This window comes from Scyliorhinus torazame, chromosome 5, assembly GCF_047496885.1.
Source record: "Scyliorhinus torazame isolate Kashiwa2021f chromosome 5, sScyTor2.1, whole genome shotgun sequence".
Taxonomy (NCBI): domain Eukaryota; kingdom Metazoa; phylum Chordata; class Chondrichthyes; order Carcharhiniformes; family Scyliorhinidae; genus Scyliorhinus; species Scyliorhinus torazame.
This window is the reverse complement of record NC_092711.1, coordinates 280,937,519-281,462,720: the sequence shown is the minus strand read 5'-3', so window position 1 is coordinate 281,462,720 and position 525,202 is coordinate 280,937,519. Positions and strand designations below refer to the sequence as shown.

General features: G+C 46.8%; 3 protein-coding genes and 1 long non-coding RNA gene across 15 annotated transcripts; 3 read left to right on the top strand and 1 right to left on the bottom strand.

Annotated features, from left to right (window-relative positions):
- Nucleotides 1–33,260: 33,260 nt before the first annotated feature.
- LOC140421165 (E3 ubiquitin-protein ligase XIAP-like) lies at nt 33,261–80,944 on the top strand. 4 transcript variants are annotated; one of them, XM_072505630.1, is made up of 8 exons: nt 33,267–33,787; nt 40,676–40,725; nt 40,932–41,960; nt 64,196–64,295; nt 65,838–65,916; nt 75,153–75,201; nt 75,394–75,588; nt 79,159–80,944. In XM_072505630.1, exons 3-8 carry the CDS (start codon nt 41,075–41,077, stop codon nt 79,347–79,349), a joined length of 1,500 nt encoding a protein of 499 aa, XP_072361731.1. In that variant the 5' UTR covers nt 33,267–33,787; nt 40,676–40,725; nt 40,932–41,074; the 3' UTR covers nt 79,350–80,944. The 4 variants fall into 4 exon arrangements, with proteins under 4 accessions (XP_072361732.1, XP_072361731.1, XP_072361730.1 ...); XM_072505631.1 differs by lacking the exon at nt 40,676–40,725 and having other exon boundaries at nt 33,261–33,787; nt 75,394–75,508; XM_072505629.1 differs by lacking the exon at nt 40,676–40,725 and having other exon boundaries at nt 33,267–33,449.
- Nucleotides 80,945–133,604: 52,660 nt separating this feature from the next.
- On the top strand, nt 133,605–424,256 carry LOC140421163 (cohesin subunit SA-2). 8 transcript variants are annotated; one of them, XM_072505624.1, is made up of 34 exons: nt 133,605–133,846; nt 224,872–225,023; nt 260,428–260,512; nt 271,662–271,823; nt 273,086–273,182; nt 277,788–277,864; nt 290,941–291,145; nt 294,859–295,010; nt 306,480–306,553; nt 306,664–306,787; nt 307,124–307,222; nt 310,530–310,609; nt 320,712–320,819; nt 329,321–329,435; nt 332,251–332,368; nt 337,716–337,819; nt 339,586–339,678; nt 342,623–342,712; nt 346,094–346,297; nt 352,247–352,317; nt 359,075–359,162; nt 359,293–359,373; nt 383,780–383,872; nt 389,913–390,087; nt 390,391–390,530; nt 391,053–391,154; nt 391,835–391,983; nt 395,989–396,117; nt 396,290–396,492; nt 405,751–405,928; nt 417,620–417,727; nt 420,473–420,599; nt 420,677–420,754; nt 423,416–424,256. In XM_072505624.1, the coding sequence occupies exons 2-34, from the start codon at nt 224,980–224,982 to the stop codon at nt 423,437–423,439; spliced, it is 3,777 nt and encodes a 1,258-aa protein (XP_072361725.1). In that variant the 5' UTR covers nt 133,605–133,846; nt 224,872–224,979; the 3' UTR covers nt 423,440–424,256. The 8 variants fall into 8 exon arrangements, with proteins under 8 accessions (XP_072361725.1, XP_072361723.1, XP_072361724.1 ...); XM_072505622.1 differs by having other exon boundaries at nt 342,620–342,712; XM_072505623.1 differs by having other exon boundaries at nt 342,620–342,712; nt 405,748–405,928; nt 417,623–417,727.
- A 305-nt stretch (nt 424,257–424,561) lies between these two features.
- Nucleotides 424,562–430,626, bottom strand: LOC140421164 (uncharacterized). The gene is made up of 2 exons (XR_011946681.1): nt 430,445–430,626; nt 424,562–425,593 (listed from the first exon to the last, which is right to left on the bottom strand). It is a non-coding gene; the product is annotated as an uncharacterized lncRNA (long non-coding RNA).
- A 3,535-nt stretch (nt 430,627–434,161) lies between these two features.
- Nucleotides 434,162–466,649, top strand: LOC140421162 (E3 ubiquitin-protein ligase MSL2-like). 2 transcript variants are annotated; one of them, XM_072505617.1, is made up of 2 exons: nt 434,162–434,358; nt 463,407–466,649. In XM_072505617.1, exons 1-2 carry the CDS (start codon nt 434,205–434,207, stop codon nt 464,411–464,413), a joined length of 1,161 nt encoding a protein of 386 aa, XP_072361718.1. In that variant the 5' UTR covers nt 434,162–434,204; the 3' UTR covers nt 464,414–466,649. The 2 variants fall into 2 exon arrangements, with proteins under 2 accessions (XP_072361718.1, XP_072361719.1); XM_072505618.1 differs by lacking the exon at nt 434,162–434,358 and adding an exon at nt 458,732–458,815.
- Nucleotides 466,650–525,202: the final 58,553 nt, after the last annotated feature.

Here is a 525,202-nt window from a genome sequence, read left to right as displayed (position 1 = left end):
AATCCTGGGATTATTCTAGTCGGGATAATTTAAAGGGAATAACTGTTTTTGTTATATTTGATAATAAATTTGGTTGAATTGTAAACTTGTATTTGTCCTTTATCCATCTTTCAAATGAGAGCACCTGGGTAAAGCGTTTGGGTAATAAACTGCCTAAAGTGTCCGAGAATAGACAACACTATCCACTGTCATTCCTTTAAATAACATTTCCCAGTCCATCACACCCTACACGCACCTCATGCCATCATAGTTTCTTTATTAAGATTCAGGAGGGCAGCATGGTGACCCAGTGGTTACCACTGCTGCCTCACGGCAGCAAGGACCCAGATTTGATCCTGGCCCCAGGTCACTGTCTGTATAAGAAACGGTGCCGTCCCAGCAGCCTTCACTTTCTGTACCAAAGCTGCTGGGGAACTAGTTCTAGTAGATTAAAGCCTTCAGTTATGAAAGCACTTCGTCTTGAGTGTAATTGATCGCGCATCAATTTAATCTTCTAGACTTAAGCTGGAAGGATGGATCTCCGAATCAAACCGGAGTGCCTTCAAATCAGCCCCCACGCGGAGAACTCGGCAGCAATATTTAAACACTGGCTGTCGTGCTTTAAGGGCTACCTCGAGACGGCCGGAGGCACCCTCTCAGAAGGAAAGAAAATGCACCTCCTGCGCTCAACGGTCAGCCCTGGGATCTACCCCCTTATCGAGGAGGCGGAGGACTATGATGCCGCGATCGAACTGCTAAAAGGACATTATATCCGCCCTGTAAAACAGGTCTACGCACGTCACCTGCTTGCAACTAGACGGCAAAGCCCCGGGGAATCGTTGGAAGATTTCTACCGGACGCTACTGGTGCTGGGCCGAAACTGTGGCTGCCCGCAAGTTTTGGGGAGCGAGCCCACGGAACTTTTAATCAGGGATGCCTTCGTAGCAGGTATGAGCTCCTCAGATATCTGCTGAAGACTCCTAGAAAAGGACACCCTGGGACTTAGAGAGACACGGGCCCTGGCAGTGTCCATGGACGTTGCCTACAAAAATGCGCAGTCCTATGCGCCCGACCGCACGGCGGCCCCCCGCAGCGGCAGCCCCACAGACCTTTCCCCTGACCCCGCAGGCCTGCACTACGAGACAGCCTGCTAACGCCACCGGGCCCCCAGCACGGCCGACTACACATTGCCCGATCAGAACTCGCAACTGCTTCATCTGGCCTCGGTGACACTGGACCAAAGTCGACCCCGGACACTCGCAACAGCTACAACGACGGTCTTCATCAACGGCCACGAGACGTCTTGCCTGATTGACTCTGGGAGCACGGAAAGCTTTGTTCACCCCGACACGGTAAGGCGCTGTTCACTTGTAACCCACCCTGTAAACCAAAGGATCTCCCTGGCCTCCAGGTCACACTCGGTGGAGATAAAGGGGTTCTGCCTAGCGAACCTCACCGTCCAAGGCAGGAAATTCGACAATTTCCACCTGTATGTCCTGCCGCACCTCTGCGCGGCTACCCTCCTGGGGCTGGACTTCCAATGCAATTTGCAAAGCCTGACCTTTAAATTCGGCGGCCCAAATCCTCCCCTTACTGTCTGCATCCTCGCGACCCTTAAGGTCGACCCGCCTTCCCTGTTTGCGAACCTCACCCTGGATTGCAAACCCATCGCCACCAGGAGCAGGTGGTACAGTGCCCAGTACCGGACCTTCATCAGGTCAGAGGTCCAAAGGCTGCTGAGGGAAGGGGTCATCGAAGCGAGCAACAGTCCCTGGAGAGCTCAAGTAGTGGTGGTGAAGACCGGGGAGAAACATAGGATGGTCATTGACTACCGCCAGGCCATCAACAGGTTTACGCAGCTGGACGCGTACCCTCTCCCCCGTATAGCCGGCCTGGTAAACAGGATCGCACAATACAAGGTCTTCTCCACGGTGGATCTCAAGACCGCCTACCACCAGCTACCCCTCCGTAATAGTGACCGCGAGTACACTGCCTTCGAAGCAGATGGGCGGCTCTATCAATTTTTAAGAGTTCCCTTTGTGTCACTAATGGGGTCTCGGTCTTCCAGCGAGAGATGGACCGAATGGTTGACCGGTACGGCTTACGCGCAATGTTCCCGTATCTGGATAACGTCACCATCTGCGGCCATGACCAGCAGGACCACGATACCAACCTCCGAAAATTTCTCCAGACCGTGAAAATCCTTAACCTGACATACAATAAGGATAAATGCGTGTTTCGCGTCGACCGTCTAGCCATTCCAGGCTCCATAGTGCGAAATGGAGTTATAGGCCCCGACCCCGAGCGCATGCGCCCCCTTATGGAGTTCCCCCTCCCTCACTGCCGCAAGGCCCTGAAACGCTGCCTCGGGTTTTTCAGCTATTACGCACAGTGGGTCCCCAACTACGCAGACAAAGCCCGACCCCTAATCCAGTCCACAACCTTCCCCCTGTCGACGGAGGCCCGCCAGGCCTTCAGCCGCATCAAAGCAGACATTGCAAAGGCCACGATGCGTGCCATCGATGAGTCCCTCCCCTCCCAGGTTGAGAGCGATGTGTCCGACGTATCTCTGGAGGCCACCCTCAACCAAGCGGGCAGGCCCGTGGCCTTCTTCTCCCGTACCCTCCGCTTCCGAAATCCGCCACTCCTCGGGCGAAAAAGAGGCACAAGCCATAGTTGAAGCTGTGAGACATTGGAGGCATTACCTGGCCGGCAGGAGATTTACTCTCCTCACGGACCAACGATCGGTTGCCTTCATGTTCAATAATGCACAGCGGGGCAAGATTAAAAACGACAAGATCTTGCGCTGGAGGATAGAACTCTCCACCTTCAACTACGAGATCTTGTACCGTCCGGGGAAGCTAAACGAGCCTCCTGATGCCCTGTCCCGCGGCACTTGTGCCCTACTCCATCGAGGAGGTCAGGACAGTCACCAGGGACTGCCAAATCTGCGCGGAGTGCAAACCGCACTTCTACCGGCCACCGGCACCTGATAAAGGCTTCCCGTCCTTTTGAACGCCTCAGCATGGATTTCAAAGGCCCCCTCCCCTCCACCGACCACAACACGTATTTCCTGAACGTGATTGACAAGTACTCCCGGTTCCCATTCGCCATCCCCTGCCCAGACATGACCACAACCACCGTCATCAAGGCCCTCCAGGGTATCTTTACACTGTTCGGGTTCGCCGTGTACATACACAGTGATAGGGGGTCCTCCTTTATGAGCGACGAACTGCGTCAATTCCTGCTCAGCAAGGGCATCGCCTCGAGCAGGACGACCAGTTACAACCCCTGGGGAAACGGACAGGTGGAGAGGGAGAACGGAACGGTCTGGAAGACTGTTCTACTGGCCCTACGGTCCAGGAATCTCCCAGTCTCCCGCTGGCAAGAAGTCCTCCCGATGGCCCTCCACGCCATCCGGTCGCTGCTCTGTACAACCACAAATCAGACACCTCATGAACGTCTCCTTGTTTTCCCCAGGAAGTCCTCCTCCGGGACCTCGCTCCCAACCTGGCTAGCGAATCCCGGACCCATCCTGCTTCGGAAGCACGTGCGGGCGTACAAGTCGGACCCGTTGGTCGAGAGGGTCCACCTGCTGCACGCTAACCCCCCGTACGCCTACGTGGCGTTCGCTGATGGCCGGCAAGATACAGTCTCCCTTCGGGACCTGGCGCCCGCCGGAACCCCACGCGCACCCGAACCATTACCCACCCCCCCCACAGCACCTCACTGGAGGGTCAGTACTCCCGCCGCTCCTGCCTAGGCCCGCCACCCACCGAAGCCCCCTACAGGCGCCCCCCCCCGTGTCAACCTTTTGCCCCAACAGCGCCGCCTAGGGGTGACGAAGCTGCCAGGGAGGCCGAAACCACGCTCCCGGAGTCGCAACCACCAGGACTCCCACCAGAATCACCACCGAAGCCCAGACGCTCCGGAAGGATGACCAGGCCACCCGATCGACTGATTGCTTCGCTGTGACTTTAACTGTGAACGAACACTTTGTAAATATCCTCGACAGCACGGTACCTCCATACCTGATCATACCATGTTAAAGGCGACTGTTACCACTGGCCACCACCCCCGCCGGACTCTTTTTTAACAGGGGGTGAATGTGGTAGTACCAGGTATTGCGGTACCTAAGAGGCTGATGACCATTGGTTAAACCCAGGAGTTTACCATTGGCTGTTGTTACGTAGCTCCGCCCTGACAGGCAGAGTATAAGAAACGGTGCCGTCCCAGCAGCCTTCACTTTCTGTACTGAAGCTGCTGGGGAACTAGTTCTAGTAGATTAAAGCCTTCAGTTATGAAATCACTTCGTCTTGAGTGTAATTGATCGCGCATCACATATCCATTTGCGCAATTAATTCATCCACTTTATTGTAAATGGTCCACGCATTAAGGCACAAAGTCTCTAGGCTTGTCTTTTTAAAATTACTTGTCCTCTTCCCACTATTTTTCACTGAGGTTCAACTGATTGTTTTTGTTTTATAAATTTAGAATACCCAATTCTTTTTTTCCCAATCAAGGGGTAATTTAATGTGACCAATCCACCTATCCTGCACATCTTTTTGAGTTGTGTGGGTGAGACCCACGCAGACACGGGGAGAATGTGCAAACTCCACACGGACAGTGACCCGGGGCCGAGATCGAACCCGGGTCCTCGGTGCCGTGAGGCAGCAGTGCTAATCACTGGTGCCGCCCTGCCCTATTTGATTCGGGCCCTTGATTTCTCTGCCTGTCACTTTTCTTATTCCCTAACTGTCTTTTGTTCTTGTCCTTCATTCTCCCTCCTCTGATTCCTTGCATAGGTTCCCAGCCCCTTGCCATTTTAGTTTAAACCCTTCCCAACCACTAGCAAACACTCCACGAGATATCAGTCCTGGTCCTGCCCTGGTATAACCCGTCCAGTTTGTGCCTTGTAGACATTGGAAAGCCTTTCAGGATTTAAACTAGTGAGTTACTTGCTGCGGCATTCCCAGCCTCTGACCAGCTCTTGCAACCACAGTATTTGTGTGGCTAGTTTATTTTCTGGTGAATGGTAACCCCCAAGATGCTGATAGTGGGGCAATTCAGCTGTGGTAATACCATTGAATGTCATGGGAGATGGTAATGTGGTCATTGCCTGGCACTTGTGTGGAGTGCCATTTAACAACCCAAGCCTGAATGTTGCCCAAGTCTTGCTGCATAATCACACCGACTGCTTCAGTATCTGAGGGTCACAAATTGTGCTGAACATTGTGCAATCATCAGCCAACATTCCCAATTCTGTCCTTATGACGGAGGGAAGGTCACTGATGAAGCTGCTAAAGGTGGATTGGCCAAGGGCACACCCTAAGGAACTCCTACAGTAATGCCCCAGGACTGAGATGATTGACCTCCAATAACCACAACTAACTTCCTTTATGTTCAGTATAACTTCAACCAGTGGAGAGTTTTCACACTAGTTCCCCTTGACTCCAGTTTTGCTCAGGCTCCATGGTATCACACTTGGTCAAATGCTGCCAAGATGTCAAAGGCAATCACTCTCACCTCACTTCTTGAGTTCAGTTCTTTGGTCCATGTTTGGACCAAAGCTAGAATGAGGTCAGGAACTAAGTAGCCCTGGCGGACCCCAAACTCAGCATCACTGAGCAGGTTATTACTGAGTAAAGAGGGGTAAACGCCCTGGCCTTTGCCTCCCTGAACACCCACCGGAGACTCCTGCTCAGTGGCGAGCGCCAGCAGCACCCAAGCCTGCAGACAGGCTGCCCGACCTGGCAGAACTTCTCAGGCTAGAGAAAATAAAATATGCCACCTAAGGATCGGAGGAAGGCTTCCACAAGACTTGGAGGCTGCGCACCAACGCATTTCAAGACCTGTTCATAACCAGCACCCTGTCAGGCAAGGGGTGGTGGTGGGGTGTGTGGATACAGGACAGGTCACAAAATAAGGGAGAGGAAGGGAGGGGGCAAGAGCCAGGATGGGGGGATCAAAACACCAAGGGAAAACGCAGGGCAAGTAAGGGGAGAACCACAAAGGATAACGGGCAACAAAAGAAAGCGCACCCGGACCCCTCCCCCCCATTCCAGTACGGCTATGTACCGGGTGGCAACCAGAGCTAGGGGCAGGCCGCACAGCAATGACGCCCGCCCACTGGGGGCTCCCACACAGGGATCTCCCAGAGAGCACAGCCAGATACCGGCCCCCACATGACTGAGTGGACGGACTCTCAAGCCATGGCCTGGCTCAGCCAGCGCACAACAGCAGATTTTCTTTTTATGTAAGCCACTTCTTCCTGTATGTTTCATTCACCTTGTGACCTCAACTTTTGAACCTTCTATGGCAGGCCCAGCGGGTTGAGATGATACACCCTATGTATAATAGTTAAAATTACAGTGGCTGTAAAATTCTTGTGACTGCATGTTTTGATCTTGAAAAATGAAGAATTACTCACCATCAGCGATTAGGAGGGAGGAGGAAACAGGAGGCGGTTATTATTCTTGTTTAGGGTAGGTGATTTTTGTTGGGCTGGTGGGAGTTATAGGATCGGTTGGGGTTTTTTTTGTTGTTTTTTTAAAAAGATACATTGCTATTATGACACTGTACTATGTCGGAGCCGCTTTCTGGGCTGTTTGATGTTGATGTGTTTGTTATCTTTAAATCTTTAATACAAAATATTTTTTTAAAGTTACTGAGTAAGTGCCGTTCGAAACCACTGTTTTTTTAAAAATATATTTTATTAAAGTTTTTCGATCAAAAAGAATTTTCAATTTTTACAACTTTGTAACAAAATGTACATTGACCGTTATTTAAACAATATATTAACTAACAAGTGCAGAAAAAGAAATAGTAACATTGAAAAAATAAATATAATTATAAACAACTAGCATGGAAAAGAACAAAAAAAACCAAGGACCCACATGTACCCTCCCCTCCCCGCCCCCCCCCCCCCACCCCTCCCCCCTGGGTTGCTGCTGCTGTCTTTCCTGTTTTCCCTTATCGCTCTGCGAGATAGTCAAGGAACAGTTGCCACCGCCTGGTGAACCCCTGAGCCGAACCTCTTCATGCGTACTTTATTCGCTCCAATTTTATAAACCCTGCCATGTCGTTTATCCAGGCTTCCACGCCCGGGGGTTTAGCTTCTTTCCACAGAAGTAGAATCCTTCGCCAGGACGAACCTTCGCCCATCTATCCTTCCCGGGACGAACCTGTGGTTGTTCCTTATCGGGGACCACACCGAGGCACCCGTCACCCCCCTATGTCGTCTCCACTGCCCCCAAATCTTCAAAGTCGCCACCACCACTGGGTTTGTGGTGTATTTTTTCAGGGAAAACGGTAACGGCGCCGTCGCCAGTGCTTTTAAACTTGTTCCCCTACAGGACGCCATCTCCAGCCTTTTCCACGCCGCTCCTTCTTCTTCCCTCATCCACTTACATATCATAGACACGTTGGCGGCCCAATAGTAATCACTCAGACTCGGCAGTGCCAGTCCCCCTCTGTCCCTCCTACGCTGCAGGAGCCCCCTCTTTACCCTTGGGGTCTTTCCAGCCCACACAAAGCTCATAATACTCCTATCCACTTTCTTGAAGAAGGCCTTTGTAATCAGTATGGGGAGGCACTGAAACACGAAAAGAAACCTCGGGAGGACCACCATTTTGACCGCCTGTACCCTACCCGCCAATGACAGGGGCACCATGTCCCACCTTTTAAAGTCCTCCTCCATCTGCTCTGCCTGTCGTGTCAAGTTAAGTTGATGCAAGGTTCCCCAGTTCCTAGCCACCTGGATCCCTAGATATCGAAAGTCCCTTGCTACTCTCCTCAGCGGCAGATCGTCTATTCCCCTGCCCTGTTCCCCGGGGTGCATCACAAATAGTTCACTCTTTCCCATGTTCAATTTGTATCCCGAGAACTCTCCAAACTCCCTGAGTGTCTGCATTATCTCAGGCATCCCCTCCACTGGGTCCGCCACATATAGCAGCAGATCATCCACATATAATGACACCCGATGTTCCTCTCCTCCTCTAAGCACCCCTCTCCACTTCTTAGAGCCCCTCAGCGCTATGGCCAATGGCTCGATTGCCAACGCGAACAGTAACGGGGACAAGGGACTCCCCTGTCTTGTGCCCCTATGTAATCGGAAATAGTCGGATCGTTGCCTGTTTGTAATCACGCTTGCCACCGGGGCCCCGTACAGGAGCTGAACCCATCTGATGAACCCCTCTCCAAATCCAAATCTCTTCAGTACCTCCCACAGGTAGTCCCACTCCACTCTATCGAATGCCTTCTCTGCATCCATCACCACCACTATCTCCCCCTCCCCCTCCGGTAGGGGCATCATCATTACCCCCAGCAACCTTTGTATGTTAGCATCCAATTGCCTCCCTTTAACAAACCCTGTCTGGTCATCATGTACCACCCCTGGGACACAGTCCTCTATCCTAGTCGCCATCACCTTGGCCAGTAACTTGGCATCTACTTTTAGGAGGTAGATGGGCCTGTATGACCCGCACTGCAGCGGGTCTTTGTCTCGTTTCAGGATCAACGATATCGTCGCCTCCGACATCGTCGGGGGTAGTGTCCCCCTTTCCTTATCCTCATTGAAGGTTCTCGCCAGGAGTGGGGCCAGTAGGTCCACATATTTCCTGTAAAATTCCACCGGGAACCCATCTGGTCCCGGGGCCTTTCCTGCCTGCATGTTCCCGATTCCTTTTACCACCTCCTCTACCTCAATCTGCACTCCCAGACCTGTCACCTCCTGCTCCTCAACCCTCGGGAACTCCAACTGGTCCAAGAAGTGCATCATTCCCTCTTTCCCCTCCGGGGGTTGGGACTTATACAGCCTCTCATAGAATGACTTAAACACCCCGTTCACCCTCTCCGCCCTCTGTTCCATCCTTCCCTCCCCGTCCCTAATTCCTCCGATCTCTCTCACCGCCCCCCTCTTCCTAAGTTGTTGGGCCAGCAGTCGGCTCGCCTTTTCCCCATACTCGTATTGTATTCCCTGTGCCTTCCTCCATTGCGTCTCCGCCTTACCCGTGGTCAGCAGGTCAAACTTCGTCTGTAGTCTCCGTCTTTCCCTGTATAACCCTTCATCAGGGGCCTCCGCATATTGCCTATCCACCCTCAGAATATCCCCGATCAGTCTCTCCCTTTCTTTACCCTCTTCTTTCCCCTTGTGGGCTCTTATGGAAATCAGCTCCCCCTAACCACCGCTTTCAGCGCCTCCCATACTACTCCCACCTGGACCTCTCCATCATCATTGACCTCTAGGTACCTTTCAATGCATCCCTCACCCTTACACATACCCCCTCATCTGCCAACAGTCCCATGTCTAATCTCCAAAGTGGGCGCTGCTCCTTCACCTCTCCTAGATCCAGATCCACCCAGTGTGGGGCGTGATCTGAAATGGCTATAGCCGAATATTCCATTCCTGCCACTTTCGGGATGAGCGCTCTTCCCAGGACAAAAAAGTCTATCCGGGAGTATACTTTTTGGACGTGGGAGAAGAAGGAAAACTCCTTACTCCTCGGTCTAGCAAATCTCCAGGGATCTACTCCTCCCATCTGCTCCATAAACCCCTTAAGCACCTTGGCCGCTGCCGGTCCAGCCCTGGGTCCAGCACCGTGTTGAAGTCCCCCCCCCCAATACCAAATTTCCCATCTCTAGGTCCGGGATGCGCCCCAACATACGCTTCATAAAACCCGCGTCATCCCAGTTCGGGGCTTATACGTTCACCAGCACCGCCGCCTCGCCTTGCAATCTGCCACTCACCATCACGTACCTGCCCCCACTGTCCGCCACTATGGTCTTAGCCTCAAACAGTACCCATTTCCCCATCAGTATTGCCACCCCTCTATTTTTCGCATCTAATCCTGAGTGGAAAACCTGTCCCACCCATCCTTTCCTTAATCTGACCTGATCCGCCACTTTCAGGTGCGTCTCTTGAAGCATAACCACATCTGCCTTCAGCCTCTTTAGGTGCGCAAATACCCTTGCCCTCTTAATAGGCCCGTTAAACCCTCTCACGTTCCACGTGATCAACCGGGTTGGGGGGCCCTTTCTCTCCCCCCCCCCGATCGTCGACTAGCCATCCCCTTTTTTAAACCAGCTCCTCACCCGGGTCCCACGCACCCGTTTGTCCCCCAGACGGCGCCCTCCCGTCCCGACCATCCCATCCCCTTTCAGCTCCCCCTTACCCTCAGCAGCAGCAACCCAGTTAATCCCCCCCCCCCCGCTAGATTCCCTTCTAGCTTGATTGCTCCCCCCATATTGCTTCCGGGAGTCAGCAAACTCTGGCTGACCTCGGCTTCCCCTGTTTACCCTTGGCCTCCCTGCGTGTGGGGCCCCCTTCCTTCCTGCGCCCACTTTTCCCGCCACAATTTCCGTAGCGCTTCCCTCTCGGCCCCTAATGGTGCAGTTCCCTCTCCCCTTCCCTGTCCCCTTCCCCACCGGCGCCCACATTTCTTCGTGTGTCCCCCCTCTGGGGGTGGGGGAGAAAAAATTCTCCCGTCCAACATTTTTACAGATAAGCCCTCCCCCTCTCCCCTTTACAATTCCTTGCCACCACCTCGCTACTTCTTTCCAAACATCCATCCCTCAAATCTAGTCCAACTTCTCTTCTTGAATAAATGCCCACGCCTCCTCTGCCGTCTCGAAGTAGTGGTGTTTAGCCTGGTGTGTAACCCACAGCCTTGCCGGCTGCAACATTCCAAATTTCACTTTTTTCCTGTGGAGCACCGCCTTGGCCCGATTGAAACTCGCCCTCCTTCTCGCCACCTCCGCACTCCAATCTTGATACACGCGGATCACCGCGTTCTCCCACCTGCTACTCCGTGTCTTCTTAGCCCATCTCAGGACCATCTCTCTGTCTTTGTAGCAGTGGAACCTCACCACTATTGCTCGCGGTATTTCCCCTGCCTTCGGTCTTCTCACGAGGACCCGGTATGCTCCCTCCACTTCCAGGGGGCCCGTCGGGGCCTCAACTCCCATTAAAGTATGGAGCATCGTACTCACATACGCCCCAACATCCGCTCCCTCTGACCCTTCGGGAAGACCCAAAATCCTTAAATTTTTCCTCCTCGAGCTATTTTCCAGGGCTTCCAGCCTTTCTATACACCTCTTATGTAGTGCTTCGTGCGTCTCCGTCTTCGCCACCAAGCCCTGTATCTCGTCTGAATTATCGGCTGCCTTTGCCTTCACTCCACGGAGCTCCATCTCCTGGGTCTTTTGCGTCTCCTTCAATCCCTCAATCGCCAGCAACATCGGCACCAGCACCTCCTTCTTGAGCTCCTCCACACATCGCCGGAGGAACTCCTGCTGTTCCGGGCCCCATACCATCTGGGCTCCCTCAGCCGCCATCTTGCTACTCCCTTCTCTTCTCTGCCGCTGCTCCAGAGGATCCTCCGCAATCTGGCCACTACTATCGCTTCTTTCCATCCACACCCGGGGGGACTCCTTCCTTTATCGTCTCACACTGAGTTTGGCCGTGAAAAATTTCCGTTGGGGCTCCCGATAAGAGCCCAAAAGTCCGTTAAAACGGGAGGTGCCGAAACGTGCGACTCAGCTGGTGATCGCCGCAACCGGAAGTCCGTTCGAAACCACTGTTGACAACAGCTTCCATCATTTTGCTGATGGTGGAGAGTAGACTGATGGACGGTAATTGGTGAGTTGGATATATCCTGCTTCTTGTGTAAAGGGCATATCTGGGCAATTTTCCACATTGCTGCGGAGATATAGAATCACACAGAATCATAGAATTTACAGTGCAGAAGGAGGCCATTCGGCCCATCGAGTCTGCACCGGCTCTTGGAAAGAGCACCCTACCCAAGGTCCACACCTCCACCCTATCCCCATAACCCAGTAACCCCACCCAACACTAAGGGCAATTTTGGACATTAAGGGCAATTTAGCATGGCCAATCCACCAAACTTGTAATTCTTTGGACTGTGGGAAGAAACCGGAGCATCCGGAGGAAACCAACGCAAACACAGGGAGAATGTGCAGACTCCACACAGACAGTGACCCAAGCCAGGAATCGAACCTGGGAGCCTGGAGCTGTGAAGCAACTGTGCTAACCACTGTGCTACCGCACTGCCCACATGTGGCACCGTGCTGCCTACAATACCACTATTGTAACTGTACGGGAACAGATTGACTAGGGGCGCATCGAGTCCTGGAGCACAAGTGCAATTGCTGGAATGTTGTCAGTGCCTTTGCAGTGTCCACTGCCTTCAGTTGTTTCTTGATATCACATGCAGTGAATGAAATTGACTGAAGAACGGCAAATGCGGGTGACACGGGAAAACCGGAATGTATCACTTACTTGGCATTTCTGGCTGAAGTTGGATGTAAATACTTCAGCCTTCTGTTTTGCACTGGTGTGCAGGGCTCCACCATATTTGAGGATAGGGCTACGAGTAGAGCATTTTGCTCCTGTTAGTTGTTTAACTGTCCACTACCATTCCCAAATGGATGTAACAGGACTGCAGAGCTTAGATCTGATCTGTTGTTTGTGGGATCGCTTAGCACTGCCTACCAAAGGCAGCTTCTGCTTTTTGGCCGCAAGCAGTCATAACTTCACCAGGTTGACATCTAATTTTCAGTAACGCCTGGTGTTGCTCTGGCATGCCCTCCTGCACTGCATATTGAGCTGGCTTGATTTCAACTTGATGGTAATGGTAGAGTGGAGGATATGCCGGGCCATGAGGTTACAGATTGTGTCTGAATACAGTCTTACTGCTGCTGATGGCCCACAGCATTTCATGAATCCCCAGTTTTTAATTGCTAGCTCTGTTCTAAATGTACCCCATTTAGTACACTGGTCGTGCCACACAACATGATGGAGGTTCTCCCAAACATGAAGATAAGGGCTGTGTGGTAGTTGGCCCTGCTGATACTGTCTTAGACAGATGCATCTGTTGAGGCAGGCCGGTTTGTGAGATCGCAGTGGGTAACATGGCCGTTGGATCAGGGGATAGTCGGGTAGTCAGATTGGGGGCCAGTAAGGAACCTCTTGTTGGTTCCCTTACCGTCTGCCACAGACCCAATCGAGCACCTGTCTTCTTTAGAGCATAGCCAGCTCAGTTAGTAGTGGTGCTACTGAGCCACTCTTGGTGATGGACATTGAAGTTCCCCACCCAGAATACATTCTGTACCCTTGCACCGTCATTGCATCTTCCATTTGGTGTTCAACATGGAGGAGAACTGATTCATCAGCTGAGGGGGCATGAGAGGAGTGGCACAGTGATTGGTATTCAGCAGGAAGTTTCCTCCCCCTGTTCGACTTAATGCTATTCATCGGGTCCGGTGTCAGTATTGAGGACTGCAAGAGCAACTCCCTCCCAATTGTATATCACTGTGCCACCAGCCCTGGGGTCGACGGCGGGTCTGGGACATTGTAAGCTTTGATTTTGTGAATATGATTATGTCAGGTCATTGGTTGACAAAGTCTTTGAGACAGCTGTCCCTATTTGGCACAATTCCCTGATGGCAGTAAGGAGGACTTTTCAGGTTCGACAGAGCTAGGGGTGCCATTGTTGTTTATGGTGCAAAGGTCAATGCCAGGTGATCCCGCCAGTATCATTCCTTAATAATGTTTCTGTTGCAGTCTGATACAACTGACTGGCTTGTTAGAACACTTCTGAGAGCAGTTACGAGTCAACCCATTGCTGTAGGCCAGGCCATTTAAGGGCAGATTTTCTTCCAGTTTGTGAGCCAGATGGGTTTTTACAACAATAATTTCATGCTCACCATTACTAGTTCTACATTTATTATTGCATTTAAATTCCACCTGGATCTGAACCCATGTCCCCTTGGCCTTTAGTTTACTCGTGCACTGATATTACCACCTCTTCCCTGTCTGTCACGTAAGCAGTAATTTTGAGGTCATGTTTTTAATATGGATTTTTGACGTACTCATAGTAATGCTGAGAAGTGGATACTGCAGGCCCAGATCCTCCAGTCTCAGAATTGTTGAAGACTCGATGTACGATCCTAGATGCATGTCGGGACCTTGCAAGTCCTGATGTGCTGACCTCTTGAGGCAATTACACAAGAAATTTGAACTTCTAATGGGCAATTGCCTTGCTCCCCGATCTTCCAGGAATGTTGCCGATTCTGCAGCCTGAAATTTAGGATGGCAAGTGCACACCACCACCATCCTGAGAATTAGCAGAGAATGCGTCCCCATTGACTCCAACAAACCAGCTGCCATTTCAAATTCATTGAGTTCTGATTGGCAGCAAGTGAGACTTGCATTTGCACTTGAACAGGAGTCCCGCCTTGGAGTGCCGTTTCAGGCATAGCACTGTCGTGGCCGGAAGATGTCCTTCTGTGCAGTGCCTAAGACGAAGGGCGTGATTCTCCCCAAATATTTTGAAGTTAATTTGTGGCAGGTTTTTCAAGGAGTCTGAGCTGGTGTGTTCCCCACTTCGGATGACATTTAGTCAGCTTTTTGAGCCATGGGGAGTTTCTCTCCGGCTTAGCCCACACTTAAATTATTTTTAGCACTGAGGAGCTGAACTCAGAGATTTTGAAAGGGTGCCCCGATCTCTAAATGAATTTGTGGGACCCCCACACCTCCTACCCATGGGCAATGTCACCCCCCACACACAAGGATCCCAATACCCCACCCCCCCAAGTGAGGACATTCCGCTATGTGGTTCCAGGGGGTCCCCCTCTTCAGGCCCCTCCAAGCCCCCTTACAGCACCCCCTTCCTTCTAGGACACCCACCCATCATCCTCCCCAACATCCCAGAGGCCCCTACCTACCTTCCCAGCACTCCCCCAACCCTTCAGACACCCCCTCCACCTTCATTGCATGGACATGGCCCCCCTCGCCCCAACCCTTGGGAGTGCCACCCTGGCACTAGGGCACACCTGCACTGGCACCAGGTAGTGCTCCTGCTGGCTTGGCAGTGCTCCTGCTGGCTTGGTAATGCCATCCCGGCACCTTGGCAGTGCCTGAGTGTCAGTGCCAAAGTGCCGGCTGGATAGTGCCAATGTGCCCACGTTCCAGGGGCCACCCTGACCACGCAGGAGTCTCCAATGGCCCGGGAGACCCCCCAGAGCGCCCCCCCGGGCGCCGTTCCTCCTGCTCCACGTTTGTGTGGACCCGCACTGATCGCCGCCCGGCTGCAGTCTCCCCGGGGGAGTGGTGAGGTCGAAGATGGAGCGAGGCCGGGGGATCCCACGCAGGTAGGTGGCAAGTAGGTTTATGACCGACTTCCACCAGCGTCATTAGGCCCTGCCCATTCAGGGTGGGGCTCCAACTCCGACCTCTGGTGGAAATGCGGAAAATCTGGCGAGGCGCGGAGGCTAGCGGGAAGCTAGCTGCAGGTCTGTCCCGGCATTCTCCAGCCACCTGAGCGCAACGCGGCCGCAGAATTGCGCCCTCAGTGTGGGACCCCTGTTTCAGCTCAGTACCAGGGCACCCGGGGAGAGAAGATTAGGGAATACCCTGAGAAGTCGGGAGGGGGACAATCTCAGTATTGGGGGCAGAAGGCTGAGGTGCGTGGAGGGGCTTCATGACGGGAGTGTGTCCCAGTCACTTATTTGGATAGTTACCCAGGAAATGGTGGGACAGAAAAATCCTCGTTTACCTCCTGGGGAACGACTGAACTGACCTCCCAATCACTCACACTGACTGCTCTCCCTCACTCGCCAACTACCCTCTGACTCCTGACTACCTCCGTTTCTGGACTGCCCCTGACCGCATGACTGAACTCCTAACCCGCCCCAACAACCCCTCCAACCACACTAATCACCATCCAACTACCCCCGACCTTTCCTCACTGGCCCCCAATCTGACTACCCGACGATCCCCTGATCCAATGGCCATGTTACCCACTGCCACCTCATACACCTGGCACCCTACCCCTTTATCTCATCTATCCTCCCCACTTACCTCACCGACCTACCCACCCTATCACTCACTCATTCATCCACTCACCGATTCACAGCCGATGCTTTAAAATGAGGGAATGTCCAGCCTTCCCTGCAATGCTACTCCACTGTCATGGAGTTCTCTGATGGACTTTATGCTCCTCATTTCGGTGCACCGGGCCACAAATATGGAGCTGCATAGAGGCACAGGCAGGTACGGTCAGAATGGCAATCTACCGGCGATTGGTGCTTCACAGAAGATGCAGGTTTGTTTCAGGTTGGGTTTTTCCCAAGACACAAGTAAAACAATTGTTTTCCTGACTTGACCATGCCATGCTTTTCTGCCCAAATCTGTGGGAGGAGGATCATATCGAGTGTAAACACTGGCATAGACCTGTTGGGTCACATGGTGTATTTCTGCACTGTATGTAAATCTGCATGTGTAACAATAACCTCCATCCAGGACTTCCGGTTGCGGCTTTGCGGAGCTAAGTCGCAGATTCGGCAGCTCCCGCTAAAAACTGACTTTAGGCTCTTTTCAGGGCTCCCAAGGGCACTTTTTCAACGTTTCCCGGTGTGGGAAGGAGATTGCAAGCGTTCCCCGACAGTGTATGGCTTCGACCAGGAGCGGGGTGACTAAAAAAGTGGTGGTGAAGCAAAAGAAGGTGCGAGGGAAGAAGAGCAAAATGGTGGCGGGTGGGGACCAGGCAGCGTGGATGCAGTGGGCGCAGGAGCAGCAGGAGGTTATCCAGCGCTGCTTCAGGGAGATTAAAGCGGACCTGCTGGAGCTGATGAAGGCTTCTCTCGACAAGCTGTTGGAGACCCAGACGGCCCAGTGGGTGGCGATCCGCAAGGTCCAACAAAAGGTCTCCGACAACGAGGACGAGATCTTAGGCCTTACAGTAAAGGTGGAGGCACACAAGGCGCTCCACAAGAAATGGCAGGAACGGTTCGCGGAGATGGAGAATCGGTCGAGGCGGATGAATTTGCGGATTCTGGGCCTCCCGGAGGAGCTATGTGGTCACCATGCTAAACTCGCTGATGAGAGCGGGGTCCTCCGAGGGGCCCCTGGAGCTGGAAGGGGCCAATAGAGTGCTGGCGAGGAGGCCCAAGGCTAACGAGCCACTGCAGGCGGTGGCTGGTGCGGTTTCATCGGTTTGCTGATCGGGAGTGCATGCTCAGGTGGGCCAAGAAAGAGAGGAGTAGCAGGTGGGAGAAAGCGGCGGTTCGGATATCCCAGGACTGGAGTGCGGAGGTGGCGAAGAAGAGGGCCGGGTACAATCGGGCGAAGGCGGGTGCTGCACAGAAAGGGGGTGAAGTTTGGCATGCTGCAGCCGGCGCGACTGTGGGTCACCTACAAGGACCAGCACCATTACTTCAAGTCTCCGGAGGAGGCGTGGGCCTTTGTTCAGGCCGAGAAACTGGACACAAACTGAGGGTCAGGATGTGTGGTCGGAGATTGTTGTTGGGGTGTTACACTTTGAGGGGGGGTTCTTTGCCCTTATTTCTGTTTGGTTCGATGAGGGTGGTTAGGGTGGGTTGGGCACTGTTTTGGTTGGGTCTTTTGGGAGGGATCTTGAAGGGGGGTAAGTAAAGGGAGTAGGGGTGGATGGCCTGTAGGGGGAATGGGACCACACGAGGGAGGGGCAGGCCCGAGTCGGGGGTGAGGGGACTGGGCCTGTAAAAGGAACGGCGACAGGGGTGGTGGGGCCGGGCAGGTGGAAAGCGCAGGCTTTTTCCCATGCTGGAGGGGCCGGGGTGGGGAAGCGAGGGGTGTTTCCCGCGCTTGGGATGGAAGGGAGAGGCGGAGAGCCTGTGGATGGGTAATTGAGGAGGAGGATATGTCCCACAATGGGAGGAGTCGAAGGAGAGGCGGGAGTAGCCGGGGTCAGCAGGAGTCAGCTGACTTGCGGGAGTGCAATGGAGGGAGTAAAGCAGCTAGGAGGGATCCTTGCTGGGGGGTGGGGTCTGCCGCCGTGGGGAACGGGCTGGGTGTGGGGTGCGGGCGCGTGGCTGGCCAAGGAGGGGTTATGGCTAGTCGGTGGGGGAGGGGGGCGGGTGGCCCCCCGATCCGGCTGATAACCTGGAATGTAAGGGGACTGAATGGGCCGGTCAAGCGGGCCCGGGTGTTCGCGCACCTGAAGGGGCTGAAGGCGGATGTGGTCATGCTCCAGGAGACACACTTGAAGGTGGCAGACCAGGTAAGATTGAGGAAGGGGTGGGTAGGTCAGGTGTTTCACTCAGGGTTGGATGCCAAAAATCGGGGGGGTGGCGATCTTGATGGGAAAGAGGGTATCGTTCGAGGCGTCGAGCATTGTGACAGACAATGGCGGCAGGTACGTAATGGTAAGTGGTAAGCTGCAAGGGGAGAGGGTGGTGCTGGTCAATGTGTATGCCCCGAACTGGGACGATGCGGGTTTTATGCGGCGCATGTTGGGTCGGATCACGGACTTGGAAGTGGGGGGCCTGATAATGGGGGGGGGGATTTTAACACGGTGTTGGATCCGGCACTGGATCGCTCCAGGTCTAGGACGGGGAAGAAGCCGGCGGCGGCTAAGGTGCTGAGGGGGTTTATGGACCAGATGGGAGGGGTGGAGGTGCAGTGGAGGAAGGCCCATGGGTTGATTTATGAGTATGAGGAAAAGGCAAGCCGGATGCTGGCGTATCAGCTTCGGAAGAGGGACGCAGCTAGGGAGACCGGGGGAGTTAAGGACAGGGGAGGGAGTGTGGTACGGAGTGGGGTTGACATCAATGGGGTCTTCAGGGACTTTTATGAGGAATTGTATCGGTCTGAGCTCCCATGGGAGGAGGGAGGGATGGGCTGCTTTCTGGACCAAGTGAGGTTTCCGAAGGTGGAGGAGGGACTGGTAGCCGGATTGGGGGCCCCGATTGGGCTGGAGGAGCTGGCCAAAGGGATAGGGAGGATGCAGGCGGGGTAGGCACCGGGGCCGGACGGTTTCCCGGTCGAATTCTACAAGAAATAAGTGGACCTGTTGGGCCCGTTGCTAGTTAGGACCTTCAATGAGGCAAGGGAGGGGGGGACTTTGCCCCCGACGATTACCGGGCACTGATCCCCTTGATCCTGAAGCGGGACAAGGATCCCCTGCAGTGTGGGTCTTACAGGCCGATTTCGTTGTTAAATGTAGATGCCAAGGTGCTGGCGAAGGTCTTAGCCACGCGAATTGAGGATTGTGTGCCACGGATGATCCATGAAGACCAGACGGGATTCGTGAAGGGGAGGCAGTTGAACGTGAATGTGCGGAGGCTCCTGAACGTGATTATGATGCCGGCGAGGGAGGGGGAGGCGGAGATAGTGGTGGCGATGGACGCTGAGAAGGCCTTCGATAGGGTAGAGTGGGGGTACTTGTGGGAGGTGCTGAAGAGTTTCGGGTTTGGGGAAGGGTTTGTTAGGTGGGTTAGGTTGTTGTATGAGGTCCCGATGGCGAGTGTGGCCACGAACAAGAGGTGGTCTGAGTACTTTTGGTTGCATCGAGGGACGAGGCAGGGGTGTCCCCTGTCCCCCCTGTTCTTCGCACTGGTGATTGAACCCCTGACTATGGCACTGAGAGAGTCGAGGAACTGGAGGGGGTTGGTGCGGGGTGGGGAGGAGCATAGGGTGTCGCTCTATACGGACGACTTGCTGCTGTATGTGGCGGACCCGGTAGGGGAAATGCCGGAGGTAATGAGGATCCTCAGGGAGTTCGGGGATTTCTCAGGGTACAAGCTCAACATGGGGAAGAGCGAGTTGTTCGTGGTTCACCCAGGGGACCAGGAGAGGGGGATTGGTCAGCTCCCACTGAAAAGGGCGGAGAGGAGCTTCAGGTACTTGGGGGTTCAGGTGGCCAGGAGGTAGGGGGCACTGCATAGACTTAATTTCACGAGGCTGGTGGAGCAAATGGAGGAGGAGTTCAAAAGGTGGGACGCGTTGCCGCTGTCCCTGGCGCGTAGGGTGCAGTCAGTTAAGATGACGGTGCTCCCAAGGCTTTTGTTCCTGTTCCAGTGCCTCCCCATTTTTATCCCGAGAGCCTTCTTTGGACGGGTGAACAGGAGCATAACGAGGTTTGTGTGGGCCCGAGGGACTCCAAGGGTGAGAAGGGTGTTCCTGGAGTGGAGTAGGGATGGGGGGGAGGGGCTGGCGCTGCCCAACCTCTGTGGGTACTACTGGGCCGCCAATGCGGCAATGGTGTGCAAGTGGGTGATGAAGAGGGAGGGGGCTGCATGGAAGAGGCTGGAGACGGCGTCTTGTGAGGGTACGAGTCTGGAGGCGCTGGCAACGGCGCCGCTGCCGTTCCCTCCAATGAGGTACACCACGAGCCCGGTGGTGGCGGCTACCCTTAAAATCTGGGGGCAGTGGAGGCGGCACAGGGGGGAAGTTTGGGCCTCAGTGTGGACTCCAATACGGGGGAACCACCGGTTTGTCCCAGGGAGAATAGATGGAGGGTTTTCGGGGTGGCACAGGGCAGGGATAAGAAGGTTGGGGGACCTGTTTGTGGACGGGATGTTCGCGAGCCTGGGTGGACTGGAGGAGAAGTATGGGCTCCCCCCGGGGAACGACTTCAGATATTTACAGGTAAGGGCATTTACCAGGCTCTCGGAAACTTACCAGGTGATGCAGGAGGAGGAGGAGGCCTCAGTGGTGGAGTTGAAAGGTAAGCGGGAGGAGGAGTTGGGAGAGGAGATCGAAGAGGGGACGTGGGCAAATGCCCTCGGGAGGGTGAACTCTTCCTCTTCATGTGCGAGGCTCAGCCTCATACAGTTTAAGGTACTGCACAGGGCACACATGACCGGGACAAGGATGAGCCGGTTCTTTGGGGGGGGGGGGAGGATAGGTGTGTTATGTGCTCAGGGAGTCCAGCAAATCACACCCATATGTTCTGGGCATGCCCAGCGCTGGAGGAATTTTGGAAGGGCGTAGCAAGGACGGTGTCGAGGGTGGTAGGATCCAGGGTCAAACCGGGCTGGGGGCTCGCAATATTTGGGGTTGCAGGGGAGCCGGGAGTGCAGGAGGCGAAAGAGGGCGGTATTCTGGCCTTTGTCCCTGGTAGCCCGGCGAAGGATTCTTCTTCATTGGAGGGATGCGAGGCCCCCAAGTGTGGAATCCTGGATCAACGATATGGCGGGGTTTATAAAATTGGAGAGGGTGAAATTCGCCTTCAGGGGATCGGTACAAGGGTTCTTTAGGCGGTGGCAACCGTTCTTGGACTTCCTGGCAGAACGATAGACAATGGTCAGTGGCAGCAGCAACCCGGGGGGGGGGTTCAATTTTATTTTTGTTTATTTACCCTGGGGGATCTGAGAGGGTGTATATATTTGCTATGTTTGCTTTGTGTTAAACTTGGGGTGTTAATTTATTATTTATGTACAGGGGGGGGGGGGAGGGGGGCACGGGGGTTGTTTTAATTTGTTCTGTATTTAATTTTATTGGGTTTCTTTTCCATTCTGTTGTTGATATTTTGATAAAACCCTAATAAAAGTTATTTTAAAAAAAACCTCTATCCATTTAAACATATTCTCCTTGATACCATGGGACATTGGTCCAGATCTTCCATGAAGCAACAATCACCATTGGATTGTCATTCCCGACCGTACTCTTCTGTGCCCTGTCGCAAGTCTACGTTCCTGACCGGGTCTTCCAAGCCCAATTTCTCCAGAAATATGGAGCGGATAGTCTACTGGAGAATTCCATTGCAGCGGAGTAGCAAAGGATGTGTCCAAAGGTTAGGTGGGGTTATGGGTTAGGGTGGAGGCGTGGGCTTAGGTAGAGTGTGCTTTCAGGGGCCAGTGTAGACTTGATGGGCTGAATGGCCTCATTTTGCACTGTAAGTTCTGTGACACACGCAATCTGTGTCAAACATGTTCTTGACACCCCTGCGCTGTTACAGACACAAACACATCGGACATCTTTTCAACTGGCTTTAATCCCAGTATTTGTATGTTCTTGGAAAGTGAAATCCACAACTCCGTCTGGACATTACACACAGGAAATGTCTTGATGAGTTGATGCTTATCTCCCATTATGTCCCATTATCTCCACGGGAGATGACAATTTGTTTCTGTATGCTTCAGGAGTATATTTGTCTGGAAATAGGGTGTAGTTCCATTGTCACTAAGAGCATCCCCCACCACGAATTCAGGCAGTGACTGACTTTACATCCACAGCCATATTTGGCATGTATGTCCATTTAAAAAAAATTCACAGATCATATTTCAAGTTCAATATTTCCAGAGATAATTTGGTGCTTTGCCCTTCTTATTATATATTTTTATAAATTTAGAATACCCAATTACTTTTTTTTCCAATTAAGGGGCAATTTAGTGTGGCCAATCCACCTAACCTGCACATCTTTGGGATGTGGGGGTGAAACCCATGCAGACATGGGGAGAATGTGCTAACTCCACACTGACAGTGACCCAGGGCCAGGATTTGAACCCAGGTCCTCAGCGCCGCTGTCCTAGTGCTACCACTGCGCCATGTGCCGCCCTTTGAACAACTGATTCTTAACTCAATTCACTTCCTCCAAATAAAAGGCTGTGGGCATACACATGGGTCTGAGCTAATCTTGCCTTTTGTGGGCTATGTGGGATATTCCTTGTTCCATGTCATGTGAGAGTACCTTTATGAAATGGGTGTTTTTATAGAATAACTGTAGTGGGTGTACCTTTAAGAAATGGGTGTTTACTACTGCAGTGATGTCTGAGAGTGAGTGGAGCTGGGCTGTCTCAGCTTTTTACTTTTGTTTTAGGCTGTTTGCTGCAGGGTGTGTTTTAGTTTCATTTTCAGAGCCGGGTAGGTGCAGTCACAGCCAGAAGGGGTATTAGTCTCTCTCTCTGTAATCTAAAAACTGTAAATCAATCCTTTGGTGATTTAAAATTAATAACTGCTCTCAGTAGTGACTTTAACCTGATGTGCTTCTGTTTAAAGGTTTTTTAAGTCTTATGGATGTTGAAAGGACAGGTTAAGGATTACTTAGTGTTGTTTTCTTTAGGGGTTGTATTTGAATTAATGGTTGCTAAGATGTTCACTCTATGTTTTAAAAAGGTTAACTTGAATTCATAGAATAAACATTGTTTTGCTTTAAAAAATACTTTTCCATTTCTGCTGTACCACACCTGTAGAGTGGCCGTGTGCTCCCCATACCACAATTTATTAAACGTTGAGGGTCAGGTGAACTCAATGATACACTTTGGGGTTCTCTAAACCCTGGCCCATAATGTTGCTGATTTTCTCCTTGGTTCAATTGCTCTGTTTTATTACCTTTGCTCTCGAGTCGCCAGGTATCTTTATGATACCGACACGAGGTTCAAGTCCAAGTAATGATCAATAATCCAATACACCGATTAGTAAGATTTAAATCAAAGCACATTTATTATACACAGTAATCGCTACTCATGCACAAATTCTACGTCTAAGCTACTTCTACAACTAACAGGCCTATACTTAACTTTTAACTGGCCCACCAGGTCAGGGGAACAAATGGCCTTTCGTTCGGGTTCTGAGTCTGCGGGATTCGAAGTTGGTACAGAGTGGTAGCTAGGAGCGCCTATCTCGTAGCGAGCGTTGAATTAAGACTTACGAGTTTGATGATCACTGGAGTCACTGCACCGGTCACAGTCAATGTTGGTTCGTTGTTGCTGGGTGACCCGAGCAGGAAGAAGAGCGTGAAGAGAGCGAAGAGGTGAAGAAGAGCTGAAGAGTGAAGAAGAGAGCGATTTGAACTTGGAACTCAATTCTTATAGTCCCCAGGGGCTTCCCGCCTTTCAGGACGGACCCTGTACCTGGTCCCAAGTGATTGGACTTTGTCCCAATCGCTTGGTTCGATTTTCTCCAATACTGGAGCGGTTCCCTGGTCGATGGGCGGTCTTGAGGTGCTCGTTCACCTCCTTTGTTTTGGCTCCTGCTGGTGCCGAGGAGTCTGGCTTTGCTTTGTGTGTCAAAATGTTACTCATTGTTCCCGGGGATTGCTCATCAGTACGCAGATGGCTGTTCACTTTGATATGCTGATGGTCGCTGGTATCGATGTTGTCTGGTTTTGCAGAGGTAAATGCACAGCAAACCTGCAGCTGCTGGTTTTTGTCTTGTTGGCTGACTTTCCCATCAGCCTTTGCCATTCGCCATTTTAAATCGGGAGTTGGCCACTTTAGGTGGCTACGATAACATCCAGTACAACTCAATCATTCTCCACCATTTCCATTACCGGTTCATTGATGACATTATTGGTGCTGTTTCCTGCTCTCACACTGAACTAGAAATTTGATCAATCCTCCTTTCAATTTTCATCCTTGTCTCACCTTCACATGGTTCATCTTGAGTTCTTCCCTTCTCTACCTCGACTTCTCCATCTCCATTTGTGGAGATAGGTGATCAACAAATGTTCATTATAAGCCCACTGACTCCCAAAGCTAACATGATTACACCCTTGCACATACTGTTTCCTGTACAGCCTCCATTCTAGTTCTTCAACTTTGTGGCATCTGTTCTGATAGCGCAATCTTCCATATCAGTTTGTCTTTATTTTTCCTCAACCGAGGATTTCCAGGACCCTCGAAGATGTCTGCCATTTCCCACACATCTGCTTGCATTCCTTCCCTATGGGAGTATGAACTTCCCCAATGAGGGGGGGGGAGAAACTCCTAGTATAAATAAGCTGGCCAGTTCAGGAACCAGCAGGAAGGAGAAGGTAGCAAAGGAAGTTACTTCTACTGTTATGTATATATTGTTATAGTAAATAAATGTTATTACTTTGTATCCTTAAAACTCGTGCTGGATTCTTCGTGGCCCTTACAAAACTGGCGACGAAGGTAAAAGTGAATAGCTGTCTACACTGCTGAAGCCACCTCCCTGGATTTTTGTTGGATACAGGTTGGAAGCTGTTTTCTATTATACCATGCCTCTGTACGGACATTTGGATGTTTTTGATGCTGCGCTGGAAAGCTGGAACCAGTACACACAACGGATGCGATACTATTTCCGGGCAAACAATATCACTGAAAACGAGCGCCAGGTGGTCATATTGCTCACCGCCTGCGGCCCGCATACGTTTGGGGTGATTAGGAGCCTTACGTACCCAGCTGCGCCGGACACCAAAACGTTTGATGAACTTGTGAATATAGTGGGGCAACACTTTAACCCAACCCCGTCCACGATAGTCCAGCGTTACCGGTTTAATACCGCTGAGAGGACCCCTGGAGAATCCCTTGCCGATTTTTTATCCAGGCTACGCGGGATTGCGGAATACTGTGACTATGGTGAGACCTTGTCAGAAATGTTACGCGACCGTTTGGTTTGCGGTATTAACAATGCAGCAACCAGAGAAAGTTGTTAGCGGAGCCAACATTGACTTTTCAACAGGCAATACAAATACTCTTGTCCCGAGAGAGCGCAGAGCGAGGAGTACAGGAGCTACAGGGAATGGAAGTGCATGCCTTGGGGCGCAACTCTTTCTGCCCAAAAACGTCCCCCCGCACTCCTGCGGTACCTTGGGCAAGGCAACGTCCGGACCGACGCCAGTGGCCATCGGACATTCCTCCCCGAAGGGAGCCTTCTCCAGAGCCAATGGATGAGGAGCCATGTCCGTGTCAGACCTGTAGGCGCCGACCCCGTCGCGGACGGCGGTCCTGAGGACGCCAGAGGCGCCGTCGTTCCAACCGAAACTGGGACCAGCCCAGGGGCCGTAACTGGGACTAGCCCAGAGGCCGTACCTTCCATGTGGATGAACCTGCGGCGACCACTCCTGAGGACGTGGAGACGGAGGATGACTGCCTGCAGCTGCATTGTGTGGCAGGTCCCCCTTGTGGCCCCCATTAAGATGACAGTACGGGTCAATGGCCACCCGCTGGAGATGGAGTTGGATACTGGCGCAGCGGTCTCCGTGATCGCCCAAAGGACATTCACCCGCATCAAGCAGGGTATACAGACCCTTACATTAACTGACTCACAGGCCAGGTTGGCCACCTACACGGGGGAACCACTGGACATTGCAGGAACTACAATGACCCCTGTTGTCTATGGACGCCAGGAGGGGTGTTTCCCACTTATCGTAGTGCGTGGCCATGGGCCCAGCCTGTTGGGTCGGGACTGGTTGCGCCATTTGCGGTTGCAATGGCAGCACATCCTCCAAACAGTTTCTGGAGGGTTGACTGAGGTGCTAGGACGATACCCAGAGGTATTCCAGCCTGGTTTGGGGAAAATAAAAGGGGCCGTAGCCCGTATCCAAGTTGAACCAGGAGCCACGCCGCGCTATTTCCGGGCGCGCCCAGTGCCTTATGCCTTGCTCGAGAAGGTAGAAGGGGAGCTCACTCGTTTGGAGAGTTTGGGTATTATCAGGCCCGTCCGTTTTGCTGACTGGGCAGCACCAATTGTACCAGTAATGAAGCCAGATGCCACAGTTCGCTTGTGTGGCGACTATAAACTTACAGTGAATACAGTTTCCCGATTCGACCTATATCCAATGCCTCGCATAGAGGATCTCTACGCGAAACTTGCAGGTGGACTCTCATTCACAAAATTAGATATGAGTCACGCCTACCTGCAGTTGGAGCTGGACCCTGCCTCCCGACCATATGTAACAATTAACACACACCGGGGCCTGTATGAATATACACGGTTGCCCTTTGGAGTATCCTCTGCCTGCGCAATTTTTCAACGTGTTATGGAGGGCATTTTGAGAGGTTTACCACGTGTGGCTGTCTACCTAGATGACGTGTTGATTACAGGGACGTCGGAGAAAGAGCATTTGGAAAATCTGGAGGCTGTCCTTAGACGCCTTTCGGAGGCTGGAGTCCATTTACGTCGCACAAAGTGCGTATTTCAGGCAAAATAAGTAGTCTACCTAGGTTATCGGGTGGACCGCGAGGGTCTGCACCCCGTCGCAGAGAAGGTGCGTGCAATTCAACATGCCCCCACCCCGACTGACACTTCGCATCTTCGTTCTTTTCTCGGTCTCGTAAACTATTACGGGAAGTTCCTCCCCAATCTGGCAACTACGCTGGCCCCTTTGCACCTTCTGCTAAAGAAAAATCACACCTGGGTTTGGGGTCAGCCGCAAGAAACCGCTTTCCGGCGGGTAAAGCAACAATTGTCATCGTCTGGGTTACTAACCCACTATGATCAGGGAAAGCCTTTGCTCGTCACATGTGATGCATCCCCGTATGGTATTGGGGCCGTCCTGTCCCACAAGATGGAGAACGGGGCCAAGCGACCGATAGCTTTCGCCTCCCGCACATTGACTGCAGCGGAGAAAAAGTACGCGCAGATCGAGAAGGAGGGCCTGGCAGTGGTTTTCGCGGTGAAACGCTTCCACCAGTATGTGTACGGCCGCCATTTCACTATCGTGACTGATCATAAGCCTCTGCTGGGACTCTTCAGAGAGGATAAGCCAATACCGCCCATTGCTTCTGCACGGATCCAGCGCTGGGCTTTGTTGCTTGCTGCATATGAGTATTCTCTGGAGCACAAACCAGGTACGCAGATAGCAAATGCCGACGCACTGAGCCAATTGCCTTTATCGACGGCCCCATGTCGACCCCCACGACCGGTGAGGTGGTTGCAACCCTAAATTTTATGGACACCTTGCCTGTCACGGCATCACAGATCCATGAGTGGACCCAGACGGAGCCAGTCCTGTCAAAGGTTCGGCACATAGTCCTGTATGGTGGGCAGCATAGACAGCTCCCAGGCGAGTTGCGGGCATTTTCCTCCAAGCTGTCAGAGTTCAGCGTGGAAGACGGCATCCTCTTGTGGGGGACGCGTATGATTGTCCCGGAAAAAGGCCAGGAGCTGATATTATCAGACTTGCACAATGGGCATCCGGGCGTGACCAAGATGAAAATGTTGGCCCGGAGTTATGTCTGGTGGCCAGGCCTCGACACCGACATTGAGAAGGTGGCCCAAAACTGCTCCATTTGCCAGGAGCATCAGAAGCTTCCGCCGGCCGTGCCCCTACATCACTGGGAATGGCCAGGGCGGCCTTGGGCACGCTTGCATGCAGATTTCGCAGGCCCTTTTCAGGGATCCATGTTCCTTCTACTAATTGACGCCCAGTCCAAATGGCTGGAGGTGCATAAGATGCAGGGGACAACGTCCTGCGCAACAATTGAAAAGATGCGTTTATTGTTTAGTACGCATGGCCTCCCCGAGGTGCTGGTCACGGATAATGGCACTCCATTCACGAGTGAGTAGTTTGCTAGGTTTACAAAGATGAACGGCATCCGCCATATCCGCACTGCCCCTTACCACCCGGCTTCAAATGGGTTGGCAGAGCGTGCAGTGCAGACATTCAAAAGAGGCCTAAAGAAGCAGTCTTCCGGATCAATGGACACGAGACTGGCTCGCTTTTTGTTTACGTACAGGACCACCCCCCATGCAGTGACTGGGGTAGCTCCCGCAGAACTCCTAATGGGCCGGAGACGCCGCACCCGCCTTAGTATGGTTTTCCCGGACATTGGCGCAAATGTACGCCGCACACAAGAACGGCAGGGACAGGGATTATCTCGGCATCGTCCGATTCGGCAGTTTGCGCCCGGTGACCCAGTATTCGTGCGGAATTTTGCTGGTGGTGCCCAATGGGTTCCTGGTGTAATCTTTCGCCAAACGGGCCCTATATCTTACCAAGTGCAAGCCCAGGGTCGTCTCCAGCGAAAACATGTAGACCACGTCCGGTCCAGAAGATCATCCCCTCAAAAGATTCCCCGCCCCCGGAGCTCATTTCAACAGCCGCAAAGACCAGAGACAAGGGAAGGTAGTCCTCAAAATCTTCCACTGGTGCCTCACTCGAAGCCTGCGCAGGTCGTTACGGGACCAAATGGAGATAGAGACGCTGACATGACGGAGGCAGCAGACTCTGACTCCGAGATGGAGACACAGGATGCATCAGAGGGGGAGTCCTCGGGTCCACGGGCCGTGGATGTACAACCGCGCCGTAAATCACGGAAGCGCCGGTCTCCGTCTCGTTACACGCCGCCTGATCCAGCGCCGCGTGCAAATGGCGTCCGGCCTGCGGCCAAACGAGTCCGACGCCTTCCTTCGTCAGGGTCTTCGGTGGATTCCTTGGACTTTGGGGGGGGAGGGATGTTATAACCTGCCTACTTACGATTGGCTGGGGACTAATGACTATCCCACAATCCTGTGGGAGTATGAACTTCCCCAATGAGGGGGGCGGAGAAACTCCTAGTATAAATAAGCTGGCCAGTTCAGGAACCAGCAGGAAAGAGAAGGTAGCAAGGGAAGTTACTGCTACTGTTATGTATATATTGTTATAGTAAATAAATGTTATTACTTTGTATCCTTAAAACTCGTGCTGGATTCTTCGTGGCCCTTACAAAACTGGCACAGTCCAAAGATGTGCAGGTTAGGTGGATTGGCCATGCTAAATTGCCCTTAGGTTGGGTGGGGTTGCTGGGTTACAGGATAGGGTGGAGGTATAGGCTTGGGTAGGGTGCTCTTTCCAAGAGCTAGTGGAGACTTGATGGGCCTCCTTCTGCACTAAATTCTATGATTATGATTGGTAATTATACTCATATGTTCTACATCAGTGTTTTTCAAACTTTTTTGCCCAGGACCCATTTTTATCAACAGGCCATCCTTCGGGACCCATGCCAGCCGACCTTTGTGACCCACTCCAGCCAACCTTTGGGCCCATGCCGGCTGACATTTGCAACCCACGCCGGCCGACCTTTGGGACCCACGATTTACACTTACCTTTAATGTGACAGTTGAGTCTGCTTGGTCCTCAAGATATCACACGTTTTATTATTCAATGTTGCATTTCTGATAATGACTTCCGCTGATGATTTAAGATCTCACTGCATCCTCTGAAAAAAAATGAAGAGATTTGTCCTCAAACTCATTATATTTTTGAAGCTTTGAGGGTTTTATACTTTCATTTGCCAGCGCTTCCAAGCACATAACACACATGAACTTTGAGTCCTGATTTGCAGTGGAAGTATTAATAACCCATACCACAAATAATCATCTTCATACTGTTTTGTTCCTGTTTTCAGCTTCTTCATGGGTTGTTCACCAGAGCCCAGAAGTTAACACCAGCACTGCTGGCAGCTGCAAAATGCATGAATCTCTCTCATGCCCAAAAAACGTGACTTCAGTTTACGGGGCGCGTAACCTGTACTCGGCCGCTGCTTCTGCTGGGAGGGCTCCGTCATTTGCTGAAAAAACTGGTCTTGGACAGTGCGCTGACATCAGGAGGAGGCGTTCCAGCCCCCTGATCTCCGGGCCTGCGCACTGATTGATTTGGCACACATGCACGTGATGGCCGCCAATCTTAAAAGTCCGTCGCGGCTGGCATTTTTAGAAGTCGATCGCAGCTGTTGGGCGTTCCTCTCGAGATCGGGAGCACTGCGACTCACCTGCGGGTTGCGACCCTGAGTTTGAAAACCCCTTATACTTTATGTAAGCCTAATTATTGGTGTGAATGGATAAAGATAATTCCTACACCAGTGTACTCTTTTGATTGGTATACGTTAATTACCTGTAAGATAAGCAAAAAGTATAATTGCCCTTTATTTTATGATCGAGGAGCTGGCAAACCACCTAGTGGAGGCATAGCTCCCCTGCTAAAGCTGGAATAAAGTTATTTTGTTTTAAAAAACATAAATTTAGAGTACCCAATTCATTTTTTCCAATTAAGGGCCAATTTAGCGCGGCCAATCCACCTATCCTGCACATCTTTGGGTTGTGGGGGCGAAACCCATGCAAAATCGGGGAGAATGTGCGAACTCCACATTGACAGTGACCCAGAGCCGGGATTGAACCTGGGACCACGGCGCCGTGAGGCTGCAGGGCTAACCCACTGCGCCACCGTGCTGCCCAAACTGGAATAAAGTTGAACTGAAACTCTTAAGTGTGGTCTGGTCAGTTGGGAAGTGAGAAAACTATAGTTGAATAGCTGTGAAACTTCTGCAGATGAGGGAGAAACTGTTCCCTTTTTGTAAAAGGATCAAGAAAGAGAGCACAAATTGAAGGTGATTTGCAAAAGAAGCAAATGTGATGTGAAAAAAACAACTTTATCACACAACGTGGGGTTAGGGCTGGAAGAAACTGCCTTCAAGTGTCATGGAGGCAGGGTCAATTGGGGTATTCAAGAGGGCATTAGATGAATACTTGGATAGAAAAAATAATCAAGGGTACGGGGAAAAGGCAAGCGAATGGCACTTCGTTATGATGCTCGTTTAGCTGTTATGGACACCAGGTCAGCTCTCAGCAGTGGCTAAGATACTGGACCAAAGAGCCAGTGTACAAACCTATGTAAATATACTATTTTGCCATGTATATATCTTGCTCCGCGTGATTTCTCGTTTCTTTTTTTTGTTACGGGGGGGGGGGTTATTGTTTGTAAGGGAGAAAAATTGTGTTAAAAACTTTAATAAATATTTTTTTTTTTAAAAAGATACTGGACCAAAGCCGCAACTTTTTAAAGCTTTAAGGCGGTTCCGAAAGATCAATTCATTCCAGAAGAGAGAATATAAGAAATAGGGCTTTGTTATTTTATGAACAAACTTTATTAAACCAAAAAAAAAACAAGATTTAAACTCTTAAATTTCAACTCTCACAATAATAGATTACATGTAGTTTCTATTTTTAAAATAAATTTAGAGTGCCCAATTAATTTTTTTCCAATTCAGGGGCAATTTTAGCATGGCCAATCCACCTACCCTGCACATTTTTGAGTTGTGGGGGTGACACCCACGCAGACACAGGGTGAACGTGCAAACTCCACACGGACAGTGACCCAAGGCTGGGATTGAAACAGCGCCACCGTGCCACCCTTACATGTTGTTTCCTAACCTTAACACATTGGAACTCATTAAACAGCACTTTAAATAAACATGAAGCTCTCATCCCACTTAGATAGGCAGGCAAAGGCGATACTTTCATTTATGAAGCAATTTTTTTTTGTAAGGGAAATTAATAGAACTTACAGTGCAGAACGAGACCATTCAGCCCATCGGGTCAGCACCGGCCCTTGGAATAAGCACCCTACTTAAGCCCACACCTCCACCCGATCTCCGTAACCCAGTAACCCCACCTAACCTTTTGGATACTCAGGGGCAATTTAGCATGGCCAATCCACTTAACCTGCACATCTTTCAACTGTGGGAGGAAACTGGAGCGCCCGGAGGAAACCCACGCAGACACGGGGAGAAAACGCAAACTCCACACACAGTCACGCAAGGCCGGAATTGAACCTGGGTTCCTGGAGCTGTGATGCAGCTCTGATAACCACTGTGCCACCATGCCGTCTTCTTTCAGAACCCTTTTCAAAAGCCTACCTTGGTGCCAACTTTCATGACTTCTCAGTCACTTTCCAAAGCCTTCTGCTTTTACCTGTTCAAAAGACAGTATTCTGTCTTCCTCTCCCTCTCTCTAAGCTCCACCCAGCCCCTCAAACAAAGTTCCCCACTGGGGTTTCCAGACTTGTGCCCATCATTGTTATCTTGGCTGTTTGATTTCCCTCTGTCTTCTGCTTTTCACAGTAACTTCATTTGAAGCCTACTTGTGACAATAAGCAATTTTCATTTCATTTCTTTCGTTGATACAAAATAAGAAGCCATGCTATTAATATGCAACTAACCTCCCATTGATGGACAATAAGGCCATCGGAATCTGTAATGACAGGAGTGTCCTGAAGGACAATGGATCTCGAGTGAATCACCTTTGCTTAACTGGACCATCCTGTATATTCCCACTAACGAGTTTAAGACTGAATGGGACAATGCCACTCATGTCAGGTGTGGGCGTATCCTTCTGACTCTGTGCCAGCATTTTTTTTCTCAGTATGTGTAACCCCTAAATTGCCTGCTGCATCTTTGATCTCATTTCTGGACCAAGTTCCGAATATCAGTCTCGTGTAACAAGACTGTGGCCGCCTTCTGTGCCGTAACAATTCTGGGATCTGCAGCATTTTGCTTTTTCTTCTGGTGTTTCGGAGGGAAGTTTAAAGGTTCCAGGACAGGATGAGCAAAGGCACACAACTGAATCCACAAATAGCCACCAGCCGAATGTCCTATTTTGGTTGGTGTTGATTGAAAGATTGATTTGGGCTGGGGCCCTATGAGATGCACGGCCGGGAGACCTGAAGCGTTATAACCCTGTTTCCCTCTCGGGAGATTCTACCAGAGCTGCTGAGTTTTCAATTCGTGTTTTATATTGGAACAGGGCTGCTAAGAAGAGTCCCCAATGGCCAAAATTAACCTGTCAGTGAACAGCCCGTCGTTATCAGTGGATTCAGTTGCATGTCAGCGGCCGCTCTTCAAGGGTAACGCATGTGACGTTGAAGGGCATCGGGACATTTCGGGAGGGCGCCCTGCCAAAATGCCATTTCCTTTCACAAAAAGCCCCGCAGCCATTGAGACTGCTGAGGAGGCTCGCGCCTGCGCACGGAATCGCAGCCCTGCAAAGCCACAATGTAACCTCCTCTGGTTCAGCCAATCCGGGCCCTCCTCCCGGGGGTTTGGGCGGAGGAGGGAGGGGTGCATAGCGACGATTCCGTTCGCGTGACGCAGCCAGAAGTAGCAGAGCTGGTTGCTGGATAGGTCGGTTTTGTCCTGAGATTCGGTGAGCCCACTGCTTCCGGGTTTGGTTCCAAGGCGACCTCGCAGTGAGTTACTGACTAATGTTAAACACTCTTTCTTCGCTGGCGTCTGAGATTTGTTGCCATTTACTGGATGGCGATTGTTGTCGGCTCTACATGCTGGCCCAGTCAGTGTAAGGCAGAAGGAAACTCGCCTTCTGCCGAGACACCGCCTCTTGCTGAACTATTTCACCTGAGGAAGGAGCAGCGCCCCGAAAGCTAGTGACATCGAAACAAACCTGTTGGACTTTAACCTGGTGTTGTAAGACTTCTTACTGTGCTCACCCCAGTCCAACGCCGGCATCTCCACATCATATTTCATACTTGTGATGGGAGAGGACATTCCTGATTACAGTGGTGAACAGGTTGTTCTTTGTTCCTTTTGATAATTTGAGTTTGCTGCAGGTTTGTTGACCGGGCAATTGAACATTGCTGAGGAATGTCAAACTTACGCACCCTGTATTATCAACAGGACACGCTCGGTTTATTTTCTCGTGGAATCTGTTTTGTGTTTCCTGCTTTCTCACGACTTTTATTTATAGGCGAGCCATGCCAAGGTGTCTGTTGTGATTACTAAAATATCAGTTTATACCATCAAAGGTGCAACTTTCAAAATCTGAATGTTCATTTGTTGTAGGTGGCGCAAGATGGATGGAGCTGGATTTATTTAGAGTACTATTTTGTTTCATGTTTATTGTCCACTTGTTAACGAAGGGTCATCTGGACTTGAGACGCTAGCTCTTTTCTCTCCCTACAGATGCTGCCAGACCTGCTGAGAATTTCCAGCATTTTCTCTTCGGATTTTATTGCATCTGTTTGGTTTTTATCAACTTGCATTTTCAGTAAATACTCTTGGGTTTTTATTTCTCCCAAAATGTATAGCCTTACTCTTAAAATTGCCATCTTTATACCCGTTCTGCTAACTCTTCCGATTTGAGGTGTTTTACTGTCTGCTCCCTATTGATAACATAACCAAAAGTAGGTTTATGGCCAAGTAAATATACTAAAACCAAATTGGATGCGTTACTTAACCTTTGTTGGTCTGGCATCCACCTCTTGCAGATGAGTAACATCTTGTCAGATTTCTGCATCCTGTGAACCAGCAGTCACAATTTTTAATACCACCTTCTTGAATCTTTGTATCCATTACAAACCCACTGACTCCTACAGCTCTTCGCACCCCACATCCTGTAAGGACTAAATCCCGTCCTGCCAGTTCCTTTGCCTTCGCTGCATCAGTTCCGATGATGCCCCTTTCCAAAACTGGTCTGCTGACATGTCTTCATTCTTCTTAATTACCTGCTGTGGTCAACTGGGCTCTTAACCATGTCTGCCCCATCTCTCGCACCTCTGCACTCGCCCCCTTCCCCTCCCTCACAGAACCAGGATAGGGTCCCCTACTCTTCATTTTTCACCCCACCAACCAAAGAATCACACTCTGCCGGTTCCGTCAAGTCTAGCATGATGCCAAACACATTTTCCCCTTACTCTCCCTCAGCAGTTCGCAGGGACCATTCTCTCCAGGATGCCCTGGTCAACCCTCCACCCCCAATACCTCACCCCCTTTCCTAGGCACCTTTGCATGAAAGGTGCACCACCTGCCTCTTTATCTCCTCCCTGCTCACCATCCAAGGGCCTAAACACTCTTTTCAGGTGAGTCAGTGCTTCAATCTGGTCTTTTGCGTTTGCTGCTCCCAATGGGGGCTACTCTACATGGGAGAGACTATAATAAAGATGATTATAAATGCAGACTGGGAGACCGCTTTGCTGAACACCTTTGATCTGCCGCAAGCAGGACCCAGACCTTCCTGTCTCTTGCAATTTCAACTCTCACATCCACGTTGGCCTGCTATAATGTCCAGCGAAGCCCAGCGCAAACAGGAAGAACAGCACCTCTTCTTCCGATTAGGCACGTTACAGTCTTCCGGACTTAACATTTGAGTTCAACAACTTCAGACTGTGAACTCCTCCACCCTCACCCCATTTTTTTATTTCTCTCAATTTATTTTCATTTCTTCCATTGATTTGTTTTTGCCTCACCATTGTCCCAGTTCTCTCCCCCCCCAAAAAAAAAAACTTGGTCCTTCTGATCCTCATGACCCTTTGACACACTGCTAACCTTTGTTCCACCATTAACACATTCTAATCTCTGTATGTGCCACTATCAGCCTTAATCAGCTCCATTTGCATTCCTTTTGTCCTTCCGTCCATGACATCTTTGTCAATCTCGGGAGGGGAGGGGGGGGGGGGCGGGGGCGAGAGAACGGTAAATAGTTAGTTGCATGACAAATTATGCTAAAACTATGAAGATTTTTAAATTTTGGAAGCGGTCTCCTGAGAGCATCAGTTGAAGACAAAAAAATAATAGCGAGGGGAAATCTTAAGTTTTCTCCACTTTTAATTGAGTTTTGTATTGATAGTTATAAGTGCCATCCTTGCGGCGGCACAGTGGTTAGCACTGCTGCCTCACGGCATCGAGGACCCGGGTTCGATCCCGGCCCCGGGTCACTTTCCTTGTGAAGTTTGCAAATTCTCTCCGTGTCTGCATGGGTCTCATCCCCACAACCCAAAGATGTTCAGGGTAGGTGGATTGGCCATGCTACATTCCCCTGAATTGAAAATCCACAACGAATTGGGTAATTTAGATTTATAAAAAAAATAAGTGCCATCCTTGTGATTCACCCTTCTCGAGCGTTTGATTTTGGTTGAGGGTAGAAGGAGAGAAATATTCTGTTGAGTAATCATGTACTACCCCCTCATTTCTCAAATCCCTGGTTCTGACCCCACCTCTGCAACAATCAATGTGTCTGACTACTTTAATATCTCCACCCTGTCTAATTTCAATTCCCTTGTTTTTTTTAGCGGAGAAAGCTATTTGATCTCTAGCTCTGTAATTTCCGATAGCCCCTAATTTGACAGCCTGAGCTCCTAAGGGTGTACATGTGAACTTGGTGCACAGCTAGCTAATCTAACATTATTTGGTTTCACTGAATCCAACTCTGGACCCCACATTTATGCTGAAAAAGGCTTCTTTACACTTTGGAGCACCCAGTAGGCTAAGACTCCTCACACTGCTATTCTCTTTTACTACACTTGAATAATTTCTTTTTTTTTTAAATATTTTTTATTCTCCTTTTTCACATTTTCGCCCATATTTACACCCACCAACAATAAACAATAATCAGTAACAAATATGTCAATCCCCATATCAATAACAATGATCCCATCCTCCCACCAAATCCCAAACATTAGCCCGCGTGTTCACACAAACAAATGACAAAAAGGAATTGGGGATCACCCATAGTCGCCATTAACACACACAGCCCCCATCCCCGCAACCCTCCCACCCACACGCCCCAACTAAGGTTCGATGTTATCCAGTTCTTGAAAGTGCATAATGAATAATGCCCATGAATTGTAGAACCCCTCCATTCTTCCCCTCAGTTCAAACTTAACTTTCTCAAGAGTCAAGAATTCCAACAGATCTCCCTGCCACGCCAGGACACAGGGTGGAGAGGTTGCTCTCCAACCTATCAGGATCCGCCTTCGGGCGATCAACGAGGCGAAGGCTACAACATCTGCCTCCGCACCCGTTTCCAACTCAGGCTGGTCCGACACCCCGAATATAGCCTCCTGGGGGTCCGGGTCCAGTTTCACATGCACCACTTTAGAAATTACCCTAAAAACCTCCTTCCAAACTGTCCTCTTGCTTTGGACAGGACCAAAACACATGAATGTGATTAGGCCCCCTCCGCGCAACGTTCACACACATCTTCTACTCCTTCAAAGAATCAGCTCATCCCTGCCCTCGTGAGGTGTGCTCTGTATACCACCTTCAGCTGTATCAGCCGCAACCTCACGCATAAGGTGGAGGCATTCACTCTCTGGAGCACCTCACACCAGAACCCCTCCTCTATAACCTCTCCCAGCTCTTCCTCCCACTTTGCTTTGATCCCTTCCAGTGGTGCCTTATCCTCTTCCAAAATCGCTCCGTACACCGGTGACACTGCCCCCTTCTCCAGTCCCCTTGTCGTCAGCACCTCCTCCAGCAATGTGGTGGCCGGTTCCTCTGGGAAACTCTGTATCTCCTTCCTGGCAAAATCCCGAACCTGCATGTACCTAAATACTTCTCCCTGCTCCAGCCCATACTTCGCTTCCAGCTCCCCCAATCCTGCAAACCGACCCCGAAGAAACAAATCTTTTAGCGTCTTAATCCCCCTCTCTTCCCATTTCCGAAAACTTCCATCCCACCTCCCTGGCTCAAATCTGTGGTTCCCCTGAATCGGCATTTCAGTAAAAAGAAAGTTAAAGCATTTTCCAGCTCCCCAATCACGGTCCACAGTCTCTCTTCCAGCTCCGCTCCTCACGTCTGTCCCAAGCCTTCTACCCTCACGAACGCCTTAGCCGCCACCGCTGTCTCGAAATAAAAGTCTTTGGCATCATGCGTCACCCTTCGCTTCGCTGGGTATACCATACCAAATTGCACCCCCTTTTTGAACAGTGCCGCCTTCACTCTCCCGAACGCCGCTTGTCTTTTTGCCAACTCTACCATCAAATCCTGGTAGATACGAACTCCAGCACCGTCCCACTGCACCTCACGCTTCTGCTTCGCCTAGTGTAACACCTTCTCCTTCATGCAGTACTTATGGAAGCAGATAATTACTGCTCTTGGTCACTTTGGGCTTCGGCCTTAATGACCGATGAGCTCGGTCTAGCTCGTACCGGGAGGGGTTCTCACCCATCCCCATCAGTTCCGCCAACTTCTTAGCGAAGTATTCTGTTGACCTTGGGCCCTCTGTCCCTTCGGGCAAGCCCACAATTCTCAGATTGTGCCGCCTTGAGTGGTTCTCCAAGTCCTCGAGCTTTGCTCAGAGTCCGAGTCCTCTGTTGACCTCCACCACCCTCCAGCTCGTCCCTCATCTAGGTGAACTGGTCGCTGTGCTGCGACACGGCCTCTTCCACTTCCTTCTCGCCCTGCTCTCTCACCTCGGCCGATGTCTTTGCCACAGCTACCCTCACCGGGGCGATTGCCTCCTCCTCCAATCACTTCAATGCGACTGCCATCTCCTTCCTCAAAGCCTCCATGTGCCTCGCAAACTGCTTTTCCAGGTCCACCGCCATAACCTCGGTCATCTTCTCCACCGTAAGTAGTGCGGCCCCACCATGCGGTCTGGCATCCGCCATCTTGTCAGCACTTTTGCTGGTCCTCTCATTCAACGGCGAGCCCGCGTTTCCTCCCTTCCTCGACGCTGCTTTTCGCATCCGTTGACGACTTATTATTTTTCCTTTTTTTTTCACCCTTCTTTCCTTCAATCTTTTTTTTTTTTAAAAACAAAAAATTCTTATTTCAAAAAAAAAAGAAAAAAAACTTTCACCAAGTTTCTTTAAAACTTCTTTCTCTTCTTTTTTGTATTCCTCCAGAATTTCCCTGGGACCGGACATCAGTCTTCTTATCACATTCTAGGCGGGGGCCACCTGATGTGGGATATCTCACCTACATCGCGCCCTGGCTTCGGGCCTGCTGCCTCGACCTCCATTTGGCTCCGCCCCCGCTGCTCTGACCTCCGCGCGCGCTGGGCCCGCCGCCTCAGCACCAGCCGCCCGACACCTGCCTGGGGTTCGTCGCCGGTTTTCAAACCGGCCCCGCTTGATGCCTGGGACGGCCCAAAGGCCGACAATAATCGGGGCAGAGAGCGAAGAATTGCGGAAACCCCCAAAAGCACTGCAAATAGTGGCCACTGGCGGGTACTCCTCTCGATGCGGCCGACCCGCTCACAAACCCCACGGGGAGCCCCAATAATTTCTTTTAAAGCAGCTTTCGAGTTCCCTTTTTAATTCAACGTCATGGCTTTGTGGAAGGGAATTCCCCATTCTAATACATTAAAATTTTTTGTAACTTCCCCTTTTACTGAATTTCCACTTGCCTGCTGACTCACTGAACAATGGAGCAAATCATTTATTCCGTTGTAGCCCTCCAAGTGGAAGACGGTTGTCGTGATCAGCTACCATCTCGGCCCCTGTGGAAAAGCCCCTAAACCCCCTAAGTCTCTGAACAGTTATAATCCATCATTTGATGTAATTTCCAGCAATTTGAATTTTGAAAGATTGCTTTCAGTTGTTGTGCCAATTCTATTTTAGCCTAGAGGGTGGCCGGCAGACAATTTTTATTTTTAAAATAAATTTTAGAGTACCCAATTCTTTTTTTTTCCAATTAAGGGGCAATGTAGTGTGACCAATTCACCTACCCTGCACGTCTTTGTGTTGTGGGGATGAGACCCACACAGACACTGGGAGAATGTGCAAACTTCACATGAACAGTGACCCGGGGCTGTGATTGAACCCGGGTCCTCGGTGGCGTGAGGCAGCAGTGCTAACCACTGTGCCACCGTGCTGCCCTGCCAGACCTTTTCTTCAGTAGTACTGTCGGCTTAAAAAGAGATACGCGTGCTCTCTTTTTAAAATTTATTGATTTCCCATTTTGAAGAAAGAACACCCAAGATAATGAGAGCTCATTGCTCTCTCACGATGGTATGGCACTGGGCAAGATGTGCTCCTTCCAGTCAGATTGCCTAGTTTTTGCCTTCAGGAATATATGGGTACACTATAGCCCTGCCTCAGAAAAATCTTCGGCCGAGTCCGTGTTTACAATGAGGTTTCAGGTCGAGGATGGTGCTTCCTCAGGCAAAGTCGACAGTGACTGTCTTTTTGGCTGACGCCTCTCGCGATTCCTGAGGGGCAGATTCAAGAATTTAAATCCTTCAAATGTTTGTCCAATTCAAGTAGCGCAGTGAACATCTACCTGGCTTTTTTTTTTGTGCAGCACCAATCGGGCTGCAGAGCAGTCCATTCGGCCATGATCACCAACCAAAAAAGTGAGCTTTTAAAGGGCCCTCACAGCTCTCAGAAATCTGGACTCTATGGCAGCCATTGGTACCTCAGAGTTTGTGACCCCAGAATCTTGTATCGTGAATCTGTGTTTAGAATGGTTTAGTGAAATGATTTGCAATTGATAGTTTCTATGTGCAAGATTTGAAGTGAAAAGCCAGATATTGTCCAGGCCAGATACTCTCTGGTAGGTCGCTGTTCCAGGGGGATTACATAGGAGGTGCATTTTACTGACCGGGGGGAAAGATTACTTTTAAAATTTCTTTTTTTGAAATGTTTAAAACTGTTTCAAAAGATAAAAATTGTGTGTGCAAGAAACAAAGCTTTTATACACATTGGAACTGTTTTAATTTGTTTGTACTTTTCAGTTGCTGGCCATTTTGTAGTGGATGTGTTAAAAGATATAAATCATTCTGAAGTAAGCATTCCGAGAACTTAGACAATGGTATTTTACTTGAAAATGTTTTCTTCAAATATCGAGTATGTTTAACTGACTGCAGCATGCATATTTGTAATGAGTAAAATTGAAGCTGATGCCTACTTTTAATTAGTTTTGGTTTGAAGTTGCATTGGACTGAATCGGGAGAAGTGATTTTGCAGTGATGAATGCTTACTTTTTTACAGGTGCGCACAGTAGAATTTCAGCAAAAAAAAGTTGGCTGTTCATAACATTATATTGGAAAGACGGCCAAATACTGAGAGAAGATAAAATCCAAGAATCTGTCGCTTCATAAGCGCTCCATCTGGATTATTTTTTTTTAGCCATCATGGATATTACAACAGATTGTAAACAAGACCTCTCAAATGAAATCTATCGACTGGCAACATTTATTGACTTTCCACCTAATGTCCCAGTGTCAGAAGCAACATTGGCCAGAGCAGGTTTCCTTTATACTGGTTTCAAAGACCAGGTTAAATGTTTCAGATGTGGTGGTGAAGTAGAAAACTGGCAACATGGAGACTCTGCTGTTAGCAAGCACAGACAGCTGTTCCCAGCTTGTCCATTTATTAACGGTACACACATGAATGAACAAATGGTAAACTCCAGTTTTCCGCTCATACTTCACGACTGCACAAACTCTGATCAAGTAGCTAGTCATCACTCTTCAGAGAATGGCCCTTGCAACCACTTGAATTGCGATCGCCAATATCATAATCAACCTCTTAGCGATCCTGTGAGAAGTAGGAGTATCGAGGACATGTCGCATCTACGACCCAAGAATCCTGCAATGTGCAGCGAAGAAGCCAGACTCAAAACCTTCGTCACCTGGCCTAGTTACGTCATTGTAACACCGAGAGAACTTGCTAAAGCAGGGCTTTATTATATCAATAAAGATGACCAAGTACAGTGCTTTTGTTGTGGTGGGCTAATGAAAAATTGGGAACCTGGCGATCGAGCAATGTCTGAGCACAAGAGACATTTTCCTATGTGTGCTTTTGTTTCAGGACATTCTGTTGGAAACATAGCAATTGATCCAAATTGCAGCAGAACAGATGTTAACCAGCCATTAAATGGCATTGCAGAAGCAAACTTTTATCTACCCAAACACCCAGACAAGCAAACATTTGAATCAAGGCTTCAGACCTTCAAATACCCAGAACACTTTGCACTTGATGCTGGCAACCTTGCAAGAGCTGGATTTTACAGCACAGGTATTGTAAATTTCTTAAACAAATTCGAAATATTAAGTATAACTGAATCAAACAATTATTTTGATTTACTGTCCATTTTCTGCAGTTAAAAATGCCCATTGCACTTAATCACTGAAAATGAAGAAATGGCGAACATGTTGAATAGTTTTTATGTTCGTGTTTGTCTGGGAAGAAGAGGATAAGATGCTGAACATCCCAGGGAAATTAATATTGAGTTGGCAATGGGTTTTTCCAGCAAAATAACATTTAATGAAGAAAATACTGAGACTTGGTAAATCCCCAAGATGAGATGTTTTCCATTCCACCGTTTTGGAGGAAGTAGCAGATGCCGTAACTGTAATGTTCCAAAGTTCTCTTGATTTAGGAAGTATGGCCTAGCCACTGATGACCCACATCCTGTCAATGAATATTTTAAAAAGCCTCATTTATTATTATTTTTTTTTTTTTAAATAGGTTTATTCAAGTTTTTCCAACAAAAATTTTCACCCAATTAAACCCCCCCCCCCCGTAACAGAAAAGAGAAAAGAACAGAACATAAACATATCAATCAAACATACTACAGAACTTATACAATGGGTTTCTCCTGCACATAATAACCCTCCCATATGCTTTTTTACAAGTACCCCTAGGGAACCCCCCCCCCCCCCCCCCCCCCCCTCCCTCCCTGGGTTGCTGTTGACCGACCTCATTCTAACACTCCGCGAGATAGTCTAGGAACGGTTGCCACCGCCTGACTAACCCCTGCGCAGACCCTCTCAAGGCAAACTTTATCCTCTCCAGCTTGATGAACCCTGCCATGTCATTTATCCAGGCTTCCACACTGGGGGGCTTCACGTCCTTCCACATGAGCAAGATCCTCTGCCAGGCTACCAGGGACGCAAAGGCCAGGATACCGGCCTCTTTTGCCTCCTGCACACCCAGCTCGTCTGCCACCCCAAATAATGCCAGCCCCCAAGTTGGCTTGATCTGGACTTTCACCACCTTGGACATAGTCTTCGCGAAACCCCTCCAGAACCCATCTAGTGCCGGGCACGACCAGAATATGTGGGCATGATTTGCCGGGCTTCCGGAGCACATCCCGCATCTGTCCTCCATCCCAAAGAACCTACTCAGCCTCGCCCCTGTCATATGCGCTCTGTGAATAACCTTCAACTGTATCAGACTGAGCCTGGCACATGAGGAAGAGGAATTAACCCTACTCAGGGCATCAGCCCACATACCCTCTTCAATCTCCTCCTCCAACTCCTCCCACATGCCCTTCAGCTCCTCTACCGAAGCCTCCCCCTCTTCTTTCATCTCCTGATATATCGCCGAAACCTTGCTTTCTCCGACCCATACACCCGAAATCACCCTGTCCTGAATCCCCTGTGTCGGGAGCAACGGGAATCCCCTCACCTGCCGCCTCACAAACACCCTCACTTGCATATACCTGAACGCATTTCCCGGGGGTAACCCAAACTTCTCCTCCAGCGCCCCATGGCTCGCAAACGTCCCGTCTATAAACAGGTCGCCCATCCTTCTGATCCCTGCCTGATGCCAGCTCCGAAAACCCCGTCCATCCTCTTGGGACGAACCGATGGTTCTCCCGGATTGGGGACCACACCAAGGCTCCCATCTCACCCCTATGTCGTCTCCACTGCCCCCAGATCTTTAGTGTTGCCGCCACCACCGGACTCGTGGTGTACGTTGTCGGCAAGAGCGGCAGCGGTGCCGGCACCAGCGCCCTCAGGCTCGTTCCTTTGCAGGACGCCATCTCCAACCTCTTCCATGCTGCCCCCTCTCCCTCTATTACCCACTTACGGATCATCGCCACATTGGCTGCCCAATAATAGTCACCCAGATTCGGCAACGCCAGCCCTCCGCTGTGCCTACTACTCTCCAGAAACCCCCTCCTTACCCTCTGGGTCTTGTTTGCCCACACAAAACCCATGATGCTCCTACCTACCCGCTTAAAAAAGGCCTTGGTAATCATAATAGAGGCACTGGAACACAAAAAGAAACCTCGGGAGGACCATCATTTTAATTGACTGTATCCTGCCCGCTAGCGAGAGTGGCAACGCATCCCATCTTTTGAAGTCCTCCTCCATCTGCTCCACCAGCCGCGTCAAATTAAGTTTGTGCAGGGCCCCCCAACTCCTAGCTACCTGGATCCCCAAGTACCGAAAGCTTCTTTACGCCCTCCTCAACGGTAGGTCGTCTATCCCTCTTCCCTGGTCCCCTGGATGCACCACAAAGAGCTCACTTTTCCCTACATTGAGTTTACAGCCCGAGAAGTCCCCAAACTCCCTAAGGATCCGCATGACCTCCACCATCCCCTCCACTGGATCTGCCACGTACAGCAACAGGTCGTCCGCATACAGCGACACCCGATGCTCCCCTCCCCCTCGGACCACCCCCTCCATTTCCTGGCCTCCCTTAATGCCATGGCCAAAGGCTCAATTGCTAATGCAAACAACAGGGGGGACAGGGTGCACCCCTGCCTCGTCCCTCGATACAGCCGAAAATACTCTGACCTCCGCCGATTCGTAGCCACACTCTCCACCGGGGCTCTAGAAAGGAGCTTAACGCACCTGATAAACCCCTCCCCAAACCCAAACCTCCGCAACACTTCCCAGAGATACTCGCACTCCACCCGGTCAAAGGCCTTCTCCGCGTCCATAGCTGCCACTATCTCCGCCTCTCCCTCCACCGAGGGCATCATAATCTCATTGAGGAGCCTCCGCACATTGGTGTTTAGCTGCCTGCCCTTTACAAATCCTGTCTGGTCCTCCTGAATCACCCCCGGGACACAGTCCTCCATTCTCGTAGCCAGCACTTTTTGCCAGCAACTTAGCATCCACATTGAGGAGTGAGATCGGTCTCTACGACCCATATTGCAGCGGGCCCTTGTCCCGCTTCAGGATCAGAGAGATCAGCGCCCCGGACATTGTCGGGGGCAGGGTCCCCCCCCTCCCTTGCCTCATTGAAAGTCCTCACTAGCAACGGGGCTAACCGGTCCGCATACTTACGGTAAAACTCAACCGGGAACCCATCTGCCCCCGGGGCCTTTAACCAGCTCCTCCGACCCAATTGGCGCCCCCAAACCAGCCACCTCCTGCTCCTCCACCCTCGGGAACCTCAGTTGATCTAGAAATCGTCACACCCCCTCTTCCCCCGCTGGGGGCTGAGATCTGTACAGCTCCTCATAAAAGTCCTTAAATGCCTCATTTACTTACTCCGCACCGTAGTTCCCCTGCTCGCCTTAACTCCACCTATCTCCCTCGCTGCCATCCTCTTACGGAGCTGATGTGCCAGCATCCGTCTCGCCTTCTCCCCACACTCTTACGTCGCCCCCTGTGCTTTGCTCCACTGTGCCTCTGCCTTCCCTGTGGTAAACAGGTCGAATTCCGTCTGGAGACTTCGCCGCTCCCTAAGTAGTCCCTCCTCGGGGGGGCCTCTGCATATCTCCTGTCTACCCTTAGGATCTCCCCCACTAACCTCTCCCTTTCCCTGCCCTCTTCTCCCTGTGAGCCCTGATGGAGATTAACTCTCCCCTGACCACCGCCTTCAGCGCCTCCCATACTACCCCCACCTGCACCTCCCCGTTGTCGTTGGCCTCTAAATACCTTTCAATGCACCCCTGCACACCACCACCATCCGCCAGTAATCCCACATCCAGACGCCACAGCGGGCGTAGGTCCCTCTCCTCTCCTAACTCCAGCTCCACCCAGTGCAGGGTGTGGTCTGAGATAGCTATGGCCGAGTACTCCGTTCCCTCCACTTTGGGGATCAACGCCGTACTCAAAACGAAAAAATCTATTCGGGTGTAGGCTCTGTGTACATGAGAAAAAAAAAAAATTCCCTAGCCAGGGGCCTAGCAAATCTCCACGGATCTACTCCCCTCATCTGGCCCATAAACCCCCTAAGCACCTTGGCCGCAGCCGGCCTCTTCCCCGTCCTAGATCTGGAGCGATCTGATGCTGGGTCCAACACCGTGTTGAAATCCCCCCCCATTATCAAGCTTCCTGCCTCCAGATCCGGAATCCGCCCCAACATGTGCTTCATAAATCCAGCATCATCCCAGTTCGGGGCGTATACGTTTACCAATACCACCCACGCCCCCTGCAACCTACCGCTCACCATCACGTATCGACCTCCATTGTCCACTACAATATTCTTGGCCTCAAACGACACCCGCTTCCCCACCAGTATTGCCACCCCTCTGTTCTTCGCATCCAGCCCCGAATGGAATACCTGTCCTACCCATCCCTTTCTTAACCTGACCTGGTCTGCCACCTTCAAATGTGTCTCCTGAAGCATGACCACGTCTGCCTTCAGTCCCTTCAAGTGCGCGAACACTTGGGCCCTCTTAACCGGCCCATTCAGGCCCCTCACATTCCACGTTATCAGCCAGATTGGGGGCTCTCTTTCCCCCCCCCCCCCCCCCCCCCCCCGGCCGACTAGCCATCTCCTTTTCTTGGCCAGTCCCGTGCCCGCGCCCCCCGCCCCGACCACCTCTTCTGTTTCCAGTTCCCCATCGGCCAATGCAGCAGCAACCCTAGTTCCGCCCCCTCCCCCGCCCCCCGCTTGATCCGTATCTAGCTCTTTTGCTCCCCCCATAACACTCCCGTAAGTCCGCTGACTCCTGCTGACCCCGGCCTCCCCTGCCACTGGACACCCCCCGCCCCCGAGTGGGAATCCCCCCCTCCCCAGCAATCAGTCTCCGCTCCTCCACCCCCCTCCCCCTCCGTCCTTCCCTAGCACGGGAAAAAGCCCGCGCTTTCCTGAGTCGGCCCCGCCCCCTCTGGTGCCGCTCCTGTTGCGGCCTTATCCCAATTCCCCCATCCCTGGGCCTCCCCTCCCCACACTCTCTCACAGTCTCCCCATCAGATCTCCCCCCCCCCCCCCCACATCCCCATCCATCACCCAACCCGTGGAACATTCCCTACGCATAGTTAAAACCCTGTATACAACCGACACCCCCCCCCCCCCCCCCCCCCACCCCCCCCCCACCACAACCACAGACCCTCAGTTTGAGTCCAACTTTTCAGTTTGTATAAAGGTCCAAGCCTCCTCAGGCGTTTCGAAGTAGTGGTGTCGATCCTGAAATGTGACCCACAATCGCGCTGGCTGCAGCATTCCGAACCTCACCCCCTTCCGATGGAGCACCGCCTTGGCCCGATTAAAACCAACTCTCTTCTTTGCCACCTCTGCACTCCGGTCCTGATAGATTCGGATCTCCGTATTCTCCCACCTGCTGCTCCGCCCTTTCTTGGCCCATCTCAAGACACACTCTCTATCCACGAAACGGTGAAACCTCACCACTACCGCCCTTGGCGGCTCGTTGGCCTTGGGTCTCCTCGCCAGGACCCGATGAGCCCCTTCTAGCTCCAGGGGACACGGAGAGGCCCCCGCACCCATCAGCGAATTGAGCATCGTGCTCACATATGCTCCAGCATCGGCCCCCTCCACTCCTTCAGGAAGACTCAGAATCCGAAGATTCTTCCTCCTCGACCTGTTCTCCAGGTCCTCTAATCTTTCCGCCCACCTCTTGTGCAGCGCCTCGTGTATCTCCATCTTCACCGCCAGGCCCAAGATCTCATCCTCGGTCTCCGTGGCTTTTTCCCGCACCTCCCGGATCGCCGCCCCTTGGGCCTTCTGGGTCTCCACTAACCCCTCGATCGCCGTCAGCATTGGCGCCAGCACCTCTTTCTTCAGCTCTTCAAAGCAGCGTTTGAGAAACTCCTGTTGCTCCTGCACCCATGCCGCTTGATCTCTGCCCGCCGCCATCTTGTTTTTTTCTCCCTCACACTTTTCGCTGCTCCAAAAACGCTTTTTTGACCGCTCTGCTCCTGGTCCACTCTATATACTATGGGGGGTGGACCTTGCTATCACCTTCCCACACTGGAAGTCGTCGAAAAATTGCTGTTGGGGCTCCTCTGGAGAGCCCAAAAGTCCGTTTTAGCGGGAGCCGCCAAATGTGCGGCTTAGCTCCGCATAGCCGCAACCGGAAGTCCAAAAAGCCTTATTTATAAAAGGGATATTACTGCAATCTATAATTAAGGATCGGGTAGTTTTGTGAACGCAATTTGTTTCTCTTTTGAGGAGGTCATCAAAGTTTTGGGAAGGGGTTGTCAAAGGACGTTATTGATATGGACCTCTAGCAGGTATTTTGAAAAACATTTTCCAATTAAGGGGTATTTAGCATGGCCAATCCACCTACCCTGGACATCTTTGCGTTGTGGGGGTGAGATTGCTAAAATGAGAAGGCTAAAATGCATTTATGATGGAGTTTTAAAAAAATTTAGATTACCCAATTCATTATTTTCAATTAAGGGGCAATTTAGTGTGGCCAATCAACCTAACTTGCACATATTTGGGTTGTGGGGGCAAAACCCACAGAAGCACAGGGAAGAATGTGCAAACTCCACACGGACACTGACCCAGAGCCGGGATCGGAACTGGGACCTCGGTGCCGTGAGGCAGCAGTGCTAACCACTGCGCCACCTTGCTGCCCTATGACAGTGTTGATCACATGTTATTATGACATTATTTCAATCACAGAAACTTGCTTGATAAAAGGGCAGGACTGGCAGCTGAATGTCCCAGGGTATAGAAATTTCAGGTGTGATAGAGTGGGGGAGGTAAAAGAGGAGGAGGAATTGCATTATTGATTAGAGAGAACATCACGGCAGTACTCAGGGTGCTATCTTAGTAGGCTCCTCAAATGAAGACACTTGGGTAGAATTTAGTAACAAATAGGGGGCGATCAAATAGCTGGGAGTGTATTACAGGCCCCCAAACAGTCAGGAGAAATAGAAGGGCAGATATGTCGACAAATCTGAGTATTGCAAGGTAATGCTCCACAATATTTTGTAGCTTTTATACAGATCTTTCACTTGGCATTTAGTTCCCAGTTTGATAGCCTTGCAGCTATGCCCCGTCAAATCCTCCAGGCTGAATTTACAATTGCAACTCATACAATTTATTATTTTAGAGGGGATGCGAGGAAAATCATTTTTACCCAGAGGGTGGTTGGAACCTGGAATTCTCTTCCTGAAAGGGTGGTAGAGGCAGGAACTCTCTCAACTTTAAAGAAGTATTTAGATAAGCACTTGGTCCATGCATTGGCATTTCAAGTGCTTGGAAATGGGATTAGAATAGTTGGGTGCTTGATGAGTTGGTGTGGATGCGCTGGGCTGAAAGGCCTTTTCTGTTCTGTAAAACTCTGGCTCTGAGTGGTGTCCTACAGAGATCAGTGTTGGAACCTTTTGTATTATGATCGCAATTGGATAAATGTTCACGCACCGTTAAGTTAACTAAATTTGTTCATTTATCATTACTAATTCTTTGGTTCTCGGACATATTGCTGCAGAAAACGGTTCCATATTCAAGAATTTCATGTTTGTGACGGGCTGGTCTGCTAACCCCATTAAAACGTTTATGCCTTTGCTGCATATATACAACCTACCACTTGACAGCTGTTACCAAGGCACCAATACCCAATTTGTACTATAGTCTTAAATCCTTTACTATTTCTTAATTTTACCCATCAAGTATCCACTGCCTGTTTGTCTCGTATCCGCTTAATGTTGAATTGATTTCATTATTAATCACAAAGGCTACTGCTCCCTTCCACAATTTTCTGTAGCTTTTATACAGATCTTTCACTTGGCATTTAGTTCCCAGTTTGATAGCCTTGCAGCTATGCCCCGTCAAATCCTCCAGGCTGAATTTACAATTGCAACTCATACAATTTATTATTTTACTGTATAAAGAGTTGCTCTTTGGACCACCCACCTTTAACCTGTGCTTCTGCTCCAATAAATTAACTTAATTTCTTATTTTTTCTCCTAGTTTGAATGACTCAGCATCTTTTAGATTTCCCTTTTTAACCTGTATTTTTTTAAATTTGGAGTACCCAATTCTTTTTTTTCCCAATTAAAGGGCAATTTTAGTGTGGTCAATCCACCTACCCTGCACATCTTTGGGCTTTGGGGTGAGATCCACGCAGTCACGGGGCGAATGTGCAAAGTCCACACTGACAGTAACCCGTGGCCGGGATCAAACCTGGCTCCTCGGCGCTATGAGGCTAACCACTGCGCCACCTTTTAACCTGTATTGTTACTTAAAGCACCATCTCTCATGGTTTGTCACATAGGTAGCACAGTGGATAGCACTGTTGCTTCATAGCTCCAGGGTCCCAGGTTCGATTCCCGGCTTGGGTCACTATGTGCAGAGTCTGCACCTCTCCCCATGTCTGCGTGGGTTTCCTCCGGGTGCTCCGGTTTCTTCCCACAAGTCCCGAAAGACGTGCTGTTAGGTAATCTGGACATTCTGAATTCTCCCTGTGTACCCGAACAGGCGCCAGAATGTGGCAACTATGGGCTTTACACAGTAACTTCATTGCAGTGTTAATGTAAGCCTACTTGTGACAATAAAGATTATTTTATTATTATTATTCCCTTCTGTTTGTTTTCAAATTTTCTGAGCTAGCTTGCATTGAACCACTCCCCATATCCTTGTGGTTGACCCATTTATTATTTCCCCTAAGACCTTGATTCCAACCCAGTTCAGGTGGGCTTGCTTTTCATAATGTTTTTGATCCCAACAAGGAGGACAAGAGCTGGATCCTCCTCCCATTCCAAGTTCTCTGCAGTCATGACATGCCTAGAACCCTGACAGGCAACCAGAACATCCCATTGCAATTGTACCTGTCCCTCTATCTATGTTGTTTCCTACCACTACCACATTCCTTTTGATTTCTTGCCACCTGATGTTCTCTCCTGTCCTATCCCACCTACCCTTGAAACGCCTCTCATACCAAGGTGATAGATGACCAGATTTTGTCCTCAACCACACAAGTAGCAAAAGCTATGTTGGATAAGACTGAAGACTGAGGCACTTGTGGGAATAACAGGAGAAGCCCAGCGAGTCTACTCTGCTATTCAATTTGATGATAGCTAATCATCACCCTCAGTGTCACTTCTCCATATCCCTTGATGTCATTGGTCTCCAGAAATCTATCAGTTTCGGTCTTGGACATGATTAGCGATTGAGCTTGCACAGCTCTCTTGGGCAAAGAACACCAAAGATTCACCACCCTCTAAGTTAAGAAATTCCTCCTCATTTCAGTCTTCATCCTGAGATGCTTCCTGGTTTTTGACTCACCAGCCAAGGGAAACATCGTGTCTACATCCACCCTGTCGTGCCCTGTTAGAATGTAGTAAATTTCAATGAGGTGACTCTTCATTATTTAAAAGGCGAGAAAGCACAGACCCAGACTACCTGTATCCCCTTTCCTGCTGACCTGTCGCCTCATCCTCCTGTCCCTAATTGCTCATCAGTCGCTTATAAAACCTCTCATTTGAAAGATGGTTATGTTTTGTACTGTCCCTTTTAATTTATGGTGAAACAGATGATGGTTGCCATGGGGACTGGGAGTCCAGGTTGATATTTAATGAAACCTGCATGCCATATTTCATGCCTGAATACAAAAGAGAAGGCAGCTGTTCTTGCCCTATGCAGTCTGGGAGACTCCCAGGCAGTCTGAATTTTTTTTTAAAAACCTTGGGCACTGACTGGTGGAGAGATGAGGACAACAGCTGCACAGAGGGAAGAAGGTTTTTGTTTCTTTATATTACAGATGGATTGTGGGTGGGAAGATGTTCTCTGGCCAAAGAGATGGAACTGTCAACATTTAAGGACATGGGGAAGATTAATTCTGGCATGGCAAGGGAAAAGAACCCCTGGAGTGAACTACGTTATTGGAGACCAGTTGGGAATTTCTCAGAAGACCGAGGGAAAGGCCCATCTTGGTCATTGGGTATTACACCTCCAGAAAACTGGAAGTGAGCCCATTGGAAGCTGGGGGTAACCTTTTTAAAGACTGCAGTTTTGCGGAGAGTGTGCTTTAAAGCTTAAATGTGGAGTGGGGTTTTCAAATATCCTAAAACATTAACGAGACATGCGTTTTATCTACGAGGTTTGAAACACGACCTTAACTGAAGGGATGGGACTACCATGGATCAAATCATCCAGGTATCGCTTTCTGTCTTGATGCCCTGAAATATCTGCACCTCTGTCTCCAGCTCAACAGCTCTGAACTGAACTGAACCTCTGCAGATGCAGACATTTATTACAGATGTGGTTGTCTTTGAACGCAGCGCTATCCATAAATTCTGACTTGCTGCAGTTGCAGCACACTGCCTGCGCTACCATCCATATCTTTTTTAAAAATAAATTTAGAGTGTCCAATTCTTCTTTTCCAATTAAGTGGCAATTTAACGTGGCCAATTAACCTACCCTGCACATATCTGGGAATGAAACCCACGCAAACACTGGGAGAATGTGCAAACTCCACGTGGACAGTGACCCAGAGCCGGGATCGAACCTGGGACCTCTGCGCCGTGAGGCAGCAATGCTAACCACTGAGCCACCGTGCTGCCCTGCTATCATCCATATCTAACCTTGTTTCATTCATTTCATTGACATTTGTGTTTTGATCAATATGGCTTTCTTGTTGATCTAATCAGATTAAAATAAATATTTGCCAGAAACTTATTCTATTAACCTTTGTACTGTAATTGGGCTAAACAGCTGGCTTGTAATGCAGAACAAGGCCAGCAGCACGGGTTCAATTCCCGTACCGGCCTCTCCGTACAGGTGCCGGAATGTGGCAACTTGGGGCTTTTCACAGTAACTTCATTGCAACCTACTTGCGATTATCATTAATGTCAGGTAATCATTTGTGTCCTCCCATTTTGCTCTTGTCCTCTCCATAATTTGTTTACCTAAAGGATACTATGCCTTTTATGCTTGGATAAATGATTAAGCTCTGATTCCTCAACTCGTGCCACTACATGCTCTATGCTGACTATATGTTTCTCATCTGTCTGTCTGGTACAAGCTGCTGCTGCTCCTTTTTAATGTCTCTTGTCTGTGGTTCCCATTCTTTTTTTAATTACTGTTGTAATGAAAATGTACAGAAAATAATCAAAAACGCTCCCGGTGTGCTGGTCTTTATAACAAGTGGACTAGAATGCGAAGGGTTACAGGTTATGCTACAGCTATACAAAGCTCTTATTAGAACACACCCTACTGCTGGATACCAAAGACTATATCGGCCTTGGAAGGAGTGCATCTTGGATTTATCAGAATGATAGCTGAACTTTGTTAAATTACAAGGAGAAATTAGACAAACTAGGATTGTTTATTTTCTTCCTCTTTCATGAGATGTAGGTGTTGTCGTCAAGGCCAGCATTTGTTGTCCATCACTACTTACCCTCGAACTCAGGGGATTGCTCGGCCATTTCAGGGGGCAGTTAGGAGTCAATCACATTGTTGTGGGTCTAGAGTTGCATGTCGACCAGAGCAGATAAGGATGGCGAATATGCTTCCCTGAAGGTTTATCGAAGGCCTCTGGATTACCAGTCCAGTGACATTACCTCTATACCACTGTCCCAAGGGAACGTTGTCACTTTTTTTTCCATAAATTTAAAGTGCCCAATTTCTTTATTTCCCCAATTAAGGGGCAATTTAGTGTGGCCAATCCGCCTACCATGCACATCTTTGGGCTTGTGGGTGTGAGACCCACGCAGACATGGGGAGAATGTGCAAACTCCACAGGGACAGTGACCCGGGGCCGGCATCGAACCCGGGTCCTCGGCGCCGTGAGGCAGCAGTGCTAACCACTGCGCCACATGCCACCCTGGGAACATGGCCACTTAATTAAAACAAAAATACTTTCTTGAATTTGTGCAGTTGTGGCTGTCATGGCAAGTTGATATTCATTGCCTATTCCTAGTTGCCGTTGAGCAGTGATGGTGGGTCCTTTCTTTTTAACAAACAATTTGTAATGAGGTATTTTTGGCATAACAACAACCACAGTACAAAAACAATACAAAGGACAGTAATCAAAAAGCAATCGCCGACATCCGTCCCTCCAAGGCCCGCCTATTTAACCCCCTACTCTCTACTACCCTAACCCCCCCCCAGCTGACGATTAATTCTCCGCAAAGAAATCAATGAATGGTTGCCACCTCTGGGCGAACCCTGACACCGACCCTCTCAAGGCGAACTTGATCTTTTCCAGGCCGAGAAAACTCGCCATGTCGGTTAACCAGGCCTCTGACTTCGGAGGCCTAGACTCCCTCCAAGTCAGTAATATCCGTCGCAGGGCTACCAAGGAGGAAAAGGCCAGAACATCTGCCTCTCCCTTCTCCTCTTCCAACGCCCCAAAGATCGCTACCCCTGGACTCATTTCCACCCTTGTCTTTAATACCCTGGACATGACATCAGCAAACCCCTGCCAATATCCCCTAATTTTTGGGCATGCTCAGAACATGTGGACATGGTTCGCTGGTCCACCCGTACATCTGACACACTTGTCTTCCACCCCAAAAAATCTACTCATCCGGGCCGCTGTCATGTGCGCCCGGTGCACCACCTTAAATTGGATCAAGCTGAGCCTTGCGCATGTAGCGGTCGCGTTGACCCTGCTCAGCACCTCCGCCCATAGGCCACCTTCCATCTCACCCCCCAGTTCCTCCTCCCACTTACGCTTCAGCTCTTCCATATGCGTCTCCTCCGCCCCCATTAATTCTTTGTAGATGTCCGAGACGCTCCCCTCCCCCACCCATCCCCTAGACTCTATCCTATCTTGAATCCCTCTTAGTGGCAGGAATGGGAAGGATGATACCTGCTTGCGCAGAAAGTCCCCCACCTGTAGATATCTAAAATCATTCCCTGCTGCCAACCCAAACTTCTCCTCCAGCGCCCTCAAGCTGGGGAAGCTCCCTTCCAGAAAAAGGTCCCCCATCTTCTCAATTCCCTCCCTTTGCCATACCTGAAGTCCCCCATCTAGGCTCCCAGGAGCGAACCGATGGTTGCCACATATTGGGGACCAAACCGCTGCATCCACTGCACCAAAGTACCTCCTCCACTGACCCCAGATCCTCAGGGCCGCCACCACCACGGTACTGGTAGAACGGCAACGGTGGTGCTATCAGAGCCCCCAAGCTGGTGCCCCTGCATGAGGCTGTCTCCATCCGCTCCCAAGCCGCCCCTATCCACACTATCCACTTCCTTATCATCGCAATATTGGCCGCCCAGTAATAATTACTGAAATATGGCAAGGCCAGCACCACCTCCCCCCGATTCCTCTCGAGCATCACTTTTTTCACCCGTGGGGACTTACCCGCCCAAAGAAAGCCCAAAATAATTTTGTTGATCCTCTTTTTAAAAAAAAAAAGGACCGTGGGATAAAAATCGGGAGGCATTGGAACACAATTAAAAATCTCGGCAATATCGTCATCTTAACCGACTGCACCCTCCCTGCCAGTGACAGCGGGAGCGCATCCCATTCCGAAACTCGCCCCTCATCTGCTCAACCAGCCGGGACAAGTTCTACTTGTGTAACTGGTCCCAGTCGCCTGCCACTTGTATCCCCAGATATCTAAAATTGTCTCCCACGAACCTGAACGATAACTCCCCCAGCTGGCCCTCCTGACCTCTTGCCTGGACTACAAACATCTCACTCTTCGTCATATTCAATTTGTATCCTGAAAACCGGTCGAGTTCCCCCAGAATCGCCATAATCTCCCTCATCCCTGCCTCTGGATCTGCTACATATAGGAGTAAGTCATCCGCATACAGCGATACCCTATGCCCGCCCCCAACAGCCCTTTCCAGCCCCTAGAAGCTCTCCGAGTCCAGATACGGTATCTTCCCCAACACCCTCTTGATGAATTCAACATCGTCCCAGTTCAGCGCATAGACATTAACCAATACCAACTTCCTCAAGGTGGCCCCCTCCCCCGACCTCCCCTCTGTCCCCGAACCCAGGTCCCTCCCTCGTCAGCAGACCTGTAGGCGCACAGTATTGTATCAGTCGCAGGCAGGCACTGTTCTAAGTTGATTAAAGCCACGGTTTACTTTTACTCTTGTCTCGAGTGAATTGATGGTCGCATCACCGTCGCAGCAGGGGTCCGAACCTCGGCCATGTTAGCTTCAGCAGCCACTTCTACCCAGCCCTTGCTCATCTTTCTATTTCTTCCCTTACGATCCCTTGGGGTTCTCCATTCCATGCACCACTGTGTGGATCCAGTGCTTAAATGCCTGCACTTTCAAAATCCGAACTCAAAGGCACGAAAAAGTCAGGGGGAAAAGGGTCCAAAAGCCCGGCCTGAGCGGGAGCCACCAAGTGTGGTGATGTGCATCAATGTAAACACATGTAGGCTAGCTAGACACTAGAGGGAGCACCAGAAACATTACACACACACACTCAACCAATGGATCAGTTGGATAGGACAAGACCAATGGACATTCACAATACACAAGGAGGTGACACGACCACGGGGGCATTACACCAACCCATATATAAAGGACACCACACACATGATCTGCCTCTTTCTAGTGGAGACAGTCAGTGAGTACAGAGACAGGGTTGATTCAATATTAGACCCACCACGTGGATTGCAGCAGCTGGTTAGTCAGTCTGGGTAGCTATAGTAGGATTAGCAGTAGTGTCAAACCCGAGTAATAGAAGTGTAAATAGTTTAATAAATGTGTTGAAGTTATTGTCTTGTTGGGTGTTCCGCTATACAGACGAACCAACACGGTTGCAGATGGTACAAGTCTGTTTTATTACTATCAATAACAACATCTGTAAACTTATGACTGTGGTTCGTTCTTTACCCTTTAACCTGTGGACCCAGCCCTAACACTATCTTAGAGAGGCACTCAGCACATGGTGTATGGCTGAGTGGCTTGCTGTGAGCTCTGTGCCCTGAGCTGTCTCCTGCTGAAATGAGCGGGAACGGTGGTGTTCCCCGTTTTATAGTGCGTGTGCTCTTGCTTCTGATTGGCTGTGATGTTGCGGGTGTGTTGATTTGTCCGTTGATCTGTCCATCAGTGTGTATGTGTGTTTGCACCATGATGTTTATCTGAATATCATGACAGTTATCTCCACGTCTGAACCTTCCTTTGTCAAGTGCACCACAAGGAAGCCGCTTATGTTACACCTAGAACATAACAAATCACCAAGTATGCGACTTACTTCCTCATAGCCGCCACCGGAAGTCCACGATGGTGGGTCCTTTTGTTGAACTGCTGCAACTCTTTGTATTTTTGGTGAAAGTGAGTGGGTTGCCAGGCATTCTCACAGGGGTTTTCAGAGTCCACCGTATTGATGTTGAATTGGAGGTACATATAAGCTCAATATGACAGATTTCCTACACTGAATTATATGTGTAAACCATTAACATTGGATTATGTTAAACCTCCTCCCGAGGTCAGAAATGGCAAGATACATTGTAGATGCCCAGATAGCAGTTAAGTTGCTCCAATTGCAGTTTACTGTTTTGGGGCTTATGGCTGTGTCACTGTGTAATTTGTTGGCTATCAGGATATCGACTTGCATAACTTCACATGAGAAATTCTCATTGGAGCATGGGAAATAACAGTGGCTCATGAAGCCTCTGGAGCATGCTCCACCATTCAATTTGATCAGGGGTGACCCTCTTTCCTGCCTTGAAGTCCTGAGAGTGTGTCCCTGCACGCTGTGTTCTAATTGCCCTATCGGGGGAAACAATGTCTCAGTATCTACCCTATCAAGATCCTTCATAATCTCTTATGTTTCAGTGAGATCACTTTTAATTCTTAGAAACATCAGCGAATATCGGCCCAATTTAGCCCCTCATCCCAGAAATCAATCTAGTGATCCTTTATTGTACTACCTCCAATGCAAGCATAACTTCCCTTTAAATATGGAGACCAAATCTGTGTGTGGCACTTCAGGTGTGGTCTCGGCAAAGCCCAATTGCAGCAGCATTTCTTTATTATCCTCCGAGGCCAACAGAGCATTTGCCTTTTCACTTCCAGGACTTAGCTGTCCTGGAAGAAATCAATAAACAGTTTCCATCTCTGAGCAAACCCTTCCACTGACTCCATTCAAGGCAAACTTAGTTTTCTCCAGCCTAAGGAAATCCGTGAGGTCGCTCAACCATATTCCCCAGTTCCGAGTCCCTCCACCCCAACAGGATCCGTCTCCGGGCTACCAAAGAGGCAAAGTCCGCCTCTCTCGCCCCGGAGTCCCGGGTCTTTCAACACTCCAAACACTGCCAATTCTGGACTCGGAACCACTTTCACCTTCAGTACCTCCAACACCAGGTCAGCGAACTCCTGCCAAAACCCCTCCAGATTTGGGCAGGCCCGGAACATGTTAACATCTCCCCCCAGGTTCTCCTCCCACTTTCGCTTAACTCCTCCTACCGGGGCATCCTCTCAATCCATCAATTCTTTACATATCTCTGACACTCTGCCCTCACCAACCTCTGTTTTCGACAGCATATTATCCTGCAACCCTGGGGGCGGCAGATCAGGAAAGGTCGGCACCTGTTTTCTCACATAATTCTGCACCTGTAAGTATCTGAACTAGTTTCCACTGGGCAACTTGTATTCCTCTACCAGTCCCTCCAAGCTCGGGAAGCTGCTCCCAATGAATAAGTCCTCAAACCGCTCGATCCTCACCTGCCGTCAACCCTGAAACCTAAACCACTCATTTGCTCCACCAGCTGAGCCAGATTCAGCTTGTGTAATTACTCAGATGCCCAGATACCTGAAACTCGTCCCCACAACCTTATACTGCAGCTCGCCCAGGCTCCTCTCCTGCCCCCTAGCCTGGATCGGGAAGACCTCACTCTTCCCCACGTCTCAGTTGTACCCTGAACACCCCCCGCACTATCCCTTACCAGCCTCTAGACGCTTTATGCGCCATGGCCAGTGGCTCTATCGCCAAGGTGAAAAGCAACGGAGACAGTGGATATCCGTGCTTTGTCCTATGATACAGTCTAAAGTAGCCTGAACACACCCGATTCGTTCTTGTACTCTCCACTGGCGCCTGGTACAACAATCAAAACCAATCCGCAAACCCGAAGCACCCCAATACCTCGCACAAATACTCCCACTCTACCCGGTCAAAGGTATTCTCCGCATCCATTGCATCTGCCACCTCCACATTCCTTCCCTCTGAGGGCATCATTTTGACATTTAGCAGACGCCTGATGTTAGCCGATACGTCTCCCTTTTACAAACCCTGTCTGGTTCTCTCTTCTCCCACCACCCCCACCCCAGGCACACAGTCCTCCATCCCCAAGGCCAAAATCTCAGCCAACAACTTGGCATCCACATTCAATAGTGATATTGGGCAGTAGGACCCACACTGCTCCGGATCCTTTTTTTTTTCATCAGGATCGGAGATATTGAGGCCTGCGATAACATCGAGGGGAGCTCACCTGTCTCCCTTGCCTCTTTTTAAAAAATAATATTTTATTAAGGTATTTGAAAATTTTTATAACCGGAACAAAAACAATGACATCAACATGGTAAAATAAACATTTCTCCCCCAGGCCAATCTTCACACACCTCAACCATGCAACAACAATCCGCCTGCCCCCCCCATCGCCCTGCTTGGAATACATTTTTAATTTTCCCCGAGAAAGTCGACGAACGGCTGCCACCTCCGGGAGAACCCTAACATTGACCCTCTTAAGGCAAACTTTATTTTCGCGAGACTGAGAAACCCAGCCATGTCACTAACCCAGGTCTCTATGCTTGGGAGCTTCAACATTAATAAAATTCGTCTCTGGGCTACCAGGGAGGCAAAGGCCAGGACGTCGGCCTCTATTCCCCCCCCCCCCCTGAACTCCCGGATCTTCCGACACTCCAAAGATCACTACCTCCGGACTCGGCACCACCCGTGTTTTTAGCACCGTGGACATTGCCTGAGCAAAACCCTGCCCAAACCCTCTAAGCTTCGGGCATGCCCAAAACATGTGGACATGATTTGCTGGGCTTCCCATGCACCTCGCACACCTCTCTCCTCTCTCCTTGTGGCCAGTATCTTAGCCAGCAGTTTGGCATCCACATTCAGTAGAGAAATCGGCCTGAATGATCCGCATCGCTCCGGATTCTTCTCCCGTTTCAAGATCAATAAAATTGAGGCTTGCAACATTGTTGAGGTGAGGACTACTTTCTCTTTTGCTTCGTTAAATGTCCTCATCTGCAGTGGGCTCAATATCTCTGAATACTGCTTCTAGAATTCCACCTGGTAGCTGTCAGGCCCGGGGCCTTGCCCGACTTCATGCCCTCCAGCCCCTTATTTCCTCAATCCCAATTGGGGCTCCCAGCCCCTCCACCAGGTCCTCCTCCATCCTCGGGAACCTCAACTGATCCAGAAATTGCCTCATCCCCTCCACCCCAGCCGGGGGTTCCGATTCATATAATTTACTATAAAAGTACTAAAACACCTCGTTCACCCCCGCTGGGTCCAGGACAGTATTACCATCTCTACTCTTTACTTTACCTATCTCCCTGGCCGCCTCTCTTTTCCTGAGCTGGTGTGCCAACACTGTGCTTGCCTTTTCCCTGTACTCCAAAATCGCCCCCCTTGCCTTCCTCAACTGTTCCACTGCTTTCGCTGTGGTCAACGCCCAACCTCCACCTGTTACCTCCACCGCTCCCTCAGTATCCCCACGTCCGGGGCCTCCGAGTATCTCCTGTCCACCTGGAGTATTTCCTCCACATCCCTCTCAGCCCATTCCTCCCTTGCCTCATTAAATGCCCTCACCAGCAGGGGCCCCGGTTTCCTGAAAACTTTTCATAAAATTCTACTGGAAAGCCGCCAGGGGCCTTCCCTGCTTGCATTGCCCCCCAGTCACTTCCACCAGTCCAATGGTGCTCCCAGCCCCTCTATCAGGCCCTGCTCCAACCTGGGGACCAGCCTGTCCAGAAAATACCGCACGCACCCCTCCCCCCACCGTCACCCTGAACCCGCTACGATATTCCCCACCTCAATTGCCACATGCTTATTGACCAGCATCGCCACCCCACATGCCTTCATATCTAACCCCGAATGCAAAACTTGCCTGACCCACAATTTCCTTAGCCTTGTCTGGTCCCTGATCTTCAAATGTGTGTGTCTCGTGTAAAAAGGCCACATCCGCCTTTAAGCTCCTCGGGTGCATGAAAACACATGACCGTTTGCTAGCCCATTCAGCCCCCTAACGTTCCATGTGCCCAACCCCGGATGTCCACCGTCACCACTCCCTCCCATATAATGCCACTGCAACAACACCTCCTTCACTAACCCTCAATTTCACTAACCACCTGCTCACCCCCCACTGTGCTTCCGTTAACTAATTTTAATGTAATCTTTATTATTGTCACAAGTAGGCTTACATTAACAATGCAATTAAGTTACTAGCAATAAAGCCCTCAGTCGCCACATTCCGGCGCCTGTTCACCGAGAGAGAGTCAGAATGTCCAAATTACCTAACAGCACGTCTTTCGAATCTTGTGGGAGGAAACCGGAACACCTGGAGGAAACCCACGCAGACACAGGGAAGCATGCAGACTCCAAACAGACAGTGACCCAAGCCTGGAATTGAACCTGGAGCTGTAAAGCAACAGTGCTAACCACTGTTGTACCGTGCCGGCAGCCCCGTCCAAGGTGCGTAAACCTCCTAGCCCCCACTGATTAGCCCGCCCTCATCCACTCGCACACCTTGTAACTAACAATTGCAAACAAGAAAACAACAAAGGAGAAAGAAAACCCACAAGTCCAAAAGGTACACTCACCCCCTCATCGCAATGAAACATCTCAGAAGAAATGTTCACAATCCACCAGAACAAAAAATACAGGAATTACCAATGAACAGGAAAAAAGAAACCATAGTCATCTCCCCACCACTCCTTAGTTTAATGCCCTCCTTCACCTGCCAGTCCTTGTGTCTCAGAAATTCCGTCGCCTCCTCTTGTGTTCGAAAAGAGTGCTCTTTGTTATTGAAGGTCACCCAGAGGCATGCCAGGTACAGTATCCCAAACTTCGCCCCCGTTTTAAAGAGGGCAGCCTTCACCCAATTAAACCCGGCCCTCCCCTTCACCAGATCCGGGCCCAGGTCCTGAGACACTCGCAGTTCACTCCTCTTCCAGGTGCATCTTCTCGTCTGCTTCGCCCATCTCAGGATCTTTTGCTTATCTAGGAACCGGTGAAGAAACACCATCATTGCCCTCGGCGGCTCGTTCGCCTGCGGCCTTCTCATTAGCGCCCTGTGCGCTCGGTCGACCTCCAGGGGTTGACCAAAGGCCCCCTCTCCCTTCAGCTTCTCCAGTATTCTGGCCACATACGTGGCAGTGTTCGCTCCTTCGATGCCTTCAGGCATCAAGTTCTGCCTCCAGGAGTGGTTCTCAAGGTGCTCTACCTTCTCCGATAGCCGCTTCTCGGTCTCTAGCATTACTCCCACCTCGGCCGCCAACGAAGCCAACTGCTCCTCGTGCTCCCCCACCGCCTCCTCCACTTTCCAGGTAGCCTGGACCTGGGAAACCAGCCTCTGCTCCACTCGATCGATTCCCGTCTTCAACAGATCTGCAGCCTTGGCTGGGTCCTCATGGGCCTCTCTCCTCTTCTGGCTGAACTTCTCATTTAAGTCATCCACCAGTAGGTCCATCGACCATTGGTTAGGCAGCGCAGGCCCTGTACCCTCTGCCATCTTAAGCTGTGGCGCACAAAGATTCTCCTCCATTCTTCTCGACCCATATCTGGTCCGTGGATCCATCCACTGGACCCACCATTGGAGTCCGACTTCCTGGTCAGCCCTACACCCTTTTCAGCCACAAATCCACCCCCGAACGGGGAGAAGGTCTGAAAAAAACAGCCTCGAGCGGCAGCTGCCAAATGTGCAACCGCTTACACCGTGGCCGCCACCGGATGGCATTTGTCGTCTTAATTGCCTGCTGTACTTGCATGCTAACGTTTGTGTTCTGGATACACGTCCTCTGAATATCAACAAGTTTCATGCCTTGTTTAAAAGTGTACCCAAACAAGCACTGGAGTGTGGCGACTTGGGGAAGTGAATACGCTATGGAGGGAATAACGACAAATAATTTTTTTCCTTGTGTGATGAATGTAAGAAATTGGTGTATATTTTGTATCTGTCGTCGTAATGTTTTTAAAGAATGAATCAAGATTAATGTATACAGCAACGCCATGCAAAATGTGCAAATAAGATGTTGTAAAAGTAAGCTTATCATTCATTCCAACCGTATACGTGTTTACATATATGAGGCCGAATGAGATTTTGTGGTGATTGTTGGATATCCCCTGTAGAGTAGATAATTTGAGACATTGTGTTTAGACATGGGTAAGCAGGTCAGGGAATCAGAGTGGGATAAAAATGATGTAGTTAATGGGAGGAGCCAGGTCTGCAGCAGGAAGTTTGGCTTTTAGTTTTGCTCAAAGCTTTCAGCTGAGCAGCAGCTTTTGCCAAAGGCTGTACAGTTAAGCAGCAGTCTGACACAGACATAAGGATCTGCAGGCTGTTTCGTGAAAGAATCTCTCTCTCTCTCTCTCTCTCTCTCTCTCTCTCTCTCTCTCTGTCTCTGTCTCGTTCTCTCTCTCTCTCGTTCTCTCTCCCTTCAAACAGTATTTCCAATAAATCTCCATTCAAGTGCACATCAAGTAACCTTGTGTTTGCTAACGTTGTTTATAAGTGGCTTTTGACCTGTGGTGGTGTTTGCTTAATTTGAGACAGAAAGGTATCAGTTAGAAGTTAGTGTTTCCTTTTATTGTTAACAATTGTTTAATTGTACGCTATTTCTGTGATAACATTGTTTCATCCTGTGTTAAGAATAAAGTTAATTTTAATGTAACACAGCCCTATTTGTCAGTTGAATCGCTCCTGGAGCGATATATATTTTCCCCTCAGTTTTACAATTTTAAAAAGAAAAGTGTTTGGGGGAAACCCACCTTTCACGTCATCGACCTCTCAAACCCACATTCATAAATTTCAGCATAATGTTTCGATGAGTTGGCAGGAAAAATAATCTCACTCACTGCTTCAGAGACGAGGGGGTTTCTTTTTGTTTCGACTTGTGCAGCACATTTTGATGAAGGCAGTGACTATTTTTTTTGATTCCTGTGGTTTCAGCAACCCTGCAGTGTCGCACTTGTGGTCAGTTGACCACCAGGTCGGCAAACTGGCATCATGCTAATCTGTATGGCCTAGTAACGTACAACTTTGTGTACTTGCTCCTGCGGAGTCTCCCTCCATTGAATTCATGAGAAAAGCATGGCCTAAAATATATTTTTAGTGCTTTGTTACAACCTTTTTATATTTCAACAACTTCAATTGTGCAACATTTATAATCTGTTTCAGTAAATATTACGAACAATGCTAAATTGTGGCTTTAAATTTTAGGTGATGAAGACAACGTAAAGTGTTTTCACTGTGATGGAGGCCTGAGAAATTGGGAATCTCGTGATGAAGCTTGGGAGCAGCATGCAAAATGGTTTCCAGGGTAAAAGGCAAAATGTGTTTTCAACTATTTGCATAGGGTTATACAAGTGATTTTGCTGTTGAATCTTTGCTGTTCTAGATTGGCTCCGTGCTCATGGGGATTAATAGCCTACTTCTGTTCCTATTATTTACTATTTCTTACCCCTCTGGCTTTGCAAACCAGATCATGTGCAGCCGCGAGACAGGTTGTTGTCTGCAGTGCCACCAGACCAGAAGTGGAGCTTCGCACTTTGTGTACGAGTTTCTTTCGATGGAAATTGTTTTCCCTCTTGGGCACCTTGTCAGGAGTAGAAACTTGTACACAACATTTTTGAATGTCAGATCTGTTTGCAGTCCAATGGCAGTTTCATGACCTCTCGATGCCCAGATCTTCCAATCTCCGAGTCACCGGAGTCCAGACGTGTCCCCAAGATGCATTATGGGACTCCCTCAGAGGTCCCAACACAGTGACCGTGGGAATGGCCTGGGAAGTTTGAACTTATAGAATCATAGAATTTACAGTGCAGAAGGAGACACATTGAGTCTGCACCAGCCCTTGAAAAGAGCACGCCACATAAGCCCACGCCTCCACCCTATGCCTGTAACCCCATCTAACCTTTTTGGACACTAAGGGTAATTTAGCATGGCTAAGCCACCTAACCTGCACAACTTTGGACTGTGGGAGGAAACCGGCGCACCCGGAGGAAACCCACGCACACACTGGGAGGATGTGCAGACTCCGCACAGACAGTGACCCAGCCGGGGATCGAACCTGGGACTGTGGAGCTGTGAAGCAACTGTGCTAACCACTGTGCTATTGTGCCACCCAACTTCTAACAGGCAATTACCCTGGACCCTCCTAAATGTTTCCAGCTCTTGAGTTAGTCAGAGTTTGTGGTTCCAAATTGCTTACCTGGAACGTTAATCAGGAACTACTGGACAGAAAACTCTGCAATTCCTGTGGAATTCCATAACTGAAGCCCCGCCCAGACCCGACTTCACCTTGCCTTCACTCTCTGGCTTTTCAAAGAAGCTTTCAACATTTAAACTCTCTACTCACTAGAATACAGCACCTACTGCTGTAAAAAGGGAGCATGGTTTCTTGAGATTTCCCTGTCTCTGATTTCTAGCACTGAGCCAGTTTTGAAGAATCCTCCATCAGCAGATTGCCCAGAAAAATCGAAGAAAGTTCAGTGTTTTTTAAAAAAAACATAGGTTTATGTACCCAATTATTTTTTTTTTCCCCAATTAAGAGCCAATTTAGCATGGGGAGGATGTGCGAATTCCACACGGACAGATACCCAGGGCCGGGATAGAACCCGGTCCTTAGGTGACGTGAGGCAGCAGTGCTAACCACTGTGCTGCCCCCTTTTCTTTTGGCCCGTTCACGGTCGGAAATAGGGGTTCTGATCTTGATGGGAGGCTTTGGGCCCTTATTTTGGCTTTTTTTTTTTTAAATTGTGAATAAGACTTGATGCTTTCTATCTAAAGTTTCTGAATTCAGATGCAATGTAAATATGTTGAGGAAATTCCTGGAAAATAACTACTGCTATTGTCCAAATAGGTGTGCGTTCCTCATTCAGCAGAAAGGCCATGACTTTGTCAATGATGTTCAGTTGAAGAAATTATGCTCCAGTTCTACTGTAAGCTCCTCTTGCTCTTGAATTATTATTGCTTTACTCCTGTGAAACAGGCATCAGTAGAATTTAGTGATTTTGTAAACTTGGTCTGTTTATTTCAATTGTATAACTGAATGTATAATTGTCAAGCGTATCTCCATAGAAACCCTACAGTGCAGAAAGAGGGCATTAGGCCCATTGAATCTGCACAGTCCCACTGAAAGAACACTTCACCCAAGTCACTCCCCCCTGCCTCATCCCCACATCCCCATAACTCGCACATCTTTGGACACTAAGGGGCAATTTAACACGGCCAGATCACCTAACCTGCACGTAGTTGGACTGGGGGAGGACACCGGAGCACCCGGAGGAAACCCACGCAGACGAGGAGAGATCATCTCAGAAGCACCAGGAGACTCGGTGAGAACATCTCGGGATGTCTAAATGAGCCATGTGCATAATGGCTGATACTTTGGTAAGATCTTGACCCAGAGTTAATTGCTGTTAAGTGACCACATTATGGGTTGGATGAAGCGAGATGAAATGTCCTCGTAGTGATAATGACTGACCTAACTGAAAACTCAGCATAAATTAATTGATGGCTTGAATTTTGCAGGGAATGTGGGGTGGTTAATTGTGTTCTCTGTCCGTACCCCTCTTAACCTGAAACTGTCAACAATGTCAGGATGTTGGGCATGGGCAGATTAGCGTGGAAACCCCGAATTTATGGTCGAGCAGGATGCTCCACCACAGCCTGTGATATCCCCCACCCACCCCTGTAGAGCCAACAATCCTGAAAATCGGCGAGAATTTGAACTTTCTCACTCCCACCTGGTTGTTAACCACCCACTTTAAAAAGTTGTACCTTGTTCAATCCAGTGTAATTAGATTTTTAACAATGGTGATCCGTATAATTTGAACCAAACGGGACCTAAAAAAATAATTTCACATTCAGGAAATGCTGTTACACTGATTAATTAGTGGATTTTTAAAAGTATGGTTTAAAAATGTCTTTCCACAATATTTATCTTTTACCCTATGTATGTCCCAATTTTGTGTTAATCTTTGTTTCCGATGGAATGGGACTGATGTCCTAGGGGGGAGTATTTGCTAGAGTGGCTGGGAGGATTTAAACTAAAAGGCAGGTGGATGGGAACCCACGCAAAGAGTCCGAGGAGGGGGAATCGAGGACAAAAACAAAAGATAAAGAGGAAATAAGAAAACTGATAGACAGGGAAATCAAGGACCTGATTCAAACAAGGCCGCAGTGACACTTATTGGGAATGGGGCAGGAAATGTTAAAAAGATGAGCCTAAAGTCTTTGTGCCTTAAAGCGCAGAGCATTTGCAATAAAGTGGATGAGCTAATCACGCAAATGTATGTAAACAAGTATGGTATAATCAAGATTACAGGGACATGGCTGCAGGGTGACCAGGGATGGGAACTGAACATCCAAGGATTTTCCGTATTTAGAAAGGACAGACAGAAAAGGGAAAGGTAGTGGAATTGCATTGCTGGTTGAAGAGGAAATTAACACAATAGTGAGGAAGGAAATTAGGTCCGACAACGTGGAATCTTAATGGGTAAAGCTGAAAAACATCAAGGGGCAAGAAACATTTGTGGGCTTTGTATCTAGACCCCCAAACTAGTGGTGATGTTGGAAATGGCATTCAACAGGAAATTAGAGACTGATGCGATAAAGGGACATGTGTAATTATGGTGATTTTAATCCGCATGTAGATTGGGCAAATCAAAATTAGTCTAGTCTGTAGAGGAGGAATTCCTGGAGTGTATACAGGATGGTTTTCTGAACCAAAGAGAGGCCATCCTAGACTGGGTACTGCGTAATCAAACGGAATCATTCGTCATCTAGTTGTGCGAGACTCTTTGGCGATGAGCAGCCATAACATGATTGAGTTCGTCATCAAGATGGAGAGTGACGTATTGATCCTGAGACTAGGGCCCTGAATCTTAATAAAGGAAACTACAGTTGTATGATGTGCGAGTTGGCCATGATCGCTTGGGAATCTACGATGGTATGAGGTACGAGTTGGCCATGATTGATTGGGAAACTTTACTTAAAGGGATTGATGTGTTATGTACTCTGGGATAACACAGGCTGCAACTGGATGCAGCTTTAACCAAAAGATACTCCAGACCTTGAAGTTAGTTCAATCTGATTTATTGAACCAGTAGCACAGTTAGCATAGTTCTCCATATGAGTTCGACTCTCTGCTAACCTAAGTGTGATTATTCTGTCTGACTGAACCAGACTAGCTCTTAGCCACGTGCTGGAGGTGTGATACTGTACATACACCCTGACTCACTCTGTAGTTGTTCATCAGTGGAAAGAGGTGGAGTGTGAGTGCCTCATGCCTTTTACCATGAGATACCACCCAAGTGTCCTGCCTGCTCATTGGCGTGCAAAATGGCAGGTTTCATCAATGCTAAGGCACTGCAACCGGGAGATGGCCTGCACACTCTGCCTCGTGGAAGGCAAGTTTCTCATTTTCAGCCGATTTGTACTGGGCATAGCGATTTTTGGCATGCTCATTCACTGTGCATGTTTCAATCGCGACTGGCAGGGTCATATGCTTGATTTTCAGTAGCTGCTCTCTGAGGATCAGAGTGAACTCCAAAAACGATTGTGTCTCTGAACATGGAGTCAGAAATATCACCAAAGTTGCAGGACAGCGCTAGCAGGCGGAGGTTAGTTAAGAAGGAGTTGAAAGATTCATCTTTACCTTGTAGACACAGTTTGAATATGTAGCGCCGAGGATTTCATTGGTGTCCACTTCATAGTGACTGTCAAACTTGTCCAGGATGGTCTGAAACTTTGTCTTGTCCTGGCCTTCGGTGAAGTGAAAAAAGCTGAAGAGTTTGATGGCTTGATCACCCGCTGTTGAGAGGAGAAGGGCGATCTTCCTTGCATCAGATGCACCCACGAGGTCTGAAGCTTCGATGTACAACAGAAACCTTTGCTTGAATGTCCGCCAGTTGGCACTGAGATTGCCGGAGGTCCTGAGCTGGTGAGGAGCCTGAATCTTCTCCATGGTGCCAGGATACATTTGCTGGTCGTCACGGAACGGACTGAGGTAAACCACCTAGATTAAGCAGTCTCCTGGTAGCATGATGTGTTATGTACTCTGGGATAACGCAGGCTGCAACTGGATGCAGCTTTAACCAAAAGATACTCCAGACCTTGAAGTTAGTTCAATCTGATTTATTGAACTAATAGCACAGTCAGCACAGTTCTCCATGAGTTCGACTCTCTGCTAAACTAAGTGTGGTTCCTCTGTCTGACTGAACCAGACTAGCTCTTAGCCACTTGCTGGAGGTGTGATACTGTTCATACACCCTGACTCACTCTGTAGATGTTCATCAGTGGGAAGAGGTGGAGTGTGAGTGCCTCATACCTTTTATCGTGAGATACCACCCCTGAGTGTCCTGCCTGCTCATTGGTCATGTCCTGTTCTCTGTGTTCATGAGCTGCCTGTCTGTATATCGTGACGGGGATGACTGTAGATGGGCATTGTCAAACATTCAAGGAGCCCATGGAGAACTGCAACGACTGTTTATTCCTGTCTGGCACAAAAGGAAAATGGGAACGGTGACCATATCATGGCTTATAAGGGAAATTCGAGATGGTATTCGATTCGAGGAAGAAGCATACAAATTGGCCAAGAAAAACAACAGGTCTGAGGATAGGAAGCAGTTTAGAATTTAGCAAAGGAGGACCAATTCAAGATTAAAATGGGGAAAATAGAGTACGAGAGGAAGCTTGCAGGGAATATACAAGCTGACTGTAAACGTTTCCTTAAGTACGTTAAGACAAAAAGATTGGTCAAGACAAATGTTAGGTCCCTTATAGTCAGAAAGAGGAAATTATAATGGGGGACAAAGAAATGGCTGAGCAACTAAATACATACATTGGTTCTGTCTTCACAAGTGAGGACACACATATGATAGCAGGAATGTTGGGAACTCCGGGTTTAGTGAGAAGGAGGAACTGAAGGAGATCCATATCAACAGAGAAATGATTTGGGGAAATTGATGGGGAATAAAGGCTGATAAATCTCCAGGGCCAGATCTACATCCCACGGTACAAAAGAAGGTGGCTGTAGAAATAGTGGATGCATTGATGGTCATCTTCCAAGATTCGATATACTGTGAAACCGTTCCTGCAGATTTGAGGATAGCTAATGTAACACCACTATGTAAACAGGGAGTAGAGCAAAAACCGGGAATTACAGATCAGTAAGTCTGACTTCGGTAGTGGGGAAAATTATAGAATCAAATATTTTATAGCAGGGAACTTAAAAACAGTGGCAGGATAGGACAGAGTCAGCATGGATTTATGAATTTATTGACAAATTTACTGGAATTCTTTGAGTAAGTAACTAGTGGAGTTCATCAGGGGGAGGCGGTGGATGTGGTTTATTTGGATTTTCAGAAGGCTTTTGACAAAGTCCCGCATAAGAGATTAGTGTGTAAAATGAAAGCGCATGGGATTAGGGGTAGTGTATTGAGATGGATAGAAAACTGATTGGTAGGCAGGAAACAAAGAGTAAGATTGCGAGGAGGATGCAAAGATCCTTCAGTGTGATTTGGACAAATTGAGTGAGTGGGTAGATGAATGGCAGATGCAGTGTAATTTGAATAAATGCGAGGTTACCACTTTGGTAGCAAAAGCAAGAAGGCAGACTATTATTTGAATGGCCATAAATTAGGAGAGGGGAATGTGCAACAAGACAAAATTCTAACAGGAGTACACAGAGTAGATGCAGGAAGGAAGTTTTCCATGGTGTGGGTATCCAGAAGCAGGGGCACAGTCTGAAGTAACGGGTACACGATTTAGGTCCGAGATGGGGCGAAATTTCCTTCACCCATGTGAACCTGTGGAACTAATTAGCACAGAAAATAGTTGAGCCCCAAACACACTGTTTTCACGAAGCAGTTAGATTTAGCACTCGAGACGAAGGGAATCAAAGGATATGGGGAGGAAAGCTGGATTAAGCTATTGAGTTGGATGACATGCTAAGATCATAATGAATGGTGGAGCAGGCTCGAAGGGCCGATTGGCCTCCTCCTGCTCCTCTGTTTCTCTGCCTGTCCATGTCTATGTTTCTATGTCTTGTGTGTGAAAATCCTTTAATGTAATTGGCTGTTTCAACAGCGTGGCGACATCAATAATAATAATAAGATGGCTGGCCCCTCCAGTCTGCCCCATATCATGATGGCCGGATTATCATGAATAAACACTTAATTGCTCCCCATGCAGCATGTAATCTAGAAGTTGGTCTGGACAAGTCCAGAAGTATAAATGGATCAATTTGTGAAGACACTTGTCTTCTACTTGATGTGATCTCTTACCCAGTTAAGAATCAGTTCTCTCTTGACAGCCTGTAGAAAGTCGCCATTCACCACACCAGCTGACAATGTTTCCAAAGGCTCGCTACTCTCTGGGAAAAGAATCACGAGCTGACATTCAGTCTGTTCCTGCTTTCGTGTAATTTCACATCTTGTCCTCTGGTTCTCTGCAGTCTGTTGAACTGAAATAATCAACAGTGATGGTAACCAGCTTTGAAATATTTTAGACTATCGGGGCACCCCAAGGTCTGTGCCATTGTAAAGTAAGTAGACTATGGTCCTTGTGTCTGTGAGTCACAGCGACTCTTCTGGCCAGTAATTAAACTTGAGGCTCTCTGTTCAGAAAATAGATTGAGCAATATGAATCCAAAGTGGTTGAGATGTAGGTCAGTTATGGCATAATTGAATGGTAGAATAGGCTTGAGGCCTGCACCCTTTTCCATGTTCATGCACTATTTGCAGCAGTGGAGTTTTGATTGGGCATCAACTTCAAAACCATCTCAAATGACCAGCATTTTAAGTAATGAGCCCATCAGTACTTTTATATATTACAACATAGTGGCTGTATCTATATTCAGCACACTACTTTTCTGAGGCTGTCCATTTTGTGACTTAGATGAAGGCATCGAAAGCCATGCATCCAAGTTTGCTAACAATACAAAACAAAGTGGGGCAGCAAGCTGTGAGGAGAACACCCGCTGCAAAGGGCTTTAGATAGGTTAAACGAGTGGCACTGAAGTGTTAGATGGGGTATAATATGAGAGCTGAGAAATTAATTAATTACTTCGGGAAGAATAACAAAGCTGAATATTTTTTTTAATCGTGCCCAATTTGTAAATGTTTCCATTGAGAGAGGATCCTAGTACAAGAAACAGCTTGCAGGTGCAGCAAGAAGCATTAAGAAGTCAAATGGCTACCTCCAGGTTCAGGACTTTATTAGAAAACAGGTGGGGACATTTCTGCTGCTGCCCCCGCGTAGGATCCAGGACAGGGTGGTGTCTGGCATCTGTGTAGGGAAGGGGAAGGTGTCGGACATGTATCAGGGGCTGCAGGAGGTGGAGGAAGCAGGAGTTGAAGGGCAAGTGGAAGGAGGAGTTGGGTGAGGAGCTAGATGAGGGCCTGTGGGTCGACGCCCTGGGCAGGGTGAACTCCTCCTCATCATATGCCAAGCTCAGTTTAATTCAGTTTAAGGTGGTGCATTGGGCGCATATAACGGCGGCAAGAATGAGTAAGTTTTTTGGGGTGGAAGACAGGTGCCCCAGATGTGCAGGGAGTCCAGCGAACCATGCCCATATGTTTTGGGCATGCCCGGCGCTTAAAGAATTCTGGCAGGGGTTTGCGAGGGTGATATCTAGGATTTTGGACAGTCTGGTGAAGGCGAGTCCAACAGTAGCGATATTTGGGGTGTCGGAGGATCCGGGAGTGCAGGAAGCGAAAGAGTCCAAGGTACTGGCCTTTGCCTCCCTGGTAGCCTGGAGACGGATCTTGCTAATGTGGATGGACTGAAAACACCCAGGTGTGGAGACCTGGGTTAGCGATATGGCGGGGTTCCTCAGCCTGGAGCTAATAAAGTTCGCCTTGAGAGGGTTCTTGGTGGGGTTCTCCCGGCAGTGGCAACCTTTCCTTGACTTTCAAGGGGAGCAGTAAGTGTCAGCAGCAGCAGCATCCTGGTTGGACATGGAGACAAAACCCACCTTGTTCTGTTTAAAAAAACAAAAAAGGAAAAACTTTTCTGTTGTGTAAGTAGTTTCACTGTAAGCTTTAGGATATGTTGATTGTTATTTTATTATCAGTATTTCTATTTTTGTTATGTAAAAATGCTCTTTGGAAAAACTTTAATAATTTATTAAAAAGAAAAAGAAGTCAAATGGCATGTTTGCCTTTATTGTAAGGGGGCTGGAGCACATCAGTAAGCAGTTATTGCTACATGTGTACAGAATTTTGGTGAGATCCCACCTGGAGTATTGTGCACAGTTTCGGCCTCCTTGTTGAAGGAAGGATATAGTTGCCTTTGAAGTGCTCCAGTCAAGATTCACAAGCATGACTTCTGGGATGAGAGAGTTGGAGAGAGTTGAGAGATTGGACTTAAAACTCTGAGTTTGGAATGATGAGAAGCAATCTCATTGAAGCATAGAAGATAACCATTCTGAATGGGCTTGATAGGGCAGAAGATGAAGGGTTGTTTTTGCCTGGCTCGGGAATCTGGAACATGATGGCATATTTTCGGGATAAGGAGCCGATCATTTAGAACTGAGATGAGAAATGTCTCCCCTAAAGTGTGGTGGATCTTTGAAACTCTCTTCTCCAGAGCGTTCTTTATGCTTGGACGTTGAGTGTATCCAAGCCTGACATGGATGGATTTTTAGACTTCAGAGGAATTAAGGGGTGTAGGGATTGAGTGGCAAAGTGGAATTGAGATCCATGATCAGCTGGGATCTCGGGGAATGGTGAAGGAGGCTGTAAGGCCTAACTTTGCTCTTATTTCTCTTCCTAAGGGTCGCCATTTACTTTGATATCAGTCTCCGATTTATTTGTAATATACTGCTTGGATCTCACCAACTTAACTGGTTATAAATGCTGGTCACTGAGTCAGGAGATTCTGGATTGAAGTCTCAGTCCAGAGACTTGAACACATGTAGGCTGACAGTTCAGAGTGCTTCTGAGGGAACTCTGTCCTTCAGTGGATGTTTTATACTTCTAAAACAACATGGCACTCTTTGAAGAAAGTGCAGAGGGGTTATCTGTGGCATCTTGGCTAATATTTATAATTTACCCAAGACCAGAGAAACAGATTATCTGGTCACTATCACATGACTGCAGGATTTTGCTATGTGCAAATTGGCTTTGCGTTTCCTCCAACGTGACAACAGTGACCACACTTCAAAAGTGATTACATAAGAGGAAAGTGCTTTCACATGTCTGAAGTTACAAAGTGCTCTTGAGTACGAGATTCTCAAATGTTGCAACTTAACTTGTGTAGTTTTCTTTGAACATCACCAATAACTTCCCAAAAACATTTCAACTGAATGGGCTGTTCTTAAAATTAAGGAAACAACTCTTAAATGGACATGGGCAGCACGGTAGCATTGTGGATAGCACAATTGCTTCACAGCTCCAGGGTCCCAGGTTCAATTCCTGGCTTGGGTCACTGTCTGTGCGGAGTCTGCATATTCTCCCCGTGTGTGCGTGGATTTCCTCCGGGTGCTCCGGTTTCCTCCCACAGTCCAAAGGTGTGCAGGTTAGGTGGATTGGCCATGCTAAATTGCCCTTAGTGTCCAAAATTGCTCTTCATGTTGGGTGGGGTTACTGGTTTATGGGGATAGGGCGGAGATGTGGACTTTCGGTCGGGTGCTCTTTCCAAGAGCCGGTGCAGACTCGATGGGCCAAATGGCCTCCTTCTGCACTGCAAATTCTATGATATGAGAAATTTGACCAACGTGACCACGTACATCACTTTCTGAGATGCCACTCGACCAGATCACTGTTTAGATATATTTTCCAGGTTTTTTAGTTCAGCAAAAATGTGTCCGTTGAGTGCCAAGTCCCAACATGCATGCGTGTCAGTCTTGATCAAGAATTCCTGCCTGAAGCAGAATCACAGAATTGGAAGGTTCCAGCCCAGGCTGATACAAATGCCTAAACCCTCTGTCTTGCTGTGTGTGGTTAACCTTTTACCTGCCGTTCCATCCGTGTTAAAAGTGCTGAAAATTAGCAGCACCTTATTCAACACGTGCCCTGTTCTGTTTGTTTGATTTTTAACTAGGGCATCGACATTGGGTTGTTTCTGTAAACACTTATTCTGAGGCGTGATGTAGAAATAACTATCTTTTTATTTTGAGTATGAAAATTAACATTTGCAAACTGTTTATCCACAATATATTTTCTTTCAGACTGAAGCATTCCCTCAAGATGCTCCTTCTGCACATCTATCAGAATCTGGTTAGTTTGTTGCTAGCATTTAAATTTTGTGATATGCCTTGCAAACATGCAGGTATTGACCATCCATTGAACCATTATGTATTGGCATTGATTTTTACCACAATGTTTGAACATAATTATCCTGTGCATATTAATTATTTTTCTGTGATTAATATTTCTTCATTGTGTTTGTCTCTTGTACATTTTTTTCAGAAAGCACATCTATGCAATCCCCAGTCGTTCAAGGTGCTCTTGAAATGGGATTTGACAACTCCCTAATAATGGAACTAGTGAAAAAGAAACTCAGATCGACACATGAGACCTACAGGTCTGTTGAAACACTGGTTACAGATCTTCTGTCAGCTGAAAGACAAACACAGGATCAGGAACACGAGGACGTGAAGGAAGGTAACTGTGAGAGTGCTACCCCTGCCACTCCTCTCGCAGCAAGTGCTCTATTGTTTTGAGGAAAGATTGCTTCTTTCAACCGAAATGAACTACAGATAACGTACATCATAGAAAAGGTCCATTCAGTTTAACTGGTACATGTGGTGTTTGTCCTCCACAGGTGGTTCCTTCCACTCTGTTCATCTAACCCTATCGTCATTACCTATTCCTTTCTCTTAATGCTGAATATTTTAGTGCAGCACTGCTGCCTCCATGTCTCACACTCACAACCCAGAGAGATATGCAGGGTAGGTGAATTGGCCATGCTAAATTACCCCTTAATTGGGAAAATAATTTATATTTAAAGTGGATATGCTTGTGCGGACTGGATAATCGAATAGATTAAGATTGATATGTAATATTCAGAACATCTCCAAAACTATCTGTAAACTGATGGGATAGAAATGTTCTCGGTCTGAGGGGCATTCGGTAGGAGGAGGTGGGGTATTTGGTATCTCTCACAGGGTACTTGTTTTATTTTTAGTCTCTTTCGGCTCCGTTCCCGGGGTTTTTGGTGGACAATCATTTCCCATAAGAAAGTAGAGGTGTCCTTGAAGTATGTCATAAGGACCACAGCTAAGAAGTCTGCGGCTGAAAATCCTTCAGCTGACTCTGAGGCTTCAGAGAGAGATAGCCAGATTACACCGCTTCCAGGAGAAGAAGCATGTCCTAAAGTGGACCAAGGATATTTGTGACCCGAGACGGGAAGGAAGCCATGTTAGAATATATTAGGATCTCTGGGCAGGGCTGGCGAAAAAGCGGACGGTCTTTAATAAGGCCAAAGCAGCATTGTTCAAGAGTGGAATGAAATTTTGGAGTGGTGTATTCTGCGAGGCTATGTTCTGCATGGACTGTGATCAAGATAAACGGGTTGTCTTCGCCTCATAGATCGTCCAAAGGTGGATCCTGTTAGGTGGAGATCAACTTCTCCATCCTGTGCTCTGGCATGATGGGGGTCCTGCTGGAATTCCTGACGCTTGCGAAGGTCAAATTTGAACTGAGAGGAAGGATGGAGGGGTTCTACAATTCATGGGCGTTATTTAATTATGCACTTTCGTGAATTGGATTACATCGAACATTAGGGTGAGGTGGGGTTGCTGGGAGGGTTGGGATGCGGGGGGGGGGGCGGCACTGTATGTGTTAATGGTGACTACGGGTGATTCCTTTTTGTCACTTGTTTATGTTAACCTGCGGGCTAATGTTTGGGGGTTTGGTGGGAGGATGGGATCGTTGTTATTGATATGGAGATTGACATTGCATTTGTTGCTGATTATTGTTTAGTGTTGAGTGTAAATTTGGGAGAAAATATGAAAAAGGAGAATAAAAATATATTTTTTTTGTATAAAAAAGATAAACGGATTGTGTGTGGACTTGTTATCGGAAGGGATTTTGGGGTATTTATTTCGTTGTTTTTTTGCTTGGGATGGTGTTATTTTCTGAAGTTGTATGGTGGGGGATGGGAGTATAACTTGTTTCCGGCAATATTTCTCTTATTTGGAAATATATGGCTCTGAGTGTGAATATACTTTTGGAAGAGGTGCTGAATTTGTTGTATTTGAGTCGCCGGGACCGGTAGGGGCAACCTTTTCCTGTTTTTGACTTTGGGGATGGGCTGGCATTAAAGATTTAGCTAGTGAATGGGAGTGAGGTGGGGGGAGGGACTGGGCCCTTCAGGACCAGTTAGATGAGCTGAGTGCTTTTGCTTGGTTGGGGGTGGGGTTAGTTATGAAGGAGTACTGGTCACTGGTGTCTAGAATATGAGCAACATGGATGTTTGGGTGGGGTTTGGTTCAGGGGATGGTGGGGTTGGGGGGGGGGGGGGGCTTAGTTTCTGATAGTGACCATGGGATTGTCTATGTTTTATTGTTTGGGTTGGTTTGATGGCCATCTTGGATGGACCTTGGGCCTATGTCCTCTGTACAGGCACTTCGGAATCCTTTATGGTGGAAATGGATGACTCCGGATTATGAGCAGATGGGTGACCCCGATTCGGTTGGTCACTTGGAATGTAAGAGGATTGGGTGGCCCAGTAACAAGATCAAGAGTTTTCTCTCACCAAAAGAATCTGAGGGTTAATGTGTTTGTTTGCAAGAGACCCATATGCGGGATGGGGGGTGGGGTGGGAGGGGGGGGGGGGGGGGATGGTTACCGGGTTTGGCGGGGAGGTTGATGGTATTAGCGTATGCCCTGATGATGCTGCATTTTATTTATGACTGCTTGAGTTTTAAGTAGTCTTATGGACTCAACATTCTGGTGATTTTAAATCCTGGTGATTTTAAACTAATAACAGTCGTGACTTTAACCTGATGTGCTTCTGGTAAAAGGTGTTTTAAGTTGTATGGATGTTAAAAGGAAATCTTAAAGGATTCCTTAGTGTTGTATTCTTTGGGGGTTGTATTTGATTTAATGGTTGCTACGATGTTCGCTATGTTTTAAAAAGGTTAACTTGAGTTCATAGAATAAACATTGTTTTGCTTTAAAAAATACTTTTCCATTTCTGCTCTACCACACCTGTAGAGTGGGCCGTGTGCTCCCCATGCCACAATCTATTAAAAGTTGTGGGTCAGGTGAACTCGAGATACACTTTGGGGTTCTCTAAACCCTGGCCCATAACACTCTCCACAGTTGCTGCCTGACATGTCGACTTTTTCCGGAACTTTGCAGATGCTAGAGATCTGAAATTGAAACAAAATGCTGGAAATACTCAGGTGGCATCTGTGGAGAGAAAGTTAACATTTTGGGTCCATGACCCTTCATCAGTGCTGTTAACGGTTTCTCCACAGGTACTGCCTGACCTGTTTCCAACCTTTGTCTGTTTTATTACTGACAATACATGGCCAGAGTAAGATTATTGTTGCTTGATGCTTGGAATGAATTGCAATCCCGAGCAACCATGCCCATCAATTAAGGTGAACACAAAATTCTCAACTTGTTTGGGGGTGCCTTTTTTTACAGCTCAGTGCAACAGTTCCATAACTCGGGTAAATGAAACATTTTTAGATGTCTCTGATATCCACCAGGAGACCCATGGGGATGACCCTATTGATCTCCCCCTGGGGCTCCTGGGATCTGAGCTCCCCCGCTTGTGGGGCAGAGGGCCCAACTGCGGGGCTCATTAAAATCCACTGATAAAAGCTGGCCCGGAAGGGAACCGGCATCTTCAATGATCCCGGCTGGGACCAATTGTACTCCCTTCTGCTTTGCAGCTTTCATTTACTTTGGAATAAACTAATTTGCTTCTGACCTTTTTCGGGACTCCTGTATTGTAATAGTTTCATCGGCAGTTATGTGTATTGCCATAACCTAAAATGTTTGACCTTAAATGGAAATATATTGTGACTATCTTTTGTATGTTCATCTTGTTCCAGTCTCTTTTTAAACCAAGAATTCTTTATTCTTTGAATGTAGTGTTGTTGACCTTGTTGCAAATTTGACTTAAGTAGTTTGTTTTTCCAAGCATGGATATGTTCATTAAGTTTAACTTCACAATCTGTTACAACACTGAATTTCACTAAATCTATCTCTTTACAGACGTGAACCTCGAGGGACAGTTGAAAAAACTGAAGGAAGAAAAGTGTTGCAAAATTTGCTGGGATCGAGATGTTTGCATTGCCTTCGTACCCTGTGGTCATATAGCTACATGTAAAGAATGTTCTGTTGTGCCGAAATGTCCTATATGCTGTTCCCAAATTCGTGAGAGAGTTAGAATATACTTGTCTTAATTAGTGAAGTAGAACTCACTGAAATATATTGCCTGAATTTTGCAGTAAATAAAGATTTTATTAACTTGTGATGAGAATTAAATGAATGCGACTACAACTTGTTTCCTATTTAAACTCCTTTAGTTTGTAATGACTTAGTGATATAATTGTGCAGTAACTTATAATCGTAGCTTGTTAACCAGGAACACCAAGAACACTTAACAAAATAAGCTATGCAGTGTACAAATTATTGTGACAAATTATGACTAACTATTTGAAAAGGTCACTATGCTTCAACATAACCAGTTGATCATTTGTTGTTTTTTTTTGTTTAATCTTGAACAAATCTTTAAAACCTTGGGTTCTAATGCAATTTATCCTAGAGAACTGAGTATCCACTATCTCTTGGGCATCCTTTTGTAACAGCATCCTTAATTATAGGGGATTATTTTGTTAAACAAATAAGACTTTCAGTTGAAACATTCAATTTTAATTTCTAGTTTATCATCGTATAAAGTGGTAACATTTTGGATTCCTAATATAATGAATTGTATTGAATTCACAGCTTAAGTACAGCCTTTACAAACTTCATGAAGCTGGCAGGCATTGATTGAAATTGTGGATAGTGTTGACATTTTTTTTTTTTTGCGCGCTCGGTGAATTTTCAATCCCTTTTTGGGCATATTGCCAGATGATTGCGTACACCATATCCAGGAGGTGGGTGGAAAGCTGGTGTATTATGGCTTTGTGAATTTGGAAATCTGCCTAACGTGAACTAGAGTACAATAAATGTTCAAAAATTATCTGATTTGCACAACCAAAGGAAGCGGAGACAAAGGAATCATGAGTTTAAAAAACATCAGCAGTCTAACCATTGTCCTTGGAGTTGTGGTGTGGTATTTCAATGCAGAGTTAAAATTTGCTTGAGTAAATTGTAGCTTGAAGTACCCAACTAAGTATGCACCCTTAGCACTAAACTAAATGCTTAACAAATGAAAGGTGCTATGCACTGGTCAACTGATGGCCTGTCATAATATAATGTAAAAATTAAATGTGGAGTTTTAACATTGGGCTATATAACCAAGTATCTATTCTGAGTCAAGATAATGTTCTTTACGATATGATGGCTGGTCTGCTGTGATGGGAGTAATCTGGTGAACCATGAGCTGAGTGCTCACATTATCCAGTGTTTGTTAAGGGAATCATTATGGAATAGTGTTTCTTGATTTGTTTTTAAGTTGTCACACAGTTTTTAATTGTTGATTGACAATTGTTAGGAAATTAGGAAAAGGTCAAAACCTGGTTTTAGTTGCAAGTTCACGAGGTTTAAAATAATATAAATCTGTGACTAGGCACAGGGATCATGTACATGGATCCGATATATTCTACATTAGTTGTGTTTTTCTGAAACTTTGACAATGTACTCATACGGGACCAAATTAATAAACAATAAATATGTCTTTTAACCCTTTACCTTTTAAAATATCACTTGGATCCTGATGTGATTCAATTTTTCAGTTGCACCGTAACATCGTTTGAAACATTTTGTATTTATTTGTAATTTTGCAAGGCTGAGAAATGATTTTTAATAAAAACTGAACTCTTTCCGAAATGTTCATCTGGAGCCTTGGGTGTAAATAATGTGGGAAAAGATTACTTGACAATTTTGTGCTAAATCCTGTTCCACACTAGGGCTCTTTCTTTTTCCTTTTTTCATTTATGGCATGTGGGCAGTCCAGCCTATGCCAACATTGAAGCTGGAAATATTTGTGTGCCTCCTCCAGTTGGTTTGTTAATTGTTGACCATGATTTGGGACAATGTAGGAGAGCATACCAGGAGCATTACTTTACATTCAAGAACATTAATGGTTTCTCATTGTTCCATGCTACCCCTCTTGCATTTCTAAACTTTTGTCTGTAAGCTTCCAGCACTGACTCCTATGCTTTGCAAACAGCACTCTTCACGGCATCTCGGATAAGGTTTTTTGTTTTGGCTTTTTCCAATTAAGAGGCAATTTAGCATGGCTGATCCACCTACCCTGTGCATCTTTGGATTGTTGGGGTAGGAGCCACGCAGATACGGGGAGAATGTGCAAACTCCACACACTGGCCCAGGTCTGGAATCAAACCCAGGTCCTCCGTGCTATGAGGCAGCAGTGCTAACCACCGTGCCACCATCATGGGTAAGGTAACGTCGCCATGGTCCCAGATTACCATAGGCTGCTTTCCCATTTTGAGGGGGAGAGCGGACTGGTGGTAGTTTAACCTGCAAATCACCACACATCCGGTGAGAGGCAAGATTTTTTTTCATACCCAATTAAGCGGCAATTTAGCGTGGCCAATCCACCTATTCTGCACATCTTTGGGTTGGTGAGGGTGAGACTCTAACAATGTGCAAACCCCCCCCCCCCCCCCCGGGGCAATTGGCACGTTTGAGACAGTGGGCCTCCATGAATAACAGCATGATAATTACTAGACTGTATATCTGCGAGGGACGTGTACAATTCTGTATCTCTGAAAGCGATGTATAACACGCTTTGCAAAAAGACTGTCTAACTTTACTGCAGCCAGTGCAGCACGGTGGCACCGTGGTTAGCAATGCTGCCTCACTGCGCCAAGGTTTGGTCCTGGCTCTGGGTCACTGTCCGTGTGGAGTTTGCACATTTTTCCCGTGTTTGCGTGGGTTTCGCCCCCACAACCCAAACATGTGCAGGGTAGGTGGATTGGTCACAGTAAATTGCTCCTTAATTGGAAAAATTTAATTGGGTACTCTAAATTTATTTTAGAAAACTTTACTGAAGCCATTGTAACTAAAGCTTGACCACACTCCTTCACCTGATGGCTTGGATTCTGGACTGTTTATAAAAAAAAAAGATAGCTGCAGAGATTAGTTGCCTATAATCTTCAAAATTCTGTGTTCTACAAAGGACCTCATTGATTTGAAAATGTTAATTTTCAAACAATTCAAAAAAAGGGGGGAGACGATGAGGCAGGACTTGATATGCCAGTTAACCCTACATCTTTCATTAGGAACATGCTAAAATCTGTTGTGAAGGAAGTAGTAGCAGGAGATGGAAAATAATCATAAAATAAAAGAGCGCCAACATGCAACAAAATTGACAATGTAACAAGTCAGGACAAACCAGTAGATGCAGTGTATTTCCAACACCGAGTGGCACAGTGGTTAGCACTGCTGCCTCAGTGCCAGGCACCGCGTTTGATTCTCACCTTGGAGTTTGCACTTTCTTCCCATGTCTGCGTGGGTTTCCTCCAAGTGCTCCAGTTTCCTGCCACAGTCAAAACATATGCAGGCTAGGTGGATTGGACATGCTACAGTGCCCCTTTGTGTCCAAAAGATTAGGAGGGGTTACTGGTTTATGGGGACAGGATGGGGGTATGGGCATAGGTAGGGTGCTCTTTCAGAGGGTAAGTGAAAACTCAATAGGCTGAATAGTCTCCTCCTGCACTATGATGTGGTGCCATATCAAAGATTACTACACAAAGGGCAGCACAGTGGTTAGCGTTGCTGCCTACAGCGCTGAGGACCCGGGTTCGAATCCCGGCCCTGGGTCACTGTCCGTGTGGAGTGTGCACATCTCTCCCCCCCCCCCCCCCCCCCCCCCCCCGTGTCGGTGTGGGTTTCGCCCACAACCCAGAAGATGTGCAGGATAGGTGGATTGGCCATGCTAAAATTGCCCCTTAATTGGATAAAAAAATAATTGGGTACTCTAAATTTATTTTAAAAAACACAAAAAAAAAAGATTACTACACAAGATAAAGACTGGTTCGGGGTAATATACTATCATGGATCAAGAATGAGCTAACCAAAGGAAACCAAATTAGCAAAAATGGGCTAATTTTCAGGTTGACTAAGAATAATAACTGGGGAGGGGGAGTGGGGGTGGTTGCGGGTGGTAGGATTAGTTCTGTAGCCTCCATTATTTCCAATATAAATCAATGAGTCGCATGTACGGGGTATGGTAGCCAACCTGTTCAGAATATAGAGATAGGAATGAAAGCATGATGTGAGGAGGGGATACAGTCTGCGAAAGGATACAGGTATGTTAAGTAAGTTGGCAAAATTTTGCAGGTGGATGATATGTGAGGTGGTCCTTGGAGGAATATTGCTAAATCGTTGCAAATTAATTTGAAAAATTTACTGTTAAGGAATCTTGTTACAGCTGAACAGGACAGAATGAGACCACACCTGGAATACTGCTGAGGCTTATGGTTTCCATATTTAGGGAGGGATATACGTGCATTGGGAGCAGTTTAGAACAAGGTCATTTGGTTAACTCTTGGAATTTACATAGTAATTGGAGTATGCCATTCAGCCCATCCAGCCTGCTCTGCCATTTAATACGATCATGGCTGATTGGACACTTCATGTCTTTTACACCCATTATCCCATAAGCCTTTATTGTGCAGCAGAAATCTGTTTATCTGTGCTTCAGACATACACAGCCCGCTTGGGCAGAGAATTTCAAAGATACACAACCCTCTATAAAGAAATTTCTCCTTATCTTGATCGTAAGCAGCATCACCCTTATTTTGAAATTGTGCCCCCTGGTTCTCAACGACTCAGTCAAGGCAATCATCTTGCCTGCACCTATACTGTCTCCTTTAAGTATTTTGTACATTTCAATGCGATCATCTCTCATTCTTCGAAACTCGAGAGAATACAGGCCCAGTTTGCCCAATCTCTCTTCATAAGACAGTCCTGCCGGCCCCCAAACAAGTCTGGTGAATCTTTGTTACACCCCCTCTCTGGCAATATTCTTTCTGAGGTAAGGGGACCAAAACTGTGCGCAGTGATCCAGGTGCTCTAACCAAGCCCCAATCCAATTGAAGTAGGACCTCACTAATCCTGTGCTCAAAACCACTTGCGATATAAAGGCTAAAATTCCAGTATAGCTTGCAGCACGTGCCTGCTCATCTTCAGTAATTTGGGGATAAAGACACCCAGGTTCCTTTGGACATCATCTACCCTTTCTAATTTCATGCCATTTAAGAAATACTCTGCACTTCTATTCCTTTGACTAAAATGGATTACCTCACATATTCCATCTGCCATCTTCTTTCCCACTCACTTAGTCTGTCCAAATTCTTCTGTAGCCACTTTACAATTTCCTCACATAGATTCCAGCAGCTCAACTGCCAAAGTCAGCGCTCCTGGAATCACCCAACTTAACAGCTGCAACTTTTCACCATTTACGCCTCATGGACTAGCCAAAGATTGTTTCTGAATAATTTTTGAAACTCAATTCTCACTTTTTAAAAATAAATATTTTATTGAAATTTTTCAAACAGTAATTTTCCGTTTTTACAACTTAATAAAGGAATATACATTAAACGTTATTTAAATAATATATTAAACTAACAACAAATGAAAAAAGAGATAAACCAAAAAGCAAATATCAACAACTGGCAAAAAACAAAAACACAGGAGAATACCACCCCCCCCCCCCCCCCCCCCCCCGGGTTGCTGCTGCTGTCTTTTCTGTTTTTCCATTATCATTCCGCGAGATAGTCAAGGAACGGTTGCCACCGCCTGGTGAACCCCTGAGCCGATCCTCTTAACGCATATTTTATTCGTTCCAGTCTTCTGAACCCTGCCATGTCGTTTATCCAGGCCTCCACGCCTGGGGGCTTCGCTTCCTTCCACATGAGTAGAATCCTTCGCCGGGCTACTAGGGACGCAAAGGCCAAGACGTCGGCCTCTTTCGCCTCCTGCACTCCCGGTTCTTCTGCAACCCCAAATATAGCTAACCCCCAGCCTGGTTTGACCCGGACCCCCACCACCTTTGAAATCACTCTTGCCACACCCTCCCAGAACTCATGCAGTGTCGGACACGACCAGAACATGTGAGTGTGGTTCGTCGGGCTTCCTGAGCACCTTCCACATCTATCCTCCACCCCGAAAAACCTGCTCAGTCTTGCTCCCGTCATATGCGCTCTGTGTAGAACCTTAAATTGAATCAGGCTAAGCCTGGCACACGAGGACGAAGAATTTACCCTACTTAGGGCATCTGCCCACAGCTCCTCCTCGATCTCTTCCCCCAGCTCCTCTTCCCATTTTCCCTTCAGCTCCTCTACCATTGCCTCCCCCTCGTCTCTCATCTCCCTGTATATTTTGGACACTTTACCTTCTCCAACCCATGCCCCCAAAATCACTCTATCCTGGATCCCTTGCGTCGGGAGCTGCGGAAATTCCCTCACCTGTTGCCTCGTAAATGCCCTCACTTGCATGTATCGGAAAGCATTCCCTGGTGGCAACTTGTATTTTTCTTCCAATGCTCCCAGACTCGCAAACGTCCCGTCTACAAACAGGTCCTTCAGCTTCCTAATTCCTGCTCGCTGCCAACATTGAAATCCCCCATCTATCCTCCCCGGGACAAACCTGTGGTTATTCCTTATCGGGGACCACACCGAGGCACCCGTCACTCCCCTGTGTCGTCTCCACTGCCCCCAGATCTTCAAGGTCGCCACCACCACTGGGTTTGTGGTGTACCTTTTCGGGGAGAATGGCAGCGGCGCCATCACCAGCGCTTTTAGACTCGTTCCCTTACAGGATGCCATCTCCAACTTTTTCCATGCTGCACCTTCTTCCCTCATCCACTTACAGACCATCGACACATTAGCGGCCCAATAGTAGTCACTCAGACTCGGCAGTGCCAATCCCCCTCTGTTCCTACTGCGCTGCAGGAACCCCCTCTTTACCCTCGGGGTCTTTCCCGCCCACACACAGCCCATAATACTCCTGTCTATTTTTTTGATAAAGGCCTTTGTAATCAGGATGGGGAGGCACTGAAACACGAAAAGAAACCTCGGGAGGACCACCATTTTAACCGCTTGTACTCTGCCCGCCAATGACAGGGGCACCATATCCCACCTCTTAAAGTCCTCCTGCATCTGCTCTACCAGTCGCGTCAGGTTAAGTTTATGTAGGGTTCCTCAGTTCCTGGCCACCTGAATCCCCAGGTATCGAAAGTTCCTTGCCACTCTCCTCAGCGGCAGAGCATCTATCCCCCTGCCCTGTTCCCCGGGGTGCATCATAAAAAGCTAATTCTTTCCCATATTTAATTTGTATCCCGAGTACTCTCCAAACTCCCTGAGTATCTGTATTACCTCTGGCATCCCCTCTACCGGGTCCGCCACATATAGCAGTAAGCCACCTGCATATAGTGACACTCGATGTTCCTCTCCCCCTCTAAGCACCCCCCTCCACCTCTTAGAGTCCCTCAGCGCTATGGCCAATGGTTCAATTGCCAACGCGAACAGTAACGGGGACAGGGGGCACCCTTGTCTTGTACCCCTATGTAATCGGAAGTATCCCGATCTTTGCCTGTTTGTAACGACGCTTGCCACCGGGGCCCCGTACAAGAGTCTAACCCATCTAATGAACCCCTCCCCGAACCCAAATCTCTTCACCTCCCACAGATAGTCCCACTCCACCCTATCAAATGCCTTCTCTGCATCCAACGCCACCACTATCTCTGCCTCCCCCTCCGGTGGAGGCATCATCATCAGCCCCAGCAGCCTTTGTACATTGGCATTCAATTGTCTCCCCTTTACAAACCCTGTCTGGTCGTCAAGTACCACCTCTGGGACACAATCCTCTATCCTTGTTGCCATCACTTTGGCCAGCAGTTTGGCGTCTACGTTTAGGAGGGCGATGGGCCTGTATGACCCGCACTGCAGTGGGTCTTTGTCTTGTTTCAGAATTAGCGATATCGTCGCCTCCGACATTGTCGGGGGGAATATCCCCCTTTCCTTAGCCTCATTAAAGGTTCTCTCCAAGAGCGGGGCCAGCAGGTCCATATACTTCCTATAAAATTCCACCGGGAACCCGTATGGTCCTGGAGCCTTCCCTGCTTGCATGTTCCCTATTCCTTTGATCACCTCATCCACCTCAATCTGCGCCCCCAGACCTGCCACCTCCTGCCCCTCCACCCTCGGGAACTCTAGCTGATCCAAAAAGTGTAGTGTATCATTCCTTCTTTCCCCTCCGGGGGTTGGGACTTGTACAGCCTCTCATAAAATGTCTTGAACACCTCGCTCACTTTCCCTACTCTCTGCTCCATCTTTCCCGTTTCGTCCCTAACTCCTCCGATCTCTCTCGTCGCTCCCCTCTTCCGAAGTTGTTGGGCCAGCAGCCGGCTCGCCTTTTCCCCATATTCATACTGTATCCTATGTGCCTTCCTCCACTGTGTCTCTGCCTCACCCATGGTCAGCAGGTCAAACTCCGTCTGTAATCTTCGTCTCTCCCTGTATAGCCCTTCGTCTGGGGCCTCCGCATACTTCTTATCCACCCTCAAAATTTCCCCCACTAATCTCTCTCTTTCTTTACCCTCTTGTTTCCCCTTGTGGGCTCTGATGGAAATCAGCTCTCCTCTAACCACCGCCTTCAGCGCTTCCCATACTACCCCCACCTGGACCTCCCCATCGTCATTGACCTCCAGGTATCTTTGATACATCCCCTCACCCTTCCGCATACCCCCTCGTCCGCCAGTAGTCCCATGTCCAATCGCCAGAGTGGGCGCTGCTCCCTTTCCCCTCCCAGTTCCAGATCCACCCAATGCGGGGCGTGATCTGACACGGCTATAGCCGAGTACTCCGTTCCTGCCACCTTCGGGATCAGTGCCCGTCCCAAAACAAAAAAGTCTATCCGGGAGTATACCTTATGGACATGGGAGAAAAAGGAAAACTCTTTACCCATTGGCCTGGCGAATCTCCACGGATCTACTCCCCCCATTTGTACCATAAATCCCTTAAGCACCTTGGCCGCTGCCGGCCTTCTCCCGGTCCTGGATCTGGACCGGTCCAGCCCTGGGTCCAGCACTGTGTTGAAGTCTCTCTCTTTCCTTCCCCCCCCCCCCTTCCAGGTCCAGGATACACGTTTTCCCACCAGTATTGCCACCCCTCTGTTTTTTGCGTCCAACCCTGAGTGGAATACCTGTCCCACCCACCCTTTCCTTAGTCTAATCTGATCCGCCAACTTCAGGTGCGTCTCCTGGAGCATAACTACGTCCGCCTTCAGTCTTTAAGTGCACAAACACCCTTGCCCTCTTAATCGGCCCATTTATACCTCTCACATTCCACGTGATCAGCCGAATTGGGGGGCCATTTACGCCCCCATCCCCCCCCCCGCTCGTCGACTAGCCACCCCCTTTTTTAAGCCATCTCCTCACCCAGGTCTCGCGCACCCGTCTGTCCACCAGACGGCGCCCTCCCGTCCCGACCACCTCGTCTCGTATCAGCTCCCCCTTACCCTCAGCAGCAGCAACCCAGTTAATCCCCCCGCCCACACCCCCGCCGCTAGATCCCCCTCTAGCTTGATTACTCCCCCCATATTGCTTCCGGAAGTCAGCTAACTCTGGCTGACCTCGGCTTCCCCCTTTCATTCTTTGACCTCCCTGCGTGTGAGGCTCCCTTCCTTCCTGCGCCCCTTTTCCTGCTATAATTTCCATAGCGCGGGAAAATACCCGCGCTTTCCTCTCGGCCCCGCCCCTCATGGCGCAGTTCCCTCATTCCCCTTCCCTGTCCCCTTTTCCACTGGCGCCCACATTTCTTCGTGTCCCCCCCATCGGGGGGAGAAATATTCCCCGTCCAACATTTGTATACAGTAGCCCTCCCCTCTCCCCACTTTACATTTCTGTGCCGCTACCTCCCTCTGGACATCAGTTTCTCAAGTCTAGTCCAATTTCTCATCCTGAATAAATGTCCATGCCTCCTCCGCCGTCTCGAAGTAGTGGTGTTTGCCCTGATGCGTGACCCACAGTCTCGCCGGCTGCAGCATCCCAAATTTGACTTTCTTCCTCTGGAGCACCGCCTTGGCCCGGTTGAAACTCGCCCTCCTTCTCGCCACCTCCGCACTCCAGTCTTGATACACGCGTATCACCACGTTCTCCCATTTGCTACTCCGTGTCTTCTTAGCCCAGCTCAGGACCATCTCTCTATCCCTGTAGCGATGGCACTTCACCACCATTGCTCTTGGTGTCTCCCCTGCCTTTGATCTTCTCACGAGGACCCGGTACGCTCCCTCCACTTCCAGGGGGCCCGTTGGGGCCTCAGCTCCCATTAGAGTATGGAGCATCGTACTCGCATACGCCCCAGCATCAGCTCCCTCTGTTCCTTCAGGGAGACCTAAAATTCGTAAGTTCTTCCTCCTCGAGCTGTTCTCCAGGGCTTCCAGCCTTTCTATGCACCTCTTATGTAGTGCCTCGTGCATCTCCATTTTTACCACCAGGCCCTGTATCTCATCTTCGTTCTCGGCTGCCTTTGCCTTCACTCCACGGAGCTCCATCGCCCGGACCTTTTGTGCTTCCTTTAGTCCCTCGATTGCCAGTAACATCGGCGCCAGCACCTCTTTCTTGAGCTCCTCCACACATCGTCGGAGGAACTCCTGCTGTTCCGGGCCCCATACCATCTGGGCTCCCTCGGCCACCATCTTGCTTCTCCCTTCTCTTCTCTGCCGCTGCTCCAAAGGATCCTCCGTAATCTGGCCGCTACTGCCGCTCCTTTCCATCCACCCCTGGGGGGACTGCTTCCTTTGTCCCCTCACAGTGGGTTTAGCCAAAAAAAGTTCCCGTTGGGGCTCCCGATAAGAGCCCAAACGTCCGTTGAAACGGGAGGTGCCGAAACTTGCGGCTTAGCGATGCATCGCCGCAACCGGAACCAATTCTCACTTCTAACCTGTGTATGTGTCTTGCGTTTTATTATTCTCTTCTCGCATTTCAGTAACCAACAAACTCACACTTTGACTCAAAAAGATCTGGTTAATTTGGTTCCTTTTAAAACACAAATACAGTTGGACTTTGCAAAGGTATCCACAAAGGAAGTAATCCTTTCTAAGTTAACCTTGTCGCAACCTACCGAGGGTGTTGAATAAAGAAGGGGAACATGTTAATCCCTCCTCCCACATGATCATAATAATTGGTGGTACTTCATCCGTAATCATAACAAATTGGAGGCTTCACCCAGGGACTAGTTGTAATAGAATGAAGGGGTTGTCCGAAGGGAAAAGGTTGAACAGGCTCGGCCTATATTCATGGGAGTTTATGAGAATGAGAAATGATCCTGTTGAAACATTTAAAATTCTTAAGGGGCTTGACTGGACAGGTACCGAGAAGATGTTTCTCTTTGTGGGGAATCTAGAATGAGAAGGCAGAGTTTCAGAATAAGGGGTGTTCCATTTAAGATGGAGATGTGGAAAATGTTATTCCTCTCTCAATGTTGAGTTCTTTCACTAAGATTCTTGTGTCCGTGTTTAAGAGAGAGATGAGTCTGAAACATCCACACTCTGTCGCGTCTTTGTCCTACCGTGGGGCAGCACAGTGCTAGCATTGTGGCTTCACAGCGCGAGGGTCCTTGTTCGATTCCCCGCTGGGTTACACTCTGTGCGGAGTCTGCACGTTCTCCCCGTGGCTGAGTGGGATTACTCTGGGTGCTCCGGTTTCCTCCCACAGTCCAAAGACGTGCAGGTTAGGTGTATTTGCCATGCTAAATTACCCTTCGTGACCTAAAAGGTTAGGAGGGGTTATTGGGTTATGGGGATAGGGTGGAAGTGAGGGCTTAAGTGGGTTGGTGCAGACTCGATTGGCCTCCTTCTGCACTCTATGTTCTCTGTTCTTAGGGATCAAAGGGATCGAGGCCTGTGCCAGCGTGGGTGGCAGGGCCACCTTTGACAGTGAGTCATTGAACATGTTCCCCGAGTGAGGGGCTAACATAGTCGATAGGGTTCCTCCCCTCCATACCTTCCGGCAGCCCCATGATTCTTAGGTTTTTCAGTCGAGACCTGGTCTCCTGATCATCTATTTTTTTCCTTTAACCTCTTCTGGGTCTTGATCAGACTCGCCACCTCAGCTTTGAGTGCCGCGATCCGGTCCCCTTGGTCTGTGGCGGCCTTCTCGAGGTCTCTCGCTGCTGATTCTTGGGCCTTAAGCCGCCACTCCATTTTGGCCATAGCCTCCCTCATGGGGACCATCTCTGCCTCCATTGCTGTCTTGATAGCTGGCAGCAGGTCTTTTTTTCTTTTTTTAAAATAAATTTAGAGTACCCAATTCATTTTTTCCAATTACGGGTCAATTTAGCATGGTTAATCACCCTACCCTGCACATCTTTGGGTTGTGGGGCCAAAACCCACACAAACACTGGGAGAATGTCCGTGTGGAATTTGCACAGTGACCCACGGTCGGAATCGAACATGGGACTTCGGCGCCGTGAGGCAGCAATGCTAACCACTGTGCTGCACCTGCCAGCAGGTCTTCAGAACGCAGAGGTGACGAAGCCTGGGTTTGTCAATCAGCGCTTGGGTCTGCACTGAGAAATCTGTGGAGCCGGTCCTTCCCGGTTTCGTGCCACCTTGTGGTTTCCCTCCCCTCGCCCTTGCTGGAATTTTACTGGGCGGTTGGCTCTTTCCCATTTTTATTTTTATTTGTCATTGATGTGATTTGCAGGGTTTAGGCTTGGTGGAACAGGGTGTGTGTGTGTGTGGTCGTAGAGCTTTTTGGTGCCCGTTTGATGGGGTTAAATGATTGTATTTGAGGATTTCATACCAGAGCCACCTTTACCTGCAACCGCTCAGCTCATAGCTGTCACGGAAGTCTCTCCACGATTGTATTCTATGATCGAGCAGGCTTGAGGGTCAAATGGTCTACACCTGCTCCTTTTTCTTACGCTCATCAGCTGAGCGAGGACTATAGGTGTTCCATCAGGAGGAGGAGGCATGGTGGCACTGTGGTTAGCAGTGCTGCCCCACAGCACCAGGGACCCGGGTTCGATCCCAACCTCGAATGACAATGTGGAGTTTATACATTCTCCCCGTGTTTACGTGGATTCCGTGACAAAATAATTTGGATGAAAATGGCATGATAGTCTACAGCATCATCCTACAATCAGCAAATGTCTGAATGATTCGTCTTGTTGCTGGTAGAGTTCAGCATGAAAGTAATATTCACGCCATGCAAGTGCCAAGCAATGGCCATCACCAACAAGAGAGAATCTAACCATTGCCCCTTGGTGTTCAATGGCATCACTATAGCTGAATCGCTACCCCATCAACATCCTGGGGGTTACCATTGACCAGAAACTAAACTAGCCACATAAATACTGTGGCTACAAGAGCAGGTCACTGGCTTGGGATCCCCTGACTCCTCAAAATCTGTCCACTATCTACAAGGCACAAGTCCGGAGTGTGATGGAATACTCTCCACTTCTCTGGATGAGTGCAGCTCCAACAACACTCAAGATGCTCAACACCATCCAGGAGAAAGCAGCCCGCTTGATTGCTGTCCCTTCCACAAACATTCACTCCCTTCATCACCGATGAACAGTGTCAGCATTGTGTACCATCTACAAGATGCACTGCAGGAACTCACCATGGTTCCTTCGGCTTTACCTTCCAAACCCATGACTGTTACCATCTGCAAGAACAAGGGCAGCAGACAGATGGAGATGCTACCTGAAAATTACCCCCAAGTTCACTCACCATTCTGACTTGGAAATATATTCCCTTTCCTTTACTGTCACTGGGTCAAAATTCTGGATGTCTCTCCCTAATAGCACTGGGGGTGTACCAACACCAGGGGTTTTCACAGGCAGGTTTCGGGTGGGTCGAAGTGCTCGGCCGTGGCTTTCCTGATCGCGGGAGGGATGCCCAACTGCCGTAACTGGCTTTTAAAAGTGCCGGCAGCGACAGACTTTTGAGATTGACGGCCGTCCCACGCATGCATGCCGGATCAAGCAGTGCGCAGGCCCAGAGCCCAGTGAGGCGGACCGCCTCTTCCAGATATCAGCACGCTAACCGGAACCAGCTTTTTTTTCAGTAAACGACGGAATCCTCCCACCAGAAGCGGCGGCGGGGTGCACATCACGCCATGTGTTCTGGGCACGAGTGTGATTCTTCCATCTTGGGCCTCCAGTGAACAACCCATGAAGAAGAAGCTGAAAACAGAAACAAAGCAGCATAAAGATGAATACTTCAGATATGGGTTACTCATTGTGCCACTGCAAATCAGGATTCAAAGTTCATGTGTTATATGCAGGGAAGCACTGGCAAATATTTGACAGTTTAAAACCCTCAAAACTTCAAAGGCATTTGAAGACTAAACATGGCGGGTTCGAGGATAAACCTCTTTATTTTTTTCAATGGATCCAGTAAGATCTTAAATCATCAGCGGAAGTCATCATCAAAAATGTAGCATTGAATAATAAGGGAAGTGACATCAAGTGGACCAAGCAAGCTCACCTGTCACATTAAAGGTAAGTGTAAATGGTGGGCCGCAAAGGTCAGTTGGCGTGGGTCACGTAGGTCGGCTGGTGTGGATCCCGAAGGAGGCCAGTTCCAAAAATGGGTCCCAGGCAAAAATGTTTGTAAAGCACTGATCTACATTACAAGGACGACAGAGATTCAAGAAGGCAGTTCAACACCACCTTCTCAAGGACAATTAGGGGTGGCCAATGTATGCTAGATCAACCAGTGACACCCACATCCCATTAAAAAATTAATTAAAAGAAAATATTGCTGACAGAATGTTTGAGGAAGCTCTTTGCTCCGAGTGTGTCACTGGGTATTTTATATCTTGAGTGGCTAGAGGAGCTCTACTTTTCATGCGTCATCTGAAAGATAGCAGAAGTAGTTCAGTAAAGATGCTGTTTAAAAACGGATTTGTCACTGGCAGCTGGTCACATTTTAAAGCACTTTATACTTCAACCATTTAAAAAAGATCTTCAGACCATGATCTGCCAGGAAGGGATGTGCAGACTTCCGGTTGCGGCTATGCCTCGGTAGGTCGCACGTTCGGCAGCTCCCGCCGGGAACGGACTTTTGGGCTCTTCAGAAGGGCCCCAACGGCAATTGTTCGACGGCTTCCAGTGTGGGAAGGTGACAGCAAGGTCCCCCCGACAGTATATGGATTGGACCAGGAATGGAGCGGTTAAAAAAGTGATCCTGGTGCAGCAGAAAGAGCGAGGGAGGAAAAGCAAGATGGCGGCGGGTGGAGACCAAGCAGCGTGGTCGCAGGAGCAGCAGGAGTTTCTAAAACGCTGCTTTGAGGAGCTGAGGACACAAATGCTGGCGCCAATGAAGGCGGCGATTGAGAAGCTTGTGGAGACCCAGAAGGCCCAAGGGGCGGCGATCCGGGAGGTGCGGCAAAAAGCCTCGGAGAATGAGGACGAGATCTTGGGCCTGGCGGTGAAGGTGGAGGCGCATGAGGCGCTGCACAAGAGGTGGGCGCAAAAATTTGAGGACCTGGAGAATAGGTCGAGGAGGAAGAATCTTCGGATTCTGGGTCTCCCTGAAGGGGTAGAGGTGCCCGACGCCAGGGCATACATGAGCACGATGGTCAATTCGCTGATGGGCACGGGGGCTTTCCCGAGGCCCCTGGAGCTGGATGGGGCTCATCAGGTCCTGTTCTTTTTGTTTTGGTGCTGGGTGGGGATGGGTGAATGGATTTGATGTGGGGGCTGTGGGAGAGTGTGGGCGTCGGTGTTGGAGGGGCAGGGCCCCGCGGAGGAAGAGGGTGGGTGGAGGCCCGGGGATGGGGAGTTGGGGTAAGGCCGCAAAAAGGAGCTGCGCCAGAGGGGGTGGGGCCGGCTCAGGAAAGCGCGGGCTTTTTTCCCGCGTTAGGGAAGGATGGGGGCGGGGCCGGGCTGGGGGGGGAAGGCCGGTGCAGGAGAGGAGCGCACACTGACTGCCAAGGGGTGGGGGGATTCTCACACTGGGGGGTCGATGGAATGGCGGGAGAGGCCGGGGTCAGCAGGAGTCAGCTGACTTACGGGAATGTCATGGGGGGAGGAAAATGGCCAGATGAGGATCTAGTGGGGGGTAACTGGGTTGCTGCTGCATTGGCCAAAGGGGAGCTGGAAGTAGGAGAGGTAGTCGGGGTGGGAGTACGCCGCCTGGGGGATTGGAGGGTGCGGGAGGTGCGGGCACGTGACTGGCCTAGAAAAGGAGATGGCTAGTCGGGGTGGGCGGGGGGGGGGGGGGGGGGGGGGCGGATAGCCCCCCGATCCGGCTGATAACTTGGAATGTGAGGACCTGAACGGGCCGGTCAAGAGGGCCCGGGTGTTCGCGCACTTAAAGGGACTGAAGGCAGATGTGGTTATAGAACATAGAACATTACAGCGCAGTACAGGCCCTTCGGCCCTTGATGTTGCGCCGACCTGTGAAACCACCCGAAAGCTCATCTACACTATTCAATTATCGTCCATATGTCTATCCAATGACCATTTGAATGCCCTTAGTGTTGGCGAGTCCACTACTGTTGCAGGCAGGGCATTCCACGCCCTTACTACTCTCTGAGTAAAGTACCTACCTCTGACATCTGTCTCGTATATCTATCTCCCCTCAATTTAAAGCTATGTCCCCTCGTGCTAGACATCACCATCCGAGGAAGAAGGCTCTCACTGTCCATCCTATCCAATCCTCTGGTCATCTTGTATGCCTCAATTAAATCACCTCTTAACCTTCTTCTCTCTTACGAAAACAGCCTCAAGTCCCTCAGCCTTTCCTCATAAGATCTTACCTCTATACCAGGCAACATTCTGGTAAATCTCCTCTGCACACTTTCCAATGCTTCCACATCCTTCCTATAATGCGGCGACCAGAATTGCACGCAATACTCCAAATGCGGCCGCACCAGAGTTTTGTACAGCTGCAACATGACCTCATGGCTCCGAAACTCAATCCCTCTACCAATAAAAGCTAACACACCGTACGCCTTCTTAACAACCCTCTCAACCTGGGTGGCAACTTTCAGGGATCTATGTACATGGACACCGAGATCTCTCTGCTCATCCACACTGCCAAGAATCTTACCATTAGCCCAGTACTCTGTCTTCCTGTTATTCCTTCCAAAATGAATCACCTCACACTTTTCTGCATTAAACTCCATTTGCCACCTCTCAACCCAGCGCTGCAGCTTATCGATGTCCCTCTGTAACTTGTAACATCCGTCCGCACTGTCCACAACTCCACGGACTTTCGTGTCATCTGCAAATTTACTCACCCATCCATCTATGCCATCCTCCAGGTCATTTATAAAAATGACAAACAGCAGTGGCCCCAAAACAGATCCTTGTGGTACACCACTAGTAACTGGACTCCAGTCTGAACATTTCCCATCAACCACCATCCTTTGTCTTCTTCCAGCTAGCCAATTTCTGATCCAAACTGCTAAATCACCCTGAATCCCATGCCTCCGTATTTTCTACCGTGGGGAACCTTATCAAACGCTTTACTGAAATCCATATACACCACATCAACTGCTTTACCCTCATCCACCTGTTTGGTCACCTTCTCAAAGAACTCAATAAGGTTTGTGAGGCACGACCTACCCTTCACAAATCCGTGTTGACTATCTCTAATCAAATTATTCCTTTCCAGATGATTATACATCCTATCTCTTATAAACCTTTCCAAGATTTTGCCCACAACAGAAGTAAGGCTCACTGGTCTCTAGTTACCGGGGTTGTCTCTACTCCCCTTCTTGAACAAGGGGACAACATTTGCTATCCTCCAGTCTTCTGGCACTATTCCTGTAGACAAAGATGACTTAAAGATCAAAGCCAAAGGCTCAGCAATCTCCTCCCTAGCTTCCCAGAGAATCCTAGGATAAATCCCATCCGGCCCAGGGGACTTATCTACTTTCACACTTTCCAGAATTGCTAACACCTCCTCCTTATGAACCTCAAGCCTTTCTAGTCTAGTAGACTGAATCTCAGTATTCTCCTCGACAACATTGTCTTTTTCCTGTGTGAATACTGACAAAAAATATTCATTTAGCACCTCTCCTATCTCCTCGGACTCCAAGCACAACTTCCCACTACTGTCCTTGACTGGCCCTACTCTTACCCTAGTCATTTGTTTATTCCTGACATATCTATAGAAAGCTTTAGGGTTATCCTTGATCCTACCTGCCAAAGACTTCTCATGTCCCCTCCTGGCTCTTCTGAGCTCTCTCTTTAGGTCCTTCCTAGCTAACTTGTAACTCTCGAGCGCCCTAACTGAACCTTCATGTCTCATCTTTACATAAGCCTCCTTCTTCCTCTTGACAAGTTTGTCGACTGCTTTAGTAAACCACGGTTCCCTTGCTCGACCACTTCCTCCCTGCCTGACAGGTACATACTTATCTAGGACACGCAGTAGCTGTTCCTTGACCAAGCTCCACATTTCCATTGTGCCCATCCCCTGCAGTTTTCCTCTCCATCCTAAGTCTTGCCTCATCGCATCATAATTGCCTTTCCCCCAGATATAACTCTTGCCCTGCGGTATATACCTATCCCTTTCCATCACTAAAGTAAACGTAATCGAATTGTGGTCACTATCACCAAAGTGCTCACCTACCTCCAAATCTAACACCTGTCCTGGTTCATTACCAGGAGACACATCTGAAGATGGCAGATCAGGTTAGGCTGAGAAAGGGATGGGTCGGGCAGGTCTTTCATTCAGGGCTGGATGCGAAGAACAGAGGGGTTGCAATACTGGTGGGGAAGCGGGTGTCGTTCGAGGCACTGAATATTGTAGTGGATAATGGAGGTCGATATGTGATGGTGAGTGGTAGGTTGCAGGGGGTGCGGGTGGTACTGGTGAATGTATATGCCCCGAATTGAGATGATGCCGGATTTATGAAACGAATGCTGGGTCGGATTCCGGATCTGGAGGTAGGAAGCTTAATAATGGGGGGCGACTTCAACACGGTGCTGGACCCAGCACTGGACCGTTCTAGGTCCAGGACGGATAAGAGGCCGGCTGCGGGCAAGGTGCTCAGGGGGTTTATGGACCAGATGGGGGGAGTGGATCCATGGAGGTTTGTCAGGCCGCTGGCCAGGGAATTTTCCTTCTTTTCCCACGTCCATCGAGCCTACTCCTAGATAGACTTTTTCATGTTGAGCAGGGCGCTAATCTCGAAAGTGGAGGGAACGGAATATTCGGCCATAGCCATCTCGGACCATGCCCCGCATTGGGTGGAGCTGGAGTTGGGGGAGGAGAGGGACCAGCGCCCGCTGTGGCGCCTCGATGTTGGACTGTTGGCGAATGAGGGAGTGTGCGGGCGGGTGCGGGGGTGTATTGAAAGATACTTGGAGGCCAACGACAACGGGGAGGTGCAGGTGGGGGTAGTCTGGGAGGCGTTGAAGACGGTGGTCAGAGGAGAGCTTATCTTCATTAGGGCCCACAGGGAGAAGAGAGAGAGGAGGGAGAGGGAGAGGTTGATGGGGGAGATTTTAAGGGTGGACAGGAGGTATGCAGAGGCCCCCGAGGAGGGGCTACTTAGGGAGCGACGGAACCTCCAGACGGAATTCGGCCTGTTGACGACGGGGAAAGCAGAGGCACAGTGGAGGAAAACGCAGGGTGTGGCGTATGAGTATGGGGAGAAGGCGAGTCGGATGCTGCCACATCAGCTTCGTAAGAGGGAGGCAGCGAGGGAGATTGGTGGAGTCAAGGATAGAGGGGGGAATACGGTGCAGAGTGTGGTGAGAATAAATAAGGTATTTAGGGACTTCTATGGAGATCTGTACAGGTCTGAGCCCCCAGCGGGGGAGGAAAGGATGCGACGATTCCTGAATCAGCTGAGGTTCCCGAGGGTGGAGCAGGAGGAGGTGGCTGGTTTGGGGGTGCCGATTGGGCTGGAGGAGCTGGTTAAAGGATTGGGGAGCATGCAGGCGGGGAAGGCCCCGGGGCCGGATGGGTTCCCGGTTGAATTTTACAGGAAATATGTGGACCTGCTGGGCCCGTTGCTAGTGAGGACTTTTAATAAGGCGAGGGAGGATGGGACCTTGCCCCCGACAATGTCCAGGGCGCTGATTTCTTTGATCTTGAAGCAGGAGAAGGATCCATTGCAATGTGGGTCGTATGGACCGATCTCGCTCCTCAATGTTGACGCTAAGTCGCTGGCAAAGGTGCTGGCTACAAGAATTGAGGACTGTGTCCCGGGGGTGATTCACGAGGACCAGACGAGATTTGTGAAGGGTAGGCAGCTAAATACAAATGTGCGGAGGCTCCTCAATGTGATTATGATGCCCTCGGTGGAGGGGGAAGCGGAGGTAGGGGCAGCTATGGACGCGGAGAAGGCCTTTGATCGGGTGGAGTGGGAGTACCTTTGGGATGTGTTGCGGAGGTTTGGGTTCGGGGAGGGGTTCATCAGTTGGGTCAGGCTGCTATATAGAGCCCTGGTGGCGAGTGTGGCTACGAACCGGCAGAGGTCTGAGTACGTTCGGCTGTACCGGGGGACGAGGCAGGGGTGCCCCTTATCCCCCTTGTTGTTTGCACTGGCAATTGAGCAACTGGCCATGGCACTGAGGGAGTCCAGGAAATGGAGGGGATTGGTCCGGGTCGTTGTATGCCGATGACCTGTTGTTGTATGTTGCGGATCCAGTGGAGGGGATGGTGGAGGTCATGCGGATCCTTAGGGAGTTTGGGGACTTTTCGGGGTATAAACTCAATGTAGGGAAGAGTGAGCTCTTTGTGGTGCATTCAGGGGACCAGGGAACGGGGATAGACGAGCTACCGTTGAAGAGGGCGGAAAGGAGCTTTCGGTACCTGGGGATTCAAGTAGCTAGGAGTTGGGGGGCTCTGCACAAGCTCATTTTGACGCGGTTGGTGGAGCAGATGGAGGAGGATTTTAAAAGATGGGATATGCTGCCACTCTCACTGGCAGGTACGGTACAGTCGGTAGAAATGACGGTCCTCCCGAGGTTTCTCTCTGTGTTCCAGTGCCTTCCCATTTTGATCTCCAAGGCCTTTTTCAAACGGGTAAACAGGAGCATCATGGGATTTGTGTGGGCGAATAAGACCCTGAGGGTGAAGAGGGTGTTTCTGGAGCATTGCAGGGACAGGGGGGGGCTGGCGCTGCCGAATTTGTGTGGCTATTATTGGGCTGCCAATGTGGCGATGATCCGTAAGTGGGTAATGGAGGGAGAGGGGGCGGTGTGGAAGAGGCTAGAGATGGTGTCCTGTGTCGGCACGAGCCTGAGGGCGCTGGTGATGGCACCGTTGCCGCTCTCGCCAACAAGGTACACCACAAGTCCTATGGTGGCGGCGACGGTGAAGCTCTGGGGGCAGTGGAGGTGACACAGGGGCGAGGTGGGAGCCTCGGTTTGGTCACCGATTCGGGAGAATCATCGGTTCGTCCCGGGAAGGATGGATGGGGGGTTTCGGAGCTGGCATCGGGGAGGGATTAGAAGAATGGGGGACCTGTTCATCGATGGGACGTTTGCGAGCCTAGGGGCGCTGGAGGAGAATTTTGGGCTACCCCCGGGAAATGCTTTCAGGTACACGCAGGTGAGGGCGTTTGTGAGGCGGCAGGTGAGGGAATTCCCGCTGCTTCCGGCACGTGGGATTCAGGACAGGGTGATTTCGGGTGTATGGGTTGGAGAAGGCAAGGTTTCGGTGATTTACCAAGAGCTGAAGGAAGAGGACAGGCCTCGGTGGAGGAGTTAAAGGGCAAGTGGGAGGAGGAGCTTGGGGAGGAGATAGATGAGGGTCTGTGGGCTGATGCCCTGAGTAGGGTTAATTCTTCCTCCTCTTGCGCCAGGCTCAGCCTAATACAGTTCAAAGTTACTCACAGAGCGCATATGACAGGGGCGAGGTTGAATAGGTTCTTTGGGGTGGAGGACAGATGTGGGAGGTGCTCGGGGAGCCCCGCAAACCACGTCCATATGTTCTGGTCGTGCCCGGCGCTGGATGGGTTTTGGAGGGGTTTTGCGAAGACTATGTCCAAGGTGGTGAACGCCCGGGTCAAGCCGAGCTGGGGATTAGCATTATTTGGGGTAGCGGACGAGCCGGGAGTGCAGGAGGCGAAAGAGGCCAGTATTCTGGCCTTTGCATCCCTGGTAGCCCGGCGGAGGATTTTGCTACTATGGAAAGATGCGAAGCCCCCTGGTGTGGAACTTGGATCAATGACATGGCAGGGTTCATCAAGCTGGAGAGGATAAAGTTTGCCTTGCGAGGGTCTGTGCAGGGGTTCCTCAGGCGGTGGCAACTGTTCCTAGACTATCTCGCGGAGCGTTAGGAGGAGGTCAGCAGCAGCCCGGGGGAGGGGGGGTTCTTTTGGGGTGGCGTTTGGGTGAAGGTGGGTTTTTTTCCCTATTTGTGCTTTTAATTGTTATATGGGGGGTTATTGTATATGGGGAAAATCCAATGTATAATTTCTGATTGTTGTGTTTTTGTTTCCTTTTTCTTGTTGGGGGGGGGGGGGTTTGTTGAAAATTTGTTGAAAATTTTGAATAAATATATTTTTTTTAAAAAGGAATGGACGTGCAAGCTTTTTAGGTTTTTGCATAGATTGATGAGTTGGAATTCCCGCAAAAACCTTTAGTATGCAAACTGTGCTGAATGTTAATGAGCAGTAAACAAATCTGTTTGTCCAGACCTGGGTTGCATTGAAACTTATTTTATAATTTGACAATCAGACAATTGGTGTTCTTCACTGAAACATTACACTACTCGGCAACCAACTCTTTAAATAAGAAAAGAATAGTATTTATTTGACTGTGCAAACAATGCACTAAAAGGAAGCAGAAATAAAAATAATGATATGAAAAGTACAGAGCAAGAACACAAAGGAACAATGAATTCTAATATGTTTGTGGGAAGCAAATAAATGAGTGAATGTGGATGGGAACAAGTTCAGAATCAAGATCAAACAGCAGGCAAATTGGGCTTAAGACAAGGAAGTAGAGACATATAGTGAGAGGAAGAAGAGGGATCAGTATATGGTTCCAACATGGCAAATCAACAGAAATTGAATTGGTATAACACAAATACCATAATTTCCAACAGAAAGAGACTGACCAGGGAACAAGAGACACCATTATGAAAATGAAAATCACTTATTGTCACAAGTAGACTTCAAATGAAGTTACTGTGAAAAGCCCCTAGTTGCCACATTCCGGCGCCTGTTCGGGGAGGCTGATGTGGGAATTGAACCGTGCTGCTGGCCTGCCTTGGTCTGCTTTAAAAGCCAGCTCTTTAGCCCTGTGCTAAACCAGCCCCAGCACACCAATTGGAAAATACACAAACGTAGATAAGATGAAATGGAAAACAAAGGAAAACATGTCATACACAAGGAAAGCACCAGGAAAAATAGAGAATGGCAAGTACAAGAAAGAAAAAAAAGGCATGCACCAACATGTATCTACCAGTGTCCCCAAAGACCAGCGGCATCTCTCTCCATTAGAGAGATACATTTTGGTGACTTGTAGCTTGAGGGGCACCACTCTACAAGCATAAAACAAGCTAAGGAGGCAGGACCTCAGGAATTACCCCAGTTGGTGCAGGGATCGAACCCATGCTTTTGTCATGATTCTGCATTACTGGGCAGCACGGTGATGCAGTGGATAGCACTGCTGCCTCAAGTCCCAGATTTGATCCCGGCCCTGGGTCACTGACCGTGTGGAGTTTGCACATTCTTCCCGTGCTTGCGTGGGTTTCGCCCCTTCAACCCAAAGATGTGCGGGATAGGTGGATTGGCCACGCTAAATTACCCCTAAATTGGAAAAAGTGAATTGGGTACTCTAAATTTAAAAAAAAGAAAGATGATTCTGCATCACACTGGCCATCCAGCTAGCTGAGCAAACCGGCCTCATGCATCAGTATAAAGACAGTGTAAAACAGATGAAACAATGTATGTGTGTTACTATGTTTATTTTATAACGTTTCTACCGAGCTTTTTATAAACCTTTATACCAGACTTCACCGATAATGCCTTTTTATTGTAAAGATGCAGAATCTTAGCTCATTAGAACAATCGACGTTTGAAGTGAAATCAACGCAATAAAACTAAGGTGAAATAAAAGACTTTGAACAAACGAATTTAGTGTTATCGAGAGCATTGTCAGAAGATTTGCTGTTGCCTTTTGTTCAATTATAACTCCAGCCCCTAGGTGAATGTAAATCATATGTTTACTGCTCTGCATCACTCTGCAACCAGTGAGAAGGTGCAGCTGGATTATACCGAACACCTCTTGGTAGAAGCTTGAACCTGACAAATTGGTCGATCTTTGAGGCACCACTCTGTTCTCCTGATAGTGAAGACAATGAATGAAGGCGTTTTTTTTCATTCTTTTAATTCTGTTGTCTGTCAGTGATTCTTCTGACTTGAGTAACTTCATGTTGTCAATCGGTTTTTGACAATCAGTGACTGTGTACTGCCTATAGGTCTGCATGTCAAAACATGCTGAAATGTCACTTGGGACTTTGAACAGCTTTGGTAAACATACACGTACCCAAGAGTTCAAGTTACACAAAATGTTAAGTTGTTGAAGCTGCAATGAAGCAGAAAACTCTATTAGCATCACTTCAACCGCAACAGAATTGCTGAAGCAATGAACACCTGGTGTTAGGTTTATTGTTTTTGAGTAAATTTAAAGTCACCTCTTCAGAAGCATTTTCATTAGAGTTTAAATGTTGACCCTGACCTTTATCAGATGATTTTACAGCACAGTTGGATGTTTTTTGGCCCACCATACCATTGCTGGTTTCTTGAAACAGCTGTCCACTTCATTCCATCCCGCTGACCATTTCAACCCACTTTTAACCATTTTGTTCCAAATGTTTTTCCTTTAGCAAGGCATATCATTTTTGCTTCCACTGTTTCAGAAGTGGCACAACACATCCTGACAATCTGCGTTTAGAAACAAAAATCTCTTTGCTGTATTGATGATTTTATCTTTAAACCCTTTGTTACTGGTTCACTGTCGAGTGAAAATAGATATTCTCTGTTTATCCGACTAAAAGCCCTCATGAATTTGAACACAACCGTCACGTCTCCTTTTATTTGCAATGTGCAAAATTCAGCCCAAGATTTTCTCACCTTTCCTTAGAATGAAAACCATTCCTCCCTGGTATCCTTTCCAATTAAGGGGCAATTTAGCATGGCCAATCCATCTGCCCTGCAAGTCTTTGGGTTGTGGAGGTGAGACCCACGCAGATATAGGGAGAATGTGCAAACTCCACACGGACAGCGACCCGTGGCCGGGACCGAATCCGGGTCCTCGGCTACATAAGGCAGCAGTGCTAACCACTGCGCTGTCATGCTGCCCTCCCTTCTTGGTATCTATCCTTAGCAAATATGTTCTGTGAATACAAATCACCACAGTCCCAGATGACCATATGCTGCTTTCCCCTTTGAGGGGGAGGGCTGACTGGTGGTGGTGATTTAAATTGAGGTTCACCACACTTCAGGTGAGGGCAAGGTTGAGAAGGAGGGCCTTCATGAATGACCTCAGCCAGTACAGGAATTGAAGCCACGCTAATGGCTTCGCTCTGCATCACGAACCAACTGTCCAGCCAACTGAGCTAAACCGGCCCACTGTTTGGGATAGTACGCTGCAATGAGGAAATAAGAAATTTACAAATGCATATAGATAGGTTAGGTGAGCGGGCCAAAATCTAATGTGAATAAGTGTGAGGCTATTCATTTTGGTCAGAAAAATAGAAAGGAAATGTATTATCTAAATGGAAAGACAATTCGGAGTGCTTCGGCACAGGGGGGTCTAGGTGTCTTTGTGCATGAATTGTAGAAACCTAGCATGCAGGTACAGCAGGTAATAAAAAAGGCAAATGGAATTTTGGCCTTAAAAGCTAAAGGAATAGAGTATAAAAGTAGGGAAGTGCTGCCCCAATTGTACAATACGAAGTCTTACAACACCAGGTTAAAGTCCAACAGGTTTGTTTCGATGTCACTAGCTTTCGGAGCGCTGCTCCTTCCTCAGGTGAATGAAGAGATATGTTCCAGAAACACATATATAGACAAATTCAAAGATGCCAAACAATGCTAGGAATGCGAGCATTAGCAGGTGATTAAATCTTTACAGATCCAGAGATGGGGTAACCCCAGGTTAAAGAGGTGTGAATTGTCTCAAGCCAGGACAGTTGGTAGGATTTCGCAGGCCAGATGGTGGGGGATGAATGTAATGTGACATGAATCCCAGGTCCCGGTTGAGGCCGCACTCATGTGTGCGGAACTTGGCTATAAGTTTCTGCTCGGCGATTCTGCGTTGTCGCGGGTCCTACTCACCGCACAGGACCTTCAACCGATGTTATACACCAGATACATCGATGACATTTTTTTCCTTTGGACCCACGGCGAAGAATCACTGAAACGACTACACGATGACATTAATAAGTTCCATCCAACCATCAGACTCACCATGGACTACTCTCCAAAATCAGTTGCATTCTTGGACACCTCCATCAAGGACGGTCACCTCAGCACTTCGCTTTACCGCAAACCCACGGATAACCTCATGATGCTCCACTTCTCCAGCTTCCACCCTAAACACATTAAAGAAGCCATCCCCTATGGACAAGCGCTCCGTATACACAGGATCTGCTCAGACGAGGAGGAGCGTAACAGACATCTACAGACGTTGAAAGATGCCCTCGTACGAACGGGATATGGCACTCGACTCATCGATCGACAGTTCCAACGCGCCACAGCGAAAAACCGGACCGACCTCCTCAGAAGCCAAACATGGGACACAACCGACAGAATACCCTTCGTCGTCCAGTACTTCCCCGGAGCGGAGAAACTACGTCATCTTCTTCACAGCCTTCAACACGTCATTGATGACGATGAACATCTTGCCAAGGTCATCCCCACACCCCCACTACTTGCCTTCAAACAACCACGCAACCTCAAACGAACCATTGTGTGCAGCAAACTACCCAGTCTTCAGAACAGTGACCACGACACCACACAACCCTGTCATGGCAATCTGTGCAAGACGTGCCAGATCATCGACATGGATACCACTATTACACGTGAGAACACCACCCACCAGGTACGCGGTACATACTCGTGCGACTCGGCCAACGTTGTCTACCTCATACGCTGCAGGAAAGGATGTCCCGAAGCGTGGTACATTGGCGAGACCATGCAGACGCTGCGACAACGAATGAACGGACATCGCGCAACAATCACCAGGCAGGAATGTTCCCTTCCAGTTGGGGAACACTTCAGCAGTCAAGGGCATTCAGCCTCTGATCTCCGGGTAAGCGTCCTCCAAGGCGGCCTTCAGGACCCGGGACAACGCAGAATCGCCGAGCAGAAACTTATAGCCAAGTTCCGCACACATGAGTGCGGCCTCAACCGGGACCTGGGATTCATGTCACATTACATTCATCCCCCACCATCTGGCCTGCAAAATCCTACCAACTGTCCTGGCTTGAGACAATTCACACCTCTTTAACCTGGGGTTACCCCATCTCTGGATCTGTAAAGATTTAATCACCTGCTAATGCTCGCATTCCTAGCATTGTTTGGCATCTTTGAATTTGTCTATATATGTGTTTCTGGAACAGACCTCTTCATTCACCTGAGGAAGGAGCAGCGCTCCGAAAGCTAGTGACATCGAAACAAACCTGTTGGACTTTAACCTGGTGTTGTAAGACTTCGTACTGTGCTCACCCCAGTCCAACGCCGGCATCTCCACACCAATTGTACAAGGCATTGGTGAGACCGGACCGAGAGTACTGTGCACAGTTTGATCCTCTTATTTTAAGAGGGATGTGATTGCATTAGAGGCAGTTCAGGAGAGGTTTTAGGGCAGCACGGTGACGCAGTGATTCGCACTGCTGCCTCACGGTGCCGAGGTCCCAGGTTCAATCCCAGCTCTGGGTCACTGTCGGTGTGGAGTTTGCACATTTTCCCCGTGTTTGCATGGGTTTCGCCCCCAGAACCCAAAGATGGGCAGGGTAGGTGGATTGGCCACGCTAAATTGCCCCTTAAATGGAAAAAATGAATTGGGTACTCTAAATTTATTTTTAAAGTTCAGAGGAGGTTCACAAGATTGATTGTAGAGATGAGGGGTCTGTCTTATGAAGAGAGATTGAGCAGTTTAGGCCTATACTCTCTTGATTTTAGAAGAATGAGAGGAGATCTAATTGAGGTATATAAGCTGATAAAAGGTAGACGTGGAGTGGATGTTGCCTCTTGTGGGGTAACCTAGAACGACAGGTCATAGTTTTAGAATAAATAGATTTAAAACAGAGATGAAGAGAAATTACTTCTCTCAAAGAGCCTTGAATCTGTGGAATTCACTACCCCAGATTGCGGTGGATGCCGGGACATTGAGTAAATTTGACCAGATAAACAAATTTTTAATTAGTAATGAAATGAAATGAAAATCGCTTATTGTCACAAGTAGGCTTCAAATGACGTTACTGTGAAAAGCCCCTAATCGCCACATTCCGGCGCCCTGTGTTGAAAGGTTATGGAGAACAGGAAGAAAAGTGGAGTTGAGGTCGAGATGAGATCATCTATGATGTATTAAATGGCGGAGCAGGCTGGAGGGGCTGAATTGCCTACTCCTGCTCCTAGTTTTTGTTATGTGCCCTTTACTTCTTGGTGGTCTTCAAATCCTTTCTAAAGTTAGCATTCAAAATTAAACACAATACTCTCAATATGCCATAATTCATGATTTATACAAGTTTAGAATTATTTATGCTTTGTACTCTTAGGGTTTTATCGATAAAACAAATGATTCCATATGTCTAACAGCTTTATTAACCATGAGTTTAGATTCATAACTTTGTTGACCCCTGCCTTGTCATATGCTTTCCTAGTCAATAATTTTGAGGGTAGCCTTCTCAAAGAGGTCGCTACTGCTGGTTCCACTGCAAGCAGGATACAAATCACCATAATCCCAGATGACCACATGCTGCTTTCCCCTACCTTGTTCTACCTTTTATCAGCTTATATTCATAACAGTGAAATGCATGAGCAATCTGACAGCTAGGAAACATAGGCAACACCAGTGTAACTATTTTATTGCACAAAGAGTAATTACTCTTTGTTAGCTCCCTTTTCTCTCCACAGATGCTGTCAGACCTGCCGAGGTTGTCCAGTATTTTCTGTTTTTGTTTCAGATTCCAGTAATTTGCTTTTAACAAAGAGTAATCATTTGGCTGTCATGTGGAATTGTTAAAGTATCTTTTTTTAAATGGTATTTTTAAAGTTCATTCATATCAAAAAGTAAATGTTATTATTGACTGACTTGTATGAAGAATAATGGATCTTAAACCTTAGAACAATGTAAAATACAAATAGCTGTGTTAAATGTATCTTTGTAGACCAGATCCTTGCAAAACCTGTCCCTCCCCTGGCCCACCAAACTCTCATTTGAAGTAACTGACTGTGCACTAGGGTATGGCTGGTTACTCTCTGGTACATTGAACACATGCGTGATTCAGTCCTGAGCTTCGACAGTGGGTGTTGAACAGCTATTCCGACCTGCAGGGTATCACAATTAAGCCCAATCATGTTTTTGTTCTACATTCAACAGGGGTACTTTCCAAAGAAATTGTAAGGTGCTGAGCAGACGTTGGAACACTCATTGATAATTCTCTCCCATTCTAACCAATGCTACTGTGGCCATCAACAGATCCCCACTGTTATCCACTCACTCAGAAAGACCAAGAATTGATCATGGGACATCCCTGGCTCAGTTTACCACTAGATAAACACTGTGTGGTATTGTAGGTATTACGGTACCTGAGAGGCTAAAACACCATTGGTAGAACCTGTATGCTTGCTATTGGCCAGAGTGTATAATAGCTCCACCCTGATAGGCGGGGTATAAGAACCCGTGCCGCCCCAGCAGCCCTCATTCTGTACCTGAGCTGCTGGGGGAAACATCTAGCTTATTAAAGCCTTCAGTTGGACTACAACCTCGCTTTAGTGGTCACTGATCGTGCATCAATTTAATAAGCTAGATTTTTTTAAGAAGAAAGGATGGAGCTCCAAATCAAGCTGGACGGTCTGCAACTTAGCCCCCACGAGGCAAACTCAGCAGCAATCTTTAAGCACTGGCTGGCGTGCTTTAAAGGGTATCACGAGACGGCCGAACATGCACCCACGGGAGAGCAGAAACTGCACGTCCTGCACTCAAGGGTGAGCCCGGAGCTTTACACCCTCATCGAGGAAGCGGAAGACTTCGATGCAGCAATTGAGCTGCTAAAAGGACACTATATTCGCCCGGTAAACCAGGTCTATGCCCGGCACCTGTTGGCAACAAGGCAACAAACCCCTGGCGAATCGCTGGAGGAATTCTACCATGCACTCCTGGTGCTGGGAAGAATTTACGGCTGCCTGCAAGTTTCGGCGAGCGAATACACAGAACTCTTAGTCCGGGACGCTTTCGTGGCAGGTATGCTTTCGTCATAAATCCGCCAGCGCCTGTTAGAGAAGGACACCCTGGGTCTCAGGGAGGCACGGGCCCTTGCAGGTTCCCTGGACGTGGCCTCCAGGAACGCCCGCGCCTACGTTCCCGACCGCGCAGCAGCCCCCTGGGCAGCATGGAACCCCGCAGCGGCCAACCCCGAGACTTCCCCCGTTCCCCCACAGACCTGCGCTGCAAGGTGGCCAGGTAACCCCGAGGGCCCCGCTGCTACTTTTGCGGGCAGGCCAAGCAGCCCCGCCAGCGCTGCCCAGCCCGCGCATCCACCTGCAAGGGGTGGGGCAAAAAAGGCCATTTCGTGGGGGTATGTCAGGCCCGAGCGGTGGCCGCGGTCTCCAGCAGCGAATGCGGACTGCCACCATAAACTTCTCCATGGGCCCTGTGCGGCCAGTGGTCGCCGCCACCCCCATATCCCAGGGCCACGTGCGGACCCCGGACGCCGCCATCTTGTTCCACGGACGCCACGCTTGAGGGATAGGCGCCGCCATTTTGTGCACCCCTGCCATGTGCGACCAATGGGAGACGCCATCTTGGAAGAACCCCCAGGACCCCAGCTCGGCCGACCACACACTGCCTGAACAGAATTCCCAACTACTGTGATTGGCCTCGGTGACCCTTGATCAGTCTCGACCTCGAACACTCAACCGCTACGACGACCGTTTTCATCAACGGGCACGAGACGTCCTGCCTAATTGACTCTGGGAGCACGGAGAGCTTCATACACCCCGACACGCTAAGGCGCTGTTCCCTCCTCATCCACCCTGTTAATCAAACAATCTCACTGGCCTCCGGTTCCCACTCAGTAGACATAAAGGGGTTTTGTGTAGCAAACCTCACAGTCCAGGGAAGGGAGTTCAAAAATTTCCTACGTCCTGCCCCACCTCTGCGTGGCTACACCCCTGGGTTTAGACTTCCAGTGTAACCTTCAAAGTCTGACATTCCAATTCGGCGGCCCTATACCCCCCCTTACTGTCTGCGGCCTCGCGACCCTTCAGGTCGACCCGCCTTCCCTGTTTGCGAACCTCACCCCGGATTGCAAACCCGTCGCCACCAGGAGCAGACACTACAGTGCCCAGGACCGGATCTTTATTAGGTCAGAGGTCCAAAGGCTACTGAGGGAAGGGGTCATTGAAGCCAGTAACAGCCCCTGGAGAGCTCAAGTAGTGGTGGTAAAGACCGGGGAGAAGCATAGGATGGTCAACGACTACAGTCAGACCATCAACAGGTTTACGCAGCTGGACGCGTACCCTCTCCCCCGCATATCCGACCCGGTAAACAGGATCGCGCATTATAAGGTCTTCTCCACGGTGGATCTCAAGTCTGCCCACCACCAGCTCCCCATCCGCACTAGTGACCGCAAATACACTGCCTTCGAGGCAGACGGGCGGATCTATCACTTCTTAAGGGTTCCCTTTGGTGTCACTAACGGGGTCTCGGTCTTCCAGCGCGAGATGGACCGAATGGTTGACCGGTACGGTTTACGGGCAACATTCCCGTATCTCGATAATGTCATCATCTGCAGCCACGACCAGCAGGACCACGACACCAACCTCCGAAAATTTCTCCAGACCGCTAAAATCCTTAACCTAACATACAAGAAGGATAAATGCGTGTTGAGCACCGACCGTCGAGCCATTCTCGGCTACGTAGTGCGAAATGGAGTTGTAGGCCCCGACCCTGAACGCATGCGCCCCCTTATGGAGTTCCCCCTCCCTCACTGCTCTAAGGCCCTGAAACGCTGCCTAGGGTTTTTTCGCTACTATGCCCAGTGGGTCCCCAACTATGTGGACAAGACCCGTCCCAGATCCAATCCACAGCTTTTCCCCTGTCGATAGAGGCCCGCCAGGCCTTCAGCCGCATCAAACACACATTGCAAACGCCACGATGCACGCCATCAACGAGTCCCTCCCCTTCCAGGTCGAGAACGATGCGTCCGACGTAGCTCTGGCGGCCACCCTCAACCAAGCGGGCAGACCCGTGGCCTTCTTCTCCCGTACCCTCCATGCTTCCAAATTCCGCCACTCCTCAGTCGAAAAGGAGGCCCAGGCCATAGTAGAAGCTGTGCGACATTGGAGGCATTACCTTGCTGGCAGGAGATTCACTCTCTTCATTGACCAACGGTCGGTTGCTTCCATGTTCGATAATGCACAGCGGGACAAGATAAAAAAACGACAAGATCTTGCAGTGGAGGATCGAACTCTTCACCTACAACTACGAGATCTTGTATCGTCTCGGGAAGCTAAACGAGCCTCCTGACGCCCTGTCCCACGGCACATGTGCCACCGCACAAGTGGACCGCCTCCGAGCCCTCCACGAGGACCTCTGGCACCCGGGGGTCACTCGCTTTTTACATTTCGTCAAGAACTGCAACCTGCCCTACTCCATCGAGGCGGTCAGGACTGCCACCAGGGACTGCCAAATCTGCGCGGAGTGCAAACCGCACTTCTACCGGCACGAGAGAGCGCACCTGATAAAGGCTTCCCGTCCCTTTGAACGCCTCAGCATGGACTTCAAAGGCCCCCTCCCCTCCACCGACTGCAACACTTACTTCCTGAACGTGATTGACGAGTACTCCCGGTTCCCATTCGCCATCCCCTGCCCCGACATGACCGCCACCACCGTCATCAAGGCCCTCCATAGCATCTTTGCACTGTTCGGTTTCCCCGCTTACATACACAGTGATAGGGGGTCCTCCTTTATGAGTGACGAACTGCGTCAATTCCTGCTCAGCAAGGGCATCGCCTCGAGCAGGACGACCAGTTACAACCCCTGGGGTAACGGACAGGTAGAGAGGGAGAACGGAACGGTCTGGAAGACCGTCCTACTGGCTCTATGATCCAGGAACCTCCCAGTCTCCCGCTTGCAAGAAGTCCTCCACTCCATCCAGTCACTACTTTGTACAACCACCAATCAGACACCTCACAAACGTCTCCTTGTCTTCCCTAGGAAGTCCTCTGGGACCTCGCTCCCGACCTGGCTGGCAGCACCCGGACCCATCCTGCTCCGAAAACGCATGCAGGCGCACAAGTCGGACCCGTTGGTCGAGAGGGTTCAGCTGCTCCATGCTAACCCCCAGTACGCCTACGTGGCATACCCTGACGGCCGACAAGATACGGTCTCCCTACGGGACTTGGCGCCTGCCGGAACTCCTCGCACATTCCAGCCACCAGTCCCACCCTCCCCTCCACCGCAGCTCCTTACAGGAGGATCGGTCCATCCGCCGGCCCCATCTAGGCCCCCCACCCACCGACGCCCCCCACAGGCGCTCCCTTCCCAAGTTTTGTAGTTTCTGGCCACCACCCCTGCCCGACTCTTTTTTTTAACAGGGGGTGAATGTGGTATTATACGTATTACTGTACCTGAGAGGCTAAAGCACCATTGGTAGAACCTGTATGCTCGCTATTGGCTAGAGTGTATAATAGCTCCGCCCTGATAGGCGGGGTATAAGAACCCGTGCCGCCCCAGCAGCCCTTATTCTGTACCTGAGCTGCTGGGGGAAACATCTAGCTTATTAAAGCCTTCAGTTGGACTACAACCTCGCTTTAGTGGTCATTGATCGTGCATAACACTGCATCATTGGGCTATCCTGAATTGTCTTTCCTGAATGATTTTCAAACATCTTTCCAATGACAATTTGTAGTTTCATGTTGACGCTTCATTTTCTGAAGATATCTATCAGCACCTACGTATGATTATCCTGTCATGGAGTTTCACACAAGATTATTTTCAATGAAACCCTGTAATATAGATCTGGGGCGAAATTCTCCCGAAACGGCGCGATGTCCGCCGACTGGCGCCCAAAACGGCGCCAATCAGACGGGCATTGCACCGCCCCAAAGGTGCGGAATGCTCCGCATCTTTGGGGGCTGAGCCCTAACATTGAGGGGCTAGGCCGACGCCGGAGGAATTTCCACCCCGCCAGCTGGCGGAAACGGCCTTTGTTGCCCCGCCAGCTGGTGCGGAAATGACATCTCCGGGCAGCGCATGCGCGGGAGCGTCAGCAGCCGCTGATAGTTTCCCACGCATGTGCAGTGGAGGGAGTCTCTTCCACCTCCGCCATGGTGGAGACCATGGCGGAGGCGGAAGGGAAAGAGTGCCCCCACGGCACAGGCCCGCCCGCGGATCGGTGGGCCCCGATCGCGGGTCAGGCCACCGTGGGGGCACCCCACGGGGTCAGATCGGCCCGCGCCCCCCCCAGGACCCCGGAGCCCGCCCGCGCCACCTTGTCCCACCGGTAAGGTAGGTGATTTAATTTACGCCGGCGGGACAGGCAATTTATCGGCGGGACTTCGGCCCATCCGGGCCGGAGAATCGAGCAGGGGGGCCCCGCCAACCGGCGCAGCGCGATTCCCGCCCCCGCCGAATATCCGGTGCCGGAGACTTCGGCAACCGGCGGGGGCGGGATTCACGCCAGCCCCCGCCGATTCTCCGACCCGGCGGTGGGTCGGAGAATGTCGCCCCTGATTCTTCATTCAATTTTCCAAAATGTTAATCGTTTTATTGCTATATTGAGAAAATATAAGGCCTTACACTAAGTTTCATTCTGCAGGCATCCATTCCTATATGCACATGTTTTCTTTGCTTCTCTTTTGAATGCTGTCATTCCTGTGGACATAGTTCCATGGGTCTTCATGGTTATTCTTCAATAACCAATAGGCAACAAGAGTGACTCTTTCCAGAACATACATACAATGTAGTTGGATCCTTTGCTATCTCAAATCTACGAATGTGCATTTTTCAGTGAGTGCCAGTGGGCAATGATCAGAGTGCAGGTAACATGGAATTTCCCCCTCTCTGCTTTGTAAGGAAGGGTGCTGAAAACAATTGTGCCCAAGGCTGCTCATTTGTTTTTATAAAAAGAGGGCGGGATTCTCCGAAATGGAGGCAGAGTGTTCGCGCCGTCGTGAACGCCGTCGAGGTTCACGACGGCACGAAACGGCCCCTATCCCGACCGATTCAGGGCCCGATAATGGGCTAGGAGCGGCGCCGCTTTTACGTATTTACGCGCGCCAGGCCTTGGCGCCGCGGAAAGGCGGTGCCACATACATGACGCGGCCGGCGCCGCATAACTGGCGTCACCCACGCATGCGTGGTTGCTGTCCTCTCCGAGTCCACCCTACAAGATTCTCCCAACTGGCACGGGAGCGGTGAATCGCTCCCAGGATGTCTCAGGATGCGACAACATTCTATACTTGGATAGCTTTGCAGTTATACTCACCCCTAATTGACTACATTACTGATGTTAGTATCATAAGGAAGGCAAGTATGGAATTGCCCAATTAACTGAATACATCACTGAGCCATACATTAAAGGCAGACTCAGGCAGAGCCTATGGTTCAGAGAGGAGACAATGTGTGTGTATCAGCATCTGGCAAGGACCAGAATATGCTGACCTGTGATATCTACAATTTGAGTAGCCTGTCATTACTCACTCGTTACATTCATACATTATGGATGGCCACATTCGAGAGGTTCTGCAAGGGGCTTGTGAAGTTGCACCCAAGCAAGGGTGAATGCCTCACTTGAAGAAAACTGCAAAATGAAATTAACAAAATGTAAGTTGGCTTTAACTGTTCAGCATATGAATTTCATAATGTTATCCTACCTCTAATTTTGCTGGTATGTTTCCCCTTGTAACGTTGAACAAATCAGTTAAAATTCTCCAAACCGTATTCTCACTGTCATGCCCAGTACAGGCATGAAGATAGTACAAATTTTTAAGGCTGGATTTTAAAAAGACATTAAACACAAGAAGGCTGCAAAAATATGGCTGCCTGCAAATCACGTGACTTCTCTTGTGGATTGAAATACTTTCCCGTCTCCCGAGGACAAAGAACAATCTGGGCTGTTGTTGACTTAATGTATTTTTCCTGAAACAGCACTCAAAAGGGTAATTTAAATTGAATGGGTATTCAATTGAAAAACCATGGCTGTTTCAAAAAGTGTGAAAGGCTACAACAAAATGTGTATCAGCTCAACCAACTGCCATTCTTGGAAGAAGGACTTTGTACCTGCAACTGGTCACATGATTAAGATAGCCATGTTTACTGCTTGGAAGAACAGCAACTCACCAAGTCACCTTCAACAGCAGCTTCCAAACCCATGACCTTTGATGTGTTGTGTATGCCGGGTCTGCAAGGACTGCGTTTACTGCAGCAGTGAGAGAGACAGGCTTTCAACACTTGAAGAAATGCAACTCGATTTTATTGAATTCTTAACTATCATAGATACTTTAACTGTGGGTTGACACTGCTGCGTTGACTGGAGACCTGAGGCTAACCTGACCAGACTATCTTACTACCACATGGTGTATGTTCTAGTTGTTGCTCACGGGCTCTGACTGTCTCAGAGGCTGCATCCCTAGAGAGCGGAAAAACTAGTGCCCTCTGGCTTTATACTGGTCGTGTCCTGTTTGGTTATTGGCTGCTGTGTTCTGTGTGTTCACTGGTCACCCTGTGTGTCAATCACTGCCTGTCTGTGCACCATACTATACCTGTGTGTATATTATGACATCTCCGCCCCGTGTTTTTTTTACTATTTAAAAAAATGTGTTTAGGTCAATAAATAGTGAGTGTGTGTGTGTACAGGAGCCTGACAATAAACAAAGTATGTCAACGTATTCACATGGGAAGGTGTCTAGTGCAGATAGAGGGCAGATAACAAATTAGGAAGAAACAATATGTACAGATGTGTAAATGGATCACAAGCTAATGCAACATTCAGTCTATAAATCCAGTCTCTGTGGCGGGCGACAGATTCTGGTTGACTGCCTCAAAGGTTGGTCAGGGGCCACCTGCACTTGAATGGGCGGAACGGCCTCCAATGTAGAGGTCGGTAAAGAACTGGCAGATCGGTGGCCTCGTGGAAGGGCGCGTCCTGAGGAACCAGCATGCGAGGTGGGACATCACGTTCAGGTGGCGGGCGTGGAAGTAGCCGCAGTGCCCGCCTATTACGCCGAAGAAAGGAGCCATCATGCATGCGAACGAGGAACGATCTCGGGGCCACTTGCTTAACCACCACAGCTGTGGCAGACCAGCCACCGTCAGGTAGCTGAACACAAACTCGGTCAGCAGGAGCCAGAGCAGGGAGATCTGTGGCGTGGGCATAGTACGCCGACTTGCATTGAGCCAGAGACTGTTGCATCCTCTGCAGGACCGGAAAATTGTCAAGGTCCGGGATATGGATAGCCGGCACCGTCGTCCATAGTGTGCGGTTCATCAGCAGCTGTACTGGGGACAGGCCAGCGGACAGAGGAGTCGCCCTGTAGGCTAACAGCGCCAGGTTAAAATCCAAACCCAAGTCAGCAGCTTTGCACAACAGTCTTTTAACAATGTGGATGCCCTTTTCAGCCTTCCCATTCGACTGGGGGTAGTGGGGGCTTGAAGTGACGTGCGTAAAATTGTACAGCCGGGCAAAATCCGTCCACTCCTGGCTGAAGAAACAAGGGTCATTATCAGTCATAACTGTAAGTGGAATGCCATGATGGGCAAAAGTCTCTTTGCATGCCTTGATGACAGTTGCTGATGTGAGGTCAGTCAGTCTGACCACCTCGGGGTAGTTGGAAAAGTAGTCCACGAGGAGGACATAGTCTCGGCCCTTTGCATGAAAGAGGTCAATACCAACTTTGGACCATGGGGAGGACACCAGTTCATGTGGCTGGAGAGTCTCTTTGGGCTGAGCCGGCTGGAACCTTTGACATGTTGGGCAATTGAGGACCGTGTCGGCGATATCCTGACTGATGCCCGGCCAAAATACTGACTCTCGGGCTCGACGGTGACACTTTTCGACCCCCAGGTGACCCTCGTGGATTTGGACGAGGACCAGCTCTCGCGTGCTCTGTGGGATTACTATCCTGTCCAGCTTCATTAAAATGCCATCCACTACCGCTAGATCATCCTTAACATTATAAAACTGGGGGCACTGCCCCTTTTGCCAACCCTCCGTGAGATGTCGCATTACCCGCTGGAGTAAAGGATCTCTGGCCGTCTCCTGACGAATTTGCACGACCCTTTCATCAGTGGCCGTAAAGTTGGATGCACAAAACTTCACCTGAGCGTCTATCTGACAGACAAAGTCCAACTGCTCACACGGCGTGGTGATGGATCTAGAGAGTGCGTCGGCCACAATGAGCTCTTTGCCCGGGGTGTAGACCAGGTCGAAATCATCGCGGCGGAGTTTGAGGAGGATATGTTGTAGCCGTGGCGTCATATCATTGAGGTCTTTTTGGATGATGTGAACCAATGGCCTGTGGTCTGACTCGACCATGAATTTGGGGAGTCCATACACGTAATCATGGAATTTGTCAATCCCTGTGAGGAGGCCCAGGCATCCTTTTTCAATCTGAGCGTATCTTTGCTCAGTAGGTTTCATGGCTCCAGAGGCATATGCAACTGGGGCCCAGAAGGAGGATTCGTCCCGCTGGAGGAATACTGCCCCAATGCCAGCCAGGCTCGCGTCAGTGGAGATCTTTGTCTCCTTGGCGGAGTCGAAAAACGCCAGTACCGGGGCCTTGGTGAGTTTTGCCCTGAGCTCACGCCACTCTTGCTCATGAGCGGGGAGCCCCTGGAAGTCCGTAGTTTTTTTGACAAGATTGCGGAGAGCTGTGGTGTGTAATGCAAGGTTGGGGATAATCTTCCCAAGGAAATTGACCATCCCTAGGAAGCGGAGGACCGCCTTCTTGTCCTCCGGGGTCTTCATGGCGTTGATCGCCGACATCTTGTCTGCATCTGGCTGCACACCGAACTGCGAAATATGGTCGCCAAGGAACTTTATTTCTGCTTGACCAAACGAGCATTTGGCTCTATTGAGTCGGAGGCCATGCTCGTGGATCCTGTGGAACACTCACTTGAGGCGTTCGATGTGTTCCTGAGGAGTTGTGGGCCAGATAAGAATATCATCGACGTACACTCGCACCCCCTCGATGCCCTCCATCATTTGCTCCATTAAGCGGTGGAACACCTCCGAGGCGAAGATGATGCCATCCGGTTGTAACAGTAGTGACCGAACGGGGTGTTAAATGTACATAACTTTCGACTGGACGCGTCCAGCTGTATTTGCCAAAACCCCTTGGAGGCATCCAGCTTCGTGAAAAACTTGGCATGAGCCATTTCGCTGGTGAGCTCTTCTCGTTTATGTATAGGGTAATGTTCCCTCTTGATGTTACGGTTCAAATCTTTGGGGTGTATGCAAATACGAAGTTCCCCTGACGGTTTTTTGACACAGACCATGGAGCTAACACAGTCCGTGGATTCAGTGACCTTAGAAATGACGCCCTGGTCCTGGAGGTCTTGCAGCTGCTGCTTTAGGCGGTCCTTAAGAGGTGCCGGCACCCGACGTGGTGCATGACCCACAGGTGTGGCATTCGGCTTCAGCAGTATCTTGTATCGATAAGGTAGTGTACCCATACATTCGAAGACGCTGTGGTATTGTGCTATGATGTCATCTAATTGGGCTTGGAAGTTGACATCTGGCGAGGCCGTTGCCTCTGCGGACGACATGGTGTGAACCCGCTGCACAAGATTCAGGATTTTGCAGGCCCGAGCACCGAGCAGGGAAGCTCTGTTGGTTCCTACAATTTCAAAATGCAGGGTTGCTTGTGAAGAACGATGGGATACCGCAAGCTGGCATGAGCCACTGGCAGCAATGGCATTGCCATTGTACTCGAGGAGCTGGCAGGCTGGTGGAAGAATGCTTGGCTTGACGCGGATGGTGTCAATGTCAGACTTTGAAATGAGGTTCGCTGAAGTGCCAGTGTCCAGCCTGAAGCGTAAGCGAGCCTTGTTGACTGTAAGGGTGGCACACTGCTCATCACTGGGAATTGTTTCACCTTCTTCGCTGAAAGCATCGTATGCTTGGTGATGATGCCCACCCAGAATGGGGATGTGAGGCCCTCGGTGTTGGAATCTGGAACCATGTCGGAGTCGGAGTCTGCAACGGGTTGCTGTACTGACCGGACGTTCCTGCAGTGCAACGGGGATCGTTGTGTATTGGGCAGTTGAGCAGATCTGCACGGGGCTGCATAGTGGCCAAGGTTGCCACACTGGAGACAGCGTCGAGATTTCGCGGGACATTGCCGCTTTAAATGGGCGGAGCCACAGTTGTTGCACGTCATGGCGCCGACGGACGCTCCGTGCGTCACCGCGCATGCGCGGTGCGGTCGAACGATGTGCGTCCCCTTGGTCGTGGTGCGCAGGAGCCCGGGAAATGTGTGCGAAATAGCCGCCCTCATCCAGACTCAGGCCCTGGAGCTATTTTACAGCCTGCACCTGCTCCGCATCGTGGGGGCTGTTGCTGCTAACTTTAGCCTTAGTTTAATTGCTCTGTTCTATCACCTTTGCTCTTGAGTCGCCAGGTATCTTTCTGATACCGCCACGTGGTTCAAGTCCGAGTAATGATCAATAATCCAACACACTGCTTAGTAAGAGTTAAATCAATGCACATTTATTACATACAGTAATCAATACTCATGCATAAATTCTACTTCTAAGCTACTTCCTACAACTAACAGGCCAATACTTAACTTGGAAATGGCCCACCAGGTCAGGGAAACAAATGGCCTTTCGTTTGGGTTCTGAGCCTGCGGGATTCGAAGCTGGTACAGATCGATAGCTAGGAGCGCCTATCTCGTAGCGAGCGTTGAAATATGACCTACGATTTGAGCGGCTGTTGCAGAAGGTCAGCAGAAGGGTCGCAGGAGGGTGGCAGAGAGGAGAAGGGCCGATTTGAACTAGGACTCTATTCTTATAGTCCCCAGGGGCTTCCTGCCTTTCGGGGCGGACCCTGTACCTTGTTCCAAGTGATTGGACTTTGTCCCAATCACTTGGTTCGATATTCTCCAATGCTGGAGCGATTCCTTGATCGATGGGCGGTCTTGGGGTGATCGTTCACCTCCCTTTGTGTAGGCTCCCGTTGGCGCCGAAAAGTCTGGGTTGGCTTTGTGTCTAAAATGTTGCACATTGTTCCCGGGGATTGCTCATTAATATTCAGATGGCTGGTGTTTTGTTGTGCTGATGGCTGCAGGTATCGATCTTGTCTGGACTTCCTAGAGGCGAATACACAGTTTTACCTGCAGCTGCTTGTTTTAGTCCTGTTGGCTGATTTTCCCATCATTTTTTCCGTTTGCCATTTTAAATTGGGGTTGGCCATTCTAAATCGGGGGTTAGCCATTTTAACTGGCTACAATCCCTCCTTGTGATCCTAACGCGAAGCGTGAAGGATCACATCATTATGTTGCTTTCCATTCCCTGACCTGGGGGGGGGGGACACTTCCTTCATGGCCTCTGCACTGACCATAGCTACGCACAAAAAATTTTAAACTAACAATTCTAAGGGCGCTATGTCAGACAGGGACATGCATTACAAAACAATAAACTGGGAACCTCTAACTTATTCTTAATATACTACACTCACTTAAACATTCCATTATCCTACCTTCCTCAATCATACAACAAAATCATAGCATTTCATACAGTCTTTCCTGGCTTGGCAGTCAAGCTCAGGATCATACAATTTTTTGCTCATGAAAAAGTTCTTTACATCTCTTTATTTACAATAACAATAAACGCAAGTGAATGCACTTTATTACTTTATTATAGATCGCGGGGGCTGGGGGTCTGGTCGTAACCAAACATAGGGGATCTGATCCTATATACTGGGGTTCGAGCACGGTAGGCTCTCCTTCTCCATTTCCGTTGACGCATAGTCTGCACGATGCAGCAGAGTATCGCCAATGCTAGTAGTGTTATGATCACATAGGACAGGGAGGACCAGGTTATGAACCTGGCACACCAAGAAGATGTAGTGTCGCTGGTGACTGGGCTCTGGGTACTGCGGGATAGTGAAACATATTAACGGCTTGGGGTCTTGAAGTCATGGGGTTCGCGGTCACGCGCAACCAAATGTCCAATAACATTATGTTGATCCATATGAAGGAAGTCCTCATGGCTGTTCTCTTTCCTTTTCTTTCTTTGTTTTCTCCGATCCTGGGACTTCTGGAGTTCTGTAGAAACAAGCATAGTGTCTGTAACTATCTTTGTTTAATATCTGGTATGCTAGTGTGTCTGTCCTTTTGTGCCAATTATTCCCTTTATAATTGGTCACGATGTGTGACTCCCTTTTTTTTTCAAAAAACAAATTTTAGGACACGGCGCACTTCCCAATAATGAACCAGTGCTGATTTAGCATCCAAATGTTCCAGGATGTAAATAGCAGATGGCCGACAACCTAAAGGTTACCTAAACAAACAAATCTTTTTGAACTGAAAAATGCCAAAATGAATGGGCCGCGACGGGTAAGATTTGGATGGAGTCCCCGGGTAGGACGGCTACCAATGCCGTGTCTCTCCTACCCGAGCGTAATTGACCAGAGGGGGGGCGGTTCCCAGGCAGGGCAGGTCTCAAGGCGCTTCTCCACTGCCTGAGCAACCGACAAGAACGGGCAAAAATGTAGTCATCGTGGTGGGGCTGCCGTAGTGGTTCTACCTTCAAACCAGAAGGGCAGTTACGAACGGGCACCTGGTACCTTAACCAGTCTCTGCAGACAAGCTAGTTCCTCTGAACAGGTGTCTGGCAACGGTGGGTCTCTGTGGGCAAGTCCTCAGAGGTTTCAGGTGAATTGGCGTCTGGCAATGGTTAGTCTCTGAAGGCAAGTCCTCAGAGGTTTCAGCCGAATAGGCGTGTGGCAGTGAGAAAAATTCTCCTGTCGGGCATACAACATTTAACAAACTTACAAACAACATAAAACATTCTGCAGGTTCCATCAGAATACAGGACATCGTAAATCACATTTGGGCTGGGGTGTAACTAGCATATGGAGGGAGTGCAGCGTGACCGAAGAAGAGAGGAAGGAGGAGTGAAACAAAAATAAAGTGGCCTTGCTGAGGTAACGCTGCCATGAGAAGTGGTGGGTAAGCGCTCCCAGTTTGCATGGGGCAGCTGGAACCTTGTAGCTGCTGTGGGTGGTGTTCTCTTTCATATCTGGGGGCTAGTCTAGCTGGTGGGGGTCTTGGGTGAAGTGTCCTGACTGCCCACAGTTGTAACATGACCCCTGGGGCACATAAGGTGGAGCAGGCTCTCTGGTGCATTGTACCCTTGGGTATGGTTCCCTGGGTGGGGGGTCGGGGCTGTTGGTGTCTTTGCTGGTTTGGGGGGCATTTGTGGGCTGATTCCGTTGCAGTTTCAGGGGGGCTTGACATTCTCGTGCGTAATGTCCTATTTGTCTGCAATTATAACATTCCGGTGGTTTCTGGGGGGTGCTGTTCCTTCCTTCGTTTACCCATGCGGGGTTCTGGTGCGTTTTAACTGGATGCATGTCTGCCTGCTCTTCCTCGGGTTCCCTAACTGCGGGTTTGTCTGCTTCTGCCTGCTGTTCTTCGGGATTTTTAACTGCGGGTTTGCTTTGTACAGACTGCTCCCAGGCGCGGGACAATCTTTTTAAAACCCATTTCTCATTGTGGGCTTTCTCTGAGGGGTCATAATTCGTACAGGCTTTTTGTCCTGCCTCTGTGGCATGGGAGACAAGGGTGCGGGTCCATTTGGCCATAGCGTCTTGGGACAAATGGGCACGTTCTAAATTTCCAGAAACTGCTGTGAAACGAATCCACAGGCGTCCAGCAAACGCTGTGGGGTGTTCTGTCTTTTCCTGCCTGCACTTATTGAGGCCTTCTACGGGGTCACCCCTGTTGTACCCGATCGCATCCAGGATCGCGGTATGCATTTCTGCAAGGGTACCTCCTCCTACATTCTGTGGGTCGGGAAGGGCTGCTGCTACTGATGGATCAAAACTTAAAACTGTGAGCTTTACATGCTCTCGCTCATCCAGGCCGTACATGTGCGCCTGATGTCTAACTGTAGCAAAGAAATGGTGGGGGTCTGAGGTGGGGAGGAACGGTGTGATCTTCTCGCACGCGTCCCGTAATTGGGTCACTGTTAAGGGGGTGGAATATAGATATTCCGCATCGTCCGGTGTGGCTGTGCGGAGGGTAGTTACAGGGTTCATTGGAGTGTGAACTATCTGCTGTGTGGGGGGTTGGGGTGCTTTTCTCTTTTGGGCCTTTCCCTGCGCACATGTTCCCTGAACATATCTCTGCGCTGTTTCGTTTAACTCTTCCCAATCAGGGCCGTCTTCCTGATCTAACTTTTCCCCAAAGGTTTCCTGAAAACCTTTTTGAACAGAAAGCAGCGATTGCAGCTCTGCAATCTGCTTCCGGCACTTTGCGTGATCTAAGGTGCTTTGTCTTTGTTCTGTGGTGGCAGCATGGAGTGCTCGTAATGCTGCCTTGAGATCACTACACTGTTTCTGTAATGTCTCTACCTGTTTTTCTGTCTCCTCTCGTACCAGGACTGCATGTTGAGTGTCCTGACGTATTGAGACTGGAAGCTGCTTAAATGCGCCAGACAAGACTGGTGAGCCCGTTTGGCGTCATCCACCTCTCCATCTTTTGCTGCCAATTTCCTCCTCAATTCCATATTCTCTCTTTCTATTTCGTTTACATCGACCTTACTCATCCGATGTATGCTCTCAACTTCTTTCCGGAGCGTCTTAACGACCTCCTCTTTGCCTCGCAATTGTGCCAAACAGGACACAATTGCCATCGGCTTGTGAGCTTTTCCCAAGCTCTTTTTGTGGATCTCGCTCAGGTTCTCCCACCAAGTATGTCCTATACTCCCGGGACCTGATTCCTCGTTATCACAGAAATCATTCCAAAGGGGCCATCCTTTCCCTTTTAGATATTTCCTGATTTCCCAAATGGGACATTGTCCCACTGTACTGCTGCCGGTCGCTGCGACCGCAAATTCCTCAGGGTTCATGAGGCGCTGCATTGCCTGCATTGCCATCTTGCCTATCCGAATGCCTCTTCTTTAAAATTTGGAACAGGGGGCTAAGGCGGTGTTGTAAATACGGGTACGGCTTTCGCTACATTCCAATATACAAACTTCCAAGAGTTTTGACGCAACAAAAATCTATCAGTTTTACCTTATAGCCCTGTTAGTTATGCATGCATACACATACTTCCGAATTATGAGTATTGATCAGAACTGCTTGAACACTTGTGGTTTTCTGTTTCCAATTGGGTTTCTAATTCAAACTCTTGGGTTCTCCCGGAGTGGTTTTCCACTTCTAGATCGGGTCCCGTCAGGATGTCGCCAAATGTTGCTGTTGACTTTAGCCTTAGTTTAATTGCTCTGTTCTATCACCTTTGCTCATAAGTCGCCAGGTATCTTTCTGATACCGCCACGTGGTTCAAGTCCGAGTAATGATCAATAATCCAACACACTGCTTAGTAAGAGTTAAATCAACGCACATTTATTATATACAGTAATCAATACTCATGCATAAATTCTACTTCTAAGCTACTTCTTACAACTAACAGGCCAATACTTAACTTGGAAATGGCCTACCAGGTCAGGGAAACAAATGGCCTTTTGTTTGGGTTCTGAGCCTGCGGGATTCGAAGCTGGTACAGATCGATAGCAAGGAGCGCCTATCTCGTAGCGAGCATTGAAGTAAGACTTACGATTTGAGCGGCTGTTGCAGAAGGTCAGCAGAAGGGTGGCAGAGAGGAGAAGGGCCGGTTTGAACTTGGCTCTATTCTTATAGTCCCCTTTCGGGGCAGACCCTGTACCTGGTTCCAAGTGATTGGACTTTGTCCCAATCACTTGGTTCGATATTCTCCAATGCTGGAACGATTCCTTGATCGATGGGCGGTCTTGGGGTGATCGTCACCTCCCTTTGTGTAGGCTCCCGTTGGCGCCGAAAAATCTGGGTTGGCTTTGTGTCTAAAATGTTGCACATTGTTCCCGGGGATTGCTCATTAATATTCAGATGGCTGGTGTTTTGTTGTGCTGATGGCTTCAGGTATCGATCTTGTCTGGCCTTCCTAGAGGCGAATACACAGTTTTACTTGCAGCTGCTTGTTTTAGTCCTATTGGCTGATTTTCCCATCAGCCTTTTCCATTCGCCATTTTAAATCGGGGTTGGCCATTCTAAATCGGGAGTTAGCCATTTTAACTGGCTACAGGGCCTTGCCGCGCCATCTCTGCCACCTTGATATGGGAGTACCGGTTGTTAGCGTGCTCGTGGAGGACGCAGGTTTCGATGGCAATGGTAAGGGTGAGCTGCTTAACTTTAAGGAGCTGCTGACGAAGGCGATTGGAGTGGACCCTGGTAACGATCTGGTCGCGAATCATGGAGTTGGGAGTGGAGCCGTAGTTGCAGGACTGCGTGCGGATACGGAGATGGGTTAAGAAGAACTGAAAAGGTTCATCCTTACTCTGAAGCCTCTGCTGGAACACATAGCGTTCAAAGCTCTCGTTGACTTCGATGTCACAGTGGCTGTCGAACTTCAGCAAGACTGTTTTAAACTTTGTCTTGTCCTCGCCTTCAGCAAAGGTGAGGGAGTTGAAGATGTGGAGAGCGTGGTCCCCGGCTGTAGCGAGGAAGAGAGCGATCTTCCTGGCATCTGATGCGGTTTCGAGGTCAGTGGCGTCAAGTTACTGCTGGAACATCTGCTTGAAAATCTTCCAGTTAGCACCGGAGCTGTTGGGGAGGGCGGACGTTGTCCATGTTACCGGATGGCTGATCGCTGGTCAAAGGCAGACTATCTCAAGATAGGTCTGTCAAACTCGAGCATGACTCACTGGTACCATGATGTGTTGGGTATGTCGGGTCTGCGAGGACTGCATTTACTGCAGCAGTGAGAGAGACAGGCTTCCAACACTTGAAGAAATGCAACTCGATTTTATTGAACTCTTAACTATCATACATACTTTAACTGTGGGTTGACACTATGCTGACTTGACTGGAGACCTGAGGCTAACCTGACCAGACTATCTTACTACCACATGGTGTATGTTCTAGTTGCTGCTCACGGGCTCTGACTGTCTCAGAGGCTGCATCCCAAGAGAGCGGGGAAACTAGTGCCCTCTGGCTTTATAATGGTTGTGTCCTGTCTGGTGATTGGCTGCTGTGTTCTGTGTGTTTACTGGTCATCCTGTGTGTCAATCACTGCCTGTCTGTGCGCCATCATATACCTGTGTGTCTATTATGACAACCTCTACTACCTAGAAGGAGGGCAGCAGATGCATGTGACACCATCAGCTGCAAGCTTCCCTCCAAATCATTCATTATTCTGACGGAACTATATCGCTGTTCCTTCACTGTCACTGGGTCTAATTCCTGGAACTCCCTCCCTCACAGCACTGTGGGTGTAAGTATACCACATGGACTGCAACAGTTCAACAGGGCAGCTCACCATCACTTTCCCAAGGGCAATTAAGGATGGGCAATAAAGGCTGGCCTAGCCAGAGATAGCAAAATTTCATGAAAGAATTAACAGAAAGACTATGCAGACCAGAAACACCATGAAAGATGCCATGGGTGGCACAGTAGCACAGTGCTTAGCACTGTTGCTGCACAGCGCCAGGGCCCCAGGTTTGATTCCCGCTGAGGTCACTGTCCATGAGGAGTCTGCACGTTCTCCCCGTGTCTGCGTGGGTTTCCTCCGGGTGCTCTTGTTTCCTCCCATAGTCCAAAAATGTGCGGGTTAGGTGAATTGGACATTCTGAATTCTCCCTCAGTGTACCCGAACAGGCTCCGGAATGTGGCGACTAGGGGATTTTCACAGTAACTTCATTGCACTGTTAATGTCAGCCTACTTGTGACAATAATAAAGATTATTATCTGAAAAGCAACTGAACCAGATACAAGATAACTACGCAGCCAAGGTAAACAGCTATACTTAGATAGTTGAAGAACAATTCTCCTCCAACCTGTTCCACTTCAAGTTCACCTAAGAGCCAACCTCCTGGCAAGTCAACTACAGGAATCCTTGCAGCTTACTGAAGTCTACTTGCTTCACAAGAACACCAATTCAGTTAAAGCATGAATTCATCTAAGAAATTATAGGCGAGCTGCAAAAGAGCCTGAAATTATTTTAGACAGTAACTGTATTTTTTCTCTTCATCTTGTCATCTGAGAGTACCTTTAAGAAATGGGTGTTTATTACTGCAGTGATGTCAGAGAGGGGGTGGAGCTGGGCTGTCTGTCAGCTTTTTACTTTTGTTTTAGGCTGTTGGCTGCAGGGTGTGTTTTAGTTTTGTTTTCAGAGCTGGATAGCTGCAGTCACAGCCAGAAGGTGTATTAGAGTCTCTCTCTGTAAATCGATCCTGGTGATTTAAAACTAATACCAGTAATGACTTTAACCTGATGTGCTTCTGGTAAAAGGTGTTTTAAGTCTTATGGATGTTAAAAGGGAAGCTTAAAGGATTACTTTGTGTTGTATTCTTTGGGGGTTGTATTTGAATTAATGGTTGCTAAGATGTTCACTGTATGTTTTAAAAAGGTTAACTTGAGTTCATAGAACAAACATTATTTTGCTTTAAAAAATACTTTTCCATGTCTGCTGTACCACACCTGTAGAGTGGGCTGTGTGCTCCCCATACCACAATCTAGTAAAAGTTGTGGGTCAGGTGAATTCCATCATACACTTTGGGGTTCTCTAAACCCTGGCCCATAACAATCTGCATCTAATCTTTGTGTATATGACAGAGTGTGCGAGACATCATGTCTAAATCCCTGGGATAAGTGTTTGATAATAAATAATCCTCTTTGTTTTAAATTCCAAAGGTTTGCTGCTGTATACACCACTTTGAGGGTAAGAAAACACACTAACATCTTACATTAAAATACTTTGACCATGGACAATCAGAAAACATATAAACACTGTATATGCAATATTTCCCTGTCCTATTTATGTTGATTTATTTTTAAGGAGCAACATTTATTCTGGTTTTTGTTCTTGGCTAGAAACTGAGGGCAGAAACGTCTGAACTTCCCTTTGGTTATAGTTACTTTGAAGGAGCTTTTTTCAAATGTCTGTGTGTAAACATTTGTGAAATGCTGAAATGTTCTAATAATTGTGGAAACAATAGACCATGAAGTGTTACTTTCCTTCCAGATATCTTGTGGAAATAGGTTGAAGTGTAATACGAAGTTGAGTACAAAATCAAAGAGGTTATGCTGAACTTACACAACATACCAGTTACATTTCAGATTGTTCTGGGTGCCATATTATAAGAAGGATGTGAATGCATTGGAGAGAGCGCAAAAGAGGTTTACAAAAATGGTTCCAGGACGAGAAACTTCAGTTATGAAGATAGTTTGTGCAGGTTGGGGCTATTATCCTTGGAGAGGAGAAGGCTGAGAGAAGATCAGATAGATGTGTTCAAAATCATGAGGGGCCTGGGCAGAGTAGATAGGGAGAAACTGTTTCCACTTGTAAAAGGCTGGAGAATGAGAGGGCACAGATTTAAGGTGATTTGTAAAAGAAGCAAATGTGACGTGATAAAACACTTTTTCACACAATGAGTGGTTCGGGTCTGGAATGCGCTGCCTGGAAGTGTGGTGGAGGCAGGTTCAACTAAGGCATTCAAGGGGGCATGAGATTATTATTTGACTAGAAACAATATGCAGGGGTACGGGCAGCAGAATGGCACTAAGTCATAATGTTCAGTCGAAGAGCTGGTGTCGACACGATGAGTCAAATGGCCCCCTTCTGCACCTTAACAATTCTGTGAAAGTGCATTAATGTATTGTGTCACATTCTATCTAGGGAGCAGAATCTATCTGCAACAGGGTAGCTAAACCCCACTCTGCTGTGCTTTTGGTGTTCCTTGTGTGGTAATAATACAGGCATTACAGTTCTGTCACAATCTGGGATTCTTCAAACACTCCTCTATGCATACTCACAGAACCAAGGGACTTTCTATGGGCAGATCTCACCTCTGTCCCCAGATGGAAAATTAGTTTTGCCATTGTTGTCTCCTTATTGTTTGATGCTGACGCTGGCTGTAATATGATTCCGTCGACACTAACAGCCTTTGAGACTTCATTGAAATGTACACTCTTTATATGGGTGATATTCTCCCTAGTCTGGGATAGAGACCAATTGTAGCAACCCTGCTGCCTAACCAGCTGAGGTCAATAAATGAACACAAAAATTGCATTCAAACTTTGTCTGTTTGCCTCACTTTACCACCGACTTTATCAACTGGGCCATATGTAAAGTTGCTGAGCTGTATTGGCGCATGTCACAGTGGCTGGGTGTACTATTTTCAGATAACATGACATGCATTTTGCCTCTTGGTTCCTTGCATGTGAACAAACAAGTGAAAATGTAACAGGAAATGTTTGTAACAAAGATATTGTCTCTGCATTATTTGACAATGGAAGATATCACAATCAAACTAATCTGAACAATATATTGTTTTCATCAGTTTCCAGATGGGTAATTCAAAGGCAATCAGGGTAGTATAGAATCATAGAATTTACAATGCAAAAGATATTCGGCACATCGAGTCTGCACCGGCCCTTGGAAAGAGAACCACATCTCCACCCTATCCCTGTAACCCAGTAACCCCACCCAACCTTTTGTTCCCGTACCAGCCTCCCCAAACAGGCGCCGGAATGTGGCGACTAGGGGCTTTTCACAGTAACTTCATTGAAGCCTACTTGTGACAATAAGCGATTTTCATTTCATTTCATTTCATTTCATTAAGGGCAATTTAGCATGACCAATCCACCTAACCTGAACATCTTTTGACTGTGGGAGGAAAACGGAGCACCCAGAGGAAACCCACGCACACACGGGGAGGATGTGCAGACTCCGCACAGACAGTGACCCAAGCCGGGAATCGAACCTGGGACCCTGAGCTGTGAAGCAACTGGGCTAACCACTGACTTTACTGACTCCAGTAAATCTCACCAAGTATCTCCCAGAAGTAGAAAAAAACTGCAGAAATTATCTTGGGGGTTCAACAGAAAGAAATCAGACTTGGGGTGGCCTCCTGCATGTTCTAACCTGTGGTTCATAAATTTATAGTTACCCCTTGCACGAGAACTCATGCAATAAGTGGCAGTGTACCATGTGATAGGATTGGGAAATTGTTTCTCAGGCTGGCAAAGCACTGTCTGAAACCTCAGTGCCGGCATTCATACAGACATTTTAATTTCATATAGAAGGGTTAGCTGCAACTGGTGAAGCTATTTTGTTGGAACATGTGAAAAGTTAGAGAGTCAAAAGATAGTTTGGCCCATCAAAGAGCATCCCTCTGATGCCTTAATTATCCTATCACATGAATAACTAATAATATACCCATTAGAAGGGATGGACTATAAGCTCATCAGTTTTTCACCAGGAGGGGAAATAATGACATCCATGCTGAAGGAGAAATAAATGTTACCAATCAGATATTACAGTGAATAAGCAACATGTAGTTCAAATGGGAAAGTCTTTCCTGCCGAAACTCACTGAATTATTTGAAGAAGCAACAGAGTGTGCAAGGGTAATGTAGTAGATGTAATATATCTAGCTCTCCAAATGGCCTTGACAAAACTATGAAAATCCTATCCAACCTGCAAAGTGGGGTGGCCAATTGAGCCTGTTAAAGGCTATTCCCCCCCCCCCCCCATAAATTTAGAGTACCCAATTATTTTTTTCCAATTTTGCATGGCCAATTCACCTACCATGTAAGTCTTTGGGTTGTGGGGGTGAGACCCAAGCAGTCATGGGGAGAATGTGCAAACTCGATGTTAAAAGCTACTTAAGGAGAACTATTGAAGGCTGGCTGGAAAATGACTTTATAAAAAAATTTAGAGTACCCAATTTATTTTTTCCAATTAAGGGGCAATTTAGCATGGGCAATCCACGTACCCTGCACATCTTTGGGTTGTGGGGGTGAAACCCACACAAACATGGGGAGAATGTGCAAACTCCACACGGACAGAGACCCAGAGCCGGGATCGAACCTGGGACCTCGGCGCGTGAGGCTGCAATGCTACCCACTACGCCACCGTGCTGCCCAGGAAAATGTCTTTTGGCCTCCATATCTCTACAGTGACTGGGGACAATGTGGGCTGGATTCTCTGCACCCCGATGCCAAAATCGCATTCGGCAACAGGGCGGAGAATCCAGTTTCCCCCACGAAATTGGAGAGTACGCTGCGCTGATTACCCACCGCCTCAGGCCATTGCCTGAGCCCCGCCCTGCTATTCTCCATCCCTGACCGGCCGAATTCCCGCGTCCATGATATCTGCGTGGCGGCTGCGGACAAAGTACGGGGCCGCCACAGTCGGAGGAGGGCCGATCGGAGGGCAGTGGGCGCCTCATTCAGGACTGGGGTTTTTTGTGCGGAGGGTCCGGCGAGCGGTCGATCAAGGGCACTATTTCCGCAGTCCAGGTCCGGGTGCTGAGTCCGCTATGAAGCACGGTGCGGCCGCTAGAGGCCACCGCTGTGCGCATGCGCGGCCTCTGACCCGGAGGTGCGGGGGGGTTGTATCGGCAGCTGGAGCTGCGAGCTCCACGACAGCTGCCTGTTAGCCACCTGCAAGGTAGTGAATCTGTGGCCTTTTGACACAAATTTTCTGACGTAAAAGACCACAGTTTTCATGAAATCGTGGGGACATAGTCCCAAAATCAGAAAATCCAGTCCTATAGCTTCCCAGTGATAAACGAGCAGGCCCAACCTGCCAGTTTGGGTTCAGCAGCAGCCAAAATACTGACACCCTCTTCCTGACTTTCCTTTAATGCCAGCGTTTGCTTCTTCAGTACTGGAGGACATTCTGTTAGCCCTCCAACTTCAAAAGCTTACCTGACATCCGCAGTTAGATGACGAGCCCACCTTCAGGTCATTCATTGGTCAATTCGGGAAAAGTCACAGGTAACTTTAAAAAAGTCACAAGTGAGTGACTCTTTCCCCACACTGTGTGAGCTTCTGATCTGCTTGAGACTGAGTCTGTCCTGAAGCCTGTGGGAAAGTCTTGCCTTCTGAGCACGGAATTCATTTCTGGTCGGCATTTTATAAATAGGAATGAGGTAATGCAGAGGGGGCAAAACAATTGATAAGGATGATTTCCGAACTGAAAGGCAGCTATTAGGAAAGTATGAACAGGCTGTTCACTCAGCTGGCTGGAGGCTTTGCAGGTGGATCAAAATAACATCAAAGGTACAGGGGTTCAATAAATTAAACTGGATGAACTGGAAATTTGACTTCCCTGGATAAAAATATTCCTGATGCAGGCATGGAATTCTGTCTCAAATTCTAGATGTATCTTCTTTGATATGAGTTTTTATATGAATTTGGAAAATAAAATCAGCCATATTATTCCAAGTTGAGGAGGGTGGACTAAATTGTGTGAAGGAATCCAACTGGTTTGTAAGCTCGTCCTGGGGCTCATGGTCAGCAATAAACAGTAAGAAGTCTTACACCAGGTTAAACTCCAACAGGTTTATTTGGAATCACTAGCTTTCTGAACATCGCTCCTTCATCACTCACCTCTGAAAGTTAATGATTCCAAATAAACCTATTGGACTTTAACCTGGTGTTGTAAGGCTTCTTACTGTGCCCACCCCAGTCCAACGCCGGGCATATCCACATCAACAATAAACATAAAAGGTTGGGAATACTGCACGTTATGCAGAGAGAAAAACAGGTCTTTCGTAAATAACTGGAAAGTTAGGAAATGTCGCAATCTTTAGACGTCATGTCACAGTAGCGTGTTTTGTTGTGTTAATTCCCAACAGGAGATTGATACCCCATGGCACCTTTTTTATTATCCCACTCTCACTAATGCGTTGAACCGTTTACCACGTATGGGTTTAGGCTTTGCAATGGAGCATTATCACATTGTTTAATAGGCGCATTGCTGGACACCGTATTTGTGACAAAACTGCGTCCCAAGCTGACACCATTACGAGGTTGGTTCTGTTTTTTTGCACCACTTCCTGGATGGGAGCCTGCTTCCGGGTCTGCCAGTTGTTATGTTGCCCAGCGCGTGATGCCGAGGAGGAATTGAGCGCTGGGCTGACGGGAGCAGCGGCGGCGGCGGCCTCCCACCGGCAGGGGGAGGAAACGAACGATTGTGACACGGGCGGGCTGTCGATTGGCTGTGGGGGATGGGGTGGGCTGAGCAGAGAACAGGGGGGAGCCCGTGAGCCGGAAGGCCCGGCGCTGACCGATAGAGGGCGCAGCGCCTCCCCACTCGTCCCCCCTTCTCTCTTTCCCCCCCCCCCACTCCACTTGCCCTTTGTCCGCCAGATGGCAGCTTCACCTTCAGTCGGAGTGAGCGCAACGACATAAACGGCCGTTTGCCAGAAAGGAGAGAGAGAGAGAGAAAAATTTAAAAAAAAAACAGTCGAAAAAGATCCAAGCACTTTATCCGGCGAGAGAGAGAGAGAGAGGGGGTAGGGAAAAAAAATCAACGTAGCTAAATATCGAGAAGGGAGAGAGAGAGAAACCGGAATACAACAGTTGTGGAGAGAGAGAGAGAGAGAGAAAAAAAGGTGAGGAAGAGATATGTTTTTTCTCTGGGGAGGGGGACGGGGGCGAAAGGTAAAGAATGTTCTGGAAGTGTCGGTCGGTGAGTGTGAGCCGGGCCCCGGCTTCCCGCTGTCGGGGGGCCTGTGTTTTGTGGAGAGAGGTTTCAGCAAAATGGAGGCCGCGGGCCCGGGGTTTGTTTTTTATATAAAATCGCAATTCGGGCCTAGTTAGAAAGATCGAGAGAGAGAGAGAGAGAGTGTGTGAGTGCGAGAGAAAAGGGGGGGGGGTGGAATTAGAAAAAAAACACAACCCCCGCAGATTAAACTGCTCCAACCTCCCTCCTTCCGTCCCAACTCCCGGCTCCCACCCAATCGACCGAGACGAGAAACTCCTCCACCCCCCCCCCCCCCCCCCCAAAACACAAACAAAATGTCCAAGTCGCCTTTCCAGCTGCAGAACAAAATTCGGCGACATCGCGGCAGAAAAGACGGGAGACTTTTTGGCGCCACTTTGTTTCGTTTTATTTTTTATTTTATTTTCCGCCCCCCCCTCCCCCTTCTCCCGGCGGAAAAAAAAAATCGCCCCCCCCCCCCAACCTGTGGGTTGTTTATTTAAAAAAAAAACACGGGCTTTAATTGCCGACGACGATGTTTTTTTTTTTGCAGGGTTGGGGGAGGGAGGGGGCGCAACGTTTTTTTTTTGTTAAAATCACTTCCTTATCGGAAATGGAGAACATTTCGAGATGTGCTTTAAAAAAAATGTGTATATTTTTAAAAAGGCAGCCAGCTTCCCCGTTCCTTTTATTCACGGGGTCCGGCCGAAGTGGCGCCTTCCCACTCGCTCGATGTTTTTTTCCCGGTGTTTTGGTCGAGTTTTATTCCGTGTTCCGAAAGGTTTAAATAATCCTCTTAGCGAGTAGGAATGGCTGTAGTCATGTCCGGGTCCATGTGACAGTGTTGTAAACACTCCTCGCCGATGGAGGGTGGGTGGGGGAAGGCACTATTTCCCCCCAAGAGAGTTTACGGGGCTTCTTTTCGTTTCTGATCACCTTTTCTGACACAAGTCGTTCCATGGCACTTTTTTGTGTGTGTGTAAATTAAACCCAAACTTCCGCAGGTTTGCCACCTCGCTCCGAAAAAATTAACAGTAAACAGATCCTCATAAATCACCCTGCAATTTCTTAGCCACACCCTGTTTGTGCCTAATCTGGTACATTTCGTGGGAAGTCCTTGTAACTCGGCTCCTTCTTCTCGTTAACCGGTGACTTGTCCTTATTTGTTTTTGTAAAGTAGAGATGTTGGAACGTAAGTCCACGAATATAAATTGCCTGATTTTCTTTGTGGTGTTTTTGTTCCAAGCTTCGGAATAAAACTGCTGACGTTAGCATGGAGCTGACTTGTACACTTTTAAATCTTATCTGGTATTTACTAAGATACTTTAAAATGATACGAACAAGCTCCTGATCCACGTAAATTGTTTATGCAACTTCGACTTTCGTCGCGGTGTGCGTTTTCATCCTGACGTTCACTATTCCACAGTTTATTCAAAAACAAATACGTGGCTGCTTGCATTTTAGTGTATGTGGATGTGCTTATTCTCGGTAGTGAAACTGAAGCCACCAGAGGTTTGAAACAAATTTAGTTCTACATTTTAGCTTGCAAATAAGCTTCCTGTTGACGACAGAGGTATACTCGTTACAGTTCACAACTGAAATATCCTCGCAGGGAATTAAGTAGTGGACCCCTGGCCTAGGTCAAAGCGCAAATTGTGGTAATATTTCTCGTGTAGCTAATATAAATTCCAGCCTTTCCTGCTCAAGTTCAATGTGTGTAAACTAACGTGCAACTAAGATTGTTTGTAACTTGTGTGTACAGTTTATAAAGATGGTTTTTCCCGATATCAATAGAACGGTTGTTAATGTAGTGAATTCCACTTTGTTGTGGGCTGTGCTGGAATATAGTTACATTTTTCCTGTGTTGTGGGGGAATACATAAGTAATCATTAACATTGACGGGCTGCACCTCCAGTATCTTTTTCAAACATGTCTCATGTTTGAATGTAGCTTTTGCATAAACCAAAGTTTTAAAAATAACCATTATTTCAATTCTTAATATCATTCAAAAGAATCCAAATTGTAGTACGTATTTAGGTAAATTGATAAAAGTATGTGAATCAGTTCAATTTTGCAATGATATAATAACATTGGATATTATCAAGAGGTCTAAGTCAGTGCTCGTTCAAAATGACGTCAGCATATTACTCTGAAAGAAGCTGAACTCGCAGTTGAACAGGAAGTGGTACAAGTGAACCCTAGCTATCGGATTAAATTTCTCAGCTAATATGTCAGTTGCCTAGCTGAAAATTAAGATTCCATTGTCTGGCCTGCTATCACAATAATGTCAGTCTTCAGTAGAAAGAGGGCATAAATGATTAAATTAGAATGCATGCATGCATGCAATGTGTATCTTGTTTGTCCTGACTCATGAAATGATTGGATGAGATTAGTTTAAGTTTTTTGTGGGTAAAACCTAAACACTGATAACCAGAATGATCCTCGAATTGCAGTATTGGTAGTAACATTTTTTGGAAAATTTCCATATTGTTTAAAATTTTTGGTTTGTTTTTTTAATGCACAGTTGACAGAAGAGAAGCAGGCTTGAATTCCTTGAAATGAAAATGTAATCATTCTGTGCACTAGAACTTGGTTATGCACCTATGTATTTTTTAAACCATGGCAACACTTGAAAGTCTGCATCAGAATCACAACAATAGAAGAACAACTTGTATCTTAGATGGTGATTTTGATGTTGGACTGGACACTGCGAAGGTTTGAAGAAGAGTTGCATCAGAAAAAGGATAACATGGTCAAAATCAATTTTGCAAAGGCTTTTAGAATTGGAGAGGCACATCTGGCTCTGTGGTGCAACGGATAGGGTGTTGGATTTTGTCAGTGTCCTCCTGTGAAGCATTTAAGGTTTTCAGAAAAGGAGCGTCTTAGGATTTTGTTCATAAACACCAGTTGGGTGGAGGCACCACAACACTTTTGGAGCAGGAAATAGATGCACAGTAAAGAAATACTGAAAGAATTGAGGGTTTAAGCTTCTGGTGTAGAGATGGAGAAAGTAACATGCGTTGGATGGAGCAAGGTCATGATGTGGGGTGAAGGGGGTGGACACTTAGTAAAATGCATTCAAATCCTTGCATGTCTTTTGCTGAGTATCACTTGATTTGTGAGGGCTGTATGGTTTTTGACAAATTCACTGTGAATTTGGTTGCCATACTTCAACTGTCTTGCCAACCCTGTTTCATGTTCGTTTTTTTCCCAAACTCAATTAAGATTAGTTCAATTCTGTTGGCATCCCACTGGTGTTGACAATGTGGGCATCTTGTTAAAGCTCTTGTATATCTCCATGTGAATGATTGTGTCCTCTGGCTTCTTGCCAAATTGTTTTAATGATTTGCGATATATCTGGTCAACTGGTCTCGGTCTGCAAATGTATATTTATTTAACATTGGTTAGAATTACTTGTGTACACATCCACTATTCCTCAGAATCTGTTTAATTGATTAATATGGATTTGCTCTGAAATAATCGCAGATCTAAATTTAACTTTAACTGTAACATGTGAACTGATGAGAGCAGCTTAATTTAGATTTGGTCTGAACGTAATGTACCCTCCTCCAGGATCTTTATAATGTGGGACGACATTGACCTAATTGTTGGAAGTCTTGTGATGTAATTATCATGACAACTTTTGTTTTATTTTTTTTGGAAACAGTTTTCATTGTAATAGCGTTCGAGAAATTTGCTGTTGTGACGGAAGTTTGTATTAATGTTTTGTTATTAATCAACATTACAGTGTCCACATTCATCTCCATTTATCTTCAGCTAACAAATCTTGTGTGGATTATTACTATTGCTAATACATTGAGACGCATAAATGTGAGGCTTTTTGTTTCTTGCTACTGACAAGGGGATTGATGTTTGCAAAATTATTTTCCCAATTTTCGTCAGCTCTGGTAGTGACAAGCAAATAACGAAATGCAAACGACCAGCTATATTTGAGAAAGCTGTTGCAGGCCCTCACCTGTCGATTGAGACCGAAGAAAGCTCTCCGGCAGCACCTAATACCAGCTGGTGGGATTATCTGCAGTATTATTTATGTAGAAATCATCTGATAATGATGCCCTGCTAAAAAAAGGCACCGTTGTATACGACATGGTTATACCGTGTCGTACATTGTCTAAGCGCAGTACGATGCACTGCGGAGCTTTTCCCTCTTGCTTTGTCTGCCCTCCTCTCAAACTGAAAGCATAGCGGGTGGCACGGTAGCACTGTTGCTTCACAGTGCCAGGGCCCCAGGTTCGATTTGCGGCATGGGTCACTGTCTGTGCAGAGTCTGCACGTTCTCTCAGTGTCTGCGTAGGTTTCCTCCGGGTGCTCTGATTTCCTCCCACAAGTCCCGAAAGACACGCTGTTGGGTGAACTGGACATTCTGAATTCTCCCTCAGTGTACCTGAACAGGCACCGGAGTGTGGCGACTAGGGGATTTTCACAGTAACTTCATTGCAGTGTTAATGTAAATCTACTTGTGATAATAAAGATTATTATATTGCTAAGGGGTGGACAGTATAGCTTCTTGCGTCTACTCCACCATTCCTATTGGTCATGGCTGATTTGTATGGTAACCCTATTTCCATAATTCTTTAGGACCCTTACATTATTTCAAAACTGAGCTTAATAGAATTTTCTTCAATTCATCTAATGAGGGAGAGAGTTCCAGATTTCCATTGTCTTAGGTAGAAGTGCTTCCCAACTTCACTTAAATCAATTTAGCTCTAATTTCAAGATGAAATGCTGTGATGCTGGAAATCTGAAACAAAAACAGAAAATGCTGGAAATGTTCAGGTCCGGCAGCACCTGTGGAGTGGGAAACATTTCACGTCTGTGGCTTTTCATCAACTGGAAGAACTTGTAAAGAATGCAGGTTTATATCAAGTATAGAATGATGGGCAAAGGGTGGTTTAGCAGGGATGAAAGAACATGAGGAAAGGCCTATGATATGATAGAGTGGAAGACAGGAGTAATTTAACTGACAAAATGGATGATGGTGTCCGAAATAAGAGCACTTGTTATGATCTGAAATTGTTGAACTTGATGTTGAGCCCATAAGGCTGTAAAGTGTCTAATTGAAAGATGAGGTGGATGCACCTCAAGATCCATTCGAATGAAACTGGCTGACCTTTTCCCCCTCTCGGCTCCAGAGGCATTGACACCAGCTATAACACATTTGCCTGGACTGAGATTGGTTAACTCTGAACAGAATTCATGCCTGGGCCTAGTCTTTTGGGCTTTGTTCTGCGATGCTGACAAGGTATCATTGGAGTCACCGTCTGTCCAATGCTGCAAAGTTGGAATTGATTCACTTGTTTAGTATTTGCAGAATTATCAAGGTAGTAAATAGGGTTATTTTTAGGATCTGATTAGGGTGACGGCACTCGCCATGGATATTTGGAGAAGCTCTGGTGATTCAGTGTGGATTCATGCATGAATAATCAAGTGTGAAGAGTAGTTGTGGTGTATGCTTTAGCTGAGGAGGAGTTCAGTTGCTGAGTTTCAATGTAAGGTATAGATTATAGTTTGAGAATGAAATGTCACGTTGAAAGAATGAGAATGGACTCATTTTCCGAACTCATTGTCAACCCCTCCCCCACCCTCAAATTCAAAACAATTATTTTGATGCACAAAGACTAACTGATATTTACTGAAGATTAAATTCGACTTATTTTCCTATATGATGGTGATTTTGAAGTCGAGGAAGGAGCATGTTACAAGATTGAGTTGGACCATTCATGAGCGAAAAGGGGCAGCAAGCTATGAATCTTCAGGTGTAACTAACTAGAGAAGTAGGAAAGTTTAGATATAGGAACAATAGTAACGTCCATTTATATAGCGCTGTTAATCTAATAAAATGTCCCAAGGCACCGCACAGGAGAATTATAAGGCAAAGTATGGCACTAAACCTCGTATGCAAATATTAGGTGAGGTGAACAAAATCCCGGTGGAAGAGTTAAGTTTTAAGGAGTGTCTTAAATGAGGAAAACAAGGTAGAGAGGTGTGGCATAGAATTCCAGACATCAGGCCAAGGTAACTGAAGAACCAGTTGTAGCCCAGCGAGCACAGGATGATCAGTGAAGAAGACTTGCAAGTTAAGATCTTGGCAGCAGAGTTTCAATGGATTTGATGTTTTTTTGGAGTATAGTATGGGAGATCAACTAGGACTGTGTTGGAATAGGCAAGTCTAGAAGTATCAAAGCCATGAATGAGGGTTTCAGCAGCACGTAAACTAAGATGGGTGAAGTTGAGCCATGTTAATTTAGATCAATGGCCTTGGTGCTAATGTGAATAAGTGGTAGGAAGAGTTTCTCTAGGACAACAAAGTTTAAACTATTGCCGGAATAAGATGGAATCGGTCTTGAGGGAACAGAGTTCGGAGTTTAAATTCTGCTTTCTCTTTTCTCTATTCAATTTAAGAACATTTCTGATCATTCACTGCTGGATGTTCGATAGTTTAGCAACACCACAGAGTTCAGAGATGTGGTAGTGAGGTAGAGCTGGTTGTCATCAGTGCACATGTAAAAACTAATATGATGTTTCATATGATCAGCATGTCGATGAACAATAAGTTTGGGCCAAGGAAAGCCCCCTCGGGAACACTGGAGGTAAGGAGAGGGTGTAGAGAGCCAGATCATTTCATATGCTCTGATTATAATTACATAGATAAGAATGGAATCAGGTGATCCAGCTGAACGACAGTAGAGAGATGTTAGAGGAGGAAGATGTGTCAAAAGCTGCACTTCGTTTTCAGCAGTGTAGCACTCCATCAATTCTTGCACTTGGAAGCGCCAGCCTTAATTTTTGTGCTCAAGTCTGAGATTGGGACTTGAACCCACAACCGTATAACTCGGGTAAGAGTTCTAGCAATTGAGTGACGGCTGACACCGACTTACTTTTAATTTGGCACGGTAGCACAATGGTTAGCACTATTGCTTTACAGCTCCAGGGTCCCAGATTCCTGGCTTGGGTCACTGTCTAGGCGGAGTCTGCACGTTCTCCCCATGTCTGCGTGGGTTTCCTCCGGATACTCCAGTTTCCTCCCACAAGTCCCGAAAGACACGCTGTTGGGTAATTTGGACATTCTGAATTCTCCCTCTGTACCCAAAATGTGGCGAGTCGAGGAACAGTAACTTCATTACAGTGTTAATGTAAGCCTACTTGTGACAATAAGATTATTATTATTACTACATATAAAACGGGGGTGGCATGTGGTGCAGTGGTTAGCACTGGGACGGTGGTACTGAGGACCCGGGTTCGAATCCCAGGTTACTGTCCGTGTACATGCTCCCCATGTCTGCGTGGGTTTTACCCCCACAGCTCAAAGATGTGCAGGTTAGGTGTATTGGCCATGCTAAATTGCCCCTTAAAAAAATAAATAACGACTTATAAAAGTAACCTTTTGTTTTCACAGTAGAAAATTTGAAAGCGGTGTGGATTTCCTGTGCTTTCTACTAACTTTATATGTCCTTCGTCTGTTATTAGGTTTAACTATGTTACGTTGAAATTAATTGAATTATCTCATCCCTGAAAATTTACTCATGGTCTGGTGTGTTTACATTAGCAGTCCTCGGGTCTCATTAGCATTCATATTTGAATGTTGATTATGAAAACCCTCCTGGATCAATCACATGGGATGAAACTCAACTCTGCCCATTTTTCAGTTTTTCAACCAATATCCATGCATGTGATTTTTTTTTTGAGCAAAAGATGCTGCATGACAGTTGAGTGCTCGCGAATTTTTATAACTTGGCTTTGAACCATGGGAGTCAATTCTAACTATTATATCTCAACTAGAATCAACTCACACTACATAAGACCATTCAAGTCTGAACAGTTTAGTGAGACTAAATGCAGTTCTGTTACCCACTCAACAGTTTGATGTACTGTTTTATCTTTCTCTCTCCCTCTTTGTGGTAGACTACACATCTAATTTATTCTGTGGTAAACTTTTGTACTTGCAGGAATCCCAATAGTGTATCGTTCGATACGTTAGCCCAGAAAGTGAACATTAGTAGGCTACTGAGATAAGACCATAGGAGCAGAATTAGGCCATTTGGCCCATCGAGTCTGCTCTGCCATTGAATCATGGCTGATATTTTTCACATCCCCATTCTCCCCATAACCCCGGATCCTCTTATTAATCAAGAACCTATCTATCTCTGAAAGACACTCCGTAGGAACATCACAGCCAAGATGGATTCTGTCTTAAGCAATGTCCATACATTGCGCTCTTTCCATCATGGATAGCAATGGTATGCGAGCATGGCCAATCCACCTAACCTGCACATCTTTGGGTTGTGAGGGTGAAACCCACGCGAACACGGGGAGAATGTGCAAACTTCACATGGCTAGTGACCCAGAGCCAGGATCGAACCTGGGACCTCAGCGCCGTGAGGCAGCAATGCTTGCCACTGCGCTGCTCCGATTTTTGTTTTATTGATACTGTGTTAGCTTAGGGAAATAGGTTTGTGAGAAAATCCATCACTCACCTAGCTGAAATCAATGAATACAGCTGACTGAATGGAAATTTATTTTGGAACTTTAAGGGTCTGTATTATGGTATTCTTTCATGGGATTTAAGCGTCACTGGTAAGGCCAGCATTTGTTTACCACCCCTAATTGCCCTTCAAGATGGTGATGAGGTGCCTTCTTGAACCACTTTATTCCAATTGGTGTCTGTACACCCCTGATGGTGTTAGGAAATGAATTCCAGGTTTTAAAAAATATATATATTTTGTTGAAGGCTTTTTATATCAGAAGAACAACACATTGACCCAAAAACTGGAAAATACCAATAAGAATATTAAAAGAAAACCCAACCCAACAAACCGCAGATCTCCAAACCCCCGTGATGCCAACATTCCACCATTTTAACTCCCCTTGTCCAAATATCGATGCACCCTCACCACCATCGTCCGCGGCGGCTCCCCCCACCTGCGGCCTCCTCAGCGTCCTGTGCGCCCAATCCACCTTGAGGGGTTGGTTGAAGGCCCCCTCCCTCATCAACCTCTCCAGCATCCTCGCTATATACTTGCCGACCCCCGTTCCTTCGATGCCCTCGGGTATCCTGGCGATGCTCAGATTCTGCCATCACCATGGCCAAATCCTCCAAAGCCTCTTTCCTCTGCTAGAATTTGTTGTTCGAAAGCTCCACGTGCTGCTCCGTCGACCACTGAGCGGGTAGTGTTGCCCCCTTGCCCTCCGCCATCTTCATCTGTTGTGCACCACAAAAACCATCTTGCTCCAGCTGCGCTCTGTCTCATGACACTTCCTGTTCGCTGTTTGCCCTCAAAAAATCCCCCATATGAATGGAGAAGGACTGAAACAATGCACCTTGAGCAGGAGCCACCAAATGTGCAACCACTCAGAAATGGCCACCACCGGAAGCCGTTGAATCCATGTTTTTAACCCAGCAAGGGTGAATGAATGGCTACAGTTCAAAGTAAGGATGGTACGGGCTTGCAGGGGAACTTGCAGGTGGCGTTGTTTTCGTGCATCTACTGCCTTTGTCCTCCGAGATGGTAGAGATTGCAGGTTTGGAAGGTGCTGTTGGACTAGTCTTGGTGAATGGCTGCAGTTGCAGATGGTACACTGCTGCCACTGTCGGTGGTGGGGGGAGTGGATGTTTAAGATTGTGATTGAGATGCCGATTGCTTTGCCCTGATTGTTATCGGAACTTGTGGGAGATTCATTTTACCGGGCAAGTGGAGAGTATTCATCACATTTCTGACTTCTAGGTGGTGGCAAGCTTTGAGGGGTTAGGAGGTGTGTTACTTGCTGCTGAATTCCCAGTCTTTGTCCTGCTATTGTACCACATTATTTGTATGCTGGTCCAGTTTTATAGAAGAAAGAAAAGTACAGCACAGGAACAGGCCCTTCGGCCCTCCAAGCCTGTGCCGATCATTCTGCCCGTCTAAACTAAAATCTTCTGCACTTCCGGGGTCCGTATCCCTCTATTCCCATCCTATTCATGTATTTGTCCAGATGCCCCTTCAACATCACTATCATCCCTGCTTCCACCACCTCCTCTGGCAGCGAGTTCCAGGCACCCACTACCCTCTGTGTAAAAATACTTGCCTCGTACATCTCCTCTAAACCTTGCCCCTCGCACCTTAAACCTATGCCCCCTTGTAATTGACTCCTCTACCCTGGGAAAAAGTTTCTGACTATCCACTCTGTCTATGCCCCTCATAATTCTGTAGACCTCTATCAGGTTGCCCCTCAACCTCCTTTGTTTCAGTGAGAACAAACCAAATTTATTCGACCTCTCCTAGCTAATGCCCTCCGTACCAGGCAACATCCTGGTAAATCTCTTCTGCACCCTCTCTAAAGCCTCCATATCCTTCTGGTAGTGTGGCGACCAGAATTGAACACTATACTCCAAGTGTGGCCTAACTAAGGTTCTATACAGCTGCAACATGACTTGCCAATTCTTATACTCAATGCCCCGGCCAATGAAGGCAAGCATGCCGCCTTGACGACCTTCTCCACCTGTGTTGCCCCTTTCAGTGACCTGTACACCTAGATCTCTCTGACTGTCCATACTCTTGTGGGTTCTGCCATTCACTGTATATTCCCTACCTGCATTCGATCTCCCAAAATGCATTACCTCACATTTGTCTGGATTAAACTTAATCTGCCATCTCTCCGCCCAAGTCTCCAAACGATCTAAATCCTGCTGTATCTTCTGACAGTCCTCATTGCTATCCGCAATTCTACCAACCTTTGTGTCGTCTGCAAACTTACCAATCAGACCAGTTACGTTTTCCTCCAAATCATTTATATATACTATGAACAGCAAAGGTCCCAGCACTGATCCCTGCGGAACACCACTAGTCACAGCCCTCCAATCAGAAAAGCACCTTTCCATTGCTACTCTCTGCCTTCTATGACCTAGCCAGGTCTGTATCCATCTTGCCAGCTCACCCCTGATCCCGTATGACTTCACCTTTTGTACCAGTCTGCCATGAGGGACCTTGTCAAAGGCCTTACTGAAGTCCATATAGACAACATCCACTGCCCTACCTGCATCAATCATCTTTGTGACCTCCTCGAAAAACTCTTATCAAGTTAGTGAGACACGACCTCCCCTTCACAAAACCGTGCTGCCTCTTGCTAATACGTCCATTTGCTTCCAAATGGGAGTAGATCCTGTCTCGAAGAATTCTCTCCAGTAATTTCCCTACCACTGACCTAAGGCTCACCAGCCTGTAGTTCCCTGGATTATCCTTGCTACCCTTCTTAAACAAAGGAACAACATTGGCTATTCTCCAGTCCTCCGGGACATCACCTGAAGACAGTGAGGATCCAAAGATTTCTGTCAAGGCCTCAGCAATTTCCACTCTAACCTCCTTCAGTATTCTGGGGTAGATCCCATCATGCCCTGGGGACTTATCCACCGTAACATTTTTCAAGACGCCCAACACCTCGTCTTTTTGGATCTCAATGTGACCCAGGCTATCTACACACCCTCCTCCAGATTCGACATCCACCAATTCCTTCTCTTTAGTGAATACTAATGCAAAGTATTCATTTAGTACCTCGCCCATTTCCTCTGGGTCCACACATAGATTCCCTCAACTGTCCTTCAGTGGGCCAACCCTTTACCAGGCGATCTTCTTGCTTTTTATGTACGTACATGCCGGTCCTGAATTCCTTTCAACTGACATTTGAAAGCCTCCCACATGTCAGATGTTGATTTACCCTCAAACATCCTCCCCAATCTAAGTTCTTCAGTTCCTGCCTAATATTGTCATAATTAGCCTTCCCCCAATTTAGCGCATTCACCCTAGGACCATTCTTATCCTTGTCCACCAAACTTACTGAATTGTGGTCACTGTTCTCGAAATGCTCCCCTACTGAAACTTCTACCACCTGGCTGGGCTCATTCCCCAATACCAGGTCCAGTATAGCCCTTCCCTAGTTGGACTATCTACATATTGTTTTAAGAAGCCCTCCTGGATGCTCCTTACAAACTCTGCCCCGTCCAAGCCCCTAGCACTAAGTGACTCCCAGTCAATATTGGGTAAGTTAAAGTCTCCCATCACAACAACCCTGTTGCTTTTACTCCTTTCCAAAATCGGTCTACCTATCTGCTCCTCTATCTCCCGCTGGCTGTTGGGTGGCCTGTAGTAAACCCCCAATGTTGTGACTGCACCCTTCTTATTCCTGATCTCTATCCATGTAGCCTCGCTGCCCTTAGGTGTCCTTCCGCAGTAAAGCTGTGATATTCTCCCTAACCAGTAGCGCAACTCAGCCACCCCTTTTACATCCCCCTCTATCCTGCCTGAAACATCTAAATCCTGGAACGTTCAGCTGCCAATCCTGTCCTTCCCTCAACCAGGTCTCTAATGGCAACAACATCATAGTTCCAAGTACTAATCCAAGCTCGAAGTTCATCTGCCTTACCTGTTATACTTCTGCATTAAAACATATGCACTTCAGGCAACCAGTCCCGCTGTTTTCAGCAACATCTCCCTGTCTGCTCTTCCTCATAGCCATACTGGCCTTATTCCCTAGTTCCCGCTCAATGTTTTCACCTTCTGACCTATTGCTCCGGTACCCACCCCCCTGCCATACTAGTTTAAACCCTCCCGTGTTACACTAGCAAACACTAGCTTCTCGTCAAGGGGAGCTCTGGGATGTTGATGGCAGGTAAATCGATGATAGAAATGCCATTTAGTATTAAAGGGCAAAGGTTAAATTTGACATGTTAGGGCAGCACAGTGGCGCAGTGGGTTAGCACTGCGGCCTCACGGCGCCGAGGTCCCAAGTTCGATTCTGGTGCTGGGTCACTGTCCGTGTGGAGTTTGCACATTCTCCCCGTGTTTGCGTGGGTTTCGCCCCCACCACCCAAAAGATGTGCAGGCTAGGTGGATTGGCCACGCTAAATTGCCCCTACATTGTAAAAAATGAATTGGATACTCTAAATTTAAACAAAAAGAAAAATTCTACATGTTTGAGATGGTCATTGCCTGGCACCTCTGGCACAAATGTAACTTACCACGTATAAATCCATGTGTGAATGCTGTCCAAGTCTTGGTGCATGTGGACACAGCCTATTTAAGTGTCTGAACAGCCATGAATGATGCTGCACATTGTGCAATCGTCAGAAAGCATTTCCACTTGACCCTATGGTGCAAGGAAGGTAAATGATGAAGGAGCTGTAGGTGATTGGGCCGAGGACACTGCAGCAAAGACTTGAGGCTGAGATAATTGGCCTCCACCAATTAATCATTTTCTTTTGTGCTAGATCTGACTCCAACTGGAGGAGAGTCCCCCTGATTCACCAATTTTGTAAGAGCTCCTTGATGTGGGCAGCAGGATAGCATATTGGCTGGCACAATTGCTTCACAGCTCCAGCTTCCAGGTTTGATTCCTGGCTTGGGTCACTGCCTGTGCGGAGTCTGCACGTTCTCCCCGTGTGTGCGTGGGTTTCCTCTGGGTTCTCCGGTTTCCTCCCACAGTCCAAAGATGTGCAGGTTAGGTGGATTGGCCATGCTAAATTGCCCTTGGTGTCCAAAATTGCCTTTAGTGTTGGATGGGGTTACTGAGTTATGGGGATGGGGTGGAGGTGTGGGCTTGGGTGGGGTGCTCTTTCCAAGAGCCCATGCAGACTCGATGGGCTGAATGGCCTCCTGCACTGTCAATTCTATGATGTCAAGGGTAGTCAGTTTCACCTCTACTCTTTTCAGCCCTTTTGGCCATGTTTGAACTAAGACTGCTGAAGTTATGAGTCAAATGGCTCTAGTGGAGCCCAAATTTCATCGGTTAGAGTTTAGTGCCATGCAAGTGTCATTTGATACAGGTTGAGCATCCCTATTCAAAATGCTTGGGGCTGAGTGCGTATTGTACTTTGGGATTTTTGAATATAATGTGCACGTGCAGCAGTGCTGGGAACTGCGCGTTGGGGTTTCCTACTGGTGATGTCATATCGGTGCTCAAAAGCGTGTGAATTTTGGAGTTTTAAAAAATAAATTTAGTGTACCCAATAATGTTTTCCCAATTAAGGGGCAATTTAGCGTGGCCAATCCACCTAATCTGCACATCTTTGGGTTGTGGGGGTGAAACCCACATAGACACGGGGAGAATGTGCAAACTCCACACTGTGACCCAGGGCCAGGATTGAACCTGGGTCCTCAACGCCGTGGGCAGCAGTGCTAACCACTCTGCCAACATGCCGCCCCTCGAACTTTGGAGTTTTTCGGATAAGGGCTGCTCTACCCTGTTGTACCATTTGACAATACATTAACACCTTCCATTGCTTCAGTAGGTTGGTGGGGTGGTATTTGGTTAGATTGGATTTGTCCTGCTTTTGCGTGCAGGACATAGCTGGACAATGTTTCATTTTGGCAGGTAGATATCAATGTTGTGTACTGAAATAGCTTGGTTTGGGGCGCGGCTGGTTGTGGAGCACAAGTCCTCAGTATTACTGCGGTGATGTCAGGGCCCATAGATGTTGCTGAATCCAATGCCTTCAGCTGTTACTTAATATCAAGTGAGGAGATTTGAGTTGGCTGAAAATTTACATTTGAAATTTTGGGGACCTCATGAGGCTGAGATGGAACATATCCTCGGTGCCACTGGCTGAAAATGGTTGTAAGTGCTTTCACCATGTCTTTTGCACCGACGTGCTGGGCTCCCCATCTTTGGGGACACTTGGTTAATTTGATTATTCATCATCATTCACGGACTGGATCTGGCTGACTGAAAAACTTCGATCTGATCCGTCAGTCGTGGGATTACTGAGCTCCGTCACATGCTGCTTCCACCGATTAGCACATAGGCAGTCTTGTGCTATCGCTTCAAAAAGTTGTAACCTCGCTTTTTGGTATGCAGAGTGCATACTCTTCTGCACTGAATCAGGTCTGATCCTCTGGTATGATGACAACCGTGGGTTAAGGGATATGTAGGCAATGAGGTTACAGATTGTGGTCAACTATAATTCTGCTGTCGGGGCAGCACGCGGCACAGTGGTTAGCACTGGGACTACGGCACTGAGGACCCGGGTTCGAATCTGGGCCCTGGATCACTGTCCATGTGGAGTTTGCACATTCTCCCTGTGTCTGCATGGGTTTCGTCCCCACAACCCAAAGATGTGCAGGTTAGGTGGATTGGCCCCTTAATTGGAAAAAAAAATAATTGGGTACTGTAAATTTTTAAAAAAATACTATAATTCTGCTGCACATTTCCCACATCGCCTTATTGATGCCCCGTTTTGAGCTGTTGGATCTGAACTGAATCTGTCCAATTTCATGTTGTGATACTGCCACCCAACACAAGGGATGGTACCTTCAGTGTGAATACAGAATTTTTTCGACACATTTTCCAATACTGTCATGGACAGGTGCATATCTGTGACAGGTGGTTCAATGAGGGGAAGGTCAGAATTTGCCCTCTTGTTGATTCCCTATCACATGTTGCAGGCTCAGCCTTGCAGTTACGTTGCTTTGAGATTTGGACAGCTCGGTGAGTATACTAGTGGTGTTACCAACCTGTTCTTGGTGATGGGCATCAAAGTCCCTCCTCCCCAGAGTAATGCATTCAGTGCTTCTTCCAAGTGGGGGACACAGTGGTTAGCACTGCTGCCTCACAGAGCCAGGGACCCAAGTTTGATTCTGACCTTTGGTGACTCTTGTGTGCAGTTTGCACGTTCTTCCCCAGTGTCTGCATGGGTTTCCTCCAGGTGCTCTGATTTCCTCCCACAGTCGAAAGATGTGTAGGTGAGGTGGATTGGCAATGATCATTGCACAGGGTTACGGGGATAGGGCTGTTAAGTGGGCCTAGGTTGAGTGCTCTTTTGGAGAGTCTGTGCAGACTTGATAGGCTGAATGGCCTGCACTGTAGGGACTCCATGAATTCCATTAGTTGTACAGATTCTTCAGTTGAGGGAGGGTAGTAGGTGGTAATCAGCCAGTTTCCTTGCCCATGTTTTACTTGATGCCCTCAGATTTCGTGGAATTTGGAGTCGATGTTGAGGTCTCCCAAGGCAACTCCCACCTGACTGTATACCCACTGAAATTAAATGAAAAATAAAAATCGCTTCTTATCATAGGTCGGCTTCAAATGAAGTTACTGTGAAAAGCCCCTAGTCGCCACATTCCGGCGCCTGTTCGGGGAGGCTGGTATGGGAATTGAACCCGCGCTGCTGGCCTGCTTTAAAAGCCAGCTATTTAGCCCTGTGCTAAACCAGCACCATTTTGCCAGCAACACGAATGAGTTTGTTCTGATGTTGGGTCTGGACATAGCCAGGAATGGTGATGGTGTCTGGGACATTGGCTGTAACTTATGATTCTGAAAGTAAGTCTATATCAAGCTAGTGCTTGACCTATCTTCCAGTTTTGCCCCAGATCTCCAGACTTTACAGGGTCGGCTGAATACGGTGTGCCGTTGTCATTGTTAGTGCTTTGTGGTCTGTTTGGGTTTATTCCCCCTCAACTTCTCTGTCGCAGTTTCTCAAGTGGTCAAAGGTAAGCTTCATCGTTAGTTTTGTAACAAGCTTTCTTAGTACAACCATGTTCTTTAAACACATCCAATAAAGTATATGTAAAAATTTGTCCTAGTGAAAACTATTTAGTTCAAATCATATATCTAGGATATGTTCGCAATCATGCGGGATGCCCATATTGTGTTTTTTAACCAGTCACTCCAGGCAGTGTTCACTGTGTTTCATCACAGCTCAGGAACCCAGCTTTCTCTCACCCAAAATAAATTGGCTACATATTCTGTGGATTGTTCGTGTAATTATAGGGATAGAAGCAATTTTGAACTTATGTATTTATGTAACAAAATCATGCAGCGTAGAAGAGCTGCTTAAATCTATAAAAATTCAGTTTAAAAAAAAAAAAAAAATCTATAAATGTAAATCATTTAATTTTATAAAAGTAAATTAATTTTAGTGGCAGCTTTAATTTACGTTATATTGCTCTGTTCTGACAATTAAAAAAGCAATTCAGCAAAGTTTGTGTTGTATTTTGCAAGCTTATGCAATGGTCATTTTTATTAAGTGTTGAGGTTGCAATGAAAAGTGCCATTTTTAAAAATTGTCATCAATTTGGGGTTTGTGCTAACCCTGAAAATGACAAAACTCATTCACAAGATGTGCGCATTATTGGCAAGGTCAACATTTACTTTGTTCATCCTGATTTAGCCTATAGGAGATGGTGGTGAGCTGTCTTCTTGAATGACTCTGCTCTGGATGGTGGATGAAGGTGTTTGCACAGTGATGTGGGGAGGGATTTCCAAGATTTTGACCCATTGACGGGGACAAAGTTCCAAGATTTTGACCCGCTGACAGTGACGATGACTGTATTTTCAAGTCACGATGGTGTGTGACTCTGAGGGGAGCTCAAAGGCCGGGGGTGTTTCCGTGTGCCTTGTCCTTCTGGGTTGTAAAGGTTGCAGGTTTGGAAGGAACTGTTGAAGAAGCCTTCACAAATTGTTGCAGTGCCACTTGCGGATGATGCATACTGCAGCCAGCGGATGGTGCATACTGCAGCCAGTGTGTGATTGGTGGGTGGGGTGTCGGTGGATGGAACTGCTTGTGCTTTTGGAGCTGCTCTCATTGAGGCAAAGGGAGAGGATTTGTTCACGTTTCTACATCTGCCTTGTATTTGATGGACAGGTTTTGGGGAGTCTTAACGATATGTCAATTCCTGCAGTATACCCAAATTCTGACCTGTTCTTGTTGTCAGAGTATTTATGTGGCTGTTCCAGGGAAGATTCTTGTCAGTAATGAGCCCTAGGATTTTGCTGGTTGGGGATTTAATCATGATAATACTGCAGGATTTCCAGGGAGGTGGTTTAGAGACTCTCGTTGGAGATGGCCATTGCTGGCACTTGTCGAGTGAGTGTTTACTTGTCACTTAATCCAAAGCTGAATGTTCACCAGGTCTTGCTGCCTGTAGCAGACAGCATCATTATTTGAGCAGTTGTGAATGGAATGTTGTGCAGTCATCACCAAGCATGTCTACTTCTGACCTAATGAATGAGCGAAGATCATTGATGAATCATTTGAAGATAGCTGGCTGAGGACAGTACTCCAAGGAACCTCTGTAGTGATATCATGGGGTGAGGTGATTGTCCTCCAACAATTATAACCACTAGGTGCACCGTTTGCCATCAATCAAGAGTTTTTCTCTCCCCCCCCCTCCCCCCGAATCCCAATAACTTCAGTTTTATAAGCGCTCCTTGATGCCACACATGTCTTGTGTAAAGGGCAGTTGCTGTCGTCTAATTTTAGGAATTTGGTTTTAAGTGATCCAGCTTATAGTGCACATAGAGCTTGAGCAGCTTAAAAAAAAAAGTATTAATGGTATTCCCGTCATCTTAAAATTGCTCCCGTCATCTTAAAATTGTCCGCGTGGGTTTCCTCCGGGTGTTCCGGTTTCCTCCCACAAGTCCTGAAAAATGTGCTGTTAGGTAATTTGGACATTTGAATTCTCCCTCTGTGTACCCGAACAGGCGCCAGAATGTGGCGATTAGGGGATTTTTACAGTAATTTTATTGTAGTGTTAATGTGAGCCTACTTGTGATATTATTATTATTAAAATTGGGCAGAACGAGAGACTGAATATACTAGTTTTTAGGGATAAATGTTGAGAAGTAATTGTACAAAATAACCTTCTGCTTTGAAACCTGTAACCCTGGGCTGGGAAAAAGAAAAATCAGACTGCTTGTTCTGATTTTGTTCAGTAATGTACGGGAAGGCAGGGATGAGTTTTGCATTGGTATTTTCCACAGTTGATTAATCTGCCAACAGTTGCTTTACACATGAGACATGGTGACTTGAATAAAATACTGGAATCATTGCTTTCAATGGAAAAAAAAAGCATGTTGTTCTTATCTTACGGCAGATGGTTCATAGAATCATAGAGTTTACAGTGCAGAAGGAGGCCATCCGGCCCATCGAGTCTGCACCAGTCCTTGGAAAGAGCACCCAACCTAATCCCACACCTATCTCCGTACCCCAATAACCCCACCCAGTTGATCAGCTTCTTGCTTATCATCCGAATGCATGAGCAAGTATCCCCTGCACCCCTCCCTCCCCCATCCTCATTCCCAGTGTTTGTTAGACAGATGCAAGTATCAGCAGCTTGAGGGCTGAAAATTGAGGGAATGGGAAGAAATACACTTTCAGATTTTCCGCAAGATCTGTCAGCACCAATTGAACATGCATAGCTCATACCAGTATATTTCTCTAAATTGATTACCTGCCATTGCTTGTGTGAATTGGGGAGGCGACTGCTTTTAAATGGTTTTCTTTTTCTCCCCAAAATCAAGTTTGGCAAGTTGCATTGTCTAATTTTGTGATATGTTGAAGCAGTTGTGGAAAATAAATAGGGCAATGGGTTTTCACAATGAAAATTTTTTCTTTTCTTTTTAAAATATATTTATTAAAGTTTTTTAACACAATTTTTCTCCCTTACAAACAATAACCCCTCGTAACAAAAAAAACCGAGAAATCGCGCAGAGCAAGATATATACATGGCAAAATGATATATTTACACAGCTTTGTACACTGGCCCTCACCCGTACGTGCCAGTTTCCCCAACCCTTCATGTTATCTCTTGCCCATCCACCCCCCCCTCCCCCCGCTCGACCCCTGTCTAGCTTTTTTGCTCCCCCCATGTCACTCCCGTAAGTCAGCTGACGCCTGCTGACCCTGGCTTTCCCCGCCGTTCCATTGACCTCCCCGTGTGGGAGTCTCCCAATCCATATGCATTCCTTCGTTCCCCTTCCCGCCTTTCTTCCCGCGTGCGGGAAAAAAAAACCGCGCCTTCCAAAGCCCGCTCTGCCCCCTCTGGCGCAGCTCCTGTCGCGGCCTTGTCTCTCTCCCCCAGCCCATGTAACATTTCCTGCGCGTGATTGACCCCCTATATACAACAACCATCACACATCAAACCCCAAAACATCCCCCCCCCCCCACCCTCACAAACCCTCAGTTAGAGTCCAACTTTTCGGCTTGTACAAAGGTCCACGCCTCTTCAGGGGTTTCAAAGTAATAGTGTTGGCCCTTGTCTGTGACCCACAGTCGCGCTGGCTGCAGCATTCCGAATTTCACTTCTTTCCGGTACAACGCCGCTTTGGCCCGATTGAAATCCACTCTCCGCTTTGCAACCTCCGTGCTCCAGTCCGGGTATATTCGGATCACTGCATTGTCCCACTTAGTGCTCCGCTCCTTCTTGGCCCATCTCAGGACCCACTCTCTGTCCGTGAACCGGTGAAACCTCACCACCATCGCCCTTGGCGGCTCATTTGCCTGGGGCTTCTTCGCCAGCACCCGATGTGCCCCGTCCAACTCCAGCGGCCTCGAAGGGGCCTTCGTGCCCATCATCGCCTCGAGCATCGTGCTCGCGTATGCCCTGGCATCAGCCCCCTCCACTCCCTCAGGGAGACCCAGAATTCGCAGATTCTTTCTCCTCGACCTGTTCTCCAGGTCTTCGAGTCTTCCCGCCCACCTCTTGTGTAGCGCCTCATTCTGCTCCACTCTCACCGCCAGGCCCACGAGCTCGTCCTCGTTCTGACTGACTCTTTTCTGTACCTCCTGGATCTTAGCTTCGTGGGCCTTCTGGGTGATCCCGAGTCCTTCAATTGCCGAAAGCATAGGCGCCAACATCTCCTTGCGCATCTCCTCGCACTGCTCCTCGAAGCAGCGCTTGATGAACTCCTGCAGCTCCCCTTTGTCCCTGGCCGCCGCCATTTTGTTTTCTTTCCCTCGCTTCTCCCGTTGCTCCAGTGCCGCTCCTTTGGCCGTTACACTTCTGGTCCGTTTCATAGAAGTTGGCAGTGTTTGCTTCACCAGTCTGCCCCAAAAAGTCTATGGAAACTCCTGAAAAAGGTCTGAGAGTCGGCTCCAGACGGGAGCTGCCGAATGCGCGACCTACTCCATGGCCGCCACCAGAAGCCTCATCCCTGCTTCTTCAATGGCCCTGGTAGATCTTTTCACAGTTGTTCCCTCTGCTGCTAGAATTCACCTTTGATAGAGTCAAGCCAGATTGCAGCTTTAAGCTTGCCCTTCCCCCGCCTGCATGCTGGAAGAGGCCCTCGTCTACTGCTGCAGCTCAAGCCAAATCTTTCACTGTTTCTGCCGGGTCTGGTAGCCAAAAGACACAACACACCTGGGGGACACTGTCAGGGGAATGCTGCAGCCTTCTTCCCACACCGGGAAATGTCAAACAAATGCCGTGGAGGCCCTGTAAAAGAGCCCAAAAGTCTGTTCCAAGTGGGAGCTGCCGAATATGCGACCTAGCTCTGCATAGCTGCACCCGGAAGTCCACAATGAAAATTTGTTGATACATACAACCATCCACCAGTTTATGACCCATATGTATCATGTATTTTAAAATATACAAGTGCGATTTCTGAATAAGTGACCCAGAGCTGAGATAACTGTAACCAAGCTTACTAAGATGTGTTGTCATCTTAAATATATGACCAAAGCTTTCTGTTTCTGTTAGAAGCTGCTGGCATGCACTTTGCTGGAAGTAGTGATCAAATCAAATTCTATGAGATCACGCAGTCCAACAATAATTGTGAAAAATAATAGGGCTATCTGGAAAATGATTGGTACTATAAAGAAAGTTAGACAATTGAAGGTCACTTCTACTTCCTAAATTCTTTGCGCTCCAACTGCAATGCCATTTTTCACAGCTGAAGTATTGTGACTCAAACATGCCTTATTGCACTGAAAATGAATGTAAAGCTAATATTCCCTCAATGAGACAATGCATTCACTTTGCAGTTTATGGTTGAGCCATACAGACAGGAAAGTCATGGGTTCAGACTCTGGCGTGTGCTGAATTACCAGATCTTGGGAGCCGATTCTAAACATCATTGGTCTTAGTCCTTAGGATAGAGAGGGAAAATGTATCCCTGCACCTTAAACTTCTGAGCAACACTTCTGACTACCACCGAGCCAAAGCTGACATTTCAAGTTCATAGCTAATGGCCCCACGATCGACATTGACACTGGCAGCAGCTGCTGACTGGAACTGTGGCTGCTTTGTTTTCCTTTTCCTTGCCCTGGAGTGCCGAGGCTATTTTCTCATTCTCTAACAGTGGGATACTGAAGTCACTTTCCCTAAAAGATGCCGTCCATGATTACAAATCAGTTCTGCTGCAAACTAACTTCAGATTGATCTTGGATGTCAATTGATAATGTTACACACATTAAGATTCAATCTTATTGCTCGTTATCATCAGCTTATTTACTATCTGTGTCCACTAAACTATTTTCCCTCTTATTTCACATCTGCATGCTGTCCCTTGGTAACATCATCCAAAGGCATTTGTTTTTACCTGTACACTGATGACACCCAGCTGCACTCCACGACCACCTCTCTTAACTCTCCCACTGTTGCTGAATTATCAGACTGCTTATCCAACATTCAGGACTGGATGAGCAGAAATTTCCTCCAATTACATATTGGGAAGATTGAAGCCAGTGTTTTGGTCTCTGCTCCAAACTCTGCTGCCAATTCCACTCCTCTCCCTGGCAACAGTCTGGTACTAAGCCATTTTTGTATGCAACCTTAAAGTCACATTTGATCCTGAGATGAGCTTCTGTCTTTGTATTCATGACATTTCGAAGGCCTTCTTTTCCCACTTCGATTGCATTGCTCGGCCCCTGTCTCAGCTCATTTGCTTATCCTTGCCTTATCTCTCGACTTGACTATCAGAGTACCCAATTAAGGGGCAATTTAGCATGGCCAATCCATCTATTTTGCACATCTTTGGGTTGTGGGGGTGAGACCCACGCAGATACGGGGAGAATGTGCATACTATTTAAGTATAATGTGCCATCAGCATGATGGGAATAAATGACCAGGAGTGTTAGTTTATGTGAAATAAACCAGTAGTGTTGCACAGCATGGTAGGAACAGTTTCCATCAATGAGATCATAGTGTAACTGATGCATTTATGCTGTCACTTCAGCATAACTCCAAAGCATGTATTGTTTTGCAATGACATTGAAGTTGTAGTATAATTCCAGAGTTGTGATCCAACACTGTCTCAGGGAGACAGTCTTGAACTGGTTGACATTTCTGGCGTATGATGTCAGTGCAGTGTCAGATCTGAATTAGAACATGTACAGCTGGTACGGTTTTAAAACTTCTGTAGTTGACTTAAATGTTTGAGAGTGCAGATACTTGGATCTGTGCTGCCTAAACATGTACATTGCAGAAGCTTGGAGAACGTATTCTGAGCTTACTTTTGGACATGGGTTGTGTTGTTTGCATCAGGAAGTGTAAATGAGCCACTGTCTTATTAGAATCAATAACTGCAGCATAAATGTGCAATTAGTGTGTTTAACTAAAATAGAAACTTGGGTATTAAGTTACCAGGAACCTTTTGGATCCGTGCAAACATAATGTGTTGTAAATGCTTACCGATTCAATACTTTTATCTTATAATGTGTCACAGCACACTTCCATAATTACAAACCTGAAGTACAAATGGCCATACTGGAGCTGATAATGAATGTGTTTTGGTAGACGATAGTATGAAACCAGTTTCATAGAATTGCCCATTGCAGTTATGCAGACATGTTAAGATTGTGCAGCAGTAAATCAGCTGCTCATTTTCTGGCAACTACGTTGATGAGAGGGGAATCTCTGAACTGTGCATGCAATTGTCTTGCATAGTCAAATGTATATTTTAATCTGCTGTGTTGCTAACTTTCGGTTGGCTCTTAAATGTTGCTCGTTGTGTCTTTACTTAATTTGCTCTGTTTCTATAACCTTTGCTCGAGAGTCGCCAGGTATCTTTATGATACCACCACGAAGTTCAAGTTCAAGTGCTGATCAATAACTCAATACACCAGTTAGTAAGCTTCAAATCAAAACACATTTATTATACACAGTCAATCACTACTCATGCATAAAACTCTACTTACTAGACTATCTCTAACACTAAAAGGCCTATACTTAGCTTTGGAACTGGCCCACCAGGTCAGGGGAACAAATGGCCTTTCGTTCGATTCTGAGCCTGCAGGATTCAAAGCTGGTATGGACTGGTAGCTCAGAGCGCCTATCTTGTAGCGTGCATTGACTGGAGACTTACTTGGTTGGTGTAGTGACTAGGCAGGTCACGATCAAGGGTTGTTTTGAGCTGCTGAGAGACCCTGCCAAGAAGGACAAATTGAACTTGGGGACTCTATTTTATAGTCCCCAGGGGCTTCGCGCCATTCGGGGTGGACCCCGTACCTGGTTCCAAGTGATTGGACTAAGTTCTGATCACTTGGATCGATTTCTCTAATACTGGAGCTGTTCCTTGATCGCTGGGCGATTCCTAAGTGTCCGTTGGCCTTCCTTTGTCTTGGCCCCTGCTGGCGCCAAGAAGTCTGACTTGGCCTTGTTTACCTTAACTGTTTCCAATTGTTCCCGGGGATCGCTCATCAGTTTGTAGATGGTTGTTAGTTTCAGTGCTGTCTGGGTTCCTGCAAGTTCTGATATACAGGAAACTTTGCACCTGCTGTTTTTCCTGCGTTTGACTGAATTTCCCCGCATTCTTAGCGGATCTCCATTTTAAAGTCGGGAAGTGGCCAACCCAGGTGGCTACAGCTGCCATACGAGCTCTCCCATGATTGATTGATTTATTGTCACATGTATCGAAGTACAGTGTCACAAATAGTGATTAGTTATAGTGCGGAACAAGGGCCAAACAAAGCAAATACATGAGCAAGTGCAGCATAGAGCGCACAAATCGTGTCCTTACAGGGAACTGATCAATCTGAGGGAGAGTCGTTGAGGAGTCTAGTAGCTGTGGGGAAGAACCTGTTCCTATAACTAAAGAAGTTGCTGTATTTCTCAGTGCCTTCAAATTTAAAATGCTCATCCTTGTCTTGCTGGTCTATCTCTTTCCTTTCTAGTCTCTTCTAGTTCACAAGCCCACCTGTTTTGGCTCACTGTTGGCTGCTTATGCCTTCACTTCAGCCCCATGCTCTAGAAATTACTTTCTTTTTTTTAAAATAAACATTTTATTGAGGTGTCTATGGTTTTACCACAACAACAAAATAAACAATGTACATGAATTTATAAACATAGTGCAAAATCCGTCTTCCTCCCTTACAGGTCCTGCCTTTACTCGCCCCCTACTCTAAACTAATCTATCCCCCCCCCCCCCCCCTCCCTGCTAACTGTTAATTTTCTGCAAAGAAGTCGCGAACGGCTGCCATCTCTGGGCGAACCCTAACATTGACCCTCTCAAGGCGAACTTGATTTTCTCCAAACCGAGAAAGCTAGCCATGTCAGTTAGCCAGTTCTCCATCATCGGGGGTTTGAGTCCCTCCAAGCTAACAGAATCTGTCTCCGGGCTACCAGGGAAACAAAGGCTGGAACATCCGCCTCTCTCCTCCTGGATTCCAGGGTCATAGGACACTACACAAATCGGCACCTCTGGACTCGGTGCCACCATTATTTCTAACACCTTGGACATTACATCCTCAAACCCCTGCCAGAATCCCCTAAGTTTCGGGCATGCCCAGAGCAGATGGACATGGTTCGCTGGCTCTTGCGCACCTATCTTCTACCCAAAGAACCTGCCCATCCGGGCCACTGTCATGTGGGCCCGGCGAACGACCTTGAATTGTATCAGGCTGAGCCTGGTACATGTGGTGGATGCATTGACTCTACTCGACCCGTCTGCCCAGAGACCATCCTCCATCTCTCCTCCCAACTCCTCTTCCCACTTGCGCTACAGCTCCTCAGTCTGCGTCTCCTGACCCCATGAGTTCCTTGTAAATGTCAGAGACCCGCCCTTCTCCCATTCACACTCTAGAAACTACCCTGTCCTGTATCCCCTTTGGTGGTAGGAGCGGGAAGGTTGAGACCTGCCTGAGTAGGAAGCCCCGCACCTGCAGGTACCTAAATTAATTTCCCCTCGCCAATCCAAATTTTTCCTCCAGCTCCCTCAGGTTAGAAAAGCTCCCCTCTATAAACATATCCCCCATCCTCTCAATCCGTGCTCTCAGCCACTCCAAAACCCTACATCCATCCTTCCCGGGGCAAACCGGTGATTATTACAGATTGGAGACCACACCGATGCTCCCTCCACTCCCACATGCCTCCTCCATTGCCCCCAGACCCTCAGGGCCGCCACCACCACGGGGTTGGTGGAGTACCATGACGGTGGGAACGGCATAGGCGCCGTTACCAACGCCCCCAAGCTAGTGCCCTTGCATGAAGCCGCCTCCCCACGCTCCCATACCGACCCCCTCCCCACCACCCACTTCCAGATCATGACTATATTCGCAGCCCAGTAATAATTCCTGAAGTTCAGCAGTGCCAAACACCCCCCCCCCCCTCCCAACATCATCCCCTTCTTTACTTGCGGGGTCTTCCCCGCCCATACAAAGCCAGTGATTACCTTATTGACCCGTTTAAAAAAGGACCGTGGAATAAAAATGGTGAGACACTGAAACACAAACAGGGATCTCAGAAGGCCTGTCATTTTCACTGTCTGCACCCTCCTAGCTAATGACAACGGGAGCGCGTTCCACTTCCGAAAATCGTCCTTCATTTGGTCTGCTAATCGGGCCAGATTTAACTCGTGTAGCCATTCCCATTCCCATGTCACCTGGCTGCCTAGGTACCGAAAACTTCCCCCCACCACCCTAAATGGCAGTTTCCCCAATCGCCTCTCCTGCCCCCTTGGCTGGACCAGAAATTACTTTCTTAACCTCTCAACCCACATCCCTTTAAGTCTCGCCTTAAATCCAATCTCGCCTTAACTTCCAAAAGGCCTTTGATAAGGTGCCTCACGGGAGACTGCTGAGTAAATTTAAGGCCCATGGTATTCGAGGCAAGGTACTAACATGGATTGACGTTTGGCTGTCAGGCAGAGAGTTGGGATAAAAAGTTCTTTTTCGGAATGGCAACCGGTGACGAGTGGTGTCCCGCAGGGCTCAGTGTTGGGGCCACAGCTGTTCTCTTTATATATTAACGATCTCAATGACGGGACTGGGGGCATTCTGGCTAAGTTTGCCGATGATACAAAGATAGGCGGAGGGGCAGGTAGTATGGAGGAGGTGGGGAGGCTGCAGAAAGATTTAGACAGTTTAGGAGAGTGGTCCAAGAAATGGCTGATGAAATTCAACGTGGGCAAGTGCGAGGTCTTGCACTTTGGAAAAAAGAATAGAGGCATGGACTATTTTCTAAACGGTGACAAAATTCATAATGCTGAAGTGCAAAGGGACTTGGGAGTCCTAGTCCAGGATTCTCTAAAGGTAAACTTGCAGGTTGAGTCCGTAATTAAGAAAGCAAATGCAATGTTGTCATTCATCTCAAGAGGCTTGGAATATAAAAGCAGGGATGTACTTCTGAAGCTTTATAAAGCATTAGTTAGGCCCCATTTAGAATACTGTGAGCAATTTTGGGCCCCACACCTCAGGAAGGACATACTGGCACTGGAGCGGGTCCAGCGGAGATTCACACGGATGATCCCAGGAATGGTAGGCCTAACATACGATGAACGTCTGAGGATCCTGGGATTATATTCATTGGAGTTTATGAGGTTGAGGGGAGATCTAATAGAAACTTACAAGATAATGAATGGCTTAGATAGGGTGGACGTAGGGAAGTTGTTTCCATTAGCAGGGGAGACTAGGACCCGGGGGCACAGCCTTAGAATAAAAGGGAGTCACTTTAGAACAGAGATGAGGAGAAATTTCTTCAGCCAGAGAGTGGTGGGTCTGTGGAATTCATTGCCACAGAGGGCGGTGGAGGCCGGGACGTTGAGTGTCTTTAAGACAGAAGTTGATAAATTCTTGATTTCTCGAGGAATTAAGGGCTATGGAGAGAGAGTGGGTAAATGGAGTTGAAATCAGCCATGATTGATTGGCGGAGTGGACTTGATGGGCTGAATGGCCTTACTTCCGCTCCTATGTCTTATGGTCTTAAACCTTTGCACAAATGTGCGATCAAATCCACTAGTGCCAAGAAATCGCATTATTTCCTTTTGTCTCGAGGGTGTCGAAAACTCCTCAAGGAAAGTGTTTCGGGCTTTTCCAAATACACTTTTGGCTAGGTTTATCACCAAACCCGCCTCCAGAAGTCGATCGAATAACTCCATCAGATGTTTCAAATGTTCTGTCCATGTCTGGATGAAAATCACTAGATTGTCGATGTATACCGCACAATTGGGTAATCCTGAAACAACTTTGTTCGTTAACCATTGAAATGTGGCTGGTGTGTTTTCCATATCAAATGGCATAACTTTGAATTGGTATATGCCATCTGGAGTCACAAAAGCTGAAATCTCCTTCGCCCTTTCGGATAAAGGTACCTGCCAGTAACCTTTAAGTAAATCCAATTTGGAAATAAAAGCTAATTGTCCCACTTTCTCAATGCACTCCTCCAAACGTGGGATAGGATAAGAGTCCGTTCTTGTAACTGCATTAACCTTTCTATAATCCACACAACCATTGGGTACCATCTGGTTTTGGTACCATCACTATGGGTGAGCTCCATTGGCTGCAACCCACTTCAATTATGCCATTTTTAAGCATACTTTCAATCTCTTTGTTAACCTGTGCCAATTTTAAAGGGTTAAGTCGATATGGATGTTGTTGGATTGGAACAGCATTTCTCACATTTACATCATGTATTGCCATTTTAGTACTTCCCAATTTATCTCCACAAACTTGCGCATGTGATTTCAATGACTCTTTCAGGTCAGTTTGTTTTTCCTCTGGAAGATAACTCAACAATTTATTCCAAATTTTAAGAACATCCTCATTTTCCAATTTATTTTGAGGTATGTCAAATTCACAGTCATCTGGATTTGATTCGTCACTTTGAATTAGAATCATTAAAACCACCTCCTTTTTCTCTCCTTCCCTTTCAAAGTACCTTTTCAGCATATTCACATGACATGCTTGGTGAGTCTTCCCTCTATCTGGTGTTTTTACCACATAATTAACCTCACTTAATTTCCTTTCAATCTGATAAGGTCCACAAAACCTAGCTTTTAAAGGTTCACCTACCGCTGGTAACAACACTAAAACTTTATCTTCACTGACAAAACTACGAACTTTGGATTTCTTGTCCGCGACCCGTTTCATCACATTTTGTGCAACTTTCAATGTTGTCTAGCCAATTCACCTCTATTTAATCGTTCCCTAAAATTTGACACGTAATCCAAAAATGTAAGTTCTGATTTCTCACTCACCAATTTTTCCTTAATCAATTTAAGTGTCCTCTTACCTCATGACCAAAAATTAGTTCAAAAGGACTTAATTTGGTTGACTCATGAGGTGCATCCCTAATTGCAAACCGTACAAATGGAATTCCTTTATCCCAATCCTCTGGATAATCTTGACAATATGCCCTCAACATTGTCTTTAATGTCTGATGCCACCTTTTTAACGCTCCCTGCGATTCTGGATGGTACGCAGTTGAATTAAATTGTTTTATTCCTAAGCTATCCATAACTTCTTTGAATAACCCCGAGTTAAAATTTGATCCTTGATCCGATTGTATTTCTGTGGGTAGTCCATATCTCGTTAAGGATTGAAGTAATTCCACCACAATTTTTTTTAGCTGTAATATTTTTTAAAAATAAAAAATTTTATTCTCCTTTTACACATTTTCTCCCGCATTTACACCCATCAACAATAAACAATAATCAGCAAGATATGTCAATCCCCGTAATAACAACTATTCCATCCGCCCACGAACCCCGAAACATCAGCCCGCATGTTTACATAAACAAATTACAAAAAGGAATCAGGGATTACCCAGAGTCATCCTTCGTCTGCACAGCCCCCCCCCCCCCCCCCCCCCCCACTAATGTTCGATGTTATCCAGTTCTTGAAAGTGCATAACAAATAGTGCCCATGACTTTTGGAACCCCTCCGAGCTTCCCCTCAGTTCGAACTTAACCTTCTCAAGGATCAAGTATTCCAACAGGTTCCCCCGCCACGCCAGGGCACTGGGTGGAGAGGCTGCTCTCCATCCCAGCAGGATCTGCCTCCGGGCGATCAACGAGACGAAGGCTATGATATCTGCCTCCGCACCCGTTTCCAACCCTGGCTTGTCCGACACCTCGAATATGGCCTCCTGGGGACCCGGGTCCAGTTTCACACGCACCACCTTGGAAATTACCCTAAACACCTCCCTACAGTACTCCCCTAGCTTTGGACAGGACCAAAACATATGACCGTGATTAGCCCCCGCCCCCCCAACGCTCACACATTTAACCGTTGCAACACAGAACGCCATTAACTTGAACTCTGTAACAATGCAAAGAGAAGTAAATTTCAATACAAATCAGTAAAAAGAAAGGTGTAACATTTGTACATTTTCCAGCCACTCAAACACAGTCCACAGTCTCTCTTCCACAGTTTCTCTTCCAGTTCCGCTCTTCACGTCTGTCCCAAACCTTCTACCCTAATGAACGCCTCAGGCGCCTCCGCTGTCTCAAAATAAAAGTCTTTGGCGTTATATGTTACTCTCAACTTCGCCGGGTATACCACACCAAATCGGATCCCCTTTTTGTACAGTGCCGCCTTCACTCTTCCGAATGTCGCTCGTCTTTTTGCCAACTCTACCGTCAAGTCCTGGTAGATTTGAACCGCTGTACCATCCCACAGCACCTCACGCTCTTGCTTCGCCCAGCTTAATACCTTCTCCTTCATGCAAAACTCATGGAAGCAGATAATTACTGCCCTTGGTGGCTCGTTCACTTTGGGCTTCGGCCTTAATGACTGATCAGCTCGGTCTAGCTCGTACAGGGTGGGGCTCTCACCCTCCCCCATCAGCTCCGCCAACTTCTTTGCAAAGTATTGCGTTGGCCTTGGGCCCTTTGTCCCTTCGGGCAAGCCCACAATTCTCAAATTGTGCCGCCTTGAGCGGTTTTCCAAGTCTTCCAGCTTTGCTCGGAGTCCTCTGTTAACCTCCACTACCCTCCGCAGATCGTCCCCCATTGAGGTGACCTGGTCGTTGTGTCGTGTCACGGCCTCTTCCACCTCCTTCACCTTCTCGCCCTGCTCTCTCACCTCGGCCGATGCCTTTGCCACCTCCACCCTCGTCGGGCCGATTGCCTCCTCCACCAATGACCTCAACACGGCCGCCGTCTCTTTCCTCAAGGCCTCCATGTGCCTCAAACTGTTTTTCCAGCTCCACCGCCATCACCTCGGTCATCTTCTCCACCGTAAGTAGTGCGGCCTCGCCTTGCAGTTCGGCTTCCGCCATCCTGTCAACACTTTTGCTCGTCTTCTTTGGCGGCGAACCCGCGTTTCCTCCTTTCTGTGACGCTGCTCTTCGCATCCTTTAGTGGCTTATTGTTTTTAATCCTTCTTTTCCTCTCTCTCCCCCTTCACCCTCCTGTCCTTCATCAATCTGACTTTTTTTTCCAAAAAAAAAATGGGGGAGAAAAAGAAAAATTCCGCCAAACTTCCTTAAACCTTCTTTCTTTCTCCTCTGTATTCACCCAGAGCTCCCGAGACCAGGCTTCAACCTTCTTCTGTCTAGGTGGGAGCCATCCGACGTGGAGCACCCTCCCTACATAGTGCCCTGGCCTCGGGCCTGCCGCCTCCGCCTCCTCGTAGCTCCGCCCCTGCTGCTCAAACCTGCCGGGCCCAGCGCCTCAGCCCCCGCCGCCCCACACCCGTGTGGGGTTCTTCGCCGGTTTTTAAACCGGCCCCGCTGGCTGCTCGTGACGGCCCCAAAGGCCGACGATAGTCGGGGAGTGAGTGAGGACTTGGGGATTTCCCTGAAATCGCCACGAATCGTGGCCACCGGCGGGAGCTCTTGTTGCAGCCGCCCACGCCACTGGAAGTCCCTTTTTAGCTGTAATATGATGTACTGGAATGGCCTCTGGTAACCTAGTAGACACCTCCATTATCGTCAAAAGATATTGATTCCCACTTTTTGTTTTTGGAAGCGGTCCTACGCAATCAATTAGGACCCTTGTAAAAGGTTCTTCAGATGCTGGAATGGGTATTAAGGGCGTTGGTTTTATCACTGCTTGAGGTTTCCCTATCACTTGACATGTGAGACATGATTGACAAAATTTAACTCCATCTTTATGTAGTCCAGACCAATAAAAATGTTTCTGGATTTTAGCTTGAGTTTTCCTTATTCCCAAATGACCTCCCACTGGGACCTCATGTGCAACTCGCAACAACTTTCTATACCCTACCGGCAATACTACTTGATGAACGTCTGCCCACTTTTCATCCGCCTGCATGTGTAAAAGTCTCCATTTTCTCATCAAGACATTACTTTTACGGTAATAACACTCTGGTATACACTCAGATTCCTCTTCCGTGTATGCTTTCTGATACATCCGTTTTGTTTCTAGATCTTTTTGTTGTAACTATGCCAATTTTCCTGAAATCAAAATGTCCGCCTCATTCCCCACCTATTCTTGTTCTTTTTCAACCATCTGACCAAACATCGTTTCTGATAATTGCACTTCAACTTCTTCTTCACTCTTTGATTTCTCGTCTTGTCTTAACCTGTGACTTTGCGACCTTGTTACTACACAATCCAGAAAAATCCCAGGATATTCAGCCTTCAACCCTTCAGTTGTCTGATTTCCACTGGCTTATCAACCACAGTAGGCATCACTCCCACCTGCGATCCAGCTATATCATTACCCAAGATAAACTGTATTCCTGGACAAGATAGTTTCTCTATTACTCGTACCACCCCTTCACCACTCTTCACTGGACTTTCCAACTTTACCTTATTTAATGGAACGCTACTCCTCTCACCCTGAATTAAACATATTAGCACCTTTTCTGGCAACATTCTTCCCAAACGACATAATTCCTCATAAGAACTAGGAGCAGGAGTAGGCCATCTGGCCCCTCGAGCCTGCTCCACCATTCAATGAGATCATGGCTGATCTTTTATGGACTCAGCTCCACTTTCCGGGCCGAACACCATAACCCTTAATCCCTTTATTCTTCAAAAAACTATCTATCTTTATCTTAAAAACATTTAATGAAGGAGCCTCTACTGCTTCACTGGGCAAGGAATTCCATAGATTCACAACCCTTTGGGTGAAGAAGTTCCTCCTAAACTCAGTCCTAAATCTACTTCCCCTTACTTTGAGGCTATGCCCCCTAGTTCTGCATTCACCCGCCAGTGGAAATAACCTGCCCGCATCTATCCTATCTATTCCCTTCATAATCTTATGTTTCTATAAGATCCCCCTCATCCTTCTGAATTCCAACGAGTGCAGTCCCAGTCTACTCAACCTCTCCTCGTAATCCAACCCCTTCAGCTCTGGGATTAACCTAGTGAATTTCCTCCGCACACCCTCCAGTGCCAGTACGTCCTTTCTCAAGTAAGGAGACCAAAACTGAACACAATACTCCAGGTGTGGCCTCACTAACACCTTATACAATTGCAGCATAACCTCCCTAGTCCTAAACTCATTCCTTCTAGCAATGAAGGACAAGATTCACTGGACTCTGGGGCGGTCCCGGCGGATTGGAAATTGGCAAACGTGACACCATGGTTTAAAAAAGGAAGTAGGCAGAAAGCGGGTAATTATAGGCCAGTGAGCTTAACTTCGGTAGTAGGGAAGATGCTGGAATCTATCATCAAGGAAGAAATAGCGAGGCATCTGGATGGAAATTGTCCCATTGGGCAGACGCAGCATGGGTTCCTAAAGGGCAGGTCGTGCCTAACTAATTTAGTGGAATTTTCTGAGGACATTAACAGTGCGGTCGATAACGGGGAGCCAATGGATGTGGTATATGTGGATTTTCAGAAAGCCTTTGACAAGGTGCCACACAAAAGGTTACTGCATAAGATAAAGATGCATGGCATTAAGGGGAAAGTAGTAGCAGGGATAGAGGATTGGTTAATTCATAGAAAGCAAAGAGTGGAGATTGATGGGTGTTTCTCTGGTTGGCAATCAGTCGCTAGTGGTGACTTTTTCGCCTTACTATTCCTGATTTCCACCCAAATGGATTCAACCTTATCCTCCATAGCACTGATGTCATCCCTTACTGTTGCCCGGATGTCATCCTTAAATAACAGAGCTACACCACCTCCCTTACCATCCACTCTGTCCTTCCGAATAGTTTGATACCCTCGAATATTTAACTCCCAGTCGTGACCATCCTTTAACCATGTTTCAGTAATGGCCACTAAATCATAGTCATTTACGATGATTTGCGCCATCAACTCATTTACCTTGTTCCGAATACTACGAGCATTCAGGTAAAGTACACTTATGTTGGCTTTTTTACCTCTGTTCTGAATCTTCACACCTCGATCAGTAACCTCTCCTAAGTTATATTTCCTCTTAACCTTTCTCCTAATTTTTCTTGTCGTTGATCCCATATCTTCATGTAACAACCTGCCGCCTCGCTTACCATTAATATTTTCACTTCCCGTTTTATTCCTTTTAGTATTCCTGGTCCTATTCACTGAGCTCCCCTCAGTCACTGTACCTTGTACTGTCGCTCTTTTTGATTTTTGACTATGGCTTCTCTGCCTTACACTTTCCCCTGTACTGCCTTTTGTTTCTGTCCCTGTTTTACTACCTTCCAACTTCCTGCATCGGTTCCCATCCCCCTGCCACATTAGTTTAAACTCTCCCCAACAGCTCTCGCAAACACCCAGTCCTGCCCAGGTGCAGACCGTCCGGTTTGTACTGGTCCCACCGCCCCCAGAACCGGTTCCAATGCCCCAGGAATTTGAATCCCTCCCTCTTGCACCATCTTTCGAGCCACGCATTCATCCTATCTATCCTGACATTCCTACTCTGACTAGCTCGTGGCACTGGCAGCAATCATGAGATTACTACCATTGAGGTCCTACTTTTTAATTTAACTCCTAACTCCCTAAATTCAGCTTATAGGACCTCGTCCCGTTTTTTGCCTATATCGTTGGTGCCTATGTGCACCACGACAGCTGGCTGTCGTCCCCCCCCCCCCCCCCAAAGAATGTCCTGCAACCGCTCCGAGACATCCTTGACCCTTGCACCAGGGAGGCAACATACCATCCTGGAGTCTCGATTGCGTCCGCAGAACTGCCTGTCTATTCCCCTTACAATTGAGTCCCCTATCACTATAGTCGTGCCATTCTTCTTCCTGCCCAGCTGCACAGCAGAGCCAGCCATGGTGCCATGAACCTGGCTGTTGCTGCCTTCCCCTGGTGAGCCATCTCCCTCAACAGTATCCAAAGCGGTATATCTATTTTGCAGGGAGATGACCGCAGAGGACACCTGCACTGCCTTCCTACTCTTGCTCTGTCTTTTGGTCACCCATTTTCAATCTCCCTCAGTACCTTTCACCTGCGGTGTGACCAACTCGCTAAACGTGCTATCCACGACGTCCTCAGCATCGCAGATGCTCCAAAGTGAGTCCATCAGCAGCTCCAGAGCCGTCAAGTGGTCTAACAGGAGCTGCAACTGGACACACTTCTTGCACGTGAAGGAGCCAGGGACAGTGAACCTGTCCCTGAGCTCCCACATCGCACACGAGGAGCATGACACGGGTCTCAGATCTCCTGCCATGTCTTAAACCTCCGGGGTTGTTTAGCACAGGGCTAAATCGCTGGCTTTGAAAGCAGACCAAGGCAGGCCAGCAGCACGGTTCAATTCCCGTAACAGCCTCCCCGAACAGGCGCTGGAATGTGGCGACTAGGGGCTTTTCACAGTAACTTCATTTGAAGCCTACTTGTGACAATCAGCGATTTTCTTTTCATTTCATTTCATTTCAAACCTTCGGTTAACTTCAACAATTACAATTTACCAAAAAAAAATTAAATAAACAAACAACGAAGAAAAAATATATCAATATACCAATGAAAAGAAAACAGAAACACTACTTACCAGTCATTGACCTCGAGCCTTCCTCTTGATCTTCACAGCGGTTGTTTTCTTTTGGTTAGAGGAGGGGGTAGGGAGGGAAACACTGAAGAAGTGTTTCTGGTTTAAGTGTCACTTGACAACAGCTCCTCCACAAACTACCTTCAAATTAGGGTGACCACAACGGAGGTATGCAAATTTCCCTTGCAACACCAATCAGCAGCTCCGCTTTACTGCCCTCTGCTGGATCTTACCATTAATGATTGACTAGCTCCTGTATCTCTTAAAATTGTGACGTCTTTACCTGCTCCTCCTGATACACATGAGTAAACTTTACCCACACAAGTAAATGCTTCAAAGAGATCTGGCACATTCTTATCAATCACCTCTTGATCAGGCTGCACAATCTTTTGCACCTCCTTCGCTTCACTTGGGCTTTCCTTTACCACTTTAACAAACCCCACTGTCTTATCCTGTTTTAACACATCAGCCTTCCCAGTGCTTTTCTTCAACCACCAACACTGACTTTACATGGCCTAGTTTATTACAGTGAAAATATTTGAAACTTTTCATGTCTCTTCCGCCCTCCTGGATTTCCTTTTTAATCTGAGGTACACTCTCCTTATTATCTCCTATCAGATCACCTTTACCTTTACCACTTGAGTATTTCTCATGTCCCCAGTTTCTATCACTCACAGGCTAAAACTGATGTTGGATTTACGAACTAATTCATAATTATCTGCCATTTCTGCAGCTAATCTCGCAGTTTTAACCCTCTGCTCTTCCACATGAATTCTCACTACATCAGGAATCGAATTTTTAAACTCCTCCAAAATTATAATTTCTCTGAGAGCTTCATACGTTTGATCTATTTTCAAAGCCCTTATCCACCTATCAGAATTACTCTGTTTGAGCCTTTAAAACTCCCCATGTATGTTTAACCAAATTCTTTCCTTACATTTCTAAACCTTTGTCTGTAAGCTTCAGGCACTAGTTCATATGCACCCAAGATGGATTTTGTTCTCCTCATACGTCTCGGATACCTCCTCCGGTAGTGATGCAAACAGTTCACTAGCTCTACCTCCCAGTTTTGTTTGAATCAGTAATACCCACATGTCCTGTGGCCATTTCATTTGTTTAGCTACCTTCTCAAATGAAATGAAAATGGCTTCCACTTCCTTCTCGTCAAACCTTGGCAATGCTTGGACATATTTAAATAGATCCCCACCACGCCTTCACCTTTGACGCTCTTTCTCACTATCCTCATCACTATCATCCAACTGTACGTTTCCCTATACGTCTGCCAATTTTAGCTGACTGTCATGTTTCATGGTCATTTTCTGAAGTTCAAACTCTCTCTCTTTGTCTTTTTCCCTGATCTGTATCTCCCTCTTTCTTTTTGTTCTGCTAGGGCTATTCTTTCTTTTCTCCTTTGTTCTCCGTTTCTTTTTCCACTCTCTTTGTCTGCTCTCTCTCTTTCATATTCAAGCTGCTTTAATTATTTCTCATGTTCCATTTGTTTAATTAGCAACTGAATCTTTGCCATTTCCAATGAGTCAAACTCTATCTCAGGCAAGTTTAAATGCTTAGCCACCGCCATAATTACCTCATCTTTTTGCATTTTGTCAGGTAATGTTAACTGCAATGTTTTTGCCAAATCTAACAGTGTGCTTTTAGTCTCTGTCCATAAGGTACTGCGTGTGACTGTCTCCACCCCCAAAGACTTCAGAGCCTCTGAAAGAGCCATTGTCCACAACACACTCCCCACATAAACTAAAATACCACACCTGAAAAGCAACCACAATATGCTCACCTCTCACTGTCTTTAAATTCACTAAGCCAATCCAATAGATAGACTTTTAGCCCGGACAAGCCCCCAATTGCTATGGGCCAGGGTTTGGAGAACCCCAAAGTGTATCATGGAGTTCACCTGACTCACAATTTTTACTAGATTGTGGTATGGGGAGCACACTGCTCACTCTACAGGTATGGTCCAGCAGAAAATGGACCAGCATTTTTTTTAACAAAATTTTTATTCTATGAACTCAAGTTAACCTTTTTCAAACAAACAGTGCATGTCTTATCAACCAGTAAATCAAATACACCCCCCAAAGAATACAAAACTAAGTAATCTGTATGCTGTTCTTTTAACATCCAAAAGACTGAACAAACCTCCAAACAGGAGCACATTAGGGTTTACGTTCAAGACTGAACATTTACAATTCTTCTGAATTCACCAAATGATTAATAGATAGTTTTTGGATGGCAGAGATCAACAGCAGTGCAGCTCACAGACTCACCCAAGCTTTCTCAAACTGCAACTAAAACGAGCAGAAGTGGAGATCAGCTCCACCCATACTCTGACATCACTCCAGTAACATGAGCAGCTCCATTTCTTAAAGATACATTTGTTAAACACTCATTTCTTAAAGGGTACATGACACCCGAGTAAGAGCTTGTGCACTGGAGATTGAATGTAAATAACTTTTACTGTAGCCAAGGTATAAAAGCAGGTGGGGAGATGATCTTTGCCCTGTCATTCTATTTTGGATGAAGTAATAAATCAGAGCCGTACTGGTTCTTTTAAGTGAGATTAAAGTACTCAATGGCTCTATTTTATGATGTGGGGATTTTCTTGTTTTTTTGACCAACTTTTTTTCAGGTAGTCGCTAAAACAGGTTAGCTGGTCTTCTATCTAATCTTTTTTGGGGCATTTTTCACAAATCCATTGCCACTTTAAATTTAAAGGCACTTCATTGGCTGCAAAATGCTTTAAGGTACCTGATGTGCAAAAAAAGTTCAAGAAAATGCAACTTGCTTGTATCTCATTCCATTAAGAAACACCTCAACATCTGTATTGTCAGAGATTCAACAGTAGCCAGAAGGCACTCAGCAAAACCTTTTGGTCTTTTCTTCAATAGAAGGGAATGGTGTTCTTAGCAGTGGCTTAATGTCTTTGCCTCAGATGTAAATGTTACACCAGTCCTCAAAAGTAGTTAACAAGGAAGCTATCTTTGAAAAATGCTTTTGTTCTAGTTTCAGTATTTTTTGTGTAATAAGGCATTTTGCACACCAGTTTAGTATACACTGCATAGTCCCTCATCGAACAGTTGATCAGGATCGTACTCCCATTGGCAATATCAGTACAGATTTCATCATGGCATAAAACTGTTGGGCCATCTGTTGTCAGATGGATGATCTATGAGATTAGTATGACACGATGGAAATTGCTGAAAGAGCCTGTGGGATCCTCTTTGGAGAAGAAATTTGGAGACCGGATCCTAATTGTGTCAATAAAAGCCTAGAAACTATTAACATATCTTAAAAAGCCCTGAAGCAAAGGGCAAATGAGAATGAGTCTTGTTGCAAATTGATTTGACAGGTATATATGTTGCTTGAAAGGTAAACATCTTTCAGCCATAGTAACACAGGCTCTTATTGCTGATGGATTGCTCACAAGTCAAGGATAAGGAGGTTAATTGGAATGACATGTTAACTTGTAATCATAAACATCTATATACATCTGTCCTTTTAAAGTATCTGTGAACAAAATTGCTTAAATATTCCTATCTGCTCGTAACATTGCAATTTTGGTCTATAGGTAAGGAATAGAATATTTGGGTTTACTGTCACTTGCCAGTTAGCATTTGTGAATGTGCTATAGTAAATTCTTATATAAAAAGCAAAGGCAGTTGCTGTAGTTTGCCATTTTGAAAGTTGCTGCAAAAAGTTAACAGCTGTGCTGTGACTCATAGTTATTTTATCAATTTGGTGACCATTGAAAGTAATTGCATGAAAGAGTGATGTGCAGCTTCTGATGCTGTTGTCATTATATAAATCCTGTTCTGTGTTGCATACTGGAATTATCAGTTCGAAGTCTCTCCATCAGTCCATCATGAATTACATAATTGCCTGGTCGATTTTCCATCTCATGTTTGAATGGACTCTTGGTCGAAGTCAGAAGATAATCTTTACTGTCACAAGTAGGCTTACATTAACACTGCAATGAAGTTACTGTGGAAAGATATCCGAATGACTGAATGCCTTGAAATCTACAGTGCTAAATATATTCAAAAATATGAAACTGATCATACAGTTTTGGGAACTATATCAGAAAATATTTCCATTTTGTTTCCTTGTCCTGCCAGCTTCAAAATGACGACCTAGTGATTAGTATTTTTGAAGCTCACACATGATAATTTGTACTACATGGTAACTAACAACACAAAATGCTTACTGTTGTGATAAATGACAAATGTGCACTGCACAAGATCAACTCGTCACAGGGGAGTCATTTTAGCAAAGTGTAGTACCCTTCTGTGATATTTTCTTGGGCTTCAATTACGATAAATTCACATTTCATGTTGAGTTGAAAAGCACTACATATTTATTCTAGAAGCCAAGCTGTGAAATTTTCAATTTAATTTGAAACATTTGAGGGATTTTGATACTTCAAGACAAGCATCTTAATCTGCCTAATTTCAACTATTACCTCAGAAATAATTTTTGTGTGTTCTCCCTTTTCTCCCCAGATATGTTACACAGGAAACAAGTTCTTTCATACTGATAATACATAAAATGAAAGATGTTTGAGAGCCAGTTCTGTAATCCTTTCTCTGGGTCACATGTTCGTGCACTTTGAAAATTCAGTTGTAAAACTTGTAATCAAAAGTTTGCAAAACAAGCCAAAAATTAAATTGAGCACCTTGATACTTGCTCACCAGGTTTTGCCATTATTCAACATAATGCAAGAATATTCAATTATTTCCATCTTCACTTCTGCATGGGTAAATCATAGCAATCTTTAAAAAACAGGTTCTGTTGCTTAAAGTCACATTGCAATCCATGCTCTACTCCCAAAGTAACCCTTCCATAATTTTGTTTGGCCTTTGAACTGAAAGTCTTAAAGTTTTGAATGTTTCCCCCTCTTTCAGCTGTTTTTCAGATAGTACAGGTTAAGAATTTTTGTGGAATTAAAAATCAGATTTCTGATTGCAGTTGTGTATATTTATCTGGCCAGTAAATTTGTCTGTGCAGCATGTATTTGATGTAGAATTTGAGTGTTTGCTTTAGAAGCAGTAAGGATTCATATCACACACCATGTAAAGATCATACAAACGGAGTTGATCTAATTCAGCACCAGCTAAAAATTTAATCCAGGACCTCCTGTTTTCTGTGTCACATCTGCATACCTATGAACTATTGGGGTGAGCTTTTCTTTCACATTGCACTCATGGCAGCATTCCATGGATGAGAGGGGTGCTTGAACTGTTGTGCTCCCAGTACGAGTAACTGTCACTTCTTGTGTCGACCTGTGATTTTATTGTTTTTCATTCCATATTCCTCCTTCACTAAGGTTTCAAATTTTGGAATGAATTAGTTTTCATGGGTCACAGGGGCCTTCAATTGCTATGGGCAGTTGGATATTCTTGACATATTTAAAGGTTTTGTAAGTTACTCAAAACTTTATTCGGGTTTGTGACAAGCTAAAAGGTTTGCAGACAGCAGTTCTGATGTAATACATTTGAGGATCTGTGCACAAAACAATACTTCGTCACCATGCAATATTTTGAGTCACGCAGGGCTGTTGCTCTTTGGAACAGCTTGGGCAAAGGTTAACACAAGTTCTGGTCTGGCTTCTCCTTAACCTGTAAAACTGCCTGCCTGGACCCTTTCAGTGAACCCTTTTTATCCCCCTCTAGCTCTGATATCCAAGATTTCTCCTTCCATATTTGGTAAAAGCAATTGATTAACACCATTCATAACACAATCAATATGATCAATAAACCACTCACAGTTACATCAGTGGGCCATTACTACACAATCAATAGCTACATCCTGAACAATGATTAACAAAGCTAAGGCATGCAAGTGATTTGGAGTCTAGATTGTTTTTGGGTAACACATTGGATAATTCAATTGTGATTAGAGTTTAGCAATCCAATCAAAAATATGCGAACAGTCCAGTCATCTCGAATTGTTCCCCTCCTGTCTCTTGTGCTAAACTACCTTCTGCAGGTAGGCACAATTATTTTAAATTGTTCTAATTTCTATTTAATCATTCTGAACTGTTGAAACTACTTGAACTTTGTTTTTATAAATATCTACGTTTATGCATGTTATTCCAAATCGTCACGTGACTTCCTTTATTTATGCCTAACCTGACCAATGCAAGCAGTAATTTTCCATTGGAACACAACCCAGCAGTTAATCTTCGCTGACCAAGAGTTCACACAGACATTTATAAACTTAAATCAGGTTGCCCCCTAAGTCTCTGTCTCTCTCGGGAGAACAATCCCAGTTTGTTCAATCTCTCCTCACAGATAATACCCTCCATACCAGGCAACGTCCTAGTAAATCTTTTCTGTACTCTCTCCAAAGCCTCCACGTCCTTCTGGTACGGCGGTGACCAGAATTGGACACAGTATTCCAAATGTGGCCTAACCAACGTTCTATATAATTTTAAGATAATTTTCAAGCTTTTGCACACGATACCCCGTCCGATGAAGGCAAGCATGCCATATGCTTTCTTTACCACCATTTCCACCTGTGCTGCCACTTTTAAGGATTTGTGGACCTGCACGCCCAGATCTCTCTGTCTATTCTCCTAATGGTTCTGCCATTAATTTTATAGCTTCCACCTGAATTGGACCTACAAAAATGCATCACCTCGCATTTGTCCGGGTTAAATTCCATCTGCCATTTTTCTGCCCAATTTAACAGCTTATCGACAATGTTATATTCTATGACAATCTTCATCACTCTCCAATCTTGGTATCATCCGCAAACTTGCTAATCAGACCTGCTACGTTTTCTTCCAAGTCATTTCTATATATTACAAAGAGCAGAGGACCCAGAACTTATCCCTGCGGAACACCACTAGTTACAGACCTCCACTCGGAAAAACACCCTTCCACTGCTACTCTCTGTCTTCTATGGCCAAGCCAGTTCTGGATCCATCCAGCTAGTTCACCCCTGACCCCATCTAATCTTTTTCACCAGCCTGCCATGAGGGACCTTATCAAATGCTTTCGTAAAGTCCATGTAGACAACATCCACAGCCCTTCACTCAGCAATCATTTTTGTCACTTCTTCATAAAATTCAATCAAATTCATGAGAGATGTCTCCCTCGTACAAAACCATGCTGTCTGTCACTAACAAAACCATTCACTTCCAAATCTGCATAGATCCTATCATAGAATTTAAAGTGCAGAAGGAGGGCATTCGGCCCATTGAGTCTGCACCGGCTCTTGGAAAGAGCACCCACCCAAGCCAACACCTTCACCCCATCCCCATAACCCAGTAACCCCACCCAACACTAAAGGCAATTTTGGGCACTAAGGGCAATTTAGCATGGCCAATCCACCTAACCTGCGCATCTTTGGACTGTGGGAGGAAACCGGAGAACCCGGAGGAAACCCCCGCACACACGGGGAGAACGTGCAGACTCCGCACAGGCAGTGACCCAAGCCATGAATCAATCCTGGAACCCTGGAGCTGTGAAGCAATTGTGCTAACCAATATGCTACTGTGCTGCCCACATCAAGGAGCTCTTACAAAATTGGTCAATGTGAATCGGGGGGGACTCCTCCAGTTGAAGTCAGATCTAGCACAAAGGAAAATGATTGTGATTGGTGGAGGCCAATCATCTCGGCCTCAAGTCTTTGCTGCAGTGTCCTCGGCCCAATCACCTACAGCTCCTTCATCATTTACCTTCCTTGCACCATAGGGTCAAGTGGAAATGCTTTCTGACGATTGCACAATGTGCAGCATCATTCATGACTGTTCAGACACTTAAATAGGCTGTGTCCACATGCACCAAGACTTGGACAGCAATCACACATGGATTTATTTATTTATTCTTTTTTTTTTGTTGAAGTCCCAACTTAGATTTTATTCAAAATAAACACTTTGGAAAACAAGATATCACATGGCTGCCATCCTGAAGGACAGTAAATGTTGAATCGTCAACACTGCCAGTCCTTTTCTTAGCGATCACCACTTTATTTTTTGCTTTGAGCCGCTGCTCCTTTTTTGTTGTGTTTTTTAGCAAACCGCATGTTTCTCAGGAACTTGGGATCTACTCCTTTCAGTGGTTCAAATTGATAAGACTTGGGCTTTTTGATCCCTGTCCTGTGCCACTTGCTGGACTGATTGTGGTTGGTGTGCTTCTTGGACCTGGCCATGACTCTTATCTGAACTCCTGCGGCCTCCTCCTCCACCACCAGCGGCTAACCGGAAAACCACACATGGATTTATAAGGGGTAAGTTTCATTTGTGCCAGAGGTGCCAGGCAACGACCATCTCAAACATGTAGAATTTTTCTTTTTCTTTTTGTTTAAATTTAGAGTATCCAATTCATTTTTTACAATTAAGGGGCAATTTGGCGTGGCCAATCCATCTCGCCTCACATCTTTTGGGTTGTGGGGGCGAAACCCACGCAAACACGGGGAGAATGTGCAAACTGCACACGGACAGTGACACAGTGCCGGAATCCAACTTGGGACCTCGGAGCCGTGAGGCCGCAGTGCTAACCCACCGCCACCGTGCTGCCCTAACATGTAGAATTTAACCATCTCCCTTTAATACTAAATAGCATTTCTATCATCGATTTACCTGCCATCAACATCCCGAGCTACCCTTGGCGAGAAGCTAGTGTTTGCTAGCGTCACACGGGAGGGTTTAAACTAGTATGGTAGGGGGATGGGTACCGGAGCAGTAGGTCAGAAGGTGAAAACATTGAGGGAGAACTAGGGAATAGGGCCAGTATGGCTCTGAGGAAGAGCAGACATGGAGATGTTGCTGAAAACAGTGGGACTGGTGGCCTGAAGTGCATATGTTTTAATGCAAGAAGTATAACAGGTAAGGCAGATGAACCTCGAGCTTGGATTAGTTTTGGAATTATGATGTTGTTGCCATTACAGAGACCTGGTTGAGGGAAGGACTGGATTGGCAGCTGAACGTTCCAGGATTTAGATGTTTCAGGTAGGATAGAGAGGGATGTAAAAAGGGTGGAGGAGTTGTGCTACTGGTTAGGGAGAATATCACAGCTTTACTGCGGGAGGACACCTCAGGGCAGCGAGGCTATATGGGTAGAGATCAGGAATAAGAAGGGTGCAGTCACAACGTTGGGGGTTTACTACAGGCCACCCAACAGCCAGCGGGAGATAGAGGAGCAGATAGGTAGACCGATTTTGGAAAGGAGTAAAAGCAACAGGGTTGTTGTGATGGGAGACTTTAACTTACCCAATATTGACTGGGAGTCACTTAGTGCTAGGGGCTTGGACGGGGCAGAGTTTGTAAGGAGCATCCAGGAGGGCTTTTTTAAACAATATGTAGATAGTCCAACTAGGGAAGGGGCTATACTGGACCTGGTATTGGGGAATGAGCCCGGCCAGGTGGTAGAAGTTTCAGTAGGGGAGCATTTCGAGAACAGTGACCACAATTCAGTAAGTTTTAAAGTGCTGGTGGACAAGGATAAGAATGGTCCTAGGGTGAATGCGCTAAATTGGGGGAAGGCTAATTATGACAATATTAGGCAGGAACTGAAGAACTTAGATTGGGGAGGATGTTTGAGGGTAAATCAACATCTGACATGTGGGAGGCTTTCAAATGTCAGTTGAAAGGAATTCGGGACGGGCATGTTCCTGTGCGGAAGAAGGATAAATACGGCAAATTTCGGGAACCTTTGATAATGAGAGATATTGTAGGCCTCTTCAAAAAGAAAAAGGAGGCATTTGTCAGGGCTAGAAGGCTGGGAACAGACTAAGCCTGTGTGGAATACAAGGAAAGTAGGAAGGAACTTAAGTAGGGAGGCAGGAGGACCCTCTCTGAGAATCTTTTCCAACAATTTTACTGTCACTGACATCAAGCTCACTGGCCTATAATGACCTGGATTAACTTTGCAACCCTTCTGAACTAACGGTAGAACATTGGCAATCCTCTGGGATCTCACCTGGACACGAAGACTTCTGTCAGAAGCCCAGCGATTTCATCTCTTGTCTCCCTCAGCAATCTGGGATAGATGCCATCGGGCCCTGGGAATTTGTCTACCTAAATGCTTTTTAACACACCTAACACTTCCTCCCTCATAATAATGACCTGTTCTAAAGTATTTACACATCCCTCGAGACACCACCAATCAACATGTCCCTCTTCCTTGTCAATACCGATGCAAGATACTCATTCAGGACCTCACCTACTTCCTCTGGTTCTATACATAATTTCCCTCCTTTGTCCTTGAGTGGGCCAACTCTTTCTCTAGCTACCCTCTTGTTCCTAATGGTATAAAATGCCTTGGAATTCTCCTTAATGCTGTCTGCCAAGGACATTTCATTACCTCTTTTTGCCCTCCTAACTCCCTGCTTGAGCTCTTTTCTACTTTACTTGTATCCCTCAAGTGCTTTATCTGTTTTTAGTTGCCTGTACCTCACATATGCATCTTTTTGCTTTTTGACGAGATTCTCAATTTCCCTGGTGATCCATGGTTCCCGAATCCTGCCTTTGCTGTCCTTTTTACTGGCACATGCCTGTCTTGCAGTCCCATGAACTGCTCCTTAAAAGACTCCCACATGCCAAATGTGGATTACCCTCAAACAGCCTCTCCCAAACAACAGCCTCCAAATTTTGCCTGATCTGGTGTTAGTTAGCCTTCCACCAATTTAGCACCTTAACCCTAAGACAACACTCGTCCTTTTCCATGAGTATCCTAAGGCTTACGGAATTGTGGTCACTGTTCGCCACATGTTCTCCCACTACAACATTGATGACCTGGCCGGGCTCATTGCCTAGTACTAGGTTCAATATAGCCTCCTCTCTCGTCGGACTATCCACATATTGTTCCAAAAAACCTTCTTGCACTCACTTAACAAACTCCTCACCATCCAGACCCCTAGCTCTAAGGGATTTCCAGTCAAGATGAGAAAAATTAAAGTCTCCCACTACAACAACCCTATTATTTCTACATCTATCCAGAATCTGCTTACATATCTGTTCCTCAACTTCCCGTGGGCTGTTGGGAGGCCTGTAGTACACACCCATCATAGTGACTGCTCCTTCCTGTTTCTGAGCTCTACCCACAGTGCCTCGTTCCTTGATTTTTCCATGGTGTTCTCCCAATTACAGCTGTAATATGTTCCCTAACCAGTATTGCAACTCCTCCACCTCTTTTACCTTCCTCCCTGTCTCGCCTGAAACACGTTTATCCTGGAATATTTAGCTGCCAGTCCTGTACCTTTTTTAACCAGTACTCCGTTACAGCAACCACATCCAAGTTCCACGTGTGAATCAAGGCTTTAAGTTTACCTGTTATACTCTCTGCATTGGAGCAGGTACGCTCCAGACCCCCCCCCCCCCCGGCCAAATTAGTTTAAGCCGACCAGAACCAAAGTAGCAAACCTACAGCCAGGATATTGGTGCCCCTCCAGTTCAGGTGTAACCCGTCCTTATTGTACAGAACCCGTGGAAGACATCTGTGATCCAAAAAATTGAAGCCCTCCCTCCACCAGTTCTTTAGCCACGTGGTCAACTGCACTATATCCCTGTGCTAGCCTCGCTAGCACGTGGCACAAGGAGTAATCCTGAGATTGCTACCCTTGTGGTCCTGCTTTTTAATCTTCTACTTAGCTCCCTAAACTGCCGTTGCAGGACATCGGCTACTCTTTCTACCTATGCCATTCGTACCAATGTGGACAATGACCTCTGTCTGATTTCCCTCCCGTTTTCGGATGCTTTGTACCTGCTCAGAGACATCCAGGACCCTGACACCAGGGAGGCAAACTACCACCTGGTGTCCTTTTCGTGGCCACAGAAGCGCATATCTGTACCCCTGATTATTGAATCCCCTACCACTATTGCTTTTCTACGCTTTGTACCCCCTGCCTGTGCAGCAGGGCTAGTCGTGGTGCCTGCGCTCTGGCCACTGCTGCTGTCCCCTGATGGACCTTCCCCTTCATCAGTATCCAAAACAGCATACTTGTTACATAAGGGGGCAGCCATAGGGGACCCCTGCACTGTCTGCCTACCCATCTGGCGGTCACCCATCTCCCATCCTGTATTTTGGGTGTGATCACATCTCTGAAATTATTATCGTATCACAATTTCAGCTAATTGCGTGCTCCTCAGTGTTTCCAGCTGTTGCTCTAACTGATACATGCGTTTGGTGAGCTTTTCCAACTGAATACACTTTCCACAGATGTAGTCCTCAGGGACACTTGAAGTTTCCATGATGCCCCACATCGTGCAGGAGTAGCACACGACCCCGCCAATTGACAACTCTCCCTCTTGGTTGTTAGATTTTAAGAAAAAAAACCTAAATACTAAAGCCTTTAACAAAAAATTACTGCCACTGCTTTCACAAATAGGCTCCACAAAATATTGAGTGTGTCTTCTGGTTACGACAGGTAGTTATTCAATATTCAATCTAGCTTGCTACCCTCCAGTAAGTGTGAGAAGAAAAAAGAAAAACTCATAGCGTATTAAATGTAACTCAGAATCTACTCCGGTGAGCCTAGGAATGAAAAGGTAAAGGACACGAGTCGCCTGATTTATTGTGAATCAATCAGGAGCCCTTCTCTCTTTTGCATATGTGACGTCACCCGGCACTCAGTTTAAACACTCACTAGAGACTGCTGCGATTCCCCGCTGCTCCTGGGTTTCCTGTGAAGGTAGGTTCCCGAGTGACACTAGGCCCGAAATCCGCCCCATGCTCAATTTAAACTCTTACCAGTCGCTAGGCTCCGCCTCCGGACACTGCTCCCGCGATTCCTGGCTGCTCCTGGAGATCCTGTGAAGGATGAGAATGTCATATGCCAATACTGCAAAGAATATTTTCCACAACTCCTCTGCCGTTAACCTGCAGTGATCTGATAATCAAAAGGCTATCTCTTGGTATCCTGCGGTAGAATCCACGGGCACACCACCGTTGATGGAAAAGCTGCAACAAACAAAACGGGTGAAAAAAAACAATCAGCCTCTCTTTCCGATGGTTTGCTTTGGGTGGTGTCAAGCTTCTTGAGTGTTGTTGGAATTGCACTCATCCAGGCACAGTATTCCACAAACACCTTACTTGTGTCTTGTAAATGAGGGACAGGCTTTGGCAAATCGGAAGGTGAGCTGCTTAATGCAGAATTCCTGTCCTCTGGCTGACTCTTGTAGCCACAGTATTTATGTGGCTGATCCAGTTAAGTTTCTGGTGAATGGGTAATGGGCTGGACAGTCTGGTTCAAGGATGTTGTTTGCTCATGCTAGGGTCTAGACCAAGGGATCATAGTCTCAGGATACAAGGTTGGCCATTTTGGATTGAGATGAGGAAAAACTTCTTAATTTAGGTTGGTGAACCTGTGGAATTCTCTACCATAGAAAGGTGTGGAGGTCAAGTCATTGAATATACTGAGGAAGGAATTAGATAGATTTTTAGGCTCGAAAGATGTCAAGGTGTATAGAAGAGAGCATAGGAGTGTGGTATTTAGATCTCAGCCATGATATTGAATGGGGGAGTAGATTTGATTTGCAGCTGCCTGACACACGGGTGGGGAGGCAAATGGGGAGGATGGCACAAAGTTTACAGATGGATATAGACTAGTTTAGTGAATAGGCTAAGACTTAGTAGACGGAATATAATTTTGGAAAATGTTAAGTTATGCACTTGGGTCAAAAGAATAAAAGAATATTTACATGGAAAAAGACTGCAGAAAGCTGCAGCACAGTGACTTTTGGGTCCTTGTGCATTAATCACTGAAAGCTAGCATGAAAGTTCAGGTAATTGGGAAGGCAAATGGAACTTTGGCTTTTATTTCTAAGGGAATGGAGGATAGAACTAGGTAAATCTTGCTAAAACTATACAAAGCACAAGGAAGAACACACCTGGAATAATGTCCACGTCTGTTGAGAGGTTGTTTCCACTTATGGGAGAGTCTGGGACCAGAGGGGGGGAGCCTCAGAGTCCTTTAAGACTTAAGTTGAGGGGCAATTTCTTCTCTGAGAGGGTAGTGGAACTGCAGAGTTCTTTACTGGGTTTTGGGATAAGGCGGGAAAGCGGAGTTGAAGATTATCATATCAGATTAGTCATAATCTCATTGAATGGCGGAATAGTTTTGATGGACTGAAAGGCCTAATTTTCCTTCTGTCTTGTGGTATTGTATCTGCTGCTGTACTTTGAGGCGATCAACAAAATGGGGGCAAAACATTTTGTTTTCACTGAGCGGTTAGAGCACTTGGGGCGAAGGGGATCAAAGCATATGGAGGGGAGGGGGAGGGGGGGGGGAAGGAGTTGGATTAGGCTTTTCAGTTGGATGATCAGCCATGATCATAATCATAGAATTTACAGTGCTGAAGGAGGCCGTGCAGGCGTTGGAAAGAGACTCCAGTCCACGCCTATCCCTATTCCCGAAACCGAGTAACACCACCTAACCTTTTGGACACAAAGGCACAATTTAGCAGGGCCAGTCCACCTAACCTGCACATATTTGGACAATGGGAGGAAACCAGAGTGCAAACTGGTGCAGACTCTAAGGGTTGAATGGCCTCCTCCTGCTCTATTTTCTGTGTAAAATATCAAAGTGGAAGAATGGCACCACGTGTTGATGGAAGAAGTGTATTGGACGTATGCGCTGTACACAAAAGTTAAAATATTACTAAACTATCTCTTGTGACATTGTTCAGAGGCTGTGTCCATTCTGCTCTGAATCGTCTAATTTTTCCTTTTGTTATATGCATTTCTTTCTCCCGTCTTTTTCTTTCTGCCTCTCTTTTATTAATCTCCCTCCCTTGATTGTTTAATTGACACCTTAATGGCTGCTTCACATTTTGCTGCTTTTGTGTTGATCTCTCCAGCTTCACTGTACACCATCCTTCCGGTACATTTCCACTTTACTGATTTTTAGCTTTGCCACTAATGTTCCTTCATATTTTTCTGCCTTTTTGTCTTCATGCCTAATCCGTATGTCACTTTCTCCTAAACCGATCTTTGTAGATCTCTTCACCCATCGATCCCACTATTTCTTGGTCTTTCTCAATTTTTCTTCCTATCTTTTACTGCAAGTTTCTGTCTTTCTGCCTCAACCTTTCCATTCTGTTATCCCTCGGCTCGGTTTGCCCTTCCCTCTCTATACTGGTGCCGTTCTGTGAACTTGTGTCCATTGAATCAGGTGAATTCATAATATGCAGCAAAGAGATGGCAGACCAGTTGATCAATTACTTTGGATCTGTTTCACTGAGGAGGACACGCATAACCTTACGGAAATAACAGGGGACAGAGGGTCTCGCATGAAGGAGGAACTGAAGGAAATCCTGATTAATCTGGAAATTGTAATGGGGAAATTGATGGGATCAGAACCCGATAAGTCCCCGGGGCCTGATGCTCTGCATCTCAGTATTTAAGGAAGTGGACCTAGAAATAGTGGATGCATGGTGATCATTTTCCAGCATTCTATAGACTCTGGAAGAGTCCCAATGGATTGGAGGGTAGCTAATTTAATCTCACTTTTTAAAGAAGGAGGAAGCGAGAAAATCGGGAATTACAGAATGGTTACCCTGACGTTGGTGGTGGGGAAAATGCTGGAGTCAATTATTAAGGATGAAATCACTGAGCATTTGGAAATTGGGGACAGGATCAGTCCAAGTCAGCATGGATTCACTGAAGGGAATTCATGCTTGACAAATCTTCTGGATGTTTTTGAGGATGCAACCAGTAGTGTGGATAAAGGTGAACCAGTGTATCTGGACCGTCAAAAGGCTTTTGACAAGGCCCCGCACAAGAGATTAATGAGCAAAATTAACGCTCATGGTATTGGGGGTAATGTATTGACTTGGATAGAGAACTGGTTGGCAGACAGGAAGCAGGGAGTGGGAATAAACAAGTCAGTGGCAGGCAGTACCGAGTGGGGTACCGCAGGGTTCAGCGCTGGAACCACAGCTGTTCACAATATGTATTAATGATTTGGACAAAGGAATTGCATGCAATATCTCAAAATTTGCAAATGACACTCAGCTGGGTGGCAGTGTGCGCTGTGAGGAGGATGCAAAGAGGCGGCAGGCTGGCGGAGTGAACAATAACTTGGCAAATGCAATATAATGTGGGTAATTGTGAGGTTATCCACTTTGGTAGCAAAGACAGGAAGGCAAATTATTATCTGAATGGTGGCAGTTTAAGAAAAGGGGAAGTGCAGCAAGACCTGGGTGTCATGGTGGAACAGTTGTTGAAGGTTGGCATGCGAAGATACAGCAGGCGATGGGGAAAGCTAATGGCATGCTGGCCTTCATAGCAAGAGGATTTGAGGATCGGGGTAGGGATGTCTTGCTGAAGTTATACAGGGCCTTGGTGAGGCCACATCTCGAGTATGGTGTGCACTTTTAGTCTCCTAGTTTGATGAAGGGCATTCTGCTATTGCGTGTCCAGCAAAGGTTCACCAGACTAATTCCCGGGATGACAGGACTGACACATGAAGAAAAACTGGATCAACATTTCAAATCCTAATGGGACTGGACAGGCGAGATATGGGAAGAATATTCTCGATGTTGGGGACGTACAGAACTAGCCACAGCCTAAGAGTAAGAGGTAAGCCATTCAGGACTGAGATGAGGAAGAACAACTTCTCAGAGTTGTGAACTTGTGGATTTCTCTACCATAGAGAGCTGTTGGGGCCAGCTCGTTGGATATATTCCAGAGGGAGCAGGACGTGGCCCTTGGGGCTAAAGGAATGAACATGTATGGAGAGAAAGCGGGAGTGGAATACTGAATTTGCATGATCGGCCATAATCATATTGAATGGTGGTACAGGCTCGAAGGGCTGAATGGCCTACTCCTGCACTTGAGTTCGATGCTTCTAAGTTTGTGACCCCACACTCAAAAGTGTTTTCTGCAAAGTGGCAGCTTAAAAAATGTACACAGCTGGTAAGGTCAAAGGGAAAAGTTGTCAGGGGCAGCTGGGAAAAAATAACTGGCTGTTATAAAGCAACAGAAATAGAGTAGGAGTTGGGCGTGAGGGGGATGATGGCAGGTAGCTATGCGATAGGGGGCCTAAAGTGTCAAGTACACTAAATTTTCTTTGATCATTCACCTGATGGGTAACATCAGGAGTAAGAGAAAGTGGTGTGCCCATGTCCTGCCACCGCCACAAAACTTTTATGCATTACTGGATGGAAGCAAATATGACAGCATTTTGTTCAAATGAGAATGCAATGGCTTCACTGAAGCTTCACATTTCATTGGCGAGGAATTCAAATTGCTTTGTCGGCTCTGCATTTTCCCATTAAATGTGATGTTTGGCATGAGGTTATAAATTTGCTGCGTTGCTTCCATGTAGAGAAGCAAACTCATAGTCAAATTAATCACGAGTAAGTGCGGAAGAAAGGCTGCATGCTGCTTTTATCATTAAGTACTGTGTTGGATTGTTTTCCTTGCAAGTGAGATCTGTTTTTGGGTCAAAGTAATAATAATAATAACCAACTTATGTGAAGCTGCCCACCAAAGTGCATTGAATTAAAAAAAAAAAATTTTTTTTAAAATACCCAATTCGTTTTTTCCAATTAAAGGACAATTTATCGTGGCCAATCCACTTACCCGGCACATTTTAGGGTTGTGGGGGTGAGACCCACGCAGACATGGGGAGAATGCACAAAATCCAAACAGACAGTTACCTGGGGCCAGGATCGAACACTGATGCTCAGTGCCGTGAGACAACAGGGCTAGCCACTGTGCCGTACTAAGTGCATTGAATTTAACAGATTTATTTTATCCATATATGGATTGAACCTGCACAATTAGTTATGCGATGGAGTTTGTCAAATGGAATTGGGTAGTTGGGTCAGGTGCTTTTCATGTGTTAGTGCAGACACGTTGGGCCGAAATGTCTCGTCAGCCCTGTACGTTTCTGTGATTCTGGCTTTAAAAACTGCAGCATAAGTAGAAAGGAGAAGAGTTTGAAACTGCATGGATGGGTGTGTCTTTCTCCCACTTTGAGTAGTTTTTTTCAATGGCAATCACTTCAAAAATATATTTTTTTACATTTAGAGTACCCAAATCATTTTTTCCAATTAAGGGACAATTTAGCGTGGCCAGTCCACCTACCATGCACATTTTGGGTTGTTGGGGCGAAACCCACGCAAACACTGGGAGAACGTGCAAACTCCACACTGACAGTGATCCAGAGCCGGCCGGGATCGAAGCTGGGACTTTGGCGCCGTGACGCAGCAATGCTAACCACTCTGCCACCGTGCTGCCCCTCACTTCAAAAATATTTAAGCAATGTCTGCACTGAGGTAGAGCAGGCAAAAGTTTGGGGACTCAAACCCTAAGTGTAGATAACAGTGAGGATGGTAATATCAGTAGCCAGGGGGATGTGCTCAGACTAGTGAATTAAGTGTTTGAAATTAATGTAAATTTAAAACGATGCCTCATGGAAGGAAGAATGTAGAAATGCAATATAATTGTACAACTTTAAAAGGCATGCAGTGAGCTACAGCAGTGTTTTTCAAACTTTTTTCATGGACCCATTTTTACCAACTGGCCAACTTTCGGGACCCACGGCGGCGGGCCTTCGGGTCCCGCGCCGGCGGGCCTCCGCGGGACCCGCGCCGGTCACCGGCGGCCCGGCCACGGCGACCCACCATTTTCTCTTGCCCTGTTTGATGCTGACAAAATGGAAAAATCGCTATCACGCCCAAAGACCGTAATGGCGACGTTCGGGGGACGTGACCTGCTCTCTGCCTCCCTCAGGCAGGAAGATTACATAGATTTTTTAAAAAAAATTCTCCGTCTCCGATTGCGCAAATTTACGGTCTTCAGCCGCAGCAGCCGGCTTTCATATTTAATGTTTGTTTATTTTTTGTAAATCGTAACAATGTTGTTGCACTGCCGTTTAATCAAAGAGACCAAAGCCCATGTCATCGTCAGACTCTTCAGATTCTTCCTGTTCTTTCTCTTCCTTTTTCTCTTTAGCAGCAACAGGGGCAGCGGTGGAAACAACTGCTGCAGCAGCTGGGGCACTGCTACTAGCACCAACGTTGCAGATCAGACTATTGAAGTCAATATTAGCCAATGCCTTGGCAAACAATCTAAGCCAGAAAGGCTCAATGGTCACACCAGCTGTTTTAATCAGGGCATTGAGTTTGTCTTCGGTGACCGTGACCTCGTCGTCGTGCAGGATGAGCACGCTGTAGATACAAGCGAGTTCTGAGGTGGAGGTCATGGCGCTGGATTGTTGTGGGTGGGTCCGATGGTGCCAGTCGGTGGGAGGGAAACTCGGCCTCAGCTTTGTTCAGAAGACCAACCGGGCAGAGCGAGCAGCAGCCGGCTTTTAACTATGCTGGCTGCGCGCGGCCTTTTTTTCCAGATTAAAAAAAATGCGGCCGCACTGCACATGCGTGCCCACTCACTGGTGCGCATGCACAAAGCTCTGCGCATACGCACCGATGAGCGGGCACGCACACGCAGTGCGGCTGCATTTTGTTGTATGGCAAAAAGGATTCTTGCAGCTGGCATTGTTAAAAGCCGGCTGTTGCACGTGAATTTGCGCAATTGGGAGCGCCGCGATGGACGGCGCAGCGACCCTCCCGACACCCGCCCATGATCCACCCGCGCCCCCGACTTTGAAGATCACTGGACTATTACAGTCATAGGTTCCTCGAGTTTCACCTCTGCAACTATCAAGTCTGCATTAATGTGTAATTTTGCATCCCCACCTAATTCCTGACTACCAATGACGAGAAGGTTCATGACCACTTGGGCTTTCCATTGGATATCAAAATAACATGCTGCAAATCTTAGTTTGAGATGTTCCCCATGCCCTTTGGCCAGTCTTAGAATTCTCTGAACTCTATGAGATCATCTTTGTGTTGGGCAAAACATAATGTTCTCGTGTGCTCTTGATATTTTAAGTTATTGGCATACTAAATATGGCAAGGCACAGGTACAAGGCTTTTTGCATGCACTCTGCAATTTGAGACTCGTATCTGTGGTTTCCTGACAGTTTTGGAGGTTGATGGATCTGAATACATAATTGTGTGAAGGAGCAATTCTATCTTATTTATTTTAAATGGTTGTCAGTTTGGTCTTTCGAGCATTTAAATTTTTCCCCCCCCCAGTCATTTTTCTGTTCAGATGTGATATTAAAATACTTGATCTATTCTGTTCAGCCTGGTCTTGCAACTAATTTTAAAAATTCAGTCTTGCACATTCTAATCCTAAATGGACATTCCACGATGCAATTGGTCACCTGATCTGTTTACTCAGCAAAGGGAGGATGCTTCAAGTGCACTCTCACTTGTGCACATGGCTTGTTCATTTGAATGCTGAGAGATTCCACGTTGTATGTTTGTGTGTGTATGCACATATATGGCCAGAAGAGGGTGTCATTCATGTGAAAGTACAGAATGCTCAAATTCTGTACAATTTACATGTTTCTCATTTATTTACAAATCTAACTGAACCACTGGTTTCTTAGACCAAGAGGATACATCCTTTCTTGACCTGAACTTTCAAAACTTGAAGGACCTGGACCCATCTGGGCCTGAGTCTGTGGAGACGTTTTCTCTGTGTTACTCTAGACCAGGCCCACAAGTTTTGTCAAGAGCCAGTTAAGGACCAATAATATTTTGCTTACAGTAGACAAGGGTTTGAGATTCAAGTGACAAGATTCCATGGGTTTTGAACTAACAAAAATAAATGTTACTATAGAACTTTACAACAAAACAATTTGCACTATCTTGTCCTCTAACAGTCAGGTTGATATCAGGCACATGTGAATTAATAGGCAAGCTGTGCTTGAGTGCACCACACTGTACAAAACATAAGATTGGTGACCAATACACTTCCAATTGATTTTTCAGCACCCCATCCAGACATTAGTAAACAGCATCAACCAATCTTGTTGGAACTCTGTCCAAAGATCAATTCTTTCAAAGCCGCTCCAACTCAAACTGCTTCAACAACTGCACATGTCACAGGTTTCAATCTTGGTCACTGGGTTTGCCTCCCTGGATTTCCGAGTCTGCACTCCTGCCTCTGTGTGGTGCTGTTTCAGCTCTTTAATGGCTGGCACTGCTCCTGTTCCAATCACTTCACCAAGTTCCAATCTCCCCAGCAACACCGTGCTATAAATGGCTCCAGGAGTTCTCCTGATCCTAACTTCACAGAGGCAGCTCACAGCAGCACTTTTGTTTTGCTGCCTGGAGGCTGCAAACATAAACACCTGTTTGTTGTGGCCTTTGCCCTGCTCAGAACATTCACTCTCCCACCAAACACACACAAATTGAAACCTGAGAGCTCTGAGCTCTACCAATCTCCATGACGATGTAACCTTCCAGGGCTCACTGAGTGCTTTTAAATTAATTGTAACTTCAACTCCTGGAACAAAACATCTCGCTGTCCTGCATTTTTTTGCCAGCAGTGTAAAAGCGACACCTCCAGTTAAGTAAGCCCACCTGATGTTTTATGATCTTACTTTTTAGCTGTTAACATGGCACTGACTTTTTAAGTCTCCTAGTCTTCAAGCTGCTTTAGTTGCATTTATCCCATTTTCTGCAGATAACTTACCCAGAGCTAAGAATTTACATCTAAAATATTTGTTTGATAACATTGAACAAATGTTGATTTTGACCCTGATCTTCAGTTACATTTCCCATTTCATCAGACATGTATGACTCTGACTTGGATCTGAATTGGTTTGAGGCGCAACTTGTGTTGTCACAACTGTTGATACTCACTCAAGCTGTCCAAGTCATCCGGCTCGTCTGATTCTTTTCAACTTCCCTCTAACAACTTGGCCAAATTTGTGTGAGGACTGCATGTTTTCACAACTCTCGGAAGCCACTTCAATACCATATGATCTTTCACTTGAACTTTCTGGTTCAACTTCAAACTCCTTTTCTTCACTCTACCCCTATCAAGTCTCTTTCTTCCAAATTTGTTGCTTTTCTGCTGTCTGCTTAAACAGTGTTACAGCAACGTAAACCTCATTTTAAGTAATTTTAAAATCCAGTCTTGGAAAAAAGCTCTGTTGCATGGAGGTCTGTTGCATGCAGGTAGACTGACCTTTGAACATGGCTGAATTGATAGGTATTTTCTGGTGACTGAGAGAGTACAGTCTTGATGGATCTTTAGGTGTGGAGTGGTTTTTCGCTGCTAATATCCTGACTTGATATTGTTAATCTGGCTGTTAATCAGGCACTGGGGGAAAAGGATGATTTTTCTGACTGAAGCTGGCCCAGGGGTGTATGAAACGTTCAGGAATTTATGGTCCTGCTCAGCCAAAAGACATGCCACGGTTGGACCTTCTGTGTAAGCTGGGGCAGCACTATGGTCCCAACGTTGGAGATTGCAGAAAGCTGTCTTCATTGTAATTTTGGAGAATTTCAAGAGGACTGCAGGACACATGTACGGACTTTGCCAAAATTAACTTTTGACATAGCGTTGTCCATGGATGTGGTGGAACATGAATTTAGAACTCCCAGTTAAAAACTGGCAGTCATATGCTGAAGTAAATAAGCTGCAGCCGATTCTGCAGATGGCCTCAAATGCAGCGGTTCGTACTTAAAAGGACCTGTTATCAGTGCATCGGCCAACATTAGGCATAGAATATCCCATTTTTGAAGACCGAGTGCTGCAGCTACAAGAAGAGGACGTATCTTACGAAAATGTTGTAGTGTTACCTGCGTGGTCGATAACACGTGTCACTCAATCCTTGGCTGATGGTGAGATCCTCTGAATCTTGTTGAAGAAGACTCTAACTCGTCCAGTAACAACAAAGATTTGTTGAGTAACTATAACTATTAATGCGTGAGTTCTTTACCTTAACATGGGAACTAGGAATTGGATAACAAGATTTAACAATTGTAACTAAATGTGACTCCACTAACTATCTGTGATTCTGATGTTTCCCTGTTCACAGCACACCCGAGAGAGACAGAGACCCCGTGTGGCTGCCCTTTATACCCCTGTTGGTCCAGCCCTCTGGTGATCATGTGGTGCTGCTATCTACCCATTAACCCCTTGTGTGCATGCACCTACAGAGATCACCACAGATGTGTCAGAAGAATGTAAATAGAGAAAATGTTGGCTTGAGGAAACTAGAAGCATTCCATACAGTTGTCAAACGGCACCAGGTCGATGAGACGTTGCTCGAGTCCCATGCTTTCCAAAACGCAAGGGTGCCCAGTGGAAATTCACTGATATTGCAGTCCAAGTAGCATTGGATAGAGCTCCGGTAAACATGCAGGTCGACATGGCAATTAGTCGGCGTGACTCCTGATTACTGCACCGAAATGACATGCATTGTTAAAGGTTGAGTCAGCAGCATCTGGAGAAATCAGATGTAGAGTTATGACGTTATGGAAGAGAGCCCCTATAATATACGTTGTCAGTGCCAATCATATAACAAAGAACAATGTGTTCAAGGGTGAAAAATAGCTTTGTTAGGAAGAAACTGGATAACAGGAAAGTTCAATTGGATGAAGCGTTTTCATATTGAAGCAAAATTGACGATGGAAGACAACATGGTTGCCAAGTACCCTGATGTGTTTAGTGAAACTGGCAAATTTGTTTAACGATCTAGACCAATGAGCGGGTCCAGCAAGACCAGTTCATTGCAGGTCTCTAGCTGAAAGAAAATTAGAGGAAGATTCAACAGACTATGTTTATCTCCCAAGTAGAACAGAGTAATCGGGCTGCCCCTGTTGGGGACTTGATTGTTGCTTTGAAAAAATGTTCATTCATTTTGGAGTTAAGAAGTGAGCGCATTCACAGTAAATTGTTGACATTGCCAAAGCTAACTTTTGGCATAGCTTGTCAAGCAGCATCCATGAATGCGACGGTGGCATTGTGATATTGTGACTGGACTATTGATCCAGAGAGCCAGGGTAATGCTCTGGGGACCTGGGTTCACCCCCCACCACAGCAGATGGTGAAATTTGAATTCAATAGAAATCTGTAATTAAACGTCCAATGATTACCATGAGACCAAGACCTTTGACTCAGTCAATCGGTAAGTGCTATGGAGGACCCTGTCAAAGGCCGGCTGTCCAGAGCAGTTCATCAACATCCTCCGACTCCTCCATGGCAAGATGTTGGCGACTGCCCCCTCTGACGGAAATTAGACCGAAATCTTTGAGGTCAAGACTGGAATCAAGCAGCGATTTGTCATCGCCTCCACCCTTTTCTCCCATTTTCATCACCACTATCCCGCACCTTGTCAAAATCAAGCTTCCCAGAGGAGTTTGTCTACAGGATGGATGGAAAACTTTTCAATCTCAACCGGTTGAAATCCAAGAAGACCGTATACCAAAGAGTTGGTCTCCGCTTCCCCAAAGCAAGATCCAGTCTCTCCATCAAGATCAACAGGGGAACCCTCCCAAATGTGGAACATTCCCCATACCCGTGGAACCACCTCTCCTCCGGCTGACATCGATGTGGAGATCCAACATTGTATCCAATCCACAAGAGCCTCTTTCGGAAGCCTAAGAAAGAGACCGCGTCATCAGTGCTGGCAACAAGATTCTTGTGCGCAAAGCAGTTGTCCTCCCAACTCCTCTATATTGCTCAGAACATCTGGACTACGTATCATCAACGCTGTCGGAGAGGGATTAGCTTGGAGGACAGGCGTACTAACATCAGTGTCCTTGAAGGTGCCAAGAGCACCAGCACGGAGTCCATGATCATCCAAAACATCTCTGCTGGGTCGGCCATTTGCCACTGTATCTTCGACCCGACTGCCAAAGCAAATCTTCTTGCCCAGCTCAAGGAATGCTTCTGAACAAGAGAAGGTCAAAGGAAGTGCTTCAAAGATACCCTGAAGGCTTAGCTCCAGAAACGCAATGTAGACTTTTTTTATAAAAGAGTAACCAATTCATTTTTTCCAATTAAGGGGCAATTTACCGAGGCCAATCCACCTACCCTGCACATCCTTGGGTTGTGGGGGCGAAACCCACGCAAACACTGGGTGAATGTGCAAACTCCACAAGGACAGTGACCCAGAGCCGGATCGAACCTGGGACCTCGGCGCCATGAGGCAGCAGGGCTAACCCACTGTGCCACCGTGCTGCCCCGCAACGTAGACTTCATTGCCTGGGGAACTCTAGTTCAGAAGAGACCGAACTGAAGGAACTGTTTGATTTAATGGACAACATTTTTTGAGGACTGTGGCACAATGGCTGGCATGGCTGCCTCACAACGCCAGCGACCCGTGTTTGATTCCAGCCTTGGGTGACTGTCTGGAGTTTGCACATTCTCCACATGTTTGCATGGGTTTCCTCCTCCGGTTCCCACCCACAGTGCAACGTTGTGCAGGTTTGGTGGATTGGCCATGATAAATTGCCCCTTTGTGTGCAAAGGTTATGTGGGGTTACGGAGGTCTGGGGTGGGTGAGTGGGCCTAGGTAAGGTACTCTCAGAGAGTAGGTGCAGACTACAAGGGTTGGATGGACTCCTTCTGCACTGCAGGGAGTGTATGACACCTGACGTCAAGAGGGCGCCTGGAAAAGAAGGGAGGACCAGCAAAGAAGACCAAAGACCAATCCCATCACCCGGAAACGCTTGCCAAGTGTGCGTTCAAAGTTGCGGCTCTGGGATCAGGCTCATTAGCCATATACGAACGCATGACTAGTAGCATGGAGTTTCTTCGGTGGGCAATCATACTCGTTAACACGTGATCGCCGCCGGAGGAGGAGGAGAACCTGAGATCCAGGGTAATTATCTGGTGACCTGGGTTCAAACTCCACCACGGTGAAATTTGAATTAAATAAAAATCTGGAATTAGAAGTCTAATGACCATGAAACCATTGTCGATTGTTTAAAAAAACCTAACACTGATGAAACTGAACAGACCACCTGGCATTGACTGAAGCACCGTAAACTACAGCAAATTCAGTCCTCTCGACCCTGCAATATCTTACTCATTAATTTGTGCCAAAATTGGGATAGCTGTTTGACAGCATTGTCGAGAACCAGCCTGACATTGTCATTCTCATGGAATCATACCTTCCAGACCATGTCCCAGGCATGACCATCGCCATCAGCAGAGAAAGCGGCACAGTAGTATACAGCTGATGATTGCACAATGTTACATCATTCACGACTCGGATACTGAAGCAGTCATGTCCAATTGCAGCAAGACCTGGAAAATATCCAGGCTTGGGCTGGCGAGTGACGAGTAACATTTGTGCCACACAAGTCCCAGGCAATGAGAATCTAGCCATTGCCCCATGACATTCAATAACATTACCATTACTGAATTCCCCACTATCAACATTCTGGGGTCACCATTGACCAGAAGCTGAACTGGACCAGCCATAGCAATACTGTGACTACAAGAGCAGGGCAGCAGCTAGGAACCCTGTGGCAAGTAAGCCACTTCCTGATTTCCCAAAGCCTGTCCACTAACTACCAGGCATAAGTCATGAATGTGAAGGCATACTCTCCAGTTCCCTGGATGAACCCAGATCAAATAACACACTAGAAGCTTGACACCATTCAGGACAAAGCAGCCTGCTCAATTGACACTGCATCCAGAACATTCACTCCCTTCACCACTGGTGCACAAGCGAAACAGTGTTTCCCATCTATGAGATGCACTCTGGGAACTCAAAGCTTCCTCAGACAGCATCTTCCAAACAGGGCAAGGGCTGCAGATGTGTGGTAACACCACCATCTGGAGGTTCCACTCCCAAGCCACCTGCTATCCTGACTTGGAAATACATTGCCATTCCTTCAGATCGCTGGGTTAAAACCATGGAACTCCCGCCCAAAACTGTACTCTGGGTTTACCTCCACCACATGTCAAGAAGGCAGCGCGCCAAAGGCAGTTAGGATCGGCAATCAATGTTGGCCTGGCCATTGGCACCCACACCCCAAGAATGAATGCAAAAAATGTACCAAGTTAGATGGTAATGTAACCTTAAATCGGGTAAACTTAAATGTAATCTACCTGGCAGCACGGTGGCGCAGTTGGTTAGCCCTGCTGCCTCACAGCGCCGAGGTCCCAGGTTCGATCCCGGCTCTGGATCACTGTCCGTGTGGAGTTTGCACATTCTCCCCGTGTTTGCGTGGGTTTCACCCCCATAACCCAAAGATGTGCACGGTAGGTGGATTGGCCATGCTAAATTGCCCCTTAATTCGAAAAATTGAATTGGGTCCTCTAAATTAAAAAAAAAAAAAATGTAATCTACCTGCTACTTGCTAAAGGTGGGTGTATTGGTTTGCAATGTTGTTTAGAGGCCAGATTTTTTATAGAATTAGACGTGCCTTTTTGCTGATGTCTGTCATATTTGACTTTGAATACACACGGGTTTTCTCCCATTTCGTAGGTTGCCATTTGTGTTTCTTCAGCCCCAGGAATTTTCTATATGCTGTTGAATCAAATTTGAAGGAGTACTATTTGCATGATGTGCTTATTTCAGGTAATAAAGGTGAATAAAGGTGCTTCAATCTTTGAGAAAGCATGGAGTTTGGCCAAGGCAAACAAAGTAAAATGTTTCAAAACTGAGAAATATTTGGGTCACAGGGTATGCAAAGATGGGTTACATCCTCCATGAACCATACAGTTCAAGCAGAAGGTAATGGGCCACAACCTCAACACCTTTTTGGAGCTCTGATCTTGTTTGAGCTTGGTGAATTACTATGTAAATTCTTAGCAAATTCGAATGAACTCCTGAAGAAGGGCGTTCCATGGAATTGAACAAGAGAGTGCAACAAAGCATTCAGTTGTGTAGAAGGAAATTGGTAGATCCCATTATGCTTGGTTTGTTTTGATGTGTCCCAAAAATTGAAGCAAGCATGTGATGTCAGAGACAGCCAGAGTGAGACAGAACCAAGAGTGAGTTTGGGAATTTTAATCTAGGTAGGAATTTGAAGCTGGGTGGGGAGGAAGTGCTTTTTATCCCTAGTAAGTGACTGGTAAGTAGTGTTTCTGTTTTCTTTTTCTTTTCATTGGTATATTTATTATTTTTTTTCTTCGTTAATTATTTTTTAAAACATTTTTTTGGCGGGGAATTGTATTTGTTGAAGTTAACCGAAGGTTTAAGACATGGCAGGAGATTTCAGACCCATGTCATGCTCCTCGTATGCGATGTGGGAGCTCAGGGACACGTCCACTGTCCCTGGCACCTTCACGTGCAAGAAGTGTGTCCATTTGCAGCTCCTGTTAGACTGCTTGATGGCTCTGGAGCTGCGGATGGACTCACTTTGGAGCATCTGCGATGCTGAGGACGTCGTGGGTAGCACTTTTATCGAGTTGGTCACACCACAGGTGAAAGGTACTGAGGGAGATAGAAAATGGGTGACCAAAAGACAGAGCAAGAGTAGCCAGCTGTCATGGTGCACATAGGCACCAACGATATAGGTAAAAAACGGGACGAGGTCCTACAAGCTGAATTCAGGGAGTTGGGAGCTAAACTAAAAAGTAGGACCTCAAAGGTAGTAATCTCAGGATTGCTACCAGTGCTACGAGCTAGTCAGAGTAGGAATGTCAGGATAGATAGGATGAATGCGTGGCTCGAGAGATGGTGCAAGAGGGAGGGAATCAAATTCCTGGGGCATTGGAACCGGTTCTGGGGAGGTGGGACCAGTACAAACCTGGAGGTCTGTATCTGGGCAGGACTGGAACCGATGTCCTGGGGGGGGGTGTTTGCTAGAGCTGTTGGGGAGAGTTTAAACTAATGTGGCAGGGGGATGGGAACCGATGCAGGAAGTTGGAAGGTAGTAAAACAGGGACAGAAACAAAAGGCAGTACAGGGGAAAGTGTAAGGCAGAGAAGCCATAGTCAAAAATCAAAAAGGGCGACAGTACAAGGTACAGTGACTAAGGGGAGCTCAGTGAATAGGACCAGGAATACTAAAAGGAATAACACGGGAAGTGAAAACATTAATGGTAAGCGATGTGGCAGGTTGTTACATGAAGATATGGGTTCAATGACATGGAAAATTAGGAGAAAGATTAAGAGGAAATATAACTCCGGAGAGGTTACTGATCGAGGTGTTAAGATTCAGAACAGAGGTAAAAAGGCCAACATAAGTGTACTTTACCTGAATGCTCGTAGTATTCGGAATAAGGTAAATGAGTTGATGGCGCAAATCATCGTGAATGACTAATTTAGTGGCCATTACTGAAACATGGTTAACGGATGGTCACGACTGGGAGTTACATATCCGAGGGTATCAAACTATTCGGAAGGACAGAGTGGATGGTAAGGGAGGTGGTGTAGCTCTTATTTAAGGATGACATCCGGGCAACAGTAAGGGATGACATCGGTACTATGGAGGATAAGGTTGAATCCATTTGGGTGGAAATCAGGAATAGTAAGGCGAAAAAGTCACTGATAGGAGTAATCTATAGGCCACCAAATAGTAACATTATGGTGGGGCAGGCAATAAACAAAGAAATAACTGATGCATGTAGGAATGGTACAGCGGCTATTATGGGGGATTTTAATCTACATGTCGATTAGTTTAACCAGGTCGGTCAAGGCAGCCTTGAGGAGGAGTTTATAGAATGTATCCGCGATAGTTTCCTAGAACAGTATGTAATGGAACCTAAGCGGGAACAAGCGATCCGAGATCTGGTCCTGTGTAATGAGACAGGATTGATTCAGTATCTCATAGTTAGGGATCCTCTCGAAAGGAGCGATCACAATATGGTGGAATTTAAAATACAGATGGAGGGTGAGAAGGTAAAATCAAGCACTAGTGTTTTGTGCTTAAACAAAGGAGATTACAATGGGATGAGAGAAGAACTAGCTAAGGTAGACTGGGAGCAAAGACTTTATGGTGAAACAGTTGAGGAACAGTGGAGAACCTTCCAAGCAATTTTTCACAGTGCTCAGCAAAGGTTTATACCAACAAAAAGGAAGGACGGTAGAAAGAGGGAAAAGCGACCGTGGCTATCTAAGGAAATAAGGGAGAGTATCAAATTGAAGGAAAAAGCATACAAAGTAGCAGAGATTAGTGGGAGACTAGAGGACTGGGAAAACTTTAGGGGGCAACAGAAAGCTACTAAAAAAGCTATAAAGAAGAGTAAGATCGACTGAGAGTAAACTTGCTCAGAATATAAAAACAGATAGGAAAAGTTTCTACAAATATATAAAACGAGTGGCTACGGTAAATATTGGTCCTTTAGAGGATGAGAAGGGAGATTTAATAATGGGAGATGAGGAAATGGCTGAGGAACTGAACAGGTTTTTTGGGTCGGTCTTCACAGTGGAAGACACAAATAACATGCCAGTGACTGATGGAAATGAGGCTATGACAGGTGAGGACCTTGAGAGGATTGTTATCACCAAGGAGGTAGTGATGGGCAAGCTAATGGGGCTAAAGGTAGACAAGTCTCCTGGCCCTGATGGAATGCATCCCAGAGTGCTAAAAGAGATGGCTAGGGAAATTGCAAATGCACTAGTGATAATTTACCAAAATTCACTAGACTCTGGGGTGGCCCCGGCGGATTGGAAATTAGCAAGTGCGACACCACTGTTTAAAAAAGGAGGTAGGCAGAAAGCGGGTAGTTATAGGCCAGTGAGCTTAACTTCGGTAGTAGGGATGATGCTGGAATCTTATCATCAAGGAAGAAATAGCGAGGCATCTAGATGGAAATTGTCACATTGGGCAGACGCAGCATGGGTTCATAAAGGGCAGGTCGTGCCTAACTAATTTAGTGGAATTTTTTGAGGACATTACCAGTGCGGTAGATAACGGGGAGCCCATGGATGCGGTATATCTGGATTTCCAGAAAGCCTTTGACAAGGTGCCACACAAAAGGTTGCTGCATAAGATAAAGATGCATAGCATTAAGGGGAAAGTAGTAGCATGGATAGAGGATTGGTTAATTAATAGAAAGCAAAGAGTGGGGATTAATGGGCGTTTCTCTGGTTGGCAATCAGTAGCTAATGGTGTCCCTCAGGGATCAATGTTTGGTCCAGAACTGTTCACAATTTACATAGATAATTTGGAGTTGGGGACCAAGATGATTTGGAGTTGGGGACCAAGGGCAATGTGTCCAAGTGTGCAGACAACACTAAGATGAGTGGTAAAGCAAAAGGTGCAGAGGATACTGGAAGTCTGCAGAGGGATTTGGATAGGCTAAGTGAATGGGCTAGGGTCTCGCAGATGGAATACAATGTTGACAAAATGTGAGGTTATCCATTTTGGTAGGAATAACAGCAAAAGGAATTATTACTTAAATGATAAAATATTAAAACATGCTGCTGTGCAGAGAGACCTGGGTGTGCTAGTGCATGAGTCGCAAAAAGTTGGTTTACAGGTGCAACAGGTGATTAAGAAGGCAAATGGAATTTTGTCCTTCATTGCTAGAGGGATGGAGTTTAAGACTAGGGAGGTTATGCTGCAATTGTATAAGGTGTTAGTTAGGCCAGACCTGGAGTATTGTGTTCAGTTTTGGTCTCCTTACTTGAGAAAAGGATGTACTGGCACTGGAGGGTGTGCAGAGGAGATTCACTAGGTTAATCCCAGAGCTGAAGGGGTTGGATTACAAGGAGCGGTTGAGTAGGCTGGGACTGCACTCGTTGGAATTTAGAAGGATGAGGGGGGATCTTATAGAAACATATAAAATTATGAAGGGAATAGATAGGATAGATGCGGGCAGGTTGTTTCCACTGGCGGGTGAAAGCAGAACTAGGGGGCATAGCCTCAAAATAAGGGGAAGTAGATTTAGGGCTGAGTTTAGGAGGAACTTCTTCACCCAAAGGGTTGTGAATCGATGGAATTCCTTGCCCAGTGAAGCAGTTGAGGCTCCTTCATTAAATGTTTTTAAGATAAAGATAGTTTTTTGAAGAATAAAGGGATTAAGGGTTATGGTGTTCGGGCCGGAAAGTGGAGCTGAGTCCACAAAAGATCAGCCATGATCTCATTGAATGGCTCGAGGGGCCAGATGTCCTACTCCTGCTTCTAGTTCTTGTGTTCTTATGTCTCTCGGTACAGAGTCGATGCTGTGATCTCGTGTTGGATAATGGTGGTGAGAGACTAATTGCTTTTGTCTTGTACATCCTATCCTCCATGCCAGTCATGGTAATTATGGTCAGAACTTGAAGCATTGGTTTTGATTTTTTAAGTAATAATATTTCATAAATACTTGTACATTTAAAGTTTCATGATCAAAACTGATAACCACTGATCTTGAATCCAAAGTCTCCAGTATCCAATTTAACTGCAGTCCAAATGCAGAGGTGAGCATTTATTTTAATCTATTACTATGACATAAAGTACAGGTGTTAAGAATTGGGGAAAATTAAGATTTAAAAAATGAAATTGGGTGAAAATTAAAGGAAATTGATGAGGGCAGCTGTTTGAAGCTGTCTGATATGCAATACCAGTGGGAAAAGCAAGTGTTTACCTATGTGACTTCAAAGTGGAGAGATAAGGAAATTGATACTTATGTTAAAAGTTGGGCTCGGAGGGTTTGTTATCCAAGGGAAGCAATGATATATCCGTAGCGCAATAATTGAGAAAGGGACACAGCAACAGCTACCATCACAACCAGTTGCAGAGAACAGTCTCCCAAAAAACAGTTCTCGCAAAAAGTGCAGCCGGTTAAAATACAAAACTCTAACCAAGAAGATCACGCTTTGGCTGAATCTGAAAACTTGTCACAAATGTGGACAAATAACCTGTGCGTGGTAACTATCTGCTGGATTTAGCTCATAGAGTTGCATAATGTTGGATGATGTTTTGGAACAAGGGGCGTTTCAGAATTCAGGACACGTTGGTAGTTGGGAAAAAGGGATAACTTCAGGAGATACTGTGCATGTAAAGCCATCAATGTAGTTAAGTGTACAGTTCTAGTATATTATAGTCCTTGTGTGTTTTTAATAAATGACTTATTAATTGATCACAAAAATAGAAGGACTATTCCTCCTTGGTTTGCATAACTTCTCCCGATACCAAATTGAAAATATACACCACTAAAAACCGGTAAGTTACACTTCTGGGTTTTGGGATATCCTCACATTTAACATCAGTGGGATTCTTAAAATGGATGTAAGGAAGGTCACAAAATGCAGATGCATTGTCTGGATTCTCATCCCTGCCAGAAGTATAGCCCAACAGGGCAGTTTGTAGTTTTCACTCCGATTGAGTTGCCAGTCACGGCAGATGACATTGGTAAAATAAGTTGTAGGTTTTTGCTTTTATTTAAAAATTTTTAACACTATTACATAGTTTGCTTAAGTTTTCCTTTCTTCCCGTGTCCACATACTAAAGAGAATACATACAGTCGATGTTTCCTCAAAATGTAAAGACAATCGTTCAATTTACAGAGGATCATTAGATTTCAAACGTTTGGTTGCTTTGTTTTAATCATTTGGTCTTTATATATTTTGATGTAAAGGACTTTCAATGCTAAAGATAAATAATAGAGAGATTATCAGCATCTGAAAGAGAAAGATCAGTTAACATTTTGGTCTGAATTTCAGGAGACAAACATGGGAAGGTGGCTGTGGAATTTTACTTTTGACAGCCTGACTATGATCCCAAGAAGCCAGTTTCCTCTGGGTGAATCTAACAATGTGTTCAGCGTTGAAAGTTCAGAGGGAAACTGCAGGACAGTATTTGGTTTTACAGATTTTTAATTGACCAAAGGGTTGTGCACAAAAGATTATTTTTGGATTTTTTCCTACATCATTCTTTAGAGAACATCTGATGTATGATCCTGTTTTAAACGATAAACAAATTAACTATCAATTATTTCAGTTTTTTTGTTCTGTACGCAAGTTGTGATCATGTTTGTAAGTGTGCCCAGTCTAATTTTTCTGGTTCTTGAGAAATATAACCTAAATTAAAATAAATGGTTGTCCACAACTTGGTTACTTCACTGTTTCTTGCAAAATCTCATGCGTCTACTGCATTAAGACTCATCATGAGCAACACCTTGGATGACAACTATACACAGTGTGAAATTTTATGTATATCTATAGTCAAAGCTGGAGTGGGGGTGGGTGGGGATCGGTTTGCAACAGCATGTTTTATATTATCTAGGGGGCCTTTCTGACTCAGCAAGGACAGCCCTGCAGTCTCTGACCCTGCTATTGGCTTTTTGAACAAGAGTAATGATGTGAAACAAGCAAAAGTTTGACATCTGCATTGAAAAAGAAAGTGATGACTTGAGTGATAAGAGCATACATACCTTTGGAGGGACATTGAGGATACCCTCCATTGTGTTCTGTGGCACTACCACTGCTAAATGGGATAGACTTTGAACAGATCTAACAACTCAAGACTAGGCATCCATGAGGTGCTGTGGGCCATAAGCAGCTGCAGAATTGTATTCAATCACAATCTGCAACCTTATGGCTTGGCATATCCCCACTCTACCATTACCACCAAGCCAGGGGATCAACCCTGGTTCAATGAAGAGTGCAGCAGAACATGCCAAGAACAACACCAGGCATACCGAAAATGGAGTTGTTAACCTGGTGAAGCTACAATACAGGACTACTTGTGTGCCAAACAGCACAAGCAGCAAGTAATAGACAGAGTTTCATGGATTGCACAAGGAAGACATCAGATCTAGGCTTTAGTCCTGCCACGTCCAGCCCTGAATGGTGATGGACAATTAAAACAACTCGCTGGAGGAGAAGGCTCCACAAATAACCATCCTCAATGATTGTGGGGGGGGGGCGCGCGAGTCCAGCACATGTGTGCAAAAGACCATGCTGGGGCATGCACAACAATCTTCAGCCAGAAGTGCCGAGTGGATGATCTATCTCGGTCTCCTCCTCCGAGGTCTCCAGCATCACAGATCTCAGTCGTCAACCAATATAATTCACTCCCATGTGATATCAAGAAAGAGCTGAAGACACCTGGATACTGCAAAGACTAAGGTCCTGACAATATACTGGCAATAGTACTGAAGACGTGCTCCAGAACACTGGCCCCTAGCCAAGCTGTTCCAGTACAGCTACAACACTGGCATCTACCCAGCAATGTGAAAAATTTTCCAGGTGTTTCTTGTACGCAAGAAGTCTACTCTCCATCACCAACAAAGTGGCTTAAAAAATGGGGTAATTAATATCAGCAGAGAAAAAGTATTGGCGAATTTAAACGGACTAAAATCCGACAAATCCTTGGGACATAGAATCATAGAATTTACGGTGCAGAAGGAAGCCATTCAGTCCATCAAGTTTGCACCGGCCCTTGGAAAGAGCTCCGCACTTCCAGACTTCCAGTCTATCCCTGTAACCCAGTAACCCCACCTAATCGTTTGGGCACGAAGGGGCAATTTAGCGTGGCCAATCCACCTAACCTGCACACCTTTGGACTGTGGGAGGAAACCGGAGCATCCACGCAGACACTGGGAGAAAATGCAAACTCCACACAGGCAGACATCCAAGGCTGGAGTTGAACCTGGGACCCTGGAGCTGTGAGGCAGCAGTGCAAATCACTGCCACTGTGCTGCCTACACATGATATAGCTTCTAAAAGATACAGCTACAGAGGTAGTTCCTTAGATTCAGAAACACTCCCATTAGTTTGGAAGTTGACCAATGTCGCAACACGTTTCACAAAAGAAGGGACATCTATTGGGAAAATGCACTCAGAAAAGCTTAGTATGATTAGAATAAGTCAGCATGGTTTTACTGAAGAGAAATCTGATTGGCAAATCGATTTGGTTTTTGTAACTTGTTGGGTAGATAAAAATGAACCAGTAGATGTATACCTGGATTTCCAAAAGGTATTCAGTAAGGTGCCAGACACAAAGTCGAGATAAGGTCTCATGGAGTTCTGGGTGATATTTTAGCATGGATAGACAGTTAGTTAACATAAAGCAGACTGGGCAAAAATGGCATCTTTTAAAGCTGACCGGCAGTGAATAGTGGAGTGCTGCAAGGATTGGTGCTAGGCCTCAGCTAATCACAATTTATATTAATGATTTTGATGAACTGATAGTAATGCATCTAAGTTCTCAGATGATACCAAGCTAGGTGGGAAGGTAATTTGCAATAGGCTGCGAAGAGATACAACTGGGTTCAGTGAGTGGGCAACAAAATGGCAAATGGTAATGCTAGGAAGTGTGAAGTTATTCACTTTGGTCTAAGTAGATAAGCAGAATATTTTTAAATGTGTGAAAACATTCGCATCCAAGCGATGTTGGTGTGTTCATACAAGGAATGCAGAAAGTTAGCACAATTATGAAGGCAAATGGCATGTTGACCTTCATTGCGTGGGGATTGGTGAACCGAATAAACAGGTGTTGCTTTAATTGTACCAGGTTTGCTGAGACCACATTTAGAATACGGTGTGGAGTACTGGTCTCTGCATTTAAGAAAGAGGATGTACTTGCATTGGAGGCTGTAGAGCAAAGGTTCACAAGAGTGATCCCTGTGTTGAGGGAATTGTCCTATGATAGGCTAAGTACATTGGGCTTGAATTTTCTGGAGTTTAAAAAAAAATGAGGCGCTCTCATTGAAACGTACAAAATTCTGAAAGGGTTTGACAGGGTAGGTGCTGAGAGGTTGTTTCTCCTGGTTAGTCTCTGGACCAAAGGCAAATCATTTAGGACTGAGATGAGGCGAAATTACTTTACTCATAAGGGTTGTGAAAAGTTGGAATTCTATCCAGAGGCTTCAGGATGCTCTACCATTTAATACATTTAAGATGTTTAGTCTCAAGGGATTAAGGGATATAGAGAGCGGGCGGGAAAGTGAGTTGGAATCCAAGATCAGTCACGATACAATGTTGAATGGAAAAGCAGGCTCTTGTTTTCATGTTCTTTAGGGTTTAAAGGTATATATTACCTCTGACTATTTCCAAATATTGACATAGTTGCAATATGTGGCGAGTGCATTTTAAATACAGAATTGCTGAAACCTTCATCAAAAATTAATAGTTTATTTGATTAGAAAACAGACTTAGAAGTGACAAAGTACGTTAAAAAAATATAGGTAGAAATTGTCTTGCATCATGTGGTCTCCATTACAACATCACACTGTAATAGCTTCCAGCAAAAAAAACCTTCCAGCAAAAATTCTATTTCCCCCCCCCCCCCCCCCCCCCCCCCGCACCCGCCCCGCACACTTGTTCCACCAGTTACAAATGATGCTGAACATTGCATTATCAGCGAACATTCCCACTTCTGACCCTATGATGGAGGGAAAATCAATGACGAAGCAGCTTCCTGCAAGCACTCCAGCAGTAATGTCCTGGAACTAAGATGATTGACCTCCAGCTACTATATAAACACCTATCTTTGATCTATGACTGATTGTATGCAGTTCTGAATGCCACACTATAGCAAGGATGGGTAAGCATTGGAGAGTGTGTGAAAGGTATTCACAAGAATGTTTCCAGGGATGAGGAACAACCTATGAGGATAGATTGGAGAGTTTGGGGCTGTTGTCCTTGGAAAGAAGAGGGCTAAGAGGAAATATGATAGAGATGTTCAGAATCATGCGGGGACTAGACAAGAGTAGATGGGAAGAAACTGTTCCCTTTCATAAAAGGATGAAGAACGAGAGTGCACAGATTTTAAGTGATTTGCAAAAGAAGCAAATGTGATATGAGAAAAAACTTTTGCACACAATGACAGTTCAGGTCTGGACTGCAGTGCCTGGAAAAGTCGTGGTGGCAGGTTTAATTGAGACATTGAAGGGGGCATTAGATGATTAATTACTTGAATAGAAACCATGTGCTGGGGCCTGGGGAAAAGGCAGCAGAATGGCACTCAGCTGAAATACTCTTTTGGAGGGCCAATGCAGACACGATGGGCCACATCCTAAGGCAAGTCTGTGAACTCAGTGAAGAGTTTTTGCCTTTGCCCTGTCCAATGTATTCTGTTTCTGCTGCTTAGCATGAAAGTACTCTGGCGTTGTGACGTTACCAGATTGACAGCTCATCTTTAGGAATGCTTGATGCTGCTTCTGGGATGATCTCCTGCACTCTCTGCACTAGGTTTGAACCCCTGGTTTGATATTGGTAGAGTGAGGGATAGGTCTGGCTGAGATTACAGATTGTGGTGAATATTACTCTGCTGTTGCTGATGTCTCCAGGATGCTTATTTTTCCTGAGTTGCTAGTGTTGCTCTTATTAGCCTTTGTTTTATTAGCTCTAATTCTGTCACCTTTGCTCACGAGTCGCCAGGTACCTTTCTGATACCGCCACGTGGTTCAAGTTCAAGTAATGATTAATAATGCAGCACACTGCTTAGTAAAAGTTAAATCACCGATCATTTATTATATACAGCAATAAATACTTATACAATAATCCTACTTCTAGACTATTACCTACCACTAAAGGCCAATACTTAATTGATGGCCCACCAGATCAGGGGAACGACTGGTCTATCGAATTGGGTCTGGCATGCGGGATTCAAAAAGGCTGGTACGAGTCGATAATCTGGAACACCTATCTGGTAGCGATCGCTGGAGTAACACTTGTTTCTTCGTCGAAGGGTCTCGAAGGTTGCGAGTAGGAGAAGAAGGGCCGATCTGAACTTGGCCCCTTAATTTTATAGTTCCCAGGGGATTCCCGCCTCTCGGGGCGGACCCTGACCCTGGTTCCAAGTGATTGGATTTGGTCCCAATCACTGGGTTCGATATGCTCCAATAATGGGGCGATTTCTTGATCGGGGGGGGGGGGGGGGGGGGGGGGGGGGGGGGGTCGTCCACCTTTCTTTGTCTCAGCCACTGCTGGCGCCGAAAAGTCTGGATCGGCTTTATGTTGCTAATGTGTAGCAATTATTCCCGGGGATGGCTGCTTCGTATGCAGATGGCTGGGTTGATGTGCTGTTAATGGTTGCAGGTATCGGTCTGGGCCGACTTCCCCAGAGCCGAATACACTGTTTTACCTGCAGCTGTCCGTTTGAGTCCTGTTGGCTGATTTTCCCATCAGCCTCTTTCGTTCGCCATTTTAGATCGGGGTTTGACCATTTTACTCAGGAATAAGCCATTTTAGGTGGCTACACTAGATGTGTGCTAAAGGAGAAAGATTCAGAATAGAATCAGTTCTCAATGTTGAACACCAATTGGAAGAGGCACTGAGCCAAGAGCACAGAATTTATTCTAGGCGAGCGTCGTCAACCCGACCACGCTGAGCATGCCATTGACAGTGTTGTGCGAGAGTACCACTATGCTGAAAGAGGTAGGTTCAGAAAAGTCCCTCACCCAGAGTAAATTCTATGCTCTTGTTACCCTCAGTGCTTCTTCCAAATGGTGTTCATCATTGAGGAGAACTGGTTCACTGCCTGTAGGTAGAAACCAGCAGGTTTCTTGCCTACGTTTGACTCTGGACTCCGTAAGTCTCCTGGCATCAAGTCAATGTTGAGGATTCCCAGGGAAACTCCCTCCCGACTGTATAGCGCTATACTGTTCCCTCTGGGTCAGGCAGGATGTGTGCGCCATTTTCGCTTCCTGTGCCTAAGTCGATGCCAGGTGAACTGTCCTTTGGAATTTGGCTGTGGCAGTTTAATACAACTGACTGGATTGCTAGACCATTTGGGACTGTAATTTAAATTTTTTCTTTAGAGTAGTCAATTATTTTTTCCAATTAAAGAGCAATTTAACGTTGCCAATCCGCCTATCCTGCGCATCTTTGGATTGTGGGGGTGAAACCCACACAGACATGGGGAGAACATGCAAACTCCACACGGACCCAGGGCAGGGATTCGAACCCGGGTCCTCGGCGCCGTAGGCAGCAATGCTAACCACTGTGCTGCCCCTATTTGGGAGGGTAATTGAGAGTCAGCCACGTGTGGGAATGGAGGTCAGATCAGTTAAAGATGGCTGATTTCCTTCCTGAAGGGACATTGGTGAACCAGATGAGTGTTTCCAACAATCAATAATAGTTTCATAGTCATCATGATTGGTATTAGCTTTGACCGAATCACATTGTCACAATGCAGAAGGAGGTTATTTGGTCCATGATGTCGGCACAGGTTCTCCAAATGAGTATTATAACTCAGTCCATTCCTAATTCTTTTCCACGTACTCCTGCACTTTGTTTCTATTCAATTAATCATTGAGTGCCTCGATTGAACCTACCTTAATCATACTTCCAGGCAATGTATTCCAGACCTGAACCAATCGTGTGAAAAAGCTCTGTCTCTCACGACATTTGCTTCTTTTGCATATCACTAAATCTGTGCCCTGCTGTTCATGATCCTTGTATGAGCAGTGTCAGTTTATCCCTATCTATTATCTCCAGCCTCCTCATCTCATGATTTTGAACATCTCCTTTTAGCCTTCTCTCCAAGGACAACTGTCTCAACTTCTCCAATCTTTCCTCATAACTGAAGTTTCTGATCCCGGAAACTATTCTTGCAAACCTCTCCAATGCACTCTCTCCAATGTGTTCATATCCTTTCTGGAGTGCCCTTCTTTTCCATGAGCTAAAATGTTCCTCTCAACTTTGTGTGGCACTGTATGGAATGTCGTTTAAAAGTCCATTTACACCACATTAACAGCATTCTGCTCATAGATCCTATCTGTAGGTGTGCCCCCCCCCCCTCCCCCCCCCCCCCCCCCGCATGCGCTGTGCCGTCCCCAAGGAATATTTGACAAATAATTCACCATGGATGTGCATACTTGTGTCTGAGAATTGTATATTTGCACATTGGAATTAAAATATATAATACTTTTAAAATTTTGAGTACCCAATTCTTTTCTTCCAAATGAGGGGCAATTTAGCATGGCAAATCCACCTACCTTGAACATCTTTTTGGGTTGTGTGGGTGAGACCCACACACACTGGGTGAATGTGCAAACTCCACACGGTCAGTGACCCCGACATTTGCAATTTAATATACTTGCCGAATTTTCTTTACTTCATTATATTCTAATTACCTTTATAATTTAGCTGTTTTGAAAAATGCAATGGGTGCAAGTTGAGCATGGTATTGTATTTTGTATTTTGTAATTTGTACAAATAAATCAAAAACATTAGTGTTTATGTTCCTTTGAAATACCATGTGCAGTAGTTATAGTGGGTTTTTAAAATATGTTTTTCTTCAGAGTTATTCCATTTTTACAAAAACGCAACAATTCCTCAAAACCTGTCTGGTACAGCATGAATATTTCTCCTAATATGAATACAGAAAAATACAGGACAGCAATGTAATTGGTTCAGTTTAATCGTTAGGCTGGCACGTCCATTTATGCAGAAAAGATCATTAAAAGGACAAGCGCGAGGATGGGGATGGAAAGGTTAGAGCCATGAAAAAAATGGCAAGATGGGGCACACCCTCGAAGCATGTTGAAGGCAGTGATACATGGCTTAAAAAAAACCTTGCAGGAACATAGGAGCAATTCCTGCATTATGGAATCCTATTTATTTGAGATAGGGGCCGCATAGTTTACAGAATGCATCCGATTCGGATTGGAGTATATGGGTTAAGAATTCCATTAATAATAATAATAATAATAATAATAATAATAATAATGACTCTTTATTGTCACAAGTATGAAGTTACTGTGAAAAGCCCTTAGTCGCCACATTCCGGCAAACATTCCATGATTTTATGCCAATTCTGAACTGAAGGAGATTTATCGCTAATCCAGGAGCAGAAGATATTCTTCTGTGCTGCAAATGTTAGAATATTATACACCCTTTTTTCATGAGCGTCAATTATCTTTCTAACTAGGAGCCCAAGATTTACGAGCAAAGGATTAAATTCTAAGGCTGTTTTGGATATCTTCTCAAGCTCTTTGAGTACCCAGACCAGTAGGATTTAATTTTGACATGGGACCAAACAAAATGTGTGCATTGCCCCTTGATTATTTTGTACTTTCAGCACAGAATGAGGCCATTTGACCTATTCTGTCCACACCAGCCCGAGGACACCCAGGTGGCCTTTCAAATCCCACTTTCCTGCACCTGGTCAAACCTGTGTATTAAGCTTGGCATGATATGCAGGTGTGCAATATTTTAAACTGAGTCTCCTTCATTCTATTAGAGACTAAGACTTTTATTGGCATTTTCCCATATCCTGCCCCAAGTCTCCTCACCAATATTCACTGTGAAGACTTTTTCCCAAGATCGCCAAGTCTCTCGTCTATTCACACACGAGCTAGAACAAAAGTGTTATAAACTTGCTGATTAATTGCCTAAGTTCCGTGGTTATCAGGATTCTTTCCACCGGGGAGACAATTAGCATTGAGATGGAAGATGTCTTATTGAGGATAAAGTTACTGAAAAAGGATATTGGGATGTCAAATTGTTGGCAGACTTGCTCAATCGATAACAAAGGTACCACTAAACATATCACCCAACCTACAAATACACCTATTCCTCCATCTGACCTGGTGGGAAATCCGGCTTGCCCTGCATGGGGCAGAGAGAAAGGAAGCTAAATTCAATATCCGTTTCAGCTCACAGACCATCATCCATGCTCTGTATGTTAATAATTATTATAGGATTTTCACATTTCACAGGCACAGTCTTAAGCAAGGTATTGTTTTGTTCCTTATTAAAGAACTGAATACCCCATTAATTTCGGACCATAGCAGAAAGCATAATTGCTAGCACCTGGAAAGGATATAATAACTTAGGCAGCACTATCATCTTAATCAGTTCTATCCTACCCAGCCATGATATCGGTGAGGCGGGCCATCACTATAGTTCCCACTTGATAGACGTAAGTTGGGTTGGGGGGGGAGGAGAACGGATGGATGAGTTTGCCCCACACATGTCTGAAAGAAGGGGTAACAAAAATATCCAAATCGGTAAACCCTGAGGGGGATTATCTGTCTGGGAAAGAGGTGAGGTCTCCCTCTTAAGCCTTCCCAGAGGCATAACCTCAGACCTGTAAAATTGTTTTTTTAACTTGAATCTATTCATCACATAAATAATAGCAGGAACAGACACATCTGGCTTACATACAAATAGTAACTCACCATCTGGATATAGCGTAATCTTTTGTTCTTTCCTTCACTGAATAGCCCAAATACCAAAGGATCCTGTCCAATAGCCTCCGCTAGAGGCTCGATCGAAATTGTGAACAATAGCAGGTGATAACAGACAGGCCTGTCCAGTCCATCACTGGCGATTAAACATATCCGATCTAATACCGCTAATAAGAACTTTGCCAGTGGACTTTTATAAAACATTTTTATTCACTTAACAAACTCTCCTATCAACTCGAACTTCTGCGGCATACAAAATAAATAATTTCATTCCGCCTGATCAAAAGCTTTCTCTGCATCAAAAGAGATCACTAAACCATCTTACGCTCTCTTTTGAAAGACCTGAATGATCAGGCGGAGGATGTTTTCTCGACACCGTGCCAGCATCTTCTTGGACAACAATTTTGAATCTCCATTCAGAAGTAAGATTGGCGCAGCACGGTGGCACAGTGGGTTAGCCCTGCTGCCTCACGGCACCGAGATCCCCGGTTCTGGGTCACTGTCCGTGTGGAGTTTGCGCATTCTTCCTGTGTTTGCATGGGTTTCGCCCCCAAAACCCAAAGATGTGAAGGCTAGGTGGATTGGCCATGCTAAATTGCCCCTTAATTGGATAAAAATGAATTGGGTACTCTAAATTTATTTTTAGAAAGTAAGATTGGTCTATAATTCTTTTCTGCCTTCAAAATTAAGGAAATATTCGCTTCACAAAACCTTTCTGTCAGCAACGAGTGGTTATACATACCAACCAGAAGATCTATTAGCAAGTCTTTAAAATTCACATCCAGGATCGACTTTTGGTCACCAGAAATAATTGGACGAGAAGAAATACGTCATATATGTCAGTGCATCTGCAGATTGGTCTGATTTTTTTTGGTCGGCAGAAAAACCTTTGGTGGATTGATTAGCCATGGTAAATTGCTCCCCAGTGTCCCAAGGTGTGCAGGTTGGGTGGGGTTGGGGGGCGGGGGGGGTGCACTTTCCAAGGGCTTAATGGGCTGAAGGCCTCCTTCTGCACTGTGGGATTCTATGAATAATATACTCCATCTTAAGTCCATGAAACTTCAGTAATAAAATCAGAGAATAATATGGAGGACCATAGATATTCATTATCAAAACATTTTAGTCATAGAGCCTCTTGACAATTGCAGAGTTACTCCTTTTATCCTTCACACGGTCCTCCATTTTAAAAGGCGCATTTTTCATGATTGACACTGCAACACCCCGGCTACTGGTTGAGAATAAGGCAAAAAACTTCTGCTCCAATCCCTCCATTTTAGATGTTCCTTATCATCTAAATGAGTTTCTTGCAATAAAGCTACATCAACCTTTTTATGCAGACAATTTTGTTTCTTTTAAAAGGATGATGTACTCCATGCACATTCCAGGAGCAAAGTTTCAAAATAGCTGCTGCAATTGCTTATGCAGCCAAAGAGAGTATAGGATTTGACACAAAGAGAAAAAAGGCATCCATGTCAGAGATTTTAGCACCCCACTCTGGCATGCACCAAAAGATACCTCCCCATCTCCAGCCATACCAGAGGCACTATTGATGCCATTTTTAGGATATGAGACCTGCCCTGTAACTTTGCAGGAACCAGTTAACAATTATTTAATCTCAAAATATGCCCTAGTACCATACAACCTGTACAGCACACTCCTTAACGCGAAGGAACATGCTTTGGGGTATTTTCCATTCAAGACCAATGGACATCCCTGATATTCTTTTGGGTAAAACACTCATTGCAGTGCTTAATTACTAGATCACCACCATTAACCTGATAAATAACATAGGACCAGGAAGGAATTATAATGACAAGGGGTATCCAGAATTTGCAGTGAACTGCATATTGTCACTCCAAATTAATGTCTTCCACTGACCTCACAAAGCCCATGGCCATTGCCGGGTTGTTGAACATCTTTACATTGTTGTTGGATATCACCCTCCAGTGGAGCAGGATATAGCGGCATCAAAACCCTTATGCCTCTGTTGTATTACTGCTGAGAAATTGTGGAAAAAAAAGACCTTCGCTCCATTATAGAGCAAGTCCTCATTATGCCTCACTTCCAAAACTCTTTAACAACCTCCGAAGTTCGAAAATATATAATTAAGGGCCAGGGACGCTGATTGTCCCTCAACCTCAAAGACCGGATACAATATGCAATTTCTAACGTAATACGCCCAACTTTAATTCCAGATTTAAAAAACGTGGTAGTCAGCTCTCAAAAGAATTTAACTGGGATAACCTTCTTGGCATTTTGTCACCACATTTAGCCAGAAATCCTCCAGGGACATAAGGATATAACCCTTGAGTGAGAACACCACATTGTGTAATTATGGGCTCTGTGAGCACAATAAAACAGGATTAAAGAATGAGTAGCGCCAGAGTCCACGGAAACACAACTGTTCCCGCGCTCGCAGCACATGACCACCCCGTGTACAGTTGTATTTTTAATGCTGCATACATTTGTCATGTGTGGTTGTTGAATAGTTGTGTTTTATTCTGTGACTCGATAATCCTGATTTTGGATCTAAACCCATTTTCTGTTGTTTTCCCAACCAAACGCCCCTATCAAATATTTCCTTTGCTTCAGGATTCAGTAAATCTATACTTGTTAAAACACATGCAACTGTCATTCTGCTAATTTTCTGTTCAAATGTGCTGAAGGGAATGAAATATATCACTTAAGAACCCAATAGCTGAATACAGCTAGTTTTGGTACAGGATATTCAGTTTGCTGTCATAATTTCTCAAGCTGTCTAAACTTGTGACCTCTGCCTAAGACTCCCAGTGCAGTGGGAGTCGATTCAATTTCTTGCTCTATGGGTTTGCATTCACAAACATTTGACTGGAGTATCCATGGATTAATTGAGTAAGTTTTACTGAGCCTCTTACAGAAAGGAGATCTTGATTGTAATTACTTATTTAAACTGGAAAAGAACACCGGTTGTTGAGATAAAACTCTTGTCAGTTAACTTGAAAATGAAAGAAGCCGTTGCTTTCCTTTAAAATTATTTATTTGAACTGTTGCTTTGAATTTGCTGTGGGTCTCTTAGTATAGTGACAATTAATTATTTTACTTTTTTAAAATTTACTGTAAAAATATGTTAAATCTGATTTTATTGCTAGCAGTAATGTATAAGTACCAAAGAATTGAAGTATTTTATTACGTTTTCTCAAGTTCTTAATTGAAGGCTTATGTACCAGTTACACTACATGGGGATAATGATCAAAGGCCGGTTCCCCAGAGAAATTAATTAACATCCTTCGACTCCTCCACGACAAGATGTTAGCTTTTGTCCTCACTGTGAGAAGTATGACAGAAACCTTCTAGGTCAAGACTGGAGTCAAGCAGGGATACGTTATCGCCCCTATCCTTTTCTCCATCTTCATCGGCACCATCCTTCACCTTGTCAAGAACAAGCTTCCCAGTGGAGTGGACATCGTCTGCAGAATGGACGGAGAACATTTCTACTTCAACAGGTGGAAATCCAAGAAAATTACACTGATATTGCTTGTGGAATTTAGGATGTTGGTGGCAATGCCATCTTCGCTCTTTCGGAAGAGAATCTCCAAGCCATGCTTGACGCCTTTGTGGAAGCATACCAAAGAGTTGGTCGCAGCCTTAACCTCAAGAAGAATCGAGTCCTTTACCAACCCATCCCAGGGCATGATCCAGTCTCTCTCTCCATCAAGATCGATGGAGAAATCCACCCAAACGTTGAACATTTTCCCTACCTGGGGAGCCATCTCTTCTCTAAGGCTGACTGTAATGCAGAGAGCCAACATTGTATTCAATCCGCGAGCAGTCATCCTCCCAACTCTTTTTTACAGCTTCGAACCCTGAACTGGGTACAGATGCCACCTTGAGACCCTGGAGAGGTACCATCAACACTGTCTGAAACAGGTTCTTCGCATCAACTGGGAGGGCAGGCATACTGTCATCAGTGTCCTTGAAGGAGCCAAGAGCATGAACATCGAGAGCATGATCATTCGAAACCAACTCCGCTGGACCGGCCATGTGCTTCGGAGGTTGAAGTCCCTACTGCCAAACAAATCATCTTCGCCTAGCTCAAGGAAGGCACCCAAACAGGAGGCGGAAGTGCTTCCAAGGATACCCTGATGGCATACCTCAGGAAATGCAACACAGATGCTAGTGCATAGAACATAGAACAATATAGCGCAGTACAGGCCCTTCGGCCCACGATGTTGCACCGAAACAAAAGCCATCTAACCTACACTATGCCATTATCATCCATATGTTTATCCAATAAACTTTTAAATGCCCTCAATGTTGGCGAGTTCACTACTGTAGCAGGTAGGGCATTCCACGGCCTCACTACTCTTTGCGTAAAGAACCTACCTCTGACCTCTGTCCTATATCTATTACCCCTCAGTTTAAAGTTATGTCCCCTCGTGCCAGCCATATCCATCCGCGGGAGAAGGCTCTCACTGTCCACCCTATCCAACCCCCTGATCATTTTGTATGCCTCTATTAAGTCTCCTCTTAACCTTCTTCTCTCCAACGAAAACAACCTCAAGTCCATCAGCCTTTCCTCATAAGATTTTCCCTCCATACCAGGCAACATCCTGGTAAATCTCCTCTGCACCCGCTCCAAAGCCTCCACGTCCTTCCTATAATGCGGTGACCAGAACTGTACGCAATACTCCAAATGCGGCCGTACCAGAGTTCTGTACAGCTGCAACATGACCTCCCGACTCCGGAACTCAATCCCTCTACCCATAAAGGCCAACACTCCATAGGCCTTCTTCACAACCCTATCAACCTGGGTGGCAACTTTCAGGGATCTATGTACATGGACACCTAGATCCCTCTGCTCATCCACACTTTCAAGAACTTTACCATTAGCCAAATATTCCGCATTCCTCTTATTCCTTCCAAAATGAATCACCTCACACTTCTCTACATTAAACTCCATTTGCCACCTCTCAGCCCAGCTCTGCAGCTTATCTATACCCCTCTGTAACCTGCTACATCCTTCCACACTATCGACAACACCACCGACTTTAGTATCGTCTGCAAATTTACTCACCCACCCTTCTGCGCCTTCCTCTAGGTCATTGATAAAAATGACAAACCGCAACAGCCCCAGAACAGATCCTTGTGGTACTCCACTTGTGACTGTACTCCATTCTGAACATTTCCCATCAACCACCACCCTCTGTCTTCTTTCAGCTAGCCAATTTCTGATCCACATCTCTAAATCACCCTCAATCCCCAGCCTCCGTATTTTTTGCAATAGCCTACCGTGGGGAACCTTATCAAACGCTTTGCTGAAATCCATATACACCACATCAACTGCTCTACCCTCTTCTACCTGTTTAGTCACCTTCTCAAAGAACTCAATAAGGTTTGTGAGGCATGACCTACCCTTCACAAAGCCATGCTGACTATCCCTGATCATATTATTCCTATCTAGATGATTATAAATCTTGTCTCTTATAATCCCCTCCAAGACTTTACCCACTACAGACGTGAGGCTCACCGGTCTATAGTTGCCAGGGTTGTCTCTGCTCCCCTTTTTGAACAAAGGGACCACATTTGCTGTCCTCCAGTCCTCTGGCACTATTCCTGTAGCCAATGATGACATAAAAATCAAAGCCAAAGGTCCAGCAATCTCTTCCCTGGCCTCCCAGAGAATCCTAGGATAAATCCCATCAGGTCCCGGGGACTTATCTATTTTCAGCCTGTCCAGAATTGCCAACACCTCTTCCCTACGTACCTCAATGCCATCTATTCTATTAGCCTGGGGCTCAACATTCTCCTCCACAACATTATCTTTTTCCTGAGTGAATACTGACGAAAAATATTCATTTAGTATCTCGCCTATCTCTTCAGACTCCACACACAATTTCCCATCCCTGTCCTTGACTGGTCCTACTCTTTCCCTAGTCATTCGCTTATTCCTGACATACCTATAGAAAGCTTTTGGGTTTTCCTTGATCCTTCCTGCCAAATACTTCTCATGTCCCCTCCTTGCTCGTCTTAGCTCTCTCTTTAGTTCCTTCCTCGCTACCTTGTAACTATCCATCGCCCCAACCGAAACTTCACACCTCATCTTCACATAGGCCTCCTTCTTCCTCTTAACAAGAGATTCCACTTCCTTGGTAAACCACGGTTCCCTCGCTCGACGCCTTCCTCCCTGTCTGACCGGTACATACTTATCAAGAACACGCAGTAGCTGATCCTTGAACAAGCCCCACTTATCCAGTGTGCCCAACACTTGCAGCCTACTTCTCCACCTTATCCCCCCCAAGTCACGTCTAATGGCATCATAATTGCCCTTCCCCCTGCTATAACTCTTGCCCTGCGGTGTATACTTATCCCTTTCCATCATTAACGTAAACGTCACCGAATTGTGGTCACTGTCCCCAAAGTGCTCTCCTACCTCCAAATCCAACACCTGGCCTGGTTCATTACCCAAAACCAAATCCAACGTGGCCTCGCCTCTTGTTGGCCTGTCAACATATTGTTTCAGGAAACCCTCCACACACTGTACAAAAAACGACCCATCTATTGTACTCAAACTATATCTTTTCCAGTCAATATTTGGAAAGTTAAAGTCTCCCATAATAACTACCCTGTTACTTTCGCTCATATCCAGAATCATCTTCGCCATCCTTTCCTCTACATCCCTAGAACTATTAGGAGGCCTATAAAAAAACTCCCAACAGGGTGACCTCTCCTTTCCTGTTTCTAACTTCAGCCCATACTACCTCGGAAGAAGAGTTCCCATCTAGCATCCTCTCCGCCACCGTAATACTGCTCTTGACTAGCAGCGCCACACCTCCCCCTTTTTTGCCTCCTTCCCTGAGCTTACTAAAACACCTAAACCCCGGAACCTGCAACATCCATTCCTGTCCCTGCTCTATCCATGTCTCCGAAATGGCCACAACATCGAAGTCCCAGGTACCAACCCATGCCGCCAGTTCCCCGACCTTGTTTCGTATACTCCTGGCATTGAAGTAGACACACTTCAAACCACCTACCTGAACACTGGCCCCCTCCTGCGACGTCAAATCTGTGCTCCTGACCTCTATACTCTCATTCTCCCTTACCCTAAAACTACAATCTAGGTTCCCGTGCCCCTGCTGCATTAGTTTAAACCCCCCCAAAGAGCACTAACAAATCTCCCCCCCCAGGATATTTGTGCCCCTCAGGTTCAGATGTAGACCATCCTGTCTGTAGAGGTCCCACCTTCCCCAGAAAGAGCCCCAGTTATCCAGAAATCTGAATCCCTCCCGCCTGCACCATCCCTGTAGCCACGTGTTTAAATGCTCTCTCTCCCTATTCCTCATCTCACTATCACGTGGCACAGGCAACAACCCAGAGATAACAACTCTGTTTGTTCTAGTTCTGAGCTTCCATCCTAGCTCCCTGAAAGCCTGCCTGACATCCTTGTCCCCTTTCCTACCTATGTCGTTAGTGCCAATGTGGACCACGACTTGGGGCTGCTCCCCCTCCCCCCTAAGGACCCGGAAAACACGATCCGAGACATCACGTACCCTTGCACCTGGGAGGCAACATACCAAATGTGAGTCTCTCACATCCCACAAAATCTCCTATCTGTGCCCCTGACTATAGAGTCCCCAATTACTAATGCTCTGCTCCTCTCCCCCCTTCCCTTCTGAGCAACAGGGACAGACTCCGTGCCAGAGGCCCGTACCCCATGGCTTACCCCTGGTAAGTCCCCCCCCCCCCCACAAGTATCCAAAGCGGTATACTTGTTTCTCAGGGGAACGACCGCAGGGGATCTCTGCACTGACTGCTTTTTCCCAGTCCCTCTTACAGTTACCCACCTATCTCCAATCTTTGGTGTAACTAATTCCCTGAAGCTGCTATCTATGACCCCTTCTGCCTCCCGAATGATCCGAAGTTCTTCCAACTCCAGCTCCAGTTCCCTAACTCGGTCTTGGAGGAGCTGGAGATGGCAGCACTTCCTGCAGGTAAAATCAGCAGGGACACTAACTGCATCCCTCACCTCAAACATCCTGCAGGAGGAACATTGCACTCCCTTCCCTGCCATTCCTCTAACTTTCTACCAAGATCTGGCTAACAACTAAATTAAATTTTTATAAAAAAATAATAATAATATAATAAAATATGGTACTTACCTCAGACCAATGGGTTTTATTATTAGGTTAGAGGAGGAGGGCGGGTGGGAGACACTAGACGTGTAGTGTCTCGGGTTTCCTCTCCACCAGAATTTATTGGTGAGGGTCTTCCCAGACGTCCGCGGGTCGACTTCCTGTTCCCGCCGAAAAAACTAATTTAACAAAAAAAGAAGAAAAATTCTCAGCTCCTGCTGAAATTGACTAACCAGCCAGCTCCACTCCCGCCGAAATCGACATGGGAGAACCTTGCTCAGAAGAAACCTATCTGGCGAAGGCACTGATTGAAGGGACATGATTCTTTGCGAGCACCCGATGGCACGAGAAGGTCTAGGAAAGGAGCCTGAGAGAAGAATGCGCTGGCATTCTGTAGTCCAAGGACCAGTTCAACATCCCGGAAACAAAGAACAAAAAAAAAATACAGCACAGGAACAGGCCCTTCAGCCTGTCGGTCATGAATACCCACCTTTGCCAAAACCCTCAGCACTCCTTGTGCCGTACTCCTCTATACCCATCCTATCCATATGTCTATCAAGATGCCTTTTGAATGCCGTTAATGTATTTTGTTCCACAACATCTCCTGTTCCAGGCACTCCCAACCCTCTGTGTATAAAAAAAAAAAAAACCCTGCCTCGCACATCTCCTCTAAACTCTCTGGTGACTGATCCCTGCACTCTTGGAAAGAGTGCCTGACCATCCACTCTTTCCATGCCCCATATAATCTTGCAGACCTCTATCAGGTCACCCCTCAACCTCCATCTTTCTAATGAAAACAGTCCTCGTCTATTCAGCCTCTCTACATAGCTAACACCCTCCACCCTCCAGAGCAGGCAACATCCTGGTAAACCTCATCTGCACCCTCTCCAAAACCTCCACATCTTTCTGGCAGTGTGGCGACCACAATTGTGCGCAATATTCCAAGTGCAGCCGTATCAAGGTTCTATACAACTGTAGCTTGACTTGCCAGTTGATATACTCGAAGCCCCGTCCAATGAAGGCAAGCGTTCCGTATGCTTTCTTGACTATCTTGTCCACTTATGTTGCCGCCTTCAAATATCTGTGAACCTGCACGCCCAGATCTCTGACTTTCTATATTCCTAAGAGTTTTGCCATTTACGGTATATTTCCCTTCTATGTTAGACCTACCAAAATGCAATACTTCACATTTGTCCAGATTAAACTCCATTTGCCATTTCTCTGCCCAAGTCTCCAACCTATCGATGTCCTGCTGTATCCTCCGACAATCCACAACACTATCTACCACTCCACCAACCTTGGTGTCATCCGTGATCTTACTAATTAGACCAGCTACATTTTCCTCCAAATCGTTTGTGTATACTACAAGTATGCGGTCGGAGATATGGCTCTAGGACTGGGCGCATCAGTCATGCAAGGATCCACAGAACGCATGATCATTGACAGAATTTCGCGGTGGACAATAATACTTGTGAGCGAGTGGTTGCTGAATATTGTTTTATAGCAGTGGACTAGGAATCCAGAGGCCCAGGCTAATGCTGAGAGGGCATTGGTTCAAATCCCACCATGACATCTGATGGAGTTTACTTCCAATTAATAAATCTGGAACATAAAACTTAATCCCAATGACATGAAACTATCATTTGATTGTTGTAATACCATGTCTGATTTACTGATGTCCTTTAGGGAAGGAAATCTGCAATCCTTGCCTGGCCTGCATGTGACTCCAGACCCACAGCAGTGTGGTTGAGTCTTAACTGCCCTCGAGAGACCTAGCATATCAGTTAGTTGAAGGGCAGTGAGTGATGGGCAAAAAATGCTTGCACTGTCAATAATGACCTCAAAACATGAAATAACAAGAGGAAAAAACACAGGTCCTAATTTGGTGTGAAAGAGCATAAATACAACATGAACTATGCAATTGTTGAAGTTGCTTGGATTTGGCATTTTCTTCTGCACATGTAATTTTGTGATCTTGGAGCATCTTTCTATATCAATGTATAAAATAAGTGAGGGGCCATAGCCTCTGGCCTGACACCATGTCTGACACTTGTAGATTATATAATCCTGCTAGCCTTTTGCAATTTCATTTGAGCATTTTTTTTTAAAGAAAAAAATCATTTGTTGGTTCTTGTCGTCTTTCTCTTCAAAGTGGTGTTAGTGACTGGAGTACTGTTTCACACTCGCAAATGGTCATTTTTTGATTGTCTGCCTGGACAAACTGTGAACAGGCTGTTTCATTTCTGTCATTATCCAGCTCCCATTTTTGAGCAAACGTTGCTTCAATTGCTAAACGGTGGTGAAACGTGGCTAATTTCTTCCCTGCTCCCAAGTGCTAAGGGCACTTAGACCCTTTATAGCTTCCTGACTGCTGTCAGTCAGCATTGACTGGAGACGGCACAGTGGTTAGCACAGCTGCCTCACAGCACCGAGGTCTCTGGTTCGATCCCAGCTCTGGGTTACTGTCCGTGTGGAGTTTGCACATTCTCCCCGTGCTTGCGTGGGTTTCACCCCCACAACCCAAGGATGTGCAGTATAGGTGGATTGGGCATTCTGAATTGCCTCTTTATTGGAAAAATTGAATTGGGGACTCTAAATTTAATTTAAAAAGCATTGACTGGGAATTATACCTGTATGACTGAGTGTTATAATTCCAGCTAATAGTATTGGATAGTCCGGATCCAAAATGGATCCCTGGCTTTAATTTTTTTTGTTTAGAGACTTGGATGAGCAGGGTCCACAGGCTGCCAATGAACTTTTATAAACAAAACAAAATGTTTGTTAACAAAGAAAAGGCTAACCATAATATGCTCAGTCCACTACACTGTTACAGGATGTAAAGGATTACGCAAGTTACAAAAGATCTTAAATTCTAACAGTCTCATGTTCTCAGTAGGTACATCATCCATGTAAACAATAGGGGAAATGTGGCCAGATGCACCACACTCTGAAACCCAATGGTAGAGCCATCCAATTTAACTTTCTCATCAAATCTTCACCAGATGATTGTCACACTGAGCCAACTGGTTTCACTGTAACTCTGACTTATGCAGGAACAGGAGTAGGTCATTCAGCTCCTTGAGCCTGTTCTGCCATTCAATGTAATCATGGCTGATCTGTGTCTTAACGCCAGATACCTAGGGTCCTATCCATAATATGTTTGCTGAATAAACGTTTATCTCAGATTTAAAATTAACCACTGTTCTGACTTCAACTGCTGTTTATGGAAGAGAGTTCGAACCTCTACCACCCCTTGTGTGAAGAAGTGCTTCCTGAACGCTCTGGCCCTAAATTTTAGACTAAGCCCCTTAGTTTTACAATCTCCAACCAATGGAAATAGTTGATCCTTATTTACCTAGTCTTTTCCTGTTCATATCTTCCACAAGAATGTTTCGAATCTGCACTCGAAGAAGTACACTTTGAAATCTTCCCCAAAACAACGCTTTCTCTAGGATGCCTTCACCAAGGATCCACTTCCAGGATTCAATCTCTCCTTTCAGTATTCCTCTGCCTTGGATTGCTACATGCATTCAAGCTTCCACTACCTCTCAGCGACCCAGTCATGCCAACTAATACCACTGCTTCACAGGTTGTATTAAGATGTCACCCAATTTTTGATTTCCCCCTGATGCCTGGCTTCTCGCTTTAAAACTGGTTCTTGCAGCTGTCTCTAACTCTGAGCACTCTCTCTGTTTTTTAATTCAACTTCACCCAACAGGACCTTGTTCAACTTCTTTGTTCCTTTAACTTAACTGTCTTCCTGAGACATTATTTTTGTACCAAATTGCTAGTTTTTGGACTTTCTTTTGCAAAGTTTTCTCCCTTCTCCTTTCCAGCTTCTTCTGGGTCCAAATTGCAACTATTAACTGAAAAGCTCTTTCTAACCTCAGGTGACCCTGGTTGCTAAGCAGCAGTCTGATTTTACTTTCAACCCTGTTTACTTTTATGTCGTAAATCCTTACAATTCAGGCTCAGTTTAAAGTGACCAAAACATAAATTCATGCAGACACCTTTGTTTAACCGGAAGCAAACTGTTTTAGCCCCTTTCGTATGCAGTAACAAAATTAAATTTATCTGGTTTCTAATATCCACAAATACAAATGTAAATTATTTAAAACTACCTCTGTTTCCTGACATAGAGTGTTATTAGTGTAAAATATAAATGTGAAGAAACGTAAGGGGAGGAACTTAAAAAGATTCAGTTTTCTGTTTTCTTCCTTTCAGGTTTTGCGTTTTGTGACTAGAAGTGACTAGGTTGGAACTGAACACACTGCTGTTGTGAAGTGGGGAGGACAAATATAATTTATTTTTGTCACGGAAGATGTGTAGGAGATGATAGCTGAACCTGAAATACCCACAGAATTTCAACTCCCTCAGTAAGTTGTTTCAGTTATTTCAGAAAACTCCTTGTCTTGCATGTTTCCCAACTCTGTGCAATTATTGTTTTTCTTCCCTGAAGCCAGTGAGTTGGACTGGGGTATGGTTCAGTGGGCCAGTAGCCCACCTAAGAAGCTATTCAACATTTGTTAGCCCAGATGGCGAGTTTCAGCAGCCTGTTGAACTATGGAAGAAATTGCCGCCAGACCCAATCCTATACTTGCCACCACTGAACCATGGTTTATTAGATATCCCCGCTTCAACACAAAATTACGAAGGCTAATAGGCCATAGTACCACATCACTTTGGGTTTTGACGAATGTTCAGCATTATCCAACCGAATGATCAGGTTTGGAGCACATTTTCTTTAATTTATAATCCTTTATCATGAAACGGGTCATGCTCGTCGGCTTGTAAATTGGCCCCGCTGCTGTCAATGGAGTTTTCTGTCCAAACACACACAATGGAGGTTTGCCGTCAGCAGCACTGGAAGATCCCATCGGCGAGAACAGCTGGAAAATTCCGGTCATTACATTTTTACACTTTTACAAAATGTTTTCTGTAATATTCCATTCATAACTATTTAAGCCATGTTGCCTTAAAAATGTTGGCCCATCCAGTCTGACCAATGGCCTTAATTTATCTAGAGCAATCTGGTCTCACCTGTGAAAATGGAAATTTATCAGATTTTAGTAGTTTGGCCTTTTATTGGATCATTTCGTAAATTTACTCCTCCCTTCATCTCATTGACTGGTGGCCCTTACGCTGCTGATTTCCCCCCCCCCCCTCCCCCGACCTATATGCTCCAAATTGATTATTTTTAATTCATGGGTTTGAATGGAGTGCCGGGCTATTTTGGTGTGCTGTCAGCTGCAAACAAGTAAAAAATTTGATTCTTTTGTGCTTTATGTTACACTCAGTAGAAACTCCAGATCCATCTGTCCCTCTTGTATTCCTGCTGGCAAGTCAACATCACTACTATGACTCAACACTCAATCCATGTATCCTTACTTGAGCAATTTGGTCTTTTGTTTGATCTCTTAGTAAATTTACCCCTTCCTTCATCTCATTGACTGGAGGTCCTTCAGCTGTTGATCTTTCCCCTGACTTGATCCAGTGGGTGCACAAGGAGAACCATTTAGTTTTTCCTTACTTTGTAATTACCTTTTTAACAGCTGTCCTGCTCGAGAATATGAACTCTCAGCTATCCAGCATGTCTTGCTGCTTTGCTTTCTGACCTCTGTTGCTTGATTTATTAATTGAGCACAATGCTTCCAAACATTGAACACAACATTCCAGTTGTGAAATCTGGGCTGCACATAAGCAACTCAAGGTTACTATAACAGCATCTCACTCCACTGTGAACTGTGTCACCAAGAAAGGGCAAAGGTTGTGGGGACATTACTTCTGTGATTCACTGCAAGTAATGCACCAATCATTCTGGTTTGTATATTCATCCTTTATTGTTGCTTGGTTCATGTCCTGAAGTTACTTCCTTTACACCACTGAGAGAACTGATATCACTAAAGATTTCAGTAGTTGAAGAGAAAGCTCACCATCACTTTTCTCAGGGCATCTAAGAATTGACAAGAATTGCAGCCTAACTGACATCAGCAATAATCTGAGAGCAAATTAAAAAGATATTATCCAAGTATATGATTAACGTACTTGAACATACCTGACTTGTTGCAACATCACTGTATAATAGTCTGCTCTTTGTCGCCACTTCCCATCTTCAATGACTTGTGATGAAGTACTGAATTTAAAAAACCAAGAAACAAATAAATTCAAACGCCAGAAATCTTATGAAAAATGCTACATGTGGGGAAGAAGGACAGAAATGTAGCTGTAATGAATTAATTCAATTAATTAATGAGTAGTGTCAGAAAAAGTGAAAACACGAAAACTGAACAGGTGTATGAAATATAACTTCCTCAAAGCTTCACGAGGGAGAAATGCACAACAAGAGAATCAAAGCAAAATTAATCACTTCACTATTAATGGGATAGTTGATGAATACAGAGGAAATTGAATGGAAACAGGACAGTGTCCCATTTCAAAAACGGTTGCTTTAATGCAAGAATAAATTCATTCCCATGTAAAATTCTTAGCTGTGCAACAGCCACCTGAGAAACATCAAGGGAATCTGGCTTTATAAGAAAAGTGGGAGTATTTTTAAATGATGAGCAACTTTTAAATGTTGACGCGACAAGATCGTTAGTTGCCCTTGTATAAGAAACACAAAGTGCAAGCAAAAACACCAAGCAATTAATAAATCACCAGGCATGTTGATCGTCTGAAGAGAATTCATGTTCAATAGTAAGGTAGGCTTGTTACAATCTAACAGGACTTTGATGAGATGCTACCTAGTGTATTCTACACATTTTTCATTTTATTAAAGGAAGGGTGTTGGAAGGCAATATTGTTGGAAGGCAATGAACGAAAATTCACTAGATTGACATGTGGGATAAGAGGAGAATTCTCCCACAATGATCGGCTGAGTCTAAACAAACCCCTACTTTCTGGAGTTTGGAAGAAAGAAAGGTGTGCACATTGAATCATTTCATGGTGACGGGCTTGATGAGGTAGATGCTGAGTTTCCCGACTGGAACCAGAGGCTATCGTCTCAGTAATATGTGGTCTTCATTTAAGAGATGGGGAATTTCTTTACTCAAGAGGGTTATGATTCTTTGGAATTATCGATATTCAGGACGCCAAAGCATGTAATGAGGCAGTGGGGAAGGGAACACTGACAAAGGAAAGTATTTGCAGGCACGGAGATGGGTTGAAGTGTGTATACTTCAACGCAAGAAGCATCAGGAATAAGGTGGGTGAACTTAAGGCATGGATCGGTACTTGGGACTACGATGTGGTGGCCATCACGGAAACTTGGATAGAAGAGGGGCAGAAATGGTTGTTGGAGGTCCCTGGTTATAGATGTTTCAATAAGATTAGGGAGGGTGGTAAAAGAGGTGGGTGGGGGGGGTGGCATTATTAATTAGAGATAGTATAACAGCTGCAGAAAGGCAGTTCGAGGAGTATCACCCTATTGAGGTAGTATGGGTTGAAGTCAGAAATAGGAAAGGAGCAGTCACCTTGTTAGGAGTTTTCTATAGGCCCCCCAATAGTAACAGAGATGTGGAGGAACAGATTGGGAAACAGATTTTGGAAAGGTGCAGAAGTCATAGGGTAGTAGTCATGGGCGACTTTAACTTCCCAAATATTGAGTGGAAACTCCTTAGATCAAATAGTTTGGATGGGGTGGTGTTTGTGCAGTGTGTCCAGGATGCTTTTCTAACACAGCATGTAGATTGTCCGACCAGAGGAGGGGCAATATTGGATTTAGTACTGGGTAATGAACCAGGGCAAGTGATAGATTTGTTAGTGGGGGAGCATTTCGGAGATAGTGACCACAATTCTGTGACTTTCACTTTAGTAATGGAGAGGGATAGGTACGTGCAACAGGGCAAGGTTTACAATTGGGGGAAGGGTAAATACGATGTTGTCAGACAAGAATTGAAGTGCATAAGTTGGGAACATAGGCTGGCAGGGAAGGACACAAGTGAAATGTGGAACTTGTTCAAGGAACAGGTGCTATGTGTCCTTGATATGTATGTCCCTGTCAGGCAGGGAAGAGATGGTCGAGTGAGGGAACCATGGTTGACAAGAGAGGTTGGATGTCTTGTTAAGAGGAAAAAGGTGACTTATGTAAGGCTGAGGAAACAAGGTTCAGACAGGGCATTGGAGGGATACAAGATAGCCAGGAGGGAACTGAAGAAAGGGATTAGGAGAGCTAAGAGAGGGCATGAACAATCTTTGGCGGGTAGGATCAAGGAAAACCCCAAGGCCTTTTACACATATGTGAGAAATATGAGAATGACTAGAGCGAGGGTAGGTCCGATCAAGGACAGTAGCGGGAGATTGTGTATTGAGTCTGAAGAGATAGGAGAGGTCTTGAATGAGTATTTTTCTTCTGTATTTACAAATGAGAGGGGCGATATTGTTGGAGAGGACAGTGTGAAACAGATTGGTAAGCTCGAGGAAATACTTGTCAGGAAGGAAGATGTGTTGGGCATTTTGAAAAACTTGAGGATAGACAAGTCCCCCGGGCCTGACGGGATATATCCAAGGATTCTATGGGAAGCAAGAGATGAAATTGCAGAGCCGTTGGCAATGATCTTTTCGTCCTCACTGTCAACAGGGGTGGTACCAGGGGATTGGAGAGTGGCGAATGTCGTGCCCCTGTTCAAAAAAGGAACTAGGGATAACCCTGGGAATTGCAGGCCAGTTAGTCTTACTTCGGTGGTAGGCAAAGTAATGGAAAGGGCACTGAAGGATAGGATTTCTGAGCATCTGGAAAGACACTGCTTGATTAGGGATAGTCAGCACGGATTTGTGAGGGGTAGGTCTTGCCTTACAGATCTTATTGAATTCTTTGAGGAGGTGACCAAGCATGTGGATGAAGGTAAAGCAGTGGATGTAGTGTACATGGATTTTAGTAAGGCATTTGATAAAGTTCCCCGTGGTAGGCTTATGCAGAAAGTAAGGAGGCATGGGATAGTGGGAAATTTGGCCAGTTGGATAACGAACTGGCTAACCGATAGAAGTCAGAGAGTGGTGGTGGATGGCAAATATTCAGCCTGGATCCCAGTTACCAGTGGCGTACCGCAGGGATCAGTTCTGGGTCCTCTGCTGTCTGTGATTTTCATTAATGACTTGGATGAGGGCATTGAAGGGTGGGTCAGTAAATTTGCAGACGATACGAAGATTGGTGGAGTTGTGGATAGTAAGGAGGGCTGTTGTCGGCTGCAAAGAGACATAGATAGGATGCAGAGCTGGGCTGAGAAGTGGCAGATGGAGTTTAACCCTGAAAAGTGTGAGGTTGTCCATTTTGGAAGGACAAATATGAATGCGGAATATAGGGTTAACGGTAGAGTTCTTGGCAATGTGGAGGAGCAGAGAGATCTTGGGGTCTATGTTCATACATCTTTGAAAGTTGCCACTCAAGTGGATAGAGCTGTGAAGAAGGCCTATGGTGTGCTCGCGTTCATTAACAGAGGGATTGAATTTAAGAGCCGTGAGGTGATGATGCAGCTGTACAAAACTTTGGTAAGGCCACATTTGGAGTACTGTGTACAGTTCTGGTCGCCTCATTTTAGGAAGGATGTGGAAGCTCTGGAAAAGGTGCAAAGAAGATTTACCAGGATGTTGCCTGGAATGGAGAGTAGGTCTTACGAGGAAAGGTTGAGGGTGCTAGGCCTTTTCTCATTAGAGCGGAGAAGGATGAGGGGCGACTTGATAGAGGTTTATAAGATGATCAGGGGAATAGATAGAGTAGACAATCAGACTTTTTCCCCGGGTGGAACACACCATTACAAGGGGACATAAATTTAAGGTGAAAGGTGGAAGATATAGGAGGGATATCAGAGGTAGGTTCTTTACCCAGAGAGTAGTGGGGGCATGGAATGCACTGCCTGTGGAAGTAGTTGAGTCGGAAACATTAGGGACCTTCAAGCAGCTAGGTACATGGATGACGGTAAAATGATATAGTGTAGATTTATTTGTTCTTAAGGGCAGCACGGTAGCATTGTGGATAGCGCAATTGCTTCACAGCTCCATGGTCCCAGGTTCGATTCCGGCTTGGGTCATTGTCTGTGCGGAGTCTGCACGTCCTCCCCGTGTCTGCGTGGGTTTCCTCCGGGTGCTCCGGTTTCCTCCCACAGTCCAAAGATGTGCGGGTTAGGTGAATTGGCCAATGATAAATTGCCCTTAACGTCCAAATTGCCCTTGGTGTTGGGTGGAGGTGTTGAGTTTGGGTATGGTGCTCTTTCCAAGAGCCGGTGCAGACTCAAAGGGCCGAATGGCCTCCTTCTGCACTGTAAATTCAATGATAATCTATGATTAATCTAGGACAAAGGTTCGGCACAACATCGTGGGCCGAAGGGCCTGTTCTGTGCTGTATTTTCTATGTTCTATGTTCTATCTGCCCTAGAGTGGATATTTGGTAACTGAATATATTCAAGGTTAAGATAGATTTTGTAGACTGGGAATTGTAACATACGGGATTCGCAGTTAGATTGACTTGAGGTTAAAATGCGCTGTGATCTTATGAATGACGAAGCAGACATGAGAGGTCATGTGGCCTTTTCCTGCTCCTGTCTTTTATTCCGAGAATTAGATACTCTTTTGAATTTGTACCCTGACTTTGATTCAGAAACCATGTAAAAATAGTTTGATTTGCATACTCATGAAGAGCACTGGAATTGCAGGAGGCTGCTGAGCATCTATAAAATTAATTAAACAAAATATGATTGGGCAATATAAGATTAAATTTAATGCCAGGCGGTGTAAAGTGCTGCATGTGAGATGGAAAAACGGATTTTTGCATATTTAATAAGCTCAGGGTGAGGTTGGAAAAGACCAAAAGGAGTTCTTGGACACCAAGCTCAATATATCCAGTGAATTTGAACAACAATTAACCAGGCCAGTGAAATTTGGGATTATATTGCTAAAACGGTGGGATGCAAGTCCTGAGAGAGTCTGAGAAAGTTGCGAATAAATTTTATAACGTCCTTTCAAAGTGCTTCTGGGGTATGTCTAGTATTGGTTGCTGAGACATGAGGGAACAGCTTACTACTGAAACATTGCCTTTGTGTTAAGGGATCAAAATAAGGAAGAAAGGCTGGAGAAACTTCAGCTTTTCAGTGTGAGGAGTCATCTGAGGAAATTATCTGATGGAAATCTTTAAGATGGGTAAATCATGTAACATAGGTTACTTTAGGTGCAAGGATATGAAGAGGGGACACAGCTCGTAAAAACTAAAGTTAAATTTAACAAATACAGGGTATGACTGACATTTGGAATAGACTTTGAGAGAGATTGATTTTGGCCCTTCCTTTGAATTCATTTTGGAAAGTGTTGGATGTAGCTGTGGTGGTGGTGCAGAATCCTAGTGGATTGATACATTTTGTTCTGTCAAAGATTTTTCACCAAAAGGACCTTATACTTCTGTAGAAATCAATGCTGTTGGGTGGCATGGTGGCACAGTGGTTAGCACTGCTGCCCTACGGTGCTGAGGACCCGGGTTCGATCCCAGCCCCGGGTCACTGTCTGTGTGGAGTTTGCACATTCTCCCGTGTCTGCGTGGGTTTCACCCCTACAACCCTAAGATGTGCAGTTTACGCAGATTGGCCACACTAAATTGCCCCTTAATTGGAAAAAAACAATTGGGTACTTTAAATTTATATAGAAAAAAAGAAATTAATGCTGCTAATAGTTGCATAGACCAAAACCCTGATAACTGGTAATATAAATGTTTCTTGATGAAAGCAAAGCAGTTCTGGGCCATATTCGTTGTTCCATAGAATTCCTACAGTGCAGAAGGAGACTATTCAGCCCAACATATCTGCACCGACCCTCTGAAAGAACAACGTACCTAGCCCCATTTCCTCCACTCTAACCCCGGAACCCCACCTAACCTGCACATTTTTGGATACTAAGGGCAATTTAGCATGCCCACTCCACCTCGCCTGGACTGTGGGAGGAAGCTGGAGCACCACGAGGAAACCCACGCAGACATGGAGAGAATGTACAAACTCCAAAAGGCAGCCCCCTTCATCTCATCAATTAATCTAGTGAACTTTCTCTGAACTGTTTCAAATGCAATTATATTCCACAAATAAGGAGACCAAATAGGGCTATAAACTGGTTAGCACAGTTGCTTCACAGCTCCAGTGTCCCAGATTCGATTTCCGGCTTGTGCGGAGTCTGCATGGGTTTCCTCCAGGTGCTCCGGTTTCCTCCCACAGTCCAGAGATGTGCAGATTAGGTGGATTGGCCATGCTAAATTGCCCCTTAGTGTCCAGAAAGGTTAGGTGTGGTTACTGGGTTACGGAGATAGGGTGGTGGCATAGGTTTGGGTGGGGCGCTCTTTCCAAGGGCCGCTGCAGACTCGATGGGCCGAATGGCTTCCTTCTGCACTGTAAATTCTATGATTCTAACTGAATGCAGTACTCTTGGTGTGTTGTCATCAATGCCCATATACGGGCAGCATGGTGGCGCAGTGGGTTAGCCCTGCTGCCTCAAGGCGCCGAGGTCCCAGGTTCGATCCCGGCTCTGGATCACTCTCCGTGTGGAGTTTGCACATTCTCCCTGTGTTTGCATGGGTTTCGCCCCCACAACCCAAAGATGTGCAAGGCAGGTGGATCGAACACACTAAATTGCTCCTTAATTGGAAAAAAATGATTTGGGTGCACAAATTGTTATTTAAAAAAAAAAAAAATCAATGCCCATATAGTTGTAGCAAGATTTCCCCATTTTTACACTTCATTCCCCTTGCAGAAAAGACCAACAGTTATTTGTATGGGATCCCTCTACACTGCAGAATTCTTCAGTCTCCCATTTAAACAAGATTCTGCTTTTCTATTTTTCCTGTTAAAGTGGACAAAAACCGCACACTTTCTATATTGTAGTCCAACTGCAGAATATATGTCTGCTCATTTAACTTCGCTATTAGTAAAGCTCTAATGAACTTGTGAGCATCTTGCTGCAAAATAGTCCTGTGGGGTTGGTGAGCCTTTGCATTTCTTTGGGTCAAAAATATACTTTATTCATAAAATGTCTAAAAGAGCATGACAAAACATTTCAAAATGGTCATTACTGAAAATGCAGTGATATTCAAGTATTCTACATCATGTTACATTCTGCAATGCTTCAATGCAATTGTGATGCATTTAATATTTACTCTGCATTCAATGCGAGTCATACAGCCTGATAGATTCCATACAATTTTCATTCCTCGGTACACTATGGCTGAATGGCCATAGACAACATCTGTGCCCCGTTGAACTTCTGCAGCAGCTCCCCTGAGCTTTATTGCATCCCTCAGCATGTAGTCCTGGACCTTGGAATGTGCCAATCTACAATACTTTATTGTGGTCAATGTTTTGCACTGGAAGACCAAGAGGTTTTGCCCAGACCAAAGTGTCTTTCACTGAGTTGGTGATCCCCATTGCAGTTGATGTTTGTCTCACTGTGTCTCCCTGGGAACGGCTCAGAACAAGAGTCCTTGTCACAGAACTGCTTGGGATGAACCACAGCAAAATTAATTAATAAGGAATTAATAGCACATTTGGAAAATCATCATCTAATCAAGCAGTCAGCATGGCTTCATGAAAGGAAAAATTGTCCGACTAATTTATTAATTATTTTAGGAAATCTCACCCAGAGTAGATGGAGAGGAATCAGTAGATTTATTGTATTTGGAATTCCAGGAGGTGTTTGATAAGGTACTAAAGGTTAAGCCATGAGATAAGAGCCCATGGTGTTAGAGGGAATATATTGGCACGGATAGAGAATTGGCTAATGGGCAGGGCACAGAAGTGGGTAAAGGGGTTCTTTTTCTGGTTGGTGACTTGTAACCAGTGGAGTTCCACATGGATCAGTGCTGGGACCCCAGCTGATACGTTAATGACTTGGAGGAAGGAAGCAAATGTACTGTACCAAATTTGCAGGCAACACAAAAATCGGTGGAAAGGCAGGTTGCAAGAGGCGTACAAACTTTTAAAAGCAATATTGAATGGTTAAGTAAGTGGGGGAATCCGGTTGCGGCGATGCGGAGCTAAGCTGCACATTTCGGCAGCTCCCGCTATAACGGACTTTTGGGCTCTCCGGAGGAGCCCCAACGGAAATTTTTTGATTGACTCCCGTGTGGGAAGGTGAAGTAAGGTCCCCCCTTAAGTCGTTTGGATGGGATTAGCGGTGGAGCGACGAGAAAGAGGCTTTGGAGCAGCGGCAAAAACGAGGGGGGAAAAAGCAAGATGGCGGAGGATGGAGATCGAGCAGCATGGGGGCCGGACCAGCAGGAGTTCCTTAGGCGCTGCGTGGAGGAGCTTAAAAAGGAGGTGCTGGCGCCAATGCTGTTGGCGATCGAGGGGCTGAAGGAGACCCAGAAGGCCCAGTCGGTGGAGCTCCGTGAGGTGAGGGATAAAAGTAATGAGAACGAGGACGAGATCCTGGGCCTGGCGGTAAAGATGGAGGCGCACGAGGCGGTGCACAAGAGGTGGGCCAAGAGACTCGAGGTCCTGGAGAACAGGTCGAGGAGGAAGAATCTCTGGATTCTGGGTCTCCCCGAAGGAGTGGAGGGGGCTGATGCCGGGGCGTATGTGAGCACGATGCTCCATTCGCTGATGGGTACGGAGGTCTCTCCGAGCGCCCTGGAGCTAGAAGGGGCTCACCAGGTTCTGGCGAGGAGAGCCAAGGCTGGCGAGCCGCCAAGGTCGATATTGGCGAGGTTCCATCGCTTCGCGGACAAAGAGTGTCCTGAGATGGGCCAAGAAGGTGCCGAGCAGTAGATGGGAGAATGCGGTGATCCGAGTCTACCAGGACTGGAGTGCGGAGGTGGCAAAGAGGAGAGCGGGCTTCAACTGGACCAAGGTGGTGCTGCATAAAAAAAAGAGTGAGATTTGGAATGCTGCAGCCTGCGCGACTGTGGGTCACTTATCAGGACCGACACCACTATTTCGAATCGCCAGAAGAGGCTTGGACCTTTATCCAAACCGAAAAATTGGACTCGAACTGAGGGGATGTGGTTGTGGGGGAGATGTTGACTGTATATAGGGTTGTAAATATGGGTAAAGAATGTTTCACGGGTGGGATGATGGATGGGGATGGGGGAAAGAGTTATTTTTTCTTTTGGTGAGATAGTGGGGAATGTGGGCGTCGGTGCTGGAGGGAGGTGAGACTCGGGGATGGGGGAACTGGGATAAGGCCGCAACAGGAGCTGCGCCACAGGGGGCGGGGCTGGCTCAGGAAAGCGCGGGCTTTTCCCCACGCTAGGGAGAGGTGGGGGGATGGAGGAACGTAAGGAGGAGGAGAGATTCCCACACGGGGGAGATCAACGGGAAGGCGGGGGAAGCCGGGGTCAGCAGAAGTCAGCTGACTCACGGAAGTAGTATGGGGGGAGCAAAAGAGCTAGATGCGGATCTAGCGGGAAGGGGGGGGGGGGGAGAAAGAGGGAGGGATAATAGGGTTGCTGCTGCACTGGCCGAGGGGGAACTGAAAATGGAAGAGATGGTCGGGGCAGGGTTTCCCCATTTGGGGGACTGGAGGGTGCGGGAGACGCGGGCACGGGACTGGCCTAAGATAGGAGATGGCTAGTCGGCGGGGCGGGGGGCAATCCGGCTGATCACGTGGAATATGCGATGGCCGGTTAAGAGCCCCAGAGTGTTCGCGCACTTAAAGGGACTGAAGGCAGACGTGGTCATGCTTCAGGAGACACATCCGAAGGTGGCAGATCAGGTCAGGTTAAGGAAGGGATGGGTAGGACTGGTGTTCCATTCAGGGCTGGATGCGAAGAATAGACGGGTGGCAATACTGGTGGGGAAGCGGGTGTCGTTTGAGGCCAAGAACATAGTAGCGGACAATGGAGGCCGATACGTGATGGTGAGCGGTAGGTTGCAGGGGACGGGGGTAGTGTTGGTAAATGTATACGCCCCGAACTGGGACGATGCTGGATTCATGAAACGGATGTTGGGGCGTGTTCCGGACTTGGAGGTAGGGAGCTTGATAATGGGTGGGGATTTCAACACTCTGTTGGACCCAGCATTAGATCGTTCCAGATCTAGGACCGTGAAGAGGCTGGCTGCGGCCAAGGTGCTCGGGGTTTATGGATCAGATGGGGGGAGTATATCCGTGGAGATTTGCTAGGCCTTTGGCCAGAGAATTTTCTTTCTTTTTTCTCCCATGTACATAAGGCCTACTCCCGGATATATTTTTTTTGTTCTGGGCAGGGCATTGATCCCGAAAGTGGAGGGAACGGAGGATTCGGCCATAGCCATTTCAGACCACGCCCCGCATTGGGTGGAGCTAGAGCTGGGGGAGGAGGGGGACCAACGCCCGTTGTGGCGGTTGGATGTGGGACTGCTGGCGGACGAGGAAGTGTGTGGGAGGGTGCGGGGGTGCAGCTAAAGATATCTGGAGGCCAACGACAACGGGGAGGTGCAGGTGGGAGTAGTATGGGAGGCGCTGAAGGCGGTGGTCAGGGGAGAGTTAATCTCCATCAGGGCTCACAGGGAGAAGAGAGGGGGCAGGGAAAGGGCAAAGTTAGTGGGGGAGATTTTAAGGGTGGACAGGAGATATGCAGAGGCCCCTGAAGAGGGACTACTTAGGGAGATGCGAAGTCTCCAGACGGAATTCGACCTGTTGACCACAGGGAAGGCAGAGGCACAATGGAGGAAAGCACAGGGGGCGATGTATGAATATGGGGAGAAGGCGAGTCGGATGCTGGCACATCAGCTCTGTAAGAGGATAGCAGCGAGGGAAATAGGTGGAGTCAAGGATGGCAGGGGACCTATGGTGCGGAGTGCGGTGAAAATGAATGAGGCATTCAAGGCCTTTTACGAGGAGCTGTATAGGTCCCAGCCCCCAGGGGGAAAAGAGGGGATGTGACGATTCTTGGACCAACTGAGGTTCCTGAGGGTGGAGGAGCGGGAGGTGGCTGGTTTGGGGGCGCCAATTGGGGTGGAGGAGCTGGTTAAAGGACTGGGGAGCATGCAGGCAGGGAAGGCCCCGGGGCCGGATGGGTTCCCGGTGGAGTTATATGGGACGTATGTAGACCTGTTAGCCCCGTTGCTGGTAAGGACCTTCAATGAAGCAAGGGAGGGGGGGGACCCTGCCCCTGACTATGTCGGAGGCAACGATCTCTTCGATCCTGAAGCGGGATAAGGACCCACTGCAATGCGGGTCGTATCGACCGATCTCGCTCCTCAATGTAGATGCTAAGTTGCTGGCAAAAATGCTGGCTACGAGGATTGAGGACTGTGTCCCGGGGGTGATTCACGAGGACCAGATGGGTTTCGTAAAGGGTAGGCAGCTAAATACCAATGTGCGAAGGCTCCTAAATGTGATAATGATGCCATTGGTGGAGGGAGAGGCGGAGATAGTGGCAGCTATGGACGCGAAGAAGGCCTTTGACCGAGTGGAGTGGGAGTATCTCTTGGAAGTGTTGCGGAGGTTTGGGTTTGGAGAGGGGTTTATCAGTTGGGTTAAACTCCTATATAGAGCCTTGGTGGCGAGTGTGGTTATGAATCGGCGGAGGTCGGACTATTTTCGGCTGTATCGAGGGACGAGGCAGGGGTGCCCCCTGTCCCCTCTGCTGTTTGGCCATGGCGTTAAGGGAGTGGGGGAAATGGAGGGGGGTGGTCCGAGGGGGAGAGGAACATCGAGTGTCGCTGTATGCAGACGACCTGTTGCTGTATGTGGCGGACCCAGTGGAGGGGATGGTGGAGGTCATGTAGATCCTAAGGGAGTTTGGGGACTTCTCGGGCTATAAGCTCAATGTAGGGAAGAGCGAGCTCTTTGTGGTGCATCCGGGGGATCAGGGAATAGGGATAGACGACCTACCGCTGAGGAGGGCGGATAGAAGCTTTCGATACTTGGGGATCCAGGTAGCTAGGAGCTGGGGGGCCCTGCACAAACTTAACTTGACGAGGCTGGTGGAGCAGATGGAGGAGGACTTTAAACGTTGGGACATGTTGCTGCTGCTCGCTGGCGGGCAGGGTACAGTCGATTAAAATGGTGGTCCTTCCGAGGTTTCTTTTTGTATTTCAATGCCTTCCAATTGTGATCACCAAGGCCTTTTTTACGAGGGTAGGCAGGAGCATTATGGGCTTTGTGTGGGCGAGTAAGACCCCGCAGGTAAGGAGGGGGTTCTTGGAGCGAAGTAGGGATAGAGGAGGGCTGGCGTTGCCGAATCTGGGTGGCTACTATTGGGCAGCCAACGTGGCGATGATCCGCAAGTGGGTGATGGAGGGAGAGGGGGCGGCATGGAAGAGGTTGGAGATGGTGTCCTGCAACGGAACGAGCCTGGGGGTGCTGGTGACGGCACCGCTGCCGCTCTCGCTGACAAGGTACACCATGAGCCCGGTGGTGGCGGCAACGCTAAAGACCTGGAGGCAGTGGAGACGGCACAGGGGTGCGATGGGAGCCTCGGTGTGGTTCCCGATCAGAGATAACCATCGGTTTGTCCCAGGAAGGATGGACCGGGGGGGGGTGGTTTCAGAGCTGGCATCGGGCAGGGATTAGAAAAATGGGGGACCTGTTCATCGATGGGATGTTTGCGAGCTTAGGGGCACTGGAGGAGAAGTTTGGGCTACCCTCGGGAAACGCTTTCAGGTACATGCAAGTGAGGGCGTTTGTGAGGCGGCAGGTGAGGGAATTCCCGCTGCTCCCGGCACAGGGGATTCAAGATAGGGTGATTTCGGGCGTATGGGTCGCAGAGGGCAAGGTGTCGGCGATATACCAGGAGATGAAAGAAGAGGGGGAGGCTTTGGTAGAGGAGCTGAAGGATAAATGGGAAGAGGAGCTGGGGGAGGGGCTGTGGGCTGATGCCCTAAGTAGGGTTAATTCCTCTTCCTCGTATGCCAGGCTCAGCCTGATACAGTTTAAGGTAGTTCACAGAGCGCACCTGACGGGGGCGAGGCTGAGTAGGTTCTTTGGGGTGGAGGACAGATGTGGGAGGTGCTCAGGAAGCCCGGCGAACCATGTCCATATGTTTTGGTCATGCCCGGCACTGGAGGGGTTCTGGAGGGCAGTGGTGAGAACAGTATCTAAGGTGGTGAAAGTCCGGGTCAAGCCAAGCTGGGGGCTAGCACTATTTGGAGTAGCGGACGAGCCGGGAGTGCAGGACGCGAAAGTGGCCGGTATTCTGTCCTTTGCGTCCCTAGTAGCCCGTCGAAGGATCTTGTTAATGTGGAAAGGGGCGAAGCCCCCCTGCGTGGAAGCCTGGATAAATGACATGGCAGGGTTTATCAAGTTGGAGAGGATAAAGTTTGCCTGGAGAGGGTCTGCGCAGGGGTTCCACAGGCGGTGGCAACCGTTCCTAGACTATCTCGCGGAGCGTTAGATGAAGGTCAGACAGCAGCAGCAGCAACTCTGGGGGGAAGAAGGTTGGGGGGGGGAGGGGGGGATATCTTTCTGGGGGAGGGCGGGGGGAGGGAGGGGACGGGGGAGAGAGGGGGAAGAGGAGTTTTACTGGGGGGCATTTGAGCAAGAGAATACATGAATGATCCGGAAAACTGAAATGTACGGGAGGAATCCAATGTACAAAGCTCTGTATCATATTGACTCGCCAAGTTCATGTCTTGCTACGCAAACTTTCTTACTTTTGTGTTAGGGGGGGGGTTGTTTGTAAGGTTAAAAATTTTGTTAAAGAACTCAAGAAATATACTTTTTTTTAAAGTAAGTGGGGGAAAAGTTGGCAAATGGGAGTATAATGGGGAAAAAATGTAAAGTTCATTTTGGAAGGGAGAGCAAAAGAATCCAGACTATTGACATGGAGAAAAACTGCAGAAAGCTGCAACCATGAAACTTTGGGGTACTTGCGCACGAAACACACACAACTAGCGCACACATGCAGCAGGTAACCAGGAAGGTTCTTGTAATGTTGGCCCTTAGTAGCAAAGTCCTGATGAAACTGTATAAGATACTGGTGAGACCACATCTGGAATACTGAGAAGTTTTAGTCCCCTTATTTAAGGAAAGATATTTCATTGGCGGCAGTTCAGAGCATGTTCGTTACGATCCCTGATATGGAGGAATTATCTTTATGAACAAAGGTTAAACAGATTGGGCCTCTACACATTGGAATTTAGAAGAATGAGAGGTGATCTCATTGAAACATATGGGGTTCGTAAGGGACGTGACAGGGCAAATGCTGAGAGGATGTTTGCCCTCATGGGAGAGTCCCAAGACCAGAGGGCCTAGTCTCAGAATAAAGGGGTGCCAATTTAAGACAGATCAGGAGGAATTTTTTCTCTGTGAGTTGAGAGTTTTGGAACTCCTTGCCACAGAGACCTGTGGCAGCAAGCTCCTTGTGTATATTTAAGACTGAGATAGATAGATTCATGATCAGTAAGCGAATGAGGGTTACGTGCAAAGGGCAGCAAAGATGATGTGATAAATGTCGAATCAGCTGCGATCCCACTGAATGGTGGAGCAGGCTCAAGGGGCTGAACAGCCTGAGATGAGCTTGTGACCTCATATTTGTGCTAATCGAAGACTATCTTTTCCCACCTCCGTAGCACTGTTTGACTGCTTGCCCCTGTCTCATCTCATCTGCTGCTGAAACTCTCATCTCTGCCTTCGGTACTTGTAGACTCGTCTGTTTCAATGCGCTCCTGAATGGGCATTCTATCCTCGGTAAACTTGTTATTCAAAGCTCTGCCCATGTCCTCACTCGAAGGATGCCCTATTCCCCTGCCACCGTTATACTTGCTGATCTACATTAGCTCCTAGTCACACAATGGTTCTAAAATTCTCATCCTTATTTTCAAATTTCTTCAAGGCCTCACTCCTCCCTATCTCTGTAATCTTTGCAAACTTCAGAACTGTCCAAGCAGCACTGCAGTTCTGGCTTTTTGTGCATTCCCAATTCTCTCGGCCTGGGGCTCCATTGTACATCGTGTTTCTGCAGGTAACGGACATAAACAGGATGCAATTGTGTGTTCCTGACTAGTTATCTGCTGAGTATGGAGTCTGGCGGCATATCCACGTTCCTCTTTGTCCATTGTCCATTGTTCTTTGTGTTTCTGCTGTTGCAACAGTTTTGTGCAGAATGTGTGCCTGCAATGATTTTAACCCCTTCGGTCTTCTTTTCTGGCCCTTGGTTTTGCCCAAGTGGGCCAAGTTGGTGTTTAGAATACCTTCTTAAATCCTTTGGATGGCCCGTCTTCCGGATATTGAGAGGTATCCTAACCTGTCCTGCCAGAAAGATTAGCTTCTAGCTTTCCCTGTTTCTTGTTTGAGATATGTCATCTGTGTATATTGGGGCATGATTCGGCAAGGGGGATGGCAGCACATCATGGTTGCCCATAAAAGCATTACGCTTGTGCCTATGGTCATCCTGATTTTAAAAAATCTCACCGGCCCTGCAGATCCTGGCATAAAGATATTCCACCAGTGATCTGTCCCAGATTGCCTTAACCTGGTCGCATATTGGGTGTCCAGGTTCAGTTGCATTCGCCCTTTGTTGGTTTGTTCTTTACAGCCTGACATTTTTTGTGCACTATTATTAGCGTTTGCATAGCCTACCTAGCTGCCTTTTCCGGAGTTCCATCGGTAAATAATGAGTCGTTCTACCAAGCTAAACTGATGCCCTGCGAATTTCCCTGGCAGTGGGAACTCTCCCACGGTTAGCAATTCCATTGCTTAAAGACAAAAGCTATGATTGCTCAAGCAGACAAGGTCCCCAAAGATTATTTCCATTTCACCTGGAATGAAACACCACTGAGTAGGTCCCACTTGTACAACTTTAAATGCCCCAGCAATGGCAGGACATCAACGGTGATGTTGCTATCATTCTTGAGGGGTTCAAGGGCTCTGCATGTACAAACAACATAATGTTTTGATTCCGTGCAGAAATCTATGGTACTTTTATATGTCAGGCTTCCAGGTATCATCATGACCTGGTTCGATAGACCCAGCCCCCAACTCTAACCCCAGTGATTCAAATTTATAACTTTCTTTAAAAATACCATTGGTGTGACTCTTTTTTTTCATTATTAAGAGGCAATTTAGCGTGGCCAATCCACCTACCCTGCACATCTTTGGGTTGTGGGGGTGAGACCCATGTAGACACGGAGAATGTGAAAACTCCACATGTACAGTGATTCGGGGCTGGGCTCGAACTTGAACTTGGATCATCGGTGCCGTCAGGCAGTAGTGCTAACCACTGTGGTGTGATTTTCTTGTAGACTGCCATCATATTTTTATTTTCAAATGTTTATTCAGGGAATTTTACTACATACAAAAAGGACAATCAAGTTTAGACAATTTTTATCGAAGCTGTTACCATTGGGTGTGTCGAGTACTTGGCCGGCAAGGATGGAAGAGGAGCAATCATAACGTGAACCAAGCTAGGGGGCCTCCATCTGACCCTGGGTCCACCCTCACACTTTCACGATGTTCGCTGCCCAGTGATAATTAATCAAATTCGCTAATGCCAACCTCCCCGACTGTCTATCCCTCTGCAGGAACCCCCTCCACACACACCCACATACACAGGTCGAGATTAGCTTGTTAATCCTACCAAAAAATGATTTTGACAGAAAGATTGGAACACTCTGAAACACGGAGAAGATTCTTGGAAGAGCGTTCATTTTAACTGTATGGACCCATCCCACCAAGGATAACGAGAGGGCATCCTATCTCTTCAAATCTGCCTTCACCCCCTCTACCAGAGTGGCTGGGTTCAACTTGTGCAACAAGATCCAATCATGAGCCACCCGTATCCCCAGGTACCTGAAGCTAGTCCTGACCAGTGGAAATGGCAATCTCGCCAGCTCCCTTCCCCGACGGTTCACCTGAAACACTTCATTCTTGTCCACGTTCAGTCTTTATCCTGAGAAAGAACCAAACTTCCTCAACACTACACTGTAGTTCGGTATGTGACAATAAATCAAATCATATCTTCCCCACATTCATGAGAGGGTCCGTAACATAAACCAAGTTGTCTGTGTACAGGGACACCCTATGCTCCCTACCTACCTTCTCTATGCCCTTCCACCTGGCTGACAACCAAAGTGCGATAGCCAACGGCTTGATCACCAAAGCAAACAGTAAGGAGGAAAGTGGACATCCCTGCCTTGTAACCCAAAGAAACCAAAAGTACCCCAAACTTAATTTATTGTGCGAACCCTCGCAGTGGGGGTCTTATGCAAAAACCTAATGCCCAAAATGAACCTAGGCCCAAAGCCAAACCATGCCAGTACCTCAAAAAGGTACCCCCACTCCACCCAGTCAAAACGCTTTCTCCATGTCTATGGAGATATTTACATACCTCTGGCTTGGCCCCCAATGACAGCGACAGCACCATGTGCTGGAGTCTCATAATGTTTGCCAACAATTGCCCGTCCTTAAACCGTGTCTAATCTTCGGAAATTACCTCAGGCAGGCACCCCTCCAAACGAGTTGCCAACACGTCGCCAACAGTTTTGCATCAGTATTCAACAGAGATAGACCAAAATGACTCAACCTCCACTAGATCTTTATCCTTCAGGATTAAGGAAATGGATGCGTGCGCCAGTGTAGCCAGCAACATCCTCTGTGACAGAGAATCGTTAAGATGTCCAACAGAGGGACTTCCGGTGGCGGCAATGAGGGAGTAAGTCGCACATTTGGTGGCTCTCGCTCCGGTCGGACTTTTGGACATTTCCCCCGACTTTTTTGTACTTTTGAGCGCTGGATCTGAAGGCATAGGCACTCAGGCACTGACTCCCGATTTAGTTGTATGGAATTAAGAAGCAGAAAGAATCGTAAACAGTTGAAGAAGTGGGCAAACAAGGGCGGTGTAGAAGCTGCTGCTGAGGGCAATATGTCCGAATCCCGGTGAGACAGCCCAGCCAACAACGGAGCATCTGCTGAAGGTCATCCAAGAGGGCTTCACCGCGCTGAAACGGGACAGTTTAGACCCGATTCAGAAATCAATGGAGCGCCTGGAGCATAGGCTGGATGCCCAGGATCGGACGATCCAGAAGCTGGAGAAGGCGCTGGAGGAGCAGGAGGATCACCAAATGGTGATGGAGGTGGAGATGGGGAGGTTGAAAGACCAACAAAAAAGGCTTGTGGAAAAGGTGGAGGACCTGGAAGCAGAATTTAAGAATCGTTGGTCTCCCGGAGGGGGCTGAGGGAGTGGATGCCGCCACGTATGTGGCAGACATGTTCCAGAAGCTGTTGGGGAATGATGTCTTCCCTCGCCCGGTGGAGATGGACAGGGCGCACAGCGCTGGCGAGGCAGCCGTGAGCCTCCCCCCCCCCCCCCCGAGCGATGGTGGTCCAGTTCCACAGGTTCCTGGACAAGGAGTGGGTGCTACAGTGGGCCAAGCGCATGCGGAGCTGCAATTAGAACAACAGTGTCTTGCGCATTTACCAGGACCTGAGCGTGGAGGTGGCCAGAAGGAGGGCAGGCTACAGGCAAGTCAAAGAGATTTTGTTTAAGAAGCAGGTGAAGTTTGGGCTGCTATACCCGGCGCGCCTTTGGGTCATGCACGAGAGACAGCACCATTATTTTGAGGAGCCCGAAGACGCAATGGACTTCGCCAAGAGAAGCAGGGCTGGTGCTGAACTGAGGACTTTTGGACTTCCAGTTAAAAGTTACTGAGCGATGTTTACATGTTTTTCGTGTTTCTTGGTTTTTTTCCCTTCTGTATTCGAGTTTTCGTTGGAAAAGAGGGAAGTTAAGGTATTGGGTGCTGGGGGCTTTTTGGGTTCTGATCGGGTTTGTTGGAAGTGCCGATTACTTCCTTTGTATTACTTGAATTGCACTAGTGTTGGGGTTTTCCTTGTTCCTTGTTTTGTTTACAGAGCAATTGCTCGAGGATGGCTGGTTTGGGGAAGTGGTGGCAATGGGTGGTCGGGGGTGGGGGGGGGGGGGGCGGGGTTCCGGTCCGGTCAGAGGGAACAATAGGTGGGAGACTTGTTGGTGCCGGAGTAGAGTCACCAGGCTTGCTGGGTGAGCTGGTCTACGGAAGCCAGGTGGGGGTTGTGTATATAGCTAGTTAATGGCAAGGGTTAGGTTACAGGGTGTTGTTGCTAGTGGGGGGAAGGGGGGTATTTGATCTGCCGACGAGGGAGGGACTTGGGTTTGGTAACATGAAGGAGGTCGAGGGTGGGGGCTGCCAGGAGGCGGGCCAGGGGAAGCTTGACACGGGCTAGGGGCGGCCCCATGAAAAGAGATGGCTGATCGGCGAGGGGGGGGGCGGGCACAACCAGGCTGATCACTTGGAACGTTAGGGGGTTTAACGGGCCGGTAAAGAGGACGCGTGTGTTCGCGCATCTGAGGGTGCTGAAGGCGGACATAATAATGCTTCAGGGGACTCATCTGAAAATAGCTGACCAGGTCAGATTAAGGAAGGGCTGGATAAGCCAGGTTTTCCACTCGGGGCTGGATACTAAAACCAGTGGGGTCGCGATTTTGGTTAACAAACGGATGCAATTCGACGTGGGTAGCACAATCTCTGATGGGGGAGGCAGATTGTCATGGTGAGTGGCAAGCTCGAGGGGATGAGGGTGGTTTTGGTCAATGTATCTGCCCCAAATTGGGACAATGTGGATTTTATTAAGGGGATGCTGGAGAAGATACCTGACCTGGACTAGCACAGGCTGATTATGGGAGGCGATTTTAACACAGTCCTCGACCCCGGCCTGGACTGTTCATGCTCAAAAACGGGTAGGGTGCAGGCAATGGCCAAGGAACGAAGGGGGTTCACTGAGCAAATGGGGGGTGGCTGACCCATGGAGGGCTAGTCGGCCGACGGGGAAGGAGTTTTCGTTCTATTCACATGTCCATAAGATGTATTCCCGAATAGATTTTTTCATCATGAGCAGGGATTTGCTGGCGGGAGTGACGGACGTAGAATATTTGGCGATCGCTATTTCGGACCATGCTCCACATTGGGCTGATCTGCAGGTTTGTAAGGAAAGCTTTCAGCGCCCACAATGAAGGTTAAGGGTGGGTCTGCTGGCGGACGAAGCGGTGTGTGAGAGTGTGAGGAAATGTATGCAAAATTACCTGCAGGTCAATGACACAGGAGAAGTCTCAGCTGCGGTGCTCTGGGCGGCGCTGAAGGCAGTGGTGAGAGGGGAGCTGATCTCGATTCGAGCACATAGGGACAGGGCAGAAATGGACCGATTGGTGGTATGTGGTGACCCCGAGGGCAGAGTTTGGAGTGCTGTCCACAGGTAAGGCGGTAGAGCAGCTTAGGAAGGCAAGGGGTGCGATCCACGTGCATGGGGAGAAAGCCAGTAGAATGCTGGCACAGCAATTGAGGAAAAGGGAGGCGGCGAGGGAAATAGGGAAGGTAGTCGACGGGGGGAAATAGGGAAGGTAGTCGACGGGGGGTGACGAGAGAGAGGAACCTGGTAGGAGATCCGGCAGGGCTGAACAAGGTGTTCAGGGACCTCTACGGTAAGCTTTATACCTCTGAACCCCCTGCGGGGCCGGAGGAACTGAGGCGCTTTCTAGATGGACTGACCCTCCCAAAAGTGGGTAGAGGGGTGGTAGACGGGCTTGGGGCCCCGATTAGGACCGAAGAAATATTGAGGGCCATGCAATCGGGTAAAGCCCCGGGACCGGATGGGTATCTGGTGGAGTTATATAAGAAAGTCTCTGAGATAGTGGGGCAGGTGCTGGTTAGGGTTTTTAATGAGGCACGAGACAGAGGGGTTCTGCCCCCGACGATGTCTCAGGCCACCATCTCCCTGATATTGAAACGAGACAAAGACCCGGAGGCATGTGGGTCCTGTAGGCTGATCTCTCTGCTCAATGTAGATGCAAAATTACTGGCCAAGCTCTTCGCTGCTAGGATTGAGGACTGCACGCTGGACGTTATTATGGAAGACCCAACCGGGTGGGTTTGTCAAGGGCAGGCAGTTGGTGGCCAACCTCAGAAGGCTGCTGAATGTGATCATAATGCCCTCGGAGAGTAGGGAGGTAGAGGTAGTTGTGGCAATGGATGCTGAGAAGGCCTTCGACTGGGTTTAGTGGGGCTATTTATGGGAGGTGCTGGGACGATTTGGGTTTGGGGAGGGCTTTATCGACTGGGTTAGGCTGCTGTACCAGGCTCCGGTGGACGAATAGGACGATATCTGACTATTTTAGACTGTACCGAGGGACAAGGCAAGGGTGACCTCTCTCCCCACTGCTGTTTGCGCTAGCAATAGAGCCGCTGGCAATTGCCCTGAGAGCTTCTAGGGGTTGGAAGGGGCTGGTTGGGGTGGGGTGGGAAGGGGGGGCGGACGACACAAAGAGTTTTGTTGTACGACGACGACCTGCTCTTATACATCATGGATCCAGTGGCTGGGATGGACAAAATCATGGGAATCTTGAGGGAATTGGGCCAGTTCTTGGGGTATAAACTGAACATGGCAAAAAGTGAGTTGTTTGTAGTCCAGGTGAGAGGCCAGGAGGGTCGGCTGAGGGGGCTGCCGTTTAGGTTAGTTGGGGACTGTTTTAGATACTTGGGGATGCAGGTGGCGCGGGACTGGGGTTGGTTGCACAACTTGAACTTATCTCGGTTGGTGGAGCAAATGAGGGGCGAGTTCCGGAGGTGGGATACGCTCCCACTGACACTAGCGGGGAGAGTGCAGACGGTTAAAATGACGATCCTCCTGAGATCCCTGTTCGTATTCCAGTGTCTCCCCATTTTCATTCCGCGGTCCTTTTTTAAGAAGGTCGATAGAATGATTATGGGATTTGTGTGGGCAGGAAAGTCCCCGGAGGTGAGGAGATTGATGCTCAAGAGGAACCGAGGGGAGGGGGGGCTGGCGCTGCCAAACCTTATTAATTACTACTGGGTGGCCAACATAACTATGATAAGGAAGTGGATGGGGGGTGTGGGGTCGGATTGGAGGCGGATGGAGGCCGCTTCATGCAGGGGCACCAGTTTGGCGGCCCTGGTTATGGCGCCCCTGCTGCTCCCGCCGGCACGGTACTCCACCAGCCCTGTAGTGGTGGCGACTCTGCGGATTTGGGGCCAATGGAGAAGGCACGTGGGGGAAATGAGAGCATCAGTTTGGTCCCTTATCTGCGACAATCACGGTTTGCCCCGGGGAATATGGACGGTGGGTTCCGAGCATGGTGGAGGGCTGGGATTGAGAGGATGGGGGATCTGTTCTTAGACGGGAGCTTCCCGAGCTGGCGAGAGGGAATGATTTCAGGCACTTGCAGGTGCAGGACTTTCTACGCAGACAGATTCCATCCTTACCACGCCTGCCACTTAGGGGGACCCGGGACAGGGTAGTGTCCAGTGGATGGGGAGGGGAGGGTCTCTAATATATATATAAGAACTTATGGGGGCTGCGGAGACTCAGTCCGGGGAGCTGAAGCTTAAGTGGGAAGAGGAGCTCGGAGGTGACATAGAAGAAGGCTTATGGACAGAGGCGTTGAGTAGGGTAAACGCGACCGCAACATGCATTAGGCTCAGCCTGTTTTTTTGCAGTACGTTGATTGTTCTTTGCACACTGTTTTGTATTGTTGGTGTTTGTTATGCCAAAATGACTCTAAAATTGTCTATCAAAAAAAAGATGTCCAACAGAGGGGAGGCACGTGGCACAGTGGTTAGCACTGGGACTACAGTGCTGAGGACCAGGGTTAGAACCCCGGTCAGTGCAGGGCCATTGTCCGTGTGGACTTTGCACATTCTTCCCGTATCTGCGTGGGTTTCACCCCCACAATCCAAAGATGTGCTGGTTGGGTGGATTGGCCATGCTAAATTGCCCCTTGATTAGAAAAGAAAAATAATTCGGTACTCGAAATTTTTTTTTTAAATGACCAACAGATGTGGCCCCAACTGTCACATTTTAAAAGTAAAATTCCACCAAGAATCCGCCTGGGCCTTCCCGGATTTCAGAGAACAGATACATTTCAAAATTTCCTCTAGTCCAAGCGGCACCTCCAGCTCCTCCCCTCTTTCTCTTTCTATTACTGGGAAAATCAACCCATCTAAGAACTATTCCATCGTTGAATCTTCCTCCGGAGGCTCAGACCTGTATAGCCCCCAGTAAAAGGTCTCAAATTACCCTTTAACCTTTTAGGGATCAGAAACCAACCCTCCCCCCGGGTCCTTAACCTGAGCTATCTCCCGAGAAGCCAGCTGCTGCCTCAACTGTGAACCAATAACTGACTGGCCTTCTCGCCATAATCATGAAACGTCCCTCTTGCGTGACTAAGCTGGCTAACCACTTTCCCCATCAACACCATTCTAACTCCACATGGAGCTGCCCCCCCCCCCCCCCCCCAAAAATAAAACACATAACTGCCTTTAATGCCTCCCAGAACGTGGAAGGTCAGGCCTCCTCATTCTGTTTAAAAATAAATTTAGAGTACCTAATTAATTTTTTCCAATTAAGGGGGCAATTTAGCATGGTCAATCCACCTACCCTGCTCATCTTTGGGTTATGGGGGTGAAACACACGCAAGCACGGGGAGAATGTGCAAACTCCACATGGACAGTGACCCAGAGCCGAGATCGAACCTGGGACCTCGGCGCCGTGAGGCAGCAGTGCTGTCCACTGCGCCACCGTGCTGCCCTCGGCCTCCTCCTTCTTATTAAACCACATAGGCCCCAATTACTGAAGCTATCCTCTGACACACACTCTTAGAATCATCGAATTCCTAAAGTACAGAAAAGAGGCCATTCAGCCCATCGAGTCTGCACCAACCCTCTGAAAGAGCACCCTACCATGGCTCATTGATCTGCATTATCCCCAAAACCCTACCTAACCTGCACATCTTTGGACTGTGGGAGGAAACCGGAGCACCTGGAGAAAACCCGTGCAGACACGGAGAGAAAGTGCTGACTCCACACAGTCCCCCAAGGCCGGAATTGAACCCGTGTCTTGGGCGCTGTGAGACAGCAATGTTACCCACTGTGTTGCCACTCAATTTCAAAGGCTGAGACTTTGTCTGCGAAGCCACTCGCCCTGTATATCTATAGCTGTTGAAGCATATTATGTCTCTCATACCCCATATTGTAGCCCCCTTCCAAATTGGGTGGCTACCCATGAGGCTTCGCTGTTCGATTCGGCAAGCTGCACTGAGTTAATTGCCTCTTTATGCTCCCAAATAACCTTCCCAGATCCTGTAACATAACTCGTCTTCTATTTCATGTTTGAGCTTCTGGATTGAGCCTGTTTGTATATGATTCCCTTCAGTTGGATTCTGGCCCATTCCATGGAATTCGGGTGGTCTAGACAGGCTGTATGTAATATTTCAAGTCTCCCCGTTGTATGTTACTCCTCGGGGATCATGGTTACATCGTGCAATAAAGTTTTCGCTTTCCCAATCCTGACTAATCCATCTGGGGGTGGGGTGGAAGGTTTTCACCATTGAAGGACATTGAGAGGTCCTTGATATTCGCATGTGCTAAGGCTATAACATCTTGTAGCTACAATCAAGCCTACCTGTTACATACATGTAAATCCCTTGGCACTACTGGTCACTAAGACCAGGCTCCCATACAAACTGGTGGGCAGCACGGTAGCATTGTGGATAGCACAATTGCTTCACAGCTCCAGGGTCCCAGGTTCGATTCCGGCTTGGGTCACTGTCTGGGCGGAGTCTGCACATCCTCCCCGTGTGTGCGTGGGTTTCCTCCGGGTGCTCCGATTTCCTCCCACAGTCCAAAGATGTGCAGGTTAGGTGGATTGGCCATGCGAAATTGTCCTTAGTGTCCAAAATTGCCCTTAGTGTTGGGTGGGGTTACAGGGTTGTGGGGATAGGGTGGAGGTGTGGGCTTGGGTAGGGTGCTCTTTCCAAGAGCCAGTGCAGACTCGATGGGCCGAATGGCCTCCTGCACTGTAAATTCTATGATAAAAATAATCATGTTCATTCTGCTGTCAGGTTCACAGTTGGCCCTTCCAAATGGAAGGTTCGGGGTACTGCTGAGTTCTTGAGCCATGCGTAATGTTAATTAGGGCAAAATCATATTTTCCCTTAATGCCCAGATTGCCTTCTGAGTCCTCTTCGGTTTTTAATCCAAGCTGAGAGGATGTATAAAAAAAAAACAGATGGTTCCAACCGACACCTATAATCAACCAGCCATCCTATTGGTTTAATCTCAGTCCTGGACTCTAACTTGGTGTCATTATGCCATTTCTCTGCAACCCACAGTCTGGATTGGCTAGGCAAATAGATGTACTCAGCTGCTCCAAGGGCACGATGACCGTAACATCTCCCTTGGACGCACCCAGGAAGGGATGATGTTTTGTATTCGATGTCTAGTGGGCGTTACTCAGTCCGAAGTCCAGATGTTTCAGTCGCCACTCTCTGGTGCCTCCGGTTGAGAGTTGTGCATATTGTCTGGGATTGCACTTATTTTTTACATTAACCATGGGTCGTCCCAATGTGTGTATGAATGTTACCAGGGCCAGCAGGTACCTGTGAAGACATTAACATGAGCCCCAACCAGCTGGGTTGCCAATAGCCTTCATAGAATCTTCATACAACTTTAATTGAGTGTAATGTTTCCACCACATCCTGCCTTTGTGTCAAAAGGCAGCCTGTTGCCTCATATGGCCGTGCCACTGATGTTGAAGACCACTACGCTCTAGTCCTACTTTTACCAGCACCATATCACCGATCCGGGATACGGTTAAATTTTTCAAATTGTTGCTCCAACCCAAGTGCTGGACTGCCTTCCTGATCATGTATAGCCGCTTGCTTACTTTTCCCACATATGTTTTTGAATCTTACCTCTTGCAGGGCCCTGCATTGGTCACTTATGAAATGGCTCTCTCGGGCAATCACATGGCTCGGCCAGTATTAACTCAAAGGCTGTAAATCCGGTGTGCTGCTTTGGGTTGGCTCGAAGGCACATTAGGATACCTGGTGAGACTGTTGCCCAGCCTTCCTTGGTTTCCTGTATTGCTTTCGCTAGAATATACATCAATGCCAGATTGAAATATTCCATTGAATTGAACCCAATATCCCAATTCCCATTTGCTGTGCAGAGGGACCTGGGTGTCCTTGCGCATGAATCACAAAAATTTGGTTTGCAGGTGCAGCAAGTAATTTAGAAGGCAAATGTTGTTTATAAATATGAGAAAAGCCAATAAAAACATTGAAAAAAATTATAATTAAAATTAAGAAGTCAAATGGAATTTTGTCCTTCATTGCTAGAGGGATAGAGTTTAAAAGCAGGGAGGTTATGTTGCAGCTGTAAAGGGTGCTGGTGAGGTCACGTGGAGTACGGTGTTCAGTTTTGGTCTCCTTACTTGAGAAAGGATGTACTGGCACTGGAGGGTATGCAGAGGAGATTCACGAGGTTGATACTGGAGTTGATTAGTTGATGAGGAGAGACTAAGTAGACAGGACTATACTGGAATATAGAAGAATGATGGGGGAACCTTATAGAAACATATAAAATTATGAAGGGAATAGGTATGATAGAAGCAGGAAGGTTGTTTCCACTGGTGGGTGAAACTAGAACTAGGGGAGGCATAGCCTCAAAATAAGGGGGAGCAGATTTAGTACTGATTTGAGGAAGAACTTCACACAAAGTATCGTGAATCTGTGGAATTCCCTGCCTAATGAAGCAGTTGAGGCTACCTCGTAAAATGTTTTTTTTTACTGCAAAGGTAGATGGGCTTTTGAACAGTAAAGGAATAAAAGGTTACGGTCAACGGGTGGGTAAGTGGAGCTGAGTCCACAAAAATATCAGCTATGATCTTATTGATTGGTGGGGCAGGCTCGAGGGGCCAGATGGCCTACTCCCACTCCAAGTTCTTCCTTACTTATGCTGTTCTCAAATGGACGTCATTACATCACCACCCTTTTATTTTAGTCGAACAAGTACACCGTCAAGGACAAGAACATTTTTGTTTAACAATCTCTCCGTCATACTTATTTTTCAGAATCCCAAAATTTGCCCTTTTTAGGAATAACACTTGGAACCTGACCTGAAGTTTTAATCGAAGATCAATCCATTATCACAGTATTTTTTAAACGTTCTTTTCCCGGAACCGACGCCAGCCGACCTTCGTGACATGCACCATGGTGCGAAAGGAGCCTATTGGCCCCCACGGTCTCACTTGAATCAGATTCAAAGGGAGAGAGGGAAATGTGTATATTAGGTGTAGACGTCAGCCAGCTCCTTTGTGTTGTCTTCCATAGAACCATTAAATTTCCACAGTGCAGAAGGAGGCCATTCGGCCCATCAAGTCTGCACCGACCTTCTGAAAGAGCAACCTACCTAGGCCCACTCTCTCCTCCCACCCCTTTCAATTTCCTGTAACCCCACGTAACCTGCACATCTTTGGACTTTTGTAGCACCTGGAGGAAACCCATGCAGACACTGGGAGAACATGCAAACTATACACACACACACACACACACACACACACAAGACTGGAATCAAACCCAGTCCCTTGCACTGTGAGTCAGCAGTGCTAACCACTGTGCCGTCCATCTTTGAAAGCAGAAAATCGAAACTGGCACATGTAGGTTGTGGTGAAAGCAAATAGCAATAAAATGCGTGTTTTACTCTGCGCTGAATAGTCCTGGGAGATGCTACACCAGAATGCAGACAGCCCCAAGGGCTTTTGTCATGTTTTTAATGTGGTATTACAGGTCACCTACAGCAGCGTAGACTTTTAATTTGGAGCCAGCCCTAAGTTAATAACAACTGACTCTGCACTTTCGACCTCAAATGGAATTTTTGACCCGCCACGTCTCTTTCAAAATGTGAAACCTCTCTGCTCATCTGTCAGTACTTCCCTGCATATAACAGACATTGCATTCTTATTTGCATTGCTACAATTGACAAAACCGTACCTCATGAAATCATCTTTATACTGCTTTGTTCCTGAGTTAAGTTTCTTCTTTATAGGTTTTTAACCAGCGACCCTGGAGCTCCTTACAGAGGTAGCACTAGCACTGCTCGCTCCTGTCCTGGACTCTCCGAAGCAGCTCTCACCTGCAGATTCTGTTGTGAGATCCTGCCCAAGGATAGGATAGAAGCAGGGAGGTTGTTTCCACTGGTGGGTGAAACTAGAATTGGGGGGCATAGCCTCCAAATAAGGGGGAGCAGACTTAGTACTGAGTTGAGGAGGAACTTCTTCACACAAAGGGTTGTGAATCTATGGAATTCCCTGCCCAATGAAGCAGTTGAGGCTACCTTGTTAAATGTTTTTAAAGCAAAGGTAGATAGATTTTTGAACAGTAAAGGAATAAAAGGTTATGGTGAGCGTGTGGGTAAGTGGAGCTGAGTCCACAACAAGGATTTGATGTACCCCTTATGAAAAGAAAAATACATGGAAACACCATATCTAATAGGAGTTACATGCATAGCACACATGCGAAGCAACTAAATCTTAAAAGTCGGCCCAGGGCAGAATCAAAGTCATTCCATACAATTGTGAAGAGGGGACCGACCACATGAATGGCATTTTCAGACTTCTGGTCAAGCCTTCTGGGCCTTCCAAGGTAGAAAATAGGGATAATCAGAACAAATAAAAATTATTAAACCTATCCCAGCACATGACAACAACAACCTGAGAATAGGCCACTCGGGCAATAATACATGACCCATCCCCAAAGGCATTTGGGCGAGGGAGCAGGAATTGGATAATAGTTACAGCACCAGGCCTGGCTTAGCCCCGTAACAACCGACATACAAACAAAATTACACCCCCATGTCCTCCAGCACACCCAAAAAACTTGTCTTCCCCCCCCCCAAAAAAAAAACACTGGACCAGATCAGGATCAGAACCAATATAATGCTCGCCAGGATGAAGAGAAGCAAAGGAAAAAAAAAACACAAGGAAGAGGGACACCCAGCCTAGCTCAAGGTGACCACCGTCGCAGAAAGGATACCCAGAGCAGCTTCCCTTCTCAACAACCCAACCACAATAATAGCTGAGGAGAGAAGCAAGAAGAAAGATCCAAGCAGAGGAAAATAATAAACTCAACCTCCAGCAGGAGCCAGAAGGAACTCAGTCCTCCTGAGGGTACAAGCTCTGCTTACCCCTAATAAGAATAAAGACATGGGTTCTTAATTCAAACTACATAAAAATATAAATCCAAAAGTAAAACCAGAAACATTAGTTCTGACTGGGGTGCTATCCTCCATTTCAGTGAGGACTAAAGAAACCCTACCAATCATATCCACCCACACTCCATCCTGCTCTGGCTCCACTCGTTCTCTCCACTCAGAGTTGCAAGAAAGAGTGAGATATGGTAAAGTTGCCATTGTCCTAGATGACCATAAGCTGATTTCCCCTTTGAGGGAGACCGCTGACTTGTGGTAGTTTCACCTGAGGGTCACCACATTTCAGGTGAGTGGAAAGGTCCAGAAGGTGGGGCCTTCATGAATAACCTCTGTGTGTACGAGAATTGAACCTGTGCTGCGAGCGACGCTCTGCATCACGAATCACCTAATGAGGCAACTAAGCTAAACCGGCCCCAGGAGTAAAATTGCATGAATCACACTTCCCATAATTGCCTCAAGAGATATTGGTAGAGCAGATAAACCATGACATAGACCATTACACTCTTATTTCACTCTCTCCGACAAGAAAAAGACAGTAAGAAAAAGTTGGCAGGATGAATCGAGTAATGTTCAGGATTATAGAAGAACTGCAGGATAAATTGCAGGATAAAGACATTTTCCATTGCACGAGAAGGCAAAGGATACGACAGGATCGGCAAGCACTCTTCAGCATCACTCAAGGATTCAAACTATTAAAGCAAGAGGCACCATCACTTCCGCCATTCTGTCTCTCTGACACAAGTCTCGGCCCCGGCCGGGGAGAAAGACTCAACCTAATTGGCCACCTCTAGCCCCTCATGACACGCATCAAATATAGGACAATATAAGACCAGTGGTCGATGGGCCCAACCGATCCCTGGCCTCGAAGACGGGATACATTGTTCTCCATCGAATCTGATGCACCCAGCCTTCAAGTCAAGATTACAAAAGCATGGCAGCCAATTCTCAAACTCTTATCAGGAACTTGCCCCCAACCTCTCGCCAGGGACTGGGTTCAGGAACACCCTGCCCGGCCCCATTTCCTGAACCCGTCATGATGAACGACACGCAGAAGGATTTGGATGACACTAAGGCGGCCCCTAATCAGGGACAATGCTCTTTTGAGTCCACGAACCTGCTCATGCACTTCCACCACTCTTCGAAGTGAGCTCTAATGACCTGCACCACGAAGCCGAAATTCTTAGCCAAGACAGTACCTTCGTTGGTGGTCATCATCCAGATGTACATTGTACCATGCAGGTGAGAGCCCGCTCAGCAGCAACTGCACCACTACAAGCTGGCCCCACCACAGGCCACTCGGACCACAATGAACAGAAGAGGATTTTAGCATTTTATCTCTGCTCTTTCTTGCAAAACATAACTTCCGGGGATGTAGCGCAAGCCATGTAGTGTACCCCCAAAAAAGCAACTATGAATACGTATGAAGATGAAATGAAGGATTAATAAACCAGCAGAGCTAGAGCTCTCAAAACCACAATGACTCATCACATGACGTACCCTTCTCTCCTATTCTAATTTCTACAATTTTGTTTCCCCATGGAAACAACACAGCAATAAACCTCTGAGCAATAATAATCGCTTATTGTCACAAGTAGGCTTCAATGAAGTTACTGTGAAAAGCGCCTAGTCGCCTCATTCCTGCGCCTGTTCGGGGAGGCCGGTACGGGAATTGAACCCGCGCTGCTGGCCTTGTTCTGCATTACAAGCCAGCTGTTGAGCCCACTGCTAAACCAGCCACATGGCATTATCTAAAAACAAAAACAAACTCAATTGTAACATTTTAGCTTTAACTTGGCAGTCGCAACCATTTCCTATTTACTTCACATCTTTAACAGTTCCCATGACTGATATGAGATCCAGAGAGACTTCACAAGTTGATTCAGCTGGATTCAAGAATTGTTTAACACAAACCTGTGTTTCATTTACCTTTTGGCCAACCTATTTTTTCCATTTTATCAATCTACTCTATCCCAGGAACCCTTATCCACTTTTGCTTGAACTAGGGCATGAGCATCTTGTAGCTCATCTACTTTCTACTAGAAATCGACGTTTCCACTATTTTTCTTGGGGATGGGTTAGTCCTGAAATAGCATTTGTCTCTGCGGTAGCAAAAGGCATTGTTAAAACTTATTTATCCGGTCCCGTCGCACTGTGCTTCAGTACCGTTCGATAAGTGGCCGTCCGTACATTTTTTCCCCCAATTAAGGGGCAATTTAGCGTGGCCAATCCACCTAACCACATCTTTGGGTTGTGGGGGTGAAACCCACGCAGACATGGGGAGAATGTGCAAACTCCACACAGATAGTGAAGGGGCCATCCATACTTGGGGGTGGGGGAAGCAGTGGGTCCATTATACGGAGGTGGATGGACCCCCTCTTTTTTTCCGAAGTCTCCATTGTTCTTCGTACTCTGTTAATTTTCAATTAGGGTTAGCTGTTTCTGGGAGGAATCTGTCAACTGCAGCAACCAGCAGTACCTCAGCCAGGGGAGCTGCAGTCTGCATGAACTTTGCGTTAAGTACAAGCACAAGATAAGCACAGGGGCTTTCTCCGTTTTTATCACTAGTTTGAGCCATCCACCACTGTTTACTGCGCAGCGGGGTATCTGTTGTCATCCACCCCTATTTTTGAATTTTCCCAAGTCGTTTACAGTATTTTTGGGCCATGTGGATGGAGATAATCCCTTCACCTCCCCATACTGAAGTGAACTCGTTTCACCTCTTCGGCACTCTCCTTAACAGAAATTAATGCTGTGGCTCGCAATTTCCCTGGCTGCACGCGGTTTCTCTGACTGGTCTTGGGGCGTTTCCCTTGAGGGAAACATCACAGCTATCATTGTTTCTCTCGCACTTTCTTCACCTGGCCTACTCTCGATTTGGATACGCTGTTTTAAATCGGCAGCTGGTCTATAACAGTACCCACTCGGGAATATAATTAAATGGAGCAGCACTGCTGCCTCACAGCTCCAGGGTCCCGGGTTCATTTCCGGCTTCAGGTAACTGTCTGTGTGGAGTTTGCACTTTCTCCCCGTGTCTGCATGGGTTTCCTCCGGGTGCTCCGGTTTCCTCCCACAGTCCAAAGATGTGCAGGCTAGGTGGATTGGCTCTGCTAAATTGCACCCTGTTGTTTGAAAGGTTAGGTTGGGTTATTGGGCTATGGGCATGCGGTAGAGGCGTGGGCTTAAGGAGGGTGCTCTTTCCAACGGCTGGTGCAGACTCGATGGGCCAAATGACCTCCTGCACTGTAAAATCTATGAGTGACATTATGCTCACTCAACCGTCGTTCTGCCCTCACAACTGGCCTAAGCGGATCCCATCCATGTCGCCATTTGTTAGGGAACTTCACAGCTATTTAGCTACCAAATACTTGCTTTGCCTTGAATGACCAGATGTGACACTGAGGAATACAAAGCTCGGCCACCGCTCATTTGCAGCTACCCATCATTCTGAAGTAATCGATACTGAATTACAACTAAGTGAATCTGACCGGTTATCAGTTAATTATGGAGTCTGGAGGTCTATTGTTCCTTGTTTTTCTGTAGGTGACAGACATAAACAGGATGCAACTGTGAGTTCCTGACTAGTTATCTGCTAATTATGGAGTCTGGCGGTATATCCACGTACCTCTTTGCCCATTGTTCCTTGTGTTTCTGCAGTTGCAGCAGTTGTGTGCAGATTCTGTGGCTGCAATGATTTTAACCCCTTCAGCTTCTATGAAGTGCCTTGTGAAGTTTCATTATGTTAAAGGTACTATTTAAATACAAATTTTTATTATTGCAGTATTGTCCATGGGAATGATCCATATTTACATCAGATCAAAGATGGCTGCTGTTTATTCTTCAGCTTTCTTGCAATTGCATCTTCAGTTGAATAGATTGACTCTGGTGTCTACACCAGTAGATACAAGTCATGTAGAAAGTTGATCTGAAAAAAAGTTGAATTTACCTCCTATTTTGTAGTTCAGTTAAGCTTTTCAAGTCGGCATGGCAAGTGAAGTAAACTTGTATTGTGCTCCATCTCTGTTAAAAATGATGATGTCAGCAATTATGTTGTATTTTTTTCCCCTTCTTGCTGAAGCCCCTGATCTTGGCTACTTTTGGAGTTGAACTATATTCCTTGGTGTAGATAGACAAGCAGTTCAAGTGTTTTCAATAGTGTTTCTATAAATCAGAGTCATGGATGTGTAAGGCATCCATGTAGCTAAATAGCAAGTACTTGTATATCCATTTCACTACAATGAAATTTTATGCCTAAATCTGCAAATCTTCAGAAATGTATTTTTTTTACCATGAGTTTTATCTCCACCACGTGTGGAAAAGCAGGTTTTTCTAATTGCAACAAAAAGTTCATGGGCATGATCAATGAAAAAGCTTAATTTGAGTTCTACTTAATTTATCTTTGCCAAGACACTTCCAGTGCTGTGGTTTTATTTGGAATGTTTGTATGCGAAAGGTGTCAGCAGTGAGGAATTCACAAGTTTTCTTTTCTCTATTCTGATGATACAACAACTTGTGTTGAAAATGTAAAATGCATGATAAATGTTTAGATAAATCTGTAGTGAAGCTAAGATGCAGGAATGCCTTGTTTTACACCTCCTATTCAGTGATTATTTGCTTCCAATAATGTTTGGAGGAATATTTTATTGCTGCTATTTTATGTAATTAACACGCATGATGAAGATCAGTTGAACACATTTATCGTGAATGACATGGCTGTACACAATCGCACATTACATCTTGGTGATGTATGTTGCTGTATTTCCTCTTTGTCGCCATTTTATATTGCCAAATGTTAGCTGGCAAATTAAATTCTTGTTCATCGGGACTAACTTAATACTAATACCCAGCTTAACTTCCTTACCAGGGAGACTGAAGCACATTTCTCCTCTGATACTGATTTTGAAGACTTTGATGGAAAAATTTACAATCCAACCAAGGTGAAAAGCACTGTAAGTTTATCAGTCAATCAGTAGACTTGAATTTGCATGCAATAAAGACTATACCTTTCATCATATCTGTACTTTTAGTTTTCGCCTGTGTTCCCAACTCTGTCGTAAAAAGTTGTGTATTATAGTATTGGAGATGCATATTTTCTTGATCCTACAAACTAAATAGGCTGGAGGTTATGATCTAAAATAGTTGAGTTTATTGTTGAGTCCAGAAGGCTGAAGAATGAGGAGCTGTACATTGAGCTTCTTTGGAACTTTGTAGCAGGTTTCTGAGCTTGGCATCACTGCCACACATCTGTGAGGTTGAGCGTTATCTGAGTTGGAGGAAACTTCTTCTCAAAGGGTGGTGAATCTGTGGAATTCCCTGCCCAGTGAAACAATTGAGGCTACGTCATTAAACGTTTTAAGGCAAAGGTAGATAGACTTTTGAACAGTAAAGGAATAAAAGTTTACGGTGAGCAGGTGGGTAAGTGGAGCTGAGTCCACAAAAAGATCAGCCATGATCTTATTGAATGGTGGAGCAGGCTCGAGGGTTCAGATGGCCTACTCTTGCTCTTCGTTCCTATAAAATGGGTCTATATGATCCACATTCCGTCGCGTCTTTGTCTTTTTTGGACATCAGCGATATGGTGGCCTGAGTTAGCATAGGAGTAAGCATGCCCCTTGTGCGAGCAAGTCAGCGAACATATCCCGCAGGTGTGGGTCAAGAGTTGGTGAGCACGTTTTGTAGAAGCCCACCGGGAACCAATCTGGTCCCGGCGCCTTACTCGCCTGCATGGCGTTGATACTCTCCATGACTTCACCCAGTCCTATTGGTGCTTCCGGCTCCCTCGTCTAGCGTCCCCCATGACTGGCATGTCCAGTCCGTCAAGGAACAGTCTCATCTACGATTCTTCTTCGGGGGGGAGGTGCTCAGAGGTACACAGTACGCAGTAGAAGGCCTCATATGCTTGGTTGACCTTTTTTGGTTTGGCTGCCAGGCAGCCTCTGCTGTCTTTGACATGTGCTATTTCCCTCCATTCGTAGCTTTTTCCTCTCCGCCAGAAGCTTCACGGTCAGGTCTCGGAGTATCTTCTGTCGACCTACAGGATGGAATCAATCAGTTGCTGCCTAGCCGCCCTCTCTTCCTGTCTCTACTATCATTATGGGCTATAATCTCTCCCCTAATCAGCACCTTCAATGCCTCCCAGAACGTGGAAGGTGAGACTTCCCCATTCTGGTTGTTAGTGATGTACTACATGGGCGGCACAGTAGCAGAGTGATTAGCATTTGTTGCTTCACAGCGCCAGGGGTCCCAGGTTCGATTCCCGGCTTGGGTCACTGTCTGTGCAGAGTCTGCACGTTCTCCCCATGTCTGCGTGGGTTTCCTCCGGGTGCTCCGGTTTCCTCGGTGTACCCGAACAGGTGTCGGAATGTGGCGACTAGCGGTTTTTCACAGTAACTTCATTGCAGTGTTAATGTAAGCCTACTTGTAACAATAAAGATTATTATTATTCTGTGGCCTGTGATGTTTTCTGGCAGAAGACATTTCTGGCTAAGAGGTCCATGTCCAATCTCCATGTGGGGCGTTGGGCTCGGCACGTCTCCAACCTCACATCCATGTAATGTGGCGCATGGTCGGAGATGACTATCGTGGAGTATCCCGCTCTCAATATTTCTGGAAGCACTGATTTCCCACTGCAAAGTAGCCGATACTTGTGTATGACTTGTGCACTGGCGAGAAGAATGAAAATTCCTTCTCACCTGGGTGCAGGGACCACCATGGGTCCTCTGCTCCATGAATGCTCCCAGTTCCCTAGCCATGTCTATCTTTTTCCCTGTTCTGGGGTTTGATTGGTCTGTCAGGGATTTCCACCATGGTCATCTTCATAAAATCAGTGTCCTAGTTAGGCGCATATACGTTCACCAGGACTACCGGTGCCCCGTCCAGGACACCACTGACCATGGCGTATCACCCCCTTTGGTCCGTTACCGTCTTTGTCGCCGTAAACACCATCCTCTTGCTGATCAAAATAGCTACCTATCTAGGCCCTCGTCCCGTAACATAAATGGTACGTCAGCCCCACTCAGCCCTTCCTTACCCACAGTTGGCCCTTTTCCCTCAGGTGTGGAAGACCATGTCGGCTTTTAAACTTCTCAAGTGGGCAAAGACTCTGGATCTTTTCAGTGGATCATTCAGTCCCCTGACGTTCCAGGTGATGAACCTGGTGGGGAGGCTTTTGTCCCCCCTTTCCTGTGGGATCAACCATACTTAGCTGGTGGATGTGTCCCTGCACTCCGGGGTTTCTTTTTGTTATGGGGCCGCCCAAAATTTCCACGGTTGCCATTCTCACCATGAGGTGGGACCCCTGCGCTCCAGGATTTCCCTTTGTCCAGAGGGCACCCAACATGACAACCAACTGTGTGTACGCCACATGGGCCTCTCAACCTGCACCTTACCCGCTGAAGCCAATCTGAAACCCAACTCTTTCATATCCTTGTATTCCTTTTGTTTTCTTTCCTCCCTTACATCCCCCATCTCTCTCTCTTTCTCTCCTCCTTCCCATCGGGAGGTGTGGCACAGCCCCCTCGCGTTGTGGCCCTCCTCCGTCAGCTGATCTTTGCCCTTTCCTGTACCCACTGGACAGCTGTTTCCTCAGTCCCCTCTTCACCCCTCTGCTGTCCTCGCCTTTTTCTTTGATCTGGTGTTTTTGGTCAAAGAGAGGCAGTGTTAATCGTTATGAGTGTCACAAGTAGGCGTACATTAACACTGCAATGAAGTTACTGTGAAAATTCCCTCGTCATTACACTACGGCACCTGTTTCGGTACACGGAGGGATAATTCAGAATCTCCAAATTACCTAACTGCACGTCTTTCGTGACTTGTGGAGGGAAACTGGAGCACCCGGAGGAAACCCATGCAGACACTGGGAGAATGTGCAGACTCCGCACAGACAGTGACCCAAGCCGAGAATTGAAGCTGGATCCCTGGCTCTGTAGCAACTGTGCTAACCACTGTGCTGCCTGAAGTGTGCCGTGCACACATTGTTCAAGTTCATCACAGTTCTTTTCTCTTTTCTCTTTTCTTTCTCTGCTTCGTACTCTGAGGGATTTCTACTGCTCGCTTCTTACAGTAACTTATTTTCTTTCTTTTCGGAGCAACTTTAAGTCATCCTCATGGCGCACAAGTTAAATAAGTTTTTACTCCCCATTTTGGAGTCTCCCTGCTAACAAGGTGTGTTAGTTAAGTGGAACAATATTAAAGGGTTTTCTGCAGCTCATAGTTTTTTAAAATCAACTTTAGAGTTTGTTGAGTTGTGTTCTGTTATTTGTAAGTTTTAGGCTGTTATTATTTGCCACCAGTTGTTTTGGGTGTGGTTATGCTCGACTGCGATGGTGTGTTTGGATTAGGGGGGTAAATCCCTCCTTGGTAATGGCTGACTGACTCCGGTTCGTGGGAGACCTCCAATGCTACTGATTACCTGGAAAGCTAGAAGTTGAATGGCCCTGTAAAACGATCAGGAGTATTTGTGTATCTTGAGCTCCTAAATTCTGATATTTCTTTTTGTAAGAAATTAATTTACATGTTAAAGATCAGGGTGATTTTAATCGGAAAAAAGAGTCCGTTCTCCTCATCTCAGATTGTAGTTAACCTAAGCGGTGGGTCTGCATCACATGTCAACCAGAGTGGTTTGGACAGGTTGAAATGGGTCAACAGACGGGATGTCAGCTGCTTCTTGACCGATGCCTGGGACCAGTTCCAACTTTATCCTTCCTTTAACAGCAGGTGGAGAGGGGCCAATATCGTGGCAAGGTTTGGTATAAACTGGCCATAATAGTTGACAAGGCCCAAAAACGTATGTAGCACCATTGGGCACTGGGGTCTGGCAGATCGCCTGTACCTTCTTTTTCATTGGGTGCAAACCATGGCAATCCTAGGTAAGTCACCTTGGCCCCTTGAATGTACACCTCCAGAGGCGGATGAGGGAATGCTGGAGGACCTCTGCCAAGTTCTCAGGTACTCCCGGTCAGATGACCCCAGTGCTCAGCACAGTCATGGTACACTGCTACCTGTGGGAGTCCGCGCAGGATGTTCTCCATCACCTATTGGAACATGGTGTAAGTGGACGAAACTCAGAAGGGCAGCTGGGCATATTCATATAGCCCACGGTGCGTGTTGATGGTCACGAACCATGGGGAATCCGGAGCCAGGGGCAGCTGGAGGTACATGTGGCTCACATCTAGTTTAGAAAATGATTGGCCTCCACTGAGTTTGGCGTACAGATCCTCAATGCAAGGGTTGGGGCAACAATCGAAACGTGGAACGCGGTTGATGGTCATCATCCCCATAGAGGAGGCCGGAGCCGTCGGATTTCATGACTGGCAAGACCGGCACCACCCAGTTGGAAAATTGGATGGGGTGGATTATCTTCAGGCCCTCTGGGCAGTCCAGTTCTGCATGCTCCTTGGACCAGAAAGCACATGTCAGGGGTGAAAATAGTGTGGTAGAGCCAATGGGTCCATGCATATGCAGGCTGCGGCCCCTTTTATGGTGCCCATCTCACCTAAAATGTGGACGGGATCCTAGGCAGGATCCCGGGCCAATTGGGTACATCTGGCAAACCCTCTGCCAGTCCAACCGGAGATGGTGCAGCCAATCACGCCCCAGAAAACTCTGACCGTTGCCATGGACCCCACTAATGGTAGATGTGCCATCTATTGCCTATACTCAACCAGAGTCATGGAGGTATCTGCAATTGTCAGCAGCTCTCCTGTGTGCGTGGCGATGTGGATATTGTGTCCCAAAGGGTCAGCATCTGGATGCCGGAACGGATCCGGTTGATTGTACGGTGGCTGACCACTGGTCCTGCTGCCCCCATGTCCAACTCCATGGAGATGGAATGCCCAGTCACCGGCAACGACAGTTGAATTGGGGCGACCCGAGGTGAAGCCACAAAGTGCTGTTGGTGATAGGCACCATTTTTGTCGTCGTCTAAGTAGTGGGCCTGGTCCCTGGGACGGTGGTTGCGTCTGACGGGGTGGTGTGCCTATTCGGGGCCGGCCGCATTTGGGCCGCTGGTCGGTACCCGTACCCCGGATCTTCATGATCAGGGGAGATCACCTGGCAGTGCTCCAGGCCCCAGTGGCGGCAGCCACTGTCTCTGTGCAAGGCATCCCACTATTGGAGGGACCCCTTCCCGGGAGGGGTTGGAGGGGGCGAACATTTTGGCAGCCAAGGCTCAACACTGTCACTCCCTGGATATCCTGGACGCTTTGCTCCAAGCTCTCCCGATCACATCAGTCAGAGTCAGTAATTTTTTCTGTCTACCGATATCACGGATTCCACTCTCAAATCGTTCTCGCCAGAACTCGTTGGGCACAGCACCAAATTCGCATGTCACCCAATTTTCCGAGGCAGGCAGATTCCAACTGGCCCTGGGTGGTGTATGGAAATGGAAAAGCCTGACGATCAAAGGTGGCTTTGGGTCAAAATGTTCCCTTGCCAGGGCCACCAAAGTGGTGAATGACCAAGAATCTGGCGCATCTGGTTGGTGAAGATTTTTGAGACTGTACGTAGGCCACCCGCAAGCCGTCAGCAAACCATAGTTTGCCGTTCATCCCCCAGGATCCCGGTTGTTCGAAAAATGAATTGAATGTGTTCCACATACTGCCCGCAGTCATCGATACGTTTCAAATGGCTTCCCAATGTTTGGCATTTTGATGGATTCATGTGATTCCTCTTGAGGCCTAGATGGAAAGGGTGCAAAGGAGATTTACCAGGATGCTGCCTGGTTTGGAGGATAGATCTTATGAGGAAAGGTTGAGGGAGCAAGGGCTTTTCTCTTTGGAGCGGAGGAGGATAAGAGGCGACTTAATAGAGATTTATAAGATAATGAGGGGGATAGATAGAGTGGACGTTCAGAGACTATTTCCTCGGGTGGATGTCGCTGTTACAAGGGGGCATAACTATAAGGTTCAGGGTGGGAGATGTAGGAGGGATGTCCGAGGTAGGTTCTTGAATCAGAGAGTGGTTAGGGTGTGGAATGGACTGCCTGCTGTGATAGTGGAGTCGGACACTTTAAGAACTTTCAAGCGGTTATTAGATAGGCACATGGAGCACACCAGAATGACAGGGAGTGGGATAGTTTGATCTTGGTTTCGAACAAGGCTCAGCAGATTGAGGGCCGAAGGACCTGTTCTCTGCTGTACTGTTCTATGTTCTATGAAGTGGCTCCAATGTGTAGCCCTCTGTTACCAGAAAACTTCATATTCAGGAGAGGTCACGGGGATTCTGATACTCCTTGCACTGTGACATCCACGGGGGTTATAACTGTATCCCAAAACCAGAAGGCTAACTTGGGAACACTGGTACTTCGTGGTTTACAAATCCAATTTTGTAGGACTGAGAGATAAGATATGCAAACTAGGGAGGCATAATCTAGTCGTTTTATTATCAATTAATAAAGAATATTTATTAACTTGAAAGAAAAACACATGTCAAGGACTACAATAACACACTAGAACAATACACTTAACTACACTGATGGCTACATAGTGTCTCCTGAAGTTACCACTTTGATCCCAACTAGCTACACAAACTGAATTTCGGGGCGCCCCTTTTTCCAACCAAAAGAGAGCAAAATCCAGCAGATAATTATCACGCACAGGTTATTTGTGCACGTCTTCAGTTTCAACAAAGGTGTAATCTTCGGTTCGAGTTTTGCATTTTAACCAGACACACTTTAGCAGGAATTGTTTTCAGGGGAGATGTTTTGCAGCGGGGCGTGGCTGTGATGGTACCTGCTGCTACTGTGTGCCTTTCTCCAGTTGTTGTGCTATGGATATATTGTTTCCCTTTGATGTCACCCACCGTGTGGACATTACTTTTAGCACTTAAGTGCTAATTCCCTTAACTCTAAACTTTGAACTTGCCTCTCCTACCCCCATTGATTTCTCTTAGTCAAACAGGCAAACACATGATTTTCTCTGGTATGCTAATTTGCATATCAAAATCCTTCCAAACTACTGCGCTTGTCAATTTTCCTTTTTATTTTAGCCCCATTTCATTTTTAATCTTTATTATCCCCAATTTTTAACATCGTCTGAAGATATGACATCATGGTAACATTTTGGGACAGCTCAGTCAGGTGAGGTTGCAGGACTTGGACAACGATATTTGAGATTGTCCTTTGAACGACTGAGGTAGACAATCAAGAAAGTTCATGCAACAACAAGATTGAACCAAGATTGGACCCCTTAAAGTGGTTCCCAAATTCAGTTTAAATCATGGCCTATCTGTACCGTAGCTCAATTTACTGGCCTTAAGTCCATGTATTTCTTGATGCCCTTCCAACTGGCTGATCTCAGCCTTTAAAATTTTAATTAACCTTGCATCCATGGCCTTTGGAGAACTGAGTTTCCGATTTCCCTGACTTCCTGTCTGAAAATCTACATGAAATGAAATGAAATGTAAATGAAAATCGCTTATTGTCACAAGTAGGCTTCAAATGAAGTTATTGTGAAAAGCCCCTAGTCGCCACATTCCAGCGCCTGTTTGGGGTGGCTGATACGGGAATTGAACTGTGCTGCTGGCCTGCCTTGGTCTGCTTTAAAAGCCAGCTATTTAGCCCTGTGTTAAACCAGTCCCTGTTTTCCCCTGTGCATCCAGTTTTCACTCCAAAATGGTCTCGCTCTCAAAAATATGATGATACCCACTTGTATTGGACTGCTCCACCAGAGAAGATAGTTAAACTACTGTGGCAAATCCCTTAATTAGATAAATTATATCAGCCATCAACCTTCTGAACGCAAGGGAGTACTAGTCAAGTTTATGGACTCTTAACCTAATGATTTAAGTCTTTAAGCCCTGGTATCATTGTGGAGACGTTGCATTATAGCTCTTTCAAAGCCAGCATATCTTTCCTGTGGTTTCCCATTGAACGATCAAAGCTCTTGTGCCATTGACGCATTATTTGCACTCTTTCTTTTCCCCTATAAATTTAAGAGTATCCAATTAATTTTGTTCAATTAAGGGGCAATTTAGCGTGGCCAATTCACCTACCCTGCACATCTTTGGGTTGTGGGGGCGAAACCCATGCAAACAAGGGGAGAATGTGTAAACTCCACACGGACAGTGACCCAGAGCCGGGATCGAACCTGGGACCTCGGCGGCGTGAGGCAGCAGTGCTAACCACTGTCACCGTGCTGCTTATTTTACACTCTTGATGCAAAGTTTTGATTCTTAATCCTCTTGAAATAAAGGCCAACATTCCATTCGCATTTTAGTTACTTTTTGCATGATGAGTCACGTTTGGTGATTTGAATACATGAACGCAAGTACAATTCCATAGATCCTTGTCTCTCCATTTAAAAAAAAAAAAAAAAAAATTGTTTTCTCTTTCTCGGATCTAAAGCAGACCAGATGCACTGCTCCACTGAGCTCTAATGTACCATAGTTTTGCCCACTGCCTTGATCTGTTTGTGTCCCTTAGTAAATTTGTGTCCTCATATACAAAACTCACTTGCCCGTCTTGGTGTCAATTACAACGTTGTATATTCACTGAATATGAAATCGCCGGATTTTGTGGTCCGTAACAAAGCAAGGCAGCCTGTTTTGGAGCCTTGAATGACCGACTGCAACTTCAGGATTTCTGGGGTAACCTTTGCGTGTCTGATATCTTGGAAGGTATTGTCAATTGCAGAGGGGTAAAGATAAAGAATGGCAGCAGTTTACTGTCAACTACCCCCACATAATCTGGCCCAATGAATTATTTTTGAATATGCAAGCTCTCTTTTCCTTCGTCCAAATCTCTCCTCAATCAACTGTGCTGATTTAGCTTATTTCAAGGGTTTGCAGTGGATGATGATAGTGGTGGAGAGAGAAACTTCAATTCCTCTCGAGCACTGCATTCGGGATGAGAAAAATTAGTTAGGGTTGCTGATTTGATTGTCTTTGATACGGAGTAAACGCTGCTTGAGGTTTGTGTCTGATGAGAACATCTGAGTAGTGCATACTTAGAACATAGAACATTACAGCGCAGTACAGGCCCTTCGGCCCTCCATGTTGCACTGACCGGTGAAACCACTCTAAAGCCCATCTACACTATTCCCTTATCGTCCATATGTCTATCCAATGACCATTTGAATGCCCTTAGTGTTGGCTCCCCTCCCCTCCCCTACTACCCGCTCTCCCTCTCCCCTACTACCCGCTCTCCCTCTCCCCTCTTACCCGCTCTCCCCGCCCCTCCCCTCACTTGGACTCTAGCAATAAATGGATGGGTCAGGAGACACTGGCAGGTGGTTTCTATGTGAATCCTGATGTTGGTTAAAAGTAAATTACCACGGATGCTGGAATCTGAAACAAAAAGCAGAAAATGCTGCACAATCTCAACAGGGCTGCAGGAGCTGAAGAAAGGGAACGGAGCTAACATTTTGAGTCTGGATGACTCTCTGTCAAAGCTTGTTTTTAAAAAAAATCCAATTTAAGGGGCATGGCCAATCACCTACTCTTTGGGTTGTGAGGTGAGACCCAAGCAGACACAGGGAGAATGTGCAAACTCCACACTGACAGTGACCTTGGGCCGGGACCGAACCTGGGTCTTCAGTGCCGTGAGGTAGTAGTGCCAACCACTGCGCCGCCCTGTCAAAGCTGATGTGGGTTGGTGGGAGGGACACTGCAGGCTAAGCAAATCACAGGAGTTAAGAAATTTAAAGAGAATCCCCTAAACAATAATGTGGCGACTAGGGGCTTTTCACAGTAACTTCATTGAAGCCTACTTGTGAATAAGAGATTATTATTATTAATAATAAACAATTGGAATGATATTCATACTTTTTAACACTGCTAGCCAACAAAGGAGCCCTTTTATTGCTCAATGCCAGCCTGTAAGACCCAAAACAAAGGAAGCTACCACCATACCCATTGTTCACACGGTTTCTAATCAAAGAATGATAAATTAATATATTTTTTTAAAAACTTGTTTTATTACAAACTTGTATCAAAGCAGGTTACAGCAAATAAACACCCCGGGAAACATACTTCCCAACAATCAACTATACAGTCTGTACAGATTTTCATCCCTTTTCACCCCCCCCCCCCCCCCCCCAACCCGCTGCGACGAATAGCTCCTCAAACATGGTCACAAACATCCCCCATCTTGTCTCAAACTCTCCCGCTGAGCCCCTTCACTCCCGGCTTTATCTTCTCTAACCGCAGGAAGCCGTACAGGTAACCCAACCATGCTGCTACCCACATTGGCGATGCCGACCGCCACTCCAGCAAAGTTTGTTGCCGTGAAATCAGAGAGGTGAAGGCCACGACATCGGCCTTCCTCCTCTCCATGAGCTCCGACTTCTCTGAAACCCCAAATACCGCCACCAAAGGGTTTGGGTCCATCTCTTCCTCCACTATCCTGGCTAAGACCGCGAACACTCCCGCCCAGAATCTTCCCAATTTTTCGCAACCCCATAACATGTGCGCATGATTCGCTGGCCCCTGCCCACACACCTCACACTCATCTGCTACCCCCTTAAAGAACTCACTCATTCTCGCCCGAGTCATATGCACCCTGTGCACCACCGTAAACTGTATCGGGCTCATCCTTCAACAAGAGGAGGTCCCGTTTACCCTTCGCAGTGCCTCACTCCATACTCCCCAATTGATCTATTTTCCCAACTCCACTTCCCATTTCTTCTTGAACTTCACCCGCTCACCTCCCTGCTTCCCCAGCCACTTGTATATATGCCCAATTTTTCCCTCCCCTTCCACATCCGGAAGCAGCAGTCGCTCCAGCAGTTGCTACAGCAGGGTGTATCCCGGCAACCTAGGGAACCCCCTCCAGATCTTTTGTGCGAAGTCCCTAACCTGCAGATAGCTGAACTCACTACCCCTCGGCAGCTCTACCCTCTCCCTTAGCTCCTCCAGGCTGGTGAACCCTTTCTCCAAATACAAACCCTTCACCTTAACCAGCTCCACAGAATGATAAATTAATGATGCTTCAGTTGCACCAGATCGGGAGATGCCAGAAGTAGTATGTTTTTTTTTTTTTTGGAAGAGTCAACATCTTTTTAAATATATGGTTACGCAAAAGCATCTCGCTAATGATAGTAATTTTTCTAACTTGTGATGTTGTAAAATATCTTGTGTAAATATCTTAATTTTAATTTTTAGTCAAGTAAGAAAGTAAACATTTCTGGAGAGAAAGGAAAAAGTGGAAATGGTGCAAAATCAGCAACAGGCATGAACCGGATGAATGGACATCACCAACAGAATGGGGAAGTGGAAAACATGATGTTATTTGAAGTTGTGAAATTGGGCAAGAGTGCAATGCAGGTAAAGTTTATTGGATGGGATATTGAAAAATTAATTTATTTTCCAGGATAGGAAAGTGACTATGTATGAAATCTATGGAATGATGAAACATCTTGCAGGGTGTCTAACATTACTGCTGTTCTCACAAAGCATCGTCAAGGAAATGAGCAACACAACCCCACAAAGAGGCAGCTGCAGCATGTGTCAGTATCACTTGCCACTTTATGTACAAATGAGAAACAGATGCTGCAAGTAGCTGCAATTCCTGAGTTTTAATTAGCTATTTTCAGTTCGATTTAGTGCTGACAAGCTGGTGAAGTAAAAGAATGTTATCTAAGTGATGGTGGAGGCAGTATTCTTTCATTAATTATAATACTTACTGCCTTTTGACCCATTTTGTGGCATTAGTTGATTAAGGAACGTTCTGGCCAGGGCTTGTTTGATTGCTGAAACAAAACCTGCCCGCTTTCAGTCTTTTTTGACTCCATTTTTTCTCTTCGCCCCACACTACAGTCTCTTCTCTTCCCTCTCTCAATTTTTCACTTTAAAAAAACCCACAACATTTTATTAAAGCATTCATCGTTTTATACCAATAAATGAAAAATTCAAATGTAAACATAGCTCAGTGCATAACACATGCCTCCGTCTCCCACTGTGTTCCCACCTACTCTAGACACCAAATCGCCTAAACCACTCCCCCCTTATTTAATCTGCTGACAGTTTAGTTTTCTCCGAAGAAGTTGATAAACGGCTGCCACCTCCAAATTAACCCTAACGTTGAGCCTCTCAGGGCGAACTTAATTTTCTCAAACCTAAGAAACCCAGCCAAATCCCTTATTTCGGGAGCTTCGAGTCCCTCCACGCTAGCAATATCCGTCTCCGGGCTACCAGGGAGGCAACCTCTCTTGCCCCCTGGACTCCCGGATCCTCCGGCACTCCAAATATTGCCACCTCTGGACTCGCCGCCACCCTCTATTTTAGCACCGCAGGAACGACATTTGCAAATCCCTGCCAGTATCCCCTAAGCTTCGGGCATGCCCAAAACGTGGACATGGTTTGCGGGTCTCCCGCGCACCTCACACACCTGTCCTCCACCCCAAAAACCTTGCTCATCCGGGCCACCGCCATGTGTGCCCGGTGAATCATCTTGAATTGTATCAGGCTGAGCCTGGCACATGACGAGGAGGTGTTGACTCTGCAACATTTTTCACTTTTTAACAATGCTATGATGTAGGACTATAATATTTTTGAATTGCTGATTAATACCATTTTTGATTTCATAGTCTGTTGTAGATGACTGGATTGAATCCTACAAGCATGACCGGGATACAGCACTTCTGGATCTCATAAACTTTTTCATTCAGTGTTCGGGCTGCAAAGGTTGGTTGTGGTCATTTTAAAAGTCAGTTTATGTTTGAATCTGGTCATCACGATGGAGTATGACTATCTGTTTTTAGTATTTTCAATGATCTTGATCGTGTTTCCCCTGAGTACATTTCAGTTTATTCTCAGCATTTTGGATGAAGTGTTGAACAAACATTTAATTTCATGAGACATTATGGTTAAATTGTTATAAATCAAATTATGTTTATTTGCTTTATTTATGTTTCAACCAGTCTGGCATACCCTCCTTGTTTTCAGTAAATTGGTGAATATTTGCAGAAATTTTGTTGTTTTCACCCTCTTGTGGATTTGTTTTTTCTATCTAAAAGCGGGGTCTTAATCACTAAAAGCAAGAGCAGTTTAGTTGATGAGTGGAGAAGCAATGGTATTTTATCTTCATTGCTTAAACAAAAGCAAATCAGCGCATTTATCAAACTTGTATATATTACTTAACCTCCTGCATTTCTGCAAGGATTCGAATTATTATGCAGAATTTTCAAGTCTTTATTGTAACTTTGATATCCTGGGAAGAACATTGAAATTAGAAGCAGAAATAGGTAATTCAACCCCTCAATCCTCCTCCGCCATTCAATCAGATTATGGCTGATCTCTTCCTGGTCTCAAATCCACCTCCCTACCTGTTCCCCATATTCCTTTAACCCATTTTTTAAAATCAGAAATATATCTATATCTCTCTTGAAACCATTTAATGACTCCAACTCCTTCACACTATGGGACAGTAGGTCCCACAAATTCATCATTTTCCAAGAAGTAGTTCCTCCTCATCTCAGTTCTAAATCTGCAGCTTTTCAACCTATATCTGTGTTCTTGATTGCCCCCATGGGGAAGATTTGGTCTACGTTTACTTTATCCATCCTTTTTCGTATTTTATATTCCTCGATCAGATCCCCCCATATCCTTCTAAACTCCGAGTCTCAGCCCAAACTGTTTAATATCTCCTCATACATTAACCCTTTCACCCCTGGAATCAATCTGGTTAACCTCCTCTGAACTGCCTCCAAAGACGACTTTGGTGTACCTGCATACCGACCTTTGCGATTCATGAACAAAGACCCAGAACCCTCTGCCCAGGCGCATTTTTAATCTGCTTTACATTTCGATAATTTTCCTTTCTATTTTTTTTTGCCCAAAATGGATAATCTCACACATACCCCCATTAAACTCCCATTTGCCAAAGTATGGCCCAATCTCCTAGCCTATCCATATCCGTCTGTAAAATCTTTATCTCCTCTTCACTGCCTCCTTTCCCACCTATTTTACTATCATCTGCAAATTTTGTTACATTCTGTCCCTACTTGCAGATAGTTGATATAGATTAGGACTGACCCCTGTGGCATGCCGCTAGTTACAGGTCGCCAGAGAAGGAGGGAGATTGTTTAAGATGGTTCAGAACCTCAAGTTGGTAGTCACAGGAAAGCTTTGCTATTTTTTTTTTGCCACAATTCAGCACGTCCGTGTTCTTAAGTGTGTATTTGCTGATGTAAATTAGTTGCCCCCAGGCAGCAGAAATGATTTCTTCCTGCCAAAATCATAAAGCACAGCTGTTGACATTGTCAGACTGAAGCAAAGTGTTAATATTCCAGGTCAGCTCAATCTATGACACTGGAAGGTGCAGCCAGAGTCTGTTGATTCTCTGCCAATTGCAGGCACTTCGAAGAGGCAAACGCTTTTTTGTGAAATAGTGACACTAGTCCATTGAAATGAAAATAACTGATGTGCAAGTGTTGTGGTGTTGCTTTCTTTCCTCATCCAAAGAAACAAAATAAGATACAATCGGTTGCTAGAAGAGTCATAGATGTTTACAGCATGGAAATAGACCCATTGGCCCAGCTTGTCCATGCCACCCAGTTTCTATCATTAAGCTAGTCCCACTTGCCCACATTTGACCCATATCCCTCTATACCCACCCTGCCCATGTAACTGTCTAACTTTTTTCAAGGCAAAAATTGTATCCACCTCTACCACTGCCTCTGGCAGCCCGTTCCAGATGCTCACCACCCTTTGTGAAGACATTTCCCCTCTGGTCTCTTTGGTATCTCTCATCTTAAACCTATGCCCTCTAGTTCTAGACTCTTCTACCTTTGGGAAAAGATGTTGACTATCTACCTTATCTATGCCCCTCATTATTTTATATACCTCGATAAGATCACCCGTAAGCCTCCAATGCTCCAAGGAAAACAATCCCAGCCTATCCAGCCTCTCCTTGTAGCTCAGACCATCAAGTCCGGTAGCATCCTCGTAAATCTCTTCACTCTTTCTAGTTTAACAATATCCTTCCAAGAGTAGGATGGCCAGAATTGAACACCGTATTCCGTGTGTGGCAGTACTAATGTCTTGTACAACTTCAACAAGACGTCCCAATTCCTGTATTCAATATTCTGGTCAATAAAACCTAGCATGCTGAATGCGTTCTTCACCACCCTGTCCAACTGCGACTCCACCTTCAAGGAGCTATGAACCTGTACCCCTAGATCTCTTTGTTCTGTGACTCTCCCCAACTCCCTACCATTAACTGAGTAGGCCCTGCCCTGATTTGATCTAGCAAAATGCATCACCTCACATTTATTCAAATTGAACTCCCATCTGCCATTCATCGCCCACTGGCCCAATTGGTCAAGATCCTGTTGCAATCTTATGTAACCTTCTTCACTATCCACTATGCTACCAATCTTGGTGTTATATCTGCAAACTTACTAACCATGCTTCCTACATTCTCATCCAAATCATTAATATATATAACAAATAACAGTGGACCCAGCACACCGCTGGTCACAGGCCTCCAGTTTGAAAAACCACCCTCCACAACCACCCTTTGGCTTCGGTCGCCAAGTCAATTTTGTATCCAATTGGCTACCTCACCCTGGATTCCGTGAGATTTAACCTTTTGCAGCAGCCTAGCATGCGGTACCTTGTCAAAGGCCTTGCTAAAGTCCATGTAGACAACGTCGATTGCACTGCTATCAGCTACCTTCTTGGTTACCACTTCAAAAACTCAAATCAAATTGGTGAGACGTGACTTTCCCCTTACAAAGGCATGCTGACTTTCCCTAATTATCCCTTGCTTATCTAAATGTCTGTAGATCCTGTCCCTCAGAATACCTTCTAACAATTTACCCACTACAGAAGTATGGCTAACTGATCTGTAGTTCCCAGGCTTATCCCTACTGCCCTTCTTAAAAAAGGGCACAACATTTGCAACCCTCCAATCTTCAGGCACCTCTCCTGTGGCTATTGATGATTCAAATATCTCGGCAAGGGGGCCGGCAATTTCCTCCCTAGCCTCCCACAAGGTCCTGGGGTACATTTCATCAGGTCCCGCGAATTTATCTATCTTGATGCACTTTAATACCTCCAGCACTTTCTTCTCTGTAATATGGACACTCCTCAAGACATCACTTTTTATTTCCTCAATTTCCCTAACGTTTGTGCCTTTCTCAACAGTAAATACTGACTAGAAATATTCATTTAGGACCTCTCCCATCCCTTGTGGATCTCCACATAGATAACCTTGTTTATCCTAAAGATGCCCTACCCTCTCCCGAGTCACTCTTACCTTTTATGTATCTGTAAAAGCTCTTTGGATTTTCCTTTGCCTTATCTGCCAAGACAATGTCATGCCCCTTTTTGCCCTCCTGATTTCTCTCAACTCTACTCTGACAAGCCCTATACTCTTCAAGGGATCCATTTGATCCCAGCTGCCTATGCATGTCATGCCTCCTCCTCCTTTTTGTTCCTGGCCTCAATATCCCGAGTCATCCAGGGTTCCCTCCGACGAGCCTGACCCTTCACTCTTAAGAGGAATGTGCTCACCTTGAACCCTATTTAACACCTTTTTGAAAGATTCCCACTTACCAGCTGTCCCCTTGCCTGCAAATGGGCACCTTCAATCAACTTCTGAAAGTTACAAAGGCAGCACGGTGGTGCCGTGGTTAGCATTGCTGCCTCATGGCGCTGAGGTCCCAGGTTCGATCCCGGCTCTGGGTCACTGTCCGTGTGGAGTTTGCACATTCTCCCCGTGTTTGCCCCCACAATCCAAAGGTGTGCAGTGTAGGTGGATTGGCCATGCTAAAATTGCCCCTCAATTGGAAAAAATGAATTAAAAAAAACTTTTGTAAGTTCCCGCCTAATGCCCTCGAAATTGGCCTTGCCCCAATTAAAAATTTTAACTTTTGGGCAGAACTATCATTCTCGGTAGCGATCTTAAAACTAATGGAATTATGGTCACTGGTCTCAAAGTGACCCCTCTGCCCTTCCTTCCTTGAGTTGCTGGAATTTAAGCCAAACTGATTAAATTCATCCTTGAATCTGGTTTGATGTTGGTGCAACAGACTAAACAGGTATAGATGAATAGCAAACCTCTTTGTACTATTACTCTCTGGAAAAATTGTGGGGTCTTAGTGCATACACGTAGCTTCTGCATTTGTTCTCTACCTGACTGCACTCAGTAAGAAGTAATTTGTTTGATTTTAGAGTGCTTGAAAACATGAAGAATGTTGAGTAATTATTTAATTGTAACTTTAATTTTGTCTCTTATTATTCTTTGTTTTTCTTGCATTCATTCATCGTGTTCTTGTTTCGTAGGTGTTGTAACTGCTGAGATGTTCCGTCATATGCAGAATTCGGAAATAATTCGTAAGATGACAGAGGAATTTGATGAGGTAATTTCAAACGAAGTAATTTTGAAAAACCAAATACTGGGAACAATATGTAAGTGAAGGAAACAGAGCATGGCAGGCAATATCTGCGGACAAAGAAACATGGTTAATGTTTTAGGTCCTTCACTTTTTGTCAGTACCGGTGAATATCCTTCGACATAAAACATTAAATCTTTATTTTCCTAGTTTTCTATACATGTTCAGGATCTCACAAGGGCTTTTGTTAAAGAAGTTACAACCGAAAAAACCCAAATTGCTTTATCTCCAGGCATGAGGCTGTGCTATCTGAGTTGTTAGTGACGTTAAATTGCCACCATACTAAAGTTCCAAATTTGTCTAAAGGACTGGAAATTGGAAGTTTTTGAATTCAAGTAAATATAGCTATTTGGCCATGCCCAATTATGTATTTGGAAGTTTAAGTCAATCCAATTATAAATTTGATATTTTGAGTATTTATAATAGTCTTTACACACTTGTAATTCATTTTTAAAAGGCAGTCTGCTGAGCTTTGTGTTACAGTCCCAGTTGATGGTATAACTGGATGGCAAGATCCCAGAATAGAACCATGGCTCAAAAGTCGGGAACTTTTACTTTTTTAAATCAAACGTGGAGGATCAGAGTCAGAGTCACAGGACTGCTAATTAGTTTTAACAACTGGAAAAAAACCATTTATTAAACATGAGAAGATGGATTCTAATACAATTCGCCTTTGCTTCCCCCTTAGGTTAACAATTACACACGGGTTTTAAGTTTAATATGGATGACGCTGTACATTTGAAGCTAAAATGTTCTCATTAGCACACCAAGTCCTTTTTTAAAACACACTGGTTGGCTGTGGTCGAACACATTCCAACCGGAACCCAAGTTAGTGTCTGTGGATTTCTCCGAATTTCCCTCGGATGATTGTCATATGAGAGTTTCCAAGCTCCACTTTCAAAAATATGTTTTAAAAACCTTCTCTCACCATAAGGCTTTCCAGGTTGCATTCCGAAATCCACTCTACGTTTTCCAAATGACCCAATTGAAAGGAGCCTCCACTTCTACCTGTATCAGTGAATCCACTCCAGGTTTTACACCAACCCCTCTTCGGATTTCTTTGCCTTGGCTGCTTTTACATGCTTGGTTGAATCACCAATTCCCATAGATATTTGAATTAACGTTCCACAGGCAGCAGTCCAATCTCACAAACATGAAGATCAGTCAGATGTCTTTTCTGCTGTGTCAGCGTTCCACTGAGCTCTATCCGCCTTTACTGAACAGACTTCTGTTCTCGTACCTTGAAACCTCAGACCACCTGGAAACTTGTTTTCACGTCTAGTTTCATTAACTAGCTGCTCTTTAGATAACGCTACTGCACTTTCCGTTTTTTCTTAAAGCAAAGCTGAGAAAGATGTTTCCTCTTTAGCTTTCGAAAACCACTGCCTTTATAGAGCTTGGGAGCTGTTCCCCCTATTGCTGTCTAACTACAAACTGCTGCAGCTTTCAGCTAAAACCAAAGAATAAAGGAAAGCCTTTTCTCTTCAAAGGCTCTTAGTTGCCTAACAACTATACTTACTCTTCATGTCGTAGCTCCCTCTATCACAGTTTGAACTTAACCAACCCCCCCCCCCCCCCCCCCCCCCCCCCCCCAATGCACGCGCGCACGCACACACACACACACACACGCACGCGCAAACGCCTTTGCCCAGCAAGAATAACTGTAGGTCCCTTCCAGGCACAGGAACATAAAATTAGATTCACCTAAATTATGCCTTATTTCTAATCTTCACCAATACAAATATAAATCCCTTAAACTACCTTTGTTTTCCGAACATTTGCTTAATTTTGCCGAACTCTAAGTGATTGTCTGTTGTTTGTGTGTCACTAATAATTTTAATTGAACAAAGCAGAAGAAGGCCAAAAGCGAAATATACCTATTGAAGTGCCAACACTTCAGTGACATCTCAATAATCATGTTTAGTAATAATAGTTGGTTGCCTATTATTGGTTAGTACTTGAGGTTAATCAATCTCGCAATGTATTAATCATGTAATTATTTTGGTGCTCTTGAGTAATAGAATTTCAATTCAATGCTGAAATGGCTTCCAGATTCTCATTAGAAGGACTATATAATGAAGGCCTGGTAACTAGCCTATTACACATTCCTAAGTGAAAATGAAAAAAAGTTTTCACTCGGAGACAAATATGGTTATTTTTGAGTTTCTTGCCCCCCCCCCCCCCAACTAGTTTGATTTCCCTTTCACTAATTAAAAACTCTTCAAGGATTAACTGCACTAAATAGCAGCCTTCTCATGCTTTATAACCGTACCATAACTTAAGTAAGAAAATGTTATTTAGTCTCCCTTTATCTCCAGGCATCAAATCCAGACACGTGTTTCTTTTGCTGCTGACAGGAGATCCTGACTGCCGGATTCTTTTTTTAAATATAAATATTTTTACTCCAATTTTAACACTTAGACATATAAAAAACACGGAAGTGGGTGAACGTGCGGCATGGGTTGGTACCTGAGACTTCGATGTTGTGGCCATTTCGGAGACATGGATAGAGCAGAACCAGGAATGGTTGTTGTAGGTGCCGGGGTTTAGATATTTCAGTCAGCTCAGGGAAGGTGGTAAAAGAGGGGGAGGGGTGGCATTGTTAGTCAAGGACAGTATTATGGTGGCAGAAAGGACGTTTGATGAGGACTCGTCTACTGAGGTAGTATGGGCTGAGGTTAGAAACAGGAAAGGAGAGGTCACCCTGTTGGGGGTTTTCTATAGGCCTCCGAAAAGTTCCAGAGATGTAGAGGAGAGGATTGCAAAGATGATTCTGGATAGGAGCGAAAGCAACAGGGTAGTTGTTATGGGGGACTTTAACTTTCCAAATATTGACTGGAAACGCTATAGTTCGAGTACTTTAGATGGGTCAATTTTTGTCCAATGTGTACAGGAGGGTTTCCTGACAGTATGTAGATAGGCCAACGAGAGGCGAGGCCGTATTGGATTTGGTACTGGGTAATGAACCAGGACAGGTGTTAGATTTGGAGGTAGGCGAGCACTTTGGTGATAGTGACCACAATTCGATTACGTTTACTTTAGTGATGGAAAGGGATAGGTATATACCGCAGGGCAAGAGTTATATCTGGGGGAAAGGCAATTATGATGCGATGAGGCAAGACTTACGATGCATCAGATGGAGAGGAAAACTGCAGGGGGTGGGCACAATGGAAATGTGGAGCTTGTTCAAGGAACAGCTACTGCGTGTCCTTGATAAGTATGTACCTGTCAGGCAGGGAGGAAGTGGTCGAGCAAGGGAACCGTGGTTTACTAAGGTAGTCAAAACACTTGTCAAGAGGAAGAAGGAGGCTTATGTAAAGATGAGATGTGAAGGTTCAGTAAGGGCGCTCGAGAGTTACAAGTTATCTAGGAAGGACCTAAAGAGAGAGCTAAGAAGAGCCAGGAGGGGACATGAGAAGTCTTTGGCAGGTAGGATCAAGGATAACCCTAAAGCTTTCGAAAGATATGTCAGGAATAAACGAATGACTAGGGTAAGAGTAGGGCCAGTCAAGATCAGTAGTGGGAAGTTGTGCGTGGAGTCCGAGGAGATAGGAGAGGTGCTAAATGAATATTTTTTGTCAGTATTCACACAGGAAAAAGACAATGTTGTCGAGGAGAATACTGAGATTCAGGCTACTAGACTAGAAGGGCTTGAGGTTCATAAGGAGGAGGTGTTAACAATTCTGGAAAGGGTGAAAATAGATAAGTCCCCTGGGCCGGATGGGATTTATCCTAGGATTCTCTGGGAAGCTAGGGAGGAGAATGCTGAGCCTTTGGCTTTGATCTTTAAGTCATCTTTGTCAACAGGAATAGTGCCAGAAGACTGGAGGATAGCAAATGTTGTCCCCTTGTTCAAGAAGGGGAGTAGAGACAACCCCGGTAACTATAGACCAGTGAGTCTTACTTCTGTTGTGGGCAAAATCTTGGAAAGGTTTATAAGAGATGGGGTGTATAATCATCTGGAAAGGAATAATTTGATTAGACATAGTCAAGTCAACACGGTTTCGTGAAGGGTAGGTCGTGCCTCACAAACCTTATAGAGTTCTTTGAGAAGGTGACCAAACAGGTGGATGAGGGTAAAGCAGTTGATGTGGTGTATATGGATTTCAGTAAAGCGTTTGATAAGGTTCCCCACGGTAGGCTACCGCAGAAAATACGGAAGCATGGGATTCAGGGAGATTTAGCAGTTTGGATCAGAAATTGGCTAGCTGGAAGAAAACAAAGGGTGGTGGTTGATGGGAAGTGTTCAGACTGGAGTCCAGTTACTAGTGGTGTACCACAAGGATCTGTTTTGGCGCCGCTGCTGTTTGTCATTTTTATAAATGACCTGGAGGAGGGCGTAGAAGGATGGGTGAGTAAATTTGCAGATGACACTAAAGTCGGTGGAGTTGTGGACAGTGTGGAAGGATGTTACAAGTTACAGAGGGACATAGATAAGCTGCAGCGCTGGGCTGAGAGGTGGCAAATGGAGTTTAATGCAGAAAAGTGTGAGGTGATTCTTTTTGGAAGGAATAACAGGAAGACAGAGTACTGGGCTAATGGTAAGATTCTTGGCAGTGTGGATGAGCAGAGAGATCTCTTTGTCCATGTACATAGGTCCCTGAAATTTGCCACTCGGGTTGAGAGGGTTGTTAAGAAGGCGTACGGTGTGTTAGCTTTTATTGGTAGAGGGATTGAGTTTTGGAGCCATGAGGTCGTGTTGCAGCTGTACAAAACTCTGGTGCGGCCGCATTTGGAATATTGCGTGCAATTCTGGTCGCCGCATTATAGGAAGGATGTGGAAGCATTGGAAAGGGTGCAGAGGAGATTTACCAGAATGTTGCCTGGTATGGAGGGAAGATCTTATGAGGAAAGGCTGAGGGACTTGAGGCTGTTTTCGTTAGAGAGAAGAAGGTTAAGAGGTGACTTAATTGAAGCATACAAGATGATCAGAGGATTGGATAGGGTGGACAGTGAGAGCCTTTTTCCTTGGATGGTGATGTCTAGCAAGAGGGGACATATCTTTAAATTGAGGGGAGATAGATATGAGACAGATGTCAGAGGTAGGTTCTTTACTCAGAGTAGTAAGGGTGTGGAATGCCCAGCCTGCAACAGTAGTGGACTCGCCAACACTGAGGGTATTCAAATGGTCATTGGATAGACCTATGGACGACAAGGGAATAGTGTAGATGGGCTTTAGAGTGCTTTCGAAGGTCGGCGCAAAATCGAGGGCCGAAGGGCCAGTACTGCGCTGTAATGTTCTATGTTCTAACTTTATAGAGTGAGACGTTTCTTATAATCAATTTATATGTACCCCTTTGATCAGCACTCCCCCCTTTCCTTGCTCCCCCTTCTCCCCCCGGTTGATAGTCGGGCTCCATTTTGGCCCCTCCTTTCACCATGTGTGTTATATTTTTATATTTATTTTATTTTGTGTTTGTTGCTGTTGCCCCTATGGCTTCGCTGGGGGGGTGGGGGGGGGGGGGGTTGTCTCTCTCTCTCTCTCTCTCTCTCTCTCTCTTTATCTTTATCTTTATCTTTTCTCCCCCCTCCACTACCATTACCCCTCACTCTTCACCCATGTCCCTTTCTGATACTTCCCTGGATTCTCTCCCCCCATCCGGGTCTGAGCTGTTCTGAGTTATCTTGTCTACCCTCATTGATCCACCCTCCTCCCTTTCTTCCTCATCACATGTTTTGAACAGGTCTTAGAACCCGCTGATGAATGGCTCCCAAGCTTTGTGGAAGACCTCGTCCGACCCTCGGGTGGTGTATTTAATCTTCTCCAGGTGGAGAAATTCCGCTAGGTCTGCAGCTGTGGGTGGTGTTGCTGATAGCCAGCCAAGCAGGATTCTCCGGCGATTAAGGAAGCAAAAGCAAGGGCATCGAGCCTCTTCCCCATATGTAGTTCTGGCTGATCCGACCCCCCAAAGACTGCCACTTGGGCACGGCTCCACCCTCACCCCACAACCCTGGATATCGCCTTGAAGAAGGCTGCCCAGGATATTGCCTTGAAAAAGACTGTCCAGAACCCAACAAGTCTGGGGCATGTGGGCGTGGTTGGCCGGGCCTCCCTGGCAATTATCCTCCACCTCCGGGAAGAACCTGCTCATTCGGGTTCTGGTTGGGGAGGGTTTGTGCACCACTTTGAACTGCATAAGGCTTAGCCTAACACAGGAAGAGGTGGAGTTGGCCCTACTCAGTGCTTCACTCGAGAGCCCCCAACCCACTTCCGTTCCCAGTTCCTCCAGCGGTAGTCCTGCCCTATCCAGTAACTGTCGATAGATGTTCCCACAGTTCACCCCCCCTCCTTACTCTGTGTTTATTAGTTCCTCTAGTAGTGTGTCTCTCGGGGGCCCTGAGGTATCTTACTATCTCCTTGCGAAGAAAGTGTTTAATTTGAAGGTGCCTGAGTTCCAGTCCTGACGGTAGTTCCAGGTCTTCCGTAAGTTCACCCAACGTCACCTATGTGAAAGTCAATGACTGCTAGCGTCCCCCATCCTGTCTCCGTTTAATGAAGGTGGCATCGAGAATGGCTGGTGGGAATTTGTGGTTGCCTCAGATGGGGGACATCTCAGTTAGACCAAAATGCCGCCTCATTTGATTCCATGTCTTCAGTGTAGCTACCACCACTGGGTATTATGTCGGGGGAGGGTAGGAGCACTGCCGTGGTGAGGGCCCGGAGGGTCATTCCCTTGCAGGAGGACTCCTCCAACCTCACCCTTGGGGATGACGATGGGTATGGATTTAAGCAGGAAGAGAAACCGCGGCAGTACGTTCATCTTGATCGTCGGCACCCTCCTGCCAGGGAAAGTGGGAGTGCATCCCATCTCTGTAGATTTTAACTTCCTCCGCCAGACTGGTCAGATTGCACTTGTGGATCTGTGTCCAGTCATGGGCTATCTGGATGCCCAGGTAGCAGAATTTGTTTTGGGCTAGTTTGAATGGTAGCCCCTCCAGCTCTGCCCCTCCCCCATTCGGGTTCATCGGGAATGCCTCACTCTTGCCCAGGTTGAGTTTGTAGCCTGAGAAGGCTCCAAAATCTTCTGGGACCTGCATGATTGCTTTCAGGCTGTTCTGTGAGTTCGAGACATAGAGGAGCAGGTCTTCTGCATAGAGTGAAACTCTGTGCATTGTGCCTCCTCTTTGCATGCCCTTCCAGCTTTTCGCGTCTTGCAGAATGATCGCCAATGGTTCAATTGCCAGATTCAACAGGAGCAGGGACAGTGGGCATCCCTGCCTTGTGCCACTGTGCAGCTGGAAATATTCAGAGCTAGTGGTGTTGGTCTGAACGCTCGCTTTGGGGGCGTTGTACAGGAGTTTCACCCACAAGGTGAACCGCTCCAGAACCGCAAAGAGGTATTTTCACTCGACTCTGCTGAAGGCCTTTTCTGTGTCCAGGGAGACGATCACCTCTGGTGCTCTCTCCCTGGATGGGGGTCATTATTTAATTCAGCAGCTGCCTGATGTTCTCAGTTAGCTGTCTACCCTTAACAAAGCCCGTCTTGTCCTCTGTGACCGCCTCCGGTAAGCAGTTATCCAGTCTCTTGGCCAGGACTTTCGCGAGTATCTTCGCGTCTACGTTGAGCAGCGAAATGGGTCTGTATGATCCGCATTCCATTGGACCTTTGTCTTTTTGGGTAGCAGCGATATTGTGGCCTTTTGGGTATCAGCGATATCGTGGCCTCTGTTAGCTTAGGAGGCAGGATGCCCCTTGCTAGCGAGTCTGCAAACATATCCTAAGGTGTGAAGCCAGGGCTGGTGCAATTTTTGGTCCGTTGGGAACCCGTCGGGTTCAAGCGGCTTCCCCGCCTGCATGGAGCTGATGCTCTCCATTATCTCTCCCAGTCCCATTGGTGCTTCCAGTTCCCCCTCCTATCGTCCCCCACGACTGACGTGTCCAGTCCCTCGAGGAACCGTTTAATTTCTGCACCCCCGTTGGGGGGCTCGGCAGTGTACAGCCCTGGGTAGAAGGTCTTGAACGCTCGGTTGACCTCTTTTTGCTCGGTTACCAGTCTGCCTCTGCTATTCTTCATCTGGGTTATCTCTCTCGTGGCTGCCTGCTTTCTCAGCTGGTGAGCCAGTAGGTGGCCAGCCTTTTCTCAGTGTTCATAGAAGGTCCCCCGTTTCTGGCGGAGTTGGTGCACTGCTTTCCTGGTAGATAACAGGTTAAAGTCCATTTGTAGCTTTTTCCTCTCCACCAAAAGCTCTCCGGTCGGGGCCTCGGAGTACTTTCGGTCGACCTCCAGAATGGAGTCGATCAATTGTTGCCTGGCTTCCCTCTCTTCCCTGTCTCCACGTGCCTTGTAGGCTATAATCTCTCCCCTAATCACAGCTTTCAGTGCCTCCCAGAAGATGGAAGGTGAGACTTCCCTGTCCTGGTTATTAGTAACGTACTTGCCCATGGCCTGTGATGTTTTCTGGCAGAAGACCTTGTCGGTTAAGAGGTCCATGTCCAGCCTCCACGTGGGGCGCAGTCGAAGAATACAATCGCATAGTATTCAGCCGTCACTATTCCTGGAAACACCGATTTTCCCACTTCAAAGAAGTCTATCCTTGAGTATGCTTTGTGCACCGGCGAAAAGAACGAGAATTCCTTCTCACTGGGATGTAGAAACAGCCATGTGTCCACTGTCCCTATCTGCTCCATGAATGCTTCCAGTTCCCTAGCCATGCCTGTATTTTTGCCCGTTCTGGGGTTTGATCGACCCAACAGAGGGTCCTGTACACAGTTGAACTCTTTCCCCCCCCCCCCCCCCCCCCCCCCCCCCCCCCAATGATCAGTCGGTGTGTCAATGTCCGGGATTTCCGCCATGGTCTACTTTATAAAGTGTTGTCCCAGTTGGGCGCATACACATTTACCAGAACTTCTGGTGCCTTGTCCAGGATACCGCTGACCATGATGTACCGTCCCCCTTGGTCCGTAACCATCTTTGCCACTGTAAACCTCGTCGTCCTCCTAATCCGTATGACTACTTTCCCAGCCCTCGTCCCGTGACATGAGTGATACATCTGTTCCACTCAGCTCTTTCTTACCGCAGGCGGTCCTTCTCCCTCGGGTGTGTCTACTGCAGGAAGATTGTCAGGTTTCAGACTTCTTAAGTGGGTGAAGACTCTGGATCTTTTCACTGGGCCCTTAAGTCCCCTGACATTCCAGGTGATAATCCGAGTGGGGGTTTTGGCCCTCTCGCTCCTGCGGGGGATCAACTTACCTGGTGGATGTGTCCCTGCGCTCCAGGGTTTCCCTTTGTTCGGGGTCGTCCAAAATGGCCACGGTCACTGTTTTTGTTTTAAAATTTTTAAAAAATTCTCCTCCATTTTCACATTTTCTCCCACATTTACATCCATCAACGATAAACAATAATCAGCAAGATATGTCAGTCCCCATAATAACAACAACGATCCCATCTACCCACCAACCCCCAAACCTCAACCCGCATGTTTACATAAACAAATGACAAAAATAAATCCGGGATTACCCGTAGTCACCCTTAATCTTACACAGCTCCCACCCCCCACCCCCCCACCCCAGGTCTCCAGCTCCTCCCGTCCACTGCCTCTTGTAAAACTCCTCCCCCTACCCTTGGTTCCTTCCCCCCCCAACTTTCCACCCCGGCTAGACCGCTCGGACCCTGTTCTGCTCCGATGGCCGCAGCCCCTCCCCCACCTCACTCCCGTTCACTGGCTGTCACACACCGGCCAGCGTGGAGGCCCCCGCCCGGGTCCCTTTCCCACTTGCCCGGCCCCAGGAAAGCCCAAAGATCCCCTTTTAGCACACAAACCCCACCTATCCACCTACACCCCAAAGAACTCTCATTTCGAGTGAAAGTCCCGTCCCTTCCCTCCTCCAAATATATACCACCTTGGCTTCTTTAAAACATGTTTTCTATAAAACATTTAGATAGCTACATGGGTAAGATGGGTATAGAGGGTTATGGGCCAAGTGCGGGCAACTGGGACTAGCTTAATGGTAAAAACTGGGCGGCATGGACTGGTTGGGCCGAAGGGCCTGTTTCCATGCTGTAAACTTCTATGATTCTAATCTCTACACCCGTGCGCAGTGATACCAAAAAGAAGAAAATACAGTCATGAGGTTACATCGGCACATGGCCATTCCTCAGTTTGTCAGTTCTGCCACAGTCCTTCTGCTTTCGCAACCTCCTCCGCTGCTTCCGCTGTTCCAAAATAAAAGTCCCTGAGCTTGTAAGTCACCCTCAGCTACGCTGGATATACAATGCCGCACCGCACCGTGCTAATGTACAGTGCCCTCTTCACCCGGTTGAAGGCAGCCCGCCTCCTTGCCAACTCCACCGTAAAGTCCTGGTATACACGTATACCAGCTCCAGCCCACTGCACCACCCGCTTCTGCTTGGCCCAGCTCAGGACCTTCTCCTTCACCCTGTACCTCCGGAAGCACAGAGTCACTGCCCTTGGCAGCTCACTCGCCTTTGGTACAGGCCTCCACGACCGATGAGCCCGATCCAGTTCATATCGGAAGGGGTCCTCCCCCTCCCCCAGTAGTTTTGCCAGCATCGCGGCAAAATACTCAGTCGGCTTCGGTCCTTCAACTCCTTTGGGCAGCCCCACAATCCTCAAGTTCTGTCGCCTGGATCTATTTTCCAGGTCTTCCATTTTTCCTCGCAGATCCTTGTTAGTTTCCATCACCGTCCGCATCTCTTTCCCCATCGAGGCAAGTTGATCACCGTGCTGCAATAACGTCTCCTCCACTTCCTTCAGCGCCTCCCCTTGCTCTCGCACCTCCGCCACTGCGCTCGCCACCTCCGTCCTCACCGGGGAAACCACCTCCACCACCAGCACACTCAAAGCCTCCCTCATCTCCTTCCTCACCGTCTCCATGCATTTCGCAATCTGCGCCAACTGCTTTTCAAATTCCGCAGCCATCACCTTGGTTATTTCTTCAGCCGTTAGCAGTGCGGCCTTCCCTGGTGCTCCAGCCTCCATTTTTCCTGGTGACCCCGCGATGACCTTTCCACTCCCCGACGGACCTCCAGCTGGTTTTTTTTCGGCCGTTTTTCTGCTCACCCTCGACATTTTTCTTTGCGTTTTTTTTCCCTCCTGTGTCTTCTCAGTGCCTCCTCCGTGCCTTCTCCCTTCTTCTGCCGCCTCCGCGGACCCTGGGACCGGGCTTAAAGCCCCGAAATTGCCGTTCCCGAGCGGGGGCTCTCCATTGTGTGGCCGCCTCCCGCCCGCCGTCACTGGAAGAGGCCACGGTCACTGTTTTCACCATGAGGCCAAGCTCCTGCATTCCGGAGTTTCCCTTTGTCCAGGGGGTACCCAACATGGCCGCCAACTCTGTGTACTCCACGTGTGTGCACTCCGGGGTCTCAGTTTGTCCAGAGACCCTCCAAAGTGGCTGCTTGCGGTGCCATCTTGTCTCTTCAGCCTGCCCCTTACCTGTCGAAGCCAATCCAAAAGCCAACTCTTTTTTTTTTTTTCCCTCCCGTCCTATGTGTCCCCCACACCTGCCCCGGCCAGGCGCTCCCTCTCTGCCAGGAGGTGCGCCTCGGCCCCCTTGCTGTCTGTCTTCCTGTGCTAGCTATCCCTGCTAATGTGGTGGCTCCCCGACCGGGGCTGGTCTAGCCCCTAGCTTATACCCGCTGACTGCCCGCTTTCCCTGTCTTATGTCCCTGTCCTTGCCCTCGCCCTCTCATGTGACCCGGTCTTTTTAATCAGAGCGAGGCAGCACAGTCCCGCGCAAACATGATAACTATCCAATGAGCCTCCATTTCTTTAGAAATCCTCCTCTGATCAGCCCTCATTGCTGCCTCGCCGGTCCCTTGTCCAGGCCATTGATCTGCATGAATTTGTTTTCCTCCGCAAGGATATTGAAATAGTGCTCTTTGTTCTGGTACGTGGCTGGGAACAGCATACCGAATCGCAACCCGTTTTTGAACAGTGCTGACTTCGCTTGGTTGAATGCAACCTTGCGTTTTGCCAGATCTGCCCCAATGCCCTGGTAAAATTCGGATTTTGTGCCCTTCCCAGTGCTCGCTATAGGCTGTCTTACCCGCAGCAGGATCCTCTCATGATCCTGATATTGGTGTAGCTTTGTGATGATCGCTCTCGGCTGCTTCCCTGGCTTGTGATCCCTGTCTCGTTCTGGGGGTTTGGGAAAGCTTTCTCTCCAGCATTTGGGCAACGTAGCCCGTCGGGTCTCTGGCCTCGATGCCTTCTGGCAGGCCCACAATCCGAATATTCTGTCGTCATGGTCATTGACTTTCCCGTTTAAGCTCCCTTGGGCCGCCACCGACCTTTTCACTTCTCCTTCCTTGGCGACGGTCCTGTCGCTCCGGTCCGTCGAGGCTTTCTCCATGTCGTGGATAGTCCTCCCTTGTGCCTCCACATTCTTCCCCAATGCGTCTTTTGTATGGCGACCATCACCTCCGCCACTGTCACCTGGATTTCAGCCCTGATCGCCTCTCCTTCATGGCGGTCAACTCCTTCATGAGGAAAGTCTTCCACCCGTCTCGGGGGGGGGGGTGGGGGGGGGGGGGGGGGGGGTTTGGCTAATGCTCGGGTCGAAAGTCTCTCTCTCCTGGGTGGCCGGGGCCCCTCGCCTCGTGGGTCCACCGGCTCATTTGACTGCAGCTCGTGACCCTTTCCGCAACTTCTGTTGTCCCTTCGACCCCTCGAGCTCCTGTTTGCCTGCATTTTTGTGTGGTTGCTTTCTTTTATCCGTTGAGGTTAATTTTCCTTCAAATTTTCCGGCATAATTTGCCTAAAAGTGCTTATTTCGCTCTGGTCTGGAGGAGAACCACCTGATGTGCGCCTGCTCAGCGCATCACCATCACCGGATGTTCCTGACCCCGAATTCTAACATTTCAGACAAATGCTTTAGGTTTTGTGATTTACTGCCAGATGGAGGCACCTTCTGTATTCCCCACAAAATGCACAAGAATTGGATCTATATTTGGCTGTTTGGATCATGATTATTTTTTAAAAAGTCATCCGCATTACTGTACTTTTTTAATTGCTTTGGAATTAAATTTGGAACCCGTCTTGTTTTCTCTAACCAATTTTTATCTACTTTTTTTATATTTTAGGACAGCGGTGATTACCCTCTTACGATGCCTGGTCCACAGTGGAAGAAATTCAAGTCCAGTTTCTGTGAATTTATTTCGGTGCTCGTACGGCAATGTCAATACAGTATCATTTATGATGAATACATGATGGATACGGTTATCTCCCTGTTAACTGGGTTGTCAGATTCCCAGGTTAGAGCATTCAGACACACCAGCACATTGGCAGGTAACATATCCACTTATCAAAGTACAGAAGGTTGTTTTCTTGAGGAGGTGTTTTTTTTTTCCATTTTGAATCTATATTTAAAATGACGTTCTGGATTGCATTTCCTCAGTGTAGAGATGTTTAATATTAAACAGTGGTCTGTGCAACATAACTTGTAAGTGTTCTTTGTGTGTAATGTGTTCTTTTCCCTTTGTGTCTGTGAAAATGTCAACTAAAGAAAATCCTTGGTTCACTGTTTACGTAGCTATTAGTGTCTGTAACTGTGTTTAGTATCTGTTGAGCATGTTGCTGGTGTCTTGATTGAGTACTTTCCCACCTCATGAGATGAAGAACACATGGGTCATGGGACTGTAGTTTATTTAATATGGGTATAAACTTGCCACCCAGTAAAATTTGTTTTTGCTGGAAAGTGATTTTATGACATTGAAAAACAAAATATCACCAACAAGGGAGTCCAAGGATGTCTGGGTGGGGGAAAAGTGGAGTTGAGGCAATCCGATCAGCAATCATCTTATGGGCAGCACGTTGGCACAGTGGTTAGCGCTGCTGCCTCATAGCTCCAGGGACCGGCAGGAGACACACTTGAGTGCGAGGGTGTGGGCGAAAGGGCGAGGGTGGCCCTTTCACCCCCCGCCTTTGCCCCCGCCCTCACCCGTTTGTCCCCGCCCTCACCCTTTCGTCACCGCCCTTTCACCCTCTCCTTCGCCCTTTCGCTTTCATCCTCGCCCTTTCGACCCCGCTGCCGTGGTTGACTCCTGCTCGTGCCCCTGCCCCTCATCTAACTTTTTTTTATAAATGTTTTTTATTGGGTTTTTGAACCAAGTATATTTACTGTTATGTACACAAAATATATACACAGAAGAGAAGGGAACACGCACAAAAAAAACCCAGAACAACAGAAAAAAATGTTAGAATAAAATAACTGGTAGGGCATTACGCGCTAGCTCAACAACAGCAGCTCTGTACAATTGACAATGTTTTTAGCACATAAGTAGGCATCTGTGGGGTGGGGGGTGGGAGAAACTGGGGAGGTACATATACATTTGGGCACTGGGGAAACAATTACAGAACAATTACAGAGGGCAATACCCGAATGGATCTGGTGTTGGTGTTGTCGCTTGCTTCTCCCGGACGGTTTTCGCTGCCGTTGTCACCTCGCGATCACCTCCGCTTCAGCCGTTCGTCCTGTCTTTCGCCCAGATTTTCCTTGTTCTCTGCTCCTGTAGATGCCAAGTTTGTTATCGTTTCCCGTGCCCTCCTTCCGTCTGTCATTCCCTTGCGCCCCCCCCCAATCTCTCTGGTTTCCCCCCCCCCCCCCCCCCCCCCGGCTACTTTCACCTGATTCTTGGCTACCTGGCTATTCCTCTGCTTGTTCGTTGGCCACGAACAGGTCCCGGAACAATTGGGTAAATGGCTCCCACGTTCTGTGAAAGCCGTCGTCTGACCCTCGGATGGTGAATTTAATTTTCTCCATTTGGAGAGATTCTGAGAGGTGGTGCTGCTGCCCACCAGCCGAAGAGGATTCTATGGCAGGCGATCAGGGAGGCAAGGGCGTCCGCCCTCTTCCCCAGGTATACATCTGGCTGGTCTGATACCCCAAGACCGCCACTTTCGGGCATGGCTCCACCCTCATCCCCACCACTTTGGGCATTGCCTTGAAGAAGGCTGTCCAGTACCCTGCAAGTCTGGGGCAAGACCAGAACCTGTGGCCGTGGTTGGCCGGGCCTCCTTGGCACCATTCACATCTATCCTCCACCTCCAGGAAGAACCTACTCAGACGAGTTCTTGTTAAGTGGGCTCTATGTACCACTTTTAGTTGCGTCAGGCTGAGCATTGCGCACGTGGAGTGGAGTTGACCCTATGCCGTGCTTTGCTCCAGAGTCCCCACCCTATTTCAGTCCCCAGGTCTTCCTCCCATTTCTTTCTTGTTGCGTCCAGTACGGTGTCGGCCCTTTCTACCAGTTGGTCATACATGTCGCTACAATTCACTTTATCTAGGATGCTTGCATCCAGTAACTCTTCCAGTAATGTCCGTCGTGGCGGTTGTGGGTACGTCCTTGTCTCCTTTCGTGGGAAGATTTTGAGTTGCAGGTACCTTAGCTCGATCCCCCTGGCTAGCTGGAATTTCTCTGTCAGTTTGTCCATTGTTGTGACCCTGCCATCCGTGTATAGGTCCCTGACTGTCAGTGTCCCTCCGTCCTGTCCCCACTTTTAAAGATGGCGTCAGTCAGCGCTGGTGTGAACCTATGGTTGTTGCAGATGGGAGCTTTGTCTGACATTTGGGTCAGGCCAAATTGCTGCCGTAGTTGGTTCCAGGACTGGAGAGTGGCTATCATCGGGTTGCTGGAGTGTTTTTTGGGTGGGGTTGGGAGTGCTGCAGTGGCGAGGGTCCAGAGGGAGGTTCCCTTGCAGGAGGCCTCTTCCGCGCAAACCCACTCTGCTTCTGGCTCCTTGATGCATCGCTTTGAAAAAGGCCTTGGGAATGTAGATCGGGATAAATCTAAGTAGGAAGAGGTACCTGGGCAGCACGTTCATTTTGATCGTCTGGACTCTCCCTGTGAGGGAGAGTGGGAGTGTGTTCCATCTTTGCAGGTCATTTTTTACTTCCTCTGTCAGACTGGTGAGGTTCCATTTGTGGATCTCTTTCCAGTCATGGGCTATTTGGATCCCTAGGTAGCGGAATTTGTGACGGGCTTATTTAAACGGCAGTCCCATTAGTGCTGCCTCCCTCCTTGTGGGTGTACCGGGAAAATTTCGCTTTTGCTCATGTTGAGTTTGTAGCCCGAGAAGGCGCCAAACTCTTTCGGGAGCGCGATGATTCAGTCCATGTTGCTTTGTGGGTCTGAAATGTAGTGGAGCAGGTCATCTGCATAGTGAGATTCTGTGCTCTCTGCCACCCCATTGGATCCCCCCCCCCAGCTTCTTGCTGCTGTGAGAGCAATTGCTAATGGCTAGATCGCTAGAGCGAACAGCAGCGGGGACAGTGAGCATCCTTGTCTGGTGCTCTTGTGCAGCTGGAAGTATCGGGAGTTGGTGTTGTTGGTCCGTACGCTCACCATGGGAGCGTTGTATAGGAGTTTTACCCAAGAGGTGAACCCTGTTCCAAGCCCGAACCGCTCCAGTACCTCTGAGATATTTCCATTCGACCCTGTCGAAGGCCTTTTCTGCGTCTAGGGAGACTATCACCTCTGGTGTTCTCTCCCCGGATGGGGTCCTCATTTAACTTGAGACTTACTTTCCCACATTTAAATTGATAGCTTCACTTGGAGCAACCCCTTCTGAATCTTCAACTTCACTCATTTGTTTTGTAGGAATTTTGATCAGTGGCTCCACACAGAATGGCTTCCCCACCCACAATCCGGCCTGGGGGCCTGGTTTAGAATGGCTTCCCCACCCACAATCCGGCCTGGGGGCCTGGTTTAGGCAAGCCCGTTCTTCAGTTATAACTGTAGTCCACAACCTATAATGATGAAAACATCATATTCATCAGTTGCTGTTTGAGTTACAACTTGATTGAAGTATTCCTGCAATGCTGATGTTTTACTATTGGTGGCGTTGAAGAGTCCTTGTGAGAATAGGAAAATAAAACAACTTTATTAATATTCTATTTTCAGCAATGCAAGTTGCATTTCAATTGCAGTTAAAATTGAATTATTTTGTATTTATGTATGTAAATATTAAACTGACCAACCATATCTATCTTGCCTTTGTAGCTATGAAGCTGATGACAGCACTAGTAAATGTGGCGTTGAATTTAAGTATTAACATGGACAACACTCAACGGCAATATGAAACTGAACGGAATAAAATAATTGGCAAAAGGGCCAATGACCGGTTGGAGCTCCTTTTGCAGAAGAGAAAAGAGGTCAGTGAAATATCTATGTAGCACCTTGGGTAAATGCTTCGAGGACATGCAAGATTTTTTTGTTGCGATCAATAGCAAGTTGGGGATTTTTTAAGAGATGTCCGTTATCAATATTTTCTGTTTTTCTGCTAGTTTGTGTTAGTTTTGTGGTTTTTATTCTTGATTGGTATTTCATTCAACCCTTCACTCCCTCCACTACGACACGTGGCAACCGTGTACACCATCTACAAGTTGCACTGCAGTAAATCACCAAGGCTTTTACGGCAGCACCTTCAGACCAGCGGCCTCTACCATCTGGAAGGTCAAGGGCAGCAGATGTGTGGGAAAAGCACCACATGGAAGTTCCCTTCCAAGCCACATACAATCCTGACTTGGAACTATATCAATGTTCTGAAGACCATAAGACATAGGAGCAGGAGTAGGCCATTCGGCCCATCGTGTCTGCTCCACCATTCAATCATGGCTGCTATGTTTCTCAACCCCATTCTCCTGCCTTTTCTACATAGCCCCTAATCCCCCTATTCATCAAGAACCTATCTATCTCTGCCTTTAAGACACTCCGTGATTTGCCCTCCACAGCCTTCTACGACAAAGAGTCCCAGTGATTCACCACACTTTGGCTGAAGAAATTCCTCCTCATCTCTGTTTTAAAGGATCGTCACTTTAGTCTGAGGCTATGCCCTTGGGATTCTAGCTTGTCCTGCTCTTGGAAACATCCTCCAGACGTCCACTCTATCCAGGCCTCTCAATATCCTATAGGTTTCAATATGATATCACCTCATCCTTCTAAACTCCCAACGCGTACAGACCCAGAGTGCTCAACCGCTCCTCGTATGACCAGCTCTTCATTCCAGGGATCGTTCTTGTGAACCTCCAAGACCAGCACACCTTGCCTTAGACAAGGGGCCCAAAATTGCTCACAATACTCCAAATGGGGTCTGACTAGAGCCATATACAGCCTGAGAAGTACATGCCTGCTCTTGTATTCTCGCCCTCTCGACATGAATGCTAACGTTGCATTTGCCATCCTAACTGCCGACTGAACCTGCACATTAACCTTAAGAGAATCTTGAACTGAGACTCCTAAATCCCTTTGTGCTTCTGATTTTCTCAGCTTTTTCCCAGTTAGAAAATAGTCTGTCTCCATTCTTCCTACCAAAGTGCATAACCTCACACTTCTCCACATTGTATTTCACCTGCCACTTCTTTGCCCACTTTCCTAACCTGTCCAAGTCGTTTTGCAGCCCCCCTGCTTTCTCATTATTACCAATCCCTCTGCATATCTTTGTATCATCTGCAAACCAAGCAACAGTGCCCTTGGTTCCTTCTTCCAATGTATGTTGTGAAAAGTTGTGGTCCCAACACCGACCCCTGAGGCACACTCCTAGTCACCGGCTGCCATCCTGAAAAGGACCCCTGGCCTTCCGCCAGTCAGCCAATCTTCTGTCCATACCGCTATCTTACCCTTAACACCCTGGGCTCTTAACCTATTTCACAGCCTCCAATACGGCACCTTGTCAACGACCTTCTGGAAATCTAAACAGATCGCATCCACTGGTTCCGGTTTGTCTAACTTCCTTGTTAACCTCCAAGAATGGATTTGTCAGACATGACCTCCCCTTGACGAATCTGCTGACTCAGTCCTATTTTCTCATGCACTTCCAAGTACTCCGCAATCTCATCTTTAATAATGGCCTCTCAAATCTTACCAATGGACCAAAGTCAGGTTAACCGACCTATAATTTCTCATCTTCTGCTGCCCTCCCTTCTTTAAACAGGGTGTTACATTAGCTATTTTCAGTCCTCTATGACCCTCCTGGCCTCCAGTGATTCCTGAAAGATTGCTACCAATGCCTCCACAACCTCCTCAGCTATCTCCTTTAGACCCCTGAGGTCCAGATGATTTATCCACCTTCAGACCTTTCAGTTTCTCCAGAAACCTTCTCCTTAGTGATGGCCACTACACTCACCTCTGCCCCCTTACTCTTCTGAAGTTCTGGTATCCCACTGGTGTCTTCCACCGTGAAGACTGATTATCATAGATTATCATAGAATTTACAGTGCAGAAGGAGGCCATTCGGCCCATCGAATCTGCACCGGCTCTTGGAAAGAGCACCCTACCCAAGGTCAACACCTCCGCCCTATCCCCATAACCCAGTAACCCCACCCAACACTAAGGGCAATTTATCATGGCCAATCCACCTAACCCGCACATCTTTGGACTGTGGGAGGAAACCGGAGCACACGGAGGAAACCCACGCACACGGGGAGGATGTGCAGACTCCGCACAGCCAGTGACCCAAGCCGGAATCGAGCTGTGAAGCAATTGTGCTATCCACAAGGCTACCGTGCTGCCCGTAAAGTAACTATTCAGTTCCTCTGCTATTTCTTTGTTTCCTATTACTACTCCTCCACACTCATTTTCCAGTGGTCTAATGTCTCTTCTTGCCTCTCTTACCTATTACATATTGAAAAAAACCTCTTGTTATCTTTCATATTATTAGCTATCTTACAGCCATATTTCATCTTCTCCCCTCTTATTGCTTTTTTAAAAAAGTTTTCCTCTGCCTGCTTTTAAAGGCTTCCCAATTCTCTGGCTTCCCATTTATCCTCACCACCTTGTAGGTTTTTCTTTTGCTTTTATGCTGTCCTTGACTTCTGTTGCTCTTTTTAGCTTTAGTTTATTAGCTCTGATTATGTCACCTTTGCTCACGAGTCGCCAGGTATCTTTCTGATACCGCCACGTGGTTCAAGCTCGAGTTATGATTAATAAGTCAGCACACCGCTTAGTAAGATTGAAATCAACGGTCATTTATTATATACAACAAGTAATGCTTACACAATAATCCTACTATCTATATAGAAACCTATCACTACTGGCCAATACTTAACTTTAGGAAGGGCCCACCAGGTCAGGGAAACGAATGGCTTATCGAATCGGATCTGGCCTGCGGGATTCAAAAAGGCTGATACGGGTCGATGGCTAGGAGTCTTTATCAGGTAGCGATCGCTGGAGTCAGACTTACTGTTTCTTTGTCGATGTTCTTGCAAAGGTTTCGAGCAGGGGAAGAAGGGAGAGAGAGAGCGATCTGAACTTGGCCCCTTACTTTATAGGGCCCAGGGGCTTCCCGCCTCTCGGGGCGGCCCTTGACCCTGAGTCCCAAGTGAGTGGACTTGTTCCCAATCACTAGGTTCGATACGTCCAATAACGGGGCGATTCCTCGATCGGGGGGTGGTCGTTCACCTGTCTTTGTTTCGGCCACTGCAGGCGCCGACAGGTCTGGCCCGGCATTCAATTGCTAATATGTTGCAATTGTTCCCGTGGATAGCCGATTAAACTGCAGATGTCTGGGTTGATGTGCTGCTAATGGTCTTGAGTATCGATCTGGGCCGACTTCCCCAGAGCCGAATATGCTATTTTGTCTGCAGCTGTCCGTTTGTGTCCTGTTGGCTGCTTTTCCCATCAGCCTTTTCGGTTAGCCATTTTAAATCTGGTTTTGGTCAAATTAATAGGGAATCAGCCATTTTAGGTGGCTACACGTCCCTTGTCAGCTATGGATGCCTTGCCCTCCCGTTAGTATATTTCTTCCTCCTTGGGATGAATTTCTGTTCTCACTCCCGAAAACCCCCCAAAAACTCCTGCCAATGCATTTCAACTGTCTTCCATGCTGCGCTCTCCTTCCAATCAACGGGCAGTACGTTAGCACAGTGGTTAGCACAGTTGCTTCACAGTTCCAGGGTCCCTGGTTCGATTCCCGTCTTGGTTCACTGTCTGCACGCTCTACCCGTGTCTGCGTGGGTTTCCTCCGGGTGTTCTGGTTTCCTCCCACAGTCCAAAGATGTGCAGGTTAGGTGGATTGGCCATGATAAATTGTCCTTAGTGTCTAAAAAAAGGTTAGGTGGGGTTACTGGGTTACGGGGATGGGATAAGCTTAAGTGGGGTGGTCTTTCCAAGGGCCGGTGCAGACTCGATGGGCCCAAGGGCTTCCTTCTCCACCGTAAATTCTATGATTTTATGAACTCTGGCCAGCTCCTCCCCCAATGAACTCTGGCCTGCTCCTCCCTCACGTCTTTGTAGTTACCTTTATTCTATTGTAATACCGTTACATCTGATTCCAGCTTCTCCCTCTCAAACTGCACGGTAAATTCGATCATATTGTGATCACTGATCCCTAAGGGTTCCTTTACCTTAAGTTCCCTAATCAAGTCTGCCTCATTACACATCACAAAATCCAAAATTGGCTGTTCCCTAGTGGGCTCTGTTACAAGCTGCTCCAAAGAACCATCTCTTGGACATTCCACAAATTCCTTGTCTTGGGATCCACTACCAACCTGATTTTTGCAGTCCACCTGCATATTGAAGTCCCCATGATTATTGTAATGTTGCCTTTTTTATATGCGTTTTCTATATCCTGATTTATTTTCTGCCCCACATCCTGACTACTGCAAGGGGGCCTGTGCATAACTCCCATCGGTCTTTTTCCCTTTGCGATTCCTCAACCCTACCTATAATGGTTCTCATTGATTTAATTTAATCCCTTCCTAGCAATGCAACCTTGCCCCCTATGCCCATCTGCCTGTCCTTTCGATCGGCACACATCCTTGGGTATTTAAACCTCAACCCTAATCCCCTTGCAGTCACTGGGTTAGAATCCTGCAATTCCCTTCCCATTCTTGGAGAGGGACTGCAGCTCTTCAAGAAGGCAGCTCACGAGCACCTTCTCGAGGGCAATTAAGAAAGATCAATAAAAACTGGCTGAGCCAGTGATGTCCACACACATGGAAGAATTTGTAAAGAATTCCTAAGAGGTGAAATGAATGATTCCTCGTAGCCTGTATCTGTAGACAAATCTGTTCAGAAACAAAAAGAAAGTTGTCCTTGTGATTGAGCCATATAAATTAATAAACAGATTTTAAAATTAGAACTATGAATCAGTTACATAAAAAAATCTGTGTAGTGAACTTCTGGTTTTCATAAAAAAATTGGCTTAAATGTTAAATGATTTGTTCTACCCTGGTAATCAATAATTGCACCGTGATAGTAAATTAAATAATTTGGCACATTTTGCATCCACTGTCAAAGAGGCACTCTTGCATTATTATGTTAGGTGATTCTGCTATGCATTTTAAAAGTGTCTATTGTGCAAGAAATTTGCATAGAATATTTTTATATTAGGAAGTGAATGTTCCTATGTTTATTTCAAGAAACAGTGCTTTGCCTGCATAGATCCATGCACATGGAGAACTTTGCAGCTGCACTTTGACAGTTTGCAGTGTAAAGGAGTTGCCAACAGAGCATCCCTGGGTGCAGGTACTGTATTTAGTTGATGTAGTATAACTGTGGGGACTGGTTTAGCTCACTTGGCTAGACAGCTGGTTCATGATGCAAAACAAGGCCAGCAATGTGGGTTCAGTTCCCATACAGGCTGAGGTTATTTATGCAGGCCCACCTGCTCAACCTTGCCCTTCGCCTGAGATGTGGTGATCCTCAGGTTAAGTCACTTCAGAGGGGAAAGCAGCCTATGGTCATCTGGGACTATGACGACTGTAGCTTAACCTTTGTATCGTTGTCGTCTCCCAAATCTGTCTCACCCACTTTTCCCCGTTGACTTTCAAATGTAGGAGCATGAGGCAACTTGGCCCTCTGATGTCTTGCTCCCATTAATGTACTGTCAAGTTTTTTATTTTTAAAGGGCAGTACAATAAGTTGTTTGCCAAATGGACTGTTGACTGAACTCTACCAACTCATAATCGAAGTACTACTGCAGAACTTAAGGATTTTATAAGCTGTGATGAGGGAAAAGTGTACAGATGTGCTTTACATTATAAAATGTAGATATTTATATATATGTAGGATCTATCTGATGGAAAGAAATTACACACAAACTTGCAAGGAACTACATTATAAAACAACTTGCATTTTTGTAAAGCGTGCTATTTATAGATTTTACTATACATATGGTGACACAGTCGGAGTTTATTGTGATCAAAGTATTGTAATGTGTGAGATTAGGTGTTTTTTCTTATGATAGTGGTTTGTACCAAATTCAATAATTCCAATAGCTTTTGTGAAATTAAAAATTAAGAAAAAGCTGATATTGTTTATTAGCGCTGCCTTTTCCTGGAGATTTAAACATGATCTCTGATGCACACTACCAACACACATAAGAATGAGCACAGTAAGAAGTTTTACAACACCAGGTTGAAGTCCAACAGGTTTATTTCGATGTCACTAGCTTTCGGAGCGCTGCTCCTTCCTCAGGTGAATGAAGAGGTATGTTCCAGAAACATATATATAGACAGACTCAAAGATGCCAGATAATGCTTGGAATGCGAGCATTAGCAGGTGATTAAATCTTTACAGATCCAGAGATGGGGTAACCCTAGGTTAAAGAGCTGTGAATTGTGTCAAGCCAGGACAGTTGGTAGGATTTCGCAGGCCAGATGGTGGGGGATGAATGTAATGCGACATGAATCCCAGGTCCCGGTTGAGGCCGCACTCATGTGTGCGGAACTTGGCTATAAGCTTCTGCTCGGCGATTCTGCGTTGTCGCGCGTCCTGAAGGCCGCCTTGGAGAACGCTTACCCGGAGATCAGAGGCTGAATGCCCTTGACTGCTGAAGTGTTCCCCGACTGGAAGGGAACATTCCTGCCTGGTGATTGTCGCACGATGTCCGTTCATTCGTTTTCGCAGCGTCTGCATGGTCTCGCCAATGTACCATGCTTCGGGACATCCTTTCCTGCAGCATATGAGGTAAACAACGTTGGCCGAGTCGCACGAGTATGTACCGCGTACCCGGTGGGTGGTGGTCTCACGTATAATGGTGGTATCCATGTCGATCTGGCACGTCTTGCAGAGATTGCCATGGCAGGGTTGTGTGGTGTCGTGGTCACTGTTCTGAAGGCTGGGTAGTTTGCTGCAAACACTGGTTTGTTTGAGTTTGCGCGGTTGTTTGAAGGCAAGTAGTGGGGGTGTGGGGATGACCTTGGCAAGATGTTCATCTTCATCGATGACGTGTTGAAGGCTGTGAAGAAGATGTCGTAGTTTCTCCGCTCCGGGAAAGTACTGGATGACGAAGGGTATTCTGTCGGTTATGTCCCATGTTTGTCTTCTGAGGAGGTCGGTGCGGTTTTTTGCTGTGGCGCGTTGGAACTGTCGATCGATGAGTCGAGTGCCATATCCCGTTCGTACGAGGGCATCTTTCAACGTCTGTAGATGTCTGTTACGCTCCTCCTCGTCTGAGCAGATCCTGTGTATATGGAGCGCTTGTCCATAGGGGATGGCTTCTTTAATGTGTTTAGGGTGGAAGCTGGAGAAGTGGAGCATCGTGAGGTTATCCGTGGGTTTGCGGTAAAGCGAAGTGCTGAGGTGACCGTCCTTGATGGAGACGAGTGTGTCCAAGAATGCAACTGATTTTGGAGAGTAGTCCATGGTGAGTCTGATGGTTGGATGGAACTTGTTGATGTCATCGTGTAGTCGTTTCAGTGATTCTTCGCCGTGGGTCCAAAGGAAAAAAATGTCATCCATGTATCTGGTGTATAACGTCGGTTGAAGGTCCTGTGCGGTGAGTAGGTCTTGTTCAAACTTGTGCATGAAGATGTTGGCGTACTGGGGTGCGAATTTGATCCCCATGGCTGTTCCGTGTGTCTGGATGAAGAACTTGTTGTCGAAGGTGAAGACGTTGTGATCCAAAATGAAGCGGATGAGTTGCAGAATTGCGTCTGGAGATTGGCAGTTGTCGGTGTTGAGTACTGAGGCTGTTGCAGCAATGCCGTCGTCATGGGGGATGCTGGTATAGAGTGCCGAGACATCCATTGTGACGAGGAATGTTCCTAGTTCAATTGGTCCATGGGTGCTGAGTTTCTGTAGGAAGTCCGTCGTGTCGCGACAGAAGCTGGGCGTACCTTGTACGATGGGTTTCAAGATGCCCTCGATGTAGCCAGAGAGGTTCTCACACAGGGCCCCATTGCCTTAAACGATAGGACGGCCTGGTGTGTTGGCCTTGTGTATTTTTGGTAGGCAGTAGAGATCTCCAATGCGGGGAGCTTCAACCGACGTTATACACCAGATACATCGATGACATTTTTTTCCTTTGGACCCACGGCGAAGAATCACTGAAACGACTACACGATGACATCAATAAGTTCCATCCAACCATCAGACTCACCATGGACTACTCTCTCAAATCAGCTGCATTCTTGGACACACTCGTCTCCATCAAGGACGGTCACCTCAGCACTTCGCTTTACCACAAACCCACGGATAACCTCACGATGCTCCACTTCTCCAGCTTCCATTCTAAACACATTAAAGAAGCCAACCCCTATGGACAAGCTCTCCGTATACACGGGATCTGCTCAGACGAGGAGGAGCGTTACAGACGTTGAAAGATGCCCTCGTACGAACGGGATATGGCGCTCGACTCATCGATCGACAGTTCCAACGCGCCACAGCAAAAAACCGCACCGTCCTCCTCAGAAGACAAACATGGGACACAACCGACAGAATACCCTTCGTCGTCCAGTACTTTCCCGGAGCGGAGAAACTACGACATCTTCTTCACAACCTTCAACACGTCATCGATGAAGATGAACATCTTGCCAAGGTCATCCCCACACCCCCACTACTTGCCTTCAAACAACCACGCAACCTCAAACAAACCACTGTTTGCAGCAAACTACCCAGCCTTCAGAACAGTGACCACGACACCACACAATCCTGCCATGGCAATCTCTGCAAGACATGCCAGATCATCGACATGGATACTAACATTACACGTGAGAACACCACCCACCAGGTACGCGGTACATACTCGTGCGACTCGGCCAACGTTGTCTACCTCGTACGCTGCAGGAAAGGATGTCCCGAAGCGTGGTACATTGGCGAGACCGTGCAGACGCTGCGACAACGAATGAACGGACATCGTGCGACAATCACCAGGCAGGAATGTTCCCTTCCAGTCGGGGAACACTTCAGCAGTCAAGGGCATTCAGCCTCTGATCTCCGGGTAAGCGTTCTCCAAGGCGGCCTTCAGGACGTGCGACAACGCAGAATCGCCGAGCAGAAGCTTATAGCCAAGTTCCGCACACGAGTGCGGCCTCAACCGGGACCTGGGATTCATGTCGCATTACATTCATCCCCCACCATCTGGCCTGCGAAATCCTACCAACTGTCCTGGCTTGACACAATTCACACATCTTTAACCTGGGGTTACCCCATCTCTGGATCTGTAAAGATTTAATCACCTAATGCTCGCATTCCAAGCATTGTCTGGCATCTTAGAATCTGTCTATATAATATATATATATATATATGTTTCTGGAACATACCTCTTTATTCACTTGAGGAAGGAGCAGCGCTCCGAAAGCTAGTGACATCAAAACAAACCTGTTGGACTTTAACCTTGTGTTGTAAAACTTCTTACTGTGCTCACCCCAGTCCAACGCCGGCATCTCCACAACATAAAAATGAGGTACAGATGAAGAAAAAAAGCTACTAATGCAATTTGGAACAATATTTGTATCTTTCATAGCTGGTCTCTAGCAACTTTGATGAACTGATGCTTTAGCTGGAGTGGAGACCTTGCAAAAGCAGAGGATTCTCAATAAGTTGCGACGCTTCTTGTTGTTGAATTGCCAGGAAGTTGACACCCAGGTAAACCCGAAGTTGCAACAGGTTGGGGGAAGAACCCATCTCCCACTTTAAAGTTATATTATTTTGCCTGCGCAGTTGTTTTGCAGCTGGTTTGATGGCTTACATGGTATTTCTGATGGCGTCTGTTTCAGAACAGCTTCTGCTGTTATATTTCAAAAGTAGATAACAAACATAGCTGCCGTAGCCGTATGACCTGTTCCAAGTCCAAAGTCCTATTCCAAATATGGTGGTGTGTTAGACCAGTAAACATTGTGTTGTGGCTTTTCATGCCCTCAAAGTTTCAAATCACCATGGTATTTGAGTTTGGGGCATGGAACCATCACAATACAATGAAATGTCGATGAAACCCATTTTGTATTCATTAAGCAACCATTAGTTTTGATATCTCCATTGTCCTTTCTGTTGGCGGTTCATCCTTAATAAAAGGGATGTGTGAATTTCACAAATGTCTTGTGATTTGTCCATATTTTAATGAGGTCTTAGCTAATTAGACTGTGGGAGAAAACCAGAGCACCCAGACACGGGGAGAAAGTGCAAACTCGACACAGTCACCCAAGGTCGAAATTGAACCTGGGTCCCTGATGCTGTGAGACAGCAGTACTAACCACTGTGCTACTGTGCTGCCCTTTCTTTGAGTTGGTTTTCGCCTGACTTGCAATGCTTTTTGTATTTGTGTAATATGTTTTCGTTCGGGGTATAAAGCTGAATTTCACACTGATCCTTTACCTCCTGTCATTTAAACATCTGGCTTGGAGGCTAACTGGAATGATATTTGGTCTCCATGGGTTAAATCATGGGAAGAGATTACACAAATTAGGTTGTATTTTTTGTAAATGAGTGGTTTGCGTGATTTGATTAAAGTTTTCAAGATATTTAGAGGAACTTGTCGGGTAGATGGAGCAAAACCTTTCCCACTGGTTGGGGAATTTGAGATGGTTGGGTATAGTCTAAAACTTGAATGAAGGTTCAGGAATGATATGAGGGAATGAAAGAAGTTAGAAGTTTGGAATTCTCTTCCACAAATGGGAGTTAATGCTGCATTAATTGTTAATTTTAATTTTGTGATTGATGGATTTCTGTTTACCCAAGGCATTATGAAGCAAAAGTGAATATATAGAGTTTGCTTACAGATCAGTCAAGATTTCATTGAACTGAGGAATTGGCTCAAGGAGTGAAATAGCCTACTCTGGTTTCTATGTTCCTCAGTTTCTGCTCGATTGTGGAGTTTTTTTTCAGTGTAATTTGTACAAAATTGGCAAAATCTATGCAAAAGATTGTTGAATTTTAAGTGCAACTTTCCTTCAGTGCAAGGTTTTCTCCAGTTCTGAAGAAGCCAAATGGACTTTAAATGTTTACTTAGTTTCTCTCTCCACAGGTAGTGCCAGACCTGCTGAGTTTAATCAGCATTTTCTGTTTTTATTTCAGATTTCTAGTATCTATATTATGTTGCCTTTACTTATTTGAAATGCTTCTTTTTGTGATAAACCCTTTGTCAGCTGTATTGCTGAAACTGTACTGCAATATTTCCCGGAAACCTTTTTTTAAACGCAGCCACGTTTTTGTTCTAAATTGCATTCTGAATACTATCCATTTGTGCAGCTTCATGGCAAGTTTAAAGTTTGGTAATACGCAAATGGAGTTGAGCAGGAACTAAAGCTAAATAAACATGTCCCTAAACTCGCAGAATTTTTGGCATGACTTCAGTTTGGATTGCTGATTGATAGCATCCAAAGCAGAAAATCTAACTCCCCAGTACAGTGAATTAGTTCAGGATTAATTCATCCCTTATTTCATTTTTTTCTTTCCTCTCCTAGCTTCAAGAAAATCAGGATGAAATCGAAAATATGATGAATGCCATTTTTAAAGGAGTGTTTGTACATCGATACCGGTAAGAGCTTCAAGTTGTGCACTTTTGCATGCTGTGGCCTGCGGCAAAGAGAAATTCTGCCATGTGTGTTGGATTGTTTTACTGTGGTCGTGTTTTTTTTTCCCCCTCAGTGACGCAATCTCTGAGATAAGAGCAGTCTGCATTGAAGAGATAGGGGTATGGATGAAAATGTATAGCGATGCCTTCTTAAATGACAGTTATTTGAAGTATGTGGGGTGGACCATGCATGATAAGGTAATTAGATCATTGTTTTTGTAAATGTTTAATGTGCAGATATGTAGGAACTATAGAAGCTTGATTGAATTTTTCTTTTAATGATCTTGTATGTGAAGCGTGGAACAAAAAGTGTATGTGAACACCAGATCTTACCAATTCATGAGTACAAATCTGTAGAATTTTGGAATCTGGAGTGGGGATGGGGAGCCAGTCAGGAGGAGTGATATACATTATTTTGTAGAAAAATCCTATTAATTTTCCTGGTGTTGAGAAAATACTTTTTCTCCCTTCACACCCACCTGCCACCCCTTCGTTTTCCAGTTGTATGCTCTAATTTTCTGTTTTGTGTTTCAGCAAGGGGAAGTGAGGCTAAAATGTTTAACAGCCCTGCAAGGTCTATATTACAACAGAGAGCTCATTCCTAAACTTGAACTTTTTACAAGTCGTTTCAAGGTTAGTTCATTTTAAATTGTGTATTACTAGAGTCATTGATCTAGATTAGTAAATTGTATCTTGGTATGTTGGTATGCGTAAACTAAAAACCTATTAGTGGCATGCACTTTCAGTCGACAACCTTTCTTACTGTTTTTCTGCACTATTCTGTTAATTTTGTTCTCCATTATAAATTATTGATGCTCATAATGGTACATGCTTATGTACTACCATACTGTACTCGGTGCTTATCATCCATCTGCCTAGTTTCTCACCGTACTCCAAAGAATTGAATGAAAACCTAAATAAAACTTCTCAAACAATGTATATTTAACAATGTTAATCTGAAATATGTACATCATTGTTCTTTCATGCTCCGCATTCGGTGCTGAAAGATACCAGTGTCTCACGCAATGCTCCCAAGATCATGTTGCCTTCCGTACAGTGCTGACATTACTTTGGCACAACTCTTCATGTCACTGCTAAAATGTCACTTTCTCTTCTGTGCCCACTTAATTCCCCAGCAAGCCAGTGCTGCCAAATCCAAGGTTCTTGCCTTTGTTAAAACCACAGTGTGGTGCTATGAAAGTTAATATTCTTCTTGCCTGTCACCATTGGAGCTTCATATTCCTGCCTCTAATCTGCCCTCATTGCCTATTTTCTTGTGCACAGATCTTTGTAAAAGCTCGGGTAAAAATTCAAATACGAATCGTTAATAATCAAGATCTCTTATTTCTGTTAAATAAGACGTATATGAGCAGAATTAGGCCACTCGGCCCATCGTGTCTGCTCCGCCATTCAATCATGGCTGATATTTTTCTCATCCCTATTCTCCGGCCTTCTCCGCATTACCCCTGATCCACATATTAATCAAAAACCTATATATCTCTGTCTTAAAGACGCTCAGAGATTTGACCTCCACAGCCTTTTGTGGCAGAGCTCCACAGGTTCACCACCCTCTGGCTGAAGAAATTCCTCCTCATCTTTGTTTTACAGGATTGTCCCTTTCGTCTGAGATTGTGTCCTGTGGTTCTAGTTATTCCAACAAGTGGAAATATCCTCTCCACGTCCACTCTATCCATGCCTCGCAGTATCCTGTAAGTTTCAATAAGATCCCCCCTCATCCTTCTAAACTCCAACGAGTACAGACCCAGAGCCCTGAACCGTTCCTCATACGACAAGTCCTACTGCAGCCCCCGATTCCTCAATATTACCTGTCCCTCTACAGATCTTTGTATCATCTGCAAACTTAGCAACAGTGCCTTCAGTTCCTTCTGTGTGAAATGGTGTGAAAATAAATTCAGCAACTATAGTCGAGTCAATTTAACCTTGGTGGTGGGAAATCGAATAGAAATGATAATGGGCACAAATTTGACGGTCACTTTGAACAAGGTTAGATTAATTAAGGAAAGCTAACACTGATTTATTCAAGCTAACTTGTGCTGAACTCATTTGATTGTTTTTTTTTGATGCAACAGTTAATGAGGATCATGTTGTTCATGTGGTATATATAGACTTAATTTGATAAGGTGCCACCTAATAGGCTTGCCAGCAATTTTGAAGCCCATGAAATGAAAGCAACAGTGGCAATATGAATACAAAGTTGACTGAGTGTCAGGAAATCAAGTCGAGGTAAATGACTGCTTTTAGGTCTGGCCGAGCTTGTGCAATGCTGTTTCCAAGGGATGAGAACGAGCACTGCTTTTCTTTATGAACTCATGATGTGGGGTGTATAGGGCACAATTTCAAAACTTGCAAATGGTACAAAATTTGCAAGTATTATGAACTGAGGAAGACGCTGTTAGAGTTCAAGAGGACGGAGGTTGGTGGAATGTGCAGACGAGTGGCAGATGGAATTTAATGTCGGGAAATGTGAAGTGATTCATTTTGATGGGAAGAATTATCCAAGGTACTGTGACATAATGGGTGCAATTCTGAAGTGTGTGCAGGAACAGAGGGACCTGGGATTTCTGTAGAAAAATAATTGAAGGTGGCAGGGCAGGTTTAGAAAGTAGTTTAAAAGGTGTATGGGATCCTGGGCTTGACAAATAAAGGCAAATAAATGTTAAGAAAATAACTAAAAAGTTACAACAAACCTTTTTAAAACATTGGTTCGGCCTCAACTGGAATATTGTGTTACTGTGTGGATACTGCAGGTTAGAAAAGATGTGAAAGTTTTTAGAGAAGGTTCAGCAAATATTTGAAACTGATTTCAGGGCTGAGGGACTTGTTTCAGGGATAAATTGGGTGAAGCTGGAGTTCTTTCATAGAATAGAATCCCAACAATGCAGAAGGAGACCATTTGGCCCATTAAGTGTGCACTGACTCTGAAATAGCACCCCAATGCAGCCCCATTCTCGCACCATATTCCCGTAACCCCACCTACTAAGAGGCAATTTAGCAGGCGAATCACCTAACCTGTACATCTTTGGACTGTGGGAGGAAACCGGAGCACCCAGAGGAAAACCCACATCGACATGGGGAGAACGTACAGACTCTACATGAACCCAGTTCCCTGGAGATCTCAGTGCTAACCGCCTTCCTTGAGAAAGAAAGTTAAGAGGAGATTTGGTATAAGTTCATAAAGATCGACACAGAGTAAATTGAGAGACATTGTTGGCTTTGAACAATGGGTCGAGAACCAGAGGGGACAGATTTAAAATGATTTAAAAAAAAAATGAACAGGGACATGAGAAAACATGTTTTTAAGCAGCAAGTGGTTAGGATCTAGAATGGACTGCCTGAGAGGGTGGTAGAAGCAAATTCAAAGGGGATTGGATAAGCATCTGAGCATTAAAGATGAAGATTTTAAAAAAATTGTTGGGTTGTGGGGAAAGGGGAGGGAGGGGTGAAACTAGCTGAATTGCTGTTGCAAATGGCAGCCTTCTGTGAAGTAACAATTCTATGATTCTGTGGTTTTCACAGAAGAGCAGTCACCGAAATTAGATGCCAAAATAATGCTCAAAATCCTAAAATGCCCTGTCATAAAATTGGAGTTGGACACATTTGATTCCCACAAATCGAATTTGCATGCCATTTAAAATCTTGTGATTGTGAATGCTATAAAGGTAGATTTTTGAAAAGAAACTTGTATAGTAATGTTGATAGTGTGATAATAAATTCGCTACTAGTCTTTAATGACTAGTTGATGTCTGTGAAAGTGGTAAATAGTTGGAACATTCACCAACCAGTCAATCATTATTTATATACAGTGACTACCCCAGAGTTAGATATTGAAGACTTAATTCTCAAATAACCTGCAGTGAAAGCTACTCATGTAACTTCTTTTGAGACTTGTCTATATTAATAAACTATATTTTCTTTTTAGGATAGAATTGTTTCCATGACTCTAGATAAAGAATATGAAGTTGCTGTGCAAGCAATAAAGCTTCTTACTCTTGTTCTGCAGTAAGTAGCAGTTGTTATACTTTTCTTCACCAAGTTTGGTCATGTGGCCTATCATAATCTTTTATCAGTAATCGGATGTTAATAATATACTGGCATTTGAGATGCACCATTTCACTAACTCCATCGGGTTGGAACATTTCAGAATCAATTTCATGCTCATCAGATAAACTAACCTTTTATATATGTCTCATTAAGTCTTTTGTATCCCAAATATATGCATTTTTTTTACGGGGCAGCATGGTGGCGCAAGTGGTTAGCACAGTCGCCTTACAGCGCCGAGGTCCCAGGTTTGATCCCGGCTCTGGGTCACTGTCCATGTGGAGTTTGCACATTCTCCCCGTGTTTGCGTGGGTTTCGTCCCCACAACCCAAAAAGATGTGCAGGGTAGGTGGATTGGCCATGCTAAATTGGACCTCAATTGGAAAAAATGAATTGGATACTGTTTTATAAAAATAAAAAAATAATTAAAAAAAAAAAATGTATTTCTTTACGACTTGGAAATAACCCTGAATTATTCTATTCTTGTCAAGTTAGTTATGTCAGTCTGGCCATTGCACTTGAATCATACCCATCTATATTTATTATACAAATGCTTACCTTTCAAGGTAAAGTAGCATTATGCATACAACTCCATTCTGCTTGGAGCCCATTCAGTTTTTGCTTATTGGTTATTATGTTGCTTCATGCAAGCAGAATCAATTTCAAGTTTCAAAAAGGTTTCTGACCTTTTAAAAGTTGTACAAGTTAATAGTATTTTTAGCATGCATTTTCAGACTTGTTGAGATTGCTTATTGAGGCTCGCTACAACACCCTCCCCCCTTTCTCAGTTACAAAATAACAGAAGCTATCCCTTTATTGATATCTCAGGACTTTCTCTTCTCACTGGGCGGCACGGTAGCACAGTGGTTAGCACAGTCGCTTTGCAGCGCCAGGGTTCCGGGTTCAATTCCCACTTGGGTCATTGTCTGTGTCTGTGCGGAGTCTGCACATTCTCCCCATGTCTGTGTGGGTTTCCTTCGGGTAGTCCGGTTTCCTCCCACAAGTCCCGAAAGACGTGCTTGTTCGGTGAATTGGACATTCTGAATTCTCCCTCAGTGTACCCGAACTGGCACCTTAATGATGCAACTAGGGGATTTTCTCAGTAACTTCATTGCAACGTTAATGGAAGCCTACTTGTGACACTAATAAAGATTATTATTATTATTATTCAACTGTGCAGTATAGTCTTACCCATTGTAAAAGCCATACACGCGTTCTCATTATTCACACCACACACATGCTTGAGATTTCTCTCTCTCTCCCAGGCCATAACCAATTCTGCTCTTCAAACCCTCAGAACTACTCATTACAACCTCCTCTCCGATATCCCACATTGCTAAACCTCTGTACTTTAAATGCACAGCCAAACTTTCAAACAAAGTCATAATCAAAATCTTTGATGCAAATAATTTTATATTCATGGGAACTATGGGCTAGATTTTGTGGAGTCAATAGGCAGCCAAGTCTGGATTTTTGGATTCTCAGTGCCCCAAGTTTCACCAGTGCAGGGTACCTCCATACACCCTCCTGGCCCTTCATAGCTTCCATGACAGCCTACGTACCTCCATATGCGCACACACCCATATATCCTCCATGTCAACCTAGGCCCCTCCACGCACACTCCATGGTGCCTTATACCTGTCATGCCAACTTCCGTCACTTTTGTGTCCATTCACCCAGTATAAACTCTGTACAGAACCACTGAACCCTATAGAATCATAGAATCTCTACAGTGCAGAAGGAGACCATTCAGCCCATCGGGTCTATACCGGCCCTTGGACAGAGCACCTTACTTTAGCCCACGCCTCCACCCTATCCCACAAACCCCTTCCTAACCTTTTGGACACTAAGGGGAAATTTTGCATGGCCAATTCACCTAACCGGCACATCTTCGGACCGTGGGAGGAACTGGAGCACACGGAGGAAACCCACGCATACACTGGGAGGAAGTGCAAACTCCACACAGCCAGTCACTCGAGGCTGGAATTGAACCTGAACCTTGGAGTTGTGAGGCAGCAGTTCGCTAACCACTGTGCCACCATGCCGTTTAAATAAAATATTAAGTAAAAGGAAACATTCATAGCTTTCTACTTTCTTTGAAGAAAATGCTTTTTCCACAGCGTTTAAAAAATGTCATTCATCTAGACCATTTGAAGTATCAATAGCTGAAACTGCAAGCACTTGATACATATTTTTCTTGCATAAATAAAAACGGTGCCATGTACAGAATAGGTCGCAGAGAAAGAGCTGTAATTGAAGCATTGGTTTCCCTGGAGCTTTTTGTATAGCCGATCAATGTCTGGTGTCTCAGCAAAGCCTCATCGTGCACTCTTGGCTGAGGCATCCATTGTTCTGTTTGAAAAATGCACCAAATAAACCATTGCTTGATTGCTAACTGTTTCTCTGTCCACAAGGGCGCTGCAGTGGCACAGTGGTTAGCACTGCTGCCTCAAAACGTTGGGACCCAGGTTCGATTTCGACCTTGGGTGACGATCTGTGTGGAGTTTGCACGTTATCCCCGTGGCTGCGTATGTTTCTCCGGGTGTACCCATTTCGTCGCACATTCCAAAGATGTGCAAGCTAGGTGGATTGGCCACGCCAAAAGAATAAGTGAGGCTACGGGGATAGGGTGTAGGTCTGGGTCGGGTGTAATTTTGGTGGATCGGCGCAGACTTGATTGGCCAAATGGAATCCTGCACTGTAGGGATTCTATAAGATAGAGATGTGAAGTATTTGCAGTTTCAGTGATTGATACTTTAGAGGGTCCAGATGATTGATACTTTCTAAGGCTATATTAAAAGCAATTATTCTGTTCCGGGTGCGGCAATGCAGAGCTAGGTCGCATATTCGGTAGCTCCCGCTTGGAACGGACTTTTGGGCTCTTTTACAGGGCCCCCACGGCATTTGTTTGACATTTCCCGGTGTGGGAAGAAGGCTGCAGCATTCCCCTGACAGTGTCCCCCAGGAATGTTATGTCTTTTGGCTACCAGACCCGGCAGAAACAGTGAAAGATTTGGCTTGAGCTGCAGGAATAGACAAAGGCCTCTTCCAGCATGCAGGCGGGGGAAGGGCAAGCTTAAAGCTGCAATCTGACTTGACTATCAAAGGTGAATTTTAGCAGCAGAGGGAACAACTGTGAAAAGATCTACCAAAGCCATTGAAGAAGCAGGGACGAGGCTTCCGGTGGCGGCCATGGAGGAGTAGGTCGCGCATTAGGCAGCTCCCGTCTGGAACGGACTCTCAGACCTTTTTCAGGAGTTTCCATAGACTTTTTGGGGCAGACTGGTGAAGCGAACACTGCCAAAAGGATTCCCTCTCGACTTCCGGTTGCGGCTATGCGGAGCTAAGCCGCACGATTCGGCAGCTCCCGCTACCACGGACTTTCGGGCTCATTAGAGGAGCCCCAACGGAACTTTTTTTTTTTGATGCAACCCGTGGGGAAGGGAAGAGAGAGGTCCCCCTCCAACTTCTATGAAACGGACCAGAAGTGTAACGGCCAAAGGAGCGGCACTGGAGCAACGGGAGAAGCGAGGGAAAGAAAACAAAATGGTGGCGGCCAGGGACAAAGGGGAGCTGCAGGAGTTCATCAAGCGCTGCTTCGAGGAGCAGTGCGAGGAGATGCGCAAGGAGATGTTGGCGCCTATGCTTTCGGCAATTGAAGGACTCGGGATCACCCAGAAGGCCCACGAAGCTAAGATCCAGGAGGTACAGAAAAGAGTCAGTCAGAACGAGGACGAGCTCGTGGGCCTGGCGGTGAGAGTGGAGCAGAACGAGGCGCTACACGAGGTCGGCGGGAAGACTCGAAGACCTGGAGAACAGGTCGAGGAGAAGGAATCTGCGAATCCTGGGTCTCCCTGAGGGAGTGGAGGGGGCTGATGCCGGGGCATACGCGAGCACGATGCTCGAGGCGATGATGGGCACGTAGGCCCCTTCGAGGCCGCTGGAGTTGGACGGGGCACATCGGGTGCTGGCGAAGAAGCCCCAGGCAAATGAGCCGCCAAGGGCGATGGTGGTGAGGTTCCACCGGTTCACGGACAGAGAGTGGGTCCTGAGATGGGCCAAGAAGGAGCGGAGCAGTAAGTGGGACAATGCAGAGATCCGAATATACCCGGACTGGAGCACGGAGGTTGCAAAGCGGAGAGCGGGCTTTGGAAAGCGCGGGGTGTTTTCCCGCGTGCGGGAAGGGGAACGAAGGAATGCATATGGATTGGGGGACACCCACGCGGGGAGGTCAATGGGACGGCGGGGGAAGCCGGGGTCAGCAGGCGTCAGCTGACTTACGGGAGTGACATGGGGGAGCAAAAAAGCTAGACGGGGGTCTAGGGGGGGGGGGGGGGGGGGGGAGAAGGGTTGCTGCTGCACTGGCCGAAAGGGAATGGGACACAGAAGAGGTGGTCGAGACGGGGGTCCCCCCCAATGGGGGACTGGAGGGTGAGGGAGGCGTGGACATGAAAAGGAGATGGCTAGTCGGCGGGGGGGGGGGGGTGAGAGCACCTCCAATCCGGCTGATAACGTGGAATGTGAGTGGCCTGAATGGGCCGGTGAAGAGGGCTCGAGTGTGCGCGCACTTAAAGGGATGAAGGCGGACGTGGCCATGCTCGAAGAGAGACACCTGAAGGTGGCGGACCAGGTCAGGCTAAGAAAGGGATGGGTAGGACAGGTATTCCACTCGGGACTGGACGCGAAGAATAGAGAGGTGGCAATAATGGTGGGAAAGCGGGTGTCATTTGAGGTCAGGACTATTGTAGCGGACAATGGAGGGCGATATGTAATGGTGAGCGGTAGGCTGCAAGGGCCGTGGGTGGTGTTGGTAAACGTATACGCCCTGAACTGGGATGATGCAGGATTCATGAAGCGCATGTTGGGGCGCATTCCGGACCTGGAGATAGGAGGCCTGATAATGGGAGGGGACTTCAATACAGTGTTGGATCCAGCACTGGACCGCTCCAAATCAAGGACTGGAAAGAGGCCGGCGGCGGCTAAAGTACTTAGTGGGTTTATGGATCAGATGGGGGGAGTGGACCCATGGCGGTTTGCAAGGCCGCAGGCCAGGGAATTTTCTTTCTTCTCCCATGTACACAAAGCCTACTCCCGGGTAGAATTCTTTGTTCTGGGTAGGGCGCTCATCCCGAGGGTGGAGGGACGGGGTATTCGGCTATAGCCGTTTCGGACCATGCCCCGCACTGGGTGGAACTGGAGCTGGGAGAGGAGAGGGACCAACGCCTGTTGTGGCGGCTGGATGTGGGACTGCTGGCGGACGAGGTGGTGTGTGGGAAGGTGAGGGGGTGTATCGAAAGGTACTTGGAGGCCAACGACAACGGGGAGGTGCGGGTGGGGGTGGTATGGGAGGCATTGAAGGCGGTGATCGGGGGAGAGCTAATTTCCATTCGGGCTCATAGGGAGAAGACAGAGTGTATGGAAAGGGAGAGGTTAGTGGGGGAGATTTTGAGAGTGGACAGGTGATACGCAGAGGCCCCGGAGGAAAGATTACTTGGGGAAAGACGACCGCTCCAGACGGAGTTTGAACTGTTGACCACAGGGAAGGCGGAGGCACAGTGGAGGAAAGCGCAGGGGGCGACCTACGAGTATGGGGAAAAGGCTAGTCGGATGCTGGCACACCAGCTCCGTAAGAGGATGGCAGCGAGGGAAATAGGGGGAGTCAAAGATGGAAGGGGAGCCACGGTTCGGAGTGCGACGAAAATAAACGAGGTATTCAAGGCCTTTTATGAAGAGCTGTACAGATCCCAGCCCACAGCGGGTGAAGAGGGGATGAGACGATTCCTAGATCAGCTGAGATTCCCGAGGGTGGAGGAGCAAGAGGTGGCTGGTTTGGGGGCACCAATTGGGTTGGAGGAGCTGAGCAAGGGTTTGGGGAGCATGCAGGCGGGGAAGGCCCCAGGACCGGATGGGCTCCCGGTGGAGTTCTACAGGAAGTATGTAGACCTGTTGGCCCCGTTACTAGTGAGGACCTTTAACAAGGCAAGAGAGGAGGGGACCCTGCCCCCGACAATGTCGGAAGCGACAATTTCTTTGATCCTAAAGCGGGACAAGGGCCCACTGCAATGTGGATCGTACAGGCCGATCTCGCTCCTCAATGTGGGTGCAAAGTTGCTGGCAAAAGTGCTGGCCATGAGGATCGAGGACTGTGTCCCGGGGGTAATCCACGAGGACCAGACGGGATTTGTAAAGGGCAGGCAACTAAACACCAATGTGCGGCGGCTCTTAAACGTGATAATGATGCCATCGGAGGAGGGAGAGGCTGAGATAGTGGCAGCTATGGATGCGGAGAAGGCCTTTGACCGAGTAGAGTGGGAATACCTCTGAGAGGTGCTGCGTAGGTTTGGGTTCGGGGGAGGATTTATCAGTTTGGTTAAGCTCCTTTACAGAGCCCCGGTGGCGAGTGTAGTGACGGACCGGCGGAGGTCGGAGTACTTTCTGTTGTACCGAGGAACGAGGCAGGGGTGCCCCCTGTCCCCCCTGTTGTTCGCATTGGCGATCGAACCATTGGCCATGTCATTGAGGGAGTCTAATAAATGGAGGGGGGTGGTCCGAGGGGGAGAAGAGCATCGGGTGTCGCTATATGCGGATGACCTGTTGCTGTACGTGGCGGATCCAATGGAGGGGATGGTGGAGGTCATGCAGACTCTAAGCGAGTTTCGGGAGTTTTCGGGCTATAAGCTCAATGTAGGGAAGAGTGAGCTCTTTGTATTACAGGCGGGGGACCAAGAAAGAGGGAAAGGGGACCTACCGCTGAGGAGGGCGGAGGGGAGCTTTCGGTATCTGGGGATCCAGATAGCCAGGAGTTGGGGGACCCTACATAAACTGAATCTGACGAGGTTGGTGGAGCAAATGGAGGAGGATTTCAAAAGATGGGACATGTTACCGCTCTCGCTGGCGGGTAGAGTGCAGTCTAAATGGTGGTCCTTCCGAGGTTTCTGTTTGTGTTTCAGTGCCTTCCCATCGTGATCACTAAGGCCTTTTTTAAGAGAGTAGGCAGGAGTATTATGGGGTTTGTGTGGGCGAATAAGACCCCGAGAGTAAGGAGAGGGTTCCTGGAACGCAGTAGGGACCGAGGAGGGTTGCCGCTACCAAACCTGGGGAGCTACTACTGGGCAGCAAATGTGGCGATGATCCGCAAGTGGGTTATGGAGGGAGAGGGGGCGGCATGGAAGAGGATGGAGATGGCGTCCTGTAAAGGAACGAGCCTGGGGGCGTTGGTGACGGCACCGCTGCCACTCTCGCCGACAAAGTATACCACGGGCCCGGTGGTGGCGGCAGCGCTGCTCCGAAAGCTAGTGACATCGAAACAAACCTGTTGGACTTTAACCTGGTGTTGTAAGACTTCGTACTGTGCTCACCCCAGTCCAACGCCGGCATCTCCACACAATGGGTATGGAGATTATGGGGCAATATGGGGGCTCGGTAGAGGGGCAGAGTTTGACATGGAGGGCATGAGGAATCATGGAGGGTGGTTGAGGGAGGTGGGGGGGGGGGGGCACGGGGAGGAGCCACGGGTTAGCATGGGAAGTGTGTGGGTGAAGGCCTTTTCGTTTATTTAAGTCCCAGAGCACTAAGGTGGGATTTTCAACCAGCCTGCATTAGTACTTGGCCGCCCTGTAGCTCCAGAAGGCTGTACAGAGCCGGGAAATTTCCCATATCCTGCCACCTACCTTTAGGATGACATGCAGCCCCATTTGTGCTATTTTTGTGCATGCTACATGTGCATAGAATTACATAGCATATACAGCATTGAAACAGGCTAATCCTACCTAGTCTTTGCTGTATTCATTCTCACACTGGATCTCATCCCATTGCATTGGTTCATCTCCGCTTTGCAGCACACTTTTCCATTTTCCTCTGATGTACTTGTATGATTTCCTTTTGGAAGCACCTAAATGTCATGATAGGGAGATGCTAGGAACTTTGGTCCAAGATGTAGAAGGCATTTTGGGGGCTAAAAAGACTGCTAGGAACAGCTTCAGAAGGTTAGGCCCACAACCTGAGTTGCCTTGTCCCATTCACACTTAACCTCATTAGTGGGAATACACAGGATGATCCACTCAAGATTTATTGTCATTTGGGACAACCTTATTTGACCAGCCATCAGCCCATCACAGAGTCTGATGACCGATTTGTCAATGGAATGTTAGTTGCATATAAATGGCATAGCTATGTTCTTTTGTCTAAACTGGAGTGGGCAATCAGCCAAGATAACAAGAATAGAATCAAGTCTGACCATCTTGGGGGATAACCTTTGTTTGAAGGGGTGGACAGAGCTTAGAAAGAAGAAATGCTGTTTGGTATAGTTACAGAGAAGGCTGTAGAATCAACCAGAGAGGTCATGAAAGTTGCCACCGAGGCAGACTTGGAAAAAAGATTCTGAACAAAGGTCCCTAACGGAGTAAAAGTGCTTCGTAAATGCAAGTATTGCCTTTGTGTGTTTGTGAAAGTGGAACAAGGGCTTTTTTCTTTTATCGTTCCAGGAACGAATCGATCTTTCTGCGCTACATTAAATCTTTAAAAAGTTATGGCCTCTGGTCCTACCTCTTAATCTCTGTTCAGGACTGACCAGGAGGCCATAATACATTTGAATCATTCTCTGGTGGTGAGTTCCACAATCTAGATACCCATTGAGTAAAGGCATTTTCTCAAATTACTCTCTTGGATTTACCAGTAACCAGTAATTCTCTCCAAATCCACTTGTTTAGTTTGTTCATTATTTTAAAGTTCTGCTATCAGGTCATCTCTAACTTTTCTCTTTTAAAAAAAAAAAAAAATGAAAATAAACCCAACCTGCATTCGTCTTTAGTTTTCTTCCCCATGCCTCATTGCATTTGAGAGAGACCGAGCACATGCTTACATCCATTTTTATGGCTAGGTTTTCCTGGAACAGATCACCAATCTCATCAGAGGCTATGATCAAGATACTCTCCCACTTGTGTCTGCCATAGGCGCATTTATAGCTAACCTGCATTGCAACTATATATTTTTTTAATTGATTTAATTCTAGTTCCCTTTATTTGTAAACTGTAATTACGTGAGGACTTCTAAAAATACAGTTTTGGTCCGTTAAGTTTTAATTAACTTCTCCAACATATACTTAAAGATGGTTTTCGTTCTTAACAGCATCTCAAATCTCAAATACCACCGCAATAATAGATAGCTAAACAACCATAGCAAATGTGCACAAAATCAAGGAATTTCAGCCAAAAGCAGTATTAACTCTCATTTTTCTGTAATCAAACCGTAGTTTGGTTTATTCAGTGTGAATCATAGTTGTGGCACTTCCACCTTTTGAGTCTGAAGGTTGTGTTCAAGCCCACCCTCAGAAACTGGAGCACAGAATCTAGGATGGCACTCCACTGTTCAAGGTGTCATCTTTTGAATGAGATGAGAAGTTGAGGCCTTGTAGCCCCTTAAGGTGTATGTTTTCAGAAAAAAAACATGTTACCATGTCTGACCTGTTTACCAACATTGTAATAGCGATTGCATTGAAAAGTCCTTTAGTATCTGTGAAACTCTTAGAGAGAGATCTTAAAGGAGCATTATTGTTCTTAAAATCCGTATCTCATATTTGCACATTTCCTATAAAATAGAACTTCTCTGATTCATTGAGCAATGCCTTGAGAGATTTCTAGCCAGCAATGTAATAATAATAATCGCTTATTGTCACAAATAGGCTTCAATGAAGTTAGTGTGAAAAGCCGTTAGCCACCACGTTCTGGCGCCTGTTCGGGGAGGCCGGTATGGGAATTGAACTCGCGCTGCTGGCATTGTTCTGCATTACAAGCCCCAATGTACTGTTCTATTATGTTCTATGTAATGTGTGCAGTTAAAAAAATATTAATTTGAACAGCCACATTTCATTCACCGAGCCACGCACTAAACAGTTTATAATTGTGCAAGATAAAATGAGATAATGATGTGCCTAATATATAGCTTTGCCAGTAATTATACTGTTGTCAATGTAATCTAATACCAATTTTGGCTGGAATATTGAGAAGAAAATGGAAGCTTTTTCCTAAATTTAGACTTTTACACTCTGTTATGTTTCCAATTATAGGGGTAGCGATGATGTCCTTACCTCGGAGGACTGTGAAAATGTTTATCATTTGGTTTACTCAGCTCATCGACCAGTTGCTGTGGCAGCAGGAGAATTTCTTTACAAAAAGTAAGGACCAAAATCAATTTGGAAGTATGTATAAGGGGAATAATTTCTCAATCTCTGTCATCATATATTGTTTTCTCATCAAGACTGTTAGAATTGCAGAATAAAATTGCAATTATAAGATATTCACTTTGATTAAATATTGTTACCGTTTAACTAAATCTTGATCATATGTTTTCTTAATTATTTAATAGACATTCACATTATCTGCATACGCATTGTTTACAATGTGTAAATGATTCAAGATTGATAGCTCATAATTTTACAAAGGAGTTATTAGAACGGAGCATAAATTCACCTGTGCACAAACCTGGGGAGAACAGAGGGACCTTGATTTCAAGCTCGCCAAAAGTGTAAATAATGAATTAAATCATGAATGTTCTATCATTGCAGCCAACATCCCTTATAATAGGGTGACTTTGGAACTTCAGATTGTTTGCCTGTGTCCCTGGCAAGAATTTGTGCTGTGCTGTCTGAGTGGTTCATGTACCTTTAGGTTCTACATTGTCCTTAAGTTTGATTAATAGAATAATATTAATCTAGCAGGGAAATGTAGCTCCATATTAATTTTGTGTTGCATTTGTTTTTTAATTTAGTCCAAATATAAATTTCTGATATAAAAGTTGGAAAATCAATTTTTTTGTTGTATTTGCATTTGTATTTTGTTGTAAGTTGCAGGGTCACTGGTTGTGTTGCACCAGTTCAGTGTGTTTTTTTTGCCTATTCTGGTTTCTTATGTTTAGTCAATCACTGCTTACAGAATGATGCCCAGTTAGTTCTTGAACAAAAGCACAGATTCCATTGTGTCCTTTGGAGAATGTTATGTAATGGTTAATTATGCAGCACAGAAACGTGCACATGCTCAGACGGTTAGCTTTTTGGTGATATCTTCATGCTAAAATTGACAGGTTGACATTTTTGTGTTGATGTGTATTGACTAACAGCAAACCTGTAAGTCATATTCCTTGATCTTCGTAGTTACAGCATTGCTATCTGAAGTAGAAAAATACTTGTGAATGCTTCAGATTTGCACATTTACAAGTTGCCAAACCATTTCAGTACTCAGATTTTCTGGAACTACGGTAATTGCTCTGACAGATGTTGCATTTTTCTATTAATTGGTCAGACAAACAAATGAGCTTGTTAGCCCTTGTCCTTTTGTTACAGTCCCTGTTAATGTTATAACTGGACGGGAAGATCCCAGAATGGACCCAGGCTCAAAAGACAAACTACTTTGTTAAAAAATAAAATGTGGAGGAACTGCTTTTACACAAACTCCGAGATTCAGCTATTAATTTTCAAAGTTACTTCAACAAAGGGCAGCATGGTAGCATCGTGGATAGCACAATTGCTTCACGGCTCGAGGGTCCCAGGTTCGATTCCGGCTTAGGTCACTGTCTGTGCGGAGTCTGCACATCCTCCCCGTGTGTGCGTGGGTTTCCTCCGGGTGCTCCGGTTTCCTCCCACAGTTCAAAGATGTGCAGGTTAGGTGGATTGGCCATGATAAATTGCCCTTAGTGTCCAAAATTGCCCTTAGTGTTGGGTGGGGTTACTGGATTATGGGGATAGGGGGGAGGTGTTGACCTTGGACGCTCTTTCTAAGAGCCGGTGCAGACTCGATGGGCCGAATGGCCTCCTTCTGCACTGTAAATTCTATGATAATCTATGAACTTAACTCACGTTCCACAGGCTGTAGTAAAATCTCACAAACCTGAAAATCACTTCAGATGTCTTTCTGGTGTTTCAGCCTTCCTCTAAACTCTCTCTGTTTTTACTGAACAGTGCTCTGCTCTAGTACCTTTAACATCAGACTTCTTGGAAACATTTCTTCGTTTCTCTAGTTTCCTTAATTAGCTGCTCTTCAGATTATTGCATTTGTTTTCTTAACCATTACTTCATGGCATGGCATTTCTTCCAAGAAAGCAGAAAGAAATGTTTCCTCTCTAGCCTTCTGAACCAACTACTTCTCGCAGAGCTTTGAGAGCTGCCTTGTCTCACTCAACCTATCTCCAACTGCCCACAAATTAGCTAAACTAAATCTTAAATGCTTCTCGACCTTACAAGGCCCCAGTCTCTAAGGAACACCCATATGCTTTTGCCATTATTCACAGCACAGCCCTCTCTAAGCACAACTGAAACACAGTTGGAATGTAACCAACATTTGTCCAGATTGAATCTAACTGTAGGCTTTACCCTTCCAGGTTTAGAAGCATTAAATTCAATCCACTTAGAACTATGCCTTACTTCAAATGTTTACCAATACAAATATAAATCCCTTAAAACTACCTTTATTTTCCTAACTCTTTGAATGCTACAAGTGCCCTTAGTTGACAAGTCATTGAGTGGAGAGTGTGGTGGCGATTTGGCACAATTTAAGTATGTGTCACGATCTTCAAGTTTGTCTTTGAGTGCTATCAGATTTATCTCATCATCTTTAAAGGTTTCTTTCCAGTGCCCAGACGTATTGCCCACATTATTAATTATAAAGCATACCTTGCAGTACCATGGCACTTGCCAAAATCGCTAATCAAATGATTTATTTGTGCCAAATGATTATTTTCAAATAATTCAGATAATTTGAATAGGTCCTTCAGTGTGCATTGTTGCTTCCCTAGCTCTTGTGATCTTGACATTCAGCTGGTTTGTTGAACTTTTTCAACTCTCCCAACCTGCTCCTATGTGTCTCCGACCCTGCTACTGCTTTTCCTCTCTACCTTTCTCTGAAGCACCAATTTGTCAACTTTCATGTGCTATCAGTTTGCTAAGATAAGCTACTATGCTGTTGTAATCACAGCTGGATATATCTGGTTGAGTTAACACCTGGTAATACAGCACCAATAGTCATCTTAAGATACCAACTGCTGAGCTTCTTTGAGCAATTATTGGGGAAAACTACTTGGAAGAAAATCTCACAATCAAATAGGTTTTGTTAGCGAAATAACTATTTATTGAAATGGGTTTCACTGCACTTGAATCATTTATAATCTTTGTTAAGTTCTCAGCATATTTGTATCCCAATCAAAAGCTTGTTAAATATTAACTCCTAAGATCACTGGTCTTTGTTGAAGGCCTTAGTTGGGTCAGTTTCTTTTAATAAACAATTTCAATGAGGTATTTTTGGCATTACAAACAGCAACAGTATAAAAACAATGTACAAAGAACAATAGACATAGTGCAATCACCGGCTCCCATCCCGCCAAGATCTGCCTAATTGACCCCCTATTCTACGCTACCCTAACCACCACCACCCCCCACCCCCCTCTCCCCCTCCCCTGCTGACGATTAATTCTCCGCGAAGAAGTCGATGAATGGTTGAGAGCCCTAACAGTGACCCTCTCAAGGCAAACTTAATCTTCTCTAGGCCGAGAAAGCTCGCCATGTCAGTTAGTCAGGTCTCCGACTTCGGGGGCTTTGAGTCCCTCCAAGCTAGCAGTATGTGTCTCCGGGCTACTAGGGAAGCAAAGGCCAGAACATCTGCCTCTTTCTCCTGCTGGATTCCCAGGTCTTCCGACACCCTGAAAATCGCCACCCCTGGACTCGTTTCATAGATTTCATAGAATTTACAGTGCAGAAGGAGGCCATTCGGCCCATCGGGTCTGCACCGGCTCTTGGAAAGAGCACCCTACCCAAGGTCCACACCTCCACCCTATCCCCATAACCCAGTAACCCCACCCAACACTAAGGGCAATTCATCATGGCCAATCCACCTAACCTGCACATCTTTGGACTGTGGGAGGAAACCGGAGCACCCGGAGAAAACCCACGCACACACGGGGAGGATGTGCAGACTCCGCACAGACAGTGACCCAAGCCGGAATCGAACCTGGGACCCTGGAGCTGTGAAGCAATTGTGCTATCCACAATGCTACCGTGCTGCCACCCTTGTTTTCAGTACTCTGGACATGACATCCGCAAACCCCTGCCAATATCCCCCAAGTTTTGGACATGCCCAGAACATGTGGACATGGTTCACTGGTCCTCCCGCACATTTTACACACCTGTCCTCCACCTCAAAGAATCTACTCATCCGGGCCATGTGGGCCCGGTGGATCACCTTGAATTGGATCAAGCTGAGCTTTACGCATGTTGCGGCCGCGTTGACTCTGCTCAACGTGTCCGCCCATAAGCCATCCTCCATCTCACCACCAAGCTCCTCCTCCCACTTAACGCTTCAGCTCCTCGGTGTGCATCTCCTCCGCCTCCATGAGTTCTTTGTAGGTGTCCGAGACGCTCCCCTCTCCCACCCATTCCCTAGACACTACCCTATCCTGAATCCCCCTTAGTGGCAGGAGTGGGAAGGATGATACCGGTCTACGCAGAAAGTCCCGCACCTGTAAATATCTAAATTCATTCCCCCTTGCCAACTCAAACTTCTCCTCCAGCGCCCTCAAGCTCGGGAAGTTCCCCTCTAAAAACAAGTCCCCCATCTTCTCATGTCCCGCCCTTCGCCATACTCTGAACCCCCCATCCAAGCTCCCAGGGGCAAACCGGTGATTGTCACATTGGGACCAGACCGATGCTCCCACTGCTCCAGCGTACCTCCTCCACTGCCCCCAGATTCTCAGGGCTGCCACCACTACGGGGCTGGAGTACATCGCCGGCAGGAACGGCAGAGGTGCCGTTATCAACGCCCCCAGACTGGTACCCCACACGGAGCTGCCTCCATCTGCTCCCAAACCGCCCCCGCCCCCACCACCCACTTCCTTATCATGGCTATGTTCGCCGCCCAGTAATAATTGCTAAAATTCGGTAGCGCAAGCCCCTCCCTTCCCCCGATTCCGGTCGAGCATCACCACCTTCACTCGCGGGGACTTACCCTCCCACACAAACCCCAGGATGATTTTATTAACCCTCTTACAAAAGGTCCGCGGGATGAAAATTGGGAGACACTGAAATACGAACAAAAATCTTGGTAGGACGGTCATTTTGACCGTCTGCTCTCTCCCAGCATCCCATCTCCGGAACTCGCCCCTCATCTGTTCAACCAACCGGGACAAGTTCAACTTGTGTAACCACCCCCAGTCGCGCGCCACTTGTATCCCTAAGTACGTGAAACTGTCTTCCACTAACCTAAACGGCAGCTCCCTCAGCTGACCCTCCTGACCCCTCGCCTGGACTACAAACATTTCACTCTTTGTCATGTTCAGTTTATAGCCTGAAAAGTGGCCAAATTCCCCCCAAATCGCCATAATTTCACCCCCCCCCCCCCCTTCCGAACCAGCCCTTCCAGCCTCTTTAAAGTTCTCAGAGCAATTGCCAGTGGCTCTATAGCTAACGCAATCAAAAGTGGGGAGAGGGGACACTCATGTCTTGACCCCTGGTCCAGTCTAAAATAGTCCAGGGTCATCACATTCGTCCTTGCACTAGCCTCCGGGGCCTGGTACAACAGCCTGACCCAGTCGATAAAGCCCTTACCGAACCCAAATCGTCCCAGCACCTCCCACATATAGTCCCACTCCACCCGTTCGAACGTCTTTTCTGCATCCATTGCCACAACTACCTCAACCTCCCTACTCTCCGGGGGCATCATGATCACGTTGAGCAGCCTTCTTATATTGGCCACCAACTGCCTGCCCTTGACAAACCCGGTTTGATCCTCTATAATCACGTGCGGCACACAATCCTCAATCCTGGAGGCCAAAAGTTTGGCCAGCAACTTGGCATCCACATTAAGCAGGGAGATTGGCCTATATGACCTGCATAGCTCCGGGTTCTTGTCCCGCTTCAAAATCAACAAACTAGTGGTCAACAACCCCACCTCTATCCTTCATTGCGGGCACTGGAAGCTCTCCTCACTAACCTGCAGTTCTACCCAGTGTGGGGCATGATCCAAAATAGTGATGGCCGAATACCCCGTGTCCACCACCTCCGCCAGTAAATCCCTGCTCAAAATGAAAAAGTCTATCCGGGAATAAACCTTGTGAACATGCGAATAAAAAGAAAACTCCTGCCTGAACCTCCATGGGTCGACCCCCCCCCCCCATCTGCTCCATGAACCCTATCAGTTCCTCTGCCATTGCTGGCACCGTCACCGTTTTTGAACACGACCGGTCCAGGCCAGGGTCGATGACCGTATAAAATTCCCCTCCCATAACCATGACCTGCGAGTCCAGGTCAGGTATCTTCCCCAGCAACCCCTTTATAAATTCCACGTCATCCCAATTTGGCACGTACACATTAACCAAGACTACCTTCCTCCCTTCCAGCTTACCGTTAACCATGACGTAACGCCCCCCCCCGCCCGTCCGAGACTATACGGCCCACCTGAAAATGCACCCGCTTGTTGATCAAAATCACAACCCCTCTAGTCTTGGCGTCCAGCCCTAAATGAAAGACCTGACTGACCCAACCCTTCCTTCACCTGACTTGATCAGCCACTTTTAGGTGTGTCTCCTACAACATTGCCACGTCCGCCTTCAGAGCCCTCAGATGCGCGAACATACGTGCCCTCTTGACCGGCCCATTCAACCCTCTAACATTCCAGGTGATCAGCCGAGTTGGGGGGCACCATGCCCCCCCCCCCCCCCGCCGATCAACCATTCCCTTTCCTGGGCCCGCCACCAGCCCATGCACTGCGCCTCCATCGGCCTGCCCTCCTGGCAGTCCCCACCACCGACCAACCTCTCTGTTCCGAAACCAAAGTCCCTCCCTCGTCAGCAGAGTAACTCTTTCCTCTCTCTCTCTCTCTCTCTCTCTCTCTCTCTCTCTCTCTCTCTCTCTCTTCCCCCCCCCCCCCCCCCCCAGAAACAACATTTTGTAACTAACTCCAGCTACAGATTCATCATATGCACACACCCCACTTTGCTTCCGTAGACTAGCTCACCCAGCTTGCCTGGTGGCCCTCGCCTCCGGCGCCAAGAAGTCTCCCACCTATTGTTCCCTCACTCCCCTCCACCCCGCCATCGAAACCACTTCCCTCATCAAAACGATCCCAAACAATCGCTCAATTAACATAAGAGACAACCCAAAAAGAAAAACACACAGATAACCCCCCCAATAGTGTAAATCAAAGTAAAAAGCCCCACCAGCCACCCCCACCAAAACACCGAAAACCCGCAGTAACCAAATAACTTTAACTTTCCCCTTCAACCAAACTCAAATACAGAAGAGAAACGACAATAAAAACAAATAAACATCACTCAAAAAGTTGAAACTTAAAACAAAAAGTTCTCAGTTCAGCACCAGCCATTACTTCTTGGCAAAGTCCATCGCGTCTTCGGACGACTCAAATTAATGATGCTGGTCCTCGTGCGTAACCCAAAGACGCGCCGGGTATAGCAGTCCGAATTTCACCACCTTGAACAGGATCGCCTTAACTTGGTTAAAGCCTGCACTCCTGGCCACCTCCACGTTCACATCCTGGTAAACACGCAAAATGCTGCTGTTCCATTTGCAGCTCCGTGTACGCTTGGCCCACTGGAGAACACACTCCTTGTCCAGGAACCTGTAGAACCGGACCACCATCGCCTTTTGGGGGGGGTCCCCCGGCAGCAGCTTCCTTGCCAGCGCTCTGTACGCCCTGTCCACCTCCAACGGTGGGGGAAAAGCCCCCTCCCCCAGAAGCTTCTGAAACATACTCACCACAAACGCGCCAGCCTCAGCCCCCTCCGCGAGACAGACAATTCTTAAGTTCTGCCGGTGAGCTCTATTCTCCAGGTCTTATATTTTCTCCAGCAGCCTTTTTTTGCTGATCCTTCAGCATCCCCACCTCCAGCTCAACCACCGTTTGGTGCTCCTCCTGGTCCGCTTTCTCCAGCTTCTGAATCGTCCGATCCTGGGCATCCAGCCTGCGCTCCAGCCGATCAATCGATTCCTTTATCGGATCAAGACAGTCCTGTTTCTGCCTAGCGAAGCTCTCTTGAATGACCCGTATCAGGTCCTCTGTTGCTGGTTGGGCCGTCACAGCAGGGGTTCGAACATCAGCCATATTGTCTTCTGCCGCAAATCCACCCAGCCCTTGCTTGTCTTCTTATTTCTTTCTTTTCGATCCCGTGGGGCTTTTCGTTCCATACACCAATGTGTGGAACCAGTGCCAGATTGACTTCGCCTTCAAAGCCAGCGCTCAAAAACGCAAAAAGGTCGGGGGGGGGGGGGGGGGGGGGGGCGGGGGGGAGGGCCAAAAGTCCGGCCAGAGCGGGAGTCACCAAATATGCGACTTACTCCCTCATAGCTGCCACTGGAAGTCTAGTTGGGTCAGTTTTGAGAGTTGTCATTGTGCAAGCAAGGTGATGTATTTCAGAGAATAAAGTATATTATAATTTTTGGATATCATCAACCTCCACCTTGGATACAGAGTTAATAATTTTGAAGCAATTTTAGCAGTTACTACACAAGTCCAGAGTGTGCTAAATTTGATGTTCCCTCTATGAAGACTGATGCTTGGTGGCAAGAAGTGTCAGAAATCTGGTCAGGTGGAAGTGGGGAATAATGCAACGTAACTTGAAACAAAATTATTTTTTAATCGTTTTCATTTTTGGTGTTATTTTGATGTTTTTGCTTTTAAGGCTTTTCTGTCAGAAAGATCCTGAATCTGATGAAGGGACAGTAAAAAGAAAAGGAAGACAAAGTCCAAATGCGAAGCTGATCAAGACACTGGTTTTTTTCTTCCTAGAGAGTGAGGTAAGTTGTTAATTACAGTAAATTACCATTCATTAAGGTGCATTATCATTAATACATAAACTCAAGAATTTGTTTACTCGTTCCTTGCATAAGAGTTATGTAGTAGTTATGTAGAGTTATGTTATGTAGCTAGATTTACTTTCCTAAAATAATTTTTATCATTTATTGGAGAAATGTCGTTTGATCATCATTTGCGAGATCAGATCTTTTGCACTATCCTGTCTTGTGTAACTTCAATTTGGGGGAGGAAAAATTCTTAGCCCATTGTCCAGCAGCGAAAGCAAATTGGTCCATTGCAATTGTTGCACCCCAGTTGGTCAGCAGGTTCCAACTGGAATTGTTCCCTCTGATTTATAAAAAAAAAAAAAATAAAAAATCACTCATCTAAAGAGAAGAATAATCCTTGTGGACATAATCTCACCACCTCCCACTCTGGGCAGTGATGTTTTCTTTTCTTTCAAATTTTTAACTGAGAAATAAATCTGTTCCAAGTTCAACTGAGTTCCATACCCCATGTTGCTGAAATCCTAAATGGCAGTAAACAAATTTCAGCTGGAGCAGCAATACACACTCAACCCAGGCTGCTGAAGGATGATAATCTGACACAAGTGTGCTGCTTTTGTTGAGTTGTTCCGGAGCCAGCTAAACTCATGCATGACGGACAAAAGCAAAATGCAACAGATGCTGGAAATCTGAAATAAAACAAAAAAAATGTTGTAAATAGTCAGCCAGTCCGGGAGCATCTGTGGAGAGAAACAGAGTTGATGTTGCAGGAAGAGAACTGTTCTGATGAAAAATCATCTTCACTTGAAGCATCAAGTCTGTTCCTCTCAATTGATGTTGCCTGACCTAGTATTTACAGCATTTTGTTTAATTTCAAAGCATACAAAATTTGGAACATGAAAATAATATTAATCTTTATTAGTGTCACAAGTAGGCTTACATTAACACTGCAATGAAGTTACTGTGAAAATTCCCTAGTCGCCATAATCTGGCGCTTGTTCGGGTACACTGAGGGAGAATTCAGAATGTCCAAATTATCTAACAAGCACGTCTTTCGAGACTTGTGGGAGGAAACTGGAGCACCCAGAGGAAACCCACGCAGACACGGGTTTTGTCCACACAGACAGTGATCCAAGCCGGGAATCGAACCCGGGTCTCTAAAACAATACTTGCTGTTTTAGTGGCTAAATTAAACCAGCTAATCATAGATTTTAGACACTATTCGTATGAGAATATTAATAAGAATAGCAATGGGACCATTTTTGTGCTGAGATTCCTGAACATAAGAACATAAGAACTAGGAGCAGGAGTAGGCCATCTGGCCCCTCGAGCATGCTCCACCATTCAATGAGATCATGGCTGATCTTTTGTGGACTCAGCTCCACTTTCCGGCCCGAACACCATAACCCTTAATCCCTTTATTCTTCAAAAAACTATCTATCTTTATCTTAAAAACATTTAATGAAGGAGCCTCTACTGCTTCACTGGGCAAGGAATTCCATAGATTCACAACTCTTTGGGTGAAGAAGTTCCTCCTAAACTCAGTCCTAAATCTACTTCCCCTTATTTTGAGGCTATGCCCCCTAGTTCTGCTTTCACCCGCCAGTGGAAACAACCTGCCCGCATCTGTTCCCTTCATAATCTTATAAGTTTCTATAAGATCCCCCCTCATCCTTCTAAATTCCAACGAGTACAGTCCCAGTCTACTCAACCTCTCCTCGTAATCCAACCCCTTCAGCTCTGGGATTAACCTAGTGAATCTCCTCTGCACACCCTCCAGTGCCAGTACACTCCCTTTCTCAAGTAAGGAGACCAAAACTGAACACAATACTACAGGTGTGGCCTCACTAACAATTGCAGCATAACCTCCCTAGTCTTAAACTCCATCTCTCTAGCAATGAAGGACAAAATTCCATTTGCCTTCTTAATCACCTGTTGCACCTGAAAACCAACTTTCTGCGACTCATGCACTAGCACACCCAGATCTCTCTGCACAGCAGCATGTTTTAATTTTTTATCATTTAAATAATAATCCCTTTTGCCGTTATTCTTACCAAAATGGATAACCTCACATTTGTCAACATTGTATTCCATCTGCCAGACCCTAGCCCATTCACTTAGCCTGTCCAAATCCCTCTGCAGACTTCCAGTATCCTCTGCACTTTTTGCTTTACCACTTATCTTAGTGTCGTCTGCAAACTTGGACACATTGCCCTTGGTCCCCAACTCCAAATCATCTATGTAAATTGTGAACAGTTGTGGGCCCAACACTGATCCCTGAGGGACACCACTAGCTACTGATTGCCAACCAGAGAAACACCCATTAATCCCCACTCTTTGCTTTCTATTAATTAACCAATCCTCTATCCATGCTCCTACTTTCCCCTTAATGCCATGCATCTTTATCTTATGCAACAACCTTTTGTGTGGCACCTTGTCAAAGGCTTTCTGGAAATCCAGATATACCACATCCATTGGCTCCCCGTTATCTACCGCACTGTTAATGTCCTCAAAAAATTCCACTAAATTAGTTAGGCACGACCTGCCCTTTATGAACCCATGCTGCGTCTGCCCAATGAACTGGAAAATATTCTGGTTATTTAGAGCCCCAAGAATTGAGCCACCATAGGCTTGCGTTTCAAAGTAAATTTAAAAGGGGAAAGGAGAAGTAAATGAAAGCTCAGGTACATTATCAGAGCTTATGCATTTGTCCACAAAACCGTTGGTTATTACTTTCTCAATGCTGAATTTATATTGCTCCGAAATCTTTTCAACTGATATAATCATTTTATTTCTATTTTTCAATTGATAGTTGCACGAGCATGCTGCTTATCTTGTCGATAGCATGTGGGATTGTGCAACGGATTTGCTCAAGGATTGGGAATGCATGGCTAGCCTCCTAATGGAAGAACCACTCAATGGGGAAGAAGGTAAGCTAAACATTTAACTTTCTGACGCTTCACACTAATAAATGTTTAGCAGCAAAATAGAATTGTGAAAAATGTACATGACTAAATGTATTCACCTGCTATAATCGAAAATGAGCCACCAGCTCTCCTGCTGGCTTGATATGTAATTGTATTAAGTAAAGTAATTTTGAGTTGCATGAACCAGAAATGCTCCAGGTCGGTGTCATGATTTCATGTGAGCTGGTGATGGGGCTGAAGCTTGAGACCTTGGAATCTCGTGAATTAGACAATGGATTCAACTTGTTCTGGCTTTCCATTGCTGATTGCCAATCAATCAAATACGAGGATAGAAGTTAGCTTTATTGCTACATCCCTATAGCTGATTAATCAATCACCATTTAACAGCAAAGCGCACATAGTTTGTTCTCTTTATTGGCTATTTTTCCCATTCCAAAATAAATCTAAAGATTAGGTACTTGGGTATGATGCAGCAAAGCTCCTGTCACTTACTTTATTTTAAACTGCATGCAGGCAATAGAAGGGCTAGGACAAATATGGGAAAGGATGGGGTTGCTGATCCTAAATTAAGCTGTCTAATGTTTTTGCCCTGTGTCTGATATAAAAAATGAAATTTTATTGAAAATGTTAAATGATTTTTGTTTTATACAATCGGCTTGTTGAGATATGTTAGAAAAATAATTGGGTGCTCTAAATTTATGTGGAAAAAAAAGGAGATATGTTAGGAGAGTTATAATATGTTTCCAGAAGTCTGGAATAATAATCCAGACATGAGTTGAAGTTCTGCTGTGACAGCTGGGAAATTTAATTTGGACAAATCAACTAAATATGGAATTATAATTGGTCTTCACGATGGACTACCAGATGTCGTAAAAACTCAACTGATGCACAACTCTATCATCCTTAACTGGTCTGTGTCTGTTCCGAGAGCCTTAATAATATGGTTGACTTTTAACTGCCTTTTGAAGTGGTTGAGGAAGCCACTAAGTTATATTCAAGAAGACAGCTCACCTCTGCTTTTCCTTGAGCAATTAGAGATGGGCAATAAATGCTGCCCTTGCAAGTGACGCCCACTCTCTGGGAATAAATTAAAATTGTACTGTGTATCTCTTTTTAGTAAAACGAATTACAGCTAAAATGAATTTCTTTTTCATGTATTCTAATATTCCCCACTCTTTGCATGTCACAGGGTAGTTTTCTAAATGCTGTTTCTTTTTCTGGTGGGGATGGGAGGTGGCGGTGGTAGAATCAGCAAGTAATTTTCATATTCTGATGTATAGTGTCCATTGGAATAAAACCTAAACTTTTAGATTGATTTCCTGACTCAGCAATTGCTTTTTCTACTAAGTCATATGGCATCATCAGCATACCAAGTCAAGAAGAATTTGTATTTTTATAGCGCCTTTAGCATTGTAAAACGTCCCAAGGTGCTTCACAAGTGAAAAATTAGATTCAAAAGAATGGCTACTTTTTTTTATTTTTCCATGGAATTTGAGCATCACTGACAAGGCCAGCAGTTGTTGCTCATGCCTAATTTCCCATGAGAAGTTGGTGATGAGCTGCTGCCATAGATTGCTGCAATCCATATGTTGTAGGAATACCCACAGTGCTGTTAGTAAGGAAGGTTTAGGATTTTGAACCAGTGACCACGAAGGAGCAGTGATATAATTTGAAGTCAGAATGATGTCTTGCTTTTAGGAGAACTTAGAGGTGGTAGTATTCCGATGCGTCCATCGTCCTTGTCTTTCTAGATGGTAGAGATTGCAGGTTTGGAAGGTGCTGTCGAAGGAACCGTGCCAGGTTCCTGAAGTGCATCCTGTGGATGGTACACTGCTGCTGCTGTGCACATGTGGTAGACTGTTGATGGTAGATGGGGAGCCAACCAAGCAAGGCTGGCTTGTCCTGGATGATGTTGAGCTTCTTAAAAGTCATTGGAATTGCAACCATTCAGGGCAAGTAGAGAGTATTCTATCACACTTGTGCCATGTATATGGTGGACAGGCTTTGGGAAGTCATCAAGTTGAATTAATGATTGCTGAATTTCTAGCCTCTAACCTGTCCGTCTCGCCACTGTATTGGTGGAGCAATCAACAATGCTATTGAAAGTCATGGGGAGGTTGTTACAATCTGCCTTGTTGGAGATGGTCATTGTCTGGCATTTATGTGGCTAGAATTTTAATTGCCATTTATCAACCCAAGCCTAAATGTTGCTCTGATCATCTTGTGTTGTGAATGGCACTGAACAGTCTGCAAACATCAGAACTGAAAGAGTAGAAATTAGGACTGGTGACCAACAAACTTGGCTAAATAGTTTTTATTTTAACCTGCCTTGAAGGAGAGAGGTGGAGAGATTTGCGGAGGGAATCCCAAAGCTTAGTGCTTGAGTAGCTGAAGCCATGGCTACAATTTGTTTTTTTGAAAGGTCTGGGGGTTGCACAACCTGTATTTAGAAAAATGCAGAGCACTTGCAGAAATGTAGGGATGGGAGAGGTTAAAGTGTTGGGTAGCGGCAATGCCACGGAGGGCTTTATACTGAGGACAAGAATTTTAAAATCAAGGTTTTGATGATTCGGCAGCCAGTGTAGATCAGAAAGCATGAAAGGTGATGGTTAAGTGGGAGATGACATCGATTAGGAAACGATGGGAAGCTGGTCAGGAGGTATTGGAATGTGAAGTGTGGGTGTAATAAGACATAATTATGGCTTATCCAGGACTGGAAGTTGGACAAGCAACCTGACAACACCAAGGCCATGGATATGGGCCCAGTGGTGAGAGAGCTGGGTGTGGTCATCGTATATGTGGAAACTGATGTCCTATTTTTGGATTATGTTTGAGGGGCAACATGTGGATGAGAGATGGGAAGAGACCAAAGATAGATTGTTGAGAAACTCTAGAGATAATGGAGCAGGGATGGGAGAAGAGAATCAAATTCAGAAGATTTGCTGCCCATAACAGAATATGCAAGAGTGGAATAGGGCTAGCATAGTCCCACTTGGCTGGTAAACAAAGACATTGTGGGAGAATAGTGCGGCCAACTGGGTCAAAAGTTGTAGACCAGATTAAAACAAATGAGGAAGGATAATGCAACACTGTCACAGTCATGGAGGATGTTATTTGTGACTTTGAATCGGACCAACTTGTTGCTGCGGTGGATCAGAAATACGATTGGGAGTTGAGGAAAAATATTGGGAGGTGTATCACATTTAAGAAGTTTGGAGATAGATTGGCAATTTGCAAGGCTGGCAAGGTCAAGGGTGTTTTCTTTTTAATGGTGGTAACAGATTTAAGAGAATGGGACAGTACTCGGGCAGAGTGAGGAGTTTACAGCATCAACTGACTTGGGGCCAGAGAAGGAAGTTAGGTGGCCAGAGATTTAGTTGGAATAAGGAACAGAGGGCATGAAGAGTGTCTTATAGAAAGATGAACGGGGAGATGGGAGAGAAACTAGAGAAAGGAAAGGATGACTGGCAGGGAAACCTTGGGGGAAGCTTGGCTCAATGAGAGATTTTGTGGTTGTACCTGAAGAATTAGTCTTGATTTTTGTGACAAAGCCAACCATGAGCTCCTTACATGTTTGGTTGGAGTTGCGGGTGCAGAGGATGCAGGGTACAGGAAATGTTTAAGGAGACAGTTGGTAGAGAAGCTGGAGGTTACTTTGCATTCCAGGCTGATCTTGAAGTTAAGAGATGTTATACGTTGTACTTCGTATTTCTTAATGCTCTGGCATGTCAACTGGAGAATTCAACAAACAAAGTAGGTTCTTCATTCTTTTCAATTATATAAATGTACCTGCAATATGGAGGGAAAAGACATGGTGCCCCTTGCCCAACATGTTTTGAATCCATTGCCAAGACCAGACCAGACTAATTGTGCCCATTATTTCAGAACATTTTAAACACTCTGTTGACTGTGGAGCTCCAAATAAATTTGGGAATCTCAATGTAGTTCTTAATAAGTCTGACTCCATTGCTCAAAGCGCCATAATTAGGCATGTAGGTAACAATCTCACTGAGCAAAAATCTGCTTTATGTGAGAAAATTTGCATTGGCTTGGAGCACCATTCTGAGTTGGGATTCAAGACCTATATAGTGGTAAAGAAAGGCATGCTTTTGGCTCCGTTGTATGTGGGAACTTTTTGATGTTGACATCAATGCTCCTGCTAACCTGCATGGTTGTGCCTGGAAGTTACTGTGCAGGTATTGATCTGTATCATGCGTGTCCATGCAAAAGGTTTTGAAGGGGCCATTCACTGAAGAAACTTGCTAAAAGCTTGCTGCACACAACAGCATTTAACGGAAACGTTGGCCACCATACTAATTTTCAAAAATAAAGGTATTCAATTTGCCAACTTGATTGACTTGAACTTTTCTTTACCAGCAATGCAGAAGAGTATATTGAGAGTGCTTTACAGGGGTGTGAGCAGAGATAGGACAGGAGAAGTTAAGAGTTTTGTAGAGATGAACAAGTTCAAGTGGGTTTTGGAGTGACCCATCGGAGTCTACTGAAGAATCGGCTTCAACTTCGGAGCAGATAATAGATACCGTAGGTTGACAAGGGCAACAATCAAAATAATTAACTCTCTGCTATAAAAAGAGAATCCATTAGGGTTTGGAAAGTGAACACAAAACAATAATTAGACTACTTTGACAATTGTCTGTGAAAAATAAAATTCCCTTTTTACCTGGAGAAAATTAATTAAGCTGACTACCGCCTTTCCATTCCACAAGTCTTAACCAAGTTAAGAAAGCGTTGCTGTTCAATCTGTAATGCAGGTAAGAGGACTCGGACAGGTCAGATTTTGTTTGGTAATCGCTCTCATGAAACACCTTAGGCTGTTTTACAGGAATTTGTCCATGATAATGTTTTTATGACAATTAAAAATAATTGCATTTTGCTAGAAAGAAATTAAAAATTTGACCAATTTTATAGACTAATAATTTCAATATTTGGTCGGCCTGAAATGTGAGATACGCGTCCTCCAAATCTAATCTGGATTAGTTCGGATTTGATAAATTTAATCAGAAACTCTTATGAAATTAATGCCGGTAGTGTATTTCAGAGTATTAGATTCTAGTTAACCGTGCCAAATTCTATTTAATGTTCAGCCAACAAGTAATCACATTGTCTCTAATGTACTTTTATACAGGCTTCAGAGGTATGTAAAGGACACTGGTGAGATTTAATGACAATGTTGTTATTCTTCCATGTAGCATTGTTGGAGCAGGTTGTATAATGTTACCTATCTTGAAATGGCATTCATTCAATATTGGGCCTAGTTGAAAATAGATGCGGAAACAGCTCCATAATTCCCTGCCAGGGAAGACTAACACTGCATTTTGTTTCTTCCCAGTGCTGACTGATCGACAGGAGAGTGCACTTATTGAAATTATGCTGTGCACAATACGGCAAACGGTGGAGTGTCATCCTCCAGTTGGTAGAAGTTCGGGGAGAAAGGTATGGCATTTCAATAGCAACATCTAAGATGCTCAAATTGTTTGTGTTCAGCGAAGTATAGTTGAGGTACATGTGCAATTTGTACACTTTATTCACGTGATTTAATATTTAGATATCAGATTTTGTATGCTGCCAAGCTCTTAATCTCACCATCACTTCTCTCAATCCTCAACTGTTTTTAAATGATCAAACTGCTTGTCTAGCATCCAGTAGTAGACAAACAGAAATTTCTTGCAACTAAACATTGGGAAGATTAAAGCCATTGCCTTTTGTCTCTACCACAAATTCTGTTCCCTAGGCAGCTGCCCCAGGCAACATGTCCGAGACTGCAACCTTGGTGGCATATTTGACTCCCAAAATAAACCGGCACCCACATGTATGGGCTGTCAGTAAGACTGCCTATTTCCACCTCTGTAACAGTACCTGACTCTGCCCCTCATCAGGTCATCAGCTGCTGAAACTTCATCCATGGCTGTTTCACCTCCAAATTTGACTATTCCTGCACACTTAAGGATATCCTCTCTCTGTACCCTCTGCTATTCTATCCTTTCTAAACTTGAGTTCATCCAAACTTCTGCCCGTGTCTTGACCTGCACCAGGTTCTCCTCACCTGTCACCCCTGTATTCCAGAACCCACACTGATTCACAGTTAAGCAGTGCCTCAGTTTTAAAACACTCATCCTTGTTTTCAAGTTCTTTTGTCTTGCCCTTGTTTAGTGCTGTCATCTCCTCCAGCCCTAGAATCCTTTGGGATACGTTCCAATTTTGGCCTCTTGAGCATTCCCAATTTTAATCACTCCACAATTGATGGCTGCTCCTTTTGGCTGCCAAGGTCTCAAGTTCTAAATTCCCTTCCTCAGCCTTTCCCTCTTCCTTTCACACACTTCTCAACGTATGTTTTTTTGATATATCTTTTGGCTATCTGCCCTAATATCTCCTCTTGCTTTATCTTAGAATTTATTAGCAATTCTCCTGTGAAGTGCCTTGCTGCGCTAATGGTGCTATATAAATATAAGTTGTTCCTGTTCTTTGCTCTTCAAACTTGAAACGGAAATATTTTGAACTGTACAACTTTTGGGGCATAGTCATCTGATGGGAGCAATCTGAAATTTAGCGCATCATAAAAGATGAAATCATTACAACATTGAAATTGATGGGTAACTTTTTTCTCCTTTATTGTGTCACTACTGCAAGTCTAATGACATCACTATTTCGTTTTTAGAATTATGATGATGGGTAAAACCTATTGTTCATTGGCTTTGTACGGTAAATTATACTACATCCTTTGTTTTATATCTGCGCAAAGGAACATATTAACCTAGCACTCATTGTACTTCACAATTTGATTTTCCTGAACCTTGCTGAATGCTATTGAATACTTCAACAAGCACATTGCTTATTTCTAATGTCACTTTGTGTTGAAAAAAGCGGTCTCTTGGAGTAAACACAGTTGATGCATTGAAAATAAGACTTGTTCAAACTGAAGTATATTTGGAGTGGGATATTTGTCCACCACTGAACAGTAGATGTGTAACAACAAAAGCTGCACAAAAGAGTGTTTCAATCTTTCATGAGAGATAAAGGGGAATGCATTAATGTTTCCAAGCAATATTTCTGCATCTTCTGCCATTTTTTCTTGTGTGCATTTTTAGTGATTAGTAGCCTTCAGAAAAGATGGGTAAATAATTGGAGGGCACTGGTAAATAAAAGAAGAACAATGTGTGCTTACATCGTTTCAGTCTATATTTTTGCTACGAAAATAACAGGTATTGACTGCAAAAGAGAAAAAAACTCAGTTGGATGACCGGACCAGAATTACAGAACAGTTTTCAACAGTTCTTCCACAACTCTTAGCGAAGGTACTCTAATTTTAATACTTTCCATTGTCTTTGTTATACTGCAGTATCTCTGGTCATAAACATTTGCTATTCAGTTCTGATGCAGTGTACCAGAGGCCTATGTATTGCAGATTTTTGACCCTTGCGATCATCCTCGTTACTTTACATATGAAACTTATTGTTCGCTTTATCAAACTGAACACTGGATTTCACAAAATCCATTGCAAATTGGCATCTCCCTCCTCTTCTATCATCTCCACAGTGTTGGAAATTCAAAATAATTAATCTCTATTCCATACTCCACACTTGCTGGAGATGGCTTAAAAGATGTAGGGCTAAGATTTGGCAGCTCAATAATAAGAGAAAAGGAGAGAATTTTGCAGCTGAACGCCTCTGGCTTCCATATGCAACAGTTATGGGAGGTCCGTTAAAATCTCTGGATATAGAATGTCTTGCATGTATAAATATTCAGCTTGGTAACACGCTTGACCCTGAATTCCATTCACGGATTTGCTTGGCTAACTAGAGTGAATATTGCATTAATATCATCCTTCAGATCATTGGTTAAACCAAAGACTTTATTTTTATTCGTTTATGGGTGTGGGCATCCCTGTTAAGACCAATATTTATTGATTTATTTATTTAAAAAAGAACATTTAGAGTATCCAAATCATTTTTTCCAATTAAGGGGCAATTTAGCGTGGCCAATCCACCTAGCCTGCACATCTTTGGGTTGTGGGGGTGAAACCCACGCAAACACTGGGAGAGTGTGCGAACTCCACACGGACAGTGACCCAGAGCTGGGATCGAACCTGGGACCTCGGTGCCGTGAGGCAGCAGGGCTAACCCACTGCGCCACCGTGCTGCCCCTTAAGACCAATATTTGTCGCCCATTCCTGATCGCTCTTGAGAGCAGTTAAGAGTCGACCACACTGCTGTGGGTCTGGAGTCACTTGTAGGCCAGAACCAGTAAGGACGCCAGATGTCCTTCCCCAAAAGATAATGAACCGGCTAGGTTTTTATGACAGTTGAATAGCTTCATGGATACTGTTACTGCGACTCTTTCAAATCCAGATTTTTTTCATTAAGTGAATTTAAATTTCACCAGCTGCTATGGTGGGATTTGAACTCTTGTCCTCCCAATGTTATCCTGTGCCACTGGATTACTCGTCTAGTGACAGTGCCATTACCCGCCATCTCCCCTTATCTGCTAACTGAAGGAGCTGTTAAAGTTCCCATGGTAACTGTACTTCAAAATAATTTGATGTATATGAAGTGGATTTGTTGAATGTACAGCAGTTTGGGGCATCCAATGAAATGTAATAAGGCAGTGTATGAATATGTTTGTGCTAATTTTTTGTTTCTCTTTTCTGCCCATTTGTAATGGAGAGCAACTAGTCAGAAGGGCATTACTTAATGTATTGCATGCCAATTATTCAATGTAACAATAACAAAAGATTGATGTGATCAATAATAGAAGTAATACATTTGGTTTGATCCAACATGGAGGAAAACATTTAGTTCTGGGTACCGCACCACAGGAAGATGTATTAACCGTGGCTGGGTGCAGCATAGATTCACCAAAATTATACCAGAACTGAAAGGGTTAAATTGACGATATGATGCATACGCATGGACACTGAGCGTAGAAGATTAATGAATTATTGAGTTGGGCTGTTTTAAATGCAAGGAGTTCATGGGGCAGATGGAGAGGAGCTATTTCCTCTGATGGGAGAATCCAGCACAAGGGGAGATAACTTAAAATCAGGTCTGGGCTTTTCAGAGATGGTGTCAGAAAGCATTTCATTTGACAAAGCGCAGGGAAAATCTCCAACGCTTGAGCTCCAAAAATCTATTGAGATAGATCTCTTCCAGTCGAGAAGTGTCTTTCCGTTGCCGTTTATATTTCTTCACAACATATTAAATGCATGAAAAATAATATAGTAAACTTGTTGATTGTATTTATCAATGTTATTTGTATTTAAATATACAGGCTCAGGCCCTGACCATTTTAACATTTCAATAGCAAGGACAGCATGGTGGCGCAGTGGTTAGCAGGGGCTGGTTTAGCACACTGGGCTAAATCGCTGGCTTTGAAAGCAGACCAAGACAGGCCAGTAGCACGGTTCAATTCCCGTACTAGCCTCCCGAGCAGGCGCCGGAATGTGGCGACTAGGGGCTTTTCACAGTAACTTCATTTGAAGCCTACTTGTGACAATAAGCGATTTTCATTTCATTTCATTTTTCATTGCTGACTCACGGCGCCGAGGTCCCAGGTTCGATCCCAGCCCTGGGTCACTGTCTGTGTGGAGTTTGAACATTCTCCAGTGTTTGCCTGGGTTTCGCCCCCACAACCCAAAGATGTGCAGGGTAGGTGGATTGGCCACGTTAAATTGCCCCTTAATTGGAAAAAATGAATTGGGTACATTTCAATAGCGTAATCTCCTGAATCTTGTATTTTCCCTCACCATTGTTCCGACATTTTAGTCAATGTTGTTTCTGACACCGTCACTAGTAATACTGCAAATAGGATTGTGTTCTGTGGTCGAAACAGTTCCCCCTGAAGCGAGTAAATCCTGTGTACAGGGTGAATTGCACTCGTGTGCACTTTGACCGCAGGAAGGTTCCACAACTAATTAATTGTATTGGTTAAAGGAGACATTTGAACAGTGCTTCAGGAGAACTCCCCTGCTTGTCTTTGAATAGTACAATAGGATCTCCATCTGTGGGGGCAGGCAAGACCTCCGTTTAATTACTCAAAGCATCTCGGAAAGCACAATACTTGGCATTGCTCTAAAGTATCAGCTGAGATTGTATGCTCAAGTCCAAGAATGAAATCCACAACCGGCTTGATTTTTCTTGATGCTCTTTCCAGTCATGTTTATTTTGTTGATCATTAATTGAATTAGTCATTTGGATATGAATATTTATTTTATACTGTCTTTTCTCCCCCACCTTTGAGCAGTATGCTGTTGATGCAGAGAAAGTGACAAATCTTTTACAGTTGCCACTGTTTTTTGACTTGGAGATCTATACAACTGGTCGACTAGAAAAGGTGAAAAAGACAGTATTTTAATACTCTGGTGGTATACTAGCATTGTTAATTAGAATCCTTTAAAATTCAAGTTCAGCTTTTTGTAAGAAGACATTTTATTATTTTATTGAAGTCTTCCTGTGCCTTCTATCCAATAATTTTGAAAGAGAACGCAAGAAAATCCTGTAGCCCTGCAGAAGTAGACAATGTAATACAAAAACAAGGGCTAATGAGACCATACAAAGTTGAACATTGTATTTCAAATAAATGTGAACCTGATTTATAACTTCAAATGCTGGAAATACGGACTACTGTACATCCTCATGTAAAAGCCAACTTAGCCCAAATCTTCCAAGGGGTCACAATCACTGTCAAGTTGTCATTCGGCTCCTACTTTTCTGCGCCATACCCGGGCTTTGCATTTCTGGCCGAGACTTATGATCCTGGCTTCTTCAGAAATGTGAGCATGTCTGAAATTGAATTGCTTCTTCATAGCGCTGGATTGTTCATAGAAGATAGGCCTCGCCCCCCTTTTGTGGCACCAGCTGTCGTATTCTGGTTCGTCTTCACTGCAAAATTGGGACATTTAAACAGCTTTTAAGTGTGTTATTGTCTGGGTGAGTGGGGGAGATCGGGGCGGTGGTGAGATTGGGTCAGATTGGGGAGGTGCCAGTTGTATAGTTATATAGCAACACAAATTTTAGACCAGGATTTTTCTGTATAACATTTCGTGGGTAACTATCCAGGTAAGCAAGTCGTAACAGTCCAAGGTCTCGAACTCAAGAGTTGAAGACGTTTTTGATGGAACATGAGGAACCGAGAAAATTGCCTGTCAGAAGTTCAATTTTCCATGGCAATTCCTCCAAAATCAGTGCGCCAGGGGTCTCGTTGCATATCTTGTAGAGGGTATGTCTGGTCTCTGACAATTCAGAGACTGGCAGATCTGCGCCCATTACTTTTTGTCTAAAAAACGTAATCTTTTATAAACCTTGTAAAAGTCAACCCTAGTTTTTCAGGAAATAATAATTATTTATCATTACTCCAGTTCATTAATTTAAAGGCAAGCTTGAGATTTTTCCTCTGCCAATTCTAGCTGCAATCTCCTAGCCCGCCAGCAAGACTATTGTGTACCACACGATCTGTCACAAAACCTTTGGGAAACAATATTAAGTACACAGTTCAGTTTAAAATTGGAGAAAAAAGTAGCAGGATGGTTAACAATCATCAGCAAAAGATCACATCAACTGCACAGTCACCTGACTATGCCCTCAGCAAAGTGAAGAAAGATGGAATTCAGAATTAAAGGCCAGTACCAGCTTGTGCCCAAGATTCGTGAAAAGATGAGATTTAGTACACCCATCGAAAAACAAAATTCTACAACACCTGCCACCTGACCTCGAAAACCTAAAATAACCAAATTCCACTCTTTTGTCATCCGACATGGAGAGAATATGCTTCGATTGGCCTGCATTGAAAATAGGGATGAAACGCCAATGAACTTAGATATGCCAGCAAGCAGGACTGTTACCCAAAGTAGGAACAAAAGTAGGAACCAAAAGATGCCTTGCCATAAGAAGATGTGGTCAACAGTGGTTCAACCTTGCCTGGTTGATGGTGCTAAATTAAATCTGATGATATTCAGGTACACAGCTCTACCAAAGAGAAATTTCAGAAAATAATTGTCAGTGCCTGTTCACAATGAAGGTAGTTACAAGAAATGGATCAGAAATTAGAATTTGAGACTAGGAGGACCCTGCAAAAAAACAAAACAAAAATTGCATGTCTGTGACATGTTCAAATCCCACCTTGTCAATTATATGGTTTGTGATGTGAAATCAACCAGCACTGATGTTGCAGTTCTTGCCGACAGTCTTATTAGAGCAGTTTAACCCTTGGATGTGTGTATGAATAAAACTCTCACGGTCAGTATCCCATAGAACATAGAACATAGAAAAATACAGCACAGAACAGGCCCTTCGGCCCACGATGTTGTGCCAAACTTCTGTCCTAGATTAAGAACAAATTAATCTACACCCCATCATTCTACCGTAATTCATGTACCTATCCAATGTAGAACAATTGGATATTGCAAGGTGTAAAAAGATTCAGTACAGGCGGAAATATGCGAGCACCCACATGACCAACAGTGCCAATGGGTCATCGATGTGTAGAATTAACTTGACCTCAATAATATCAAACTATTTCAAAAATATGGAGTATGTGCTTGATGATACGGAGGACAATTACTTGTGAGATGATGAAGTTACTGGTACGATAGATGAGGAAGATCCATATAATAGCGTCAGGCTGTTGGGATGAATTGTCACAATTTTTGTGTTATGGTCTATATTCATGTTGTGTTGGATGAAATGTATACCATGTATAACATTAGAAAACAGTAAATGTTAATGAATTAATATAATTTTTTTAGTGGTGCTGGTGAGTGGCATGGTAGCACAGTGAGTAGCATTGTTGCTTCATAGCTCCAGGGTCCCAGGTTCGATTGCCAGCCTGGGTCACTCTCTTGTGTGGAGTCTGCATGTTCTCCCTGTGTCTGCATGGGTTTCCTCCATGTGCTCCTGTTTCCTACCACTCCAAGTCCCGAAAGAATTGCTGTTAGGTAATTTGGCATGCTGAATCTCTGTGTATCCGAACAGGCGCCGGAATATGACGACTAGGGGCTTTTCACAGTAACTTCATTGCAGTGTTAATGTAAGCCTACTTGTGACAATAAAGATGATTATTATTACTTTATTCCATTGTCTTGGTGTTCTTTGGGCCCAAATGAAGCATGCATGTCAATCCTAAAAATTTGTCTCAGAAATTAGATTTTATTTGGGGACATACAGTAGTTCATCTGTATTAACAAAGCATGCAGACAGGATCTGCAACAAAACATGAATCTATTGAACCCTTCCGCCGTGATGCGGGTAGATCCAAAATAGTAATGTGTATTTTCTGTTGTAGAGGCTGCTGTATTTTTTCTAGAATTTTCTCCTTTTTACAATTACATTACAGCACTAGTAGTTTTGTGTGAACAATATGAAGCTCCTTCTATGGAGAATAAAGTATAATAGACACCATTCTTTCAAGCTTTGTGCTTCACTTAGTTTGTACAGTAGTACTTTACAGTAACCTGTACTCCCATATGAAGAAGCTTGTGTTTTTTTTGCAATAATAGGACATGCTTTAAATTAAAAATTATTGGAAGTCTAGAGCAGGCAATTTTTCATTGTGTTTTAAATTGTATTTTCATGAATATTTATTTTGCTTGTTTCTCTGCAGTTGCTTTGCAGTAAAACTAGTTTAAATTTGTGCATTGTACAAGTTGTTTTAAAATCCAGTAATACAATTTTGGTAACCATGCTAATCCATAGGTATTGTTCCTTTTTTTTAATAAAGCACTTGGACTCTTTGTTGAGGCAGCTGAAAAATATTGTAGAAAAACATGTGGATACCGATGTCTTGGAGGCTTGTTCTAAAACTTATCATTCTCTCTGCAATGATGAATACACAATATTCAACAGAGTGGACATCTCGAGGAGCCAGCTAATTGATGAACTGGTAGATAAGTTCAGCCATATGCTTGAAGATTTCTTACAAGAGGTTTGTATCTGAAAGGTCACTTACAAATCCTTTTGATTACATGGTCCTTTCACTGTCAGTTTAAAGAGAAAATAGTTTAATATTGTCAGAATTTGTTTTGGTGTTGATATTTTGTACACATTTAAAAAGAAAATTTCATTAGAATTAGTATGAATCTTTTAAAATCATTTTTATAAACTTAGTGTATCATTTGTTTGTTTTCCTTTTTTTCTCAATGTTTTTTATTGGGTTTTTGAACAAAGTATATTTACCGTTATGTACACCGAATAAAATATATAGAGCACACACAAACCCCCCCCCCCAAAATAAAATTAAAATAACTGGTAGGGTATTATTCATGAGCTCAACAACAGCAACTCTACAATTGGCAATATTTTTAACACAAGTAGGCATCTGTTTGGGGTGGGGGGGGGGGGGGGAGGAGGAGAACTGGGGAGGTACATATACATTTGGGTGTCAGAGAAACAATTACAGAGGGCAATACGTGAATGGATCTGATGTTGGCGTTGTCATTTGTTTGTTTTCCTAAAAAAAATCAACACCGTATGGCTTCCCTAAATTGTCTTCTGGTTTAAAAAAATAATAATAATTTGAGTACCCAATTTCCCCACCCCCAATTTAGCCAATCCACCTATCCTGCACATATTTGGGTTGATGGGGTGAGACCCACCAGACACTGGGAGAATGTACAAACTCCACAGTGACCCGGGGACGGGATTGAACCCGGGTCCTCAGTGCCGTGAGATAGCAGTGCTAACCACTGTGCCACCATGCCGCCGGTTTCTGTTATTGTACATTTAGAAATTACTATAATAAATTATAAACAAACCCAGCACAAATCTTTTTAAAATGCACTTTTGTAGAACCAGTTGATATGAAAATGTCCTAATGACAATATGCAGGGATACGGGGAAAGGACAGGGGAATGGCACAAAGCCATAATGCTAGTTTGAAGAGCCAATGCAAACACAATGGGCCAAATGGCCGCCTCCAGCGCCGTAACAATTCTGTGATGCATCAGACTGGGATGTTTTGGAAAATGGGAACTTAGATGCAGAATGTGAGGGCATAAATCAATTGAGGTTTCACTTCATAACGCACACATGAATTTCCTTTAATTTAAATAGCTATCTTTGAAGTGATTAGAGTAATTGTTTCTAAAATATTAAAGTTAGATATTTCTGACCTCGTTCTGACATATATAACTTTGTTGGACCTGACATTAAATTTGTAGAAACATATAAGCATATTCAATCAGATTTCCATGAATGAGAAATTAATTTATTTAATGTTTGCCCTCTTTTGTGTCTTAACACCGTTCCAAAGTTTCTCACCAATCTGACTGAATATAAATTATTACTGATGCAGATAATTTTACATAATTCTTAAAAAAATAAAGTCCAAATTGTGCCAGAAAAATGGTGCATTCACAGTGCATGCTGTAATTAATGTGTAAGTCAGTCAACAAGTTCAGGAAAAGGAAATATACTCAGAGATGTGAATTACTCAAACTTGCTGCTTGATGTGCGCTGATAGGTTCATCTTACATAAATGGTGTTTCACTCTAAACCTGCGTTTTTACAGCATGCTGAATTTGCATATCAATGTTCCATTAAATTTGTTGCAGAAAATTAGGTCTTGTATTCAACGATGTTTATTAATGTAATAATTGTTAATGCAATGCCCAGAATGAGAATAGTACAGAATGTTGCATCTCATTCATGCATGGATTGAATTTCTGAGATTTTTTTTTAAACTGAGTTTTTTTTCCTTTCTTTTCATTCTCTGCCCACTCACTCTGAATCTGGTCTTTCTTTCCCTCGCTCATTCTCTGTACCTGATGTAATTTAAAGTCACCCACTCTAGTTCACCCTTTGATTCTCTATTTATTCCTTATTTTTAAAATCTCATCAGATAAAGAGATAGATTGTTAGACCTGTCATTCACTAAAAATCCAGATGCCCCGTTACCCTCATGTGATTAGCAACATCAAGGTTTGAGCTGAATAGTGCAGACAAAAGTTCTAATGCCACATGCTCTGTTCCAGTAATATTTCATACAATGTTTTTTTTTGTATGAGATTGTGGAGTACTTAGAAATGCATGGTAAAATAGGGCTGAGCCAGCAAGGCTTTGTCAAGGGAAGGTCATGCCGGACAAATCTGTTAGAATTCTTTGAGCGAGTAACAAGGAGGTTAGCCAAAAGAGAGCCAGTGGGCATGATCTATTTAGATTTCTAGAAGGCCTTTGACAAGGTGCCGTACAGGAGGCTGCTAATTAAGATAAACATCCATGGTGTTGGGGGCAAGGTACTGGCATGGATAGAGGATTGGTTGACTAGCAGAAGGCAGAGTGGGGACAAAGGGGTCTTTTTCAAGATGATAGCCGGTGACTTGTGATGTTCTGCAGGGGCCAGTTTTGAGACCACAACTATTCATGATATACATTAATGATCTGGAAGAAGGAACTGAGGGCATTGTTGTTAAGTTTGCAGAAGATACAAAGATATGTGGAAGGACAGGTAGTGTTGAGGAATCTGGGAGGCTGCAAAAGGACTTGGACAGGCCTGAAGAGTGGGCAAAGAAGTGGCAGATGGAATACAATGTGGAAAAGTCTGAGGTTATGTACTTTGGTCGGAAGGATCGAGGCATGGACTATATTCTAAATTGAGAACGACTTTGGAAATCTGAAGCACAAAGTGACCTAGGAGTCCTAGTTCGGGATTCTCTTCAGGTTAACATACAGGTTCAGTTGGCAGTTAGGAAGGTAAATGCAGTGTAAGCATTGTAAAAAGCCTTCCTGCCTCTTCCTTATTCCACGTCAATTTTCTTGTTTTTCCCTTTCTTTTATTTCTGCTGTTCTTTTTTTGATCCATGGGTGTTTGATGGATTTTTGACTTTACAAAAACAGCAAGCAGATTCCAAAAGGCTATGCTGTTTTAGACTGGTGATTGGAGATTGGCTGGACCCAGAATGGCTTGTTCTGATTGATGCAGCAGGTGGCCAATGAATTGGCCTCGACGACTGTGATCTGCCTGGTAACAGGTGATGATTGGATTTTATCCTTCTGGAATGTTTCTCAGAGTCGCAAGCTTCCATTTTAGTTCCATTTTTGATGATTCATTCTGGGTGAAGGATTTTTCAACTAATTCTCTCCAAGGATCCAGCTAATCACTCTCCACAAGGTCACAATGAGGCCTGATTCTCTCTCCAGCAAGACTGGGTGCCAATCTCACTAGACTGCAAAGGCTTGAAGTCAAACCACGAGTTGGAAGCAGAGTTTGATTTAAGATAGTGTATCAGGAAAGGAATAGGCCTGAATCTGAGTTGAAGGTCTAGTTTAATAAAAACTGAAGTGTCTCTCTGGAAGAAAGCCTGCTTGTGAGTACTGAATGAAATACTCTGCAAGGAAGACCATCGCCAGCTGTAAATTGGAGGCTTTGATCAACCAACGTGCTGTGAGGAAAGCATGCTGTGAACCATCATTTGAAGCAAAGATTGTTATTTTTTGACCTTCATCCATACTATTTTCACCCCCCTTCCCGTTTATATTTGTTTGTCTTGTGTGTAAAAGGGGGTAGTAGGTTAGCTTGATATTCAGTTGCATTCACTGCGTATTTCACCATTAATCTTGTTGTAAATAAACAGTAATGGCGTTTCAACTTGCAAACCTGACGACTGTAATTATTGGCAGTCAAGGCCAAAGATTTCAGGACTTTTTATAAGAATTATTGGTTAATTCACTTGTGTTGTGACTCCGGATCAGGTGGGGCTGGAATTGATCGTGCACTTGCTCAGGGTGGCATAACAGCATTCATTTCAAAAGAGCTAGAATACAAGATCAGACATGTACTGCTCAGGGTGAATAAGGTTCTCGTCCGACCCGATTTGGAATATTGCGAGCAGTTTTGGGCCCCATATCTAATGAAGGATGTGCTGGACTTGGAGAGATCAGAGGAGGTTCACAAGAATGATCCCAGGAATGAAGGGCTTGTCATATGAGGAGTGGTTGAGGACTCTGGGTCTGTACTCGATGGAGTTTGGAAGGGCAAGTGGGGAATCTTTTAAGACCGAAATAATTAGGTTCTTGATTAATAAAAGGATTAGGGGTACGGGGAGAATGGGGATGAGAAACATATCAACCATGATAGAATGGCGGAGCAGACCCAATGAGCCGGATGGCCTAATTCTACTCCTATATCTTATGGTCTTAATGGTCTTGTGTATTCTGAAGTTTCTTTCGACCTTAGTAGCTGGCAGACATCTTTTGGATACCCTTTGATATACTTCTGACCAGCTAATATTCTCTGCACTTCGTGATCTATTCTATCAACCATTAAAGGAAAATATATTTGTCTTCATTCAGTTTCACATTTATGAAAAGTTTCACTATTTTGAAAACTTTGAGAGTTGCTCGCAGCTTTCGGAATGAAGTTAGTAGAGTAATAAAATAACATCTTCCATCTCCCTTTTTATAGTCTTTGTTACTATTTGAAATGTGCTCTACTTCATGAACAGATCAACTTATCAGAAGTTTCCATTAATTTTCTCTACCTAATATTATAAGAAATATATTCTATAGGACTTTTATTGGGGGTGGGTTGTGGTAACAGAAACACCTCAACATCTCAGCTGAATTAGCCGTTTCCTGGGGTAAACAAACCTGGATTGTGGATGCCAATGGGTTGCTTAGCCAGGCTTGATCTCTGAACAGCCAGAAGCAAAATGTGCAATTTCCAGCACGAGTGGCTTCATGGTGATCATGAGTGCCAATTATAATAATCTTTAATTGTCACAAGTAGGCATACATTAACACTGCAATGAAGTTACTGTGAAAAGCCCCAGTCGCCACATTTCAGCGCCTGTTCGGGTGCATGGAGAATTCAGAATGTCCAAATTACCTAACAGCACATCTTTCAGGTTTGGCAGCACGGTAGCATTGTGGACAGCACAATTGCTTCACAGCTCCAGGGTTCCAGGTTCGTTTCCGGCTTGGGTAACTGCCTGTGCGGAGCTGCACATCCTCCCCGAGTGTGCGTGGGTTTCCTCCGGTTTCCTCCCACAGTCCAAAGATGTGCAGGTTAGATGGATTGGCCATGATAAATTGCCCTTAGTGTCCAAAATTGCCCTTAGTGTTGGGTGGGGTTACTGCGTTATGGGGATAGGGTGGAGGTGTTGACCTTGGGTTAGGGTGCTCTTTCCAAGAGCCGGTGCAGACTCGATGGGCCGAATGGCCTCCTTCACTGTAAATTCTATGAAACCAGAGCACCTGGAGGAAACCCACGCAGACACAGGGAGAACATGCTGATTCCACACAGACAGTGACCCAAGCCGGGGACCTGAGACCTTGGAGCTGTGAAGCAACAGTGCTACCCACTGTAGTGCTAACTACTGTGCTACCGTGCTGCCCAATTGTAACCGTGTTCTATATTTGAATACAATTTGGTGTTGGCGACTGAAAATTCAATTATTTTATGCATGATCTTGTATATTTAAAGCAAATTGGCACCGATTCGACCCTGTCAAGTGGTAGTGTGTTCCTTTCAGATTGACTTGTCACTCAATTCTTGGAAAAGTCCTTACTGCAATTTCCCTTTTAGTGTAGTATGCTTTTTCTTTTAACATTGCACCAAGACACTGAATTTTGAATGTATCTTTCAATACCCATTGATAGTTTAATTGTACTAAGAGGAAAATATAAGAAACCTTCTGAATTCAAAATTAGTTTTTTGAGCGAGTGACTGCTATCTCAATCCTTAATTTAAGGGTAAGATGCACGTATGAAAAAATAAATTGGAATTCCGTGCCATTGGTGTTTTCTTTACTGGTTAACGTTTGCTTAATTGTTCAAAAATTATGCATACAATAATTTTGGTGAAGGAGCTGAGAAAGCTATAAGCAATTTCATAATTATTTGGTACATGTATTGACTAATTTTGGTATTGGAACAGGATGAAGAACTTGATGAGGATGATGCTTACCAAGTCCTGTCCACATTGAAAAGGATCACTGCCTTTCACAAGTAAGGACAGTTTATGCATGTATGTGTGCATGAATGTTTGTGTTTGCAAATCAGGAAATGCAGCTTTTGTGTAAGGACCAGGAACATTATACCATGTAAAAATAGAATTTAGGGGTGTGATCTTTTAAACTTAAAAGGTGTAAATAGCCTTGTAAGGAAAAACAAATATGTTTAAAATTACTATTGGTATACAGTGTGTATAATTTAATTAAGTTCAAGACAATCTGTGAGAATTAAATCATCTAAAGGGCTAGATGTAAAAGCAGACATTTGAAGTGAAGATGACCAAGTCCAGATGGCATATAGGTAAATATAACCAGTATAAATTTGCATTGGGGAATAGTTAAGATTTGGATTCTAGTTGTTGAATTTCAAAGAGAAATGTGAAGGCAATTTACGACTGAGAGATTGTAAATGAATAAAGCAAAGTTATTACGTGTATTTTACCCAAAAGTAGTGACTATTAGGAAAACATTCAAGATTTTTGTATTCTGGGAAGGTTAACTTCCAAAGAAGGATGAGAGCAATGGTTTCAAACATGAAAGAGAATATATATATAGATTTAAGGAGAGATTGGAAGCTATGCAAGGAAGGAATGGTCATGTAAGAATCTGTGGTGTGAAAGACGCCGTGGTGTGCTATGCTGAGAGTTGTGAAAGAAGCAAAACGAGTTGACTCAGAGAAGTGTCCGTTTGGCCTAGAAAACGGTTTTGTTAAAAGGCTTGCATTTCTCCTGTCGACTTTGAAGGAGAGTGAAGCCTTGCGAAATACCTCCCCAAGAGCAATAGCTGGTGTCTTGTGGTAATATTACTGGAATTAGTTTTATAGATTAAGTATCTATAAGGACTGTTGTGAAAAGTGATGTTTATTTGTTTGCTTAATGAGGTTGAAAGCTTTTGGGGAAATTATTGTAAAACATACTCTTAACTGTGTAAATGTAATCTTGAGTGTTTTAAGTTTTCTTTTGTTAATGAATATTTTCATTTAATCTTTAAAATCTTCAAAAGTGGTGTGGGAATTTATGACACCTGGAATATCAAATTGCAAATTGTTGTGATAGCATGTCCAAGTTTCCCTTTTGGATTTGGTCAGCCTGGCAATTACTACCTGCCATATCATAAAATTTGGGGTTCTTTGCAGGATTAAAAATCCTTGATTGGCTTGGAGTTAGTAAATTTAAAAGCTCCAAGTATGAGAACACAAGTTGAAATGAAATGAAAATCGCTTATTGTCACAAGTAGGCATTCCGGCGCCTGCTCGGGGAGGCTGGTACGGGAATTGAACCCGCGCTGCTGGCCTTCTATGGTCTACTTTAAAAGCCAGTTATTTAGCCCTGTGCTAAACCATAAGTTGGGAGTTATTGAGGGATTTTGAAATGGTTGGACTGCATAATGACATTGGCAATTGCTAATACTTTTCTGGGAATGGACGACATAACCCTGACTGGTTTACAAATGGTAACCAAAGCTCAGTTAACAGAATTGGAAGATAGATTACAATTAGAATTAACTGTAGGGGGAGGAAAGCAAACATAATTGAATTAGTAGAACAGCATTTGAAATTGGAAGGTTACCAGAGAGACCATAGTCTCAAAAAGGCGAGTCGCTTGAATTGGCTATGGTTCAGTTGCAAATGAAAAAACTTGAATTGGAGGCGTGACACAAGAGAGGAAAAAGAAAGCGAATGTACATTTCAAAGGGAGGAACCAGAAAGGTAAGAGTGAGAAAGATGACAAGAAAGGATATTGGAAATGGACAAGTTAGCAAAGGAGGAAGGAGAATGCCAGCTTAAATGGCCAGCAGTTAAAACAGGCACTAGGAAGTGGGAATAACTTATTTCCAGACCAGAACCCATGGGAAGATGTTTAAATTTGTACAAGCCGTCCTAAACTTTGAGGATTCAATATGGGCATTAAAAGTGGAAATAACATCTGCAGTTCTTAGAGAAGTAATTCTCTTGGAAGAATCTTAAAATTCACTTCCCTCGGTAGCTATAACCTGTGTGGAAGAACAGAGTTAAAACAGCTGGGCAAGCAGCAGAGATGGCAGATGATTGTAAGGTGGCCTATAAATCAAAAACTTTGTCCATCACATCTTTAAATCTGGAAAGGTGAAAGGTTGGGGAAGAGAAGGGACAGCTGGGAAGTGTCAGGGACAGCTGGGAAGTCTCACGAAATTTCTCTCGTACCATAAAGGAAGGTGCTGAGATTGGAAGTGACACAAGAAGGGCTTAAATATTTCCGTTGTAATAAGATTGTGGACACAAAGTCAACATGTTGGGGATTAAATGGAAAACATTGCAGTAACAGGGATTCGTAAAGGTACTGTGAACTTGAGACTTTGGGGCAAGGCAAGCCAATACCTTTTGTATAAGTGGGAAAGAAATAATTGGTAATGGTGAAAGAAGTGGGAATGTGTTCACACCAAGCGAATGTTGAAGGGCAGGCTACAGAGATGTTTTAAGATTTGAAACGCAAAGGGAAAGTATATCCGTGTCTACAGGATAGAGCAGGAAATTAGATCAAATTTTTCAGGGGGCTAGTCAATCCTTAATGTTATGGGATTAATGGTACCTGTTGTCCAGAAGGCGTATTGCAAGAAAGGGTATTAATCAGTAGAATTCATGGAGAAGCTAAACATCTTCCATTGTGTAAGTTTAATTTAAAAACTTATTTGAAAACGAGAGGTGATTGCTTGGGGTGTGGAAAAATTGCTGGGTCACAGAGGTTGGTGAACACTACTGTAGTTGAACAGCCTGTGGTGACCCAATCAAAAGAGATATTGCAGAAAGAGTCTCTTGGATAGTTTTCAGATTGTGTCGTAACAAGAGGGAATAATACCATAAGACATAGGTGTAGAATTAGGCCACTCGGCCCATCCAGCCTGCTCCGCTATTCAATCATGGCTGATATTTTTCTCATCCCTATTCTCCTGCCTTCTCCCCATAACCCCTGATCCCCTTATTGATCAAAACCCTATCTAAAAGCCTTCTGCAGCAGAGTTCCACAGATTCACCATCCCCTGGCTGAAGAAATTCCTCCTCATCTCTGTTTTAAAGGATCGTCCCTTTCGTCTGAGATTGTGTCCTCTGCTTTTAGTTTTTCCTACAAGTGGAAACATACTCTCCACATCCACTCTATCCAGACCACGCAGTATCCTGCAAGTTTCAATAAGATTCCCCCCCCCCCCCTTCTCATCCTTTTAAACTCCCAACGAGTACAGACCCAGAGTCCTCCACCGTTCCTCATACCATAAGCTCTTTATTCCAGGGATCATTCTTATGAACCTCCTCTGGTCCCTTTCCAAGGCTAGCACCTCCTTCCTTTGATACGGGGCCCAAAACTGCTCACAATACTCCAAATGGGGTCTGACCAGAGCCTTATATAGCCTCAGAAGTACATCCCTGGTCTTGTATTCTAGCCCTCTCGACATGAATGCTAACATTGCATTTGCCTTCCTAACTGCCGACTGAACCTGCACGTTAACCTTAGAATCATGAACAAGGGCTCCCAAGTCCCTTTGTGCTTCTGATTTCCTAAGCATCTTCCCATTTAGAAAATAGTCTATGCTTCCATTTGTCCTTCCAGTGCATAACCTCACACTTCTCCACATTTGATTCCATCTGCCACTTCGTTTCCCACTCTCCTAGCCTGTCCAATTCCTTCTGTAGCCCGCCTGCTTCCTCAATGCTACCTGCCCCTCTACAGATCTTTGTATCATCTGCAAACTTAGCAACAGTGCCCTCAGTTCCTTCCTCCATATCATTAATGTATATTGTGAAAGGTTGTGGTCCCAGCACCGACCCCTGAGGTACACCACTCGTCACCAGCTGCCATCCTGAAAAAGACACCTTTATCCCCACTCTCTGCCTTCTGCCAGCCAGGCAATTCTCTATGCATGCCAGGATCTTACCTGTAACACCATGGGCTCTTAACATATTTAACAGTCGCCTATGCAGCACCTTGTCAAAGGCCTTCTGGAAATCTAAATAAATCACATCCACTGGTTCTTTGTCTCACTTCCTTGTTACTTCCTCAAAGAACTCTAACAGATTTGTCAGACATGACCTCCCCTTGACGAAGCCGTGCTGACTCGGTCCTATTTTATCATGAGGAAGAATTGAAAAGTGAATTGAAGTTGTTGCTGAATTTATCGTTGAAAAGGTTGTTCAGGAGAAGGTTGGAATGACTGTGGCTGAAGTGTTTAGCTCAGTGAAATTAGTAGAGTTACAACAGAATGATCCATGAATAAAGCAGTTGTACCAAACAGTTTATTCTGAAACAAAGAATGTATTCCATAGTTGTTATTACCTTAAAGAAAATAACATTTTAATGAGGAAATGGAGACTTCCTCAAAGAAAAGTGGGCAGTAGCACAACAAATCGTAATACCATCTGGATACAGGAATGGAATATTGAGAATGGCTCATGAAACTCCAATGGCTGGATGTTTAGGAATGAGAAAAACTCAGCTGAAATGCAAAAAAAATTCTCTTCGCTTGGAAGGCATAAAGATGTGGACAAAATCGCTCAAATACTGCACGTCCGGTGACGGGGAGCCCTCAAGCAGGAATCAAACCTGCACTTTTAATTCCGATTTCAGCATTTGAGGAACCTTTCAACAAGATCATGATTGATTGTGTTGGACTCCTCCCTAAGACCAAAAGTGGAAATCAGTATTTGCAGACAATCATGGATGTGCCCCACTGGATTCCTGGAAGTGATATTTTTAAGAAATATGACAGCAAAGAGCCCTGTTGGAAGAGTTGACCAAATTCTTTACAAGATATGAGTTATCAAAGGGAATACAGTTGGATCAAGGTTTGAATTTCATGTCACAGCTATTTAAGGAAGTAATGGACAACCTAGTAATAAAACCGTTTCAGTTATCAGCCTATCGCCCTGAATCACCAGGTACCTCACAGTGATATCAAACTTTAAAGATTATTTCGTCAAAACTATCCACAGGATTGGGATCGAGAGATTCCATTTTTGTTGTTTGTTATTAGTGATGCCCCGATTGAATCAATAGGATTTAAGTCGTTTGGAATTAATTCATTGTTATTAAGTAAGGGGGCCACTCGCCTTGATTCAGGAGAAACAAATGAATCAGAGTTTGGAAGTTGTACTGGGAGCATGTGACAGTATCCCGAGAAAGATTGAGCAGAGCATGAGAGTTAGTTGGGAAACATTTAAAAATATCACAGCTAGTGGTGAAGGCAAGTGCAGATTGTGGTTTAGTGGCTGAAGAAAGGATTGTTTTTAATGTCAGGCAGACTTAAAGCAAAGGTTTAGTGTTCCTTGCCAGATTGAAAAGAGACTGTGAAGTGAATTATTTAATAATTGTGGCGTAAATTTGCGCTTAAAGTAGTTTGACAGGGAAGATAAACACACAAAGATATTACTAGTGGTAAATCAGGAAAAGGGGGAATCTGACAATTGACTTTTCTCTAAATAAATAGGCAATGAAGAAGTGCTTAAGAATCTAAATCTGATATTGTTACCTTCCAGAAGTGTCAAAGTGAATTGGAAAAGCTATTGCATTCGTGCAAGTCTATTTCATAGAATCATAGAATCCCGACAGTGCAGAAGGTGGCCATTCGGCAACTCTACACTGACCCTCTGAAAGAGCTAGCACTTTCTCCCTCTGGGTGCTCCGGTTTCCCCCCTCAGTCCAAAGGTGTGCAGGTGAGGTGGATTGGCCATGATAAATTGGCCGTTAGTCTACAAAGATGTGCAGGTGGGGTTACAGGGGTAGGGTGGGGGAGTGGACCTAGGTAAGATGTGTCATAATATCCACTCATGTATATAATGAGATGCAGACAGGCAGTGATTGACACACAGGATAACCAATGAACACACACGACACATAACAACCAATCACCAGACAGGACACCACCACTATAAAGCACACAGGGCATTAAGACTCTCCCTCTCTCTACAGGGCACAGCTACTGAGATAGTAAGAGTGCACAAGCCAGTGAGCACTATCACTGTGAGGTAGAGAGTTAGTCTGGTCAAGCCAGTAGGAGGTTATCAGTTAGATTGATCGAGTGTCAACTCACAGCAGACTATGTACAGCAATCAGGAAGTTCAATAAAACAGTGTTGGACCATCTCCTGTGTCAGAAGCCTGTTTCTAGTTTCACTGCATCCAGTTGCAGTCAACATTGAAACAACTTACTTAACACATCAGGGTGCTCTTTCAGAGGGTCAGTGCAGACCCGGCCAAATGGCCTATATCAGGATTTCTATGGTTCTAGGGATCCAAGCTGGAGCCTGGACCTTCAGCTCCAGCTTCAAAACATTAAGTTGGTAGTTTAAATTGCAGTCAGCAGTGTGCAGCCCCCCTCTGCTGCTGACTGGAAGATCTCTGCCAATATTTCCTCTCATGGGGCAGAGAATTATTGGAGGCCATTATTAGCCACCAAGAAATCAGGAGCAAAATAAACTCCTTTACCATAGAGTGTGAGACTCTGGCACTTCGTTCACAGGGAGTGGTTGAAATTAATGCAGATGTTTTTAAGGACAGGCTCGACCAGCATAAGAGGAAGAAGGAAACAGAGGATTACCATTAATCTATTTGGGTGAGGAAAGATGTGACGAATCTCAAGTGAACCTTAAATTTCAGCATGGACTTGTTGGGCCGACTGGCCTATTTCTGTGCCATATATCCTTTATAAACCCCAATCTAATTGCTGTTACAGGTATCTTGCTGAATTTTGAATGGAAGCTTAATATTGAATTTATTTATTTATCAGTGCTCATGACCTTACAAGATGGGACTTGTTTAGCAGCAATTACAAACTGCTGAAGATTGGGATTGAAAATGGGGATATGCCAGAACAGGTAATGATCTGATTTTCAAACTGCAGTAGTTTGTACCAAATTTCTTCTTCATATATTTCATTTTATAATTAGTTTATAAATGCATGCTATAACTTATCTTACTTTGAAATATTATATATTTGTTTTTTAGATTGTCATTCATGCACTACAGTGCACTCACTATGTAATCCTTTGGAACCTAGCCACCGTTTCTGAAGGTAGTTCAACAAAGGTATGTAAAGAGTGTAAATTAATTGGTCTACTATTTGCAAATACATTAAAACTTAAAAGAACATTGTGGCATGTTTTAAAATAATTTTCAAAGTGAAGGGTAACCCTGAAATTACAATGGAGCTAAAGTAAAGAAGTTATTTGAGTTACGATAATAGTGGTGTGGGAAACTGGTTGAAACCTGGATTTGCTGACTTCTCGCTGTTCAAATCATGGTGCAGATCCTGATTGGCAAAAGTGTTGGAGACTCTTTGATTGCATCTTCTGAAGGTTTTGTGGATATTTCCATGCTACCCCAGAAAATCCATCATAATGAGTTATTGTCTGATCCACCCCAATCTTTGCATGAAGAAAATCCAAATTATGTTTTACAATGAAAACAAAATGCTGGAAGTACTCAGCAGGGCAGGCAGTATCTATGAAGAATGAAACAGGTAAAATTTCAACTTGATGATCTTTTACCAGAACTGGAAAAAGGTAGAAACATCATCTCTGAAGGTTCTTGAGTTCTGAGAAAAAGTCACTGACCTGAAACTTAAATTTGCTTCACTCTCCGTCTGAACTGCTGAGTATTTTCAACATCATCTTCTTTCCTTTCAATCTCCATACATTTTTAATTTTGTCCCAATCAGGTGGGGGAGTAGGTGATATAGTGTTATTGTTTCAGGACTGTTAATCCAGAGACCCAGGATGATGCTCTTGTGACCCAAGTTCGAATCGCACTACAGTCGATGCTGGAATTTGAAATCAAGAAATCTGGGATTAAAATTCTAATGATGAGAATAAAACCATTGTTGTAAAAAGCCACCTGGTTCACTAATGTCCTTTAGGGAAGGAAATCTGCGAACCTTGCCTGGCCGATCCTGCATGTGATTCCAATGTGGTTGACTCTTAAATGTCCTTTGAAATGGCCCAACTGTTAGGAAAATCAATGTTGTTTTGAAAAATTTATTGGTAAATATTAGAAATAAGGTACAGTTTTAAGTTAGTTTAATTTAATGTTTCTGTGCCTATAGTAAAACCTATAGTTAGATTCATGCTGGATAAAGGTGTTTGCATGTGTGGGAGTTGTTTAAGTTGCAACTGTGTTTCTATTGTGCTGATAGGGCTACGGCGTGAAAAGTAAATAGATCAACAGTGGTTGCTTAGCAACTGGGGCCTTGTAAGGTAGAGAAGCTGTGAAGTTTTAGTTGAGCTAATTTGATTGAAATTGGAAATAGGTTGAAAGAGAGAAGGCAGCTCTGCTAGGGGCAGTTGGTTTTGGAAGGCTAAAGAGAACTCCTCTCTTAGCCTTGCTCAAAGAAAAGCCATGCTCTGGAGTGGAGTAACGGTTAAGAGAACAGATCCTGGAAATCTGCACTCGAGCTCATTGAGGAAACTAGAGAATTGAAGAGACGTTTCTAGTAAATCTGTTCAGTAAAGTCATAAAAAGTTGAAAAGACATTAGATCGGGAGAGACCAGAAGAATATCTGTAGTTGTGCTCAAGTTTGTGAGAAATTACTAGTTTGGGAGAAATTATTTGAGATTGTGGAATTATTGGCTGGACCTTGAAACATGGGCAAGGACACCACCTACTGATAACCAGAGGACCCCCCCCCCTCCCCTCAGTTAACAAGTCCACTTGTAGGAAGCACTGAGGGTGGCAAAGGTGCAGAATATACTCTGGGTGAGGGAACTTGTCAGCACCACTACTGACTGAGTTAGCTGAGTCTAAATTACATAGCTAGGTGGTGAGAGAACCAAAACGAGGGACCAACAAGGGGGAAAAACATACTTCAACTCACCTTCATCAATCTGCGTGCCGCAGGATAGATTTCAAACAGGTCTTGCAACCCAAAACTGAACATCCATGAGGCTGTGAGCAATCAGCAGCAGCAGAATGGTACTCGATTCCAATCTGTAACCTCATAGCCTGGCATATCCCCCACTCTACCATCATTATCAAGCCAGTGGATCAGCCCTGGTAAAATTAAGAGTGCAGGAGATTATGCCGGGAGCAGCACCAGGCATACCTAAAAAATGAGGTGCCAACCTCAGCACGGTAGCATTGTGGATAGCAGAATTCCTTCACAACTCCAGGGTCCCAGGTTCGATTCCGGCTTGGGTCACTGTCTGTGCGGGGTCTGCACATCCTCCCCGTGTGTGCGTGGGTTTCCTCCGGGTGCTCCGGTTTCCTCCCACAGTCCAAAGATGTGCAGGTTAGGTGGATTGGCCATGCTAAATTGCCCTTGGTGTCCAAAATTGCCCATAGTGTTACGTGGGGTTGCTGGGTTATGGGGATAGGGTGGAGGTGTGGACCTTGGGTAGTTTGCCCTTTCCAAGAGCCGGTGCAGACTCGATGGGCCGAATGGCCTCTTTTCTGCACTGTAAATTCTATGAAAATTCGATAAAATTCTATAACCTGGTCAAGCTATAACACGGCTACTTGCCTGTCAAACAGAGGAAACCGAATGCATTGAACAAGAGCTAAATGATCCCAAACCAGTGGATAAGACCTAAGTTCTGTGGCCCTGCCACATCAAGTTGTGAATGCTGCTGGACAGTTGAACAACTGACTGGAGGAGGAGGCTTGACAAATATCCCCATCCTCAATGCAAAAGATAAGGCTCAAGCATTTGCAACAATCTTCAGCCGCAAGTGCCAAGTGGATGATCCATTTCTGCCTCCTCGGCAGGTCCTCAGCATCACAGATGACAGTTTTCGGCCAATTCAATTCACTCCACGTGATATGAAAAAAAAGCTGAAGGCAGAATGGTAATACAAAGAACAAAGAAATGTACAGCACAGGAACAGGCCCTTCGGCCCTCCAAGCCCGTGCCGACCATGCTGCCCGACTAAACTACAATCTTCGACACTTCCTGGGTCCGTATCCCTCTATTCCCATCCTATTCATGTATTTCTCAAGGTGCCCCTTAAATGTCACTATCGTCCCTGCTTCCACCACCTCCTCTAGTAGCGAGTTCCAGGCACCCACTACCCTCTGTGTAAAGAAACTTGCCACGTACATCTACTCTAAACCTTGCCCCTCGCACCTTAAACCTATGCCCCCTGGTAATTGACCCCTCTACCCTGGGGAAAAGCCTCTGACTATCCACTCTGTCTATGCCCCTCATAATTTTGTAGACCTCTATCAGGTCGCCCCTCAACCTCCATCATTCCAGTGAGAACAAACCGAGTTTATTCAACCGCTCCTCATGGCTAATGCCCTCCATACCAGGCAACATTCTGGTAAATCTCTTCTGCACCCTCTCTGAAGCCTCCACATCCTTCTGGTAGTGTGGCGACCAGAATTGAACACTATCCTCCAAGTGTGGCCTAACTAAGGTTCATTACAGCTGCCAATTCTTATACTCAATGCCCCGGCCAATGAAGGCATGCAGCACGGTAGCATTGTGGATAGCACAATTGCTTCACATCTCCAGGGTCCCAGGTTCGATTCCGGCTTGGGTCACTGTCTGTGCGGAGTCTGCAAACCCTCCCTGTGTATGCGTGGGTTTCTTCCGGGTGCTGTGGTTTCCTCGCACAGTCCAAAGATGTGCAGGTTAGGTGGATTGGCCATGATAAATTGCCCTTAGTGTTGGGTGGGGTTACTGGGTTATGGGGATAGGGTGGAGGTGTTGACCTTGGGTAGGGTGCTCTTTCCAAGAGCCGGTGCAGACTCGATGGGCCGAATGGCCTCCTTCTGCACTCTAAATTCTATGATATTCTATGATGCCGTATGCCTTCTTAACTACCTTCTCCACCTGTGTTGCCCCTTTCAGTGACCTGTGGACCTGTACTCCTAGATCTCTCTGACTGTCAATACTCTTGAGGGATCTACCATTCACTGTATATTCCCTACCTGCAATAGACCTTCCAAAATGCATTACCTCACATTTGTCCGGATTAAACTCCATCTGCCATCTCACCGCCCAAGCCTCCAACCAATCTAAATCCTGCTGTATCCTCTGACAGTCCTCATCGCTACCCGCAATTCCACCAACCTTTGTGTCGTCTGCAAACTTACTAATCAGACCAGTTACATTTTCCTCCAAATCATTTATATATACTACAAACAGCAAAGGTCCCAGCACTGATCCCTGCGGAACACCACTGGTCACAGACCTCCAATTAGAAAACCATCCTTCCATTGCTACTCTCTGCCTTCTATGACCTAGCCAGTTCTGTATCCACCTTGCCAGCTCACCCCTGATCCCGTGTCACTTCACCTTTTGTACTAGTCTACCATGAGGGACCTTGTCAAAGGCCTTACTGAAGTCCATATAGACAACATCCACTTCCCTACCTGCATCAATCATCTTTGTGACCTCCTTGAAAAACTCTATCAAGTTAGTGAGACACGACCGCCCCTTCACAAAACCATGCTGCCTCTCACTAATACGTCCATTTGCTTCCAAATGGGAGTAGATCCTGTCTCGAAGAATTCTCTCCAGTAATTTCCCTACCACTGAAGTAAGGCTCACCGGCCTGTAGTTCCCTGGATTATCCTTGCTACCCTTCTTAAACAGAGGAACAACATTGGCTATTCTCCAGTCCTCCGGGACATCACCTGAAGACAGTGAGGATCCAAAGATTTCTGTCAAGGACTCAGCAATTTCTTCTCTAGCCTCCTTCAGTATTCTGGGGTAGATCCCATCAGGCCCTGGGGAGTTATCTACCGTAATATTTTTTCAGCCGCCCAACACCTCTTCTTTTTGGATCTCAATGTGACTCAGGCTATCTACACACCCTTCTCCAGACTCAACATCTACCAATTCCTTCTCTTTGATGAATACTGATGCAAAGTATGCATTTAGTACCTCGCCCATTTCCTCTGGCTCCACATAGATTCCCTTGCCTATCCTTCAGTGGACCAACCCTTTCCCTGGCTGCCCTCTTGCTTTTTATGTACGTGTAAAAAGCCTTGGGATTTTCCTTAACCCTATTTGCCAATGACTTTTCGTGACCCCTTCTAGCCCTCCTGACTCCTTGCTTAAGTTCCTTCCTACTTTCCTTATATTCCACACAGGCTTCGTCTGTTCCCAGCCTTTTAGCCCTGACAAATGCCTCCTTTTTCTTTTTGACGAGGCCTACAATAACTCTCGTTATCCAAGGTTCCCGAAAATTGCCGTATTTATCCTTCTTCCTCACAGGAGCATGCCGGTCCTGAATTCCTTTCAACTGACACTTGAAAGCCTCCCACATGTCAGATGTTGATTTGCCCTCAAACATCCGGCCCCAATCTAGGTTCTTCAGTTCCTGCCTAATATTGTTATAATTAGCCTTCCCCCAATTTAGCACATTTACCCTAGGACCACTCTTATCCTTGTCCACCAGCACTTTAAAACTTACTGAATTGTGGTCACTGTTCCCGAAATGCTCCCCTACTGAAACTTCTACCACCTGGCCGGGCTCATTCCCCAATACCAGGTCCAGTACCGCCCCTTCCCTAGTTGGACTGTCTACATATTGTTTTAAGAAGCCCTCCTGGATGCTCCTTACAAACTCTGTCCCGTCTAAGCCCCTGGCACGAAGTGTAGTAAACCCCCAACATTGTGACTGCACCCTTATTCCTGATCTCTATCCATGTAGCCTCGCTGCCCTGAGGTGTCCTTCCGCAGTAAAGCTGTGATATTCTCCCTAACCAGTAGCGCAACTCCTCCACCCCTTTTACATCCCTCTCTATCCCGCCTGAAACATCTAAATCCTGGAACGTTTAGCTGCCAATCCTGCCCTTCCCTCAACCAGGTCTCTGTAATGGCAACAACATCATAGTCCCAAGTGCTAATCCCATTCTGCCTTACCCGTAATACTTCTTGCATTAAAACATATGCACTTCAGGCCACCAGACCCACTGTGTTCAGCAACTTCTCCCTGTCTGCTCTGCCTCAGAGCCACACTGTCCCTATTCCCTAGTTCTCCCTCAATGCTCCCACCTTCTGACCTATTGCACCGTGCCCACCCCCCTGCCATACTAATTTAAACCCTCCCGTGTGACACTAGCAAACCTCGCGGCCAGGATATTTATGCGCCTCCAGTTTAGATGCAACCCGTCCTTGTTATATAGGTCACACCTGCCCCGGAAGAGCTCCCAGTGGCCCAGATAACGGAAACCCTCCCTCCCACACCAGCTGTTTAGCCACATGTTCGAGATTACAACCCTAGAGGTCCTGTCTTTTAACTTTCTGCCCAGCTCCCTGAACTCCTGCTGCAGGACCTCATGCCCCTTCCTGCCTGTGTCGTTAGTACCAATATGTATGTAATGGTCCTGACAATGTTCTCGCAGTGGGACTGAATGGTAATGACTCTAGAACTTGCCACGCCCCGAGCCAAGCCGTTCCAATACAACTACAACACTGGCATCAATTTGGCAATGTAGAAAATTGCAGAAGTGTGTCCCAAACGCAAGAGGATAAATCCAACCTGACCAATCATCACACTATTAATTTACTCTTGATCATCAATAAATGAGGGGGGAGGAAGGCGTTTTCAGCAGTGCTATCAAATGACATGCGCATAGCAAAAGCCTGGCCACCGACACTCTGGGTTCCACCAGGGTCACTCGGCTTCTGAACTTACTACAGCCTTGTTTCACATATGGACAAAAGAGCAGAACTCTAGAGGTGAGAGGGACTTCTCTTGATAGCAAGGCGGCCGTTAACGGAGTATGACATCGAAGAGCCCTAGCAAAACTGGAGTCGATGGGAATCAGGTTGTGGTTGTTGGTGGTCAGTCATCACTACATCCAAATGAAGCAAGATGTGGACTAGCAAGGCTTGGACTGTCAAATAACATTGACACCACACAAGTGGCAGGCAATGGCTATCTCGAATGCGAGAATATAATCTTCGTCCCATGATGTTTAATGGCATGGCCATCCCTGAATGCCCCACTGTCATCATACTGGTTGTTACCACTGACAACAAACTGAGGTAGCGGTTTAAATACTGAGGCTAGAAGAGCAGGTCAGAAGCTGGGAATCTTGTGACCAGTAACTCATCTCTTCATATGCGTGCCCACGTGCACGCACACACTGGTGTGCACACCAGCATGCGCACACCACCACACACAATTCTGGTGGAACAGGAACTATTGAATTTCAGACCCATGGTTTCAATATCAGTTGACTACCTCTTTGCCTTGTTGAGACTGAACTTCAGTGTGAAAGAATGGATAGTCAGAGGCTTTTGGATAGTCAGAGGCTTTTCCCCAGGGTAGAGGGGTCAATTACTAGGGGGCATAGGTTTAAGGTGCGAGGGGTAAGGTTTAGAGTAGATGTACGAGGCAAGTTGTTTACGCAGAGGGTAGTGGGTGCCTGGAACTCGCTACCGGAGGAGGTAGTGGAAGCAGGGACGATAGTGACATTTAAGGGGCATCTTGACAAATACATGAATAGAATGGGAATAGAGGGATACGGACCCAGGAAGTGTAGAAGATTGTAGTTTAGTTGGGCAGCATGGTCGGCACGGGCTTGGAGGGCCGAAGGGCCTGTTCCTGTGCTGTACATTTCTTTGTTCTTTGTTATGGTGTGGGCGTGTACGCACAACAACAGTTGCGCGGGCACTATCCAGTGCGCGTGCGCACACACCAGCGCAGGCGCACGCTTGCCCACACACGATCAGCGCACGCTCGCCCACACACCAGCACACGCAATTCTGGTGGGACAGGAACCCTTGAATTTCAGACCCATAGTTTCAATACCAATTGACTACCTCTTTCCCTTGGGACTGAACTTCAGTGTGAAAGTGTTATGGAATATAACCATTTAAAGTACTTCATTTTCCTCAACTCTATATAGGGTATTAACCACTTGCGTCTGCTCACAATTTTAGCAGTGCTTGCATTACAGATCTTTAAATTACAGCACAGAATTTATTGTAGAAAGTTGTAATTACGGAGTGAATGCTCACCTAAACACAAATGAATCGAGTTGTGGTCCGAACACACATTGGATTGGATTTGTTTATTGTCACGTGTACCGAGGTGCACTGAAAGGTATTTTTCTGGGATACGTCCGGTTATGAAGGAGTAAGCCGCACATTTGGTGGCTCCCGCTCTGGTCAGACTTATGGACAATTCCCCCGTTTTTCTACCGGACTTAAATTGTAAAACGGATGTTAGTGGCAATTGTTTACTGAATTCCCACTTTGGTGCATGGAGAGAAGGACTAGAAGTGTTCGTAAGGGCAGAAACAAAAAGAGAGAGAAGGCTTGGGCTGTAGCTGCAACAGAAGACAGCATGGCGGAGGTTCGGAACTCTGGCTTGTCGACCCAGCAGTCTATGGAGCAGCTGATTCAGGAAGGCTTTGCTGCACAGAAACGGGACTGCTTGGACCCGATGAAAGAGTCGATTGAGCAGTTGGAGCATAGATTGGATGCCCAGGATCGGGCGACCTAGAAGGTGGAGAAGGCACTGGCTGAGCAGGAGGAACACCAGACTGCGGTGGAACTGGAGATGCGGATGCTGAGGGACCAGCAGAAGAAGCTCCTGGAGAAGGTGGATGACCTAGAAAATAGGTCCCGCCGGCAGAACCAAAGAAATGTCTGCCTCCCGGAGAGGTCCGAAGGAACGGACGCTGGGGCCTTTATCTGTTTTTGTAAAATGTTTCTTGTTTTGCGTTGTCATGGAAGATGTTTGTGATGCCGTTTGCATTGATTTGGAACCAGCGGTAGTGCTGAGTGAGTTAAGGTGTTCATTTGCACTGTTGGGGGATGGAGGTGTGCTTGTTTTGATCTTGGTGGTTTTCTGTTTGGTAATTGTGTGGGGATTGTTTGATGTTGGAGTTTGTTTGTGAGAGCGGGGTGGAGGGTGGGGGATGGAACAATAGGTGGGAGACTATCTGGCACCGGGCATGGGGGCCACCAAGCTAGCTGGGCGAGCTAGCTCTCGGAAGCGCAATGGGGAGTGTGCACATGTTTGGTTTGTAAAGTGGCTGGGTTACAGGGTGTTGTTACTAAAGGGGGGGGGGGGGGGGGTGAATGTTCTGCTGACGAAGGAGGGCATTGGGCTGAGGGACAGAGAGGAGGTTGGGGGCGGGTGCTGCCTGGGGATGGACTGGTGGAGGCAATGAGCATGGGCTGGAGGCGGGCCTGAAAAAGGGGATGGCTGATCGGCGGAGTTGGGGGGGGGGGGGGGGGGCAGGCAATGAGCCCCGCAACTAGGCTGATCACTTGGAATGTTCGAGGGTTAAATGGGCCCGTCTAAAGTGCACATGTGTTCGCGCGTCTTAGGGGATTGAAGGTGGACGTGGTAATGTTGCAGGAGACGCACCTTAGAGTAACGGACCAGGTAAGCTCAGTCAGGTCTTTCACTCTGGACTAGATTCAAAGACTAGAGGGGTCACGATCCTGATCAATAAGCGGGTGGTGTTTGAGGCGGGTAGAATAGTCTCGGACGTGGGAACATTATGGTCCCTGGGAAGCTAGAGGGGGTGCAGGTGGTATTAGTAAATGTGTATGTGCCAAATTGGGGTGATGTGGAGTTTATAAAGAGGATGCTGGGGAAGACACCGGACCTGGACTTGCACAGGTTGGCCAAAGGGAGGGGACTTCAACACAGTTATGGACCGCGGCTTGGACCGGTCAAGCTTGAAAACGGCAGGGTACCAGCAATGGCAAAAGAACTAAGAGGGTTCATGGAGCTGAGGGGGGGGAGAGGGGGAGGGGAGAGAGAGGGGAGGGGGGAAGGAGGGAGGGAGGGGGGGGGGAGGGAGCAGAGGGAGAGGGAGGGAGAGGGGAGGGGGGAAGCAGAGGGAGAGGGGAGGGGGGAGCAGAGGAGGAGGGGGAGGGGGGACGAAAGGAGGGAGGGGGGGAGCAGAGGAGGAGGGGGAGGGAGGGGGGAAAGAGGGGAGGGAGGAGAGGGGGAGGGGGGAAAGAGGGGAGGGAGGAGAGGGGGAGGGGGGAGCAGAGGAGGAGGGAGCAGAGGAGGAGGAGGAGGGGGAGGGAGGGGGGAAAGAGGGGAGGGAGGAGAGGGGGAGAGGGGGAGCAGAGGAGGAGGGAGCAGAGGAGGAGGAGGAGGGGGAGGGGGGAGGGGAGGAGGAGGGGGAGGGGGAGGGGAGGGGGAGGGGGGAGCAGAGGAGGAGGAGGGAGGGGTGGGAGAGGAGGAGGGGGAGAGGAGGAGGGGGAGGGGGAGCAGAGGAGGAGGGGAGGGAGGGGGGGAGGAGAGGAGGAGGAGGGGGAGGGGGGGAGGGGGGAGGAGGGTAGCAGAGGGGGAGGGGGGGAGGAGGGTAGCAGAGGGGGAGGGGGGGAGCAGAGGAGGGGAGGGGAGAAGGGGAGCAGAGGAGGAGGAGGGGGGGAGCAGAGGGGGAGGGGAGGAGAGGAGGAGGGGGGGAGCGGAGGGGGAGGGAGGGGGGAGCAGAGGGGGAGGGTAGGAGAGGAGGAGGGGGGGGAGCGGAGGGGGGGGAGGGGAGGGTGGGGGGAGGGGGGGAGGAGAGCGTGGGGGGGGGAGAGGGGAGGGTGGGGGGGAAGAGGGGTGGGGGGGAAGAGGGGTGGGGGGGGAAGAGGGGAGGGGGGAGAGGGGAGGGAGGGGGGGAGGGAGGGGAGGGGAGGGGGGGAAGGGGGAGGGAGGGGAGGGGGGGGGAAGGAGCAGAGGGGGAGGGGGGAAGCAGAGGGAGAGGGGAGGGGGGAGCAGAGGAGGAGGGGGAGGGGGGAGGAAAGGAGGGAGGGGGGGAGCAGAGGAGGAGGGGGAGGGAGGGGGGAAAGAGGGGAGGGAGGAGAGGGGGAGGGGGGAGCAGAGGAGGAGGGAGCAGAGGAGGAGGAGGAGGGGGAGGGGGGAGGGGAGGGGGAGGGGGGAGGGGAGGGGGAGGGGAGGGGAGGGGGAGGGGGGAGGGGAGGGGGAGGGGAGGGGGAGGGGGAGGAGGAGGGGGAGGGGGGAGGGGGAGGGGAGGGGGGAGGGGAGGGGGAGGGGAGGGGGAGGGGGAGGAGGAGGGGGAGGGGGGAGGGGGAGGGGAGGGGGGAGGGGAGGGGGGAGGGGAGGAGGAGGGGGAGAGGGGAGGGGGAGGGGGGAGCAGAGGAGGAGGAGGAGGAGGGAGGGGTGGGAGAGGAGGAGGGGGAGAGGAGGAGGGGGAGGGGGAGCAGAGGAGGAGGGGGGGAGAGGGGAGGGAGGGGGGAGGAGAGGAGGAGGAGGGGGAGGGGGAGAGGGGAGGGAGGGGGGAGGGGGGGAGGGGGGAGGAGGGTAGCAGAGGGGGAGGGGGGGAGGGGGGAGGAGGGTAGCAGAGGGGGAGGGGGGAGCAGAGGGGGAGGGGGGAGGAGGGGGGAGCAGAGGAGGGGAGGGGAGGAGGGGAGCAGAGGAGGAGGAGGGGGGGAGCAGAGGGGGAGGGGAGGAGAGGAGGAGGGGGGGAGCGGAGGGGGAGGGAGGGGGAGCAGAGGGGGAGGGTAGGAGAGGAGGAGGGGGGAGGGGAGGGTGGGGGGAGGGGAGGGGGGGAGGAGAGCGTGGGGGGGGAAGAGGGGAGGGGGGAGAGGGGAGGGTGGGGGGGAATAGGGGTGGGGGGGAAGAGGGGAGGGTGGGGGGGAAGAGGGGAGGGGGGAGAGGGGAGGGAGGGGGAGGGGGGAGAGAGGGGGGGAAGGGGGGAGGGAGGGGGGGGAAGGGGGGAGGGAGGGGGGGGAAGGGGGGAGGGAGGGGAGGGGGGAGGAGGAGAGGGGGGAGGGAGGGGAGGGGGGAGGGAGCAGAGGAGGAGGGGGAGGGGGAGAGGGGGGGAGGAGGAGAGGGGTGTGGGAGGGGAGGGGGAGCAGAGGGAGAGGGGGGAGGAGAGGAGGAGGGGGGGGAGGGAGGGGGAGGGAGGGGGAGGAGAGGGGGAGGGGGGAGCAGAGGAGGAGGGGGAGGGAGGGGGGGAGAGGAGGAGGGCGGGGGGGAGAGGGGAGAGGGGGGAGGAGAGGAGGAGGGGGAGGGGGGTGCAGAGGAGGGGGGAGGAGGAGGGGAGCAGAGGGGGAGGGGGGGCAGAGGAGGGGAGGGAGGGGAGGAGGGGAGCAGAGGGGGAGGGAGAGGGGGAGGGGGAGGAGGGGGGGAGGGAGAGGGGGAGGGGGGAGCGGAGGAGAGGAGGAGGGGGGGAGCAGAGGAGGAGGGGGAGGGAGAGGGGGAGGGGAGGGGGAGGGGGGAGGGAGGGAGGGGAGGGGAGGAGGGAGGGAGGGGGGGGAAGAGGGGAGGGGGGGAAGGGGGGGGAGGAGGGGAGGGAGGGGGAGCAGAGGGGGGAAGAGGGGGAGGGAGGGGGGAGCAGAGGAGGAGGGGGGAGAGGGGAGGGGAGGGGGAGGGGAGGGGGGTGGAGAGGGGGGAGGGGAGGGGAGGAGGGGGAGGGGGGAGCAGAGGAGGGGGGAGGGGGGAGCGGAGGAGAGGAGGAGGGGGGAGCAGAGGAGGAGGGGGAGGGGAGGGAGGGGGAGCAGAGGGGGGAAGAGGGGAGGGAGGGGGGAGTAGAGGGGGGAAGAGGGTAGGAAGGGGGGGGAAGAGGGGAGGGAGGGGGGGGGAGAGGGCGGAGGGGGGGAGAGGGGGGAGGGGGGGAGAGGGGGGAGGGGGGGAGAGGGGGGAGGGGCGGAGAGGGGGAGAGGGGGAGGGGAGGGAGGGGGAGAGGGGAGGGAGGGGGGAGAGGGGAGGGAGGGGGGAGAAGAGGGGGAGGGGGGGAGAAGAGGGGAGGGAGGGAGGGAGGGGGGGGGGGAGACGGGGAGAGAGGGGAGGGGAGTGGGGGGGGGGGAGAGGGGAGGGGGATCTATGGAGATTTGGGCAGCCGAAGATGAAGGTGTTCTCCTTCTACTCACATGAGGATAAAGTGTATTCCCAGATTGATTGATTTATTTTGAGCGGGGCCTTGCTGGCTGGGGTGGTGGACACGGCGTACTCGGCGATTACAATCTCAGACCATGCTCCGCACTGGGTTGACCTGCAGGTTAGTAAAGATAGTAACCAGCGCCTGCACTGGAGGTTGGATGTGGGACTTTTGGCAGATGAAGGGGTGTGCGAACGGCTGAGGAACTGTATTCAGAGTTACCTGCCGGTTAAAGCCATGGGGGAAATTTCAGCAGCGGTGGTGTGGGAAGCACTGAAGCGGGGAGCTGATCTCGATCCGGGCCCATAGGACAGAGACGGACCGACTGGTAAAGGAGTTACTACTGATTGATAGGAGGTATGCGTAGAACCCAGAGGCAGGGCTTTTAAAGGAACGGTGGAGGTTACAGGCGGAGTTTAGCTTGCTGACCACAGGGAGGGCGGTGGAGCAGCTGAGAAAGGCGAGGTGGGCGATCTATGAACATGGAGAGAAGGCCAGCAGAATGCATGCACAGCAGCTTAGGAAGGGGGAGGCAGCTAGGGAGATAGGGAAAGTAAAAGACGGAGATGGGAACCTGGTTGGTGATTCAGTAGGGGCGAAAAAGGCGTTTAGGGATTTCTCCAGCAGGCTGTACAGGCCAGAGCCACCTACGGGGCCGGAGGGGATGAGGCACGTCTTGGAGGGGCTGAATTTCCCAAAGGTGGACTGGGAGCGGGTAGAAGGGCTGGGGGCCCCAATCTGGCTGGAAGAGATAGTGGGGGGTTTGAAGGCCATGCAGGCGGGTAAGGCCCCGGGTCCGGATGGGTACCCAGTGGAGTTTTATATCTCTGGGATATTGGGGCCGATGTTGATGAGGGTGTTCAATGAGTCAAGGGAAAGAGGGGTGTTGCCCCCGACGATGTCGCAGGGCAACGATTTCGTTGATTCTTAAGCGGGACAAGAACCTAGAGCTGTGTGGGTCTTACAGGCCGATCTCCCTGTTGAATGTAAATGCCAAGTTGCTGGCCAAAATCTTGTCCTCCAGGATTGAGGATTGTGTTCCGGACGTTATTGGGGAGGACCAGACTGGGTTTGTTCAGGACAGGCAGTTGGTGGCCAATGTAAGAAGGCTGTTAAATGTGATCATGATGCCCCCGGAAGGTAGGGAGGTGGAGGTAGTGATCGCAATGGATGCAGAAAAAGCTTTTGATCGGGTACAATGGGACTATCTGTGGGAGATACTGGGGCGGTTCGGATTCGGGCGGAGCTTTATTGACTGGGTCAGGTTACTGTATCAGGCTCCTGTGGCAAGTGTACGGACGAATAGGACAACATCGGACTATTTTAGACTGCACCAGTCTCCCCACTGTTGTTTGCGCTGGCTGTAGAGCCATTGGCAATTGCTCTGAGAGCCTCGAGGGGCTGGAGAGGACTGGTCCCGGAGGGGGGGGGGGGAAGAGAGAGAAGCGAGAGCGAGAGAGAGAGTGGAGCACAGGGTTTAGCTCTATACGTTTCGGACCCAATAGAGGGAATGGATGAAATCATGAGGACTCTAGGGGAATTTGGCCAGTTTCCGGGGTATAAGCTTAATATGGGAAAGAGTGAGATGTTTGTGGTCCAGGAGAGTCGACTGGGAGAGCTGTTGTTTAGGTTAGTAAAGGGAAGCTTTAGGTACCTAGGCATCTAAGTGGCGTGGGAATGGCACCGGCTGCATAAATCGAATCTGGCCCGGCTGGTGGACCAAATGAAGGACAATTTTCGGAGATGGGACGCGCTTCCATTGTCTCTGGCTGGGAGGGTGCAAACGGTGAAGATGATGGTCCTCCTGAGTTTCCTATTTGTATTTTCATGTCTACCCATCTTTATTCCACGATAATTGCCAGTTTGCCCCGGGGAGTATGCAAGGGGGCTTCCAGTTATGGCGGAGAGCGGGGATTGAGCGGATGGGGGATATGTTCATAGAGGGGAGCCTTCCGAGTATGAGGGCATTGGAGGAAACGTTTGGGTTGGCGAGGGGAAACAAATTCAGGTATTTGCAGGTGCGGCACTTCTTTCGTAAACAGGTGTCAACCTTCCCGCTCCTACCGCTAAGGGGGATTCAGGACAGGGTAGTTTCCAGAGGGTGGGTAGGAGAAAGGAGCATCTCGGACATTTATAAGGAGCTTATGGGGTCAGAGGAGACGCAGACCGAGGAGCTAAAGCGCAAGTGGGAGGAGCAGCTGGGAGGTGAGCTAGAGGACGGTCTATGGGCAGACGCGTTGAGTAGAGTCAACACATCTGCAACATGTGCCAGGCTCAGCCTGATACAATTTAAGGTTGTTCATCGGGCTCACATGACAGTGGCCCGGATGAGCAGATTCTTTGGGGTGGAGGACAAATGCGCACAATGTGTGGGAGGACCGGCGAACCATGTCCACATGTTTTGGAGATGTCCAAAGCTTGGGGGATTTTGGCTGGGGTTTGCGGACGTCATATCCACGGTGTTAAAACCAAGGGTGGCGCTGAGTCCAGAGGTGGCGATTTTTGGGGTGTCAGAAGACCCGGGAATCCAGAAGGAGAAAGAGGCAGGCATTCTGGCCTTTGCTTCCCTGGTAGCCTGGAGATGGACACTATTGGCATGGAGGGACTCAAAGCCCCCGAAGCCGGAGACCTGGCTATCTGACATGGCTAGCTTTCTCTGTTTGGAGAAAATCAAGTTCGCCTTTAGAGGGTCACTGTTGGGGGTTTCTGAGGCGCTGGGACTGATTCTGGAGCAAATGGGGCCAAGACAGGAAGGATGGCTTGCACCTTGACAGGACTAGGACTAATGTCCTCACGGGGAGATTTGTTAGTGCTGTTGGGCAGGGTTTAAACTTGATTGGGGATGAAACCTGGGGGAAAAGTCAAGAGTGTAGAGGAAAAACCCTGGCAGTAAGTAAGTAAAAAACATTAACTGATGAGGATATATCAGTGTAATATAAATGTAAATAGAATATTTGGAGAGTTTGAGAGAATTAAAGTAGGCAATAGTAAGTCATTAGATGGGGTCAGCGAGAGGGAGAAAGCTGTTTTTACAAGAAAGCCTAAACCTGGGTTATTGTGCAAAGTGTGGTTAAGGAGGTTGGTGAACTACAGGCACAGGTTGACAAATGAAATCATTATATTATTATTGTAACAGCGATCAAAGGAGGGCAGGACTGCACATTAAATGTTTCTGGGTTCGAGGTGTTTGAGGGATAGGAAAGGGGGGAGTGGCAGTATTTATTAAGGATGGTATTAAAGTACTTGAGAAAGGATGTTCTAGGGCTTCCGGGTGCGGCTATGCAGAGCTAGGTCGCATATTCGGCAGCTCCTGCTTGGAACGGACTTTTGGGCTCTTTTACAGGGCCCCCACGGCATTTGTTTGACATTTCCCGGTGTGGGAAGAAGGCTGCAATATTCCCCCGACAGTGTCCCCCAGGAAGGGTATGTCTCTGTGTTCCCAGACACGGCAGAAACATTAAAAGATTTGGCTGCAACTGCAGGATAAACAGGGCCTCTTCCAGCATGCAGGCGGGGGAAGGGCAAGCTTAAAGCTGCAAGCTGACCGGAGGGCCTGTATCAAAGGTGAATTCTAGCAGCAGAGGGAACAACTGTGAAAAGACCTCATCAAGGCCACTGAAGGGACTTCCGGTTGCGGTGATACCTAGCTAGTCGCACGCTTCGGCGGCTCCAGCTCCGACGGACCTTCGGGCTCTTTTAAGAGCCCCAACGGGGAATTTGTCGACGACGCAACCCGGTGTGGGGTGTGTGAGAAGGGAGTCTCCCCCTCCAAACGAAGGAGGAAAAAAACCGCGGCGGCGGCGGCTGCAGCGCGAGGAATCGTCGACCAAAGGGTCAGAAAGAGAGAAGTACAAGATGGCGGCGGAGAAAGCGCAGGCGACATGGGGGCCTGAGCAGGATGAAATTGTGAGACGGTGCGTGGAGCTGCTGAAGAGGGAGGTGCTGACCCCGTTGCTACAGGCAATTGAGGGGCTCAAGGAGACATTAAAGACCCAGGAGTCAGAGCTCCGCGTGGTGGAGCAGAAGGTGACATATTGAGGACGAGATCCTGGGCCTGGTGGTTAAGACACAGACGCACGAGGCACTTCATAAAAAGTGTACTGAAAGGATCGAAGCCCTAGAAAATGGAGCGCGAAGGAAGAACCTTCGGATACTGGGTCTCCCTGAGGGTGTGGAAGGAGTGGACTGTGGAGCGTACGCAAGTACGATGCTGAGCTCACTGATGGGTGCTGAGGCCCCTACGGGCCCCTTGGAGGTGGAGTGGGCAAATCGGATTCCGGCGAGAAGACCAAAAGCGGGAGAACCACCCAGGGCGATAATCGTGCGATTTTACCGCCTTAAGGATAGAGAAGAGGTCCTGAGATGGGCTAAAAAGGTGCGGAGTAGCAGATGGGAGAATGCAGTGGTACGGGTATACCAGGATTGGAGTGCGGAGGTGGCGAGAAGGAGGGCGAGCTTCAACCGAGCCAAAGAGGTCTTGCATAAAAGAAAGATGAAGTTCGGGATGCTGCAGCCGGCAAGACTATGGGTCACGTTTCAGGAGAGACACCATTATTTTGAGACGGCGGAGGAAGCATGGACCTTCATCAAAGAAGAGAAATTGGATCGGAACTGAGGGACTGATGCTGCAGGAAATGTTATTGTTAATGTTATGGTTGAAGTTAACTGAGAAGTAGGCCTGAACGGACCGATAAAAAGGGCCCGAGTGCTCGCGCATTTGAAAGGACAAAGGGCAGACGTGGTTATGCTCCAAGAGACGCACCTAAAGGTGGCGGACCAAGTTAGGCTAAGGAAAGGATGGGTGGGACAGGTGTTCCACTCAGGACTGGACGCAAAGAATAGAGGGGTGGCCATTTTGGTGGGGAAACGGGTAGCATTTGAAGCAAAGAACATCGTAGCAGATAGCGGAGGTAGATATGTAATGGTGAGTGGCAGGCTGGAGGGAATGGAAGTCGTGTTGGTTAATGTGTATGCCCCAAACTGGGACGATGCGGGATTTATGAGACGGATGCTGGGGCGTATACCGGACCTGGAGGTAGGAAACTTGATTTTAGGAGGGGACTTTAATACGGTGCTGGACCCGGGGCTAGATAGATCCAGCTCAAGGACCGGAACAAGGTCGGCAGCGGCCAAGGTACTTAAGGGGTTTATGGACCAAATGGGGGGAGTGGATCCATGGCGATTTCTTAGACCTAGGGCTAGGGAGTTTTCCTTCTTCTCCCATGTCCATAAAGTGTACTGCCGGATAGATTTTTTTGTTTTGGGAAGGTCGTTGATCTCTAAGGTGGAAGAAGCTGAGTACTCAGCCATAGCGGTTTCGGATCATGCCCCACATTGGGTGGACCTGGAATTAGGAGAGGAAAGGGAGCAGAGAACACTCTGGCGATTAGATGTGGGACTGATGGCGGATGAGGGAGTGTGTGCAAGAGTGCGGGGGTGTATTGAGAGATACCTGGAGGTCAATGACGACGGCGAGGTCCCTGTGGGAGTGGTATGGGAAGCACTAAAAGCGGTGGTCAGAGGAGAGCTGATCTCCATTGGGGCCCACAAAAGGAAAACAGAGGCCAAGGAAAGGGAAAGATTACTGGGGGAGATTTGAAGGGTGGATAGGGAATTTGCAGAGACCCCGGAGGAGGAATTGTACAGGGAGAGGAGACGACTCCAGACGGAATTTGACCTTCTGACCACCAGAAAGGCGGAGGTACTGTGGAGGAAGGCACGGGAGGAGGTATGAATATGGGAAAAAGGCTAGTCGCCTGTTGGCTCATCAATTGCGAAAGAGGGCAGCAGCGAGGGAGATAGGAGGAATTAGAGATGAAAGGGGAGACACGGTGCGAAGGGCAGGAAAGATAAATGAGGTGTTCAAGACCTTCTATGAGGAACTGTATAGGTCTCAACCCCCAGAGGGAGAGGAGGGGATGCGGCAGTTCCTGGACCAATTGAGGTTCCCGAAAGTGGAGGAGCGGGGGGTGTTAGGCCTGTGCGCACCGATTGGGGTGGACGAGGTTATTAAGGGACTGGGAAGCATGCAAGCAGGGAAGGCCCCAGGACTAGACGGGTTCCCGGTGGAGTATTACAGAAAATATGTGGACTTGTTGGCCCCGTTGATGGTGAGGACGTTCAATGAGGCCAGGAAAGGGGGGAACTCTACCCTCGACGATGTCGGAGGCGACGATATCGTTAATTTTGAAGAGGGATAAAGATCCGTTGCAGTGCGGGTCCTATAGACCCATTTCATTATTGAACGTGGACGCCAAATTGTTGGCAAAGGTACTGGCATCGAGGATAGAGGACTGTGTCCCGGGAGTGGTGCACGAAGACCAGACAGGGTTCGTAAAAGGGAGACAACTGAATGTTAACGTGCGACGACTATTAGGGGTGATAATGATGCCCCCAGTGGAGGGGGAGGCAGAGATAGTGGCGGCAATGGACGCAGAGAAGGCATTTGATAGGGTGGAGTGGGAGTATTTATGGGAAGTGTTAAGGAGGTTTGGGTTTGGGAACGGGTTTATTAGCTGGGTTAGACTTCTTTATGGGGCTCCAACGGCAAGCGTAGTTACAGGTCGACATAGATCGGAGTATTTCCGACTATATAGGGGAACAAGACAGGGATGCCCGCTGTCTCCATTGTTGTTCGCGTTGGCAATTGAACCTCTGGCCATGGCGTTGAGAGACTCCAGGAAATGGAGAGGGGTGATTAGAGGGGGAGAAGAACACCGAGTCTCGTTATACGCGGATGACCTGTTGTTATACGTGTCGGACCCAGCGGGGGGGATGATAGAGGTTATGCGAATTTTGAGGGGGTTCGGGGATTTCTCGGGGTATAGGCTAAACATGTGGAAGAGTGAATTATTTGTGATACATCTAGGGGACCAGAGTAGAGAGATAGAAGGCTTGCCTCTAAGGAAAGTGGAAAGAAACTTCTAATACCTGGGGATTCAGATCGCTAGGAGCTGGGGAACCTTGCACAGGCTTAATCTGACACGGTTGGTAGAACAAATGGAGGAGAACTTCAAGAGGTGGGACATGCAGCCTCTATCGCTGGCGGGCAGGGTGCAAGCAATTAAGATGATGGTCCTCCCGAGATTTTTATTTGTATTTCAATGTCTCCCTATACTAATCACCAAGACCTTTTTTAATAAAATAGACAGGAGCATCACGAGCTTCGTGTGGGCAGGGAAAGTTCCGAGAGTAAGGAGGAGGTTCCTTCAGCGTAGTAGGGACAGAGGAGGATTGGCACTACCGAACTTGGGCGATTACTATTGGGCCGCCAATGTGGCAATGATACGTAAATGGATGATGGAGGGCGAGGGAGCGGCGTGGAAAAAACTGGAGAGAAAGTCCTGTAAAGGGACGAGTTTAGAGGCGCTGGTGACGGCGCTGCTACCGATCTCACCTAAAAGGTTTACCACGAACCCGGTGGTGGCGGCAACATTGAATATCTGGGGACAGTGGAGGCGACAGAGAGGGGTGCGGGGGGCCCTGGTGGGGTCCCCAATCAGGAACAACCATAGGTTCGCCCCAGGAAGAATGGATGGAGGATTTCAGAGCTGGTACCAGTTGGGAATTAGGAGGGTGGGAGATTTATTTATAGTGGGACTTTTGCGAGCTTGGGAGCATTGGAGGAAAAGTATAAGTTACCCCGGGGAAATTTCTTGAGATATATGCAGGTGAGGGCGTTTACTAGACAACAGGTGAGGGAATTTCCGTTGCTCCCGACACAGGGGATACAGGACAGGGTGCTTTCAGGGGTGTGGGTCGGAGAGGGCAAGGTGTCAGAGATTTACCGAGAGATGAGGGAAGAGGGGGAGGAGTCGGTGGGCGAACTAAAAGGAAAGTGGGAAGAAGAACTAGGGCAGGAGATAGAGGAGGGTATGTGGGCTGATGCCCTAAGCAGGGTAAATTCCTCTTCCTCATGCGCCAGGCTTAGCCTGATTCAATTTAAGGTGCTACATAGAGCACACATAACGGGGGCAAGATTGAGCAGGTTCTTTGGAGTGGAGGACAAATGTGGGAGGTGTGCCCGGAGCCCGGCAAACCACGCACATATGTTTTGGGCGTGTCCGGCACTGGAAGGGTATTGGAAGGGAGTGACGGGAGTGATTTCGCGGGTGGTGAAGGCCCGGGTCAAACCAGGCTGGGGGTTAGCTCTACTTGGAGTTGCGGAAGAGCCGGGAGTGCAGGAGGCAAAAGAGGCCGACGTTGTGGCCTTTGCGTCCCTAGTAGCCCGGCGCAGGATCCTACTCATGTGGAAGGAGGCGAAACCCCCCGGACTGGAGGCCTGGGTAAATGATATGGCGGGGTTCATTAAACTGGAGCAGATAAAGTTTGCCCTGAGAGGATCGGCTCAAGGGTTCACCAGGCGGTGGCAGCCATTTCTCGACTACCTAGGGGAACGTTAGAGGGAAGACAGATGACCAGCAGCAGCAACCCAGGGGGAAGGGGAGGGGGGGGGTTTAGTTTAGTTTAGGTCAAAGATAAAGGGGTTTTGTTACTTGTGTATTGTTAAAAATTTCTGTATTGTTATTGTTGCGTTTGCTTTGTAAGAGGGGAAAAATTGTTGTTTGGGAAAAAATTTCAATAAAACATATTTTAAAAAAAAAAGAGAAAGGATGTTCTAGAAAGGTCAATGACTGAATCTGGCTGGAAGTAAGGAATGAAAAAGGTGCAATAGCGTTGATTGGTGTAGTATATAATAGAATCATAGAAAAGTTACAGCACAGGAGGAGGCCATTCACCCCATCTTGTCCATGTCAGCCCTAGGACACCCAGGTACCCTTTCTAATCCCACCTTCCTACATCTGGTCCATAGCCCTGTAGCTTAGAGCACTTAAGGTGCAGATCCAGGTTTCTTTTAAAAGATATAGATCATCAACTAGTGGAAGGGATGTAGAGAAACAAATTAGCAAAGAAATTAGAGAGGTGCAGTGGAGTTTGCACATTCTCCCAGTGTCTGTGTGGGTCTCACCCAAGATATGCAGGGTATATGAATTGACCATGCTAAATTGCTTCTTGGGGAAAAAAGAATTGGGTACTTAAATTTCAAAAAAAATTAAAATTAGAGGTGCGAGAATGATGAAGTAATTATAATGGGAACTTCAATTATTCAAATATAGATTGGGACAGGAATAGTGCAATGGGATGAGGGGCACGAGTTCATTCTGTTGAAGGGCACAAAAAGTCCGGAGTGTCCTGGATGACGAGGGAGATGATGATGAAAAGCAAAAAGTCTGTCTACGATAGATGTCATGTCAAGATTACAATTCTGAATCAGACTGAATATAGAAGTACCAGAGGGAAAGTGGGGGAAAAGAATAAAGGAGCGCACATGAAATGAGACTGGTAGCTAACATCAAAGGGAAACCCAAGGTCTTTTGTGGGCATATAAATAATAAAAGGGTGGTAAACGAAAGAAGATGGCTGATTCAGGATAAAAGCATGGACTTGCAGGAGGCAGGAGACATAGTGGAGGTATTAAACAAGGGCTTTGCATCTGTCTTTATAAAGAAACTGGCTAAGGTGAGAGAGGAGGTCATTGGTACACTGGAATAATTCACAAGCGAGAGGGAGGAAGTGTTGGTTATTTTTACTCAAAGTAGATAAGATACCAGGACCGAATGAGATGCATCCAAGGATACTGAGGGAAGTGAGAGCGAAAATCGCAGATGCATGAGTAATATTCCTCCTGTCTTCCTTAGACATGTGTGATGTGCAAGGATAAAGCCAGCAACTGTGGACTGGTCAATTTGCTTTCTGTGGTGGGGAAACTTCTGAAAACTCAGGACAAAATCCATAGCCACCTGGAGAAGTGCAGGGTAAAGGGAAGCCAACATGAATTAATTAAGGGAAAACTTTGCTGACTTGCTGGAGTTCGTTGAGAAGGAAACTAGGTTGATGAGGGAAATGCTGTTGATATGCTGCATATGGATTTTCAAAGGGCATTTGAACAGTGCCACACAACTTGTGGAATAAAAAAGGAAAGGAGACTTGGATAAGAAATTGGCTGATTGTCAGAAAAGATTGTTTTTCAGATTGGAGGAAGTTTTACAGTGGAGCTCCCCAGGGTTCAATATTTGTGACCCTTGTTTTTCCTGATGTATATTATTTACCTAGTCGGTGTTCAGGGCACAATTTCAAAATTTGCAGATGGTACAAAGATTGGAAATGATCAGCTGCGATGAGAATAGTTTTGAACTTCAATTGGACTTGATATCTTGGTTGATTGGACAGAAAAATGACAGATGAGGTCCAATTCAGAGGAATGTGAGGTGATTCATTTTGACGAGGGATATGGAGAGACAATGTATAATAAAGGAAGAAACTGAAGGAGATGCGGAACAGAGACCTTGCTATGTATGTGCACAAGCTATTGAAGATGGCAAGGCATGTTCAGAGAACAGCTAATAAAGTATCTTAGACTTTATTAATTGAGTACAAGAGTAAGGCCATGTTGAACTTGCATTAGACACTAGTTAGGCATCATGGAGTATTGCGAACGGTTCTGGACACCATACTTGAGGAAAGAGATGAAGGTGTTGAGTACAGAGGAGATTCACAACATTCCAAAGATAAAGAAATGTGGCTCCGAGGATCAATTGGAGAGCTTGGGACTGTTTTTGGAGAGAAGGTTGAGAGGAGACTTGACAGTGGTATTCAAGATCATCAGGTGTATGGATAGGGGAAATCGTGAAAAAACTGTTCCCATTCCGGTGAGCATCAAGTGCTAGAAGGCACAGTCAAATAATTGGCAAAAGGAGTAAAACTGCTGTGAGAAATATTGTTCTAGCTCAGAGAGTGATTGGAATCTGGAAAAAAAACTTTGTAAGAGGGTCGTGGAGGCAGGTTCAATGGAGTTACTTAAAAGGGATTGGATTGCTATCTCGGAAAGAATATGCAAAATTATGGGGATAAGGTAAAGGACTGGCACTTGGTTCGGTAGAATGCTGTTTCAGAGAGCCAGTGAAAACTTGAGCTGAATGACCTTGTCTGCAATGTAAAGCTGATTGCACGTGCTTAATGTCAACCAAAGCAAGCTTAAAAGCATTTGGCAGTGTGTAAAAATCCCTTTCATTTCACGAGCCTTGTTACCAATGAATTTCTGAATTCGCTGTCCACCAGTGGAGTAATTTTATATTTTCACCGGTGGAGTTATTTTATACTTTCCAGCCAAATTACAAATTTTATTTTGTGCTTTTGTAGTAAAAATTTGGATATTTTCCAAATATCCCCAGTCGCACGCTAATAAATGCTAAAAGGTGTGTGAGATGCTTGGAGGTCAGGGATCTGTACTTGGGCACAATTTTGCCAATGCTTCAGCATCAGTAATTAATATTTTAAGATAATGATGGATCAGGGATGCCATTCAGACTATCTTAATTTGACCATCTAGCTGGTACTTAAAATTCTCTGCTGTGGCATCCAGTTGCTTAATTTGTTTTCACCTCTAATAGTCCATCTGGAAATTATTCTATGTCTTGTTATTTCTGAAGTAGTTCTTTTACTTTTAGTATGCAAATTTAAAAGATAGTTTAGGAAAATTGGAATAATTTTAATAACTTAAATTGATATGATGACTGAGAATTCTGTTGTGAATGTTTACTGTAAAGAACTGATTACAAATGTTACTGCAGCATATTTTTATGGAAATGTATTTCTAAGCATTCATTTTTCTTTCAGGACCGACTAATAATGTTACGAAAACAAATGCGAGCCTTTTGCCAGCTCTGCCAGCACTACCTGATGAATGTTAATACAGCTGTTAAAGAACAGGTAATAGAAATAATGTCTTCAGCATGAAAGCAGCCACACGTTTTCATTTATCACCCTGTCCAATTGCAAAAGTTGGGATTGCGAACACTGCTTCCTCACAGTGACCGATCAGTAAAGGATCACACTAAAGAGAATGCTGTACTCAATTGATTGTTCCCTCCTAATTTACTATTCGCTTAATTATTTGGTATAGTTTTGGGGATCATTAGCCTCATTTGGACATAACTTGAGAGATTTTGAAAGAAGCTCATGTCCAATGTGAAATTAAATTTCCTGTAATCACTTAAGTTGCACTTAGTGTGGTCTGTTCATGTTTCTTCTGGTGTGAACTATGCAGAGTGGTGCTCCTGAAGCTATACATAACCAATTGTCTCTCCTTAGTGGAAAGAGATGCCTATAGCCCTTTGTGGGCAGTGGCTAACTACTCATTGATTTTTGATTTCTGAAAACAACAGTTCATTGGTGTTTAGAAATCTGTAGTCAAATCGGTCATTTACATTAATATTCAATTCCTCAAAATTGTATTTATCAAGTCATATTGACATATAAACTTTGACTAATACAGTTAGCAAATGATAGGAGAAATTAGAACCGAGTTTGCTACATTGTCTTGGTTACTGTAACTTTGTTTTTGGAACAACAGCAAATTCAAATGCCCAAAACAACCTTGAGAGTTAAGTTAAAACAACGTGCTTTACATCAGGGCAAATTAAAAATCTAACATGGGACCTTTTAGCCTGTACCCTTATTCACTATGTCATAAAATATATATTTTTAGGGCAGCATGGTGGTGCAGTGGTTAGCACTGCTGCCTCACGGCGCCGAGGTCCCAGGTTCAATCCTGGCTCTGGGTCACTGTCCGTGTGGAGTTTGCACATTGTCCCCGTGTTTGTGTTGATTTCCCAGAGTTGTGTAGGGTAGGTGGATTGGCCACGCTAAATTGCCCCTTAATTGGAAAAAATGAGCAGGGTACTCTTAAATTAAAAAAAAAAAAACATTTTCATAACACATCCTGTTCCTGTTCATCATACTTGCCATGATTTAGACAGGTTTGGTGTGACAATTTTCTCATGTCAGGTCCAATGCCTGTCCCGACTTAGTCCCTTCTGTATAACATGACTGCTCCATTTCCAAACCTCCTCCTTGGTTGGCCCATTACATTTTTTTCATCTTGAGTCGTACATTGTCCACTTCTTTTAATGCGATTTGCACCATGACCCATGCATGCTGTGGCTTTGCAACTCTGCGAGGCATCACCTCACCAGCATCTTTATTTGTGAAACCAAAATTAAATCAGTAGAAATGGTCATATATAATTCTAGATGAGAGCGAGACCGAGGGGACTACAGACAAAAAGGACGGGGCTAAAAATGTGTGCGCGTGAGCGTGAAAGATAGAAAATTATCGGAGGTAATTCATACTGAGGATCTATAATCAGGAATCAAATATATTAAATATCTTGTGTATGCTGTGCACTTCATTGAGGTGCCAGTTAACTCTTGTTACACTGTTCCTGTCAGGCTCCCTTAATTTTGAGAAAGGGCAATGAAGATCTGCTCGTTTATGTTTTCACTTGCAACTGCAAATTTTTGTCACAACTGAAGAAAGTATTTTTTGAAAGCTCAAAGTCAATAAATTTCCAATGTACACTCAATTTCCCAATAACAAAAAATACATTTGATTGTTTGATCAAGAGAAAATAGAGACCCTAGTCTCTATTAGATAGCACGTTTAGCGAGTTGGTCACACTGCAGGTAAAGGGTACTGAGGGAGATGGGAAATGGGTGACCACCAGACACAGGAAGAGTAGTAAAGCAGGGCAGGGGTCCCCTGCAGTGATCTCCCTCCAAAACAGATATACCGTTTTTGATACTGTTGAGGGGGATGGGTTATCAGGAGATGGCAGCAGTAGCCAGCTTCATGGCACTGTGGCTGACTCAGCTGTGCAGGAGGGCAGGAAAAAGAGTGGTAGAGCTATAGTGATGGGGGATTCGAATGTAAGGGGAGTAGACAGGCATTTCTGTGGACGCAAACGAGACTCCAGGAAGATATGCTGCCTCCTGGGTGCAAGGGTCTGATGTCTCAGAGTGGCTGCAGGACATTCTAAAGGGGGAGGGTGAACAGCCAGCTCTCGTGGTGCATATAGGCATCAACGATGAAGGTAAAAACAGGATGAGGTCCTACATGCTGAATTTGGGGAGTTAGGAGATAACCTAAAACGTAGGACTTCAAAGGTAGTAATCTGAGGATTGCTACCAGTGCCACGTGCTAGTCGGAGTAGGACTGCCAGGATGACAGCGTGGCTTGAGAGATGGTGCAGGAGGGAAGGATTCAGATTTTTGGGACGTTGGAACCGGTTTTGGGAGACGTGGGACCATTACAAATCAGACGGTCTACACCTGGGCAGGACTGAAACCAATGTCTTCGGGCGGTTGTTTGCCTGCGCTGTTCTGGAATGTTTAAACTAATGTGGCAGGGGGATGGAAACCAATGCCGGAAGTCAGAGGGTAGTAAAGAGGGGGCAGAAACAAAAGCTAGTAAGGAGAAAAGTTGAAGGCAGAGAAACAGATTGAACTGCCTAGTATGGCAGGGGATGGGAACCAGAGCAGGGTCAGCGGGAGGTATAACTGAGGGAGAGCTACAGACTAAGGCCAGTAAGATTAAGAGGAAGAGCAGGGAGTGGTTGGTCAATGCAGCGGGGCTGGTGGGCTGAAATGCATTAGATTCCATGCAAGGGGTATTTCAGTAAGACAGATGAACTTAGAGCTTGGATTGGTACGTGGAATTATGTTGCTCTGACAGAAATTTGGTTGAAAGAGGGACAGGATTCTTGATTAATAAGGGGATCAGGGGCTATGGGGAGAAGGCAGGAGAATGGGGATGAGAAAATATCAGCCATGATTGAATTGCGAAGCAGACTCGATGGGCCAAGTGGCCTAATTCTGCTCCTATGTCTTATGGTTATGGAGTGGCAACTAAACATTCCAGGATTTAGATGCTTCATGCAGGATGGAGGGGGCTGCAAAAGAGGTGGGGAGTTGCAATATTGAAGAATATCGGAGAATATCACAGCTGTGCTGAGGGAGGACACCTTGCAGTATTCAGGCAGGGAGGCAATCTGGGTAGAGCTTAGAGATGGGATTTACGCACATTTGGAAACAAATGGACTTATTAGTGATTGACAGCATGGTTTTGTGAAGGGGAAATCTTGCCTCACTAATTTGATCAAGTTTTTCGAGGAAGTGACACTGATGATAGATGAGGGAAAGGCAGTAGATGTTGTATACATGGACTTCAGTAAAACCTTTGACAAGGTACCACATGGTAGCCTGGTACAAAAGGTGAAGTCACATGGGATCAGAGGAGAGCTGGCAAGTTGGATACAGAACTGACTTGGGCACAGTCTTGGGCGGAGAAATGGCAGATAGAGTTTAATCCGGACAAGTGTGAGGTAATGCACTTTGGATGGTCAGATGCATGGAGGAAATGCACAAGAAATGGTAGAACTCCGAGTACTGACAGGCAGAGAGATCTGGGCGTGCATGTCCACTGATCACATGAAAGTGGCAACTCGTGTGGATTAAGTGGTTAAGAAGGCATACGGCATGCTGACCTTCATCGGTCAGGGCATTGAATAGAAAAATTGGCAAGTCATGTTGCAGCTGTACAAAACATTAGTTCGGCTTCATTTGGAATGTAGTGTACAATTCTGGTCGCCACGCTACCAGAAGGATGTGGATGCTTTGGAGAGGGTACAGAAGCGGTTTACTGGGTTGTTGCCTGGTCTGGAGGGCATTAGCTATGAGGAGAGTTTAGATAAATTAGGTCTGTTCTCATTGGAACAACAGAGGTTGAGAGGCAACCTAATAGAGGTCTACAAGATTGAGTGGCATGGACAGTGTGGACAGTCAGATGCTCTTTCCTAGTATAGGAGAGGCAGGTACTAGGGGACATAGATTTAAAGTGCATGGGGAAAAGTTTAGGACAGATGTGTGAGGCATGTCTTTTGCACAAAGGGTGGTAAATATATGGAACGTGCCGCTTGGGGAGGTGATGGGAGCAGATACAATAGTGACATTTAAGAACATCTGGACAAATATATGAATAGGGTGGAAATGGAAGGATACGGACTCCGTAATTGCAGACGGTTTTAGTTTTGGCAGGTACCATGGTTGGCGCAGGCATGGGGGGCCTATTCCTGTGCTGTATTGTCCTTTGGTCTTTAGTGTTAAGATTTTTACTCCTGATAAAGTTGGAAGTGCCTTGCATTAGGGCTGGTTGCTCGTTCCAATGTTCTTCAGTTTATACATAGGAAATTTGAGAAAAGACAAGTGTTGGAATTTACTGATTACACAGAAGTACGGGTTTTGACAAATAGAAAGATTGTAAAAGAGTACTGCTGAAAAAAAAGACATTGAAGCTTTCTGATTTGAGTTCCTCAGGACAGAATCACAAGAACACCAATTTTCAAAGGGAACAGTCATTTATTCTGACAACTTAGGAGAAAAGGGTGCTGATTGGTTGTCATGGAGGTTTCTGTTTAAATTCAAGCTGGGTATGTTAACTTTGGTTGAGGTGTTGCTACGGGGAATGCATCAGGGAACAATTGTTCCCCAATCTTTTGTTTCGTTGAAAAAGGTGCAATGACTAGACATGTTCTTTTTTGTCTTATTGTGTATGAATAAGCTTCGGCAGTGTCACTTTTTTTGAACAAAAATTCTATACTACCAAGCGACTGAGTATATAAGACTTACGGAGGACATTGGTTAACTGAAGGTTGAATAGTTTTCAAGTGGAATTTAACACGCAGGGTTAGTTAATACGTTTTGGAAGGAAAAACAAGGAACTGAAGAATACACTTAATGGAGAGAGAATAGATGAATGAAGATACTTTGAGATTCAAATGCATAATTTAATGCAAGCAGATAAATAACGATTCAGATCACTTTGGGGATTTAGGAATGGAACATAGAGCATAAGACATGATTGTAATTTTTTAAATGTAATGGTTCTAAGTGCTGTGAAAGTCACTATGCCATTACACTAATTTCACCAGGATGATGTCAGAGGTGGGAATCTATACTTGTGAGGAGAGACCTGAGATACTGAGACTATTTCCAATGGAGCAGAGAAAGCACTGGAAAGTAGGGCAAGATGCAGGCAGATGGGGAAAGAACATGCAGTGTAATTGGTTTTGGGTTATTCTCACAAAATGGCAACATAGATGTGATAGGCCAAATGTCACCAGAAGTGCTATAAATTTCCATCTTGAAACAAAGGAAATCGATCTGATGTGCATCCACCCTTACAGTGTGCTCAAGAATATTTTATTTATTGACTAGGCGTCCACAGCAATTACACTATGGCTTTAAAGGGGTAGTTTAAGTTGCAGTTTGGTTGTGTAATATAATGCTTCTGTCTTTCAAAATAGCATATCCTCCAACTTGCCATCAGGAGCGCCAGGGTATAAATGCACCATCCTTCCTATGTTTTTAGAGATCACTTTATCAAGTTATTTTTCTTCCTGTGGAATCACGCAATTTGGCTCTCCACTTGTACCTGGGGCGATTCCGCTGTACTCTATTAGGTACAGAGATGGCCTACATTTATCATAATGGGGCTTTATTCAGGAACCCTGACCTTTACTTTGGTTCGTTGGCTGACCTAGATGGTGACTGAGACACAGCCAACCAGGTTGTTAATATTACCCAAGTGTGTAACCGTTTCTATCCAGTAACGTAGCTTGGCAGTTTCACCTTGGAATTTTGGTCAGTCTGAAGGACTAATCTCAAAGTTGTGTTTTTTCTTATCACATTGGAATTGATTTAGGTATATAGACCTAAAATAGCAGGCCTCGAAGAAAGAAATGAACTTTAGCTTTATGCCCAGAAGAATGTAACTTACTACAAACAAGATAGAGGCATATTTTAAAATACTATACATGGATAAATACTTATATAAAATGCATTTAATTGGTGCAATGACTGTGTTCAAAAAAGACTCAGTAACTTTCAGTAATTGTTTCTGTTTTGTTTTGTAGGCTTTCACTATCTTGTGTGATATTCTGATGATTTTTAGCCACCAGATTGTGTCAGGTGGACGTGAAGTACTGGAACCTCTGGTTTACACTCCAGATTCGTCTCTACAGTCAGAGTTACTCAGCTTCATCTTAGACCATGTATTTATTGACCAGGATGAAGACAGCCACAGTACAGGTGAGAGATGTTCTATTTCATACATATTTATCTGTACCAACCAATTTCAATCCACTATTTGAAGACCATTTCCACATAATTCTCTAAAAGGAAAATTATGAATTTTTGATCTGAGGTTTGGTACAGAACATGTTTTAATCCAGAGAAGACCTTTGTGATACAGATACTTGGAGCTATTGTACCTCAACCCGAGACTCCAGCAGGCTTAATCTTTTATTCCATTAGGGTTGGCAGTTCCAGATGGCTCCAAGTTTCTTCACTTTTAATTGATGAGTAGTAATAATTTTTGTACGTGTTTTATAGATGGACATCAAGATGATGAAGCTAGTAAAATCGAAGCTTTACATAAAAGAAGGAACCTTCTTGCAGCTTTCTGTAAATTAATTGTATATAATGTGGTGGACATGCATACAGCTGCAGATATTTTTAAGCAGTACATGAAGGTAAACATTTCGGAACTTTGTAAAATAAACTCTCTTAATTGTCTGACATTTTGCATGAAACTGATCTGCTAGCTAAGCTTGGGAGGTTTATCCCAGAGACACACAAGCTCTGTGACTAACTTAACAAAGTTTATTAAAAAAAAAACCAAATGTTAAGAGGGAACCAGATTATTATTTGGCATACGTTCTCAGGTGTATGAGCACAGCCTGCTTTAAAAAAAACTGAAACTGGCCAGCTGAATCACAAAATGCTCCCCCCCGCCCCCCGTTCTGTATGTTTGTGCATACATCTAGCTGCTTATAATGGGTGACTTGTACACTTGAACCATACGACACTGCTTCATCCGTATGAGCATTTATTTGGGAATAATAAAACAAGTGCTCTGAATCCAAAATTTCCATTCAGCGCTAAATTATTAACGGGGTGTTAGAAATGGTGCACTGCAGACCCAATTATCCGAATTATTAAGTAACTTATTTAATCCATAATGCTTACTAAACCTTTAATTGTTTATACTTTAGTATTACAATGATTATGGAGACATCATCAAGGAAACTATGAGCAAGTGCAGACAAGCAGACAAAATTCAGTGTGCAAAGACCCTCATACTTAGCTTACAGCAGGTAAGATTTTTAATCTTTTTGGAAGAAGAGTTGGATTACTAATTAGGAAATATTCTGTACCAACAAATCGTATTCAGGGCACAACATACAAGGTAATTGAATGGCTGATGTTAAAACCGATAATAAATATATTGGATAAAGCAATCATTCTGAAAGACGAAAATTTGGTCAGTTCTTTTAGGGGCTAGTATTTACTCATTTCTGTTATTTACAGTTTTGTGATAATTTATCATTTTTTTTGTTTTGAATTTGGAAATAAGGTGCTGTGAAAGTAAGAACCGTAAATCTAAATAATGTTAATTATATACATGTTATATTTGCAACAATTTTCCTGGTTTGGTTTTACACATTTGGAATAGTGTTCTTTGTCAATGTATTAACCAGAGCTATTTCTAAAACCCATTTGACTTTGGTTTTTGTTACTGTTCAAAAATGTTGACGGTTATTGATTTCATTTTTGCATGCAATAATAGTTAGGCCAAGAAAAGCATACGTATTGTTGGAAAAAGCAAGGGAGAGGAAAAATAGACGTGAAATGGTTACGTTTCTTCATCAGCAAAGTTTCATTCTAACCAACAAGTGCTTTATTTCCACTTGTGTATTTATCATCATTTATTTTGTCTTTTTGAGAATTACTCACTACTCCATGCACTTAATGATTTAAAAAAAATTCTTCACAGTTGTTTAACGAGTTGGAACAGGACCTTGGACTTAGTTTTGATCGAACAGCTCCTGGTTTTAGTGGAGTTAAAGAACTTGCTCGACGTTTTTCACTGACGTTCGGCTTAGATCAGCTAAAAACCAGAGAAGCTGTAGCAATGCTACACAAGTAAGTATTTGTTATGTTCTATTTTTTTTTAAAAATCTCCATTTCTCGCCGCTGATATCATAATCAGCCATCGGAGAATCACTCCGACGCCCAAATCGGGGCAGGCACCGGTTTGACGCAGGTCAGCCATGCTCCACCCCCTCGGAAGTGGCATAATCGCATCGCAAGCCGTTACAACGGCGTTGGTGTGTTATCAGCAGGCCCTCCTGCGATGCTCCACCCCTGATGGGCTATGGTCCCGACCACGCGGGTGACGTGTGGTCTGAGCGGTCGGGAACCCGGTGTGGTGGCTGTGGACTATGTCCAGCGCTGCCACACTTGGCCGGGATCCATGCTGGGGGGCTTCGCAAGGGTTGGGGGGACTCGTGCGGGGTAGCCTGTGGGGTGGGGTCGCACATGGTCATGGTGCGGCTGCTGCAGGTCATTGCCGTGCGCATGTGTGGCCAGGGACCTGGTCGTTCTCCAGTCGCTTTTGGCATGGGAACCAGGAGTTTCACCAGGTGTCGCTGATAGCCCCTCACCGGTATCGGAATCGGTGGGGGTTTGCCGCCGATTTTGGCCTGCACTTAGCCGCTGAAACGGAAAATCCGGCCCATGATTACTGGGGTAAACGACACCAAGATCAAAAAAGCACAACAAAAAAAAACAGTTAGCGGCATCTTGCATTGATATAGTGCCTTTCACATAGTAAAAACATTCCCCGGTGCTTCATAGGCGCATGATCAGATAGAAATTTGAAACCAAGCCAGATAGTGGTATTATTGCCAAACCAGGCAGCAATGTCGATGAACTAACACTGAAGCTATGGATGAACAGGGCCTGATGCAAGTAAAGATACAGACAGTGGAATTTTGGATGAATTAAGCTCATGGAGTTGGGAGGATGGCGAGAAAGGCCTTTCAAAATTTGGAGTTATCAAAAGCATTGATGAGAGATTGAGCAGCAAGTGAACTGAGGCAGTGAAGAGACTGACTGTATTAGGGAGGTAGGTGTAGGTGGCTTTGGTGAGAGAGAATCTGGGGTTGGAAGCTGAGCTCATCGCCAGGCCCACTCCTTCCACATTCGTGGTACACTATACTCTTTAATGTGGATTTTACCCACTTAATCTCTGATGGGGACCTTTTTCATAAATATACCGTCTTAAAATGTAATCAAGTAAAACTACAGCATATTTATCCTCCCATATATTTCCAAAGTTAACCCTAGCCTACTGCTCTCCAGTCATTTGCCCCAGCAGCACTTGTACCATTGTGTCCTGTGGACTGTTTAATCATCTGTCTGTGACCCGTCTCTATGATCCATGATCCCTTTCCAAACCAAATCAGTACCTAGCCTGCTTCTTTTTGAAGATGTTAATTAACATGGTCAGTTAAATAATTTTGCTATTGACTAATTTCATATGGCCGATAATGGAATTTAATGTGTACTCTTAAGTCTAGTTTTATTTTAGCCTGTGGCCTCTACTTAAATACTTCAAGTCTAAATTCAACTGGCGACTGAATAGCATCTATGCATCCACATTTCCAAGGCTTGCATCAAATTTTTTTGCAAACACGCACAAAAGAGACCTATTTACTGAAGGGAATGAGCCTGGTGAACATTCTTTTAATCTCAAAAGCAAAATACAGGGAATTCTGGAAACCTGAAATAAAATAGAAACTGCTCAAAATACTCAGGTTTGGTTGCATTTGTGAAGCGAAAAACAAGGTTCCTATTTCAAGTTGATGGCCTTTGGTCAGAATGGAAAAGTTAAGAGATGCAACAGCTTTTAAGTAAGTACAGAGGCAATACAAGTGGGTGGGCCAAAGAGAAAAGGTGATCTGTGATCGGGTGAAGGTGTGAGAGATTAAATGACAAAAGGTGCAAGGCAAATGGAGATGGTATTGGGTCAAGTAAAGATGCAAAAGGTGGATCTAGGTTGAAGTCGTATTAGACAAAGCAATAAAAAAACAAGACCTGCTATCCAAACACACAGAAAATGGTCATGGTTATGATCTGAAAATGTCAAATTAATTGTTAAGCCTGGAAGCTGTGGAAAAGCTACTTACAGAACAGTGTAAAAGAACAGAGGGGTCAGAGTGGGAGTGCAGGTTGGAGAACTAAAATGACAAGTGATTGGAAACTTCATAATCAGGCTTGCATACTGACCAGAGGCGTTTTGCAAGCGGTCATCCAACCTGAGTTGGCCTTCACAATATTGAGAAGACATCATGAATAATGAACACAGAATTCTCAATTAAAAGGAGTACAATTAAATCGATATTTGATCTAGATGTTTGTGACCTTGGATGATGAGAATGGAGGAGACTAATGCACAGGTTACATAGATTACATAGAACATACAGTGCAGAAGGAGGCCATTCGGCCCATCGAGTCTGCACCGACCCACATTAATCCCTCACTTCCACCTTATCCCCGCAACCCAATAACCCCTCCCAACCCTTATGGACACTACGGGTAATTTAGCATGGCCAATCCACCTAACCTGCACGTCTTTGGACTGTGGGAGGAAACCGGAGCACCCGGAGGAAACCCACGCGGACACGGGGAGAACGTGCAAACTCCGCACAGACAGTGACCCAGCAGGGAATCGAACCTGGGACCCTGGCGCTGTGAAGCCACAGTGCTAATCACTTGTGCTACCGTGCTGCCCAAAGGTGTTGTATTACCTTTTTTTAATTTTAGTTTTTCCAATTAAGGGGCAATTTAGTGTGGCCAATCCATTTACCCTGCACATCTTTGAATTGTGGGTGTGAGACCCATCCAGAAGGTGTTGTATTATCTGAGTATGCATGGGAAGGAGAGAGGTTGGGGCTGATTAAGGAGTGGACTAGGGTGCTGTGGAGGGAATGGTTCTTTTGAAATGCTGACGGGAGGGTATGATACATTTGGTGGTGGCGTCATACTGGATGTGGTGGAAATGGTGACAGGTTATTTGTTGAGGGTGGAAGATAAGAATGAGAAGACATTTGTAGTGGTCTTGGGAGGGAGGGGATGGGATGAAAGAATAAGTGCAGGATACGGTTCACCATAGTGGGGTAGAATCCTTTATTGTGGAGAAAGGAAGACCTATCAAAAGCACTGGTATGGAAGTTGGCATTATCAGGACATGGAAACTAGGAAAATGGAACACAGGAACCTGGGGTAGGAGGAAATGCGCCCAGGTTCTTCTCATAGTTCAAGGCCCCTGCCATTCCTTCGAGATGAGGCAGTTTCTTTACGTCAATTTAGTCTATTTGTTGCGCATTGTGATCTCCCTCCTATGTTGAGATGAATACAGATTAGGTGACTGCATTGTTCTATTTAGTCCCTATTGAGCTACCAGTCACCTGTCACTTTAATTCTCTACCCTGCTTCAATCTAACTTCTCTGTCTTGGTCTTCTACAGTGTTTCAGCAAAGCTTAATATTAGCTCAAGAAACAGCTTCTAGACTCAATGAGTTCAACCATTTCAGATCATAACCTGTGCGTCTTTTGTTTTTACATGACAGCTGTTAGTGATGATTTTGCTTCTTCCGCATAATCTGCTCTTGATCCATCTTTTGCGTCTTTACTTTTATCATCATCTTTTGCACCGTATGTTACTTAATCTCTCCTGCCTTCCACCCCGTTCTAGGCGCCCCACCACTTTCCATGCCTGTATTAAAACCTGATACATTGCTAACTTTTTCCAGTTCTGATGAAGGGTAATTGAACTGAAACTGTTTCTGACGCCACAGATGTTACCAGAGTTGCTATAATTTTCTGTTATTGTAATATTTAGCTAATTATCTTGAATTAGTTTAGCTCAAACATAAGTTTTTATTTTGCGGTGGAGAACTACAGCCTCATTTAAGCAGATTATCTTAAGTTTGTAATAACTGAAAGTAAGATTTCTCAGCATGGACAAATGAGGTTTAACCTGTTATGCCAAATTCCATATCATAGTTGTATTTTAATTATGTGATACTTTGAAAATTAATTAGTTATTTTCTAGTTTTAATTTGTTTGACAATGAATTTGCAGAGACGGCATTGATTTTGCCTTCAAGGAGCCCAATGTAAATGGAGAAGGATATCCTGCTGTGAATTTAGCTTTTCTTGATATCCTAAGTGAATTCTCTTCTAAACTTCTCAGACAAGACAAGAGAACACTGTAAGTACAGTACTCGTGTGCAGAAGCAGAATAACAAGCTCTAAAATTGTATGTAATTTTGCTTTAACTGCAGTGTTATTTTGCTATGCAATTTGAACATTTCTGAATAATTATTGAATCTCTCCCCCCCCCCCCCCCCCCCCCCCCCCCCCCAAAAAAAAACCCATTTCAGGTATGTTTACCTCGAGAAGTTTATGACTGAGCAAATGATATTGCACAGGGAAGATGTGTGGCTACCATTAATATCTTATAGAAACTCCTTACTCACTGGTGATGATGATACAATGTCTGTTGTCAGTGGAATTAGCAGCAGAGGCTCTTCTGTCAGAAGCAAGAAAACAAAACCAGCAACAGGGAAACGAAAATTACCTGAAGGTAATGCATTAGCATGGTGCTTGTAAATAAATCATAATGGTGCACTTATTGCCTGCACATAATTGCATTTCCAGTATGCACTTTAAGACTGGAAATTGGAGGAGTCAAATCACCTATCTGCTAGAAAATGTGCATCGAATAAGGGTGACTGAAGTGCTTATGTGGAGTGAATGAGGCACCTTGCATACTTTTGGTTCTTTCCTTCCTTCTAAACTCCAATGAGTATCAACCCCACCTGCTCAATCTTTCATTAGAAGACAATGCTTCATCCCCGGGATCAGTCCAGTGAATTTTCTCTGAACTGCTTACAACACAAGTATATCCCTCCTTAAATAAGGCTACCAAAAATTTACACAGTACTCGTGTGGTGTCACCAATACCCTGTACAGTTGTAGTAAATCTTCTGATTTTTAGACTCCACCCCTCCTTGCAATGAAAGCTCTTTCCACAGCATAGTTCGTAGCAAGTAATTATCTTGAGCCTCTGTCTGGATATTGCTAGTTAGTCACATCAATACTTTAAATATTGTAAGCAAATATTCATCTTCATACATAAATTCCTTTCTTTATGTAGTGCCTTCCTTTTTCAAAATAGTCATACTGTAAACTTTAATTTAAGGAACCGCTGCTCTAAATTTCTTCCTGACTCAAACTTTTTTCCCATCAGGTTTACGATTTGGAGTTTGGGTGCACTGTCGGGTCAAGAAAATTGTGTCACCTTTGTGATTGGGCTACCTCTGTACAGATTAGGAAATAAACTGGCATTTCTAACCTGCATGCCATCTATTAGACCTACTTCTGTGTCATCCCCATTGATCAATGTTGTGCTGCCTGGTCTAAGAATATAGGAACACGGAGCAGGAATATAGGAACCCTCTCTAACAGCACAGTGGGTGTACCTACACCTCAAGGACTTTAGCTGTTCAGGAAGGCAACTCACCACTATCTTCTGAAGGGCAACTAGGGAGGGGCAATAAATGCTGGTCTAACCAGTGATGCCACATCCCCCCTGTAAATTAATTTAAAAAAAAAAAACATCTATAGTTTTATTTTGATGCACCGGAGGAGCCGAATGAATTTCTGAGACACCATGGACTGGGAGGTGTGTGAGGTCATCAAACTTTGGTGATGCTCAAGTGGGGAAAATGGGTTCACACGGTGGGCGGTTGGTTGTATTTAATGAATAACGATGCAGAGGGGGTGAGTGTGTTTTTCTTACTATTTTTTGAGGAAGGGTGGGGGAAGAGGGTAGGCAGAGCCCTTGAGTGGGAGCCACCATGCTAGCTGGTTGGCTGGTTAACGGCAGTGACGGTGGGGGGGGCGGGGGGGGGGGGGGGGGTTATTGACATGGGAAGGGGGGGAGAAAGGCAGAGTTGTTTCTTTGTTAATGGGGGGAGAGGAGATGCTGACGGGGTGGAGTTAGTGTGGTGCAGTTCGTTAAGAGGCGATGGCAGTGGACATCTTGGGACGGCCTGAGTGTGTGTGCGACATGGACCTGGAGGATCTGATTAAAGAGGGGTTGAGACCCTTCTTTAAAGAGGTAATTGATCGGGTCGGAGAATCCCCGGGGGGCAGCGGGAATGTCGCCCTGACGCCGGCTTCCATATTCTCCGGCGCCGGTTTTTGGGCGGGGGCTGTTTGCAGCGGCTGTCCGTTTTTGGCCAGTCCCGCCGGCGTGATTTAGGCATGGTTCCACATGGCAGGTATGGCGGGGTGGGGGGGGGGGGGGGGGGGGGGGTTCCGACCCGCGCATGGGTGAGATCACACTGGCCCTGTAGCGCATGCGCAAATTCACGCAGTCCGGCACTGGTTGTATAGGCGCCAACCCCTCCAGCGTCCACCTAGTCCCCGGGAATGCGGAAAATTCCGTACTTTTCGGGGCTGTTGACGCCGGACTAGTTGGCACTGGTTCTCCCGCCGGCGTGGGGAATTAGTCCCCGGAAAGGAGAATCCCGCCTTTTCTCTATTCGGGCGCACAGAGAGAGAGTGAAATGAAATGAAAATCGCTTATTGTCACAAGTAGGCTTCAAATGAAGTTATTGTGAAAAGCCCCTAGTCTCCACATTCCGCCGCTTGTCCGTGAGGGTATGGGAATTGAACCTGCGCTGCTGGCCTTGGTCTGCTTTACAAGCCAACTATTTAGCACACTGTGCTAAACCAGCCCCAGAAGTGGAGCAAGCTGAAAGGTTCAGATTGGTGGAGAACATTGAGGGTGGAATGGAGATATTCGGTGGCACTTGAGGAGGCGTTGCTAAAGGAGAAGCAGGGGCTTCAGATAGGGTTTGCGCTGGTATCCACAGGAAAGGCGGTGGTACAGTTGCATAATGCTGGGGAGTGCAGTATATGAGTACAAAGAACAGAGAAAAGTACAGCACAGGAACAGGCCCTTCGGCCCTCCAAGCCTGCGCTGACCATGCTGTCCGTCTAAACTAAAATCTTCTACACTTCCGGGGTCCGTATCCCACTATTCCCATCCTATTCATGTATTTGTCAAGATGCCCCATTAACATCACTATCGTCCCTGCTTCCACCACCACCTCTGGCAGCGAGTTCCAGGCACCCACTACCCTCTGTAAAAATACTTGCCTCGTACATCTCCTCTAAACCTTGCCCCTCGCACCTTAAACCTATGCCCCCTTGACTCCTCTACCCTGGGAAAAAGTTTCTGACTATCCACTCTGTCTATGCCCCTCATAATTCTGTAGACCTCTATCAGGTTGCCCCTCAACCTCCTTTGTTTCAGTGAGAACAAACCAAATTTATTCGACCTCTCCTAGCTAATGCCCTCCGTACCAGGCAACATCCTGGTAAATCTCTTCTGCACCCTCTCTAAAGCCTCCATATCCTTCTGGTAGTGTGGCGACCAGAATTGAACACTATCAAGTGTGGCCTAACTAAGGTTCTTTACAGCTGCAGATTTTGATCTTCCCACCCAAACCATGCACACTATCTTTGGGGAGTGTGAAGTATAAAATAAAAATTGTGTTGATCAAGTCTGTCAGTTATCATAACTAGACTGGTCATGGATATCACATGATGTCACTCATGCTCTCTCCTTCTGTTTCCCCATTCAACATTACCATTTAATCCTGCTTTGACATGGTTATCTTGCCAGCCATTATCTTCTGAGTATACCAAATGCTACCTGTTAACTCGCTATAATGTGTTATGTTAAAATCTTGTCTGGTGGGGAATGAAACTTTCATTTTGCTCTTTACCCAATATGATTAATAAACCCTTTAGCCTACATGGGCTAATTGTAATTAAGGTTATTTTAAACTCAAAGATAGTTTCTGTCTCCTCCATGTCTTTTTCCTGAAGAAGATCTGGCTGGATTCTCCGTTTCTCAGACCAAGTGTTGATGCCAGCGGAGCATGTGTGGACTACCACTACCAAAAAATATTTGTAAAACCCTTACCGATTCTGGTACCGGTGAGGGGCTAGCACCAGCGCAGAGTGAAACTCCCGCAGATCGTGCTGAAAACGCTTGGAAAATGGCTGGGCCCCAGGCTTTGTATGTGCACGGCCGACGACCTGTACCAGTTGCGCCGTAAAACATGGCGCCGGCCGTGCGTGAACCTAACACTCCAACCATGACCGGACAGCTCAACCCCACCAGTCCCATTGGCCAGCGGCTCGGATCCCGGCCGAGTGTGGTGGTCCTGGACACTGTCCGCAGCCGGCACGCTTGGGACCACACGTGGCTGTGCCGTTGGGAACTCTGCCCATCGGGGGTTGAGCATTGCGGGTGGGCTGGCTGAGGACCCGCCAACGGCATTCAAAAGGTGCGCGTCACGATGATGCCGGTTTAGCGGGTGCGGAGCATGGCGAACTGGCGTCGGAATCCATTCTCTGCCCGACCACCTGTCACGATTTTGCCATCAGGCTACGGAGAATCCAGCCTACCACCTTTAATTTACACAAGTTAAACATTTTTTACAATATCTTTCTAATCGGGAAATTGCAAATTTTGTGTCAAGTCATTGTTGGGCTCTTGCTTAACAAATGACCCAGCTGATGATATCACGCAACAGTCATTCAAAAGAAGGCTTTCATCTCAAAAATCTAGCTTGGAATCATACCTTGGTCCCAGTTATGAAAGAGTAATTTAATTGTCTTCAGTATGTCTGGTCTCTCTATCCTCTGTATATAGGCTTTATTAAAAGGGCTGTATGCTGAACTACCGACTGAATGTCGGAATGTACATGTGAATGCAGGACATTAGGCATGTGTTTATATTACACTATTTGTTTAATATTCAAGGCCACTTGTGGTGGTATGTATTATCTCGGTATCATACGGTACACTATGATGCCGAGAGGCTATTGGTGGGTGGATACTGGGTCCTGATAGGATTCGCAGCCTACTGGGCTCCACCCAGAAATGCGGGTATAAGAACCCAGGTTCTTCCAGCAGCTGCATTCTGTAACCGAGCTGCTGGGGACCAAGTCTGCTCAATAAACCTTAATTGATGTTAATACAACCTGCCTTGCGTCATATTGATGGTCCTACAATTTATTGAGCAGACTTAAAACACGAAGTAGGAATATGGAGCTCCGGATCACCCCGGAGTGCCTGCGAATCGGCCCCCAAGCAGCTAACTCTGCCTCTGTTTTTAAATACTGGCTGGCGTGTTTTGAGGGCTACCTCCGAACGGCCCCCGGCAAACCGACGGACGAACAGAAGAAGCAAGTCCTCCATTCCAGGATGAGTCCCGACATCCACTCACTCATCGAGGACGAGGAGGATTTCGAAGCGGCGATCGCCACGCTGGAAGAGATCTATATTCGGCCCGCAAACCAGGTCTTTGCACGCTACCAGTTCGCGGCACGACGACAACTTCCCGGAGAATCACTGGATGAGTTCTACAATGCCCTGCAGATCCTGGGAAGAAACTGCAACTGCCCGGCGGTAACCGCGAACGAGCACACGGAGCTCCTGGTCCGCGATGCGTATGTGGCAGGTTTGGCTTCATCCCAGATCCGCCAGAGACTTTTGGAGAAAGACTCTCTGGGACTCACAGAAGCTCGGGCCCTGGCGGCATCCCTCGATGTGGCCTCGCAAAACGCCCGCGCCTACGCCCCCGACCGCACTGCAGCCCCTTGGGCTCCGTGGACCCCCCCCCCGGCAAACCTGTGCGGCCTGAACCCCAGACCACCCGGGGGGGCCCCGCTGCTATTTTTGCGGCCAACCGAAACACCCCCGTCAGCGCTGCCTGACCCGCTCGGCTACCTGTAAAGGCTGCGGCAAAAAGGGCCACTACGCCACGGTGTGCCAGTCCCGGGGGGTCGCCGTGATCTCCGGGGAAGAAACGGGACCACAGACTCAGCCCCCACATGCGGCCAACGGACGCCGCCATTTTGGGCCCCGGACGCCACGAGGGAGAGATGGGCGCCGCCATTTTCTTACCCGCAGCCCACGTGCGATCCATGGGAGTGGCCATTTTGTCCACCCCAGACAGCGTCCGATCCGTGGACGTCGCCATCTTGGCTGACAGGCAAGGACCCCAACACGGACGGCTCCATGCTGCCTGACAACAATGACCCGATGCAGCAACCACGCTTGGCATCGATGACGCTGGTCCAGTCGTGGCCCCGGATGCTCCCGACAGCAACGACGACGGTGCTGGTGAATGGCTACGAGACGCCGTGTTTAATCGACTCTGGGAGCACGGAGAGTTTTATTCATCCGGACACGGTAAGACGCTGTTCCCTTGTAATTCATCCAAGCACCCAGAAAATTTTCCTGGCGGCGGGGTCCCACTCCGTTGAAATTCAAAGGGTTCTGCATCGCAAACCTAACGTTGCAAGGGAGGGAGTTCAAAAATTACCGGCTGTATGTCCTCCCCCATCTCTGCCCTCCCACTCTCCTGGCGTTGGACTTCCAATGCAACCTCCAGAGCTTAACATTTACATTTTTAAACCCCCACTGACTGCGGCCTCGCGACCCTCAAGGTTGAACCGCCTTCCTTGTTTGCGAACCTTACCCCGGATTGCAAGCCCGTCGCCACTAGGAGCAGACGGTACAGCGCCCAGGACCGAACGTTTATCCGGTCTGAAGTCCAGAGGCTGCTGAAGGAAGGCATCATCCAAGCTAGCAATAGTCCCTGGAGAGCCCAGGTGGTAGTCGTAAAGACCGGGGAGAAGCAGAGGATGGTCATCGACTATAGTCAGACCATCAACAGGTACAATCCGCTAGATGCATACCCTCTCCCCCGCATATCCGACATGGTCAATAGGATTGCACAATACAAGGTCTTCTCCACCGTGGACCTCAAGTCCGCCTACCACCAGCTCCCCATCCGCCCCAGTGACCGCAAGTACACTGCCTTCGAAGCAGATGGGCGGCTATACCATTTTTTAAGGGTTCCATTCGGCGTCACGAACGGAGTCTCGGTCTTCCAACGGGAGATGGACCGAATGGTTGACCACGTTTTACGGGCCACGTTCCCGTACCTCGACAATGTCACCATCTGCGGCCATGACCAGCAGGACCACGACGCCAACCTCCGAAAATTCCTCCAGACTGCTAATGCCCTCAGCCTCACCTACAACAGGGAAAAATGCGTGTTCCGCACCGACCGTCTAGCCATCCTGGGCTACGTAGTGCGTAATGGAGTGATAGGCCCCGACCCTGAATGCATGCGCCCCCTCATGGAGTTCCCTCTCCCCCACTGTGCCAAAGCCCTGAAACGCTGCCTGGGCTTCTTTTCTTATTACGCCCAGTGGGTTCCCCAATACGCAGACAAGGCCCGCTCACTAATCCAGTCCACTACTTTTCCCCTGTCGACAGAGGCACGCCAGGCCTTCAGCCGTATCAAAGCGGATATCGCAAAGGCCACGATGCGCGCCATCGACGAGCCCCCCCCCTTCCAAGTCGAGAGCGACGCATCCGACATAGCTCTGGCGGCCACCCTCAACCAAGCTGGCAGACCCGTGGCTTTTTTCTCCCGGACCCTCCACGCTTCAGAAATTTGCCGCCACTCAGTGGAAAGGAGGCCCACGCCATAGTGGAAGCTGTGCGACATTGGAGGCACTACCTGGCCGGTAGGAGTTTCACTCTCCTCGCTGACCAACGGTCGGTAGCCTTCATGTTCGATAATGCACAGCGGGGCAAGATAAAAAATGACAAGATTCTGCGGTGGAGGATCGAACTCTCCACCTATAACTGAGATCTTGTATCGTCCCGGAAAGTTGAACGAGCTGTCCGATGCCCTATCCCGCGGCACATGTGCCAACGCACAAATAGACCGCCTCCAAGCCCTCCACGAAGACCTCTGCCACCCGGGGATCACTCGGTTCTACCATTTCGTAAAGTCCCGCAACCTCCCCTACTCTGTGGAGGAGGTCCGTACAGTCACCAGGAACTGCCAGATCTGCGCAGAGTGCAAACCGCACTTTTTCAGGCCAGATAGAGTGCACCTGATAAAGGCTTCCCGACCCTTTGAACGCCTCAGTTTGGATTCAAAGGTCCCCACCCCTCCACCGATCGCAACACATACTTTCTAAAAGTCGTTGACGAATACTCCCGTTTCCCCTTCGCCATCCCCTGCCCCGACATGACCGCGGCCACGGTCATTAAAGCCCTCCACCATTTTTACACTGTTCGGTTTCCCCGCCTACATCCATAGCGACAGGGGATCCTCCTTCATGAGTGACAAACTGCGTCAATTCCTGCTCAGCAAGGGCATAGCCTCGAGCAGGACGACCAGTTACAACCCCCGGGGGAACGGGCAGGTAGAAAGGGAGAACGGAACGGTCTGGAAGGCCGTCCTGCTGGCCCTCCGGTCTAGGAATCTCCCAATTTCCCGCTGGCAGGAAGCCCTCCCAGATGCCCTTCACTCTATCCGCTCCCTGCTGTGCACCACGACTAACCAAACGCCTCCCGAGCGCCTCCTTGTTTTCCCTAGGACGTCCTCCTCTGGAACGTCACTTCCGACCTGGCTGGCAGACCCGGGGCCCACCCTGTTCTGGAAACATGAGCGAGCGCACAAATCAGACCCGTTGGTGGAAAGGGTACATCTCCTCCACGCAAACCCGCAATATGCCTACGTGGCGTTCCCCGATGGCCGACAGGACACGGTCTCCCTGCGGGACCTGGCGCCCGCTGGAGCTCCCCCCCCCCCCCAACACCAATCATCCCCTCACTCCCGCTGGCGCATTCCACAGCCACTCCCTTCCTGGGGGGATCGGTTCTCCTACCAGGCCCGCCCAGGAGTAAGGAAACAGGGACGGACAGCGCTACGCTCCCAGAGACGACGGGACTCGAGCCAGCACCATCACCACCACCCGGCCTGAGATGATCGGAAAGGACGACCAGGGCACCCACCCGGCTCATCGAATCGCTTTAAGTCATGTCAATGATTCAGTAACCCACTAAGGCGGCATTATTGTATATAGTTAATAGTTACGGCACAATGTCGACCATGCATGGCCCAGTTAAAGCGGCATTATTGTATATAGTTAATAGTTACGGCGCAATACCGACCCTGTCAACCCCTACCACCATACGACCCACCATCCCACCGGGTTCTTTTTTAACAAGGTGAATGTGGTGGTATGTATTAGGAGTAATACGGTACACCATGATGCTGAGAGGCTGTTGGTGGATGGATACTGGGTCCTGATAGGATCTGCTGCCTACTGGGCTCCACCCAGAAATGGGGGTATAAGAACCCAGGTTCTTCCAGCAGCTGCATTATGTAACCGAGCTGCTGGGGACCAAGTCTGCTCAATAAAGCCTTAATTGATGTTAATACAACCTGCCTTGCGTCATATTGATGGTCCTACACCACTGCAACACACTTTAGCTGTTCATTAGTAGTGTGCATGCACGTAGCCTTTAAGTATGCTGTAACATTTTCTGCTCAGTGACATTTTAATGTTGAGATGAAATTAAACATTGCTGTTCTTGTGTGTTATTCCAATTAATCAAGCAAAACAAATTTTAACCTATGATTACCCACAGTGACTACTGAGTTGCAGTCAGATTGTTCAGAACAGCAGTACTTGCATGACTCCAGACAAAAATTGGAGGACAAGATTAATTTTAGACTAACGTTAGCAGTTATGGGCTGTCCCAAAAGCACCCAGTTGCAAGAAAATGTATGGGAATTGATCCTGAAAGGAACATGGATGGTAGAAGATGAACAAAGCACTCGTTTTTTTTTTCCCGTCAATTTATTGGTTTTCTAGGTTAACAGCTTTGGTGGTTATGTGGGAAAATTAAAAGCTAACATTCTGTGTGTATTTTATAGCAGAAGAAAGCAATGATGGATCGTGGATCAGCAGAGAACATAGTTTGCAGTCTCCACTCATGATGCAATCCCCACAGTTAACTTCCACTGTTATGAGAGAGGCCAAGAGGCTGAGGCCTGAAGAAGAAAGTTACATGGGGGTATACCAAATGCCACACCATCAACCTGCTGTGGACTACAAGTATGTGTTGAGTTTGCTTTGTTATCTGCAAATACTTTTAACCTTTTCTTGACTCAGTAGTTTATGTTGCAAAAAGATCCTGCAGCCACACATTCATTTTTTATCGCAACTCTTTCCATTACGTAGATAGCAAACATGCTTTGATTTTGTTACATACAATCATCTTCCGTTCAACTATATTTTATATTTCAATAAGCTGATAGCTAATTTAATTTCTAGTGTAATGAGAAATGAGAGAAAAGAAAGCTAAAGATCAGTTCCTCACTTGTTGCCTCTCCTTGTAACTTGCTCTGAGAATAAAACTCACAATTTTTCTCTGGGCCATTAAGACCTCTAAGGTAGTGTTTGTGACCTTTCTTGATGAGGTTAGATCAGGTAGCTGCAAAGTGGTACCTGAAAATGGACAAAGACAAAAGGAGCTTCAGCTTTTTATTTTAAACTTTTCCTTCAAAGTAGCTGCTTTTAAGGAAAAGTTTAAATGAAAGAGAAGCTTGGAAAGCTTTGTGGCTAAAATAATTCATGGCATTTACAGATCAAACTTGGGTAGATAGATGGCTACGTGGCACAGTGAATTTGGCATTAATCTTGCATGTAATGAATTCAAAACTGGCTGGTACTAAATTGGCATTCTCATTCTAAAAGCTTCTCATTTGCATTGGAAAATTGTAACAGTGTTACAATTGATTTAGACTAAATAGAGGTTTACGCTACATCTAATAATGTTCTGTACCTTTGCAGAAATTGAAGTGTTTTGTTCTCTAGCACTGATGACCCTGACTTCTCTCTCACACAGTCTCATACTTTTTATGCGTTATGTAAAAACACACTCTCACTCTACTACCTTTCTTGTTCTTTCTCCCTTCCTTATCGCTCCCCTTCTCTTTGCTTCTCCACCCCCCCTCCCAAAAACACTCTCACAAACACTCCTTTTTTAAAAAATGTTCACTGTTGCTGCAGCAGTGCTGTAGCCATTTATCAGTATTGTGACCAAACCGTAGGCCAAGTCATCCCTTTGAACATGTTTTGCCATTCTATTTGATGGTGGTTGATTTGTGCCATTGCTCTATATCCCTTAATGCCTATACCCAACATTGACCATGGTCTTTGAACATTTAACTTGGCTTAGCATCCACAGCTTTTTGGACGTTACCAGATTTAAATTCCTCTTCATAAGAAAAAGTGCTTCCAAATTTTACACCTAAATGGCTCTACTTTAATTTTAAGATGTTTTTGTTCTGGATTCCATCACTAGGGGAAGTAGTTTATCTGTATCTTGCCTATTGAATTTTGTAATCATTTTAAACACCTAGAAGATTATTTTGATGAAAGGGTGAAAATAGATATTAAATGGATGCTGTGTTAATGAGATATGCTGATTTTGAGATTCTGGTTTTAGCAGGTAATTTTAATCCTAATTGTAATTTGAATTTTCCTGATGTGCTGAATTAACCACAAGCGTTGATTAGATTCCGTTTTTTTTTTTTTTTGTTGCTCTCACTTTCATTGAACGTTTGTAATGGGCTGGCTGATACACAACAGCCCATTTCTGAATTGTTCAGGGGTTGAATGAGAGGGTGTATAACTTCTCTGACACATTACTGGAATCCTGGTGGAGGAGGTCCAGGAGGTGGAAGAATATCCTTTACCCGCAAGCTGGCAAGGGAGTCTGCCTTGCTCTCCTGAAGCAGCTCGTGCTACTCTGCCTGACCTAAAGTCTTCTCCCAATCCTTCTGCAGACCAACGGGGTCCTCTAGTAATGCGCTGATGACAGTGCATCCCTTTCTCCTGGTGACTCTTGTAAGGTAAAGTAGCAGAGCACTTGCTCTTTTTAGCTGTAGCCCTCAAATAATTAGCAGAATAAACATTGATACTGTATTCATGAACACTTGGCAAGGTATCTCAGAAAGTTTCCCAATGTGTTTGAAAAACCCGTTTCAAACTTCAATAGCAAGTGAACAGTGATTTATGTACTTTATAGGAGCACTTGAAACCCTCTGCAGCAAATCGTTTCCCTTCCAGTCAGTTGATTGTTATGAGGCGAGGGTATTAGTTCAAGTGCTAGGCACCAAAGTTCTGTGTAGCAGCTCCTGTAATGTTTGTGAGCAGGCAATTTAAGTGGCAATTAACCTTCCAGGTGACACTTCTGCGTGCAAACTTCAACTCCTTAACAAAGATGGCATTTTGCATGTAATGCAGATTAAACTGGCATATCACCTTAAGACACCTTGTTCACCTCAAAGACTCTTTAGTGCCTAAAATAGCCTGGGAAAATTGGTCCCCTTAACCCTGAATATTTTAAACATAATGCTGTGCTACATCTAACCACTATTTTGTTTTAAAACTCAGTACTTGCCAGCAGTTTTATAAGCTATCAAGAAAGCTGGAAATAACTTCATTTTGAAAGTCTCTACAGAAAGTTTGAATGAGAAAGCTAAACAGCATTAATGCAGCTGAGAATGTTTGTCCTGTGAATAGACTTGGAATGTTTTCCTTGGGACAGGGACACAGTTGAAATGTATAAAATGAGGGTCATAGATAGACAGGAACAAACGTTTCCTCTTGGTGGGTGGGTTCAATGACCAAGGCGCATCGATTTAGGGTAAGGGGCAGGAGATTTAGAGGGGATGTGAGGAAAATCATTTTTACCCAGAGGGTGGTGGGAGATTGGAATTGGCCGCCTGAAAGGGTGATGGAGGCAGAGCCCCTCATAACGTTTAAGAAGATGTGCACTTGTGACCCCAGAGCTTACAGGTGTAGCCACCTGAGTTGGCCACTTCCCGACTTAAAATGGAGAACCACAAAGGCTGAAGGGAAATTCAGCCAACACAGGCAAAAACTAGCCGTTTCAAATTTACTGTGTATTAGATTCTGCAGAAACCCAGACAGCATCGATACAAGCAGCCATCTGCATAGTAATGTAACAGCCATCTACATAGTAATGAGCGATCCCCGGGATCAATCAAAACATTTTGAGGTAAACAAGGCCAAGCCAGACTCCTCGGCGCCAGCTGGAGCCAACACAAAAGAGGTTAACGGACACTTGAAGACCGCCCAACGATCAGGGAACAGCACCAGCATTGGAGAAATCGAACCAAGCGATTGGAACAAAGTCCAATCACTTGGAACCAGGTACGGGGTCCGCCCCAAAGGGCGGGAAGCCCCTGGGGACTATAAAGCAAAACCCCCAAGTTCAAATCGTCCTTCTTGACAGGGTCACTCAGCAACGCGAAGCAACCCCTGAGAGTGAACTGTCCGGCGGCCTCCAAGAAAGTAAGTCTCAAGTCAACGCTCGCTACGAGATAGGCGTTCCTAGCTACCAGTCCATACCAGCTTTTGAATCCCGCTGACTCAGAACCCGAACGAATGGCCATTTGTTCCCCTGACCTGGTGGGCCAGTCCGCAGCTAAGTATAGGCCTGTTAGTTATAGAAATAGCCTAGAAAGTAGAGTTTATGCATGAGTAGTGATTTACTGTGTATAATAAATGTGCTTTGATTTGAATCTTACTAATTGGTGTGTTGAGTTATTGATCATTACTTGAACTTGAACCTCGTGGCGGTATCATAAAGATACCTGCCGACTCTAGAGCAAAGGTTATAAAACAGAGCCAATTGAACCAACCAAAAGTTAGCAACATATTACTGGCGACATCCTGACGGGACCCGATCGAGAAGTGGCTTAACCACTCCGGGAGAACCCAAAAAGTTGAATTAGAAATCCAATTGGGAACAGAAAAACCATAAGTGTTCAAGCAGTTCTGATCAATCCTCATAATTCGGAAGTGTGTTAATACATGCGTAACTAACAGGGCGATAAGGTCACACTGATAGATTTTTTGTTGCGACATAACTGTCGGGAGTTTGTATTCCGGAAAATAGCGAAAGCCATACCCGTAATTACAGCACCGCCTTAATACCCCTTGTTCCAAATTTCAAGAGAAGCATTCGGATAGGAAAGATGGCAATGCAGGCAATGCAACGCCTCATGAACCCCGAAGAATTTGTGGTCGCAGCGACTAGCAGTAGAGGAGAACAGTGTCCCGTTTGGGAAGAGGAAATCAGAAAGTACCTCAAAGGGAAAGGATGGCCCCTTTGGAACGAATTCTGTGAAAATGAGGAAACAGGTCCCGGGAGTATAGGACATACTTGGTGGGAGAACCTGAGCGAGATTCAGAAGAAGAGCTTAGGAAAAGCTTGCAAGCCGATGGCAATCGTGTCCTGTTTGGCACAATTGCGAGGCACAGAGAAGGTCGTTAGGACGCTCTGAAAAGAGATAGAAGGCATACATCGAATGAGCAAGGTCGATGTTAGTGAGGTAGAAAGAGAGAATGTAGAGTTAAGGAGGAAGTTAGCAGCAAAGGACGGAGAGCTGAATGATGCCAAGAGGGCACACCAGTCTTGTCTGGCTCCTGGTACGAGAGGAAACTGAGAAGCAGGTAGAGGCGTTGCAGAGGCAGTGTCGTGACCTGAAGGCAGCGTTAAGAGCACTCCATGCTGCCGCCACGGAGCAAAGACAAAGCTCATTAGACCACGCAAAGTGCCGGAAGCAGATTGCAGAACTGCAGTCTCTGCTTTCAGTTCAAAAAGGATTCCAGGAAACCTTTGGATCACAGCGAGATGAGGAAGACGGCCCTGATTGGGAAGAATTGAGTGAAACAGCGCAGAGATATGTTCAGGGAACATGTGCGCAGGGAAAACCCCAGAAGAGAAAAGCGCCCCAACCCCCCACAGAGCAGATAGTTCAGGCTCCAATGAACCCAGTCACCACCCACCGCACAGCCACATCGGACGACACAGAATTTCTGTACACCATCCCCTTAACAGTGACCCAATTACGGGACGCGTGCGATAAAATCAAACCGTTCCTCCCCACCTCAGACCCCCACCACTTCTTTGCCAGAGTAAAACAGCAGGCTACCATGTACAGCCTGGATGAGCGAGAGCAAGTAAAGCTCACAGTTTTGAGTTTAGACCTTTCGGTCGTAGCAGCCCTTCCCGACCCACAGGATGTAGGAGGAGGCACCCATGCAGAAATGCATACCGCGATCCTAGACGCGATCGGGTATAACAGGGGTGACCCCGTAGGTGGCCTTAATAAGTGCAGACAAAAGAAAACCGAGCACCCCACAGCATTTGCTGGACGCTTGTGGATCCATTTCACAGCAGTTTTCGGAGACTTAGACCGCGCCCATTTGTCCCCAGACTACATGGCCAAATGGACCCGCACCCTCATCTCCCAGGCCACAGTAACAGGACAAAAAACAGGACAATTATGATCCCTCAGAGAAGGCTCATAATGAGAAATGGGTTGTAAAAAGATTGTCCCGCTCCTGGGAGCAATCTGTTCAAAACAAACCCACGAATAAAAATCCCGAAGAACAGCAGGCAGAAGCAGACATACACACAGTTAAGGCACACCAGAACCCCGCATGGGTAAATGAAGGCAAGAACAGCCCCCCACAAAAGTCACAGGAGTGTTACAACTGTGGACAGTTGGGACACTTTGCAAGAGAATGCAATGCCCCACAAAAGCAACAGAGAGCCCAGCAGACAGGCAGTCTATATAAAACCAGGACAAAGCCAATATATAGCGTTAGCATCAGACGGACCTGACTGGAACGGACTGACGGTGTTTGGGCTCTCCCAGTTGGGTCTGCGACACCCTTTGGGATAGGTCCGGCCGACCAGTAGTTGCAGCAAAGATACGGGGGACAGCCCATCGGGTTTCTCTGGGACACAGGAGGGTCCCGCACCACGATCAATTCCTCCACCATGTTTCAAAAGGACACCTGGCCCACTACTGCCACCATCACCATCAGCGGCTTTACAGGCCACTCACAGCAGGGACACATCACAGCCCCTGTACCCATTCAAATCGGCAACATCACCACCAAGCACCCCATAGTTTTAGTCGATCTACCCCACACAGCAGAACACATTTTAGGCATAGATTTTATGAATTCCCACAATCTGGCCTTTGATCCAGTCAATCAATGTGTCTGGAGAATGGCAAAATCCGCAAGAGCCCCCGCAATGCTCACAATAGGTGAATACGCAAACACAATTAGCGCAGTAGGCCAATTTTGGTTTGACCCCACCACGTTTAGCACGGACAAGCAGGTTAGGGCAGTTCTGCAGAAGCACAGGACAGCATTCGCGACCCACAAACTCGACTGTGGCCGGATGACTGGTTCCGTTCAAATCACAGGACCTGACCCTGGACCCCAAAAGCAATACGGATTTCCCCAAGAGGCAGAGGGAGAAATCGCAAAAGTAATCAACAGCTTATAAGAGCAGGGCGTACTTAGATCAGTAGCCTCCACTAGTAATGCCCCGATTTAGCCAGTGAGAAAGCCCGATGGATCATGGCGCCTGACCATCGATTACCGGGAACTCAACAAAGTCACCCCTGCAGCAGCCCCCACGGTAGCCACAAATCCCGAGACCATGCTCAAACAGGGAGTCAACTCACGATACTTTACGGTTTTGGACGTCAGTAATGGATTCTGGTCCATTCCATTGGCAAAAGCGTGCCAATACAAATTTGCCTTCACTTTTAAAAATCAGCAGTACAGTTGGACATGCCTTCCACAAGGATTCCACAACTCTCCCTCCATTTTCCACCGACAGCTGGCAAATGGATTATCGAACTTTTCTCGCCCCAAATGTCTGGTCCAGTATGTGGACGACCTATTACTGCAGACAGACACCAAGGAAGAGCACATCGAGCTTCTGGCCGAACTCCTGGAACTCCTACAGAAAAGTGGTTGCAAAGTAAACCCCAAAAAGGCCCAGATTTTGGAAAACAAGGTGATATATTTGGGTACAATTGTCACACATGGTAAACGCGAGATCGAGCATAAAAGGATTGACTCGATTGCCAAATTGCCCCTTCCCCAGAACGTTTCAGCCCTCCGGCCGTTTTTATGATTGATTGGCTACTGCCAAAACCACATTGACGGTTTCGCCAGCACCCTAAAGAAAGGAGCCCCCTGGGAATGACTTCGGCAGCATACGGATGCTGTGCACTCTTTGAAAAGAGCACTCATAGCAGCCCCCGCACTACAAGTTCCAGACCCGTTTTCCCCCTATGCGATAGAGGTAGCAAGCACAGACCGCTCCCTTTCGGCTGTGCTCCTCCAGGAACGACACGAACAGTTAAGGCCCGTGGCTTACGCCTCCAGAGTCTTAGTTGCTGTGGAGCAGGGATTTTAAGCCTGTGAAAGGCACCTGCTCGCAATTTTTTGGGCCGTACAATATTTTTCTTACATAACCGGACTAAACCCCATCACAATCCTGACGAACACACCCCCACCCAATTTTTACTGGACGGACTACTTAAGGACGGTACAGTCAATCAAATAAGAGCCGCCAGATGGACCCTTCTTTTGCAGGGACGGGACATCACTGTTAAAAGGACCAAGACCCACACTTTCTTAGCAGATAACCTACAGTACGCAGGCACCCCCCATGAATGTGAAATCATCTCGCTGCACCACAACACAGGCCCCTTTATTGTGAAAACACCCCCCAGAAAGATAGGTAGTCCAACCCAGAGCACCAAGCACACAGACACGTGCGAACCCATAAGAATATATGTGGATGGATCTTCCACAATCTTAGAAGCGAAGCACATAACAGGATGCGGCATTTATGTCAAGGACGTGCAGGGACGCGCCCTAGAAGAAATCACAATAAAACTTCCAGGACACTTAGGCGCGCAGGCGGCAGAACCAGTAGCCGTGACGTACATTGTAGAACACCCAGATTCCTTCCCCAGCCCAGCAGACATATACTCGGACAGCCTCTGTCTGCAACAACCTTACAGAATTCCTACCCCTGTGGAAAGGAAGAGGATTTGTTTCCGCAGACGGAAAACCCCTCCCCATAGCCACATTGCTCCGTCACATTTTAGAAACCCCCCAGGGCAGGACTTTTGGAATAGTTAAAGTTCGTAGTCACCATCGTTTCTTCTCTCCCCCCCCCCCCCCCCCCCCCCGGAAATGTAAAAGCCGACGCACTGGCCAAAGTAGGTTCCAGGCATGGATATTTTTGGACACCCCCCCCGAAAGCGCACCAGTGAATGCAGTTCAGGTCTCGCAGACTAGTATCGAGGAATTAGTGCAGGCCCAGAAGCAGGATAACAATCTCCAGACGATTTTAAAAAGAAAATTTATGGCACCTTACGATAGGTTTAAAAAAGGCCTGTTTCAATAAGACAGTACATGCGACTGAGTTCAGTGTAGGACAGCAAGTCATGCTCTCCATACACAACCCCAGCTCATTCCTGTCACCTAACTATTCGGGGCCGTACTCCATTGCGGACAAAATAAGCCCCTCCGTGTACAAAATAAAGTTCCCCAACGGAAAGACTGCGTGGTTGCATATTTACCAGCTTAAGGCATATGGACCACAGTCGAACCACGCACATCACGACATGCTCGACGCAGCAGACCACGCCCCGCCCACGGCCAACATAACCCTATCCTCCCCCAACACGTCCAGCCCAGCCACGGACTCAACCCCAACTCCACCCCCGAGCTATACACTCCGCCCCGGAACCCCCATAGACTGCAGCGACAGCGACTGTGACACAGACAATAGCCACAGCACGCCACCCTACTATCCCCATACATCAGGCCCCATGCCCAGCGAATCTGAGCACGATTCGAGTGATCCCTTCATGATCACTTTCCTAAACAAACCCCACCACCGACCTACAATGACAACCCCAACTCCATTCCAACAGAATTGGACACATCCTTTTGGCACCGGGACAATTCATTCAGACGTGTCCGGAATGACGAGATGGATCCCAAATCACACCATTCAGCCCTATCCGCCCTTATACACTCGTGAGTTTGGCATCCGGGAGAAGATGACGACTTTGAGTCTGACTCCCCAAGCGAGAACCCCTTTGCGACACTGTTCGCAACCAATAACTGAGGTGTCCAGGTGATGTTTTAAAAAGGAACTGCTTGGGAGAAAACGGTGTCCTTTCTGATGGAACCTGCAGCATGTTTAATGTTGTTTGTAGTTATATTGTTAAATGTTGTTTGTAAGATCGGAAATTTTTTTCACAGCCCCACGCCACCACCCTTCTGACGCTCACTGGCAGTCAGAGAAACTAGTTTGTCCCGGACGCTAGTTCAGAGGAACTAGTTTGTCCACAGAGACTTGTTAATGTCCCAGTCGCCAGTTCAGAGGAACTCGTCTGTCGACAGAAACACAGACCCCCGTTCGTAACTGCCCTTCTGGTTCGAAGGAAGAACCATTGCGGCAACCCCCCACGATGACTCCATTTTTGCCCGTTCTTGTCGGTTGCTCAGGCAGTGGAGAAACAGCATTGGGACCCGCCCTGCTGAGGACCCCCCTCTGGTCAGCAATGCACGGGTAGAGAACACACTGCATTGGTCGCCGTCTTACCCGGGGATTCCATCCAAATCTTACCCGTCGCGGCCCATACGCGCCTCAACCGCCTCATTTCGACAATTTTGTTCAGAAAGTTTTGTTTTGTTTTCAGGCGACCCTTAGGTTGCCATCCCTATGCTATTTACATCCTCAAACATTGGATGGTAAATCGCACAGCCTGCGAGATGGCTCGCACTGTTTCAGTATTTTTTTTAAGTGTGTCTTGTCCTCCATATTCGGTTTAAAAAAAAAAATAAAAAATGAGGGAGTCACACATGGTGACAAATTGTAAAGGGAGAATTGGCACTAAAGGACAGACATACTAACAGACGAGATATTAAACCAAGATAGTAACAGACACTATGCTTGATCCCACAGAATCCCAGAAGCTCCAGGAAAAGAGACGAAATGAAGAGAAAGAAGAACAACCATGAGGACATCCTCCGTGTTGCTCATCACCCTAATGAACATTTGGTTGCGCACGAACGCGAACCCCCTGACCCCAACCCCCCCCCCCCAGCCGTTAATGATTCACTTCTCCATAGTACCCAGAGCCCAGTCACAAGCGACACCACACCACTTGGTGTGACAGGTTTATAATCTGGTACTCCCTGTCCTACGTGATAGAATCCCTACTAGTATTGCCGATACTCTGCTGCATCGTGCAGACCATTCGTCTGAGGAAATGGCGAAGGAGAGCCTACCGCGTTCGCACCCCGGTATCTAGGATAAGATCCCCTATTTTGGGTTATGACCAGACCCCCGGCCCCGCGATCTATAATAAAGAACATTCGTTTGCGTTCTTTTTGTGTATAAAGAAATGTTTCATGAGCGAGTGTACAATCCTGAGCTTGCCAGGAAAAATGTGAATAATGCTGCCATGATTTTGTGTGCTGTTTAGGAAGTTAGTATGATCGAATGTTTGAGTGAGTGTAGTTTATTAAGGACAGTTAGAGGTACCGTTTTTCTTATTTTGTAATGCATGTCCCTATTTTGACATAGCACCACTTAGAATGTTAGTTAAAATTTTCTTGCATAGTTATGGTCAGTGTAGAGGCCATAGAAGAGTGCTCGCCGGGTCAGGAAATGTAGACAACGCAGTTATGTGATCCTTCACACTTTGGGTTAGGATCACAAGGAGAGGGTGCAGCCCCCCGAGTTGGCCACTTCCCGACTTAAAATGGAGAACCGCAAAGGCTGAAGGGAAATTCAGCCAACACAGGCAAAAACTAGAAGGTGCAAGTTTACTATGTATTAGATTCTGCAGAAACCTAGACAGCATCGATACAAACAGCCATCTGCATAGTAATGTAACAGCCATCTACATAGTAATGAGCGATTCCCGGGAACAATCGAAACATTTTGAGGTAAACAAGGCCAAGCCAGACTCTGCGCCAGCAGGAGCCAACACAAAAGAGGTTAACGGACACTTGAAGACCGCCCAACGATCAGGGAACAGCTAGCTCCAGCATTGGAGAAATCGAACCAAGCAATTGGAACGAAGTCCAATCACTTGGAACCAGGTACGGGGTCCGCCCCAAAGGGCGGGAAGCCCCTGGGGACTATAAAGCAAAACCCCCAAGTTCAAATCGTCCTTCTTGACAGGGTCACTCAGCAACACGAAGCAACCCCTGAGAGTGAACTGTCCGGCGGCCTCCAAGAAAGTAAGTCTCAAGTCAACGCTCGCTACGAGAAAGGCGCTCCTAGCTACCAGTCCATACCAGCTTTTGAATCCCGCTGACTCAGAACCCGAACGAAAGGCCATTTGTTCCCCTGACCTGGTGGGCCAGTCCGAAGCTAAGTATAGGCCTGTTAATTATAGAAATAGCCTAGAAAGTAGAGTTTATGCATGAGTAGTGATTTACTGTGTATAATAAATGTGCTTTGATTTGAATCTTACTAATTGGTGTGTTGAGTTATTGATCATTACTTGAACTTGAACCTCGTGGCGGTATCATAAAGATACCTGCCAACTCTAGAGCAAAGGTTATAAAACAGAGCCAATCGAACCAACCAAAAGTTAGCAACACAGGTTATGGGCCAAGTGCTGGAAAATAGGATTAGAATGGTTAAGTTGTATTTGACTGGCGCAGATGTGATCGGCCGAAGGGCCTTTTCTATCCTTTATGATTTCATGACACTATGAACTAGGATATCTACAGATGCAGTTATACAGTATAAAGCAGAAACCACAGTTTTGTATTGGAATCCTTAAACTCTGAATTAATGAAAATTAAAAATTCACTTCCAGCTTATCATATGTTTTTATCCTTTTTGTCCAGTAGTCAGATGTCTTGGTTGATTGCCCAGAGACAACAAGAGGAAGCAAGGCAACAAGAACGAGCTGCAATGAATTACGTTAAATTAAGATCCAATCTGCAACATGCAATGTAAGTCTCGGAGCAATGCTACAATAACATTTTGTGCAATATTTTAAATGAAGTTAGTAACTATTTTCCTTCCCATGACCAAGCTGCTTTTTTCAGTTGCACATGCATGTGCACTGCTCAAGAAATTATTTTCCATTTGCGTGGATCTTTATCAACTACTATTACGTTTCAACTCTCTCCTCCACTTTTGAACATGTATGGTGCGCAACTTATTTAGTCATTCATTGTTAAATTTGGCAGAACCTCATAAAGCCTATTCCTGCTTTCCTCTGCCGAAACTGCTGATTGCTCTAGGATTATGTTGAAATTCAAAGATAACCCCTGGCTGCTATTGTCCATCTCCTTAAAGCACTCTACCCTGCCAGCTTCAATAAGTTGTTTCCATTGCAACCCTCCCTTTTTTGTCTACAAGCCAAGCTTCAACCCTGCACCTAGCTTGAACTTGTAGCTTTCTCCACTTTCTTTCCTATCTCTTCCCATGCCCTCTCCCAGTTCATCTTGCTATCTCTTGTTCCTGTTTTCAATATACTGCTCCCCATCTACTGTTCATTCTTGACTCCCATGCTAGCTGATATTGTTAAAAAATTCAATCCCATCCATTTCAAATCTGCCATTGTTACCCATCTTTAAATGGAAATCCACTCTTAGCCTTTCAGTACTTGAAAACTATCAGTCCATTGTCAACGCCAAAAGTCCTTGAACATGTTGTGGTCTCCCAAATCCATGCCTAAAAGGGAGGCACGGTAGCACAGTGGTTAGCACTGTCACTGCACAGCGCCAGCGTCCCATGTTTGATTCCCGGCTTGAATCACTGTCTATGCGGAGTCCGCACGTTCTCCCCGTGCCTGCATGGGTTTCCTCTGGGTGTTCCGATGTCCTCCCCAAGTCCCGAAAGTCGTGTGTTAAGAATTTGGACATTCTGAATTCTCCCTCTGTGTACCCGAACAGGTGCCAGAATGTGGCGATTAGGGGCTTTTCACAGTAACTTCATTGCAGTGTTAATGTAAGTCTATTTGTGACAATAAAGATTATTATTATCTTTCTTGCACCTCGAGCTTCGAATCTCTAATCAGGTTTCTGATCTACCACAGCACTAATCAAAGTCACAAGATCTTATATGACTGACCATAATGCACTAACCTTTACCCTTCTCCATGTTTGCAGTCTGACATAGTTTACCACACTACCTTCCTCCAATGCTTGACCTCTATTGTCCATCCCTCACCTGGTTCTACTCTTAATTTGCTCTATTGTAGCCAGAGAATCTCCCATAATGTATTCCTTTCTTTGCCTCACACCAATATCCCTACGATTTATCATCCACATGATACCCCATGGCAAGACCATACGAAGACATGACATCAGGTTCCACCTTCTCTCTCAGCACCTTCACTTCGTTTGTGTTGTGAAACTGTTTGCCCAACATCCTAGATGGGCTACAAATCCTTCTTGTTTGGCATTGGGAAAGTCACCATTTTTGGCCTCCGCCATAAACTTGTTCATTAAGCAATAATTCCCTTATCACTTGTCCTGAACGAAACAATTCATAATTTTGATGTCTTGTTTGATGCTGAGGTGAGTTTCCAACACCATAATCTATTATAAAATGCAGCTTGTAACATTGACCATCTCTGTCCATGCATAAGTTATTCTTTTTTTAAAAAATCTTTTTATTGGCATTTTGCATATTTATAAACCGTTGTATGTATACATTACATTTATCTTGCCCGCGCAAATTTACTTTATTGTACAGAGGTTCATTTTGTCCTTCATTTAACTGACCCTATGTGCAGTTCGCTGCCCTCTGGATCAGTCTCTAGTTCGCCCCCCCCCCCCCCCCCCCTCTTGTTGTTTCCCCACCTTCCGCCTCTCTCTCTCTCTCTCCTCCCCCCCCCCCCCCCCCCCAAGGTTGCGCAGTCCTTTGGTTATGCTTAAGTTTTTCTGAAGTTAAAAATGTTATACATGCCTTTCAAACTTTATAAATTCAAACTTATAAATCTAATTCTCTCTTGTCTTCCACAATCCTTCCACTGTACCCTAACACCAAATCTCAATCATCCATCACCTTCAGTAGCCTCACTCAATGTTTACCCAGCCTATGTTCTTCTTTCTTTGTGGAAATAGATAGCGATGAAAGCACTACTTTAAGAAGCAAAGATCAGAATAGATTTCTGTGCTGTATCTGAATGTTTTCTTTTAAATGCACCTTTTTAATTTCTCATAGATAATTGGATTGGAGGAATAGACCAAAAATTGTTTGTACCACAAATTGAGACTTTGTGCATTCAATTTACAAATCTAAAACACTAAATTAGAAGATGTATTCCTTAAAAAAAAATGTTTTTATGATGAACTTTTGGAACCTCCTTGTACTTTCATAGAGCACTTTAGTAGCTTGCTGCAAGTATCAGCCATGGTACCCGAATGATAAAAGCAGATTAACAAGTGTATTTTTCACATTAGAGTATTTGTATTGACTTAACTGCCTCTGAAAGGGTTTGAGCATCTTAGGGTATGGTGGTAAAAGATCTAACCTTAAAAATAAATTATCTATCATCTAGTAGAAAATGTTACTTTTCTGGTTTATCAAAGGCTCACCATTTCAGTTTTTGATCTCTGGCTGCAGTAGTCCATGTACATTAAACACCCCTATTGCCCATTTGTTGTTGCTCTGCCTCTTTTTCCCAAACATTCTGACAGCAAGAAGCACTGTCATAAAAATTTACAGATTATTTTATTTTCTAGTCGACGTGGTACAGGTTTGATGGAAGATGATGAAGAACCAATCGTGGAAGATGTAATGATGTCATCAGAGGGTCGTATTGAAGATCTTAATGAAGGCATGGATTTTGACACCATCGACATTGATCTGGTAATAAGATACAAAATATTAGACCAACATTTAAAAATTTGTGCACATTTGCTAAATGCAAGGTTTCTTCTTTTTAGCCTCCATCCAAGAATAGACGTGAAAGAAATGAATTAAAACCAGATTTCTTTGACCCTGCCTCAATAATGGATGACTCGGTGAGTCTAAAAGTTTTCTGTTCCCTTTCGGAATGTGAGATTAAAGGTGGTGATGTATTAAATGTCCATGTGGTATCGTCACGTGCATTGAAGCATCAACGTTTTAAAATGCCTGAGTTCCTGATTTCAACCAAGTAATTGGGAAGACCACCAACTAAGTTTTTTGATGGAAGAGTGGGAAAAGGCAAGTAGTAATGGGAAATAAAATTATTTGTAAGAAATATGGGTTGTCTGCTCCAATAACAGTTAAGTTCTCAAACGGCTACAAATTGAACATCCATTAATTTTGAGTTTGTGCTAGTAGCTTAATCACAGGAGTCCTTGGTTCTAGACATAAAAATTAACCCCAGACCTCTAATGAAGCTATGTGTATGTCGAAATAACCCTATAAGGATTGTTGGGGCGTCCTCAATGGTAATTCATCAAAGTAACTTCACAATCTACCATGAGAAACAAACGTAATACTTTGTATAGCAATTCTTATCCACAAATCTGATAGCTAGAAAAGTACACATTTAAACTCCAGTCATTGTGAATCTGCGATAGGCTGTTTTTTTCCTGCCTGTCACTTTTGTATGTTTTCAAGTCAACACCTAGTAGCTAATGGGAATGTATTATTTGTCTGGTAAATGTATTCAGGGGTTGAGCTTCCTGGCCTGGAGGGCTTTCAGCAGTGTTTTGAATTGTCTACTGTAACATAATTAAATTGGATTTTCTTGATGGAAGTAGTATACACCGTAAGAAACATATTTAAATTACGTAAGTTATGATCCAGGCCAGCAATTTCTTGTTTCAAATAGCTGAAATGTTAAATCCCAGTTATTTACTCAGAATAATGCCACAAGATTACACTGTTTTAAACAAACAACATTTCTTAAGATACAAGAGACAACAAAACAAACACCGAATACCATCTATCCTACACACTAACATCTAGAATTAGCATGAGGTAATAAATTAATGGGCAAATTGTACCTTAAATGGCAGATACAATGAAGACCGATTTTTCTAAATTGGCTCAGTTGTTCAGATCTTTTGGTACACTAAGTCAAAATCCTTAAACCCTTTGTCTACCTCATGAGGAATTCGAATTTCTCTTCTCCGAGCTAGTGCCCAGCCAACAGCAGTTCTACTCCATTCTATTTCCTTGGGTGCAATCCTCGCCAAAAGGCACACTATTCCAGTTCTGACTCTGATTTGTTCTCAGTTCCAGCCTTTTTAGCTGTCTTTTCCAGCTGTGCTGACTTTCTAAGACTGCGTCCCACTGTGTTGGCTAGGTTACACTCCAGCTTCTATTCACAAACCAGCTCCCCAGCTGAGCTGCTGCCAACAACTGCTGCTTGGACTGACCCGATATCTCCCAATATAATTCAACCTCTGCCCTGAGGCAGGGTTGGATGTATCAAAACTTGTTCATTCTGTACCTTAAATGTTACAAACTCCAGTCAACCAACTGTCACTCCCACAAGTACTAAATTACAATGGTTCAATACCCTTTCAGTGAAGATGATTTACCCAAATCATTCCTGACTGCCACAAAACATTAAAATCCTTGTCATCCGTATTTGCTTCACGTAATTAGCTTTGACTGTAGCTAGACAAAATGTTCACTGGATGGTAAGTAAGTTCATAAGATATAGGAGCAGAATTAAGCCATTCATTAGGCCATTGAGTCTGCTCCGCCATTCTATCATGGCTGATATGTTCCTCATCTGCTACCGACAATGCTACAGACCAAGAGCTGGATCGCAAAATCAGCCAGAGCATCTCCTCCCTAGGTCACATGACCTAGGTACAGGAGTAGGCAATTTAGCCTCCTGAGCCTCAACACCTTCAATGAGATCATGGCTGATCCCATCCTGGTCTCAACTCCACTGTCCTGTCCGTTCTCCACAACCCTTCAACCGTGACTATTTCTTATTCAAGATTACTGAATAAATTGAAACGTTAGCTTGTTAAACAAATTTCCTATTTGTGTTCAAATCCTTTTGAAGGTTACTTATTATACTATCATAGAATTTCATAGAATTTACGGTGCAGGAGGCCATTAGGCCCATCGAGTCTGCACTGGCTCTTTGGAAAGAGCACCCTACCCAAGCCCACACCTCCACCCCATCCCCATAACCCAGTAACCCCATCCCCATAACCCAGTAACCCCACCCGACACTAAGGACAATTTTAGACACTAAGGGCAATTTAGCATGGCCAATCCACCGAACCTGCACATCTTTGGACTGTGGGAGGGCGGAGCACCCGGAGGAAATCCACGAACACACGGGGAGAACGTGCAGACTCCGCACAGACAGTTACCCAAGCTGGGAATCGAACCTGGGACCCTGGAGCTGTGAAGCAATTGTGCTGATCACTATGCTACCGTGCTGCCTAATAAAATGTTTAATTGTAAAGTACTACGGGCTGGTTTAGCTCAGTGGCTGGTTTGTGATGCAGAACAAGGCCAGCAGTGTGGGTTCAATTCCTGTACCAGCTTACCCGAACAGGTGCCGGAATATGGCGACTAGGGGCTTTTCACAGTAACTTCATACTTGTGACAATAAAGCTTATTATTATTACGAACCGAATTTCAAAGTTATTTTGCAGAATTACATTAGTTGTAATTTTTGTTTCTTGATCTAACAAAAGCTATTTTTCTATCCCTTTTAGGTCCTTGGAGTTTCAATGTTCTGAGAAATTGTCATTTTATGAATGATATGAGAGGTAGTTTTAAAAGAAATATTTTGGTTAATGCAGTTAAACTATTAAAACTGTACAGATTTTCTCCTTTCAGGAGAATGCTTAATGGAGTTGTTCACTGTTCACCTAGATTAAGTGCTTTGAAGAGGCAGTTTGTTGCCTGATAAATTGATATTTTAAGAGACTGTAAAATTATGGAAGCAAGTTAAATTCCTTCCAGTAGTGCCACTGTATTGTGTCTCTGATTAAAATGAGCTTGGTGTAGTATGTTTGAAAGTTTCTCTAAACAATTATTTGACTTAATAGAGTTTGGGTATAGGGAACTAAATTTTAAATAAAAAAAATATATATATGATTGGTGCTGATTTTATAATTGCGAATCTTGTTCAGTTTTTCATACTTTGAAATTCCAAACAGAAGGACGAGGTTTAAAAATTATAATAAAATTAACAGCGTCTAAAATAGCATGGATATTCATGCTTAAGTAATTTTTAAATTTGTATTTTATATTTTATTCACATCTGTCTTTGCAAGCAATCTTCAGGTTAAATGAACTACAGCTGGTCATAGTACAATTGTTTTAATAATGTAAATTAGTTTGAAGATAATAGACAACACGAAAGTTACCCATTTATGTTATTCCTTAAATTTGGGTTCATGTTTTTAATTTTTATGGTAAATTTTCCGTCATAATTATAAGGTTTCTAATAACTCATAGAACGCTTTTCAACATTGTTCTGCAGTACTCTGGCAGCTGGTTATTTTATCAACTATATGTTGACATTAACTTATAATAAAAAGATGTACATGACACTTCTTGCCGGTCTTCTTTCATCTATTAAGTATTTTCTTTAAATCATTCCATGCCTTAAACTGCTTGCAGTACATAACCTCAACTCCAATTGCTGCAAAAATCTTGTTTTATTTCAATTGGAAAGATATTCTGCTTTATTTGCCAAAAATAAAAACTTGGCTGTTGCATCAAATTTTATTATTAGTTCATTAGATATGCCATGAATAAATGGCTGTCTTCTGAAGAATAGTTTGCTTTTACACACTTTAAGAACATTGCTCATATTTGGCAGTACTGCCTTTAGTGTTCCTTGCACCACTGCGTTAAAGAACTGCTGAGGACTGTATATATGATTTTTAAAAATCAGTGAAAGCAGACTTTTCTACTTTTTCAAAAAAAGTTTGTTTCGTTGTAAAGGCAGTTCTTCAAACTGTATGTTTTCAACCAACTGAAATGTTTTATATTTACCTTATCCTGTTGTCCTCCATATTTTGTTGTTCATTGTACTGTTCTGATTTGTATTTATGTCATGAAACAGTAACTTTTTGAATAAAATTTAAACCTATAAGGTTGTGCAATGGTATTCATTGTACAGTGATATTGCAGAAAAGTATACATATATCAAGAGCACTTAGGGATGGGCAATAAATGCTGGCCTTGCCGGTGATGCTCACATCCCAGAAATTAATATTTTAAAAATTGAAATATCTCTTTCAATTGCTGTATTTACAACAACTAACCTTTTTAAATTGAAGTACATATTTCATGTGCAATCTGAAAGTGAACAGGATTGAATCTTCAGAACACGCCAATAATTAACATTTTTATACTTTTTTTAAAAAAACACAATGTATTTTTGCATATTGGGACTCTAGGGTGCTCAGAAAATACTTCCACTGGAGACGGTACAGCAAAGGTCCATGGGATGAGGAGATTGTCCTCTGAAAAGCTGAGTAAATTGGGCCCGTATTTTCTGGTGTTGAGGAATAAGGGGCAGTCTCATTGAAATATACAAATTTTGTAGGGGCTCAACAGGGTAGACACTGGAGGTTGTTTTTGATGGTTGAGGAATCTAAAACATGGGGGCACAGTTTCATGATCAGGGGCCATGCATTCGGACTGAGATGAGGAGAAACTGCTTCATTCAAAATGTTATGAATCTTTGGGATTTTCTACCCGAGAGGGTTGTTGATGTTCCACCATTGAATACATTCAATACGGGGATAATTAGATGATTGGTCTCTCACGGAATCGCGGGGGAATATGGGAAGCAGGAACGAAGTGGAGTTGAAGCCCAAGATTAGCCACGATCATATTGAATGGTGGAGCAGGCTTGACAGGTTGCAGATCTATTCCTGTAGCAAAACAAAACTTGGAAATGAACATAGTTAAAGGTGCAACACCTAAATCGGACATTATTTCCCTACTGTAGCAATAAGAAAGCACAGTACGAAGTCTTACAACACCAGGTTAAAGTCCAACAGGTTTGTTTCGATGTCACTAGCTTTCGGAGCGCTGCTCCTTCCTCAGGTGAATGAAGAGGTCTGTTCCAGAAACACATGACAACACAGGCAAACTACCCAGTCTTCAGAACAGTGACCACGACACCACACAACCCTGTCATGGTAATCTCTGCAAAACGTGGCAGATCATCGACATGGATACCACTATTACACGTGAGAACACCACCCACCAGGTACGCGGTACATACTCGTGCGACTCGGCCAACGTTGTCTACCTCATACGCTGCAGGAAAGGATGTCCGAAGCGTGGTACATTGGCGAGACCATGCCGACGCTGCGACAACAAATGAACGGACATCGCGCAACAATCACCAGGCAGGAATGTTCCCTTCCAGTCGGGGAACACTTCAGCAGTCAAGGGCATTCAGCCTCTGATCTCCGGGTAAGCGTTCTCCAAGGCAGCCTTCAGGACCCGCGACAACGCAGAATCGCCGAGCAGAAACTTATAGCCAAGTTCCGCACATATGAGTGCGGCCTCAACCGGGACCTGGGATTCATGTCACATTACATTCATCCCCCACCATCTGGCCTGCAAAATCCTACCAACTGTCCTGGCTTGAGACAATTCGCACCTCTTTAACCTGGGGTTACCCCATCTCTGGATCTGTAAAGATTTAATCACCTGCTAATGCTCGCATTCCTAGCATTGTTTGGCATCTTTGAATTTGTCGATATGTGTTTCTGGAACAGACCTCTTCATTCACCTGAGGAAGGAGCAGCGCTCCGAAAGCTAGTGACATCGAAACAAACCTGTTGGACTTTAACCTGGTGTTGTAAGACTGTGCTCACCCCAGTCCAACGCCGGCATCTCCACATCATAAGAAAGCAGACAGAGTAGTGGGATACAACTGTTAGATACTTCTGCCGCAAAACAAATTATTTCTAGGAATTTGTTAGGAAAGATATATGCAAATAGTCCAAATTTTCCTTTATAAAGTGGATGCTTAAAATCCTTAAAACTGCTACTGAGCCTTTTACTTTTTTCTTCAATCCTGAGTTGTGTAATAGGATCAATAATCAGGAAGTTCAAGGAATCCTCAGTAAGCAGCAATCTATTACTTGTGAAGAAGAAATAGCTGTACTCCATATCAAAATATTTATGAAGTGATCTTTTGGCTTTAATTTTTGATTTCAATAAAGCTCTTTCAAGGTTTATAATCTTAAATTACAAAGTTTGTGTATATTTTTTCTAAAAATCAGGTGAACACAACCTTGTACCATTCCCATACTGGCAGTAACACTGGTTTCTGTTCAATGCTGGGCAACATTACAATAGCATGTGTGTGTAAAATCGCAGTAATGTGTCAGAGCTAAGTGTTTTCTTGAAGGAGTAGTCTCCGGTACAAAACATGTGAAAAAATACCTTGTGAACGTCTGGAAATGTAACATTTAGCCTAGTGGATAGTGCGTATTTGTTCCCAGGTGAGAACAAGATCAGCTCAATTTTGATGCTACCCAGTTGCCTTACAGGCTTGTATGTGAAGAAAGGGAGTCGAGACTGCTGCGATGAAACCCACTCCAGCATGAATCACTTTCAGGAAAGGAGGAGGTAAACGAGAAAACAGTTTGCAGGAAAAAAAATGTGATGTACTCATTTTTAAAAGGAAACACAAACCCCTCTTCCATTTAGTCTGAAGTTTGAGATTTACTGCAAAATTTCAAAGGTATGAATACATAGAGCTATCATCAATTATTTATTATTCATTACACCGAGTGCACAGCACAGAAACAGACCATTCGGCCCAGATCGTCTATTCTGTTCTGCTATCTCCACACAGGCCTCCTCCCATTTTATTCATCTTATTCATCCATATATCCTATTCCTTTCTGCCTTGTGCTTGTCTAACTTTCCCTTGGAATCATAGAATTTACAGAGCAGAAGGAGGCCATTTGGCCCATCGAGTCTGCGCCGGCCTTTGGAAAGAGCACCCTACCTAAGTTCACAATTCTACCCTATCCCCGTAGCCCCATCTAACCTTTAGATACTGAGGGGCAATTTAGCATGGCAAATCCACCTAACCTGCACTCCTTGGGACTGTGGGAGGAAACTGCAGCACCCGGAGGAAAGTCCATGCAGACACGGGGAGAAAATGCAAACTCCACACAGACAGTCACCCGAAGCCGGAATTGAACCCGGGACCCTAAAGCTGTGAAGCAGCAGTGCTAACCACTGTGCCGTACCTCAAATGCATAAATTACTCCATGTAAAAGTGTTCACATTCTGGACAGTTTGAGTAAAGAAGTTCCTCCTGAATTCCGTACTGGATTTATTAGGAATATAACCTCCAGTTTTGGATTCTCCCACGAGTGGAAACTTTTTTTTAGCGATCTACCTCATCAAATTATTTCACTGTCCTCCATGGGGTCATCATTCAATCTTCTCTTCCCGCATGCGGTAAAGAGCTTCCTGATCAGTATATCCTTTCAGTTGTAGCATCATCCAACTTTCCCCATTAAGCCCCCACTTAACTTTCACTCAGTTATTTCACTCCAACATCATTAATAGTAGTGACAATATTATTTACGAGTTTCAACTTAACATTATTTGCCATAGATGTCCTCTTCTTTGGCCTGCATGAAAAGAAAATACACCTTTCCCCAGTGCTCCTGCCCTGTGCTGAAGCTACCCCCTGTAATGTTCCCATCCTCCATTCTTCCTTCTAAAATCACAAGTGTCCTTTGCAAACACCAGGGACTCTTTAGCTGCTCCATCACGCTTCTGTCCTCAGTGCTAACGTCCTTTTTACCCTCGCTCCCGGCCTTGCATACAACCTCAGTCCTGAATTTGTTCTTATCCCTGCTCCCATTTGCATTCTCTTTCTTACCATTAATGTCCCTGGTGTCTGTTGCCATCGCTGGGCAGAACAGTAGCAAAGTGGGTAGCACTGTTGCTTCACAGCTCCAGGGTCCCAGATTCGAGTCCCGGCTTGGGTCATTTTCTGTGGTGTCTGCACGTTCACCCTGTGTCTGCATGGGTTTCCGCCGGGTGCTCCGGTTTCCTCCCACAAGTCCCGAAAGACGTGCTGTTAGGTAATTCAGACATTCTGAATTCTCCCTCTGTGTACCCGAACAGGCGTTGGAATGTGGTGACTAGGGGCTCTTCACAGTAACTTCATTCCAGTGTTAATGTAAGCCTACTTGTGACAGTAAAGATTATTATTATGGGGGCTTCAGCTGCTGCTCCTCTTTTCACTCCCGCTCTGAATTACCTGCACTGACCAACTTCTGCCACTAGATGAAGTCTGATCCAGTCAAACTGAATGAGTGTAATTTCTTTAACATGTATTATTTACACTTACAATATTTTGTATTTTTAAATGTTATTTTAATGATCATTTCATCTATGAATGTATGGAACTTGGCTGATTATGTTTCAATATTTTGTCTGCTGAGAAAGGTCCTAAGTACCTAACAAGACTTATGCACACTGCTACACATGTCTGGTTCGGTATTCCAACCTGTACATTGTTTTTTCCAGGTGCAAAAGTCCAGTTTTAACATTGATTCCCATAGGAACCTGATGACCATAAGGATGATTTTCAGGAACGCAACTATAACTTTGTGAGGATCTACTGTATATAATCTACCATGGAGACCAGAGCTGTGCACAGTACTACCAAGTGTGTTCTAACCAAGGCTCGATACAAGTTTCATGAGTTCTCTGATTTTCAGTCCTATCCCTCTAGAAATGAATCTCTGGGATTTTGTTTTGCTTTTTTTATGGCCCTGTTAATGTGTCGCCACCTTTTTGTGATTAATGTATCACTGCTCTTGGATATCTCTTTTCTTCTGGACTTCATTCAGCGTCTTTATTATACAAGCAGTGTATCGCTTCCTTATTCTTCTCTTCCTCTTACAATGCACCATATCACAATCATTTCCATTGAAATTCATTGCCAATTAAACACTTGTGTTGCAGCCTAACCTGTATTTTGTGACATTCCTCCTCTATTTATTACTTGCCAATTTGTTGCTGCAAATTTTGAAATTGTACTTGCAATTCTAAGTCCAAATCATTAATGTAAATTGTATCCAGCCCCAGGACTGATCCCTGTGGAACACCACTGCCCCCTTCTGTCAGTTTGAGTAGCTACCTTTAACCAAACTCTTTTGTAGCCAGCTTGCCATCCATTTTGCTACTTGTCCCCTTACTCTTCGTACTCTTAAGTCTTACAACACCAGGTTAAAGTCCAACAGGTTTGTTTCGAATCACTAGCTCCTTCCTCAGGTGAAACAAACCTGTTGGACTTTAACCTGGTGTTGTAAGACTTAATGTACCCACCCCAGTTCAATGCTGGCATCTCCACATCTTGGCTACCATCTTCATACTCTGACATTAGTCATGAGTCTACCTTATCAAAGTCCTTTTGAAAATCCATTTGCTGTTACCCATGTCTATCCTCTAACTTCATCAAAGAATTAAAAACTTGTACATAAAGCACTCCAAAGTTAATTAAGTACTTTTGAGGTGCAGGCATTGTAATGCTGGCAAATGTGGCAGGGAATCCTCCAAAATAAGAAAAATGACTCGATAATTGGAAGTGTAATCTAGCTGGTTACTGCTATAATTTTTGGACATTGGGACACCTGGGTAAGTCCAGGCTAGAGTGTAGGATGATGTTTCAGTGCAAATGAGACATGCTCTCTCCACCCCCCCCCCCCCCCCCCCCCCCCCCCGGTTACCTGATAGGCAAGGTCAAGGAAGACGAAGTGATGGGAGCAATTGTTTGTGGATCCTTTGCATCCTGGGCCTGTGGATGGTGGTTTCAGCCAAATCCAGGAGTGTTTTTCCTATAGTAGGGAGAAAGCTGGATTACAGTATTGAGTGGCGAAGTAGGAGCATAATAGATTTGTAAATTAGATTTCTTGATGAAGAACCAGCCTGATTATTTTATTTGATTCTTGAAGTTTAAACTCAAACACAATGTAGTTGAAATCGTGGTTATTTATAAATTCTGAAAGCTGTCCGTTATGAATATGAATTAATCTCCACTTCAGATGTGTTCTCTCTGCTGTGTTGTCACAATTCTGCTATCTTAAACAAGACAACTGATCCTGCAGAGGCATCAGTGTAGTGGTGGCACACTTTAGTCAGAAGGCTCAAGCCCCACTTCAGATATCTAAATTCACATATGACACTGCAGTAGTGAGTGCTGAACTGACATAGTTGCTGTCTTTCAGATACAGTATTAAACTGAAGCACTACCAGCCCCTCGGGTGAAAGTAATTGGCACTATTCAAATTATGGGAGGGGAGTGTTCCTGCTGTCTTTCCTAGTAATTGTATGTTAATGTCACTTCTTAAAAAAACAAAGTCCTTCAGCTCAATACTGTGTGAAATTTAGCCCCTTTGTTTCTTATGTTACTGCAATTACTATATTTTAGAAAGTATTTTCATGGCTGTGATACTCTGTTTGCAGTCATTAAAAACATTACATATGCAAGCTCTTAAAACTGATCCGCACAACAGACTTGTGAGAAAAGTTATCATTCATGGAATAAATCTGCTGCTTTTCTATTCTTTCTACCCAAGGGGGTGAGGGGAAAGGACTGGGACTAACTGTGGTTCCATTGTCAACATTCAATCACACAATTTGAAACCATTGGCCATTTAACTGAGGTATCACAAGGCACCCTGTGCCAAAGAAACAGCATACCAACATTTCAGAATAAAAATTTGGTAGCACAAATCTACAAACCATGACAAATGTTCCTTACATGGATATGACGTGGAGATGCCGGCGTTGGACTGGGTTGGGCACAGTAAGAAGTGTTACAACACCAGGTTAAAGTCCAACAGGTTTGTTTTGAATCACTAGCATTCGGAGCGCAGCTCCATCAGGTGAGTGAAGAGGTGGCTACATTTATGAAGGATGTGAAGGCATTGTGGAACTCACCTCCTCACTCACCTGATGAAGGAGCTGCGTTCAGAAAGCTAGTGATTCCAAACAAACCTGTTGGACTTTAACCTGGTGTTGTCAGACTCCTTACATAGTACTAACATGGATACCGGGCCGCACGGTGGCACAGTGGTTAGCACTGGGACTGCAACGCTGAGCACCCGGGTTCGAATCCTGGCACTGGGTCACTGTCCGTGTGGAATTTGCGCATTCTCCCCGTGCCTATGTGGGTTTCACCCCCACAACCCAAAGATAAGGGCAGCACGGTAGCCTTGTGGATAGCACAATTGCTTCACAGCTCCAGGGTCCCAGGTTCGATTCCGGCTTGGGTCACTGTCTGTGCGGAGTCTGCACATCCTCCCCGTGTGTGCGTGGGTTTCCTCCGGGTGCTCCGATTTCCTCCCACAGTCCAAAGATGTGCAGGTTAGGTGGATTGGCCATGATAAATTGCCCTTAGTGTCCAAAATTGCCCTTAGTGTTGGGTGGGGTTACTGGGATAGGGTGGAGGTGTTGACCTTGGGTAGGGTGCTCTTTCCAAGAGCCGGTGCAGACTCGATGGGCCAAATGGCCTCCTTCTGCACTGTAAATTCTATGAAATGCGCAGGGTAGGTGGATTGGACACGCTAAATTGCCCCTTAATTGGAAAAATACTAATTGGGTATTCTAACTTTGGGGCAGCACGGTAGCATTGTGGATAGCACAAATGCTTCACAGCTCCAAGGTCCCAGGTTCGATTCCGGCTTGGGTCACTGCGGAGTCTGCACATCCTCCCCGTGTGTGCGCGGGTTTCCTCCGGGTGCTCCGGTTTCCTCCCACAGTCCAAAAGATGTGCGGGTTAGGTGGATTGGCCATGCTAAATTGCCCATAGTGTCCAAAATTGTTGGGTGGGGTTATGGGGATAGGGTGGAGGTGTGGACCTTGAGTGGGTGCTCTTTCCAAGAGCCGGTGCAGACTCGATGGGCCGAATGGCCTCCTTCTGCACTGTAAATTCTATGATACAAAATTGGCTGAGTCAGTGAATAATGGTTAATCGATGTTCTTCATGCTGGAGGAAGGTTTGTAATGGAGTTCCTATGGGGTTAATATTGGGACCCTTGCTTTTCCTGATATATTAATGATCCAGACATAGGTGTAGGGAACAATTTCAAATTTTGCAAATGATATGCAACTTGTAAGTACTGTAAACTGTGAGGACAGTGTAGAACTTTAAAAGGGAACACGTTGGCAGATAGATGTCAGATGAAGTTCAAAGTGGATAAGTGTGAGGTGATACAGTTCAGTAGGAATAACATGGAGTACTGTTCTAAAGGGGCTGCAGGAGCAAAGGAATCTGGATGTGTATGCGCATTAAAGGTGGCAGGAGAGGCTGAGGAAGCAGTTAATGAAACATACAGTATTCCTTGTTTCATTAGTAGGGATACAAGCGGAAGAGCAAATAGGTTATGTTGAACTTGTAAGACATCAGTTCGATCTCAGCTGCATAGTTCTGGGTGCTACATTTATGAAGGCATTGGAGAGTGCATAAGATGTTAACAAGAATGGGATGCATTGGAGAGTGCAGAAGAAGCTGCAACAATGGTTCTAGGGATGAGAATCTTCTGCTATGAAGATATTGAAGTTGGAACTCTTGGAGATGAGGTAGAAATATTCAAAATTTGAAAAGAAACAATCACTGAAGCAATTCTGTGAAATGCTGACTTGAAAGACGTTTTCACACAACTTTTTTGTTTTTCAGGTGTTTTCCTCCATTTTCTTGCTACGTTTTTGTTGCTTTCAGTCAGCAGCAAGGTACATCTTTTGTTACCCCCACCATCAATATCCTCTTCATTCACCTGAGGAAGGAGCAGCGCTCAGAAAGCTAGTGACATTGAAACAAACCTGTTGGACTTTAACCTGGTGTTGTAAGACTTCGTACTGTGCTCAGTCCAACACTGGCATCTCCATATCAATATCCTTGACCACGGAAGACAATCTCTTCTGCCCTTCAATATCTCCTATCACACTTACATTTATGAAGGATAACCCCCCCCCCCCCCATATACTTTATATTTCTAACTTCCCACCCTGCAGTGTCAACTGTTTTCTTTCCCTATTCATGCTGCCTGATTTGCTGAGTATTTCCAGCATTTTTTTGTTTTTATTTCCAAGGCTGGTTGGATTCAGCCTCACCAAGCAGAGGTTTGAAGGCCCTTCACCCGGTTTCTTTGCTGGATATTTGCGGCATTTTATTTTCCTTAACGAAAAACATCATTTTTTCCCGATTGCAATTTGAAAGCAGTGGCTGTGCTACCTCCACTGTGTGAAAGGTGTTTGCTGAGCCTCCCTGCCGCTGCTTAAAATGGCTGCCGCCTTGGAACACTCCCACAATATTGGAACTGAGCAGCTTCCCGCCGAGAGCACGATTGACATCGCAACTGGCCAATCGCCGCCTGGCTTAAACTGTATTCGCATCTTTATTGGATAATCCCGAGGGGAGGGCGGGATCTCGCTGCCCCCCCCCGGGGCAGGCATCACCGGCCATTTTGTCCTCTTCGCAAGGCGGCGATGAACCCGGCCGGCGCCACTGAGATTTACATCGCCGCGTGCCGCTGCGCCATGCTGCTGTCGGCGAGGAGCGGCGCCGAAGCGGAGCAGGTGCAGGCGGATCTGTGCCGGTTGCTGCCCTACCTGCGCCAGTCGCTTTCCTGCGCCGTGTGTGGTAAGCGGAGCGACTTTGGTCGGTACCAGCCACACCCGGGGAACGGGGGCAGTCACTCAGCAGGCGCCTTAACCTGATAACTAGCGGAGCTACCTGGTGTAAGTCAGAGCGAGTCAGTGATGGCATTGGATGGCTCTGGTGTTTCTCAATTGGAAGTTTGTTGCAGGCGGATGAAACGTCTGCACCGCCCTGTCGGCACAATGGAATTGGTTCCATACTTCAACCCCACCCACCTACCCCACCAAAAATAATCTGATTGCTGTGGTCACTGGTACACGTGAGAGAACCCTTGGCGTTGGGGAAGAGCAGGATCGATTACTGGTTTCAGGAAATAGTACCGGTATTTTCGGCGGACTGACGGCGTTCATACCCTTCCAGCACACAATCTGTTTTGGCACATTGTTTTGCTTTACTGAGGGGAATGCTGCATTCCTGAAATATGACTTTTCCGAATAGATGTTGAACCAAGGCCCCTGTTGCTTGCACCAGGCACATGCGAAAAGATGGCTTTGCCTCATTCGATGAAAGATAAATTAGTCTCCCAGCAAAATAGTCAACCTATAAAGAGCGCCAACAAAAAAAATGGTTCACCAGCTCGTTTGCGGGTTGTTAGATGTTAATGTTTTTCATAATTTTTTGTTTTCTTACACTGGCTGTGGAAAGAATAGCTTAGTCGTTACCTCGAATGTATTTTTTGTTTTTAACCTGTTCCAGGAGTAAAACTCACAACTTCCAAAACTGCACAACAGGTTGTTTATTAGATCTGTGCTGATTCCGAGTTGACAATGAACAAACTGATCTGATGCTGGAACATCCCGTTCTAGTTGGATGTTAGACATGACTGACAAAAGTTTTTCAATTCTATAAACCAAGCTAGTCTCAGGAATGCAGAAAAGGATTTAGATTTCACAGATCAGCAAGCCAATGTTTTTTGTTCAGTGCTTAAGACTCCTTTACTAAATGTTTTGAAAAGGAGCACATCACTGGAAGATTCTGCTCTCCATCTTGAACTTAATAAACTCTTCTGCACTAAATGTATATATTGGCTAAACTTGTCCCTTGCTGGATTTCATTCTGATGACTGGAAAACACTGCATATGACAGTTTTCTTAGGGTGCAAGATAAAATGCAGACCATAGAATGCATCATTAATTAATGGAAATCAAATCCATGCTTCTGTTCTTCAAACTGTTACATCAACAACAGTTTGTATTTATAAAGCACCTTTAACATAATGAAATATCCCAAGGCACTTCACAGGAATGTTATAAAGCCTGCCCTCTCGGGTAAATGTAAAAGATTACACGAATTCATAGTTATGGTGTCTTGGCCAATATTTATCCCTCAAACAACATCACTAAACAGGTATTGTTGGATCAACTATTGGTCAGCTTCCTTCCTTTCATTGTTGACAGTGACACACACCACTTAAGCATAAGACATTTGATGGAGGACTTACGGTGCCGAGTGCATTCATATACAGCATAGATGGTCAAGCTGTACTACAAAAGAAAGAAACCTGTGGTTTTTAAACAAATCTCCAACTAACTTGTAAAACACATTCCTTTACACACATTTAATTTGTTTTATTTCAACGATGTGACCTCATGAATGATCTGTTCAATGACCAGTTATCGTTTTATGGGTCAGTTCGCTTATTAACCCATAACTCGACAACAAAGAAATAGAAACAAGAGTAGGCCATGGGATCATTTACCCCAGTGCTGTTTCTGGGACCTTGCTGTGCGCATGTTTTTCCATGTAACACTTGGTGGGTGGTGGCAGCCTTCCATCTTGTAAGATGATGGCTTGCGCTGTGGTAGCCAGCATCACCTGGTGTAGCTTAGGAGCCACATTTTGTCATGGTGATCTCTGCTGAAGTGGAAGGTACAAGACAGATGGTGCATAATTTGTTGATCACTGTTTTCTCTGGGCTACCCTTTCGGTGAACTGAGCTTTTTGTCTCTGCTTACCTATTCTCAAGCGCTTCCAAGCAGTCAGCCTTCAGAGTGTTACAACCCCAGTTGGTGTTAAAACTGGATGGGAAAATCCCTGAATGGAACCCTGGCTCAAAAGACCATGGGCGGGATTCTCTTGCCCGATGCCGAAATCGGGAAACGTCGATCCAGCGGAGAGTGGCTCCTGACGCCAAAATCATGGCAGGCGGTGGTTTGACGCCGGGTCGCGATGTTCCGCCTCCTCCAAATCGGTGACATTGAGATTCACACCACGTGCAGTTGCAACCCCGTTTGAATATCATTTATCGGGCCCACCGCGATGCTCCATCTCCAATGAGCTGAGTTCCCGAAGGCGTGGGCCATGTGTGGTCTGAGCAGTCATGAGCCTGGCGTGACGGCTGCGGAGAGAGAGAGGGCATGTGAACAGTGTCCAGCACCACCATACTCAACCGAGAGCCGTGTCACTGGCTGGGGGGAGTAGGGGGTGGCCAGGAGTTGGGGTCGAGGTGGACGGGTATGCGGTCCAGCACAACCGGCGCCATCTTTTCCTGTGCGATCGGTGCATGTGTGGGAGGTGTAGGCGCACGTGCGGATGATGTATATTTTAAGCGGCAATGATCCCATTTACACAAAGCCCCCTTTAGGCACACAGATTGGCTGTTATCAAATGCACACACTGCTCTGAACCCAAATTAGTGTCTGGTTTTCTCCTCAGAACTCTCCCAGATTGTTCCATGAGAGTTTCCAAACTCCACTCCAAAAACTTACTTTAAAATCTTCTCTCTTCTCTTTTCCTTCGCGGTTTGCATTGAAATCCAGTACGAGTTTTGCAAATGATTTTTAAACAGAGCATCCAGTCTACTTTTAACAGTGAATTCAGTTCAGGATTTACACCAACCCCTTTAAGATGTTTTTGTCTTGACTGCCGCACAAAGTGTTCTCAATTACTTTAACTCCAGATTTCCAGGCTGTAGTAAAATGGCATCACTTTTGATTTACCTCTGAAGTCTGCTTTTCAACTTTAAATCTGGTTACTGCAATTGTCTTTTAACTTGTTTAATTTTTCTGAATATACCTTGGTCTCCGTTGTCTTAACTCCAGTCTTAAACATTCTGTCCCAATTCCCTGGTTATCTGGATTGTTATCTTTGCAACTCCCTTGTCCTGTCCAGCTTCTGGCAGAGTTGAGAGTGGTTCACTCCTCAGTGTCCTGTCTCTAACTGCTCAGACTTCCATTTAAATCCAAGAACAATGGAAAGTCCTTCCCTCTGGAAAGTGGCCTCCTATTGTTCAGCAACAACTTACTTCTATTTACCCTTCAATCCGTAACCCTTTCTAAGCACAATAGAATCACAGTTGGAATTGAAACCAACCCCTTCACATACAAACACCTTTGTCCAGCATGAATCTAACTATAGGTTTTGCCCTTCCAGGCACAGAAGCATTACATTAAACCCACTTAAAATGATACCGTATTTCTAATGTTTACCAATTCAAATCCCTTAAAACTTACCTTTGATTTCCTAACAAGAGGTCACATCCATCAGGAGCTGTTTCCCAGTTTTCATTGTCAATTAATGCCACCATCATATTTTGCTTGCTGGTGTCCTGGTAGATGCCCAGCAAGTTGTGACCGTGTGACCAGTTCACCTTATAGAGGGTATTTGAGTATACAACCATCATTCATCCAATGAATGTGCTTGAGTCAGTGCAGATGTTGTTGCCTTAGCAGTGAGTTTATGCTGATGGAATTAGCATGTTCCACGAAGTCTGGGTTGATTACCTTCTCCTGTAAGTTGTGGCAGTTATGCCTGAGACACTGAAGGTGGAAACTTAAACCTTTTCTCCTGCTTAGCATGTGTGAAAGTGTCTGTTCATTTGCTGCTGATGTGTTCCTCGGTATGGAATGCTAATGTGGCATCATCAGCATTGAACTACTCTGATGAGGACTTGGTGCGCGTTTGGATCTCAGGTAAGTAAGGCTAAACATTTTTCTCTCAGTTCCGGTATATAAGTAGACAACTTCTGTAGATGACTTGGGGTATATCACAGCAGCAAAGAAAAGAATATTCCAGAGTGTCAGTGTCAGAAAGCAATCCTGTTTGACCCCACTGTGGATCTCAAAAGAGTTTCTAAGTTGCCTCGTCATGGCTGACCTTACACATCACATTGCCATGGAAAGAGGTCACATTCAGCAGGCAGCCAATTTCCTCTATAACAGCTTAAATAGGCCACCTTTGCTCACATGGTTGAATGCATTGGTGAGGTCAATAAAGACAATATATAGTGGTCTCCTTTGTTCACAGCATTTCCATTACAACTGCCGAATGGAAAAGATCATAACAATTGTAGACCTTCCAGGTCTGAAACAACACTGATTCAGGGTAGATGCATTCAGTCAGCAACTGCAGTCTGATGAGGACAATGTGGACAAACACTTCCTAAGTGCTCAGTAAGGAGATGCCTCAATATTTGTTGTAACCACTATAGTTGTCCTTGTATAGGGTCCAATCTTGTAAAATGCATTTCCTTGGTCACTGCCCCATCATTCTAGTGGAAGTAAAGAAGCTTGCAGATTCTTCAGGAGTGCTGGTTTCTTGTACTTTATGAGTTCAGGCACTATAGCAGGAATTGTCACTATGGACATTTTCCCATGGCAAAGCGGGTCAATAGCTTTGTTAAGCTCCTCAGAGTTCAATATCTAGCACTGCAAAGACAGATGGTTCCCAGAGGGAACTTTCTCCTTGGTTGTCCTATCAAACCTCTCATAACTTTGAATATTTTTATTAAATCTCCCTCTACTTCTCTACTCTAAAACATTTAAAACCCAGCTTCTCCAGACTCTATATATAATTTGAAATCTCCCATCCCTAGTATCCCGGCAATAATATTCAATTCCTCTCTGGCCACAGAAGTGTCAAGAGGAGGATAGCCAATGTGATTCCATTATTCAAGAAAGGAGGAAGGAATAAACTAGAAAACTATACGTCAATCAATCTAACCTCAGTGCAGATGAAACTATTGGAAACAATTCTGAGACACAAAATTAATCTGCATTTTGAGAGGCAGCAGAGGTCAGGTCTGACCAACTTGATTGAATTTTTCGAAGAGGTGACCAGGTGTGTAGATGAGGGCAATACATTTGACGTAGTCTACTTGGACTTCAACAAGGCTCTTTAAAGTTGGAAGACTGATAACAAAAGTAAGAGCCCATGGGATCCAAGGAAATTGGCTGAGTGGCAGGAAGCAGAGGGTAATGGTTGAGAAGTGTTTTTCTGACTGGAAGCCTGTGCCTAGTGGGGTCCTTCAGGGACCCTTGCTGTTTGTGGTTTATATAAATGATTTACACATGAATGTTGGAGGGTGGGTCAGTAAGTTCCTGGGTGATACAAAAATTGGTAGGGTGGTAAATAGGATAGCCTTAGATCACAGGATATAGTTGGGCTGGTCAGTGACAAATGGAATTCAATCCGGATAAGTGTGAGGTGATGCACTTGGGCAGGACAAACAAGGCAAGAGAATACATGATTAACGGCAGGATGCTGGGAAGCACCGAGGATCAGAGGGACGTTGGTGTGCATGTACACCGGTAAAGGAGCTGGGCAGGTGGATTCAGTGGTTAAGAAGGCATATGGTATACGTGCCTTTATTAGCTGAGGCATAGAGGTTTAAGTATATGCTGTCACTGTATAAAACGTTGGCTAGGCCACAGCTAGTGTATTGTGTGCAGTTCTGGAATCCACATTATAGGAGGGATGTGATAGCACTTGAAAGGGTGCAGAGGTTTACCAGGATGTTGCCTGGGCTGGAGAGTTTTAGCTATGAAGAGAGATTGGACAGACTGGGGTTGTTTCCCAAGAACAAAGAAAAGTACAGCACAGGAACAGGCCCTTCGGCCCTCCAAGCCTGTGCCGACCATGCTGCCCGTCTGAACTAAAATCTTCTGCACTTGCGGGGTCCGTATCCCTCTCTTACCCTATTCATGTATTTGTCAAGATGCCCCTTAAATGTCACTATCGTCCCTCATTCCACCACCTCCTCCGGCAGCGAGTTCCAGGCTCCCATTACCCTCTGTGTAAAAAAACATGCCTCGTACATCTCTAAACCTTGCCCCTCGCACCTTAAACCTATGCCTCCTAGTAATTGACCCCTCTACCCTGGGAAAAAGCCCCTGACTATCCACTCTGTCTATGCACCTCATAATTTTGTAGACCTCTATCAGGTCGTCCCTCAACCTCCGTCGTTCCAGTGAGAACAAACCAAGTTTATTCAACCTCTCCTCATAGCTAATGCCCTCCATACCAGGCACCATCCTGGTAAATCTCTTCTGCACCCTCTCTAAAGCCTCCATATCCTTCTGGTAGTGTGGCGACCAGAATTGAACACTATACTCCAAGTGTGGCCTAACTAAGGTTCTGTACAGCTGCAACATGACTTGCCAATTCTTATACTCAATGCCACGGCCAATGAAGGCAAGCATTCCGTATGCCTTCTTGACTACCTTCTCCACCTGTGTTGCCCCTTTCAGTGACCTGTGGACCTGTACACCTAGATCTCTCTGACTGTCAATACTCTTGAGGGTTCTACCATTCACTGTGTATTCCCTACCTGCATTAGACCTTCCAAAATGCATTACCACACATTTGTCCGGATTAAACTACATCTGCCATCTCTCCGCCCAAGTCTCCAAACGATCTAAATCCTGCTGTATCCTCTGACAGTCCTCATCTCTGTCCGCAATTCCACCAACCTTTGTGTCCTCTGCAAACTTACTAATCAGACCAGTTACATTTTCCTCCAAATCATTTATATATACGACGAACAGCAAAGGTCCCAGCACTGATCCCTGCGGAACACCACTAGTCACGGCCCTCCAATCGGAAAAGCACCCTTCCATTGCTACTCTCTGCCTTCTATGACCTAGCTGGTTCTGCATCCATCTTGCCAGCTCACCCCTGATCCCGTGTGACTTCACCTTTTGCACAAGTCTGCCAAGTCAAGGTCCACTGCCCTACCTGCATCAATCATCTTTGTGATCTCCTCGAAAAACTCTTATCAAGCTAGTGAGACACGACCTCCCCTTCACAAAAGCGTGCTGCCTCTCGCTAATACGTCCATTTGCTTCCAAATGGGAATAGATCCTGTCTCAAAGAATTCTCTCCAGTAATTTCCCTACCACTGACGTAAGGCTCACCAGCCTTAGTTCCCTGGATTATCCTTGCTCCCCTTCTTAAACATAGGAACAACATTTGCTCCAACTGGAACAGAGGAGATTGAGGGGGGGGGCATGACCAGGTGCATAGGTTTAAGGTAGGGAGCAGGGGATGTGAGGAAAATCTTTTTCACCCAAAGGGTGGTGGGAGTATGGAACTCGCTGCCTGAAAGGGTGGTGGAGACAGAGACCCTCATAACATTTAAGAAGTATTATGATGTGCACTTGCCATGCCAAGGCATACAAGGCTACGGATGAAGTGCTAGAAAATGGGATTAGAATAGTTAGGTGGTTTTTGACCAGTGCAAGCGTGATGGGCCAAAGGGGCTTTTCTGTGCTGTAGACCCCTGACTCTGTAACCAGTGCTTCATAAAAGTTCACCGTGAATTCCTTTTTATATTCAGTGTCTCTATTTGAAAGCCAAGAATCCCATACACTTTCTTAACTAGTTTAACAACTAACCCTGCCATCTTGAAGGATTTATGAATATGCACCCAGACCTCTCCGGTTTGTGATTATCCTGTCTCTCTATGTTGTTCCTTTAGGTCACAAGTTAATTGACTTGTTTTACATAACTCAATATACCACTGGAAAAACACACTTGCACCCAATATTAGAATGTACTAGCGTAACATTTTTAATGCAGCATCCAGAATTATTCCTAATACCAGTGATGTTCACCCTGCAGTTACATATAGATGGGTCAAAATGCTGTGTCCAGGCATGTCTCAAACTTAAAAGTACAAATATTAGATCTTGAAATTTACATCTTTGAATATTTGTGTACCCGTAATTAAAATATTCATATGGAATTGTATTTTAAAAAGTGCCAACTTGTTGAAATTAATTGCGCTCAGGTGAACATTAAAGATCTCCTGGCACCTATGTTGCCTCTAAGCTGTGCGCCAACACCTAACCTGCACACCTTTGGGTTGTGGGGGTGAAACCCACACCGACACGGGGAGAATGTGCAAACTCCACACAAACTGACCAGGGACTGGGATCGAACCCGGGTCCTCAGTGCTGTGAGGCAGCAGTTCAAGCCACTGCCGCCTTGCAAGAGATCTCAAATGTCAAAATTACAGGTCAGAAATGTAACACCCTTATTGTATTTTTTTATAGGAATGTGATTTCGTTTAGCATGCCATTTGTTTTTAAGAATACAGCTGGAATGCTAAATGAGGGATAGCTGTAAAGAATAAGGTAAAAGGTGCAGAAAGAGTTTCTGAAAGTTCATTTCAAAACACTGCAGTCGTCTGCCAATGGTGAGCTAATTAGCCTCCTGGGCCATTGGAGGACCCTGGGTGGTCAGGGATAGTGCAGGCTGGCTCCCTGGCCCCCTCCCTGGAATACGGTCACTTTGGCACAGCCACCCTGACACTGCCAGGGTGACACTGCCAAGCTGGCAGGAGCACTGCCAGTGTGGTGGTGTCAAGGATCAGGGGCCATGCCCATGAAAGGAAGTGTGGACTAAACCGATGAGAAACTACTCAGGGCCCAAAAATGTGACTAGTGTCATTGTATAGCACCGGGGAACCTCCGGCGGGAAACTCCCTGAAAAACCAGCTGCAAATGAACTTATACATTTTTCCATTTGAATTCCGCCCTGAGAGTTGTTGCCCTACCAGTCCAGGCTAGAGGTCAGTACACCAGACAACAAGTGTACCACCCTTGTTAACAGGTTTGATGATAAAGTCAGTGTTGAACCTGAGAGAACGAAACGCAGCAAGTTCAGCGGGAGACAGATTGGGTAAAAGGAGCAGAGACATTATAACTCTCGATGTCATGCTGACACTTCTCAATAAATGATCAGAACAGAGAAATGAGGCTGTGTGCAGTCTTCTGACCATAAACGGCAGCAATGAGCAGGTCACGCGGCCTGCATGTACAGTTGAAGTCAAGCGCCCTGTAAGTACGTGCTTTTGGCGCCAAATTACGGAGAGATTCTTTCCTTTTCTAGCTGCTAGCAAATCAGGCAAGAAGATTGTGAAGATGAATTTTTTTTTTTTTACACAAGGAAGAGGTGTCCAGAGCCACAAATAGGCAGTGTACCTACTGGCCAGGATGTCATATCTGAGTCTACTGGAGAGTGCTACTCAGGAGAATCCATGGCAGGACAGAGCAGTACTAGTGTTAGTCTGTACAGAGTTCCAGGGTCTCTGGTGGACAGCCTACAAAGAAGAAACACAACTTGGGAACAAAGCAGTATAAAGATGATTTCTTGAGGTATGTGTTGTGTTATGTATCTGGGATAACACAGGCTGCAACTCGATGCAGCTTTGACCAAAAGATACTCCAGATGTTGAAGTAAGTTCAATGTGATTTATTGAACCATTAGCACAATTCTCTATGAGTTCGACTCTCCTGCTAATCTTCCTATTGTAACTCAGTCTAACTAACCAGTCTGCTCTAAGCCACGTGGTGGGTGTGATGCTTCTGATCTGCCCCTGTCCTACTCTCTTAAGTGTCGCCTGTGGAAAGAGACAGAGCATGTGTGCCCTGTCCTTATATATGGGTTGTGTAATGCCTCCTTGTGGTAGTGTCACCTCTGGGTGTCTTCACTGTCCATTGGTCGTGTCCTATTCTATGTGTTCATTAGCTGTATGTCTGCTTGTCATAACGTCTCTGGTGCTCCCACTAGTGTTTACTTAGTCGTAGTGTATTTACATTAACCCCTTGTGTATTTACAGTGATGCATATCACCACATCCCTTTTTCCTTTGTTACATATTTTCTGTACAGTGTTAAAGAAAAATTGAACAAAAACAAGTAAATAAATGATGACATGTATAATTTATGATGACTGATGACGATACAAGATCAAAAATTTGTTATGATGACATTGAGGATTATACAATACCAAATAATAGTTATGGTGACATTGAGGATTATACAATACCAAATAATAGTTATGAGTCCAAAGTTCATGAATTTACATGGTCGAGTGACTTTCTTGTGCTGTTATGGAAGTGTCAATGTTGATGTTGTCATCCTTGTGAATGCCGTCAGTGTTCCTGTGTTTATGTAACCAAGAAGTCATCAGGAGGTGTTCAAATGGTCAAATCACTTCATTGTCTGAGGTGGACTCTTTTTATGCTTGTGGTAGCAATTCTTGGTGACATCTTTCTTGAAAGCTGGTTTGCTTGTCCGTTGTGTAGCAAAAGTGAATTGGTACGATGCGTTGACATGCCATGGTATGTCTGCACTCTCGCCATTGTTCTGAGCTGAGCAGTAACATTGTCCTTCATGGGCAGAGTTGTACCATGTTGTACTAGTTGTTGTTCTATTGTTGTTGTCATTGTTATTGACGTGCTTGTTGTGTTTGTTGCCTCTGGTACTCTTGTTGTTTTTGTAGGTTTTGTTGTGTTTGTTGCGCTCAATGGCCACACCAAGTGGAGAATTTGAGTCCTTCACAAAGTTACTTGTGTCAGTGTCCTTTGTGGCATCTGCTGTTTCATTGAGCGTGCTGTCTCTGATTCCTCGGTGCTCCCCGTCTACAGTCATGTCCGGTTCACTTGAGTCATCTTTGGCTTGTCGATGCTCCCCGTCTGGAGCCCTTTCTGGTTCACCTGAATCACCTTTGGTTTCTTGATGCTCCCCGTCTGGAGTCATTTCAGGTTCTTGTGGAGAGGCTTGAGTAGATGAGGTTTGAATTAACGTGGTGTCACTGGAGTCACTAGTAGCCTCACTTTGATTGTCGAGTGCCTCTGTACATACTAGCTGAGATCTGTCAGTCTCGCTGAAATGTCGCACATCTTGTATCGGAATTGTGAAGCCTTTGTCACTTGTCGCACATACAGTAGGTAGACCTTCAGTGTCTTCTTGTCAGTTAGATGAGCTGGGTAGACTGTCAGAGTCTTCTTCTGGTGGCTCAAATAATCTGGGTAGACTCATAGTCATTTTTTTGTTCACGAGAGCGTGGTAGACTGTTATAGTCGTCTTGCTGTGCACTTGAGCGTGGCAGACTTGCATCGTCTGCTGCTGGTTGCTCAGATAAGGTTGCTAGACCTTCATGGTCTTGTTCATGCAACGACTGCGCTCTGGAGTCTTGCGTTGCTTCCATTGTGGAGTCTGTCAACGAGCTCGCTGTGGAGGCTTGTATCGTTCTCTCTGTGCAGTCTGGCTTTGTTCCCTGTGTGGACTCATGCAGTGGTCTCACTGTGGAGTCGATCTGTGCACTCTCAACGGAGTCGTGCAGTGGTCTCGCTGTGGAATCTTTCTGTGTTCTCAGTGGTCTCGCTGTGGAGTCTGTCATCGCTTTCTGTGCGGAGTCGGGAACTCTTCGTGTTGCGTGGACCACTCTCTGTCTCTTGGCGTCAGGCCGCAGCAGAATTCTGTACTCCTGGGTCAGGATGTCATATATGCTGGGCTGAGGGTCCTCAAATCCGATGAACTCGTCCATGACTGTCGGATGCTTCAATGTGCAACACATCTCGTTGCGGTTTGGATTTGGTACTGAGATTGCCATGTCCAATGATGAAATCATCATCTTGAGTCGTAGTCTTTAAGGACTAAATCATCTCTTAGGACGGTGCTAACTGCTTGTTGCAGGGTTCTGCGGAGGTTACTTTCAGCTACTGGTCGAAGTTCAGGCGTTGTGCTGTCGTTCCAGGTGAAAGAATTGTGTTTTCTGGCTTTAAAATTTTGTTTCACTATTTTCGGACATTTCCCCTTTAAGTGGGCGTGGTCCGGGGCCTCTGACGTCATGACACTTGTGACATAGAGCGTAGGAATGGATTGCGCATGCGCAGGTCGCTTTTCCTTCACTGTGCGCTTTTTCGCAACAAGCCGTGCATGCGCAAAACACTTTCGCCGGTTCGCGTCTTCTCGGGAACTGCGCATGTGCGGCTCCTTGCGCAAGATGGCTGCCAATGCAAGCCTACCTTTGCCTCGTGGTGAGTATAGGCACCAGTTTTACCGATTTCTGTTGTGTTCACCTCACAGTAGTTTTCAAACTTGTCCAGGACTGTCTGGAAGTCTCTCTTGTCCTGCCCTTTGGAGTACTTGAAGGAGTTGAAGATTTCTGTTGCACTTTCACCTGCAGTGGTGAGTAGAAGATCCATCTTCTCAGCATGAGCCACACCATCTAGGTCGGATGCTACCACGTAAATCTCAGATCTCTGCATGAATGCACGCCAGTTGGCACTGAGATTGCCGTGGTACCTGAGCTGCTGAGGAACCGGAATCTCGATCATCTTGCCTGGGTTCTGTTGCTGGTAGTCACTGATCTTGCTGAGTTGAACTATATAGATTCAACAGGCACTACTGGTACCATGTTGTGTTATGTACTCTGGGATAACACAGGCTGCAACTCGATGTAGCTTTGGCCAAATTATACTTCAGACGTTGAAGTAAGTTCAATATGATTTATTGAACCATTAGCACAGTTCTCTATGAGTTCGACTCCTGCTAATCTTGCTATAGTAACTCAGTCTAACTAACCAGTCTGCTCTAAGCCACGTGGTGGGTGTGATGCTTCTGATCTGCCCCTGTCCTCTCTAAGTGTCGCCTGTGGAAAGAGACAGAGCATGTGTGCCCTGTCCTTATATATGGGTTGTGTAATGCCCCCTTGTAGTGTCACCTCTGGGTGTCATCACTGCCCATTGGTCATGTCCTATTCTATGTATTCATTAGCTGTATGTCTGCAGGTCATGATGTCTCTGGTGCTCCCTCTAGTGTTTACTCAGTCGTAGTGTATTTACATTAACCCGTTGTGTATTTACAGTGATGCATATCACCATAGTATGGTTTTGTCAATTGTGCCAATGCAAATAAGGATGCAGAGCCCATGTGTGTTGTATGTAGGGAAGTGCTGGCAAATGAAAAGAGAATTGGTGGGTGAAAAATTCCTTTTGAGGTTGAGACCCTTGAATCAGTAATTAACTTCGCCGATTCCAATTAAGACTAAGTTGCTGTACATGACCCGTGACAGCACATTAAAAACATGCCAAAGGTCTGTCAGAATTCGGGAGTAATTGGATACTCCCAGGAGGGAGTGCTGAATAAAACAAGCATTTTGTTGTTATAACCCTTCACAACGACCTACATGTGCGAGATTGGATTTTCCATTCTCACAAAAGAACTGGCTGAAGTCTGCACCTGATGTGCGCATTGCCCTCTCCTCATGTGAACGTGATTGGAATGAGATCGTGAGGACCAAGCGGGTTCCCCTTTCACATTAAAGGTAAGCGAACATGGCAAATGTCCCGAAGGTCGGCTGGCGTGGGTCCAGAATGTCGCTGATTGGCAAAAGTGGATCCTGGGGGGAAAAGTTTGAAAAACACTGGTTTAAATGCACACGCACTCAGATTGTGAAAAGATTTACATTGCAGGGATCACAGAGAAAGGAAATATTGATTCATGTGGGTCCAGAATACAGAATCAAAATCTGATATGGAATTTCTTCACTGAAGTTGATGGGCTGAAAACCGATGCGGTAAAATTAGCTTTTCTGGTGGTGTTTACTTCACATAATGAGATAGACAAGCAGAGATGAACCAGTCTTGTAGGCAATGAGACAGATGTTCCACCAGGTATTCAATCTGGGTAGAGCTCTTCTGTGAAAATGCTAGTTAGATGGTAAAATGGAAGACTGAATTTGCAGTCCAGCAAGGCAATATAATTGGTTTCACCAGTTAGAAGTCCATGTCACGTGACTCCCACCTCTTCACATTGCCTTTGACAAGGGATGTGTATCCTCATCTGGGACCCTGAGATGATTAAGTGCCTCAACCATTAAGACTTGAGAGGAAGGTTGCGGGCCATATCCTAACATAAGTAGACTCTGATCAACCTGGGTTTTGAAATGCAGATGGCCTTTGTATAACTCTCTGAATTTGATCTGTGCAGCTCATTAGTGTCTTCAGGGATAATGAGATGCAAGTTTCTTTGATGCTGTCAGATAGCTCCTTTTGTTTGGGGAAGTCATAGACAGACTTAGGGCAGCACGGTAGCATGATGGTTAGCACAATTGCTTCACAGCTCCCGGGTCCCAGGTTCGATTCCTGGCTTGGATCACTGTCTGTGCGGAGTCTGCACGTTCTCCCCGTGTGTGCGTGGGTTTCCTCCGAGTGCCCCGGTTTCCTCCCACGGTCCAAAGATGTGCAGGTTAGGAGGATTGGCCATGCTAAATTGCCCCTAGTGTTGGGTGGGGTTACTGGGTTATGGGGATAGGATGGAGGTGTGGGCTTGGGTAGGGTGCAGACTCGATGGGCCGAATGGCCTCCTGCACTGTAAATTCTATGAAATGCTAATTCTATAAAATGAGCCATTTTAAAAGGTATTTGTATTTTAAAATCTTAGAAAAAGCAATGAGGATATCGATACATATTTTACAAAAATATGAGGTTTTAGTCCTCTCATAGTTGTATCAAACCTTTATTACAATACTCCTGGGTTAGTACTTACTGCTCTGCCCACTTAGCTATCTTGTTTGCCCTTTGAGACGAAGATGACCATGTTCATCATCCGAAGAAGGATTCCAATGGGTATGTAGATGACTGCTAAGGCTGACCTACACCTTGAAGGTTCTTCTGTAAATATGTAACAGCCAATTGAGTTTATACCATATTATGAAATGGTTTAATATTGTAGACACATAGGCTGGAATTTTCCAGCCGTTCCCACCGGCGGTTAACCTCCGCTGCAGGTTTCCTGGCGGTGAGGGGTGTATACACCGTTTCCAACGGCAGGACCAGAAGATCTGGCCAATGACAGGCCACCTCTGCTACTGTGAAACATGCCAGTGAGGAAGGAAAATCCCACCCATAGAGTATGGCTGGAATTTTATGGTTCTGCCAGTGGCGAACAATGTCTCAGGTGTGATGAGAAATTTGGAGAGCAGCCGAAAATCAAAAATTTATCTGATCACTAAAAGTGACTTTTGTCCCTGAAAGTGAAATCTGTTCTCCAAATGTTCCTGTCTTGTCCACAGTGATGCCCGCCACTGGCAAGACTGGAAAATCACGGCCTATGTTTCCACTTGTGAGGAAGAGCAGACACGGTTACGATCCCAGTTGATGTTATAACTGGACGGGCATTTCCCAGAATGGAATAACACTAGCTCAAAAGACCGTAACGTTTACTTTTTTTTCATAAAACCTGGAGGAACAGTCACCGAACCGCTAATTCGTTTTAACAAGACAAAAACATTTACCCTAAGCATGAAAAATTGGATTATTATGCAATACTCCTTTACTCTTCCTTTAGTTTAAATATTACACACAGGTTTTAGGATTGACAGAGTTTCCGAACTCCACTCCAAGAACACATTTTAAAATCTCATAAGACTGCTTTGCATTAGTGGTTTGCATTCTGAAATCCAGACTAGGTTTTCCAAGTGACACTAAAACAAAGCTTTTGTTTCACTTATTACATTTTTTAAACATTATTAACATTATTAACATTAGCTTATTAACATTTTGAAATATATTTTACATAAGACAAGATCGAAGGTGTAGCTACAACCACTGTCGTTCAGAAAATAATTTGCAAACAAACGGGGAAAAAGGTGAAAGAAAAAAGGATGTTATTGATCGCTTACTGGGCCTGACGGTGGCCCAAGGTATGCCCACTCAGCCAATAGTTGGCTGTGCTCCCCTGGGAGGGGGGTCCCAGTTTGGAGGGGCACCCTTGGTGATAGGCCATTGCTCCTATGCAGCCTGCCCCCCATCTTGGTTGCCCCCTGACATTTAGCCGGGGGGGAGGGGGCGCGGGCTGTGTCTGCCTGGTTCGCTCTTTCTCTTGCTGTCCTTTTGTCCTTTGCGATTCTCTCCTCCTCTACCTGTCCTGTGTTTCCCAATGCCTCTTACTCCAACCTCAACCCCCTGCTTTCTCTTCCTTTTTTCCTGCCTTGTCCTAGGTCCCCGACTCTTTCACCCCCACCCGCTTTATTGGGTGCTGGTTACGAACAGGTCTTAGAGCAGGGTGGTGAACAGCCTCCACATTTTGTGGAAGCCTTACTTCGACCCTTGCATGGCGTACTTTATTTTCCCTTCCAGAGAAATTAAGCCAGGTCGGACAGCCAGTCTGCAGCCTTGGGTGGTGGTGCTGCTGATCGCCAGCCTAGCAGAAGCCTCCGGCAGGCAATCAGGGAGGCAAAGGCTAGGGCGTTGGCTCCCCTCCCCATGAAGAGCTCTGGCTGTTCTGATAACTGAAGACCGCATAGTGGGCACGGCTCCACTCTCTTACTACCCAGGATGTGGCCTCGAATACGGATGCCCTGTACCTGACAAGTATGGGGCACAACCAGAACATGCGGGTGTGGTTGGCCGGGCCCCCCTGGCACCGTTCACACTTGTTCTCCACCTCTGGGATGAACCCTCTCATTCTAGTACTGGTTAGGTATGCCCTGTGCACTACCTTCAACTGCGATAGGCTCAGCCCTGCGCACGTGGACGTGAAGTTTGCCTGGAATAGTGCTTTGATCCAGTCCTCCCCCTATTTCCCTGCCTAGCTCTTCCTCCCATTTATTTCTTGTCTCGTCCAGGGGTGAGCGTACTTCGTCTAACAGTCGTCCATACACGTCCGTACAGGTCCCATCCTAGTTTGCCCTGGTTCAGTAGTATATCTAGTCATGAGCATCCTGGTACCTGGGAGAATGTTGTCATTACCCTGTGGAGGAAATTTTTGATCTGTATGTACCTTAGTTCGTTCCCTTTTGGGAATTGGAACTTGTCCGTGAGTTTCCCCAGGATCGCTGATCTGCCATCCTTGTACATGTCTCTAACTGTTAGTATCCCCTCGTCCTGTCTCCACCTTTTGAAGGAGGCGTCCATTGCTGTACGGGTGAACCTGTGGTTTTACAGATAGGGGCTATGGTGGCCATCGGTCAGTTTGAAGTGTATTCGCATTTGGTTCCACGTTCGAAGCATGGGCACTACCACTGAGCTTTTTTGAGTATCTGGCTGGGCGGGATGGGAGTGTGGTTGTCGCCAACACTTGGAGGGATGTCCCTGTGCTGGAGCTCTCCTCCATTCTGAACCACTCTGCTCCCGGTTCCTTGACCCATCGCTGTACCCTTTCTGCGGTAGCCACCTAGTGGTGGAACTGGAGGTTAAGGAGAGCCAGGCCTCCTATCTTTCTCTGTAGGACCTTCTTTATCCTTGGCTACACCTTCCCCCAACACACACAAAAATGCCAGGATTAGTTTATCGAATGTGGTGAAAAATACCTTGGGAATGAAAATGGATCTGAACAGGAAGAGGAACCTGGACAGCACGTTCATCTTGATTGTCTGCACACTCCGCCAGGAAGAGTGGGAGTGAGTCCCACTTCTGCAGGCCCCTTTTAACATCCTCTACCAGATTTATCATCCGTGACCAGTCGTGGAGTATATGGATCCCCAGGTATTGGAATAAAGCCCCCCCCCCCCATAATGAGTCGGTGGTAGTCTACATTGGGGATTTCTGCCATGGTTTTCTTTATGCATTTTGTGTCGTCCCAGCTGGGAGCATACATACTTATGAGGACCACTGGTACCCCTTCCAGGACACCGCTAACCACGACATACCGCCCCCTGGGTCCGTAACTATCTTTGTCACTTTGAACGCGTCCTTACTGAGCAGTATGGCCCCCCTAGCCCTCGTCCCGTAGCATGATCGGTATGTCTGTCCTACTTTCTTACCCTCAGTTGGTCCTCCCTCAGGCACGTCTCTTGGAGGAAGATTACATCGGCCCTCAGGCTTTTCAGATGGGTAAAGACTTTGGATCTTTTCATTGGGCCGTTAAGTCCCCTGACGTTCCAATGACTGCTGATGGGGGGGTTTTCTGTATTCTCTCCCACCCCCAGCGCGGGGTAAACCATACTTACCTTGCGAATACACCCCTGCACTCTAGGGTTTCCTTTTGTTTGGATGCTATCCAAGATGACCGTCTTCACTATAGTCACCATGTTGCTGTGCCCAGCACTCTGGAGTTTAACTTTGTTTGGGGCTATCCATGATGTGCTGTACTGTGGCCCCCCATTTCCCCATACTTCTGTGCTAGCCTGCTTGCTAGTGTGGTGGCTCTCTTCCCTGGGAGCAATCTTTACCCCCCCATCCCGTTGTGTCACCCCCCCCATCAAGTTTTTCAGCCTTACTGCATTCTCGCCCTCCTTCGTGGGACTTACAAATTGAAAGTGAGGCAGCTTTCTTCCGCACAATTGTCTTTTGTCCTCATTGCTGCTACTTTTGTAGCCCGTGTCTCCACACATATTCGTCTGCTTCGGCCGGTGCGGTAAAATTATGTTCTTTACCCTGGGAGGTTACCCATAGCTTGGACGGGTACAACACCCTGAACTGTACCGTACTCTTGTACAAGGCCACCGTGCCTGCATTGAATTCAGCCTGGCATTTGGCCACGTCCACCCATTTGGCCATGTCCAGGTACACATGGATCGAGTGTCCCTCCCATTTACAGGACCTTGTGGGACTTGCCCAGTTCAAGATCCACTCTATCCTGGAACCGATGCAGCTTGGTAATGATGGCCCGTGGTTACTCTCCCGTTTTTGGCCTCGGCTGGAGTGACCTGTGGGCCCTGTCCACATTAGGGGGTTTGGGGAAGTTTCCCCCACCCCCGACCAGCTTGTCCAGCATCTGGGCGAAGTACTTCGTGGGGTTTCTGCCCTCCAGCAGGTGTACAATGCAGAGGTTCTGGTGGCACAGTGGGTTCTCCTGATCTACCTTCCCCTTAAGCGTTCCTTGAGTTGCCACAAACCTTGCCACCTGTGTCTCCAATGGGGCGATCCAGTCGCTTTGTTTCATTGCTGTTTTTTCGAGCTCCTTTATCATCGCTTGCTCCACCTCCAACAGCTGCTCCGTCTTTTCCAGCGCCTCCTTGAAGGGGGGCCAGGGGATCCACGACCACTGCCTTCACCATCGCCATCATCTCCAACTTCATTGTGCCCCTGTGTTTGAGGAGCTCTAGTGTTAGGAGCTCTATCCACTGGCTTGTTGGGTAGTCTGGCGTGTGTGTCGGCGACCTGACCTGATCGACTGCAACCGGCTCCATTTCGCTACCCGTTCATTCCTCGCCATACTTTTATTGATTCTGCCGTCCCTTTGGTTCTTTGAGCATCTCTTTGTGTCTGTGATGCTCTTGGATGAGGGAGGTGAGGGCGGGGGTGTTGCTGACTTAGTAGTCTATTTCCGGGCTAAAACGTGCCAATTTCCAAATTTTCAAGAGGAGAGCCACCTTTCCAGCGAATGCTCCGCCCCTGGAATCGTTTGGTTTCACTTTTAACAAACTAATCCAGTCCAGGATTTTATACCAACTCCTTTAGGATTTCTTTGTCTTGTCTGCTGTGCAAACTGTTCACAATTGCTTTAACTCTTAATTCCCAGACTATTAAAGTGACGTCAAACGGTTTATCTCCCTCTGAAGCCTGCTGTCCCACTTTAAATCTACTTACTGTAATTGTCTCGTTAACTCAGAACATGTTGTTTGCTCTTCCTTGAATTCTTCAGAGCAGTATCTTGGTCTCTGTTTTCTGCCCCAATTCCCTGATTATCTGGATTGTATCTTATTCTTTAGGAAGCTTGCTTCTCTGCAACTCACTTGTCCTATTCAGCTTCTCCTGCCATAGTTGAGAGCTTTTCATTCTCCAGTGTCCTGTCTCCAACCACAATCAATTTGGCTAAACTAAGACTTCGAAAGGTCCCAGTTGCAATGCAACTACTGGTTTATTTATTCCTCACGCTATAACTCTTTCTAAGCACAATGAAAACACAGTTGAAACTTAACCAATCCCCACACATTCAAATACCTCTGTCCAGCATTAACTATAGGTTAATCTTCCAGGCACCAGAACATTAAATTAAATCCGCTTAAAATTATACCTTATTTATAATGTTTACCAATACAATAAATCCCTTAAAACTACCTTTGTTTTCCTAACACAGAGGACAATCAATATGAAATAGTTACTAATAAACCCAATTGGGAAATCAGAAATGTCTTCCTGGGGAGTGAGGAAATGAGAACACAGTAGCACTTGGAATAATTTAGGCTCATGGTATGCATGTATTTAAGGGGAAGCTAGATAGATATATGAGGGAGAAGGGAACAGAAAGTCTTGCAATTGAGTTAGATGAGAGGATGGAAGGAGGCCTGAGGGAACATAAATGCTTGCATACACTGGTTGGACTTAATGGCTTGTTTTTGTGCTGTGTATTCTGTGTTATGCTTTATAAACGAGGATAAGTGACCAAAACCTTAGTCGAAGAGTTACAGTAAGAAGAGGAGAGGTTTAGATAGGTAATGCTAAATTTTAGGGCTGATGCAGTTGAAGGCAATGCCATGCATGGTGGATTGCAGAAAATCTGGGGTGCACAAGGCAAAAAATTGTGGAAGGCAGAGTTCTCTTGAGGTTTGTGGGTTGGTGGAGGTTAAGAGATATGGACAGACGAAGCTACTTGGGGATTTGAATACATAGCTGAGAATTTTAAAATAAAATTACTGGACCATGTGTCATTGGGTTGATTGGTGAATGGGAGTTGCTGCAAATTAGGATATGAGCAACAATGTTTTGGATTAATTCAAGTTTATGGAAGCTGCATGTGGGAGTGTTAGTCAGAAAAGCGTTGAGTAGTTTTGCCGCAGGTGAGGGTTTCAGCCGCAAAACAAATTCACCAGTGCACAGCAATTACATATTATAATTCTAAAACAAAACTTTAAACACATGAATAAGCTGGTTGTACATCTTGTTACTGCATTAATTCTTTGTTAATTAAAAATTACAAGGGAAACTAGAGCTTATTCCACTTCCGCTGTGTCCATGTCATGGACCTCTCAGGAATAGAGTTTCTCAGTACCATTCTACAACAAAGCTAATTAATGTAACAAGTGTGCTTTCACTAACCATTTTCATAGTGGACTGAGTTCAAATTTATGAGCATTTTCTCCCTGTTGTGCTGGAAATTGGCTTCAATATTTTGGTTGTAGAACTTTACAGATTTTTAATGTTTTGACATTCACTATCACGTTAAGAAATGAGGAAGAATGTCAGGTCATGAACTGTGATTGCTTTTAACTTCTGCTTGCACCGTTCAATTTTGTGTGTCAGGACATCTTTGATCTTTTTGACAAAAGTAACCAATACTCAATGTTCGCTGCCTTCTCTCTCCACAGATGCTGTCAGACCTGCTGAGATTGTCCAGTTTTTTTTCTGTTTTTGTTTCAGATTCCAGTATCCACAGTAATTGGCTTGTATCTCTGTACTGATTTCAAAGAAAGTGGAAGAATGTTCCTTTGCTCCTCATGGTAGTAACCTTGTACTAATTTAGGGCAGAATTTTACCAAAAAATGGCGAAGTGTCAGGTTCTAACTGAACACCAGCGTATTTCTTCCCAGAGTAAAAAGCCAAGTTTTCCCTCCAGATCTTCAGGCACTTTTAAAAAAAAAGTGGGGCGTGGTTTGTGCCGTCACTTGGGCGGGACCTCATAGACCCCAGCTCTACAAAGATCGGGATCCAAATTTTAAAGGGGACCCTGATCTCAAGTCCCCCCTCCCCCCACAGCCCCACCATTGTCGGAATCGGGGCTTCAACCCCGCACCACCGTTGCCAGCATTGGGGGCCTCCGTGCTCCCCCTCCATCCCATCGCCAGCCTCCGGGTTTCAGTAGTCCCACCACCACTGCTGGCATCCCCACATATCCCCAGAGGCCCCCATGGTGCCAGGCAACGACGGGGCCAGGGGTGCGGCGATGGGTCCATGATGCCAACCAGGGCCACCATGTAGCCCGTTGGACCTGGTTGGGCACGGGGTACACACCATGCTCGGTCATTCACCCTCTGCAGCCAATGGATATTGGAATTCAACCAGCAATGTTGGCAGTGTGCACGTTGCCTTCATCCTGGCATACTCGACGATTCCTGACATGTTCGAGATGCCCCATGGCTGGGTGGGTTGGTTCCTGGGTGACAGTGGTTATCCACTGTCGTGGCTGATGATGCCTATCCGGAGGCTACAGACTGCCACGGAGACCCGCTACAATGACACCCATACAGCTACCAGGAGCGGGATTGAGCAGTGCATTGGCCTCCTGAAGATGCGGTTCAGGTGCCTGGACTGTTGTGGAGGGGCCCGCATCGTGGCGGCCTGCTGTGTCCTCCACAACGTGGCGCAGCAGAGTGGCGATGTGCTGGAGGAGGAGCAGGGACGCCAGCCCTCGTCGACTGAGGAGGATGGGCAGGGCATGGAGCCCAGGCAGGCAGGGGAGGCCGCACGACCTGTGCGCCAGGACCAAAGCTCTGATCGCCTCCAGGTTCACCAACTGGGTGGGGGGGAACTGGCCAGGGGCGCGGACACCACATCCCAACCATGGCCAGCCCCTCACCTACAACCTCCTCTGTGATACATATCTGCTGCACTAGGGGGTGCAGGCCCTGGGTTGGCAGTAACACACGGGTCTGGTATATCGGATGGAGGATGATGACAACCCACTCTGATGAGCTCTGGTGCTCCGCATCGTTTGACAATGTCTGCACCTTCCATAACCCACCTGGTGATCGCTGCATGTGGGCTAGCCATCCCATCACACGGTCCCATCGAATCCCTGGGGTGACAGTGATGAGGAGGGTCAGGGGGAGGGCGGGGGAGCTCAGACTCCCAGGAGGGTGCTAGCCCCTAACAATTGCAGAATCGATCCAGTTTTGCTGTCGTGGAACTCCATGAATTCTGCGCTGGCGTCAACATTTAGTCTCAGAAACAGAGAATCCCGCTGCTGATATACAAATCATGGCTAATAAGATCAAGAACAGGAAGAAATTGGGATGTTTGGACTCGGAGGCCTCACAAGATTCGGCGGGTGCTAAAATGGCGAAGGCGGGCTCCCCCTCCTCCCAGGGCAACCCATGTGGCTGAACTAAGAAAATACCATCAGAACCTGGCAGAAGAGGTGAAAAGATCTGTGGATGAAGGCCTGGCCCAGGTATCAAATAAATTAGAAATTATGAGTCGAGTTATGGAAGCATTTGGGGTTTCAGTAAAAACATATGGAGGCAGTCCTTTCTTTTTTTTCATAATTTCAGAGTACCCAATTCATTTTTTCCAATTAAGGGGCAATTTAGCGTGGCCAATCCACCTACTCTGCACATCTTTGGGTTGTGGGGGCGAAACCAACGCAAACACGAGGAGAATGTGCAAACTCCACATGGACAAAGACTCCGAGCCGGGATTGAACCTGGGACCTCGGCGCCGTGAGGTAGCAGTGCTACCCACTGCGCCACCGGCCTGTTTTCAGTAATGGAGACGATGAAAAATTTAACGGCCAAATTGAATGACCTAGAAAACAGGTCACGAAGGCAGAATATCTGCCTCATGGGTTTGCCAGAGGGGATGGTGGGCATCACCCCATCAAAATATTTTTCCAACATGCTGACCAAAATGGTGGGCAAAGGAGTCTTCACATTCTTATCCGGAGCTACCGTTCTCGTCTCACACTGCGACCGAGACCTCGTGCTGGGGAACCCCCACATGCGGGAATAATTAGATTCCACAACTTCAAGAAGAAGGAATAGGTCCTTTGATGAGTCAAGGAACACTGGGAGACAAAATGGGAAGGACACTCCGCTCGGGTGTATCAAGACCTCAGTGCTGACCTGACAGAAGAGGACAGCTTTCAACGGGATGAAATCTGTGCTATATAAAAATGATGTCCCTGAAAGACAACATTCGTACGAGCACGGTTTCCTCAGAATATTTTCCATTCAGCAGGGGCACTGGACAGTAAAAAGATATGGAGGCAGTCCTTTCATTTTTTTCTTCCTCTTTCCCCGTTGCACTTTGCACTAGCTAGTGAGCCCCTCTCGATAGTGCTGAGGTCATCAGATGTGTTGAATGGTAAATACCAGGAGGGAGTGGAGCACCAGGTCTCTATACATAGAATTTACAGTGCAGAAGGAGGCCATTCAGCCCATCGAGTCTGCACCGGCTCTTGGAAAGAGCACCCTACCCAAGGTCAACACCTCCACCCTATCCCCATAACCCAGTAACCCCTCCCAACACGAAGGGCAATTTTGGACACTAAGGCCAATTTATCATGGCCAATCCACCTAACCTGCACATCTTTGGACTGTGGGAGGAAACCAGAGCACCCGGAGGAAACATTGGCACACACTGGGAGGATGTGCAGACTCCGCACAGACAGTGACCCAAGCCGGAATCGAACCTGGGACAATGCTACCGTGCTGCCATACACTGATGATCTATTTCTATATTACAGACCTGGCCTCCTCAGTAGACAACATAATGAGGATACTCACAATATTCGGCACCTTCTGAGGGTCCAAATTAAATATGCATAAAAGTGAGTGTTTTTGAGTGAATCCATCAGCCAGAGAGGCTCAACTTAGTTCACTGCCATTTTGTCTCGCCCTCTAAATTCCGATACCTGGGAATCTGCATAGCCCATAATTGGGCTTTGCTCCACAAACAACTTTTCTAGGCACTTATTCGGTATTGTCAAAGTGGCCTTACAGAGATGGAGTAATCTTCCTTTGACTCTTGCAGGCAGAATCCAAACTATCAAGATGAATGTGCTCCTAAGGTTTCTATTTTTATTTCAATGTATTCCCATTTTCTTGTCCAAATCATTTTTATTACAGTTAACAAATTAATTTCAGCTTTTATCTGGGCAGGCAATGCTCTGCTTGAGAGAGACATGGGGCGGGATTCTCCCTTACCCGGCGGGGCGGGGGGTCCCGGCGTGATGGAATGGTGGGAACCACTCCGGCGTCGGGCCGCCCCAAGGGTGCGGAAGGGGGCTAGGCCCGCGCCGGAGCGGTTTCCGCTCCACCGGCTGGCGGGAAAGGCCTTGGCGCCACGCCAGCCAGGGCCGAAAGGTCTTTGCTGGGCAACGCGGTTCCAAGCATGCGCAGGAGCGTCAGCAGCTGCTGACGTCATCCCCGCGCAGGGGAGGGGGTCTCTTCCGCCTCCGCCATAGTGAAGACCATGGCAAAGGCGGAAGAAAAAGAGTGCCCCCACGGCACAGGCCCGCCCGCGAATCGGTGGGCCCCGATCGCGGGCCAGGCCACCGTGGGGACACCCCCCGGGGCCAGATCGCCCCCCCCCCAGGACCCCGGAGCCCGCCTGCGCCGCCTTGTCCCGCCGTTCAAAAGATAGTTTAATCCACGCTGGTGGGACAAACATTCCAGCAGCGGGACTTCGGCCCATCGCGGGCCGGAGAATCGGCGGGGGTGGGCCCGCCGACCAGCGCAGCGCGAATCCCGCCCCCGCCGAACCTCTGGTGGCGGAGACTTCGGGACACAGCCGGGGCGGGATTCACGCCAGCCCCCGGCGATTCTCCGACCCGTCCGGGGGGGGTGGGGGGTGTCGGAGAATCCCACCCCTGGTATTGGGAGGTTCAGCCTTCCCGAATCTCCTGTTTTATTATTGGGCTGCCAACATACAGAAGATCCTGCAATGGCTTAGTGACTCTGGCTCGAATTGGGGTAGAATGGAGACTCAGCCTTGCACCACAATCTCCTCCCTACATGCCATCAACACTGCACTGCTACCCTTCTCTGCGAGTCATTCCTCAAGTCCTAGTGATCTCCTCCCTCAGGATTCAGAAGCAGTTCCGGCATCACTTCAACCTTCTCTCACTGTCTTCGCTTGTCCCAATCTGCTACAGTCACCTAAATGTGCCTTTGGGCTTGGTCCCATTATTCAGGTCTTTGTTGGGGGTGGGAAGAGGTATTGTGCACTTCAGGGACTTGTTTTTAGAAGGACGTTTTGCCAGCCTTGAGAGACTCATCGACAAAGTTCGACCAGCTCCAACCTTTTTTGTTTCTTTCAAATTTGAGATTTCTCACCTAAATTCTTTTTATTCCTTCCCCCTGACCCCACCCTCTTCCTTGTTGTTGAAGGTCCTGTTCTTGGCACAACAGAACAGACGGTCTATCTCAAACCTCTAAAGCCTTATCCTTTCTCCAGATCCTGCCCCTTTGGATAGAGTAACGGAGAAATGGGTCCAGGAGCTAGGCTCTGTACCTACTGAGGAGGCTTTGAGGGAAGCCCCTACAGGGTAAATTCCACTTCATCGTTCACCAGACTAAGTTTGATTCAGTTTGAAGTATTGCATTGAATACATTGGACTAATGTGAGGATGAGTGGATTCTTTTGCGATGTGGGGAACAAGTGTTATTGCTGCTCCCTTACACCAGCTAACCAAAGGCACGTGTTTTGGTCTTGTCCTAAGCTTGCCAGTTACTGAGTTTCCTTTTTGATACAATCTCTAAGATTTTACGGGTGGCCCTGGAACCTTGCCCTCTGGTAGCAATATTTGGAGTCTCGGACTCTCCAGCATTCCATTCAGGGGTAAGGGCGGGCGTCCTCTGCTTTGCCTCTTTAATAGCCAGGAGGCGAATATTGCTTAATTGGAGATCTCCTATCCCACCTAAGGCATTCGTATAAATGGAAGGTGCATGGTGGCGTTCCGACATCTGGAGAAGATTAAGTATACCATTAGAGGCTCGATGAGAAGGTTCTACCAGAGGTGGCGGCCATTCATTTAATTCTTTAATGAACTGGATATGGTTGAGAGGGGGGTTAGGTTATAAGGGGGTAGTGTAAATATCATAGTTGCTTAAACCAATATATTTGTTATTCACTTTGATTCTGTAACTGTATAATTATGTATACTACTTTGTTAATATTGTTACTATTCATATTTTATAACTCAATAAACATATTTTAAAAAATGATTTCTACCTGCTGCTGGGCAGGTTAAATTCATGTTACTGCTGTTACTTCATGACAACCGCTTGGGCATATTTAAATACATGAAAACTGATGGTAATCAGGTTCACACCCTCGCTGGCCGTGAACCTGATTATGCCGACGGCAGAGGTTGGTGAAGATCTCATTCTGAGATTTCCCCGGGGAAAATCCCATTATGGCCCTCTCGCAAGAGTTAGCAGCCATAGCAGGATTTGCACCCGTGGCGAATGGGTCCAGAAAATCCCACCCTTAATTTTCTGTTTGGTGCTGGCATGAGAAAAAGAGTTAGAATAGTATAGGCTAGAAACTTGAGTGTTGGCGAATGAAGGGAATAAATCATGAGCTTAATTAAAGTGGTTATCATTTTCTGTTTACCAGAATTAGTCATCACTTTAGCTAAGCCGTTCCATTGCAGCTATGACACTGCTATTGATTCGACAGGGTAGAAAATTGCCCAGGTATGTCCAATGTGCAAGAAGCAAAGCAAGTTAAACCTGGGGAATTATCTTTCTGTGTCAATCTCCCATACTCCTAATCACCAGTGCCCAGTTCAGTTTCTGCCCAAACTGCCTGGTTCCAGATGTGGATGCAAGAGGCTCTGGTTGATAAGTGGTAATTAATGTTTGTGTCATATGTGCCAAGAAAACGCCTAACCATTTTATTAACCTTCAATAGGAGGATCATCACAAATTTTGCCACTATCTACATCCTAGGATTTACTAGAAACCAGACGAATACTAGGTCAGCCACAGTGACATCCATGGTTACAAGAAGAGGCTGGGCACACTGCAGAACTGGCTCACCTCCAGACATGTCCACCATCTGCAAGGCATAATTGTGATAAAGTACTCACCACGTGCCTTGTGCCCTTAATGTTGCTAGATATTGATCCTGGGTTTTCTGGGAGAGCAGTAATTAAAGAAAATGGCCTCCAACCATCTCCTCAGGACAATAAATGTAGGCTTGGAAATGTGATCCACTTACAAATTGCACATTAAAATTGCATGGGATCTTTTACATCATGTTAAGTAGACAGAATAGGACATAATCTTGTTTAAAAGACCAATTTGCAGAGGGGTGAGGGACTGTCATACAACCAGTAGCCAAAATGCAGAGAATTTTCTTTTTAGTCCTTGGGTCCATCACATTTTATTTAAATATTTACTCGGTAAAGAAAAGGGAATAAGAGTTCTCCAACTTGAGTGGCCTGAAAACCAAGAAAAATATTTGGTGTAATAACACAATAATCCACATACTGATGCTGTTCTTTTTTAAAAAACAAAATAAAGCAACAATTGAGTGGAAATTTGACACGTCCACTTCTTAGGTGTGGGATAATTGTATTTAGTCTTGTACAGTGCTTGTGAATTTTACATCATTCTATGTTGTCAAAATTACAATAGCTTATTTACTTCTCCCCTCGCACTCGATAAAAGGCTTATTTGAAATTTATGTGACTTAGACAATACTGAAGTCATCCTAGTTAGTCTCTGAGAATACTTTCCAATGCATCCAAATACTGCTTCACAATGTAGATGGGGAAGACTTTTTGCCACTATGAATTCATCCATCCTGATCGATCCAAATTTCCCCTGATTTCAGTATTCAGTTTTTTTAATTATTTAAAGGTTTTTGCTTTCTTCACTCATATCTGGAAGTTTATTCCACACTTTGATGGTCTTGCATTTGAACCTATGACTCCTAGTTTTTCACTCTAGTTTCATTTAAAAATAATATTCCTGAATAACCTGCAATATGTCTTTCTGTCTGTACAATCTCATTATATCTATCTCAGGTGCACCCTTTCTATGATGATAAAATCAGTGGTATCTAGTCCTTCATCATAACACGGACCATTGGGGGTGGGCATCATCCTGTTGTCTCTTCTAGTCCTTCAAGTTTATTCATAATTCCTTATTTTGTGATGGGATAACTAAAACTATGTGCTATTTTTACTGCGCTGGTTTATGTGTGTCATGTTCTAACTTGTAAAATGTATTGAACTAGCGAGTTAGAAACCTGAATTACCTTATTAATAACTGCCTCATTGTGACCAATTCTTTGTTCAATAGAGATAGTCTATATGCCCCCCCCCCCTTTGTCTAATACAGAGCTTTTATTTTGTCAATCCTGTCAAAACTGCTTCAAAATATGTACAATTTCTCTCTTTGACTTAGGTAATTTACTGAAAAATCCAATTGGTCCAAAAACGTCAGTCTGCCAACATTTCATATGCAAAAGTTGTACAGGGCAGAAAATGCAAATGAAGCCTTCCTGCAGTTTGTGCAAAGATCATGGAATATTTGTGAAAAACGAGCAACTTCGTATTCTTCTAACTTGTTACAAAAAACTTTGCGACTACATAGCGAACTGTGCTATATTGGAGAATATTTCAGAAAAATACACCTCACCAGTTAACCTAAATAATTTGTTAGAAGAGGGCATGATGTTAGTGAACGGTGAAATGGAATCCAGTCTGTTGTGTTGCACTGATAAAGCTATGAAAATAATAAGTAAATTGACTCCACTCCAGGTTGTACAAGTACAGGTGATGCAAAAATCTATCATCTCCAAACAACCAACTGATCTTACTGATGCCAGTATAAAAGACAGGAAGAAAATAGTTAGTGTCTTTACTAGAAAGATTTGCAAACAAAATATGTCACAGACAAATTATGATGGTTGTAATGTGAACAGTACTGAGGATAAAAGTATCATTCAAGCATCCGATGAGCAAATTTCTACATCATACACACCACCATCTGACAAAACTTCATTTAATTTCAAGCCAATTGATAATAGACACACTAGTGTTACTGAAAGGTTGAAGAATATGGTTAAAAATTACAATGCAAAGTACAGAACTGTGAAGAGGTTAGGCAATCAAGAATGTTCTAATTCACTGAAATCTGTGTGTAAAAAGCCAAGAGGGAAACCTGGGTGTAAATGTGGCCGTGCAGCATGTGCCCCCAGTGTTCTCACTTGCAGGGGGCAGAGATGCCCTTGTTATGCAAATCGTAGGTCTTGTCTAGACTGCATCTGCTGTGGATGTAACAATTCCTACATGGAAAATGGTACAAAGAAATTAGAGTCTTTCGCTGTTCCAGAGATAGCTCATAAGCAGAGCCGATTACTGAAGAGTGTTGGTAGTTCAGCTCCAATAGGTCATACAAAACAAATATAATTTTAAAAATGGATATGGTACTATAGGTTGTAAAACAGTTATGCAGGTTTTGACCAATTTCAGTTTGGCTTCAAAAAGGACAGCCAAAAGTTTGAATATACCTAGAGAACAAGCAGTTTTATATGGCATTTTGTTAAATGATTTATTATTGTCATCTTGAAAGAATTTCTACTACCCTTTTTTAGGGTATGGCACACATCCTATCCCAGAACAGACCAATTGTTTAAAGTAATAGAGGGAATCAAAAATATTTCCCTGACAAATAGAAGTTGATCGTGTTTGCTCATCTTCTCATATGAAGCTTCATTCAATATGGAGAAGGGTAAACTAAGGAAGAACAGGAAATATGGTGAAATCAAATAGAAAGATAGTGACTGATGGGACTAATGGAATAAAAAAAACGGAAGTAACTTTTACAACAAAGGCAAAATAATTTTTAATCTATCTTAAAATGGAACATGTGCAAATCCCTGTTACTTTAGAAGTATGGACTCACTTGAGTTAACCAATTTGGGGAAATCCTTTTGACCCAGTACCAATGTTTCTACTTTTAATGTTTGAAAAATTATAAGGGAAGTTCAGAATTGTTCTATTTTTCACAAGTATTTGTTCTAACCTTCCTGAAACTATACTATTGTGTGTTATTGGTCATTTACATGTGAGTGCTCCCACTTTTGGTGTAGGCTCTACTGTTGTGAAAATTATGTTTTTCTGTTGCATCGAAGAGGAATTTTCATCTTTAGGTATCCTTTTAAAATCAACCAGCAAAGTAAATTAATTTTAGAATCACTTTTGACATTTTTTCAGGAAAATATTGCTGATGGGTAACATTTTCTCTTTATTTAGAATATATGCTTTTGACATCTGTTGAAATTTCAGGTTTTAAAGTAACCCAGTTATGTTTTGTTTGCATCGAAATTTTTTTTTCAAAAAAGTGATAAAGAGGTTGAAAGAATTTTAAGATGGATGCATTTATATTATTATTTTGATGTTAAAATGAAGCCTTTATACTGGTGTAAAGTTTAAGACCTTATGACCAAATTAGTGTGGCCCGACTACCGAAGCCAAAATATCAAACTATCTTTAATGAAACCCACAAACGTAGGTCGTCCGATGCTCAAATAGCACTTTGGCTCTGATTTAATAGGTGAAGTTGCTAAATGATCCATAATTTAATGTGTATCATGCCAGACAAATTCAAATCACTTCCAAGATATTCCAGTTTTCATGAAAACTTGCACACTGTTGCATGCCAATTCACATTTTTATACTTGTTCATTTGCAGCAATTCTGTAAGGTTGCTGCTATATACATTTATGATGCTTTCAGTGGTACACATGAAGCAGGAAAGCTCTGGTTTCCAGGATCTTTCAAAAACATTTTAAAAAGGAGTTTAAAGTTTTATTTTGCAACTTTCTTTTTAAAAATGGATGAATAATGATACAGTTCCTTTCAAAACTTTTTTTTGTTCGGGGAGGTTAATTTTTATAATTACCAACGCTGATGGAGTTACTCAATCTCATCATATGAAGGAATTGAACGAATAGGTAGGCCACATTAATTCAGTAAGTGCTTCAGCTACTATCATCTAAGATGTGTAAGTGAGTTCATCATTCTGACATACTACCATTGATGTAAGCCACACAAGTTGATCTTTGAAGACTCAAAAAATCCCTCCAAAAATGGAAGTTGGCTTATATGCCATGGATAAAAGTGAATGTGAATGGTTGGCATTTTGAAATGTCATTAGCAAAGTGAGGGTATCTTAAAACTCCCATTCACCTTCACAACACAGCTTGTAATGCCTACTTTGATCCCTTGCACCCAATTATAAGGTACTGGTAAATGAAACATGCATTTGTGGAATGAAACATTGAATCTGACTACTAATCCGAGTGTCAAGTTGCGCCTGAAAAAGTGGTTGACTTGGATGCTGAGTAGATTCAAAAACATGATTTTGGGGGCTGGAAAAATGGGTCATTTTATATGCTGGTTTGCCTTATGGTAGTTTTGATTATTCCTTCAAGTTAATTCCTTCTGATTTTTTTTCTTATTTATAAAAATCATTGAAAGGAAATGAGCTGAAAGGGGTGAAACTCTAGTGGTGCTGAATGTAGTTCTTTCCAATGTCTGAATTTGTGAATGGGTACTGATGAGATTTCCTCTACGGATTTATCCGATGCAGTGTAAGTTGTTGAATCTTATTGGACAGCAATAAAACATCTGTTCATATACATTGAAGACTTTGGCTTGCCTCTCTTTCTCACATTCCCTTCTGGGAATTATAAAGTTAAATATAGGGTTTGAATGAAAATTCAATATACTGATTAGAGACTGCTTGATAACCAGGCTTATATCGTTGAATTGTAAGTATAGAGTAGACAAATTATATTTAACTCTCTTAAGACATTAATATATTTTAATAAGCTCAATATGAGATGTTTGTTCTTCTGTCCTTGAAACATAAAATCACTAAACCTCAAATAATCTTTATTTATGGGCCAATAAACAGGTTACCTTTTGAATACTAACTCATTTGCAATCATTATAATACCTAAGAAGTAGTATAGACAAGGGGAGCTCATGTTTTTTGCCTAAATTTAAATAATTGATGGAATAGGTTCCTATTTATTTAAAAAGAAAAATATTAAAATTTTGAAGAAAACTTGTTGCATTATTTTAACAATGCTGCTCATAGTTTTCTGTGCCCTGTTGTTTTTCAGAATTTTCCGCAATGGGGAAAGGATTTTTAAAAAAGGATCAGCTTGGCAGCTGCTCATAACAAAACATGTTTCTAACTCCCCCAATGACTCACCTTCCCATTTGCTATTAATTCAGTTGGTAAAGGCAGCAAGTAAGTCAATGCTCCACCCCCTCTTAAACTGTATTAAATCCATCACATTTCTCCCTCCCTTAAGCTCTGAAGAAGAGCCATACAGACTTGAAACGTTAACTCTTGTTTCTGTCCCCGCAGATGCTGCAAAACCTGCTGAGTTTTTCCAGCATTTTCTCTTTTTACTTCAGGTTTCCAGCATCTGCAGTATTGTATTATAATTTATGTTTGATGCTATAAACACAAAGGAAATATTAAGGAGTTTAGCATCTTTGAAAGTAATAGGTTGCCAGGCCCAGATGAAATGTTACCCAGACCACTAAGAGAAACAAGGATGGAGATATTGGAGACCTTGACCAACATTTGTAAATTCTCTGACGACAGGTCAGAGACGGGCACATTTTTGGGAAAATTCTGAGGGACTCTAGAAATCATCATTTAGACAGATGTAGATTAATCAAGGACAGCCAGCATGGATTTGTTAAGGAAGGTCTGACTACAATTGATTTTTCTGAAGAGGTAACAAGGAGCTTTTCACAGTAACTTTATTGCAGTGTTAATGCAAGCCTACTTGTGACAATAAAACGATGATTATTATTAAGGTTGTGAGTTTGATGTTTTATACGTGGACATTAGCAAGGCTTATGACAGGATCCCACATGGCAGACTGGCCAGAAAAATGTGGGATCCGATGTAAAGTTGCAAGTTAGTTCCAAAATGGACTCAGTTGCAGGAAACAAAGGTTGCCGGATGCTTTTGGACAGCTGTTTCCAGTGGGATACTTCAGGGTTTAGAACGAGGTTCCTTTTTGTGGATTTAGACTTTACAAATCTAGGGGGAATAATTAAGAAGTTGCAAAATTGGTGCTGTGATTGATAGTGAGGAAGAGCCTAAAGTTCTGATCACTGCATTACAAAAAGGATGTGATCACATGAGAGAGCGTACAGAGGAGGTTTAGCAGGGTATTGCCAGAATGGAAAACTCTAGCTAGGAGGAAAGATCAGTGAGGGCATTGTTTATTCTTCGCAACAGAGGGACCGGAGGGGAAATTTAATTGAGGTGTAAAATAACGAAGGGGCCTAGATGGAACACATAGGAAGGATCTACATCTCTTGGCTCAGCAGACGGTCAATAACCAGGAGGCATAGATTGAATGAATTGGCAGAAGGAAAGTTGAGGATTTTTATTTCACCCAGAGTGTTGTGGCACAGGTACCATAGGCTGAATAGAACACAAGAACTAGGAGCAGGAGTCGGCAATTCAGCCCCTCAAACCCACTCCACAATTCAATACGATCATGGCTGATCTCACAGCCTGAACTCCACTTTCTTGCCCGTTCCCCTTAACCTATTACTAATTGAAAATCTGTCTATCTCCTTAAATTTACTCAGTCCCGGCATCCACTGCGCTCTGGGTTAGGGAATTCCACAGATTCACGACACTTTGTGAGAAGTAAGTCTCCTCATCTCCGATTTAAATCTGCTACCCCTTATTCTAAAACTATGATCTCTTGTTCTAGATTGTCCCACAAGAGAAAGCATCTGCTCTAAGTCTATTTTGTCAAGACCTTTTATCACCTTACATACCTCAATTAGATTTCCTCTCATTCTTCTAAACTTGAGAGAATATAGGCTTTAACTGCTCAATCTCCCTTCATAAGAGAGATTGAGCAGTTAAATGGTTCCCTCATAAGAGAGATTGAGCAGTTAAATGGTTCCCTCATAAGAGAGATTGAGCAGTTAAATGGTTCCCTCATCTCTGGAACCAATCTAGTGAACCTCTCTGGGATCAATCTAGTGAACCTCCACTGAACTGTCTCTAATGCAGCTACATCCTTCCTCAAATAAGGGGACAAAAACTACACCGTATTCTCGGTGCGGTCTTACCAATGCCTTGTACAGTTGCAGCAACGCTTCCCTGCTTGTACACTCTATCCCTTTAGCTATAAAGGCCAAATGAAATGGTCTCCTTTTGTGCTGTACATTTTCAGACTTCATCTTCAAGTTTAAAATAGTTGTATTCTAATTTGCACTGCTTTTAAAACCTGCTAGAATCCCAAGTGCTAATGTCATGTGTAGTCTTATTTGTTTAATGATTCTCAACTCCAGGTCTAAATTAATCATCTACTCTAGGTTAACAGGATTGCAAGCAATTAAAATTGCATGCAAGCCATACTTAAATAGATGGAAGTGATTAAAGGGATCTACAACTTAGAATCAGTACGGTGCAGAAGGAGGCCCTTTGGCCCATCGAGTCTGCACTGACCCTCTGAAAGAGCACGCAAGTAGGCACACGCCACTACCCTATCTCAGGAACGCCACCTAATCTTTTAGACAGGAGCAATTTAGCACGGCCAACCACATCTTTGGATGTGGGAGGAAACCGGAGCACCCAGAGGAAAACTACGGAAAGAACGTACAAATTATACAGACAGTGACCAAGGCCGGAATTGTACAGGTCTCTGGAGCTGTGAGGCAGCAGTGCTAACCACTGTACCACCATGCCACCTTTGGAAAATTATTAAGAGCATTAAAATTAATCTCAATCAGCAACCTTCATCAAAACTGAAGAGTCATTCAATGAAGTGGCAGAACATGAGAAAGGGAAAGGGCCCTAAAACATGTGTGACCGTGCAGCCTGGGCATGTTCAATCTTTCCTCAAGCACATTTCAATATTATCCACACAGGTGAGCAACTTTCAGAAAGATAGAGCTTGGTACAAGATGTTGACATTTGAAAAACAACTTGCTAAGCAACAACCCCCCCCCCCCCCCCCCAACAACAAATAGATAATTTCAAGAAGTAATGAATAAAATGTCCATTTGAGTGTGAAACGGTGAAAATGTGTGTCTAGCTCACACACACCTTTACCCACCATGAGAGCTCCTGCTGGTTTGAGAGGGTGAATGAGAAACTGGGAGTGAGCCAGGCACATATACTCCCTTTCCACTGACCCCACTCTCTCAGAGGCCGATATATTCCCCATCTCTCACACCTACTCACATGGTCACCCCACCTCTCATACGCACACACAAAGGCGTTCAAGCCCTCACACACACACAGGCTCTCTTCCCCCCTCTCACACAGGCACACTCCCTCACACGCACTCACCCCTCACACACAGGCACTCACCCCCTCATACACACAGGCGCTCACCCCCTCACACATACACAGGCGCTCACCCCCTCACACAGGCACTCACCCCCTCACACACAGCCACTTACGCCCTCACACACACTCACCCCCTCACACATAGGTACTCACCCCCTCTGTCACACACACATGCACTCCCCCTCACACACACAGGCACTCACCCCCTCATACACACAGGCGCTCACCCCCTCACACATACACAGGCACTCACCCCCTCACACACAGGCACTCACCCCCTCACACACAGGCACTCACCCCCTCACACACAGCCACTTACACCCTCACACACTCACCTCCTCACACATAGGTACTCACCCCCTCTGTCACACACACATGCACTCCCCCTCACACACACACAGGCACTCACCCCCTCATACACACAGGTGCTCACCCCCTCACACATACACAGGCGCTCACCCATCACACACAGGCACTCACCACCTCACACACTCACCCCCTCACACATAGGTACTCACCCCCTCTGTCACACACACACATGCACTCACCCCCTCACACATACACAGGCACTCACTCCCTCTCACACACAGGCACTCACCCCCTCTGTCACACATGTGGTGTTGGGTGCTCTGAGGTACAGACGAACCAACACGGTTGCGTTTGGTACAACACAGTTTTATTCCAACTAGTTATTTACACATCTGACTTGGTACTCAGCACGTGGTGACGTTGTGAGTGTCTTGTTAATGAGGTCCTGGCCTTGTCCTGTCTCCGGATGGACTGGCCAGCAGGTGTCGTTTTTCTTGTCTTATACTGTGTCTGCTCTTGTCTGTCGTGTTATGTGTGCTAATTGGTCTGTTGGTCTGTCTATCATGATGTGTGTGTTGTGATGTGTGTTTGAATATTATGACAACACACACACAGGCACTCACCCCCTCACACATACACAGGAACTCACCCCCTCTCACACACAGGACCTCATTACCTCACACACACACAGGCACTCACCCCCTCTCACACACAGGCACTCACCCCCTCTCACACACACAGAGGCACTCACCCCCTCTCACACACAGGCAGCACTCACCCCCTCTCACACACAGGCACTCACACCCTCTCAAACAGGCGCTCACCCCCTCAAACACACACACACACACACACACAGGCACACCTCTCACACAGGCACTCATCCCTCACACACACACAGGCCCTCACACACACACACAGGCACACACACACACAGGCTCTCACACACACACACACACAGGCACACACCCCTCTCACACACACAGGCAGTCACTCCTCACACACACACACACAGGCACTCACCCCTCACACACACAGGCACTCACCCCTCTCACATACACAGGCACTCACCCACAGGCACTCACCCCTCTCACACATATACACACACACACACACAGGCACTCACCCCTCTCACAAAGGCACTCCTCACACACACAGGCACCAACACCCTCACACACACAGGCACTCACCCCTCTCACACACAGGCACTCACCCCTCTCACATACACAGGCACTCACCCACAGGCACTCACCCCTCTCACACACACACACAGGCACTCACCCCTCTCACAAAGGCACTCCTCACATAGGCACTCCTCACACAGGCACCAACACCCTCACACATACAGGCACTCATACACACAGGCACTCACCCCCTCTCACACACACAGGTACTCACCCCTCTCACATACACAGGCACTCACCCCTCGCACATACACAGGCACTCACCCTCGCACACACACATAGGCATTCACCCCTCACACACACACACACACAGGCACTCACCCCTCTCACAAAGGCACTCTTCACACACACACAGGCACCAATACCCTCACACACACAGGCACTCATACACACAGGCACTCACCCCCTCTCTCTCACACTGATGCACTATCAATTACTACAAAGATGAGAGTAGTGAATAATGGAGGCTTTATTGAGCAAAGATGTGCGGCCTCCTGTAGCTGCTACCAGAATGGGAGCAGCTCCGGTGAGCGCACACATTTATACGCCGCCTACTGGGCGGAGCCAGCAGGCAGGGATTTACCCATGTACATCTAGTACAGGAGCCTTACGTTACTACATATAATATACAGTTAGTGGTGACTACCCCATTCAGCCCCTGTTAAAAAAAGTCTGGCGGGGCTGGTGGAAAATTTATCAGGTCAGGCAAAATTTACAAGTTCAGGCAAAATTTACAAGTTCAGTCGGTTGGGTGCCTTGATCCTCCGCTGTGATCGCCTCGGTCCCGGTGGTGATGCGGGGGGTGACTTGGTCACCTGTGACTCCGGGAGCGTGTTGCCCTCGTCTTCATCACCCCCGAGTGGAACCAATGGGAGGACCGATCCTCCTGGGGCGGGGGTTGTGGTGAGGTGCGCTGGGGGGAGAATGTGTGTTGCCGGGGCAACCGGAGGGGGGGTGTCGGGTGGTGGGACGCGGGTGGGGATCCAGTGGGTGCCAGGTCCCAGAGGGAGACTGTGTCCTGACGCCCATCGGGGTGTGCCACGTAGGCATACTGCGGGTTCGAGTGCAGTAGTTGTACTCTTTCGACCAACGGGTCCGCCTTATGGGTCCGCACGTGTTTGTGAAGGAGGACGGGTCCAGGAGCTGCCAGCCATGTTGGGAATGAAACCCCGGAGGTGGACTTCCTGGGGAAAGCAAGGAGACGTTCATGGGAGGTTTCGTTAGTTGCAGTGCAGAGGAGTGATCGGATGGAGTGGAGCGCGTCGGGGAGGACACCCTGCCGGCAGGAGTCTGGGAGATTTTTAGACCGTAGGGCCAGCAGGACGACCTTCCAGACCGTCCCATTCTCCCTCTCCACCTGCCCATTTCCCCGGGGTTTGTAGCTGGTAGTCCTGCTTGAGGCAATGCACTTGCTGAGCAGGAACAGACGCTGCTCATCGCTCATAAAGGAGGATCCCCGGTCGCTGTGGACATAAGCGGGGAAACCGAACAGGGTGAAGATGCTGTTGAGTGCTTTCATGACCGTGGCAGAAGTCATATCGGGACATGGGATGGCGAAGGGAAATCGGGTGTACTCATCGACCACGTTCAGGAAGTACGTGTTTCGGTCGGTGGAGGGGCGGCGCCCTTTGAAGTCCATGCTGAGGCGCTCAAAGGAGCGGGAGGCCTTCACCAGGTGCGCTCAATCTGGACGGTAGAAGTGCGGTTTGCACTCCGCACAGGCACTCACCCCGTTTCACACACACATAGGCACTCACCCCCTCACACACAGACACTTACGCCCTCACACACACAGTCACTCACCCCCTCTCACACATAGGCACTCACCCCCTCTCACACATAGGCACTCACTCCCTCTGTCACACACACACATAGGCACTCACCCCCTCACACATACAGACACTCACCCCTCTCACACACACACACACACAGGCACTCACCCCCTCTCTCACACACTGATGCACTATCAATTACTACAAATACGAGAGTAGTCAATAATGGAGGCTTTATTGAGCAAAGATGAGCGGCCTCCTGTAGCTGCTCGTAGAATGGGAGCAGCTCCGGTGAGCACACACATTTATACGCCGCCTACTGGGCGGAGCCAGCAGGCAGGGATTTACCCATGTACCTCTAGTACAGGAGCTTTACCGTACTACATCTAATTTACAGTTAGTGGTGACTACCCCATTCAGCCCCTGTTAAAAAAAGTCTGGCGGGGCTGGTGGAAAATTTATCAGGTCAGGCAAAATTTACAAGTTCAGGCAAAATTTACAAGTTCAGTCGGTTGGGTGCCTTGATCCTCCGCTGTGATCGCCTCGGTCCCGGTGGTGATGCGGGCGGCGACTTGGTCACCTGTGACTCCGGGAGCGTGTTGTCCTCGTCTTCATTGCCCCCGAGTGGAACCAGTGGGAGGACGGATCCTCCTGGGGCGGGGACTGTGGTGAGGTGCGCTGGGGGGAGGGTGAGTGGTGCCGGGGCAACCGGAGGGGGGGTGTCGGGTGGTGGGACACGGGTGGGGATCCAGCGGGTGCCAGGTCCTGGAGGGAGACTGTGTCCTGGCGCCCATTGGAGTGTGCCACGTAGGCGTACTGCGGGTTCGAGAGCAGTAGTCGTACTCTTTCGACCAACGGGTCCGCCTTATGGGTCCGCACGTGTTTGTGAAGGAGGACGGGTCCAGGAGCTGCCAGCCATGTTGGGAGCGAAACCCCGGAGGTGGACTTCCTGGGGAAAGCAAGGAGACGTTCATGGGGGGTTTCGTTAGTTGCAGTGCAGAGGAGTGATCGGATGGAGTGGAGCGCACGGGGAGGACAACTTGCCAGCTGGAGACTGGGAGATTTTTAGACCGTAGGGCCAGCAGGACGACCTTCCAGACCGTCCCATTCTCCCTCTCCACCTACCCGTTTCCCTGGGGGTTGTAGCTGGTAGCCCTGCTTGAGGCAATGCACTTGCTGAGCAGGAACTGACGCTGTTCATCGCTCATAAAGGAGGATCCCCGGTCGCTGTGGACGTAAGCGGGGAAACCGAACAGGGTGAAGATGCCGTTGAGGGCTTTAATGACCATGGCAGAAGTCATATCGGGGCATGGGATGGCGAAGGGAAATCGGGAGTACTCATCGAGCACGTTCAGGAAGTACGTGTCTCAGTCGGTGGAGGGGCGGGGCCCTTTGAAGTCCATGCTGAGGCGCTCAAAGGACCGGGAGGCCTTCACCAGGCGCGTTCAATCTGGCCGGCAGAAGTGTGAAGTGTCTGGTGACGGCCCTGACCTCCGCAATGGAGTAGGGCAGGTTGTGGGCCTTTATGAAGTGGAAGAACCGGGTGACCCCTGGGTGACAGAGAGCGTCGTGTAGGGCCCGGAGCCGGTCCACTTGTGCGCTGGCACATGTACCTCGGGATAGCGCATCGGGGGGCTCGTTGAGCTTCCCGGGGCGATACAAAATCTCGTAATTTTAGGTGGAGACCTCGATCCTCCACCTCAAGATCTTATCGTTTTTGATCTTGCCCCGCTGTGTATTATTGAACATGAAGGCAACCGACCGTTGGTCAGTGAGGAGAGTGAACCTCCTGCCGGCCAGGTAATGCCTCCAATGCCGCACAGCTTCCACAATGGCTTGGGCCTCCTTTTCGACAGAGGAGTGCCACATTTCGGAGGCATGGTGGGTGCGGGAAAAGAATGCCATGGGCCTGTCTGCCTGGTTGAGGGTGGCGGCCAGAGCTACGTCCAATGCATTGCTCTTGACCTGAAAAGGGAGGGACTCGTCGACCGCGTGCATCGTGGCCTTGGTGATGTCCGCCTTGATGCGGTTAAAGGCCTGGCAGGCCTCAGCCGCCAGGGGAAAAACTGTGGAGTGAATGAGTGGGCGGGCCTTGTCCGCATAGTTAGGGACACTCTGGGCATAACAGGAGAAAAACCCCAGGCATTGTTTCAGGGCCTTGGGGCAGTGGGGGAGGGGTAGTTCCATGAAGGGGCGCATGTGGTCGGGGTCGGGCCCTAGAACTCCATTTTCCACAACATAGCCAAGGACCCCGTGGAGCCGTCTATGCTGGGGTCCTTGGCTATCAGCCAAGATGGCAGCGACCATGGATCGCACGCGGTCGGGGGTGGACAAAATGGCCACCTGCATGGATCGTACGTGGCCGGGGGTCACAAGATGGCGGCGCCCATCCTCCCCGCGTGGTGTCCGGGACCCAAAATGGCGGCACCCGCAGGCCGCACATGGATCGCTGGGGGGGTTGAGTCTGCTGTCCCCGTTCTCCCCCGGAGATTGCGGCGACCCCCCAGGACTGGCACACCGCTGCGTAATGCCCCTTTTTGCCGCAGCTTTTACAAATAGCTGAGCGGGCCAGGCAGCGCTGCCGGGGGTGTTTCGCCTGCCCGCAAAAATAGCAGCGGGGCCCACCGGGATGGTCTGGTGCTCTAGCCGCGCAGGCTTGCGGGGGGTTGGGGGGTGCCGGGAAGTCGGTCGCAACGGGGGTCCACGGAGCCCAAGGGGCTGCCGCGCGGTCGGGGCTGTAGGCGTGGGCATTTTCTGAGGCCACATCGGGGGAGGCTGCAAGGGCCCGTGCCTCTGTGAGTCCTAACGAGTCGCTCTCTAACAGTCTTTGGCGAATTTGAGAAGAAGTCATACCTGCCACAAAAGCATCCCTGATTAGGAGCTCCGTGTGCTCGTTTGCGCTCACTGACGGGCAGTTGCAGTTCCTTCCCAAAATCAACAGCGCACTGTAGAACTCCGGGGATTTGCCGTCTCGTCGCGAGTTGGTGGCGTGCGTAGACCTGGTTTATGGGCCGAATGTAGACTCCGTTCAGCATGGCGAGCGCCGTCGGGAAATCCTCCGCGTCTTCGATGAGCGTGTAGATCTCTGGGCTCACCCTGGAATGCAGGACCTGCATTTTCTGATCTTCCGTGGTCCGGCCGGGGGCCGTTCGAAGGTAACCTTCGAAGCGTGCTAGCCAGTGTTTAAACACGGCCGCCGAGTTTGCTGCATGGGGGCTGATTCGCAGACACTCCGGGGCGATCCGGAGCTCCATAGTCTTTTAAGCTTGCTTAATAAATTGTAGCGCAACAATTACTCACTCTTCGAGAAGTGATGAAGTCAATCGAGGCTTTATTAAGCAAGACTTGTTCCCCAGCAGCTCAGTTACAGAATGCGGCTGCTGGGAGAACTCGAGCTCTTATACTTCGCCTTCTGGGCGGAGCCAGCAGGCGGCAGATCCAACCAGGACCCGGGACCTGTCAGCCAATAGCCTCTCGGCTTCACAGGTACCGTACTACCCCTAATACATACCACCACATTGACACCAGTGCTCTTTTAAAAGAGTTGCTCTGCTGACTATTTGACCAATTTTCTCTCTCCTCAAAACACTAATTCCCAGTGCAAGATGGACAACAGCAACTCACCAGTGATTGGTCCTTTGTGAGGTTAGGGCTACTCCCCATGGGAGATGCCACAGCTGAGCCCAATCTTGTTTTGACTGGACATTAATTAACACATGCACTTTGCACAAGAATCACTCAATAGTGATCACTGTTAAATAGCTTGACTGATTTGTGCAATTTGTTGATTTTCTCCTGATCTTCCTTGGGAGATTGGTGCCTTCTGCTTAAACAGATCATGCATCGGTTTCTCATTTCTTTAGTGCAGTTTTAGCAATTCTGGTCTATTCTACCTACTCACATTTAATTGGTCTACCATTGGTGACCATGCCTTCAGTTGTCTAGCCCCAAAGCCCTTGAACTCCCTCCCAAAACATTTCCACCTCTCTCGCTTTAAGACAATCCTTAAAAATGACCTCTTTGATCAAGTCACATGTTTAATTCCTCCTTATGTGGTTCAGTGTCAAATATTGTTTGATTACGCTCCTGTTAAGCGTCTTGGGTTGTCTTCCTATGCTAAAGGTGCTCTATAAATTCAAGTTGTTGATGAAATTACTGTAAACAAATGTAGCTCAAACCCATTTTACAACAATTTATTGTTGATGCACCACTGTCAATGAACTCTGTCGATTATTCTTTTGTCTACTATGTACGTACTGTGTATGTTCCCTTGGCCGCAGAAAAATACTTTTCACTGTACTTCGGTACATGTGACAATAAATATCAATCAAATCAAAAACAACCTAACACTGCCTAAACTTCGAAAATGACTAGTTTAAAATTCAAATGCTACCTTTGTAATTTGAGAGCTGGTAAGAGAACACAAAGTTAAAATATTTACAATTTTATACAATTTACTCTTTCTACAATCTTAAAAGATATGCACACTAAAATTGAATGAATCACAGTGTATTTGATTTCCATTTGGATTTGTAAATGCAGGCTTTGAGTTAGTTTCGCAATGAAACTCTGATCCTCAACAAATAGAATTATAGAATCCCTACAGTGCAGAAGGCCAATCGGTCCACCGAGTCTGCACCAACCCTCTGAGAGAGCACTCTGCCTAGGTCCACTCCCCCGCCCTATCCCCATAACCTAACCTGCACATCTTTGGACACTAAAGGGCAATTTAGCACGGTCAATCCACATAACCTGCACATCTTTGGACTGTGGGAGGAAACTAGAAAACCTGGAGGAAACCCACGCAGACACAGAGAGAATGTGCAAACTCCCCACAGCCACTCAAGACCAGTGTCAAACACAGGTCCCTGGCGCTGTTAAGCAGCAGTGTTAACCACTGTGCCACCATGCCATCAAATAGTTGATGGTTTTCTCATTTTTGCTTTAAAACTTAAATTACTTTAAAACACATGTAAGTTCTACTATAAACCGGATAAGTGTGAGGTGATGCATTTGGGCAGGACAAACAAGGCAAGGGAATACATGATGAACGGCAGGGCCATTGGAAGCATCGAGGATCAGAGTGACCTTGGTGTGCATGTACACTGGTCCCTTAAGGTAGCAGGGCAGGTGGATAAAATGGTTAAGAAGGCTGTGGAGTACAGGTCCACTGGTCACTGAAAGGGGCAACACAGGTGGAGAAGGTAGTCAAGAAGGCATACGGCATGCTTGCCTTCATTGGCCGGGGCATTGAGTATAAGAATTGGCAAATCATGTTGCAGCTGTATAGAACCTTAGTTAGGCCACACTTGGAGTATAGTGTTCAATTCTGGTCGCCACACTACCAGAAGGATGTGGAGGCTTTAGAGAGGGTGCAGAAGAGATTTACCAGAATGTTGCCTGGTATGGAGAGCATTAGCTATGAGGAGCGGTTGAATAAACTCGGTTTGTTCTCACTGAAACGACGGAGGTTGAAGGGCGACCTGATAGAGGTCTCCAAAATTATGAGGGACGTAGACAGAGTGGATAGTCAGAAGCTTTTCTCCAGGGTAGAGGGGTCAATTACTAGGGGGCATAGGTTTAAGGTGAGAGGGGCAAGGTTGAGTAGATGTACGAGGCAAGTTTTTTACGCAGAGGGTAGTGGGTGCCTGGAACTCGCTACCGGAGGAGGTGGTGGAAGCAAGGACGATAGTGACACTTAAGGGGCATCTTGACAAATACATGAATAGGATGGGAATAGAAGGATACGGACCCAGGAAGTGTAGAAGATTGTAGTTTAGTCGGGCAGTATGGTCGGCACGGGCTTGGAGGGCCGAAGGGCCTGTTCCTGTGCTGTACATTTCTTTGTTCTTTGTTCTTTGTTCTTTGATGGTTAAGCGGTTGGTGCGGAATACGCACTTCTCCTTATTGTACGTGAGATTTAGGTGTTTGGCGGTGTGGAGGAATTTGCGAAGGTTAGCGTCGTGGTCCTGCTGATCGTGGCCGCAGATGGTGACGTTGTTTAGGTACAGGAAGGTGGCCTGCAGTCCGTACCGGTCAACCATTCGGTCCATCTCACGTTGGAAGACGGAGATCCCATGAGTGACGCCGAAGGGAACCCAAAGCCATCTGCTTCGAACGCAGTGTATCGGCGGTCATCCTTGCGGTAGGCAGATTTCAGGTCCACTGTGGAAAAGACCCGGTACTGTGCAATCTGATTGACCATATCGAAATGCGTGGGAGGGGTTATGCGTCGAGCTGCGTGTATCGATTGATGGTCTGACTGTAGTTAATGACCATCCTGTGTTTCTCCCCAGTCTTTACTACTACCACTTGGGCTCTCCAGGGGCTGTTGCTGGCCTCAATGATGCCTTCCCGCAGAAGCAGCTGTACCTCCGACCTGATGAAGGTCCGGTCCTGGGCACTGTACCGTCTGCTCCTGGTGGCGACAGGTTTGCAATCCGGGGTAAGGTTTGCAAACAAGGAAGGTGGATTGACCTTAAGGGTCGTGATGCCGCATACAGTGAGGGGTGGTAGGGGTCTGCCGAATTTTAAAGTTAAGCTTTGGAGGTTGCATTGGAAGTCCAGACCGAGTAACAGGGCAGTGCAGAGGTTGGGGAGGACGTAGAGCCGGAAGTTGCTAAACTCTATGCCCTGGACGGTGAGGGTCGCGATGCAGTACCCCCGGATTTCCACGGAATGGGATCCGGAGGCCAGGGTGATTTTCTGGGTAATGGGGAGTACCGTGAGGGAGCAGCGCCTTACCGAAGTGGGGTGGATGAAGGTTTCCGTGCTCCCAGAGTCAAAAAGGCAGGAAGTCTTGTGCCCATTGATTTTCACCGTTGTCGTTGTGGTTGTGAGGTTGGTGGGCTGGGACTGGTCGAGGGTGATCGAGGCGAGCTGCGGCTGATGCTGGTAGGCCCCGGGCTGATCAGCGGTGGTAGCAGGCGAGGAGTGGCCAGACGAACTTCCCGACGAGCAGGGGTCCTGAGGCGCCGCCCAAAATGGCGCCGAAGATGGCGGCACATGGGGCGCACATGGGGGGTGGAGGAACGCTGGGCCTAGAAACAGTGGCGATCGACCGGGCCTGGCACACAGCAGCAAAATGTCCCTTCTTTCCGCAGCCCTTGCAGGCTATGCTCCGCGCCGGGCAGTGCTGCCGGGGGTGTTTGTTCTGCCCGCAGAAGTAGCATTTGTTCCCCCCGGGGTTGGCTGGCTGCCGCGCGGCGCAGGCTTGCGGTGGGCTGCGGTCGGTAGCTGGTGGGGCCCATGATGCCCATGAGGGTGCCGTGCGGTCGGGGGCGTACGAATGGATGTTACGGGAGGCCACTGTTAGCGAGTTTGCGAGCTGCCTGGTTCCCACAAGGTCAAGCGTACCTCCTTCCAATAGGCGCTGGCGGATGTACGCCGACCCCATGCCCGTAACAAAAGCGTCTCTGATTAAAAGTTCTGTATGTTCGACAGCTGAAACTGCCTGGCAGTCACAGTTCCTCGCCAGGATGTGCAGGGCACGCCAGAAATCGTCTAGGGACTCACCGGGGAGTTGCTGTCTCGTGGACAGGAGGTGCCTGGCGTACAGTTTGTTAACCGGCCGAACGTAATGTCCTTTCAGGAGATCCATTGCTTCAGAGTAAGTGGGCGCATTCCGGATGAGAGGAAAAATGTCAGGGCTCACCCGTGAATAAAGGACTTAGTGCTTCTGTGCATCCGAGGGTTGTTCAGCTGATGTTCGGAGGTATCTTTCGAAGCAGGCGAGCCAGTGGTCAAAGGCGGACGTGGCATTGGTTGCTTGAGGGTGCAGCTGTAGGTGATCAGGCTTCATGCAAAGTTCCATCATTTAAAAATCTTTGCTCAATAAATTGATGCACTATCAATTATTACAAAGACGAGAGTAGTGAATAATCGAGGCTTCATTGAGCAAAGATGTGTGGCCTCCTGTGGCTGCTACCAGAATTGGAGCAGCTTCGGTGAGCACACACATTTATACGTCGCCTACTGGGCAGAGCAAGCAGGCAGGGATTTACCCATGTACCTCTAGTACAGGAGCTTTACCGTACTACATCTAATTTACAGTTAGTGGTGACTATCACACACACACACACACACTCACCTCTCTCACCCACAGGCACTCACCCCTTCTCACACAAACACAGGCACTCACCCCCTCTCACACACACACGCACTCACCCCCACACACACACACAGGTACAACCCCTCTCTCACACACACGCACACACAGGCACACCCCCTCTCTCACACACAGACACACCCTCTCTCTCTCTCACACACACACACACACACAGGCACTCATCCCCTCTCTCACACACTGTGGTAAACCACTGTTGCACCTTTATTAGGTGATGTATGGTAGGACTTGTACTACAGGTACGGCAGTAGTCCCTGCCTGCTGGCTCCGCCCAGTAGGCGGAGTATAAATATGTGTGTCCTCCATGCAGCAGCCATTTCGCCAGCCGCTGTGGGAGGCCACACATCTTAGAGCAATAAAGCCTCAGTTGTATTCAACTCTCGTCTTTGTCCAATTGATCGTGCATCAATTTATTGCTCTAAGATTTTCAGAAGATGGACCTCCGTATCAAGCCGGATCGCCTGCAGCTGGATCTGCAATCAAGTGACACCAAAAAGGACTTTCAGCACTGGCTAGCTTGTTTCGAGGCGTACATCAGGTCTGCACCATACCTTGTTCCGGAGGCTCAAAATATACAGATACTGTACTCGAGGTTGAACTCCAACGTCTTTCCGCTGACCCAGGACACGCCGAACTACGCCGAAGCCATGGCACTACTGAAAGAAAATTACACCCAGCAGACGAACACGCTCTTCGCCAGGCACGTACTCGCCACTCGCTCTCAGCTCCCTGGTGAGTCCATAGAAGACTTCTGGCGGGCCCTAATCCCACTAGTCCGGGACTGTGACTGTCAGGCCGTTACGGCCACTGAACATTCTAACCTCCTTATGCGGGAAGCTTTTGTTACGGGGATTGGGTCGGACCTCATAAGCCAGCGACTTCTCGAGGGGGCCACGCTCGATCGAGCAGGGACAAAGAAGCTAGCGCTCTCTATGATGGTCGCCTCACGCAATAATCAGGCCAATGCCCCCAGCCGCGCGGCCCACCCCTCCTATGCATCGTGGACCACACAGACAGCCACCCCAGTGGGGCCTTACCCAGCCAATATGCCTGTACCACGCGCCAGCCAGCGAACCCCGGGGGTCCCCGATGTTACTTTTGCGGCCAGTAAAAACACCCCCGCCAACGCTGCCCGGCTCCCACTGCCCTTTGTAAGGCTTGCGGTAAGAAGGGGCACTTTGCTGCAGTGTGCCAGGCCCGCGCAGTCGCCGCTATCGCCCCCAACCCCCTCATTTACACACAATGGGCGCCGCCATCTTCACCCCCACCGGACCATGTGCGGCCAGTGGGCACTGCCATCTTCTCCCCTTCAGACCACGCGCGGCCAGTGGGCGCCACCATCTTCTCCCCCTCATACCATACGCGGCCAGTGGGCACCACCATCTTCCCCTACGCACAACACGTGCGGCCCATGGACGCCGCAATCTTGTTCAACCCCCGCCATGTGCGCCGCCATTTTGTCCTCCCCAAGATCTTCAGGCGCCACCATCTTGTCTCCCCCATGGCACATGGGCACCACCAGCGTTCCAGGACCCGTGCCCCCCCGGGCACCCCATCATCCGACACCAGCGACGACCAACTACAACTCACATTAGTGGCCATCGACCAGTCTCGTCTGCACAACTGGCCACCGCATTGCGTTAAAATCGACGGACACGTGACCTCTTGTCTGCTGGACTCGGGGAGCACTGAAAGCTTCATCCACCCGGATACGGTAAGGCGCTGCTCCCTCGCGGTACACCCCGCCAATCAAAGAATCTCCCTGGCCTCCGGATCCCATTCTGTGGCGATCCGGGGGTACTATACGGTCACACTCACGGTCCAGGGCGTAGAATTCAGCGGTTTCCGCCTCAACGTCCTCCCTAACCTCTGCGCTGCCTTACTACTCGGCCTGGACTTCCAGTGTAACCTCCAGAGCCTAACCCTGAAATTCGACGGACCCCTACCACCCCTTACCATGTGTGGCCTCGCGACCCGAAAGGTCGATCCACCTTCCCTCTTCGCAAATCTAACCCCGGATTGCAAACCCGTCGCCACCAGGAGCAGACGGTACAGCACCCAGGACAGGACCTTTATCAGGTCCGAGGTCTAGCAGCTGCTTCGGGAAGGCATCATCGAGGTAGTAGTAAAACTACAAACGTAGTAGTTAAAACTGGGGAGAAACACAGAATGGTGGTGGACTACAGCCAAACCATCAATCGGTACACGAAGCTCGACGCGTATCCCCTCCCACGCATATCTGATATGGTCAATCAGATTGCACAGTACCGGGTCTTCTCAACGGCAGACCTCAAATCCGCCGACCACCAGTTCCCCATCTGTAAGGCGGACCGTCCAAACACTGCTTTCGAGGCAGACGGTCGCCTCTATCACTTCCTCAGGGTTCCGTTCGGCGTCACCAACGGGGTCTTGGTCTCCCAAAGGGAGATGGACCGAATGGTCGACCGGTACGGTTTGCGGGCCCCCTTCCCATACCTAGACAATGTCACCATCTGCGGCCACAATCAGCAAGACCACAATGCCAACCTTGTCAAATTTCTCCAAACCGCCACTCTCCGAAACCTCACCTAGAACAAGGAGAAGTGCGTGTTCAGCACGAACCGCTTAGCCATCCTCGGCTATGTGGTCCAGAACGAAGTTCTGGGCCCGATCCCGACCGCATGCCCCCTCTCATGGAGCTCCCCCTCCCCCACTGCCCCAAGCCCCTCAAAAGCTGACTGGGGTTCATTTCATACTACGTCCAGTGCGTCCCAAACTATGCGGACATGGCCCGCCCACTTATACAGTCCACCCATTTTCCCCTGACGGCCGAGGCACAACAGGCCTTCGCTCGTCTCCGAGCCGATATTGCCAAGGCCGTGATGCACGCAGTAGACAAGACGCTGCCCTTTCAAGTGGAGACGTCGCCCTAGCCGCCACCCTCAATCAGGCAGGCAGGCCCATGGCATTCTTTTCCCGCACCCGTCATGCTTCAGAAATTCGGCACTCATCCGTCGAAAAAGAGGCCCAAGCTATCGTTGAAGCTGTGCGGCATTGGAGGCATTACCTGGCCGGCAGGAGATTCACTCTCCTCACTGACCAACGGTCGGTAGCCTTCATGTTCAATAGCACACAATGGGGCAAGATCAAGAATGATAAGACCTTGAGGTGGAGGATCGAGCTCTCCACCTACAATTACGAGATTTTGTATCGTCCCGGCAAGCTCAACGAGCCCCCAGATGCCCTATCCCGAGGTACATGTGCCAGCGCATAAGTAGACCGACTCCAGGCCCTGCAAGACAGCCTTTGTCACCCGGGAGTCACACGGTTGTATCATTTCATAAAGGCCCACAATCTGCCCTACTCCGTCGAGGAAGTAAGGACAGTCACCAGGGACTGCCTGGTCTGTGCGGACTGCAAGCCGCACTTCTACCGGCCAGACCATGCGCGCCTGGTGAAGGCCTCCCGCCCCTTTGAACGCCTCAGCGTGGATATCAAAGGGCCCCTCCCCTCCACCGACCGTAACACGTACATTCTCAGTGTGGTCAATGAGTACTCCAGATTCCCCTTCGCCATCCCATGCCCCGATATGACGTCTGCCACCATCATCAAGGCCCTCAGCACCATCTTCACTCTGTTCGATTTCCCCGCCTACATCCACAGTGACAGGGGATCCTCATTCATGAGCGATGAGCTGCGTCAGTAACTGCTTAGCAGGGGTATCGCCTCCAGCAGGACGACCAGCTATAATCCCCGGGGAAATGGACAGGTAGAGAGGGAGAACGGGACGGTCTGGAGGGCCGTCCAACTGGCCCTACGGTCCAGGAACCTCCTGGCCTCCCGCTGGCAGGAGGTCCTCCCTGATGCCCTTCACTCCATTCGGTCACTATTGTGCACCGCCACTAACAACACACCCCATGAGCGTCTCTTTGCCTTCCCCAGGAAGTCCACATCCGGGATGTCACTCCCGACTTGGCTCGCAGCTCCAGGACCCGTACTTCTCCGTAGGCACGTCCGACTCCACAAGGCGGACCCGTTGGTGGAGAGGGTGCAGTTGTTCCATGCGAACCCCCAGTATGCCTACGTGGTGTACCCCGACGGCCGCCAGGATAATGTCTCCCTCAGGGACCTGGCACCAGCAGGTTCCACACACACACACACCTCTGGCCCAGCTCGACACCCCCTCCCCAGGCACTCCCAGGAACAACCCCCCCAGGACCATCCGTCCTCCCCCTGCCCACGCCCGAGGATGAAGAGGATTTCGGCACGCTCCTGGAGTCACCGAAGACCAGACCAGCATCGGCATCGCTGCCACCACTGCGCCGCTCCCAGCGGCACACCAAGGCCCCGGACCGGTTAAACCTCTAACTGGTTCACTAGACTTCAAAATAATTTTTTTTTGCAAATATTGTAAATGTTAATTCAATTGCTGTATATAGTTCTCCACCACCCCCGCCGGACTCAATTTTAACAGGGGGCGAATGTGCTAAACCACTGTTGCACCTATATTAGGTGATGGACGGTAGGACCTGTACTACAGGTTCGCCGGTAGTCCCTGCCTGCTGGCTCCGCCCAGTAGGCGGAGTATAAATATGTGTGTCCTCCGTGCAGCAGTCATTTTGCCAGCTGCTGTGGGAGGCCACACATCTTAGAGCAATAAAGCTTCAGTTGTATTCAACTCTCATCTTTGTCCAATTGATCGTGCATCACACACAGGCAATCACCCCCTGTCAGTCACACACTCATACATAGGCACTCCCACCAACTCATACACACACCACTCACCACACACACACATCCCCTCTCACACACACACAGGTACTCACCCCCTCTGATATGCACACAGGCACACACACCCTAAACACACAGGCACTCACCCTAAACACACAGGCACTCACCCTGTCTTACACACACACAGGCACTCACCCCCTCTCACACACACACACACACACTCATCCCCTCTCACACACACAGGCACTCACCCTCTCTCAGTCACACACTCATACATAGGCACTCACGCCGACTCATACGCACAGCACTCACCACACACACAGACATCCCCTCTCACACACACACAGGTACTCGCCCCTGTGGTGAACCACTGTACACCTGTATTGGGGGATGTAAGGTAGGACCTGTACTACTGGTTCGCCGGAAGCCCCTGCCGACTGGCTGCGCCCAGTAGGAGGAGTATAGATATGCGTGTCCTCCATTCAGCTGCCATTTCGCCAGCTGCAGCAGGAGGCCACACATCTGACTGCAATAAAGCCACAGTTGTACCCAACCGTAGTCTTTGTGCAATTGTTCGTGCATCAATTCATTGCAGACAGATTTTCTACAGGATGGACATCCGTATCAAACTAGATCGCCTGCAGCTGGATCCGCAATCGACCGACGCCAGAAAAGACTTTAATCACTGGCTAGCTTGCTTTGAGACTTACATAAACTCAGCGAACACCCCACCGACGGAGGCTCAGAAGATACAGGTCCTCTATTCCTCTGAGCTCAAGCGTGTTCCCGATGATCCAGGACGCCTGACTTACGCGGAAACCATGGTACTCCTCAAAGAGAACTACGCACAGAAAGCAAACACACTCTTCACCAGGCACGTACTCGCCACTCGCTCTCAACTCCCTGGTGAGTCCATCGAAGACTTCTGGCGGGCCCTAATCCCACTCATCCGGGACTATGACTGTCAGGCTGTTACGGCCGCCGAACATTCTAATCTCCTCGTGCGCGCTGCTTTCGTAACGGAGATTGGGTCGGACCTCATCCGACAACAATTGCTGGAAGGGGCCACACTCGACCTAGCAGAGACAAAAAAATTAGCGCTCTCCATGATGGTCGCATCCCGTAATAATCAGGCCAGCCCCTTCAGCCGCGCGGCCCACTTCTCCTATCCCTCCTGGACCCCGCAAATGACCGCCTCAGCTGGGGCCCTGCCTAGCCAATACGCCTACGCCACACGCAAAACCACGCACCCCGGGGGTCCCCGATGCTATTTCTGCGGTCAGCAGAAGCACCCTCACCAACGCTGCCTGGCCTGCGCCGCCATTTGCAAGGCTTGCGGCAAAAAGGGGCACTTCGCTGCAGTGTGCCAGGCCTGCGCAGTGGCCACTATCGCCCCCACCCCTCTGCCAAATGGGCGCCGCTCTCTTCACCCCCACGAACCACGCACGGCCCTACCGTCAACAAGTCCCTCAACACAATCTTCGCTCTGTGGGGTTTCCCAGCCTACATCCACAGTGACAGGGGATCCTCATTCATGAATGATGAGCTGCGTCATTTCCTGCTCAGCAGAGGTATCGCCTCCAGCAGAACGACCAGCTACAACGCCCGGGGAAACGGGCAGTTAGAAAGGGAGAACGGGACGGTTTGGAGGGCCGTCCAGCTGGCCCTATGGTCCAGGAATCTTCCAGCATCTCGCTGGCAGGAGGTCCTCCCTGATGCATTGCACTCCATCCGGCCACTACTGTGCACCTCCACGAATAACACACCCCATGAACATCTTTTTACCTTCCCCAGGAAGTCCACATCTGGGATGTCGCTCCCGACCTGGCTCGCAGCTCCAGGACCGGTCCTGCTCCGTAGGCACGTCCGACTCCATAAGGCGGACCCGTTGGTGAACAAAGAACAAAGAACAAAGAAAATTACAGCGCAAGAACAGGCCCTTCGGCCATCCCAGCCTGCGCCGATCCAGATCCCTTATCTAAACCTGTCGCCTATTTTCCAAGGATCTACTTCCGCCTGTTCCCCGCCCGTTCATATATCTATCTAGATGCATCTTAAATGATGCTATCGTGCCCACCTCTACCACCTCCGCTGGCAAAGCGTTCCAGGCACCCACCACCCTCTGCGTAAAAAGCTTTCCACACACATCTCCCTTAAACTTTCCCCCTCTCACCTTAAAATCGTGACCCCTTGTAATAGGTACGATCAATTTGACTGGAGACGAAGTTGAATCCAAACTGAGGCTTTATTCGTATCAGATGTGTGGCCTCCCACAGCAGCTGACGAAATGGCTGCGAGCTGGAGGCCACGCATATTTATAACCCAGCTCCTGGGCGGAGCTAGCATGCAGGGGCCACAGGTGAACCTATAGTGCAGATTCTACACCGTACAACCTCTAATATCAGAACACCGTGGTTTACCACATTCACCCCCTGTTAAAATTGAGTCCGGCAGGGGTGGTGGATAACTATATACAATTAGCAATCTTTAATATTTACAGAGCAGTAAAAACAATGTCTCTGTTCATCCGGCGGGCCGGTCAGAGGTTCAGCCGGTCCGGCGCCTTGATGGTCCTTTGAGATCGACAAAGTGGAGACGGCGATGTTGGTGCTGTCGTGGTCGAAGCTGACTCTAGGAGCGTGCTGAAATCCTCTTCATCAATGGGGGTGGGCAGGGGGAGGACGGATGGTCCAAGGGGGGGTGATGGGGGTGGCGGGGGTAGGGGTGGGTGGCGGCGGGGGTGGTGTGGGGGTGGAACCTGCTGGTGCTAGGTCCCTGAGGGAACGCCGCGTAGGTGTACTGTGGGTTTAGAACATAGAACATAGAACGATACAGCGCAGTACAGGCCCTTCGGCCCAAGATGTTGCACCGAACCAAAAGCCATCTAACCTACACTATGCCATTATCATCCATATGTTTATCCAATAAACTTTTAAATGCCCTCAATGTTGGCGAGTTCACTACTGTAGCAGGTAGGGCATTCCACGGCCTCACTACTCTTTGCGTAAAGAACCTACCTCTGACCTCTGTCCTATATCTATTACCCCTCAGTTTAAAGCTATGTCCCCTCGTGCCAGCCATTTCCATCCGCGGGAGAAGGCTCTCACTGTCCACCCTATCTAACCCCCTGATCATTTTGTATGCCTCTATTAAGTCTCCTCTTAACCTTCTTCTCCCCAACGAAAACAACCTTAAGTCCATCAGCCTTTCCTCATAAGATTTTCCCTCCATACCAGGCAACATCCTGGTAAATCTCCTCTGCACCCGCTCCAAAGCCTCCACGTCCTTCCTATAATGCGGTGACCAGAACTGTACGCAATACTCCAAATGCGGCCGTACCAGAGTTCTGTACAGCTGCAACATGACCTCCTGACTCCGGAACTCAATCCCTCTACCAATAAAGGCCAACACTCCATAGGCCTTCTTCACAACCCTATCAACCTGGGTGGCAACTTTCAGGGATCTATGTACATGGACACCTAGATCCCTCTGCTCATCCACACTTCCAAGAACTTTACCATTAGCCAAATATTCTGCATTCCTGTTATTCCTTCCAAAGTGAATCACCTCACACTTCTCTACATTAAACTCCATTTGCCACCTCTCAGCCTAGCTCTGCAGCTTATCTATATCCCTCTGTAACCTGCTACATCCTTCCACACTATCGACAACACCACCGACTTTAGTATCGTCTGCAAATTTACTCACCCACCCTTCTGCGCCTTCCTCTAGGTCATTGATAAAAATGACAAACAGCAACGGCCCCAGAACAGATCCTTGTGGTACTCCACTTGTAACTGAACTCCATTCTGAACATTTCCCATCAACCACCACCCTCTGTCTTCTTTCAGCTAGCCAATTTCTGATCCACATCTCTAAATCACCCTCAATCCCCAGCCTCCGTATTTTCTGCAATAGCCTACCATGGGGAACCTTATCAAACGCTTTGCTGAAATCCATATACACCACATCAACTGCTCTACCCTCGTCTACCTGTTCAGTCACCTTCTCAAAGAAGGTTTGCGCGGAGAAGGTGCACCCTTTCCACCAACGGATCCGCCTTGTGGAGCCGCACATGTTTACGGAGAAGCATGGTTCCCGGAGCTGTGAGCCAAGTTGGGAGCGATACCCCGGATGTGGACTTCCTGGGGAAGGCAAAAAGACGTTCATGCGATGTACTGTTAATAGCAGCGCAGAGTAATGAGCGAATGGAATGTAGTGCATCAGAGAGGACCTCTTGCCAGCGGGAGGCTGGGAGATTTCTGGACCGTAGGGCCAGCTGGACGGCCCTCCATACCATCCCATTCTCCCTTTCTACCTGTCCGTTTCCCCGGGGATTGTAGCTCGTCGTTCTGCTGGAGGCGATACCCCTGCTGAGCAGGAACTGATGTAGTTCATCACTCATGAATGAGGATCCCCTGTCACTGTGGATGTAGGCGGGGAAGCCGAACACAGTGAAGATAGAATTAAGGACTTTAATGACGGTGGCAGACGTCATGTCGGGGCATGGGATGGCGAAGGGAAACCGGGAGTATTCATCGATCACACTGAGGAAATATGTGTCGATCGGAAGAGGGGAGGGGGCCTTTGAAATCCACGCTGAGGCGTTCAAAGGGGCGGGAGGCCTTCACCAGGTGCGCGCGGTCTGGCCGGAAGAAGTGCGGCTTGCACTCTGCACAGACCTGGCAGTCCTTGGTGATCGTCCTTACGTCCTCGACGGAGTAGGGCAAATTTTGTGCCTTAATGAAGTGGTACAACCGAGTGACCCCTGGGTGACAAAGGCTCTCGTGCAGGGCCCGAAGTCGGTCTACCTATGTGTTGGCACATGTACCTCAGGATAGTGCGTCTGGGGGCTCATTGAGTTTGCCAGGGCGATACTTAATCTCGTAATTATAGGTGGAGAGCTCGATTCTCCACCACAAGATTTTATCATTTTTGATCTTGCCCCGCTGTGTGTTGTTGAACATGAAGGCTACCGTGAATCTCCTGCTGGTAAGGTAATGCTTCCAATGTCTCACAACCTCAACGATAGCCTGGGCCTCCTTTTCGACAGATGAGTGCCGAATTTCGGAGGCATGGAGGGTGCGGGAAAAGAATGCCACGGGCCTGTCTACCTGGTTGAGGGTGGTGGCAAGGGCGATGTCCGATGCGTCGCTTTCTACTTGGAACGGAAGTATTTTGTCTACAGCGTGCATTCCAGCTTTGGCAATATCAGCTCTGATCCATGCGAAAGCCTGTTGGGCCTTGGCCGTCAGGGGGAAATGAGTGGACTGTATGAGTGGGCGGGCCTTGTCCGCATAGTTTGGGACCCACTGTGCGTAATATGAGAAGAACCCCAGGCAGCGTTTGAGGGCCTTGGGGCAGTGGGGAAGGGGAAGCTCCATGAGGGGGCGCATGCGGTTGGAATCTGGACTACGTAGCCGAGGATGGCTAAACTGTTTGTATGGAACACACACTTCACCTTGTTATACGTGAGGTTGAGGAGAGTGGCGGTGCAGAGAAATTTAGCGAGGTTGGCGTCGTGGTCCTGCTGATCATGGCCGCAGATGGTCACATTGTCTAGATACGGAAACGTGGCCCGCAAGCCATACCGGTCGACCATTCGATCCATCTCCCTTTGGAAGACCGAAACCCCATTGGTGACGCCGAAGGGGACCCTAAGGAAGTATAGCCTGCCGTCTGCCTCGAAGGTGGTGTATGGCCGGTCCGATTTACGGATGGGGGGGCTGGTGGTAAATTGATTTCAGGTCCACTGTTGAGAAGACCCGGTACTGTGCAACCTGGTTAACCATGTCAGATATGCATGGGAGGGGGTACGCGTCGAGCTGCGTGTACCTGTTGATGGTCTGGCTGTAGTCCACGACCATCCGGTTTTTCTCCCCAGGCTTGATCACTACCACTTGAGCTCTCCAGGGGCTGTTGCTGACCTCGATGACTCCCTCCCGAAGCAACTGCTGGACCTCGGACCTGATGAAGGCCTTATCCTGGGTGCTGTACCGTCTGCTCCTGGTGGCGACGGGTTTGCAATCTGGAATTGATTGGCAAAGGGGGAAGGGGGATCGACCTTTAGGGTCACGAGGCCGCACACAGTGAGGGGTGGTAAGGGTCCACCAAATTTAAGGGTCAGGCTCTGGAGATTGCACTGGAAGTCCAGGCCGAGGATAAGTGCAGTGCAGAGGTTAGGGAGGACGTAGAGGCAAAAACCGCGGAACTCTACGCCTTAGACTGTGAGCGTGACCGTGCAGTACCCCCGGATTGCTATGCAATGGGATCCGGAGGCCAGGGAGATACTTTGATTGGTAGGGTGTACCTTAAGGGAGCAGCGCCTTATCGTATTCGGGTGTACAAAGCTCTCGGTGCTCCCGGAGTCCAGTAGGCAGGAGGTCACATGGCCGTTGACTTTCACGCTGGTGGATGCGTTGGTCAGAATATGTGGTCGGGACTGGTCAATTGCCATGGATGCGAGCCGTGGTTGCTCGTCGGGTAGTGAGGCGGACGTTGAGTTGGGGTCCTGAAACGCCGTTGGTATCCATGTGCTGCGGGGTGGACAAGATGGCGGCGCCCGGAGGTCCTGGGGATTACAAAATGGATTGAATTGCCCATGGGACGCACGATGCGGGGGTGGAGCAAGATGGCGGCGCCCATGAAATGCACGTGTTGTGCGGGGAGAAATGGCGGCGCCCATTGCTCGCACATGGCCTGGGGGGGAGAGGAGGATAGCGGCGCCCATTGACCGTGACCAGGGGGGGTGAGGGCGACCGCGGCCGCGGCCGCTGAGCGGGCCTGGCACACACACACACATGGCCCTTCTTCCCGCAGTCCTTACAAAGGGCAGCGCGGGCCGGGCAGCGATGGTGGGGGTGTTTTTGCTGCCCGCAAAAGTAGCTTCGGGGCCCCACGCAGATCACTGGCTGGCGCGTAGCGCAGGCGTATTGGGTGGGCAGCGCCCCCGCTGGGGCGGCTGCCTGTGGGGCCCATGAAGCGTAGGAGAAGTAGGCCGCCCGGTTGAGGGTGTAGGGTTGGACATTGCACAGGGCGACCGTCATGGAGAGCGCTAGTGTTTTAGTCTCTGCGAGGTCGCGCGTGGCCCCTTCTAGGAGCCGCTGCCTGATAACATCAGACCCAATCCCAGTTACAAAAGTGTCCCGTATAAGGAGATCTGAGTGCTCCTTAGCTGTAACATCCTGGCAGTCACTGTCCCGAACTAGTGGGATCAGGGCCCTCCAGAAGTCCTCGATTGACTCACCAGGTAGTTGAGTACGCGTTGCGAGCGCGTGTCTGGCAAAAAGCGTGTTCGTCTTCTGCTCATAATTATCTTTGAGTCGAGTCATGGCATCAGCATAATTGGGCGCATCCTGGATCAGCGGGAAGACTTTGGAGCTGAGTCTGGAGTACAATATTTGGATCTTCTGAGCCTCTGGAACAGGGGTCGGCGCTGCGTTGATATACGCTTCAAAACAAGCTAGCCAGTCCTGGAAGCCCTTTCTGGTGTCGCTTGCGTGTGGATCCAGCTGCAGGCGATCTGGTTTTATCCGGAGGTCCATCTTCCGAATCTGATACTAAATAATTGAGGCAAGATCAATTTGACTGGAGACAAAGTTGAATCCAAACTGAGGCTTTATTAGTGTCAGATGTGTGGCCTCCCACAGCAGCTGATGAAATGGCTGCGAGGTGGAGGCCATGCATATTTATAACCCAGCTCCTGGGCGGAGTTAGCATGCAGGGGCCCTAGGTGAACCTGTAGTGCAGGTTCTACCGTACAACCCTAATATCAGAACACAGTGGTTTACCACAGTAATTGACACCCCCACTCTTGGAAAAAGCTTGTTGCTGTACACCCTGTCCATACCTCTCATAATTTTGTGGACCTCAATCAGGTCCCCCCTCAACCTCCGTCTTTCCAACGAAAACAATCCTAATCTACTCAACCTTTCTTCATAGCTCACACCCTCCATACCAGGCAGCATCCTGGTGAACCTCCTCTGCACCCTCTCTAAAGCTTCCACATCCTTCTGGTCATGTGTTACCTGTGTTGCCACCTTCAGGGTACAATGGACCTGAACTCCCAGATGTCTCTGTGCATCAATTTTCCCCAGGACTCTTCCATTGACCATATAGTCCGCTCTTGAATTAGATCTTCCAAAATGCATCACCTCGCATTTGCCTGGATTGAACTCCATCTGCCATTTCTCTGCTCAACTCTCCAATCTATCTATATTTTACTGTATTCTCTGACAGTCCTCCTCGCTATCTGCAACTCCACCAATCTTAGTATCATCTGCAAACTTGCTAATCAGACCACCTATACCTTCCTCCAGATCATTTATGTATATCACAAACAACAGTGGTCCGAGCACGGATCCCTGTGGAACACCACTGGTCACAGTTCTCCATTTTGAGACACTCTCTTCCACCACTACTCTCTGTCTCCTGTTGCCCAGCCAGTTCTTTATCCATCTAGCTTGTACACCCTGAACCACATAGGACTTCACTTTTTCCATCAACCTGCCATGGGAAACTTTATCAAACACCTTACTGAAGTCCATGTATATGACATCTACAGCCCTGCCCTCATCAATTAACTTTGTCACTTCCTCAAAGAATTCTATTAGGTTTGTAAGACATGACCTTCCCTGCACAAAACCATGCTGCCCATCACTGATAAGTCTATTTTCTTCCAAATGTGAATAGATCCTATCCCTCAGTATCTTTTCCAACAGTTTGCCTACCACTGACGTCAAGCTCACAGGCCTATAATTCCCAGGATTATCCCTGTTACCCTTCTTAAACAGAGGGACAACATTAGCAATTTTCCAGTCCTCCGGGACCTCACCCATGCTCACGGATGTTGCAAACATATCTGTTAAGGCCCCAGCTATTTCGTCCCTCGCTTTCCTCAGTAACCTGGGATAGATCCCATCCGGACCTGGGGACTTGTCCACCTTAATGCCTTTTAGAATACCCCAAACTTCCCCCTTCCTTATGCCGACTTCACCTAGAGTGGATAGGGTACTCTTGCTCCATGCCAACCCCCAGTATGCCTACGTTGCGTACCCCAATGACCGCCAAGATACTGTCTCCCTCAGGAACCTGGCACCATCAGGTTCCAACGGAACACACTCCCCTGCCCCGGCGACATCCTCCCCTTCCCCGGCACGTCCATCATTGTCCCCAACAGGCCCATCCCTCCTTCCCCTGCCCACGCAAAAGGACAACGAGGATTTTGGCACGCTCCCGGAGTCATCTAACAGCAGGCCAGCACTGCCATCGCCGCCACCGTTACGCCGCTCCCAGTCAAGGCTCCAGACAGATTGAACCTTTAACTGGACCTTCAAAATGGACGTGCCTTGTCCGCATAGTTGGGGACCCACTAGGCGTAGTAACTGAAAAACCCGAGGCAGCGCTTCAGGGCCTTGGAGCAGTGAGGGAGGGGGAACTCCATAAGGGGGCACATGCGTTCAGGGTCGGGGCCTATAACTCCATTTCGCACTACGTAGCCGAGGATGGCTAGGCGGTCGGTGCTAAACATGCATTTATCCTTGTTGTATGTTAGGTTAAGGATTTTTGCGGTCTGGAGAAATTTTCAGAGGTTGGTTTTGTGGTCCTGCTGGTCGTGGCCGCAGATGGTGACATTATCCAGATACGGGAATGTTGCCCGTAAACCGTACCGGTCAACCATTCGGTCCATCTCGCGCTGGAAGACCGAGACCCCGTTGATGACACCGAAGGGAACCCTTAAGAAGTGGTAGAGCCGCCCATCTGCCTCGAAGGCAGTGTATTTGCGGTCACTAGTATGGATGGGGAGCTGGTGGTAGGCGGACTTGAGATCCACCGTGGAGAAGACATTATAATGCGTGATCCTGATTACCAGGTCGGATATGCGGGGGAGAGGGTACGCGTCCAGCTGCGTAAACCTGTTGATGGTCTGACTGTAGTCGATGACCATCCTATGCTTCTCCCCGGTCTTTACCAACACTCCTTGAGCTCTCCAGGGGCTGTTACTGGCTTCAATGACCCCTTCCCTCAGTAGCCTTTGGACCTCTGAGCTAATAAAGATCCGATCCTGGGCACTGTAGCGTATGCTCCTGGTGGCGACGGGTTTGCAATCCGGGGTGAGGTTCGCAAACAGGGAAGGCGGGTCACCCTTGAGGGTCGCGAGGCCGCAGACAGTAAGGGGGGTATAGGGCCGCCGAATTTGAAGGTCAGACTTTGAAGGTTACACTGGAAGTCTAAACCCAGGAGTGTAGCCGCGCAGAGGTGGGGAAGGACGTAGAGACGGAAATTTTTGAACTCCCTTTCCTGGACTGTGAGGCTTGCTACACAAAACCCCTTTATCTCCACTGAGTGGGAACCAGAAGCCAGGGAGATTTTTTGATTAATGGGCTGGATGAGGAGAGAACAGCACCTTACCATGTCGGGGTGTAGGAAGCGCTCCGTGCTCCCAGAGTCGATTAGGCAGGACGTCTCATGCCCGTTGATGAATACAGTCGTCGTAGCAGTTGAGAGTGTTTGAGGCCGAGACTGATCCAGAGTCACCGAGGCTAATCGCAGCAGTTGAGTGTTCTCTTCGGGCAGTGCATGGTTAGCCGAGCTGGGGTCCTTGGGGTTCATCCAAGATGGTGTTTCCCATTGGTCGCACATGGTTGGGGGTGCACAAAATGGCGGTGCCCATCCCTCCAACGTAGCGTCCGCGGAATAAGACGGCGGCGCCCGGGGTCCGCACGTGGCCCTGGAATATGAAGATGGCGGCGACCGCTGGCCGCACGGGGCCCATGGAGAAGTTTGTGGTTGCGGTCCGCATTCTCCGCTGGAGACCGTGGCAAATGCACGGGCCTGGCATACGCCCATGAAATGGCCCTTTTTGCCGCATCCCTTTCAGGTGGATGGGCGGGCCGGGCAGCGCTGGCGGGGGTGCTTGGCCTGCCCGCAAAAGTAGCAGCGGGGCCCCTCGTGGTTGCCAGGCCGCCTTGCAGCGCAGGCCTGTGGGGGAATGGGGGAAGTCTCGGGGTCGGCCGTGGAGGGGTTCCATGCTGCCCAGGGGGCTGCCGCACGGTTGGGAACGTAAGCACGGGCGTTCCTGGAGGCCACGTCCAGGGAGCCTGCAAGGGCCCGTGCCTCTCCGAGACCCAGGGTGTCCTTTTCTCACTGACGCTGGCGGATTTGTGAAGATAGCATACCTGCCACGAAAGCATCCCAGACTAAGAGTTCCGTGTGTTCGCTCGCCGAAACCTGCGGGCAGCTGCAGCTTCTTCCCAACACCAGGAGTGCATGGTAAAATTCCTCCAGCGATTCCCCAGGGGTTTGTCCCCTTGTTGCAAGCAGGTGCCGGGCATAGACCTGATTTACCGGGCGAATATAGTGTCCTTTTAGCAACTCTATTGCTGCATCGAAGTCTTCCGCTTCCTCAATGAGGGTGTAAATCTCCGGGCTCACTCTTGAGTGCAGGACGTGCAGTTTCTGCTCTCCCGTGTGTGCGTTTTTGGCCGTCCCGAGATACCCTTTAAAGCACGCCAGCCAGTGCTTAAAGATTGCCGCTGAGTTTGCCGCGTGGGAGCTAAGTTGCAGACACTCCGGCTTGATTTGGAGCTCCATCCTTTCTTAAAAACTAGCTTATTAAATTGATGCACGATCAGTGACCACTAAAGTGAGGTTGTAGTCCAACTGAAGGCTTTAAAAGCTCGATGTTTCCCCCAGCAGCTCAGGTACAGAATGAAGGCTGCTGGGGCGGCACGCGTTCTTATACCCCGCCTAGCAGTGTGGAGCTATCATACATTCTAACCAATAGAAAGCATACAGTTTCCACCAATGGTGCTTTAGCCTATCAGGTACCGTAATACCTATTATACCACACCCGGTCTGCTCCCGATGACGAGTTCCGGATTTTGCCCCAGAATGGTGAGCATATCAAGAACCCTCAGTGCCACTTCAATCTCATTAGCGCGATTGATGTTGAATACAGCGGCCTCCTGGGAATTACCTGACTCGCCAGCGAGAAATCATGCCGGCGTCATTTGGTACTCTTTTTTACAAATGCAAATCTGGTGCAATGACTGCTGAGGGGAAGTGAGGAGGTAAGTGGCCATTTCCATTTTATGACTTGCAGCTCAAGGGCACTGGAGCTGCTATCTCAGTGCTCGGGGGTGGGGGACGGGGGTGGTGGTGGTGGGAGACCTCGTGGTAGGACTTGGTCGGGGAGCTGAAACCTCCCAGGCCAGTGGTCACCCCTGGGCGGAGGAGGGGGGGGGGGGCATGGAGCGGAGTGGGCTGTGAGGAGCTATGCTGTGAGGCCTTCATGCCAGTTTTAAATATTGTGGAGACCCATAACTGGCAAGCTGCAGCCTGCCTGTCCTACCAAACACATCCAGGACAGAGTCTTGCTGTGTCTTCAATTCTGAAAGTCAATCTCACTCTCTTTGACTGTGAGCAACCTCTACCTGCACAGCTGAAGGCTATTGCAAATGACGAATTAGCCTTGTCAGTTGTGAGAGCACTTCCCAGCTGCAGGTTGTGTTTGCTGCTTGCTCCTGCTTAGCTGAAAGTTCCTGGAGTCTGTAGCTGAGAGTTTGTTTGCTGCTGCCTTGTTCTGCATGCCTGCTGCCTCTTCCCCTTGGACTTATGTGGTGAACCACTGTAGTAGGAGATGTAATGTAGGACCTGCACTACAGGTTCGCCGGTAGCTCCTGCCGGCTGTCTCCGCTCACGGAGAACTGTATAGATATGTATGACCTTCAGTGCCCTGCCATTTCGCCAGCTGCAGCAGGAGGCCACACATCTAACTGTAATAAAGCCACAGTTGTACCCAACTTTAGTCTTTGTGCAATTGATCGTGCATCAACTTATTGCTGTTTTCTGGATGAAGGGAAGGAAGAAAGAAGATACTGCCTTTTAGTCTCTTTTACCTGGAGTGAGGCGAGGGGAAGACTTTGGGGCTTATTATGGGGTTGAGGATACAGGAGGACTTGCTCGAGCAGTCTGTAGATGTTTTCAAAGGTCTATCTTGCGCGTTGACTGTGCATTTGTTCTGGACCTGCGGATCACCTGTTAATGCCCCCTGTGTCTCTCTCTCCCCATCTTTAAATACTTGCAGTTGCCGGCGTTCGCAGCTGCTCCAATCACAGCCCGTTTCTCTCAGTTGTTAGTTTATCAGTAGCAAACACAGGAGAGAAACAGGCTGTGATTGGAGTAACAGTCCTCTGAAGAAGTCCTCAAACTCACTGAGCCGTTTTATTGGCTAAGGTTTCGCTTCTCAAATGGTTACCGAGGTTGAGGTGGTGTTTGTGCAGCAGATAGCTTGCAAAGGCGCAGGTAGAGTTTGTCCTGTTCCACTGTACAACAATATCCAACTGATGTGCAATGTAGTATGCCTGCAATGAGGTGCACCCAAATGTCTGGCTGAAGCAGACCATCGCAGTGCCACAGTCTGCGCATGCGTATTCATGCTGGTAGTATCACTAGGTGGCAGAACGCAAAGTTTCCCCTTTGCTGATGCAGCTTGTAAGAAAGTAAGTTTCCACAGCCATTTGCAGGTGAGTTTGCCAGGATCTACATAAACCGTTGTATTTGATAGGTGTGATCAAACCAGCGCTGATGACCCAACATGCCTTCCTTCTGTAAAATACCACAGAAGGTCTGACCCTCCACGATCTAGTTACCCCATCATATTTGACTGGCTCCAGAGACTTTGCCACCAGCAAACTGAGGAGCACACCGAACTTTCAATACGTTCTGCGGCTGTCAGCAGCTGTCTGATCTACTTTCTGGTTCTTCACCTAGCTGTAGGTCTCACACTACATGCACACCTAATCCTCTCTCCCACTTCAGGCAGCGGACTAAATTTCAAAGGTGATTGGCCACCTTGTCTACTTATATTAGGGATTGGTATTACACCCAAAGCATGCAACTAATTTGTGATTATTGATTTGTTCAAAACAAAAATGCCTAATTCAGATGAATAAATGCTCTGAACAAAAATTGTCACACTTCTGTTTTGTTTTTCTTCATAAATTTAGAGTGCCCAATTCATTTTTTCCATTTAAGGGGCAATTTAGCGTGGCCAATCCATCTACCCTGCACATCTTTTGGGTTGTGGGAGCGAAACCCACGCAAACACGGGGAGAATGTGCAAACTCCATACGGACAGTGGCCCAGAGTTGGGATCGAACCGGGGTCCTCGGCACCATGAGGCAGCAGTGCTAACCGCTGCGCCACCGTGCTGCCCCTCTATTTTCTTTTTCAAGTAATATTTTATTTTCTAGAAAAGCAGGCAGTAAGCTTGCAATGCTTATGCTCCAGTTATCTTGCCCACAGCTTTCAAGTACAATTTAAAAAAAAATGTTCATGCTGATCTGTCTTGAATGTCCTGCCTCCCAGCTCCAACATAACAATTAGTGGTAAAAAGACTGTTGGTGGTCAAGACTCAGGCGTCAAGTTTGTCAAAGTTGTCAGGATGGAAATATTAAAGCTTTCTACTTTTATGTAAGTATCACAACTGCCCTCTCATTCATTCACTTGATCATTAGATTCTCATTTCACTTCACTGTGATTTATGAGATGATAGCTAGTCAAATATCAATATGCAATAATTTGACTCAAAAATAGAGAAATGGGTGTTTTGTAAAAAAGAAAATCAGCAATACTATTCCAAAGTGCATCAGGGGTCTGTAATTCACTGTCTAGGAAATTTCAGCCTTCAAAAAGAATGTTTTTTGCAGTGTCCTCCCTTCACCCCCACCCCTAATTTTATTCCAAAGAAACTCAGCAGGATTCTCCATTTCAGAGACTAAGTGCGGACGCCGGGACTGAACCGCGGGTGTTCTAGGGTCCAGATGGTGGACTTCTTTCCTGGAGCCATTCAGGACGCTGGCATTGGATTCGGTGGCATCAGGATTGGCACTCGAGAGTCTGACAAGCTGAAGCGGCATCTCAGCACTCCACTCCCCACACACTCTCATTCCAGCCAAGAAGATGCCATCCCGGAGAGCGGGCCCGAGATTCGTGGATGCAGAGCTCAAGATACTCCTGGATGCCGTGGAGGCGAGGCAGGACACCCTGTTCCCCAGGGTGGGATGGCGGCTGCTATCCACAGATGTCATCTGTGTCATGATATGCAGGCACACACATAATGATATACAGACAAGCAGCTAATGGCCACAGAGAACAGGACATGACCAATAAGCAGACAGGACATTCAGTGGTGGGATCTGACTATAAAAGACACGAGGCACTCACACTCTGCCTCTTTCCACTGATGAACATCTAGAGAGTCAGTCAAGGGTGTTGTTACAATCTCACACCTCCACCACGTGGCTAAGAGCTAATCTGGTTCAGTCAGACAGAGTAACCAGACTTAAGTTAGCAGAGAGTCGAACTCACAGAGAACTGTGCTATTAGTTCAATAAACCTGATTGAACTAACTTCAAGGTCTGGAGTATCTTTCTGATCTAAACTGCATTCAGTTGCAGCCAGTGTTAGACCAGTGTACCTAACACAACATGATACTAGGAGATTACTAATTTAAGGTGGCTAACCTCAGCCCATTCCGTGACGACCAGCAAATGTATCCCGGCACCATGGAGAAGATTCCTCACCAGCTCAGGACCTCCGTCAATCTCAGTGCCAATTGGCGGACATTCAAGCAAAAGTATCTGCTGCACATCGCAGCCTCAGACCTCGAGGGTGCGTCTGATGCAAGTAAGATTGTGCTTCTCCTCTCAACAGCGGGTGATCAAGCCATCAAACTTTTCAACTCGTTTAACTTCACTGAAGGCCAGGACAAGACAAAGTTTCAGACCATCCTGGACAAGTTCGATAGTCACTGTGAAGTGGACACCAATGAAATCTTCGAGTGCTACATATTCAAACAACGTCTTCAAAGTAAAGATGAATCTTTCAATGCCTTCTTAACTAGCCTCCGCCTGCTGTCCTGCAACTCTGGTGATATTGCTGACTCCATGATCAGAGACCAAATCGTGTTTGGAGTTCACTCTGATCGTATGAGAGAGCAGCTCTTAAAAATCAAGCATATGACCCTGCCAGTCGAGATTGAAACATGTACAGTGCATGAGCACGCAAAAAATTGGTATTCCCAGTGCAGATTGACTGAAAATGAGAAACTTGCCTCCCATGAGGCAATGAGTCTGCAGGCCATCTCCCGGATGCAGCGCCTCAGCATTGAAGACAGCGGCCATCTCGCGCGCTTTTCCCGGAGCCCCACGCATGCGCGATGCGAACGGGATAATGAAGCAGCCGACACCCACACTGCGCAGGTGCAGACGTCTGCCGACCGCACTGTGCATGTGTGACGACGTACACCGTGTCACGATGCTGACGTCATGACATGCCCAAACTGTGACAACGCCCATTTAAAGGGACACTGCCCTGCAAGAGGCAGGCGATGTTTTAACTGCGGGAAGCCTGGACACTACGCAGCCTTGTTCAGGCCTGCACCACCAGTCAGAGGCCAACGCTCCCAATTCCGACAACAGCGCGCCCAGAATGTGCAACGACGATTACAGGATTCTGATCCTGGCAGTACAACGGATCCAGAGGACGCGTGCCTGGAGTCCGCCTACCGAGTGGGCATCATTACCACACGTGAACATGCCACATCTAACTCATCTCGCATTCAGTCCATCCTCGTGGTGATGCAGGTCAACCACTGCTCCATCCAGTTTAAGCTGGACACAGGTGCTTCTGCCAACCTCCTCTCACAGGCAGATTTCAAACGCATCAAGAAGCCCTCAATGTCTTTCGAGCAGCCTGCCAGCCCCTGGACTATAACGGTAATGCCATCATGGTACTGGGGTCCTGCCATTTACTCATCTCCAACCGGAGTACCCATGCATGGCTAAGGTTTGAAATTGTCAAGCCGGACAGGGCGCGCATGCCTGCAAAAAGCTAAATCTGGTGCAGCGGGTTTGTTCATAGACACCCTCCAACGTGGATCTTCAAGCTGGCATTGACGACATCCTTGCTCAGTATCCAGATGTTTTTGACGGGATTCGCACTTTGCCATATCGGTACAAGATCCTACTGCAACCAGATTCCAAGCCAGTGGTCCATGCACCATGCTGGGTCCCGGCTCCGCTGAAGGAGCGCCTGAAGGAACAGCTCAAGGAGCTGCAGCAGCAGGGGATCATTTCCAGGGTAACCGAACCGACTGATTGGGTCAGCTCGATGGTGGTGGTTAAAAACCCCTCTGGAGACCTGCGCATCTGCATTGATCCCAAGGATTTCAACCAGAATATAATGCGTGAGCACTACTCCATCCCGAAGCGGGAGGAACTCACCAGTGAGATGGCACATGCACGGTTTTTCACGAAGTTAGATGCGTCACACGGATTCTGGCAAATCCAGCTGGATGAGTCCAGCTGAAGGCTCTGCACCTTCAACACACCGTTTGGCAGGTACTGCTATAACCGTATGCCGTTCGGCATCGTCTCGGCATCGGAGATATTTCATCGCATCATGGAGCAGATGATGGAGGGAATCGAAGGGGTTCGTGTGTACGTGGAGGACTTCATCATATGGTCCACGACCCCTGAGGAGCATGTTTCCCGTCTCCAGCAGGTATTCCGCCATGTCCACGCCAATGGCCTGAAGCTGAACAGGGCCAAATGTTGCTTTGGCATGTCGACACTCACGTTCCTAGGAGACCAGATCTCTCAGCAGGGCGTGTGCCCCGACACAAACTAGGTCATGGCCATCGCAGCCATGAAGGTTCCAGAAGACAAGAAGGTGGTATTGCGCTTCCTGGGCATGGTCAATTTTCTGGGCAAGTTCATCCCAAACATATCCTCACACACCACTGCCCTACGAAACCTAGTGAAGAAGTCCACTGCCTTCGAGTGGAAGGCGGCCCATCAGGCAGAGTGGTTGGAGCTGAATGCCAAGCTCACCACTGCACCCGTATTGGCATTTTTCGACCCAGACAGGAAAACGAAAATCTTGACAGATGCGAGCCAAGGTGGCATCGGTGCGGTCCTGCTGCAGCACGATGACACTTCATCCTGGGCACCGGTTGCCTACACATCAAGGGCAATGACGCCCACCGAACAAAGGTATGCACAAATCGAGAAGGAATGCCTGGGTCTTCTCACTGGCATTCTCAAGTGTCACGACTATGTCTACGGCCTGCCGACATTCACAGTCGAGACGGATCACAGGCCCCTGGTCCACATTATCCACAAGGACCTTAATGACGTGACGCCTCGGTTGCAGCGCACCCTCCTCAAACTCAGAAGATACGACTTTGACCTGGCCTATACGCCTGGCAAGGAGCTCATCATTGCCGATACACTGTCCCGCTCCATCACCGTGCCTAGTGAACCACTGAACGTCATCCGGCAAATTAAGTCACAGGTTGAGTCACAGGTGTAGCAGTGTGCTAGCACCCTCCCGGCATCTGATGTGAAGGTGATTCATATCCATGAGGAGACAGCCAAAGACCCCGTCTTGCAGCGTGTTATGCAACACCTCGCCAATGGCTGGCAAAAAGGGCAGTGCCCTCAATTTTTCAATGTGAAGGACGACTTGACGGTGGTTGATGGCATCCTTCTCAAACTGGACCGGATTGTAATTCCACACAGTCTCCAGAGCTTGGTGTTCCATCAAACCCATGAGGGCCACCTGGGTGTGGAAAAGTGCAGACGCAGAGCCAGGCAGGCTGTCTACTGGTTTGGGATCAGCCAGGACATCGCAAACATGGTCCTTAACTGTGTGACCTGTCAACGCTTCCAGCCAGCGCAGAGTAAGGAGACACTTCAGCAGCATGAAATTGAAATGTCTCTGTGGTCCTAGGTTGGCATCGACCTCTTTCATGCAAATGGTCGTGATTACGTGTTAATCATTGATTACTTTTCCAATTATCCTGAAGCTCTCAGACCTCACATCTCGGACCGTCATCAAGGCCTGTAAGGAGACGTTCTCCAGCCATGGTATCCCACTCACTGTCATGAGTGACAATGGCCTGTGTTTCAGCAGCAATGAATGGTCTCTGTTAACCGAGTTGTATCAGTTCAAACACGTCACTTCCAGCCCACATTATCCGCAGTCCAACGGGAAGGTTGAAAAAGGGGTGCACATAGTGAAGCAGCTCATCTGCAATGCCGCGGATTCTGCGTCTGACATTCACCTTGCGCTGCTTGTGTACAGGGCGACCCCTCTGTCCACTGGCATGTCGCCGGCTCAACTACTAAGAACAAAGAACAAAGAAAAGTACAGCACAGGAACAGGCCCTTCGGCCCTCCAAGCCCGTGCCGACCATGCTGCCCGCCTAAACTAAAATCTTCTACACTTCCTGGGTCCGTATCCCTCTATTCCCATCCTAATCATGTATTTGTCAAGATGCCCCTTAAATGTCACTATCGTCCCTGCTTCCACCACCTTCTCCGGCAGCGAGTTCCAGGCACCCACTACCCTCTGTGTAAAAGACTTGCCTCGTACATCTCCTCTAAACCTCGCCCCTCGCACCTTAAACCTATGCCCCCTAGTAATTGATCCCTCTACCCTGGGGAAAAGCCTCTGACTATCCACTCTGTCTATGCCCCTCATAATTTTGTAGACCTCTATCAGGTCGCCCCTCAACCTACGTCGTTCCAGTGAGAACAAACCGAGTTTATTCAACCGCACCTCATAGTTAATGCCCTCCATACCAGGCAACATCCTGGTAAATCTCTTCTGCACCCTCTCTAAAGCCCCCACATCCTTCTGGTAGTGTGGCGACCAGAATTGAACACTATACTCCAAGTGTGGCCTAACTAAGGTTCTATACAGCTGCAACATGACTTGCCAATTCTTATACTCAATGCCCCGGCCAATGAAGGCAAGCATGCCGTGTGCCTTCTTGACTACCTTCTCCACCTGTGTTGCCCCTTTCAGTGACTGTGGACCTGTACATCTAGATCTCTCTGACTTTCAATACTCTTGAGGGTTCTACCATTCACTGTATATTCCCTACCTGCATTAGACCTTCCAAAATGCATTACCTCACATTTGTCCAGATTAAACTCCATCTGCCATCTCTCCGCCCAAGTCTCCAAACAATCTAAATCCTGCTGTATCCTCTGACAGTCCTCATTGCTATCCGCAATTCTACCAACCTTTGTGTCGTCTGCAAACTTACTAATCAGGCCAGTTACATTTTCCTCCAAATCATTTATATATACGACGAACAGCAAAGGACCCAGCACTGATTCCTGCAGAACACCACTAGTCACAGCCCTCTGTGGTATTAGAGGTATGACAGTACCTGATAGGCTGGAGCACCATTGGTGGAAACTGTCTGCCTTCTATTGGTTAGGATGTATGGTAGCTCCACCCTGCTTGGCGGGGTATAAGAGCCCGTGCCGCCCCAACAGCCTTCATTTCTGCACCTGAGCTGCTGGGGGAAACATCTAGCTTATTAAAGCCTTCAGTTGGACTACAACCTCGCTTTAGTGGTCATTGATAGTCCATCAATTTAGTAAGCTAGTTTAAAAAAAAAAAGGATGCAACTCAGCCCCCACGCGGCGAACTCAGCGGCAATCTTCAAGCACTGGCTGGCGTGCATTAAAGGGTATCTCGGGACGGCCGAAAACACACCCACTGGAGAGCAGTAAATGCAAGTCCTGCACTTAAGGGTGAGCCTGGAGATTTACACCCTCATCGAGGAAGCGGAAGACTTCGATGCAGCAATAGAGCTGCTAAAAGGACATTCGCCCGGTAAACCAGGTCTATGCCCGGCACCTGCTTGCAACGAGGCGACAAACCCCTGGGGAATCGCTGGAAGAATTCTACCGTGCACTCCTGGTGTTGGGGAGAAGCTGCAGCTGCCCACGGGTTTCGGTGAGCAAACACACGGAACACTTAGTCCGGGATGCTTTCGTGGCAGGTATGCTATCTTCACAAATCCGCCAGCGTCAGTGAGAAAAGAACACCCTGGGTCTCAGTGAGGCACGGGCCCTTGCAGGCTCCCTGGACGTGGCCTCCAGGAACGCCCCGCTTATGTTCCCGACCGCGCGGCAGCCCCCTGGGCAGCGTGGAACCCCTCCGCCGCCGACCCCGAGACATCCCTCATCCCCCCACAAGCCTGCGCTGCAAGGCGGCCTGGCAACCCCGGGGGCCCCGCTGCTACTTTTGCAGGCAGGCCAAGCACCCCCGCCAGCGCTGCCCGGCCCGCGCATCCACCTGCAAGGGATGCGGCAAAAAGGGCCATTTTGTGGGGGTATGCCAGGCCCGTGCGGTTGCCGCGGTCTCCGCCGGCGAATGCGGACCGCCACCACAAACTTCTCCACGCTCCCCGTGTGGCTTGCGGTCGCCGCCACTTTCCTATTCCAGGTCCATGTGCGGACCCCGGGTGCCGCCATCTTGGATGAACCCCCAGGACCCCAGCTCGGCTGTCCACGCACTGCCCGAAGAGAACTCTCAACTGCTACAATTAGCCTCGGTGACCCTGGAACAGTCCCGGCCTCGAACACTCTCAACTGCTACAACAACTGTATTCATCAACGGGCACGAGACGTCCTGCCTAATCGACTCTGGGAGCATGGAGAGCTTCATACACCCCGACACGGTAAGGCGCTGTTCTCTCCTCATCCACCCCATTAATCAAAAAATCTCCCTGGTCTCCGGTTCACACTCGGTGGAGATAAAGGGGTTTTGTGTAGCGAACCTCACAGTCCAGGGAAGAGAGTTCAAAAATTTCCGTCTCTACGTCCTTCCCCACCTCTGCGCGGCTACACTCCTGGGTTTAGACTTCCAGTGTAACCTCCAAAGTCTAACCTTCAAATTCGGCGGCCCTCTCCCCCCCTTACTGTCTGTGGCCTCGCGACCCTTAAGGTCGACCCGCCTTCCCTGTTTGCGAACCTCACCCCGGATTGCAAACCCGTCGTCACCAGGACGGTACAGTGCCCAGGACCGGATCTTTATTAGGTGAGAGGTCCAATGGCTACTGAGGGAAGTGGTCATTGAAGCCAGTAACAGTCTCTGGAGAGCTCAAGTAGTGGTGGTAAAAACCGGGGAGAAACATAGGATGGTCATCGACTACAGTCAGACCATCAACAGATTTACGCAGCTGGACGCGTACCCTCTCCCCGCATATCCGACCTGGTAAACAGGATCGCGCGTTATAAGGTCTTCTCCACGGTCGATCTCAAGTCCGCCTACCACCAGCTCCCCATCCGCACTAGTGACCGCAAATAAACTGCCTTCGAGGCAGATGGGTGGCTCTACCACTTCTTAAGGGTTCCCTTCGGTGTCACCAGCATGAGTCTTCCAGCGTGAGATGGACCGAATGGTTGACCGGTAATGTTTACGGGCAACATTCCCGTATCTCGATAATGTCACCATCTGCGGCCACGACCAGCAGGACCATGACACCAACCTTCGAAAATTCCTCCAGACCGCAAAAATCCTTAACCTTACAAACAACAAGGATAAATGCGTGTTTAGCACTGACCGCCTAGCCATCCCCGGCTACGTAGTGCGAAATGGAGTTATAGGCCCCGACGCTGAACGCATGCGCCCCCTAATGGAGTTTCCCCTCCCTCACTGCTCCAAGGCCCTGAAGCGCTGCCTCGGGTTTTTCAGTTACTAAGCCTAGTGGGTCCCCAACTATGCGGACAAGGCACGTCCCCTGTCGATAGAGGCCCGCCAGGCCTTCAGCCACATCAAAGCAGACATTGCAAAGGCCAGGATGCACGCCGTCAACGAGTCCTTCCCCGTCCAGGTCGAGAGCGATGCGTCTGACGTAGCTCTGGCGGCCACCCTCAACGAAGCGGGCAGACCCGTGGCCTTCTTCTCACGTACCCTCCATGCTTCCGAAATCCGCCACTCCTCAGTAGAAAAGGAGGCCCAGGCCATAGTAGATGCTGTGCGACATTGGAGGCATTACCTGACCGGCAGGAGATTCACTCTCCTCACTGACCAACGGTCGGTTGCTTTCATGTTTGATACTGCACAGCGGGGCAAGATAAAAAAAAATGACAAGATCTTACGGTGGAGGATCGAACTCTCCACCTACAACTACGAGATCTTGTACCATCCCGGGAAGCTAAATGAGCCTCCTGACGCCTTGTCCCGTGGCACATGTGCCACCACACAAGTGGACCGCCTCCGAGCCCTCCACGAGGACCTCTGCCACCCGGGGATCACTCGCTTTTTCCATTTTGTCAAGACCCGCAACCTGCCCTACTCCATCGAGGAGATCAGGACAGCCACCAGGGACTGCCAAATCTGCGCAGAGTGCAAACCGCACTTCTACCGGCCAGAGAAGGCGCACCTGGTAAAGGCTTCCCGTCCCTTTGAACGCCTCAGCATGGACTTCAAAGGCCCCCTCCCCTCCACCGACCGCAACACGTACTTCCTGAACGTGATTGATGAGTACTCCCGGTTCCCATTCGCCATCCCCTGCCCCAACATGACCGCAACCACCGTCACCAAGGCCCTCCATAGCATCTTTGCACTGTTCGGGTTCCCCGCTTACATACATAGTGATAGGGGGTCCTCCTTTATGAACGACGAACTGCGTCAATTCCTGCTCAGCAAGGGCATCGCCTCGAGCAAGACGACCAGTTACAACCCCCGGGGTAACGGACAGGTAGAGAGGGAGAACGGAATGGTCTGGAAGACCGTCCTACTGACCCTCCGGTCAAGGAACCTCCCAGTCTCCCGCTGGCAGGAAGTCCTCCCGGATGCCCCGCACTCCATCCGATCACTGCTTTGTACCACCACCAACCAGGCACCTCACGAACGTCTCCTTGTCTTCCCCAGGAAGTCTTCCTCTGGGACCTCGCTCCCGACCTGGCTGGCAGCACCCGGACCCATCCTGCTCTGAAAACACTTGCGGGCGCACGAGTTGGACCCGTTGGTCGAGAGGGTCCATCTGCTCCATGCTAACCCCCAGTACGCCTACGTGGCGTACCCCGACGGCCCACAAGATACGGTCTCCCTACGAGACCTGGTGCCCGCCGGAGCCCCACGCACACCCCAGCCACCAGTCCCACCCTCCCCTCCACTGGGGCACCTTACAGGAGGATCGGTCCTTCCGCCGGCCCCGTCTAGGCCTCCCAACCAACGACGCTCCCCGCAGGCGCTCCCTCCTCAGGTCAACTGTTTTCCCCACCAGCGTGTTATTGAAAATATGGAAAGATATGTAATTTGAACCATGGAAGTCTGGCAATATCTGGTCTGAGAGAAACATGAGAGGATACAGGGAAAGATCCCACAAAGGCTTAACAGCAGCTGCCAGGGAAGGATTGTAAAATGCAGATATCCTTGGTCAAGCAGGCTCAGCAAACAAGACAAACAGGATTTTGAATGAAGCCAAAAACAATGGCTCACACTTTCATTGTAATGAACTATCTTAGTTAGCAGCTGGGAAAGAAAGGATGAGGTTCCAGGTGTGAAAATTTGCTAATACCAGGTAAATGAAAGAAAACTGGAGTCTATCAGTCTGCGAGAAACTTAATTCAAAGCCAAAATCAAAGTCAAAATTATGAGCTGAGGACACAATTGGAAAATAAAACTATAGATATGACAGGAATTAAAAGTAACACCTCTTGAAACCAAAGCATTTTTAACATCACAAAGGAAACAATGTAATCAGATCTATGAGATGAAGTCATGTCAAAATGAATACTTAGTTGGATTAAAAGGTTTAGATCAAAGATACTTTTTACAATCAAAGAAAATAAGAGTTACTTTACAATAACGTCATAAAAACTTAATAACTGTTAGAAAGAGAATATAAACCTAGAAACCAGAACCAGAACCAGAACTCAGAGAGAGGGGAGAAGCAGTTTAGAGTCAGATTACAGTCAGCTCGGCCATGGGAAAGTGACAGGGCAAAGCAGCCGAGCTAAAATAGTTAATACATCTAAGGAAGACTAGAATTTAAAGAGTCAGCTCAGAGACAGCTCAGAGACAGCCAGCAGAGTCAGCTCTCATAGCTACCGGTACATGGGAAAGATAGGACACAGCAACCAAGCTCATCAGCGAATACATATAAAGAAGACCAGACTTTAAAGAAGATTGATTGTCAAGTTGGGCCTGAAGGTCCCTTCAACCAACCAGAAGGATCCAGAAGCAAGATCTTTTACTTTTCTGTAAAGAAAGTAATTGCAGCTTTTAAAAGAAAAAATTATAATAAAATAACTTAATTTACCCTGAACTAGTGGTTATTCCAAAGTCTACTTTACTTACTTAGCAATGCGGGACCCAGGATGGATGCTACTAAGTGGTAAGTAGATGAAATCTTCGGTGAAGGTATGGGTTATACCGGGGGATAATTGAAAACATAGTTTGACCTGAATAGCACCCACTGAAGCCTGTATCGGAGTCGGGGAGTGAGAATCCCTGATCACCATTTCGAACGTCGGCCCTTTTTGGTATAGGGGGACTTCTAAGAATAGTGGTGAGTTTTCAAAAACATGGCGCCCAACGTTTTATTAAAACCGTGTTAATTACGCCTAGCAGGTTGCTTTATTTTCTACATGGCACCCGTCGTGTTAACACAGTGTTAATTACGCCCAGCCGGTTGTTTTGCTTTCTCCATGGCATCCAGCGTGGAGCCTAGAATATTAGAAGTTTCTAGTTAAAGCGAGGCTAGAATATTGGAAGTTTCTAGTTAAAGCGAGGCTAGAATATTGGAAGTTTCTAGTTGAGCAGAATGGGGGCTAGAGTGGGGGCTAGAATATTAGAAGTTTCTAGTTCCCAAGAAACGGTTGGAATATGAGAAGTTTCTAATCGGCACAAAGGCTAGAATATTAGAAGTTTCTGGTCTATGTGTGAGTCAGACTTTACCTGCCGAGTTTAGTCTGGAAAGTCATGTGTGATTGACTTTTATAAGGATATTCTGTGGATCGAGGGGACTGAAGCTCAGGTTGGGTGTGTAAAATCAGCAGACTAGAAGATGCTGACCCTGAGAAAAAGTCTGCAAGGTATCTTGGTGACAGCACTAAAAATCTTGCATCCATTACTGGTAAAAGGAGGCCAAAAAATAAATCATCCTTAGAGTAAGACAGATTGTGAGGTTAAAGCCTAGAGAAATGGGACGCCTAGAATCTTTAGAGACCAATAACCAATCGACCCTTAACTAAAACAGGAAGATAGTGCCTTAGTTACCCTTGGATAGGGCCAGAAAGGGTACTTATCCTTAATTTCAGAGTGCAACTGAAAGGAACAACCAGGAACAGAATTTAGAATTCCGAAAAATGGCAATTAGAATAATCCCCTTGCTCTGAAACACGGTCAAGAGAGTTGAAGCAATGAAACAAGAGTGGAAGAAATTAACAGAGGCAAAAAAACCCTGCATGAGTGAAACTTTATCAGCATGGAGGGGTCTCAATTTTTGTTATGACTAATTAAAACCCTACAGAATAGAGGTCCAAGATCTCAGTGGATAAAAGTGAGTGTGTGTTTAATAAGGGTTTGTGAAACCCTACAAAGTAGAGATCCAAGATCTGAGTGGATGAATGAGTGTGTGTATGTTTAATAAGGAATTGTGAATTTCCTTTGGTGTTTGTATTTTTAAAAATGTTGTATTTTGCAAAACCGAGTTTCACATCAATTAGAAGTTATAAATGGCAGGTAGAAATGTGATCAGTATTATGAGATGATAAATCAATATGTTCAGAATTAAATTAGTCTCAGAATAAACAGATAAAGAAGTTTTTACTGGGCAGCAGTCAGAGCTGTGTGCTGGAAATCACTTTGAAACCAATGTGTTGAAATTGACACTGCATAGTTCCGCAGGGTCCTAGTGCCCGATGATCACAAGGATCACCAGCAAAAATAATGATGTTTAGAATGTTAAATACATTGAAGAAGGAGCTTTAGAGAATAAAGATTTTGGATCAAAAGTTAGATAAGAGAATTACTTGCAGTATAAGGAAAAGAGAATCTGATGGCAGGGAAAGATTTGATAAAAAATTGATGCAGGTAAAATTAAGATATTAAAACAATTGATGACACAGAGGAAATTTGGATGAAGCTACCAACTAAAACTGCAGGAAAAATAATCAGTGAAGCTGTAAAATGTAAAGATAAGGTTGTTCAGAATTTGGGTAAACATACAGTTGACTTAGAGAAGCATGGTGTCTGGAGCAAAAGAAATTATATCACAATTAAAACACATGACCTAATTGGTGGGAAGACAGTGAATTAAAACCCGTTAGCAGCATTGATTGGACAGGTGATGAAGTTAAAATGTCATGTTTAGAACTTACCTTCATAAAAATCCATCTGTAATTAAAATAAAGTAATTAAAGTAAATGCAGTAGCAATATCAGGAATGTATCAGGGTAAGGTTTCAATGTTTGGATCACTGAGTGTGCAAAAGAGGAGGAGTTTGAGATGCTTCAAATCTCACTCAGGGGCGCAATGACAGAAGGAGGAGGCTTGACAGGTCTTAATTATATAAAGGATAAGGAAAATAAACCAGTTTTTAAAAAAAAGGAAAGTAATGGTAGCAAAAGAAATCCGGAAGTCCTGGAGAGGGCACTTCTGGAATCCAAACGAAGATAGAAAGTACAAATTAAAGAATAGGGCCCTCTCCACCCTTGACCTGTTCATTTGATTTTTCAGATGAAAAAATAAATAACAGACAAACCAGTTCGCAAGAAGGAAGAGAACTGCACGCCAGAGAAGAATGTTTTAGACAGGATTGGGAGGAAAACTAATGACACAATTGGCTACATATTTGAGGGAATTAAATGACATAGCCCGGAGGAAAACTTTACGGGTTAGAAACAAATCAAAGTATCAAATTATTACTGAACAGTGAAACCTCCGGTCAGACATCTCTAATTGGACATCAGCTGATGGATGATCTGTGGTCTCCACGGGGTATGTACTACGTGGTGAGTTATTAAGGGTCTCGGCAGACAGCAGCGACTGACGAGGAACCCCAACATGATAAATGACAGTAGTTTAAGAATTTTTGTAGCTTGATGCCACGGTGGGAAAACTATTACCAATGCAGCAAACAATATTGCAATGAAGAGCTGTAATAGTTATTAAGGAAGAAATGTCATGTAAATTGGTAGGGACTGTTATGTATGATAATGGGGGCATGTGTGCCGCTCAAGAACTTGATCAGCATTTCTAAACTGTGTGAATGTTTTAATAGAGGGGGAATAGTGGTAGTTTAGAGTGTTTTCTTGATTTAACTGCATAGAACATCACAAATAATATTGATGTTGTTTACACGCCGTATTTACTATATAATGACTATTGGTCCCAAAGCCATGAAGGGATGTGTCGATATTGTACTTATTTTTAGTATTGAAATTGTGATAACAGTTGCAATTATGTAAAGTTGTAACACGCAGTCTATTTGTGTGCTTAGGTAATGAGTAATGTGTTAAGATAAGACTTAATTTTTTTTACTGTGTATTTAACAATAAGGAGAATTTATTTGGGTTCAGGTGCCAGAGGCTGAGCCCCATCGCCAGGACTGGGCAGCAGTGCAGAAAGAAACTGTACAACCTCAGGGCGGCCTGGTTGTGTCACCACCACCACCACCACCGTGCCCCTGATAGCAACTCCCATCCCACACTCCCCGCACCCATCATTCCCCTCATGTGGCCCCCACCAGGCGGAGCGGTAGGCAGCGCTGGGTGAAAATGGGCATTCCCCCAGACCAACCAGCTTGAGTCCCCACCTTGCCCCTGGCACCATCCCATCCCACACACTTGCAGCCCCCGCTCCTGCTATCCCCACTCCACTACCACCGCCACTGAGAGGTTTTGTTTGATCCCCACCCGCTGGCATTCTGCTCGCACCACACCCTGAACCACATGCCAACTTCCATACTGCCCGCGATGGCTGGGTGACCAGCACACACAGACCGCTGACTGCCGACCTGCTCCCCCACTCCCCAGGAGAAGGCGGGTCACAACTGCAGGGAGAGAGAGGTCAGGGATCCCACTGGACCTGCGGCCGACCCCTAACTGTTGCAGAGCAGAGGGTATTGGACCGAGTCGGCGGGCTGTCGCTGAGGTGGAGATGCAAGTGAACCTCAACAAATTACCATCTCTATGACCCTCCCCCCCAGCCACACCTGTCCACGGTCTGACCATGCGTCGTGTCTTGTGTCCTGCAGGATCAGTTGACAATGAGGCATGTCTATCAGGACCCTCACCCCCCCCCCCCATCCTCCCCCTGCAACCCCTCGACTCACGTGGCGACAAGGTGAGATCTGCTGGTGACCCGTGAGTTGCGATTCTCCACCTGATCGCGATTCCCACGTCACTGTACGGAAAATCCCGCCCACTGACTGCTGGTTCCATCTGGTGCCTTGAAGCATCTATTCTCCATGGATTAATTTAAGCATTGAGTGTCTGCAAACTATTCTACAATGTTAATCATCTGTTAAGAATTGAGGTCTTCTGCAGATATCTGCTTGGGTTCAGGGGCAGCTGTCACACCTGTAAGTGGTGAAGTCACATATGGATGAAAATGATGGACTGTTCCATCTAGCCTGTCCAGATGGTCATAATTCCTTTTGCATCACAGTGCGTGCACTCCCCAACCATTTGGCGAGGAAACCCACATAAATTAGGGGAAAGATGAAACATTCCTCTTTGATCTTAGGTGTAAAGAAATAGTCAGGAGGTCACATTGACCATTACATCACTGACTGTGTACTTAATGTATGAAATAATCTCAGGCCCAGCCAAAATTAAGCTAGCTTTTGTTCAAAGGAATATAAAGAATTAACATTCACCACACAAGTTGAATACATATTCGACTGGCACATATTCGACTCTGGGAATAGAGGCAGCTAACATTCAACCTAATTCTGCTTTGTATAACTTGTGAATGTAGCCCCTGACCATCCTTAACCTAGTCAGTTGAAATAATTTGGGATGAGAAAAATATGAGCCATGATTGAATGGCGGAGCAGGCTTGATGGGCCGAGTGGCCTAATTCAGCTCCTATGTCTTATGGTCTATCTCCAACTAACACTCAACTAACACTGCTTTTCTTCAAAATGTCTGATACCGTGGCTCCTCCCAGTAATCACATCATTTTACCAAGCTGAAGTCTAATTAACTCCACAGGGAATCCCCTTAATCCAAACAACATTCCATTAGACCAAGCTTTCTACGATGCTTTAATTGCACCTCTGGCTCCCAAGATCTTTCAACCCAGGATTCTTTAAAAGCACGACTAAGCCAGTCTTTCAATCCTTACTGCATCAAATACCTATAATACAATGTATCTGAAATTCCTACGTTCATCACACCTGGGAGGTTTTTTTACTCTGGGATTAAATGTTGTGGCCCCCTTTTGCACTCTTTCTAAAGCCTCAAAGTACTCCACATATGTGGAGGCCAGAACTAGGTGCAGTATTCTAACTGAGACCTAACCAGGGTCTTATACAATATTACATGGTAAATTCTGTTTTGCAGTAAATTGTCCTGTGAATACAGTGTTCAATTTGGTTATATTTTACAGCGTTGTTTGCGTTGTTAGAAATAGCACTAAAACACCGAGAACTCTCACCACTGGTTTTAATAATCTTCCTGGCATGGTGCATGTATAATTTTAATATTTGGCCTTCTCAGATGCACGATGCCACACTTTTCTGTGTTAAATATTATTTCCCAAATGGGCTCAATCCACCAGCACATCAATATTTGCTTTGAATTGAGCGTTCTCTGGACTCCAAACTTTATCTTGGTACAGTACCTGCTTCATTTCCTTAAGGACTCTCAGGTGGAAAAGATTTGGACCAACAACCTGATCTATTTTAATGTTCCATGTTTTTCAAAAGCAATATCCTCATCGATGATGCCAGTTGTGTGCCATCTGGAGTGAATGCTGAAGCAAAGTACTTATTCGGTATCTGACATATCCTGATAGTCATTGCATATCTTTCAGTTGGCGAATGATGCCTTTTGTCCTCTGAGTCTCTACTTGAAAAAGCTTTTCCTTTTTCCACTACAGTTGTCCATAATGTTCTTTTCCATTACTTTTAAGGCTCGTATTAGATCAGCTACAGTTATTTTTGTTGTATATTTTATATCTCGGAGCTATGTGGAGATGGCACCAGTTTTTATGCGTGTAACTGGACTTTATTCACGGTGTTGTCTGCTCCATGCTTACAGCTCCCGTTTCCAGTAACTTCTACAGTTTGTTTACTCTCCTGTAAGTCCACATCCAGGCCTACCCAAGTAAGAACAGTGAACATTAATAGTAAACCCACGCACGGAATCAAACTCAGAACAATTAAATACTGCGGGATGGACTCTCTGTTTGGGAGACGGTGTTCTCCTGCTGGAGGTGAATTGCAACCGGCTTATGATTCCCCTGGGAGTGTAAACCGGCAAGCAATTCCGTACTCCTTGCCATGCAAGGTTATGCATGGTGTGAAATAACGAGGAATTCCTGAGAGAATCCCAATATCGGGCCGCCGTTTTGAGCTGCCACCCCCACACTGAAAGCAGCCTGGAAGCCCCTCCTTCACCGGACAGCAGCCCCCACCCCCGATTGGTGCCCCCCCATCTCTAAGAACAAAGGTGATGTGATATCCCCCGCACCCCCAGGGACCCCTGTAGTAGGGATACGTCCGATTGGACTCCTGTGATAGGGACACCCTACAGGGACCCCTGTAACAGAGAGATCCTCTCAGCAACCCCTGTAATAGGGAACCACCCCCCACTAGCGATCCCTATAATAGGGACCTATGTAATAGGGAGACGCCCTGGGATACCTGTAATGGAGACCCCCATGGACCCCTGTAATCAGGGGACCCCTGTAATAGGGAGATTCCCCAAGGACTCCTGATTTAGTGAGAGCCCGCACAGGGACCCCTGTGATGGGGAGACCCCCAGAGGGACCTTTGTAATGTGGAGATCCCCCAGGGTCTCCTGTAATGGGGAGAAACCCCACATGGACCCTTGTAATGGGGAGAGACCCCACAGGGACCCCTGTAATGGGGGACCCCTGTAATAGGGAGACCTCCAGAGACCACCTGACCACAGGGACTCCTCACAGCATCCCCCTGCCTAAAAGTATTCCCTCACACATACCCACCCCCCCTGCTCCCCCCAAAAAATAGACTCCTGTCTGTATCTTGAGAGCAGTCTTGACAGTGGCCATGAAAATAATTAAACTGCAACACTTATCTTGAAGTTCTGCCTGTCCATTCCTCAAAGAAGAATAGCTGTGACCTGCGTCTGGTTTCCACAGATCAATTAGCTGCAAGCCATTCATAGCTTTCTAGTAGTGGACTGTGATTGACATCTTCTACAAACCATCTGCAGCTTTTATTTGTTCATCTCCCTTCACAGTTCAGTAGCCTCAAATGGTGAAACACCAATGTTTACAAATGTTGACCACATCAAAGAGAGGTAAGTGCAGTGCAATCACACGCTTGAGTGCTTAAAATGCATTTAGTGCTTGGAATGCATCTCTTTTGATGTGGTCAATGTTTGTAAACACTGGGGTTCCACCACCTATTACAGAGGTCCCTGTGGGGGGTTCCCCATTACAGGGGTCCCTAGGGGGGAATGGGGGTTGTCTGGTAGAGGGGGGTGGGCAGGCAGGGCCACGGCACCAGGGCCACACTGGTAGATACCACAAGTGATCCAGGGACTCCGCGGAGAATCCTAGAGGACAAGAGTATAGGGCGCCAGGTCCGCTAAATTGATGCAAATGGGTCATTAAGACCCACTTGCATTCATTTACATGCTACCGCTGGCGCGCGGCGTTGACCTCAATTCCCGAGGTTGGAGCATTGCGTTCGGTTCAGTACTCGGCGCCGATCCCGATTTTGCCCTGACGCCCGATTCTCTGTCTCATCAGGGAACGTGTTAATTTTAATTAATTGGCGCAATGTCAGTTAGAGGGGTGCTGTGCTCTGACTGTGAGATGTGGCAGGTCCGGGAGGCTTCCAGCGTCCCGGATGGCTTCATCTGCAGAAAGTGCACCCAACTGCAGCTCCTCACAGACCGCATGGTTCGGTTGGAGCAGCAATTGGATGCACTTAGGAGCATGCAGGTGGCGGAAAGCGTCATAGATCGCAGTTATGTAAGTGTGGTCTCACACCCAAGGTGCAGGCAGAGAAATGGGTGACCACCAGAAAGGGCAGGCAGTCAGTGCAGGAATCCCCTGTGGTTGTCCCCCTCTCGAACAGATATACCCCTTTGGATACTGTCGGGGGGGATAGCCTATCAGGGGAAAACAGCAGCAGCCAGAGCAGTGGCACCACGGCTGGCTCTGATGTTCAGAAGGGAGGGTCAAAGCGCAGAAGAGTAATAGTTATAGGGGACTCTATAGTCAGGGGCACAGATAGGCGCTTCTGTGGACGTGAAAGAGACTCCAGGATGGTATGTTGCCTCCCTGGTGCCAGGGTCCAGGATGTCTCCGAACGGGTAGAGGGAATCCTGAAGGGGGAGGGCAAACAGGCAGAGGTCGTTGTACATATTGGTACTAACGACATAGGCAGGAAGGGGCATGGGGTCCTGCAGCAGGAGTTCAGGGAGCTAGGCAGAAAGTTAAAAGACAGGACCTCGAGGGTTGTAATCTCGGGATTACTCCCTGTGCCACGTGCCAGTGAGGCTAGAAATAGGAAGATAGAGCAGACAAACACGTGGCTAAACAGCTGGTGTAGGAGGGAGGGTTTCTGTTATCTGGACCACTGGGAGCTCTTCCGGGGCAGGTGTGACCTGTATAAGATGGACGGGTTGCATCTAAACCGGAGAGGCATAAATATCCTGGCCGCGAGATTTGCTAGTGTCACACGGGAGGGTTTAAACTAGTATGGCAGGGGGGTGGGCACGGGAGCAATAGGTCAGAAGGTGAGAGCGTTGAGGGAGAACTAGGGAATAGGGACAGTGTGGCTCTGAGGCAGAGCAGACGGGGAGAAGTTGCTGAACACAGCGGGGCTGGTGGCCTGAAGTGCATATGTTTTAATGCAAGGAGCATTACGGGTAAGGCAGATGAACTTAGAGCTTGGATTACTACTTGGAACTATGATGTTGTTGCCATTACAGAGACCTGGTTGAGGGAAGGGCAGGATTGGCAGCTAAACGTTCCAGGATTTAGATGTTTCAGGCGGGATAGAGGGGGATGTAAAAGGGGAGGCGGAGTTGCGTTACTTGTTCAGGAGAGTATCACAGCTATACAGCGAGAGGACACCTCAGAGGGCAGTGAGGCTATATGGGTAGAGATCAGGAACAAGAAGGGTGCAGTCACAATGTTGGGGGTATACTACAGGCCTCCCAACAGCCAGCGGGAGTTAGAGGAGCAGATAGGTAGACAGATTTTGGAAAAGAGTAAAAACAACAGGGTTGTGGTGATGGGAGACTTCAACTTCCCCAATATTGACTGGGACTCACTTAGTGCCAGGGGCTTAGACGGGGCAGAGTTTGTAAGGAGCATCCAGGAGGGCTTCTTAAAACAATATGTAAACAGTCCAACTAGGGAAGGGGCGGTACTGGACCTGGTATTGGGGAATGAGCCCGGCCAGGTGGTAGATGTTTCAGTAGGGGAGCATTTCGGTAACAGTGACCACAATTCAGTAAGTTTTAAAGTACTGGTGGACAAGGATAAGAGTGGTCCGAGGATGAATGTGCTAAATTGGGGGAAGGCTAATTATAACAATATTAGGCGGGACCTGAAGAACATAGATTGGGGGCGGATGTTTGAGGGCAAATCAACATCTGACATGTGGGAGGCTTTCAAGTGTCAGTTGAAAGGAATACAGGACAGGCATGTTCCTGTGAGGAAGAAAGATAAATACGGCAATTTTCGGGAACCTTGGATGACGAATGATATTGTAGGCCTCGTCAAAAAGAAAAAGGAGGCATTTGTCAGGGCTAAAAGGCTGGGAACAGACGAAGCCTGTGTGGCATATAAGGAAAGTAGGAAGGAACTTAAGCAAGGAGTCAGGAGGGCTAGAAGGGGTCATGAAAAGTCATTGGCAAATAGGGTTAAGGAAAATCCCAAGGCTTTTTACACTTACATAAAAAGCAAGAGGGTAGCCAGGGAAAGGGTTGGCCCACTGAAGGATAGGCAAGGGAATCTATGTGTGGAGCCAGAGGAAATGGGCGAGGTACTAAATGAATACTTTGCATCAGTATTCACCAAAGAGAAGGAATTGGTAGATGTTGAGTCTGGAGAAGGGGGTGTAGATAGCCTGGGTCACATTGTGATCCAAAAAGACGAGGTGTTGGGTGTCTTAAAAAATATTAAGGTAGATAAGTCCCCAGGGCCGGATGGGATCTACCCCAGAATACTGAAGGAGGCTGGAGAGGAAATTGCTGAGGCCTTGACAGAAATCTTTGGATCCTCGCTGTCTTCAGGGGATGTCCCGGAGGACTGGAGAATAGCCAATGTTGTTCCTCTGTTTAAGAAGGGTGGCAGGGATAATCCCGGGAACTACAGGCCGGTGAGCCTTACTTCAGTGGTAGGGAAATTACTGGAGAGAATTCTTCGAGACAGGATCTACTCCCATTTGGAAGCAAATGGACGTATTAGTGAGAGGCAGCACGGTTTTGTGAAGGGGAGGTCGTGTCTCACTAACTTGATAGAGTTTTTCGAGGAGGTCACTAAGATGATTGATGCAGGTAGGGCAGTAGATGTTGTCTATATGGACTTCAGTAAGGCCTTTGACAAGGTCCCTCATGGTAGACTAGTACAAAAGGTGAAGTCACACGGGATCAGGGGTGAACTGGCAAGGTGGATACAGAACTGGCTAGGCCATAGAAGGCAGAGGGTAGCAATGGAGGGATGCTTTTCTAATTGGAGGGCTGTGACCAGTGGTGTTCCACAGGGATCAGTGCTGGGACCTTTGCTCTTTGTAGTATATATAAATGATTTGGAGGAAAATGTAACTGGTCTGATTAGTAAGTTTGCAGACGACACAAAGGTTGGTGGAATTGCGGATAGCGATGAGGACTGTCTGAGGATACAGCAGGATTTAGATTGTCTGGAGACTTGGGCGGAGAGATGGCAGATGGAGTTTAACCTGGACAAATGTGAGGTAATGCATTTTGGAAGGGCTAATGCAGGTAGGGAATATACGGTGAATGGTAGAACCCTCAAGAGTATTGAAAGTCAAAGAGATCTAGGAGTACAGGTCCACAGATCACTGAAAGGGGTTACACAGGTGGAGAAGGTAGTCAAGAAGGCATACGGCATGCTTGCCTTCATTGGCCGGGGCATTGAGTATAAGAATTGGCAAGTCATGTTGCAGCTGTATAGAACCTTAGTTAGGCCACACTTGGAGTATAGTGTTCAATTCTGGTCGCCACACTACCAGAAGGATGTGGAGGCTTTAGAGAGGGTGCAGAAGAGATTTACCAGAATGTTGCCTGGTATGGAGGGCATAAGCTACGAGGAGCGATTGAATAAACTCGGTTTGTTCTCACTGGAACGAAGGAGGTTGAGGGGCGACCTGATAGAGGTATACAAAATTATGAGGGGCATAGACAGAGTGGATAGTCAGAGGCTTTTCCCCAGGGTAGAGGGGTCAATTACTAGGGGGCATAGGTTTAAGGTGAGAGGGGCAAAGTTTAGAGTAGATGTACGAGGCAAGTTTTTTACGCAGAGGGTAGTGGGTGCCTGGAACTCACTACCGGAGGAGGTAGTGGAGGCAGGGACGATAGGGACATTTAAGGGGCATCTTGACAAATATATGAATAGGATGGGAATAGAAGGATACGGACCCAGGAAGTGTAGAAGATTGTAGTTTAGTCGGGCAGTATGGTCGGCACGGGCTTGGAGGGCCGAAGGGCCTGTTCCTGTGCTGTACATTTCTTTGTTTCTTTGTTGTGATCCAGGCGTCCCGGGACGGAAAATCCAGCCCTACAATTTCCAACTGGTTTTGGCTCCGGTATTTGTTTTTCTGTGTTTGTATACTTTCAGTCGAGAAGAGCATTTTCACTTGCTATCTTATTTCTCTTTCCACATGACCTGTTGTGCATTTTGGCTTTTTCTCACATTCCCTATTGATTTCAGAGATATTTATGAAATGAAAATCGCTTATTGTCACAAGTAAGCTTCAAATGAAGTTACTGTGAAAATCCCCTAGTCGCCACATTCCGGCGCCTGTTCGGGGAGGCTGTTACGGGAATTAAACCATGCTGCTGGCCTGCCTTGGTCTGCTTTCAAAGCCAGCGATTTAGCTCTGTGCTAAACTGCCCCTGCTTATGATGTCCACATGTCTTTTTTATTCATAACAGCTTGACATTTATATTTCAAATTAGTTTGGCTCACCTAGCAGAGTTGGCCAATTTACATGCCCCAAATCTTTTGTCATTCTATTAAAGTTAATGCTGTTGAAATTTGAAATTAATTTAGATATTCAGCACCTTTGGTTCTACCAACCTTATAATATGATGGCTACTTTTGCCTGGGTTTGGCTCCCATGTATTACACCTTTTGTAAAGTAGATTCCTGCAGCCCTTTATTTCTCCGGTATGGTTGTGGAACTTGGGAGTAGAACAAGGAAGTATCGCTGGACTAGATCATTGTAGTCTCTCCTTCAACCTCTCCATAAATGAGGTACCATTTGATTCAATGCGTAAGCTGCTCCACACTAGTATGGTGAAAATCACTTGGTTCAATTAGTTCAATTAGCGTTCACATACTATTATAAAACAAAAGAACACACATAGCCCAGTTGAGTTGGAGTGCTATCTTTCCTGCCGTCTGAGTCGATATGATAGCTGGGGTAGAAAGCAAAAATGCAACATTGGTGCAGCTGGTCTGTTAGAGTACAGTAGAAATGTTTTTTCTCTGTTAAATGGCCCATGCTCACCATTATTGCTCTAAATAATAATCTTTATTATTGTCACAACTAGGCTTACATTAACACTGCAATGAAGTTACTGTGAAAATCCTCTAGTCGCCACACTCCGGCGCCTGTTCGGGTACACAGAGGGAAAATTCAGAATGTCCAATTCACCTAACAAGAACGGCTTTCGAGACTTGTGGGAGGAAACCGAAACACCCGGAAAAACCCACGCAGACACGGGGAGAACGTACAGACTCCACACAGACAGTGACCCAAACTGCGAATCGAACCTGGGACCCGAGCGCTGTGAAGAAACAGTGCTAACCACTGTGCTACCGGGCTGCCCATATTTTGTACATTGGTTTCCTACATTGCAACAATGACTACACTTCAAAAAATACTTGATTGGCTGTAAAGCGTTTTGAGAGTTCTGGTGTTTTGTTTTCTCTGAAACTGATAGCAACCTCTGGAGTTTACACATGCACAGTTAAATGCAGACATTCAAAATTGCTATCAGTGATTCTACACTTCTCCATAGAGTGCATTGAAGAAGTCTGCAATCAATTAGAAATAATTGAACTGATGAGAACATCCCCTTTTTCACTAATATTGCTGCTCGCTCTTCCCTAAAAATGCTGGGCAGGATTGTCTCAGCCCGGGCCGGGCTGGAGAATCCCCGTGACCGGCGCGAATCATGCCACGCTGCCCCAATGCGATTCTCCGCAGAGCGTGGTTGGCGCGGCACTGGTCGGGGGCCGCTCTATGCGGCACCCCCGCCGATTCTCGGCCCGGGATGGGCCGAGCGACTGTCGTAAAAAACCCGAGTCCCGCCGACGCCGTTCACACCTGCCCTCAGCCGGCGGGACTTGGCATGGAAGGGCCCGGGGGCGGCCTGTGGAAGGGGGGGGGGCCTCCGATGTGGCCTGGCCCGCGATCGGGGCCCACCGATCGGCGGGCCGGCATCTCTGGCTGGGGGCCTCCTTTCTTCTGCGCCGGCCCCTGAAGGCCTACGCCATGTTGCG

Coding starts and splice junctions, on each gene's coding strand:
- LOC140421165 (XM_072505629.1), top strand. CDS start 41,075: ATGGATATTACAACAGATTGTAAACAAGACCTCTCAAATGAAATCTAT. Junction 41,961..64,195: donor AGCTGGATTTTACAGCACAG/GTATTGTAAATT, acceptor TTTAAATTTTAG/GTGATGAAGACAACGTAAAG. Junction 64,296..65,837: donor CATGCAAAATGGTTTCCAGG/GTAAAAGGCAAA, acceptor TTGTCCAAATAG/GTGTGCGTTCCTCATTCAGC.
- LOC140421163 (XM_072505619.1), top strand. CDS start 224,980: ATGATAGCTGAACCTGAAATACCCACAGAATTTCAACTCCCTCA. Junction 310,610..320,711: donor CTTCTTACTCTTGTTCTGCA/GTAAGTAGCAGT, acceptor TTCCAATTATAG/GGGTAGCGATGATGTCCTTA. Junction 391,984..395,988: donor GCTGTAGCAATGCTACACAA/GTAAGTATTTGT, acceptor ATGAATTTGCAG/AGACGGCATTGATTTTGCCT.
- LOC140421162 (XM_072505617.1), top strand. CDS start 434,205: ATGAACCCGGCCGGCGCCACTGAGATTTACATCGCCGCGTGCCGCTGC. Junction 434,359..463,406: donor GCTTTCCTGCGCCGTGTGTG/GTAAGCGGAGCG, acceptor TCTTTGACTTAG/GTAATTTACTGAAAAATCCA.